The 572,259-nt window shown below is 41.4% G+C and overlaps 4 protein-coding genes and 1 pseudogene across 17 annotated transcripts; 4 read left to right on the forward strand and 1 right to left on the reverse strand.

The window, feature by feature from the left end:
• Positions 1 to 314: 314 nt before the first annotated feature.
• On the forward strand, positions 315 to 55,303 carry kctd7 (potassium channel tetramerization domain containing 7). Of its 4 annotated transcripts, none has more exons than XM_041197478.1 (5): positions 315 to 1,466; positions 12,335 to 12,504; positions 14,505 to 14,683; positions 23,068 to 23,440; positions 28,926 to 28,998. In XM_041197478.1, the coding sequence occupies exons 1-5, from the start codon at positions 1,398 to 1,400 to the stop codon at positions 28,981 to 28,983; spliced, it is 849 nt and encodes a 282-aa protein (XP_041053412.1). In that variant the 5' UTR covers positions 315 to 1,397; the 3' UTR covers positions 28,984 to 28,998. The 4 variants fall into 4 exon arrangements, with proteins under 4 accessions (XP_041053412.1, XP_041053414.1, XP_041053411.1 ...); XM_041197480.1 differs by having other exon boundaries at positions 316 to 1,285; XM_041197477.1 differs by having other exon boundaries at positions 320 to 1,134.
• Positions 55,180 to 92,783, forward strand: rabgef1 (RAB guanine nucleotide exchange factor (GEF) 1). Its single transcript, XM_041197476.1, has 8 exons — positions 55,180 to 55,358; positions 56,096 to 56,253; positions 67,198 to 67,364; positions 71,555 to 71,642; positions 75,635 to 75,767; positions 78,840 to 78,931; positions 86,913 to 87,169; positions 88,219 to 92,783. Exons 1-8 carry the CDS (start codon positions 55,180 to 55,182, stop codon positions 88,615 to 88,617), a joined length of 1,473 nt encoding a protein of 490 aa, XP_041053410.1. The 3' UTR covers positions 88,618 to 92,783.
• A 20,599-nt stretch (positions 92,784 to 113,382) lies between these two features.
• tmem248 (transmembrane protein 248) lies at positions 113,383 to 146,679 on the forward strand. Of its 3 annotated transcripts, none has more exons than XM_041197908.1 (7): positions 113,383 to 113,786; positions 131,600 to 131,776; positions 134,268 to 134,553; positions 138,537 to 138,687; positions 139,396 to 139,579; positions 142,148 to 142,223; positions 143,406 to 143,542. In XM_041197908.1, exons 1-6 carry the CDS (start codon positions 113,784 to 113,786, stop codon positions 142,211 to 142,213), a joined length of 867 nt encoding a protein of 288 aa, XP_041053842.1. In that variant the 5' UTR covers positions 113,383 to 113,783; the 3' UTR covers positions 142,214 to 142,223; positions 143,406 to 143,542. The 3 variants fall into 3 exon arrangements, with proteins under 3 accessions (XP_041053842.1, XP_041053840.1, XP_041053841.1); XM_041197906.1 differs by lacking the exon at positions 142,148 to 142,223 and adding an exon at positions 144,209 to 146,679 and having other exon boundaries at positions 113,385 to 113,786; positions 143,406 to 143,647; XM_041197907.1 differs by lacking the exon at positions 142,148 to 142,223 and adding an exon at positions 144,209 to 146,679 and having other exon boundaries at positions 113,385 to 113,786; positions 143,406 to 143,549.
• An 18,775-nt stretch (positions 146,680 to 165,454) lies between these two features.
• On the forward strand, positions 165,455 to 404,453 carry LOC121283061 (rab effector Noc2-like). Of its 9 annotated transcripts, XM_041197079.1 has the most exons (12): positions 165,455 to 166,015; positions 231,537 to 231,610; positions 232,184 to 232,246; positions 241,839 to 241,970; positions 253,033 to 253,121; positions 255,801 to 255,944; positions 263,034 to 263,163; positions 308,631 to 308,717; positions 348,890 to 349,052; positions 394,885 to 395,013; positions 397,820 to 397,996; positions 404,314 to 404,453. In XM_041197079.1, the coding sequence occupies exons 4-12, from the start codon at positions 241,890 to 241,892 to the stop codon at positions 404,322 to 404,324; spliced, it is 1,011 nt and encodes a 336-aa protein (XP_041053013.1). In that variant the 5' UTR covers positions 165,455 to 166,015; positions 231,537 to 231,610; positions 232,184 to 232,246; positions 241,839 to 241,889; the 3' UTR covers positions 404,325 to 404,453. The 9 variants fall into 9 exon arrangements, with proteins under 9 accessions (XP_041053013.1, XP_041053016.1, XP_041053012.1 ...); XM_041197082.1 differs by lacking the exon at positions 241,839 to 241,970; XM_041197078.1 differs by lacking the exon at positions 231,537 to 231,610.
• On the reverse strand, positions 219,716 to 220,162 carry LOC121283063 (annotated as a pseudogene).
• Positions 404,454 to 572,259: the final 167,806 nt, after the last annotated feature.

The raw sequence follows: 572,259 nt of genomic DNA on the forward strand, positions 1-572,259 counted from the left end.
TATGTTCATATTTATACTGCATCTTTTACAATCTCAGGACATTCCACAGTGTTTTGTAGCCAGTTAGGCATTCTGAAGTTTAGTCACTTTTGTAGTGCATCATAAACTTCCATAAAATAGCAGTGAAATAAATGATCAGATAATTGGTTTTAGATTTGACTGAGGGATAAATAGTGGCCAGGACATTAGGCTTTCTCTTTCTTTGAATAATGAGAGGGTAAATAGTGCCTCAGTTTAACCTCTCATCTACAAGACTGCACTTTTGGCAGTTTAGCACTCCCTCACTACTGCACAGCACCAGCCTAGATGATATTCTCAAGTCGTTGGAGCAGGGCTTGAACCTGCAACCTTATGACTTAAAGACAAGTGTGTTATCACTGAACAACAGCTGAACGCTGCCACTGATAGAGGGAGGTCAGGCAGATAGACTGAAGGGCATGGGAGGTGGCTTGATGCTGAAGGAAGTTGCAAATATAGGTTCTGGCAAAACCAATGTACACCGTGTAGTAACAGAAATAGTAGTAGGCCATTTCGTCCCTTGAGCCTGGCCTATACACCATTTACCTGCCTTAGTTCCATATCCCTTGACACCCCTACCAAGCAAAAATATATGGATCTAGGCAGCCACGAAGATTTTGAACAGAATATGTTTGGGGTCGGGCAGTCAAAGAAAAAGCTGTATGTTATTGATAATATTGCAGTGGTTGCTTCCTGAGATGCACTGCAGCTTTAAGGTTCTTCCCAGGGCAGCACCGTATATGAAAGGCAAGATGAAGGGTTGAGGGTGAGACTGCGACTGCGCGCTACACATTCAACGGGTGAACACAGTATTATAGGAATCCCACGGCACACAAAACCGCGGATACAGCCGGAATCTGGTACCACCGTTGATGTGGGCACAGAGGAAGTGGGGCATTGCAAGATGAGCTGCAACCATTAGGAAGTAACTTTCTCCTTTTTAGTTTTTTTTTGCAACATTAGCTTTTTACACTGCACAAGGCAAGAGTGATGGTGGTTATTTCAGGACACAAGGGAAGCGAACAGTCGGATGATACAATGTCGGGCTCCGATTCAAAAGACGGTGTTAGGAAGCCAGCTGCCAACCGACCTGCAAATACACTGACTGTGCAAGAGGTGAGGACGATGCAGCATTGTAGAAGCAGCTGATTTAGCGGCGCTTGTGCGGACTCAACTAATCCGCATTCTTTTAGTGCTGAGGGGTTTCCAGTGAAATGCATCCCTCCGCAATAATACGTCTTCGTCCAGGATGGATCAGGCTCCACAGGTAGAAAACGTTTCACATAAACAGCAACCACCTCCGTGTTGTTGTTGAGATAAAACCCGCCCCTTACTGGCCCAGTTATCTCTTCGTTCTTCTGTGTGAAAACAGTTGGGCGATGTTGCTTCACCATTGGATGTGCCGCCTCCCTCCACGTCAGTCTAGATTCTCATTGACATCAGCTCAGGTTGACCCGAAATTGGTTTGCTAAACAATTGTTATCCTTGTGCAATTATTGTCATGTGGTGACTGTGAATGTTTTTAAAAAACTGTTTAATATTTTTAACTTAGTTAAATTGCCCTTATCTCTGTTGATGAATGTGTTGTGCATTTGAACCAGCTGTGAGTGTTACAATTATAAAATAGAATCGGTTTTTGGGCAGGGCAGACCACAGTTTCCAAAGCGAATACCCGATGGAGGCATCAACTCCGAGACCGAACTGATAAGATTTTCACTTCGTCGTGTTAATGAGGATCATCAGCTATTAACTTTATGTATGGAAACTGTTAATACCATGACAGAAATGTGATCATGCAACAGATTTTTTTAAAGAGTTTGTGCTTAGAATTTATAAAGTTTATAAGAAACATATGCTGCCACAATATATTTATCCAAAATAATTAATATTAAAAGAAGTGTGGAAATTGTAAGTGCCAGATTATGATCTTCCAAAACTTGGGATTCAGGAATTGTCTACTTGGATTTATAAATAGCCAATGTCACTCCATTATTAAGAAGGAAAGGAGCAACAAAATAGGAAACTATGGGCCAATTGGTTGAATATCTGTTGTGGAGAAGTTACTAGAACCTGGTCTTAGGGACAGAGTGAACAAATAAGTGAATATGAACAGTTCAGAGAGTCAGTATGGAATTGTAAGGGGCAAGTTATTTCCAGCAGATCTAGTTGAGTTTTCAGCTAACAAGGTAAGGGAGTATTTATAGCTATTGTTTATATGGACTTCCAGAAAACAGTTGATAAGCTTCCACATATGACACTGTTAATACAAATGAGAGGGCATGGAATTGGAAGCAACCTCTTTACATGGGTGGGGAATTGGTTATGAGGTAGGAAATAAAATACAGGAATAACAGGCATGTACTCAAATTGGTAGGATGTGCCGAGAAGTGTTCAGCATGGATCTGTACATTGGGCTTAGCTTTTCTCTATATCTATAAATGCCTTAGATGAAGGAATAGAGAGCTGTATATTCAAATTAGCTGGCAACGCTAAGTTAGGTGGCACGGTAAATAGTACAATAGGATCAGAAAGTTTGTAAAATGACATTAATAGATTAAGTGAGTGGGTACAACTGTGGCAAATGGAATTCCATGTAGGGAAGTGTGAAGTTGTGCACTTTGAACATAGGAAAGTAAATTAGAATATTTTCCAAATGGTGAGAAGCTAGGAACTGGAGGAGCAGAGAGATTTAGGGGTTAAAGTACAGAAATCTCTGAAAGCAAATGGACACATGCAAATAAAAATTAAAAGGGCAAATAGAATGTTGGCCTTTACCTCAAAGGAGCTGGAATACAAAGGGATAAAAGGTAGGTTACAGCTGTTCAGAGTTCGAGTGAGACCTCATCTGGTGTACTGCATTCTGTTCTGAGCATGTACTTCAGGAAGGATACATTGGCATTGGAGGGCATCAGCGCAAACTCAAGAATTGTATTATTACTAAAAGTGTTAAATTATAAAGATAGGTTGTGCAGTATAAGGGTAAATGTGGGACTGGAAAACAGTATTGCCCATAGTGTGATGTAAAAAGACAAATGACCTGAAACTGGATTTAGTTGTGGACTTGACAGAGACGTGTGTGGAAGCAAGCATGGAGTTAGCTCATAGCTTGGGCTATATACCCTGTATACATGTACATAGCTATGAGTTAACAATAAACAGTTAAAGTTCAACCATACAAAACTCAGAATCACTTTGTGGGACCTACTGAACATACAACATGGTGGCAGCTAATGGAAAAATCCAGAACCTCAGAGAAGCTGGAGCAGAAGTTCAAAAGCTGGAAGCTTAAAGGAGCAGTGTTCTGACCAGATTGAAACCACCTGAAATGAAGACGCAAATGGAGATTGCATGAAAGAAGCTCCATTGCAGAATTGGAAGCAGAAAGGCTTAGAAAAAACTCCACTGTGCAGCTGAGGTTTCCACAAGATCTTGTGGAAGTCCATTGTAAATGCCCACAGAGCGCAGAGTCAAAGGGCCTAGCAGGGGTGAGCATGAAATTCAGTTCTATACAAGGACTAGTTTAAAAAGTTTCAGTGCTATAAAAATGTCAGAAAGGCCAGTTTCTGAAAGCACTGCAGCCAGCCCAGGTTCAGGTTCAGTGCCATACCACATGGCAGCTGAGCTCGTTGTAGAAAAAGAAGAAGCAGAAGGTTTAAAAACCTCAGTCAAAGGTGGGAATTGATTTGTAAAATGTCCAAAAATCCCCTGATATCACAGGGAATGCCCAAATCATTGATTTAACAAATCGCTGCAAAAAACTAAAACCCAAAAAGGTCACTGCAGGACCCCACCAAAATGCAACAAGCACAGGAAGACTCTGAAAAAAAATACTGGGGCACCATCTTTAAAACCGGCACAGTATTCAAAGCTGTACTCACCTGAACTTTATAGCAACCATAGACAACAAATCAACATTACCAGACTAACTTGGACTGACCCAACAGCCAGACCAAACACAAAATTGGGGACTTGGATGGAAAAGATTCTTAAGATACATGATAGCTTCAGGATTAGATAAAAAGACAGAAGCTGAACAAGTGAATACACTACTTTTATTCAGTCGGTCTGATAGCTGATGATATTATTGTGAGGCGAGGAATAATCAAATCTTCAGATAAATATGAAGTTCTAAAATCATTCGATACATATTTTAATCTCAGAAACAGTAACATTTTAGAGAGAGCAAAATTCAACAAACATGACCAACAGCCTCGAGAACCGATTGACTCTTTTATATACAAATTATGCAGATTTGCTGAAAGCTGTGACTACAGTGACCTTGTCATAACTCATAAGGGACAGAATTATTGTCAGAATGGCTGCCGGTGCCCTTTCAGGCCAAGGAAGATCTGACTTTAGAAAAGGCCATCCAAGTAGTCAGACAGACTGAAATCCGCCAATAGCACCGATCCATTTTACTGGTGAAAGCAAGCCATGGTACAGAGCAACCTCAACTGTCCAGCTAGTAAAGCAACGAAGGGGCAAAGAGACCAAGGGGCCAAGGAAGACAATACCCAAGCTGACCACAAGAGGATAGGTGACCATGTCAATGCTGTGGAGCCAAACGACCTCACAGATGAGAGCAATGTCCAGTAATCTCAGTGCAGTGTTTCAATAGCACCTGCCTGGGACACTTTGGAAAGCTGTGCAAAGCTAAGATACCCAGGTGGGCAGAGGATCCCAAGACAACCCATGAAATTGAGGTAACACACCAGATAGAGACCCAACCGTGCTTCTTGGATGAGGTCAAGGATCCTGGATTCTTTTTTCGGAATGTGAACAACTCAGTAAATGGTCACCTCACCAACTTCAAATTGGACATGGAAGCCAGTGTTGTGGTCCTCTCGGATAAGGAACTATGACTGAGAGACCTCTGGTTATGAACAACAGCCAAACCCACTATACAGGCCTGGAGGAATCTGACTTCCGGTCATAGACATGATCCTAGAACCACTAAGGTATGGCAACAAGCAGAAATTCAAAGTCATGTACGTCATATAAAACCAATCTATTTTTCTTTTGAGCAGAGGTGCCTGTGTTGCCCTTAATCTTTTTAAAATGGCAGATGTTGTCAAGACAACCTCTGTCATCCACTACACAGAACTGCATGTTAGCGACAGGGCCCACCAGTAAAGAAACTCTCGACTGGGACTTCAGCTCTGAATCATCTTCACCCTTCACAGAACCAGTTTGTCCAATTTCTTTTCAGGCGATAGAACCCCCTCTTTGGTCAGGCCAGTCAAACCTTCAGACAATTACCATTGTACCTCGAGTAGAAGACACACAGGAAAATGACCAGAAACAGAAGAATGAGCCCCAACCCTAGGCACCAACAGTTGCTGTCACACTACCCATAAATACCGTGACAAAGATAATGCAACCTCCAGCCAACGCCCAAAGCTGCAAGACAATGCAAGGAACTAGCAACTCGCCAGAGCACACCTCGGTGAGGCACAGAGATACATGAAAGAACATAGTGTCACGGTAAAAACCAAACTGCAAGGTGAACCCACTGATGAAGGAACATCCAACGACAGGGAGAGACACCATCAACTACAAAAATCACGGTGGATGACATGGAAAAAGAAAAACTGGGTTCGTACCACAAATGAACAGAGTGAACGGTCTCTCCAGAAAGAACGGGGACAAGATGGAGGGTTGACAAAGAAAAGCTCAACTCCAAGGAGTGTAAAGAGAGTATCAGAAGATGACAACCAAGTGCCAGAAACAGAGACTACAACTCAAACTCTGAATCGACAAAGGTTACTCAAAAAGCAGAGCCTACCACTCCTCCAAATGTGATCAGAACAAGATCGGCAAGAATTGTCAAGCCTCCAGACCGTCTGAATTTATAAAGTCAGAGACTTAAAAGTTGGGGGGGGGGGGCGTGTGGATGGGGGTGAAGGTGTAGCACGATTGTAATGTAAATACTTTGGGTAAAGTCTTGCGGGGAGATGTAGTATAAGGGTACCTGGCATAGCAAGGGTTAATATGGGACTGGGAAACAGTACCGCCCACGGTGTGATGTAAAGAGACACATGACCTGAAACTAGAGTCAGTAATGGACTGGACAGACAGCTGTGTAGAAGCAAGCATGGAGTTAGCTCATAGCTTGGATTATACCCTGTATATATGTGCATAGTTATATGTTATCAATAAACACTTAATATTCAACCATACAAGACTCAGAACATCTTTGTGAGACCTACTGGACATGCAACACACAATAGGTTACATCGTCTGGCATGTATTCCTTTGAATATAGAAGATTGTAGGTGATCTAAATGAAGTGTTTAAGATAATTAAAGGATCTGATAAGGTGGATAGAAAGAAACTATTTCCTATGGTACGAGAGTCCAGAACAAAAGGGGTATAATTTCATATTAGAACTCGGCCTATTGGATGATGTCAGGAAGCACTTTTGAATGCAAAGAACTTTGGGAATCTAGAACTCTCTCCCCCACAAAAAATTGTTGCGGCTAAGTCAATTAAACATTTTAAAACCTGAGATTGAGAGATTTTTGTTAGTCAAAGATATAGAGCTAAGGTGGGTAGGTGGCATTAAGATCAAATCTAATTAAATAGTGCAGGGGTGGCCAAACCACGACTTGTGAGCCACATGCAGTTTTTTTACAGTACGGCTCATTCCTTGAGCTGTGAACCCATTACATCGTGCATTGGAAGGCGGTAAATAGTCAGGTGCAGCCTCTGCCATGAAGAGCTTCACAGAGGGAGGAAACCAGAGAGCAGGTGGCAGCAGTGGGAGGAGGGAGGGAGATGGGTTACAAACAACATCAAGGTTTCGTTTCAGCTCATCTCGAATTTGCTCTGTTGCTCAGTGAGTGCCTAATTGATTCAGTCTCTACCCCAGTACCATCGCAAGATTCTTTTTGTAGTTTCCTATTGGTCTGACATAGACCCACATGAGTCAATCAGCGTCATTTTGGAGTGATCCCCCCTGGCTCCCTAACCCACCCTCTTGTTATTGACCGTCTGACTTGCAACCTCTGTCTGGAAAGGGAGGAAACAGTTTAATACAGAGCAGAGGAATGTAAGTATCTACTGGATTGGAACACAGGTCTTCTGGTTCAAATTTGTTGTTCAGCTGTGGTTACAACCATTTTTTCAAGTATAATTAATCCTTTTTTTAAAAGCTCTGGACTGATTTTTCACATTGGAAGACCAAGGCTGTCAAAGTCAGTTAAACAGTGAATAGCGTGTCTGTAAAGTTTGTCCGTGTCTTGAGGCTCTCAAATGTCTGAAGATTATCTTCTATTGATATTTTTTTCAGCATCCTTGCCCCCGGTAAACACTGATACAAAATACTCATTAAGTATTATAGCCTTGCACATATTAACCTCTTTATCCCTAATTGGCCCCATCCCACCTCTTACAACCCACTTACAATTTTCATGCTGGTAGATTTTTGGGTTCCTTTTGATGTTAACTGCCATTCTATTCTCATATTCTCTCTTTGCCAGTCTTATTTTCCTCTTCACCACCCACCTTAACTTATATTTGTTCTCACTTAAAGAATTTACCTGACATGCATCATACAGGCTCTTTTCTTGTTCCACCATATTCTATAACTCCCTCAGCATGCAAAGGATGCTGATTTTTTCCCCTAGCTTTCACCATTGTTGGAATTTACCTAACCAGTACCTGAAGCATCTTCTCCTTAAAGATCACCCATTGTTCTGTTAAAGTTTTTCTTGTCAGTCTTTGGTTCCATTTTAGCTAGATCCCTTCTCACCCAGTTGAAGTTAGCCCTCTTCTAATTTAAGAGTTCCATTTTAGATTGTTCCTTGCTCTTCTCCACCACTAGTCTAAAACTTATGAAATTATGATCATTCTTACTCATGTGTTCTCCTGCAGCCTCTTGGACCACCCCATTCCCCAACACCAGATCTAGCAATGCCTCTTTCCCAGTTGGACCGAGAACACATTGGTCAAGGAAGTTCTCCTGAATGCCTTTCATAATTTCCTCCCTCTCCATTCCCTTCATTCAAATGTTACCCTAATCGATATTTGGTTAACTAAAGTACCCCAATATCACCACTCTATAATCCTGAACATGTCTGTCATTTCCCTGCAGATTTGCTCCTCTATCCATCGCTCTCACTATTTGGAGGCCTATAGCAGGAATGGGGAACATTTTTCTTATCATGGGCCATTTACACATCGACAAAATCAGCTGCACACACAAAATTCAACAGTGTGGGTGGAGCTTTAGTACATAAAGCTGCATTGTCAACTTGCAGCCTGCTGATTTGAGCTGTTCCCACAGAACAGCAACCATAGTCAAAGATAATGTTTCTCAGCATTCCTGGTGTCATTCTTTTGTTTAAATTAGATGGCAAGTTTCCCAACCCAAAAGTCAAACACTCTCCCAAAGTTCACCCAGGACTTAATTGTTTTCACGTACCATCGTGGTCAGTTACAGAGACAAATAAGCAATCATACTGTCATGATGAGTTTGTACAGATCTCAGTATAAATAGCTTCTGAGACAACAACAAAAAAGTCATTTAGGCAATAGAAAGATATAGTATTGTATTCAGACCCTACACAAAACATTTGAGCTCATTTTAATTGTTAGCAATCTTGCTGCAGGCCAGATGAAATTCAGCAATGGGCTGGATCTGGCCACGGACCGTAGGTTCCCGCCCCTGGCCTATAGAATACTCCCAGTTGCGTGGTCTTACCTTTCTTGTTTCTCAACTCAAATCAAATGGAGTTGTAATGACAAAGTATGGTTACACTGAGAGACTTCAAAGAGACTTTTAAAGGTACACTGAAAGGTAGCATGGTGGAAGGGTTTAAGGAGTGAGTTCTAGCGAGGTGCTAAATGAGCACTTTGCTTTTGTCTTTACTGAGGAGGAAGATGATGCCAAGTCATAGTAAGGGGGTAGTTGAGATATTTAATGGACTAAAAATTGATGAGGAAGAGGTATTGGAAAGGTTGGCTCTACTTATATTTGATAAGTCACCAGAACTGGATAGGATGCATCAGAGGATGCTGAAGGAAGTAAGGGTAAAAATTCTGGAACCACTGACCATAATCTCTCAATCCTCCTTAGGTGCAGGTTAGTGCCAGAGGACTGGAGAATTATAAATCTTACAACCTTGTTCACAAAAGGGTACAAAAAGATTGACCCAGCAACTACAAGCTAGTCAGTTTAACCTCAGTGGTGGGAAAGCTTTTTGAAACAATAATTCAAGACAAAATTAACAGCCATGTAGTCAAGAGTAGATTAATTAAGTAAAACCAGCAGATTTGTTGAAGGCAAATCATGTTTGACAAACTTGATTGAAGTTTTGATGAAGTAACAAAGTTGATGAGGGTATTATGGTTGATGTGTTGTATAGAGACTTCTGAAAGGCATTTGATAGAGTGACATGTAGTAGGCTTGCCAGAATAATTGAAGACCATGGAATAAAAGGGACATTGACAGCATGGACACGAAATTGTCAGCACAACAGGAAACTGAGAGCAGTGGTGAATTGTTTATTGGACTGGAAGAAAGTATACAGTGGGATTCCCCAGATGTTGTTATTAGGATCACTGCTTTTCTTGATCTATACTAATGACTTATATGTGGGTATATAGGGCACAATTTCAAAATTTGCAGATGACACAAAATTCATTAGTATTGTGAACTCTGAAAAGGATACTGGTAGACTTCAAGAGGACATAAACAGGTTGGTGAATGGGTGGACACTTGGCAGATGAAATTTAATGAAGAGAAGTGTGGGGGGATCCAATTTGGTAGGAATAAAGAGGAGGCAATAGGAACTAAAGGATATAATTCTAAAGTAGGTGCAGGAACAAAAAGACCTGGCAGTATATGTGCACACATTATTGAAGGTGGGAGAACAGGTTGAAAGAATGGTTAAAAAGGCATACAGAATCTGGGTCCATTGCCCAGTTAAAGGGCTGGCTGCTCTGCAGCCTCAGCAGTGCCGCTGAGAGAGATGCCTGTTACTGAGGCTGCAAGGAGAATGAGAGGGCACTTCCATTTTGAGGTACTCTCACAGGGGAGGAAGGCAAATCACTTTGCTATGGGGACCAGGCAGTCATGCCCCAATGATTGGAGGGGCTAAGGAGCCTCTAGAATCAATGCCCCCCCACCCCCAGGTAAGCCAGAAATGCCAGCAGCCAGGGAAAAGGACCATCAGTTGGGTTTATAATTATTTAAGTTGGCCGTCCGCCTCCGAATGTGGGAGTGGGGGTGGGGGACCTCCTGGCCAAGCTGATGCCATTTCTGCCACTGATAAAATGATATGGTAGTGGGACTGCATTGGACAGCCCTCCTGATGCAGCTCCCCACTAATTTATCTGCTGCCCGTTCTCCTAAACACCACCCGGGAGTCAGTAAAATCCCAATTTCTGTGTCTGTCAGACTTTTTCTTGGTCATTCTTTTTCTATCTTTATGTAAGAAAAATGGCAAATCTTTGCTTATGGATAAATCCACACAGCCATACTGTGATCCAGCTGTGATACAATGGCAGTGATTGTATTTCTGAAAGTTTTTCCTAGTAAATTTGAACATATTTACAATTTTTTTTAACTGAATATCATTTCTGGCTATTTTCCTTGAAAATCTCACTGGAGAATCCAATACAAACTGAGGCAGCTAATATCTTCATATTTTATTTGCTTTACTGTAAGAAAAATATGTTGATGAAAAATATCTGTATTGTTCTCAGCTTATTCGGTCAAAAGTTACATTATTGCTGTATTGCCTTGATCATAAATAAGTTGATATTTTGTCAGATTAGGGCCGGAATTTTCTGCCCCCATTGGCGTTGGGCACCATGGTGGACATGAGTGGACAATATGGTGAGAAGGCCAAAAATCAGTTTTATGCTGTTGTGAAACCAGTTTGCGATTGTCCACTCCATCTGTCAATGGCGGGCCACGTTTCCCACTGCCACACTTTAGGAACCTAATTTCAATACTTTAGCATCTCATTATAAGCCCTCGCCAGAATCATCCCCCCTCGCTGGATCACCCAGGCACATCGGCATAATTGTACACCAATGTGTCTCACAACTGTACGTGAGCAATGTGCACCTGGTGAGCTGCACTTTGATTGGGACTTCGAAGTTTGTTTGCCTCCCTTTCTTCAGGCAGCGCTTGCAGTCATTATCACCCAGCTTCGCAGGCAGCACCACCTCACTTTTCGGGGGGGGGTGCTCACAGGCAGGTCTGTACCTAGCAGATCAACCATAAGGCGGGGGTAGCTTTTTAACAGCTGCAGGGCTAGGGCTTGCTTGGGCAAGGGAGAAATGTAGCCTCAGGCAAGGGCCGTACTGGCGAAGGGGGGTCAGGGTGCGTGTGGGGGCACATGTTGATCTGTTTAAGTGGCCTCAAGATGGTGAGGGCCAAGGGGGCAGCCTGCAGAGGGTATGAGGCCAGAAGGTGATGTGATGGTGTGTGCGAGAGACTGAGTGGTGATGTCATTTGAGCTGGCTGCGAGTGAGATGCCAGTGAATGTGTGACAGCCTGGTGAGTGTGTGAGTTTAGAGTAATGAGATGGTTGCCTTACCCTGGTGGCACAGATGAGATCATCCATCCATTTTCTGCACTGGACGGCCAACTGCTTGTGTGCAGCATTAGCACTGACCACCTCTGACAATGCCTCCCAAGCCGGAGTGGTGACACTACTGGGCCTCCTGCGGCCAGAGCGGGGATAAAGGACGTCACAGTGGGCCACCACAGTGTCCAGAAGACATCCCAGGAATGCATCACTGAAGTAGGGGGGGCTGCACTCTTCTTAGCTTTTGGGGCCAATTCTTCACTGGTGCCCTCCTGGGCTGCTAGCATTGAGAAGTGTGCGCATGGCTGCAGTTTAAATATGGCGCCCTGATCAAAGAAGCGGTGAGGTAACAGTGTGTGGGCAAATTGGAGGCTGCCCTGACAGTGAGATGGCGTGTTTCCTGTGGCTGCATAATTAATGAGGTGGGAAGGGGACGATACTGTGCCAAAATCCACCATTGCGGCCGGCGGGTAAAACGTCCTTTTGTTACCACACTTAGTGCAAATCTAGGATGATTCCACCCACAACATACCATATGGAATCAGCTATGTTGGAAATTGCAGCAGATGAGTGGATAGTTTGAAAGTGGCAATGTATTCGGCAACAGAGTAAATTGTTTCTTTCCCTCACCCGCTTAATAAGCAAGTCATATTCATATTACAGAAATAATTACAATAGTCAATGAGCATTAAATAAAATAATCATGGCAGCTCAGAAAAAAATCTATCAGGATAGTTGAAGTGTTTTCCAACAGTCTTCCTCTTTGCCTCTAGTTTCCAGAGGTAGTTCCGCTGAATGTAGGAGGCATGTATTTTACCACAAGACTGTCCACTTTGAGACGCTATGAAGACACTATGCTAGCAGCAATGTTCAGTGGCCGACATCGTATTCCTACAGATTCTGAGGGGCGATTCTTTATAGACAGAGATGGGACCTTCTTTGGGTAGGTAATGATATCATTGTTTTTAAAATATTTTGTTAAAGAACAGCACTAACAACTGTAGTATTGCTCGATATATTCAATATAGAAGTGCCAGATACAAATAACTAAATAAAGTGAATTGAACGATGTACAAAATGTTGTAGCAATATATTGTAAATTTGAAAAATTACATTTGAAAAAAATTGTCAGTAACACTGGGCTGAATCTTCAGCACGGCGAGCGGGGCCGGGGCTCGCTTGCCGAGGCGTAAAATGACGCAGGATGATGTCAGGCTTGTGTCCCAACGTCACCGCGCATCATTTAGATTTTCAGTTCGGCAGGCACGCAGCCGAGTCAGCCTGTTAAGGCCATTAATGAACTAATTTGAGAAAGCTGCCTGTCCAACCTTAAGGTTGGTGGGCAGATGAAAAGCCCAGGCGGCCTACGCGTTTTCATGGAACCTCATCCACAGGCAGGATGAGGTTTCATGAAGGGTTTATAAATTAAATAAATGTTTTCATTAAAGTTCATTGAAACATCCCAGCTCACTGTCATATGAGGGGACGTGTCTTAAATTTTTTTTTTTAATTAAAATTTTTGGAACTTAAGCAAATCTCCCTGAGGCAGCTCTGTGGAGCATTCAACGCTCCCAGGCGCACGTCACGCTGGGAGGGCCTTAATTAGCCTGCCCACATAAAATGGTGGCGTGGACCCAATCAGGGGTGCTGATCCGGCCCATACCCGCCCCCGCACAACCCTTCCGAAGGGGGACAATTCTACCCTTTAGGTATAAGGATGACGACAGGAAATGTAGGTTGATAGTTCCCAAGATAGTTCTTTTGGTAAATATAACACATGGTCGCTGAGCCACACAAACTTCAGAGGTGCCAGTGTGATCTGTGGTTGTTACTGAGCTAGCCAATACTAACAGTGATGCCAGCAAAAGTATTATAATTAACCTTAATAACCTGGGGACAAGAGGGAAAAGTAAATCAGGCAGAGTTCTTTCTCTTCATCAGATCCACTGACGATTGCTGGAAAATGCATGCCAGTGGACACTTAGTGAGGTCAGTACCAGGCTTTGTTGTAATGCCTGTGCAATCAGTTAGCATGCTGAAAAGTGAAGAAATTATGCTTCAATTGTACAGTGCCTTGGTCAGATCCCATCAGGAGAATTGCATTCAGTTTTGTGTGCTGCACCTCAGGTTTGCTCTACTGGCCTTGGCAGGGGTACAGTCCGGATTTACAGATGACAGGGTTTACAGGTTTAAATTATCAGGCCATATTGCATAGAATTGGCTAGAATTCCCTTAAACTTAGATATGATCTAATTGAAGTTTTTAAAGAGCTAAATGAATGCAATAGATAGGTAGAGAGAAACCATTTCCTCTGGTGGAGGATATCTGAACAAGGGCATAATCTTAGAATTCGAGCTAGGAGTGAAATCAGGAAGCATATTTTTGTGAAAATAGTAGTGTAATCTGGAACTCCATCTCCCAAAGGTTTGTGGGTACTGGGTCAATTGAAATTTTCAAGACCAAGAGGATCCAATTTTATTCGGTACATCACGGTGGGTAAATGGAATTAATGTGCACATCAGCCTATTTGAATGGCAGAACTGGTTTGAGAGGTTGAATGACCTACTTCTGTTCCTGTGACACGCTCGCTCGCCTCATACTTGAAGAAATGACCATTTGGATGAGGCACTGGAAGACTTCTGGTATCCATGGAATTATACCCTGAAATGCATTGTCAGCCTTTGGTGAAGACAAGAAAAGATGTATGTAGAAGTACATTGCGCTTATTACAATCCGCTTTATTGGCCACAGGACCTGCTGTCTTGCCGTTTTAATCTCAAAATTTTGTTCTTTTAACCACATTTAACACCAATATGACAAGCTGACAAAATTAAGTGCAATAGAAGTTTTGTAAAGATGTAAATTAATTAATTGTCTGCCAGAGTTGTATACTATCGATATTAGAACAGACTGAGTAATGCATTACCTTCCTTCTCTTTTCAGAGACATTCTCAATTTTTTAAGGAGTGATGACCTACCACCTCGTGAGCGAGTAAGAACAGTTTACAAAGAAGCACAGTATTATTCTATTGGACCACTTCTTGAGTGTCTGGATGAATTACAGCCCTTAGCCAGTGAAAAAGTCAGGAAGGCATTTTTGGACTTACTGCCATATTACAAAGGTAATGCTACCTACACAGACATTTTTACAACTTTTCTTTAAAAAACAAAGAGTCCACTAAATGGAGTTAGGTTGCAGATCAGTCATGATCTCATTGAAAGGCAGAATAGGCTCCAGGGGCTAAATGACAATCGCTGTTCTGTTTGTTCCTAAACATACAAACATGAACATAATTTATTTGGGCTCAAAATGAAGTTTGATTTATGTTCCAGCAGAATGAATATATGTAGGATACTCTCAATCGTCTGCTGTAACTTTGGTAGCTGCCTCGCAGAGACCCTGGAAAATTAACATAGATTCCACAAGTTACACGCAGGAGATCCTCATGGAAACTCAGCCCCTTCACCCCCCATCCCGCAATTTTAATATTGACCATTGATTCTATTATGTGTCCACTTTTAGTGCACTTTTTAACATACTACTTCAACATAAACAGTAAATCCAGATCAGATTTAATGCAAACACATTAATGAGTACGCTAAAATGACTGCACGGATGGAATTAAACCCATCTGAGTTTGATTGGTCCATTGTATACATTTAGAATTTCTGAAACTGTAGTGGACCAATGATACTTATTGTTTGTTAATCGGCTTTATTGGCCACAGGACCTGCTGTCTTGCAGTTTTAATCTCGAGCTTAGCTAAACAAACTTTGAAATGGCCATTAAGACTCAGATAATTTAATTAGTGTCATAATCATGGGCTGGATTCTGTGGTCAGTGTCGAAGCAAAGGCTAACCTTGAAGAAAGTTGCCCACAAAGGTCTAACAACCTTTGTGATGTGATTTCCCCTCCTCCAATGGCAGTTTGAATCTGGTACCAAGTCAAAGGGATCTCCAGGTGTGCAACGGCAGTGATGTCAGCGAACAGATAAGCAGCCAATCACAATACATTGAAGTATTCACACAAAGCAAACTAGGAATTTAAAACCACTAATTTCCTGAGTTTTAAATTTACATTTTCAGATAGTGAGATAAACGATTATGGTTGGATTTGGATAAAAGCTAAAATATTAATATAAACAAATGTTAGAAAAAATTATTTTACAAATAGAATCATAGAATGGTTGCAGGACAGAAGGAGGCCATTTGGCCCATCGAGCCTCTGCCAGCTCTCTACAAGAACAGTTTAGCTAGTCCCACTTTCCTGCCTTTTCCCTGCAGATTTTTTCCCTTCGCAGGTACTTATTCAATTCCCTTTTGAAGACCATGATTGAATCTGCTTCCAGCACCCTTTCAGGCAATTGATTATAGATCATAACCACTCACTGTGTAGAAAGGTTTTTCCTCATGTCGCTTTTGGCTCTTTTGCCAATCACTTCAAATCTGTGCCCTCTGATTCTCAAACTTTCTGCTAATGGGAACAGTTTCTCTCCATTTAGTCTGTCCAGAACCCTCCTGATACTGAACACCTCTATCAAGTTGTCTCTGAACCCTTTCTTTAAGGAGAACAACCCCAGCTTTCTTTTTTTTATAATTTTGCAAAAAATGTTCAGTAAACAGAGTTAAACCCATTGGTTAAGTATCATAGAACGATACAGCTGAAAAGCAGGCTGGCCATTATGTCCATCATGCTTGTGCCAGCTTTTTGGTAAAGCTATCCAATTAGTCCCATTTACCTGCTTTTCCTGTCAAATACCTCGAATTTTTTTCCTCTTCAAACTATTTATCCAATTATCTTTTGAGTGTTGCTCTTGGACATTGAATCTGCCACCTCTATCCTTCCAAGGCAGTGCATCCCAGATCATAACAATTCATTAAAAAAATGTTGCCACTGATTCTTTTATGAATCAGCTTTTTAAAATCCGTGTCCTCTGGTTACCAGTCATGCTGCCACTGAAAACAGTTTCTCCTTATTTACTCTACAAAAATTGTCATGATTTTGAACACCTCTATCAAATCTTCTTTTAATCTTCTGCTATGAAAGCCAGACTTACCTTAAAGTCAAGAGCAGAGACGGGTGTTACAATCCTAGCTGAGGTTACCCCTGGACAAGCCTGATCCCAGAGTGGAAGCCAGCTTGATAGATCCTAATTTTTATTTGTTTCTTTAGATACATGGAGAGGGGCTGAACAGGGTCACCGGAGTCAGCTAATGAACTTTTAACAAAGTAATAAAACATTTATTAAGCAAGAAAAGATGAACTATTATTATAATACTCCTTCACCAACCACCATATCTTTACAGATATATACAGATGTGTAAAGATAACACAAGTTATACAAAGGCTATCTTATACTCTAATGTCTACAGTAAGTACATAGTCTGTGTACCAATAGGCATCTGTGGTCAGACACATTGCACTCTGAAACCATGTGACAGATGTCACCTCAACCAGATGTTATGGATCCCTCCTCAACTTCCCCCAGGTGCTTGTCACACCGTCAGCAAACCAGATTCACTGCACTCCGTTTTTCATATGAGGGTTTCCAATCTCCACTCTCCTAGACCTCACCTTGGAATCTTCTCCCAAAACCAACACCCTCTCTCAGATGCCTTCTGCAAGGGTTCACCTCCAGGGTTTCAAACTCTCCTTCTGATGTTCCTCTTCCCTGCATCATCACATGCATTCAAGCTGTCTTCCACACGCTCTCTCTCACCAACTCAGCCATCAACAGTACCACCGCTTCACGTGCCCAAAACAAAGAGTTACATACCTTCGGTTGTCTCTTTGGACCCTCTTGCCTCTTGCAAGCTGTTCACTTTAAATCTACTTTCTGCAGCTTATGTTTCTTTAAATCTGAAGCTTGGAGCCTTTCTCTCTGCTCCTTACTCTCAACATCGCTTAACAGGACCTTTTCCAGGTTCCTGTCCTTCCTTCGACTAGAAGGTTTGCTTGGGACTTTCCCCTGTTTCTGTCTGAATCCTTTGGCCTTGGGACCTTTTGGTTCTATTGGGAAATCTGAAGCTCCCTTGCCCAGTGTCCAGTCTCTCTGGAGTCCTGGCTTCAAACTGAAACTTAAAACTGCTGTTTCTTTAGTTTCTCTGTGTGTCTGTGAGGGGGACTTGCCTCTCTGGACCGCTGTTACTAAGCAACAGCCCTGTTTTTCTCTACTCTTGTTTGCTTAGCTTAGCTTACAGTCATAAAACTCTCATTCGAAATGCATGCAAACTTTTAAAGTGAAACTAAAACTCAATTTGACCTTCCTTAACACACAGATGCAGAAATACAAATCAAACTCAAACATTAAAGCTAAAACTCATTCTTAACACCCACAAAATACAAATATAACTTACTTAAACTGTCTCTATTTCCTAACAGTTGGGAACTCCAAGTCCTGGCAGACCTCGGCATTTCTGCACATATGCAGACTGGAAGTGGGCTGCACATGTGCAATTCAGCATTGTAAATTATTTGGGCCGAGGAAGGCCCAGCATGCCTGCACAGAAAGGGAAAATGGCATGAAAATCTGTGTCATATGACTGGGAGTGGAGCACATTTGAAGTCAAGAACCCCAGGCAGGGAAAAGTCCTGAAAGGAGAGGGGACAGGGAGAGGTCCCAAAAGAAAGAGTCCCAGACATGGGATAGGGACAGGAAGAGATTCCAATTAAGTTAAAAAGGAAGAGGAGCAGAGAAAGAGGCTCCAAGCAGCTAAACAGCTGCAGTAAGCAGACTTTAAGTGAAGAGGGCTCAGGAGAAGCCCTAGCAATTGACGAAGACTCAGGAGAATCCCTGGCAATTGACGAGGACTCAGAAGAAGCCCTGGTGATCAAAGAGGGCTCAGGAGAAGTCCTGGTGGTCAAAGAGGGCTCAGGAGAAGTCTTGGCGATCAGAGAAGGATCAGGAAAGCCCTGGAAATTGAATAGGGAAGCAGAAGTTTGGTGGCTCTGTGCTGTGATCCATTGGGGTGAAGGTACCCCTTTGGAGCAGTAGTGTTCTGCACAATGTGGCTGAAGGGCTGAAGTTGTGCTTGTGAGTTGGTGCTTGAGTGCATACGTGAGAATCCAGGGGAACAGAGTCCAGGGGAGATGAGATTGAAACCATGTAAGGTGACTTTGTCTACTTTAACCAAAACGTTATTGGTCCCTAACTGGATATTACCAAAAACTTGGAAATCTGGTCTAGAATCGGAACATTTCTCCATTTAACACCAGCTTCTCCAGTCCTTCATTCCACAAACCATTCCCATAATTTTTTCCTACATCCTCTATAAAGCCTTCACACCCTTCCTAAAGTGCAATGCCCAAAATTGGGTACAATGCCCCAGTTGAGGCTGAACCACTGTTTTCTAACTGTTCGTCATGACTTCCTTGCTTTTCTGCTTTAAGCCTCTAAAGTTATAATGTGGAATTTTTTTATAACAAAGGTGAAATTTGACATTCTACAACATGCAATTAACTTTTCAGGACCAATTAGGATATCTAGCCATAATGATGAAGTTGAAAAATGGGATGCACCATTTTCAACAAGATGTGACTTTTTCATTTTCAAAAAGATGTGACTTTTTCAAGGGTTTTTACTGTGAGACTAACAGCACAGAAGTAAAAGTCTTCAACAGATCATGATTGCAATGGAGATTGGAGTCTAGGAGGTACCTCAACAGCATACCCAATGGAGGAACATAGAATCAGTGACATGGATCTCCTTACTATTGTGCACATGTGTGGACTCCCCAAGTTGCTGTCAGTTTCAGTGAAATAGTGATGGCGAATGGTGACAGCTTCACTATCATTATCACTGCAAAATCTAAGCCCATGTGTTAAGTGCCTTTAAAATCCCTTTTAAGGGTGTAATTTTTTTCTTAAACATGCATTTTCTTCCCTTTCCTTTTTTGAGGTCTCTGCACATAATCTCCAAATTATCAAAACTGACTGCTTCCAGACATATCAACTACTCATGTCACTTTGGAAATTATTTGTCAGTGTGCATGTGAGGTGGTGCCCCCTTTGTTTATTTTTATTGCTTCCTTTGGGAAAGCACCTGGCTCCTTACAATGTATGGGGATCCTGAACAGGAAGTTGGATCTATTTGTTCATGATGTATTCAGCTATTGATGTAGGTTAATACTAGTCCATTTTAGCTCTAATCCGTTTTGATAAAATTGAACAGATTTATGTATTGCATTGAATTCTTCATTTACATAAAATGAGTTTATGAAGGCCTGTTAAAGCATTTAAGAAGAAAGTTATTATAAAAGGAAGCACAATGTCAATTACTTTCCAGGTCTAACTGCGATTTTCAGAAGGGTAATGCAGTATCACTGCTACTTTATGACCCACATTTAATCTTCTCACCACATTTACAATTTGGTCTTTGTTGGTCGATGGTCTTTCAAAATCTTTCATGATTTACAAATGACTGAATGTCTTCTGAGCATGTCCTCCAGCCTTGTCTGTGCCTGCTTCAATTGAGTATTTTTTTATGTGTAGAGCATGTGACTGATTGCTACATACTCCCAGGCCACTTTCTTCTATTTAGCAAATTGAGGCTTTTAAAAAAAAATTGGTACTTTCCATGGACACTGGCCTCATTAGTAGTACTCCAGGGCTGCCAATGCCTACTCACTTCCATTCCTCCTAGGCACTCTTGTCACTGCTGAGGTTTTACCAACCACTGTTCACCCTTGCCAACAGCCTCATTGCTATTACAGTATCTGTCTTTACAATGCAGAAGGAGGCCATTTGACCCATCGAGTCTGCATTGGTTCTCTGAAAGAACTTTCCACCTTGTCCCACTCCCCTGCCTTATCCCCGTAACCTTGCAGATTCTCTCTTTTCAGGTAGCAATCCATTTCCCTTTTCAATACCTTGATCGAACCTGCCTCCACCACTATTTCAGGAAATTTGTTCCAGGCTCCAACCACCCTCTGGGTGAAAAAACTTTCCTCATACCACATTTACCCCTTTTGCCAATTATTTTGAATCTGTGCCCTCTAGTTCTTGATGTTCTCTTGAGTGGGAACATTTTCTCACTATTTACCCTGTCCATATTCCTCAGGGTCTTGAATACCCCTATCAAGTCTCCTCTCAGCCTTCTTTTCTCCAATGAAAACAGTCCCAACCTCGGCAATCTATTGCTGTCTCTGAGTTCAGATCTCATAACTGCCACTCTCCCGGCACCAGCCTCAAGCTTGTGTTGATCTCAATGCCACCTCATTCCACTACATCACTGAGGTCTACCATTGCCCTTTATGGTGCGAACTTCATAAATTACCCAACAGGAAGAGGAATATTCATTGTATTATGTGTACAAGCCTAATGTCCAATAAATTCTGGTACAGATTATTTCCCTTAAATATGGTTTGTTTCAGAATGTTTGAACTAAAATTGACATCCCTTCCATAAATATAATGATCCACAAATCTTAGGGCAGCAAGCACACCTATAATAATGCATAATAACCATTCATTTCTGGTTCAAATATGAATAAATTAATGTAAAATTGCAGGATTCAGAGGAAGATTCAGAGGTCCCCAGCATCACAGATGCCAGTCTTCAGCCAATTCGATTCACTCCCGTGATATCAAGAAACAACTGAAGGCATTGGATACTGCAAATGCTATGTGCCTGACAATATTCCGGCAATAGTACCAAAGACTTGTGTTCCAGAACTTACTGCACCCTAGCCAAGCTGTTCCAGTACAGCTACAACACTGGCATCTACCTAGCAATGTGGAAAATTGTCCATGTATGTCCTGTACACAAAAAGCAGGACAAATCCAATCTGGCCAATTACCACCCCATCAGTCTACTCTTGATCAGTAAAGTGATGGAAGAGGTCAACAACGGTGCTATCAAGCGATACTTGCTTAGCAATAACTTGCTCACTGATGCTCAGTTTGGGTTCTGCCAGGGCCAGTCAGTTCCTGACCTCATTACAGCCTTGGTTCAAACATGGACTAAAGAGCTGAACACCAGAGGTGAGGTGAGAGTGACTGTCCTAGACATCGAGACATCATTTGACTGAGTGTGGCATCAAGGAGCCCTAGCAAAACTTGGTTCAACGGGAATCAGGGAAAGCTCTCTGCTGATTGGAGTCATACCTAGCACAAAGAAAGATGATTGTGGTTGTTAGAGGGCAGTCATCTCAGTTCCAGAACATCACTGCAGGAGTTCCTCAGGGCAGTGCCCTAGGCCCAACCATCTTCAGCTGCTTCATCAATGACCTTCCCTCCAGCATAAGGTCAGAAGTGGGGATGTTTGCTGATGATTGCACAATGTTCCATACCATTCGTGACTCCTTGGATATGAAGCAGTCCATACCCAAATGCAGCAAGACCTAGACAGTATCCAGGCTTGGGCTGACAAGTGGCAAGTAACATTCATGCCACACAAGTGCCAGGCAATGACCATCTCCAACAAGAGAGAATCCAACCACTGCCCCTTGACATGCAAGGCATTACCAACACTGAATCCCTCACTATCAACAACCCGGGGGGTTACCATTGACCAGAAACTGAACTGGACTGAACTTGTGGCTACAAGAGCAGGTCAGGGGCTAGGAATCCTGTGGTGAATAACTCATCTTCTGACTCCCCAAAGCCTGTCCACCATCTACAAGGCACAAATCAGGAGCGTGATGGAATATTCTCCACTTGCCTGGATGAGTGCAGCTCCAACAACACTCAAGAAGCTTGACACTATCCAGGACAAAGCAGCCCACTTGATTGGGAAAATGATTCCAGGAGATACTTTGTAAGAGAGAAAGACCCCATTTCAGTGGGAGTCAGAGAGAATATCGGAGACTCCAGAGGCCGATTTTAACCTTGCCTGCCTGGTGGGGTTTAAAATTACATCCAGCCCAACCTTAACTACTTTCTAGGGCCTTGGGGTTGCTTTCTGCAAGTTAAAGGTGTCTCATAAATAATTAAATGTTGTCATCTGATAGTGCAAAATGCACAAATTTCTCACAGTCACCAGGAGCCACTAGAGAAAGATGGTGTCAAGCAGGAGCAAGGTCAGAAAAGGCTAAGATAAGTTCAACTTCTGGAACTTTTTAAAGATTTCTTTGTGGTTAGGAGGGACTGAGGTGCAGTAAAAGTTCAAAAGAATTTGAATTTAACATCTTGAACATGTGAAACAAACATTATTAGGGATTTTAGATTTGTACAAGTAATTCTGAAAAATAAGCATTGTAACAGGAAGACAAGTTGATTATATTTCCCAGGTAGTTAATATATGCTCTTTGATTTATCATGGGAGTAATGTGTCTAAAGGCTATGGGATGAGGTGAAAGGCCACACCAGTTTGGGAATGAGTGTCCTTTCTTACCAAATAGTTTTAACCACTGCTTATGGAAATTATAACTGCAAGTTCTTTCCTTCGCCGTCTCTTCGAATACAATGGTGATGATAATTCCTTTCTTATCTGTAAGGGAACACCAGGTATTGAAATTGAGTTGTATACTTTTAGTATTGTTCATTTTTGTTTCCTTTCATCAACAGAGAATTTGGAAAGGATAATTGATATTGCAAAACAAAGAGCAATTCAACGAAAGGCAAGATTTGCAAAGTTGAAAATTTGTGTTTACAAGGAGGAGATGCCAGTTACACCATATGAACGCCCTCTGTACAACTCACTACGCTTTGACAGAAGTGAGAATGATACAAAGCTCTTTGAACATCACTGTGAAGTTGATGTGTCGTTTGGCCCTTGGGAAGCCATTGCAGATGTATATGACCTTCTTCACTGCATTGTGACAGACTTAGCAGCCAGAGGAATTACAGTGGATCACCAATGCATAGGTGTTTGTGATAAGCACCTCATAAACTATTACTACTGCAAACGCCCAATTTATGAATTCAAGATTACCTGGTGGTAACTAACTTTTGTAATTATTTTTAGCTTCCATATTTATTTGACAAAATGTTATTAGGGAAGTAGTTTTGCAATTTAATTTATTAATGATACCAGCAAAATTGTATATATGTTTAACAGCGAACATCCCACAACAGTGTCTTATAGCAAGAGGAGAATGGCCAGCTGCATTTGTAACCTGGAGTTTTAGCATATTGTAGCATTTTCATACTAACAAGTCAGATTAGTTAATGCAAAATCTGACTTCTTGTCAAGAGTAAGGGTGCAGTTTCACTTAATGGTCACTTCAGAATCATGTGGTGCATTTATTTATTTTTATCAGACAAGTCAAATGGTTTGCTCATATTTGTCCAGGTAATTAGTCTGTTATAGTACGATTGTGCATAATTAAATTGATAATAGACAATTCCATTTTTTTCCCCGCACTGGCTCCTCTCCACTATGAAACCTTAACAAGTTAGGTGGTGGGATAGTCTGGGTCAACATATTTTCACCATTGACCTCAATCAAGTTACATGATTGGAAAACACAGTAATAGTGTGAGGTTTTCTTTTTGAAGCTCATATTTTCTGATTCTGTGTTTCTCTTCAGCATGTGGTAAACGTTCCTTCAAAGCTTAAACAGAATTTGAATGGCAGCCAGAAGTTGTGCTCAGACACTTTAAAGATGCAAATACCATGGTAGTTTAGGAGTATATTTTTCTTTGTTTTCTGATTTTTGGAAAGGTAGAAAGCAGTGTTTCATGCTCTATGCCATTTTCTAATTTCAACAAATGGAGAAAAGTATAATAGCTAATGATTTTGCTTCAGCTAGTTCCTCCCACCTCCTCATTCCTAATGTCGTTGGTTGCAGACACTTTGCCTACTTCTCAAGTCTGTCAGTTTTGCTGGAAATTATTTATTCCTAGGAAAGATGAATTCACACTCAATACTTTTTTGTTGTTTGGCTCTCCGATTTTGTAATACAGGGGTCATTTCCTCTTTGCACCTTTGGTGACAGTGGTTTCTTTTGGAGCTCCCTTCATTCCTTACAAAGCTGCATAAAATGAGTGTCTAACAAAATATATAAACATTTTCAAAAGAATTTTGAAAACAGTACGTGAGATTATTAGTTTGTGTTATTTGTTTTCATTTGGACCAATAACAACGTTTGATACAATATAATTTCTGGCCCTGAAATTCCATGGGGGTTCTAATTTCAGCAAAATCCTTGGAAATATGGTCAGTGTTCAACCCTTTCCATTGGTTTTCTAGAGGTTCTGCATATCGTCTGCCAAAGTTATGGCAAGAGTCTGCTAGAATCCACACAGAATTTCAGGGCCCTAGTATTTTGAAGACATTTAGTAATGATTTCATTTTTATTTATGTTAAGAGAGCTAAAATTTAGCAAACATAAACTTAAAAGGTATTTATTGCATTATTTAAATGCTTTGAAATAACCTGGAGGTGCACTATGACTGAAGCATTTAAAAAAACTTCAAATAGTGACAAAAAATGTATTTTGATCCTCCATTTGCAAGAGTGACCTACAGTGTAGGTAGTATTGATTGGCTTTTTGAAACTGAGTTTTTTCCCCAGTACATTGCTTTGTGACTGAGGGAATAGCTGCTGACCTGCTTGCAAACCGTTATCAGTGTTGTTGTTTTGTAAGTGTTATACAATGACAGATTCATATTGTTCCTTCTCCTGTCTTCACATGCGTGCTCCTTGAAGATTTCCATTTGAGATCAAGAACTTTCCATTGAGGAATTGCGCATGTCCCAAAATTCTCACTCCGACACTTGTGCATTAAGTTATTGGACCATTCCAATTACAGGCTAGAATTTATCCATAGTTCCATGGATCTGTAGTACAATGGTGATCTAGAAAACAGAGGAGTAAACTATTAACTAAACTGGTTTGGAATAATTTATGATGAGTTGTCACAGTACATAGATTTTCTAGAGCAGAAACATTTCTTGTGCAAGATCCAACCTGTAAATTATTTTTGCACATTTTCAGCTTTACACCAGTATTGAAATAGTTACTGAGTTCATACTAGTATACAGCCAGAAGTATAAACTGCTAGCGATGCAAGTGCAATGTACATGACTGATAAATACCATAAAATATGTAAGAAATATTGCAGGTGAATTTTGTCTTCACTGCTGGTTGACAGTGTGATTGAATGCGCAACACAGCATTAATCACCTTGGTCTTTCTGCCACTCTGGCCATTTTAATGGCAGTCTGTAAGGTGGATGGCCCAGGCAGCCAGCAGAAACAGTCGAATGCCAAAATAGCCTGTGCACATTGGGGTCTACCAATTTTGAAGTACCAATGGTTAGTGTGTACAGAACAATTTTAAAGGGACTGTTGTAGGCCACTTCATAAAGCACACAGGTAAGTTTTTAAGAACTATTTTAGTGGCGTGAGGAGGACTGTTAATACTTCTCCTGGCCCCACTCACTCTGATGCTCAGTTCTCTGCGGCCTTCTCCAAGGATCACTTCCTTTCTTCCCAATTTTACTTACCACCAACTTTCAGCTGAGCTGAGGACTGCCAGATTTCCCTGCCCCTCTGAGCTACTGAGCACTGGCAGCTCAACAATTACACCTAAACAGTGCTCAACTATGAAGTCGTTCAGGCCTTCCACCACTTCCATTTTCACAGGTGACAGGCTTGCTCTGAAAATCTATCCCCTTTGTGCCTAAAATGCCAATAGGTAATTGATATAAGTCAAAGAGTATTAGACCAATCTATTCTTCCCTTTTCTAATGTTTTCAAATTGAAAACTTGAATTGGAATCTGCCAATCACATCCAAAGTCCCCACTTAATTCTTTTCATTGGACAGGGCCTGTTCATTTCAATGTGTAACACCTTTACAGTTTTTTGTGCAGTATCTTCAGAGGTGCTCCTTGTGAGCAGCCTGCCAGTATCTTCAAGATTGCTGCATGGCAGCAGGCATGCAGCTTACAAGAAACGTTACTGAAAGTTTATAAGATGCCTCAATTAGTTTGCCTTTCCAGATAATGCAGTCCAGATTTTGATAGTTACTCAATCACAACAGAACCACAATACAATGCTGAGTGAAGTGTAATTAAGCATGAAGTCAAGACATAGGTGCATTAACTAACTGTACATTATTAAATAATATCTATGATAACATGATAAGAAGATTACATAGAGTGATTAAATACTTACTATCCATTGATAACCAGTCATAGCCAATAGCAGTTTAAGATAATCATCACATCTCAGTTTTGCCTGGGTTTTGCTTAACAACATTCACTGTTTTGTTCAAGATTACAATTTGACGTAAGTTTAATTTTACGATTTATATACAAGGCATTGATGTTATATTTCCAGCATTTGGTTATTCCTCGTGATATGAGCATAGGTTGTGCAACCTTATCCTTTCAGCAGGTTGAGTGTTGTAGAATTGAACAGCTCTGCCTTCCTCAGAGATGCTTGGCTTCACCCTGGGGTCACTAGCTGTGAGTTGCTATCCAAGGTTTTGTCTTCTTTCTTCAGTCATCTTCTTGTCCCAGTTTAGTTTCACTAAACTTTTCACATGTGTATTTCATTGTATTCGTGTGTCATTTTACTCAGATTTAGAGCCTTAAACTATTAAATAGCAGTGGTGATGCACCTTAAGATTGTTTCTGTTTGATTATTTCACTCATAACATTTTCTATGCTCTTGAAAACCTGCTTCAAGAGCCCTTTACAAATCCCTTTTACCTTCTATCCTTTTTGAAAACCTTCTTGAATTTTCTGCAACTTTCTAATTAGACTTTTAAATCCCCCTGAGGGGACAGTACCAAGATGATACGCTCTGTCACATGAATCCTTTCAAAGTTGCTATTCAAATGGAAGTACACATCATCAGAAACTATAATTACCAGATTTTATTTAGTTTGAAGAATAGGGCTTTATTTAAATGCTACATCCCCTCCTTTCCCAGGCCCCCAAGTGAAAAAGTGGAATATGTCTTCTCATATGAGGATACCAGCATTATTCCTGGTGCAAGACTCTGATCTGAGCAAGCATTACAACACATACATTAGCTAAAACTTCAGTTGAAGCTGGAACTAGCCTTAATTCAAAACACCAGACAATACCAAGATGTCTAAGCCTCTTGTTTGTGCCTCAGCTTATCCAGAATGCCTTTTAATTTTCCCAGAGTTCCTGTACTATAGTTTAGAAGGGCCATGTGTACACAAAACACGAGAGGCCGTAGCCTGGCCCGAGTCAACGCCTTCAGAAAAACATTATGGAGGGGTAATGTCTTATATAGAATATGTTTTTTTCACAAGATTTCAGCATAACCACAGAGCAGCAGGACCATCTGGCTCATGTAAGTTCATTTGCCCTGAACAGTCCATCCACTGCTGCATTCGATTGCTTGTTAACCCTCGCCAAGGGTTTTACTTCCACCATTCTATCATGGTGCATTCCAAGTGTTCATCATTCTCTGAATGAAGACAAATGAAACTGCCATATAAAAGGTTACTGCACGAGATAAGAGCTCATGATGTTGGGGGTAATATTTTATCTGGTCTAAAGAATTGGCTAACTAACAGAAAACAGAGTTGAGATGAATGGGTCATTTTTAAATTGGCAAACTAGCTAGTGGGACGCTACAGTGATCAATGCTGGGGGTTCAATTATTTACAATCTATATTAATTATGTGGATGAAGGAACAGAGTGTATTGTAGCCAGATTTGCCAATGATACAAATGTAGGTAGGAAAGCAAGTTGTGAGAAGAAAGAAAAGTCTGCAAAGGGATATAGTTAGGTTAAGTGAGTGGGCAAAAATTTAGCAGGTGGAGTATAATGTGGGAAAATTTGAGGTTGTCCACTTCAGAGGGAAGAATAGAAAAGCAGAATATTAATTAAATGGAGAGGGATTGAAGATTGTTGTGGTACAGAGGGACCTGGGTGTCCTCGTACATGAATCACAAAAATTTAACATGCAGATACAGCAAATAATTAGGAAGGCAAATGGAATATTGGACTTTACTGCAAGGGGATGATGTATAAAAATAGGAAAGTCTTGCTATAACTGTACAGGGCATTGATGAGACCACACACCCTGGAGTGCTGTGTACAATTTTGGTCTCCTTATTTAGGGAATGATATACTTGCATTGGAGGCAGTTGATAGGAGGTTCACTAGGTTGATTGCTGGGATGAAGGGGTTGTCTTATGAGGAAAGGTTGAGCAGTTTGGGCCTATGTTCATTGGAGTTTAAAAGAATGAGGGATGATCCCATTGGAACATAAGATTCTGGTGGAGGGGACATGATGTAGTATAAAGGGTTGATAGCTATTATGCTAATAGCTGCAGTGCACTATCAGTGATGTCAGATGATATCAGATCAAACGTAACTGCAACCTAAGGGAAGAAGGTTTCAATGGAGTACTTATAAAGTTTTCTTTGTAAATAGTCAATAAATGTTCACTAATTTGTAACAGCATTGTTTCCAACTCTCTTCAATCAAAGGCTGCAGAGCCTGGTCATAATAATACATGGTGGCAGCGGTCTGCAAGCTGTTTACTGAAGATCCCTGTCGATACTGATAAAGGCGGGAAAAGTGAAGTACAGCAGCCCAGCAGAGCATATTCAAGAAATGCCCACAGCAGCAATTGGAGCAACTAATCACTACCAGAATCCCATGACAATCGACTAGAAGTGCACAGAGCTATGGAGAAAGTCTTACCTCTGTCCAAGCCACCGAATCTCTTGGAGGACCTCGACCAAGCTGCACACTGAAGAAACTGGTGTTGCCAATTTAGTCGATACTGGACTGCCTCCAGATTTGCTCAGAAACCAGATAAGGATCAGGTCTGCATTCTCCTTCATACACTCGGCAGCTGTGCCAACGACATTAAGAATACAGAAGGTTGATGAAGAAACTGCCAAATACGAAGAAGTCATCAAAACCTTCAATTCCTACTTTAGCATACGGCACAATACTACAACGGACCAGGCAAAATTCAACTGGCACATCGAGGAACCTGGAGAGAATGTTAATTATTTTATAGATGGCTTATATCACTGAGCAGATAACTGTGAATATGGGGCTTTGAGAGAGGAGCTCATCAAAGACCACATCATAGTGGGGATGATTGATGAAGCATTGTCAGATTTTCTACAGTCCAGAGAAGATCTCACTTTGTCCAAAGCAGTACAGTTAGCCAGGAAGAGTGAACTTCGCAAGGCTATTCATCCGGGGCGAAAGGGAGCCAGCCTAGGGGCGGACTCCTGACGGGGTCCAATTCATAACCATAGAGTTATCAGCGCACCTGCCAGGAAACAGAGCCAGTATGAAGAGGGCGTGGTCAGTACCATTGTTGCATGTCTGTGTTGTGGCAGGAGAAAACCCCATTAGCGCAAAGCTTGTCCAGCATTAATGCAAACTGTCACTCCTGCCACAAGAGGGCATAATTTTAAACAGTATGCCACAGCAGCAGGAATCTTCCACTTTCAGGTCAAAAATTTAAAGGGAGGTCAATCAGACCAAGCAGCATCCAGGAAATAGAAGATATAGAGAAACACAAAGTTCCTTTCTTGGGTGAAGTTGCAAAATCTAAGGACACCTTTTGGACCTCAGACACAATAGTCATAGGCCATAAAACCAACTTTAAGTTGGAAACGGGTGCAGGAATGCCCATTCTGTCTGCTATCATACTGTGGCTGAAGTCTGAATTTCTCCAATGGTCCATGGGGCACTCCACGCAAATTGCAAGGAAGGATGACAGCTACACTTCGCTATAAGGGAAGAGAAATTACAGAAATTCTCTGTTATCTCAAATCAGGAGTGCCCATTACTGAGCTGGAGAGCCTGCTCAGACATGTAACTTTGTTACAAGGTAGAAGAGCTAAACAACCAGGATAAACCAGATAAATTCAAAAGGGAATTTCCTAAATTGTTTATGGATCTGGGAAAGCTCCACACAGCTTACCGCATTACTTTGAAGTCAGATGCCAAGCCGGTATGTTTATTTAGCCCATGAAAAGCCCCCACCCTTAAAGGTGAGGCAAGAGATTGACTCCATGCTACACCAGGGAGTGATATCGTTGGTAACACAGCCCATATCTTGATGCTGCGGCATGGTACCTGTGCCCAAGCCTAACCACTCAATTCGCATTTGTGTGGACCTCATGCATTTGAACAAAGCCATAGAGAGAGAAGTCCATGCCATGGTATCTGTAGACGAAAGCTTGGCAAAGCTTGCGAGGAGCTCAGCTTTCCACTCAACTTGGGACAGAGTTTTTAGCTCAGTGTACAGGCGCATGCCCAACTTGCTCAAGCGTAAAATAGCACGTGATATTTCGGTCGGTGGGTACACGTGAAAGTTGGAAGCGTTCCCGCTGACAATTAAGAGGCCAACTAAGCCCATTAAGATTCCAATTATTCCCGGTTTTTCGTGGTCCATCCAACCTTATGGCTTGCGGATGGGCAAATCTGCCAGGCGGACTTTGTATTTTTGATGAAACCTCATCCAAGGGCGGAATGAGGTTTCCATTATTAAATTAAAAAGAAATGAAAATGTATGGACAGAATTTTCATCATGTATATGTTCAGGTGACTGATTCTGATGCGTGGATATCCTTTTCTAGATGTTAAAATCTTTATTTATTGCTTTTAAATTCTTCAGCTCCCGGGCCTGCCAATCGCACCCGCATGCGGACCTAAAAATCCTGCCCTTGACGTTAATAGCAGCTCCTGGCAGCTCCCATTAGATGAGGTCAAAATTATTAACCACATTTATCACGCCCTTCGACTATACAGGTCGTTTTTGCAGTGGTGTAGACCAGTAACTCAGGTCTGACTCCATTGGAACTCTTAATGGGAGGAGATTACATACAGAGCTCTGAGTCCCCCACATAGTCTTCGTCCATGCCTTAAGGTGACAGAGATCAAAAAGGCACGTGAAAAAGAGGATCAGGCACACCAGGCTCTGACATACAACCTTTGCCACAAAGCGTAGGATTTTCTAACACTCTGACTAGGACAGTCTGTCTGGGTGTGAGACCAGAACTGACCCAGTCAGGTTTTGAGTTAGTCTGTTCATCCACGCTCCTATCTGATGCACACTAACCACGGCATCCTTTGGCGGAACAGATCCACTCAGGTATCCACCAGTAGACAGCCTCTACAGGAGCGGATTGAACACCCTGATGAATAAGAAGACAACCCTGCCAACTTACAGAATGATTCACAGGCCTCTCCACAAGAACATAGTACATTTAACTCTCCCACAGGAAACAAGAACATGATCTGGCAGACCAGTCAAACCAATGTCTTTCCCTATAATTCAGGGAAAAGGACAGTGACTTGAGATGTGGGGGTGGGGGATGGGTGGGGAAGTAGGATGTGTAAAATGTTAATGTTGACTTGGGGAGAAGGTGCAGTATAAACGGTTAATAGCTATTATGCTAATAGCTAGAGCGCATCATCAGTGATGTCAGATCACATGTAAATGGAATCTGAGGGAAGGAGGTTCTAATGGAGTCCAGCTAAAGTCCATCTCTGTAAATAGTCAATAAATGTTCACTACTTTGCAACAGTATGGTTTCCAGCTTTCTTCATCAAAGGCTCCCAAAGCCAGTCATGACAATAACTTGACAGGACAGATGTTGAGAGGATGTTTCCCCTTGTGGGGGAATCTAGAACAGGCACCGTAGATTCAAAATAAGGGATTTCCCATTTGGGATGGAGATGAGGTGGAAATTCTTTTCTCAGAGGGTCATTAATCTTTGGAATGTATTAAAGGCTGAGTTACAACTTTTGATCTACAAGAGAATCAAGGGTTATGTGAGGCAGGCACATGAAGTTAGGGCCACAAGTCATGATCTTATTGACTGGCGGAGCAGGCTCGAGGGACCAAATAGCCTACTCCTGCTCCTATTTCTTAGGCTTTTATGTGATGTTACTGTTTACTAGTTTAAGCCTATTAAGGCCATTAACAAAGTAATTGAGTCTGTTAAGAATGCTGCCTGTCCAACCTTAAGGTTGGTGGGCAGGCGAAGAGCCCAGGTGGCTTTTGCATTTTTCATGAAACTGCATCCACGGGTGGAGCCTCAGGGAGATTTCTGCACTCTTTCGCGCGCATGTGCGCAAAAGACAGCAGGACCTGACTCAGGGAACCCCAGACCCGCACAGGGAATGCACAGCACATTCTGGGTGGGCCTTAAATGGCCTGCCCAGTTAAATGGCGCCGTGCTCCTGATCGGGGGTGCTGATAGGGTTCGCGCTTGCTCCTGCCCACCCCCGCACAACCCCCCCCTCCTCCAAAGGGTGGAAAATTCAGCCCATATCTTGAAGTGGTAAACTTCTGAATGGAGACGTTTAGGTAAAATGGCTGTGCATTGTAGTTGATGAGATAAAGTGTCAGAACTGGGGATGTGAGATTGGAAGGGCTAAATGGTGCAAACCATGTAAGTGTGAGGTTGCAGAAATTAAAGATATATGTGAAAAATGTATTAATCCATTAGCCATAATTTTTCAAACTTCTCAATTCAGGAATTGACCCCTTGGATTAAAAAATTGCCACTATCAGTCCACTACTTGTGAAGGATAACATAGATAAACTAGGAAATTATAGGTCTGGGTTAGTCTAACGTCAGTTATGGGGAAGTTCCTAGAGTCTGTTATTAGGAATAGAATGGTTGAGCATTTGGACAAATATGTGCTGATCAGAGAGACTCAGACAGATAAATCATAAAACCAAGTTGAATTGTTTGAGGAGGCAACTGAAGTGATAGACAAGAGAATATGTTATTTTTATGGATTTTCAGAAGACACTTAAAAAGGTTCCACACAGGAGATTTTTACCAACAATTGTAACACATGGAACTGGAGACAACCTATTGGCTTGGATAGAGAATTGGTTAGGAGATAGGAAACTGAGAATAAGGATAATGAGTATGTACTTAAATTGGCAGGAGTGTCTGTGAGGGATCTCTGCTGGGCCTCAGTTTTTCACTATATTTGTAAATGACTTAGATGAAGGTTTGGAGAAACGCATATCTAAGTTTACTGACAACACTAAGTTAGGTGGCACAGTAAACAGACGGGAGCAAAAAGTTGCAATGGAATATTGATAGATTAAATAAGTAGGCAAAACTGTAGCAGATGGAGTTCAATGTGGGAAAATGTAAGATAGATTAAAACATTTTCTGAATGGCCAGAAGCTGTGGATGAGCAGAGAGATTTAGGATTAAGTATAGAAATCATAAAACATTAGTGGACATACCAAAACTAACATAAAAGGCTAATGAAATGTTGGCCTTTATCTTGAGGGCTGTAATTCAAAAGGATGGATGTTATGCTACATCTGTACAGAGCTCATGTGTGTTGTTTTGAGTTCAGGGCACTGCACCTCAGGAAGAATATACTGGCCTTTGGAGAAGTCCTGTATAGATTTGCCAGGATGATACCAGGGCTAATAGAGTTAGATTATGAGGACAGGTTGCTTAGATTTGAATGTATATTAGGGAGTGATCTGATTGAAGTTTAAGATAATTAAAAGATTTAATAGGGTAGATAGAGAACACATCTTTCCTCTGGTGGGAGAGTCCAGAACAAGGGGACATACCCTTAAAAGTAGAACCAGGTCATTCAGGAGTGATATGGAAAAATATTTCTTCATGTAAATTGTAATATAAATCTGGAACTCTCCCTTCTCCCTCCCCACCCACCTTCAAAAAAGGCTAGGTGAATTTAAAATGTCAAAACTAATATTGAGAGATTTTTTGTTCAGCAAGGGCATTAAGGGTTGGAACCAGTGTGGATATATGGTGTTTAGGTGAAGTTCAGCCATAATCTAATCGAATGGCAGAAAAGGCTTGACAGGCTGAATTGACCACTCCTATTCCTCTCTTTTGGAGCCCAAAGCTAACGTAGGGGATAAACTGCCTGAATTTGACATGTGTAGTTAAGTGTGACGATTGTGGGAGTTAAGTATCCAAAGCTGGGGAAGTTAAAAAGAGTAAATATACATTCCCAGGATTGTTGCAGGCATATAATCCAAACCTGGTGTGATGCTGAAAGGAACTCACAATCATCTGCTTTCAAGGAGACAGTGCCAAGTTGGCATTTACTACAAAAGGAAAAAGTTAATATATGGCTCATTTGTAAATGATAAATGGAGAGTATTTTCAACAAAAGAGCACATGATTTCTTGTTCAGATTTTTAAAATATACCATGAAAGTCTTGCACTTATAGCACTTCTCATGACCACCAGGTGCCTCAAAAGCACTTATGCAGCTAATGAAGTACTTTTGAAGTGTATTCGGTGTTGTAATATAAGCGCAGCAGCCAATTAGTGAACAGCAAACACCCACAAACTGCAATGCGATAATGATCAGATCATCTATTTATTTGTGATATTGAGTTTGAGGGATAAACATTGGCCAGGATGCTGGGAACAACTCCCCTGCTCTTTTTCAAAATAGTGTCATGAGCTCTTTTACATCAGCCAGAGCAAGTAGGTGAGGTCTTGGTTTAATTTCTTATCTGAAAGGCGGCACCTCTGACAATGCAATACTTTCTCAATGAAACTCCCCCACTGGCGTGTCAGCCTTAATTTTTGGGCTCAAATCTGGAGCGGGATTTGAACGCAGAATCTTGACGGCTCAAAGCTGAGAGTGCAAGCAACTGAGCTATGGCATTCGCATTATAATAGTGTATCTTCCAGTTTGTTAGACCCTACAAGGGATCAAAAATCTCTGCTGTGTCGCAATCCCACAGTCGCATACAGAAAATATGTTTCGTGCCTTCAACAAACACCTCGGATAGACATTGAGGGGAATGGAGTCAGCAATTGAGGAAGCAATGGAGTCAATAGGTTGAGATAGCTTCCAATTGCCAGTGACCAACGCTGTGTGTTTGAGGGGTGCTCTCTAAAATAAGTAAGGGCTAAATTCCTGATCATGATTGACTTTCGGGGGGAGCACTGGTGGAGAAAACATGGGTTACATTTAGTTACTGTGCGGGTAATCCTCAAGCCTCTGAATCTGTTGAAGTTACTTTGCTGGAATTGGACAAGTGGCTGGTCCTCTTTTGAAAGTTAACCAGAGGCGTGACGTGACCTGAAGTGTTGAACTTCAATTACATCACTGCGTGGCTCTGTGCGTAGTGACGCTAAAACGCTGACCCCCCTCTCCCCCTGGTGGCGCGCGGCTCAGCAGTTGGTGAAGAGAGAAAACAAAATCCCGGTGGGGGACGGAGGAAGAGGTGGAGAAGGGGAGAGGGAGGAATTCGGCGAACGATCAAGGTGAGGCCCGGGTGTGTCCTGTCGATCGTTTAACACTTAAAAAAAAACAGGGGCGGCGGGTGTTAGATTGATTTTCGGTGCGATATTTTATAGCCCGAGACCGGGATGCGGCAGCTCGGCCACTTTTCAAACGCCGGTGCAAAGCCGGGGAGCGGCCGCTGACGGACAACTCCCTGCATGCTTGGCCTGGCCGAGCCGGACCGGACAAACCAACCCCCCCCGGCCACCACCACCCCATCTCCTCCTTACTGTGCATGTTCCCCATCGATTGCTGTGGGCAAAGGGAGGGCGCGGCGATGGGTGCAGTGCCGTGGGCTCTCCATGAGCTGATGCGCGCACACTGAACTGAAATGTAGGTCGTCCCCCTTCCCCAGAGTGAACAGGCAAAGATTTGAGAAAAGTTCATGCGATTTGCGTTTAAATGCACCGTTATATCATTGGGGCCAAGTGTTATCCCGTGGAAAGCACTCCGCCTCTTAGAAGGCCCTGGGTTCAAATCGCACTCCAGGGACTTGAGGACAAAAATAAACCTAGGCTGACGCTCGTGCTGCGCTGTCGGATGAGACATTATACCTGAGGTAAAAAAAAATTTAAAATGCTGCACATTATCAGCAGGTTAGGCAGCATCTGTGGAGAGACAGAGTTAACATTTCAGCCCGAGATGACCTTTCATCAGAACTGAAGTCTTGTCCTACTTCTCAGGTGGACACAAGGACCCCATGGCACTATTTGAAGAGCAGAAGAGTTCTGCTGTTGTCCTGGCTAACATTTGACCAACATCACCAAAACAAGTTAGTTGGCCATTGCTATGCTTAACTTGGCTGCGGCATTTCCCTAAATTTCAACAGTAGACTCTTAGAGTAGGCTGTGAATGTCTTTTATTCGTGAAAGACTTATTTTAATCTACAAGTGGAAGATTTTATAAAGTACAGATTTCATGGCCCTGTTTCCACACGATCCAACTTAAAAGGGTTGGCTGGGGCATGTTTAAATTGTGGAGTACTTTGAGTTGCTTCTGTGAAGTGTTGTAACTTGCTGTCCAGTCAATCTTTGTCTCTCTCATGCAGCCTGTTTCCATTGAGAAGTTCTCAATGAAGAAATATAGTAAAGTGTCTATTTTCATGTTTTCAATTTTTCTGTGAGGTGTTTGTACTGTTGCTGCCAATTTAATTGCTTTCGTTATGCATTTTTTTGAGGTCATGACACATGATTAGGGAGTCAGCTGACAGGAAGGGTGTCTTCCTGATAAACACATACTCACTGCCACTCTACTATATATAACTGTGTTAAGACGCTGCCATCTTGAGAGACAAAGTATGTAGAAGTACTGTTTTATTCAGAAATTCCACCTTTATTTATGCAGAAGAAAATTATATACATGTATAATGAAGAGGTGGGTTTTAAGAGAGAAGTGGAAGGGTTTAGACAGGGAATTTCAGCAGGTGAGGCCAGGTGGCTAAAGATAGAGCTACTAATGGTGGGTGACTACAGGGGATAATACACAAGAAAACTGCAAGAGATTACAATGCTAGGAAAGGATGAGGCTATTGAGAGATTTAAAGAACAAAAATTTTAAACTTGAGGCTTCACAGGATCTGCAAAACTGTTGTGGTTCCTTGGGAACGTGGCTAATGGGCAGATGAAAAAAGCAGCCAAGCTTTTCATAATCTGGAGAATGTGAGTCCAGCAATGTGAATAATTAGGTCTGGAGGTCTCAAAGCAAATCTGAACATTTCAGAAGACATTTAACCAGTTTTAGTCTTTGTGATGGAGAAGATACAGGAATAATAATTAATGCATTAACCTGAATCAGTAATCATTAATCACTTTGTACCCATTGTGCTGGGAGGTCTCTAGATGGTGACTGACATAGGATGGCTTGCATGGATCATCCTCTCAAATGTTTTTTTAAAAAAGGGGACAGAACACAGGCCTGTCAGGTTAAAAAAGAAACAGCAAATGGCAATGGCAAGCTTGGATTTGGCATGTAGGAGGGTAGTTTGAAATTATTTTGCTGAAGTCAAAATGATCCAGGGATGCATCAGCAAAGGTGAAGCACATGGAATAAAAGGGACCATGGCAGCAGTGATACAAAATTGGCTGAGTGACGGGAAACAGCGTAGTGGTGAACAGTTGTTCGTATTGGTTGGCGCTGTACAGTGGGCTTCTCCAGGGATTGATGTTAGGACCACTGTTTTTCTTAAGCTATATCAAGGACCTAGACTGGGTGTGCAGGGCAGAATTGTGAACTGTGAGGAGGATAGTGATAGACTTCAATGAATACAGGCTGGTGGAATGGACGAACACATGGCAGATGCAATTTAATGCAGAAAAGTGTGAAGTGATTCATTTTAGTCGGATGGATGAGGAAAGGCAATGCAAAATAAAGGATAAAGGGGGTACAGGAGCACGAAGACCTGGGGATATGTGTGTAGAAATCATTGAAGGTGGTAGGGCAGGGTGAGAAAATGGTTAATAAGATATGTGGGATCCTGGGATTTATAAATAGAGGCATAGAGTACAAAAGCAAGGAAGTTATGTTGAACTTTTATGTAGGAACACTGATTCAGCCTCAACTGGAATATTGTGTCCCGTTTTGGGCACCAGACTTCAGAAAGGATTTGAAGGATTGACGAGGATGCAGACAAGATTTACAAGCATGATTCCAGGGATGAGAGTTTTCATTTATGTGGATAGGTTGGTGTAGGACTGCTCTCCTTTTGAGAAGAGAGGGTTTAGAGGACTTTTGATAAAGGTATTTAAAATCATGAGAGGCCTGGACTGAGTAGATTGGGAGAAATTGTTCCTACTGGAGAAAGGTTTGAGAACCTGAAGACACTGATTTTAAGGTGAATGGCGAAAGAATCAGAGGTGACATGAGAAAAAACCTTTTTTATGCAGAGTGTTGTTAGGATCTGAAATGCACTGCCCGAGAGTCCGGTGGAGGCAAATTCAATTGGCTTCCCAAAAAGAATTGGTTAGTTATCTGAAGAGAGAGGATTTGAAGGGCCTTGGGGAAAAGGTGGGGAAATGGGACTAACGTGGATGTTCTTAGAGACCCAGCATTGACATGGTGAGCTGAATGGCCTCTTGTGCTGTATCTATTTCTGAGATTCTGTGAAGCATGTGCAAGTTTTGTGTTATGTGAAGTCAACTTATATTGATTGAATTCAGTGAATCTCAGCATAATTATTTACGTTCACTTGGGGTATGTACTAAAGCAGTTTAATGATTCATAAAAGGCCTTGTCTTACCAATCTTTTCTTGGTCTGCCTTTGAAAAGATTTAAAAAAAAAAACATGAATAACACTAAAATATAACAATTGTGAAACCTACTTAGGAGGAGAGCCTATAACCAGACAGAATATCCAAAGCAGGACTGAATCAGTGACACCAGCCATGACCTCTATTTTCGGAATAGGGGAGGGAATCGGGAAGAGAAAAAGAAAAAGTTGAATGGTTTTTAAAAAATTTTCTTGGCTCTCGTAACAGCTATGAAGGGGAGTTTAGCACTGCACCTTTAACAATCTACAAAATTAAAAATTTTACAATATCGGCATAAATTTTATTTTTTAAAAACTTATTTGGGGCTGCTCCTATCTAGGCTTGTACGTGCACAAGTGGTCCTGAAGATTTTTTATCTTGTTTGCTTTTGTCTTATGATGTAGAGTTTACCATATTTGACTTAGATTGGCACATCCTCAAAAAGAATTACGGGTTGGTCAGATAGGATCTTATGTCTAAAGTCATTTTGACTCCTGTCCACCATGTAAACATTTAGACTTGATATTCCATGAATGTTAAGTTGATGGGTCTATAACTACTTCTCCATTTTGTTACTTTTTTTGAATCTAGTCACCACCACATTAGCCTATTTCCAATCTTCTACTTTATCCCTGTCCACAAACTCCAGTACAATGATTTATCAGTCTCCTTACACTCTGGAATTGATAGCAGATAACCCTGGGGATTTATTTGTTTTAAGCCTTTCAAGTTGTCTTCCAACTCATACATGGAAATTTTAAATCTGCCAATTGAAGTGGGTAACGTATAGCATTTTGCATGGAACTGGAGAAACATCATGAGACCAGCCATCTCAGTCCCAGAACATCGTGGCAGGAGTTCGTCAGGGTAGTGTTCTAGGCCCAACCATCTTCAGCTGCTTTATCAATGACCAACCTTCCTTCCACCATAAGGTCAGAAGTGGGGAAGATTGCTGATGATTGCACAATGTTCAGCACCATTTGTAACGCTTCAGATACTGAAGCAGTCCATGTACAAATGTAGCAAGACCTGGACAACATTCAGGCATGTGCTGATAAGTGGCAAGTAATGTTTTGTGCCACACGTGTCAGGCAACAATCATCCCCAACAAGAGACAATCTAATCATCTCCCTTCTGATATTCAATGGCATTACCATCACTGAATCCCTCACCATCAACATCCTAGGAGTTCCATGGTCCAGAAACTTAACTAGATCAACCTTATAAATACTGTGGCTACAAGGGTAGGTCAAAGGCTGGGAATTCTTTTGGTGACTACCTCACCTCCTGACTTCCCAAAGCCTCTCCATCATTTACAAGGCACAAGCCAGGAGTGTGATGGAATACTCGCCACTTGCCTGGATGAGTGCAGCTCCAGCAACACTCAAAGCTCGACACCATCCAGGACAAAGCAGCCCACATGATTGGCACCCCATCCACCTCCTTAAACATTCACTCCTTCCACCACCAATGCACAGTGGCAGCAGTGTGTACCATGTATAAGAAGCACTACAACAATTGATCAAGCCTTTGCACCTTCCAAACCCATGATCTTGACAACCTAGAAGAAGAGTAGCAATTAACGGGAATACCATGGCCTGTCAGTTCCCCTCCAAGCCGCACACCATCCTGACTTGGAACTATCGGCAGTGTCTCAAAAGCAGCCAGCTTTGGGCCTGGTCCGTGCAGGATTTGGATCTTGCCGGTTTTCAGTGGTTTGGGGGGTGGAATCGGAACCTTAATGAATAGTAGACAAGTAAAATCAAGAGAATAAGCTCTTTTAGAATATAGAGAGAAGTGTTTTCTATCCAGATGAGTTTCTGGTCTTTCTAGAACACCTTCCTGCCAAGGAGCTTCATCTGTCTTTTCTACTGATGCTAACAAAACTGACATTGGGGGTATCTGCTTTCTTTTCTTACATGATTGCTTTAACTTTATTGCCCTGTGGCGAATCACTGTCTCTACTTATATCAAGACTTACATTTTTTTTAAACTGCACATCCGTTTTATTGGCCAGGGGTGTCGGGCAGATCAGGCCATGTTGGATTGGGTGGGATCAAGGGTCACTCGGAAAGTGGGAAATGTCAGGCATGCAAAGTGGATAACTACTTGGCACGCCACCAACTCTCCAAACAAGCCAGTAATTTTTTCACTCATTTAATAGGACTTAAAATTCTTGCATGGCTCTCTGAGAATATTGTCCAGTTTTCAGACACCAGTGGTTTTTGGATAGCCGGATTTGAGGTACTGTACTGTATGTATTGGTGTTGCTTCACTGTCCCTGGTTCAAAATCCTGGCACTCATTTCCTAACAGCACTGTGGGTGTACCTACAGCACATGGATTCAGCAGCTCAAGAAAGTGGCTCACCATGCCACCTCAGGGCAATTGGGAAAGGGCAACAAACACTGGCCGAGCCAGCAATGCCCACATCCCGTGAAAAAATAAATGAAAGAAAGAGAGACCTCTTCCTGTGGGCCAAGCTTCCACAATCATCAGCATTAGGGTTGCCAGCTGAGGAGACAGGTGCCTCAGTGGCACCAGGGATCTGTTGTAACTTTTTTTTGAAACACTGCGCACTACTGCTTTAACTGTGGGCTGGCACTTTTTCAACCAACGGGAGCTCTGAAAGTGCAGTACTTCAATCCATGGATCTGTCAACAAGCATAACTCGCCGTAATATTCAGGGGTGTATAACAACATATGATCCTCATTGCATTTACTTATAATAGTGCATATTTCAAGAAATTTGCATGTACTTTATGTTAATGTTTTATGTGTGAATCCTACATCAGAACTGGAATTGGGATAAGCATTGAAATTTTGTTAAATATGTAAAGGGGGGAAAAGTGTATACTTTTAAAGTGTACATTTTAGAATGTCCCAAAGTGCTTCCCAACCAACAAAATATCTTGTAGTATTGTCACTATTCTAATGGCAAAATGGGTTGAGTGTGCAAACAAGTTGTATTGGAACAGTAGAAAGAGATGGAAACTGATGCACTGGTTTCAATTTTCCAAAATTCCCTAGATTTGGGGGCGGTTCCCTTAGATTGGAAAATGGCAAATATTCAAAAAGGGAGGGAGACAGAAAGTAGGAAACTACAAGCTAGTTAGCCTAACATCTGTCATAGGGGAAATTTTAGGAGCTATTATTAAAGATGTTATAGCAAGGCAGTTGGAAAATTCAAGGCAATCAGGCAAAGTCAAGATGGTTTTGTAAAAGAGAAATCATGTTTAACTAATTTATTAGAGTTCTTTGGAGGAGTCACATGTGCTGTGGGTAAAGGGGAACCAGTGGATGTACTGTACTTAGATTTCCAGAAGACATTTGATAAAGTGCCGCACCAAAGGTTATTGCAGAAAATAAAAGCTCATGGTGGTGGGGGTAACATATTGGCATGGATAGAAGATTGGGTAGCTAACAGGAAGCAGAGAGTTGGCATAAATGGGTCATTTTCTGGTTGGTAGGATGTGATGAGTGGTGCGCCACAGGGATCAGTGCTGGGGCCTCAAGTTTTTTACAATTTATATAAATGACTTGGACAAAGGGATTGAAAGAATGGTTGCTGACAACACAAAGATAGCTAGGAAAGTAAATTGTGAAGAGGACGTAAGGAGGCTACAAAGTGACACAGGTTAAATGAATGGGCAGAGATCTGGCAAAGGGAGTATAATGTGGGCAAATGTAAAATTGTTCATTATGGCTGGAACAATAAAAAAGAAACTTATTATGTAAATGGTGAGAGATTGCAGAGCTCAGATTCAGAGAGGTCTGGGTGTCCTAGTGCATGAATCACAAAAGGTTAGTATGCAGATACAGCAAGTAATTAGAAAAGCTAATAGAATGTTATCATTTATTGTGGGGGGGATTGAATACAAAGTAGGGAGGTTATGCTTCAGTTGTGCAGGGCATTGGTGAGACCACATCTGGAGTATTGTGTACAGTTCTGGTCTCCTTATTTAAATAACGATGTATATGTGTTAGATGCAGTTCAGAGAAGGTTTACTAGACTAACATCAGGAATGGGCGGGTTGTCTCATGAGGAAAGGCTGGACACGTTAAGCTTCTATCCATTGGAGAGTAAGAGGTGACTTAATTGAAACCTTTAAGATCCTGAGAGGTCTTGATGGTGGATGTGGAGAGGATGTTTCCTCTTGTGGAAGAATCTAGAACTAGGGGTCACTGTTTAAAAAGGGTCGCTCATTTAAGACAGATATGAGGAGAAATTTTTTCTGAGAGTTAAGAGTCTTTGGAACTGTCTTCCTCAAAAAGCGCTGAAAGCTGAGTCTGAATATTTTTAAAGCAGAACTAGATAGATTCTTGATTAACAAGGGGATGAAAGGTTATGAAGAGCAGGCAGGAATGTGAGGTTCAGGTTGCATTCAGATCAGCCATGACCTTGTTAAATGGCAGAGCAGGCTTGAGGGGCCAAGTGGCCTACTCCTTCTAATTCATGTGTTCATATGGCTGATGATTTGCGAACACTTTTTGAGACGACTAAAAGGTTATTACTCAGATTTTAGAATAAAAATAATGGTGAGGCCATCAGCATTCACTATTATTTAAAAAGTAATTTGGGTGTCAATTTCCAGCAACTGCACTGTTCAAAATGGAAATCACGTAGTTGAGTTCACCTCCCCAAGTAACTTCACTACACTGAAGATAGCTGATGTGAAAAATTGTTAAATGCTGCTATTGTAAATACACAACACTTTGTCCCAGTTGCCGTTGCTCATGTCTGGGCTGGAATACAAAGTATTGGAACAGGGGAATGACATTTGAGCCTAATCAAGAATGGAAGCAAAGAGATCCCAATTGTTGGCCCTAAATCATTGTCCTGGTCGAGATCCACTGGCCCATAACCTGTCTGTCTTGTAAGTCACAGAAGCTTATTTGAAAGTGGGATTGACACTAATACTGAAGTTGCCCAAAGGAGCTGTGTGAATTGTCAATTTTCATGTTGGACCTTGTAGGCACATTCAATTATATGGAGCATTAGCAGTTTGTTTACCTTGGTATTTAACTTCAATACGCTATTGCACGTCTATCACAAAGTGTTTCAAGGTGACTGAATTCTTGTTTACAATTTTTGGCTGCATGCCTTATCCAGAAAATTGGAAACTTTTTTTTTTTGCTATGATCTTGTTGTTTGTCCTCCAGAGCTTTAGTGTTGGCAAGGGGCTGAGATGCCTCTGTGGTTCTGAAGTATCAATGTGCTGGGAAAGAGGGGATAAATGTGTTGCTTTCATAGCTTCAACCAACATCTTGATTAAGCGATTGCCAACCTGAATAGGAACCTTTTAACTCTGAGGCTGTGACTGTCCATCTAGCACTTTTCTCATGATCAGTGTTACAAGTTTTGGATTTTTCTTGGACATTCTGCCTGGTTCAGTTACACTAATTGCTCCCATTAGCAATTCCTGTGCCTTGTGTTCAGGAATGGGTCTGTACTACTTGCTATTTAATTGTACGATAAGATAAATAGGGGACATCAAAATAGTACCCCCTTGTGATCTGAGCTAATGTTATGTCTTTTGTTCAGACCCTCTGGTCAACACTTATGCTTGCAATAAACTGTTTATAGATTTGTTTGACTTTCTTTCAGCCAATCATTTTGTTTGACTTGTCCACTTTGTCACGGGCAGAACTCATTCCCCAAGCACAAATTTACCAGTATGTGACCAATTGATTACCCTCGCTACCCCACCATCCCATGTGCAGCCCACAGGCTATCTTCTGATATCATTGAGCCATCTCAAACCTAATATGATGGGTGGACAACCCATGGGATTGAGTGAAATACTGGTTTGATACCCTATCCAATATTGTTGTCCATTGCATCTGATCCCAACCGTTTCCTTTCTGAGAGGTGAGTTAGGTTAAAATTGTTCCAAATGAGTCTAAGTTGAATCAATTGACATTTAATGTCTCAGCTTAGTGGAATGTGAGCAGCAACACCTTTAAAACTGGTTTAACTTGTTTGAACACACACTCTCCACTTGCCCCCATCCTGACACCTCCAATCTTCTGGTTCTGCCAAAATAAAGCTCGATTTAAAATAAAGGAAATTTTTTAAAAAACAGATTCTTTCTGTGGAAAATGGTCAAAAATTCCAGAACACCTCAATTGAGCATCATTTAAAAAAAAAAGTTCCTTCTTGGAATGTGAGTGTCATTGGCAACACTTATTGCCTATTCCTTATTGCTCTTAAGCAGAAGGTGGTAAGCTGCTTTCTTGAATTGTTGCAGTTTGAGGTAGATACACCCACAGTGCTGTTAGAGAGGGAGTTTCACCCAGGAACTGTGGCGATACAGTCGCAAATTAGGATAGTGTGTGACTTGGAAGCGAACATGCACTTGGTAGCGTTGGCATGCACCTCCTGCTCTTGTTTATCTACACTGTAGAGGACACATGTTTGGAAGGTGCTGTTGTAGAAGCCTTGATGAGTTCCTGTAGTGCGTCTAATGAATGGTACACACTGCTGTCAAGGTGCGCTGGTTCTAGAGGAAGTGAATGTCTCAGGTGGTGGATGGGGTGCCAGTCAAGTAGACTGCTTTGGTCTGGATGAGGCCGAGCTTCTTGAATATTGTTGGAGCTGCACTTATCACAGAATCACAGAATTTCACAGTGCAGAAGAGCCCCTTCTGCCCATCGACCAGGCTAGCGGGGAGTATTCCATCACACTCCTGACTTGTGCTTTGTAGATGGTGGACAGTTTTTGGGAATCAGGAGGTCAGTTACATCCACAGAATTCCCAGCCTCTGACCTACTCTTGTAGCCACAGTATATGGCTGGCCCAGTTCAGTTTCTTGTCAATGGTAACCATAAGGATGTTGATGGTGGGTGATTCAGCAATAGTAATGCCATTGAATGTCATGGAGAGATTGTTAGATTCTCTTATTGGAGATGGCCATTCCCTGGCATTTGGGTGGTGCAAATATCACTTGCCACTGAGCCCAAGTCTGAATATTATCCAGGTGTTGGTGCATATGGGCATGGGTTGCCTCAGTATCTGAGGAATTGCAAATGATACTGAACAATGTGAAATCATCAATGGCCTTATGTTGGAGGAAAGGTCCTACAGAATAGTCAAGCAACAGCATGACATGGTTGTGCTCACCAGATCATTCATCTAATGCCCCAGATTCCTCAAACACCATCCTTGGCTACATCCTCTATCCACTAGAGTAGGTGGCATACTGAAGAATGTTTGGGCCCTTGGACAGTGAGGAGAGAGGAGGTGAAGGGCAGGTGTTGCACCTTCTGTGATTGCGTGGGAAGGTGCCGTGGGAGGGGGATGAGGTGATGGAGGCGTGGACCAGGGTGTCCCGGAGGGAATGGTCCCTTCGGAATGCCGACGGGGAGGGTTGAGGGGAAGATGTGTTTGGTGGAAATGGCGGAGGGTGATTCTTTGAATGTGGAGGCTGGTGGGGTGAAAAGTGAGGACAGAGGGACACACCCTATCATAGTTCTGGGAGGGAGAGGGAGGTGTGAGGGCAGAGGTGCGAGAGATGGGTCAGACATGGTGAGGGCCCTGTCAATTCCAATGGGTGGGAAACTCTGTTAAGGAAGATGGAAGACATGTCAGAAACGCTGTTTTGGAAAGTGACATTATCGGAATGGAGGCAAAGGAACTGAGAGAATGGGATGGAGTCCTTACAGGAAGCAGGGTGTGAGGAGCTGTGTGAGCACCCCTTCCCGTCCCTTTGGCCCCATCCTATTTTCTAATCCCAGCCCTTGCCAGGTATTCACTATACTCTCTGACCTTCCCCTCTCTGATGCTGAACATTCAATACTCAGCAAAGGACTCGGTTTCATACCCTTACGCCCTCATCTCAATGAATTTCGGGCTCGGCATGATGCTGAACTCTTCCGCTGCCTTCGTCTCCATGCTCAATTCTTTGGACAGGAGTGTTCCCTCTGTTCAATGGATCCGTTCACCTGCCTCCGCTATTCTCCCTCCACCTGGATCCCTCTCTCTGATCTCGTACCTGCTCTTCATCTTTTCATTGTGAACTGTCCACGTGACATTTTCTGAATTAATTTCTTTGCTCCTGTCGCCCACTCTAACCTGTCTCCTTCTGAACTTGTCGCACTCCGTTCTCTTAGGTCCAACCGTGACTTTGTCAAACCTGCCAACAAGGGTGGTGCTGTTGTTGTCTGGTGTACTGACTTCTACCTAGCTGAGCGCCAACTCTCAGACACTTCCTCCTACCTCCCCCTGGACCATGACCCCACCATCAATCATCAAGCCATTGTTTCCAGGACTGCCACTGACCTCATCTCCTCTGGAGATCTTCCCTCCACAGCTTCCAACTTCATAGTCTCCCAACCATAAGACATAGGAGCAGAAATTAGGCCATTCAGCCCATTGAGTCTGCTCCGCCATTCAATCATGGCTGATAAGTTTCTCAACCCCATTCTCCCGCCTTCGCCCCGTAACCTTTAATCCCTTTACCAATCAAGAACCTATCTATCTCGGTCTTAAATACACTCAATGACCTGGCCTCCACAGCCTTCTGTGGCAATGATTTCCACAGATTCACCACTCTCTGGCTAAAGAAGTTTCTCCTCATCTCTGTTCTAAAAGGTCTTCCCTTTACTCTGAGGCTGTGCCCTTGGGTCCTAGTCTCTCCTACTAATGGAAACATCTTCCCCACGTCCACTCTATCCAGGCCTTTCAGTATTCTGTAAGATTCAATCAAATCCCCCCCCTCATCCTTCTAAAGACATCGAGTATAGACCCAGAGTCCTCAAACATTCCTCATATGTTAAGCCCTTCATTCCTGGGATCATTCTCGTGAACCTCCTCTGGACCCTCTCCAGGGCCAGAACAAACCTTGGTCAGCCCGCTTCTACCTCCTCCCCGAAATCCACAAACAGGACTGTCCCAGTAGATAGATTGTGTCAGCCTGTTCCTGCCCATGGAACTCATTTCTTCCTATCTTGACTTCGTTCTCTCTCCCCTTGTCCGGTCTCTTCCCACCTACATCCGGCGATTCCTCTGATGCCATACGTCATATCAACAATTTCCAGTTCCCTGGCCCTAATCACCGCCTCTTCACCATGGACGTCCAATCCCTCTACACCTCCATCCCCCACCAGAATGGTCTGAGGGCCTTCTGCTTCTTCCTTGAACAGAGGCCCGAACAATCCCCATCCACTGCCACCACTCCTCCATCTGGCTGAACTTGTTCTCTCACTGAACAATTTCTCCTTAAACTTGTCTCACTTCCTCCAAATAAAAGGTGTGACTATGGGTACCCGTATGGCCCCAGTTATGCCTGTCTCTTTATGGAGTACGTGGAACATTCCTTGTTTCTGCCTTACTCAGGTTCCCTCCCACAACTCTTTTTTTTCCAGTGCATCAATGACTGTTTCGATGTTGCCTCTTGTTCTCGTCTGGACCTGGAAAAATTTAAATTTTGCTTCCAATTTCCACCCCTCCATCACCTTCATATATGGTCCATCTCCGATGCTTCCCTTCCCTTGACTTCCCTGTCTCAACTTCTGGTGATAGACTGTCCAGCAATATTCATTAGAAGCCCACAGACTCCCACAGCTACCTCGACTACAGCTCCTCACACCCCACTTCCTGTAAGGATTCCATCCCATTCTCTCGGTTCCTTTGCCTCTGCCGCGTCTGTTCCGGTGATGCCACTTTCCAGAACTCTTTTTGTGAAGGTGATGGAGGGGTGGAAATTGGAAGCAAAATTGCTTCTGACATGTCTTCCTTCTGCCTTAACCAAGGTTTCCCACCCACTATGGTTGACAGGGCCCTCAACCGTGTCTGAACCGTTTCCTGTGCCTCTGTCCTCACACCTTCCTCTCCCTCCCAGCACCATGTTCCGTTGCCCTCACTTTTCACTCCACCAGCCTTTGCATTCAAAGGATCATCCTCCGCCATTTCCGCTAACTCCAGAATAATGCCACTACCAAAACATCTTCCCCTCACCCCCCTGTTGGCATTCCATAGGGATCATTCCCTCTGGTACACCCTGGTCCAGTTCTCCATCACCCTCTTCCCCCTGCCACGGCACCTTCCCATGCAATTGCAGAAGGTGCAACACTTGCCCCTTTATCTCCTCCCCCCTCAACGTCTAAGGCCCCAAACACCCCTTTCAGGTGAAGCAGCGCTTCACTTGCATCTCCTTCAATTTGGCCTACTGAATTTGCTGCTCGCAATGTGGTCTCCTCTATATTGGAGAGACCAAATGCAGACTGGGTGACCACTTTGTGGAACACCTTCAGTTTGTCCGCAAGCACGACCCAGACCTTCCTGTTGCTTGCCATTTCAACACACCATCCTGCTCTCGTACCCACGTGACCGTCCTTGGCCTGCTGCAATGTTGCAGTGAAGCCCAAGGCAAACTGGAGGAACAGCACCTCATCTTCTGATTAGGCATCTTACTGCCTTCTGGACTTAACATTGAGTTCAACAACTTCAGGCCATGACCTCTCTCCTCTATCCTCACCCCTTTTTTTTACCCCCTTTTCTCAATATTCATTTTCATTTTAAAATTTTTATTTTTTATTTTTTCATTTTTATTCATTTATTCATTGTTTTATCCCCACCCTTTATCCTATTTTTGATCTTTTTTTTCCCCCACCACTCCCCATCCCCCCGCCCCCACAAGGGTGTTACTTGTTCATGTTCTTTTCAGAGTGCTTACGCTTGTCCTGCTGTTATCACATTCTGCTTTCTTACCTTAATGCCACTATCGGCATCTCCTTCAGCCCTTACCACTACCATTAACACCCCCTTTGTCTTTTTGTTCAAGACATCTTTGTCAATCTCTCCTTGGCCCCAACTATCGCTGACCTTCTATCCAGCTTCACCTGCTTCACCCCCTTTAAACAGTATAAATTTCATCACATTTTTACTTTATCTCTGAAGAAGAGTCATATGGACTCGAAACATTAACTCTGTTTTTCTTTCCACAGATAGACCTGCTGAGTTTTTCCAGCACTTCATGTTTTTGTTTCAGATTTCCAGCATCTGCAGTAGTTTGCTTTCATCTTAGTGTTGCATTCCCAGTAACTGAAGTTGCCAGTGGCAATAAACCTTTGGACTGGTCTGGAGCTGAGGATGTTTGCAACACCTCAATTTTGCATTTGCTGTTGCGTGAGAGTTGATTCACTCTATTCATTTTATTCCCTCTTCACCGCAGAGAAGTAGGCAGAATGAGCACACTACTTCACTAGGGTGCAGGCTTCCCCATGATGCAGGGTGCTGCTGACTGCATGCTCTTAACTCTGCGTGCCAAAAACAAAAGGGTTTCTGCTCCCTCAACACCCAGCTGATGTGTGACCACAGGCAGTGAATCATATAGATAAATGCATGAAATGAATTGGACAGACCATTGGCATGTTGAAATAACACTTCTGCTACCTGGACTGCTCTGAAAGAAACCAGCAATATTTGGTAGAGTAAGTGCTGAGACTCGTGGCCTGCTGCATGCTGCACAATCTCGTCACCGATGAGGCGATAACCTTTGCCACTACCTTATATAGCAAGCAGTTCAGGAACAGGAGTATGAGGAAGAAAGGAGGCAAGTTAGACAGTGCCTTTCTGGATGGGCTATCAGTGAAGAGCTTATCTGAATGTGATACAAGTAAACGCAGCCCCAGTACCCCATTTGTGGTGTTCCCGCACCTTACCCTTCCCTATGTAATTGACCACCGCAGCATCCACTTGGCCATAATGCAGATCTAAAAGCCACCATAAAATAAACATTCTAAATCAAATTGTTCCACGTTGCACACAAAAGTCAACCAATAACCCTTGTGCATTCCCTTGGTCCCTATCTAGTAATGTGTTGAGAAGATTGCTGGACTGCTGTGACACCCTGCAAGCACTTTTGCATACTGTAATCCACAATCATGATGTCATCACTCAGACTTTTGTGGAAGCTGCTTGTTCTGCAGTGGAAGCTGAGATTTCAGCCATCAGATGCTGCATCAATGTTGGGCCAGAAGTGTGCTGATTTAAGTTGGCCACCATTTTTATGCTGGCTGGGTTGGGCTCTGAGCTCTGGGCAAAGCCCTGTGCCTAAAAGATATAGGACTCCTCCATGCTCCTTGACATTGACCACATGTTTTCTGCTAGGCTTCCCTATGCGCCAAGCATTTTATGCATACCCACCAGATTTCTGTAGGCTGCCCCATCAAACTGCTCATCTAAATCCTCTGCAGCAGAGCTCCCATGCAAACATGCTCTCCTGCAAGCTGACATGTGTTCTCCTTGCTCCTCCCTATCTGGTTGCATCCACTTGTGACCGCTGTGTCTCCATGTGCGGACCCTGCCTCAGTACTATCCCCTAAATTACACAGTGTTAATTGAGATGGTGGCTGCAAGTGTGAGATCAAGTGCCGGTGTTATCATTTTCATCACTCTTGTTCCTCCACTGCCTGCCCACTTCTTGGTTATCTGAAAGAAGAAGGGCACGAGTGCTGCAGGATGGTGGGGAAGCAAGAAATGCATACTTGTATTGTCTGCATCTTGTAAATCAGAAGTGTTGCATGAGGGAGAGCTGAGATGTAAGGGAAGGATTAGGTACAAAGATGCCATCAAGTTCGATGATTTCAGCCACTCCCTTGGCCACAGCATCAGTGGAAATCCCAGTCATGGCGAACACTCTTCGGCAATGGGGATTAGGATAAGTAAGTGTGCCTTCATCTAAAATTACAACAGTGACAATACCTTGAAAATATTTATTAGCTGTAGAGTGCTTTGGTTTACCCTAGGAACGTGAAAAGAGTTGTGTAAATTAAAATCGTCGTCTTTTTTCCTCCGATTAGCACCTACTTTCACTAGAGAGTGGGAAGAGAATGCCAGTGTGTCATACAATCTGTATATGACTGTTGCTGGATGGAGACTGAAATTACTTAAAACAGCAGACAGTATGAAATTGGTGTGCTACCTGCAATACATTCAAAAATGCGGGTTAATCGTCTATTGCAATTGCTGTACCCCATTTCAAGAGCTATAGTTAAGTTTCTGATCATGCCTCAGCCCTTAGCCAATTAGATTTATCTACATGAACCTTAGTCAATTTGCCTTTGACTGGCCTTGTTCTTCATCCTGGAAGTATTTTAATAGATAAAACTTAGGTGGATGGACATAAGGATCTCCAAGGACTAATGAAGCTTAACCTTTTTCACCTATAATTATCTTTTAAGGGCTAGGTACACTGTAGTTTCTGCATCAGTGTAAAGTGGTACAATTGTTTTGAAGTTGCTGATGTGAGGATAATTTGAACATTGGCAAATGATATGAAGAATGCCTTGTTCGTCTCAACACTTGGACTACCGCACCAGTGTAATTGCATCTAGTGCAGAGTGAACTTGAATTTTTTTTTTTTAATTTTAAAAATAATCCATGTGGCCTGCTGGTCCAACTTTACATTATTACTGTTGGGCAAATCCTAATTATTAAAACTGGCTGAGAAATAGCGCATGACACTAGCAAAAGCATTTGATATTGTCAGCTCACACTACTTGAAAGCAGCATAACAAAATCTTAAGAACACTATGATAGTTTCAGCTTTTGATGCTCTTTAACAATATCTGTAACTAATTTTAAATATGAGGCAGCTAGCATGATGAGAATATTAAAGTGCTATCCATGTAGTTTGAAAAAAAATTAAAGCACTAAGGTGTTCATTTTGATAGCTGTAGTCTGAATGTGTATATGTTTTTCAAAACAAAAACAAAAACAGAATTACCTGGAAAAACTCAGCAGGTCTGGCAGCATCGGCGGAGAAGAAAAGAGTTGACGTTTCGAGTCCTCATGACCCTTCGACAGAACTTGAGTTCAAGTCCAAGAAAGAGTTGAAATATAAGCTGGTTTAAGGTGTGTGTGTGGGGGGCAGAGAGAGAGAGAGAGAGAGAGGTGGAGTGGGGGTGTGGTTGTAGGGACAAACAAGCAGTGATAGAAGCAGCTCATCAAAAGATGTCAACAACAATAATACAAAAGAACACATAGTTGTTAAAGTTAAAGTTGGTGATATTATCTAAACGAATGTGCTAATTAAGAATGGATGGTAGGGCACTCAAGGTATAGCTCTAGTGGGGGTGGGGAGAGCATAAAAGATGTAAAAATAAATAAATAAATAAATAATTTTTTTTATAATGGAAAAGGAAAATCTATATAATTTATTGGAAAATGAAGGGGGAAACAGAAAGGGGGTGGGGATGGGGGAGGGAGCTCATGACCTAAAGTTGTTGAATTCAATATTCAGTCCGGATGGCTGTAAAGTGCCTAGTCGGAAGATGAGGTGTTGTTCCTCCAGTTTGCGTTGGGCTTCACTGGAACAATGCAGCAAGCCAAGGACAGACATGTGGGCAAGAGAGCAGGGTGGAGTGTTAAAATGGTAAGCGACAGGGAGGTTTGGGTCATTCTTGCGGACAGACCGCAGGTGTTCTGCAAAGCGGTCGCCCAGTTTACGTTTGGTCTCTCCAATGTAGAGGAGACCACATTGGGAGCAACGAATGCAGTAGACTAATTTGGGGGAAATGCAAGTGAAATGCTGCTTCACTTGAAAGGAGTGTTTGGGTCCTTGGACGGTGAGGAGAGAGGAAGTGAAGGGGCAGGTATTGCATCTTTTGCGTGGGCATGGGGTGGTGCCGTAGGAGGGGGTTGAGGAGTAGGGGGTGATGGAGGAGTGGACCAGGGTGTCCCGGAGGGAGGGATCCCTACGGAATGCCGATAGGTGGGGTGAAGGGAAGATGTGTTTGGTGGTGGCATCATGCTGGAGTTGGCGGAAATGGCGGAGGATGATCCTTTGAATGCGGAGGCTGGTGGGGTGATAAGTGAGGACAAGGGGGACCCTATCATGTTTCTGGGAGGGAGGAGAAGGCATGAGGGCGGATGCGCGGGAGATGGGCCGGACATGGTTGAGGGCCCTGTCAACGACCGTGGGTGGAAAACCTCGGTTAAGGAAGAAGGAGGACATGTCAGAGGAACTGTTTTTGAAGGTAGCATCATTGGAACAGATGCGACGGAGGCGAAGGAAATGAGAGAATGGGATGGAGTCCTTACAGGAAGCGGGGTGTGAGGAGCTGTAGTCGAGATAGCTGTGGGAGTCGGTGGGTTTGTAATGGATATTGGTGGACAGTCTATCACCAGAGATTGAGACAGAGAGGTCAAGGAAGGGAAGGGAAGTGTCAGAGATGGACCACGTGAAAACGATGGAGGGGTGGAGATTGGAAGCAAAATTAATAAATTTTTCCAAGTCCCGACGAGAGCATGAAGCGGCACCGAAGTAATCATCGATGTACCGGAGAAAGAGTTGTGGAAGGGGGCCGGAGTAGGACTGGAACAAGGAATGTTCCACATACCCCATAAAGAGACAGGCATAGCTGGGGCCTATGCGGGTACCCATAGCCACACCTTTTATTTGGAGGAAGTGAGAGGAGTTGAAGGAGAAATTGTTCAGCGTGAGAACAAGTTCAGCCAGACGGAGGAGAGTAGTGGTGGATGGGGATTGTTCGGGCCTCTGTTCGAGGAAGAAGCTAAGGGCCCTCAGACCATCCTAATGGGGGATGGAGGTGTAGAGGGATTGGACGTCCATGATGAAGAGGAAGCGGTTGGGGCCAGGGAACTGGAAATTGTTGATGTGACGTAAGGTGTCAGAGGAATCACGGATGTAGGTGGGAAGGGACTGGACAAGGGGAGAGAGAAGGGAGTCAAGTTAACGAGAAATGAGTTCTGCGGGGCAGGAGCAAGCTGAGACGATCGGTCTACTGGGGCAGTTCTGTTTGTGGATTTTGGGTAGGAGATAGAAGCGTGCCGTCCGAGGTTGGGCGACTATCAGGTTGGAAGCTGTGGGAGGGAGATCCCCAGAGGAGATGAGGTCAGTGACAGTCCTGGAAACAATGGCTTGATGTTCAGTGGTGGGGTCATGGTCCAGGGAGAGGTAGGAGGAAGTGTTTTTGTTAGAGCTACAAGGTACAGGAAAAAATGTAATTCAGTGATGATCACTAGTTTTATCTGAACAAATTAAACTTAACTTTTACAAAGAGCACATCCTTTCTAATGAACCATAATAAAATTATAAGTTAAAAGATGTAACACAAGGCATTAAATTATTTAAAGACCTCTATCAGATCTACATAGCTGTATTATGCTGACTGGATATTTCTTTCAGGCTTTAAGGCACAGTTTTGTCTTTACTGTAACTTTCTTTGTCTCCAATAGAAAGATGAGCTTGAAATCGGAGCGTAGAGGAATCCATGTGGACCAGTCAGAGCTGCTGTGTAAGAAGGGCTGCGGTTACTATGGAAATCCTGCTTGGCAAGGGTTTTGTTCCAAGTGTTGGAGGGAAGAGTACAGCAAAGCGAGGCAGCGACAGATTCAGGAAGACTGGGAGCTTGCAGAACGGTAGTGCCCTCGCTTTGATTATTCTGTATTTCACTGGGAGTATCCTTTTATACATTTTAAGATCTGCCCCTCAAGACTTTTTTCTTCTTATCCATAATGTTTATTTTTTGACAAGAAATTATTCCCTTGAACGATATAACCCACCACCCATCCAAAGAAAATGTCTGTCTGAATGTGCCAAATGTGTAATGTGTTTCTGGGCCACACAGAGCAAGTGCCCTTCATCCAGAACCTGCTTTATGCTGAGTTTAAAAGATTGTTAACACAATACCCATGCAAACAAAAATGAAACGGAGTGGATGTAATTCACATTGTATGAAGCGGAATATGAGAACATTTTGGGCACCAGGACAAATTCTTGTGCATTTTTGTTTTAATTTATTCAGCAAGTTTTGCATCTGTACTCATGTTCCCAATAAATTCATGCAGCTGCTTCTTTGATATTGCTTTCTCCTGTCTATCATTTTGGTATGCTTTTTTCAATCATTGTCTCTTTCTCTCTCTCGCTTCCTTAGTGACTGTAATTGAAATTCCTTTTTTATTTAATTGAAGTGGAACTTTCTGACTACAGTAATTATGCCACTAGTTCAGCAATAAGTTGAAAATATTTAATGCATGTAAAATCTACCTAAAGCAGGATAGCTTACTGCACAAGGTCGCAGGCCTTCTGCAGTATGCACTGAATATTTGTTTCTGTGTTGCATACTAATCTAAAACAGTATATTTTTAATCCAAAGTTTACAGCGTGAAGAGGAAGCTGCCTATGCTAGCAGTCAAGGGGCTCCATCGCTCACCTTTTCTAAATTTGAGGAGAAAAAAACAAATGAGACAAAAAGAAAAGTCCAGACTGTCAAAAAGTTCTTCAGTACATCATCCCGGGCTGCACCAAAGAAAGGTAAATACCTTGGAAATGTTTGAGCTGAACATGCAGAATTCCGTGTGGAGAAAATATGGGGTGATCACGTGAGCAAGAATTAGGAAGAGAGCTATTCACTGAGTTTGTGAGAATGAAAATTGACCATTGAATTGTAGGGTAACTGCATGTTTAGTCCCAAGCTCTTTTGGTGTTTAATGTCATAGAAATAGTGAAAAATTAAACCATTTATGTTTTTTCAATGAAGCTTTTTAAATAGTCAATTGGTAGTACAGAACTTGAGTATTGCTGAGAAGAGAGACATCTGGCTGTAGCTTTTCGTCTTGCACTCATGAGGTCACTGAATTTCAGTGCCAGTGTGATGCTAGGTATGTAGGCCATACGTCCTAAAGACTGGTGGATCATATCAAACAGCATGTCCCTTCTGCAATGGGCACATTATAGACCATACTCAACCAGCCTGTGCTTGCAAAACTCAAAACAATGTCCAACATTAGATATGGTTCCATGCTTGGACAACATTTGCTAAATAATCCTCAGTGAGCTAAAAATCATGCTGACAACCAATTTAAGGTTGTCAGTTGGGCTCGCAGTGTGGTGCATTTACATGTACTGGAAGCTACTTATATTAATGCATGCAGACAGAAAGACCATTTACACACATTGTGCCTGATTCAGCTAAACAGAATAGGTCATAGCCATTTGTTGGTTCATTCCTTAGGACAATGCCTTGACCAATCAGATTCAAGCTGCCTGGTTTAAATTTCAAACAATGCTGGGCAGTTAATTGTTAGTCACCATTAACTGGTGCATTCTCCATGGCAATGCCCCTACCAATCAGAGTCCATTTGCCAACCAATCAACACTCTCTCTTATGCAGCATAATGTTGTTGCTTCCCCTGACATTGGTATTCTTTCAATCGTCCTAATGAGTGTAAGATGAAAAGCTTTGACAAAATGCCTCTCTTCTTTCAGCAAAACTTTTTAAATTATGCATCTTGTTCTGGACTCTGTGACTTAAAGACTGGTTTTGACTTTACATCATCTATTTGCAATAAATATTTTCCATGAACACTTTCTATTTTGAGCTTATAATTTAATCATAATTCAGTCCTACATATGCTTTGAAAATCATCCTGATAGTAATACCAAATATTTTCTTCTACCAAATATTTTACCTTTTTTGTCTGCTAAATGTCCAGCATTTTGTGTTCATTTTTGATTTCCAGCATCTGTAAGCTTATGCTTTATATTCTTTTATATGATCATCAGCAACAAGATTGCTTCTTAAAGTAGCTGCTGAACTGTACATAACCAAAAATGTCTATGCTAGAAACTACTTCATGCAAGGTAACAGCACTGCTTTGTATAAAAATATAGCTTGATAGAAACACCTGTCTTGCTTGAGGCTAAACTTTGTGAATTTAATTATGTGACAGGACAAAATTTTGCTTAACGTGGTGCTTCACTTAATTGACACCAGGCATCATCTTGCCATATGTTTTCTGTTCGATGGAACATCAATTGTATTTCCAATTTGTATTATGTGATGCATGGAGACCTCTGCTTATTGTTTCCTTATACTCGAAGTGAGCTATCTCAGTGTTGGGGATTTGCAAACTTTACATTACAGGTCCCCAGTGGTGGCACAATAAATGCTTACATTTCCCTTCACGACCATCTTGGGGCCTATCTTAGTGGCATTTCAGTTTGAGGCAGTTGTAGGCTCGTGCATCATGGATAAGGCTTTCTGAGGGGAACTGGATAGTGCTGTGGTTACATTCAATTTTTTGATCTCTCTGCCCTAGGTGTTCAAATCCAGTCGCGCATAGGTTAAAGTTTCCTCTGGCTGTAATGAGTTTGGACAGCTTTAATTCAGTTCCTAGTTGACATGGGCCTGCAGTTCAGCATTATTACTCATTTGGCACTAATCGGCAGGCTCAGTCACTGAGGCAATAAGATGTCTAGCATACACAGCAGTTTTCTTTGATGTGGAAAGAAAAATTAATCAATACTTTTTCCAGTTTGTAAGCTAAACATTTCATTGAAAAAACTGTTCTGCGTATCTCTTGCTTCCTTTTTGTTTCTCTTTTGCATCTGCATTTATTGAATCAAGACAAAACTCTTAAGCATGGAATAGATGGAAGGGAGTGCAATGCGGATAATACTCTTAGGGATTTGAAGGAGATTTTTATTACACCAAGGGAGCTGGCTTTTCCGACTGAAGGTGATGCAGTACAGCCACTAAGCTGTCTGCTTGTGCTGACTAATGGCATCAGTTACCTACGCTTGGGTAACTGGAATAACTTTAACTGCCCATAGTTGTTGAACAACTGACTTGGTATTTTTATTCAATTCGCAACTTTTTATATTTAATTTTCCATATTTTTTGTGAGGAGAGATGTAATTAATTCAAAATTTAATGTGAAAAATAATTTCAACTTTTTCAAAAGGTCAGTTTCATTTTTATTTCTTGCACCATTATGTCAAAGTTAAAATGCCTTCTACATTTTAAGTTATATCCTTTGTACATTCAAATCCATAGCCTGACACCTGTTTTATTATATGATAGTTATGAATATTACGTAATGTTGTGGTTGTTCACGCATCCCCTACAAGCTTCTGTCCTACGGAAAACACCATTGCTCATTCTGTAACCAGTGCTATGAGATGCATGAGATGGGCTGTCTCTTCCTAAACAAAAATAAAAATACCTGGATGGGCTGTCTGTTCCTCCCTGCCAAACTGGTCACACACCACCCCCACTACCGCTTTGGTGAAGTGCCTCCCTTCCATAAATCAGGAGCTTCTTATGTTTTGAAATCCTACTTTTAGAGCACAAATGTACTATGCCCTTAACAGTGCCAGATCCGCCTACTGATTGCTGAAGATGTTAATGAAGCTGCCAAATCTCTGTTTGATAAGCCTGTTTCAGCATAGTGAATCAGAAATGTGAAGTATTGTATAGAATATTTGGATTGGAACTCAATTTTTTCCTAGAATTTTTTTTCCTTTATACTCTGAGCATATGATGTTCTACTAAGCAAAGCATGAAGTCAGTAAAGTATTTGACTCTAATTTCCCCGTATCAACTATTTCAGGTGACAGTTATTTTGCCCATTAAATTTTAATAACTATGGCTACTAAAACGTGAATCCCTGTTTCTGTTTTAAAATAGATTTTTATATAAAATGTATGTGTATATTGTCTTCCTCCCTAAATTTCTCTTTATTGCTTATAGAATAGGCAGCTTGTTCAGAGGAGTTTTCTGAATAATACTGATATGACTAAAATTATTGCATTACAATGTAGTGTAATCAAGTTTATTAAAGTAAATTCTGAATATAGAAAATGTGTAATCCAACCTGTTTTTAGAAATAATCATGTTTGCACCATAAATATTCTCTCGAATCAACATATTTGCTTCTAAAAATATGTAAATGGTTTAATTTTTCACTTTCATGTGAACCAATGACGTTGCATCAGATAGTTTGATAACAGTGCATTCACTTAACTGCGTATCATAAGACATTTTCCATGTTTGTTCTCATTTTGCATTTAGTCTTGGAAATATTGAGATTCACATTGGTAGTACAAAAATAGGATCAGTTTCATTTAAAATACATGTTGCCTTTTCTTTCAGTAGATTTCTTATTTTCTTATCACTGAATTGTTACAGCCCAAAAGGTGTCATTCCCCCACCACCACCCCTGCATGTTCTTCCTTTTCAGATAACAGCCTAAATCCTGTTTGAATGCCTCGATTGAATCTACTTCAAACTACAGTCTCAGGCAGTGCATTCCAGATCTTAAAACCATTTTGTTTCAAAGTGATTATAAAAAAAAAATTAAAATATAAACTTTTTGGCTGGAAAATTCCTCGGAGCTGTTACCAATCCACTGGTGCTACTTGGCTGGAAGTGTGGCAGAAACCCCATTAATGCACATAAGTGGGCTTTTTACTTTGTCAAAGTAACGTAAGTGGGCTAGGAACAGCTATGAAAAATTTTCCAGCCATTGTGATTTAGGATATTTTTATATTGAGGTTAGATGCATTTCAACTTCCAAATTTCAATGTTACACTTTTCGCTCAACCGATCATAGATATCTTTATGGATATGAACTCCTTTCAAGTGAAGCAGCATTTCACTTGCATTTCCCCCAACTTATTCTACTGCATTCGTCGCTCCCAATGCGGTCTCCCCTACATTGGAGAGACCAAACGTAAATTGGGCGACCGCTTTGCAGAATACCTGCGGTCTGTCCGCAAGAATGACCCAAACCTCCCTGTCGCTTGTCATTTTAACACTCCACCCTGCTCTCTTGCCCACATGTCTGTCCTTGGCTTGCTGCATTGTTCCAATGAAGCCCAATGCAAACTGGAGGAACTGCACCCCATCTTCCGACTAGGCACTTTACAGCCTTCCGGACTGAATATTGAATTCAACAACTTTAGGTCTTGAACTCCCTCCTCCATCCCCACCCCCTTTCTGTTTCTTCCCCCTTCCTTTTGTTTTTTCCAATAAATTATATAGATTTTTCTTTTCCCACCTATTTCCATTATTTTTAAATATTTTTAAATCTTTTATGCTCCCCCCACCCTCACTAGCGCTATACCTTGAGTGCCCTACCATCCATTCTTAATTAGCACATTCGTTTAGATAATATCACCAACTTCAACACCTTTGTGCTCTTTTGTTCTTTTGTCTGTGACATCTTTTGATGATCTGCTCCTATCACTGCTTGCTTGTCCCTACAACACCCCCCCCCCCCACCCCAACCACCACCACCACCACCAACTTAAACCAGCTTATATTTCACCCCTCTCCTTGTAAAGAAAAATCAGTTCTGTTGAAGGGTCATGAGGTCTCGAAACGTCAACTCTTTTCTTCTCCGTCGATGCTGCCAGACCTGCTGAGTTTTTCCAGGTAATTCTGTTTTTGTTTTATATCTTTATGGAAGTTGTTTTTCATGGAATAATAAATTAAAACATAAAGAAGAAAAGAGATTCATTATTTCATTCCATACTTTTCAGTGTTTTCTTGTCACTTGACACAGCATGGAGTCATCTAACAGCTGTTGGTATCTAACTTTCATTCAGTGTCTTGCACTGTATGATCATGGTCTAAATAATGACATGCTTTTTTTGTGGTTTTTCCTTTTTCCATTCATGCCGTTCTCCTACTTGTCTCTTGCTTCCTATTTTCTTTTTTGCATCGGCATTTAGTGAATCAAGACAAAGCTTCTAAGCATGGAATAGGTGGGAGGGAGTGCAATGCGGATAACATTCTTAGGGATTTGAAGGAGATTTTTACTCCACCATGGGAGCTGGCTTCTCCAACTGAAGGTAATGCAGCACAGCCACTAAGATGTCTGCCTGTGCTGACTAGTTTCGTGAGTTACCTACACTTGAGTAACTGGGGTTACTTTTACTGTCCATAGTTGTTGAACAACTAATTTGGCATTTTTATTCAAATAACTTTTTAATTTATAATTAATTTTCCATTTTTTGTGAGGAGAGATGTAATTGATTCAAAATCTAGTATGTGAAAATTAATTTCAACTTTTCAGAAGTCTGGTTTGATTTTTATTTCTAACACTATTGCATAAAAGTTAAAATATCTTCTACATTTTAACAATTAAATCTAGAATCTGATATCTGTTTGAATATTAAGCAATGTAGTAGTGTTTTTGCACACCACACCCTGCCCTCCACAATTTTTTGTTCTTCTACAGAAAGCATCATTTGCTGATTTTTCTAACCAGTGCTGTGAGATGCTTGAGAGTACAACTGGTCCCCCTTCTTTTGGTGCTGTGCCTTCTCTCCATAATCAGGAGCTTGTTGCGTTTTGAAATCTGTCACTTGATAGGACATTTGTGCTCTAATAGTCTGTTATGCCCTTAATAGTGCCAGATCTGCCTACTGATTAGTTTGACACAGTATCTTCATTTGCTGAAGACATTAATGAAACTGCCAGATCTTTGTTTGATAAGCCTGTTTTAGTGTAGTGAATCAGAAACGTGAAGTATCATATTGAATTTTTGAATTGGAATAAATTGATTTTTTTCTAGAATTTTTTTCCCTTTATACTTTGCTCCATGGGTATATGTTGCCTTCATAAGCAAAGCACAAAGTCAGAGTAAAGTATTTGGCTTTATAATTATCCCCTATCAATTATTTCAGGTGACAGTTATTTTGTCCATCTGCTCTTTACATTTTAACAACTATGGCTGCTGAAAATTTAATCCCTGTTTTTATTTCAAAACATAGATTTTTATATAAAATGTGTGTATATTTTATCTTCCTCCACCCTAAATTTCGCTTTATTGCTCAATAGATAGCTTATTCAGAGGAGTTCTTTCTGAATAATGATACCAAGATGACCAAAATTATTGCATTATAATGTAGTGTAATCAAGTTCATTAAAGAATATTCTGAATTTAGAAAAATGTACAATCCAACCTGTAAAAAAAATCATGTTTGTACTGTAAATATTCTCTCTCAAATTGACATATTGCTCCAAAAAATAGTAAACAAAGTAATTGAAGCAAAAACATCCCTGAAACCTTTTTCAACTCGTCAATAAATACAAAATTGGCTTGAGCTATCTAATGGTTTTAATTAAATTTTAGATTGTTGATTGACAAAAAGCACAGCTAAAATAAATATCAGCTTAACTGCATTTAAAATCTACAAAATACTTGTCCAGTTCATTGAGGCACTGTGGAATCTTTTTGTAGGGATTAATTAAGTTTTCACTTGACCAAGCCAGTTTTAATCTTCTTCCCCTTGCCCACTGCTACACCAGTTATATAAACTGAAATGTCAGTACCAGTGATTTATTGCTGATATTTAATGCAGAGTAGATGGGAAATGGGGAAATAAAGGGTTCACAAGTGTTGTAGAGGTGAATGAGCTGTGACTGATTTTTCTTTGTAAAGCTGGAAGATTAAAATTCCCTTTTAACTAGTAATGTTTTCTGTTAAAAGGGGGAGACAAGACCTTCAAGTTGATTCCGAATAAACCTGTGAATTGACAGAGAAATTGGCTAAACGATAGCAGGAAGTGGCAGTGTACATTTTGGCAATTAGGGCTAGGGACAAGTGCTGAGTGGAAACAAGTACAAGGATCACAGTTAGAGTTCTTATTGTTACTAACTATGAACTTGAACACATGCTACTAATCAATGTAATTGGGTGAGGTTTGAAGGCTGACATGGATGAGCACACAAGCTTCTGGAAATCATAAAAGGGGTTCTGTTTGCTTATGGTGCTGTTTCACATTCAGGAAAGCTAAACTCTATGGGGTGTTAATAGACAATATGTACTTGAAAAAGATGATTTATGCTGTTCCATTTATTCATTACAGCAAACTATATAATTTTATCTAACTTAACTGTTATGGCAACGCTAATAGAAAAAGGAAAGAAGGAAAGATATTGAGGCGACCTTTCAAGGTGTACAAGATTGAGGGGCATGGACAGGGTGGATAGGGAGCGGCTGTTCCCCTAAGTTGAAGGGTCAGTCGCGAGGGGACATAAGGTGAGGAGCAGGAGGTTTAGGGGGAATGTGAGGAAAACTTTTTTACCCAGAGGGTGGTGACAGTCTGGGATGCCTGGGAGTACTTTAAAAAGTACCTGGATGAGCACTTGGCAAGGCATAACATTCAAGGCTATGGGCCAAGTGCTGGTAAATGGGATTAGGTAGGTAGGTCAGGTGTTTCACACGTGTCGATGCAGACTCGATGGGCCAAAGGGCCTTTTCTGCACTGTGTAATTCTGTGATATCAAGGTGGGGCATGCTAGTGCTGGGAATGGAATGGAACATTTTCAATATCATGCACCCCAAGGTCTGTTGCAAAGCAATTAGACACTTCTTGCACTGTATCCCATCAAAATCACGATTTGGGGGTATGTGGTGGAAATTTGTTTTAAATGATAAGGAATTTTAAAAATGGTGCACTGTTTGTGCATTAGGTCCATTGCTTACCATGACACATCCTGCAACATTATAAGCACAGTGATGCATTACAAGCATCCTTGTATACAATACTCAATACTTTTTAGTATAGATAAATATAAGCATTGAGTCAATTTTTCTGCAAGTCTGATGTCTAAATTATTAAATATTTAATTTTCGAACTTTCTATTCAGCAGACAACAGGTTCTTAGAGTACACCTCAACACCTAAAGTTGATTACAGATACATTTCTACCAATATTTATTTTTCTTACCACCAGGACTGTACTTTTATCCACTACTCCAATGAGATGAACTTGTAAAGTAAAACATATTGAGAGTTATTTAACTCGGATCATAACTTCACCAACTTGTGTTGTCTTATGCTCATTGTATATATGGAGAGCCAGGGGTGCAATTCTACAAGCCCTCTAGGCGGAAGAACTTATTTACTGACCTTTCAGGAGAAATTCTTGTATAAATATGGCAGCAAGGTTATATAACAACCTAATATACATTTTGCCAATAATTTTTCAGTAAAATCTAATGCTTATGAGTGCCAATAATTGCCTGGTACAGTTGGTTAAAGATTGACCTTTGCCTCAGGGATTTTAATCCAGCCTAGACTGTTATAGTATATGTCTTCTCTGACTGGCTGTGGGGATTATCTGTGAAATGAGCTGGGTAGAATGAATCCAGTTCTTAGTGAGCATGAAACAATACTAACTGACCTTCAGAGAGGCCAGAAGATGCTTGGTAACGGAGAATTTCAGTGATGCAAGTAGTGATGAAGCCCAATTGACTTGGGGTGAGAGTACATTTAAATGACAAATAAGATGAAACTTCATTCTGAGGCCTAAAAACACCAGTTTATTACAGAGATTGCAATATTGGCAAATTGTTACTACTGATCCAGATCTTTAAACGCTGCATTTTTGCAAAACTGCCTTCATCTTGGTGTAAAACGAAAGTGACACTTGAATTATAACTAAAATTGCTTCCTTTTCTCACTTGTTTTACATATGCATGTACATGGGGAATGTGTGCCTCAATTACCTGCTTTTTGTTGTGCTTTGTGTTCATTTGGTGTCTTTTGCCCCTCATTTCACTACAGTATTTGCTGGCAAATTGCAAGGTGGGTACTAACCAATTTATCATTGGGCTCAAAATTGTTATGGAACTTTGGAATGGAATGTTGCATTCATAAAAAACTAAACACTAATTTTGTTGATTCAAGGTGTATAACTACATTCTATGACTAGATTAAAGTCTTTCAACAATTAGCGCAATTGTAATACCTCCCAGGACAAGTTCAGCTTCGAGTGGAAGTGTGAAAGGACAGCATTCTAATTAGGGTGGGATGTCATTTTCAGAGAGAAAATGATACTGGCAAGACAAGTGCATTATCAAATTATCCAGCCAATATCATCATTCTTAAAACAAATAATGAACATTTAATATATTCATGAAGTGCTTATCTACGCAAAAATTATAATATAGCTGTATGGCCGATGTTTCCAACTCTTTGGCACGTCACAAGTTTGTGATCATCTTTTAATTACATAAATGCATTAATTATTATGGTAATACTAAATAACCTACTTTTTTTACACCTTGTTTTCAAGTTTGTAAAGACTAATTTGTGCATAACTGCTCAACTTCAATGAAAGGAAAATGAAATTTTAGACTTGTACTTACTTGTGTCTCAATTATTTTTCTTTAGGAACTATGAATCTTTTTTTAAATACCTATTAAACTAATGGAGTTATAAAAAAATTTCCCCACCACTGCAAAACTAAATTTAATTGCTGTAACTCGGGTTTTTCTGAATATTGAAATAAACCACATTATATAAAAAAAACTTTTCTGTTTTACGCTTGTGATATACCTCAAAAAAGACTTTTAAACTCTGGTACAATTTGAAATCTGGTTTTAAAAAGAAAATGTTGTGATTTGGTTTACTTCCTGGGAGCTAACTCAGTGGCTAATTTCTTTAACCTGAAATTAAAACAGTTTTGAGCTCCGTCTCCAGTTTTTAGTAATAATTTCCATTGTTGTAGTAATTTCTTTATAGTCTAGAAGCCATTTAGTGGGGATTTATTTCTCCTGTTTCATGCTTGGTACAGTTTTGTGCTAAAAGCTCAACTTTGACTCGTTGAATTAAACATGTTAAATATTTATCGTGGAATGTTTTATGAATATGCTTATGTACAGATATATGCTTTAAATTATTTTATACTTTTCAAATTATTTTCAAATAATTTTATCAGTATTGCATTATATTTTTCAGCTGCAAAATGAAGGTAGAATTTGCAGGTGATAGGAAGCGGTGTCCATCCGCCACTATGTCTGCTATTAAATGTCAGCATTAATCTGTTTATTTTGAACTTGTTGATAAGTCAGTTAAAAATATTTGAGGGAATGACCTATTAACATGTGAGTCTGCTAATACTGCTAGCCTATTGCTGTTTTGACAAATATTTTCCAAAAAAATCCAAATATTCAGTACTAAAAATTACATTGACTTCTACTTTAAATACTGTGCTGCATGTAAAGCACTGTACGAGATGTTTGCTGTGATTTTTCTTCTAGCACAAAAGCAAGAAAGAAGATGGTATGACTTCTAGAGTTTTATTATTTAATGCCCCAGCAGTAATTGTTGGAGCAGAGATTGCTTTCACTTCTGATGAGCAGAGCTACTCCGTCACTTGTGATGGCCATTGTTTTGGTTTTGCTCTTGTTGCACATACTTGCCTTTTTACAGCAATTAGGATGTGTACAATATCTAGAAACAAAGTTGCAAAGTGTTAAGATAAAACCCATCCATTTTATAAATCTGTTCCTCAGCGCTAGATCCCTGAAGTAATATTGCAGATAATGTAGTATATTTTAGACTACGAATGCAGTATGTTGCAAATTGATTACATCGTGTCTTCAGACAAACTAAATGTGCAACAAACCAATGATATTTAAACACTGGGTTTCTCATATAATTTTATCAACAATAGCAGACAACCAAGAAGTGAAAGCCTCAAGTCCATCCATAAGTAGGCAGGCCAGCCTAGAAACAGAACGAGCATCTAAGGATTTTATTGATTTCCTCAAGATCTTTCGCAAGCCTGGTCAAGATATACTCAAACAATGCAGAGGATTCATTGAGTCTATGCAACACAAGGTAAAATTTGCAAGAAGTTTGTTTCAGCTAGGCCCTTTGTAGTTGGAAATATAGATGAATATTGATATCTAATTGCTCCAGATAGAATTGTACATTATCTAATCTTGAGCTAACTGAAATATTAATTATTGACATTTTTAAATGCTCGATTTCAAACTGTAATAGCACCTTTAAGGTTTGTCTTTAAGGTTTTACAAAGCAAACTTTCTAACTTTTATAGTTGTCATATAAAGCAGGTGTTTTGACTTAACCAGCCTGTTAGCATAAGTCCTCCACACAATAGTCCAAACTGTATTTACCCACACTGCTCCCATATCCCTTCAAACATTTTCCTTTTGTCCGTTTAATCTTGAATGTAAACATGTTTTCTGCCTTGACCACTAACCTTGAAGTGAATTCCACAGCCTCATAACTCTCTGTGAAAATGGGTTGTGTTGCCTTTCTGTACTAAATTGTACATTTAATTGTATTTTCACAACCCATTGTTCTTGACCTCTTCACTACTGAAAACAATGTGTTTTTGTCTACCCTGTCCCGTCTTTTCATATTTAAGTCCTTCTTTCATATTGCTCTTTTCTCTATTGTTATGATGAACAAAGACCCAGATTTTATTGATAATTGAATGTCCTCATACCAAGCTACATCATATAGAATCTTCATTATTCCCTATCTAAAGCTTAAGTATCCTTCCTAAAGTGTGGAGTACAGTATTACGTGCACAATTGTAATCATGCTCTTATTAAAGTTGCATACAGGTGCAGTCAAAATTGACTATAAATATGTAAAACTATAGTTTTAAGAAGACACTGAGGTTAATTTAGTCTTGGTAGAATTGCTGCCTCCAGTGATTTTGTAACAGATCTGTAAAAGCTCCATTGTTAATACTCTTTCTAATACTTTATACTTGGTGATTTTTAATGGATGTTTACAATTCTTAGACATGGTTAGAAAGCTAAATGTTAAGAAAGAATAGTGTTAAAAGAAAAGGGAAGCACTTGCACCTATACAGTGCCTTTCAGGATGTCTCAAAACACTTTACAATCAGTCAAGCATGTTTGCAATGTTAGCCACTGTTGTGTTATAAGGAAATATAGCAGCCACTTTGTGTACTACCTGGTCCATCAAACACCGCTGATATATGTGACCAGATAAAAAATTTTAGTGAAGGTGTTTGAGGAATAAATATTGGCCAGGACATAGGAGAATTCTTGTGATGCTCTTTGTATAGGTCCATGGGACCTTTTGCATTCAACAAAGGGAGCAGATGGGATTTGGATTGAATGTCTCAGCCAAAAGATGATGTTGCAGCACTCCTTCAGTGCTACACTACATTGTCAACCTTGATTATGTTCTCACATCTGTGGAGTGGAACTTGAATCTCTGATCAAAGGCTGCTGCCTAAAACTGACTACTAATTCAATCAATATAAATTAATTTAGAATATGTGGTGTCAAACTACTGCAGAAAGATTTGAAATCTTGTCAAAAACTAAGTATGGAGAGAGCAACAACAAAATGTGTGCCTACATTTAAACTGTGTTTGCTGATGAATCCCAACAATGGCCATAGAATTTTACAGCACTGATGGAGTTCATTTGGTTTATTGGGTCTTAGCATGCTCCCTAAAAGCTGTCTATTCAATTTCAAAAGTCTTTCTCTACATCCTTTTTTTTCTTAAATATTTACCCGCTTCCTTTTTAAAGCTTGTAGATTCTGCTTCATCACTCTCTAGATGGGCATACCGTGTCCTAAGTGCGCACTGCATAAAATCAATTTTTCCCAATATTTCCTTTTGTTTTTTGACAAATTTATGCCCACTAGTTATAACTTGCTGACTAGTTTACTTTGTCAATCTCCTCTATAATTAAATCTCTTTGCTGTAGTGAAACGAGTTCTTGTTTCTCTAGCCAGTAGGGTCTTTTCAAGACTAAAGCCTATCACATTTGGTATTGTTTTAATAAATCTGTTTTACACTGTCTCCATGGTCTTGATATCCTTCAACAGAAAGTTGTTTTTTTTTGTCCAAGATAATAGTTAGATCAAGCACCCATGTCTTAAAAAGTTAGTTGGTCCAGACTAGCCATCAAATATTAAGAAATGGCACATTAGTACTTGCATTATAAATCTACAATTTAAAGTTTACAAATAGTTGTTTGGTAGAACAGAATCTGAGTATTGTTGAAAAAAGACATTTTGTTGAAGCTTTTCATCTTGCATTCATCAGGACAATCGCAACTATACCAATGTCAGGTGAAGCAACAACTTTATACTGTATGAGAAGAGAGTGCTGATTGGTTGGCAAGTGAACACTGGTAAAGGTGTTGCCATGGAGAATGCACCAGTTAATGGTGACCACCAGTTAACTGCCAAGTATTGTTTGAATTTTAAACCAGGCAGCTTGACTCTGGTCAAAGTATCGCCCTGAGGAATGAACCTGCGAGTGACTATCATTTATTTTGTTTTGTTATTTGAACTAAGTGCAATGTGTAAACGTGTTCTTTCTGTCTGCAAAGAATGAGGCCCTGTGTAGGTTCCAGTACACGCAAATGTGCCACACTGCAAGCCCTACTGATAATCTTAAATTGGTTGTCAGTGTAATGTTTTTAGCATGCTGAGGATTATTTAGCAAATGTTGCCCAATCGCGGAATCGCATCTAATGTTGAACACTGGCTGGTTGGGTACGGTCTGTAACTTGTCTGTTATGAACAATAGCTGGGACATGGTGTTTGATACAATCCACCAGTTTTTAGGACATATGGCCTACATACCTAGAATCACACTGGCATTGAAATTCATATGCCACATTACTCATTTGTGTGATAGGCAGGCATTATTTTGGCTTGACAGCATCCTGTTAGTGGCAAATACCAATCATAGTAGCGGTGTGAAACAGCTAACTTCACCTGTTGCTCAAATTTGAGTGCAGGACAGGGCCCTTTAAGACATGCAAGGAAATTCCTTGCTCAAATTCCATTTTTGAAATGGAGCAATCAAATGAACTCCCTTTCCTTGACATACTAGTTGAGAAATCTGCCACAGGGTTCTCTACCACGGTCTACTGCAAGCCTACCTTCACCAGTCAATACATGCTTTGGGATTCTTACAGTTCCACGTGCAACAAGATTGGCCTTATTGGCCAATAGAGCCAAAGCCATTTTCTCACCATGCAAACTTGGTGCTGAAATAGGGTGCATCAAAGCCATCCTGTGGGATGATGGCTGCCCTGATCATTTCATGCTGTATATCATGCAAACTCATGAAGAGGCCTAAGGCCGTCACTTTCAGTCTGAAAAGTGCCTAGTCTACCTCAGATTATCCTGGAAGGGCAAGATATCTCAAAAATTTAAGATTGTCAGTCAGGCCCTGTTCTTTGCAGACAGAAAAACCATGTGCACACATTGCACCTGTTTCAGTTAAACAAAATATGTGATAGCCATTCACTGGTTCATTCCTCAGGGCAATGACTTGACCAGTCAGATTTAGGCTGCCTGGTTTAAAATTCAAACAATGTTTGGTAGTTAACTGTCAGTCACCATTAACATGTACGTTCTCCATGGCAATGCCTCTACGAATCATAGTCCAATTCCCAAACATTCAGCAGTCTCTTCTCATACAGTATAAAGTTGTTGCTTCCCTTGACCTTGGTATTCTTGCCATTGTCCTAATGAGTGCAAGATGAAAAGCTTTGACAAAATGTCCTTTATCAGCAATACTCAAGTTTAAAGTTTGCTGAATCCTGTCAAGCTTCTAAGTCTCAATGGTGGAATTATGCTACTGACCTTATTGCCAGTGATATGCTGTCAATGAGTGCCACTGTCCTGATCCCACTCCAACTGTCGAAGAAACTTTCATCCATGTATTGTCACCTCCTAACCATTTTGACTCCCCACTTCCTGGCACACTCTTGTTACTCCATAATTTTGGGAACAGCCCTCCTGTAAAATGCTCATCAGAACCTATCTCTCTGCTTTTCCTCATCTTCCCAAATTCTCTTGACATTTTGTCTATTATTGCCACAGAGAAGTATTTTAGGATGTATTTTTACATTTATGATCTGATAGAAATACACGCTGTTCCATTTGTAATTGTAAATCTGTGGTTATAGTTTTGCAAAGATTATCAGAAATAAGTATTCACTGCAAGCGAAGAATCTAACTAAGATTGTCATATTCCAACTTCGTCATTCTTAGGAATTGAACATTGAGGAGCAGTCTGAGTGTGTCCAGGACTTCTATCAAAACATGGTTGATCGATTGCAGACTCACTCCAGTTTTAAAGGTACGTTGCTCTGGACAACATTTTTTTTAAAAAGTAATGCCCATGACTTGAAATTGACCATAAGCTTTGGTACTCCATTCTTTTAATGGTATCTACTCTTGTTTCCATAATAATTCATTTCCTTTTCATTTCACTTCTGCTCTAACAGGTTGTATGCTGAGTATACCTTGCCTGTCATGCTACCCTTATTAGAGTAGATAGGGAGAAACAGTTCATGTTGGCCGAAGGATCAAGAAGCAGAGGACATTGATTTAAAATGATTGGCAAGAGAAACAGTGGTGACATGAAAATTTTTTTATGTAGCGAGTGGTTAGGATCTGCAGCGCACTACCTGAGAGTATAATTGGAGCAGATTCAATTGTGGGCTTCTGAAAAGGAATGGATAATTTTCTGAAGAGAAACTTTGCAGGGCTACAAGTAAGGGAGTGGAACAAGGTGAGTTGTTGCTTTTGTAGAGAGCTAGCACTGACACAATGGGCCAAATGGTCTCCTGTGCTGTAAACCATTCTATGATTCAAATGCACTCAATCTGACAGCTATTCTGTGCGTGCTTTGGGGAGTTACTAATGTGATTTTTCAATTATTTATTCCAAAAACCAGAACAAATCGCTTTCTGTAAATTGCAATTTTTAAATACATTTACTTTCACTCTACTTAATTGGTTTCTATGAATAAGCTACTTGGAATCTACACGTCCTGAGACTTTCATTTTATTCTGATTCTGGCAGCCTTCCATCTCAAGATGATGTTTTGTGCCTTTGTGATCAGTTCTGTTCAACATCACCTGGTATGGCTCAGGATCACACTTTACCATGGAAGTCTCTGCTGCACTTGCTGCAGATGAAGGCAGTAGGATGAGAAGACAGGATTTGCTGTCCTCTGCTTTCTCTGGGCCCTAATTCTTACCCAAGAGAGATTTCAGTTTCCTCTTTCCTCTTCCAATGGCCTCCAAATAGTCAGCCGCTAGAGGTCCTGTCTCCCAGTTGGTCGTCAATGTCCCTACTTCACATCTTCATATCTCACTTGCAGGTCCCCTTGTAACGGAGGAATGCACATCCAGCAGTTCATGAGCCAGTGGTCAGTTCACCATCCTGATGGCCTTTGGGTATATGGCCATCATACATCCAGTTATCACGGTTGAGCCATTGCAGTAATGGTTTAGTAATGAGTGTATATTGTGAGTTAGTATCCTCCAGGACCTCCTATGTTGATGATCTTGTCCCGCCAAGAGTTGTGGAGGATACATTGGAAGCAGCAAAGGTGGAAACTGTTCAGCCTTTTCTCCTGCCTAGCATATGTTGTCCAGGTCTTACTGCTGTAGAGGAGTGCACTGAGGACATGTGCTTGGTGGACTCAAGAGTTTGACATTTTCTGGCAGGTTGCTGTTGTTCCACACTTTTACTGAGCTTAGACATAACAGCTTCAGCCATCGCAATGCGCATGTTGATTTTAGCATCAAGTGACAGATTGCTGGTGTTTGCACGTCTAAATACATGAAGCTATCACTGGTCTCTAGCACCACCTTATCAATACTCGTTGATCGGAGTGTGACATCTTCCTGAACCATGGCAACTGTCTTCCTGACAGTCAAACCAAACTCTTTACAGGCATGCATATCTGTCCATTTGCCATTGAAAGTGTTCCTTGGTTTGGAATACTGGTGTGGCATCATCAGCATAGAGCAACTTTGAGAACTTGGTGCACTTTTATCTTGGATGTCAGGTGGGCAAGGCTGAACACCTTTCTGACAGTTCTGATATGTAAGGAGACATTCTTTGTAGATGAACTGAAGGCATATGACAGCAGCAAAGAGAAGAATATGCCAAAGACTGTCTACACCAGTATGCAACTGTGTTTGACCCTACTGCAGATCGCAAAGGATTCTGATGTTGCCCCATCATAGCTGACCTGACCCCTCAAATTGTCATGGAAGGAGGAGATTCGGCAGGCAGCCAATTTTCTTCAGCTTAATACATCACCTCTGCTCACTTGATTGAATGCCTTGGTGAGGTTGATGAAAGTAATATGTAGTGGTCCCTTAGTTTATTGGCATTTTTCTTGCAGCTGCCAGACTGAGAAGATCATGTTGATTATGGATCCTCCAGTTCTGAAACTACACTGGGATTTGGGATAGGTATATTCAACCAAGATGTTTGGCAGGGAGATGCCTCAATAGTTGTTGCAATTGCTGAGGTTATCCTTGTTCGTGCACAGGGCCTTTGCATCATTCATTTTTTAAATAATTGTACAAAATTTGACCAGTCATTCACTTATGAAGTGAGCATAGATAAAACCATTGATTCAGGATCATAGAATGGCACAGAGAAGGAAGCCATTTGGTCCACCATGCCTGTGCCAGCTCTTTGGTAGAGCTACCCAAATCATCCTGCTCCCCTGTTTTTCCCCAAAGTCCTGTAATGTTTTTTTCTTTAGAGCATTTATACAATTCTCTTTTGATTTTGATTGTTGCTTGAATATTGAATTTGCTGGCATTGTCCTTTCAGAACGCATTCCAGATCACAAAAGCCCATTGTGTATTTGTAACAAAAAATGTTACCGCTGGTTCTTTCACCAATTAACTTTTTAAAAATGTCTCCCAGGTTACTAATCCTGCCACTGCCACTGGAAGCAGTTTCTCTTCACTTACCCTGTCTAGACCCCTCATGATTTTGAACATCATGATCAAATCTCTCAGCCTTCTCTTCTTGAAGGAGAACAGTGCTGGCTTCTCCAGTCCTCCCAAAAAGCCCCTCATTCCTGGAGCTATTCTCATAAATTTCATCTGCACCCTCTCTAAATCCTTCATATCCTTTCTGAAGTGCAGTTCCCTGAATTTGGCACAATACTCCAGTTGTGGCTGAACCAGTGTTTTAATGGAGGTTTAGCATTCTTTGCTTTTGTATTCTATATTAATAAGGATCCCATTTACTTTTTTTAAACAGCCTTTTAAACTTGCCCTACCATCTTCAAAGATTTGAGTACATCCACCCCAGGTGTCTCTGTTCCTGCATTCCCTTTAAAATTTACTCTCCCCTTAGATTTATGGAGCTAACGTGGAGTTAGTTTAACATGTCATGGTTCCAGTCAGACAGAAATAACAATTCTCAATGACATGGTGCTTATCCAGGGAGTGGTAGAGCTATATTGACAACGAACGTTCAAACTTCGATTCCTGGTCTCTTTTCAGTTAGTTGATTATATGTAATGTACAAATAACAGCTTGACAGTGGGTCTCTATGTTCCTGTATTAGGGAGGGGAAACAGCCAGTACTCCTGTTCTAAATCATTCTCCAGTGACCCCAGCTAAAAAGACATGAGAGATACTTGTTGAGGACAAGATTGAATGTAACTGTGATCCCCATTCAGCACATCCCAAGTTGCCTGATAATGCTCATTGTCAAGACTCACTTGTGAATAATGTCTACTTGGGTGAGACAGCAAAGGATGAATGGTGTTTGTGGAACTATGCCCCCAGCCAGGAACATACCTTGCAGAGCAAATGAGAGGAATAAAATATAGCTTTATAAAGAAAAATTGCTGACACTGGCTAAACAAAATCAACATTAGATAAGCAAACTGCTGTTCTGGATTTTGCCTAAGATCCTCCTCCTCTCTGCTATTCTTCTACTCTGCTCAAATGTTCCTCAACCCTGTCTGCCAGGATTTGAAAGTAAGAAGTAATGCTTGTGAATGTTTTGTAACTAAGTGGCTGGGTGCTTGATTTCCAATATTAAGGAATCACAAGGCTGTAAATATTGTTTCCTTCACCTTTAGAAGCAAAGTGATCATTTTAGGTTTGTTCAGTTACTTTGTTGGCAGTTGCAACAAAATCACAAGTGTTTTATTGTTAATTTGCAAAATATTTACATTTTTTAAATGTAGCTTTGTAATACTACCAGTGGCCTCCATTTAAGTTGTGCAGCTGTATTTTCTGCTAATAAAATCATTCTTACCCTGTAGGCAAGTTTTTATTTATGTAATTGTTGTTTCAGGTTCCTCTGAAAGGATAGAGAAGGTAATGGACCAGATTGAAAACTACATCATGACAAGGCTGTACAAAAATGTGTTTTGTCCAGAGACAACCGATGATGAGAAAAAAGATCTTGCAATTCAGAAAAGAATCAGGTGAAGATATTTACTTTTGATGAATTTGGTGAGGTAGGGCATCAGGTAAAAGATTTTTCCAAGGTACTTTAATATTAAACCAATTCTAAACCTGTTCATGAGGAAGACCATTTTCTCACACTAATTCATCCATCCAGAATTATCTTTTTTTCCCTCCATTGCTGCATTTTGTTATTTCTTAAATGAAGCTCGGGTTTTTGCTATCACCACTTTGCTCTGATTACTCTCCCTCTCTCTATCTGAAGAAGCACTTCCAGCTATCAGGCCTAAAATTATCTTTTTATATTTTGAATATGTGCCCTTATATCTTAACTGCACAGTATATTTTAAAATTCCAGATTAACCTTTATGATCTTGTATACCTCTGTAAAATCAGCTGTGGATGCTTACATTTCAAGCTGAAAAGCCCAGATATTTCCAGTGTCTCTGCATAAGTCAGATTCCTTTAGAAAGAAGGTGAAGACTTTAGAAAGGATGCAAAAAAGATCTAGGAGAATGGTTCCAGCAATGAGGGACTTCAGTTATATGCATAAAGTTTTAATTAAATTTTACTGCAACTGTACAGGGCCTTGGTGAGGCTACATATGGAATACTGTGCACAATTTTGCTCCCCTTATTTGAAAAAATATATAATTGTGTTAGAAGCAGTTCTGAGAAGGTTCACTCCTGGGATGAGGGACTTACCTTGTCAAGAAAGGGTTGAGCAGGTTGAGCCATGGGCCTACACCCATTGAAGTTTAGAAGAATGAGAGTGATCTTATTAAAACTGAGGGTTTTTAATTAAAAATTAAAAAGATTCTGAGGGGATTTGATAGGTTAGATGCTGGGAGGATGTTTCCACTTGTGGGAGAGACTAGAACTAGGGGACATGGTTTAAGAATGAGAGGTCTAACGCTTAAGATGGGATGAGGAGAATTTTTTTTTGAGGGTTATTAGTACGTGGAATTCTCTTCCCCAGAAAGCAGTAGAGGCGGCGTCATTGAATTTATTCAAGGCAGAGTTAGACAGATTTTTGATACATGAGGGAGTCAAGGGCTATGGGGGCAGACAACAGTGGAGTTGAGACCACAACCCGATGAGCCATGATCATCTTAAATGGCAAAGCAGGCTCAGGGCTGAATGGCCTTCTCCTGCTCCTAAGTCCTATTTTCCTATACATAGATTGGAGAACATGGGGTTAAGAGAAAACTTGCTGGAATGCTCAAAACCATCAGGGGTCTAGATAGAGTAGGTACAGAGAAATTATTCCATTGGCGAAAAAGTCAGAGCAGGAGGGCAACACTTTTGCCAAGTAAATGGCAAAAGAGCTGACAGACATGAGGAAAAGCTTTTTACACAGCAAGTGGTTAGGATCTGGAATGCATTGCCAGAGAGTATGGTGGAGATACATTCAATTGTGGCTTTCCAAAGGAAATTGGCCAAGTAGCTGAAGAGAGAAAATTTGCAGTACTATGGGGAAAGGGCGGGGGAGCAATCTAGGATCAGGAAGATTTAGTCATGGAAAATGGCCCCTAATTGGCACCTCAAGTAGCGCAATTGGCTGCCCCTTTGTTGAAGTGGGCTGACTACTTTCTTCCTCGACCTCTTGTGGGAAGTTCCTCTGAATGTGACAGGGAGCTATTCCAGCATTAAACTTGGAATCCTGCAACTTATTCACGGACAGTAAGTTGTAACATTTTTCATAGTGGAATTCGATATTCAGCTTACAATGTTAATGCATAAAGCATTTAAAGCAAGAAGATGATGCATTTATATGGTGTCTTAGACAATTCTAAGGCACTTAACTAGGAAACAATTTAAAAAATGATGAACCAGTGAAGAAGCTATGAGAAAGGGTGACCCAAAACTTGTTCAAAGAAGTGGGTAGGACATAATTGGCTGATATCTTGGTCACCTAGAATGAAGGTAAATTTACCGGATGCTATAGTTCAGGAGAGTACAATGCTTGAGATTCCAGTTAAGGAGAGGGGAAGTCATGAAGGGATTTAAACATTACAATGGAAACTTTTTAAATTTGAGGCATTGTGGGGGATGGGGCAGGAATGTACCAGGAGCCAATAGGACTAAGTGGGGGTTTTGTGTTAATCAAAATTTTTTAAAAATCAGTTCTTCACTTATCCCAAATGTGTTTTTATTTGATTTGACACAAATATACTTATTGTTTTGACAGGAAACACTGCGTATCCATTCTCCCATTGCCGATGAAAAGGGCACCAGTGTCTTTTGTCTGATTCCTGTAATGTTATGATGTCCTAAAACCGAAAGGTTTGGGCAGTTCCAAGCTAACATGGTTATAAATTCAATGCATAGTGTTGCTCTTAACTTTATTCTATGTTAATTAACAATCGTCTTTCAAATTATAAGAACAGCTGGCATGGAAAGCAGGTCAAATTCACACTGGTGTATGAACGGTTTCTGGTGTCGGAATTAAACCTGGATGGGAAGAGTTGAGGCAACTTGACTCTACATCTGGCCTCTGTTTCCTGATTTGAAAATGCCAGTACTGAATGCTAAAAGTAGCAAACACTCAGTAATAGTCTCAAGTTAAATCTAGAAAGTTCAGAAAACCTCTTTTAAAGAAATTATATCTTGGAAATTAGTTATTTCCATTGCTGTTTTAGCATCTTAGAAAACATTGCTGGGACCAAATAGCCAACTTCTGCTCTAATTTCTTAAGTTCTTAGGTCCTATATTATGGACATTGTATAATGTTCTTCCAATATCTTTTTTTTGTAGAAAATATTTTTTGGTGCAGTGGTTCACCAGAATTTGAGGCTATTTGGCTCCATCTTTGACAGAAATGAACTAATATTACAGTAACTTAAGAATGTGTTCGCACCACTTTTTTAATATGTTAAAATGTTTGCCAGAAACAAACGTTTGCAAGTACCCCAACCTTGAGAAGGTGACCTAGTTGGAGGCAAGCAGACAGGATTAGGTATCTTTTGTAATTGATGTATTTTGATTAGTTCAGAATTTGAAAGATATTTTAGCCATTTCTGTTCTAACAAATGTGAGGTTCTGCAATTCTAAGCTGACGATATTTTCCTCTTACTATTTTCTGACCTCCAGGGCGTTGCACTGGGTGACTCTTGAAATGCTGTGTGTTCCAGTAAATGAAGAAATCTCTGAAGTTTATGAATTAGTTGTAAAAGCAATCACAGGTTTGTTAGACTTATTTATTTAGTATGGATAAAATTCAATTTACTGTAACCACCAAAACAATTTTAAGTTTGCTATTACAAAATGAAGGCATACGTTTTCTGCAGAAGCAAAATACTGTGAAAGCTGGAAATCTGAAGTAATAACAGAAAATGCTGAAAATACTCAGGTTTTGCAGCACCTATAGAGAGTTAACATTTCAGGTTGGTGATATCGCCCAACCACCAAAGCAGAGAGCCACCACAATGTGAAATTCAGCTGGAGAGTCAGAAGTTGAGGGGTTCATGAATCATGGATGTCCATTTTGGCTGTTGCTGAACTTGTGGGACTTGAAATCTGAGGGAAGTCTGAAATCAGAGGGCTCAAGAATGGAGAGGAAGAGACGGAGAATGGTGACATCAAGGGAAAACTGGGGAATGGGGTTCGGAGGGAGCAGGTGAGGATAGGTTAAAATAAACATAGGGAATGGAGGCTTGTGGAGAGACTTGGAGAATGGGTAAATCATAGGGAAAGATGGAGACGGAGTGGGGGCTCAGCAGACGATGGGGAATTAAGGGGTGGGAGGTCATGGCAGAGAAAGAACCTAGTGACTAGGAATTGGGGCTGAAGTGAATGTGTATTGGGGGAAATGAGTTGAGCGTGGATGTTGGGTTCACTATTTGCCACAGAGTCAGGAGCAGCAGCTGCTGATAAGTGGTGAGGGGGAACATTTGGTTAAGGGGTAAGCGGAACTCAGAGACCTTGGTGTAGGCAAACAATGAAAGATTATTTCCATTGATGGCTGAAATAGAGAACTTGGGAATGGGAAATAAGGATTCTCACTGGAAGAAACAAGGGGTAAGGAAGGATAGTTCTTGAGCTGAGGGATATTAGACCATGCTCTATCCACATGGCAGTTATAAACTAAAACTTTAACTTGAAAGGGAATGGGATGCATATTGGAAAAAGAAGAATCTTGGGGTAAAAACAGGAGAATGGGGTTACAGGAGCATATACATCAGGGTGGGTGGGGTACAACTGGCATTATCCTGCACTGTAACTTCTATAATTCTATGAAAACTTTCCCTTATTAAGTTCAAGCTTAGGGAGTGGTTTAGAAACGGTGCTGAGCTGAGTTTAGGACAATGCATCTTGAGATGTGCCCCAAACATTGAGCTCACTGTGATCTCAGTCTGGTTCAGATTGTCCTCTGCCCCCTGATCTTGACACACAAAATCCAAGTGCAGATCAGCTTTGACTGAGGCTCCCAGTTCAGAATTTTTGCCTTTACAACCAGAGTCCGAGGCAATAGGGAGAAGGATTGGACCTGTTAAAAGTGATTGGCTGTGGGAACTTGACTGCAATTTGTGCAGTGTAGAGTGATTCAGGCAGTAGTTTCAGGGTGAATGGATCTCATGTTTCTTGGAACTTGGTGCACAATGGCTGCTGGTGCAAAACCACTCGATCACAGGAGCCACAACCTTTATAAGATAAATGCAGTAACATTTGTAGAAGTTGTGATCATGCCATGTGATCAGACATCAAATGGTCAGGCAACTTGGCCTGTAACTTTCAGGTTCCGGGGTGTTGTAAATGTGTTGGGGGGGGTGGTGGTATTCCAAAGAATCCCTGAGATGTCCTCAGGTAAGGGTTGCTCAGGAAGTTCAAACTTCCGCTGCGCAATTGCCCTGCAATTGGAATCATCCGAAAGTATGATTTAAATGGCAAACTTTGGTTTGTTCCAACTGCCTTAACCAAAATATTTACCAAGGAAGAGTTAGAACTAAAACCACTTCTAACTCCTGGGTAACTATAGTACTGACCCCCAACCGAACCAACCCACTGTTGACCACCTGACATCCCCACAACTGATCTCTTGACCCCTGTTGACCACCTGGCTCCACTCACACAACCCCCCCCCCCCCAAAAAAAAAATCCTACCTTATAAGCCTGCCGTCTGCATGGCTTCTGAAAGTGGCTGGACCTTTAAATGTAACTTCCTTGCTTTAGGGCAGCTATTATTGTAAGAAAAAATGACTCTACAGCTCTTGACTGAAGGCCTCTGGAGCACCCTGCCCTACACGGTTCTTGACCGGCCTGCTTGGAAGGTCAAGCAAGAAAGGATCGGCTGGATCTCCAGGTAGGAAACTAGGAGGCTCTGCCACTCCCATGGAAGTTCAGGCCTATTATTAGAATGTTATGTGAACAACCTTCCAGGAATGCCTGCAACCAGTGTTGGCAACTATGCATGTATATCATGTTGCAGCATGATAACTGTACAAAAAGATGGGTATTTTCTAATAGTTCAATGGGTTGCTAGGCCATTTGGACCAGGAGGTTAATTTAGCTCTAACCTATGTTAATATCAGCTGAGACAACTGTGGGGATGTCATCTTTGGCTTCGGTGTGTGAGAGTTAAGGAGGGTAAAGTCAGCAGTTCCTGGTCTTTATCAATAGGTAACTCTACCGAAAGGTTATATGTATGTATGTATATTGAATCAAGATAGTTGCACAGTTAAATTAATTCCAATTTTTAAAAATTATATGTCTAACACTTGAAGTTTTGATCTCATTGTTTACAATATCATCCAAATCACTTGATTTGAATTAGAGCTTTATTATGATGCATAGGTAGTTACGAATATTATCTTTTCTGCATTAAAGTTGCCTTAGAAATTTCTGTCTTCAATGCACATACAATGGAATCTGGGGATACTCTGAGTTGGCCAGTATTCCACAGCAACAGACTGACTTCTGCCAATGTTCCACCTCCATGGAAACAGATTGATATCTACTTTTTAGGCAGTCCCTCGGGATGAAGGATTACTTGCTTCCACTCGTTTCAATGAGTTCCAAGTTGGCTAACGAGTCCAATGCGTGATCTGCAGTCTCTACCACGTGGCCAAGGTGGTGTTTGACAGATCAAGTAGATGAGTTGCTTGTCCGCTCCCATTAAATTCTCTTGAGATGCTCGGAGCCTTCCTGAATGCTCTTCTCCATTTTGGGCTATCACAGGCCAGGAATTCCTATGAATCACTGGGGATGTTGGCTCTCTGAGTAAAGTGGTTGTTTTGCGAACCTGTTGTCAGGCTGCCCAGCAAAGCTGATTTTAGGTGATTAGTGCCATGATGCTGGAAATGTTGGCTTGGGAGAGGATGTTGACATTAAAACACCTATCCTGCCAAATTATGAGAAGAATTTTGCAGCATAGTGTTGTTGGTATTTCTCCAATGCTTTGGGATGCCTGCTGTAGATAGTCCAAGTTTCTGAAGCATACAGAGCACAGGGATTCCAGTTGCCCAGTAAACCATGACCTTAGTTCCAGTTTTGATGTGCCAGCCCACGAATACTCTCTCCCTCAATCGGCCAAAGGCTGAGCTGGCACATTGGAGACAGGATGAATTTCATCATCGATGTCTACTTTCTTTAAGAGAAAGCTCTCGAGGTAGAGAAAGTGATTCACATTTTCCAGGGTGTCTCAAGTGGATCAACATGGTGGATATTGATGATGTGCTGTGGGAATGGGTTGCAAGAGGACCTTAGTTTTCTGTTTGTTTAAAGAATGACCCCTCATAGTTATCATGCTGCAACATGATATACACACATAGTTGCCAACTCTGGTGAGTTGTGTGCTTTGGTGAAAGGAGCCAATGATGAATTGGAGCTCTGACTCCCAAGTGAGCATCGTCTGTGTACTGATGCTCAGTGACTGAGGTTGGACTGACCTTAATTTTGGAGTGGAAGGGATGAAGGTTGAACCCTCACGATTGACAGAGTCAAAGGTTTTCGTGAGGTCAAGAATTGCCATATACAGCATTTGGTGCTGTTCCCTGTATTTTTCCTGGATTTACTGTGCAGTGGAGATCATATCTGTGTATTGCCCCTCAGTGGGTGAAATCCAGACTGAGATTCTGGGAGAAGCTCTTTAGCTACTGGGAGGAGAGAGTTGAGGTGAATCCTTGCAGTGATGTTGCTATGGCAAACAACAGGGAGACTCCCCTATAATTACTGCAGTTATCTCTTTTCTTCAAAATGGCCATATTTATGGTGTCCCTGAGATTCCCTTGCTGGCATGTGCTGCTCCTCCCAGATAAGGGTTGGGCAATCACCTTAGGAATGTATCTTCACCACGTTTTAGGATTCTGGGAGGAATTTTGGTCTGCTCCAGAGGCCTTGTTTTTCAGCTGATAGGCTTTTTCAACTCCATTCCAGGTCAACTAGCACCAAAACTTAGCTATAAAAGTGTACTGAGGGACGGAGTTGGGTCAAAGATACAGCCTCAGTTGCAGGACTCTTCAAAATGCTTTCTGCAGTGGGCGCTGACTGCATGAGGATTCTTAATGAGGATTTTTCTGTTCTTGGTTCTTAATGGAGTGGGCCTTTGAGCATTCGGCCCATAGATGGTCCTGACGGCACTTAAGAACTGTCATGTTGTGGTTTTCTGCAAACTGTTAGAACTCCCACATCTTTTTCACTCACCTTTTTTTTGTGTCCCGTGTTTTTTGTTGTACCTCTGCTTTCAGATGCCTATAGGTCTGCTTTTCTCTTAAAGTGTCGTGATGCTTCCAGTCTATAAACACTCTGCGCTTACACTTGGTTAGTTCCTGTATTTCTTGGTCATGCTTGTCGAACCAGTCTTTCTTATTTCCTGGTAAAGAAGCCAAGAACCTCTTTGCAAGCGCTGATTCAAATGGACTTTAAAGTGGGCCAAGCTCTATGGACACACTGCAACTCCTGTTGCTTGGTAGTCGAGGTATTGCCTGTTCAATGTTGGCTGAGAAGAGCTGCCTTTTGCGGGATCCTTGAGACCTTCTATGTTGAATTTCTTGCAGCAGTATTTCAGTTGCTGTTGCAGGGCCAGATTGAAAGAGTTGGTAGATAAAATGAGGTTATGATCAGTTGTCGGCACCTATCATGGTGTCAGTGACAGCCCTGAGGCTGCAAAGTCGTCCACAAATTAATGTAAAATAATAACACATTCATATAATACACTATGGGGACAACTCATGAGACCAACCAAAAAACCAGATCTGGCTGAAGGCACTAGATACTGCAAAGGTTATGGGCCCTGACAACATTCTGGCAATAGTACTGAAGACTTGTGCTCCAGATCTTGCCGCACCCCTAGCCAAGCTGTTCCAGTACAGCTTCAACACTGGCATCTACCCAGCTATGTGGAAAATTGCCCAGGTACTTCCTGTACACAAAAAGCAGGAGAAATCCAACCCAGCCAATTACTGTCCCATCAGTCTACTCTCCATCATCAGTAAAGTAATGGAAGGGGTCAGCAACAGTGCTATTAAGCGGCACTTGCTTAGCAATAACCTGCTCACTGATGTCCAGTTTGGATTCTGCCAGGGACGAGCTCCTAACCTCGTCACAGCCTTGGTTCAAACGTGGACAAAAGAGCTGAACTCCCTAAGTGAGATGAGAGTGACTGCCCTTGACATCAAGGCAACATTTGACTGAGTGTGGCATTAAGGAGCCCTAGCAAAACTGGAGTCAGTGGGAATTAGGGGGAAAATTCACTGTTGGTTGGAGTCATACCTAGCAGAAAGGAAAAAAGCAAAAAACTACGGATGTTAGAAATTGAAAACAAAAGCAAAAGTACCTGGAAAAACTCAGCAGGTCTGGCAGCATCTGTGGAAGGGAGCACAGTTAACGTTTTGAGTCCGCATGACTCTTCTACAGAACTAAGGAAAAATAGAAAAGGGGTGAAATATAAGCTGGTTTAGTGGGGGAGGGGTTGGGACAAGAGAGCTGGATAGAGGGCCAGTGATAGGTGGAGATAACCAAAAGATGTCACAGACAAAAGGACAAAGAGGTGTTGAAGGTGGTGATATTATCTAAAGGAATGTGCTAATTAAGGGTAGAAAGTAGGACAAGCAAGGTACATATAGCCCTAGTGGGTATGGGGTGGGGGGAAGGAATTGAAAAAGGTTAAAAGGTAGAGATAAAACAATGGATGGAAATACATTAAAAAAAAATGGAAATAGGTGGGGAAAAGAAAAATCTATATAAATTATTGGAAAAAACAAAAAGGAGGGGGAAAAAACAAAGGGGGTGGGGATGGAAGAGAGAGTTCATGATCTAAAATTGTTGAACTCAATATTCAGTCCGAAAGGCTGTAAAGTGCCGAGTCGGAAAAGAAGATGGTTGTGGTTGTTGGAGGTCAGTCATCTCAGCTCCAGGACATCACTGCAGGAGTTCCTCAGTGTCCTAGGCCCAGCCATCTTCAGCTGCTTCACCAATGACCTTCCTTCCATCATAGGGTCGGAAGTGGGGACGTTCGCTGATGCTTGCACAATGTTCACCATTTACAACTCAGATACTGAAGCAGTTCATGTCCAGATGCAGCAAGGCCTGGACAATATCCAGACTTGGGCTGACAAGTGGCAAGTAACATTTACGCCACATAAGTGTCAGGCAATGACCATCTCCAACAAGAGAGAATCCAACCATTGCCCCTTGATGTACAATGGCATTACCATCACTGAATCCCTCACTATCAACATCCTGGGGTTTACCATTGACCAGAAACTGAACTGGACTAGCTATATAAATCCTGTGGCTACAAGAGCAGGTCAGAGGCTAGGAGTCGTGCGAGGAGTAACTTGCCTCCTGACTCCCCAAAGCCTGTCCACCATCTGCCAGGCACAAGTCAGGAGTGTGATGGAATAGCCTCCACTTGCCTGCATGAATGCAGCTCCTACAACACTGAAGAAGCTGGACACCATCCAGGACAAAGCAGTCCACTTGATTGTCACCACATTCACTCCCTCCACCACCGATGCACAGTAGCAGTAATGTGTACCATCTACAAGATGCACTGCAGGAATTCACCAAGGCTCCTTAGACAGCACCTTCCAAACCCATGACCACTACCACCTAGAAGGACCAGGGCAGCAGATGGTTGGGAACACCACCACCTGGGAGTTCCCCTCCAAGCCACTCACCATCCTGACTTGGAAATATATTGCCGTTCCTTCACTGTCGCTGGGTCAAAATTCTGGAACTCCCTTCCTAACAGCACTGTGGGTGTACCTACACCACATGAACTGCAGCAGTTCAAGAAAGCAGCTCACTAACACCTTCTCAAAGGCAACTAGGGATGGGCAATAAATGCTGGCCCAGCCAGTGAAGCCCACATCCCGTGAATGAATAAAAAAAAACTCTCAAAAATAGTTTATGCCAATCTTTATCTATCTTTGTTTGACAGAAGAACCTTAATATATTACAGTTAAAGAAAAATGTATTTATGTTTATTGTTTTGGTATTGCCCTTTTTATAACCAATCGACGTCTTAAAGTGCTTTACAATCAATTAAGTATTTTTTGAAGTGTAGTCATTGTTGTAGTGTGGGAAACAGGGCAGCCAAATTGTGCAAAGTAAGCTCCCACAAACAAAGAGATAATAACCAGATAATCTGTTCTTGTGATGTTGATTTGAGGGATAAATATTGTTCAGGACACTTGGAATAGATCCCACCCTTTCTTTGAAATAGTGCCATGGAATCCTACCTGAGAGGGAAAATGGGACCTTGGTTTAACCTCTCATCCAAAGGACTGCACCTCTGACAATGCAACATTCTCTCAATACTGCACTGGAGTGTCAGCTTGATTCTTGCGTTCAAGTCCTAGATTGGGACTCTAATCTGGAAGCTTGTGACTCAAGGCACAATGCAACCAACTGAGCCACAGCTGAGACAAACTCTTCTGGGTAGAAATGTATCATGGGCAGTGATGCAAAACTACAGTATTGGATCCATTGCAGTTCGTGGGATTTATGTCAGACATTGTGCATAATGGGCAGCTGATCCAATATCACCCATTTGACACCACTGTCCAAGATGGATTTCAACCCTTTTATGTCATCATGAATTGAGATTTGGCGCCACCAAATGTTCAAAACATGTATTGACTATTATATTTTAAGGAACAAAAGGATGGTTCAATCATGGTAAAACTGATTTAATAATGTAAGTAATTTTGTGAATTTTTACAGCTGTTATCGAAATGGATTCAAGACGTGTTCCACGTGAAAAGTTAACCTGCATCACAAAATGCAGCAAGCAAATATTCAATGCTATAAAGATCACAAAGAATGAGCCTGCTTCTGCTGATGACTTCTTACCCACACTTATCTACATTGTTCTGAAGGCTAATCCACCTCGTTTACAGTCAAACATCCAGTATATTACACGATTCTGCAATCCAAGCAGACTGATGACTGGTGAAGATGGATATTATTTTACAAATTTAGTAAGTGTTCTGACAAAAATTGCATTTAGAATCCTCTTAAAATGGCCAACAATGGGTTGCCATTTGATAAAGTCATATCTATGATACTTGGCTGATACACATGAATTGTTTTCAAGAAATTATATATCAGTATTATAAACCTGGTGATAATTTCAATTAAACTCACTCCTATTTTAAAGCAGATTGTAATGTATGGAGAATCCGAGTTGTAGCAATTATCAGCTCTTCAACCAACCTTTGCAACTTAGGAGAAAAAAGTCTTTAACAGCTGAGACTTGTAAGATTTGAGTTGAATTATTGCTATCTAGTTTGCACCACAGTAATAATGGAAATGTAGTCTATCAATGGAATGTGGGATGGTCACATATGCATCTTTATACACATTTTCTGAAGCAGTAGGGGAGTTGTATTTCAGCAGTGACCAGCTTCTTTGTCAATGGAAAAAAGCAATTGCCACATCCTAAATGAGTGATGTTAGATCCTAATACATATTGTTTGGTAATCAATATTAGGACAGAAGGTATCCAATATTATGAGTTTTCAAGAGAAAGTTGTGGGAAGGGTAATTAGACCTGCTAAGAACCTAATTTTCAGCAATGTTGACCTGTGATGGGTCTCCCCCAGTTTCATACACTAGTTCCTTGAGTAATATGGGGAAATAGATAATCTAGTCCCAAGCCCGTTCCAGCAATGTTTTATAATTGCTAAAGGGTGCAAGATCAGAATGGGTTAAAAACCTTTAAAGCAAGTTATACGTGGAATGAATATCATCTGATCAATGTTTGTGCACTTCCCCTTAGTTCAGAATGCAGTTCAAATGGGAATGTGACAAATTGTAGGTTTGAGATTAAACCCTAAACTTTAGTATACGTATTCAATGGATTATGTTTAGCAAAATATTACTTAGGGTCTCGCATGAGATTTAATGAGTGAATGAATGGCTGTACTGTGTTGCCAAAAAAAGTTTAATGATTTTCAAAAAATTTGAAATGTTGACATTTAAATTATATTAATGGTTATTAAATGTTTTGCACCTATCTTGTTTGCAGTGTTGTGCGGTTGCCTTTATTGAAAAGTTAGATGCCCAATCTTTGAACCTAACTCAGGAAGATTTTGATCGCTACATGTCTGGCCAAGCATCACCTAAGAAGCAGGACTCTGAGGAGTGGTCTCCTGACACATGTCCAGGACTGAAACAAATGTACAAAAACTTAAATCTCATTTCACAGCTGAATGAGAGACAGCAAAAAATTCTGTCAGATGCCAAGCAGCTTGAAAAAGACCTAATTGATTGGAGTGAAGGTGTGACCAAAGAGGTTGAAGACATTATTGAGAAATATCCACTCGATATCAAACCTAGAGGCCAGCCAGTGGCTGCAATCGATTCTGACAATGTAGAAAATGACAAGCTTCCACCACCAATCCAGCCACAAGTGTTTATTGGCTGAAAGAATTTAAACTGAATGTTAAACCTGAGCTAACTCTGCTCTGAGGTTGACTGGCATCTATGGTTTTGGAACATACATAATGGGAGTACAACTGTGTTCAAACTGATGATGTTGTGAAATGCTTGAAGTAATATTTGTAGATCAGCCATAAGGTATAAATCTATTGGGGATTTATAACAAAGGCTACTTCAAAATTTAATGCCTGACCTCTGAATTTTTTTTAAGAGATCAAAATCGTTATGTTACGATTAGTATCTTTTTGGTGTGAAGTAAAAATCAGAAAGTGATAGAAATCTCAGTACCCGTAGAATCTTCAGTCGGACGCACCCTGACCCGCTGAGTGTTTTTCCACATTTTCTGTTTCTATTTTCCCAGCATCCGGAATATTTTGCTTTTGTTTTCCCTTTTAAATCTGGCTTGCAAATTTTAAGGTGTGTTTTATATTTGCTCAGTTCTCTGCAACACCTTTTTTCTTGATGTCATCAATGAGAGCATTTAATTCCAGGGATTCTAGTTTAAAGTTGCGAGTAAATGCAAATTGTTTAATGCATGCAAATCTGGAATTTTCACCAATGTTTTAACGAACCACTCCATGATTCAGTCTTTAGGAAAATCAGTAGCATTATTAATATTTCTTTGAAACATTGTATTCAGGTTAAGGTTACCATTGTAAATATTATTTGTTCCTCATTGTACTGCACATTGATAATTTGGCACGCAGTGTAGGAGGATCCTTTAGAGGAAAGGACAAAGCATTCAATTTTTCATTTTATCTCCAGCATTCTATCATGCAAAAAGAAATAGGTTGTTTAAATTTATCATATTTGCCAACTGCTTTATTTGTCTTCATTTTCAAAAGCAGATCAGTAATTAAGATGATTTAGTTAGAGGCTGCCTTGTATAGCCCAACTGTGAATCTTATAAAGTGCTTGATGTATTATTCTGTTATATGGTTTGTTTACAATAGTTTAACCTGAATGTGTTTGGTGGATGATGAAATTCAAGAGGTCAGGCATTACCTTGATAGAAGAAACACTATTATTGTAGTACAAAATACACTCTGGTTTGGCTATCTTGCAATAGTTTTAGTTGCTAAATTTTCCAAATTGCATATTTACATTAATCACTTTGACTTATATCATCTGAATGCCTGTTTTAATTACTTTTTAGCCTCCAGAACAATTTACTTACATGGAAGCATATTCTGACAATATTTTAATAGGAACAGAGCTTATCCATTTAAACTTTGGCATTGTATAGTTTTACGTTCAAAAAGTAAAATATAGTAGGCAGTTGTTGCACTACTTCACATTACTTCACATTACATCAAAGCTCTATGACTCCACAATTAACTTTTTTTGTACTTCAAATTTCAGTGCAATTAATTTGATTGCTTCTCCAGGACCTGTAGATAAATCTGCATTATATAACCATTAGTGTTCCATGAACATCCTCTGTATTTAATTGGCTGTAAAGTGTATTGGGAGGTCTTGAGGTTGTGGAAGGTGCTATATAAAAGCAATTTTTTTCTACTTTCCATTCTAATCTGAGTTAGCTGCTTTCAATTGAAGCAGCAAAGAACTTGACAGTTGACTTCAATATCCTGGAATAAGCCAGTATTTACATTCCTGATTGCTGTCCATTAGCCCGGTTGGAATGTGTGCAGTGTAGTTGTCTGATGAGAGCAAGGTCAGTCTTTGTTGTGATCTACCCCCTGTCAAATAGTGTGCTGATTCTTGACACCATATATGTATAAAAATTAACCACTTTGGTGAGGTACTAGAGGGTTGAACATACGCTTTAGATGTCAGCAATGCTAATGCATATTCCAATGCTCCATGTAGCTTTCATATAGGGAATATTTATAAATTTTATGAAAACTTCTTCCTGAGCTTTTCAATTCATTTGAAGGAGAAACTACTGTCAATAACCAAAGGAAAACTGTCCACTTTTCTTTTTTTTCAGGACAAACAATTTGTACAGAATTTACTTTTGGAGAAGAGTGCATCTTCATTTATGGTTGAGATTTTTTTGCATATAATTATAAAAACAGGTGTGCACTTTGGTATGAAATCTCGTTAATTGGTCTATCACATTATGTCAGTGGGTGCACAAAATAGCTTTCCAGAGTTAATCCACTCTTCCCATACAGGCAATGAAAAATATTCTCACTTGCAAGGAACTGGAACCTTCACTTGTGAGTTGCATAAAATCGAATAGTTTAGGATTAACACACACAACCCAAATATTATTTGTTACAACGTCAAATAAGTTTTAACTTGATCTAATTACTTTCATAATATTTTGTGATAGCTAGTAATTCAGTATCTTAATGAGTGAAGTGCAGTCGACTTGGCATAATTGCCACTCATATTTTTAAAAATTAAACAGGTTTAGAGCTATATCATAGGTTTTTTTATGATTTTCATGTAGAATAACTGCACTTCATGCACAGCTTGATAACTTCTATGATAGTTCAAACTTTGTTTATTTTGAACTCTTGAGATGAGGGCACATGCAGGTAAAGGATAATCTTAATTTGTGGAAGTCAGTCTTTCACTTTTGCATGTCCAACTTCTTGGAGCAGGGGGCCACATCTAATAGTCCCATCTTGTGAACGTGCAGAAAATGATCACATTTGCTTTTGGAGCAGACAAAATTGAGATTAAACTACAAGTCTCTTATTGGAGAAACATTTCTTATCCTAGCAATTTTTTTCCTCACTTGGTGAACACTGAAGTCAGCATGCATGTCAGAAATATTAAATCTACCAGTACATCATTTGCTACTTTGGAATGCAAAGACATTACAAGGATCGTTCTTGCCTTACCTTTTCCCAACTCTCCCAGATTTCTTGACAATCCTGTATGTTTAATTTATTTTCAATGTGTACAAATCGCACAAATAATACAAGCACAGAGGAAAATGCATGATTAAATTTCCAGGATGACATTCATGAATTTAAATGTAAAAATCCTTCCAAAAATTGCTCAACTTTTAAGTAAATTGTTAGTTTTGGCCATGCCCTGTGTGCTGTTCTCCAGTGATTATTTTTAATATCACACAACCTGTTAATTTGAGAGGTGTAGAGTAAATATTAAAACTAACCTTTCATGATGACTTGGACTGCAGATAAGTCGGCGTTTTCATTTGTGGAAGATCAGTTTATGAATAAGCTCTCAGATAATACCCCAAGACTGAGGAAGCAAATCAGGCAAGTATAATTTGAGACTTTTGGGAAGATTGATGGAAAAAACAAGCAGCAATGGAGTCAACAACACCACCCCATAACCACAATCTCACATGCTAGAAAACTAAAATTGGATGTTCCTGTAATTCAAACTGCCACTTTATCAGCTGCCAAGTGATCTAATATGGAGCGTTCTGATTTGTTCTGTCACTTACACTTACGAGCTTGTGTGCTAGCTGATCAAGCAATGGTTTGAATTATTTGAATTTGCTGGCAGGTTTATGCATGAGTTGGTGAGATTGCATTGCTTTACTTTTCCTTGCCCTGGAGCAATGGGTTGTGCACCCTGCATCACACCATTTTGAACAGAAAAGAGGTAGAACAAATTGAATCTGGTTCAGGTCACAGTGTTGGATAAAATCTCTAAATGGGCTGAATTTTGGCTCATCAATCACAGCTTGAACCCTATCTAATATTGATAAGTGAAACTTACTATTAAGAGCTGTAGGTTTCCCACTCATTTATTGAATTTGGAAATTCAAAAGCAGATCAGCTCAATATCTCAAATGTGAATCCTAAAAACCTAGTAAATTGGTGCGAGAAGTTTCTAATTTTTGCTGAACATTTTTTCTGTAGTTAAAATCAATGTTGTGATTAAAAATGTTGTCATATATATTGAATATGCCTGGTTTCATTCTAGTAATAACATCTTGTACAAGTGTTACTACAATAATATGACTCCAAACTGAAAACATTTTGAGTGTTTTAAATGATTTTTAAATGATTAAGCAATGACAGTTTCTTAGAGGATAAATTGCAGTTTGAAGCAATTAGACCACCTATTTCAACACGTAATAACTTCGGTTTAATGTCAAGATGTGAAAATAGTTGAGTTTTTTGAACCAACTGTAATATTTGAAATCTTATTTGAAGTATATGTTTCAACATTGCCATAATAAAAGAAAATTAAATGGTGTTTGAGAAATTCAAATTACTTTTGAAAGTGTCTACTTGATATTGAATTTTGCTTAGGAATAACAATTTTGGTCAGGGTTTCTGTTTGTTAACAATTGACTTTTGATAACTGCTGCAGAACAAGCACATAGAGGCACTACCTTCACATTATTTTATCTTTGAAGCAAGAGCAAATTAACTTATTGGGACAGAAAGTTAATGATTCATTTGTTTTTCTATTCTTTAGCAAAAAGTGTAAGATTTTCTGAAATGCGCTTCAATGATGTATTCCCTATTTTCTTTCCTCAAACATTTCACAAAATCTCTCTCTTCAGCCCCTGCCCACCCCAAACATGCTGGAGTAAGCATGCAATAGAATCTGATGGGTGCTTTCTCTCTTTATGTAGTATCTTCATTGTCCAAGGGTTGTTAAACATGGCTGAAGGCGAGGCCCCAAGAACTACCTCAGACAGAATGGGGATTGTACCACTAGCTAGCAAGCTAACTGAGTGAACTTGATACTGCCACCACTGCTGCCCCACCCAGCAGCACGGGTTCAATTCCCGTACTGGCTGAGGTCATCCATGAAGGCCCCTCCTTTTCAACCTCACCCCTCTCCTGAGGTGTGGTGACCCTCAGGTTAACCTCACCACCAGTTATCTCTCTCTAATGAGAGCAGCCTGTGGTCCTCTGGAAATACGGCGACTTTCATTAGTTTCACCCCCTCCCCTCCCTTGGGTGCTTAACATCCTTCTCTGTCAACACTAACTTTCCAGCTCAGCAACGTTAGCATCTCACAGTTCAGCAAACTTCAGACTTATCTTTCCCATGTCATATACTACGATATTTGCTTTTTTTAAAAAAGTTTTGATCTGTGCCATTCAATTTTGCATTTTAATGTACTTGGAAGATACACTTAAGCATCCATCTCTCACACAGTAAACGAACTACTCTTGTTGGTTCTGGATATCTATGCTCCCTAGGTGCACACTGTTATAAACGTACCCAGAATTTCCTTGGGGCTTGTTGGGAGATGTTGAATACAGATGGGATGATATTCCACTCATCTGTGATGTGTGCGGCTGTCCTGCATGAATTTGAGTGTTGGCTGCTTTCTTTATTGCATGGCAGGTCAGAAGGTCGATGCCTTTGAGAGAGGAGGTGGAGGCAAGGTGGAAGGGAGATGATAAATGTGCTGCTGAAGTATGCTGCAACTTAAAAGTGGCAGCAGCTTCCTGGAACACCGTCAGTGAATTTTTTTTTTCAGGATTTCAATGGGTTGGAATGTTTTTGCAGAGCTCTAAATGAGATACAAAATGTTGCAAATATTCAACAGGTCTGCAGCATCTGTAGAGACAGGAAAAAACAACTAATATTTCAGGTCATTAAACTTACATCAGAACAGGAAAAAATAGGAGACGTAACCAGTTTAAAACAAGTGGCAGGAAAAGAGTGGAGCGGAGAAAAAAAAACTTCGGATCTGATAAACTGGAAGACAGGAGAGATTAAATGACAAAGGAGATGATGGTGCAATGCAAAGGGGAGAGAGGTGGCAATGGGACAAGTAAAGAAGCAAAAGATATATTAAAGGAGTTGTTAATGGGGAAACACCACATCATTTCCAGCATAGCTGCAGTCTGAAAACTAAAAAAAGGAGCAGAGGTTATGATCTGAAATTGTTAAGCTCAGTTTTGAGTCTGGCAGGCTCTTAAATTGCCAAATGGAAAAATGAAGTGCTGTTCCTCAGGATTATAGTAGATTTATGGAAACAGTATAGGAGGCAGAGGAGTGGAGCAGAAAATTGAAATGACAGGTGACTGGAAGTTTGGGGTCATGTTTGTGAACCGAACGGAGGTGTTCCACAAAGTTCACATCCGATCTGTGTTTAGTCTCCTTGATGTAGAGGAGGTGACATTGTGAGCAGCGAACACTATGTACAAAATTGAAATAAGTTAAGTAATCTGCTGTTTCACCTCAAAGGTGTATTTGTAGTCTTGGACAGAGAGGAGACAGGCAGTGAAAGGACAGGTGTAACAGCTCCACTGACATTGTATGGTACCGTGGATATTGGGAGTGATTGGGGAGTGGATTGGGGTGTCAAGGAAGAAATGGTTCATTTGGAATGCTGAGAGGATAGGGAAGTGGAAGATGGTGGTGGCAATATTCTGGAAATGGCAGAGGATGATGTGTTGAATATGGAAGTTGGTGGGGTGGAAGTTGAGGACAAGGGGGACCTTATCATGGCTTTGGGTTAGTGGGTGAGAGCAGTAGTGCGGAAAATAGAACGGACATGGTTGAGGACCCAGTCAACCGTTGTGGGGGCAATCCTTGGTTGAGATAAAAGGAAGACAGCTAAAGTAGAATGCTGGTATAGGGAAGCTGCATTGTCAGAATAGAGGCAGAGAAACTGGAAGAATGGAATGCTCTTTAAAGTGTATGAGCAAATGTAGTCAAGGTTGCTGTCAGAGAGTTCATATTGGCCGTTAGTGGAAAGCTTATCCCCAGAAATGCAGGCAGAGAATTTGAAGAAGGGAAGAATTAGAGATGATCTGTTTGAAAGGCAAAGTAAGGGGTGAGAGTTGGATGCAAAGTTGATATAAATTTCCAGTTCAGGGTGAGAACAGGAAATGGCATCGATACCGTCAATTCATTGTTAGAGGAGGTGAAGGAGGGGACCTGGGCAGGACTGGAACAAAGAATGTTCCAGAAAAAGTCAGGCATAGCTAGGACCCATGGAGATTCCCATGGTACCACGTCTTATTTGGAGCAATTGGGGCGAGTTAAATTGTTCAATGTGATAACAAGTTCAGGCAGGTAGAGGATGGTGCTGGTTTGGGACTGATTGTGCCTCTGTTCAAGGAAGCACAGAGCTTTCAGACTGTCATACTGGGGAAAGAGATGTAGAGAGGGTGCCAGATTGAACAAGGAGGGACTCTTTTGATTCTTGATCCACAAAAATAAAAGCTTAATTCCCTGGGTAATTTTCTGATTGGCTTAGGACCATTAGTTAGATCACTCAATGTCTGGTGTAATTGAGCTGAACTTACACACGATGTATGCTCTACTCATTTGTACCTGCATTTTGTGGTCAGGATTCTACAGGTGGGCTGTTTGCACATTTACAGGCCCAATTTCAACTGCTGGTTGTTTGCTGTTTTAGGACCAGTTGGCTTAAAATTCACCTATTTTGTTCTCATGAAAAGTTGTAAATATAAGTGGCTCACTTATCTGCCTATTTCTGGCTAATATGGACAAGTAAATTTAACTTCTGTTAACAAAAACAAAAATTACGGGAAAACTCAGCAGGTCTGACAGCACCTGTGGAGAGGAAGACAGAGTTAACCTTTCGAGTCCGTATGACTCTTCATCAGAATATTCTTCTGATGAGTCATACGGACTCGAAAGGTTAACTCTGTCTTCCTCTCCACAGATGCTGTCAGACCTGCTGAGTTTTTCCAGCAATTTTTGTTTTTGTTTCAGATTTCCAGCATCTGCAGTATTTTGCTGTTAACTTCTGTTAAACTTGTTAGAGATGCTCTTAGATTTTACAAAGACATCCTTCTCTATACAGTAGACATGTTACTCCTGCACTTCTTACTACAAAGGCTGTCCTAAGTATGTGTTTGAATGGAAAATAAACTCTGATTATAGATGTTTGGTGTATTGTGGTAGGAATGAATTACACAATTTAAGATATGCAAAATTAGAAAATCATGGAAAAGGATAGAGGTGTAGGTTAAGTAGATGTTATGACCGATGTGTTGTCTGAGTAATAGTCTTATTTCTGAGACATCTTAATAACCTGTCCACTTATTTCCTTGGTAACGTGGATGGTAACCTCCACTGACTCAGGATCATTCTGATGCTGGGTTCCATGTGTCATTGCCCCTTAGGCTATAATAATTTAAATATTTAATTTTACACTTTAAACAAGAGTTCCAGTTCAATGAGTCTTTCCTCAAATGTTTTATTCTTTAGTTCCCTAAACATCCTTGTAGCATTTCCTGCATCTTTTCCCAACTTAGCTATACACTTACTGTAATTATGGTTCCAGAATTACATGCTATTATCAATATTTGCTCCTCTCTTTAAATAGCCTAATATGCTTTCTTGATAGTAACCACACAAAAAATTGGTTAGTTTTGCAATCAAAAATAAATGAAATGGCCACCAGGGAATAGTCAATTACATGATGTACATTAGGAAGTCATGGTGTGTTGCCTAAATCCTTGTAAAATGGTAGGTGTTCTTGTTATTTTCTTGGTTGGATAGCTACTTACCCCGAAGTAGAGGATATCTTCATTCCAAGAGTGTTATCAATTATATCTAAGAACCATTGTACATTGTATATGGGTGAGGAAAAATCATTTGTTCTAGCCAGCCAATTATCAAACCTAATGTTAATTCCTAATGTTCTACGAAAAGGGAATTTGCAAGGTAATTTTTATTTACAGTATCATAGCACTTAGAATGTTCTATTTGTCATATATTGGTAGTAGTGTAGTAATTTATTAGAATGTGTTTTTGCTGTAACCATTTCTGCCTCTCCTCAAAGGCCACTCTGTCTTCCCTGTTTTTGTACAACCAAGCCTTCCAAAGATTTCATTACCATAGGTGTTACGAGTATATCATGCGCAAAATCAGTATTTCTAAATGAGGCTAATTATTGATTTACATTTATTAACTGGTGTTAGTGACCAAGTCTACTTGTGTTTTTGCATAAACACTGCACTAAATGCAATATTTTTCCATGGATATAATTTGTGAAATAAATACTGATTAAACATAATCTAGGCTGATGCTTCAATGTAGTACTAAGACAAAATTATATTGTTGCATTGTCTTTCAGATGAGATGTTAGACTAAGGTTGTTTGCCAACTAATTTTGATGCAATTAAATTGAATTCTTCTGTTGTCTTGGCCAACATTCGTCCCTCAAATGACATTGCAAGATCAGAATATCTGTTTATTTACTTATTTGCTATTTGTTGATCAAGCTGTAGCTCTTTAGGACATTTTAAGGACACGTTAAGGCACTAGCTAAGTGCAAGTTCGTTCTTTGTTTTCTTAAACTATTTACTTGACATTAAAGCTGTCTTTGTATTCTTACGTGTACGTTATTTACTCCTACAGCTAAAATTTAGCTGAAAGCTATTTATTCTTTTGCTAGCAATGTTGTGAGCCCATTAATTATACTGGAAATTAATTATCATTATGACATTCAAATTTTGAGTACACTTTTTAACTGTTAATAGTCTCAATCAAGATCTAAATGCTATAAAGTTATATTATCCCTGCTTAGGTCCATGTATTTTCTTCTAAGTTGTGATTGCTTTAACATTTAACCTTATTCCTAGTATCTATTTAATAGTAGGTGCTCTTGTATTAATCATTTTACTTAGGCTTTACTGGCTGGTGGATTAAATTAGCTGAAAATGTTTTCTTGAATGGTCAATGACCTGAAATGTTAACTCTGTTTTTCTCTCCACATGATGCAATCAGACCTGCTGAATGGTGGTAGTGATCTGCCTAAGGGCAAGTCCTCTACTCATTTCTTCACACTCCCTGGTCTTGCATTTTCCTCTTCAGTTGCTTGTAGAAGTCTCCCATTTAAAATTTCAAGTTCTTTAACTTCATCATTCTCCTTCTCCCTCTTGATCTACATCCCTCTAATTTTCCTTCAATCAGCTCCTTCAACAAGTTCTCAAGCCTCAAAATATGGTAAATTCAACCTTGTTGCCTTTTCTTGATTTTCATTAATGACCTTTCATCCTCCACCATCCTGAGAACGTCTTCATTGCTCTTGTGTTATCTCCAACTGACCTGCTCCATCCTTCTCTAGAACCACATTTCACAATTTTCTAAACTTTGGACGTTCACTTTTCTTGAAATTCACATTTCAGACCCGTACGACAAAACACTCCAAATGTGATTATGAAATGTGGTTCTAGAGAAGGATGGAGCAGGTCAGTTGGAGATAACACAAGAGCAATGAAGAAGTTCTCAGGATGGTGGAGGATGAAAGGTCATTAGTGAATATTATCAAGAAAAGGCAACAAGGTTGGATTTACCATACTTTGAGGCACGAGAACTTGTTGAAGGAGATGATTGAAGGAGCACTTTTCTTAAGATCTCTACTTATTCCTATGTTGAGCAATTTTTTTGTTTGCAGAATGCATTCTTTGCTATTGCTATTCTAGCTCTGATATTTTTAATGACAGTGACCATCTTCTGACAAGATGCTTCCCAAGTACTTAGACTGTGATAAAAACAAAAACAGAATTACCTGGAAAAACTCAGCAGGTCTGGCAGCATCGGCGGAGAAGAAAAGAGTTGACGTTTCGAGTCCTCATGACCCTTCGACAGAAGTTCTGTCGAAGGGTCATGAGGACTCGAAACGTCAACTCTTTTCTTCTCCGCCGATGCTGCCAGACCTGCTGAGTTTTTCCAGGTAATTCTGTTTTTGTTTTGGATTTCCAGCATCCGCAGTTTTTTTGTTTTTATCACTTAGACTGTGATACCTGTTTCAGCTGTTAATCATTTATCTTGACCTCTGTTTTCCCATTATTTCTTCAAATCTTCATAACTTTTCTGTTTTTTACATTAATTTTCATTTCGTAAGCTTTCAAAACTTCATTCATTCTATCCATTGATATCTGTAAATCTTTTGCTGTGCTAGCAACTGAGGCCTGGTTGTCTGCAAATCTCACTACCTTCACCAATTGACCTCCTACTTTGACATATTTCCAGACTTCATCTGAGTATTTCCAACGTTTTCTACTTTTATAAGTAGAATCTGAGAGTTGTCAGAATTGAAGAATGAAAGATTTTTTATAATTAGTTATTTTTAACATAGATCAACGGCATTTACTCTCCTCACAATATCCCTCAATTTTCTGTCTCTTTCCCACCTTCCCTGACTCCAGAAATGCATCAATGGATATTTCAGTTAGGTCATCCTGAAATCTTCCCTTTTTTTGCTTAAAAAAAAAAGCTCAGCTTCCTTAACTGACACACATAATTTAAATGATTCTGCTTTGCAAATCAGACAAAATTATGGCATTTAAACATACAGTTTGCTGATGCAAGTCAGAAGTTAATCACATTGTTACGTCATTGTCCAATAAGGATAGGTTAATATTGGCGATTAGTCAGGATAATGGACAAGCAAAGAACAAGCTGACGGGATTGGCAGCTTCCCATATTGTATGAAAGTGTTAATATCAGATTGGCGAGAACAATGGAGTGGCAGAAACTGGTCTATGGATTAACAGCAAGGCCACATTAAATCACCTATGATAGGTTTAATTTCATTTTACATCCCTTTTAAATGCCAAGCAGCAAACAACAGGTTAAATTTAAATAATAAAATACCGCAGATGATGGTAAACGGAAATAAAAACAAAAAGTCTGAGTTCAGTGACACCACAACTGCAGAGAGCACTCTTCCTGTGCATGTATTTGCACTGTAATTAAATCCAACGAATGAAACTGCAGTCTACAACTCCCCAAACTTGTTCAAAGGTCAATGATTAATAACAAGACTGTTATGCGAGTGGCTGTAAACAATGAGAATTGCATACCATTTTAACTGATGCTGTAAAATTTCCATTTTTTACATATCTATAATGATGAGCTTTATCTTGTTGCTGCACATTTTCATTAATTCCTGTTTTTCTTCTTCCCCTTTCAAAATGAATGATTTCCGGTTTCACTAAGCCTCTAGGTAGACAGTCTAATTAACCCAGTGTGCATAGCAGCAATAATAACTGTGTATTTGCATTGCACTAATTGGGCAATGATCCAAGCTCTTCAGTGTGTTTTCATATTCTGCATGGTGTGACATTGCTTTGGGTGGAGGTGTCCTTCTGTAAGGTGCAATAAAGTCCCTTTCTCTGCGGGCTCAGGAGAGGGTGACAAGGGTCAGCAAAGAGCTGACAAGAGCATTGGAAGGGGCAACCAGGACATGGGGGAGGGAGGTGAGGGTTCAGCCGAGTTCCAGTACTCTTGTACAGCAGAAGGGACTCCCCTCCGATGTGTGGATCCAGCCAGTTTACACAACCTGATGCAGTTTTCTCGGGGTTGGGTCGTTCTTGGTTGCTTCCTTGATCTCATCTAACTTGGTTACAGCCACAGGTCAGTTATTTGTCAGCAAGTGAACCTGTGCTTCTGTTTCTTTATCCTTTTCCTCCGTGATGGTAGGTATGCATGTGACAGAGTGTCTGCGATGTACATTTCCTTGCCCAGTTTGTACTGAACTGTGATCTGGTACTTCTACAGATGCATTAGTAATCTTTGGATTCTTGGTAGTGCACAGTTTAGGGGCTTTTTAAGTATAGCTTCCAAAGGCTCATAATCAGACTCTACCTCCATGTCTTTGCCATAGACAAACTGGTGGAAGCATTCTAGGCCAAACATAATTGCTAGCATTTTTTTCTCTATTTGGCCATGCGGCTACTGTGTTTCAGTCATTGCCTTTGAAGTGTATGCCTCGTTTTGAAAGGGCAGCTCCCAGGCCAGCCTTTGAAGCGTCCACTATCTTGACTGGCTGACTGACATCGCAATACTTTAACACTGGCGCCTGGGTCAGTGTTCTCTTCAGACTGGTCAAAGCTTCCTGGAGACTTTGTTCCCAGTGCCATTCCACATCATTTTGTAGAAGTTCTCTGAGAGATGGTGTCAGGTGTGACATATTCAAAATGAATTTCCCAAGTTGGGCCACAATTCCCAAAAATCTCTCCATATCTTTCTTATGATCACCAGTGCTTCGATTTTACTTGAGTCCAGCTTCAGTCCCTCAATTGTTAGCACATGTCCCAAGTACTTGATTTCATGAAGACCTATTTTGTACTTTTCCTCCTTCAAATTGAGGTTCCTTTCTCTAGCTCTGGCCACCACCTGCCTAAGTCTGTGGTCATGTTCTCCTTGTGAGGATCCCCAGACCAGTACATCATCGCTATAGGTTTCCACGCCCTCTAACCCTTCAAACAACTGCTTCACTATTCTGTGGAACACCTCCAGAGCTGAATTAATACCAAAAGCTAAGTGTGAAAGTCTATATCGTTCATGTGTGTTGAAGGTACAGAGATAGGAGCTGCTTGCATCCAACTTGACCTGCCAGAAGCCTGAACTCGCATCCGAGACTAAATAGTATTTAGCAATGGTTAGTTTGCATGTGATCTCTTCTACTGTGGGCAGCCGGTAATGCTCTTTATAGAGTCATAGACTCATAGAGGTTTACAGCACAGAAAAAGGCCCTTTGGCTCATTGAGTCTGCGCCAGTCAAACAAGTACCTAACTATTCTAATCCCATTTTCCAGCACTAGGCCCTTAGCCTTGTATGCCATGGCATCGCAAGTGCACATCTAAATACTTCTTAAATGTTATGAGGGTTTGTGCCTCTACCACCCTTTCAGGCAGTGAGTTCCAGATTCCCACCACCCTCTGGGTGAAAAAATTCTTCCTCGCATCCCCTTTAAACCTCCTGCCGCTTATCTTAAATCTATGCCCCCTGGTTATTGATCCCTCCACCAAGGGGAAAAGTTCCTTCCTGCCTACCCTATCTGTGCCCCTCATAATTTTTTACACCTCCATCATGTTCCCCTCAATCTCCTCTGCTCCAGGGAAAATAACACAAGTCTATCCAATCGCTCCTTGTAACTAAAACTCTCCAGCCCAGGCAACATCCTGGTAAATTTCCTCTGCACTCTCTCTAGTACAATCACATCCTTCCTACAATGCTGATTCCAGAACTGCACGCAATACTCTAGCTGTGGCCTAACCAGCATTTTACACAGTTCCAGCATAACCTCCCTGCTCTTATATTTTATGCCTCAGCTAATAAAGGCAAGTATCCCATATGTCTTAACCACCTTATCTCCCTGTCCCGCTACCTCAAGGGACCGGTGGACATGCACACCAAGGTCCCTCTGATCCTCAGTATTTGCCAGGGTCCTACCATTCATAATGTATTCCAGTCCTTTGTTTGTCCTGCCCAAGTGCATCACCTCACACTTATTTGGATTAAATTCCATTTGCCACTGATCAGCCCGTCTATATCCTCCTGTAATCTAAGGCTATCCTCCTCACTATTTACCACCCCATCAATTTTCGTGCCATCCATGAACTTATTGATCAAACCCCTTATATTCAAGTCTAAATCGTTTATATATACCACAAGCAGCAAAAGACCCAACACCGATCCCTGTGGAACCCCACTGGACACAGGCATCCAGTCATAAAAACACCCCTCAACCATCATCCTCTGTTTCCTGCCACTCAGCCAATTCTGGATCCAATGTGCCAAATTGTCAAATTGTCTTGGATCCCATGGGCTCATGTGATGCCATGTACTGCTTGGTTTAGGTCTCTGGGATCCAGACAGACTCTCAGATTCCCATCTGATTTTTCTGCAGTTACAATTAGATTAACCCACTTTGTCAGTTCTTCAATTTCCTTGATGATGTGAAGTTTCTCCACTCTGTCCAACTCTATTTTCAGTCGATCTCTCAGCATTACTGGTATTTTTCTGGGCAGGTGTATTTTGGGTGTCACAGTTATGTTAATCTTGATGGTGTGTTCTCCTTTTTGGCAGCCAGTCCCCAGCACACATCTTTATACTTGCTCAGGATGTCATCAGTGGTGACAGTCATTATTCTCTTGATTAGCTTCAGGTTTTCACAAGCCTTGATTCCAAGAATGAGTTTTGCATCAGTTTTCACCACTATGAATGAAAGTGCTTGAGGCTGTTTTTTGTAATTCACTTTAAGTGTGCACTTGCCCTCTACAGCCATTTTTTCAACTGTATAAGTAGACAGCTTCATTTTTGTTTTTGTCAGCTGTTTTTCTTCGCTTATCTTATAATACAGGCTTATGGGAATGACATTTGCTTGTGCACCTGTGTCATGTTGGCAAATTTTAAATCAATCTTCCATTCGCTATCTTTGGAATTTGTTGTTACTGCACGAACGAAAAGTTCAGTGTCTGTGTCATCATCTGCAATTATGTACACTTTCTTTGATTTATACATCTTAGCGAAGTGATTTAGTTTATCACAGTTCTTACACTGCTTTCTGTGGGCTAGACAACTATGTAGTAAATGCTCTGTTACGCATCAGCTGCATTTAAATGTTTTAATAGCAGTCTTGTTCTTTTTAACCATCAGGCTGTCTATTTATTCTCTCCCAGGGCTATTTCTGTTTAACTGCATCTAACTAACATGTGTGCAGCTTATCATTTTCGGTCATTTGTTTAATCTGGCATTTCGTTGTCTCTGCCACTCTGCAGCTATTTATTGCTTTCTCCAGCATGAGATCAACATCTCTAAAAAGCCGTTCTCTCAGGGAGTCATTTCCAATCGCAAAAATTATTCTATCTCGGTTGAGTGATTCTTCAAGCTCTCCAAATTCACACAATTTAGATCCTTTTCTCAGCTCACTCACATACTGACTAATGTTGTCACTGCCTTGCGTGCATGTAAAATATTGATACCTTTCATATGTGATGTTTTTCTTAGGGTTACAATAGGCTTTGAATTTTTCAATTATTTCTTTCAAGTCATTTTGTTTCTCATCACTTTCAAATGTGAATGTGTTTTAGACTTTTAGGGCTTCTTCCCCTGCTGTTTGAAGAAAGATGGAAGACAGTACCCGAGGGTCTTTTTTATCACTGCCCGTTGCTGTGAGGTACAGATCGAATTGCTGCTGGAACCTCCTCCAGTTTTTGGCGAGTTTGCCCCTCCAAACTGAGCTCTGTCGGTGGTTTCAGAACCTCCACTGTTGCGTTTAGTTTCCTTCTGACACCATGGCCCATAACTTCCGCGTTTCCCAGTGCCGGATTTGGGGGTTACCTCAAAGATGTGCTGGGGAATACCTCTGGTGAGTTCCCAGGCCCCAAGCAGCTCCAAAGAACAGAAGTGGCAACATAATTTTCAAGACCAGTTAAGTGTTCATTTATTTGTTCTAATTTCTACGGGCCAGCGCTTTCCGACACTAGTCAGAAGTTACGACCCCAATATCTTGTTTCTTTTTTTAATGATGCACACAGATGGTCGGCATTGTGGCTGAGCTAACTTTATTGATGACACGTTTTCCTAAAAAGAATACACATATCTCAGCAGGACTGGCAGCATCTGTGGAGAGAGAAAAACAAAGTTTATGTTTTGAGTCTGTATGACCCTTCAGAGCTGAAGAGAAGTGAAGAACAGACCTGAAGAAGGGTCATACAGACTTGAAACATTAACTTTGTTTTTCCCTCTCCACAGATGCCCTCAGCCCTGCTGAGTCTTTCCAGCATTTTCTGTTTTTGTTTTAGATTTGCAGTATTTTGCTTTTATCTTTATGAACACATATCTGCAGTGCCTGAACTCTATCAAGACAGGCTCCAACATACACTCCCTGACCTTCAACTCCTAAGTCATGTGATCCCATATATAGTACAGAATACCATATGGTATCTAATACTGGAATCCACAACCACAATCAACTTTTATCATGACAAGGGCTGGGGTGGAAGAGGGCAGCCAGAGTCAGGAGAAGGTGGGCAAGGGCATGAAAGAGGATGGTGAAGGAGTGGGAAAAGACTAGCAAATGCCCAGGAAGGGGGGGGAGGTAAAGGTTTGGGCGAGGGCAGCGAAGGCGTGGGAGAGGGTGGAGCGGGTTCTTAAGGGCTTGGGGTAGTGGGGGGAGCAGGTAGGCAGGGGGCTCATGGGGGCGTACCAATGACATCAGCGATGGGAGAAACTGCACATACACTGGTGAATATACTGCAAGCCTAGTGTGCACGTGCAACTGTTCCTGGTGCCTGGCTGATCGGCATTAGGAGTTAATGATGCTGGAAATAATCAGCTGGCCTGGCAGCATTTGTGGAGAGGAAAACAGGGATAACATTTCAGTTCTGTGACCTTCCATCAGAACTGAGAAAATAAAAATGTAATAGGTATTGGTATATGTAAAACATGTTACATTTTTAACTTTTCCCAGTTCCGAAGAAAAGTCGCAGACCTGAAATGTTAACTATGTTTCTCCCTCCACAAATGCTGCCTGCTAGAACTGCTGACAATTTCCAGCATTTTCTGTGTTTATATTTAATGTTTTGATCGATGACCTATTATCACAACTGATGACTAGTAGTCAAACAAACAGGCTGGCAATTATCTGTTTAACATGAGTACTATCTGCAGTTTTGATGGTTCAGGAGGAGGGACAGATTTGTTGAGAAAGCGATTGACTCACTAGGATTGAAAGGCAGGCTATACAATTTCCTTGTTCCTGGAATTAAAAGCCGAACTGGACTTTTTTGCAGTTCACAAAGTTAACACAAGAAGCCATGCTGGAAACTGTAGAGTCAAGGCAAGGAAGGAAGGAAGGTGTAAATCAATAAGACACTGATTTCTACCTAAAGTAAGAATAGGTAATATTGATTCTTGCTCCATTCTGTTAACTATTGATTTCATTCATTAATAGCCACTGTAATCCATATTGGTGTCAGTCTCAAACATGTTCCACCTTTTCTCCCTGAGTTAGAATTTAAAAAGTCCTGAAGGTGGAAATCCAAATTCTGAAGGTACAAAATTGAGTGTATATTTCTAAGGGGATCCGGGTTAATTCTTTGCTTGAAAATTTTGAGATTTTCCATTAAAAATGATGCAGTCTGGTTCATCTTAAGCATTTTCTCACTTCACAACTCTTCTTTGGCAGTCTCTGGTGATCAAGGACTTGCTTCCACACTGTTTGATGGGCTCTGAGATGGCTGATAAGTCCAATGTATGATCTACAGACTGCTACATTTCTTAATTAATAGATATTTCATTTCTAATTAAAATGAAAAACAAAGTGACATTTCAGTTTTCAACTGGTCAGCCAGACCATCCTCCTCCTCCTCCTTCTGGTACCATGCCCTAAGAGGGTGGTGGTGACCATGGACTTCCATTGGATTTGTCCATAAGTATGCTTGGTAAAGAACTGCAATAGTTTGCTGTTGCCTTCAGCATTATGGCTGACCAGAAAACTCTCCTGCTGTTACCACCTGCCATCAGGCATATTGGAAGGATTTACAGGCTGGGAATCAACCTGTTTGGCCACATTATGCACACACCTTCCATGGCCATCAAGTCCTGAAGTAAGGGACTTGAACCCAGAGCTTTTGGCTCAAAGGTAGGGATGCCACCACCACACCACAAGACCTCCATACCATAGCATCAATTACTCCAAAGATACCCTAACTCACCCACACCCATCCCAGTGCACAGAAGCACTCCAGGCCCAGCACACAGAGACACAATACGTTTTCCAACACCCCTCTTTTTAACAGAGGCACTCACTGAGTAACACTTACTCTTTGAGCTCTATTGTGACACTTCCACATTTACTTTTGGTTCTTTTCAAACACAGTGAGCAACAGTCCTTTTTTTGGTTGCTCTCTTTATAATGTTACTTTATAGCATGCGCTTGTCAGACAACTACAGACAATTTTTTTGCCATTCATAAGTGAGATTTTTTTTTAAATTTTGAAATCTGAAGGTCATTCAGCACTCAAAGGGCTAGTTATCCGTGTACTGGTTTCATTATAATTATTCTATGACATGTTTTGGATATAAACAGAACTGTTAGCAGGTGAGGCACTTTGTTCAATGCATTCATCTACTGTGGTTGCCATGGGAGATAAACTTTTTGATGAAGTTGAGACATTTATCAAAAATTAATTCCACTTCTCTGCTGTATTATATAAAATCAATGTCAAACATGATATCTTAAAATATGATTTTGAAGGTTTGGAATTACTTAACATATAAATCATTTTGTGTGACTGCAATATAGCTATTGTGTAAAATCCACAGCAACCCATTCATCAAATTAAATATGTACTTTCCTGCTAGTGAGCAGGTGGCAATGCAATGAATAGGGGCCTCGTTTCAAGTCTCAATTTCATGGAGGCTGATAACTTAAAAGAATATGCAACATATATAATGAATGTTGCAATTTCTGAACTGAAGAACTGGTGTGTTGGTTGTAATAGTGGATGGCATCCTTATGGACTCAAAGTGCACTGGAATATGCTAAGTTGCTTACAATTATAGAATAACTGTTGTGTAAGGGTAGGTGTAAGATGGAGTTTGCAAGACTTGGGATAGATTTTTTGTCTGATAAGAGTATCAAGCAAAGATAGGAAAATGGAGTTGATGTGTAGATTAGTCATGATCGAATTGAATGGCCTTGTCATATTATGTTCCAAATACCTCTCTGCTTCCCATGGCTCGGAGTGCTTCCACTCTTCCTTGTGTCAGTGTCCAACTTTTCCATTTTCTCCTGCCCTCAGTGTCAGGCATTCTCACTTTTCAGAATAGCACACCTCTGCTCTTTTTCCCAGACCCACTCCTGCCTCTAACCAATTTGGAATTGCCATGAATTGATCAATCATTTTATTTGCACATACTAATTACATAATAGTTAATATCATATGGTTTTAATAGACCATTCAGCTCATTTAAAAATTAGTGAAAATAAGGTGTGATACTCTTTTTTTTGTTCATGCATTTACAGTCTTCCTTATGGATTCTTATTCTTTTACTTATCTTTGCTGGACTAAAAGCAACTTTGTTTCTCTGATATAATGTGCAACTGTGATGTCATAATGGAACAGTCAGAGCGATAACTTGATGCAAGTAGATCAAATAATACAGATTTCACCGTTTTAGAAGCTGATCAGAAACAGGGATTTCCCTAGACTCTGAAAATCTGATGAAGTTAATGATATTTTGGTGCTTTAATTAGTACAAATAGCTTTACAAAATAACATTTAGTCAAATTTCCTCATAATAAAATGAGCGAAGCCATGGTTTAATCATTATTTATCTTACATATTACCCATACACCAATTTATTTCCTCAATAGTCAAGGAACTCAGTTTAACAAAATACATTCATAACATATATTACTATTCTCCTCTATTCAGAAGACAGGAAGGAAAATATGTGTGTATATATATATATATATATATATATATATATATATCTACGTCAACCTGGCTACTTTACAAAATTATTATTTTTTATTCTAAAAATGGACAAGGCTTTACCCTTATACCAAACTCATACCGAGGGATTTCTGACCTTCAGAAACCAGCAAGGACCTCATTATCTTTAAAGAGGTGCTAATGCCCTCTGTGGCTGCAGACAATCAAATTCCAAAGAAATGCACCAACACCAACCCCCTTTGCATTTCTAAGGCATAGCTGCAGCCAATGGAGACAGTATGTCAGCAAAAGACAAAAGAGACACTGATTCCTCTGTTCAACACCCCAAGATTCCAGACCTGGGAAAATACATCTTTTGTCTAACACCCAGGAGAAGAAGTGGGATGTATGACGCATGACCTCTCCAAACTGCTAGATCCATCTGAACCAAGCAGTCTTCCATATTATCATCTAACAGGTAGCAGCAGTAATAGGTAGGTATCATCTAACAGGTACAGCTCTGTCCAGGTGAAGTGCCTGGTCCTCATCTACATTGTGAACTACTGGAACATTAAACTTCTGTATCTGTGCCTTCAAAACTAATTCATCTCTACATGCCTTCTCCCACCGAGGAACTCCTTGCTTCTGGGAAGTGAGATCACCCTGTAAAAGTTTCAGCCTGCTAACCTCTGAAGAGGGCGCCACTGGACTTTTGATTCTGAACCCTGGACTCGTGAAACCATAACTCTTGTTTTTATTGTGTTCTTGCCTTGTACCCTTTCTTCCCCTTGTCCCTCTTTTATTGTATGAGTGTGAAAAGGGGTGGACATTGTGAAACCCTTTCCTGCATTTTGTGTGTGTGTGTAAAATAAACCAACCCTCTTATTTCACCTTATATCGAGTTTGCTGTGGGATTATTAATGGAGGATTGGATCTCCCCAAACTGAAGGGTTGGGGAAAATATGTCACCGCTTATAAAAGGGGAAATCAAAAATCAAAAACACTTTTCTGTTTATGAACAGGTACTAAGAGGGGAAATCAGGGCTGTTTAAATTAGTCCCCCTCCGGTCCTTAACACTCATAACTTTTTTGGTATCTTCATTCAAGCATTCTGCATATTCAAATTTAGTTTTCTAATTAGATTTATATATTCATTATAAAGGGTTTCATAATAGAGAGAAACTGTCATGTATGCTAGCACTGAAACTTCATCTAAAGGTCTGAGTTCAATTATTATTTTAAAGACCTTTAAAATAACGTTGTGTAACTGATGATTTGTTGGAATGTTTTGAAGATCCTGTTCTCAAGTATCCTGTTGCCTTGGGAAAACAATGAAACAAGCTTGCCAAATGTTGCTTGTTAAGAGTGACATTTGCACATTTTAATTTAATCTTTCTTTTGAACACAGCTCCACATTTCATATGGCATGCGATCTATTTTATTGATAATTTTCAACGAAATGTCAACAACAATCATAAAGAAAAAACCATCTGTACAATAACATGTTGAAAGCAAAATACTGTGGATGCTGGAGATCTGAAATAAAAACATAAAGTGTTCCGAAGAAAAGTCATATTAAACCCTGTTACACTCTCCACAGATGCTGCTGGATCAGCTGTGTATTTCTAGCATTTTCTGTTTTTATTTAACAACATAGGAAACATCAATTGGAATGAATTTGGAAGGGGAAGATCCTGCCTGACCAGCCCCCTCCACTCCTTTGAACAAGTGACAATCCAAGTGTACTGGGAAACTCTGACATTGTGTACCTTGACTTCCAGATGGTTTTTGGCAAAGTTCCAGAAGAAAGGCAGTGAGTTAAACTCTGAAGTGTGTGGGGAATAAGAGTAAACATTGGGCATAAATAAGAAACTAGTTGAAGGGCAGGAAACATAGATGTTTGTTTGAGGAGTTATGGGGGAGCGAGGGAGGAAGTACTGTTTAGGCCAACCTGGACCTCAATACGTGTGCCACTACTGATCTAATTATCATAAATGACATGAACAAAATTAATTGGCACTTTGAATTAAAGCCAGCAGGAATTTGCTAAAGGTAAATTATGTTTGGCTAACTTGAATAAGTTCCTTGATGAATGAATGGTGGATAGTGGTAGTGTTGTTGTTGCCATGTAGACAGACTTTCAAAAGGCATTTAATAAATCACCACTTAATAGACTTGTTGGAAAACATTAAGCCCATTAAAGGGTCAGTGACTATATGGATACAAAATTGCCTAAAGAACTGAGAATAGGGATTGCTTTTCAAACTGGAGGTAAGTGTGCAGTTGTGTTTCCCAGAGGTCAAGGTTGGGTCTGCTGCTCTTTTTGATAAATATTACTGACATGGACATAATTTCAAGGTTTGCAGGTGACAAAAAAAAACTTGGAAATAGAGTAAACAGGAAGGAGGATCGTAACAGACTTCAGGAAGGTGTATTGTGGTGAAATGGGCAGACCCATGGGAGATGAATTTTAGCATAAAGAAGTGATTAATTTTGGTAGGAATGCCATAGGCAATATAAAATAATTGATATAATTTTGATGGGGCCTCAACAACAGGGAGACAAGAGGATGTACTGATAGAAGTTTTTGAAAGTGACAGAACAAGTTGAGAAGATTTGTGAAAAAAGGTACTCTGGGCTTTATGAAATGGAGGCATAGAGTACAAAAAAAGCAAGGAAATTATGCTAAACCTCCATAAAACATGGGTTAGGTCCCAGTTGGGCTTGATTTTAATTCATTCAAAACTCATTCACTTACACAGGTTTAAAATAATTCTAGGTGCTATACTTTAGGAAGAACGTCAACATTTTAGAAAGGGTGAAAATGAGATTTACTAGGATGGTATCAGGGATGAAAAATGTTGAGGAACTGGAGTTGTTAACTTTAGAGCAAAGAACCCCAGAAAGAAAAAACATTTTTGGACCAGTATTCTTATTTCCCAGTTTTTATTGTTTTTTTCATTCTGGGAATGTTCAGGGGAGATCTGACTGAGGTGTTCAAAATTTTGAGGGTTTTGATAGAGGAAATAGGGAGAAACGTTATCAGTGGCAGAAGGATTTAGCGTAACTGGCAAAAAAAAACTAGAGCTGACATGAGGATTTTTTATTCAGTTATGAACTGGAATACACTGTCTTAAAGGTGGAGGGTGGTGGAAGCAGATTCAGTAATAACTTTCAAAACAATTGGATAAATATTTGAAAAATAAGTATTTGCTTGACTACAGAAAAAAACAAACAGCTGACATAGACTTGATGGGCCAAATGACCTTTTGTGCTGTTTAATAGTAGGTGGAATGGTCAAATTTAAAGGTGATACCAAACTAACAGGGCCAGTAAAACCACAAAAGTCATTTCATAAATTGCACAATGAGTTGTTCAAGATCTATGGGTGTAGAACAATGGCAAATAAAATTTACTGCAGCCAGTTGAAATGTGTTAAGTATAGGAAGAAATAAATGACACATGTACTCCATAAATCGTATTCAACTAGCTGTGGATGAAACGGAAATGAATCTGGTGTCTTAGCAGACTCAATGCCAAACATTTCCAACCAATACAGAGCAGCTATCAACACCAATGGGACGTTGAACTATGTAGCAGCAACAATAGAATATAAATCAGAGGAGGTAATAATTATAATTTTATAATGGTCAGACTGCACCTTAAATACTGTCTCCAGTCCTGGTTGCTAAGAAACAAGAGAAAATTTGAAATGGCGGAGGCAGTGCAGAGAAGAGCCACAAAATTAATCCTTAGCATCAGGGTATAAAGTTATGAGAAAATAGGAACAATGGGCTTTTTCAGAAGCCCTCTTATATAATGCATACAAGGTTTTTAAGGATACAGAATATGCTAACTCAGAATATCACTTTAAATTAAACTTTAGGAACATATTTAGGAGATGTAGTTTCAAATAAAAGAATGGTACTTTTAGATTATCAAGAATTTTTGCTTTACACAATTAAAAATGATCAGCCAGAAACAATTCAGTGCTACAATGTGGAGGGGAGGCAGAAAGGGGCATTTTGGGCTCTCTGGATGGATGAATCCAGGGGCCAAATGGCCTTGTGTTCCTGATCCATAATTGTTTATAATCTTGTGAAGTTCACTCGTATAGAGTGCGAAAATGAAACTCATTCTGGTTTAAAATGTCTCACTGAGGAATGTAGATCGAAAGGATACTGTATCTCAATTAAAAAAAAAACTGACGATGGACATTACAACCCAAGAGCTCTCACAAGCAGAGAAATATTGTTAAATTTAAGATTCAGTAAAGTTGAGACAGGTTTGTCAATCCATCTAAACGAATTCGATTGTCAGGTTATTCTAGTTTAAAAACAGATATGCATTCAACCTGACACAACTATCTTGGTTCAGTGAGAGTTTAGAAGAATTTAGAATTAACAAGAGTGAAATGTTCTGCAAAAAATTAAAACAGGCAGTGACCGCGTTTCGTCTAACACTGGGGGTTTAAAATCAAATTTGTCTCACTCATATATTTGAGAGTCAGTGTCTCATGCCCAGTTATTTCAATACTGACATTGAAGCACTGGTTTCGACTTTGTTGTTTGCCATTTTTTTGTTGCGGATGTACGGGGAGGGTCACGGCGCGTTGCCGTCGCCGGGTGAATCAGCTCGGCGTCGCTGTGCTGGGAGGTGAAAGCGGGGAACGAGCGCGGCGGGCGGAGGGACCCAGGAGCGGTGGAAGGACCCGGAGCAGCCGGTCAGGGAGTGCCCAAGGCGGCGGGGAGGAGACGTTGAGAAGGAGAGAGGAGGAGGGGGAGGCTTAAAAACAGGCGCTGACGGAGAGAATCGGGATTTTAACGGGCGGCGCCCAGACCGAGATGCTGAGCTGAGCTGCCGCCCTGCTCTCCGTAGCTGCGGAGTGAGAGATGCCGAGAGGCCGGCCAGGGGCGCAGCCTTTTCTTGTCTTTCTGCCCGGGTGTTGAGAGCGAGCGAGGGCCGCTCTGCCTCCTCCAATCTTCCCGGCCCAGCATTCCCTTCTCTTTCCCGCTGAGTCTGTGTCCTCGGAGGAGGGGGCAGGTGGTGAGGCCGCCGCCTCGGTCCCACCATGGTGAGTAAGAGCCTTCCCCCCCACCCCGGGGGGTGGGGGGGGAGAGGGGGGCGGAGGGGCCTTGACTGTGTGTTTTGCTGGGACTCCTGCAAACGCGCAGCGCAGGCTGCACTGTTCTGAAGTTGGGTCTAGGCCGCTAGCTCAGTTTCAAACTTGAGATGATTGTCCTTTCTGTTCACACTTTCACACCTCATTTCGAGAAACACGTTTTAAATCTTCGCCGTGTTACATTGAATTTATCCATTTGGCCTGGCTTTCAGATCAGTGTGTGTTCTGCGAATTTTGTTGTTGAACTGAGAAAAGTTAACATTAACCGGTTTTCACAATCTTTCGGACCAAATGTACGTTGACTTAATGGTGTACTGGCCTTTGGTTTGCATTGTTTTAGATTCTAAATTGGTATTTTGTCTTCATGTTGCAGTGAAATAATACAAGTAGTGTAAAGTGTATCAAACTTGACTCGATAAATTACTAGTTGAGTAACTAGTTACAGTGTTGCTGTAATAAAATAACTTGCTGGTTCATGTTTTACAAATATCAATGTTTCGAAATGGACGCAATTTCTCAGTTTATGTAATGTTAGTGAATTCTCTTCCTAATCTATCTTTTGCACAATGTGATGTAGAGACCTTTAGTCACAACTCCTGTTATAAATTCATAGAAAATTGCAGCACAGAGGAGAGGCCATTCGGTCTGACTTGCCTGTGCTGGCTCTTTGAAAGAGCAGTTTTGATTAGTCCCACTCCCTTTTTTTTTGTCTGTAACCTGTAAGTTCCTCATCATCAAATTCTTGTCCAACTTCCTTTTAAAATTATTTATGGAATGTATTTCTCTCACCTTTTCAGGTAGTGTTGCAGGTGCTGACAATTGAGTGAAATATTTTCTTCTCATCCCTTTAGATCTTTTGCAAATGATTTTAAATCTTTGACCCCTGCAATATGGTTGCAAAATATTTTGCAGTTCATTGTGATTGACTGAATAACATTTTTTCATTCTTTCATGGGATGTGGGTGTCGCTTATTGCCCATCCTTAATTGCCCTTGAGATGGTGGTGAGCCACCTTGAACTGCTGCAGTCTATGTGGTGTAGGTACATCCACAGCCTTGTTAGAAAGGGAATTCCAGGATTTTGACCAAGCAGCAGTGAAGGAATGGTGATATAGTTCCAAGTCAGGGCGATGTGTGGCTTGGAGGGGAACTTGTTCCTGCATCTGCTACCCTTGTCCTTCTAGCTGGTAGAGGTCGTGGGTTTGGAAGCTGCTGTCAAAGGAGCCTTGGTGAGCTGTTGCAGTGCATTGGTGGTGGAAGGAGTGAATGTTTGTAGGTGGTGTGCCAATCAAGTAGACTGCTTTGTCCTGGATGGTGTCAAGCTTCTTGATTGTTGTTGGAGCTGCACTCGCCCAGGCAAGTGGAGAGTGTTCCATCACACTCCTGATTTGTGCCTTACAAAGGCACAGGATTTTAGGGAGTCAGGAGGTGAGTTACTCACTGCAGGATTCCCAGCCTCTGATCTGCTCTTGTAGCCACAGTATTTATATGGCTAATCCAGTTTAGTTTCTGGTAAATGGCAACCCTCAGGATGTTGATAGTGGGGGATTCAATAATGATAATGCCATTGAATGTGACATGGAGATGGTTCGATTCTCTCTTACTGAAGATGAATCACAGAATTGTTACAGTGCAGAAGGGGGCCTTTCTGCCCATTATGCCTGGACCAGCTCTCTGAGCAATTCATCAAGTGCCTTTCTCCTGCCTCCTCCCCATAATTCTCCCTCTACATTTTTCCTTTTCAGACAACAGTCTAATTCCCTTTTGAATGCTTTGATTGAACCTGTTTCCACCACATTCTCAGGCAGTGTAGTCCAGACCCTAACCACTCGCTGCATGAAAAAGTTTTTCCTCATATTGCTTTTGCTTTTTTACTAATTACTTTAAATCTGTGCCCTCTCGTTTTCGACCCTGACATGAGTGGGAACAGGTTTCTCCTTATCTACTCTGGCCAGACTCCTCATGAACTTGAACTTGAATATTTCTATTAAATCTCCTCCCAGCTGCCTTTTCTCCAAGGAAACTCTTCCAAACTTCTCCCATCAATCGTTTATAATTGAAGTTCCTCATCCCTGGAACCATTCTTGTGAATCATTTCTGCCTTCTCATCTTTCCTAAAATGTGGTGCCTAGAGCTGGGTGCAATACCCCAGCTGAGGCCGAATTAATGTCTTATACAAGTTCAACGTAACCTCCTTGCTCTTGTACTCTATGCCCTTATTAATAAAGCCTTGGATACTGTATGCTTTATTAACTATGCTGTCAACCCATCTTGCCACCTTCAGTAATTTAAGCACACGTACACCCAGGTTCCTCTGGTCTTCAACCTCTTTAAGAATTGTACTTTTTACTTTGTATTGTCCCTCCACATTCTTCCTACCAAAATGAAGGATGGTCATTGCTTGGCATTTGTGTGGCGCAAATGTTACTAATGACTTATCAGTCCATTTCCAGTAAATGCTGTTTTGTATGTTTGGTGTTATTCATATTTATCCAGTATTGTCTTGTGCTGCATTAATGTAAGATCCATTCAAACAGAAATATGATCTATAAACCCAGCAGGCTGTTGAAACAGTGCACTATTTATGTGTCAGTACTGGTTTTGTGAAACTTCAATAACCAACCAAATTTAGGATACATTTATGCTGCAACATTGTTGCAAAGTTGTTGCTGCTTTACACCAGCACTGACTTTTCAATGTAAACCATGAGAGACGACCTATTCCACATTTACAGGGATGTGATGGGAGACATCTAAGTGGAGTTGGTTTCATTTTTAAAAAATATTTGGCACCACTTGGAGTGTATCTCCAATGTGGCTGCAAGCAAGTGCTTATGGAATGCTGTGAATGCTCTGAAGGTTTTTGAAACTTGTCAGTGGTTAATTTTGGTGCTTAGACAGTGTGCACGCTCCCACATACACTCTAAGCATTTCATTTTTATAATTGGGTGATAGGTACCATGTACACGGCGTCCCTTTGGGTTTGTAATTTTGATTCATGTGCGGTAGTTTAAAGAGGCTACTGTCTAGCTGGAATCATGTATCTTTTGGGAGAGACTCAGTTTGTGTTTTCATAATTTTTTTTGTAAAGATTTGATACTTGGTTGCAATATAATTTTAAATTTCTATCTATGCATTTCCACTTCTCTGCTATGTTATGGTGAAGTATTAGACTCATTTCCATTTAAATTTATGCCAAAATGTTTTTTGGTCTGATAAGTTTACTGTTATAATTATAATTTCATGTGATAATTGCATGGCTTTAAAAAGCGCAACTGCCCTCTGGAATGTAAATTCAATTGCAGCCAGGATGTAAAAGATGAATCAAAACTGTTTATATTTTCTATTGCCTGTAAGGGCACTGTTGTAAAATGAGTTCAAGTTCTGACCCAACAAATCCTGTGTGTGGTATAAAGTAGAAAGCTATCGTTAATTTGGCACATTGTTTATTTTTTCCCTGTACCCTCTTTGTAATGGCTTTCAAATGTCTAGCTTATCCCATTTTAAACTATGCTCTGACCAAAAATATCTTAGAACTTTTCTCTCTGTTCTTTTGGTAATGATCCTGCTTTTCAGGCCAGCACTCCCATCTTTAACTTTGTTGCATTGGCACCTCGGATATGTTTGTTCATCACTCTAGTTTTAGTATTTAAGTACTGTACTTTCTGTTTTTTTTCTCCCAAAATTTTCTTGCTCACACTTTTGTGCATTGAATTATATCCAGCACCTGTTTGCAATCTCTTGTATTTGGTAGTAACACAGTTCATACCAATTCCTTTTATGCCTATGTTTATATAAATAGCAAACAAAACAGATCCCACCAATCTGAACAGAACATCCTATTACTCCTTTTTGTTTCTGGCCTGTAACCATTCTTCATGTGTATGCACTACAAGTCTAGTCAATACGATACAGACTGCCTTAACATTTGGAACAGGCAGCTTGTGTTAACATGCCTTCTGAAATTCCATATGTACAAATAAAATCCAAGTGTTTTCTTTATTGACCATTGATTTCTCCAAAACAAAACCCATTAAATCAGTCAAACCCTTGTGGTTAAGAATAGAAGGAGCTTTGCTGTACATTTGAACATGTCTGATGCTCACCAAGCTGAGAAATGTTCCTCAGCACAGGCATTCCTAAACTGATGAATGTAAGTATTTTTGAAAATATATAAATTAAGGTGAATACTGTAATTATTAGTGAAGTTTGTTCAGTTGTTGCAGATATTTTTAACTTGAGGACCTACACTTTGATGTCACACTATTCCTGCCAGTAACTAAAGGTTTCTGTCAAGCTAGCAAGTTGGAATGACTAATCAACAACAATAACAGTGACTTGCATTTACATAGCTCCTTTAGTGAGGCAAAACGTCCAAAGGTGCTGAAAAAGACCATTATCAAAACATTTCTTAACACCAAAATGAATCATCAGGACAAGTGAGCAAGGCTCGGTCAAAATGGTAGGTTTTAGGTAGCACCTTAAAGGAGGAACAGGATGTTTAGGGAGGGAATTCCAGAGCTTTGGGCCAAGACAGCTGGAAGCATGGCTGACAGTGGTGGAGCGATTAAAATTGGTGATACACCTGATAGAATCATAGACTGGTTACAGCGCAGAAGGAAGCTATTCAGCCCACTGTTGTGCTAGCACTCACTGAATCACAGAGTGCAGAAGAGGCCCTTCGTGTCTACCTTGAATGTTATGACGTGCCAAATGCTCATCCAGGTACTTTTTAAAGGATGTGAGGCATCCCGCCTCCACCACCCTCCCAGGCAGCACATTTCAGACTGTCACCACCTTCTGGGTAAAAAAGTTTTTCCTCACATCCCCCCTAAACCTCCTGCCCCTCACCTTGAACTTATGTCCCCTTGTGACTGACCCTTCACCTAAGAGGAACAACTACTCCCTATCCACCCTGTCCATGCCCATGACCTTGTACACCTCGATCAGGTCACCCCCTCAGTCTTCTCTGCACAACAAAAACAACCCAAGTCTATCCAATCTGTCTTCATAACTTAAATGTTTCATCCCAGGCAACATCCTGGTGAATCTCCTCTGCACCCTCTCCAATGCAATCACATCCTTCCTATAATGTGGCGACCAGAACTGCACACAGTACTCCAGTTGTGGTCTCACAAGGTTCTATACAACTCCAACATGACCTCCCTACTTCTGTAATCTATGCCTCGATTGATAAAGGCAAGTGTCCCATACGCCTTTTTCACACACCACTAACAGAGATCTATGGACATACACGCTAAAGTCCCTTTGTTCCTCAGAACTTCCTAGTGTCATGCCGTTCATTGAATACTTCCTTGTCAAATTACTCCTTCCAAAGTGCATCACCTCGCACCTTTTCAGGGTTAAATTCCATCTGCCACTTATCTGCCCATTTGACCATCCCGTCTATGTCTTCCTGTTGCCCACGACACTCAGCCTCACTGTTAACCACCCGCCCAATCTTTGTGTCATCGGCAAACTTACTAATCCTACCCCCCACATAGTCATCTATGTCGTTTATATAAATGATGAATAATAGGAGACCTAGCACAGATCCCTGTGGTACACCACTGGTCACTGGCTTCCAGTCACTAAAGCATCCTTCTGTCATCACCCTCTGTCTCCTCCAATTAAGCCAATTTTGAATCCACCTAATCAAATTACCCTGTATTCCATGAGCATTTGCCTTCTTTATAAGTCTCCCATGTGGGACCTTGTCAAAGGCTTTGCTGAAATCCATATAAACTACATCAACTGCACTACCTTAATCTACACACCTGGTCACCACCTCAAAAAAAGTCAATCAAATTGTTAGGCATGACCTCCCTCTGACAAAGCCATGCTGACTATCCCTGATCAAACCTTGCCTCTCCAAGTGGAGATAGATTCTCTCCTTCAGAATTTTCTCCAGTAGTTTTCCTACCACTGACGTGAGACTCACTGGCCTCTAGTTCCCTGGCTTCTCTCTACAACCCTTCTTAAATAGCGGAACCACATTAGCTGTTCTCCAGTCCTCTGGCACCGCCAGAGAGGAATTAAAAATTTGGGTCAGAGCCCCTGCAATCTCATCTCTTGCCTTCCTTAGCAGTCTGGGACACAAATGATCTGGACCTGGAGATTTATCCACTTTTAAGCCTGCCAACATCTCCAATACCTTGTCACTCCCTATATCAATTTGCTTAAGAACCTCACAGTCTCTCTCCCCAAGTTCGATACCTTTATCCTCATTCTCTTGGATGAAGACAGTTGTAAAGTATTCATTCAACACTCTAGCAATGTCCTCTGGCTCCACCCATAGATTGCCCCCTTGGTCCCTTATGGGCCCCACTCTTTCCCTGGTTATCCTCTTCACATTGATATACTTATAGAATATCTTGAGATTTTCCCTACTTTTACCAGTCTGCAAGAGCAACTTGCGTAGTCCCACTTCACTGCCATTTACCTCTAGCCCTAAAGTTTATTCCAGATAATTATCCAATTCTTATTTCAAAGCCTTTGTTGAATTTACCTCCACTACATACTCAGGCAGTGCATTTCAGATCCTAACCACTCTGTTTTTTTCAAAAAGTGATTACGTAATGTCACCATTGCTTCTTTTGCCCATCACCTTAATTCCATGCCTTCTAGTTCCTGATCCTTCCACCAGTGGGAGCGGTTTCTCTCCATCCACTCTGTCCAGACCCCTCATGATTTTGAACACTTCTATCAAAACTCCTCTTAAACTTCTTTTCAAGGAGACCAGCCCCAGCTTCTCCAAACTATCCATGTAACTGAGCTCCCTCATCCCTGGAGCCATTCTTGTGAACCTTTTTTTACACACACTCTTAAGACGTGAAACCCTTCCTTATGTGCGGTGCCGAGAACTGGACACAATACCCTAGCTGAGGCTGAACCATTGTTTTATACAGATTTAACATAACTTCCTTGCTTTTGTACTCTGCCTCTATTTATGAAACCCATTAACTTCATTCTCAACATACCCTGCAACCTTCAATGATTTATGTGCAAGTACTCCCAGGTCCCTCTGATCCTTTAGAATTTTGTACCTTTTTTACATTGTCTCTCCTCCTGCTTCCTACCAAAATGGATCACTTCATACTTCTCTGCATTAAATTTCATCTGCCACTTGTTTGCATGTTCCACCAGTTTGTCATTTCCTCTTGATGTCTGTCACTATCCTCATAGTTCACAGCACTCCCAAGTTTTGCATTATTTGAAAATTTTGAAATTGTGCCTTTTACCCAAAGCAGGGGTCCTAATATCGACTTCTGGGAACCCCATTACCTTTCTTCCTCCGGTATGAAAAATGACCGTTCATCACTACTCTCTGTTTCCTGTCACTTAGCCAATTTTGTATCAATGCTGTCACTGCCCCTTTACTCCATGAGCTCTAACTTTTCTGACAAGCCAGTTATGTGATACTTCTTCAAGTCCATGTACACCACATCAACCACATCACCTTCAGCAGCTGTCTCTTATCTCAGCAAAAACTCGAGCAAGTTAGTTAAAAACATTTTCCCTAGACAAATCTGTGCTGGCTCTCCTTAATTAATCCTTAATTGTCCAAGTGACTGTTAACTTTCTCCTGAATTATTGTTTCTGAAAGCTGTCAGAATTTGAGGAGTGCAGAGATCTCAAAGACATTTACTGCTGGAGTAGGTAAGAGTTGGGTTGAGGCCATGGGGCAATTTGAAAAGGAGGATGGGGATTTTAAAATTGAAGCATTATCAGACCAGGGTCCAATGTAAGTTGACCAGGCAGGGTTGGTAGATGAATGGATAAAGCAGCAGAATTTTAATGAGCCCAAGTTTCTGTAGAATGAAAGAGGGGAGGCTGGCTAAGAGAACATGAAATAATCAAGTTGAGGTAATTAAGACATTGGGGAGGCGGTGGCATAATGGTATTGCCACTGGACTAGTATTCCAGGGACCTGGGTTCAAGTTCCACCAGGGGATTAAAAGTCTGATGATGACCACGAAACCATTGCTGATTGTCATAAAGACCCATTTGGTTCACTAATGCCATTTAGGGAAGAAAATCTGCTGTCCTTACCTGGTCCGGCCAAACTGTGACTCCAGACTCATAGCAATGTGGTTGACTCTTAAATGCCCTCTGAACAAGGGCAGTTGGGGATGGGCAATAAGTACTAGCCTAACCAGCGATGCCCACATCCCATGAAAGAATTTTTAAAAAGTAAGGATTTCAACAGCATGAGCTGAGGCAGAGTTGGAGTTGGAGGATGGCTATGGTGGTGGAAATAGGCAGACTTGGTGAAGGAGTGGGTTTGTGACCAGAAGCGCATTTCGCTGTCAGACATAACACCAAGGTTGTGAATTGTCCAGCTCTGCTACACACAGTTCTTGGAGAGGGATAGAAATGGTAGATGAGGAATGGAGCTTGTGATGAGGACAAAGACAATGGCTTCAATCTTAGTATTTAATTATTGCCAATGATGGTTGTTTCTCAAGTTAGATGTTGCAGCAGTTTGGAAACTATCTGTTGTGATTAGGCTTATTTAGAGTATAGAGGAACATGTTACAGGAAGTAAAAATCTTGCCTAAAAGTAATACACTTACATATCATACAGTGTGGTTCCTCTGTGTATGCTCAATTTCCAATCCCACATTTCTCCCAATATTATTTACAAAAGCTCTCTGCAGACTCAACCTGAGTTTCCAAAAGGCATGATACTGCAGAACACTTAGTGTTCCAGCAGACTTAGTTTGAACTTGTCACGATCCTTCAGTTATGTTTGACACTGCTATTCATGATTTCTGACCCTATGTTGTGATTTACTGACTTATTAGTTTGACAGCCTTGCCTTTATCACAAAAAAGGATTGTGAAATGTTCAAACCATGTCCACTGGAACAGTATAAGTATTCTGCAGTATCGTAAATGCCTTTTCAAACTCTCATTAGATCTATATTGAGCAATTTGAACTATAGGAGTGGTGCCACATTTTGTAAATAATCACGAGAACCTTAAGTGAAAAATAAATTATATTTAAATAACTTTGTTCCCTTCTTTATCTTTATTTTTTGTTTCTGATTATATTTTCTAAAGTGGCATTTAGTAAGCTCAGAGGATGTTTACTAGATTGATACTTGAAATGAGTGGGCTATCCTATGAGGAAACATTGGACAGGCTGAGCTTGTTTCCACTGGAGTTTGTAAGAGTGAGGGGTGACTTGATTTCAGTATTAAAGATCCTGAATGGCCTTGACAAGGTGGATATGGAAAGGATGTTTCGTTTAGTGCGATAGTCCAGAACCAGGGGGGCAGTGTTTTAAAATTAGGGATCACCCTTAAAGGACAGAGATGAGAATTTTTTTTGAGGGCTGTACGACTTTGGAACTCTGCCTCAAGGTGGTGGAGAAAGGGTCATTGAATATTTGTAAGGCGGAGGTAGATAGATTCTTGTTAGGCAAGGGAATCAGAGGCTGTCAGGGGTAGATGGGAATATGGAACTCTAAACAGAAACCGATCTGCTATGATCTTATTGAATGGCAGAGCAGGCTTGAGGGGCCAAATAGCCGACTTCTGCTTCTGTTTCGTATGTTCGTATGCAAGTAATTTTATTGATTTTATATGGGTAGAAGATGACTCCCCAAAATGTTGGTCAAAATCTTTAAATCCCATTTCTTAAAGGAATTTCGCTCATTCAGTTAGTGTAAACCAGTTGTACTGAGTTATAGAGAACAGTGGATGGAATGATTACAAAATATTCTGTGATTGAAAGATATTCTCTGAAAAGTCCTGTGAAGTTGGTCTTTTTGCTTTCTGCCTGAACCCAATTGAATTTATTGAAATTCTCCATGGGAAAAATATAAACAGACATTTGGGGAAGTTTTTGAATTAAATGCATTTCTTCTATAAATACATTAAATAATTCTCATTGCCATCCCTGAGACTCTTTCATCAATTTATAATGTGTTGTTTATTTTAACTGTCCAAATGAGTAAAAAGATTGGGAAACATATTGCTGAAAAGAATGAGATGTTCTTGAAGCTTTTTGTCTTGCATGTATCATGACAAGCACAAGAATGCCAAATTTCAAATGATCACAGCAATTTATACCAAAGGAGAAGGCAAGTTGGCAAGTCTACTCTGACTGAGGTGTTGCCCTGGAGAAAGCAACAGGGAGCTATCAGCCCCCCAAGCTCACGGGTAATTCAAAGAATTGCAAGGCTTTAACATATTCCTTTTGTTTACAGAGAACAGGTTCCTGTGTGTGAATTTCTCCTGTAGTATAAATTGTGATCACTTGAAATTTGGCATTCTTGTATTTGTACTGATGAGTGCAAGACAAAAAGCAGTAACGTGTCTTTCTTTTCAGCAGTATTCAGTCTGTACTGCTAAGTGACTATTTGGGAGCCAGAAACACTAGATCTCTGAGCAGGTTTTATTTTGATAGGCGCATTGCAATACAGTTTCTGCTCCCAGCAAGGACACCATTTCAAATGAACTCTTTATCCTGTTCTGTAAGTTTTCAGGGTGTACTGAGAAGTTATTGTGCTTTATGGTTCGATTCTGATTCAAGACAAGTGCTGAAAACACTTAATATCTGCAGAATTCCTTTTTAACACCAGAAGGTGTCTGCAATTGTGAAACATTTGTCTATTTTAATATCCTGTTTCATACATTCTTTTGGTAGTATAATCTGTAGCCGAGTAAACAAAACTGAAAGCAAGTTTAGAAGGCATAGTCATATTAAAGGCCCAGAGAAATTAATCATTTTTTAAAAACCTTTTATTTAAATACCCGGGGGTGGGGGAGGGAATAAAATTTGCATGTTTGTCACCTCATAATTATAATTTTAATTGTTACCAAAAATTGGAACTTGGCATAGATTAAAACATAATATGTCGCCACATTAGTAAAATGTGTTATAAAATCTATTGCTAAAATGCTATTTTAAATCCAAATTGCAATCTAGTTAGTCTTGCAAACAGATTTTGGTACTGAAGCTGTCTTGTTGTAAATTGTAAACGTGGACATATGAAAAGCATATTTCTTTTCTCCTGACTGAGGCAATTACTTATTACCATGAAATTTGTTAGAATTCCAATCATAGTCTTTTTGTTTCAATATCTATGTATGGGAACCTGACAATCACTTTAATTTTTAGTTACTGGTGCAGCCAATATTCGGCCAAAACATACAAACTATTGCAGATGAAAGCCTTTGCTTCGATATTCCATTGAGTGCAACAGACATATTCTACCCACACAAGTCATGATTGCAAAACTTGATAAGATGTATCTCTCAATTGAACTAATTGACAGAACAGCTGGCTTTGTTCTCTGTAGGAATTTGCAGTCAGATGCCAAATAGATTTTGGCTTGGTGCACATGCACCTGTCTGGTAGCTTTCTTTGGTTTAAAGTATTCTTTTATTTATTTCCTTTGTTCCTGGCTGAATATAAAAAATTATCAATAGTAAATTTCCTGTAGCTTGCTCCCAATTTACCAGTTCTTCTGGCATCTCCTGGACAATGGTGGGAGATTTCATGGGGAAATAAATAAACTTGTATTACTGTGAAGCACTCATCTAATGCACAGTATTTATAAATATCAGCAAAAGGATTGCTTTTTTGTGTTCCTTGAGGAATATATCTATTCCAGAATTTGCTTCGCCTTTGCTTCAGTTCACCTATTAGTGAGTCTGTTACATAATTTTTATGCCTGATGTTATTGCCTGATGGTGTACTGCTTTCCAGGTCATAACTAAGTTCCTGAAATTTCGCATAAGATACAAAGTGATGCAAGTTTCATACTTTCCCTCACTACGTTAGCTGATATTGAGCATATGAAGGCTCATAGGGAGGGAGGGCTTATTTATAAAAGTTTTTGGTTCTACAGAGAAGGACAAACTGGAGAACGGTTCATCTAAAATTTAAACAAACCTCTGCAATACTCAGCAGTTCTCATGAAAGTTCACCCCCGTGAAGTGTTAACCCTGATTCTGTCCACAGATGCTGCCTGATCTGCTCAGTAGTTCCAGCATTTTCTGTTTCTTTTTCAGATTTCCAGCATCTGATATATTTTGCAATAGTTAATTTAATGTCAGTTGTGGGCAAATGTTTAGAATCTGTTTAATTAGATAAAATGCTGCTAAGATAGATTTATCGAAAGGAAGTCATGTTTAACAAATTTAATGGACTTCTTTGAATAATTGATTGGATAGATAAAGGAAAGTGTAGCAGGTATAGTGTGTTTGGAGTTTCAATTGTTTGAAAAGGTGTCTCAAGAAACTCTAGGAAAATTTAGGCTTGTACTATCAAAGGGGTTACGGAGCATGACTACGACAGCAAAGTGACTTGGGCGAAATGAATGTTGCTTGGACCAGAGAAGAGTTGGTAGCAGTGAACTGCAGGAGTTAGTGCTGTGCCCATTTTGTAATCATATATGTTGATGGTTTGGATTTGAGTACAAGGAAAGTTATCTCCTAATTTGCTGGTGACAGAAAAGTAGGAAGGTTAACAAATGTTAAATGTGGTTGTGAAAAGCTTGGAAGAACATATGGAATGGTCAAATGGGTGTAAGGTGCAATTTAATATGGATGTGTGATGTAATGTATTTTTTTGAGATTAAAAACAAGGATTGAGAGTATAAAATTAATAGATGCTGAAGGGTATGGATAAACCGAACAACAGGAGTTCAAATACCAAATTCTAAAAGTGCAAGTGCAGGTAGATAAAACGATTAAAAACAACCTAAAAAATTGTGCGTTTTACAAGTTTGGACAGAGCACAAGAGTAAACAAGTAATGATGAATCTATAATAAATTTGGGATGAGGATAAAGTTAAAACACCATATATTTTGGAATAGGCGGATTTTTGGATTGGAAACCTAGAAATGAGAGTTTCCAAATACCCTGCAGAAATTAACCACAGGAGATCTTTCTAAAAGTTTTTCAGGGAGCTTTCCTGTTGGGAGCCAACAAGATTGCCAGGTAGGAAAACACCAGGGGAATGGATGGAAGGTAATTGTGTGGATGTGTGGGAATGGGCAGGGTGACATCAGATATTGTGTGCAGGGGAGAAATCTGCCAATCACATGAGGTAAGCTTGTTTAGCCTGGGGGAACATTTCTACCTAGCTCATTTAAACCTCAGTGTGGGTGGATTCGGGTCAGATTTGAAAATCTTAAATTTACTTTCTCACCTGTCTACAACCCACCCATATGTTAAAACTCCCCCCATAAAGTGTATACTGTTAAGATTCTTCACTCTTTCGTAGGTGTGGGCATTGCTAGCAAGGCCAGCATTTGTTGCACATCCCTAATCACCCTTGAACCAGTCCTTTGCAGAGGCCATCTCTGACACTTCCCTTCCCTTCCTTGACCTCTCTGTCTCAATTTCTGGTGATAGATTGTCCACCAATATCCATTACAAGCCTACCGACTCCCACAGCTACCTAGACTACAGCTCCTGACACCCTGCTTCCTGTAAGGACTCCATCCCATTCTCTCAGTTCCTTTGCCTCCGTCACATCTGTTACGATGATGCTACCTTCAAAAACAGTTCCTCTGACATGTCCTTCCTTCTTCCTTAACTGAGGTTTTCCACCCACGGTCGTTGACAGGGCCCTCAACCGTGTCCGGCCCATCTCCCGCGTATCCGCCCTCCCGCCTTCTCCTCCCTCCCAGAAACATGATAGGGTCCCCCTTGTCCTCACTTATCACCCCACCAGCCTCCGCCATTCAAAGGATCATCCTCCTCCATTTCCGCCAACTCCAGCATGATGCCACCACCAAACACATCTTCCCTTCACTCCCCCTGTCGGCATTCCGTAGGGATCGTTCCCTCTGGGACACCCTGGTCCACTCCTCCATTACCCCCTACTCTTCAACCCCCACCTATAGCACCTCCCCATGCCCACGCAAAAGATGTAACACCTGCCCCTTCACTTCCTCTCTCCTCACCGTTCAAGGGCCCAAACACTCCTTTCAAGTGAAGCAGCATTTCACTTGCATTTCCCCCAACTTAGTCTACTGTATTCGTTGCTCTCAATGCGGTTTCCTCTACATTGGAGAGACCAAACGTAAACTGGACGACCGTTTTGCAGAACACCTGTGGTCTGTCCGCAAGAATGACCCAAACCTCCCTGTCACTTGCCATTTTAACACTCCACCCTGCTCTCTTGCCCACATGCCTGCTGCATTGTTCTAGTGAAGCCCAACGCAAACTGGAGGAACAGCACCTCATCTTCCGACTAGGCACTTTACAGCCTTCCGGACTGAATATTGAATTCAACAACTTTAGGTCTTGAGCTCCCTCCTCCATCCCCACCCCCTTTCTGTTTCTTCCCCCTTCCTTATTTTTTCCAATAATTTATATAGATTTTTCTTTTCCCACCTATTTCCATTATTTTTAAATCTTTTATGCTCCCCCACCCCCACTAGAGCTATACCTTGAGTGCCCTACCATCCATTCTTAATTAGCACATTCGTTTAGATAATATCACCAAAAGATTTTAAAATATTTAAAAATAATGGAAATAGGTGGGGAAAAGAAAAATCTATATAATTTATTGGAAAAAAAGCAAAAGGAAGGGGGAAGCAGAAAGGGGGTGGGGATGGGGGAGGGAGCTCAAGACCTAAAGTTGTTGAATTCAAGATTCAGTCTGGAAGGCTGTAAAGTGCCTAGTCGGAAGATGAGGTGTTGTTCCTCCAGTTTGCGTTGGGCTTCACTGGAACAATGCAGCAAGCCAAGGACAGACATGTGGGCAAGAGAGCAGGGTGGCAAGCGATAGGGAGGTTTGGGTCATTCTTGCGGACAGACCGCAGGTGTTCTGCAAAGCGGTCGCCCAGTTTACATTTGGTCTCTCCAATGTAGAGGAGACCGCATTGGGAGCAACGAATGCAGTAGACTAAGTTGGGGGAAATGCAAGTGAAATGCTGCTTCACTTGAAAGGAGTGTTTGGGCCCTTGGACGGTGAGGAGAGAGGAAGTGAAGGGGCAGGTGTTGCATCTTTTGCGTGGGCATGGGGAGGTGCCATAGGAGGGGTTTGAGGAGTAGGGGGTGATGGAGGAGTGGACCAGGGTGTCCCGGAGGGAGCGATCCCTACGGAATGCCGACAGGGGGGGTGAAGGGAAGATGTGTTTGGTGGTGGCATCATGCTGGAGTTGGCAGAAATGGCGGAGGATGATCCTTTGAATGCGGAGGCTGGTGGGGTTATAAGTGAGGACAAGGGGGACCCTATCATGTTTCTGGGAGGGAGGAGAAGGCATGAGGGCGGATGCGCGGGAGATGGGCCGGACACGGTTGAGGGCCCTATCAACGACGGTGGGTGGAAAACCTCGGTTAAGGAAGAAGGAGGACATGTCAGAGGAACTGTTTTTGAAGGTAGCATCATCAGAACAGATGCGACGGAACTGAGAGAATGGGATGGAGTCCTTACAGGAAGCGGGGTGTGAGGAGCTGTAGTTGAGATAGCTGTGGGTGTCGCTGGGTTTGTAATGGATATTGGTGGACAGTCTATCACCAGAGATTGAGACAGAGAGGTCAAGGAAGGGAAGGGAAGTTTCAGAGATGGACCACGTGAAAATGATGGAGGGGTATATTTCCCTCTCCTTGTAAAGAAAGATCAGTTCTCTTGAAGGGTCATGAGGACTCGAAACGTCAACTCTTTTCTTCTCCGTCGATGCTGCCAGACCTGCTGAGTTTTTCCAGGTAATTCTGTTTTTGAAATACAAGAATATCTGTGTGGAGCATACACACTGGCTGTTGGGTCAAGTGACTTGGTTTCTGTGATGAAGATGCTTTATGGTAATTTGCATCATAACACCTATATGTGATTTTTTAAAAATAGTCCAAGAAATTATAAGTTGGTGATCCTGACATGTCACGTGTAAAATAGTGGGCTGACTTGAAGGCAGCCTTCCTGCTAAACCACACCCATGCCTGGAATGTACCACTCTGGCCTCGGTTTGATTTTAAAAACCTTAAAGGTACTGTTCATTGAAGAAACTGGTAATGACAACAATATTTTACAGTGAGCATCACTGAAGAATATTGTGAAATATGTAGAAGTGTAAAGTTATTAGGACAAATTAGTATGGCTTGGGCAGGGAAAGGGAAATCATACTTGACAAACCTGTTTATCTCTACCTTTTAGCCTTTTTCGATTCCCTCACCCCACCCCCACTAGGGCTATCTGTTTGTTTTTGTTTTTGTTTTGGATTTCCAGCATCCTCAGTTTTTTTGTTTTTATATCTATCTGTACCTTGCTTGCCCTGCTTTCTACCCTTAATTAGCACATTCCTTTAGATAATATTCCTTCAACACCTCTTTGTCCTTTTGTCTGTGAAATCTTTTGGTTATCTCCACCTATAACTGGCCCTCTACCTAGCTCTTCTCGTCCCAACACCCCCCCCCCCCCCCCCCCCAAATTAATTAGTTCTATTGAAGAGTCATGCGGACTTGAAACGTCAACTGTGCTCCTCTCCACCGATGCTGCCAGACCCGCTGAGTTTTTCCAGGTATTTTTGTTTTTGTTTAAGATTTCTTTCAAGATGTATTGGAGTTTAAGAATAAAGGGAAGCACCATGCACATTGCTCATATCTAGACTTCACCATGGTTTTTAAATCTCCTATCACATAGCAAGTTGTCCATTGGGTAGAAAAGCATGGTATCGATGAGTTAATAAAGTGCTTCATCAATAACTCTGCAAGCAGGCAGGGCAGATATGTTGTAAGAAAATAAATTGAGCAAAATAGGTAATTAACCAAAAAAACAAAATGCTTTAAAAAAAACCTCAGCAGGTCTTGCAGCATCTGTGGAGAGAGAAACAGAGTTAACGTTTAGTGTCTGTGATGAACTGCATTTTCTGCTTTTGAACTGAGCTGATGGACCAAAATGGCATGTTTCAGACCTGTAGATTCCTATGATAAAAGCAGAAAATGCGCGAAAGACTGGAGTCCGGCAGCATTTGTAAAGAGAGAAAAACGGAGTTAATGTTTTAGGTTAATGTTTAATCAGACCTGGAAGAAGTTAAAAGATTTAACAGTTGAAAACAGGCCCACAGCCAGAGAAAAGTGTGGGGGCAGGGTATTGGAAAAGAACTGAATCTGTGGTATCTTGGAGAGCAAGAGTGATTAAATGACAAAAGGATGGTGGTGCAAGGCAAAAAGGGGCAATAACGGAACATGTAAAGAAACAAAAGATATGTCCAGAGGAGATTGTCATTGATGACAGCAGAACCATTACTGGATCCTACTGCCTGAGGAGAGTTGGAATGGCTGTTATGTACTGAAGTTGTTGAACTTTGCAAGTTGTAAAGTGCCTAATTGAAAGATTATTAGTCAGTGACAATACCACTATGCTGCCACCTCCCTCATCATTCAGTATGATCTTTCATTCATCTTGGTCTCACTATACCCTTTTCATGTTGTACTAGTGCAGCAAAAAATTCTGATTGACACAGTGTCTTTAAGGCAGATGAACAAAATTATGCATTTTAGGAAATCTTGTATGTTGGCACCCTCCCCCTCACCACTAATTAGCCATATTCTACAAAGGACCATACGCATCTCTCTCCTTTAGCTGGAGACAATTGGTTATATGACTTGAGGGACACCACTCCACAGGCTTTGGGGTAAGGTGAAGAGGCATGCCTTCATGAAGTACCACATCTGATACAGGGATTGAACATTGATGTCATTCTGCACCACACTCTAGTCATCTAGCTAACTGACCCCACAAGTCAGCAGATAATGAAATCCGTTCTTGTGACAAATTTAATCATTAATTTGTTTTGCAGGTTTACTTGACAGGAACCATGCTTAACATCCATCCACTTGAGAACTTGAAGGTATACATCAGCAACCGTCCTCCCCTTGTGGTGTTCATGATTAGTGTCAGCGCAATGGCCATAGCTTTCCTGACATTGGGTTACTTCTTTAAAATAAAGGAAATCAAGTCTCCAGAAATGACTGAGGTATTGTTTATTGTCTTCCTTAACGGCATGGAAATGTTTTTTTAAAAAAATATTTGTACTGATAAAGTTCTTGATTTGTACAAGGCTGTAGATACCTTGTCATAGAGTTTTCTAAAGACTTGGTTCCAACAGCGAGCACAGGGGCGATTTTATTCTGAGATCTGTGAATGAGATGCATCCATTCAGTTTGCGGGTGGGGAAAAACAGCTAAGCTTACAAACTTTGGTGTCTGCAAATCAACAAAACTGCTCTTGCACAAGTGTAGTTTGCTAGGTATACCTGCCTTCCCTTTTAGAGACAGTATTGTAGTAATATTGATACATAGTGCAGAAATTTTTGCTCGGCGGGTGAGCAGGCGCCTGACCCGCTTGAGTGTGAAATGACTTGTGTTGACGTCGGCTGAGGGTGTGCAGTCGTGCAATAGTTCGGTCAGCGCGTGTGCACTGGAGTTGGCAGTGCACTGCTAATAATTAAAAGGTCATTAAATAATCAATTAAAGTTTTCGCTGCCCGTCCAACCTAATGGCCTTTGCCTTTTTTTGGAAACTTCATCCACGGGCGGGATAAAGCAAATAATAATAAAGTAAAAGATTTAAAATTTAATTAATAACATGTTCCTGCTCATGTGACAGTCACATATGACAAGCCTCTGGATTTGGACTCCCAACTCATCATGGAGAGCTAGCAGAAGGCAGGGGAACATCACGCAGAGCTGTTGGAAGCCCTCAACTGAGTGGCATGCAAGTCGCGGTAGTGCACGGGGTAGAGCCACATGAGGGAACATGTTTTATTACATTTCTATTTTCTTCATTTTTATTTTTAGAAACACCTTCATCTCCCCAAGGCAGCTCCGTGCTTCAGGGAGATTATGCAGTGCTTACTCGGGTACATGCGCTCAGCCCACTCACCCTCCTCTTTCCCCCCTGCACAGGCAGTGCTGCCTTTCGTTTCATGCAGGGCGGGCCTTAATTGGCCTGCCAGCATGAAATCGCGGTCCAATGCCTATCTTGCCAAGCCCACCCGCCAAGGGCAAAATTCTGCCCATAATATTTTAAAATTTAAACAATTTTTATGCTTTTAACAAATGATTTCTAGAATCCCCCGTCTTTTACACCCTCTTCCCTGACCCACGTTAAACTATCATTTAACCCATTTGAGGCTATTATGTCAATAAAAGCACAAACTAAATTTGACCCTTGTTCTGAAAGTTTGATATGATTGACTGTTTACTGTGGTATAGTGTAATCCAATGATTTTAGTTCACTTCATGTGCATGTGCACAAAATTGGGTGACTGTGCTGTCAAGTTAACAACGGAATAGTCACAAATGTGAGAAAAATATTTTTAAATAGAGAAAACTTGCATTTATATAGCACCTTTCACAGTCTCAGTACATCTGAGTACTTCTCAACAAATTATTTTTTTGAAGTTTAGTCCCAGTTGTAATGTAGGGAAATGTGGCTATCAATTTGCAAGTAGCAAAGCCTCCACAAACAAATATGTTTCGATGATGTTTGAGGCATGAATGTTGGCTAGTGAACCATGAGAACTCCTTGTGCTTCATCCGATAGTGCTGTGGGATCTTTTACATCCATTTGAGAGGGCAATGTCCGTATCCTGTCCCACACCAGGTTCTGCTCACTTGAATCCTGGTCTCCCAATACTTCAAACGTAATTTTTTTTCATTCTATTTTAAATTATATGTGGAGGTCAACCCTCCCCATCTCCATAACCTTCTGCCCTCTGAGAACTTGGCATTCCTCCAATTCTGGTCTCTTGTCCATCATCCACTCCTATTGGCAACCTTGTCTTCATTTGTTTAAGGCCTTACATTCTGGTATTCCCTCCATAAACTTCTCCACCTTCTAATTGTCCTTAAAACCAACCTCTGACCAAATTTTATTCATCCTCCTAAGATCACTTCCTTTCACTCGGTGTTCATTTTTGGTTTGATTACACTTAAGTGAAATGACTTGGAATATTTTGCACAGTAAAGATGCTATATGTATGTTGCTGTTGTGTCATGGTTCACCTTTCAGTCCTTACTTGACCACATCATGTATACTAATATGGAAGTGCAACCTTTACTTGTTTTCCCATGGTTTCTTTCTCTCCTGTGTTCCCATCTCTGTTAAAGAATTAACCTGTAGCTCAAGGCAAGGCAAATAAAGATGTGTGGTACAAAGTTATATTATTGTTTTCTCCTGTTAGATGATGGACTATTCATTTATAATTTGATCATGCTCAAATAAAGAGGTAGGTAATTTAACATGAAATGAGCAGTGTGATAATAAAATTGACTTTTTATTTAAATTACATCAAATCTAAATTTATACTTACATTCAAAGTGAAATTCTGACAGTCATCTTCAACCACTAATAGGTAGGGCCAAATAACTTCAGTTGATGCTAAGGTTGTGATTGTTATTGCAGTATATTTTAAAAGATGAACCACCGTAATTGTAATTTAAACATGTTTTTGTCTCCTGATAGGACTGGAACACTTTCCTGCTGAGGTTTAATGATCTGGACTTGTGCATATCTGAGAATGAAACTTTAAAGCACCTCATAAATGAAACCACCACCCCAGAGAGCACAGTAACAAGTGGACAAATGCGGTCTTCCACGCAATCCCCTTCAGTTCTGGAAGATCCTGGACCAATAAATATTTCTGTTTCTATAACACTCACACTGGATCCTCTAAAACCTTTTGGTGGATACTCGCGCAATATTACCCACCTTAGTGCAACTATCTTTGGACATCAGATCGGACTGACAGGTAACAAAACTGAAATCAGTGGGATCACTTTCTGTATTGATGAGCATTGATGCTGTATATTTTTTTCTCTGGTCTTAAGATATTGGTTTGCTTTTTTTTTCTTATATCCCATAGTTCAATGTTATACCAATTAAACATTTTTGAACAAAATTTAATCTAATTCTATTTTTTTTAAAAATTTACATAACTACTTTCTCTCCCACTACTTATCCAGTTGTTGGGTGACTCCAGTTTTCAGCCCTATTATTGGTGTGTTTGCTGACTTAGCTTCAAAGAATTGAATTTTCACAAGCAAATGTTAGTTTATAAAATACCCAATATTTTATCATTTACTTCTGAGATTTTAAGCAAAAATGCCTTTTTAGATAAAATAGGCTCTCAGTTTCTTAGAAGCGACAATTTTGAGAAAGAGGGGAAGGATTTGTGCGGTTGACGTGTTGGCCTGGATTTTCATTCACTAGGTGGGTAGGGGGAATACGAAAATGCCTAGCATGCCAGCCTCAGGAGAAAGTGCCCGCAAAGGTAGGATCTTTGTTGTTGTGGGCCAGGTGGGGGCTGGGATTGGGCCAGCTGACCCCGGAATAAGTGCAGAGGCGGCCACAGGGGTTGCGGGTGCAAATGCATGCTGTTTAAAAGGCCCGACTCAGTGTTGTGGGACCTTGTCCCAGTGAAAAAGAAGACATGGTCTCCAGCCATCTCATTCCCTTTAACCTTCCAACACTACCCTTGTCTCACCCATGCTGCCTCATGTCCCCCACCCACTCCCAATGGTCCCACATGCATAATGAGGCTTGGCTGAGAGTCCAGACAGCTATTACGATATGAGAACGCAGGGACCCTGAGGAAACATGGTTTGACAGCTCAGGCTCTCTGATCTCTGCGGTCAATTTCACAATGTTTGTTGACACAAGTTAAGTAGTTTCAAGGGTTTGTGGTTTTTGAAACTTCAAAGGGTCTGGATGATTGACATTTTTATTAGCTTGGTCCAGACTTTTATTCAAGCAAAGGAGAAAGTTATCAATGGATTACATTTTTTCAAAGCTTTTTTTACGTATGCAACTATACACAATGGTGTTCATTGGTTTTAGAAGGTGTACAATGGGCCTATGGACATGGAAGTGCCAGAGCTCAGAATAGGGGGCATGAAGAAATAGTGTGGAAGGGCAGAGTTTGGCATAGGGGGTGGAGGGGTCTGAAGGTGTGGGTGGAAGGGCAGAGTTTGGCATAGGGGGCATGAGAAGATATCGGGTGTGGGTGGTAGGGCAGAGCTTGACATAGAAGGCCTGAGGGGGTGGGTGGGGACGGTGTAACATGGCATAGGGGGCAAGACGGGGACCGTTTTGAACTTCCTTTTAAGAGGTCAGCTCATACAGACTTGGGTTCGCTGCTCCTCTAGGGAGCTCTTTTAAAAACTTGGGCTGACTCCATGAAACTTGTGGTAGAGTAGGACATGCATATCTTTGAATGAAGCTGGCCAGATTGGAAACGCCGCATGCGGGCTTCTGACAGGAACCAGCCACACCCTTTAAACACACTCCTGAAAATTAGCCTGCGAATGGGGTGGGGAATCCTGGAATCAGGACACAGCCGTCATTTTTAAAGGGCTCCTGAGTCAAGTTGATTTGGATCAACCAGCTGAGTTTGGATCATTTGAAAATAAATACTCCCTCATGACTTTTATAAAGCTAGAAGTCAGTAAATTTTGAAATTGCATTTTCTTTCCAAGTTCAAGATACCTACATAGAAGAAGAACGGTGGAGCCGTGCCACACCATGTCTAACCCTTCTTCATATTGAACAACCTGCATTTGCCATAACTGTTTAACCTTCCATCCAAGTTGCTACATTCCCTCTTTAAGATATTTTAAAGAAGTTTCTTGCTGGACATCTTATCGAAAGTCCTTCTCAAAATCTGTGCGCTTAACCAATGACCACGCATTTAAATAATTCTCCTGTGCCCTCCAAGAAAAAAATTAAGAGGCCACATTGTACACACTGCCTGCTATTTTAATTTTCTCTACAAAATTAACTGAATAAATAATTTTGTATTGTCAGTTACTGTGGCTTCATAATATGAAGATTGCCAAATGGGTGATGGAAGCAGTGACACATGCATGTAACTTGTAATATTAGTAGCTTAAGTGTTTTCTACATTATGCTATCTAAATGCAAATTATTGTGATTTGCTTCAGATTAGCTTTACATTTTACATTGGTCAAATATGTCACAATTGCGTTCTCAGGACTTTTAAGATAAAACACACGATAGATATAAAGTTTTTATGTTAAAACGCTGACTGCGAGTGGGCGATGGCTAATCCTGGAGGCGGAAGTACTTAATATCTTGCTTTTGGCTGTGTTGCATTCTATTTGCTACCAATATGTTTCTGCCTTTGCACTTTAAATATACCTTGTTTGATGTTTTAAGTGATTTCAGAATTTTAGTCATTTAATTCTTGCTACAGTGTTGCGGTCAGGAGAGAAGGGGAAGAATGGCTCCCCCCTTTCCAACTCGTTTGACTGCAACAGGTTTTTGGGAAAAAAAATGCTTGTCAATTTAGTGCAGTGACTGTAAAAGACACATGTTTCCTTGTAAGCCTCTTTTAAAAAAAAAAGGACAGTATTTATTGTACTTAATACCCAATTGAAATAAAAGTGCTCCGACTCTCCTACATTTACATTAGAGTTCTTACGCACACACGCACGAACACAAGTTACAAAGTGGGAGGAAAGATTAAGCAGGTTTTTTTTAAAGTCCAAGAAACGTCAGTCCAGTATGCTTTTGGTAGATTGATGCCTTGATGGTTTCAGACTGGGCCCAGTGGTCTTTCCAAATTCTGCAACAGGATGATTTAAAGATGTTGATGGATGGTTTCTATTAGGTCTCCTGGAGTCAGCAGCTACTAGGTGGATTTTATATCCTACCCGTGGCAGACAGCTGGTCAAACAATAGGCAGGGTTCGAGCTTGCAGCATGGGTGGGGAGAGAGAGAGCGCTCACTTGGGGCCACCTTCTTCAGCATCTCTCCTCCTGTTCTGTGTCTTGGAGCAAAGCGGTTTCTTTAAACACAAAAGAGGGTCAGTTGATGCATTACATGATCCCTTATCTCCAACCAACCAGTTAGCCAAACATGGTCATAGCAAGTTGATTCTAGGTCTGTGGTTTGGACCTGATTAGATTATGGCCAGATGAGCTCCTTTCTGAGTGAAAGTCCATTGTCCAAACTGTGACTAATGGCTTGATCCACACCCGGTTGAATACACAGGTGCCTATATGTTTTGTGAAAGGTCAGGAAATGGGGTCATTCACATTCCTCTAAGGTGATTGTCTTAAATGGGTTCTTCTACACCTGCTGACTCCATTTTAATGGTTTTGGGATTTGTGAGGTACTGTTATGCAAATGTTTGGCCATCATAGAAGGTGCTGTTCTAAGCCACTGAAATGTTACTGTTCTGTCTTTTAAAATTCAACCAGTGGTTTTAGCCCAATAAATAAATGTCAATTTTCAATATAAAGCTTTATAATATATAATTATAATATAAACATGGCTTTACAACAATAGCCTTTCTCTGTGAATGGTCTCTGAGATTTCTTAATTGTAAGTTGGATTATCAAGCAATATGTGTTACTGAAAAGTTTGTTCAGTCAAATTTGATTGTCAAACCCACTTTTTTTTGTACCTTATTAAAGTTGGACTTCTAAAGTGCACAACTAATATTTACCACAAAAGTAACTTCATTGGACAGTTTTTACTTGGCCTTCAAGTCCATTTTTAACAATCAACTTTTCTAAATACTGGATACCTCTATGGGAATATATATCTTTTAGTTCTAATTGTGAGATCATAATTGGGTGGTTTTGTTGACTTTTGCACTCGGTACAATCTCACCCCTGGAAATAACTGCTACCTGGAGGCTTTTACTGTTATTTGCACCCTTCTTCAATGGTGGTGGTTTAAAAAAATTGTTTTCTGGTTGTTTTGTAGGACATGAAGCACATGAAGAAATGAATATTACATTTACTCTACCAACTTCCTGGAATTCTGATGAGTGTGTACTCCATGGCCGTTGTGAGCAGATGGTTTACTCAACGTGCATGACCGTCACAGCCACAACTAATGTTTTTCCTGTCACAGTGTGAGTATTATACCGGAACTGGTAGGGTTTTTCAAATGAATGTGCAGAGAATCCTTAATTTCTAATCTGCCTGTAGTTTTTGAACCAGGAATCAACAAAGCATGGTATTGAATAAAATGTTGTGCAGAATGAATTTGAGAGAACTTGCACTAAGAGCTAATGTAGATGCTATAGTCAAGTTCACCCTTATTCGGTACTGGCTCTGAGCTCTGAACACAAATGAATTTGTCTGCGTTTGATACCAGCGATTTGACAAGCAGGAGTTCAAACTTTCTCTCAGATAATGGTGTTATCCATAATTTGTACTTCCTCGCACGAAGGATAGCTATGGTTACTATTGTTTGCTAAGCCATGATATCTGGAATGTCCAGTTTTTCTGAATTGCCAATCTTGTTGAGATAGGCTTGGGACCTGCCTTCTTGCCCTGCCCTGCCCCTGGGAGTGGACAGCAATGGCAAATCTCTACTGACAAAAACCCTGCCAAGAAAACGGCTCAGGGTGAAACATCAACAGACAATGAATCAAGAACCTGCCTTCAGGCAGAACACGCATGGCATAACACCTTCTCTAAAAGATTGAAACTATTGGCTTTATTTTTTTTTTGGTAGCAATCCTAATAGTCTTCGAGGAGGCAGGCCTTGTGAGAGGATTTTGTCTTTCAAAGCAGATTTAAAATTTTAAGTAAAATGAAAATTTTTTTTTTTACAGCCAGCCACCACATTGCATCCCTGAAACGTACAGTAATGCTACCATCTGGTATAAAATTTTTACTACAGCTAGAGATGCAAATACAAAATATTTGCAGGACTACAACCCATTTTGGTGTTATAAAGGAGCAATTGGGAAAGTCTATCATGCACTCAATCCTAAACTAACTGTCATTGTGCCAGATGTAAGTAATACATCATCTTGCTATATACATGTAAAATACAAACTTAACTTGATGTTTCATAGTTCTTATTTTTCTTCTCTCTTTAGGGCTCCCATGCCAAGCTGTCAACACATTAACATTGCCTAAAGTTATACATTGCTTTGATTTGCACATTAAGAATGAAAGTTAATGCATTTTATTGGTTTATCTTAATGTGTTCACTAAGATTATTTGGTTTAATATAATCTGTCCATTGTCCACACCATATTAATATGGGCCAAGAACCAATCGGTAGGGTGGAAATTTGGTGATCCAGATTTATGGTAGGATATTTCTGTTCTGAACTCTACCCGATCAAAGCTCATTATTTTGTAAAGGACTCTCAACCCTCGTCTTTTTTTGCCTCTGCAGACATTGCTATTTCTATTTGATATATAGTGTTGGTAATGCTGTTGGGTCTGTTTTCCGTGGTGTTGCTCGGTATAAAATTACCCAAATCATGTTATCTCTTTCTTGCATGTCCCATGGTCCATTCATGCAAACTTATTGCACAGTGAAAGGGTGAAATCCCAGCACCCTGCAATATTAATCTGAAGCACTAAAGTACAAATCATTTTTTTTATGGTGCAGAAGCAAAACACTGCTGTTGCTGGCAGTCTGAAACAAAAACTGAGAATGCTGAAAATACTCAACTGGTCAGACAACACCTGTAGAGGGAGAAATATAGAGTTAGTGTTTCAGATTGATGATTGATTGTTCATCAGAACCTTATTTTTATGGTCCTGCCTGCGTGATACCAAGCCCTTCACTACAGAGAACGAGATCTCTAAGCATCTGAATGCCAGTAACCTTTTGATCTAGCTGTAGTCCTTTGCTCGTACAGAACTTCAGTATTGCTGAAAAAAGAGACATGCTATGAAAGCTTTTCGTCTTGTACTCACCAGGATATTTGCAACAGTTTACCAACTGTAACGGGAACAACAGTTTAAACTGCATGAGAAGAGAGTGCTGATTGGTTGGCAGATGGACTCTGGTGGAAGCGCTGCTGGAGAGAATGCAGCATTCTCCATCACTTTCTTCTCATGCAGTATAAGTTATTGTTCCCCCGTTACAGTTGGTAAATTCTTGCATGCATCCTGTGTGAAGATGGATGTTGTTATGTTAATATTTTGGGAATATGGTGGTATTCTGTAAAGATATATGTGTGTGTGCCTATGGTTAATTAAACTGAGGGAAGGTTAGTAAAGACTGTGGGAACTGAGAGATGAAAGGAAGATTTGAAAGGTAAAAATGCTAGATGCATGCATTTGTAATGAGAGGCAGAAGTGAAGTTGAATGTATGAGTAAATAAGTTGGGTTTTAAAATTTCCATAGGTGATAGGTAGGGACTTGACTTTTCAGCTGTTAAATTTCAAAGGGAGTTTAGAAGTGATAAGGGACATTTACAACTTACAACGGTGTCATAAATAAACAAGGGAAGGTTATTAAAATAGAGGTAATTTTTTATATTTTGGAAAAGTTGAATTCAAAGACGTGGTAGAACAATGGAATAAGATGAAAGGGGCAAAGGATATTTAAGGAAATATGTTATGCTGAGTTGTGTGGCTGTGTGGAAGAGATGTCCTGAGTCCTGAGATGTACTAGGAGGAAGGTATGAAAGTTGTCAATTTGAAGCAGCCATTGAGTTTTCAAGCCAGATAATTATTTGTTTTCAGAAAGCAGTCTGTTCCTGAACCTTTCTTTTGGATTTCCACAGCAGATTGGAAGAGTGTGAGAAGTTGTGTGGTATACCTTTTTATTAAAGTGACAGAAGCTTTACTTTGGGTAATATTACTGGATTTTTATGGTTAAAAATGTATTAGGGAGCTATTGCCAAGTAGCTTGCTTGTGTGTTCTGACCAAGTGTGGGGTTTTTTTGGGGAATGTTTTATTAGACTGTTAACTGTATAGTTTTAATCTTGTGTGCTTAAGGTTTTTTTTCTTCTTGTTTAATAAATCTTTTAACCTTAAAACCCATAAGTGTTACTGGGATTCTATGCTTCCGGGATCAGTTCTTCCCTCATTTTCAAAATATAAAAAAAAATGATCTGACAAGTATCCCTCTGGGATTTGGCTTGCTTAGCAAATAACATCGGTTATGGTCACAACACCTGATGAATGCAAGATGAAAAGCTTTGAAAGCATGTCTTTTTTTTCAGCAATACTCATGACTTAGCTGTGTAAATTTGCAGCAGTTCACACTTCGAGTGGCTAGAACATACTTTTGTATCATTATCCCTAAAAACCTCTGGCTTTGATTGGTGTGCATCAATTTCAATGTCTTACTGGCAGTAGAATAAACTAGCTCTGATGTGAAAAAAGATTAGCAGCATAAAGCAAACCCCAAAAATCATCTATGAATACGTAAATACTAAGAGGGTAGCCTTTGAAGGTCGCAGACGTTGAGAGAGCTGTTTTTTTTTTAAAAAAAAAGCACATGGAATCCTTGTCTTAATAAATGGGAGCATAGAATACAAAAGCAAGGAAGTGATGCTAAACCTTCTTAAAATACTCGGTAGGACCCAGCTGAAGTATTGTGTTCAATTCCAGCCACCACACTTTAGAAAGGATGCCAAGGCCATAGAGAGGCCCTTCTGGAGAGATTTACAGGGATGAAGGACTTCAGGTAATTGGAGAAACTGGAGTAATTGGGTTTGCTCTCCTTAGATCAGAGAAGGTTAAGAGGAGAACAAAAACAGAATTACCTGGAAAAACTCAGCAGGTCTGGCAGCATCGGCGGAGAAGAAAAGAGTTGACGTTTCGAGTCCTCATGACCCTTCGACAGTACACTTTGGTAATTCTTCAATTCTTTTTTTGAAAGTTACCACTGAATCTGTTTCCTCACCCCATTAGGTAGTGCAATCCAAATCACAACAGGGTGCTGCAAAAAAAATGGTTTCATGTCGCTTCCGGTTCTTTGTCAATCACCTTAAATCTGCTCCCTCTGGCTTCTGACCTGTGACCAGAAACAGTTTCTCCTTAACTCCTACTCCATAAAAACCTTTCATGATTTTGAACTTTCTTTCAAATCTCCTCTTAACCTTGAGATAAAAACAAAAAAACTGCGGATGCTGGAAATCCAAAACAAAAACAGAATTACCTGGAAAAACTCAGCAGGTCTGGCAGCATCGGCGTTTTTTTCTTCTCCGCCGATGCTGCCAGACCTGCTGAGTTTTTCCAGGTAATTCTGTTTTTGTTTTGGATTTCCAGCATCCGCAGTTTTTTTGTTTTTATCTCAAGGTTAAGAGGAGATTTGAAAGAAAGTTCAAAATCATGAAAGGTTTTTATGGAGTAGGAGTTAAGGAGAAACTGTTTCTGGTCACAGGTCAGAAGCCAGAGGGAGCAGATTTAAGGTGATTGACAAAGAACCGGAAGCGACATGAAACCATTTTTTTTGCAGCACCCTGTTGTGATTTGGATTGCACTACCTAATGGGGTGAGGAAACAGATTCAGTGGTAACTTTCAAAAAAAGAATTGAAGAATTACCAAAGTGTAAACATTAATTTCGCGATGTGGACAAAGCAGGGGAGTGAGACTAATTGGATAGGTCCAGCAAAGAGCCGGCATAGGCCCAAAGGCCAAATGTGCTGTATCATTCTATCATTCTGTGATTCTTTGTTGTGTAAACCGTGGTTAGGTCTTTGAACTGATTACCCAACTGAGGAGGACTGTATAAATTTAAGGGAAGATAGAAATGGTAAAGCATGTAAAATGAAGAATACGGATGTGTGATATATTTTTTCTATTTAACCTACTTTGATTTTGTATCTGTGCAAAATTATTACATCAAGAATCTTTTATTCACAGGATGATCGTTCACTCATTAATTTACATTTGATGCATACCAGTTATTTCTTGTTCGTCATGGTGATTACAATATTCTGCTATGCGGTTATCAAAGGACGACCAGGGAAAGTACGACAAAACAATAGTGAATTCTGTCCAGAAAAGGTAACTCCTTCTTTTTCTGTGACTCAGCCCGATTTAAAGAAAAATTATACTCTGATCGTGATGCCTGTTAAATACAGACACTAACACAGTACATAATTGTGAGTATTAAATCATTCTCATTTTCCTAATCTAAAATGGCGTGTCGGATCATTGCTATTGTCTAGAATTTCGTTTTCAACGTTAAATGTTGATGGATGTATTTAGCAGATTTCTAAATTAGTGCATATATTTAAATTCTCAACACTAAAAATTCTAACAAAATATCATGTGTATTTCATGTTTTTGTATATATAATTTGTCTGCTACATATGATTGTTGAACACTAGATGCCCCTAGAGTTTTATTTTAATTTTAATATTGGTAAACTTCCACTAGAAATGTTACCTTGAGTATTATTTAACTGTTTTGGTGCTGCAGCAGTTGGTTACCAAATTTGTATGTGAATTCAACCCTCTGCTTTTCCCAACCAGGAATCGGTGTAACTATAAACCTGGTCTGATTACGTTATAGTGGCTTTATTAACTCTTAGAGTGAACAAACTAGACAATAAACAGGCCTCATTATTGGTTGCTGCTAACTTAGTTTGCTAATTAAGTTTACTAATTCATTTTGTTTTTTTTTTATTATTGCATACTATGTTGTTTTTCTCTTTTTTTCAGGTTGCACTATCAGAGGCATAAATCAGCTTCATTACTGGAAGTGGACAGGTTTTAGCATTTGCACGTTGAGCCCAAAATAATGGGCATTGACGCTTTGAATGCAGTGTCCTGCAAAGTTGGTTTATTCCAACCAAAGACATTTCAAGTGCCTGTATTTACTTTGTACATATTTGTAAGGATATATCCAAAACAAGTCCATCAATGCACTTGTGCCACATGCTAACAGCGTTTTTTTTTTAAAAAAATGAAAGACAAAAAAGATTGCACCAGCCTGGGTGTATAGAAACGAGGTTCATGAAGATTAACCATGCATTCAGAGGCATTTTTTTCTGTTGAAGCTTTTTGAATTCTTTTGAAGCTTTATTGAGTTGCAAGAAAACTTTAAAAACAGTAATGTATCAAATATGTAAATAATGTGTTGGAAATATGTGCTATAGTGGTATATGCTGCATTTCTGACACCAATGGTCTGTTAAGTATTTGGAGTTGATGTGTATATGTAGTTCACAATTATCTCTTGTTAATGCTTGACAGAAAAGGCATTAAACCTTGTGGAACTTTGAAGAAGACATGTATATTATAGTGCATTTCAATACTGCTTAAGCTTGCAGGATATGGATACGAAATTCATTGTGTAAATTACACTACTGTTGTCCCACATAATTGCTTGCTTAGAACTGCCAGTGTTGGCTGTATTATGTGTATGGCTTGCTGGAATACTGTGCACCATTTCTTTTTGTCTTTTCTGTCCTCCACCCGCCTGCAACCACCCCCACCCCCACACTCCCTCAGTCAAGCTGTGTATTTGCATGTTTAGTGTTGTCTGCAAACTGATCCACAAAATTGCCTTAACTACCTTGATCTTTCTATTGGTTTTTTTGTCTTTTCCTATTTGTAAACCTTTGCAAAATTATTGAAATAATTTCCCTCCATACAGCTTATTTTGTTGAATTCACGTTGTTTATAATGTTGGTTGGGGTTCGGTTAGCTCAGTTGGCTGGACGGCTGGTTTGTGATGCAGAGTGACGCCAACAAGGGGGGTTCAATTCCTGTACTGGCTGAGGTAATCTGAAGGCCCAACCTTCTCAACCTTGCCCGAGGTGTGGTGACCCTCAGGTTAAACTCGTCACCAGCTCTCTCTCTCTAATGAGAAAGCAGCCTATAGTCCTCTGGGACTACAGCAACTTTCACTATAATGTTGGTAGTGATTATAAACAGGAAGGAACTCCAAGTTGTCACAAAGAGCTTCAAATGATGAGTTTCAGCACTTTGCACCCCAAAGAGTAAAGTAGCCAATTTGATCTTAATGACAGGGTGTTGCTTTGGTACACAGTAAATATTAATTCAAAAGAATTTGTGAAATTGGTCTCTAAGATCTCAATTTTCAAAAAAAATGTGTCACTTTTTTGGGTTTCTGTAGAATAATAGATCTTTTACTCTGAATACTTTGATCCTTTCCCAGTTCATTCGGTAACTTTTGAAATGAGCCTTGGTTATTTGCTGGACTGAACCATATCCACACGGAACTTTTGTCCATATGCTGGTAACTATGGTTCCAGACAGTGGTGAAAAGCAGTGAAGAATGTGAAAAAAGCTTAAGTTTTGTGTACTTTTGGATATAACTTTTTATTTCCCCAAGAGCTTTCTTTTAATATCTGCTTGATACAACTTACAATTTCTGAGGTTGGCTCAGTTTGGAAAATGCAAACATTTGGTTTTTGGCACACAGACTTTCATTTAAGCATATGATTGGTTGTATGGGTGCTCAAGTATGCTGAGATCAAATGGTTTACAGCCTGAAGTTAACTGATTTTTCAAATTTTTTCCTTATTCCATTAAGAAGCCCTCTCAGCACTGCATGTAAAATATGCAGGCGCAAATTAGGCTGAATTCAAAATCAAGTACATTTAAGCCTCCCAGCCCTGATTAGAATTGCAACTTGTTGCAGTTTCTGGTTGGTATGTTAAATATTCCATGGCGTACATATTTGCACATCTGTGGAGGTTACTTATTCTCCACTGTCTTCTGATTTGAATGTGGAGATGTGTTGATTCAAAGCTATTGCATAAACTAAGATTGCCTATGTAAATGTGATTTTTAACAGTAGTCATGTTGCCTCAAATCTCAGTTCATTGGCAAAGTGCCTGAGCACTAGTTAGAATGCCCCATAGTTTGTTTAGGAAGGGAAAACTTTGTGACTTGTGTTGCTTGTCGTTGCATGATTGTAATCATAGCACATTATTTTATGACAATCTCTGATTTCTGGAGTTTCTGTGCTTTTTGGTAAAATTTGCATATGCTTTTGCTGAATAAAAGGATCCAATAATTAAAAGTGTTATGTTTGCCCTAATTGGAATTATATTATTGAACTGTGTTGAACAACCTCTGGATCTGTCTGTATTTCATTGCTTTGGGATATAACAATGTAATATATTTGCACTTATTAATGACAATTAAAGTGAGTACATTTTGGAACATTGCATTCATAAATATGACACATTATACATCGTGTTAAAAATTCAGGAGTACTGCTTAAAGAAAAAAGTCTTGAATGGTTGCCACATTTAATGTATAAAAGTGGCACAATCTAACTTCATAATTAAATCAATTTTGAAATTTCAGCAACCAGCAGAACACTCCTTTTGGTAATGTTGTCTTAAATGCAAATTTCGTTATATATTTTTACATTGGATTTCTGCAAAACAGCCTTGACCTCCTGAACATTGAGACTTGATTTGTCCTGTTGATTGACATCAATACTAGTTTAATAACCAATGTATTAATAGACACAGCTGTCCAGTATTTGATCAGCATAACACTTCATTGAAAAACTCAAAAGATTAAAATTTCAAAAAATAGTCAATCTGGCCCCAACCCATCTCCACCACATGGAGATGGGATGATTTATGAGTGACTGAACTGCTTTCCAGAGACACATCAATCATTTAAATGTTTTACTGAGCTAGTATGGCTCAAATGTTGCACAGTGCTGGCTAGCTGGTTCCCTGGGCCTCTGGAAACCAGGCAGCTGACAGGAGCTGAGAATGGCTGGATGGAACTGATAAGTGGTTTTCCGGCAGTGCTTGTGGGCCAAGAACAGTAGTAGTGTTTCTCCCCCTCTCCAGCCCCCAAGCTCCCAGCAGGTTGACCTTCTATCCCTGCAATCAAGCTCCATCGCCTAAGTTTGATTCCTGACATCTGATTCGCTTCCCTCTGCCATCCCAACTCAGCTAGCCCCACCCTCCATTCCTGATCCTGTCCGAATGGCATCCCTCACCAACCACCGCCTCCCCTCCACTCCCCACATCTGATACATCTTAGCTCTTCACCCTTACTGCTTACCCGCTCAATAACCAACCAACCTGTCAATCTGGTTTCCTGATGCTGAGACCGATTTAAAAAATTTATACCCAATCCTGGTGTTAAATTCAGCATGGGAACCTGTACTTCTGCGTGTAAATCTCAGCCCTGCTCCATTCCCATCTTCAATTATTATAGTGAGCCAATCACTCCTTTTTCTGTGCCTATTGTGGTTAGGGGTGCCTCATCCTTGGTCACTTCAATCTTTAATTGCCCTTCACCTCTCCTCTAAATTCCAGCCTATGCCAGTTGGTCCTCTTATTCTGGCCCTCCTGTTCATCTCATCTCTCTTCACTTCATTGGTGGTAGTGCCAATTAGCCCTACTGTCTCCAACTCTCACTCAAACCCTTCTGCCTTGTTACTGTCCCAGTCTTAAAAAGCCTCATTGAAATATTTTCCACCATGCTTTGGTATCCTGTCAGTTTTTGCTTTCCTTGCATTTCACCTCCATGAAGCAACAGATATTCACTGTGTAAAAAGCACAATGTAAATCCAAGTTGTAAACTGAAGGTTTTGGCTTTTTAAGAAGTCTAATTTTGAAATTAACAAAAGTTAATCCTTTGGAATGGTGCTTGTATAATCTTTGCATTCAAAAATTAACTCAAGATTATCCTGAGTTGATAAAATGACTGGCTGTTGGTGTAAAAAAAATGATATGTCCTTTCTGTAGGACAGCACAGAGATCCATCACTGGATAGGTTGCTCATCATCCTACTGGTATTTGGCTATGTATCCAGCTGGTCTTCCCCAGATTGTAGCCATAATACACTAGCTGGAACCTTTGAAGGAAAATGATTCACTATTATTGTAACAATAGATAATTTTCTTTCAATCTCTTAACCCTACCACCTCCTGGAAAAAGGTGAGTTGGTCATTATTTGAGGAAGGGCTGTGTTTTTAGTATTTTAACTATATTTCCTAACTTGATCCTCATTCATGAGGAAGGACACAAGGTTGAGAGTTGGTTGTTTGAAGATGGTTCACTCTGAAGAGATAGGAGGAATGTATGAGAATAGCAAAGTTATTTTAATAGATGAGTTAAATCATCCTATACAAATTGGGAAAATTCAAGAGGTTTAGAGTTGGCAAACATAAGGTATTAAATTTATTCAGGACCCACCATCAGGTATTACCTCATTATTTCTCTCTCTTCATTTGGTATCTTTAAATGATTCAGACAATGGACAATAAATGGAAGTCATGACACCCTTTGAGGAGACGAGATCATATGAAAATGCCAGACAGGAGAAACCCAGCTTGTCTGCTAGCTTATCTCATGCAGTATTGATCCATTATGCTTCATTTCCATAACAACATCCTCTACCCACTGAGTCCATGTAATCTCCTGAGAGAAGCAGAACAAATCTGCAGATGTCCTTTTATTCAGAATGAATCCATCATATAAGGGTTCAAAACTGGATGCAGTATTTTAAATGAGGTCTCAACAATGATAAAATGGTATGTTTCATTTTATATTGAATAGCCCTGTGGCTGCAGCCCTGTACCCCATTTGCTTTTAAGTGCAGCTTCACTACATGGGTTGTGAACCTCTGAAGAGATATGAACTATGACGTCCAGATCTTTTTTCCTTTTATCATTGGCTTCAGTTCTGTTTCCTGCAGGATGTTTACATTTTTAGTGTATTCCCACCCATATGCATACAATTGCACTTCTTGAAGTTAAACGCCAGTTGTGAAACATGGGCTAAATGTCTCAACTTGCTTAAATCTGCTTGCAGGAGTTTGGTGTCTATCTGAAAATTTGTGCCTCATTCTCCCACCACTGACATTCAGGTATCCTGCCTCCAAACAGATTTGTTGTCATTGACAAGATTTTTTGCCTATAGACATGTCAACTCTTATTTTTAGCAGCTTCCCGTTTCATCCACAAGATTCTATGATGAGGTACCTTACCTGGACTTTCTGGAAGTCCAGGTAGCTTTTGGTAGCTACCAAAATTTGAATGAAATTTATTTTCTAAAAGCCATGTGGAGTACTCCAATAACTCCTCTGTCTAGGTGATCATAGCATCTTGTCCCTTGGGCATTTTATTATCTCTATCACTGAAGATGGGCAGAAGTTATGTTTTTGCCTCTCTAAACAATATATCCCAAAAACTAATGGACGGATTGCAACAAAACTTGGTACAAAGATAGAGTATGGCCCTAGGAAGAACTGCTTAAAATAAAAACATAGTGCTTAGAAATCTCAGCTGCTCTGACAGTGTTTCAAGTCCAATATGATACTTTGGAACTGAAAAGAGGTAAGGATGTGATGGGTTTTATGCTGTTGACAAAAGGGGGAAGGCCAGGTGAAGCAAAAGATGTCAGGGATAGTTTAGAGGGTGGGGGGAGATTAAATTAAAAAGATATGGAGCACAAGGAAAAGGGAGTGACAATAGTATTAAAGACACAAACATTGGTCCAGAGAAGGTATTAATAGTCAAATAAAGGTCAGAACAGTCTGAAAGCAAAAAACATGAGAACAAGAAACACTAAGGTATTTGATGAGGTGGGGAATTCAAAATGGAGGGCAGAGTTCATTGACTGAAATTGTTGAACTCAATGTTTAGCTCAGAAGGCTGTAAAATCCCTAAGTGGAAGATGAGGTGCTGTTCCTCCAGCTTGCATTGGGCTTCACTGGAACATTGTAGCAGGCCGAGGACAGAAATTCGAGCAAGATGGTGAATTGAAATGGCAAGCAGCCAGAAGGTCGGGGTCGTGCTTGTGGACTGAGCGAAGGTGTTCCGCAAAGCAGTCACCAATCTGTATTTGATTTCCCCAATGTAGAGCAGACTGCATTGTGAGCAGCAAACTAAATTGAAAGAAGTATAAGTAAGTTGCTTCTCCACCTGGAAGAAGTGTTTGGGGCCTTGGACAGTGAGGATGAAAGAGGTAAAGAGGCAGGTGTTACACCACCTGCGATTGCATGGGAAGGTGCCGTGGGAAGAAGACGAGGTGTTGAGGGCAGGGTGATAGATGAGTGGACCTGAATAATGTTGTGGGAACAGTCCTTTTGGAATGCTGACGGAGAGAGGCGAAGATGTGTTTGATAATGGCACCATGATAGAGTTGGCGGAAATGGCGGAGGGGGATCCTTTGAAAATAAAAACTGATTTGTTTTTTTCAGGTCCTGGAATTTTTTAAAGATAGGGCGAATTGACTTTTTTTTTAGAATGCTGTGGGTTGTTTCATTTAGAATGTTGTTGATGTTTTAGAATATTGTGGATTACCTCAGCTGCTGTGATGGAATTTGTCACAGCTGCCAAAATATGAGCAGGGTTTTCAGAGCAGATTTTGCGTATGGCTTGGTCTGAACCCTCCCCAGTTGAGATGGAAACTGTTCACAAAAGATTTATTTTCTCAGCTTTATAGTTACCAAGCATCAACCAGGCAGCGGAAAGCTTCAAGGAAGAGCTGTATAATTGTTGTAATGTTAACTCTGGTGAAGGTATGTCCAGTACTGAATGCCCTCTTCACTTGTTTATTAGTGAAATCAAGCTGAGCCTATAATTTCCTGTTGCTGCCTTATGAATCTTTTAACAAATTGGATCAAAATTAGAATCTTTCCAATCCGAAGGAACAATTTCTGATTGTTAAATATATGGGTAAGAGAATCATAAAGCACACACCCCATCTCTATAGACCCTCAGGAGGAATTCATTTTTGGCCGTTGATCAATCTGTTTTGAGGCTTTTTTCTCTTCTCAAATGTTAACCTCACTTAGTTTAATATTTACAGCAACAGCAAAATTATAATCATTAATATTAAAGTAATCTGGTTGTCTGAAATACTGACCATGAGCTGAGCATTTAAGTTCAAAAAGGTTAAACTCAAAGATATGAGAGAACAGTTTGAACAATTTGATTGGCAGTAGCCATTTGATATTATGTAGAAAACAAGTGCAGCACCTTTAGAGATACAAAGTTAAGTTTTTTTTTACACCAGAAGCAGTGATCATGGGATTAATTTCCTATTAGGGTACTGCAGGTGAAAACCCTAGAAGCAGTTTAGAATGGATGTTGCAATGAGGAAACTTGAGGGTCATGCTGGTTGAATGAACTAAGATGAGCAGAATTGGTTTTTCTGATTTGTAGTCACGTTGTCAACCTAAAATTGAATTGCAGGATGAAATTCTACCATCATTAACTGAAGTAACTCGCAGTGAGATAACTTGTGATTTAGAGCCAGGAAATGGCCAGCACTTGAACTTCAGTAGTGTGTGTCACCTCGGTGTGATCCATGTGATCCTGTACTTGTCAGGTGAGGACATAACAGTAACTGGTCAACTGCTTCTATGCTGATATGTTTCTTTTCTATCCAACTTTTTAACAGTTTTGGCATTTTGTTTTTAAAAAGGCCTGGATTTTGTAGCTCTAATGTTGGGAAAACTGTCAACATTCGACATTGTTGCACCAGTGAGAGGCCCAGCAATCTTGGGAATGTGCACGGTAGCACAAAGATCCTGAAGTTGTGGTGGGGCCATTCGTGCTGCTCTGGAAGATTTCCTATCGCACTCATTAACCTCAAGATTAAAAGGAAAGATGTGGCCACTGGTGAGAAATTGGGCTTACCCACCCACCAGTAATGACTATTTCACCACAACATTTTAGGACTGGGTTTTCCAGATGGAAACAGCCTTTGAAGTCACTTTGATCATAAGAACATAAGAAATAGGAACACGAATAGACCCTTGAGCCTGCTCCGCCATTCAATAAGATCATGGCTGAACTTCCTATGTTTCTATTTCCACTTTCTCATCCAACCTCAACTTTTGATACCCTTACCTAACAATAATCTATCTCTGCCTTAAAAATATTCAATGACCCTGCCTCCACCATCTTCTGAGGCAGAGAATTCCTAAGTTGCGCAACTCTCTGAGAAAAAATTTCTCCTCATCTCTATTCTAATTTTAAAATAGTGCCCCCTAGTTCTGGACTCACCCACAAGAGGAAACATTCTTTCGACGTCCACCTTGTCAAGGCTGTTCAGGATCTTGAATAGAACAAAGAACAAAGAAAAGTACAGGAACAGGCCCTTCAGCCCTCTAAGCCTGCGCCAATCATATTGCCCGTCCACTAAAACATTTTGCACTTCCGGGGTCCTTATCCCTCTATTCCCATCCTATTCATGTATTTGTCAAGCTGCCTCTTAAACACCACTATCGTACCTGCTTCCACCACCTCCTCTGGCACTCACTACCCTCTGTGTAAAAAAACTTGCCCTGCACATCTCCTCTATAGTTTTCTCCTCTCACCTTAAATCTATGTCCCTTAGTAATTGACTCTTCCACCTTGGGAAAAAGCTTCTGACTATCTACTCTGTCCATGCCACTCATAATTTTGTAAACTTCTATCAAGTCGTCCCTCAATCTCCATCGCTCTAGTGAGAACTTTGAGTTTCTCCAACCTCTCCTCATAGCTAATAACCTCCAGTCCAGGCAGCATCCTGGTAAACCACCTCTGCACCCTCTCCAATGCCTCCACATCCTTCTGGTAATGTGGCGACCAGAATTGCATGCAATGTTCCAAGTGTGGCCTAACCAAGGTTCTATACAGCTGCAGCATGACTTCCCAGCTTTTATACTCAATACCCCTGCCAATGAAGGCAAGCATGCCATATGCCTTCCTGACTACCTTATCCACCTGCGTTGCCACTTACAGTGACCTGTGGACCTGTACACCCAGATCCCTCTGCCCATCGATGCACTTAAGGGTTCTGCCATTTACTGTATAATTCCTGCCTGTATTAGACCTTCCAAAATACATTACCTCGCATTTGTCCAGATTAAACTCCATCTGCCATTTCTCCGCCCAAGTCTCCAACTGATCCATATCCCGTTGTATCCTTTGACAATCCTCTTCACTATCTGCAATTCCTCCAACCTTAGTGTCGTCTGCAAACTTACTAATTAGCCCAGTTACATTTTCCTCCAAATCATTTATGTATACTACTAACAGCAAAGGTCCCAGCACTGAACCCTGCGGAACTCCACTAGTCGCAGCTCTCCATTCAGAAAAGCACCCTTCCACTGCTACCCTCTGTCTTCTATGACCAAGCCAATTCTGTATCCATCTTGCCAGCTCACCTCTGATCCCATGGTGCCATCAAAAGGAACAAAACACTCCTTTAATCAAAATAATAGGTGTACATAATTACATGTTAATATTGTCACATCAAGGCTTCAAAGGTAGAGATGATCGTTGCTGTTGCATATTGGACCCTTCAGAAGACCCGACCCATGCTTATATGTGGTTATTGCATGGGAAGCTTAACCTTTCGACAGGGAGATTTGTGCTAACAGATCCTTCTGAAAATGTCAGTATCAGAGACTTGGACCTATTGCGTGATACTTACCCAGATGCTTACTCTAGGCAGGTCCCAGATCAGAAAGACCTAGTTGCAAGGACAGAAAATGGTAGGGGCATAAACATCTTTGCAGTCAGGAGCAATCGCCCTTGGATTGCTGCTGACTGGAATGTTTTTGTCAAGATTTTGTAACTGCATATTTGACATACTTTAAAAAATGTATAATTACACAAAACTAAATGCATATTCATTATAATCAATGAAAAAAGGCCCCTTATTCAAAATGGAATAATGTTAAAAAAAAACACATTTCGAAGTATGTGCAAAAGCAAAGTGCTGCTGATATTGGAATGATGAATCATAAACAGAAAATGCTGTAATTATGCAACAGATCTGGTCGTATCTATGAAGAGAGAAACTGAGCTAATGTTTCAGGGTGATGAACTTCAGATTTGAAGAAAGGTCAGGACCTGAAATGTTAGCTCTGTTTCCCTGTTCACGTATATGCAATTTGTTACTGTGCTGTAGAGGCAATGCAATTCCAAACTTAAGTCAAATTTTATACTTACCTCCACTTGCCTTTGCAATTCGTTTCAAGTCCCTTTTCAGACATCGGCATACTGCCATGGCACCCTCATCCACAAAATATTTTAGACACATATCATCAATGCCACCAGTGGTCAGGATGACATTTGCACCTGTAGCCAAGATCTTATGGATTTGCTCTTTGGTAATATCAGACTCTCTCTGCCTAATTTGGTACTTCAATCAAATCACCCCTCACTCTGCTAAACTCCAGTGGAACCTTTCCTCATAAGATAACCAACTCATTCCAGATATCAATCTAGTAAACCCCCTTTGAACTGCCTCCATTGCATTTACAACCTTCCTTAAATAAGGAGACCAAAACTCCACACAGTATTCGAGGTGTGGTCTCACCGATGCCCTACATAACTGTAGCATAACACCCTTTTATGTTCAATCCCTCTCGTAATAAAGGATAGAATTCCATTAGTCTACTTAATTGCTTGCTGTACCTGCATACTAACCTTTTGTGACTCATGTACTAGAACACCTAGATCCCTCTTCACCTCAGATTTATGCAGCCATTCTCCATTTAAGTAATACTCTGTTTTTTTGTTCTTCCTTCCAAAGTGAACAACTTCACACTTTCCCACATTCAACTCCATTTTCTAGATCTTTGCCCACTCACTCAACTTATCTATATCTATCTGCAACCTCCTCATATCCTCTTCACAACATACATTCCTATCTATCTTTGTGTCATCAGCAAATTTAGCTATCATGTCTTCACTCCCCTCATATAAGTCATTGATGTAAATTGTAAAAAGTTGAGGCCCCAGTACAGACCCCTATGGGACTCCACTCGTCACATCCTGCCAATCAGAAAAAGACCCATTTATGCACACTCTCTGCTTTCTGCCAACCAGCCAATCTTCTATCCATGCTAATATGTTACCCACTACACCATGTGCTTTTATTAATCTTTGATGTGGCACCTTATCAAATGCCTTCTGGAAATCCAAGTACAGTACGTCTACAGGCTCCCCTTTATCCACTGCACATGTTACTCCTTCAAAAAACTCCAATTAGTTAAACATGATTTTCCTTTCACAAAACCATGGTGACTCTTCCCTATTGCCTTGAGCTCTTCTAAGTGCCCAGCTATAACCTCCTTAATGACTGATTCTAATAACTTCCCCATGACAGATGTCAAGCTAATTCAGCCTATAGTTTCCTAATTTGTGCCTTCCTCCCTTCTTGAATAGAGGGGTTAGATTTACTACTTTTCGACCTGATGGAACCTTAGCAGAATCTAGCGAATTTTGGAAAATTAACACCAGCGCATCGATTACCTCATTAGTCACCTGTTTTAAGACCCTAGGATGTAGCCCATCGGGACCTGGAGACTTGCCAGCCTACAGCTCCATCAGTTTGCTCAGTACCGTTTCCTTAGTGATTTCAATTCCACCAAGTTCCTTTCTCCCGTTTACCTCCTGATTTGCAGTTGTTACTGGAATGATTTTTGAATCCTCTATAGTGAACACACAAGCAAAATATTTGTTCATTTCTCCTGCCATTTCCTTATTATCTACTATTAACTCCCCATATCCCTCTCAAGAGGACCAACACTCACTTTACTTACTCTTTTCCTTTTTAAATATCTGTAGAAACTCTTGCTATCCATCTTTACATTTCTAGCTGGCTTCCTCTCATACTCTAATTTCTTTCTCCTGATTAACCTTTTCGTCATTCTCTGCCATTCTTTATATTCTGTCCAATCATCTGTCCGGCCACTCATCTTTGCGAAGTCGTATGCTTTTTTCTTAAGTTTGATGCTTTCCTTAACATCTTTAGTTAACCACGGATTGTGGGTCCTCCCCTTAGAATTTTTCTTTATAGTAGGAATGAACTTATTCTGAATACCCTGAAATATCCCCTTCAATTTCTGCCACTGCTTCTCTATTGATCTATCCTCTAGCCTCCTTTCCCAGTTCACTTCAGCTAGCTCAGCTTTCACCCCATGTAGTTGCCCTTATTTAAGTTTAAGATACTAGTCTTAGACCCACTCTTCTCCCTTTCAAACTGGATGTAAAATTTTATCATATTGTGGTCGCTGCTACCTAGGGGTGTTTTTACTCTGAGGTCATTAATTAATCCTGTCACTTAACACAATACCAAGTCTAATATAATCTGCTCTCTGATTGGTTCCAGAACGTGCTGCTCTAAGAAACTATCCCAAAAGTAGTCGAAGAACTCCTCTTCCAGGCTACTACTGCCAATCTGATATTTACAGTTTATGTGTAGATTAAAATCACCCATAATTATTGCCGTCCCTTTATCACAAGCACACAATATTTTCTCTTGAATACTTTGTCCTATACTGTGGCTACTGGTCGGGGGCCTGTAGACCACTCCCATTAATGAATTATTTCCCCTACTATTCCATCTCCATCCAAACCAATTTTACATCATAATTAAAATACCCCGAGCCAAATAGGACTCATACTGGAGGCTTTTCAACTTTCAGAATGGCTATGTGAGGGTTCTGACATTAATGACATTTTAATATGACTTATGATATACTGTATCAGCTTCTTTTACATTGGTTCTGTAGGTGTGGCCCCTATTCACTGCACCACTTTATCTGTCCTTTTTACCTGCATGAAAGAACACTGCAGAACCACTCATGAGGGAACCCTCCCTCCTTATGGGTGAAATTCTTGTTCTAGCACCACGTTAGGTAAGCTGGCACTTTGCTTCACGGTGAACAGCAAGCATCACTTCATCACTGACTGCAAAATTCAAGCCATTGGAAGAAAGATACTTGTGCATCAGGGTTTTCAAATTACAATCAGACTTCTTTAGATTACACAACAACATGGAAGAGCATTAATACCTAGTGAGTTCAGTTCCAGCAGAAAACTTCCAATTGACTGAGGAATACATAAAATGCCATGAACGATTTGAATGGCATTCCTGAGCAATGTAAAGTGATTTAAACTATTTTATTTTGATATTTTCCGTTTTCTCCCTCATTTTGCATGCACAAACAAAAGTTAGCATTTTAATCTACACAAAAATGAAATAGCTGAAAAGTTGTGTTGGAAAATTGTCTTTTTAGTTTTTATGTTGCTAATTGATGTCACTGAGACTTTGGTCTTCAGAGTGGTGATGACAGCCAATAGAATGGAGACCTCTGTGTGCAAACAGGCTATAAAACACATAAGTAGGTCAATGGCCAGTTTGTGATTTTAAAACTAACTTGAAAGAATTGATTTGTTTTAGATAAGTGCGCATTGCATGCATGTGTCTATGCCTCTTCCTCCGGGCTGAGAATTTTCATACTTTGACTTCTCAGAGATACGAACCACACAAAACATTAATTTTCCAACTTTTTAAAATATTTATTTTTTCATGGGATGTGGCTGCTGTTGACAAGGCCAGCATTTGTTGTCTATCCCTAATTGCCCTTGAACTGAGTAGCTTGCTAAGCCATTTCAGGAGGCAATTAAGATTCATCCACATTGCTTTGGGCCTGGAATCACATGCAGACAGACTAGGATTTTCTTCTCTAGAATACGTTAGTGAATCAAATGGGTTTTTTGTGACAATTGGTGACCATTACTGAGACTAGCTTTCAATTCCAGATTTTGTTAATTTAATTTAAATCTCACCAGCTACCCTAGTGAGATTTGAACCCGTGTCCCAACAGCATTAGCCTGGGCCTCTGGATTACAGGTCCAGCGATATAACCCCAATGCTACCCTCTCCCTTGTAAACTTACAGTTTTTCAAAAAATGAAGTGCCACACTTTTACAAACTGATTTATAACCATACTGCAAAATTGAAAGGCAGGTCTGATTCTATTTTCACAATGTTTCTAAGGACTGTAAGATGGCCTTTTTATTTCTGTATATTGAGAGTTTGTTGTTGTGATCATTGCACTTCTCAGTAAATTTATATAGCATTTGAGCTTGGGAATGAGACAGAACATCAATATTTACTGATGAAATAAAAATAGGGAATGGTGACTGTTGAGAAATGTAATTGACTTCAGGAAGACATAGCTCTGCGGGTGGGCAGATAGATCTTGGGTGAAATTGAAAGTGCTAAAGTAAAAGTGGAGAAAGAGTGAATATGTTTTTGGAGGTAGAATATGGAAGGGGGATGTGAACTAAGGCCTAAGGGTCTGCAAGTCTTAAGGGTTCACACACAAATCTTTAAAGGAGTCAAGTTGGTAAAATTTCTTTTGAAAGAAATGGGATTCTAAGTTTTATGAAAAAGAGCATAGAATATGTAGACAGTGGTAATACTAAATCAACAAAAAACATTAATTAGGCTACAGTTGTTATGTAGTGTTCAGTCTTGACAAGTTATTTTAGGAAGGATGTCAAAACCATGGAGAAGATTCAGAAGATTTATTGTATGATTCAGGGATGAGAGTCTTATGAGGAGAGATTAGGGAAACTGAAGCTCTTTTTATTCCAACAGTGAAGATTTAAGAGGATATCTGATGGAGCTATTCACATTTTTGAAGATTTTTAAATAAGGTAAAATATTTCCACTGGTCATTAAGTCAGTAAGTAAAGGGGGCAATTTTAAGATCAACAGCAAAAAAGGAAGACAGGTTATGAGATTTTCTGTTTTAAACACATAGGATTATTGAAATATGGAATGCCCTGACAGAAGTAACATAAGAAATAGGAGCAGGAGTAGGTCATTTGGCCCATCAACCCTGCTGCCTCATTTAGTAAGATCATGGCTGATCTGCTAGTGGCCTTAACTCCACTTTTCTGCCTGCTCTCCATAATTCTTGACTCCCTTGTAGATCAAAAATCTTAATATACTCAATGACCCAGCCTCCACTTCTATCCGCAGTTAGAGAATTCCAAAGACTAACAACCCTCTTAGAGAAGAAATTCCTCCTCACCTTGGTCTTAAATGGGAGACACTTATTTTGAAACTGTGGCCCCTAGTTCTAGCTTCTCCCATATGGGGAACATCCTCTCAGCATCTACGCTGCCTAGTCCCCTCAGAATCTTTTATGTTTTGACAAGATCACCTCTCCTTCTTCAAACTCTTAATAGGGCTATACTTGCTCAACTTTTCTTCATAAGATAATTCCTTCATCCTAGGAATCAAACTAGTGAGCCTTCTCAATGTTCCCAATGCAGGTATATCCCTCCTTAAGTAAGGAGTAGTAGAATCCATAATAGCTTTTAAATGAGGTAGATAAATATTTGAAAAATAAAATTTACAGGATATAGGGTAAGGACAGTAGAAGGGAACTAAGCAAAAAGCTTTCTTATATCAATGGGCACATGCATTAGCTTCTATTTGTACTATAACACTCTATGATTCTATTTAATAATCAAAACCAAATCCTAGCTATTTCCATTAAAGTTACATGTTAATATTTTGTTGTGTAACTGTTTGAGTTTATTTTAATGTGTCAAATTTCAGGTGTACGCTCACATTGCATCAGTGTCAGTTTGCAAGTGTCAGGCTGGGCGGGGGCCCCCATTGACTAACATTGCTCGGATCCTCTAAATCATTAGTTTGTCTCTAAGGACCCTACATCAAATGTGCTTTCTCAACTTTTGCTCACAGTTCTGCAGTACTTGGCACTAAATTTATAGTGTCACTCAGAAGTCCATTTGGCATTGATGATGGCACATTGTTGGGGAGAAGATCTATTCTTCATGCTGTACTGGCCTGGAAGTGCCAAATGTTGATAGTGGGTTTGTATAAAATGGCAATGTGCTTCATTACTGGAAATGGTGAGTACAAAAGAATCAGTGAGTAATCTGAATGTTAAAAAAACTGCCTTAATTTCAACCTGATCCATGTTCTCCCATAAACTTTATCCCGATGGAATAATTTTCTTCTAAATTTAGGTTTGCTCAGGGTATAGGGCCATTAAATAAAAACAGTACAGTCCTAAGAAAAGAGGAAAAGCAAAAATTGAATGAGAACATATTAAATCTCTGAAAATACATATGTGCCAGAATATTGTGAATGAGATTTATTTGTTGATTATAAAAATCGCTAAATATGAATATGAACATTGTGAGATTTTGCAACATTTGCTTCACAATATGATGGAACAATTGTTGACTGTAGTTTTCAGGATGTAAAATAAATATTTCAGTGAAGAAAATAAATATTTCAAAGCATCTGGTATTAAAAACAAAGCTTTGACGATATTGATTATCTTTAAGACCTGACATCTTCAACTGAAAAAATCATATTATTTCCTTGATGCATTTGGTGAGACTATTTGAGCTAAGACTGGAGAATTTTAGTTCTGATTATTAATTCTGATTAGATTTTCTTTTAATTCCTTCATGGGATGTGGGCAAAAAGGAGAGCCCAGGAGAGGCTATTAAAGTCTCTAGAACACAAAATAGGACAGAGTGTTTGGAAAGGGCTAGGAATCTAACTTCAAGCACATCAGATAAAGGGACAACAATGAGAAAGGGGACGGGAAATATAGGACTGAAGGTGTTGTATCTGAATGCACGCAGTATACGAAATAAGGTAAATGAGCTTGTGGCGCAGATTGAAATTGGCAGGTATGATGTGGTGGGCATCATGGAGACAGGCTGCAAGGGGATCAGGACTGGGAGCTAAATATCCAAGGATATATATATATATATATACATCCTATCAAAACGATAGACAGGTTGGCAGAGGGGGTGGGGTTGCTTTGTTAGTAAGAAATGAAATTAAATCGATAGCAAGAAATGACGTAGGGTCAGATGATGTAGAATCTATGTGGGTAGAGTTGAGGAACCGCAAAGATAAAAAAAACAATGGGAGTTATGTACAGGCCTCCGAACAGTAGTCAGGATGTGGGGCACAAGATACACCAGGAGATAGAAAAGGCATGTAAGAAGGGCAAGGTTACAGTGATCATGGGGGGCTTTCAATATGCAGGTAGACTGGGAAAATCAGGTTGGTAGTGGATCCCACGAAAAGGAATTTGTGGAATGCCTACGAGATGGCTTTTTGGAGCAGCTTGTGGTGGAGCCCACTAGGGAACAGGCAATTGTAGATTTAGTGATGTGTAATGATGCAGATTTGATAAAGGAGCTTAAGGTGAAGGAACCCTTAGGAGGAAGTGACCATAATATGATAGAATTTACCCTGCAATTTGAGAGGAAAAAGCTGGAATCAGACGTAACGGTATTACAGTTGAATAAAGGCAACTACAGAGGCATGAGGGAGGAGCTGGCCAGAGTTGACTGGGAGATGAGCCTACCAGGAAAGACAGTGGAACAGCAATGGCAGGAGTTTCTGGGAGTGATTTGGGAGACACAGCAAAAATTCATCCCTAGGAAGAAGAACCATACTAAAGGGAGGACAAGGCAACCATGACTGACAAGGGAAGTCAGGGACAACATAAAAGCTAAACAGAAAGCATATAATGCGGTGAAGAGCAGTGGGAAACCAGGGGATTGGAAAGCCTACAACGACCAACAGAGGACAACTAAAAAAGAAATAAGGAGGGAGAAGATTAAATATGAGGGTAAACTAGCCAGTAATATAAAAGAAGATTGCAAGAGTTTTTTTAGATATATAAAGGGTAAGAGAGAGGCAAAAGTGGACACTGGGCCGCTGGAAAATGACGCTGGAGAAGTAGTAGTGGGGAACAAAGAAATGGCAGAGGAACTGAATAGGTACTTTGCGTCAATCTTCACGGTGGAAGACACGAATAACATTCCCAAAGTTCAAGAGATTCGGGGGGTCAGAGGTGAGTATGGTGGCCATTACCAAGGAGAAGGTGCAAGGAAAACTGAAAGGTCTGAAGGTGGATAAATCACCTGGACCAAATGGATTACAGCCCAGAGTTCTGAAGGAGATAGCTGAAGAGATAGTGGAGGCGTTAGTGGTGATCTTTCAGGAATCACTGGAGTCAGGGAGTGTCTCAGAGGACTGGAAAATCGCTAATGTAACCCCCCTGTTTAAGAAGGGAGTGAGGCAAAAGATGGGAAATTACAGGCCGATTAGCTTGACTTTGATTGTTGGTAAGATTTTAGAGTCCATTATTAAGGATGAGATTTCAGAATACTTGGAAGTACATGGTAAAATAGGGCAAAGTCAGCATGGTTTCATCAAGGGGAGGTCATGCCTGACAAATCTGTTAGAATTCTTTGAGGAGGTAACAAGTAGGTTAGACAAAGGAGAGCCAATGGATGTTATCTACTTGGACTTCCAGAAGGCATTTGACAAGGTGCCACACGGGAGGCTGCACAGTAAGATAACAGCCCATGGTGTTAGAGGCAAGGTACTAGCATGGATATAAGATTGGCTGTCTGGCAGGAGGCAGAGAGTGGGGATAAGGGGGTCCTTCTCAGGATGGCGGCCGGTGACTAGTGGAGTTCCGCAGGGGTTAGTGTTGGGACCACAACTTTTCAGTTTATACATTAATGATCTAGATGAAAGAACTGAGGACATCCTGGCTAAGTTTGCAGATGATACAAAGATAAGTGGAGGGACAGGTAGTATTGAGGAGGCGGGGAGGCTGCAGAAGGATTTGGACAGGTTAGGAGAATGGGCAAAGAAGTGGCAGATGGAATACAATGTGGGCAAGTGTGAGGTCATGCACTTTGGTAGGAAGAATAGAGGCATAGACTATTTTCTAAATGGGGAGAGAATTCAGAAATCTGGAGTGCAAAGGGACTTGGGAGTCCTAGTCCAGGATTCTCTTAAGGTTAACTTGCAGGTTGAGTCAGTAGTTAGGAAGGCAAATGCAATGTTGCCATTTATTTCTAGAGGACTAGGATATAAAAGCAGGGATGTGCTGCTGAGGCTTTATAAGTCTCTGGTCAGACCACAGTTAGAACATTGTAAGCAATTTTGGGCCCCATATCTCAGGAAGGATGTTCTGGCCCTGGAGAGGGTCCAGAGGAGATTCACGAGAACGATCCCAGGAATGAAAGGCTTAACATATGAGGAACATTTGGGGACTCTGGGTCTATACTCAATGGAGTTTAGAAGGATGAGGGGGGATCTGATTGAAACTTACAGAATACTGAAAGTCCTGGATAGAGTGGATGTGGGGAAGATGTTTCCATGAGTAGGAGAGACTAGGACCCGAGGGCACAGCCTCAGAGTAAAGGGAAGACCTTTTAGAACAGAGATGAGGAGAAACTTCTTTAGCCAGAGAGTGGTGAATTTATGGAATTCATTGCCACAGAAGGCTGTGGAGGCCAGGTCATTGAGTGTATTTAAAACCAAGATAGATAGGTTCTTGATTGGTAAGGGGATCAAAGGTTATGGGGAGAAGGCAGGAGAATGGGGTTGAGAAACTTATCAGCCATGATTGAATGGTGGAGCAGACTCGATGGGCTGAATGGCCTAATTTCTGCTCCTATGTCTTAGTCTTATGGTCTTATTCCTGGCTAGGCCATTTTTTATTGCACATCTCTAATTCCCTTTGAGAAGGGGTGGTGAGCCACCTTCTTGAACCTCTGCTGTCCATGCGGTGTAGGTACACCCATAGTGCATTAGGGAGGGAGTTCAAGGAATTTGACCCAGTGACAGTGAAGGAAAGGTGATATATTTCCAAGTCAGGATCGTGTGTCACTTGGAGGGGAATGCGCAAATAGTGGTCGCGTTCCCATGTGTTTGCTGCCCTTATTCTTTTAGGTGGTAGAGGTCACAGGGTTGGAAGGTGCTGTCGAAGGAGTCTTAGTGAATTACTGCAGTGCACCTTGATGGTGCACACTATTGTCACAGTGTGCGTCAGTGGTGGAGGCAGTGGATGTTGCAGGTCGAGGATGGGGTGCCATTCAAGCGGGCTGCTTTGTCCTGGATGGTGTTGAGCTCCTTGACTGTTGTGGGGGCTGCTCTCATCCAGGCAAGTGGAGAGTATTCCATCACACTCCTGATTTGTGCCTTGCAGATGGTGGACAGGCTTTAAGGAATTAGGAGGTGGGTTACATGCCACAGAATTCCCAGCCTCTGACCAGTTCCTATAAACACAGTATTCATATGGCTGGCTCAGTACAGTTTCTGGTCAATGGTAACCCTCAGGATGTTGATAGTGGGGGATTCAGCGATGGTAATGCCATTGAACGTCAAGGGGCAATGGTTAGATTCTCTCTTATTGGAGATGGTCATTGCCTGGCACTTGTGTGGTGTGAATGTTAATTGTCACTTATCAGCCCAAGCTTGAATATTATTCAGGTCTTGTTGCTAATGGGCATGGACTGCTTCAGTATCTGAGGAGTTTTGAATGGTGTGAACATTGTGCAATCATCAGCAAACATCCCCACTTCCGACCTTATGATAGAAGGAAGGCCATTGATGAAGCAGCTAAAGATGGTTGGGCTTAGGACACTACCCTGAGGAACTCCTGCAGTGATGTTCTAGAACTGAAATCATTGACCTCCAACAACCACAACCATCTTCTTTTGTGCTAGATATGACTCCAACCAGCAGAGGGTTTTCCCTCTGAGTCCCATTGACTTCAGTTTTGCTCAGGCTCCCAGATGCCACACTCTGTCAAATGCTGCCTTGATGTCAAGGGCAGTTACTCTCACCTCACCTCGGGTGTTCAGCTCTTTTATCCATTTTTGGACTAGGCTGGGATGAGATCAGGAGCTGAATGACTCTGACAGAACCCAAACTGAGCATTAGTGAGCACGTAGGTACTGTTCAACAGGAGTACCACCACCTTCTCAAGGGCAACAAATGCTGACCTTTTCAGCAGTGCTCGCATTGCCAAGAATGAATATTTAAAAAATGATCAGATAAGGTTTGATGGAGCCAAGTGAACTTTCCTTGAGTTTTTGGCCATAATGTTTCTTTTCTACAAATAGATAGCTGAACAATATTTGAGCATCTAGTAATTTGTAATGGACTTTGAACTGGGTGTTAGCCTGTGTGATGTACTGACTGTCCCCAGGTAAGTTTGTGTGTGTCAGATACAGTCCGATCTTATGTATTAAAGGACCAATGAGAGGAGGCGGGGGTGGAGCTCCCTGACACACCTGTCACTAGGTGGCGCGACAGGCACAGGAACTGCAGGGGGCGGGGGAAACAAACTTTAAGGCTTTCAAGTTGGGGCAAACAATGAACTAAAAGCAATACTGGAGGTTGCAAATGTGATATCGTGCATTATAGGGCGTGTCATCTGTTATGTGTATTTCGTATCCGAATTGGAGTGTTTTTAATTGCTTCACGTTCATTTCAACATTTGTGAACACCAGGCAATAATTCAGCTTTTTTTTTAAAAAATCGTCTTCAAAGCGAAAAAAAAAGTATAACACCTAATAATTAACGCAGAGCCCAGTACGTGTGGGCCGTCCATCTCCATCTATTGTTTCTATGTTTAATCAAATTATGGAGAGAGGAATCCACTGCGTCCTCAACTAATTCGTTGGAGTGAAAAGTTTCGCAGTGGCCACAGAGACGGCTCAAAGCGCCAGTGTGTCTGGTCAGTCAAGGTGGAGCCTCTGACATTTTTTTTTAAAAGACAAACACCGAGTTTGAAACCATTTATTTGGCTGTTTCCCTTCGGATCCCCGGGAGGCAGTTTAGCCTCTAGCCGGAAAGGATACGTGTCATCCCGCTGTGCCAGTGCACAAAAAAACTCCCTTTTCCTGGTAAGTATCTCGTCTGGGTTTATGGGTTGTTTCTTGCTTTTTGTACAATGTTGAGGATATGATCTTAAGTTTTTGGCCGGGTTGGTGGAAAGCGTTCGAGGTGAGGGCTCCTGGAAGCCAGACGGCCAAGTTGCTGCTGAGGCTGTGTTTTCTCTCTCTCTCTCTCTCTCTCTGAGATAAGGCCTGGCGATAGTTTTCGAGTTTTCCTGCCTTGTTCCACAATCCACTCTTTTCGGAGTTTACGCGGGGCTGGTGTAAGGGTCCTGCTCTCTCGCCATCAATTCCTCTCCTCGCTCAGCCGAATTCTCTTTTTCGTAATTCCGTGTCCTGCTGTTAATGGATTTTCAGAAGGAAGCTGACGTCTTTTCCATTTTGATGTAACCTGTAAACCTGCGAATTGGACTCTTTTTCCTGTTGTCGCACCTGTGGAGTGAGAGAAACAAGAGTTAACGTTTCGAGTCTGTATAACTTATTTAGAGTTCTGAAGAAGGGTCGTACAGATTCGAAATGTTAACTGTTTTGTTTCTCACTACACAGATGCTGCAGAACTGTTGAGTTCTTCCAGCATTTTCTGTTTTTGTTTCAGATTTCCAGCATCCGCAGCATTTTGCTTTTTTTCTTTCCAGCTGTCCCTGATTTAAAGGGAACACCTAAACTTATTTATATAGTGGTCTGCAGAGCCCTTTTCTTTAGACTCCCCTCCATGTGTTTGTTGTATGGAAAGTCCCAAAGTTCAATATTTGCATTTTCAGACTGTTTCACATTGGGTTTAACTCTTACTGTCCACCGGTTCTTGCTGTATCTGTATCAATCTGATATATTTGCCCTATACTGACCCTGCATTTCAGTGGCATTCGTAATGAATTAGTACAAAATTAATATGGGGCATTTTTGGTGATCCAGGACAAAATCACTGACATTTTTTCATTTAGAATTTTCTTTGGGAATTGAATTTTGACCTATCGACAGCCATCAGCAGAACTACTCAATTGGGAGGAAATTTTAGGAGTGAGTTGTACTGTAAACAGTGACTCAGGTTGTAAATCCATTTCAATATATAAAACTGAAACATATAGAGTCATAGTCTTAGAGGCCTACAGCACAGAAAAAAGCCCTTCGGCCCATCGAGTTGTGCCGGTCAAACGAGTACCTAACTATTCAAATCCCATTTTCCAGCACTAGGCCCTTAGCCTTGTATGCCATGGCATCACAATTGCATATCCAAATACTACTTAAATGTTATGAGGGTTTCTGCCTCTACCACCCTTTCAGGCAGTGAGTTCCAGATTCCCACCACCCTCGGTGAAAAAATTCTTCCTCACATCCCCTCTAAACCTCCTGCCCCTTACCTTAAATCTATGCCCCCCGGTTATTGATCCCTCCACCAAGGGGAAAAGTTCCTTCCTGCCTATCCTATGTGTGTCCCTCATAATTTTATACACCTCAGTCATGTCCCCCTCAATCTCTTCTGCTCCAGGGAAAATAACCCCAGTCTATCCAATCTCTCCTCATAACTGAAACTCTCCAGCCCAGGCAACATCCTGGTAAATCTCCTCTGCACTCTCTCTATTATGCGGATTCCAGAACTGCATGCAATACTCTAGCTGTGGCCTAACCAATGTTTTATACAGTTCCAGCATAACCTCCCTGCTCTTATATTCTATGCCTCGGCTAATAAAGGCAAGTATCCCATATGCCTTCTTAACCACCTTAATCGCCTGTCCAGCTATCTTAAGAGACAGAACATAACCATATTTCTAAATCAAAGCTCATCTTTATTATTTGCTAAGGATGCCACTTGATTCCAAAGTTCATGAAAAGGGTTAATGGTTATGTTAATTAGATAATGATGTTAATGATGATGTAAGCATGACATCAGGGACAGATGGCCTAGAGGCGCCCAGAAATGGTGACACCAAACAGTGTGTCCTGAGAACAATGCACTTACCTTGAGTTCTTTGTAAATAATGCAAATAAATAGTTTCCAGAAAAACTGTATACTATCTCCAAGTCACTCAGAATACACCTCATCAAAACATGGTAGCAGCGCTGGAGGCAAACAGTTTCAGGAACTGAGATCACAGAATGGCAACCCATGGGTGAAGACCTTGAAACAGCTCAACTTGCAACAAAGAAGGACAAAAATAAAACATACCTTGATAGGGGACAGTGAACCATGCACAATGACAGTAGCCATTAACAGCCACTACCCCTTCCGCAGCCCTTCCAACGCATCAAGGGTTCACAGCAAGGACAATGATGGCAGCTCTGGAGGACACAGTTTGAAAAGTACCAAACACTTTGGGCTTCCAGGAAAAGGCACAAAAACACCAGGTGTGAACCCATTTATGTGCAATTGGGGCCATAGCTGATGATGGCCTGATGAGACAAGGAGTCGAGGAGACCTTGGTGTCCTATGAGGAGGTTTTGTGGGCCTTGGCCCTAAGAAAAATCTGATCATTGAAAGGGAACGATTCAGTTAAAGGAGCCAAAGGTTGAGCGAATCCATTGATTCATTTATTGACTTGTATTGACTGGCCAGCCGTTGCAGCCATGGAGCTTTAAAGCATGAGTTAATTTGTGACTGCATTGTAGTCGGCGTGTTCGATGTCACACTTTTCTACTTTTTGCAAACCAAGGAGGTTTTGATGTCAGAGAATGCTGAACGGTTTGCAAGGCAGATGGAGCTGAGATGGGAGAATTGGGGTGTGCTTCGGGGAGATAGCGAGCCTTGGGAGGGGTTGCTCTGGTATGTAGGCCCGAAGTCCAATTTTACCCTGCCCCAAAAGGCCTGTGAAAAAGTCAAAAAACCGCTGAAGAACCCTTCCAACCATTTAAAAATGTTCCAGATGTGGTACCAAAGGGCAGCATCGCTGCAGAGAATACCCAGCAGGGGAGGCTGAATGTTTTCCCTGTGGCAAGACTAGATATTTTAAAAGATTCTGCAGATCTAAAGCATAATTTAAGGGAGGAGAATGTTAACAAACTTCTAACCATTCTAAAGTACAGCAAATTGGAAACGGAAGATATTCAGGATGAAGTTTTCCTGGTAGAAATAACAGATCTCAATTCACAATTCTAGTTCCTTTGAACTCATTTCTTGCTATCTTGACTCCATTCTCTCTCCCCTTGTCCAGTCCCTTCCCAACTACATCCGTAATTCCTCTGACACCCTACATATCAACAATTTTCAGTTCCTTGGCCCCAACCGTCTCCTCTTCACCATGGACGTCCAATCCCTCTACACCTCCATCCCCCACCTGCTTCTTCCTTGAACAGAGGCCCGAACAATCCCCATCCACCACTACTCTCCTCCTTCTGGCTGAACTTGTTCTCACACTGAACAATTTCTCCTTAAACTCCTCTTACTTCCTCCAAGTAAAAGGTGTGGCTATGGGTACCCGCATGGGCCCCAGCTATGCCTGTCTCTTTATGGGATATGTGGAACATTCCTTGTTCCAGTCCTACTCCGGCCCCCTCCCACAACTCTTTCTCCGGTACATTGATGATTACTTCGGTGCTGCTTCATGCTCTCGTTTGGACCTGGAAAAATTTATTAAATTTGCTTCCGATTTCCACGCCTCCATCATTTTCACATGGTCCATCTCTGACACTTCCCTTCCCTTCCTTGACCTCTCTGTCTCAATTTCTGGTGATAGACTGTCCATCAATATCCATTACAAGCCTACCGACTCCCACAGCTACCTCGACCACAGCTCCTCACACCCGGCTTCCTGTAAGGACTCCATCCCATTCTCTCAGTTCCTTTGCCTCCATTGCATCTGTTCTGATGATGCCTCTTTCAAAAACAGTTCCTCTGACATGTCCTTCTTCTTCCTTAACCAAGGTTTTTCACCCACGTTGGTTGACAGGGCCCTCAACCGTGTCCTGCCCATCTCCCGCGCATCCGCCCTCACACCTTCTTCTCCCTCCCAGAAACATGATAGGGACCCCTTGTCCTCACTTATCACCCCACCAGCCTCTGCATTCAAAGAATCATCCTCCACCATTATCGCCTACTCGAGAATGATGCCACCACAAAACACATCTTCCCTTCACCCCCCCAGCGGCATTCCACAGGGATCGTTCCCTCTGGGATACCCTGGTCCACTCCTCCATCACCTCAACCCCTCCCACGGCACCTTCCCATGCAACCGCAGAAGGTGCAACACCTGCCCCTTTACTTCCCCTCTCCTCACCGTCCAAGGGTCCAAACACTCCTTTCAAGTGAAACAGCATTTCACTTGCACTTCCCTCAATTTAGTCTACCACATTTGTTGCTCCCAATGCTGTTTCCTCTACAATGGAGAGACCAAACGCAGACTGGGTGACCGCTTTGCAGAACACCTTCAGTCTGTCCGCAAGCATTACCAGACCTCCGTGTCGCTTGCCATTTCAACACTCCACCCTGCTCTCATGCCCACATGTCTGTCCTTGGCTTGCTGCATTGTTCCAGTGAAGCTCAACGCAAACTGGAGGAACAGCACCTCATCCTTCAACTACGCACTTTACAGCCTTCCAGACTGAATACTGAGTTCAACAATTTTAGATCATGAACTCTCTCCTCCATCCCCACCCCCTTTCCGATCTCCCCCCCTTTTTTTCCCAATAATTTATATAGATTTTTCTTTTCCCACCTACTTCCATTATTTTTACATGTATTTCCATCCATTGTTTTATCTCTACCTTTTAGCCTTTTTTGATTCCTTCACCCCATCCCACCCCCACCAGGGCTATCTATACCTTGCTTGTCCTGCTTTCTACTCTTAATTAGCACATTCCATTAGATAATATCACCACCTTCAACACCTCTTTGTCCTTTTGTCTGTGACATCTTTTGGTTATCTCCAACTATCACTGGCCCTCTATCCAGCTCTAATTGTCCCACCCCCCCCCACCCCTTTAACTAGCTTATATTTCACCTCTCTTCTATTTTTACTTAGTTCTGTTGAAGGGTCATTCAGACTCGAAACGTTAATTGTGCTCCTCTCCGTCGATGCTGCCAGATCTGTTGAGTTTTTCCAGGTATTTCTGTTTTTGTTTCAAAAGTGATAATCACGTTACTACCAGAAGCTAACCTTTTCTCCTTATTTACCCCAAGAAGGGTGCAACACCTGCTGATCAAGAAAGTCAAAGAGCAGATTGACAGAATGCTGCGTCAAGGACTGATCTCTCCTGTTTCAGTGCCTACAAAATGGTGTTTGGGTCTAGTGACAGTCCCTAAACCTAATGGCAAAATCAGGCTCCATGTTGACCTGACACAGCTAAATAAAGCTGTTCTAAGAGATGCAGCTGATATTCTCTGTTGACTATAGTCTGGCGAGGTCTTTTTACGAAGCTAGATGCCAACTGTGGTTTTTGGCGGATCCTCCTTGACCAAGAATCAAGATTGTTGACAACGTTTATCACTCCCTTGACTTCCCTTTGGCATATCCTCTGTGCCAGAAATCTTTCAACGCACTATGGCCAACATCCTTGAAGGCAGAGAAGGAATTATTTGCCACATGGATGAACTGCTCATCCGTGGTGCTACCAAAGAAGAGCACAATCATAGAGTCTGGGAGGTTTTAAAAGTGCTTGAACAAGTAGGCCTCACACTGAATGAAAAGTGAAAGTTTGGCAAGACTACAATCAGATTTTTAAGCCATATTATACACCAAAAAGAGACAATGGTAGACTCCCAAAAGGCCAAGGCGGTTAAAGAATTTGCACAACCCAAGAGTGTTGCTGGCATGCAAAGATTTTTAGGCATGGTCAGTCAGGTGGGATATTCATCCCAAATCTGTCTGCCATCAATAAACCTTTGAGACCTCATGAGAAAAGGTCAGCAAAGGTATTGGGAAGTCGAGCAGAATGGCTTTGACAAGATTAAAGAACTGCTTGTCCCTTTGGAAATTATGACCCCAAATTGCCGACAATTGTCAGCTGATGTATCAGCAGCAGGGCTTAGAGCTGTTCTACAGATTCAGGAAAATGGCAGGAAAATATGATTTATAATGCCTCTTGATCATGGCAGAGACCAGAGACTGAAAAACATTATGCAATTATTGAAAAGGAAATACTAGCAGCAACATGGACCTGTAAAAGATTTTTACGTTGCTTAACCGACTTACAATTTAGGATTGAGATGGACCATGAGCCTCTAGTCACACTCTCCTGAGCTCCAAAGAAACCGCTAAGATGTGCCAAGGATACAGCATTTCTGATTAAGACTTATGCACCATGACTCTACAACAGAGTACATACCAGGGAAAAGTCAGACAACTGCCTACACATTTCTGAGGGCTCCAGAACATCACTTGACATTCATCTCTGAGGTGACCGCATACTCTTCACCAATAACAAGTATTCCTGTTCCTAATTTGAATGTTCGTGTATTCGTATATAAGTACCCTGTCAACCTCTGCAAACAAATTTAGGGAGATTAGACAAGTCCAGCTGAAGGACATGGAATGTAGCCAGGTCAGAGCGTACTGCCAAGGTGGTTGACCTGAATATGGCCCAAGCAATCAGGTGTTAAGACAATATCATGAACATCAAAAACATCTGATTGTTGATGATCGTCTAGTCTTCAGTGACAGGCTAGTGATCCCAAGAGTGACGTGAGAAGACATTGCACGGGTCATATGGCATTACCAAACACAAAGCATGGGCACAACAATCAGTATTGTGGCTGGAAGTTTTGAAATCCATCAAGCTGTGGTAAAAGCTTTGAAACACATTTACTCTAGCCATAGTATTCTGGATGAGGTAGTCTAGGTCAATGGCCCACAGGTTATTTATGAAGATTTCTGACAATTCGCAGTGGAATATGGATTTCACCATGTGAACAGTTCGCCACTGTCACAAAAGTATAATAATTCTCATATTATTGTGATTTATTGTAAAAGTAGTGTGAGAGTGTGTGTGTTAATTGAATTGGAGACAGGTGGTCTGGAGGTTTTGACTCATCAAAAGAAGCTAGGTTTGAAATGCTAAATACGTAAACATGGCTGAAGTTTTACAATGTGAGGTGAGGAGAATTTGCAATTTTAGATAAATCAGGGTAGTTTTGAATTTCAAGGAGATGGTAGGATGTTAGACCTAGCCAGAGAAGCTAGGCCAAGCAATGTGCTTATTTTTCCCAAAGGTTACTGACAATAGCAGCCATTAGGCGGAAGGTACAGTCATTAGATAAAACCCAGCAGCTGCAATCATATCCTGTGAAACACCACTTGGGGTTTTCAGAAGAAACAGGTTTTGAGACCCTTAGAAACTGCAGAGACAATCGTTCCAGTATTATCAAGAAGGGACTGATGACACGGCCTCTATTGCAAACACCTCCAGAAATGATGCTTGAGTCCAGGAACCGATCGTAGACCAGCACCCTCAATTGAGAATACTCAAGATGAGATTATGGACGTTTGTAAAAGCACCAGACAGGCTCAATCTGTGAGGTTATGACTTTGGGGGCAAATGATAGGAATGTATATCGTTTAACAAAATAATTTAACAGTTTTGAGATTATACTTGGGGGCTGATGTAAAGTAAATGGTTACTGGTTATGTTAATTAGACATAATTATGTTAATTAATGTTAATGATGATGTGAACGTGACATCAGGATAAGATGACCAAGAGGCTGTCAGAGAGTGAGAACAATGTCCTGAGAACAATGTACTTACCATAATGTCTTTGTAAATAGCGTAAATAAATATTTTCCAGAAAATCTGTATACTAACTATCTCCAAGTCACTCATAGAGTGAATGAAATCTCATCAAAACAGTTCATAGAGTTGTGTTGGATCCAAGAAAGCCATGATCACGGTCATATTTATTGCCATTTCAATGAACCAAGCAGCTGTAATAAAGCTTCCTTAGTCACTAAGTATTAGCCCAACAAGTACGTTTGTGCTATACAAAAATCTCATTATTGGGAACTAAAGTTGAAGGGTCAAATCCCATACAGTGGTATTGCAAATCTGTGTGTAAAACAGAAAACAAATTAAGAAGTAATGGTTAGTTGACAGTGGTTAGGGGAGAGCGAAAGGAGCAGACATAAGATAAAAAAAGGCCCCCGGGAGAACTTGTGGAATAAGGAGTGATGTCAGGAGCCAGAGATTCAAAATCAATGAAAAAGGTCAAGGAGGTGCCTCACAGAGCAGCAGGTAGGTTTTTTTGGAGCAAGTTAGGGAGGCATGCCAATCTCAAATCTAAGAATCTGTAACTTACCATTACTTTCATTTATCTAGTTTATTTTAATCTATAGAAAGAAAATAATCAGTTGAACTCTTTTAACGACATATACCCTGTGCTGTAACTGCAGTGATGGGAATTTCTCGGCAGCATTGAGATTCTGGACAACAATATCTGTGCTAAGTGTCTGCAGCTCGAGGTACTTCAGCTCAGAGTTTTGGGCTGAACTTCGAGCTGCAGTTATTGCAGAGCATCAGGGTGGAGGAAGACATCTGGACGTTTTTTTTTCTGGGAGGCAATCACACACCTTAAGTTAAGTAGTACTTTAGTGTTGGTCAGGGATAAGAGGGTGTGACTGAGTCAGACAAGTAGGAGAATCCTAAAAAGAGAGCTTAATGGTAATTGTGCATCATTGACTATGGTCCATGCAAAGAATAGTGGTTAAAAAGAATAAGATTAAATGCTGTTTACCTGAACTCATGAAGCAGTTGGAATAAGACGAGCTTGCAACAGAAATTGGGATAAATGATTTAGATTTAATCATCATTCCAGAGACATGGTTACAAGGTGACCAAGGTTGACACAATAAATATTCCAGGGTACACAGTATTTCAAAAAGACAGGCAGAATGGAAAATGAGGTGGAGCATCACTAATGGGAAAGGATGACATAACGACCTAGTAAGAAAGGATCTTGGCTCAGCAAACCAAGAAGTAGAATCGTTATGGGTGATTACGAATAATAAGGATCAGAGAACACTTTGCAAATAGATTGAAGGCCCTCTGGCAAAAGTTATACCTTTTTGACCAGAGTGTTAAACAAGAAATGATTTGAGCTTGTAACAAAGTCAATGTAATTGATGTCCTTGAATGCCCTGTCACCTGCCAAATCTGTTCCCATCTTTCCCATAACTCCACGTTTGAATCCCTCCAGTCAGGTTACCATCTCTGTGATAGTATTGAAACAGTTTTTATTAAAGTTACAAATAATATCCTATGCGATGGTGACAAATATAAACTTAACTTCTTCATTCTTCTTGATGTGTCTGCAACATTGACCACATATCCTCTTCTAAATCGTCTCTACTTCCATCCACTTGGGTGATCTTTTTCATCTGGTTCCATTTTTACCTATCTGATCATAGCCAGAGATTCAACGCAACAGCTTGTCCTCTGCTCCTGCTTTTTTCTTTGGTGTCTCCCAAAGATCTACCCTTGGCTCCCTCTTATTTCTCATCCGCATGCTGCCCCTCACTAACATCATCCTAAAGCGTTATGTTAGTTTTCATTTGTACACTACTGACACCCAGCTCGACTTCACTACCACCTCTCTTGACTTCTGCATCATTGCTAAACTATCAAGCTGCTTTTCTGGCATCCAATACTGGCTGAGCAAAAATTTCCTCCTATTAAGTATTGGGAGGAATAAAGAAGTCGTTTTTGGCCCCCAACTCTAAACTCTGTTCCCTAGCTACTGGCTCCATCCTTTTCTCTGGCCACAGTCTAAGGCTAAACCAGTCTGTTTGCAACCTTGGTGTCACGTTTAACTCCGAGATAAGTTTCTGACCTCATATTTGTGCCATTCGCTAAGACCTCCGTAACATCACCCAACTTTGCCCGTGTCTTAATTTATCAGCTGCTGAAACCCTTATTCATGCCTTTGTTGCCTCTAGACATGACTGTTCCAACATGCTAGACTGGTCTCCCACATTCTACCCTTTGTAAACTTGAGGCCATCCAAAACTCTGCTGCCAGTGTCTTAATTCACATCATGTCACAGTATCCTGTCACCCCTGTGCTTGTGACCTAAATTGGCTCCTGGTCAAGCAACATCTTGATTTTAAAATTTTTATCCTTGTTTTCAGATTCCTAAATGGCCTAGCCCCTCCCTAACTCTGTAATCTCTTCCATCCCCCCAACCCTCCCAGATATCTACAATCCTCTAATTCTGGCCCCTTAGCATTCCAGATTTTGATCTCTCCATTGGTCACCATGCCTTGGCCCCCTCTGACTCTCTATCTCACTTTCCTCATTGAAAACACTCCTTAACACCTACCTCTTTAACAGAGCTTTTGGTCCTCTAACCTCATATCTCCTTTTGTGGATCGGTGTCACATTTTGTTTCTTAAATCTGTTGTGAAGCGTCTTGGGACATTTTAGAGTTGGCATATTGGAGTCCAAAATAAGAATTTGAAACTGAAACAAATCCAGTTGTTATGTCAGGTATGAGAGGAGAGTTGGCTAAGGTTGATTGGGTAAATAAACTAAAAGGCATGGCGGTAAAGAAACATTAGGAAACATTTAAAGAAATGATTCGAAAAGTGGAACAAAAGTACGTTCCATTAGAAAACAAAAACTCATTGAGGAAGATCCACTTGTGGCTTACTAGGGAGGTTATAGATCATATTGAGTTAAAAGAAGAGCCTTATATTGTTGCGAAGAATAGTTGTAAGCCTGAAGGTTGGGAGGGTTTTAGAAACCAGCAAAGGGTGACCAAAATGTTGTTAAGGGAAAGAATAGAATGGGAGTAAACTAGCCAGTAATGTAAAAAATGGATTGTAAGACCTTTTACAAGTATATAAAATAAGTGGAGAGCAGCTGAAATAAACATTGGTCTCTTAGTGGTAAAGACAGGAGAAATTATCATGGAGAATGTAAAAATGGCAGAAATGTTGAACATATATGTTTTGTGCCTGTTTTCTCAGTGAGGCACTTGAGATAATTTAATATCAGCAGAGAAAAGTTATTAGAGACACTTGGGGGACTAAAAGCCAACAAATTCACAGGACCTCATGGATTCTAAAATATGTAGTTGCAGAGATAGTGGATGCACTGGTAATGATTTTGCAAAAATTCTCTAGACTCTAGAATGGTCCCTGAGGTTTGGAAGTTAGCAAATGTAACACAGCTACTCAACAAAGGAGAGAGAAACAAAATGGGCAACTACAAACTAGTTAGTCTAACATCAGTCTTCAGGAAAATGCTGCAATCTATTGTCAAGGACAATGCACATAAAAGAATCATAGTGTGATCAGACAAAGTCAGCATGGTTTTATAAATTTGACAAATTTTATTATTTTTTGAGAACGTTACTGGTAAGGTCAATAAAGGAGAGCCAATGGATGTAGTATTCCAAAAGGCATTTGATAAGGTGCCGCGCAAAAGGTCAATACACAAGATAAGGGCTCATGGACTTGGGGGGTAATATATTAGCATGGCTGGAAGATTGGTTACCAGACAGGAAGCAAAGAGTAGGGACAAAGGGGCATTTTCAAGTTGGCAATCTGTGACTAGAGGAGTGCTGCAAGGATTAGTGTTGGGGCCTCAGTTGTTTACAATCTGTATTAATAACTTAGAAATAGAGACCAAGATCTTCTGAGGAGTGGCAGTCATCGTTGGATTTCTGCTGTAACTCGATGTTGCTCCACATTTCTTCTGGGCCCTTCTGAGCATGGCTTTCTCAGAAATGCTGAGGGCAGTGTCCCTTGGAGAGCTCTGCAGCAGAGTAGAGTCAGGGTAAGACAGGACATGCTCCCTTTTTTACAACACTAGCTGCCATATGGTAAATTTGAAGGTCCAGTTTGAATGTTAGTGAATGGGTGAGTGGATGAATGAGCAAATGGGTAGGGTAGGTGAGGCAGTTGGATGAGGTGGTAGGTGGGTCTGGGAGATAGTCGGGTGGTCAGTGTGAATGATTTTGGGACCAGTTCTTGAGTTAGCCAGGTGTTAGACTAAGTTTTAATTTGTCTAATGTCTCCTGGGCAGCTACCCAGATAAGTACTGTGTAACTGTCCCAAGTCTCCGACTTTAACTCTGAGTCAGAGACATTTGCGAAGGGTCCCGACTGAAGCGGAATTGTCCATTGAAAGTTGAAGCTTCCCGGGCAATTCCCTTGTAGGTCATAGTGTCAGGACTTCCATAGGGTTCAGACATGCATCTCAGACATATGTCTGATCTCCGATGATCCAGAGACCAAAAGATTTGGGGCCAACGTATCCAAGTTTGCTCATGGTACAAAGCTAGGCAGGAATATAAGCTGTGAGGCGGACTGCAAAGAGATATAAACAGGTTAAGTGATTGGGCAACAAGGTGGCAGAAATATAATGTGGAGATTATTCAGTTTGGTAGTAAGAATAATAGTTATATAGAATTTACAGCACAAAAATGGGTTGTACAGCCCGGTTGGTCACTGGCATTTATGCTCCACACGAGCCTCCTTCTACCCTTCTTCAAATAAACAGAAGGGTGAAAGGAATAGAAGGTTATTTGGTTCTCCTTAAAATGCATCTATGGTACTTGTCTCAGTTACTCTTTGCGGTACCGGATTCCCCATTCTAACCACTTTCCCAAATAAATCATTTCCTCCCAAATTCCCCATTGGATTTATTAGTGTTTTTTCAGAGGAGGGTGGAGAGAATGGAGGATGCAGAATTGTATTAACTTTTGTATAACCTTGTGTAAAAGGAATAGCATAGAAATGTGCCAGAAAGTTTGGTGTCCTGATGAGCAAAACTTTCATTGCTCCTTCAATATTCCACAGTTCCTCTTAAGAGTCTAATCTGTGAAACCTGGTGCTATAAAAATGCAGTTGGTGTGGGATTTTTCACACAGCTGTATGCTGCTTGACAAATTGCCATACAGTATCACTCCTTTTGTTCAAATGCCTGGAATGTGGAGGAACTTGTAGGTCACGTATTTGCGCTCTTGTACTTTTTTCCCTTTTAGACGTGTAACCTTTAGTGAGTAATTGTGGTGTTACTATATGTTTTGAAGGAACTAAAATCACGCATTGCAAAGTATCTATTGTGGATTGTTCCATAATGTAAATGGACTTGTATCACTCTGTGTAAGTATAATTTCTGTTTTTGTCTTCATAAGCTGATGTGTGTTGCACATATATTTTTGAAGCAGGGTGTAGTGCAATTTATTGAGATCTAACTTCCGTATCAGGCCTTCAAATGTCTATTTTAGCTGGATTTGAATAGGTTACATGCGTATGTGTACATTAATGTTGTAAATAACGTACATTAGTTCCAGTAGAGGGCTAGGTGACCCAATGAATAAACTTCTAGATGGTGGAATTCTAGCTTGACTGGATTGACTATTCCAGTGTAAACAAGGGTTAGTTTTCCTTTCAAAGACAGAGTTTCTATATGTCCATGAACAAATTACATTCTTTTCAGCATACCCACTTAAGGGTAGTTTTCTACTGTGGATCTGAGATTTCCAGATTTGAGACTATCTGGATCACTTACACTAAGTGTTCATTAGAAAGAGGAAACCTTTCATTGGTAATAATAACAGAAAATTCTGGAAACACTCAGCAGGTCAGCCAGTATCTGTAACGAGAAACAGAGTTGACGTTTTGGGTCATACAAACTAGGAGCAGGAGTAGGCCCCTCGGCCCTTCAAGCCTGCTCCGCCATTCGATAAGATCAAGACTGAAACCTCCCGCCTATCCCATGATGATTCTTCATCAGAACCTTTTATTGGTGTCAACAGGATGCCCCTGAAGGCCCCAGAGTAGCCAGGCCCATGTGTAAATCTAGTAGAAGAGTTGGTCCTCTTTTTTTAAAATTTAAAAACATGAATGCTATATTTTCATGCAAGCTCAAGAAAACCTTTTTTCCTTTTATCAAGGCCTTTGTTTGTTTTCAAACAGCAGCTTAAACCAATTATTCACCATAAATTGTCCACTTTCTTTTAGTCTGATCAGAACTAATCACTCCTCTACTGCTACTGAGTTGCCGGATTGCTTGTCTGGCTCTCTTTCTCCCTGCACCCTGACCTCCAATCTAAACACTCTTCCAGTTCACATTCTTCTCTATACCTTTCTTGAACTGATTGGCCAGAGGCTGGAAACTACTTGGCCCTAGCATGCTAACAGATGAGCAGGGGAAACATTTTGTTACATGATTTTGTCCTAGCCCAAAAGGTGCCAGATTTCTCCCTGCTTCCCTTCATTCCCAACACTATGTTTCAGGACCCTGATATGCATTGCCCCCATTCTGTTAGACCATGGAATCCTCTCCCAGATTTGAGTAAAAAACAATTTATTGTATTATGAAAGTCACTAATTTATGGTGACAGAATAGGTCAAATTCTGTTGCTATTGCATGGTGTTCAGTAATTTTATTGGTGTTAGAAGAGCAGAAAGCTAGTTAAGTAAAAAATGTGCAAGATGCACCTTCAATGCTACTAAAACCTCAACAATCCCATAACTGCTCTAAAATCCACAGCCTCACCTACCCACTCCTGTTAAATTCTGGCCCACCTACCTATACGTTACCTATTGTCTGCCTATGTGTGGAGCTTTAAAATGTTAAGATAATATTTTAATGCATAAGTACAGAAACAGAATAGTTAGACTACTCATTCATGCTTTAAATGATAAATCATACAATCACAGAATTCAATGACCAAATACCAGTAAAATGTCTTTTAATAAAATAGAATTAGATTTATTTGGTTGCCATAAATCAGTGGTCTTGATAACACTTTGAGATTGTATGATATAACACCTTGTTATTTTGAACTAGAGAATTATCTGACCCAGTGAGCAAGGCGACATATCTAATGTGTAGGAACTCATATATTTAAAATCTTGTGCCTCTTATTATCTGTCACATACTGGATGTAAAACTATCCTTATTTAGGAAAATATGAAAACTAATTTATGATCTGTAACTTGAAATTTGCAGGCAATTTATAAGCGTTAAGTTAACTTGGAAAATTTACCAGCAACTACAATTACTTAGATTTGCCTATTTAAAGGAATAGGCTAATTTTGTTAAACATCGCAGTAACTCCATTGAGGAGACTACTAATCAGCAATGGCACGGGGGTCTTATTTTAGAACATGTTCTTGTGCGGTTCTTACTCATGGCTGAGGAGAAGTTTAATCTCTCCACAGAATATATGGAGCATAAAGAACTTGGATTTATAGAGCACTTTATCATATGTTCAGGATATCCCAAAGTACTTTTAAATTAGTTGGTTACTTTTAAAATTTAGCTACTGTTAGAAGAGTAAACATAGCAACCAATTTGGCACAGCAAGGCCCTAGAAGGAACAGTCAAATGACAGAATCACATGATTTGTTGCTAATGGTGTTGTTGACCCTGGGCATTGAGTTGCGCTTGCTCTTTGAATAATATGTTGGGATCTTTTTTCCCATCGCAATCAGAGTGTCTTTTGGGGCTCATTGAAATCTAGAACCTCTAACAACACAGTTCTCCCAGCTGTACTGACATGTCAGCCTCAAGCTTATGCTCAAGTCTGTAGTGCTCCTTAAAAATACAACATTCTGACCCTGAGACAAGAATGCTATCAACTGAGCCAAGCTAATACAAATCTCTTAAGTACCTGTTGTTTGGCTTGCATCAGCCACTTGCCTGTTCTGTTAAATGATTTTTTAAAAAATCTGTTACATGAAAACAAATTATGACACTTTTTAATAATCAATTTAAAATGAGAAGCTTGACTGGCTAAATGCTGTGATAAAGTTAGAGTATTCAGCATAAATGTGTTATACAAACTGGGTAATAAATCAGTTGAAATGTAATGTGTATGATCCAGTTCCACTGTGAAGCTCTGTGCCAGGGTTTAACAGTGACTCAGGTTCACTTATAACTGTCATATACTGTGTTATTATGCATGATTGTTAGAAACAACACATAATGGGACCTTGTTTTCCGAAACGGCAGGCTATCTTGACAAATGCTAACCAATCAACATTTATATATCGCAGAACCTCTCCTTGATTGGAGTAGTTAAAAGTAAAGCTGTTTTTATATCAGTGCTTCTTTAGATCAGATTTTGGGAAACTGGTGCCCATGAGCCAATTGTCAGGGCTAACACCTAATTCTGACTCCCTTACCTTGCTGGCACAATTGTTGATCCACGCGAGCTGTGTTTAAAAGGAGCTGCTGCAAGGATCATTTCAATTGTTGATGGAGGTGAGTTTGTGTCAATGGCAGAAGTTTGCAATTTTACAGTTTAGAATTTGAATATTGATAATTGAGAGAAATGTGGTGACTATTATTCTATAATTCACTTTAAGATACATTTTGCAGAAATATTCCATATTGAATCACCGGTCAGCATACAACAGCAAAATACTACGGATGCTAGAAACCCAAAATAAAAATGAAACAAAAACAGAATATTTCCAGCATTTTCTGTTTATATTTAATTTATCAACATGTCATTTTTATCTGTCTTTAACAGACTGTCATGGAGGTTATTACTGAAGAAGTAAATATTTTCAGAAAGAATGAGAAATATAACTGCAAATATACTCTGGGCACATGCATGTGCGTGTGGAACCAAGCAGTTTAGCATTTAGGATTATGAAGTACTTTACAGGAAATGTTAATGAGGTTAGATCAGCAAGCATATAACACATTTGATATTTTTTCAAGCTCCACATTATCAATTGACTCCAGTTGAACTGAATTAACATACAAGGAGGCACACGTGAGCTTCAGTTGCAGGATGCAAGTTTTAAATTAATGCATTGAGAAAAGTGTGCCAAAAATATTTTATAAGTAATCATGTGTAGCTGGGTTCTCACACACTGGTATTTTCCACCCAATGATTAAAATAAAAAAAGTTATATTTGTGGTATAAATATAGTTTTGTCATATTACTAGGGATGGGTTGAGTTCAGAGGAAAAGGGAAAAGTTGCTATATACACCTTTTTTCCTGTACATACATACATATTAATCTTAAATCTCTCCTGCATTGTTTACATCAAAATATTAGTTATTGCATTATGGACATCTTTAAATTGTTTTTGAAATGCTGAGAAAGCAGAAGTTATGTAGATATTTTATAAGCAAGCTTTGACTGAGCACAAGAATGCACATTATAGAATTAAAGTTAATGAATCGTAAACAAATATAGATTCAATATATTTTTAACCTCAATGTATATGTAGAACGGACAACCAACATAAATTGTTCATGCTTTTTAATTAATTCTTTCAGCACCAAGCTTGATTTTAAATTAAAATTCCTCACTTGTGTATACTAGTTTCCTGTAGACTGCACTAAAAGCAATCAAAACATGAACTGTTACTTTTCCTTTTTACTAGAATAGGAAATGGAAATTAATCAACCCTCTTCTGATGTTGTAGTGATAATGTCACTAGCATTTATCAGGGATTCTGCACGCTCTTCTAATAGAAGCCTATTAATAAGTGTTTTTGAAAATTGTAAAAAGCTGGTTTCTCCAATACTAGTATTGTAAGCTCTGCCCTCCACTTTCTCCCAACCTGCTTTGCTATCCACTTCTAGCTCCCAATTATAGTTTCCAAGGAGATGTTCTGATTGTGCCTGCTCTGTTCTCACTATTGTCTATTCTGGCTCCAGTAAGCCGTTGTAATGGATATTTTGTTACCAGCATTTTAAATTAGTCAAATGTTTTCTGTAAAGTATGTGCACAATTCCCCATTTTTCTGAGAATTTCAATAGACAGGCAGGAGAGATGAAAAAGCCAACTGTGAATTCATTAATCGGTAAGAGAAATCACCTTTTAAAATATCAATTTTACACTTTTAAGAACATTATGGAATTGATAGTATGCTTAGTATTAATCTCCCATGCTGTTAATTTATTGGACCAATTCGCATTCCATGCAAAATGTTCCCCATTAATTTTTTCCCCTTGTCTCTGACTCTGATGTCTTGCACATCCTCCAAACCTTTTGTGCACTAACACTTCTTTACCCCCCCCCCCCCCACCCCCCACCACCACATTGGTGGTCATGCCATCAGCCATCTAGCTTTGGAATTCCCTACCTAAACCCTTCTGTTTCTCCACTTTGTGGCTTTTTTCAGATCCTTCTTAAATCCCATAATTTTGACCCAAGTTTTTGACAGCCTTTCTGATATCTCCTCCTTCAGCTCTGCGCACACTTATTTCTGATCTATACCTCTGGAGTGCCTTGAGGTGTTTTTCTATGTTAGGTGTGCTACAGAAGAACAAGTGGCTGTTGTTGAAAACATCCCTCCAAGCACCTCCCCAGATTGCCATTCTTCATATGAGCTTGGACAGTGAGTGTTATAAGATCATTGGTCTATGGGCAGCAACAGACCCCTGAGTCAGTGCTCACCTGCTAATTCACAGTGGTTCTTTTCAACAATGGTCAGTGGATGCAGATGAGGCAGAAACAGTCTCACTTTTCCTCCTTCCTCTAGGAAACACTGTAACTAATGTATCCCTACTGCCACATCCCAGGTGAACTTGACACTGATCATGTAGGACCTGGGATCATCCTGCTTTGTAGGGCTCAGTACCATACCATAATTGACACTCCCAGCCCTAAGTACGCAATATAAAAATGCCACCACTTTGCTGCATACTGAATCTTCCACATTTCTTTCAAAACCTTATTGAGGGTAAAAAAAAAAATTGAAGGGTAATTTGAGTTAACGTCTGTATTTTTAAACTAAAAAGGACTCTCTTTCTTTCAATCTTTCTGCTACCACTTTACAAAGTCCCAAATAAATATTTCTCACATATTTGTACATTGAGTTGTGAAATGCGCTTATTCCATCTTGAAACTTTGAAATGTTGATGTCCATGAATCGCGTGGAGAAGTAAAGTTAACTTCACAATAATTCAGGCAAACCTCAGAAATCAATTAATTTGTTTACTTTGTCCCAACAGCTTAAGCATTTCAAAGCATCCAATGCTTAAAATTATTCAAAAAACACAACAAAATCTATTTATTATGATAAGCTTGCTTTTAACTTGATATGCCTTGCAAGTTTTTTTTCCACAATCATTTTAGGCACTATTTACTTCCTTGGTCACCTTTATTGAAATCTCTATTTTCTATTGCCAATAGCCAGTAATATTTAGTTCCCAATCAGGCCCAGCTTGTAGCCAGGTCTCTGTCATAGCTACTACATGATATCCTTTAAGTTGTATTTATGTTCCTAACTTGTTTTGTTTCTTATGCTATGTGCATTTGTGTACAGAACATAGGAATTGTTAGATAAAGAAAGACCAATGTCTCTATGTCCATCAAATTGTCTTCTAACATCCTGGAACTTGTATGATACAATGATAATGGAATTAATTGATTAATCATGGCAACCAACCTCTATCAATTAGCCTAGTATGAACTCAGGCATGAGGCGAGGAGGACCCCAGAGTTGGAAAGCTTTGGGAACCATCAGTCCAAAGTCATCTCCTCCCACCTTGTTTGAATTTTTTTTGGCTTGGTGCTACCAATTAATAAGGCGCTGTTGTTTGTCGTCGTGTGGAGATGGAAGATGTGAGGATGTCTAGCTGGCAATCATAGAAAGACAGGCTGGGATGACAAGAGCAGCAGGCTCACGGCAACACCACCATCTGCAAACTCCCCTCCAGCCCACCTGAAATATGAAAAGCCTTCCTGGCTCATTTTCCTGCAGCTTGCTGTTCTACAAATTGGCAGCATTGTAAACGTGCAGGGACAGACTTCTGTTTGTTCTGTTAATGAGGGGATGACCTGCAACAGCCGAAAGAATATTGCTAAATGTGATTGGTCCATGGGCACCTTGAGGTTAACAGGCAGGGATGACTTCTGTCGACAGTGTTTGGAGTTTTGTAATTACATAAGAGCAAAGTTTACTTTGTCTAGAGATACAGATGTAATTAGGGCAAATATGATGCTAAAGCACCTCTTTAACTGATCAAGCTGGCCTAATGTTGATCAGCCATTGCTGTGGAAGCAGGAAGATAACTGGTATGATCCACAGAATAAGATAAATTGACTATCTGTGCAATTTAATCTGAGCAGTCATGTACCCTGAACTCAATATTGTAATCATATAATTTTCATATCCTGCTATATGGGTCTTGAGATATAGGCATTCGTATCATTCATTATTGTTATCACAAGAGAGCACCTTTATAATTGTAGATTATTTGGCAGCTTTCCCATCTATATCTTAACTGTAAGTAATTTGCTCACTCTGTGCAGATGTGTCCCATTCCTTAGTCCTGCGCCATGCTCTGCAAAGAAACTAAAGTAGGAGGTATGCAATCATTTTACTATGGAACCAGTGTTTAACATCTGGATGGCTCAGTGTTGAAGGATACACAGCTGTTCCAAATACACTCCACGTTCTTCAGTGGAAAGTAATTATGGAATTTTATTAATAGCCTGATGAAGGGATTAGTCAGAATTCTCTGGCCATTTAATGCACCCACAGATCTTCATGCTGTAATAATAAACATGTCTGTGTTTCCTGATAAACAAGGAAGCTCTTGTTTGCATTATGAAACTTCAGACTCTGAGGTCAGAGCATCCAAAAGCTGGGTTGGAATGCGTAGGAAAAAAAGTCACTTCCCAAACTCTCAATCTCTATCACCTGGGATGACAAGAGCAGCAGGCACACGGCAACACCACCATCTGCAAACTCCCCTCCAAGCCAAATGCCATTCAGACTTTGAAATATACTGCCATTGTTTCATTGTTGCTCGGTCAAGATCCTGGAACTTCCAGCGGAGATGATAGTTTAGTGGTAATGTCATTGGAAAATAAAATGAAAAGTTAACCAATAAATAATATTGAAAACAGTGATAATGATAATCTAGTTCAGTGCTACCTTTTCTCCTAAATACTGCCAAGTAAAAAGAAACTGCACACAGTTAGCAGAAGAAATTCTGTGGCGAGCACAAGGATGAAGACCAAGCTAAAAGTTTTGCTTGGAATGAGGAGCCAATTGCATTTATATTCTTGTGGGTCTGTAGTGTATTACATATGGTCTGCTTATATGTGATATGCTATCAGTTAGTGCCATAACGTCTCCTGGTACAGTTGAAGGACCTTGAGCAATAAAAGTGATAGTCAAATAGTTGTGTAAAACAATCTTACACATGTGGTGCAGTTTCTTAGAAAAAACAATTCAAAAATATTATTTCATTTGAACTATGGCTCAAGGCTTATTTTTATGCACTTATGATGATGACTTTCTACATTTCCTTCACTGTTGGTGTAACTGAGCAAAACAGAAGTTGATGGTCCTTTTGAGGGTTGAAAAGAGTAGTCATCATGTCACTATGTAGAAAATGCTTTAAAATAAATGTTGGCTTACAGTGTTAATATTTTATTTTTGGTGATTAGCATTTGTAACCGTAATTGAAGTAGAGGTCATTTTTTTTAAAAGGGATTATATTGTAGCTTGAAAAACAGTGATGTTAAACAACATTTCAGCATGCAGGAGAGGAAGTGAGTATACAGGGTATAATTGAGTGCAATTGTCTCTAGATTGCCAATCTCACTCGGGTATGCAATAAAATTGAAAGCAGTTCTCTCTCTTATCCCCCCGCCAAGACACTAAAAACAAAAAAAAAGGTATACATTAATGTATCTATGCAGAAACATTTTGTATCACAATTCAAGACTATAGCTAAAACTGGGATATAATAATCATCTCAATAGACATTTTCAGTCACATTTGGCATTATAGGGTAGTGTGGAAAATTAGAAAAATGATATGGTGGCCTTTTGGTTGTTTTGAGGTTGGATTAAGGTATACCATTGAGGCAGTGTAGAAGGAACTTTATTTTTTTATCTTTGTTCTTGCTGTTCCTTGCCTGAGAGTGTTGGATAACAAAATCCATAGCCAGTATCAATGTGTAATTGCTAGTATAACTCAAAATTATTTTTGCGATGGCAGGATGGAGGGGAAGGAAGGGACCACAAATGTCATAACCAGCTAGGTAGCCTAACCTGTAAGATTGACAAGTCACTATGCGTTCTTTCCACGTCAAAATGTGACGTAAGAATTGTAACAGGCTTGCAGTTGTGGCTTAATTCTTGAAGTAAAGTTGCTGGATTATTAAACAATTATGAAAATCTGCAAGGGATTGATATAACTGAGAATGTACAGCTATTCAGCTGAGAGAATTTTTCAGTGCTAGTTGTAAATCATCTAATGTCATTGGTACAAAGAAAAAAACTGCAAATGGTGAAAACATTAATTTTTTAGCATTTGCAATGTTTTTGTTTCTGCTGTTAAATTCATTGCTATTGTGTACCAGTCATCAGGAAGCTCTGTTCCTCTCCATCAGAATTCCGCCAAATAATTTATACCTAAAACATTAAACAACGTTATCACTTTTCAGTTGCTGGTAGCATTTCCATTTTTAAAAAATTATATTCCTTACATTACAGGACTTCATATTTGTGCATGAATGAGTTAACTAGAGCTAATAGAATCTGACAAGTAGATGCTCTTACTGTATTGCTGTTTCCAATTTTTAAGTCTTGGGGGAATGATTAATTCCTAATTTTACCTGATCATTGAAAATAAGTCACAAGCATTTTTAAAGGCACTGACCTCATCAGAAGGGCAGGGAAGGGATCGACGCAAAAGAACTGCATGCTTTCATGATTCACATGTAACCAAACACATCAATGGCAATGCAATTTTGTACTGAAATAATTTGTGCATTTTCATGGAAGATTAATATAGTCACTAAAAGGTTGCAGTTTTAGTCTGATGACTTTATCTTAAGGACCTGATTTAAAAATGTTTTATTTTCTCTTTCAACTGCACACAATCTTTACCTGTATACACTCCAAATACCCAGAGTTTTGAATTAAGGCAGCCAGAATATTTTATCCAATTGGACAAACTGAAAGTCTTGTGGTGAGATTAATCATGAATGGCACAGAAACAGATTTCATTACTGCCAATGAACTTGGAAAAATAAGTTTCATAGCTTCCCACATTGGCTTGGTGGATGAAGGCACAAAGCAGCATATTACTAAACCATACAGCATGTATTTATATTTTAAGGAACAATGCATCCCAAAGTGTTTCATGGGAGCGTTATGAAGCAAATTGAATGCCGAGTTATGTAAGGTGATATTAGGACACCGGGCCGAAGGCTTGGCTGAAGTGGTAAGTTTTAAGGAGAGTCTTGAAGATAGAAAGAGAGGTGTAGAGGTTTACAAAGGAAATTCGGAGCTTGTGGCCTAGGCAACCGAGAGCACGTCAACTAATAGTGGAGTGATTAAAATCAGGAGTGTTCAAGGGGCCAGAATAAGATATGTGCAGAATTTCAGAGGTTTGTGGGGTTGGAGGTGATTACAGAGATAGGGAGGTGTGAGGCAACTGCAGGGACATGAAAACAAGGATGAGAATTTTCAAACAGAGGTGTTGCTTTATCGGGAGCCAATATAGGCCAATGAGCACATGGGTTGATGGGTGAACAGAACTTTGCTGCCCATGTCTTTACTCATGCCGAGGTTTGAATGGTCTCAAGTTTATGGAGGGTAGAATGCAGCAGGGTGGTAAGGAGTGTATCAGAATAGTCAGTCTAGAGGAAACAAAGGTATAGATGAGAGTTTCAGCAGCAGATGAGCTGAGGCTGGGGTGGAGATAGGCGATGGTACAGAGGTGAAAATAGACGGTCTTAGTGATGGGACAGATTTGTAGTTGGAAGCTCATCTTGGGGTCAAATAAGGCATCAAGATAGCAAACAGCCTGGTTCAGCCTCAGAGTTGCCAGGTAGAGAGATAAAGTTTGTAGTGGAACCAAGGACAATTACTTCAGTCTTTGCAATAATTATTTGGGGGAAATTTCTGCTCATCCGACAGTGGATATAGAGTAGAAAATTTGATCTTTGGAATGCTACAATTAGCATCTTTGAGCTAGAGAGTAGAAATGCATTCAGGGCACCAAATCCATATTGTTCTTCAATGACCCCTGTAGGAAAGGACATAAAGGACATTTGTTGAGAATCACATCAAAATATGGAAGAATAGTCTATTGAGCATGCTGTTTAGGCTCTCATAGGGAATGCTCACTTATGCAAGTGTCATTGAAATTGTAAGAACCAATAGTTTTAGGTCAGATGAAAGAAAATTTTAGGTGTGAGAAAGGTATTCATTCCATACAGAAATAGTCAATGAAATTGTGGAAGCTAAGTCGAAGGATGAAAGATCACAGTACTCAATCTGTTGAGGTTATCATAATGCAAATTCATAGAATCATAGAATGGTTACAGCACAGAAGGAGGCTATTTGGCCCATTGTGTCTGTGCCAGCTCTCTGCAAGACCAACCCAGCTAGTCTCACTCCCCTGCTCTATTTGAAGTAGCCCTGCAATTCTTTTCTCTTCGGGTGCTTATTGAATTCTCTATTGAAAGCCACAATTGAGTCTGCCTCCACCACACTGTCAGGCAGTGCATTCCAGATCGTAACCACTTGTTATTTAAGAGTTTCTCTCATGTTGTCATTGAACATAAATGGATATGCAAATTACCTTAGGTAAAACATTTCTGTAAATAAATAATTAATTAGGATTTCCTAATTGGGAATGTCTCCTGTGGAATGGATTTCTGCCTAAAACTCGGGTGCGCCCTAACCCTGGTTGAATTTCAGGGTCGGAGGCTATTTTCATGTGAGTGGTGAGGATGACTCCCTGGCTTCCACCAAGGTATTGTGTCAGATGGTGGGAAAAGACTTGTATAGGTCTTGGACCTAGTAGGTCAGGAGGAAGAGGCAACTGCAGAGCTACTTGTAAAGGAAAGTTTGAAGTCAGCTATTGCTGAGGCCTGTGCAGAAAAGCACTTGAGAGCGACCCTTTTCCAAAGAATTATCTCTCCATTCTCCAACGGAATTCTGGACCATGTGAGTTAGTAGGTAGCTACCGTTCGATGTGTTCAATCAGGGCAAATCATGAGAAATATGGTAGTGCTGGAAATGGGATGGGGAGATGGAACCTGTGAGGTGTGTCCGCAGCAGGTTTGTGGCATTGTCCCTTTCTCCAACACCCCCACACTCTCCCAAGGATAATTGGGGAAATGCTCAGCAAACCTCAGTCTATTCCTGGAGCACCTGTCAGTTCAAACACTTTCCCATCCCACCTCTCCAGCGCTGCAATATACCACTAGCATGACTCCAATAACCATGATTTTCCAATAAACAGGATCTTCCCCAGACCTGGTTGACCTTGGAGCTTAATAATAAGCTAAATGGTGCAACAGCCATTTGCTTTTAACTTAGTAAAACATCTCGAGGCACTTCTCAAGAGTGTTGCCAAACAAAATTTGACACCGAACCACATCAGGAAATATTAGCACAGAACGAGGTAGATTTAAGGAGCACCTTAAAGGAAGCAAGAGAGTTCAAGAAGCAGAGAGGTTTACGGAGAGCATTCCAGAGCATAGCACCCAGGCAGCTGAAGGTATGGCTGCCAATGGGGAGGCAATTAAAATCAAAGAGGCCACAATTGGAATGCGTTTGTATTAGGAATGCGGAGATTTATTTAACCCGGAAGAAGATACAGTGTTAGGGAGGGGTGAGACCATAGAGAGATTTGAAAGCGGCTTTTACATTTGAGGCATGACTGGATCAGCAGTGAATGTGGGTCAGTGAGCACATGCAGTGTGATGTATCAATGGGACTTGGTACACATTAGGACACAGGCACTGAAGTTTATGCAGGGTGAAAGATGTTAAGCTGGCCAGTAGAGCATTGGATTTGTCAAGTTTAGAGATAACAAAGGCATAGATGAGGGTTTCAGCAACAGGTAAAGGAGGAGCAGAGACAGGAGATCGCAGTAGGTGGTTTTGGTGATGGAGTTCTTCCTGCAGGCACACTTATGCCATGAAAGTTGATGCACTTTTGTCATTAGCACTGAGTTGTCAAAATATGTAATGGTTATAGGTTTACCTTTGAAGAAATATGACTGTTTGCTTGTTTTCTAGTCTAATAGCTAGATCTATGTTTTCTAGTCTAATAGCTAGATCTGTACAAAGTCGCTTTTCAACCAATGTCTGTTGAAAAAATCCTAAATAGAACTGGTTTGGCTACTTCATATTTTTCTACGAAAGCTAACAATTGCAGAAGCTGGAAATACTCTGCAGGTCAGACAACATCTGTACAGAGAGAAACAGAGTTAAAGTTTCAGGTCAATCATTTTTCAGCATTGGGAAAGGTTAGAAATGTAATGGGTTTTATGTAAGTGACAGGGGGAAGATAGGAAAAGAACAAGAGGGAGAATGTCCAAGGTATGGAGAACAGGAGAGATTAATTGACAAAATCTTGGTGGTGCAAGGTCAAAGACAGTAGCAATGGGACAAGTAAAGAAACAAAAGACATCGAGAGGAGGTATGAATGGCAGAATGATGAACAGCTGCCACCTGAATGCAAAAATGAGAAAAACAAGAGTAAAAAGATTATATATTCACACACTCACTCTGAAAATCTAACACTGCAACATTCCTTCACCACTCATCCCCACACAAACATGTTCTCTCTCTCTCACTCACTCAGTCTCTCATTCTAGAGGAAAGGTACAGCATTTTTACAAGTTAAAAGCAAAGGAATAGTTGTAAATTACATGATTGGCTCGTCATGGTGCAGGCCTGGTAAAGAAGGGTTTCTTTTCCACTCCAAGTGTGGTAGGTGCATTCAATAACTGAATTCTTTTTTAAAGTCAATGTTTCGAGTCCATGTGACTCTTCAGAGCTCTGTTTTAATTCTGAAGAAGAATCATACGGACTCAAAACATTAACTCTGTTTCTTTCTCCACAGATGCTGCCAAACCTGCTTGGTTTTGCCTGAATTTTATGGTTTCATCCCAGATTTGCATCCACAGTATTTTGCTTTTATCATTTTTAAAGTCATTGTGGGATTCCCTAGAAGAGGTGAATTTTCAGCAGGTCATGAAGTGAGTTGCTGTAGTCTTATTACTAGGAGGCCAGTTTTCTGTACTAGTGGTCTTAAAAAGGAAGTGACTTGGAGACCTGATAATGTTGCAGGCTCCAGTTTTAAGGCATTGATGTTGTTGTCTTTGCTCCTGCTGTTTTTTGCTGTGTTGTTTGCAGAATGTCTGGTTTCTCTCTGGTGCTTGGAGTAAGATTGGTTATCTGAAGACAGTTTTGATCAGGTGACCACGTGATCAATACTTCTATTGTCTACCCAGAATGATTTGTAGTTCAAAAACATAGCTACACAGTGGGAAATGGATGGTGGCCATTCACACCTACTTATTATTTGGTTTCTCTACAGCTCTTTTTAAGTTTTGAGCTCAGAGACAGCAAGTCTATGTGTCTATAGATTTTGAGCTTTGGGTAAGTCCACAAACAATAGGTGGTGTGAATTCCACAAATGGTTTTGTCTGGGTATGTCCCTTCAAGGGAGGCATTCCACCATGGCCATTCAGTTAAGAACTTTCCAGAGATTTGAGATGCTTTTGAAACAAAAACAAAAATACCTGGAAAAACTCAGCAGGTCTGGCAGCATCTGCGGAGAGGAGCACAGTTAACGTTTCCAGTCCGAATGACCCTTCAACAGAACTAAGTAAAAATAGAAAAGAGGTGAAATATCAGCTAGTTTAAGGGGGGGGGGGGGCAGTGTACAGCTGGATAGAGAGCAGTGATAGGTGGAGATTACCAAAAGATGTCACAGACAAAAGGATAAAGAGGTGTTGAAGGTGGTGATATTATCTGAGGAATATGCTAATTAAGGGTAGAAAGCAGGACAAGCAAGGTACAGATAGCCCTAGTAGGGCTGGGGTGGGGTGAAGGAATCAAAAAAGGCTAAAAGGTAGAGATAAAACAATGGATGGAAATACATGTAAAAATAATGGAAGTAGGTGGGAAAAGAAAAATCTATATAAATTATTGGAAAAAAAAGGCGGGGGGAGGGGAATTGGAAAGGGGGTAGGGATGGAGGAGAGAGTTCATGATCTAAAATTGTTGAACTCAATATTCAGTCCGGAAGGCTATAAAGTGCCTAATCGGAAGATGAGGTGCTGTTCCTCCAATTTGCGTTGAGCTTCACTGGAACAATGCAGCAAGCCAAGGATGGACATGTGGGCATGAGAGCAGGGTGGAGTGTTGAAATGGCAAGCGACAGGGAGGTCTGGTAATGCTTGCGGACAGACCAAAGGTGTTCTGCAAAGTGGTCACCCAGTCTGCGTTTGGTCTCTCCATTGTAGAGGCAACCGCATTGGGAGCAACGAATGTGGTAGACTAAATTGAGGGAAGTGCAAGTGAAATGCTGCTTCACTTGAAAGGAGTGTTTGGGCCCTTGGACGGTGAGGAGAGAGGAAGTGAAGGGGCAGGTGTTGCACCTTTTGCGTGGGCATGGGGAGGTGCCGTGGAAGGGGGTTGAGGTGTAGGGAGTGGTGGAAGAGTGGACCAGGGTGCCACCAAACACATCTTCCCTTCACCCCCTCGGTGGCATTACCTCGGTGCCGCTTCATGCTCTCGTCGGGACTTGGAAAAATTTATTAATTTTGCTTCCAATCTCCACCCCTCCATCATTTTCACGTGGTCCATCTCTGACACTTCCCTTCCCTTCCTTGACCTCTCTGTCTCAATCTCTGGTGATAGACAGTCCACCAATATCCATTACAAACCCACCGACTCCCACAGCTATCTCGACTACAGCTCCTCACACCCCGCTTCCTGTAAGGACTCCATCCCATTCTCTCAGTTCCTTCGCCTCCGTCGCATCTGTTCCGATGATGCTACCTTCAAAAACAGTTCATCTGACATGTCCTCCTTCTTCCTTAACTGAGGTTTTCCACCCACGGTCGTTGACAGGGCCCTCAACCATGTCCGGCCCATCTCCCGCGCATCCGCCCTCACGCCTTCTCCTCCCTCCCAGAAACGTGATAGGTCCCCCTTGTCCTCAATTATCACCCCACCAGCCTCTGCATTCAAAGGATCATCCTCCGCCATTTCCGCCAACTCCAGCATGATGCCACCACCAAACACATCTTCCCTTCACTCCCCCTATCGGCATTCCGTAGGGATCGCTCCCTCCGGGACACCCTGGTCCACTCCTCCATCACCCCCTACTCCTCAACCCCCGCCATGGCACCACCCCATGCCCACGCAAAAGATGCAACACCTGCCCCTTCACTTCCTCTCTCCTCACTGTCCAAGGACCCAAACACTCCTTTCAAGTAAAGCAGCATTTCACTTGCATTTCCACCAACTTAGTCTACTGCATTCGTTGCTCCCAATGTGGTCTCCTCTACATTGGAGAGACCAAATGTAAACTGGGCGACCGCTTTGCAGAACACCTGCGGTCTGTCCGCAAGAATGACCCAAACCTCCCTGTCGCTTGCCATTTTAACACTCCACCCTGCTCTCTTGCCCACATGTCTGTCCTTGGCTTGCTGCATTGTTCCAGTGAAGCCCAACGCAAACTGGAGGAACAACACCTCATCTTCCGACTAGGCACTTTACAGCCTTCCGGACTGAATATTGAATTCAACAACTTTAGGTCTTGAGCTCCCTCCCCCATCTCCACCCCCTTTCTGTTTCCCCCTTCTTTTTTTTCCAATAAATTATATAGATTTTCCTTTTCCCACCTATTTCCATTATTTTTAAAAATTTTTAAATATCTTTTATGCTCTCCCCATCCCCACTAGAGCTATACCTTGAGTGCCCTACCATCCATTCTTAATTAGCACATTCGTTTAGATAATATCACCAACTTTAACTTTAACCCCCAAGTGTTCTTTTGTTCTATTGTTGTTGACATCTTTTGATGATCTGCTTCTATCACTGCTTGTTTGTCCCTACAACCACACTCCCACTCCACCTCTCTCTCTCTCTCTCTCTGCCCCCCACACACACACCTTAAACCAGCTTATATTTCAACTCTTTCTTGGACTCGAACTCAAGTTCTGTCGAAGGGTCATGAGGACTCGAAACGTCAACTCTTTTCTTCCCCGCCGATGCTGCCAGACCTGCTGAGTTTTTCCAGGTAATTCTGTTTTTGTTTTTGTTCTGCAGGGATCGTTCCCTCTGGGACACCCTGGTCCGCTCCTCCATCATCCCCTACACCTTAACCCCCTCCCACGGCACCTTCCCATGCAACCGCAGAAGGTGCAACACCTGCCTCTTTACTTCCCCTCTCCTCACCATCCAAGGGCCCAAGCACTCCTTTCAAGTGAGGCAGAATTTCACTTGCACTTCCCTTAATTTAGTCTTCTGCATTCGTTGCTCGCAATGTGGTTTCCTCTACATTGGAGAGACCCCTTTTTTTTCTCCAATAATTTATATAGATTTTTCTTTTCCCACCTACTTCCATTATTTTTAAATGTATTCCATCCATTGTTTTATCTCTACCTTTTAGCCTTTTTTGATTCCTTCACCACACCCCACCCTCACTTGTATCTGTACCTTGCTTGTCCTGCTTTCTACCCTTAATTAGCACATTCCTCAGAAAATATAACCACCTTCAATATCTCTTTATCCTTTTGTCTGTGACATCTTTTGGCTATCTCCACCTATCACTGGCCCTCTATCCAGCTCTACTCTGCACCCCCCCCCCCCCCCCCCCCAACCCTTAAACCAGCTTATATTTCACCTCTTTTCTATTTTTACTTAGTTCTAATGAAGGGTCATTCGGACTGGAAACGTTAACTGTGCTCCTCTCCACAGATGCTGCCAGACCTGCTGAGTTTTTCCAGGTATTTTTGTTTTTGTTTTGGATTTCCAGCATTCACAGTTTTGTGCTTTTATCTGAGAGACTTCTGAGCCTATGCAAAAATTGCAAAAGTCACCTGACTCTCGAAAGCCATCTTAGCAGTTTTTTAATGTCCATTTTTTTAAAGAAAAGGCAGTTCCAGAAAATTCTCTATTGAATACAGTCCATGTTGGAAGTTATGAATCTGACATGCCTTTACTGGGCATGATAGTGTTTTCTTTGGTTATTTGCCACACCACTGGGAATGTAAAAGATTTATTTACATTGTTTTATTTATATCATGTTTATGTTACATATTGGGACCAAGAATCTTGGGTAGGGAGTGCATCTACTGATATTGCATACAGTTAAATGGGTAAACTTGCTTCAATATAAGTAATTTTGATTTAAGCCATGGTTTTCAGTAACATATTTACTACTCAAAACAGGGTATTCTGGAAGGACATTTCTGAATTTGTTCTACTCATGAAATTGTTGGTTTCCTTTAGTGTTGAATAATTTAAAAAAAATTGAGCTTTATTTCAGGATATCAAGAAGTTATTAAGACAATGTAATGTTCTTGGAAAATTAATTACTTTGTGATATTCTGACCTTTCCATGCCAATGTCTCTAATTTTGTAGTTCAACTACTTGGCTTTCTGCTCTATCTTAGTTGGGTTTGATTACTTGCCATGACAACAAAGTGAATGTTTGCCTTTGTTGCTAAGGATCTGTTGAAACAACTAGGTCTGGTTTGCACTGCTGAGTTCAATTAGAAGGCGCCTGAGGAAAATAGATATGAGTAACCATGTACCTTGTCTAATTTGGTAAATATATCAAAAATTCAATTTAGTGCAAAATGTCAGTTTTTATTTTCTTTCATTTCTAGTGATGGGCAAGAAATTGGATCTATACTAAACACAGAATTTTCCAGTTTTGTGTCAATAAACCTGCAGTAATATAGTAAGCATATTAACATTGTACAAATGTCACAGTATGTTACTTTCATTTACCTTACAAATCTGAAATGGATGAACAAAATGTCTAAAGGAAAATGATGCCCAGTGTTTTAATCAGGCTGTACCTGTAGCTTATACCTTTTCTTTGGGCGTGTGTTTTTCATTCTGTTATCTCATGGATGCAAATGGAGATAAGGAAAATTCAAATTCCAGATTGCCTTTGAGCATAAAGGGCCTATAGTTTGGCTACAAGTAAACCCAGGCTCCCTGTGTTCAGGGATTGGTTCACTATAATTGTTAGTAAAATAAAAAGGTTGGGTTCAGAGCATGGTGGAAACAGAAACATTTTCCCTTCCAGTCGTATTTCCCTACAAGTTGCTATATCGTGGGAGATTAGGCAGCTAACTGATAGCTAAGTAAATCTGTTTGGAGAAGAGCAGTGTTACGGGGGTGGTGGTGGATGTATGTGCTGAGGGATAAATGGTTCTAGGTGGCAATTAGATTTTTAAGAAATTCATTTGTGACATGTGGGTGTTGCTGGCAAGGCCAGCATTTATTGCCCGTCCGGAATTGCCCTTGAGAAGTAGGTGGTGCGCTGCCTTCATGAACTACTGCAGTCCCTGTGGTGTAGGTACTCCACAGTGCTGTTAGAGAAAGAGTTGCAGGACTTTGACCCAGCGGCAGTGAAGGAACAACGATACATTTCCAAGTCAGGCTAGTGACCAGATGGTGGTATTCCCATGTGTCCTTCCAGATGATAGTGGTCATGGGTTTGGAATGTACTGTCTATGGAGCCTATGTGAGTTCCTGCTATGCATCTTGTATATGGTACACAGTATTTGGTACACTGTGCAAAGGTGGTGGAGGGAGTGAATGTTGTGGATGGGGTGCCAATCAAGCTGGCTGCTTTGTCCTGAATGATGTCAAGCTTCTTGAGCGTTGTTGGAGCTAGACTCATCCAGGCATGTGGAAGGTATTCCATCACACTCCTGACTTGTGCTTTGTAGATGGTGGACAGGCTTTGGGGAGTTAGGAGGTGAGTTACTCGCTGCAAGATTCCTAGCCCCTGACCTGCTCTTGTAGCCACAGTATTTATATGGTTAATCCAGGTCAGTTTCTGGTTAGTGGTAACCCCAAGATGTTGACAGTGGGAGATTCAGTGATGGTAATGCCATTGAATGTCAAGGGGCGATGGTTGGATTCTCTGTTGTTGGAGATGGTCATTGCCTGGCACTTTGTGGTGCAAATGATACTTGCCACTTGTCAGCCCAAGCTTGAAAATTGACCAGGTCTTGTATTTGTACCTGGACTGCTTCAGTATCTGAGGAGTCGCAAATGGCTTTGAACATTGTGCAATCATCAGTGAACATCGCCACTTCTGACTTTATGATGGAAGGAAGGTCATTATCGAAGCAGCTGAAAATGGTTGGCCCTAGGGTACTACTTTGAGAAACCCCTGCAATGATGTCCTGGAACTGAGATAATTGACCTTCAACAACCACAACCATCTTACTTTGTTCTAGGTATTACTCCAAACAGTGGAGAATTTTCTCCCTGATTCCCACTGACTCCAGCTTTGCTGGGGCTCCTTGATGCCAGACTGGGTCAGATGCTTCCTTGATGACAAGGGCAGTCACTCTTGCCTCACCTCTGGTGTTCAGCTCTTTTGCACATGTTTGAACCAAGGCAGCAGTGAGGTCAGGAACTGAGTGACCTGGCGGAAGCTAAATTGAGTGTCAGTGAGCAGGTTATTGCTAAGCAAATGCCACCTGATAGCACTGTTAATGACCCCTTCCTTCACTTTACTGATGATCAAGAGTAGACTGATTGGGTGGTCATTGGCCAGCTTGGCTTTGTCCTGCTTTTTGTGGAAAGGACATACCTGGGCAATTTTCCACATTGCTGGGTGATGCCAGTGCTGTAACTGTACTGGAAGAGCTTGGCTAGGGGCATGGCAAGTTCTGGACCACGTCTTCAGTACTATTGCCGGAATATTGTCAGGGCCCAGAGCCCTTGCAGTACCAGTGCCTTCAGTCTCATTGTTACCCAGTCTTGAGTTACTAGATGTGTTTAAAGTCACAACATCACATAATGGAGGGTATCCTCAATATGAAGGTGGGACTTTGTCTCCACAAGGACTGTGCGGTGGTCAGTCCTACTGAACTGTCACAGGCAGGTGCATCTGCGGCAGACAGGTTGGTGAGGATGAGATCAAGTATGTTTTTCCCTCTTGTTGGTTCCCTCACCACCTGCCACAGAAGTAGTTTCGCATCTATGTCCTTTAGGGCTTGGCCAGCTCAGTCTTTACTGGTGCTACCAAGCCACTCTTGATGATGGACATTGAAATCCACCACCTAGAGCACTCAGTGCTTCCTCCAAGTTTTGCTCAACATGGATGAGTACTGATTCATCAGCTGAGGTGGGGCTAATGGTAACCAGTAGGGAGTTTACTTGCCTTTGTTTCAACTGATGCCATGAGTCTTCATGGGGTCTAGAGTCAATGTTGAGGGCTCCCAGGGTAACTACCTCCCGATTGTACACCACTGTACTGGGTCTGCCTTGCTGGTGGGACAGGACATATCCAGGTTTGGTGATGATGGTGTCTAGGACATTATCTGTAAGATATGATTCATTGAGTATGACCATGTCAGGCTTTTGCTTGACTATTCTGAGACAGCTCTCTCAATTTTGGCACAAGCCCCCCAGATGTCAGTAAGGAGGACTTTGCAGGATCAACAGGGCTGAGATTGCTGTTGTCGTTTCCATTGCCTAGGTTGATGCTGGGTGGTGTGTCCAGTTTCATTCCTTATCGAATTTTTAACGGTTTGAAACAACTGAGTGGCTTGCTAGGTCCATTTAAGAATCAACCACACTGGGGTCACAAGTAGGCCAGACCAAGTAAGGACAGCAGATTTCATTCCCTTCGTTCCCTAAAGGTCATCAGTGAACCAGATGGGGTTTTATGACAATTGACAATAGCTTCATGGTCATCATTAGACTTTTCACCATCCGCTATGGTGGGATTCGAATAACCCCCCCAGAGAATTACCATGGGTCTCTGCATTACCCGTCCAGTGACAATACCACAAAGCCACTGTAGTGGAAGGCAGCTGAGAAGAAACAAAGGAGATAAAGCATTCTTGAATGCCATTTCCTGAACTAAAAATTATGAAATAATTTGTTTCGTCGTTAATTTGCCAGCAACATCAACTGCAGTATTGGGATTGGAATATATACTGGTAACAAAGTTTTCTCAAATTGCATAATGCTAAGCCTGTTTTTTTTTCCTGAACCTTGCATTGGATATGGAGTGATCAATTTGATCATTTAAATGTCTTAAAATTCATTGCATTCTTGCACATTTAAATGTTTGGTTATGATTAAAATTATATATAATGACACTGAAAATAAAATATCCAAACTGGATTTACATTGTGTTCAAGTGAATTTCTTGATACAAGGGATGAAATTTTACAGCCCTGTTGTGGGGGCAGGGTTGGAAAATGTGGCAAGCCATTCAAAAGTCCATAAATTTCAGCTGGATCAGAAAATCCCACTGGCGAGCGGGGCTGTAAAATTCCACCCAAAGACTTGAATGTGCCACATGCTAAAGGGACAAATTTTATACTTTAGAGCATGAAGAACGTTTTTTCTATATGGTACACAGTACTGCTACTATGCGTCGGTGGTGGAGGGAGTGAATGTTGTGGAAACCTTAGCCTTCGTTCTTCCATGCATTACGTTCTTTATCTGATTATGATCTATCAAGCCAGATCCTAACAAGTTTAAGGCTTGTCCACTATTCTCATGGCTGGGATTATAACACACAGAAAGTTCCTAGGATAGATGTTTGTCTTAGGCAGTTTTAAGATTGTTCATAAATTATTTTGAAATTATGCCTTCTTTCAACCCAATTTAAACTAGACATTTGATTCAGTGATATCCTGAAAAGCATACAACAGTCCATAAAATGTAATAATGAAGTTTTGTGGAACTAGAGTTATTGAGCCTTTAAAGTTATGAATTTGAATATGGAGATGGAAAAAACAGATATACCAATCAAAAGTTTGGATTCCTCCAAAAAGCAAAGTTTACAATGTCATTTGGAACAAAAATTGGGGAACAAGAAGAAAATGGCAATACAGTAGGTTTTTCTTTTGGACGTACGTTCTTGTTGAAATGTTAATTTAACTTGAAGTAGAAAATTAAAGTTATCAGAAACCTGTTACCAATACAGTATTGATATAATGAACAGATGAGCAAAGATCCTCATATTCTGTGACCACAAAATCATTGTTCTGTGGTTTGGCTGCTAATGGTTATTGACTGGTATCTGAAAATATGTGCTTTAGTGATGCATTTTAATTTCTGTTGAGGTGGAAGGGAGATATTCTTTGGAATGGGTGTGTAGGAGTTGCTTTATGTGAATGTATTTGGAGGTCAGCGCACCTGGTTGTCAAGTTAGCTCCTGTTGAGTGCGGTTTTGTACCAGGAATGTTAACATATCAAATATAGGCATAGGTTTTTAGATGACTTTGTTTACATAGCAGTTTTTTTTTCCAGAAGTTTAATACCTCCAGATATGAGCATGCAAGTATGTTTACTGTTTTTGTCTGAGATGAACAGGCTAAGTGTAAGACAGATGTCTTCAAAATTATGAAATGTTTTGATATATACAGAAAGTGTTTGCACTTGTGGGGAAGAGCAGGAAAAGAGGCTACCAACATAGATAGTGACCAAGAAATCAAATAGAGAAGTCAGAAGAAATTTTTCTGTCCAGAGAATAGTGAGAATGTGAAACTTGCTACCACAGGGAATAGCTGAGGTGAATAGCATAGATGGTTTTAAGGGGAAGCGTAAGATAAATAAGAATATGAAGGTGAAAGGAGTAGAGAAGTTAAGCTGACAATGTTAAATGAGGAAGGATGGGAAGAGGCTCAAGTAGAGTATATATGCTGGCATGGGCTGGTTGGGCTGAATGGCCTATTTCTGTGCTGTCTTTTCTATGTAATTCTACGTATGTAGCATTTTAATTCATTATTTATTTTACTTTCACCATTTTAAATGCTGTCCTGAAAGTCACTTTCTGTGGATGTGTATGTAACATGACTATTTATAAGTCTGAGCTCATGGCCAAACTGCATGAGTTTTGGATAATAGCCAAGGACTCGTGGAGAATGACGACTTTGTTTCCTGTTTGGACTGAACTCCATTATCGTTCCTCTCAACAAATAATGAATGTATGACAAACTTCTGTGAATAGGTCAGAGTTCCTGAAAAAGTGAAAAACAATTTGGCAAGAAAAGTGTCCATAAAAAAGAAAATAAAGCTTCAAGGACCCTTAATGGTTCAGTGCAATATGTTGCTAGGCTACAAAGAACAGGAAGGTTTCCAGTTTGTTTCATGTTCTGTGGGCTACTTAATGACCAATGTGAAAGCTGCTACAACTACAAAAGGCTAACAACTCAAGCAATCTAAGCATGTGAAAACTGGTAGATACCCAGGCGTTACTACTTAAACAGAGAGTTTACAGAACATTCTTTCACTTCCATGGAGAAATAAATAAATATATATGTGAAGACCTGAAGGAGAAACCCAAATATTGAAGGCACAGAATGGGTGGTGCATTTCTAGGTGAAATATGGGAATATGGCCCCTTGAAAAAAATCTCAAGCTTTACTTATAAAAAGTATGTTCTGGTTAATTTTCAACTCTTGTATCCTTAATGATTAAAACACTTCCAATTGTTTTTGTTTTAAAAAGAATACCCAAGTGATATTTGCATTTTCATCAGATCATTTAGACCTAAAATTACCTCCTATTTCCAATTCTTCCTCACATACCATCCATAGATGTCATCACCCTCCTTGGACTTATTTATGGAGACACTTGATCCCATCTGATTTTGTATCCGGTAACAGAAATATATTTTACTCCCTCAACCCTTCTGGTTAATATTGGCATGCTTCTTCCTGACCACCGCCCTCCCCCCACCTCAGTTCAACCCAGTTATCTTGTTATTCTTCCATGTACTCTCATTCAAATGGCACAATACACCCTTCTCAGCTATTGCTAACATTTTTCTGTCCACTCCATCCCAATTACTGCTCCAAACTTCTTCCCTATTGTTCCAACCTCTCTCCCTCTGCAGCTTCTGCATTCTTCCTTTGTTTATTTCCATCATTCTTTCTCTCTCTCCCCGTTATTGCCATACATTTGTTTCCCTTCGTTTACAGCTATTTCATCCCATCCTCTTGTTTCCTTTTCTCTTGCCTTGCCTCATCATTGTCATCCATGCACCTACTTTTTTACAGCTTTCAATTTGCCCTCTGCTTGTTCATACCTGAGTCCAGTGGCTAATGCATCATAACAGATCCCTGTCTCCTCTCATGCTCCTTCCAGAGCTAATGCTGAGATCATATCATCTGTATAATCTAGAAAGCAGTTCCTGTTCTTGTGTGATATTCCCTATTTGAGTATAAGGCAGCAAACTTTAGTCTTAATAGGCAAAGGTCAAATTCAGACCCCAAAAACTCGATCACTATTCCTGCTGCCAAACATTTGTTGACAATGATCACCACGAATGAGAAGTGTCACACAACTGTTAAACTACTTGCTTTGCTCCATCATTGAACAAGGCTCACCAAGTTTTGAAGCGTGCTGAATTTTTTAGTCTTTCATTTATACACAAAAAAACACTCCCACACTATTTTCTCCCTCACTAGACAAAGTTGCATTCTTATATTTACCATGCAATATATAGTCTGAATGTCAATAATAGATGCTACGGACTCCTTGGAGATCACTTAATAGAAATCTGGTATAAATCCATATCCTGAAGTTTAATTTCCTTAGTGTGTAACTTCATCCCTTCCAAGGCTGATGTGCTTAAGCAATTGTAATGCATCCAGAATTGGTAGCCTCTGTTCATCCTATGTTCTTAAATTATGTTTGATAATACAATGAAGATTATTACAACCTTAAGAATTTTTGATTGTTTTTGTAGAAATGTGTGAATTTAGTTAGATGGAATATTTTTGAGAAATGTAACATAATTCAGTTTGAGCTGCCCGCGTTCAGCTGACTGAAAATGCAGTTTTAGTTGTTTGTTGCCTCCAGTATTTTTTAAACTTAATGTTAATTTGAATGGGAAGCCTGATATCTGACATTTGACAGTTTAAAGAAGCAGTCATGGACTTACTAATTAAGAGATCGAGCAAATACTATTCCATGAAGACCCAGGAAAATAGAAAATAAACAATTTAAATGTCAAGAAACGAAATATCAAATGTAGTCTTGCGAAACTATGGCCTTGTAATAAGAACTTCTAATGGCCGGCCATCTTCATGAAAAAGGGTGTTCTGAAAAAAGCACCTTTTTCAGGTGAGATGAAACCCATAGAAACTTTGTGTTGTGCTGATCATGATTGTATCATGTGAAGGTTATTACAATAATTGACAAGGCTATTCATTCATAAACAAATTTATCTAGGGACGTCAGAAAGTGTTTGCTATTGGTTTTTGACTGAATATCCTCCATTAAAGTCCACAAGGTTGTTCTTAAGTTGAAGGCAATGTTTAAATGCCAGTTACTGATGCCAGTTATTGGTGACAGTCATTTGTTGTACAGAGAGGATGGCAAGTATTGGACAAGGCTGCGAATGATATACGGGACTGCAATGGCAGCTCTTCTCTTTAACTTCGTTGTCATCTTCGTTCAGATTTGTGAGAGTGCGCATTGCTACAAGTACAGAGTCTCTATGCATATTACATCTGAAACAAAGCTGTGAAGCTAGTTCTTAAAAGGTTCCCACTTTTTAATTTTCTTAAAACTGGAAAAGTTTCAATATTTTTGACAGTTAAACTGACCAAATGTTTGCACTCTTAAGATGTCTAATAGCAGTTCATTTGTTCATACTTTATAGAGTATGCTAATTTTTATGCACAAGTGAAATCTTAATCAATTGTGAAGAGAAAACAAAGTGAACAGTTTCAAGTTTGACTATTTTGCCCAGAAATAGTAAAATAATTATTTCATTTTTACACTTAATTTTGGTTGAAGGTTAACTTCCGAAATAGAAGTGTGTGAACATTGCTAATCCTTTATGAACAAATATTTGTTAGAGAACCATAAATTGACCGTAAAATCTTTCCTTCCGTTTTGTTTACGTTTTTCAAAACTCTGTAAATGGGCTTGTATTTGGCATGATGTTGCTTATGCATTACATTGCCTCACAAGATAGATTGCAAGTGATGGAGGTAATCTGGCCCATCTTAATTTATTGATTCGGATACCCTCCTCCCGAAACATCGTCTAAATAACTCTGTACCTAATGTTTTTGCTTGTACAGGCTTACCCGGAAGGCTGTTTCATGTGTTGATTATTGTTTACAAAAGGAAGACCTTCATGTCTGATTAGACTTTCCTATCATAAGTTTTAAACTTTTAAACTATGTTATCGTATCCTGACATATTGTGGACTAGTGCTCTGACTGAATCTTATCTTTGACGTTTTCTTGTAAAGTGCCCTTTCCGTTAACTCTCTCATAGCTGAATAGCTCCAATTTATTTAATTCATCATCCTAGCTTAATCCATCGATGTCAATCAGTTTTGTGGCTCTTCTCTATCACCTGCATGGCTTAAATATGTCTTTATCCTTTGATGTTTTTTCAAGGTGTAGCTTGATTTATACTCAGCTAACCTTATTAATGTGTTTAATGTGTTAGCTGAGAGTGTTTATGTATGGAATGGCAAACATGTAATGAGGGTTGTTTATAGATAACTCGTGTTGAGATTCTTTTTGACCGATTAGCGCAAAAAAGGATTTGGAAATTTAAAAAAAATAATATTTGAGTTTTTAAAGCAAATATATTCACAAGCATTGAAACAAACTGCTAATGAGTTAAGCTTCAGTGTTTTGCCACAGACTATAAATAAGTATGTTGTTAGCCTATCTTAACTAATAAAAAAAGAATCTGAAACTAAGCCTGTCAGTTAGGACTAACAAAGGCTGCAAAGTTAGTCAGAAAGTTAAGGTAGAAAGCTAGAAGGGCCAACTTTGGTCAGAAGGAGAATACAGGTTAGGAATTAATTTATTTAAGTTGAGAAAGAAAACTTACTGATGGGCAAGAATAGTGTATTCATTATTTTGTATTATATCAAGTTGTACTGATCAAACCAAGGCTGCCCACAAAAGTTGCTTGTAGATGTTGCTATGTGTGCTCACTTGCGGAATAAAACAGTTTGTTAGTTTCTGTCCTTGAGTTCCACCTCCAAAAAGATTGAAACAATATATGAACCTCTTGTCCAGATCACGATGGGGCAGCAATGTTGTGCTATTATATAGTTTGGCGATGCACAGTCTGGGCTAATCTGCTATTAAACAAAATCAGCTAAGCATTCCATTGTCCAAAAGCATGTGGGTGATATAATATATATTATACATTATATGCTACAAAATTGTAGCTGAATGCCCTCTGAAGCCTAGAATGAATAATGCAATTTTATCCTATCAACTGATTTGTTACAATTGAACATCTGCTTGTCAATCACCTTGAATCTTTGTGCAAGATTTACTTTAGCTTTTGTTGGTTGCAATAGTGCTGGTGCTATGATTTACCAAAGTTTTACATGACCTTTGGTTGTGTCCTTTCCCAATGCAGTATTTAGTTAGTTGAGTATTGGAAACTAAGGGAAAGATTTTTGCAAATGGCTGAGGAATCTTTTGGGCAGCTGCAAGATTTGCTAACCCACTGAGAATGTCAGACTTAGTATGGAAACTTATGAGACTGGATTAATGGTACTTGGAGACAATTATTACGGAGGCAGGTTCAAGATATTAACTATATTGTGTGCTGTATAGATACATAATTTTGTGTTTTTTGAGCTTGCACTATTGTACAACCACAGATGATGGTGATAAATCTACAGCTATCATTGTTTGTGTAGGAGTTTTTGAACATATAACCAAGGGGGAAATGAGCTCCATATTTTTTTAAAATAAAAAAAGCAACAGATGCTTAGAACCATAGAATGGTCGCAGCAAAGGGGGGAGGCGTTTGGCTCATCGAGCCTGTGTCAGCTCTCTCCACAAGCAACTTAGCTAGTCCAACTTCCTTGCCCTTTCCAGTGGACCTGCATTTTTTCCCCTTTTAAGTGTTTATCCAATTCCCCTTTGAAGGCCATAATTCAAACTTTCTCCACCACTCTTTCAAGCAGTGCATTCCAGATTGTAATCACTTGCTATGTAAAAAAGTTTTCCCTCATGTTGTTCTTGGTGTTTTTCCCAATTGCTTTAAATCTTTGCCCTCTGGGAACAGTTTCTAATCCAACTACTCTGACTAGACCCCTCATGATTCTAAACACCTCTATCAAATCTCCTCTCAATCTTCTTGTTCCTAAGGAGAACAACCCCAGCTTTACTAGTCTATCCTTGTCACTGTAGACCCTTTATCCCTGGAACCTTTCTTGCAATTCTTTCTGCACCCCATCTAGGCTTTCATATCCTTCCTGCAATGCAGTGCCAAGAATGTTTTTTATTCTTTCACGGGATGTTGACGTCACTGGCTAGGCCAGCATTTATTGCCAATCCTTAATTGCCCTTTAGAAGCTGTGGCGAGCCACAGTCTTGAACCATGTACCCAGTGCATCAGTTTGGGCCTCTGCGGCTACTCGTCCAGTAACATCACCACTGTGCAAAAACAGAATTACCTGGAAAAACTCAGCAGGTCTGGCAGCATCGGTGGAGAGTTTTTCCAGGTAATTCTGTTTTTGTTTTGGATTTCCAGCATCCGCAGTTTTGTTTTTATCACCACTGTGCCACTGCCTCCCACAATTGAATGCAGTTCTCCAGTTGTGGCTGAGCGAGTCTTTTATAAAAGTTCACCACAACCTCCTTTTGTGTACTCTACCTATATTTATAAAGCCTAGAATCCTGTATACCATTTTAACCACTTTGTTAAACTGCCTGCCATATTCAATGATTTATGCACATGTATACCCATGTTTCTCTGTTCCTAATCCCTTTTAGAATTGTACCTCTTACTTTGTACTGCCTCTCCTCATTCTTCTGACTGTTTTGTACTATTTCAAATTAAATTTTGTCTGCTGTGTGGCCGTCTTTTCCACCAACTGTCTACGTCCTTTTGAAGTCTATCACTATCCTCTCACAGTTCACTATATTTCCAATGTATTAAAACAGCAGTTTCCCAAACAGTACGGATATTGCTGATAAACAATAAATAGTGCAGTTACTATATTTATGCAATGGGCACCTTCAAAGCTTTAGACAATAGGGAAGAAAATAATGTTTTATAAAACAAACTCCAATAATCTTCATTCTATTCTTGGCAGAAGGAAATTTAAAATTTGTTTTGTTCTTAGCTCTGTAGCAACAAAAGCTGCAATCTACTAAGATGATCTGTCTCTGTAGATTTGTAATCTCTTGTATCCTGATTGATCCTATTTCTACAAAACAGAAGCTTGACAGACTTGTCATTAATTTAAACAGAGATGCTGCTGCGGACAGAGCTCCATCATATCTGTAGCAAGTAATTTCGCAATAGCTGTAAGAGTTTCTTTGAAATTTCTCCACTGTCAGATTAACCTGGGAATCATTCACCAAGTGCACATTTGGAGGTATTAGGACCACAGCTTTTTCTGATGTATATTGGTAACCTGGACCTGGAAATACAGGGCATACTCAAAATTTGCAGATGACACAATATAGTAAACAATGAGGATGACAGTAGACTCCAGGAGAACATAGGCAGAGGGGTACTATGGGCAGACACATGGCTGGCAAAATTTCACGCAGCAAAGTGTGATGTGACTCATTTCGATAGCAAGAATGAGAAGACACATTAGCTAAATAGCACAATTTTAATTGGGTACAGGAACAGAGAGATCTTTGAAGGTGGCAGGACAGGTTGAGAAGGCTGTTAAATAAACATATGGAATCTTTGACTTATAAACAATGGGCATAGATTACAAAAGCCAGGGAGTTATGCTAAAACACTGGTTCGGCCCCAGCTGGAATATTGTGTTCCATTCTGAATACTGCTGTAGCAAGGCTACCAGAGCCTTTGGGGTGGGGTGCAGAAGGTATTTATTAGAATCGCATCTGGGATGAGGCACTTCAGTTAAGTGGAGAGAGTAGAGAAGCTGGATGCCCTCATTAGAGCAAAGAAGATGAGATTTGATTGAGGTGTTCATGATCATGAGTAATCTTTGATAGCGTAAATAAGGACAAACTGTTTTCAATGACAAGGAGGGTCTGTAACCAGAAAACTCAGATTTAAGCTGCTTGGCAAAATAATCTGAAACAACGTGAGAAAAGAAGTTAATGCAGCGAGTTGTTATGACCTGGAGTATACTGCCTGAAAAGGTGGTGGACAGAGCTGTAGGCAAACTAGGTGGTTGCCTCCAGCGGCAAAATTTGGTGGGTGGCAAAAAACGGTTCCTTCATGAAACTACATAAGTCAACAAACGTGCTTCAACAGTGGGATATGAAAGGTCTAGATCTACTGATATAACCCACACATACTGTCATCCATATAGGTTTCCATGGGCAGGACTTTCAGCTCTGTAATTTAATCTAGCCCTCTCTATCGTAATGATTGTTGGTTATGTAAATTGTGCATAAAATAATCTGGTCACTGTTGCAGGAACATGTAATATTGGGCAGAATTTTCAGGTTGGCAAGCGGGGGTGGGCCCCGCTCGCGGATGCGTAAAATGACGAGCAGTGATGTCGGGCAAGCAACTGGCGTCATCGCGTGTCATTCAGATATTCACTTTGATGGGCACGTACCGTAGTCACCTATGTGCCTGCCGCAATGTCAAAGGCCTATTAAGGCCATTTAAATATCAATTAAAATACTTAACTGAGCTGCCCGTCCAACCTTAAGGTTGGTGGGCAGGTGAAGAACCCAGGTGGCCTTCGCATTTATCGTGAAACCTCATCCATGGGTGGAATGAGGTTCCGTGAAGGTTTTAAAAGTTTAACAACATTTTTAAATAAAATTCATTGATATATCCCAGCTCATGTCACATGAGGGAACATGTCTTACATTTTTTTTTGTCTTCATTAAATTTTTTAAAAACCAGACTCATATCCCTGAAGCAGCTCTTTGCCTCAGGGAGATTTCTGCACTCTTTTGTGCGCATGAAAGAACGCAGGCCCTGACTCAGCCTACTCCCCCGCCTTCCGGGTGCGTGGCTCAGTGGGCAGGCCTAAACTGGCCCGCCCATGTAAAATGGCGGTGCGCAGCCAATCATGGGCAGCAATTGGCTGCATGCCCGCCTGCACCCGTTCCCACCCAAACCTCCCCAACGGGGAGAAAATTCTCCCCATTATATTGTGTGAGCCGTTTACACTTTATAATGTGCATTTTGTCTAGTACATATCCTGTGAAAAGTGTAGAACAATGAGAACGTACACTTAGCATCATAGTGTTCTCCTATTTCATGTAAAATAAACCTATAATTATAAATGCAGAATTTTCATTCATACTAATGCACACTGTTCATTTTTAAAGATTAATTCTGGTGTGGGGGCTGGGGTGGGTTGAGGCTGAAGGTTTGCATGATAGTCTTGCACCGGGCCTCGTGGTGGAAGCAGATTCAATAGCAACCTCCAAAAATGAATTGGAGGAATACATGAAAGGGAAAAATGCGCAGCGGTTTGGGGGAACGTGTGGGACTAACTGGATATCTTTCCCAAAAAGCCACCACAAGCCTTCTCTGGATTCTAAATTCTGTTTTCTAGGGAATCTCACAAAAATTGTTACTTTACTGTGTGAATTCCTCTTTCAGTGGGAGCGGCACGTTTTTATCTGAAAGATGATTCTTGATTCACATCTAATTAAAATATAATCTATGAATGCAAATGGTGTGCTTGCTTAATTGTTCATTTGAAAATGGCTTCACTGTATTTACCTTGCATATATTTCATTATTAATCTGTGATGCACCAAAGCAAGGCAGTGATGAGTTGCAAGGCAGTGATTATTTCAAGCTGTTATCAATTGATTTAGAATGACTATGGGATATAACTTCAATCTGCTTTAAAATATATATTCAGTACCTTTGCAATATTGATACAAGGCGCTTTGAATGCAATCGGTTGAAAGCTTAAATTTCAGTTGTAATAAACTTCGCTTTGATCTTGTGACCATTCCCATCTGTCTTTTCTCCCTTATTTTATTGTCCTTTCTATCCATTTATTGTAGCTCAGTATGCCTGCCTGATTTAGCATATAAGGCAGAGAATACTGAAATTGACATAATTGCTTTTTGTGGGCTCCCATCAATGTTACTGTCTAAAAGGCTGACATGTTACAAAATTAAAACTATATATTGCACAAAATTAGCAGATTGTTATTTGAAGGACAATGATGTCATCTGGATCTAAGCGATTGTAAATGTTTGATACCCAGTAAAACTGTTTTGCAACTAATTCTCAAGTAACTATTTCCCACGTTAACTTGGAGTTTATGCAATGAAGTGGACTTGTGGTCATTTTAAAAATTCATCAAGCATATCAACCACGCTTTGTTCGACATTTATAATGTATGTGTCTTAATAATTTTCCCTTGGTTTCTAGTCTGTCTTTTTAATATTGACTGTTTATACTGAAAGTATGCTTTGTTTTGTGATTGAGTGATCAGTAATTCTTTAGCAACCCTTTGTCATAGAACTAGACAAGACACCCTACATGACTGAAGCAGATTTAATTCTCTCTATATTGAGGAGACCTAATGCAGACTGGGTCACTGCTTTGCAGAATGCATCCAATCAGTCCACGAGCATGAGCCTGAGATTCCAGTTTTCTGTCATTTTATTTCTCTACCTTGCTTCTTTTAAGCTGACGTTTCTGTCCATGGCTGGCTGCAGTGTTCCAGTGAAACCCAACTCAAGCTCAAGGACCTTATCTTTTAACTGGACGCTTGCAGTCATTTAGTTTCAACATTGAGCTTCACAATTTTAGATCATAACCTCTGCTCCCATTTTGTTTCTATTTTTTTTTGCTGGTTTGGTCTTTTTAGCCTCTGTCTTATTTCCTTTATTTTGATTTCAGAAGGCAGCTATTCACATCTCCTCGAGACATATATTTTGTTACTTGTTGCATTACCACTCCCTTTGACCTTGCACCACAAAACCTTTTGACATTTAATCTATCCTGCCTTCCACTCTATCACAAACCTTCTCTTTTGTTGTTTTTCCCATTCTCCCTTCTTTCACATACTTAAAACCTATATATCTAACTTTTCCCAGTTCTGATAAAAGGTTACAGACCTGAAATGCTAACTCTGTTATTCTTTCCGCAGGTGCTGCCAGGCCTGTTGACTATTTCCGGCATTTTTGTTTTTATTTCAGAGTCCCAGCAATTTTGCTTTTGTATCTTTAGACAAACCCCAGATGTGAAATCTTCAGTCAGGAGCTTATATGCCTGAGGAGTTTGTTTACATCAAATTAAGGTGTAAGTGCAAACTGCTACAGCCTAAAAGGCTGCAGGGAACAATCAAGTGATAATGTATTATTTCCTCTTTTTTCCCCTGTTTTGTTTTATTGTTTTTATTCTTCACAGTACATCAGTCTGTGGACTTTTTTTATTTTCTTTTCTTTGCGAGTTTAAAGGTTGAAAAAGGTGTTCTGTGTAACAGATTTAAAAGGTCGTCTTGAATATTTTAGGCAACATTGGGATTGGCTCTGCTTCCACAGTGTTCTCTTGCTTTCTCACAAGAGAAATTAAAGAACATGATGCTGGGAATTACTTATATAGTGTTTACATGCAGGGTATCACAAGTGTGAGATCCTGAGGTAAGCGTTTGTGATCTCCTGAATGGCTTATCTGCTTTGTGCAGAAAAGTAGTTGTTTTTGCTTAAAGCATATTGGATATGTAATATTGGATTGTAAATAGCAGTAAGCAGATCTGCCATTTTTGACCTGGTACACAATGCTTGGCCCTTCCTGACTTCATAGCATTTCATTGGGCTCAGACGTGTCAACTATGATGGTTGATTAGTAGGCCCAGCATTAAAAATAACTGCAGGTTGATTTCTCATTACTAAGGCAGATGGTTTGCTGTTAGCAACAGACATATCAGCTGTCTCCAGAACATCTTATACAAAACTGTACAATATTGGGAAACAGATTCCACTACATCTAAGTGTAGACATTCATGGAATTTGTTTCAGGATTCAGTGTAATTGCTGCTGCTGCCTGAATGGCTGCTCTGCTCATACACAGATAGGGTGCTGACATCATCAAAAATGTGCCTGAAAGCCAAGATTTTCAATTTGCCAGTTTGCAATCCAAAACTCATCTCATATTATTCTGTCCCTTTGCCTAAATCATTTATACAGATTTTAAATGGCTAAGGCTCCAGCACTGATCCTTGCAGCACTCCACAAGTTTCAGCTTGCTGACTTGAAAATATCCCTTTTATCCCTACTTTTTGCTTCCTATACAGTAACCAAATTGTCCACCCATGCTAGTATATTACCCCCAACTCCGAGTCCTCATCTTGCATATTCATGTTTTGTTTGGCATCTGATTGAATGGTTTTTGGAAATCATATTGTGTCTAAGGGCTCCCCTTTATCTGCCCTACGAGTTACATCCTCATAAAAATTCTAATAAATTTGTCAGACTCAATTTCCCTTTCATAAAACCATGCTGATTCTGTCTGATTATGCTATTGGACAGTACTAAGGATGGCAGATTTTCTCCCCTGAAGGAAATTAGTGAACCAGATGGGTTTTTATGACAATCCAGTAGTTTCATGATTATTATTAATGAGACTAAGATTTAATTCCGGATGTATTCATTAATTGAATTTAAATATCCCTGGCTGACATAGTGGGATTGGAATTCATGTCGCTGCAGCATTAGGCCATGCTTCTGGATTGCTAGTGCAGCATCATTATTGCTATTCTACAATCTGCCTCTCGATTGATTATTGATTGATCATTGATTATTAGCCTTTTAAATATAATCACTTGTTTACGGTTCTTTGTAGTTAACAGTGGTATGCCAGACTAACAAAAATAAGACTCTGATTTACTTTCGTTCTTAAGAGAAATCAATTCATGATCCATATTAATTACTGACATTGTAGCTGAGCTAGCTCTATTGATAACATGTTTTCCTAACATGAACACACATCTGCAGTAACTGAATTCTATCAAGACAGGTTCCAAATGTGTTATCTGACCTTTAACTCCAGGTCAGATGACCCCCTGTCTAGTTCAGAGTACCGTATAGCATCTAATACTGGAATCCACTACCACAATCAACTATTATCATAACACCCTCTATTTCTGGTATGTAATTTGTGTCTTCTACTCTGAAGACAGACACAATATATTTTTTCAGCATCTCTGCCATTTCGTCATTGCATATTATAATTTCTCCTGTTTGTTCCTCTGATGGACCAATGTTTACTTTAGCTACCTTTTTATATACTGATAAAAGCTCCTACAATTTTTTATTATTCCTGGCTAGTTTAATCTCTCATTCTAATTTTCCCCCCTTTTTCTCAACTTTTTGGTTACCTTTTGCTGCTTTCTAAAGCTCTCCAAAAAAAGGGGAAACATAGAATACCTTATTGTCTTGCCCAATCATGATCCCATATTGATCAGCATTTCAAGTGAGTGATGATGCTAAGTCTAATTTTACACTGCTTCTGCTTGGATGTCAAGTGCAGTGACTCTTTGGGCAGAACTTTACCTTCCTGAAACTAAGTGCAGTGGTGGGTGGTGTTGGCTGTCTGGAATGGCAGGAATTGTGACCGATTCTGCGCTTGCAGGGTAATTAATTATGCAAAGGCATGGATTGGTCCGAATCACCTGGCAGGTCGGGAGCTGATTTGTCTGCCCGCCATCAGCTAATGAGCTCCAAGGTCTGAATGCCAGATTTAAAGGTCACTCCAATACACAATCTCACTCTCTCCAGCTCACCAGTGATGTCTGGCAGCCAGAAGAGGAAGGCTGAGAGCCTCAAGAAGAAGCCAGCATTGCACTTCACACACACCAGGCCCTCCAGGCCTTCATCAGAGGGCTGCAGGCGCAAAGGCATGCACTCTCTCCCAGGAATGACTGCAGGAAGCACAGCAGCCTCACCTCTCTGGCCTGGGAGGCCATTGTGGAGCAGGTCAGTGCGGCTGGCAACTGCGCCCAAAATGTCACCCAGTGGAGGAAGAGATGAATGATCTCATCCACTCCACCAGGATAAGTCATCCTTAAATACCCTCCAATATCAAACTCTCATCATGGCATCATGCACTCAAAAGGCAATTCTCTTCAGAGATTTGATGCAACCATTAGCGGGGGGGGGGGGGGCACATATTAACACTCGTTCTCTCACAGAGATGCTCACATCACCACTATCCCATCCATCATGTTGCTCACACTCCATCCTCTGGCCCTTCAGGGGAGGGCTTACCATGCACAGGAGACATGCATCTCACCCAACTTCTGCTCCATCCCTTCTCATCACATGCCTTTGTTCTTCATACAGGCCAAACTGGCACACAGTAGGCACGAGAGCGCAGAACGGGGGAGGGATGGCCAATAACATCACCCTCAGTGAGTTTGAGGAGTCAGCAGCCGAGTTGGCTGGGGAGGACAGGGATCACTCCTGTGAGGGAGGGAAGATCGGCCTCTCCCAGCAACCTAGTATGGATCACAGCTCCATCACTTCATCAAATCCAGACAATCAGTGAGTCACATGCAGTCTTATATAACTCAATCTCATTAATTGAGCCTCAATTCTCTATTTTCTAGGCACCAGCAGATTGAGGGCCCCAAAGCCAGTCCAGCACCAGTGTGAACCTACAGATTTAATCCGAAGAAGCAGCTTCAGAAGAACCATCAATGCATTCACACACACCCTCCATCAGCTCAGAGAGATACACACATCGATGGGCATAGCTGTAGATTAGGCTCAAGCTCACTTTCTGGGGAACACCTCACTGACACGTCCCCGCAGCAGTCCAAGGCAGGGACAGCCCAGGTCTCCGGCACTTGGAGGTCTGCTGGAGACCAGCCACCCACTCAGTCTGAGTCAGCTGATGGAAGCAGCCGCTAAAGCAATGCTGGAGATGAAATGATAGGCGGCAGAACATCAGGCAGAAATTCGACAGTCACTCAGCAGATTAGAGCAAATGATGGAGGAGTCTGACTGCTTTCTGTCTGATGTCCTGGCTCCGACATGCGAGCGCCTTGAGGTCACCCTGGGAAGGTTAGCAGCCACCTTGGAGATCTTGGTCCAGTAGGTCTTGCTGGATTTACGCTCAGCCCTGCACTCCATGGCCACCCTGGTGGGCACCATCAAGACATAGGTGACATGGGGATGAGGCATCTTGACTGTCCTCCAAGTGCACCATCTCCTGCAGGAGTCAGGGCAAGGCCCTCAAGCACCCACAGGGAAGATGAATGATAGCCAGGCACCCTGGGGGCCTCCTCTCAGGACACTCCAAGGGTGTGTAGCTGCTCATAGCCCCCTCGGCTTGTGACCCCATTGATTCCAGCTCCTCAGGCCACCGAGGGAGCTTCTGCCCTTAAGCAGGTGAAACTTATCAGGCTGGAGCCCTCCAAGCCTTGGGCCACCAGAGGACATCTGCCAAGATCATCACAGACATCAGAACGTAGCAGCCAGCAGCCGGCCTCCACCTCTGCTGCAGATGTCGGGGCTGAACCCAGGTGCAGCGGTTGAGTTAGCAAAGTTAAAGACAAATTGATGTCGCAGGTGTGCTAGACATGTGAATACATTGCACTTTTGTTAATACATTTGATGGTTATTTGAATATTCCTGTCAATTGAAGGCGTTGTGATTTTGTACTTTGGAATCCTCTTATTTCAAGGTTTAGCCTTCCTCCCACTCGGTGATAGTGTCCCACTGTGAGATTCACATTCCTGTGATGTCAATCTCAGTTGAACTGGTCTCTGCACCCCCCTGTGATGTCAGGGAGATGTGTTTAAGTCTTTAATGGAAGTGTGTGATGTAATTGTTTCTAACCATTCTTCCTCAAAGAACACCATTGAGTGAGGGCAGCTCATCAGCATTGATATTCTAGCAGCATTTGTGTCTCCTCAGTGGTAGTGGCAGAAGAAAAGACATGCACGGGAGGAGGAGATCGCTAGACAGGTCCACATCTCAGTCTCAGTGGTGTTTGCATCATTAGATGGTGGCGAAGATTTCAAGTCTTCTCTCGTATCACTCTTGTTCCTAGGTGGACATTTAGTTCCCAGAGTGAGCTCACTCACAGGGCCCCATGGACCAAAGCAAAGATCATGGCTTGGTGATTCATTAGGCCAGAACGCATAAATGTGAACGCAGGACACATTCTCACTTCAAGTGGGTGGACATCCCCTGAACTGAAAGAAAATGGCATTGAGGGCTAGGAGAGATGTGGCCATATTCCCTCACTTTAGTCTTTCTGGAACGTGTCAGCAATGAACGCATCAAGAGCGTGTCCCCCACATCTTCCTTCCTCCACTCATGCAGATCCTCCAGATGATCTTCCTCCGATGAGCTCTTATCCTCCTCCAGGTCATCCTGTGGTAGGGAGGTGTCTTTTCGTAGCCAGATTGTGAAGGGTGCAACACACAACGATGATGTGGGAAACCCTGTTGGGAGTGTATTGTGGTGAGCCACCTGAGCAGTCCAAGCATCTGATGTGCATCTGCAGAAGCCCTAAGGTCTGCTCTATAAGGGAGTGTGTGGAGCTGTGAGTAGCATTGTACCTCTCCTTGGAACGACTCTGAGGGTGGTGCTATCAGCCAACGTTTCAGTGGGTTCCCCTTATCCCCAAGCAGCCATCCCTGCAGACATAATGGTTCCTTGAAAATCTCTGATGCCTGGGAGTGACTCAGGATGTAGGAGTCATGGCAACTCCCAGGTTACTGTGCACAAACATGCTGTATGTGCTTCTAGTGATCACACACCAGAATGATAGACCTTGCGGTTTATAAACATTAGAGGCTGCTGCCATGGAGCCTGTATAGCCACATGGGTGCAGTCTATTGTACCCAGCAGCCTTGGGAAGCCTAAGATGGCGGCGAAGCTGGTGATTCTTGAAGCTTGGCTATCTTCAACCAGAGCAAACCTGACATAATGATGGGCCTTCCTGTAAAGGGCATCAGTGACCTCCTTTATGCATCGATGTGTTGCAGACTGAGAGATGCCAGCTGATCCTTGGAAAGAACCAGAGGCCAAGCAACTGAGTGCTGTGGACACCTTCAAAGCCACTGGCAGTGGAGATACCCTCCAACTCCATGTGGTGTCAGGTCTTCACAAAGAATGTGGCATATGTGATGTATCAAACTTGGGACTAGCACGGACATGCATGGCATTGCCTCTCACTCATTTGTAAATAGGAGACTCTTCTACAATAAACTCTTGGTCTGGCGAGTCACCCCCGGTTGTCTGGGTCTCTCCTCCTGACCCTCCTGTTCATGCCGTGGCTCTGCTTGACCATGTCCCTCCTGCTGGAGCTGCGTGTGAAGTCACCTCACTCTCCTTCGCCTCCTCCATTGCATTAGGACCCTGACAAAGACAGCTTTGAGCCCTGGATCCATATTTGCTTTTGCCTTCTCTCTGAAAGGAAACATTGAAGACATTAATGATTCAGGGGGAAAGAAAGTGAAGCTCAGAAGATGGTACATTTGGAAACTGTAAGGTCCATAGTTTTTCCTGCCCTACTTGCATGGTGGCTGATGCCACCTTGTCCCTGAGACACTAGTACACACATCATGGAGATGTAGCATCTTGAGCCCTGCATGAGATGCTAAAGTTTCAGTGCGGTGAATGACCCAACCTAGCTCTCTGCTCCAATCTCTGATGTAGCTTTTTTTTTAACTGTAACAACGCACACATTTTATTTTTCAGGTTTGATAAAGCCCAAATGAAGAAACTTGAAATAAAAACAGTGCTGGAAAAATTCAGTGAGCCCAGCAGCATCTGTGGAGAGAGAAACAGCCAATCCTTGATATATTGACTCAAAAGGTTAACGATTTCTTTCTTCACAGACGCTGCCAGACCCACTGAGCCCCTCCAGCACTTTTTTTCAGATTTCTGGCATCTGCCGTACACTACCTTCATTCCAATAAAGAAACTTCTTAGGCTACCAGTACTAATGCTGTGGAGGGTTTATACTTCCAGTTGGGAGGAAGTACCCTCATGGACTTGTAGTAACGAGCCAGCCTGTGGATTCTGCTTTCAAAAAGAAACGGAATTTGGCATCTTTATCCTTCCTGTTCCTCTCCAAGTGTTTGCGGACAGCTACAGCAGTCTTGATCAAGTGATTCAAATCCTCTGGAAGGTCTGGAGCAAGTCCCTTCAGGATCCTGAGAACCTTGTTCCCAGTAAAAAACGCACCTGGGCAACACCATGGGAATCCCCATGGGAATCCATCAATCTGTATTGGGGTCAGGCCCTTCTTTGCCAGTTTGGAAATCTGTTCTTTTAACATTATCAGATGTTAGTTTGAGCAATGTAGGCACACTCCATCTGTAGGGTAAAGCTGACTGGGACAAGCTCTTGCCAGGAGCGTGCATGCAACCCATGGCTTTCAGTTGCTCATGGTAGATGCCCTTTGGCCCTTTTGGAGTGTCAAATCTGGTGAACACGTGACAGACTTTCAGTGATCAAATGCCATGTATGACACAGCTGTGCCTCCTTCACTATTGCCTGCTTTCCCAAATTCTACATTCCTATGTGTTAATCTTGAGATGCAGCGACTGATGTGAGGCCACTGAGTTGAGTAGCCCTTTGACAGTGCTCATGAAGCCATTGGCTCTCAGTGGCTTTCATCGCAAGGAGGTCTTCCTCCTTTCTTTCTAAGCAGACTCCTGCGGCAACAAGAGGTTAGAGGGCCACCCCAGAAATGCCCCATGTGTTTGCCCTTCCCCCTCCCTGTCATTCCACAGCCTTCTCTCCCCATTGCCCCCCTCATCAACCCCACCTTCAACTTGTTGCCCATCCCCGGTTGAAGTGCTAGTTTCTGAAAGTAGAGGCCTGCATGAGTGCCACAGCACAGTGGTGCTCCTCAGGACAATGTAGGCAAAGAGCAGGAGCAGACCAACCCTACAGCCTCAGCAGAGTGGTGTTTATTGCAACAAGACTGGCGCTGCGCTATGACCGGTAGGCTACGTGTGTTCCACTCCCCTCAAAGCTACCAGTGAACTGAGGCCCGACTTGTGCACGCCACCCCTTTTCAAATGGGGTTTGAGGCCGACATAATTTCCTGCTGGCGTGACAGAAGATTGGAAGGCATTGCAAGGTTCCGGCGAGAAGCTATTTTATTGAGCATTCGTGACATGTTAATATATGCAAATGGCGTTTGCATCATAAACCCACCATCGGGAGAATTGCCTTATGCTGGATTCTTTGCTCCTGTCTGCCATGAAACTCGCCGCAGGCGGGATGGGAAAATTCCATCTATTGTAGCAACTTCTTAAAAAATCACTATCACGAGGGATTCAAAATACTACCACACAGTTTTTAAAATCTTATATGAGATGTGGGCATCGCTAGCAAGGTCAGCATTTGTTGCCCTCTTTAATTGCCCTTGAGAAGGTGGTAGTGAGCTGCCTTCCTGAACTGCTGCAGTCCATTTGGTGTTGGTACACCGACAGTGCTGTTTGGAGTAATGTAGTCAGTAACCAGGTAACGGGTATCAAAAATTAACCTTACTACACCCTGATACTGAATCACATGATTGGTTAAAAGGCTACTTGTGTTTAATGTGTAGCATTTTCAATGACCATCAGAAAAATGTATTTGTAACTAGCTGCACAGTAAAAACAAATGTGTCAAAAAGGGGAAAAGACAGGTTAATATTGTTACTGACCATGATGAGAGGAGTGCACAGTTAATTCTAGCCCCACTTCTCCAAAGGTCAGAACAATAGTTTAAATGTTTAATTCATCCTCCTTGACTTCACTTGGTCTTTGTGTAACTACTGGAGAAGCTACTGCTTTTGCTCTGGCCAAATCATTGCCAAGGAGTAAGTGAACGCTCGTCTACAGGCGAACCATGTTAGCATTATAGACATTAGGTCGCACTCCAGGTGCACTCGATACAAAGGTCTGGGTTTATACTCCCCGCCAATATCATTTATTAAAACATAGGCATTTAGTGAACTCTCTGATGGAAAAGTCAGGCCTTTCTCCAGCAAAAGATTTCGGGTAGTCCCTGTATCCCTAAGTATAACTATTTGTTTACCTGCTTCACTTGAGGAATAAGGAGTTACTTTTCCTTTTGACAAGAATTCCCTTTAGCTTTCAGGTATCATGTTCACCTCCCCTGCATTCTCAGCAGTGTTCACTCTGACTCTCGGTTGTAACTAAAGTTACAACTTGATCAGTTGTATTTTCAGTTGGTGCTTTTTTTTCTGAACCATCCTTATGTATCTCAATAAGTCCCATGGATTTCCTATGCACCATCCAGCAATTTTCCTGAATGTGGCCCACCTTGTTACAATGGAAACACTTAGGCCTTCGGCCATCACTCCCACCCTCAGAACTTTCCTTTCTCGTCTGAGGAAATTTCAGCACATTCCCAATTGTCCCTTCTGTTCCCTGGCTACTTGCCTTCCTTTCACCCTCCCACTTTCTATCCTTCTTGTGTTTGTGGGGGTGATGATAAAAGGGCTTGGAATTATGGACAAGCTCGTAATTATCAGCTATCTCCGCTGCCTGTCTAGCTGTTGAAGCCAGAGATAAAAACAAAAAACTCCGGATGCTGGAAATCCAAAACAAAAACAGAATTACCTGGAAAAACTCAGCAGGTCTGGCAGCATCGGCGGAGAAGAAAAGAGTTGACGTTTCGAGTCCTCATGACCCTTCAACAGAACTAGGTGAATCCAAGGAAGGGGTGAAATAAACCAGCTTATATTTCACCCCTTCCTTGGATTCACCTAGTTTTGTTGAAGGGTCATGAGGACTCGAAACGTCAACTCTTTTCTTCTCCGCCGATGCTGCCAGACCTGCTGAGTTTTTCCAGGTAATTCTGTTTTTGTTTTAGCTGTTGAAGCCATCTGGTTTTCCACATGAGTTCTTACGACTGGAGGGAATGAATTTAAAATTTGTCCAGGGGAATTATTTCCCTAAGGGTCTCATATGTGGCCTCTACCTTTTTAGTGCTTGCATCTAACAATCAAAATGAGTTTACTTTACCCTTTCAAATTCAATGTAGGTCTGCCCAGGCTGTTTCCTTATGCTTCGAAATTTTTGCCTGTATGCCTCAGGGACTAACTCACATGCACTTCTTTACTGCATTTTAATCCATAGAAACCTCTTAGGAAAGTGATGCATAAAACTCATGAGTTCTGTGCACTAATCTACTTTGCAGGAGCAATGTCCAGCTTCCCTTTGGCCCACTTCATTTGCTTAGCTATCTTCTCAAATGAAGTGAAGAATGTCTCTACATCCCTTTCCTCAAACTTTGGAAAGGCATGTACACATTTGAACATCTCTCCATTGGAGCCCAGGTTGGGAGAAGTTCTGTATGCAAAACATGCCCCAACATCTGGTACCTCTGTTTTAAATTTCAGCCGTTTAAGCTGGTATTCCCATTTTGTTCCTTCTCTCTTGCCTGAAATTCCAGTTCTAGCTGCTTAAATGCTCTTTCTCTTTGCTCTTTCCAATTCAAGTTTAAGTTTCTTGATTTCTTTTTCGTGTTCAAGCTGCTTCATTGCAACTGAATCCTAGCTAATTCATTTGACTCCTTCTGAAGAATGTGATCTCTCTTGTATCCCTTCCAATTTCAAATGCTGCACTATTACCTCAATTATGTCTGCTTTTCATGCCTCTTTGGTTAATTCTAATTTCAATTTATGTGCCAATTCCCTTTGCTTAGCTTTAAACCAGTCAGGGATAAAGCTTCCAACTTTCAAAAAAGTCATAGCAACTTCCAAAGCCATGTCGGTTACCAATGAATCAGAAACCTGCGTATCTGTTGTCTTATCCTTTAACAATTATTATTAATCAGCACCCAATCACTTGTACTTGCTCCAAATCCTGTGAGAGCACCCAATCTTATGTACAAACTGAGATAGGAGAACTGTGCAGTTAATTCAAGCCCCACTTCTCTACAGGTTGTAACAATAATTTAAATGTTTAATACACCCACAAAACCGGTCAGTTTTTTACCTTTGATAATGTTGTTCCTAGCATAAAAAGACTCTAGCCAGGCTTCTTTCAGTAAACACAAAAAATATTGATTCATTATAAAATAAACTACTTTTTAAAAACAAGTCAATATACTAGTTAACATACAAGTTGTAGTTTAGAAGTGCAACAATTTTTCCCATTTAAAAAAAAAAGTTATTTCAGCCCTCATACGCTCACTCACTCTCAAACACCATGCAGGATAAAACAAACAAACACACTCCCCTGCAGAGGGTGGAGTATGGGGAGGTTTCTTTTAAAAGGAAAATTCAGAGATCTCAATGCTGTTGATCTAACAGAATTCTTGTCACAATAGATCTGGAAGTTCTTTCAGATGTTTGTTGGTGAAACTGCACTTGATGACTCTTACTTATCACAACTTTGTGAACTCTGGAGAGAAAAAAATGAGTTATCCTGATGAGATGTTTGAGGAAGGTTTAACACAAAGGTGGGGCAGAGAGAGTCTTTTTCTTTTCCTTGCAGTTTGTTTCTATGGCAGCCACACACTCACTCCCTGCCTGCGAGTTTTGTAGACTAAGACATTCAAAGAATGCTTCTCTGAGGCCAGGTGTTTTTAACCAATCAGCAAGAGTCTTTACCCTGGCAACAACAGTTCTTTAAGTTAGATATACAAATTGTCTCTTCCCTCACCAGGTGTTCCTTGCTGGACATCTATCTTGAACCATGGTTTTTTTTGAAGAATGGCATATTCACAGCCGCAAATTAATACTGCAGACTTTTAAAAATAAGTCAGAAGTCACAAAATTCAACGTCCTTCAATTTTTCCAAAAACGGGTTCCTCACAATATGTGTAGGACACTCATCAGAATCTGGTTCAACAGTTGTATTTCAGTAATATTGACACACTGTAATCTCCCCTGAAGCTGTTTGGAAATTTAAAAATGAATAAATCAGTACTCTTTCATTCTATCTTGAGATAATCTCCAACTACTTCTGGCTGACATGGTATCTGGGACAGCGACAGATGTGATAAAGAAACAGTTTCCTCTTGTATGCATTTTTGGTTGGGGTTATTGTAAGGGTTTGCTAAAAGGTTTCAGTTTACATCATGGCCTTTGTTTAAATTCCCATTAAACAAAAATCAACCCATGAACTTGTATTGAAGTGCATGGAACTACTTTTCTAATTACATTTAAAATACTTGTGACTACAGGATAAGTTATTTTTGGCTTGAAAGATGATAACTATCATTTTGATAATGCCTTCATCATAGAAAATTCTCCAAAGTGCTTTACAGAGAGGGAAGTAAAAGGAATAGAGGCTAAACAACTAGTGATAACAACTGGGTGAATGAAAGCTTGGTTGAAAGGATGGTTTTGAAAAGATATTTGAAAATACATTGATGTTTAGATAGAGAGTTTTGAGATAGAGACTAAAGCAATTGTTGGGTAATCAGCAGTGGCGTAAAGGGAAAGGGGAAATTGAGCATAATCGTTAATCACAGATAATGCTTTTGTGGCTTTGGCCTGAGCTGTCTTGGTGCTGTAAGAAGATTGGAAACTACAATGAAGAGATTTTAGTTCAGAGAGAATGGGCAGAATCATCCCAGATTTTCAATTGTGTGGATATTTTATCCGTTGGTTGCAATGGCGGCTTTTTGTGCCATATCACCCCATTTCTGCCTCGTTAATTATGCAGCCACAGGAGACATGCTGTCTCGCTGGCGGGCGGCCTCCGATTTGCCCGCCTCACTGCTTCCTCACGTAGGGCGCCATATTCAAACTGCAGCTGTGCACGTGCTTCTCAATACTCGCAGCCCAGGAGGGCACCGGTAAAGACTTGGCCCCAAAAGTCAAGAAGAGTGCAGCCCTCTGATTCAATGATGCATCCCAGGGATGCCTCCTGGACACCGTGGAGGCCTGCTGTGAAGTTCTCCACCCCTGCTCTGGCTGCAGGAGGCCAATCAGTCTCACCACTCCGGCTTGGGAGGCGGTGGCAGAGGTAGTCAGTGCCAATGCTACACACAAGACGTTGGCCATCCAATGCAGAAAGCAGATGATTAATCTCATCCGTGCCACCAGTGTAAGGCAACCATCTCATCACTCTAAACTCATGCACTCACAAGGCCATCACACATTCACTGGCATCTCAAGGGACATCACCACTCACTCTCTCACACAGACCCTCATATCACCATCTAGCTTCATCTCCTCTGGAGACTGCCTCCTCATTCCTCACCATCTTGAGGCCACTTGCATAGATCAACATGTACCTCCACACATTCCCTCAGATAGACCCCTTTCCCAGTACAATCCTCACCTTGCAGCCTCTTGGCTTGCCTGAGGTCACTTCTCCCCCTTCCCCAAGTAAGCCTTAGCCCTGCAGCCGTTGAAAAACTACCACTGCCTTATGGCTGGTCTGGTGGGCAGAGACCTGTCAATGAGCCCCCTTAAAAGTGATATGGTGCTGCCTGTGAAGCCTGGCAATAATGACTGTGAGTGCTGCCCAGAGAAAGGTAGACAAACAAACCTTGAATTCCCGAGCGAAGTGCAGCTTGCCAGGTGCATGTCGCTTATGTAAAACACGGCTTATAATCATATGTAGTTGTATTAAAATGAAGTTCCCGAAGTCCGGCGATGGTCGTAAAGGTGGCTTGCCGTTGACGGGTGCAGTGGATGATAACAAACTGGTTTCACGATAGCGTGAAACTGATTTTTGGCCTTCCTGGCATATTGTCCGCTCGTGCCTGATGCCACTGGGTATGGAAAATTCTACCCATGACCAAAGAGCTGAGGCAATAATACATTGCGGACCTTAGAGAAGAAAAGGAAGGTGGACAATGAGACATTAGTTAGAGAGTACAAGTGGTTGAGGGTTGTTTTGTTTCAGGTGGTGTGATGGTTTTGAAACAGTTTTGAGAGATGCTGTTTGAGGCAGATTTAAAGTGTTGTCCAAAAATGTTGAAACGTGCCAAATGTTAAAAATCACAATTTTGGTACTCCTGTCATCTTCAGTAATTTTAAAATTTATCCATTGGCTGCAAAACTCGGCACCACAGTGTCATCTCAGGAGCAGGAAATTGGAAAACATTTGTTGGGATCAACTCCTGACTACTTCTGGTGCAGCTTATGCCGGTTGCCATGTTCTGAAGGGTGGGCATCGGGTTCATGTGCCTGAGATGTGTAGCTTGGGCCGCCTTCCAGTACTTCCTGGAATACCTGGTGATTCATGGTGGTCGTCTGCATCCTCTACAACCTGTCAATCATGAGAGTGCAGCCCTTACCACCAGGCCTTTGATGACTGTCTCAGAAGGAGAAGGGAGGAGGCATCTGGGGGATGGTTGCTCTACCTAGGGTGTCTGTGAGCATCTCTTCAGACTCTTGTTCCCCTGAAAAAATATCCAGATCATCGTTGCTCCACACTTCCCCACCTTTCCATCTGTCTGTTGCGAACCATTGACAGTATCTTGCTGACCAAAATCCCGAAAAAAAATGACAGAAGACAACCATTCCATACCCCAACTTTATCCAAACACTCTTCCAAAAAGTCTTGCAATACTCAAATATTCATCCATGCTTTCCTTAGAATTTGCCTAGCCTGGTGCTTCAATGCATTGCTACGCCAGTGGCTGCAGCATAGTGGAGTATGAACATGGCCTTGCAGGATGACCTCAGGCAGCTCTGGGTCTTAAGGGACCAGCATTGGACTGTACCACCTCTGCTTGGCAGCTGTGTAGGCTGGATGGTTGACAAGCAACAACAAGGGCACTGGCTAAGTGACAATGATGGGAACATGAATGTTGTCACTCTGAGAGAGGGCAACAGAACCACTGCCACTCGCTCAGGCCAGCCTCTCAGCAATTCTAGTAATCTGCTAGAGCACAGGTTGCTGGACTGCTGTGAGACCCTGTAAGCCCCTTAGAGCAGCGGTGTCCACATCCATGATGGCAGCAGTCTGAGCATGCATGGCAACAAGCACAAACCTTATGACCTCAGCCTGAGCTTCCACTGAGATGTTAGTAGCTTTTGCCTGTGCTGCAATGGAAGCTGAGACATCCACCATCAGATGCTGCATCATGACTGGGTCTGCAAATGTTCTCATGGAGTTGGCCACTACTTCCACAGTGGAAAGGATAGGTTTAAGTTCTGCACAAAGCCCTTTGCCATTTTGGAGCTGGCTATTCATTCTCCTTGATGGTGACAACAGGCTCTCTGGCGGGCCTGCCAATTCATCAAGCATATTGGTATGCATGGCCATCAGCCTTCTCCTGTGTGCTGCTCTATCAAAGTCCTAATGAGACCTCTGAAGTAGAATTGTGTGTGACCTCGCCTTCCAGGGAGCTGGCACGTGCACTATCTTTAGCTTGCTTCAGACCACGCATGTCCAGTTCACTCATCATGTCCAGATTCCACCTTTTATATTATAGTCTTAGGTATGCATAGTGCCAATGCCTGAGCTGGTGGCTGCATGTGTCAGATCAAATGATGGTATTTCATTCTCAGGTGTGCTCTTCCTTTGGGCCGTCATCCTCAGCAGGCATCACTGGTTGATCAGGTAGCAGGTTTCAGGTATCTGAAAGTATAAATGCACATGGTGAAGTTGGAGGAGGTGAATGAATCAAAAGAAAAATGTGCATGGTTACACCATTGGCAGCTTGTACATCATACCAGATTGCTGGATGAGAATGAAGTAGGGTTTCAGAAGGTACGTAAGACAGGTACATCCAGTCATTCTGGATAGCTGGTTGAAATGACCTCAGTGATGTTTTTGCCAATAATGCCAAGCACTGTCTCCTCCAAGAGGGTGAGGATGTGCAGCCATGTCTGCCTCACTCTGGTTCTTTGCCACTTTGTTTCCCCAAACTTACACTGTGAAAGTAGTGGAAGCAGTTAGCCATGGAGGTCAATGCTAAGAGTTTGGCCTCAAAGACTTGGATACAAAGCCATTAAAAATTCAATGACCTCACACATATGGTCAAGATCAGTGAATGAATCTTCAAATGCTATATCTTAACAAGGGAAAGTTTACCTCTATCATCCTTTCCATCTCCAATGCTGTATCTAAGAACCTGGGAGCCCTTTCTTTGGCCAGTTCCTCCATTGCTCTGATGCCTTCCTGCTTGAAGGTCTTTCCCATCTACTTCCAGCACCTGTTGGCTTCAAACATGCAGTTTAAGAGATGCAGATTGGTTTTAATTGGTGGTAGCCTCATGTGAACCTGGGCTGTCTCTGCTGAGTGCACAGTCAGTAACTTGTTTAGCCCTAAGCTGCATGCCTCATTCATGGAGGTGAGCAGTCAACAACATTCCCTTTAATCTGTGTTGATGTGTGGTCGAGCTGCAATCGACAATGTACTGCAAAGGGAAAGAGAGTCTGTGGTCAAGCAATGATCCTGTTAAAATATGTGATAATCTCAAATGGACCGCAAACAGAAATTAGAGGAAATATTGGCAGGCACATGGAGTTGGTATAATGCCTGCATCACTTCCATCAGGCCTGGGATAATCATGCATTGTGACCTGGGCTCCCACTAATGGGCCTTAGCGAGCTTTTAACCCATTGTATCCAAGGTATGATTTTAAACACCTTTTTTACTTTTCCAACTTGTAATAAAAGATTTGGGTATGCCTGCAGCTTCATTTATGACAAGCCCATCATCCTCCACCACCACCACTCCGTTCCCCCCCTCACGTTCAGTTTAAGTTTTTGTTGTCATAAGTCCTTTCAGGGCTGTTCTTGAACTGCCCTCTTTTAGGAAGCTGTTGGTCATCTTGTTTTCTGGTTCAGCTTGCATAACATATGACTCAGGAATGCAGTGATTTAGTGGGAGGCACTTAACTGGTGATCTAATCTTGATTGCTTAATTTAAATCTAGTAAGTAGCCAAGGGAGATTAAAAATAATGTGCCAAAATGCCAAGGAGGTGTTTTGTAAAGTATTTAAAACAATTTGACGCCAATCCCTATGTTGCCACATGCAAAAATAATATACTACATCTGTATTAGTGTATTATAACAATTTAATGTAATTTTAAAATAAGTATTTATATTCTTTTTGAGGGTGGTGTTGGACCCTTATGAACTTTTGATGACCGGAATCCAAATCGCAATGATTAAAAAATCTTTTAACCATAAAAATTGCTGTGCTGTGCTGAAACAGTCAATCTTTGTTGTAGTGGGTCTTTTTCTGGTTAGATGGCAAGGAGGGGAGGGGAGTCAATAGGGTTCTCAATCTTGATTGTAGTCTAACAACCCTGCTACAAGCGTATGTATTGGTGTTGCCAACTCACAAGGATTGTCGGAGTTTCCTGGAGTGAAAGATTAATCTCCTGGACGCTGCTGTAAGCAATCCAGCAGAAAATCCAGACACATTTAAAAGATATGTGTATGTTTTTTCCCCATTTTCCTTGAACACTTATCTTGAATTTTAAAAACATTAGAGATGGGAAAACAGATTGTTTGTCTGGTTGGGGTGGTTGCTACAGTTGGTCATGTGATGAAGTCTCCAGGAATATGTCCGACCAGAGTTGAGCTCCAGCATGTATGCGAATATCAGGTGAAGACAAGATCAGACTCAGCTTTTATGGCATCTTGGCACTGACTGCCCAGTTTTCAGGTAAAATAATCATACGCCAAAGGCTTCTGCTGCCTTAAACCATATCCCAGGTATAATCTTGCCTAAAAATGGTGTGTGATGTGTTTCATCATGTTATAGCTTTGAACTGTGGGCAAGGACAATTCTTTCTTACTAGTCAAGGCACAATATAGAATTGATGTTGAGCTTGTGGGATAAATTATCGGCTCTGTTTTATTATTCACCAAGCTGGAGGGTTATGATCATGGATATATCTAATTAATGAGAAGAGAATTGGTGTAAAAAAGCAGGTACCGAATAAAGGGTTCAAGAAAATGTATTTAAAAATGGGTAGGATGAATAGAAAACAGTGCTCCAGATGGCGGAATATGAAAGTTCTTTCACTTGCCCCAATGACCTTCAGGATCTGTGAGGAACCCATGAGGAGCTCTCATATTTACCACCATTATCATGAGATATTGTGTACATCTTTGTGCAATTGCAAGTATGTCTCTGCTGCTAAAATAAAGCTCCAGCAGTGATTTTTGGCAAAAAGAAAATCCAAATTGTTTGTGGAAATTTCTGTGGTTGGGTGTAAATCTTAAGCATTAAAATTTCCATTTAAATGTGCCAACTTAGTATGGAACTACTAACTTAGATTAGGTTGAGTGCATCTTTGTAAACTGTAAGGAAGTTTGAAGTGGATTGATCTATTTATTTCAAAAACAGGTATTAGTAACTGGAATATTGGCGTGTGTGTGTATATATACATATATATATATATACACATACATACACACACACACGCGCACACACACACACACACACACACACACACAAAATGTGATACTTTTCAGATGAAATTTGTTAATTTTTGATGAATACCAAAATTGCCTTGGAGAATGTTAGAAGAATGTGTAATTTAAATTGTAAAGCAAAAAGGACAAAGATGGGAATGTTTTAAAAACTAACAAATGTTCTGTGTGATTGCCTTGGGTGTGGGATGGGTTATAATGTTTAGTAGCTACCCTAGCCTGTCTTTTTAAAGCTGTTGCTTAGGTAATGGCCTCAATGGCTCAAGGACCCAATCAGAAGCTATTTATTGTTGTTACAAGTTTTTTTGCAGCAATTATATATTAACAATTTTTGTAGGTTATCATAAGCTGAGGGGGTGAGAAAGGAAATAATGTTTTTTTTTATACTTATTTTGAATGTATTTTGGTTGGTTGTTTATAGAATTTTAAACAATCACAACTGAACAATGTACGAGGCCTGGATGGTGATGGACGTCCTCAAAACTGTAATATTAGGTATGTAAATGTTGTAAATTTAGAATGACACCATCAATTTAAAACTGGTTTCAAGGGCAGTGTGGTGTTTGAAGTACCAGCGTGACTCTCAACAAATTGATGCAACGCTGGCTTGATTGTCATTTTTCCCCCCCAATCTATATTGCTGTGGGTCTTTTGCTTTATTGCAGGGACATATACAGATATAAGATCATTTTTTGGTTTATTTAATATGCTTTAAAATATACATTTTAGCAAGATTAAAATGGGATGTACAAATTGGTAACAACCATAACCTGATATTGCAGTTGTTGAGACATTTGCAGATGTTATTGACAGTTGGTTGGTCAGGGCAAGCTGCAAGGATAGAGTTTGGTCAGTTTTTCCATTTGGCCTAAGCCAGGCAGGCAAACAGTGATGTGAGGAACAGGATGCTTAACACAGCAGCACAATACAGTCTTACAACTACCAGTGGAAAATCTCAGCGTGGATTCAACAGTATACAATTAGGTTTCATAAGCTGTTACAGTTCTGTAATGTCTGTGTCCTATCTGAAGTAGACCTTTCTAAAGCACTGCTATTTTCTGCCTATAGGCTGAATAGAATCCAGCAAGAACGAGTTACCATTCATGGCTTTTGAAATTTGCTGCTTTTAAAGTAAGTTAATTGTCTTTGTTGATGCACTGAATTTGAAAGTCTGAATTAAGTAAATTCTCAGCCATAGTAACATTTCACACTGTGCCTGTTAAGATACATTGCTGGAATTGAATCATGAACTCTTGGCCAAATATGAGGTGGTGTATTTACATGTTTACATGTCAAAGTGAATAAAGGCTGAGTTTAACTTTTGCTAAGGGGTTTAGTTGATCCTCTAAACCAGAAAAGAATAGCATAAGGACTTTATCAACTAACCTTAAATTGTGTAACAGACTTTGAGCGCTATTCAAGTGAGATAATGCTTGTACGGCCTTGAATTCTTCACTTGCCTCTGCACATGTTAGGATTAGGTTTGTTATATACTGGGGGAACTTAATGGACTTGTTTTTCACTGTAGTCTTGTGAAAGCCACACAGCCATTGTTTAGTATGTAAAGCCAGTCACAAAATTGCCCTTATGCCCTTTTCTGCTTGCTTTGGTGTGCTATTGGACAACTTTTACCAGTCCAAGTTTTAGACTTGCTTCAGCTGAGATGAGTGGCTGTTGCATCCCATCTATGATCTGGAACTCTAGTTCTTCCTTCTTGTCATTGTATTCGGCTCTCAGACTAATTTGTCCTCTTGGTATGAGTATCATGCCATCAAAGCACCTCAATCCTACTTTCAAGGGTCTAATTTTTGGATCGCCGTGTTGTGCCACTTTGCACAGGTCTGTGAAGGTCATTGTTGCACGACGCACCAGTGTGTATCTGACACTTGTTCACTTGATACTCTCCTCCTATGGTCATCATTGTAACCGTCACAAACCGTTTACCCTCCACAGACTTGATGGAACCAACCTATTGTATAGTTCTTCATACTGTTCTGCTGATATCTCTCCAGTGGCCATCTGTAAAGTTGTTTTGCTGTTTTTTTGCCAAACACTAGTGTGCAAAATGATTCTGTTCCTTGCAGTGAAAACACTGCTTTCCCCATGCTAGGCAATCCTTCTCTTTTGTATTAAGTCTGCTGCAGTATTTGTATCCTGGTCTTTGTCTGTGATTGCTCTGCTCTTTTGACCTGAAATATCTCTCAGCATAATGTATCTCCTGGTCTGCTCTGCCGTACATGTGCTCCAGCTGGCATTTCACAACTTCCTCATTTCTACACACGTCCGTTGCTTTCTTGAGCATCAGTTTCTTATCTTCCAGTGGGCTTGCTCTCACCTAATTTATCTTTAATCAGATAATCTTTTAGCTGTTGGAATTAACATGGGCCAGAATTTTATGGCCCCTCCCACCTGGCGGGATATTACGGTCCTGCCGAACTGAATGGAGATTTAAATGGCTTGCTACATCCTGGGGAGACACGCTGTAGCGGGGTCGTAAAATCCTGGCCATAATTCTGCAAGCTGTGTTACTGCAGTCACATAACTGTTCAGTGATAGTATTTTCATCTTGAGTTCTAGTGTTGAAGACATGGCGTTCATACGTAACATTCACTTAGGATTCAAAGTGTTTGTTCAATGCTTTCAAAATCTCTGCCGTCTGTTTTCTTTGTTCGCGGTTAGACTTAGGGTGGTATATAATTTGTAACAGTCCCTCCCAGGAGTGTTAGAAGTGTCACTACTCTTATTGGTTCCGGCTTGTTAATTAACTCTGTTGCAAGCTTGTAGTTTTGCCATTGCAAGTGGTAAAACTGCCAGTTCTGCCATGCAGTGCCTTTCAATTTGACAGGAGCTGGGATTGGAAAGTTTAATGCCATATTCACTCACCTAGTATCTTTCTTGCAACTTTCGGTATGTGTTTGCTTTTCCTTGTCCTTTTTCAGCAGTTTTTAGCAGATTTGAACATTTCTGTGTGCCTTTCTGAGCTGTGTCTCCTCTACAGCCAGTATTTTACTTGTAGCCTTTGGTTTGTTTGCTTTGCCTTGTCCTTCTTCAGCAGATTTTACAGATTTTAACATTTCTGTCTGTCTGGGGTCTCAGTGTCTTCTCTGCAGCATTTTCAGGATTTCAAATTTCTAATTTATCTTCACTTCCTGACACCATATTTCGTGTTTAAAGACAGCAGAGCTTTCCAGTGCTTTCTCATTATCGGCCTTTATTGAATTGTTCTCAAGATGTCTGCTTACAGAGACTGCCTCTTGGCAGAGGCCACCTAACTATGGGAAGCCAGATGAGACATGTTGTACTGTTGCATTTCAAAACCCAAACGGTGAGATGCCAGTCAAAATACTTAGCCTCTATCCTACTCCTGTCGCTGCAGTCATTCCATATGTGATTCTGGTCAATGGGGATCTCCAAGATAATGGGGTCCCGATAAGGCTGCTGTTGTCGTCTGGATCACAAAAGAGTAAGCCACAGGTTTATATTGTTCAGAAAGCATTCCACAGTTAGTTTTCTTAATTTTCCTTTTGGAAAACTATATACAGTGAGAATACAAAGAAAGGAAAAATTATTTTATTGATACCGTATCATGTGCAACAGATATTGAAACAATAAAAAAAAATGTTTAAATTCACAACTCTAAGCATGGTGGAACAAATAAAAAATAATATGGAATAAGATCATACAAACTAAGTCACGATATTGTGGGAAAGTAAAATTTTAAGGTTTAATCCAAGGAGAGTCATGAATGGATGTCGGGGTTGGTTGGGGATCAAGATAGCAAATCAAAGAATTAGAGTCAAAGAATTTCGCACCATAAAAGGGGGCTATTATTCCCATCATGACTGTGCCAACAAACAGTGAGGATTATCCACCCAATCCCATGTAAAAAAAAAATCCACTTCCCATTTAAAGGCAATTTTTAAGCTGTTTCCACCATTGGTTCTGGTTAGGCATTCTGTGTTCAAAGAGCCATCTGCGTTTTAAAAAAATTCTAATATCTCCATTTTTTGTTTCTGGCAATGATCTTAAATGTAAATCCTCTAGTTATCAAATTACTGAAGAAATTAACTTGGGCATAATTTTCCATGCTCTAACATCTGCTATAAGAGTTCTACATTATTTGAACTAAGGCAGTCAAGTGATTTTAAAAATTCCATCTTATGATTAGAACATTTAACCTTGGTTTTAATCAGTTATTTAGCTGATACTATTATCGCATCCGTTTCATTTATTACTGGTATCACTGTAACTCTTTGCACAGGTTCGGTACATTATTATTTACAACCTAAATTCAGTCAATTGTGCATTTTTAAAATTTGTTTATAGAAGCCAGGATCTATTGCTTGGTCTTCAAGTTACCAAGTCTCCTGTCTGTTACAACCACTGTTAAAGTAGATAGACTGGAAGCTTGATAAATTGGGAGAAAAACCGATTTCCATCTGTTGAACTTCTGTTTAAACTAAAGATCCTATCATATCAAATAATAGTCTCAGAAGTTATAACTGAGAAGATTCAGATGCGCATTTTAGCTTAAAATGCCTTCTAAAAAAAAAACATGATATTGGGTTATTAGAACAGAAGCACATGAAGAAGACCAAGGATCTGAGAGGACCACTTCTCCAACACAAGAATTCCGAGCCTCTTCCCAGCTCTGGCAGTTTCTCCCTACTTAATATCTAAGAACTTGACAACTTTTGATATAAGAGGATCAAAAAGTGAATAACTGAGTTTCATTGGATTATTTTCACCTGCATGTTTAAAAGGTTTTAAAAAAAGAACATGCTAAATCTGGACCTGGATAGATCTGAAAGTGACAGTTAAAATTGTGGAATTTTCCTCCAGCCCCCACCCCCTCAAGCCTCAGCAATTTCCTGGTTCACAGCAGCGCCCTAATTGAAGCCAGAAAGAGGTGCCCATCCCATAATAATGTGGACTGCAACACCAAGGAGTGGGGTGGGCTTGGGGGAAAGACTTTTAATGGAGTTGCTTCATGATAGGAACATGAAAAACAGAACTGTAAGTGAATAAAGTCACCCATGGCTGCACCTGCCCTTCAGCCTGGCTCACATTCCCATTGTAGTGGTTCTTCATCGTACCCTATGCTACTCTCAGTACCCAGTTTATCAGTGAGTGAGGCTCAGTGCCTTGTAAATGTTAAGGAAATGAGTTGCATTTGACAAATTGCACTGCTTATGCAATTATTTCTTGGCTTTACTAAAGTGAACATGTGAGGAGTCAGCCCTTTTATATAGGGCAGAGTTTATTCATTGGCTTGTGAGGTGGGACTTGCACGCCGATGCGTAAAATGACGTGTGGTGATGTCAGGTGCGCGTCCCGACGTCGCCATGTGCCATTTTGATATTTCGGTGGGTGAGTGCGTGATGATGTCCGTTGTGCGACTGCCGTTAATTAATAGGCCACTTAAGACCCTTGAGGCTCCAAATGACCTGGATTTTAAGGCACCCGTGCGATCATTGGCTCGTTGCAAGAGTGCAACGGGCAGGCGGGTATCAGAAATTTGCATGAAGCTCATCCACGGGTGGCTGGGTGATCTCTGCGGTGCCTTGCAATCAGCTGTCTACACTAGTGCCAAGCAGGTCACAAGCACTCTGTTCAGTCGTGCATTGACCTTCATCCACTGCTGCTGGGATGAGGCCAGCCAGACAGTGCGAGCCAGAGGCTTCGCGGCTATTGCTGGCTTCCCCCACGTCCAGGGTGCTATAGACTGCACTCATTTGGCCATCAAGGTGCCAGCAGGTGAGCCGGTGCCTTCGTTATCAGGAAGGGCTTCCACTCCATGAACGTGCAGATAGTGTGTGATCACAGGATGCAGATTCTAAAAGTCTGAGCAAGGTACCCAGGCAGCTCCCACAATGCCTACATCCTCAGACACTCCCAGGTGCTGGGGCTCTTCAGTGCTCCAGCCCGGCTGGATGGATGGCTGCTGGGTGACAAGGGCTATCCCCTCAGAAGGTGGCTCATGAGGCCTCTCCGCTGTCCAAGAACAGAAGTTGAGCAGCGGTAAAATAGAAGTCACACCTCCACAAGGGCTGTGGTGGAGAGAGTCATCGGTCTTCTCAAAATGTGCTTCAGATGCCTGGACTGTTCCGGAAGCGCACTGCAGTACTCCCCAGATTGAGTGTCCCTGATAGTGGTTGCATACTACACTTTACACAATCTTGCGCTGCAAAGGGGGAACGCTGTGGGTGAAGATGATGTAGACGGAGTGGCTGCGGCAGATCACGATGAGTCCAGTAGTGAGTCCGAGGATGAGAACACACAGGGAAATGATGAGGGGGCACACGCTGACCCGGGCATTCTCCAGAGAGGCAGGGACACCTGGGTTGCTCTAATGCAAGGAACCTTTAGCTAGCACAGCACATATGGATCTCCAACACAAGCCTGGCCTGTAGCCTCCATCCTGGAGACCATAGTGCAAAATCTGTCTGGATAGGAGCATTGATGCTGGGCCCAGTCAATAAATGTAAATGACACACAAATCACCCATCAAATCTCAGGAATCCATGCATCTGCCCAAGAAAAGAGGCACCCCCAGCCATTTTAGACAACATAAATTTAATGATTTAACAGAAGTCTCTTGTCATAACAGAAATAAAATAGTGTTGCACTTCACACACAATCAGAAGGAACTCAGGGGGGCCAACAAAAAAAATCACCAGTGATAAACCTGGGGTGTGCCTAAGGTGCCTTCATTTTACATTTGCGGGTGCTACATCTTTGTGGTGCCCCCTTGCTGGTACTGGCATCTGAGACAGCCTGCTCTCTCTGCTGTCCTGTTGGCCTCAATGACCTTGGCGGACGTCCTTTGGCCCTTCGAGCCTGTGCTGGACCCACCTGGGAGGGAGCTGCCAGCTCCAGAGCTGGCATGTCCCCAGTTGTTGCAGCCTCATTGGGTTCTGCGGTCACTGGTGGAGGAGCTGCCGCCCTCATCTGGCGCGCCCTGAGAGGCGCCAGCAAATGACAGGCAGCTGCTCTGCCGATGTGAGGGGGTCTGTTTGGTGCTCCCTGCTCACCGTAGATGGATGGGCACCGCGATGAGATACCTGGTGCCCAAACCAGCACTGGCCACATGAAGCCAATGCCCCTGTGAGGGATTGCAGGTCTGAGTGCAACCCCAGGAACCCCTGATCCTGTTCCTGGAGCTGCCTCTCCATGAGAATGGCCACTCTCTCCATGAAGGACTCATGGCGCACAGCAATGAGGCTCAATGCATCAGCTACGGTCCACGTAGACTCCACCACTGTCACCAAGCCAAGCACATCCTCATGTATCTGCACCAGATGGTCCCACACACCCTGCCGCATCTCCTCAGTTGACTGCATTGCCGATGAGGCCAGAGGCTCATCAACGATGGACTGAGCATGTGCCTGGGCCCCTTTGGTCTTCTGAGTGCTCGCGCCATCGGCACTCTGTCTCCGCCAGCTCCTCCAGTGACTGTGAAGTGCCTTCACTGCTGTGACCCAGAACACTAGCCGAAGACATGATGCCCACCAAGGTGCCAATATCTCCGCTGGTGCCTGTCTGGCAGAGATGGCGTGACACTCCTGATGGTGCTGCTTCATGCCCTTCAGGTGTCAGAGGGGGCCCCTGCTGCTCTGGGTCCCGGCCGTATGTCGATGATGCTGAAAGGAAGAGTAAGGAAATTCGATCGGTTAGCCTGAGAGCAATGTCAATGTACATGCCTGTCCCCTGAATCATCATGTGCTCATCATTCCACACGCAACGGGCAAGCCACGTTGGTTACGTCACTCTCTCAACATTCAGCACTGCCATGGATGTGGGGAGACTACTGGTGACATCTGTGCTGGCCACACATACCTGCCCGTGGAACTCCAGCCTCTCCGACTCCAGTGGACCTGGGTGCATGGTGCCTCTCCAGGTCGAGGGCCTCCTGCTCAAAACGGCTAAGCAGCAAAATCTGACCTGGCCCACTGCCAGTCCTCAGCCGCTCGGCGGTGTTATGAGAATTCTCCTGGAAATGAAAAAATAGCATTCATAAGTGATATATTTACAGTCAATCTCCTGGCGGCCGGCCTACCCCAAGCCCAGTTGCCCATTGCAGGGGTGCAGTGTGTCCTTCCCCCCCCCCCCTTTCCCACCCTGGCCGCATGCTGCCTTCATCACAGTTGGGAACACACAGTTGTAGCTGCTGTTGCAAAGAGGCACAATGACATGGAGCACAGAGGTCAGCAGATTGATCTGTGTCATGCCACCTTGAACATCCCCTCCCACCATGTCATCACCCTGACTTCAACATGTGCTGGAGTTCGAGCACTGCGCCTGGGTGCAGATCCTTCAGGTTGCCCCCACCACAATCATGTGGATGTCAGTCCACCACATGCTGCCAGTGCAGAGTCCATCTCATCACAACCCTCTTAGGCTGACAAATGCATAGGGAATATTGGCTGGGCCGCCCAGCTAAGGATACATGCCGTCAATGACTCATTGCACTCAGGCCACTCCGACATGGATGGAGCGCCAGCAGGGGAGAAACTTATATAATGGGTGAAATGAATGCTGCCAACATGTTATCACCTTCCCGTGCACAGCAGGTCATTGAAGCATTTGCAGCACTGGATCCATGAGTGTCGCACCACATCATGGGAGCTCACGATTTCTGCTACCTCCACCCATGCACGTTTGGTCAAGTGGGGTGGTCTCCTCCTCCCGCCCTTGGGGACGAGCACCTCCCGCTGTGCTGCCGCCACCTTGAGGAGGGCAGCTAGGCACTTGTCTGAAACCTGGGCACACAGTGACCACCCGCCCTACCCTCCTGCATGGCTAGCCTCGATGTGCCTTGGCCCCAACCTCTGGCCATGTACAGTAGCCTTTGAGCAGCTGCAGTTTGGCCTTTAAACAGGCCGCCGGGTTGCCATTCGACCCGGTGGTGATTGCTGATTTGCCTCTGCTTCCACCGTCCCTGGAAGTTGCCAAACATGCTAGGCAGGCCTTAATTGGCTTGCCCGTGTAAAATAGCGGTGCGGTCCATGACCGCCCGTGCCTGTACGCCCCGCCCGATATGGGGAAAATTCCTTCTCCCATAGATTTGTTTCAATTGCATGACATTAAATGTAATGTGCAATTAAATAAGATCTTATACAGCTTCAAGTAAAATCATATAATTCACCATAGGAGCCTGTCATCTGTTGCTACTTTCCATGATCTGTATTGCTGGAAGGAAGATGAAGCTTCAATGAAGCTACAATAAACCAGGTCACGACTTCGAGCTCCACAGAATAATATTGCCTGACGTCTGTTTTAATGTTATGATGTATATTGGGGTTCAAGTGATAGTGACAAACTGCTTAAATTTCACTAATAGAAAAGCAAAAAGCTGTCCTGACAAAAAGTCACTGACCTGAAACTGTTTCTCTCCCCCAGATGTTGCCGCCTCCACTGAGCATTTCCAGCAATTTCTTTTTTTATTTCTGCACGAATTTCACTCCAGGTTTCTAATGCATTCTGAACTTTGGAGTCCCAGCATTCTAGCCAGTCCCAGATTTAGTTTATCAGAAAATCTCAAATTGATGTTCAGATTGTGACAACAATGTGGTTATAAGTAGAAAAATGTTGTAGTCAGTGTTAAAACTAGGGTTTGAACTCCAAGAAAGCCTCGCTGAGAGCTCTAGCGATCTCTGTAGTGAGAACTTTACTTCCCTTACCATGCAGTGGATTGCATAGTTCTTTAATGGGGATTCCCAGCATGGAGCTATAGTGATGTCATCAAGCTGTCCAATGAATTATATTTAAGAATTCTCCCAGACGCCCAACCAGGAAATGAAAACCACTGAACTCAAATCACTTTGAAAAAAAATTATGGGGTGAAGCTAGAAGCTGATATAATATGTACATAAATGGACATATAAAACTTAAATATTTTGCATATTTTTATTGTAGGTTCTGAGTCAATGGGCTATAAGTTAGTTAGCCTCTGAAAATGGATGCAGAGATCGCGATAGGTAATTAACCCATGTCCATGGAATGGAATGCAGGCAGCATACCAACTTTGTGCTGCCTCCTCATTAAAATGTTATTTATGTGGAGCCATCATATTTGCATTTTTCCTTGGCTGCATGCATCAGCCCAATATTGTTGGTAATTTGGACTTTTTAAAGCTAGTCTGCATTTTTTTAAAGAGCAGGTGCATTGTGGGTGGGAGTCATTGTACAGCTGAATCTGACTTGTGGAAGAGAGATCAATGGCTGACAATGGAAGAGAGCGTGTGCCCCCCTCCCTGTCGCTTTTGGCTGCCACATAGGAGATCATGGTTGAAGAACTGGAAAGGAGGAGAGATGTTTTGTATCCTGGGTGGGCAGGAAGCCCTCCAGATACATGATGAGATGTCAGTGGGAACAGATACCCACAGAGATCATTGCCAGGAATATAGCCCCAAGGATCTAGATGCAGTGCTGGAAAAAGTTTAATAATCTCACTTAAGTGACCATATCCTACTAACTGCACCATTAGCCGCAGTCACTGCCCAATTCACCAGACCCCTGTCACAAACTTATCAACCTTGTCCATCAATTAGAACTCATATCTAACAATATATGCTTTAGTTCACCATAATGGTTTTAACATTACTGCAAGCATTAGACCCACATCCCTCAGCTTGCACACACTGGCAGCTATTCAATCATGGAACCCAAATTACAAAACAGATTGCATGACACTCATTGACACTCTTACCCCTCTCTTGCAGGTGAAGGTGACACACAACTGCAGACAACAGGAACTAACCATTGGGGGAGGGATGTGCCTGCATGTTCGAACCTACATGAAGGAGGACCAGTGCAGGACATTATGGGACGTACCATTGCTGATGTCGATGAGGGTATCCACGTTCCTAATTCCCCTTCTCTTGCCCCATTTTCCCCTCATGCCACAGTCTCTTCTGACTGAGAAACTGCTGTTGGTGCAAAAATGCACTTTTTACTTCCCCTCTCCTCCTCACCAAATCCCAGCCTTTGTCCCCTTTTCCTTTCAGATGCCAAAGAATGGCATCCTGCCCTAGGAGTGGAGGAAGGGCAAGAAGACAATGAAGATGAAAACACACCATTGTTCAGTTGCACAGTTGCAGCCACAAACACAGATACTTGCACGTTGTTTAGGGGAGACGATAAAGGTCAGATCTGCACAAGGTGAGACTCTGGGCAAAAGTTTGCTAGAGCCAGGGCATGTGGAAAGAATAGTGCAGGTACAGGAGGGTGAGATTGCATATTAGTTCTGCTGCAGAGGCCTGCGGGCCAGGCAGCAGAAGAAGACTGATGGGTGTGCATTCCTAAATGCTTGGTGGACTCAAAAGCCTGCCAGAGATCTTGAGTGTAAAGTCAAGGAACGTGGTGGAGTCCAGCTTCAACTAGGCGCAGGACTTTCTGCAACACCTAACCCCTAACCTTTCTAACTTGGAACAGTTGGCCCCCTCCATCAAAACACCTGTGGAGCCAACCACGATGCAGCATCTGATGGTTGATGTTTTAGCTTCCATTGCAGCACAACCAGCATCCATCCAACGTTTGAGTTCTGCAGTGGAAGCTTGGGCTGCTTTCATGCAATCTCAACTTTCTGCAATGGAAGTTCAGACTACTGCTATCGTGGCTCTGGATGCCAGAGCTCAAAGGGGCTTCTAGGCCATCACAGTACTCCTGCCATTTGTTCTCCAACTGATCTCCCTAATGACCCTCAGCAGGTATGTCCTGCTGCTAAGAGGTGTTCTCTCACCAACCTCCCCACCTTCCAGCAACTCGTTCTGCTCTGTGTGCCTCTGCCTATTCTCCCAGCAAAAGGAAACCTCACTTGGCCACTCATGTCTGAAAGCAATTGTGCACAAATCTTTTAAATCATCCAAAAGTACTTCAGCACCAGCCAGACCAGTTGTAGATTATTGAAACTTTTAGCACGTATGCAAAAGCACCCAAAATGCATAAAATTTCAGCAGCCTGGATAAATAATCCAACAACTAACCTGTAAGTAGCTGATGGTCCCTTTAAATAGAGCAGGTAGGTGGGATGGGGTTGAGCTTGTCCTTCATGTCATTGAACATGCATTTAGCTGTTGGAGTTTGAGAGGACATAGACTGGAGAGTGAAGCTCTAAAGTGACAGTGCTGACATCAAATCAGCGAAGCACGTTGAATATCATGATCTGCTTGCCCAGCGATCTTCCGGTGGATGTTAGATGGGTGCAGTAGCCCCTTTACCAATAGGGCATTTGGCTCACTCAGCATCAGAAATGTGTATGCATGTTGTGGATGCCATTTTGGATTCTTAAATATTGCTCAGTAGAGGGTCCCAATTTCACCCCCAAAGTATCTAAAAGAGAATTAAGGACTGAGTGCTAAGTTAGTAGAAAATAAATTGCTGTATGGTGTTAGACTGCATAATCCAGCAGCCTGAGCAATAAATGAGCTTTTTAAAAATACTTTTCGTGGGCGAAGGCTACATTTGTTGCACATCCCTAATTGCCCTTGAGAAGGTGGTGATGAGCTGCTGCCTTGAACAGTGGCAGTCCCTCAGCTGTAGGTGCACCTACAGTGCTATTGGGGAGGAAGCTCCTGTTTTTTTTGATCCAGTGCCAGTGAAGGAACAGTAATATAGTTCTAAGCCAAAATAGTATGTGGCGTTAGAGGGGAGCTTGCAGGTTATGTTCCCAGGCATCTGCTATCCTTTCTAGGTGTAGAGGTTGCAGGTATGGAAGCTGTTGTTGCAGGAGGCTTGGCAAGTTGTTGCAGTGTAATTTGTATAATGAGTACACTCATGCCACTGTATGCTAATGGACGGAGTGAATGTTTGAGATGGTGGATGGGGTGTTGATCAAGCGGGCTGCTTTGCCCTTATGTTGAGCTTCTTGAGTATTGTTGGAGCTGTACCCATCCAGGCTTGGGGAGTTAGGTGTGTTGGCTTCTGCAGAATTCCCAGCCTCTGAACTCTTACAACCACAGTATACATAGGTTAAGGGAATACATTTAGAAGAATATTGTGACATATCTTGGAGTTTAGTGCAGAATTAATATGGGCATGATGCCATGTGGAACTACCTCATCTTGTATACCATTTCCTTTTCTTGGGTACTGTTCTCCCTTTCAAATCTGTTGTCAATGTCCCACCCTCTGTCCCAAAAACCCACCCTTGACCCCTCTGAACTTGCAGAGTACCGCTTCATTTCCAACCTCCATTTCCCCAAGTGCTTGACATGTCTGTTGTTGCCCAAACTCATGCCCACATTTCCTGCAATTCCCATGTTTGAAACTTTCCTTGCCATAAAACGGCCTTTATCAGTATCACAAATGACATCCTATGTGATTGTGCTGCACTATCCCAGTTCCTCTTTGTGACCTGTTTGCAACCTTTAACATGGTTGACCACCCATCCTCCTCCAATGCCGATGCTCCATTTCCACAGAGCCACTTATCTATCCTGTCAGCCACAGAATCTCATGCGTTGGCTTCTTGTCTTATTTCCTACTACCACCCCATTTCCACTATTTTCTCTGGAGCCTCCCAAGGTTCCATTCTTGGCCCACTCTTGTATTTCTCACCTGCATGCAAAGTTAGCTGATCTTAGCTGGGGCACTTTAATTGACACCATTACACCTGGGCCAAGGAGAGGTTTAATCCAACAGGATTTCTACTCATGATGTTCATTGATCCCCCAACTTTAAAAAAAAGTATGAAGATGAAATAAGAACAGAAATGGGCTCTGTTTTTAATAGCTCACAAACAGTCATTATCAGCTGCAAGTTGAAGAATGACCTGTTAAATTATGTGCTGGTAGGCTCGAGCCCACGTGAACCGGCAAGATTTCATGTCTGAAGAAAGAAATAATTGCATGAAATTTTGTGCATTTTGGAAAAAATAGTACAAGGGTAGTTTCACTTTTCAAAACACAGGAGATTCAGCAAGGTGTGTAGTTAATTATATCATGGATGTGAGAGTAGAATTGTTGTGATTAACTATTTTAAAATTGTACGAGTTAGCTCCCAACAAACCTATCTCATAAAATTTGTTCTAAAAGCAGCATTGCGAAACACAGTGATAGCATTTTGTTCCTTCCAAAGTTGACCTTAATTCAAAATAAATGACTGTAACTGGTCTTTGATCTTAACCTTGGAATTGTATCACAAGCTGTGGAATGCAACACTGGTAACATTGTGCTCAATGAGTGTTACAGTTTGAACACTCAGCACATATGTTTAGCTATACCACCTGTGAAACCACACCATTGTCTTCCAAAAACTGAGGCTCCACAAATCTCATGCAGCGGTGATGCATGCAGAGTTGTATGGTTAAGTTTTATGCTGTAAATCAACAAATTCATGGATGTGATATATCTTTGCATCGACTAAAGCAGAAATAAGAATTTGTTTTGCATGAAGATTTAACTATTGAAGCATTTGTTCACATACTACAAGTTGCTCAGATGCAATTTATCGAAAAAGTATTTACAATTTGTTTTAAAACCATTCTAACTTCTCACAAAGCTTCCTGCAAATACACTACACTTTGCCCTCCTTTGTTTGTTTATATTTCCTGGCGTCATGCTCACCACCTGTTCTTTCCATTATCAATGCTTTAAAAATTAATGCAAATACTTTATGTACAAAGGGTTTTTGGATGCAACGATGATGAGAGTAGAGCGCCATTGTGGAAGATTTTTGTATTTATATCTTATATTTTATATGGCTAGGTAAAGAAAATGTATTTTTAAAAAAGTTATGTTTAATCAGATCTGTCCTTAAAGGAAAGGTTTATCTATAGCATGGAGACTGCAATTTAGTTGTCCAGATTGAAGAACAGTGACATTGAGTTTAAAATCAATCTATGGAGAGTTTAAAATCAATCAATGGAGCATTTGATGGACAAAAGATAATTGATTTCCATATTCCAATCATTAGCTACAAAAACGTTCACTGGGCCAAATTTCCAGTCCTGTTCACTGTTGTACCCAAATTTGGTGGGCTGAGGAGGAATAGGGATCAGTTGCATCCCAGGTATTGATCAGTTTTCTAGACTCTGTTCTCAGAGGCACTGTACTCCATCCAACTCCTTACCCTTTCACCGAGACACACTATCAACCTTCTCAGTTCATACTCTTCTCCATTTTCCTTACCAATTATTCAGTTTGCTACCTCCCTCTCTAACCTAGTTAAGATGATATTGTCTTTCCTTCTTCTCAGTCCAGTGAAATTATTTCATTCTCCAGCCCAAGTTCATGCTGACACTTTTCTTGTTTGCTACCTCTAACACTGGCACTCTCCTTCCCATTCCCCCTATGCCTATGTGATCAATGGGTCTTTTTCAGGTTGGAAAGACATAACTTGTGGAATACCACAAGGATCAGACCTAGGGCCTCAAATATTTACTATCTATATTAACTTGGAGGAGGGGGCAAAGTGTAATGGATCCAAATTTGCTGCAAATAGGTGGGAGGGCATATTGTGATGAGGACATCAGGAATCTGCAAGGGGATATAGACAGGTTGAGTGAGTGGGCAAAAACTTGGCAGATGGAGTTTAATATAGGGAAGTGTGAGGTCATGCACTTTGGCAAGAAAAATCAAAAGGCAGACTATTATTGAAATGGAGAGAGACTCCAAAAAAGTACAGCACGGAAGGATCTGGGTGTTTTTGTGCATGAAACTCAAAAAGTTAGCATGCAGATGCAGCAAGTAATTAAGAAGGCAAATGGAATTTTGGCTTGTATTGCTAGGGGGCTGGAGTTTAAAAATAGGGAAATCTTGTTACAACTGTACAGGGTGTTGGTGAGGCTGCACCTGGAGTACTGTGTTCAGTTTTGGCCCCAGTATTTAAGAAAGGATAAACTGGCATTGGAGGCAGTTCAAAAGAGATTCACTAGTCTGATTCCTGGGAAGAAGGGGTTGACTTATCAAGAACCATTAAACAGGTTAGGCCTTTATTCATTGGAGTTTAGACAAATGAGGAGTGATCTTATTGAAACATACAAGGTTCTGAGGGGGCTTGACAGAGTAGATGTTAAAATGTTTCCACCAGTGGGGGAATCTCGAACTAGGGGACATAATTACTGAATAAGGGGACACTCATTTAAAACTGAGGTGCAAAGGAATTTCTCTTCTCAGAGGTTAGTGAATGTCTGGAATTTTCTGCCCCAGAGAATTGTGGAGGCTAGATCACTGAAAGTATTTGAAGAGGAGTTAGATAATTTTTTGAAATATCAGGGAGTTGAGGGCTATGAGGAGCTGGCACGAAAGAGGAATTGAGGCCTGGGGCAGATCAGTCATGACCTTATTGAATGGTGGGGCAGGCTTAAGGGGCTGAATGGCCTACTCCTATTTCTTATGTACGCATCCTCCCTCCACCCCAGCATTGCTCTCATCTTCTTTGTAATTCATTTTCCCTTCTCTGCATTATCATTCTTTAGCTCCCCCCTACCTAGTTACCATTGATTTTCATTCTCATTTCTCTCATTTTCTGCTCTCCACCATCTTTCTTTCACAGTCATTTACCCCCTTTCACTCTCACATCTGCCCTTTCCCTTGCTATGCTTTCCCCTCGCCCGCTTTCGTCTTGGGAGCCATGCCCCCATCCTGCTTACTCCTAGTAAGGTCCAGTAACTAATGCAGCAATGCTACTTCTTCTTTCACTGTGATTCCGGTTCTTTGTGATTGCTGCCTCAGTACAATGCAGAGTTCTTGCCTGAAGCAAGAGGTGGCAGTCTGGTCATTAGAATTGGGAATATGTGAAAAGTAAGAGACAAACTTGTCTAATTTGGTATTCCCCAATGCAGGAGGGGTGGGTGAGGACCTGGCTATTTGTCAGAAAGTGCTGACCGATAAACTAGCCTCCCAAAAGTCAGAATGTTAGCTGACAGAATGCATCTGGTTTGGCGATACCTATTCAGTAATTTTCAAAATTGAAAAGAAGACATTATAAGCATGATTTTTGGTTTCTATATTAATAAAATTCATAGGCTCTCAAGCTTGTTTGCCCCCTGCCCAGTTTTGAACAAAAGGTGGCAGCAACAATGGATTTTCATATAACGCTTTCAACATAATAAAACCTCCCAAGCTACTTCACAAGAGCATTATAAAACAAAATATGACAGAGTCACATGAGATATTAGGTCAGAAGCTTGGTCAAAGAATTTGGTTTTAAGAAGTGTCTTAAAGGATAAAAATGTGGTGGAAAGTTGTAGGGAGGGTATTCCAGAGCTTAGGACCTAGGTGATTGAAGGCATGGCCACCAGTGGCAGAGCGATCAAAATTGGCGATATGCAAAAGCCAGAATTAGAAGAGCACAGGTATCTCAGAGGGCTGTGGGGCTGAAGGAAATTACGGAGAAAGGGGGGGATGACACCATTGAAATATTTGAAAACAAGGATGAGAATTTTAAAATCAAGACTTTGCTTGACTGGGCCAGCAAGCAGAGGATTGATAGATGAAGGGGACTTGCTGCGAGGGTAGGGCACTGGCAGCAGGGTTTTGGATGGTTTGCGAAGAGTAGCATGTGGGATACCAGTGAGGAGTGTTGGAATAGTTGAGTTGAGAGGTAACAAAGGCAAGAGTAAGGGTTTCAGCAGCAGATTAGCTGAGGCAAGGGTGAAGTTGGATGATGTCATAGACGTGGAAATAGGCAGTCTTAGTGATGGTGCTAATATGAGGTCAAATGTGACACCAAGGTTGCAAACAGACTATTTTGATCTTAGAATATTGCCAGGGAGAGGGATTGAGTTGGTCCTAGGGAACAGAGTTTAGTCTGAGGACCAAAAATGAAGGCTTCACACTTCCCAATATTTAATTGGAGGAAGTTTCTGCACATCCAGCACTGGGCCTTGGATAAATAGTCTGATAATGTAACAACAGTGAAGGAGTTGAGAGAGGTAGTAGTGAGGTAGATCTGGGTCATCAACACACATGGGAAAACTAATTCAAATGATTTCGGATGATTTCAATGAAAGGCAGCATTTAGATGAGAAATAGGAGGAGGCCAAGGATAGACCCAGAGATAAAACTGGGTCATTAAAACATTAAACACCAGCGGTAACAGTCTGGGAGCAGGAAGAGAAGCCATTGCTAGTGCATCTCTGTCTATGATTCAATAGACAATAATGGAACCAGTTGAGAGCACTCCCAGCTGGACGAGAATCATCAACAGCTTAGTGGCTAAAGGATCAAACTGGAGCAGGAGTGGGTCTCATGGACGAAATGAGTTTAGAGAGAAACTAGGAAAAGATGTGAGCTGAGAGCACAGGTAGAACAAAGTTGGGCAATCTAATAGTTCAGTGTTTTAATCAGAACATCAAACTGTATGTTATGCTAGAATCATAGATAATTGGGCTTATTTCAGCACACATCTAACAGAACAAAACAAGTTAAATATGTAACCTTGATGATCAGCAGATTTAACATTAAGTTATGTAGAAAAGCTACTTTGAGACAAAAGTAAAAAATCAACACATCATTGAAAAAAATGATCAGGATATGACTGAATTAATGCCCAAGGTGGTGGTCTAGCAGGGTTGAAGTTGCTGTGAGGATGTATAGTTGAGTTTGGGGTGGTATATTGGAATGGTTCTTGGAGGGGGAATTTGTGAAGGAAGAAATGGGGATTGAATTAGTTAAAGAAAGGAGAGAAACAAAATCAGGAAGAAGGAAATAGATTCAAAATGTAATAAGTTAAATTGTTTGATTGGGAAAGGACCAAAAAAAAAATGCCAAAAGTTCAGGTGAAAAAATAAAATTGTGGATAGAATTGAGGTGTCAATGGAGGGATTTGTGATACAGTGCTATCTATTGGCTGCAGTCTGAAACTGCATCCTAAGGCAGCATCCATGTTCACTCATTAGCATTTCAAGTACATTTCTACACCTAGCTTCTTTTGATAATTTCAAGCGTGCAGTCTATCTGATTCCAAATGTAACTAAATCACACAGACGCAACCATCTACACTCACATCCATAAACATACTTTACAACAAACCAAAAAAAATTATGAAATTTATTATACTTTTGTAATACCATCCTTATGGAAAAATGAACCTTAAATAATTTTAAAAGATGGCTTCGTTTTCTCAACCCATTTTACACTACTTACTATGCTTATCTGTATACCCAAACTATTACATTACTAGGTGTGTGCATTAACATAAGATATATAACAATCCTTGGTATTAACAGAAGTTATTTCAGTCCAGTGTCCAGGTTTTAAATATCCAATTTCCTTTGAACTTTGAACTCTTGATAATGCATCTGCAATTAGATTTTCTCATCCAGCCACATGTATAATCCGTAAATTAGATGATTGCATTGTTTGTACAGCTGCAATCTGTATCTAAATGGAAATATCATTCATTTACAATGCAATGTAATCTTTGGGGCCTAAGGAAATAAGAGGTCACTTGTCTTAGCCTCCATGACTCTAGTTACAGAGGTGGGATGACACCGGGTAACCTTTACCCTTAGCCAATTAAAGGGTTAAATCGGACAATAATCTAATAAGGGAGGAGAAACCAAGATATTTGAATTAAAAGGGTTTTGATACCTCAGACCCCTAGATCTTATAATCCGAGGAGTCAAAAATGATGCTGAACATTGTGCAACCATCAGAGAACATCTCCACTTCTGACCTTATGATGGAGGGAGTATTGATGAAGTAGCTGAAGATGGTTGGGCCTGGACACTATATCCTGAGAATGTTCTAAGTCGAACTATTCTCTGACTCACTGTAACAATATATGCAGGCAATCCGCTAATATGATAAAAGAGGTTTGAAATGTACACATTTTCTGTCCTTTGCAGTTCTCTGTTGCAGTCAAATTTCTGCACCACTCTTTAAAAATAAAACGACAATTATTTTAATACAGGATTGATAATGGCCCTGACCTCCTGAATGACCTTACTAACTACACTAGAAAAAGAAAGCTAGGATTCTGGCCTGCAGTTTAAAGAGCTATTAAACTCTGACCTTTTGCTGAACATCTACGTAACAGCAATCAGGTTAAAGCAGTGCAGCTTCTCCTTAACAAAATTGCAAGCTGTTAAGGAATATGGGGCAAATGTTGAGTTATATATGAAGTTAGGTTACGAATTATTGAATGGTGAAACAGGTTCAAGGTGCTAAATAGCAAAATGCTGTTCTTATGTTCCTATGTTCTTCATGGCATGTTTCTTATAAAACAGCGCTTTATCCATCTCTCAACACAGTATGTTGTGAATAAATAGAACTTTTAGTTTTGGATTCCTCCATAAGGATTGTATATGGCCTTTTACTGGAGTATTCCTTTAATTTCTGTGATTGTTTAGTGCTTTGTTTGCTCAACATGTAACTTGAATATTTCAAGGTTAGCAACAACCATGTATAATTTTGTTTCTACGATGACCTGTATTAATATTTTCAGTGTGGAAAAGGTCAATAGTGATATCAAGTATGCCAGCATGTATTGTGATTGTTCTTGAAGATTATTTATGATATTTTTTGATCATCTGTTTATTTTGCTTCAAAATGATCAGACATAATGATTCTGTGCACAAAATCTGTTATGCTATAGGAGTGCACTCCTGAGCTTGTAACACAATCCCGAGCCAGAACCATGCCTGTTAATAATCTGCACTGTAGCAAAATGGTTTTTAAAGTAACCACCTTGATTTTAAATGCGTCTTTAATTGTTAAAGAATTGGTTACCACATTTATTTGTAAGAAATTCACGTTTTGCTTATTCTAGATAGATGAATTTTGGAGTTTATAACTCGACAGCAATGCTCTTGAGGGTTTCAAGTGATAAACAATACAAATGAATGTTCTATGGCTCATAAGTATCATCAGAGCGCCCTCAAGTGTCTTGCAGCCTTAAGTGCATTTTTAAAAATAATTAGATGTTCTAGTTCTTTAGGTAATGGTCTCTGCTCTCTTTTTGTGAAGACACTGACCATTCCACAAGCACCAGTCGGAACCCGTTTGTTGATCAAATAGTTGTTTGTGTATTAGGCTTGACTGTGGATGTTCGCAGCCTGCACACCTTGTGTTGGCTTTAGAGTTGACTCAATTCTGTGCTCATTGGATATACGCACAAATGCATTTCCAAGGGGGCTGATTTATTCTCCTGCGTCAGGGTACCAAAACCGTTTGTACTTGCTACTTCCCTCGCAGAGATTGGATAGTTTACCACAGGCTAGTGATCAAATCTGGCCTCTGCAACTTCTGTTCTAAAACTTGTTGATCCATTAAGAGAGCTTTCTGATATCTTTTCAGCCAATTCCTGTCTTGAGCATTTTTGTCGGAGTTCTTATTTTCCATTGCTTCTGTTAACAACCAGATTCATGATCACCAAGCCCTTCAGTGAAGCTTTATGCTCCATGAAATCTGAAGAGATTCAGAAAAAATGATTCAACTAAGTGGGCGTTTCCCTTTAATATGTTCAAGAGCTTTCTGAAGACCTTGCACTATTGGGTTCATCTGCTGGAAGTGTATATTAGAAATTCAGATTCACTCTGTGTCTGAATCACTCCCAGTGGGAGAGGCTCCCCATCAAGAATGCCAAGATGTCTTCAGGCTAAACAGGGGTCAACAAGATACAAAGGTTTAATAGAGAAGTAGTGCTCTCTAGCTATTGTTAGATAGCAAACCTGTTAAGTATATTCTGTGATTTTAACTAGAACAGCTGACTGAGTTCAGATTTACAAAAATTATCAATCCTTTCAAAGACTGCATTTGTTTTTACCCTGGTATCTAATTTTACTAAATCCGTATTACAGTATGAATTAAGTTTGGATTTATGTCCATCCATACCTGATGATGAACTGTAGTGAACTGTAGAGTACAAATGTGAATATGGAATAAATGAACAGTAGTACTTTGGTGCAATCAAACAGCATTTAAATGCTATCAAAATATTGACAATTACATTTTCTTCTCCAATAAATCTCAGCAGGCAAAAGTCATGGCTGACACTATATTTGGAAGTGGAACAGATCAGTGGGTGTGTCCTAATGACAGACAACTTGCCCTTCGAGCCAAGTGAGTAATTATGCAAATTAAATTCCACATTTTACAATTAAAATTATTCAAAAATACTTGTGTGCTATTTGTGTACAAATATTTTGGCAAGGGCACATTTTCAGGATTTTCTTTTATATTAATATGAATCTCATATTGTCTTGGATGTCTACTTAAATTAAAAATCTTTTTTTATCATGTAGGTTGCAGTCACTTGTAAGTGTCAAATGTTGCACTTAAGGGTCTGGCACATGTAGGGTTAACATGGGACTGAGTACAGTACTGCCCCCATAGTGCTGTAAGAGAGCACATGACCAGCATCCAGGGTCAGTGCAATGTTGGACAGAGACATATGTATCATAAGCATGGTGACAGCTCCTAGCTTGTACCCTTTACTGTATATCTGTAAATAGTTCTAAGAGCCAGTAAAGACTTACAATTAATCTGCATATGACTATAAAGGCTTCTTCAGACCAACTGAACTGTAACCAGCATCTTACAACATGGTGGCAGCTGGAGGAAAAACCCAAAATCTTGCAGAAAATGCACAGCAAAACTAAAATGCTGGAAGACTGAGAAAAAATTCAGCAAATCAGCCTGACCTTAAAAGAAGTTCCAGATGCAGAGACGCAGAGGAAAAATTGCAGTGACAAAGCTCCAAAGAAAGGCTTGGGAGCTGGAGGCAGAAACTGAAGATTAATTATTGCAGTAGAAGACTCCATTGAATCTTCTTTGGAAGTCCACCTTCTAATCCCAGAGTGTAGAGTCAGCAGACTCAGCGGGTGTGAGCTAAACCTTTTAAAATTCTGGGATTTAAAATCCTATAGCAAATTCTGAGAAATCTTTAATTAACTCAGAGTCAGAAGTGCAGTTTCAAGAAAACCCGAGCAAGGGAACTCTGCAGGTAGTTGATCCAGGCAGCTATTGTTGACATTTTTATTTTCAAGCTTGAGCATGATTGCCATTGTAGCAGACCCCAGCAAATCCAACAAGCATGGGGAAATCCAGTTGTCTTCAAGTGCATGGTGATATCATCTTGAATTAAGAAAGCTTTTAAAACCGAACCTACACTTCAGAATTCCACACTTTCAAATTAATTTGGAATAATCCAAGGCCCAGATCAATCACAAACTTGGGGACTTTCGGGGAAAAGATTCCTAAGATACAGTATTGCTTCAGATTTAGACAAACAGTCAGAAGCAGAGCCAGTTAACACACTGCTTTAATAAAAACAAAAAACTGCGAATGCTGGAAATCCAAAACAAAAACAGAATTACCTGGAAAAACTCAGCAGGTCTGGCAGCATCAGCGGAGAAAAAAAAGAGTTGACGTTTCGAGTCCTCATGACCCTTCCACAGAACTGAGTGAATATAAGGAGAGGGGTGAAGTATAAGCTGGTTTAAGGTGGGGGGGGGGAGGGTGGGGTGGGGGGAGAGAAGTGGGGGTGGGTTGATGTCGTTATAGGGACAAGCAAGCAGTGATAGGAGCAGATAATCAAAAGATGTCACAGACAAAAGAACAAAAGAACACAGAGGTGTTGAAGGTGGTGATATTATCTAAATGAATGTGCTAATTAAGAATGGATGGTAGGGCACTCAAGGTACAGCTCTAGTGGGGGTTGGGTAGAAAGACTAGCAGGGCATAAAAGATTTAAAAATAATCCCCACTAGAGCTGTACCTTGAGTGCCCTACCATCCATTCTTAATTAGCACATTCATTTCGATAATATCACCACCTTCAACGCCTGTGTTCTTTTGTTCTTTTGTCTGTGACATCTTTTGATTATCTGCTCCTATCACTGCTTGCTTGTCCCTACAACCACACCACCCCACCCTCCCTCCCCCCCACCTTAAACCAGCTTATATTTCACCCCTCTCCTTATATTCACTCAGTTCTGTGGAAAGGTCATGAGGACTCGAAACGTCAACTCTTTTCTTCTCCGCCGATGCTGCCAGACCTGCTGAGTTTTTCCAGGTAATTCTGTTTTTGTAACACACTGCTTGGTAGGCCAGATTGTGGACGACATTATTGCAAGACAAGGAACCAATGAAACACCTGCTAAATTTGAAGAAGTACTAAAGTTATTCATCGTTTATTTCAACCTAAGAAGCAACAAAATACTCGAAGGTGCTAAATTTAACTATCGAGTCCAGCAGCCAGGAGAACCTGTCAATCCATTCATCAATGATGTGCACTCCCTAGAGGAACCATCACCTACACCAGTACTCAGAACTGAATACTGAACGGAGAGCGAGATGCACTCGGGGACCCTTGCACCAACTACTGGTCCTCCTTGACTATCTGGTCATCCATTCTCTCTGCCAGCATTTCCTCAAACCAAGGGCTAATCATCTTTAGAAATGTGCTATCCATGAAACTCTCAACTTCGCAGATGCATTGCAGTGACACCAGCTGCTCAAGCTCCAAAATCTAGAGCTCAAGCTGCTCTAGTTGACAATAGTTCCTGCATGTGTGATTGTCCAAGCCATGAGAGCCATCCTGGAGTTCCCACATGTTAGAGGATGTTTGTTCCATAGGACTGAAGATCCCTGCCACGCCTCTATATTCCAATGTATTACATGGCTATGTTTGTGAAGGCGTCAGTGGCTTAGGCTTCTCTGCTCTCCTAATTGATATATTTTGTTTGTGTGTCTGTTGGGATAAATAAAAAAAAACTATGTGATGTTCTCTTTGCAATAGGCTCAAAACTGGCTGGTCTGTACACACTAACGAGACGGACAAACAGCGGCAAAATCAGATACTAACTAAGAATGAAGTTGCAATTATACTAGATGTCATCAAAAGAGCCGAGTGTCTGGATCTGGTTGAACAGAAGCGGATTGGGTATGGAAAAGCTTTCTTAATGTAATACAATTAGGTATTATTGTTTTAAATAATTCAGTAATCTCGCCCTTTAAAGCTGCATTGTGGTAAAACCACTATGATGTGGTAGGACACCTGATATAATGCACCTTGAGGGGACCCAGTGGCGTAGTGATAATGTAACTGGACTAGTAATCCGGGCACTCAGACTAATGCTTTAGGGACACGGGTTCGTATCCCATCACAACAGCTGGTGGAATTTAAATTCAATTAATAAAATCTGGAATTGAAAGCTAGTCTCAGTAATAGACCATGGAATTATCATCGATTGCTGTAAAAACCCACCTGGTTCACTAATGTCCTTGAGGGAAGGAAATCTGCTGTCCTTACCTGGTCTGGCCTACAGGTGACTTCAGGCCCACGGCAATGCAGTTGACTCTTAACTGCCCTCTGAAATGGCCTAGCAAGATGCTCAGTTTCAAGGGCAATTAGGAATGGACAGCAAATGCTGCCGTTGCCAACGATGCCCGCATCCCATGAAAGAATAAAAAAACTCACTATCTTTTCCATATGACACCCAAAAATAGCATTATAAAGAAGGGAAAACAAAAGTAGGACGGACTCTTGTGCTGGAAATCAAATGAGCTTCATTGCGATATTTAAAAGGTGGAGTTGAAAGGTTTTGTGTGTTTTCAGCCATAAGGGTGTGCTAGACACCGATTCTCCAGAATTGTTCATCATTTACATAAATGATTGACTTTAGGTTGGGAGGAATAGTTAATTTTGAGGAGGAATGTGACAAAATACAAAATGTTAATAAATGTGCAAAATGGGCAAGTAAATGGTAAATTAATTTTAATATAAATGGGTGTAGGCTGATGCACTTTGGTAGGGGGAATAAGGAGGCCACATAATCCTTGGAATATAAGTCTAAATGTGGTACAAATTATTATAAGTAGCAATGCAGGTTAAAAAGGCCATAAAAGTGCAAACAAAGCACTGGATTTCATGACTAGAAAGAATTCAAAAGCTGAGAACTTATGTTGAATTTGTATAGAACTTTGTTTGGACAACACTTAAGAGTATTGATCTTCATATTACAGAAAGGAAATCAAGGTACCAAAGGAGGTGCAAGAAAGATTTACAAGGATGGTACCAGAACTGAAAGATTATGGCTTTCAAGGAACACTGCACAGGCTGGAGAGGGATGAAGTCTTTAAAATATGAAGATGTTCGTTGAGGTAGATGTAGAGAAGATGTTGGGGAATCTAAAACTAAATAAGTGTAATAAAGAAATCAGGAGAACCTTCTTCTGTCCCTTGAATGTGGAATTCAAAACCATGTGGAGTGGTTGAGGTGAACAGCATAGATGAAGTAAAAGGAAGCTTGAAAAGTACAGGAGGGAGAAAGCAAAAGAAGGTTATGCTGATAGGGTTAAATGAAGTAGGGAGGGAGAATGCTTATGTGGAGCATAAATACTGGCACAGACCCGTTGGGCAGAATAGCCTTTTCTGTGCTGTAGATACCATGTCATTTTATGTAATGGCAGTGGAAAGGGCAAGATGACAGATGCATCTGTAGCTGCTTTAGAATAACTTGATGGCAATGTGAAAAGAGCCTCTGATCAGCAAAATTGAGAATTCTTCATCTCTTCTTCTTCCTCTTCCTCATTCCTATTGAAAATATTTGCCTGCTTTCCCCCGCCCCTCTTGGCAAGGTCAAAGAACTTTGTTTGGTACCACAGCCATGTCTTGGGAGCTAAATTTCTGGCGTCAACCTCCTCAGTGACCTTTTTTCACTGGTGACAGAGATGGTGTTTGGATGGCTCTCTGCCCATCTTGGCCCCGCTGCAGCCACCCACCGTCCCCACCATCACCACCACTGAAGAAACAGAATCTTGCTGTTCTTGCCCATTGCCTGAACCAGAGCCTCCAATGCGTCCTCTCTAGATCTCTTGCAGCTATTTCCGTCCTTGCAGGCATACCCTGTAGTCAGAGTGCTCCTCTTCTTGAATAGGTGCTGACTATCTCAAAAAAGTCATGCCTGTTAAGCTAAATTGACAGTTGCACAGCCAATGATCTGTGTGGGTGGCTTTGGCTGCATAACTGGGTCATTATGATGAACTACCAGCATCAGTTTAGTGTGGTTCCTGCAACCACATGAACAGGCACCCAGCCAAAGAGTGCCCTTGTATAGCATTGACAAAATGAAAGGGAGAGTTAAAACAGGCAAAAGGTCAGGAGCTTCATAGGTTTTTAATACATTTTGGTTCATTTATGTGCACTACAAAATCCATAATTATTGTGAAGGGGCATTAACATATGGACCTTTTGATAGTTTCTGGGCTTTAAGGTATTGCCATTTGTAACTGCATGAAGCAAATTGTAGATTTTAAGGTCAGAAATTAATTTTATCTTCAGATCTGGATTCATGCTGTTATTCATTGGAGAATATGGTGCAGAACAAACACTATGGCTGTGATTTCACACCCGGTGGGGCAGCCAGGGGTAGTCGTGGTTAGGTTGGTGTAAAAGTGGGTGCGTATCCACCTGTCCCTGCCCCTGTTGCAGGATGCCTGCCTGCAGCTGGGCCAATTGAGGTCCTTAACTGGCCGCAGGGATTCATTTATGTGAGGATGAGGCAGGCACCAAATGTGCAATGCAGCAGCTTTCACTGTTTGGACTGGTGACTGAGCAAGAGGGGTGTACCTGTCCTCTGTCCTGACCACCCTAGCCCCCTACCCCCCCTCACCCCTTGCTACAGCCTGCCAACCTGGCTCCTGTGAGATCGCCTCCACAATTACCTTCACATCTGGTTTAATTGATGATCGCCGTTGGGGCCTCCAGTTTCCAGTAGTGTGGCTGGGACCAGAGAGCTGTTGGGCATTTGATTGACCAGTAACTCTTGGAGATCATATTTCCTGCCCCGATGGGGGCGGTAGCCGAGCCTCAAGTCAATTAACTGCCCAACAGCTGTTAAATGGCTGAGGTGCGATACAGCGAAGCAGAGGCTTTTGCATCCGGGGACTAGGGACCCTGCTGCTCTGTAAAATCCAGCCCAATAAGATAAAAACAAAAGCAAAGGAGTACAGATGCTGGAAATCTGAAATAAAAACAGAAAATTCTGGAAGTACCCAGCAGGCCTGACAGCAACTGTGGAGAGAGAAGCAGTGTTATTGTCTCAGGTCATCAGTTCTGATGAAGGGTCACCGATGTGAAACGTTAACTCTGTTTCTCTCTCCACAGATGCTAACAGCCCTACTGGGTAGTTCTGGCATTTTCCTTACTTATTATTAATGTGGCTGGTTTAGTTAAGTTTCTGATCAATGGTTGACGGTGGTGGGCTCAGCAATAGTAATTTTATTGAACGTCAAGAGGAAGTGGGTAGACTCTCTCTTGTTGGAGATGGTCATTACGTGGAGCTTGAATGGCATGACCGTTATGACTTATCATCCAAGCCTAAATGTTGTCCAGGTCTTGCTGCATGTGGGCATGGACTGCTTCAGTATCTGAGGAGTCATGAATCATCAGCGAACATTCCCACTTCTGGCTTTATGATGAAAGGCAGGTCATTGATGAAGCAGCTGAAGATGGTTGGGCTGAGGACACTACCCTGAGGAACTCTTGCAGTGATTCCCTGGAACTGAAATGATTACCTCCAGCAACCACAACCATCTTCCTTTGTGCTAGGCATGACTCCAGACAGCGGAGAGCTATCCCCCTGATTCCAATTTACTTCCGTTTTGCCAGGGCTCCTTGATGCATCCTCAAATGGTCAAATGTTGCCTTGATGTCAAGGGCAGTCACTCTCACCACACCTCTGGAGTTCAGCTCTTTGGTTCATGTTTGAACCAATGCTGTTATGAGGTCAGGAGCTGAGTGGCCTTGGTGGAACTCAAACTGAGCGTCAGTGAGCAGGTTATTGCTAAGCAAGTGCTGCCTGATAGCACTGTTGATGACGCCTTCCTTCATTTTACTGATGATCGAGAATAGGCTGATGGGGCAGTAATTGGCCGGGTTAGATTTGACCTTTTTATGTACAGGACATACCTAGATGGATGCCAGTCTTGTAGCTGTATTGGAACAGCTTGGCTAGGGGCTCAGCAAGTTCTGGAGCACAAGTCTTCAGTGTTATTTCTAGAATGTTGTCAGGGCCTATAGCCTTTGCAGTATCCAGTGCCTTCAGCTGTTGTTTCTTATCACGTGGAGTGAATCAAATTGGCTAAAGACTGGCATTTGTGATACTGGGGACCTCTGATGGAGGCCGAGACGGATCATCCATTTGGTACTTCTGGCTGAAGATTCTTTCAAATTCTTCAGCCTTATCTTTTGCACTGATGTGCTGGGCTCCCCCATCATTGAGGATGAGCATATTTGTGGAGCTGCCTCCTCCAGTGAGCTGTTTAGTTATCCACCACCATTCACAACTGGATGCAGCAGGACTGTTGGTGTCTGTTGCCTTTGCTGTATCCCTTATGCTCAGCCATCTCTTGATAGCATGTGGAATCTATCAAACTGCCTGAGATCTGATGTTGCTGATGCTGATATCGCTGACATCTGCTGTTTAGCTTTCATATAATCCAGTGTTGTAGCTTTATCAGGTTGGCACCTCATTTTTAGGTAAGCCTGGCCCTGCTGCTGACATGTTCTTCAACACTTCTGATTGAACCAGTATTGATCACCTGGCTTGATGGTAAATGTCAAGTGAGGGACATGCCAGACCATAAGGTTATAGATTGTGGTGAAATACAATTCTGTTGCTGTTCGTGGGCTACATTGCATCATGGATGCCCAGGTTTGAACTGCTAGATCTTTTCTATATCTAATCTTTTTCTTATTCTTTCATGGGATGTGAGTGTCACTGGCAAGGCCTGCATTTATTCCTTCTTGCCACTGGGGTGCCTTCTTGAACAGCTGCAGCCCACCTGGTTTAGGTAGACTTACAGTTCTGTTAGGATGGGGGCTGCAAGATTTTGATCCAACAACTGTGGAAGAATGGTAATATAGTTCCAAAGTCAGGATGGTTTGTGGTTAGAGGGGAATCTGCAGGTGGTTGTGTTCCCATGTGTCTGCTGCCCTTGCCCAGCTAGGTGGAAGAGGTTGTGGGTTTGGAAGATGCTGTTGAACGAGCCTTGACGAATTAGCATGGTGGTAGATGTTAAACTCCTGACAGCCAGTTGGTGAATGAGGAGTCCAGAAGTCCATCTTTTCTCAGTTTTAGATTCAGTTACAGAGTATGGCTCCTAACTCTACATACCACCACCAGTGTCAATAGATGTCTCTCTATATGTGCCCAAGTAACCTTCCAATGAGTGCCCAGCACCTGTATGCACTTAACCTTAATTTATACAATTAACAGTAGTGCCACTCAACATGTTGGAGACTGTGCAGTTGTCACTCCCTCCAATATCTTGATGGATAGATGCGTTTGTGGTGAGGACAATATCAAGGAGATTTTTCCTTCGTGTTGGTTCTCTCACCACCTACTGCAGGTCCAGTGTGGCTATTATGTCCTTCAGGACTCGGCCAGCTTGATCAGTAATGGTGCTGCAGAGCTGCTCTTAGGGATTGACATTGAACTTTCCCACTCAGAGTCCATTCTGTGCCCTTACTATCCTCAATGCTTCTTCCAAGTGATGTTCAACATGGAGGAGTACTGATTCATCAGCTGAGGGAGGACAGTAGATAGTTTCCTAATGATTGGCAGGATGCCCTTAGACTTCATGGGGTCCAGAGTCAATGTTGAGGACTCCCAGGGCCACTCCCTTCCAACTGTATACCACTATGTCACCATATCTGGTGTGTCTGTCCTGCCGGTGGGAGAGGATGCATTCAGGAATGGTAGTGGAATTATCTGGGATGTTGGTTGTAAGGTATTATCCTGTAAGTATGACCATCTCAGTCTGTTGTTTGACTAGTCCGTGGGATACCCCTCCCAATTTGGACACTGATTCCCAGATGTTAGTGAGAAGGACTTTGCAGGATTGACTGGGCTTGGTGTTCCCTTGTTGTGCCTGTTGCCTAGATTAATGCCAGGTGTAGTGTCTTTCTGGTTTTGACATGGGTCTAAATTCAAAATGCTAATTCCTCTGTGTTCTCCATAGATGTTGTCTGATGATTGTTTCTAGCATTTTCTGTTCTTGCTTCACATTTATAGAATCTGCAGTGTTTGGCTTTTTATTTGTAAAGAATTATGATTTAGATTTAATGAAATATGAAGAGACTTTGAATTGAATTGGACTATTTTCTAGCATACATGCCAATTTCTTGAATTAAAATAATAAGTTAAGTTGGAACAATATTTAGCTTCTGTTTAAAAAAAATGATGGAACATTAATAACTTGTATACATTTATGATATTGCTAAACCTCAACTTTGTAATCTGGTGTTATATTCTGACACAGGGCATTAAGCAGGTGTAATATCCAATGTTTTATAATTGGCTTCCTAAATGACTGCAATGCAATTCTTAATTCCTGTCTGAATTAGCCAAGATGTTGCTGTTAATGAACTAAAAGATGTATGTTTTAAGCAACAACTTGCACTTATATAGTTTTTTTCATTAGTGAAATATCCAAAGGCACTTCACAGGAACATTATCATGCAAAATTTAACACCAAGCTACATAAGGAGATATTAGGGCAGATGACCAAAATCTTGGTCAAAGTAGTTATGTCATGTGATGCTGCATTTCCACTTCCCTATAAAGAGAATTAGATTCCATGTTATTTCTTTAGTTAATACATTCAGATTTTCATTCAGGCAAGTTTTAAGTTACTTATTAATAGGAATCCCTATGAAACTGTATGAAGCTGCTTGATGATCAGGCTTTCTAGGCATAAGTTTGATTTGATACTTGCAGGCCTGTCAAATGTGACAAAATACTAAGATTCTTTAGATCATTGGGGGTCTTATGCATGCTGGCTGCAAGAGATGCATGGCTTAGGCCTAAAACCAAAAAAGAGTGTGCAAAAACTTCAAAAATGTACAAAAGATTAGTGGGGGGAGGGTTTATATTAGATTATGTTGCAATTTTAAAAAAAGAACTTCTAACTTTATGAAATACTGCAGTTAAGCAGCACATTTATTTCAATTTCTTTTTGTGATCTAGTCGCCTCGTTGACCGTTTAGAAAACATGAAGAAGAATGTGATGGGAAATGGTCTATCCCAATGCTTGTTATGTGGAGAGTTACTTGGATTTCTGGGATCAACATCTGTCTTCTGTCAAGACTGTAGGAAGGTAAGGTATTTATAAGCAACAGCTTTAGGGCTGATTAGATAGTGTTTCTCATTTCATTTAATAATCCAGTTCAGTTATTAATGCAATGCTGTGATGGAGGAGGCTTATTTGATTAATTATCTAGATAACTTTACTTGTCAATAGTCATTAAATTCTGAAAATTACATATATCAGCTCTGATTTCAGAAAATAGATAGTTTGGACATACCATGGGAGCTGACAGATTAAAAAGAAATTGTGATCTTTAAGTTGTTCAGTTCCATTTATAATATGCATCACTAAGAAGGAATGAAACATGACAGACCACCTGGCATCAACCTAGGCACTGGAAACAACAACGGCAAACCCAGCCCTGTCAACCCTGCGAAGTCCTCCTTATTAACATCTGGAGACTTGTGCCAAAATTGGGAGGGCTGCCTCACAGACTAGTCCCACCAGATTGGAGGGTGGCAAATGTAACCCCACTATTTAAAATAGGGAAGGAGAAAACAGCGAATTACAGACCAGTTAGCCTAACCTCAGTTATAGGGAAAATGCTAGAGCCTAATGTAAAGGATGTGATAGCAGGAGACTTAGAAAATATCAACAGGATTAGACAAAGCCAACATGGATATATAAAAGGGAAATCACATTTGACAAACCTACTGGAGTACTTTGGGGATGTAATTAGCAGAATAGATAAGGGAGAACCAGTGGATGTGGTATATTTGGATTCTCAGGAAGCTTTTGATAAAGTCCCATGTAAGAGGTTAATGTGTAAAATTAAAGTACATGGGATTGGGGGTAATATATTCGCGTGGATTGAGAATTGGTTAGCAGACAGGAAACAGAGAGTAGGGATAAATGGGTCTTTTTCGAAGTGGCAGGCGGTGGGTGACTGATTGGGTACTGCAGGGATCAGTGCCTGGGTCCCAGCTATTCACAATATATATCAATAATTTGGATGAGGGAACCAAATGTGATATTTCCAAGTTTGCTGATGACATGAAACTTGGTGGGGATGTGAACAATGAAGAGGGTGCTAAGAGGCTTCAAGGCAATTTAGACAGGTTGGGTGACTGGGCAAATACATGGCAGATGCAATATCACATGGATAAGTATGAAGTTATTCACTTTGGTCGGAAAAACAATGGCAGAGTATCATTTAAATGGTGATAGATTGGCAAATGTTGATGTACAAAGGGACCTGGATGTCCTTGTACACCAATCACTGAAAGCAAGCATGCAGGTGCAGCGAGCAGTTATGATATGTTGGCCTTCATTGCGAGAGGACTTGGGTACAGGAGCAAGGATGTCTTACTGCAGCTGTACAGGACCTTGGTGAGACCACACCTGGAGTATTGTGTGCTGTTTTGGTCCCCTAACCTAAGAAAGGATATACTTTCCATCGAGGGAGTGCAGCGAAGGTTCACCAGACTGATTCCTGGGATGGCAGGATTGTTGTATGAGGAGAGATTGGGCCGACTAGTTTAGAAGAATGAGAGGAGATCTCATTGAAACATATAAAATTCTGACAGGGATGGACAGATTGGGTGCAGGGGTGATCTTTCCTCTGGCTGGGGGGGGGGCCTAGAACAATGGGTCACCGTCTCAGGATACAGGTAGACCATTCAAGACTGCGATGAGGAGAAACCTCTTTACTCAGGATGGTGAACCTATGGCATTCTCTACCACAGAAGGCTGTGGAGGCCAAAACACTGAACATATTTAAGAAGGAAATAGATAGATTTCTGGACTCTAAAGGCGTCAAGGAGTATGGGGAGAGCGCAGGAGTACAGCGTTGAAATAGAGGATCAGCCATGATCATATTGAATGGCAGAGCAGGCTTGAAGGGCCGATTGACCGACTCCTCCTATTTTTTTACCTTTCTATGTCAAGCAAAAGCCTGACAAAGTCATAATCAAGGAATCATATGCTATTGATCACATCACAGACACTACCATCCCCATCCGTGAGTATGTCCTGTCCTACAGCCAGGACAGACCCAGCAGAGGTGGCAGCACTGTGGTATGCGGTCGGGAGGGAGTTCCTGGGAGTCCTCGACATTGACTCCAGCCCCCATGAAGCCTCATGGCATCAAGTCAAACTTGGGCAAGGAAACCGCCTGCTGATTACCACTTACCGCTCACCCTCAGCTGATGAATCGGTATTAATTCCATATTGAACACCACTTGATGGAAGCACTGATGGTGGCAAGGGTGCAAAATGCACTCTGGGTGGGGTACTTCAATGTCAATCATCAAGAGTGGCTTGGTTGACCGAGGTGACTGAGTCCTACGGGACATAGCTGCTAGACTGGGTTTGTGGCAGGCGGTGAGGGAACCAACAGGAGGGAAAAACATTCTTGACCTCATCCTCAACAACCTGCCTGCTGCAGATGCATCTGTCCATGGCAGTATTGGTAGGAATGACCACCGCACAGTCGTTGTGGAGATGAAGTCACGTATTCATATTGAGGATACCCTCCGTCATGCTGTGTGGCATTAACACCGTGTTAAATGGGATAGATTTTGAGCAGATCTTGCGACTCAAGACTGGGTATCCATGAGGCACTGTGGGCCATCAGCAGCAGAATTATACTCGACCACAATCTGTCACCTCATGGCTCAGCATATCCCCCACTCTAACATTACCACCAAGCCAGGGATCAACCCTGAAGAGTGCAGGAGGGCTTACCAGGAGGAGCACCAGGCATACCTGATAATTAGATGTCAACTTGGTGAAGCTACAACACAGGACTCCTTGCATGTCAGACAGCTCTATCACTTACTGCTTATGCTAAGCAATTCCACAACCACCGGGTCAGATCTAAGCTCTGCAGTCCTGCCACATTCAGTCACGAATGGTGGTGGACAATTAAACAACTCGCTGGAAGAGGAGACCACACAAATATCCCCATCTTCAATGATGGAGGAGCCCAGCCTATCAGTGCAAAAGATAAGGCAACAATCTTCAGCCAGAAATGCCAAGTGGATGATCCAACTCGGCCTTCTCTGGAGGTCCCCAGTGTCACAGATGCCAGTCTTCAGCCAATTCGATTCACTCCACGTGATATCAAGAAATAGCTGAAGGCACTAGATACTACAAAGGTTATGGGCCCTGACAATATTCTGGCAATAGTACTGAAGACTTGTGCTCCAGAACTTGCAGCGCCTCTAGCCAAGCTGCTCCAGTACAGCTACAACATTGACATTTACCCGGCAATGAAAATTGCCCAGGTGTGTCCTGCACACAAAAGGCTGGACAAATCTAGCCTGGCCAATTACCACCCCACCAGTCTACTCGCGATCATCAATAAAGTGATGGAAGGGGTCATCAACAGTGCTATCAAGTGGCACTTGCTTAGCTTTAACCTGCTGACTGATGCTCAGCTTGGGTTCCACCAGCTCCTGCTCTTATCACAGCCTTGGTTCAAACAGGGACAAAAGAGCTGAACTCAGAGGTGAGGTAGAGTGACTGCCCTTGGCATCAAGGCAGCATTTGACCGAGTGTGGCATCAAGGAGCCCTAGCAAAACTGGAGCCAATGGGAACCAGGGGTAAAACCCTCTGCTGGTTGGAGTCATACCTAGCACAAAGGAAGATGGTTGTGGTTGTTGGAGGCCAATCATCTCAATTCCAGGACATCACTGCAGGAATTCCTTAGGGTAGTGTCCTAGGCCCAACCGTTTTAGCAGCTTCATCAATGACCTACCTTCTAACCTAAGGTCAGAAGTGGGACGTTTGCTGATGATTGCACTATGTTTAGCACCATTCACGACTCCTCAGATACAGGAACAGTCTATGTCCAAATGCAGCAAGACCTGTACAGTATCCATGCTTGGGGGACAAGTGGCAAGTAACATTCGTGCCACACAAGTACCAGGCAATGACCATCTCTAACAAGAGAGAATCTAACAATTGCCCCTTGACATTCAATGGCATTGCCAATGCTGAATCCTCCTCTATTAACATCCTGCTTATAACTGACCAGAAACTGAACTGGACTAGCCACCTAAATACTGTGGCTACAATAGCAGGTCAGAGGCGAGGAATCCTGTGGCAAATAACTCACCACCTGACTCCTCAAATCCTGCCCACATCTACAAGGCACAAGTCAGGAGTCAGATGGAATACACTCCACTTGCCGGCATGAGTGCAAATCTAATAACACTCAAGAAGTTTGACCCCATCCAGGACAAAGCAGCCCACTTGATTGGCAGCCTTTCCACAAACATTCACTCTCTCTACCACCGACGCACAGTGGCAGCAGTGTGTACATTTACAAGATGCACCGCAGAAACTCACCAAGGTTCCTTCGGTAGCACCTTCCAAACCCTTGACCGCTACTATCTAGAAGGACAAGGGCAGCAGATACATGAGAACACCACCACCTGCAAGTTCCCCTCCGCATCACTCACCATCCTGACTTGGAAATATATCACTGTTCCTTCACTGTAGCTGGGTCAAAATGCTGGAACTCCATCCCTTACAGCAGTGTGGTGTACCTACACCACATGGACTGTAATGGTTCATGAAGGCAGCTCCACACCCCCGCCTCAAGGGCAGTTACGAATGGGCAATAAATGCTGGCCTAGCTAGCGATGCCCACATCCCGTAAATGAATAAAAAAAATCTTATTTGGAAATTCTGTACTAATTGATTTTCTAATGTTTGTCAACAAAGTATCAACTAAATGTGCAGAATTAATATTTTCCTTTAGCCCAGTTGACTATGAAATAGATAACTTCTGATCATCAACTCATCTCCAATGTGCCTGCTAAACAATTGCTATTAAGAGATCTTGGCATTATAAATGATGTTATCTGAGAGTGAGGATTAGAGAACCACTTATCTGTGTCGGAAAATAGCATTTTTCCCAACCAAAAATGGCCTGGCAGAAAGAAAGGTAAACTTGGAATGTCCCCATGTCCCCTCAAAAGATCACAAATTTACAAGTGGCTTGTAGAGATGTTCCGAAAACTGCTAGATTTTTGTAGGAAGATTGAAACACAAAAATGATAAAGGATATTGTAACAGATCTGAGGTCTAATCGATAAAAAGCCTATGAGTTTAAAAATACATTTGGCACTCTTAGCATAATGTACAATGGATGTTGGAAATATTTAATTTGAATGTGTCACTTCATTATTTTCTTTCAATGTGTGTAGTTTAAGGCTAACTAAAGCAATTAAGTTTTAAATGGCCTGGAAAATTTTAATATAACCCAATACATGTGTTGGGATCTTGCCAGGTCAACTTATGCTATCTATAAACTGTTAGGAAATAGAGCTTAGTAAGTTATATTGGTATTTGTGGGTGTTAGGAATGAGTTTTAGCTTTACTGTTTAAGCTTGAATTGTACTTCAGTATCTGCATGTTAAGAAAAGGACAAGTTGAGTTTCAGTTTCACTTTGAAAGGTACCTGCATTTCTAATGAGAGTTTACGATTGTAAGAGAAGCTAAGCAAACACAAGGGAAGAAAAACTGGACTGTTGCCTAGCAACAGGGGTCCAGCGAGGCAGTTCCCTACCACAGGCTCACACACAAGAAACTAAAAACATCAGTTTTTAGTTCAGTTTTGAAGACAGCTCGTAGGCAGAAGCAGCCTGGAAGGGGCAGATGGCCAGTCCCAATCTAAAGTTGGTTGAAAGTAGCTGCCAGAAAGGGATTGGAGAAAAGGGGACAGATAGTCAGTCCCAAGTTAAAGAAAAAAGCCCCCAAAAATCTAGGGGAATGGAACAGGAGAAAGTCCTAAGCAGACCTTCTAGCTAAAGGAAGGACAGGAACTTGGAAAAGGTCCTGTTAAGTGAAGTTAAGAGTGAGGGGCAGATAAAGGCCCCAAGCTTCAAGCTTATAGCTCCAAGCTGCAGGAAGCAGAGTCAAAGCGATATAAAGGCTTGTGAGAAGTCAGACAGTACAAAGAGGCAACAAAGGTCTGTAACTATGGGAGTGTGAAGCAGTGGTGTACTGTTGCCAGCTGAGTCAGTGAGAGAGCGCGCATGGAAGAAAGCTTCAATGCATTTGGAGACCCAGTGGAGAGGAACATCAGAAGGAGAAACCCTGGAGGTGAACGCTTGCGGAAGGAGTCTGAAATAAATCATCAGTTTAGCAGAAGGTTCCAAAGTGGGTTCTTGGAAAGGGGAGATTGGAAATCCTCATATGAAAGATGGTGTTCAGTGAGACTGATTGGCTCATGGTGTTTCAAGCGTCTAATAGGAGTTGAGGAGAGATCCATAGCATCTTCCTGAGGTGGCATCTGTCACTTGGTTTCAGAGTGTGGTGTGTCTGACCACAGGTTGCCAGTTGGTTTACATGGACTGTACTTACCGTAAACATTAGAGGATAAGATAGCTTTTGTAATTTGTGTTATCCTTACAAATATGTATATAGATCTGTAAAGGTATAGTTGTGGGTGAAGGAGTATTGTAATACAGTTCATTTTTTCTTGCTTAATAAATGTTTTATGCTTTTGCTAAAAGTTCATTTGCTGACTTTGCTGACTCTGTTCAGTAGCCCCTCTCCACGTATCTAAACAAACAAATAAAAGTTAGCATCTGTCAAGCTGGTCTCCACTCTGGGATTAGACTTGTCCAGTTGTAATATCAGCTGGGATCATAACAAAACTGTAAATGATCTCCACCAAGCAAGATTATTCCTTTCAACCCCACATTTGTTTTTGATCTATTAATTATGAAACACTTATTTGAAAGTAGCCACTGAGTAATTAGGATTTCAGTTTCTCTTCTAAGACGTTATCTTTACTTCATCTGGTTTTGTTATCCTGTGTGGTGAACATTATGAGGAAATTCTCATTTGTGGTTCATGTTAATGTTTTAGAGGTAATGTTCTGTTCTGGGAAGATGGTTGTTTTGAAAGTAAGTTAACTAAAATTCTGGGCTTTAGAGATTGCCAGAACACTTAAAAGAAAATGGCAGTTCAGAAGGTTACCTATGTTTGTTTCTTAGTATCAGAATAGAGAGATGGAATCATAAAACAGCAGATGGGCTTACTTATCTGGAGAACTGCGGATGTGATGCCTACACTGCTTGCTATACTGGGTGAATGGTATGGAAGGGGCATGAGTTGGAATGGAGGGGTCAAAGGGGAAAATGAAAGGGACATGGGTAAGACCTTTTGAACTTACCTTTCATAAAGTTCTTGAATCCAGACTATGGCTCTGAGGGGCATGAACCATGAGTCATGGAGAAGTAGACCCGACTCCATGAAAATTGCAGGGCTAGGAAATGCCTACCCCTGCAATGGAGCTGGCCAGTTTGGAAATGCAAGCCGGCACTCTTATCCTATGCCAGTGAAATCTGGGGGCAGTGTGAATAGGGGCTGGAATCCTGGAATTGATCCATCTGCCATTTTTAAATGTTTAAATTATTTAAATTTTTAAATTAATTAACTAAAGTCGTTCTGAATCTGAAAAAATCCAGGCCCTAGTGACAGCATGAAGTACAACAAACCTGGGCCTGGGACTGTTAGCAGTCAGGTTTTGTTAAAGCAAGGGCTAAACCAAAGAGGTTAGAAATAATGGAGGATGGGAGGATGGTTAGGACACATCTTACTTTTAAACAGATATTTAGGCCACTTATTGGAACCTGAGAAAGTATCCACGGCTTATGCAATAACTTGCTTCTTCTACAGGCAATGGTGGAGGTCTGGAGTGATCGAATGGCCACATCAATACACCCACTATATTACTTTCACACAACATTTTCCATGGGAATACTAGTACCTAATTTTCACAGCAAGAGCAAGCTTTGATTCTCTCACAACACACAGACTGGGGGGTTAGAACACATTATTCTTCAGAGAGAGCAGTAAGTGTTTTGCAGACCCTCGTTGCTAGCTGCCACACTGGTGAATCTCTTGATTAAGATTATGTGGAGCATACAGTACCCCATCACCATTTGGGCACCTATTCTGAGATGTATTTTACATGTAATATTGTTTTTAGCTTTGTATTGCAGGGTTTGACCTGAGAATCTAGATGGGCATATGTGTAAACATGATACCACACACACTTGGGTAATCATCAAGAAACCCCACTGTTTTGACCTCTTGCTACAGCTCAGTGTCAAATTATGCATCATAACAAGTGTGCCTTAGCATAATCTTGGTGACATTTTGAATGTATTGGCTTACTGAGTAATGGCTCACTATTATCAAATCTCCTGTGACGTCTTAAAAAGGTCTTGAAATAGGAAGGTAAAGGCTGTGGTCTCCTTAACTTTAGAGACCAAGGCCAGAATTTTCCTGTTGGCGATTTGGGGACAGGGCCCGCTCGCCAACGGGAAAATTATGCGGAATGACCTCGAGAAGAACCCACAATGTCGTCCTGGTCCCTTTAATTTTTAGGAAGGCGGGCGGACAGTGAAATCAGCTGTTCGCCTGCTGACCTGTCAATGGCCAATTAAGGCCATTGACAGGCTAATTAAGATCATTAAAGACCTGCTCGTCCAACCTTAGCGCTGGCGGGCAGGCCAGGAGCCCCAGCGGGCTTCTGATAAAACATCCACTGGCGGGATGAGGTTTCATGTCTGTTTTTAAAAAGTGTAACAAAGTTTATGTCGTTTTTATTAACATGTCCCATCTCCTGTGACGTTGTCACATGAGGGGACATGTTAATAATATTTTTATTTTTCTATTTTTTAACTTTTGTGCACTGTCACTAATCTCTCTGAGACAGCATCTCGTCGCAGGGAGCAGTGCGCTCTTTCGCACACATGCGCGAAAGAGTGCACTTTGACAGCTGGGGATTCCCTCTCACCTCCCCCGCACAGGAAGCGCTATGCACTTCCTGTTGGGCAGGATGCCGGGCGGGCCTCAATTGGCCCTCCCACTCAAAATGGTGGCGGGCCCTGTTTTGGCGCCGGGGGTCGGCTGTCCGCCCGCCGCCGAGCCGGTGGGGCCCACACGCCCACCAAAGGCAAAATTCTGCCCCAAGTGTGGCCATGGTTGATTGCTGCTCCAGCTCAAGTAACACAAAATGCCATAAAATAAAAACAAAAAAACTGCGGATGCTGGAAATCCAAAACAAAAACAAAACTTATCACCCCACCAGCCTCCACATTCAAAGGATCATCCTCCTCCATTTCCGCCAACTCCAGCATGATGCCACCACCAAACACATCTTCCCTTCACCCCCCCCTATCGGCATTCCGTAGGGATCGCTCCTTCCGGGACACCCTGGTCCACTCCTCCATCACCCCCTACTCCTCAACCCCCTCCTAAGGCACCACCCCAAGCCCACGCAAAAGATGCAACACCTGCCCCTTCACTTCCTCTCTCCTCACCGTCCAAGGACCCAAACACTCCTTTCAAGTGAAGCAGCATTTCATTTGCATTTCCCCCAACTTAATCTACTGCATTCGTTGCTCCCAATGTGGTCTCCTCTACATTGGAGAGACCAAATGTAAACTGGGCGACCGCTTTGCAGAACACCTGCGGTCTGTCCGCAAGAATGACCCAAACCTCCCTGTCGCTTGCATTTTAACACTCCACCCTGCTCTCTTGCCCACATGTCTGTCCTTGGCTTGCTGCATTGTTCCAGTGAAGCCCAATGCAAACCGGAGGAACACCTCATCTTCCAACTAGGCATTTTACAGCCTTCCGGACTGAATATTGAATTCAACAACTTTAGGTCGTGAGCTCCCTCCCCCATCCCCACCCCCTTTCTGTTTCCCCCTTCCTTTTTTTTTTCTCCAATAAATTATATAGATTTTCCTTTTCCCATCTATTTCCATTATTTTAAAAAAAATTTTTAAAAAATCTTTTATGCTCTCCCCACCCCCACTAGAGCTATACCTTGAGTGCCCTGCCATCCATTCTTAATTAGCACATTCGTTTAGATAATATCACCAACTTTAACTTTAACACCTATGTGTTCTTTTGTTCTATTGTTGTTGACATCTTTTGATGATCTGCTTCTATCACTGCTTGTTTGTCCCTACAACCACACCCCCACTCCACTTCTTTCTCTCTCTCTCTCCGCCCCCCACACACACACCTTAAACCAGCTTATATTTCAACTCTTTCTTGGACTCGAACTCAAGTTCTGTCGAAGGGTCATGAGGACTCGAAACGTCAACTCTTTTCTTCTCCGCCGATGCTGCCAGACCTGCTGAGTTTTTCCAGGTAATTCTGTTTTTGTTTTTGTTTAACACACAATGACATTACTTTGTAACCATCTCCATGGGTGTTGCATAGAACCATATCCAGATAAATGCCCCTCCGACAATACATTGCAGCCTGCACTTCCTTTCTGTCCTCTGCCTTTATAGAAGCACCAAGTTCATAGAAATAATGACGGTGTTGCTATTTTACATGTCATTGTTTTACTTTGGTTCAAAGTCAAAGCAAACAACAAGTAATTGTGTTGAATTTAATGAAGAGCAGCATAGGTGGAAACAGAGCTTTCAGGTCCAAATTCCCAAAAGAGGATGTCAAATTTATTTTGTAAAAATGTTTATTTGTGATTCCACCCTTACCATGGGAGCAGATGTGCATAACATGTGGAATCAGGATTCCTAAACCTTTTAAACAGGTGTTTTTTGGTAGGGGGAGGGGTGTTAGAATTGTGACCTGTAGAGATGGGGTCAGCGTGTAAACATTCTGAACAACTGAAAAGGAATGAAATAATTAAATTGCTCCAGTTTTACAGTTACTGCAGACAAAGATTGTAAAAGAAAACCCATTTGAATGTCACTTCCACCATTATCCTGGTAAGTTAGTACTCTTGCTTCAGACAGGAGTCCAGTGACCTCAATGTAAGTGGAGCATTAATGACGGGAATTCTGATATCTGATAACATCCCATTATTACTGCCTTATCTTGCCACATCCACTTGAGAGTGGAAATGGGCAGTTTTGGGAGGCACCCACTCTCACTTCCAGATGAATTACACACACCTGCAAAGTTGTCTTCCTTCGAACACGCTTGCTCCAAATTGTGTATACTAAAATCCAAAATACAAGGGACTTTAGGACTTCTGTTGCATTCCAGAAGAAAACTGAAATGGTGCAAAACAAAATCCAAAAGATTTTAAAAAAATGTATTGATTAAAGTACTTCTGGCATTGTACAGCCTTTTCCTTTTTCACTAGTAGTTCTATCTTCAAATTAAGCACTTGTGCAAGACTTACTTAATCCTGGTCACAGGTATCATTGAAATAAGCTTTTGCTTTTTTCATGTATAGCATGTAGACGTTTAAGCATTGATTTTGTTCTATTTGGAAGTTGTATGTGATCTTTCTAATGAGAACCGATACTGACTGACCTGAGTCATCAACACCCAGCAGATTCAGTGACATTTCACATTTCTTAAAAAAAAGACAAATTAGCAACCATCTGGCATTTGTGTTTGTCATGTTATACAGCATTGTGAATGCACAAATACAGCCTGATGTGCACAATGTATATCCAGAATATGCAAGGGATATTTGAGCTCTAGTTTCTTTTGATGCCTGTTCACAAAGGTCACATAACTGTTGTAATGTTCCATTTTATACTTTGTTTTATCTTCACGCTTCCCTGGTAATTGATTTTCTGCACCTGTAGATTATTAAAGGTAACTGTTTTTTCCTCTCTGCTTGTGGTTCTCCTGTTTGGTGGAATGAAATTCTCTGTCTCACAAGAGATTATTAATCTTTCATTTCCCCTGCTATGCATGAAACGAACACTGTTTATTCTCCCTTTCTTGCACCTAACTTCATTTTGATGAAAACTGCACAATGATGATGAAACAAGCCAGATGTTTGTTCCCTATGGTGAACAGTTCATGTAAGTGGAGGTTATCAAATAATCATGAAATAGCACAGATTGTTAACCTATCTTTAGTTAACTTCTTAAAGCAGGATTTATACACTGAGCTCATGCCCAGGGGAGCATGGTTTGCTTTGAATCAGCATATCCAAAATAAAGAAAAGATTAAAGCAAAATACTGTGGATGCTGGAAATATGAAATAAAAACAGAAAATGCAGTAAAAACTCAGCAGATCTGACAGCACCTGTGGAGAGAGAAAAACAAAGTTAACGTTTCAAATCCGTATGTCCCCCTGTCCATATGACAGAGCTTTGAAGAAGGGTCATATGGACTCGAAATGTTAACTTTGTTTTTTTCTCCACAGATGCTGTCAGACCTGCTGAGTTTTTACAGCATTTCCCATTTTTGTTAAAAAGATTACCTACCCGAGTATCGTATTTTTTTTCCCATTCCACTAATTTTCTCCTTTTGCTCTCTTCCCTTCTAAAGATTTTCATAACAATCTGAGAAGTATTCTCTTGTAGCTCTTCCAAGTGCCAGTTCTTCATATGTGAGCTTACATAGTGAAGCTTTTAGATCCTGGATAGGGTTGGCTGTATTACAGCCTGGCCAGATTCTACACTCACCAGATACCAATGCCTGCAGACCTCCAGGATAGTGATCAGGAATGGAAACTTGGTTTTTCCCCATCCTCATCCTAGAGCCTCAAGGGAAGTTGTAGCATCCTTCATTCCAGCTGGGATCAATTATCTCACAATAAATGGAATTGTACTTGGGACGTACCTGATTTATACTTGCCACTGAACTACTCGGGAGGTAGTATTTCTTTTATATTAAATGATAGCCTAATCATGTTGATAGAAAAATGTCCTTTGTCTCCTGTTTGATATAGAATGATTAAGGGAAAACGCATGACTTAAATAAAACAAATTACTTGAAAAAGAAAATTAGGAGGGTAGAATAACGGGTGCTGCATCAGAGAAAATTGAAACGAGTGTAATTAAAATATGTAAAAGTATTGTGTACACATTTCTTAGAGTGTGTTTGTGAATAATGATGTATAAAAGATTACATTTCTGAAATTCGCTAAAATATTTCAAATGCCTGTGTTTGTATTTCTAAAACTAATGGAAGAATGAAGTCTCCTGTTACATTCAGCTCTGATATCTGTAGCAGGATTGTTAAGTAATTGAGGTAATGTAAGTTAGCAGTGGTTGGTAAAACATCTCCAGTACAGATCTGATTATATGACTGAAATTTCCAATTTTCACTCTATATAATTAAAAGGTATCAAACTAATCTTTGCCTTTTTTCTGACCTATTTACAAGGGAATTGAACTAGATTTCTGCTGTAGATGTAGATAGATGCTGTAGCTGTCTAAGGGTTATAAGATAAGAAATTTAGTTCATTGCTGAGCTGCTTTACAAGTACAGTGTAAAGTATTTTAATATTTATATAAACCACAACAATCACAGTATTGAACAAGTGATATTGGATAACTTGTTACTATTAGAGCAATCAAATATTAAGACAGACACATATATCTATAAATACTAGCTAACATGGTTATTATCATCATGAGGTTAAGTATTCAGGAGTATACTATATATGTGGGTAGTTAATATTAACTGAGGCTAGTGCCACCCACAGCAACAACTTGTATTTTTATAGTGCCTTAATAAATAATATGTTCCAAGGTACTTCATGGGAGCATTATAAAGCAAAGTTTGACACTGAGGCACTTAAGGAGATATTAGGGCAGATGACCAGAATCTTGATCAAAGAGGTAAATTTTTAAGATATGTCTTCAAGAAGGAAAGAGGTGGAGAGCTTTAAGTGAGGGAATTCCAGAGCTTGGGGCATTGGCAGCTGAAGCATGGCCACCAGTGGTGAGATATTAAAACTGGAGAGGCTCAAGAGATCAGAATTAGAGGAGTGATGAAATCTTGAAGGATTGTACGGCTAGAGGAAATGACAGATGAAAGTGAGGGCCCTGGAGGAAAAGGCAGGGTGCTGGTTAAAGTCTTCATTGCTCTCCCAATTCCCCCTCAGCATGAGATACCCTGTCCTTGTTGCTTCCAGGAATCCTCTCTTGTTAGTTCTAGCGCCTGAGACAACACTTCAATACCTGACACCAGTTCACCACTTATAGTGTTCCCACAGTGTTAGGTCTCAGTACTCCCATGTTCCAGGACTCCCAATGCTCCAGTTTCCTGAAAATGTTATTCCCATTGCTTCCATGCCTCCAGGGCATCCTCCATAATATTCATTGATCCCAAGGCTGTCCTAATGCTTGTAAAGTCTTGGCCTCCTACCAAATATGCCCAAGTACCAGGAACTCCTTTTCAATTCTTCCACAATTCATGATTTCTTTGAGTAATTACTCAGTTCCTCCTCACATGTTTACCAAACACCAATGTTGAATGCCACCCAAACCTAGTCCTAGAGGATAGCTGTAACACAACCCCTTGGCTGGAAATGGGTGGTTCGAATTGTCTGCCAATTTACAGCCGTTTGACATCAATGGAAAGCAAATTCAGGCGTTAAGTAAAACAGGTGACTAGTCCTATCCTTCAGTTTCCCTGCAGGTTGTGTTAGGTTAAAATTACCCCATTGATCTTTTTTGACCTGATAATCATTCCCCTCCCCCTGAGTTTGCCACACTGCAGCAGTATTTAATTTTGCCTGTCTTGTACTGCCAAACCCCAAAATGTCTGAATCCTGTGCTCCACAGTGCTCTCAGTTCTCAAAATTCTTGACTGTTGCTTCCAAGCATCTTCCTCAATGCCACTTAAGTCCAGGAATTCATCACACTCTCGCCAGCCCCCCACTTCAGCTCTCTTCCCCTGCATTGCTGCTACACAATAGTTACCTGCGGTCTGGTGCAGTGTCTCTACCATTAACCTATTAATTCTTCAAAAAAGTAAGAGATAAAACTTAGTATATAATTAAGGAGGATTTTTTTAACCCAGTGTTGTGAATCTTTGGAATTCTGTACCCCAGGGGGCTGTGGAAGCTCAATCATTAATTATGTTTAAAGCAGAGATTGACAGATTTCTAAATGCCAATGACGTGAAAGGATATGGGGATAGTGTGGGAAATGGCAATGAAGTGGATGATCAGCCATGATCATACTGAATGGCCTACTCCTACTGCTCTGTTCCTAAACCATAAAATAATCAAGGCCATAGATTTATGTTTTTATTGATAAACCATACACAATCATGAAATTTGATCCCTAAACATGATTGTAACAGTCTTAGTAAACAAACTAATGTGAATAGTTCAGTCACATGAATCATTGATCCTCATAATACATCTTAGATTATGTGGCATTATAATCCTTTTACAAATAGTGTTTACCATGATTGCCTTTAACAACACGGGCAAAACACTTACTAAATGTTCTGCCAGTCTTTACCATTAGCTTTTTTTACACACTGTTTGCTTCCTTTTTGATTATTATTTGCTTCACTTTTTAAGTTCAGCTTACTTTTACAGTTATCTTTGACTGTTTTTCCCCCCCTCCAATGTGACCTGCAGCTAACCTTAATATTTCTGTTTTGCCTGCCCTGAACCTCCATGCTGGCTGTCTCTTTCACTGTCCATATGGAAGCTCTTTTCCTCCCTTGTTGCATCGCTCCCAAGCATATCAACATGCCAAAGTACTGATCGGTAATTTTTCTCTGTTCTTCCAACTTCCTTTGTGCAAATTGATTTGTGTTTCTTTTTTAACAAGATGTAATGTTCATATTTATACCAAATTTCTTGAGTACAAAAAGCTTGCAATAATTGATTTTAAGAATACATTTTATTTTTTTGTGAAATGAGCTTTTGGTGGTAATTATTTAATCATTTCAATTATTTTGCAATTAAATGTGTGAAGTCTGCTTCATTTGAGATGGTAGTTAAGCTTTCTTTTGACAAAAGATTTTATCTTTCTCCACAAATCAAATTCTAGCATGTTAGATGAATTAGGGGAGGGTAGGTGTGGAAAAGTAAATACTGAAAAATCTAAAATAAAATTGAAAATACTGAAAATATGTAACAAGTCCGAGAGGCTTTTAAACAAATACAGAACTATGGAAGATGGTTGGCCTGAAATGGGGGTGGGAGGAGGGGTTGGGGTGCGCAGATGGGGCAGGGGATAAACAAAATTATGGAAACTGGTGGAAGGGGCATGAAGATAATTTCAGAAGACAGAAAAGAGCATGAAAATAGCTATGCAAAGCAGTGCCAAACTATGGAAGGGCCAGCTTGGGGAGAGAGATCTGCAAATGCAGGAAATCTAAAACTACAGGGACCACACAAGATGCTCACCGGCACCCAAAGAAACATTGAGGTTTGCCACACAGAAGGCGGCTCCCCAGGCCACTTGTGTCTGTCCTGGCTTTTGGCAATGGCAAGCTAAAGCAATTTCAATGCCCTTCCCAAAAAGTTGAAAAAAGACCAGCACCTCTGTCCTCAGTATCCTGATAAAGGGGCCTGCAATGCAAACTCAGTAGACATCTGTCCTACATAATGACAGATCCTCCTCCTCCCAAAGAGCTCCCTGTGCTTCCTTCATCTAAGTTGCCTCAAAATATGTCACAGGTATGACTTGGCTGTTTTAGTTAACATTGATACAATAAAAGTATCCAGAGAGCACCAGTTAAGCTAATTCCAGATTTTAGATGATTTGGCTGCAAAGGGAAGCTGAAAAAAATTAAGTATCAGTGGAAGATGGGATTTTTTTTTTGTTGTTGCCAATTTTCCTCCTGCTCCTGAAGGCATTGCCATGCTGCAATTTTCATCCACAAACAGGCAACGATTCAGAACTCACTTCATAGCAACTCATCATAGGGGTGAGCATGTACAATCAGTATTGCCAGGGTGCTCAACTATGGAGGAAACCACAGCTGAGATTGAATCTTTTGTTGCGCGCTTGACCGTACTTCTAACTGGGATTACCAGATCACTATTGGGAGCAGGCGCCCTATGAGATTTGTCCTCCCCTCTATCTAGTGGAGTGAGGCAAATCTTAGCCTAACTGAGAGTAGCTCACTCAGCACAGATAGACGATCGGACCTGGGATATTCTGGTTTTTATGGTTTAGAGCTGCACTGAGTAGTACCTGCAGTCACTCGCAATTTTTTTTAAATGTAATGAAGGAAGTTGATGTAGTGAACTAATGTGCAGAACCAAGAGGACATGATCCTAAACTGCAGGATCCATAAGTTAAATGTTAATTTGAGGAACAACCTTTCAACTTAAATCACTGATTGAAGGAACAGATTTTACCAACCAAAGCGGTGAATACTGATCCTGCTGACACTTAGATGCAGAATTGGTGAATTGGTTACAGCAAAGACTGGTACCAAATGAATATTGCAGAATTGCTTTGCTAGTTTGTTTCTAATTTTTTTGACCCCCCCCCCACCCCCAATTCTGCTTAAGAGCATGGCCATTGCTACACCTGTAGACAGTTCAAATGTAGAGTTAACAATCACTTCCTGAATTCTGGATTGATAAGGCCATGGAAAAAAGCGTAGGCTCATCTTTTGACATTCCTGACAAATCTCGAGATATTTCAGTATTTTCAACAGCTGCAATTGTTTTGACATCTGTTCTTATCATGTTGGCCCTGGGTTTGTTAAAAATCCTGATGATTGTTTAAATGTAAAATGTGTAGAAATTTTGTTATAAATGGAAGAAATATTAAACTTTAATGAAAAATCAAGATTTGATAGCTTGAGTAAGCTGGCATATGTTAAATGCTTTTGCTGGGTCATTTCATGGAGGGAAGAGCTGTCGGATGCAGATGTAGAAATCCTTGCCATGTCAGTCGGATCCGCCCCGACAGTCCTTGATGTGCACATGATTATTAATGAGCTTTGGCCAAGTATGATGGCCATGACTGGCAGGTTCAAGAAATTTTTTTGACAGTTTGAACTGATCTTAAATGTTCAGTCAATCTGCATTCAGTGCAGCACAAAACTAAGACTGGGTCCATCTACTTGACTTTTAGTTCATAAATTTCAATTTAGATTTGCTTCATCAAACGTATCAGTGGCAGATGTGATTGACAGACATTAAAAACTCTCTATTGAGAACTAATTATTAACTTTATTCCAATACTTAGCCCATATTCATCCATGGCAGTACAGGTTTTTGTCACAAGTTACTTTTTATTGCTGTATCAGACTGATGATGTTCGCGTGTGTGTGTGTGTGTTTGTGTTTTTTATGTATAATATATAGCTATCTGTGCATCATGACTTCAGGGTTTTATTCTTCAATGCTTTTTAAGAAGGCAAATTTTATCAGTTATGTATCACTGCAGGTATCAGATATGGAATCAATGAATTGTCACCTGTGCACCTTTAGAATTTAATTCACAGGTTGTTCTATCCTTTTCCATTACACAGAGTTAATTCCAAATTTCAAAATGCTTTTGCTACATTTTTAATGTATTCTTTTCATAGGATGTGGGCATTGCTGGTTAGGCCAGCATTTGTTGCCCATCCCTAATTGCCCTTTATAGGCCATTGCATAGGGTAGTTAAGAGTCAGCCACCTTGCTGTAGGCTATACCAACCAAGGATGGCACTTTCCTTCCCTGAAGGACATTAATGAAACAGATGGGTTTTTATGACAATTTTATGACAATAGTTTCATGGCCACCTTTACTGAGACTAGCTTTTGATTCCAGATTTTTTGTTAATTGAATTTAAATTCCACCAGCTGCTGTGGGATTTGAACCTGTGTCCCCAGAGCATTAGCTTGGCCCTCTGGATTACTGGTCCAGTGACATTGTCACCATCTCCCCCATCATCAGACAAAGTTTGAAACCTAGTTAAGTTTTTAAGCAAGTACAGAAACATGAAAACGCTGGGAAAGAAAGAAAAAAGGGAAAGTCTGGGGTGGGACCAGGACGCAGGTGGCAGGGCATTGGGTGGATGATGGCAGGAGTGATTATGACAAGAATGCTGAGACTTTTGTGTATAGCACTTTCTGGAGATGATTACCCTTCAGCTACAGAGGATTTAGAAGAAGGAGGAATGGATGAGCACCAGACAAAGTAGGAAAAACATGCTGGCAGTGCAGGAATCCCCTGGGAGTGTTGCATTTGTAAACAAGTCTTCAATGTTGAATACTAGTGAAGGTAACGGCACCTCATGGCAGTGCAGTCACAAGAAAACCCATGGCACAGTGGGTTGGGGAGGTGCATGAGGAGATGGGGTGTTGAGGAGGGGTGGGGGTGCACAAGAAAGTATAAAAATACAGTTGTTATTGGGGGCTTGACGGTCAGGGATATGGAGGCTTTTCCACAATTACGGAGGTGATTCCCGAATGCTACGTTTCTCTCTGGTGCCAGAGTAAAGGATATCACTGAATGAGTGCAGGATATTCTGCAAGGGATTCAGGAGCTGGGAAAAAGATTGAAGAGCAGAATCTCGATGGTGGTACTCTCTGGATTATTCTCAGTGCTGTGTGCGAGTGAGCACAGAACCAAGAAAACAGTGTAGGTGAATGTGTCTGCAGAAGTGATGCAGGAGAGAGGGTTTCAGATTCCTGGGTCATTGGGACCAGTTCTGGGGCAGGAGGAATCTTTAAAAGCTAGACACTTGAACATGGCTGGGACCGGTGTTCTTGCAGGATTTTAACAGGTGATATGGGAGGGGACTAAGCTTAAATGGGGGGGGTGGGTGCAGAGGGAAAGCAGGATGTTGCAGCAGAGAGGAGAGACAAGGTGCATAGAAAATCCCAAGAGATAAACAGCAATACAATGGAGAATAGTTTAGGAAAAGGAGGAATTTGACGGAACAAAAAAAGCAAGAAAGACTGGCATGTTGTTGGAATGTGTATTAATGTGAGGAGTGTTACAGATGAGGCTGACGAGCTACATGGGATTATGAGAGAGTGCCATTCTGGGGACTTGATTTAAACATGAGAGGGAATGAGAACTGAACACTCCTGACTTCGGTGTACTTAGGAAGGTTAGGGAAGGAAAAATAAAGTGGGGGAGTAGGTGATTGTATTGATCAAAAATAATATAATACTGCAGAGGGGTGATATATGGGAGGGTTCAAAGGCTCAACCTATTAGTTTAGTGTTAAGAAACATTGTTGGTGTTTACTGTAGACCCTTAAATAACAAGAAGGAGAGAGAGGAGCAAATCTGTAGAAATGAAAAAATAATACAGCTGTACTAGTGAGGAATTTAAATTACTCTAATATAGACTGGAAGAAAACACAGTAAAGGACCAGGAGGGTGAAGAATTCCTAAAATGTGAACAGGAGTACTTAATTATGTTTCTAGTCCAATGAGAAATGAAGCTATTCTGGGGAATAAAATAGGGCATGTGGATTGTGTTTCAATGGGAGAACACCTGGGTAATAGTTTTCTTTAACTCATTCACAGAATGTAGGTGTCACTGGCTAGGCCGGCATTTATTTCCCATCCCTAATCGATCTTAGAGAAGATGGTGATGAGCTGCTTTTTTAAACCACTGCAGTCCATGTGGTGTAGGTACACCCACAGTGTTGTTAGGGAGGGTGCTCCAAGAATTTGACCTAGCGACAGTGAAGGAACAGTGATATATTTCCAAGTCAGGTTGGTGAGTGGCTTGGAGGAGAACTTTCAGATGGTGGTGTTCTTATGTTTCTGCTGCTCTCGTCCTTCTAGATGATAGTAGTCGTGGGTTTGGAAGGTGCTATAAAAGGAGCCATGGTGAGTGCTTGAGGTGCATTTGTCGATGGTACACATTGTACAACCATTGTGGTTGAGTACAATTCAGCGGCTGCTGATGGCCCACAGTACCCCATGGTTGCCCAGTCTTGAGATGCTAGAACTTTTAGAAGTCCCATTTAATACAGTGGTAGTGCTACACAACACGATTGAGGGTATCCTCAATGTGAAGCGTGACTTCATCTCCACAAGGACTGTGCAGTTATCACTCCTACCGATACGGTTATGGACAGATGCATCTGCGGCAGGCAGGTTGGTGAGGATGAGGTCAAGTATGTTTTTCTCTCTTGTTGGTTCCCTCACCACTTGCCGCAGACTCAGCCGAGCAGCTATGCCCTTTTGGACTTGGCCAGCTTGGTCTGTGGTGGTGCTACTGAGTCAATCTTGGTGATGGACATTAAAGACCCCACCCAGAGCACATTCTGCAGCCTTGCTGCCTTCAGTGCTTCCTCCACGTGGCGTTTAACTTGGAGGAGTACTGATTCATCAGCTGAAGGGGTGCGGTATATGGTAATTAGCAGGAGGTTTCCTTGTCCTTGTTTGACCTGATGCCATGAGACTTCATGGGGTCCGGAGTGATGTTGAGGACTTCCAGGGCAACTCCCACCCAACTGTTTGCCACTGTGCTGCCCCCTCTGCTAGTGAGACAAGACATAACCAGGGTTGGTGATGATGGTGTCTAGGTGTCCACAAGGTATGATTCCTTGAGTATGACCATGTCAGGCTACTGTGGGAATTGAGATAGTGATCATAATATAATTAGGTTTAAGGTAATTAAGGACAAGCAAAATTAAAAGTACCCAACTGGAAGAGAGCCAATCTCAGTGATTTGAGAAATGATCTTGGTGGACTGGATACCAAGACTGCTCACAAGAGTAATGGCAGCCCTTCAAGGTGGAAATGGTTTGGGTACAAATGAAACAGTTTCTCTTATGGAGGAAAAGGGACATCCAAAGATAGAGATCCCTGATCTAAATAGAGATTGCGATACTACAGAAAAAGTAGTTAATGACAAATGTCAGGTACAAAATACACTAGAAAACTAGGCAGAATGGAGAGAGTGCAGAGGGAAAATTGAAAAAGGATATAAAACAGGTAAAGAGAGAGCATAAGGAAAAGACTAGTGTGTGTCAAAATGGAATCCAAGAATTATTTTGCAAATATATGAAAAGTGAAATGATAGTTAAAGGAATAGTGGGGCTGATCATGGACAAAATAAAACCTTTTGTAGGCAGAGGGCATGACTGATGTAATGAATTAGATATTTGCAGCTGTCATCATAAAAGACGAGAGTGAAGTTTATGTGGCAGTAGAGGAAGAGGGAATTGAAATATTGAATCAGATAATAAATATCTAGGAAGAGGTAGATTGGCATCACTTGGTGTTAATAAATCACCCGGTCCAAGTGGGATGCATCCTAGGTTGCTCAAGGAAGCAAAGTTGTGGAGGTAATAGAAAGTCTGACCACAAGTTTTTCAACTCTCCTTGGATATGCGACTGGCGCCAGGGGACGGGAGGTCTGCAAACGTTATACTTTTATTCAAAAAAAAATGGTGGGATAAACTTGGCAACTGCAGGCCAGTCAGTTTAATGTCAGTGGTGAGAATGCTACAATATACCATTGCCAACGACAAAATTACTTGGAGAAGCATAAGTTAATAAGGGACAGCCAGCACAATTTATTACAGGCAAATCATGTCTGAGTTCTTTGGTAAATTGATGAGGGTGGTGCATTAGATGTGATAGAAGCACATGGGATTAAAGGGATGGTGCATAATTGGTTAAGGAAGGTTCACAATGGACCTCAGGAGGGCAGACTGTTGAAGTGGGAAGACATGTGGCAGATGCAATTTAATACTGTAAAGTGTGAAGCGATTCTTTTTGTGAGGGTGGCATTATAATCTAAATGTTACTATTTTGAGGTGGGTGCAAGAATATAAGAACATAAGAAAAAGGAGCATGAAAAGACCATGCTGTCCACCGAGTCTGCTCTGCCATTCAGTTAGGTCATGGCTGATCTTGGGCTTCAACTTGACCTTTCCTACCTGCACCCCATATTGCTTGATTCCCTGAGAGACCAAAAGTCTGCCTATCTCAACCTTAAATATATTCAGTGATGGTGTATCCACAACCTGCTGGGGTAGCGAATTCCAAAGGTCACAACTCTTTAAGTGAAGAAATTTCTTCTCATCTCAGTCCTAATTAATTGGTCCCTTATCCTGAAACTGTGCCCATTTGTTTTCAATTCCTCAGCTAGGGGAAACAACATCTCACTATCTACCCTGTCAAGCCCTTTCATAGTTTTGAATGTTTCAAGAGATCACCCCATTCTTCTAATTCCAGAGAATATAGGGCCAATATCCTCAGCCTCTTATCAAGAAGACAATCCTCTCATCCCAGGGACCAATCTAATGAACCTTCTTTGTTCTACCTCCAATGCAAGTATATCCTTTCTTAAATATGGGGACCAAAATTGTATACAGGATTCCAGATGTGGTCTCACCAAAGCCCCATACAATTGTGGCAAGACGTCTTTATTCTTGTACTCCAACCCCCTTGCAGTAAAGGCAGAGGGATCTGAGGTTGCATATTCACAAATTTTTGAAGATTGCAGGGTAAATTAATAAGGCGGTTGAGAAAGCATTTTGGATATTTTGCTTTTTGGGGCAATGAATCCAAAAACAAGGACGTCATGCTAAACCTTTAGAAATCTTTGGTTAGCTGTATTGTGTAGTTGTTCGTATACCACATTTTAGGGAGACTATCAAAACCTTGCTGAGGGTGCGGAGAAGGTTTACCAGGATAATATAAGTTATGAACGAGTTGAGTTAGGTGGAGAGAATGGAGAGCTTGGATTGTCCTCCTTGGATGACTGAAGGGGAAACCTAATAGAGGCATGAAAGATTGAGGGGTTTCTGATAAAATAAGGAGGGAGAAACTGTTTCCTCTAGCAAGTGGGTTGGCAACCAAAGGTTATAGTTTTAAAATAATTGGCAGACCAACTAGAGAGAGAGAGTGTTAAGATTTGGAACGTAATACTTTAAAAAATGTGGTGGAAGCAGCTTCCATAGGAACGTTCAAAAGGCAATTGGACATGTACTTGGAGAAGACTAATTTGCAGGGTTATGGAAAAAGAGCTGAGGTGTGAGATTAAATTGGACAGCTCTGAATCGGCACAGGAATGATGGGCTGAATGGCCTGCTGTGTTCTGAGATTCTATGATTGTTTAATGCTACACAAGCTACTCAGAAAATTTATTCATATTCATCAAAATAGATGCAACAAATTGCTAGGCTGAGACATTGTTATCAGATAATAAATGTGATCACAAACCCACAGAAAACGAGACAGCTTTCAATTGATAATGGATTATACTAAAATGAAGTGATAAACATCTTGGTCTAGTTGTGGTAAGATTTTCCATTTCCAAGTAATGATATTAGGTTACAAAAATTAGATATTATCAGCATTGGAATAACTTTAGTGTAAATATGTCACATTGAATAATGCTGCTTTCACTTGTGTTAATAATAAAAGCAGAAAGTAGCTCTCATCCCTTTGGTTCATGATGCCCTACTAACTAGCCCAGAGTGCACTGCATCAATGTGGAAATGCAAGAAAACATTAACATTGTAGATAGAGTACTGCTCAGAGAAAAGGCACAAGAAGGGGAGAGTGTGTGTCTGTCCATAGGAATAACCCAAACTGGAGAAACGGATCATGAAATATTCCACTTCTGTACTCTGATCATAAATTTGACCAATTTTAGTCTGTTTTTGTTATACCATAATCAGGTACTTGATTACTTTTTAAAAAAAATTGCTGGAGCTATAATATCCTAATATTGTAATACCATCATGTACGCACCATCCTTGGAAATAAACATGTGCATGCAGTGCATAATCAGGTATGGCTAGTGCACATGTAAATTTTTAAAAATTGAGCAAGACAGATTCATAGAATCGAATTGTTCTGAATGTCACTTGAGGTCAATAGAAAGTTGAACTGGTGATTGCGTTTTGAAAGGAAAGAGGCATTGCCTAATGGTATTTTGCTGCAGTCTGTATGCCTAAACCCCTGAACCTGTCCAGAATGCTAATCACTCAGCAATGCTTTCATCTGCTCCTATTCACAGCAGGGTGGTGGCTGCTGCCTTATGGAGAGAGATGAAATGAGCAAAGGAGCTGCAGATATTTACAAGTTTTGTTTTAACATACAGAAGTAATAATTATTGGAAGATGCCCTGGTTCATTTAACTTTATTAAAATGCCATATCATCATTGTCAGTTCTGAATACTACAGGTCTGATTGCAAGTAGTGTGAATGCAAGGGCTCTGAAATTGTGGGATATTGCAGGCCTTCGCTGTAACTCCAGTGGAAGGTCCGAACATTCCTGGCAAAATTGCTTATTAGGCTGAAAATTAGGCTGTTGAAGACATTTCCCTGGGGTTCTGCTGGCCTTCTGTCACGTAAGTTGTGACAGGAAATGGAGAACCCCAACCCCCGAATGAAATTTGAGAGCTGATGAAATATGATTGAGTCAAGGGAATTGTAATTTTGGGTGTGATGCAAAAATACTAAATAATATTCTTCTGAAACTTGATCGGATCCTTATATATATATACACATATGGAGAACTCAGCCTTATATCATGCCTGGAAGTTGGTAGGACTTTTAAGCTATTTCTAATTTATTAAAATTGCTTATCTTTTAAGGTAAAAACACCCTTTTGAATTCATGACATTTTTGAACTATTAATTTATTTTTTCCATCAATATATTTTGGGATTACTGTAGCCAGAAAGGCATAGATATTAATCAGTTGCTGGCTTTATAGCACCATACTCCTATTTGATTCCAAGTAATTCCAAAAGCAATACACAATATGCAGATAATTGCTACTTGTTTGCACTGTTATAGTGAATGCTGGTCTCGCAATAGAGAAACCAGTGTGGTGCTGTACCAAATAACTGGTAAATGATCTCCAAAGCTGCACAGAGACCAGCTTTTAAGAGATAGCTGGGATATTTTTAAAGCACTTTGAAAAAAAAATATTGTGTACGCACCACTATGGGAGCCTTTACTATTGCTTCAGAAAATTTGAGAACTTTTCTGTTTGTGTGCATGTGCACACATGAGGGTAAATGTTGCATAGGGTTGCCAGCCCTCCATCATTACCCTGGAGTATCTAGGAATTGAAGATGTTCAAGAACACTGGAGAAAAATTGTAAAGGAACTAAAGATTTTTTTTTGCATTTTCTTTGAACACTTTCATTTATTCAGTCAAATGAGGAGTCTGTTCACTTTCCAGTTGGCTCATGAAGGTGACCAGTGACTGGAGCATGGAGACAAAATGGTTGGGGGCAGAAGATCCTGTCCTAATATCACCAGAAATTTGTTTAACCATGTTGCCAACCTGAGTAAAGCCATTTTTAAAAAATACAAGTTTATGACTAGAAGGTGAGTGCTGCTTTCCTCCAGCAGATGGCACTTGATACTCTTTCCTGCATCGATGATTAAGTTAGAATTTATTTGGTATTTTGTTAGTGCTTTTTTAAACTCATATTAACTGTTAAATTTTTTTTAAACCTTTGATTTACTTTCAGTTTGGAAACCTTGATATTTGCCAATTTTTTGTATCATTAAACTGTCTTAACCAACAGTTTCTTCTCCGCCGATGCTGCCAGACCTGCTGAGTTTTTCCAGGTAATTCTGTTTTTGTTTAGTGATAGCTAGTCATTATTTATATTCTCCATGAATGGTTAGAATCAAGCATTGGTGTAAAATATTAGTACATTTCTCTTTGTAAGTAAGTGAATGATTTATTTTATTCTTTGATGGCATGTGAGCATCACTGACAAGGCCAGCACTGGATGCTCAATCGTCATTGACCATGAATTGAGTGGCCTACTGGGCCATTGCAGAGGGCAGTTAAGAATCAACCATATTGCTGTGGGTCTGGAGTCACATGTAGGCCAAACCGGGTAGGATTTCCTTCTCTAAAGGATATTAGTGAACCAGATGGGTTAGAAAATCTTGTATGTAACAGAAACATAAGTATGTCTCTGTGTCACAGAAAGATGTTGAGTGCAAATTTATTGTTACTGATGCTATCTACATTAATGGAAATACTTGCCCTGATGATAATAATTAAGAATTCTATTAACTGTCACCTGAGTTGTCTGATGACACTGGTGACCCTTAGAATCTTCTTGACATTTAATAAGATCACGTATTGAACACTTTTGTAGTTATTGGTACAGCAATCATCATTGGATGAAGATCATTTACTTTTTACAAACTGTTCTGTAATATTGTGATAAAAACAAAAAAACTGCGGATGCTGGAAATCCAAAACAAAAACAGAATTACCTGGAAAAACTCAGCAGGTCTGGCAGCATCGGCGGAGAAGAAAAGAGTTGACGTTTCGAGTCCTCATGACTCTTCGACAGAACTGGAGTGAGTCCAGGAAAGAGGTGAAATATAAGCTGGTTTAAGGTGTGGGTGGGTGTGTGTGTGGGTGGGTGTGGGGGTGGGGTGGCTGGAGAGAGAGAGAAGTGGAGGGGGTTGGTGTGGTTGTAGGGACAGACAAGCAGTAATAGAAGCAGATCATCAAAAGATGTCACAAACAACAGAACAAAAGAACACCTAGGTGTTAAAGTTGGTGATATTATCTAAACGAATGTGCTAATTAAGAATGGATGGTAGGGCACTCAAGCTATAGCTCTAGTGGGGATGGAACAGAATTACCTGGAAAAATTGTAATATTGTGTGCTGGCAACATCATTCTATTAGTGGACCAGATAGTTATGAGCGGGATTGGTGTTAGTGGTACGGGGGACATTGAAGATAAGTTGTCAGGGAGGGTGTGATGTGTGTATGATGTTAGGAACAGTAAACATAAGCTAAGGCCCAGATTTTCACCATGACAGAAAGGATCTCCATTGTGGCAGAAAAGGCGGAAATGCCCAAAAACGATAAGTGCCGTCCCCGAACACGGCACTTATCATTTTCATGATTGCGTGGCGTGTTTCGTGCACACGTGGTTTACAGAGACAACTGGCCATTTAAATTATCAGCTGTCTCCATTGAATTGAGTTTTTTGTAGGCCAGGAGTGTGAAATTGACATGCCGATTAGGCCAGCTAAGATCAGGTCTGAACTTAGTGGATTCCTTTGGATAGCCAGGGTACCCTTTTGGAGAAGTTGGGCACCCATTTGGATCTGGTCCCAGGGCATCTTTGGGGAGGTCAGGTGCCCTTTGAAAGCACTAAGAGTAGCATAAATGTGCATAAAAAGTGCATGAACTCATTACTGTCAAGCTCATTGGCACTGCCAACAGACTTGTCAAAATCAACTGCCAAAACTGTCAGAAACACCTGTCAAAGGGACCCATTAAAACTGTCGGAAGCATCTGTCAAAGGGACCTGTCAAACTGTCAAGACATTTAAAAGTCCAGTCCTTTTAAATATTTGTAAAAAATATCAGCAATGCTTAAAAAAATATGATGGCTTGCTATTTCACTCTGTTGACATAAGCCTGAGGGCTTCCATTACTCGATTAGTGCTGCATGACTGATTTCACAGCCAGGGTGCCTGTCATTGCACACTTTGATAGACAGCCAGAAGTGATTTAGCCTATGACTATGACTTCCAGTGCTTGTTGAGTGAATGTTTGTTGCTATAAGGTTTTATGTAGTTGAAGGAATGTAAATGTAGTAAGTGGGTTTTATAAATTAGTATACTTTTCAATATAGTGAAGTCTGCAATAGACATTTGGAACTTATTTTATAGAACTTTATTTTATCCCATCTCTGCATGGGTCCTGAGGTCTGCCCATGGTAGAAGCTAGGTGTGTTGGCATGTTAGGTGTAAGGGCAAAGGTTGGGGGGGGCATAGTTTGGCATGGAGGGTATGAGGGGCTATGGGTGGTGGGTACAGCGTGAGGTGGCATGGATTGGCATAGGTGGGGATTGGGGAATGTGTAGGGGTTGAAGGAGGGTGGGGGCTGGAGGGACGTTTTATGTTTTAATTTTTTTATTTTTGGACACAGTGCTGGTGCCTGTCCAGCCTGCTTTTGCACCTAGCAGCCTCTTCACTTCTTCCTGGGTCATCCACCCCAATTCCTATTGTGACAGCTCAAACTCAAACTATCAAGACTCTCAATAGTTTACAAATGAAGTGCCAATTGAAAAAAAACTTTCAAGACCAAGTTCAACCATCCAAGCCCACTATCTCAGACCGAAAATCTGATATCCGGGTAGCCATTTTTAAAGGTTGAATTCTCCCACGTCTGTGGACTCAACCCAGGAGCAAAAATCTGGGCCTAAGAGTTCATCAGTTGCCAACACTTAGAATGTCTGGATTGGCACAAGATTTTTCTGCATTGAGGTTGTGTTTCTCTTATTGAGATGAAACAACTTGTTCTGTTGAACTTGGTCTTGTTTTTTTTCAACTGGCACTTCATTTGTGAAGTATTGAGAGTCTTGATAGTTTGAGTTAGAGCTGTCACAAGCAATCAGCCTCTGCATCACTGTGATTGTTTCAAATAGCTTTGTAACATAAAAAGGATTGATGTGGCATTTCACAACATGTTGTAATTATATTTGGCAGTTGTCAGTCACTCATTTTATATATAAAACAAGAAACTGCAAATACTGTATCAATAAAGGAAGCAGCAACAATTTTGTATTGGAATCTTAGCAGTCATGAATGCATCAATGAATCATTGTGCCTTAGCAGTTTGAGTGTAGAAGAGTCATGGACAGAGAATATACTCTGTGGAAAAAGGTCAAAATACAGACTGGCGTTAATCCAGTTTGTCGCACTACACAATCAGCAGCTTAAAGTGAACAGACTAGCTCATTATGGTCTAAAATGTTACTAGTTTAATTACAGTAAAGGTTATTTAGGGTCACAGTGCTTTAATAGTTAAATTAAAAATGTAACAAAAAGGTTTATCTGTATCTATCCCTTAGCTTTGTGAAAGATAGTTTGTGAAAGCAGTATAAATGTCATATCGAATAAGTATTTGTGCCATTTGGAAACTGCAGGTTGCATTTGCAATTTTCATGTCATCCAGTTTTGCAAGGAATTTGTGGCTGGGATTGCCATCCCCATTCGTTGGGATGGGTGGGGGACTTTTTTTAAAATTCATTTACAGGATGTGGCCTTAGCTGGCTGAGCCAGCATTTGTTGCCCATTCAAAAACAGAATTACCTGGAAAAACTCAGCAGGTCTGGCAGCATCGGCGGAGAAGAAAAGAGTTGACGTTTCGAGTCCTCATGACCCTTCGACAGAACTTGAGTTCGAGTCCAGGAAAGAGCTGAAATATAAGCTGGTTTAAGGTGTGTGTGTGGGGGGCGGAGAGATAGAGAGACAGAGAGGTGGAGGGGGTTGGTGTGGTTGTAGGGACAAACAAGCAGTGATAGAAGCAGATCATCAAAAGATGTCAACCACAATAGTACAATAGAACACATAGGTGTTAAAGTTAAAGTGGTGATATTATCTAAACGAATGTGCTAATTAAGAATGGATGGTAGGGCACTCAAGGTATAGCTTTAGTGGGTTTTTTTTTAAAATTTTTTTATTTTTTTTATTTTTTTTTTATATAATGGAAATAGGTGGGAAAAGGAAAATCTTTATAATTTATTGGGAAAAGAAAAAAAGAGGAAGGGGGAAACAGAAAGGGGGTGGGGATGGGGGAGGGAGCTCACGACCTAAAGTTGTTGAATTCAATATTCAGTCCGGAAGGCTGTAAAGTCCCTAGTCGGAAGATGAGGTGTTGTTCCTCCAGTTTGCGTTGGGCTTCACTGGAACAATGCAGCAAGCCAAGGACAGACATGTGGGCAAGAGAGCAGGGTGGAGTGTTAAAATGGCAAGCGACAGGGAGGTTTGGGTCATTCTTGCGGACAGACCGCAGGTGTTCTGCAAAGCGGTCGCCCAGTTTACGTTTGGTCTCTCCAATGTAGAGGAGACCACATTGGGAGCAACGAATGCAGTAGACTAAGTTGGGGGAAATGCAAGTGAAATGCTGCTTCACTTGAAAGGAGTGTTTGGGTCCTTGGACGGTGAGGAGAGAGGAAGTGAAGGGGCAGGTGTTGCATCTTTTGCGTGGGCAAGGGGTTGTGCCATAGGAGGGGGTTGAGGAGTAGGGGGTGATGGAGGAGTGGACCAGGGTGTCCCGGAGGGAGCGATCCCTACGGAATGCCGATAAGGGGGGTGAAGGGAAGATGTGTTTGGTAGTGGCATCATGCTGAAGTTGGCGGAAATGGCGGAGGATGATCCTTTGAATGCGGAGGCTGGTGGGGTGATAAGTGAGGACAAGGGGGACCCTATCATGTTTCTGGGAGGGAGGAGAAGGAGTGAGGGCGGATGCGCGGGAGATGGGCCGGACACGGTTGAGGGCCCTGTCAACGACCGTGGGTGGAAAACCTCAGTTAAGGAAGAAGGAGGACATGTCAGAGGAACTGTTTTTGAATGTAGCATCATCGGAACAGATGCGACGGAGGCGAAGGAACTGAGAGAATGGGATGGAGTCCTTACAGGAAGTGGGGGGTGAGGAGCTGTAGTCGAGATAGCTGTGGGAGTCGGTGGGTTTGTAATGGATATTGGTGGACAGTCTATCACCAGAGGTTGAGACAGAGAGGTCAAGGAAGGGAAGGGAAGTGTCAGAGATGGACCACGTGAAAATGATGGAGGGGTGGAGATTGGAAGCAAAATTAATAAATTTTTCCAAGTCCTGACGAGAGCATGAAGCAGCACCAAAGTAATCATCGATGTACCGGAGAAAGAGTTGTGGAAGGGGGCCGGAGTAGGACTGCAACAAGGAATGTTCCACATACCCCATAAAGAGACAGGCATAGCTGGGGCACTTATCACCCCACCAGCCTCCGCATTCAAAGGATCATCCTCCGCCATTTCCGCCAACTTCAGCATGATGCCACTACCAAACACATCTTCCCTTCACCCCCCTTATCGGCATTCCGTAGGGATCGCTCCCTCCGGGACACCCTGGTCCACTCCTCCATCACCCCCTACTCCTCAACCCCCTCCTATGGCACAACCCCTTGCCCACGCAAAAGATGCAACACCTGCCCCTTCACTTCCTCTCTCCTCACCATCTCCTCTTTGTTGCCCATTCCCTAGTTGCCCTTGAGAAGGTAGTGGTGAGCTGCCTTCTTGAACCGCTGCAGTCCATGTGGTATAGGTACACCTACAGTGCTGTTAGGAAGGGAGTTCCAGGATTTTGATCCAGTGACAGTGTGTTAAGGAGCCTTGGTGAATGCTTGCAGTGCATCTTGTAGATGGTACACACTGCTGCTACTGTGCGCCGGTGGTGGAGGGAGTGAATGTTTGTGGATGCGGTGCCAATCAAGTGAGTTGCTTTGTCCTGGATGGTGTCAAGCTTCTTGAGTGTTATGGAAGCTGCACTCACCCAGGCAAGTGGGGAGTATTCCATCACACTCCTGACTTGTGCCTTGTAGAAGGTGGACAAGCTTTGGGGAGTCAGAAGGAGAGTTACTCATTACACGAGTCCTAGCCTCTGACCTGCTCTGACAGTATTTATATGGCTTGTCCAGTTCAGTTTCTGGTCGCTGCTAGCCCCCAGGATGTTAACAATGGGGGATTCAGTGATGGTAATGGAATAAGGAAATGTTTTCCTGATTCTGCACAAACTTCTTGCCTCAGAATCATTAACATACTAAAGCTGTGATTCTTAGGTTTTGCTGGAGCAACATACCAGATCGATAGCTAACCGTTGATGCAGCAGGCTTCTTTATTGCCTGAAGAATTCTGAAAATCTTGCAAAATGTGTTGGTAGTACTCTTTTTAGGCCCAGGAGCGGACAGTACATCGAGCAAGAAATGGGTGAATGGTGCCGATCCATTGGGGGGAGGGGGGTGGATTTTGCTAGAAGGCAGTAAGTCGCTATGTTGGGGCTGGTTTGGCAATTTTCCCAGAGGCAGCCGGCTGATGGCTGCTTCCGAGTCCACCATCAAATTAATGCACTTTTACAGGAGTGGAAGGCGCTTCATTCTCCTTTTTTGTGGCCAAACAGATGGGCCTCAGCTTATGAAGGGGGTACCTCTCTAGAAGCAGCGTAGGGGCCAGTGGGGTTGGCCATTGCCACCAGTGGCCTGTTCCATGAGCCTTGGAGCCTTTGACTCCATGGGCCCCCTCCCTTCCTGTGAGGTCAAAGAGCACATACCTCCATGACAGAGATCCACAGCACTGCCAGCAAAATGCCGCTGGCTCGGGCAGTTGGCCTTCACTTGGGCCTTTAATTGGTTAAATTGGCTGTACCACTGCTGTTCCCACAGCTCCAAAACTACCTTAGCAGTAGGACTGTGTCAGGGGGTGTGCCTTTGTAGTTCCCCAGCATTTTACCAATCCCTGCGCATCACCACCTAGCCTGCTACTTGGTGGCTGGGTATTGTCTCTGTGTGCCTCTCCATAAAATTCTGACCTATTGACATGGTGGGATAAGCGATGGAAGGATATTTGGGATGTAGATGAGGTGGGCAGAAAATCTGGGCTCATAGTTGTGCAGATGAAATTTATTTTCTTCAAATCCTTGATTTTCACAGTTTAACATTGAAGGTTGACATTCTTTGTATTTGCTTCACGTGAAAATAAATTAACGTAAATGTGAAAAAGTTTTGTGAACTGAAGCCAATTGCGTTCAATGCCTGTCTATATCCATTCTCTCAGCTTAATTTATTGTTCCAAGTCAAGTAATGGACAATACATAGAAAAGAATTGAAGTGTTATACAGACTCGAAACGTTAACTCTGTCTTCCTCTCCACAGATGCTGTCAGACCTGCTGAGCTTTTCCAGCACTTTTTGTTTTTGTTTCAGATTTCCAGCAACCACAGTACTTTGCTTTTATCTTATTGAAGAATTGTTGGTGAGTTTCCAATAATGGATAACACTGAAAGATAATGGAAATATGAGAAAGTAAGGAACGGAGTTAAGAGAGGAATAGGAAAATAACAGAAGAGCATAACTAGAGGATTTCTTAAAAATAAATTGCGTTCTACAAATATGAGCAAAACAAGTATTGTCAAATGTGAGTTTGGACCCAGAAAGGAGAGGATGGTGAGTTAGTGGAGGATGAATGGAAAGTGGGATAATGAGTAGTTAACTAATATTTTCCATCAGTATTTACAAAAAAGGTTTTGGGGAGAAGGTAATCCCTGAGTTGATTAAAAGTGAGATGAGAAATCGAATAAAAGAGAAGTATTAGAGAAGTTAGTCAAACAAAAGGAGGACAAATGTTGAGGCTTGATGAGATTCATCCAAAGATCCTGAAGGGCAGCAGGGAAAGAACTAGCAGAGATCCTAGAAATTATAATTTGCAGATTTGTGCTGGAGGATTGGAGAGTGGCCAATGTAATAACCATGTTCAAAAAGGGAAACCAAGCTAACCCAGGAATTGGTAAACCAATTAGTTGAACATCTCTAGCAGGGAAAATTTTGGAATCTGTAAAGTGAAATTTCTTAACATCCAGAGGAAGAGAAGATAACTAGAAGCAGCTGACCTTATTTTCAGAGTTGAATACTGTGCTTGATTCTCATGATTTTGAGGAGATGACTGGTAAGTTGATGTGAGGAATGCAATGGATATGGTGCACGTGGACTTTCAGAAAGACTTTGGCATGTTACTACATAAACTTATTGAAAACATTAAGTGATATGGAATAAAATGGAAGGTAGCAAATTTGATTGAAAAATAGATTGAAGGAAGGAAATGATTGAGGGCAGTTATTTGGTGTATTTTGCAATAGGCAGTGGTGCCCCTCGGTGTTCTGTTCTGGAGCTGTTCACTAAGCACATGAATGATGTGGAAATAGGGCTTGAGCGAGCAGTATCTTCATTTGAAAGCAAAACTAAAACAGAGTGTGGAAGGAACATTTTTACACAGAGGTTTGTGAAGCTGTTGAGTGATTCAAGTAGAACCATTGTCAACATTTAAGAATAGAATTAGCTAGTGCTTGAAGGAGGGGGAGCTAAAAGGATGCTGGCACAAGGTGGGAACATGCAATAGGACTACTACTTGTGAAGATGGACCACAAAACAGGCACATGCCTGTTTCTGGCTTTGTAATGAAATTTCAAATTAATTTCATTGGTATCTGAGAATTTTGAAATGTTTTCAAATTTTGTTCATTTTAAATGATTTTTTAATATAATTGTGCAAGAACATAGAATTTGAAGGTATCAGTGGAACTAACTGAATTTCCATTGAATTAAAAGTAAATTACTTCGAGTGTTTTGTAACTTTAAGCATTGCAGTTGACTAAGCCTTTGTAAGTGGACATGAAATGCTTTTTAACTTCTAGAGAAAAAAAACATGAGATTGAGTTTCCATTTAGTGCAGCAGATGATTTTGGATTTGAAAATTGGTTTTAGAGAATGCCATCAAATTGTGACTGAAAGCAAGAATTGTTACACAATGTGAAGGCATATTCTGTACATTTTTAAAAGAATTGTCTGACTATAGATTATATTCAAGAAATTATCTCAGTTATAAATCTGCCTGTTCTCATATCTTCAATCACAGAGTAGAAGAAGTTATAATTGTACTTTAATAAAAGCAAGAAGCTTCAGCTGAAAGAATAACCTGATAATTCATATCTTTCCAGAACTAATTAAGAGGCCAAGCATGCAACCTACTTTTCAACATCTGCTAAAGCTGCCATGAAGCTGATGTTGACCAGGTTTGCAGGCTGTCACCTGACAACTGCTTAGCTTGCTTTCAGGCAATGAAACATTATCATCACAAGTTCATAACATTTCAGCATATAGTTTGCTGTCAGCTAATGCAGGTTGGTAGTTCATGAGGCCTGCTTCTTCGCCTTGCCCCATGTTTGTGGAGTGGTGTCCTTCAAGCTATAAATAACCAATGCCTTTGTGGACAATGACTAGTTACCTAATGCAGAATGCAAAATGATGAGAAGGAAGAGAAGCAGAAAGTCAATATAACTGCATTTGGCACATGTCCTGCTATGTCCTTGTCAATTGCCTCCCTCCCAAGTAGTTCCAATACATCCTCCTTATATGCGGATGGAGGTTTTGGGGTCAATCACCAGTCATTGATCTATACAGGCCTGTCTCATCCCTAGATAAAGAAAGGTAAAAGAGTCAAATTAGCATAATAATAATGAGTATCAGTTAACCCACATACTTGTATTCCTAACAGGAATACCAGCAGGTAACTGTGGCAAGTATTTACATACCAAGTGAGATTTTTAGTGGAAAATTACGTGCAAGGAGGTAAATGAAAGAATGTTTGCAGGTGAGGACTGTGGGAATAAAGGGCACTGTTACCTAGTGGGCATTAATGGTAAGCTTTCCAGCACATTAGCACAGTAATTGTAAGTGACAGACATGCACTGACCATTCACAGAAGATCCTTCTTGCTTGAATTAAACATTTTGTGAGATCAGTTGGCCATTCTCTGAATAATGTAAATGGCACTGATTTCTTTGCTGCCTGCTTCAATGCCCATGCTACTGCACTCCAGCGCCTTCCACCTGCCAGAACAAAATAGTACCTCCACTCCATCCTTAACTTCCTGTGAGAGCACTTCAGCAGCTGTAGCTATGAAATGCAGACATTCAGTGCCCTGCGCTAGATCTGCTGGGCATTCTCCAACTAACAAACTCTCAGAATTGCAGAACCATATTTCGACAAAGTTTTGACCCTTTAAACAGCTGCAGGCATTTAACATTTACAGTACCACACTGTATTTTCCAAACTGCTTGCCCATGATATTCTAGTTAGGTGATGCCAGAAACTTCCCTGTGATCAGCACAAGTGGGTGAAAGCCACGCCTGCTGGACTTGATCACAGTGGCAAGGAAAATTGCAGGTTCTTCCATTCCACATATAGTTGTGCCCAATGTTTAAGAATGATAAACTGCTGCTATTTGGTTTGGTATGAGAGTTTTTACAAGTTTATCTTCCTTCTCTTTGGAGGCACATATAATATCCACTTGGTGGAGCTAATTTTTTCTGTACTGATGCAAACCACTTCTGAATGGTCAAGGACTGTGCTGATCTCACCAACTTGGTGCCGACCTCACTCAAATTTTGTGGATCATCTATTATATATCAATTTTGGTACCTCAGTCTGTGTTTCACTGAAAGTTTGCTGTGTACCTGGGGAACCTGTTACTTGTAGCAAGTGACACCATGACACACTTGTTCAAAATAGTACGACACAATAGCTGGGGTCTTTATGGTTAGAATATATTGCTCAGAGACTGCGCGATCTGGACACACTTATTCATTAATTGGTGATTTCGAGATTTTCTTAGTATATATTTTGATTTCAGTGACTGAAATCTCCAATATCCAAAATAATTGTTAAAACAAATTTTAAAAATTGTATATTTCACAATAGCATGATTACATTTCATAGATACAGCAAAAAAAGTAATTTGATGCCGCCCAACTCTTTTTTCAAAAAATGATCAAGTTAGTCCTTCTCCCCTCCTCTTCCCAAAGCCCACCTTTAAAATACACAAAGGTCAACTTCATGCCCTGATCAAAAGTTTTTTACTTACAGGCCTCAGCCTTGTCCAAAAGCACTGTTAGGATTTTATGTCTGAATAAATCTTGATTGCTTTTTTAAAAAAATCAAGATGAAGTTTATTTTGGAATATAGCAGAAGTCTTCGCAGTGATGAATTAAAGGGGATACCCACATTAATAGATATCACACCTAGGTTATGTTGTTATTAATTTTGTGAAATTCAGAATTCGTGTTAACTGATAGAAGATTAAAGATGAAATAACCCTCTTTCCATTTTGAACTTCAATATTCTGACCTTGGGACATTGTAGTGCTTTATAACAAAAAAATTAAAAATAACTATGCAGAAGTCTTACAGTAAATCTGCGTGCTTAATTACAATTGTGCTGCGATACAATGAACTTACATTGGTGATTCCTTTGCAACATATAGAGCTGTAACCTCCGACTAGCGTCGGAAAGTGCTGACCAGCAGAAATTAGAAGAAATAAATGCACGCATACCTGGTCTTGAAAATTACGCTGCCACTTCCGTTCGCCGGAGCTGCTTGGGGCCTGCATCGGAAGGCCCCTCGCAGGCCCCAGTAAAGTGTGGCTCCAATGGATTCAAGAGGCCAGGCCCTCTTCTTTTTACAGCACTTGCTGCCATAAAGCAGGTAAATTTAAACGGCCAGGGAAATTGATAGGCCAGGGAAAAGGTAAGTGCATAGGATTTGGGGGTTGGGGGTGACCAGGGGCAGTCTGGGATGGTTTGGTTGGTGGGGGGGAGAGATAATGTTGTAAATGTCAGGGGTTGGGGTTCCGAGGGTGTGGGGGAGGTCATGGGCATCCGAGGTCGGTGGTGGGGGGTGGGGGGGGCAAGATCTGGGGTAGTCATGTGGGGTCCAAGATCGGGGGTGGAGGTCCTTGGGGGGGTTGCAGGCAGTTGGAACTCTGGGGGTGTCGGGTGTCAGAGGTCAGAGGGCAGTTGGGGGGGGTGAGGGGTGTTCCATGCTGGGGGTGTCAAGGGTGTGGGGGAGTCCTGTGGGGTCAGTCTGAGTATTTACAATAGTTACCCAGAAGTTAGAAGAGTTGTTAATTCTAACCTTTTCTGGGTAACAATTGGTGTTACCCTGGTGGAAACATCCAAAGTTTGCGATTTAAACTGTAGTTTTGGATGGTTCCCAGTACAGCGCAATTGACCAGAAGAAGTGATCCACTGTGGGCAATTGCCATGCAAATCCTTACTTGGGAATTTTCCAGAGGAATTCCGCTGCACATTTTTGGGGCACCCCCAAATCCAGCGCTGGGGAGTGCAGTAGTTATGGGCCATAATTTGATCCATTGGTTCAAAGTGCCACTTAACAACTACTGGGAGCTTCTGTTCAGGTATTGCAAAGTTAATTAACCAATGAATAGAGCTACTACTTGTGAAGTAGAGGTCAGAATTTGCACTTGCTAATAATCTTGATGTTGAGTATCTTCAATTTCCTCCTTCACCACCTGCTGCCCACCCCACCGCCACCAACAAGAACATTTAGTGTCTCTCAGTTGGTTCAAGTGAATTACAAATTTTCTGAGGTGATAATTTATATGAACAAGAAATCAGTTCCCTGCCTATAGCCTTTACTGATAGTTTATCTTTTTACATTAGGCATTAGATTATAAAACATTGTTTTGGATTTGAGGATTTGGCATTTATAATACTTAATACTGTTTTCAGTTTTTGTAACTAAGTGATGGCGATCGTAAGAGCAGAGAGACTCAGCACTTCACTCCTGAAGTCAGCTTCAATGCATACCCGAAATGTTTCACTCTGAAGCTGAGAGGTAAAGCTAATGGTCTTAAAAATCCTCTTGCTAATCTTTTTAAAAAAGTATTTGAAATAAAAGTTTAAAAAAAACAAATCTGGTCAGGAGGACTAAATGATGTAGCGGGCCAATACATTGTTCCTTCACTTCTGGCATGTTTGTTTGAAAACAGAGCATAGCGATAAGAAAAAGAAAGTGTGCTGCATCTCGTATCTGTAAGGACTGTAAACATCTGAGCATTTGTACAAGTAAGTCCACAGCACAAAGCAAACCATAATTGGAAATTTTGCTCAATGCAGCTATAGGGATTGCTGATGTGTGAAATGGAAATGTCATGCTGGGGATGACATGGGGTGGGTGTTATGGTGGAAACAGAGCAGCCGCTGCATCTGTCCCATTCCAAAACTGCCCTGGGTGTGCTCAACCGTGCCACAGCTTGTGCAAGGTTTGGAAATATTCCATTCCTTAGCACTGACAACGTATCGTAATGCTATTAAGAAGAATTGACAGATCTACAGTTCTGATGGTGATTGGGGTGGAAAGAGAGACTGAGAAGCCAGACAGAATTTGACTTTAACATTGAACCATGAAGGGGAATGGAAGTGGGACACTGCTGCAAAAACTTGCTAGATTTAGCTTGATTTTTTTTTAGTAATTAAATGCTAGTAATTTGTGGCATCAACCTGCAAACACTCCTCTAAGAATATAATTAAACTTCAGAGCTTAGGCTTTATTGATGATATTAGCAAGCAAACACTCAGTGCATAATAGAATGTCAATGAAAGCATTATTTTAGTGGAGAGATTAATCTATTTTAAATGGGTTGAATAATAGGTCTTGAGCAGGACAGTATGGGAATTAGCAAGGTGAAAAACTGTACAAATGAGTTCCAAGGCTGGGATTTTCCAGCCCCGTTGTGGGCGGGAAGTCCATTGACCAGAAGATCGCAGCAGCGGGTGGTTGTGGAAAATCCCACCGCAAATGTTGGAACACAGTACTGTGAACTCTCATTAGAGATTTGATCGCAGGTTTTCTGGCCGAGTGGAATGGTTCATGCAGCAAACAGGCAGAGAAGGGAAACAGAGGGTGAATAAGATGGGAGTGCAAAAGTGAGGGAGTGGATTTGCAGGGGAGAATTCAGACATGGGGTAAACTTTAATTGTACCAGTAACTAATAATAGCTTACTGAAATTGCACTAATAATAATAGTACTGGTAGCATTCACAAATTCCCCTATAGTACCCCAGTGACACGTTACCCATGAGTTTCATCTAAAGGGAAATAAATTATGTTTTATCATTTTGGACCAAAAATCATGAATCACCTACAACCTCTGTGGGTTTGTAGCTGATTTCTAATTCAATCCATTCTATTTTGAAGTTAAAGTTACATTTAACTTAATTTTTGGTGTACGCTAATATAAACAATGCCCACTATTAGTCAACATTAGCTTTGTAAAGCAATCTCCTGCTCATGAAAGACAATGTACCATCATTAGCACTTTGCTCTGCCATATTTGTTGTACTTGCACTCCCTCTTCCTTGCACTGGACAGATATTTTCTACCCAATTGGGCCAATAATATAGGATGGGAGATTTATATGCATGAGAGGCATGAAATCTAAGCGCATCTGTGTGGACCTTTGAGATTTGGTTAGGTGTTTCAAACCATAGTGCCATGTTTACTGGGTGCTTTTGCACTGGGGTGACTGTTGCAACGTGAAATTGAGGTGGGAGGTGGAATGCCTCCCACCTTGAATGGCCTGCATATATGCAGATATAACCCCACCTCCTCCACCACCCCCATGCTCTCCAATACCAGGGAAAACTTGGAATCTAAGGTAACATTAAGGCAATAAACACCTGGAAAAACCAGTCTCTGGCTCTTTTACAGATTTTGAGTATGGAGAAATGAGAAAATTAGCCCTGTATATACTGTTAGATGATACTCCTATGAATTAAGCTATCTTGCAAAGTCAATGCATATAAAATCACTTGAGTCCATCTTTCTCAATACTGTGTATGTTGGTATATAAGTTGACCTTTGAAGCCTCCAGAAATCATCCAAAAACAGGGGTCAACTTGCACGCTGAATATAAAATGTGAACCGCGGATGTTGATAGTCACCATTTTGAAATGTGGGAAAAAACATAACATCAGTAATTCTTATTAAGTTAAGTGGCATGACTTATTGAATACATGAATTGTACAAAGACACCTTTAACCAGAAAGAAAGCATTTTAAAACCTGTCAAATTCATTGCCTTTGGCTCCCTTTGCATTGGAGTTCATCGAATTCATTCTGCGTTGCCTTGGCTATGGCATTAAAGTAAGGATCCCGCTCTGGATCAGATGTGTGTTTTTGATTTCAGAATCATTCCTTCACAACAAATCATTTTCCTCATCATCCATTGAATTGGATACTTCACATTTTTTTGAAAGATCTGATGACAGCTTGTGCACTAATATCATCCCATGATTTGATGGTGAAACCACACAAAACACCAAGTGGGACAGCAAGCTTATTTTCATTCTTTGTGAAAGTTTCTCCATCAGCCATCCCCCTATTCCATTTGCCGTGAACAAGTTCTTTGAATGGCATGTTGAGGCGCATATCCAAAGGTAGAACTACAGATGTTAGGCCCCCAGTATCACTACAATGTGAGTGTTATTTCTTTGCATGCTCCTCATGATCTCATCGATTACATGGGACCTGAACATGCCCCACGTTAATAAGCTGCATTCTTTACATAAGCCGCTGAGCTACCTAGTCTGCTAGTCCACACATTATCGATTAACTTCACTCCGTCCTCATCCGTCCAACCGTTGTCATGGGCTTGCGCAAAATCTCCTGCAAGGAGCTTGATTTTTGGCATGGTTTTAGGTTTGAAAATTACCATAGGCTTTAATTTCGTTCCATCGGCCATGCAGGCTAATACTAATGTCAATCTTGTCTTCCCATGTCCCCTTCTCATGCCCTGCGGTTTTCACTGGGTAGAATTTTCTGCCTGCTGGGTGGGCAGGCCCAACCCAATCTCCGGTGGGCGGGGAGCTGATCCCCGCCGGAGAAGCAACCCCCGCCGCCATCTTTTGTGGGCGAGCCAATTAAGGCCCGTCTAGCACGAAAGAGCGCACATCTCCCTGAGGCTAAGTGCTGCCTCAGGGAGACCGCTGACCCTTTTAAAAACGTTAAAAATAAAAAAAACCTTAACATGTCCCCCTCATGTGAAAATGTCACAGGAGAAGGGACATGTTCATAAATTACACTAAAACATTATTAAACTTTTTAAATCCCTGCATGAAACCTCATCCCGCCAGTGGATGAGGTTTCATGTCTTTTCTATTTCCTGCCGGGGCTCCTGGCCTGCCCGCCAGTCTTAAGGTTGGATGGGCAGGTGCTTTAATTGTTTCAATGATCCTGTCAATGGCCTCAATTGGCCATTGACAGGCAGGCAGGCGCACAGCTGATTTGGCTGTTCCCCCGCCTTCCTGAAAACTTAAATAGGGCGGGATGACGTCGGGGGTTTCCTCCGATGTCATCCTGCGTCATCTAATGCATCGGTGAGTGGGCCCCACCCCCCCGCTCGCCGATGGCAAAATTCAGCCCACTAGAGCTGTTGAATATTACCACTCCACAGTTCAGTTGCTGTGCATATCGGAATTCATGGGTGTTTCATGCAGATTGCCAATGTGGTGTAATGGTTACTTGTGTTTTTGCCACTGTCTGATGATGAATCTCTGGAATCTGGCATTGAGATCTTTTGGTAGTCTGAGTGATCTTGGTCTTCTGCCACACATGAGATATTTTTGTTCCATAAAGTGCTATGCTTACTAGCTGTTGCTCTGAAATCTTTGCTGGACTCAGAGTTTGATTTCGGAGTGCATATGCGTGTTGCGTTTCTGGCGACGATTAAACCATTCTGACAATTTTTGAGGACCCGTTCTGATACATGCTTCTCAAGATTGGACCAATGGCTGGTCACTGTTCTCATGCGCATTTGGTCATGGGCATCTTCAGGGCAGATACCTCCTTCCATTCTTGCACCAATTTTTCACTAATATTGAATTCCCTTGCTGCAGTGCAGCTATTTGATGAGTGAATAAATGTTACGACTTTTAGCTTGAAATCAGATTCATATTACACTCTTTTTGTTTGAAGACTCATTTCTCTTTGTTGTTCGCCATGTGACATCTGTTCTGTGTGGTTGTGTCTTAAACTCCCGCTCATCTTTGCTACACAGCCTGTGTCGCTTGCTCGATCCCTAGTGCCCAGTTATGAAGTAAGTAAAACATCTATTTGTGTGGCAAAAAATTGAGACTGACAACTAATCCAAGAAAGCATGTCATGGCTAAAAAGAGGTCAAATTATGCGCCGACCAAATGAAAACACGCAATTTTTGAGACTGGATAAATGGGGTTGCCTTAAACGCCAGGCCAACTTATATACCACCTTCTATGGTAAATTATTATATCTACTGTTCAGTCAACATTTATATCCAGCACCAGTGTTGTGAAATTGTTCAATTTTTCTTGAACCAAACCATGACTTCGTGATATGCTAATTTGACAGCATGAATTCTGTCACCTATTGGAATGCTTATTGTGTCATAGCTGCTGTATAACCTTGATACAAGAATCTATCACTGTACAAAAAGAATGAAAGAGCAAGCAGATGGTGGCCTTACTGAACACCAGCATCATTGTAATGATTGATTAATGTTGTTGTTCAAAGAATGAATTTGCAATCTTTAACCTATTGATTTTTTGGACTTGATTGAGAAGTCTCAGCATATAACATGGAAGGAATTGCCTCTGCTTTATTATTCACCATGACACTTTAACAATTTACAATTCGTCTTTCTAATGTAAAGGTAAATCTTCTGGAAAATTAAATGTATGAAACAGTATACAGAACAATAGCAAACAGAAACCTGCATTCATATAGTGCCTTTAACATAGAGAGATGGCGCTTCACAAAAGCGTAATCAGATAAAAATGTGTGTGTTTCAAGGGCACCTGGCTAAAAAGATTCAAGCATGAAGTTGCAGTAAAGATGGACACAGTTTTGGGAGGCAGCACATGTTCAGTGACTTTAGAAAGGAAGGGAAGATGGAAACAGAATAATAATTTGCAAGCATAAAGAGTTCAAGGATGTTTTTTTAAGGAGAGGAGTGACTTTGGTGGTTTTGAAAATGAGTGGGACAGTACTTGAGGTGAGGGAACCAGTTAAAATGTCAGCTAGCATGGAGGCCAGGAGAAAAGTTGGGAGGCCAGCTGTTTAATGGGAATGGGGTCAGTAGCGTATGAAGTGGGTGTTGTGGGAAAGATGAGATCAAATATGACATAAATGGAGATAGGAGGCAAATTAGAGAAAAATGTGAATTCTGGGATTGGGCAGGGATGAGGTGGGGGAAGACTTCGGGGAATTGTTTGACTTGGTGGGGGTGGGATGCAGGAGAGGCAACTGAACAGATCTCTATCTCAATGACAACTCCTCATGCTTGTTGTTTGAAGTGAAGATAAGTGAACAAGGGAGAAGAGGGCTTTAGGGCTACAGTTGGTCATGGAGAGAGGAAGCCAGGTATTATCTTTGCTTTCCAGCATGATCTGGAGTAATGAATGATTTTGGCAAAAGAGATGAAGACACAATCATACTTGATCTGGCAATGGATGGCAGATTCAGGTATGGGCCCAGGCACATTCAAGCCTATACCCTAGGACTTGCAGGAGTCAAACTGGGGACCATACCAAGGAAAATGACCAGAGTGGGAGTGAGGAACGGCGTTACTGGGGACAAGAGCAGTACGTTGAAGGAGAATGAGTAGTTCAACAGTTCAGTTGCATACAGAAATATCATGGCAATTGGAGAGTTAACCGCTAGACAGTTAGGAGTTTGAAAGTTTGGTTGTAAAGGCTAAGGGGATTGTTTATTTCAGGAGTGGACATAAAGAGAAGTATGATTCAAAGGGGCAGTAGGATGTGGCTCATGAGGAATACAAGGTGGTGTTTGGAACTGGCCTTTTCCATAGTTGAGGCACTGCAAGTAGAGGCCACATCAGAAGGCAAGGTCATGGGTGTGGTGCCATGTGTCCTTGGGAAAGTGAATAGAACCTCTAATAGAAGAGGTTTAGGGAGCAGAGGAGGGAAGTGAACCCAGAGAGAGAGTTCATGGTGAATTAAGATGGAGCTTGAAGTCACCAAGGGTAAGTGGTTTCAGTGCAGAAGCTGAGAAAGCAAAGTAGAGAGGATATTTTTAGGAGGAAATCATAGCAAAACTTTTGGACAGTAGAGACATCAGAATATGTCAGGTGGGTTGGTACAATATGAGGAGAAGAAAGACCAGAAGAGTTGAAGGAGAGACAAAAATGTTGTTTTGGTAGTGAGGATAACATCACTACAGTGGTTTGGGCAGAGCAGATGGTGGAATGTACAGCCAAGGGAGAGGGCTTCAGTAACGGCCAATTTGTTGCCAGCATGAACCAAGTTTCTGTCAAAGCCTGAACTCAATACAAGCATCCACAATATAGTCAAACAATCAACTTTCATATAACTAGTTAAGACTGTGGTATGTTAGTCAATGAAGTAATTGTCAATAGCTAGCTAAAATAGAGGATGGGTGTTTGAAAACTGAGGTACTCACTGTGTCTGAATTTTCTTCCTTTACAGAAAGTCTGTGTAAAGTGTGGAATTGAAACAGTTGGGAGCCAGCGGAGACCAGTGTGGCTTTGCAAAATATGCAGTGAGGGGCGAGAGGTAGGTAAAATAAATTATGAAATGTTGCAGAGTTGGAGTATTTTTTTTAAACTGAATTCAAGTTAATGGGCAGAATATTGAACTCGGCGGGCGGGTGCACTCCCGACCCGGTTGGGCGTAAAATGACGTGCGATGACATCGGGCAAGTGTCTTGACATCATCGAGTAGTCCCACGATCGGTCAGCGGGTGCACGCCGGAGTCAGAAGCGCGACCGCTGACGATTGGAAGGCTTTTTAAGGCCTTTAAGTCACAATTGTCCTGAATTTTTCATTGCCTGTTCACCCTAATGGTTGACGGGTAGGCGAAAAGGCCAAGCGGCCTTTGCGTTTTTTAGGGAGCCTCATCCACAGATGGGATGAAGTTGCCTGAAGCAAATAAAAATAAAATAAAAATTTTGGATTTGAATTAAAAACATGTCCCTGCTCATGTGACAGGGTCACATGAGGGGACATGTTTTATAACATTTTTATTTTGTTCATTAAGTTTTTTCAAAGCGCGATTCATCTCTCTGAGGTAGCTCCGTACCTCAGGGAGATTGAAGCGCTCTTTCATGTGCATGCATGAAGTTTGCGCTCGGCCCTTGCCCCCCCCTCCCTTTGCCCGTACAGGCAGCACCGTGTACTGCCGCTCACATTCCACCTTGGGCGGGCCTTAATTGACCCGCCAGCATGAAATCGCGGTGTGGAGCCGATTATGGGTGACGGTTGACTTCCCATCCGCCCCTGCCGAACACCACCCGTCACCGCCCCACACACACACCCCCGCCCCGGGCAAAATCCTGCTCAATGTTTTTGTAATTGCGTTCATTTTAAAGCTAGCCACGAAAAACATATAAATGAATTGGAGAGAGTGACGGACAGAGCAAGAGGATTGCTCCTGGGTGCAAAGGAATATGAGCTAAAAAAAATTAAAGAAATTGAAGTTCTACAGTCTAGAAACATAGATGATTGGGGCAGGAGGAGTAACCAAGAAATATATAATAATGATATGGAAAAGATAAATAGATATAGTAAGAATATCACTTCAAAGTAAGCCAGAAAATTAAGACTAGAGGATCTGGATTTAAATTGGTAAAATTGTAAACTGAGAAAATGTTACAAAGAATGTTTAGTAAGAGTAATAAATGTTTGGACCAATCTGATGTGTAGGGTAATAGAGATTAAAAACCAATAGAAATGTTTGAAATACAGCTCCATACTATCATGTGAAAGTTGACATATAAGTAAGATAGGTTCAATCAATGGAAAACCTTTTTCTCATTCTTGGAATTTCTTACCAAACATAATCACAGAGAGGAAAACTGAAAATACAGTGCAATTATAGAACGCTTACTAAATTAAAATCTATTTTAATTGCCTACTTAGATAAGAGATTGGGCATTTGGGGTAAAATGATAGAGAACATGTCTTGAATGATCTCAAGCAGCAAGTTTTTAATAATGAATAATAAGAATTTGTCAGCTTGGGTGCAAATAAGTTCACTTTAGTGAGAATAATTGTAAAGGTATCTCTTAAATATTGAATTTAGTCCATAGGACATGCATTTCATATGAAACTGATATAAGTACGTATTACTTCTATATTCCATACTGTGATAGGCATGTTCAATGCTAAGATGTTGCTATTTTATATTCAGAACATATTCCCTTTTGTTTGTGAAATCTGGCCACCCAACTCTCATAATTAACTCAAAATGCTTGCTGAAAAGATTTTCAGGCTGCGTACATTTTTCTCCTGTAACTAAAATGACTAATGTCCAAAATAAGGATTTAAATTACTTTTTAATTGAAACTTATTTATTTCACAATAAATGATTTACAGTTGTCAACTGAATTGCCTTTTATACCACTTAGTGCCTCCATTCACGTTTTTACTTAAAGCCACTTCCTCTCCCAAAAGCTGGTGTGCCTTTTTAATCACGAGGTAGCTGTGTGTGTGTGAGAGAAAAAAATGTGTTCTGATTAAATGCCTACTGTGCCTTTTATGATTTATAACCTTTAGAAAGTGAAGGGGGAGAAAGACTGGGAGTTAGAGAGCAAGTGGTGAGTGTATATCAAGGGCTGGAATGTTACGCTTCCATCGGGTGCGTTTGCAGGCAATGGGGTGGGGGGGGAGCTGTAAAATTGGATGTCATGATCACTGCCTACCTGCCTGACCCCACCTCTATGGGCATTTTATCTGCAACAGGAGAAATGTTGGATGGCCCAGCTGCCTTTGGGTCACGAGGCTTTTAAGAGCCTCCTGCTGCCGCCGCTGGGATATTATCTCTGGCAGGGGAGGCTGAAGTCAAATGTCCAGACCACCTAGTAAAATCTGATGAGTTTTCTGGCCAGGCTGATGGGGGATGGGTTAACCTTCTGGCCGGGCACCCTGTGTTCGCTCATTGAAGGCGCACCCCCCCCACCCCCCTCCTGGAAGTATTTCACCTTCCCTCCCTGCATTTTCCCCTCTCCTTGCCCTGATGACCCTGGCCCCCTATCCGCTTTGTCAGGACCTGCCAATCTGCACCGAGTGAGACCCCAGATCCCAAACTTAACCTGCTGGTGTCTACGGGGACTGCTGCAGTCTGAGCAGTGGCTACAGCTCCTGTGGTGGTGTGGTGATACGAGATGGGGGCAGAAGACCCACCTCAAACCAATTAAAGGTTCAGTGATCGTTAAATGGCTACAGGGCAAGCTGGCCAAGCATAGGTGGGCTTGTCACCAACTTTGATGCTGAGGTTGTGGGATCCTCACCCCAGCCTAACATTTAACTTCTTTAATTCCTTATCCGTAATTGCATGTACTGTGCAGCAATGAATCCAGATTTATAAAACTTTTCAGGTGTAGGATGTATTAACATCGTTTTTTAAGAACTAGATAGGAGTCTCTTTTATCGTACAGCAGAAACTACCAAATAAATACAGTTGTGCCACACAAACTCTTAGGTTGGAATTTTCCCAGATTTGCACTAAGTGTGGTACCGGGTGGGTTAAACAATGTCCTGTGCTGACAACAAGGTTGCTCTACCAAGTGAGGATCCAGCAGTGCAACATCCATCAGACAACCATGTCGTGAGTGATGTGTCCTGTTTCACAAACCACTGCCAGGCACTTTTGCAGGCACATCTGCCAAACAGCTGACAGAGTCCATGACACAGAGCCTCCAGTTAAGCCCGGAAGAAACCTCTGGAGAGGAATTTGGAGGCACCCTCCCTGAAATCCTGTCATAGCGCACACCCATATCCTCCAACCACTGCAAAGACACATACCTCGGTGGGACCTAGCTTTAGGGTGGCTCCGGGATCACAATCTGATGGGGACTTCCCTGGTGTCCGCACTCTGAGGACTGCTGAAGGCCAGAAAGTTGCTGAGTCTGAGTCAGGTAATGAGCCTCTGGACTCAGTCATGTCACAATTGCTGGGGCTGCAAAGGCAAGCTCGGGAACATCAGGAAGGGGTGTCCACTGCGCTCCTCAGATTGCAGGGCACAATGGAGGCATCCGTCCGCCTTCAGGCTGAGATGATAACCCCAGCATGCCAATGCATGGAGGTTAGCACTGGTAGGATAGTGGCCACCATGCAGTGCCTGCACTGCTGCACGGGCTCAACTCCATCGCTGATGCCATAGTTGGCCTCCAACAATGTGTATGCGAGAGGGGAGCCAGGCAGCTTGATCTCAATCCAGATACCCCTGCTCGTCAAGGAGTCACTCTGGGGCCCATCCATCCAGGTGTCTCTGAGTGTGTCCGGCCCATCTGATTCCCCTCTTCCTGCAACCTCAGCAGCTCTAGGGGTCGAGGAAGATGCCACTGCTACATAGCATGACTCTGAAAGAGACCCCAAGTCTCGGCCCTCCAGAGGACGCCCATCAAAGTCATCACAGACAGGACGTAGCAGTCAGCAGGCTGCTTCCACCTCTGCTGTGGATGTCTGGGGAGCAACAAGACATAGCGGCAGGGTTAGGAAAGTTAAGGAGAATTAGTTGCACAGCCTGGACACTGGTGTTAATCTCTTATACATACAGTTTACTATTTTCAATAAACTACCTAGAATGTCTCCCTGCCTATGGCTCCTTGTTCTGATGAGCAGTGTTTGTGTCACTCAGATGTGAAACCTTTCTGCACAAGATAAAGGCAGATGTCTCATTCCAGAGCCTCTTCTCTGTGTTCTGTGCAGCCTTCAGACCACAGTGATGGTCCAGCCTCACACTCTCTGGAAATATTACTGATGCCTGCACCTTGGCAGTGCTCATCATTGCTGCCAGAATGTAGTGGGCAGGTGCCACAGAGTTGTCTCATTTTCTCAGCACCTTTAAGGAGGGGATGTCCCCCATTTCTTCAGCATCTGTGACCACTGATGCTGTGCTCCTGAAGGACTCAGGTGCTGAAGGCGGACAAAGCATCAAACTTTTAAAGCTTCATGGCTGAGTCTCTATGACTCTGATCACAGATCGCAAACGAGCTGCCCTCAGCCAGACAGGAGTCAGACCTTCTCGGAGGCTATGTGAAGATTTATGGAGTGTCCACACTGCATGTCATTGTCATCCTCCTGCAATCAAGTGACTATTAGGGCCTCCACTGCAGCTCCATGACAAGAGCATTTTCATAGAGAGCATTCACGCTACCATAAGCCAGACTGGAGTCAAACATTAACAGATGCAATGTGAGGATCTATGGGGTCACCTCACTGCATGTCGTCATCATCCTCCACAAACCTAGCAGCTATGAGGGCCTCCCAAGCGTGCCTGCCTCATCTAGCAAGTGTGAAGGCCTCATCGTCGCCTCTGAGGACCACCTCATCCTCAAGGTCTGGAGCACTTAGTGGAACTTTGGTGCCTCACTTTGCTTGTAAGGGCGGGCGGGCAGGCTAGGAGCCCAATCTCAATCATATCACTATGGCTGCGCCTGAACTGTCTCAGTTACAGAGCAATGGTCAGTTTATACAGGTGTCCTGACAGCGTTGCCACTTCCCTCGCTTACCCTGCCCCCCCACCCCCCCCCACCTCAATTTATTATGTGTGGGATTCAACGGCCAGGGCAGCAGTTACGCCCCCGACAACAGTCACCTCCGCGGTTGGGCAACAGTTGCTCCCGGACACCGCCAGCACCCCCCCTTGAAAATAATCACATCCAAGGCTGGGCAGCAGTTGCCCCTGGACGCCACTTCTGACCACAGTTGCCTCCATGACATGGCGGGACTTCACCCCAGCCCCTTGGCGCCTCTGAAGCTTGCAAAGCAACAGGCGACCCTGGTGATTGCTCTGCAGAACGATGCTGTTCACTCACCTCCAGTTCCCCTAAAGTGAAGGCCGCCAAGTGCACGTCGCCTGTGTGCTGTTGTGAAACACATCAACATGCTTTCCTGCCGACGTAGACGGACGATCCAGTGGGGGCCAAGAGCCTGGTGGGATGGCCTTTTACTGATATGCTGATGCATGACAATGAGCTCCCTGACGACCGTTGGCGGTAAATGCGGGCCGCTGTTGGCAGGCTGAATGGATAATAGTGACCTGCCTCCCCGTCGTCGTGAAACCGATCCTGCCATATTGCCTGCGTATGCCACCTATCACGCCAGCTACCAGCAGGCACGGAAAATTCCAACCTTAGTCTCAATATTGTGGTTTCTGTTCTAAGACTAAGTAAGCAATGTAATTGAATGCTATAAACTGTTTGATTCTCTTGCCTCAATGACAAAGATTGAGTTGCAAGACAGAATTATATTGGTAACCAGTGACATGTTTGACGTTTCCTGTTTGCACTTGGAACTTATGTAAACATCCTTCAGTCAGTTCTGTGATAAATGTGAATTTCAGTGCTTTTTCTTTTTATTACTACAAAGTATGCCATTATAAATATATTGTTTGTTGAAGCCTTCACAAAAGAACCTGCCCTGTTGCTATGTTACAATAAGGAAATTATGAAGGTCTGAAATTTAACTACAGTGGTTGAAGCATCTTTGATTTAATTTTGCAGGGAATGTAACTTAGGATTTAATCTTAAAATATGCGAAAGTATTTTAATGTAATTCTCGTCAAATAAAAATCAAAGTCCATAAAAACACTAACCTCTATTTTAATAGAATGAGCCAACCCAGTTGATGTAGCTGTCAAGCAATGGTAAATCTGAATTCATTTGAGAAAATACAGTGCTTTATGTCCCAAAGCATTGTTTATGTGTTAGGAAGTATTCTGTTTCCAGTGTTGGATCTGATCGTAACTACGCTATAACTGCAGCGCCTATATGCAGTGTAACCTATCAGTTGTAGTATAAATGTTGCCTGAATGCTTTGTCTTTCTTTAAATTGTTGCACTGACTGCATCTTCTGTAAACTCTTTTGAGATCCTGAGACTGTTTCCATGTGTTGAACTGGAATAACGATGCCAAAAATAACACTTCAGAGAATGGGATCACACATAAGCAGAGATTATACACATTTTGTGACTGGTGGGACCAGTGTCTATTGATCTAAAATTATGCTTTATTGCATAATGAAGTATATTCCTCGAAAGAAAAACAAATTGCAGTTCCTACTGCGCTGGCTATTGTATCCTGCATAAATTCAAACTGGTGCTCTCCCCAGGTTCAGGGTTTAATTTAGCTAGAGCAATTGCATTCAATGATCAGCTTTTTGCCACTTTCAAAGAACAGCCTCATTCACTGTTTTCTAAAAATTAATTCTTGGGATGTTGCCCATCCCTAATTGGCTCTAATGAGCCACTGCCTTGAACAACTGCAGTTAGTTTGGTGAAGAAGCTCCCAAGGTGCTGTTAGGTAGGAGGTCCCGGATTTTGGCCCAGTGATGATGAAGGAATAGCGATGTATGTTCAGATTAGGATGGTGTCTGACCAGGAGGGAGACTTGGAGGTGTTGGTGTTCCCATGCGATGATGAATAGTTATTTTTTTCTGATATATTTGACAGGTATAGCTGCATGCTGCCTCAAGTCAGGGTTTCCCAAAGGATGTAGGCAAGCCACCTGATCTCAGATCAAAGAATATGGTCAGCTCTGGATAGTGACTTTGACAGCTATTTGAGTTTTCTTGTGAATGGGACAGGGCTGTTGATTGGCTTGAACACTCTGTGGTGTAGCGCTTGTTGGCAGAATCTTGTTCTTAATGAATTATATCAGCTCATTAAAACCAACTGTTTGTCCAAGCTTTTTGATTGTCTGCCCTGATGTCATCTTTTTTGGTTCTATGTAATTTATTTTCCTGATTCCGCCCTTTGGCTTAAGGACAGAAAACAGCGAGTCCTGATGAGCGGTTATTTTTCAGACTGAAGGATGTTAGACAGTAGTTGTTCCTCAAGGTTCAGTGCCAAGACCATTGCTTTTTTTTTGAGTTAACGGCTGGCATTTTACCAGCCCTTGGAGACAGTCTAGGAGGAGGGACAGGTGGTAAAATGGCGGCAGAAGGCATCCGGAAGGAAGTCCAAACTTTTTCTGGCTCCTAGGGATAATCCCAGAAATGGGAAGGCAGTCTCACAGCCAATTAATTGGCTTATTAATAGGCATTTTACAAACTTGCTGGCATTTTGCTGCTTTTGGAATGACCCCCTCCATTGCTTGAGGAGCTTGCCAGCTTTATTGAGGGGGCATCTGATGTGGCATTCTGGGCGTGGGTCTTCTGACCCTGGTACATTAATATCTTTTATGCTGGCTCTTTGAGGGTGTCTCAGCATGAAGACACTCTCTCTTTCCTCTTCCAGTTTCAGCAGTGACAAATTCTGCTGGTGGTGCTGCTGAGGCTGCAGAGCTGCGGCTGTCTGATTGGGTTGGCAGCTCGGTGAGGCAGGCTGCCAACCTTAATTGGGTGACAGTCCTGACAGCTGCCTTTTAATTGACTACTGCAGATACGGTAGCATCTGTGGCTCTGCTGCCCTCCGGCGCAAGCTCAGGGCACACATTTCATTTTGACTTTGGGTCTTCATTGTTGCTGATAAAATTCTGGCCAATGTTTAAGTTCCATGACCAGTGCCCTGTTGACAATAATGGACAAATATGATTGTTTAGATTTTCAAAGCCCATATTCTAACTTTGCAAAACTAGTTCAACAGATGATATTCAAGTCTAGCTGTCAACTTGGTGATATTTCAGAGCACACAGCACCAAAGCTGCACCTTATTAAACAAAAACAAAAAATGCTGGAAAAACTCAGCAGGTCTGACAGCATCTGTGGAGAGAAAGACAGAGTTAACGTTTCGGGTCTGTGTGGCAACTCTTCAGAGCTCTGTGAAGAAGAGTCATATGGACTCGAAATGTTAACTCTGTCTTTCTCTCCACAGATGCTGTCACACATGCTGAGTTTTTCCAGCGTATTTTGTTTTTGTTTCAGATTTCCAGCATTTGCAGTATTTTGCCTTTATGCACCATATTAAATCTGTGCTCATAATGTACCTTTTAGAATTTTGTGCTGGTTGTTACTTCAAATTCTAGTAAAAAGAAACTATTTTATAATTAACACATTTTGGTACACCACAGGAGTTCATTAATACCAAAGGAGTTGAGAAACAAATTTTGTGAATTGCTGTACTTTACATATAATTAGTGATGCTATCACTATAATTAAAAAAATCTCTTTCAGCTGCTCAGCAAATTTGCATTTGAATCAATATACCCAAATTTGTCACTAACTGAAACGATCATGAAGCTGCAGTGTCGAGCAAAATTAATGCATCTGAAAATCTAACAGAGCTGCACTGTACCTCATCAGCTTTCCTTATTAAATAGAATTCTTATCCTTGGCTGCATTTCAAAGTTTATTATAATAAAGCATTTGGAAAGGAAATTATGGAGGTGTAGAAAAATTCTACTGGATGATAATTGAAAATATAGCAAATACCACCACTGAGTCTTCTGGGCATCATTTATCTAAATCGGATCCAGGTACCAAGTGGTGATATGTATTTTACACCAGAAAGATGAGCGGGATAAAAAATAAACCATAGAGCTAACAGGCCTGCTTCTCATGTGTTGCACCCTTGCTATTCATGAAAGCCAAAATCAGGGTCAGCCCATAAATTGACCCAACTTTCAATCTCTATTCAAAATTACAGGACAGTGGTCCTGTGTTTATTGTTACTCTAAAACAACAACTACCCTTCGTGGTAGAGATTTCTTTTCCTGAGGTAAAACTGGATCTAGGTTAGCATCCATAGCTCAAATCATAGGTGAGGTTTTATCAGAGCCATGGCATCTCCAGTTCCTATCTTGATGGCGTCAGAAATATTGATTGGAGCAAGACCATGCGAAATGTACATTCCTTCTCTTTGTATGCTGAATGTCAGTGGATCATTGCAGGCAACGTTTGAACACCTTAACCAGGCTATCCTTTGACATTTCCTCTGATTATTAGTGGTGACTAAACCTTTTCTGATTGCAGAAAATTTCTTCATCTAAGATCTTGCTAGCCACATGCAGTTCATTTATATCTGCTTGGTCCCCCAGCTTCATGGTAGTCCTACTTTTCCAAAGACCTGCAAATAAAATGAACTTTGAATAATTGGGGGAACATTTAGTTTTCAATTGTAAAATTCCGAGCCTGAGCAGAGTATTGAATACGGCATCAAACATGTCTGAGATTTCCATTTAATATAAATATATGATGTCACATTTGTCAAAGAATTATTTTTGACTTAACTATAGAACCATAGACCTTTATAAGCAGAAGCAAGTCACTTAGTTAGTCATGTTGGCTGTTTGCTAGAACATTCAAAAACGGATGCCACTACCCTGCTATCTTCACATAGCCAAGTATCTTCCTCTACTCCAAATATTATCTGATTTTTCGTTAAAGGATGCAAGAGCCTCAATCTCCAACACATCCTGTGGTGAAGCATTCTATGCTCCAACAACGCTCTGTAGAAAGAACCTTAACTTTATGATTCCTCATGACTGAGCCCCCGACTGGAGAAAATAGTTTTTCGTATTCATCCAAAATTCCGTTTCCAATCAAAACCTTTCATTATTTTAGGTACTTCTATTGTATCTTCTCTTCGCCTGCTCTGCTGCAAGTGTAATGAGCTTCAATATTTCAAGTTGATTTCTACAGTTATCTCTAACAATCATTTCATACCCTGCTACAGTATACCAACATTCCCACTTTCACCATCAGTTGTAAAAACCCCTGCCAAATATTTCATTAATACCACCAACCTTCACATTAGATTCCCTCATTCATCCCTGAGTGGTCCAAACCTTTCTCTAACTGATGTTTAACTTTTTGTATGCTTGCAAAAGATGATATGATTTCCTTTTATCTGACCTGCTTGTCTTTTTTCATGTTACATTTTAGCCCCTCTCAGTTCCTTTTTCAGTTCAATACCACAGCCTCTTTAAAAGAAAAGAGAAATGTAATGTTAGATCTAATCTTTATCAATTGCCTTCATTTTCAGATTCAGTTTTAATTTAATATCCTTTCCCCCTTTTTTTTGCCTTATTTTGCACTCTACATCTCATATTTGGAAATTTCTGACTAGTTTACTTTTCTGCTCAGTTAATTTGGGCCAGATTCCTTTTAAGGTTTATGAATTTTGCTCTTTTTCTAGTATAATGCCCTCTTCTGTTTTTACATTGAACACATCTAAGTTGTGGTACTATTTTATTTTTGTTCTCCAACTATTCCTCATTTATTTGCCATTATTTTCTAGAACTAAAGCAAGCTACATCTTCTTCCCCTTTTGGTCCTAAGTAGCTACTAAAAGGTATTCTGTACTTTGACCATATGAATGATCTTTATTCCAATCTGTCTTGGGATGGTTAAGTATAATTATTATAATTTCCCTGTTAGTCTTTCATATGTCTTTGAACTGTGTGGACACCTTCACGCCTACCTCATCTCCACTTTTTAGTGTACTGTATTTCACATTAGGAATTGTAGCATTCCCCTTGCTATTTTTTAAAAGCTTTTTTTTTGTATATGATGTGTTTTTCTTGGAGTGTATTCGAGTTGCCTTTTCATCTTGTATAAGAACTTGAAATCCCTGCAATAAGCAAACAGTTCAGATACATTAAGATAAAAGCAAAATATTGTGGATGCTGGAAATCTGAAACAAAAAGTGCTGGAAAAACTCAGCAGGTCTAACAGCATCTGTGGAGAGAAAGACAGAGTTAACATTTTGAGTCTGTATGCCTCTTCAGAGCTAAAGAGAAGTAAAAATGTGATGAAATTTATACTGTTTAAGTGGGGTGGAGCAGGTGAAGCTGGATAGAAAGCCAGCAATAGGAGGGGGCAAAGGAGAGATTGACAAAGATATCATGAATAAAAGGACAAAGTGGGTGTTAATGGTAGTGGTAAGGGCTAAAGGAGGTGCTGATAGTGGCATTAAGTTAAGGAAGCAGAATGTGATAAAAGCAGGACACTTCCCTTCCTTGACCCCTCTCTCAATTTCTGGTGATAGACTGTCCACCAATATTCATTACTCCCACAGCTACCATGACTACAGCTCCTCACACCCTGCTTCCTGGAAGGACTCCATCCCATTCTCTCAGTTCCTTCGCCTCCGTTGCATCTGTTCCGATGATGCCACTTTCCAAAACGGCGCTTCTCACATGTCTTCCTTCTTCATTAACCGAGGTTTCCCAGCCACTTTAGTTGACAGGGCCCTCAACCGTATTCGACCTATTTCCTGCACCTCTGCCCTCACACCTTCCTCTGCCTCCCAGAACCATGATAGGGTCCCCCTTGTCCTCACTTTTCATCTCACCAGCCTCCGCATTCAAAGGATCATCCTCCGTCATTTCAGCCAACTCCATGATGCCACTATCAAATATATCTCCCTGTTACCGTCAGCATTCCATAGGGATTGTTCTCTCTTGGATACCCTGGTCCACTCCTCCATTACCCCCAACATCTCACCCCCCTCCCATGGCACCTTCCCATGCAATTGCAGAAGGTGCAATACCTGCCCCTTTACCTCCTCCCTCCTCACCATCCAAGGGCCCAAACACTCACTTCAGGTGAAGCAGCGCTTCACTTGCACCTCCTTCAGTTTTGGTCTACTGCATTCGCTGCTCCCAATGCAGTCTCCTCTATGTTGGAGACACCAAACACAGACTGGGGGAACACCTTCGGTCTGTCCGCAAGCATGACTCAGACCTTCCTGTTGTATGCCATTTCAACATACCATCCTGCTCTCATGCCCATATGTCCATCCTTGGCCTGCTGCAATGTTCTAATGAAGCCCAAGGTAAACTGGAGGAACAGCACCTCATCTTCCAGTTAGACACTTTACAGCCTTCTGAACTTAACATTGAGTTCAACAGCTTCAGACCATGAACTCACTCCTCTATCCTCACCCCTTCTTTACCCCCTTTTTCTCAATTTTCATTTTAATTTTTCAATTTTAATTTTTAATTTATTTATCCACTTTTATTTTTATTTATTTTCATTTTTATTCATTTATGCATTGTTTTATCCCCACCTTTTATCCTATTTTCGACCTTCCCCTCCCCTCCACCCCCACCAATCCCACCCCTACAAGGGCCATCTGTTACTTGTTCTTGTTCTTTTCAGAGTGCTTACCCTTGTCCTGCTATTGGCACATTCTGCTTTCTTACCTTAATGCCACTGTCAGCACCTCCTTTAGCCCTTACCACTACCATTAACACCTCCTCTGTCCTTTTGTTCATGACATCTTTATCAATCCCTTCTTTGCCCCCACCTATTGCTGGCCTTCTATCCAGCTGCACCTGCTCCACCACCCTTAAACATTATAAATTTCATCACATTTTTACTTCTCTTTAGCTCCATATGACTCGAAATGTTAACTCTGTCTTTCTCTTCACAGAGGCTGTTAGACCTGCTGAGTTGTTCCAGAATTTTCTGTTTTTGTTTCAGTTCAGATGCACCTCAGATTAGGAGCTCTTAAGTGGCGTTCAAAAGGAAAATGTAGCTAAAAGCCCATCAAAGTATAGACCATTAAACTGCTATTGTTATAATAAAATTCAACAACTGAAGAATCTTATCCTTTTAAAAGCAACAGTTTTCAATTTCTGTACTGTTATGTTTTGTGGCTGATTTTTATGCCATCAAAAAGTCCCAGGTTCCAATGTAGTGGGATCAATCTGACAGTACAGTTCAGGCAACAGCTTTAAAATTCACTAACTTGCAATTCTGGCTGTTCAATTCATGAATACTACAACAACACCATTCCATAGCCCATGTAGATATGTTATGTTATGGCCTTGATTTAATATATCAACATGTGGATAATACATTGCAACATCAGTGGGCTGCATTTGTGGTGAAACAATGGTGCTCACTGCTGGCCTCGAAGAAAGCTGCTCACAAATATCTAGTGACCTCTGTGGTGCGCACTTCCTCTTTCCTGATGTCAGGTTGAATCAGGCACCAAATCAAAGGGATTTCCAGGCGTCCAACAGCAGTAATGTCATCAAGCAGGGTAAGCAGCCAATCACGTTGAAGTATCCTCTCAGACAGTAAGCCGGGAAGTTAAACACCACTGAATTTATTCACTTTTAATTTGTAAAGGTACTGAAATAAATTATTGGGACATGGGACATTAAGATAGAAGATAAAATATTGTAAACAAACTTCTTAAAAAGATTATTTGAAAGATAAGCGGAATTTCTTATAATGGGGAAATAAGACATTCAACAAATATAAAATTACTTTCTCAGGACCAGTGAGGCTATATAGGAGTAATGGTGAAATTAGTACAATTTAAAAGCTGCAGATACACCTCAGTCAGCAAGGTGTGATTTTTACAGCAAGACCTAGGTTATAAGAGTGAATGATAGAATGGGTACAGTGCAGAAGGATGCCATTTAGCCCATTGAGCCTGTGCCGGCTCTTTGCAAAAGCAACTTAGTTAGTTCCACTCAGTGTTTCCTCCAAGTTGCATGACCATTGGGAATGCAATGCTTAGTGAATAACAGGCCATATACAAGCAACTTTTATTTTGAGTTGCAATCTTAAAGGGATTGTATAGTGCAACAAACCAGCCACACACAGCAAACAGAAGTTAAAGGGGATGTTGGTCCCACTTTCCATCCTTTTCCCGTTGCTTTGCAATATTTTTCCCTTCAGGTGCTTATCTAATTCCCTTTTAAAACCCATGATTTAATCTTCTACCACCACTCTTTCAGCTGGTGCATTCCAGATCCTAACCACCCACTGCGTAAAAAAAAGTTTTTCCTCATGTCGCCCTTGGTGTTTTAGGCAATCACTTTAAATCTGTGTCCTCTGGTTCCCGACCCTTCCGCCAGTGAGAACAATTTTCCTCTATTCCCTCTGTCTAGACCCCTCATAATTTTAGGCACCTTTATCAAATCTTCTCTCAACCTTCCCTACTCTAAGGAGAACTATCTCAGCTTCTCCAATCTATTCACATAACTAAGGTACCTCATTCTTTTGAATCATTTTGATAAATCTTTTCTACACCCTGTTATGATCCCATTTGGAGAGGATTTTTCTTTTTGAAAGAGTAAAATTTCCCAGCCACCAATAGAAATAACTGAAGGACAAGATTTTATGTTTTGAGGTGTTCTACAATAATAAATAAACTAATGTTAACATACAGTAAACATTACTAACAGCCCACCAATGCTCCAAACTAAAGAAAATGTGCTTTTGGATTAAATAACTACCGCAACCAAAATGTGCCTTATGAAACATTTTTACATTATGGCACGCTTCTGGCAGATATGCAGCCTTAAAGATTAAGCCTTAAGCTCCTCCCAACTTCCCAGAAGCCTCACTTCTCTCTGCCACATTAGGTTGAATCTTCTTGCGCCCTTTGAAAATCTGTCTATTCAGCCTGAGTCCATTATTCTTTCACGGGATGTGGGTGTTGTTGGCAAGGCCAGCATTTGTTGCCCACCCCTAATTGGCCTTGAACTAAGTAATTTGCTAGGCCATTTCAGAGGGCAGTTAAGAGTCAACCACAATGCTGTGGGTCTGGAGTCACATGTAGGCCAGACCAGGTAAGGATGGCAGATTTCCTTCCCTAAAGGACATTAATGACCCAGGTGGGTTTTTACAATGATCGATAATAGTTTCATGGTCACCATTACTGAGACTAGCTTTCAATTCCAGATTTATTAATTAATTGAAATTAAATTTCATCAGCTGCTGTGATGGCCTCTGGATTATTAGTCCAGTGACATTGCCAACATTGTCGCGATCTCCCCCTACTCCAGAACCGACCGCCACTAGCAAGGCCCACCTTAGTGACTCCCTGTTCCTTAAATCTCCTGTTCTGCCCTGTCCTTTTCTCTTCGAACAAAGAATCAGCTGTCATTGGCATCCTGCCTAGTTGCTAACACAAAAGCATCCTTTTTCCCCTGCTTTTTACAGGAGTAGTTGCTGCTTCTCTACACAGCAGTAATTGCTTTGCCTCTTACCATGTCTCTCTCCAAAAGGCAACTGTCCCTCCTTCTGTGTCAAGGAGTGAAAACTGTCTCTCGATTTTCAATAGGTTTTTGTTTGGATTTCTTTTCCTGTGACAAGATCACATAGGCTTCATATGACTGCCAACCCTCTCTCCAGAACATTGTTTTACTGCAAATTAAAGGAGACATTTTAAAACATAACCATCTTTTAAAGTCCAAAATTTGTAACAAGCTTCTTTACAGCCTTCACAAACCTTTTAAAATATGGTACTCAGAATTACTTGAAATACTCCAGTTGTGGTTGAAACAGTGAAGGTGCATCATGACTTGCCTTTGTACTCTATGCCTCTAGTTCATCTGCCTTTTCAACCACGTTCTCAAGTTGCCTGCTGCCTCAACGATTGGTATTCATAAACACCCAGGACTCCCTGTTCATACAACACTTTTAGAATTGTAGTCTTTAGTTTATAATGCCTCTCTTCATTCTTCCTATCAAAGTGGAGCACTTCACTCTTCTCTGAATTTAATTTCGTCTGCCACGTGCCTGTCTATTCTGCCAGCCTGCTCATGTCCTCTTGTAGTTTGTGTTATCTGCATATTTTGAAATTATGCCCTGTACTCCCAAGTCTAAATCATTAATACGTATCAAGGAAAGGAGTGGTCCTAACAATGACCCCTGAGGAACATCACTGTATAGCTTCTTCCAGTCTGAAAAACAACTGTTCACCCCTACTATCTGTTTCCTTTCATGCATCCAACTTTGTGCCCATGCTGCCAATATCCTTTTTATTCCATGGGCTTCAACTTTGCTCACAAGCCTGTTCTGTGGCACTTGGAATATAGACCACATCTACTGAATTACCCTCATCAGCCCTCTCTGTTACCTCATTAAAAAGGGCTTCGTATTTTCACCAGTTCAGAGATTTCCAATTGATTGCAGTCTGGGGTCTTCCACACACATCCTATGGGGAAATGTAGAATCACTGATTGCAACTTCTGGATTTTTGCATTTAACTTCGCATCTTAGTTTTACAGGAGCAATAATGTTGACAGACTCTTTTTTTATTCTTTCATGGGATATAGGTGTCCTTGCAAGGCCAACATTTGTTGCCTACCTCATATTGCCCTTGCTGAGGATATTTAAGACTCAACCGTATTACATGATAATGTAACCCTGCAAAGTCCTCTTTACTAGCATCTTGGGAGCTTTTGCCAAAATTGGGAGAGCTGTCCCACCGATTAGTCAAATAACATCCTGACATAGTCACACTTATGGAATCATATCTTACAATGTCCCAGACACTGCCATCACCATCCCTAGGTATGTCCTGTCCCACTGGCGGGACAGACCCAGCAAAGGTGGTGGTACATTGGTATACAGTCAAGAGGGAGTTGTCCTGGGAATTTTCAACATCGTTTCTGGGCCCCATGAAGTCTCATGGCATCAGATCAAACTTGGGCAAAGAAACCTCCTGCTGATTATCATGTACTGTCCTCCCTCAGCTGATGAATCAGCACTCCTCCATGTTGAACACTATTTGGAGAAAGCACTGAGAGTGGCAAGGGTGCAGAATGTACTCTGAGTGGGGAACTTCAATGTCCATCACCAAGAGTGGCTCGGTAGCACCACTACTGACCAAGCTGGCCAAGTCCTAAATGACATAGCTGCTAGACTGGGTCTGCGGAAGGTGATGAGGGAACTAGCAAGAGGGGAAAAGCCTACTTGACCTTGTCCTCACAAATCTACCTGTACGCTGATGCATCTGTCCATGACAGTATTGGTAGGATTAACCACTGCACAGTCCTTGTGGAGGCGAAGTCCCATCTTCACATTGAGGATATCCTTTAAGGCGTTGTGTGGCACTACCATCATACTAAATGGGATAGATTTTGAACAGATCTCGCAATTCAAAACTCGACATTCACGAGGCTCTGTGGACCATCAGTAGCAACAGAATTGTATATAACCACAAGGTGTAACCTCATGGCCCAGCATATCCCCCACTCAACCATTACAATCAAGCAGCAAGATCTACTTTGGTTCAATGAAGAATACAGAAGGGCATGCCAGGAGCAGCACCAGAGATACCTAAAAATGGGGTATCAACCTGTTGAAGCTATAACACAGGACTACTTGCGTGCCAAACAGCATAAGCAGCAAGTGATAGAGTTAAGCAATCCCACAAATGATTGATCAGATCTAAGCTTTGCAGTCCTGCCACCATCCATTCATGAATGGTGATGGACAATAAAACAGCTCACTGGAGGAGCAGGCTCCACAAACATACCCGTTCTCAGTGATGGGGAAGCCCAGCACATCAGTGCAAAAGATGAGGCTGATGCATTTGCAACTTCTTCAGCCAGAAGTGCCGAGTGGATGATCCATCTTGGCCTCCTCTGCAGGTGCCCAGCATGACAGATGCCAGTCTTCAGCCAATTTGCTTCACTCCACATGATATCAAGAAATAGCTGAAGGCAATGGATACTGCCAAGTCTATGGGCCCTGACAACATTCTGACAGTAGTACTGTACACTTATCCTCCATAACTAGCTGCAGCCTTAACCAAGCTGTTCCAGGTTAGCTACAACCCTGGCATCTACCTGACAATGCGGACAACCGCTTTGGTATGTCCTGTCCACAAAAAGCAGGACAAATCAAACCAGCAGATTTCCACCCCGTCAGTCTACTCTAGATCACCAGCAGAGTAGTGGAAGGGTTGACAGTGCTATCAAGCAGCACTTACTCAAAAACAACCTGCTCACTGACACTCCGTTTGGGTTCCACCAGGGCCACTCAGCCCCTGATCCCCTCACAGCCTTAGGTCAAACATGGACAAAAGAGCTGAACTCCAGAGGTGAGGTGAGTGTGACTTCTCTTGACATCAAGGCAGCATTTGACTGAGGCATCAAGGAGCTCTAACACAACTGGAATCAATGGGGATTGGGGGAAGCTCTCCACTGGTTGGAGCCATACCTAGCACAAAGATTGGAGGTCAATCATCTCAGTCCCAGGACATCCCTGCAGGAGTTTCTCCGGGTAGTGTCCTAGGCCCAACCATCTTCAACTGTTTCATCAATGACCTACTCTCCTTCATAAGGTTAGAAGTGGGGATGTTCCCTTATGATTGCACAAGGTTCAACACCTTTCATAACTCCTCAGACGCTGAAGCAGTCTGTGCCCATATGCAGCAAGACCTGGGGCAGAATTTAGGTCTTCTTGGGCGGGATCGGCTGTAGCAGTCGGGAAGCCAACCATCACCTGCGATTGAGGCCGAAAGGCGATTTCAAGCTGGCGGGTTAATTAAGCCCCTCCTAATGTGAAATGCGAGCGGCAGCGCTCAGCACTACCTTTGTGGGCGGGTGGAGGAGGACGGGTGGGGCGAGCTTGAACTTCACGCGTGCGTGCTTGAGAATCTCCCTGACGCACAGAGCTGCCCCAGGGAGATGGAGAGTTTTAAAAAAAAAAGTAAAGATTAGAAAAATGTTATAAAAATGTCCCCTCTCTTCTCTCTTGCATGAGTAGGGCCATGTTATTAATTAAATTTAAAAATATTTTATTTTAATTAGCTTTTGGCAACCTCATCCTGCTCGTGGATGAGGTTTCTTAAAAAGTGCAAAGGCAACTTGGCTTTTTCGCCTGCCCGCCAACTGTAAGGTTGGACAGACAGTGAAAAATTTCTTTTAATTACCTTGTTAATGGCCTTAATAGGCCTTTTAATTGTTGGCAGGCATGCTGCCGACTCTGCACGCCTGCCAACCAAAGTGTCGCATGACTGTGCATTGACATGGGGATGCTCGCCCGATGTCAATGTGTGTCATTTTATACTTGAGCGGGTTGGGTGCGTGCCCGCCTGCCGGGGTAAAAGTTTTGCCCCTGGACAACATTCAGGATTTAGCTGATAAGTGGCAAGTAACATTTGCGTGACACAAGTGCCAGGCAATGACCATCTCCGACAGGAGTGAATACAACCATATGGCCTTGCTGCCATACAGCAATGTGCTGAAGATGCATACCTTGTAGATCAGCATCTTTGTCAAGCAGGTCAGTTTGTTTTTCCATGACCATTTTGTCAGTAGCTGCCTATCCAATGTGTGAGCACTTCATCAAGGGACAGGGTTGCCTGTCACCATAGATCCACAGTGGCAGAATTTGCTGGCTGCACCCAGTGGTTTATTGCTGAGTCTGATCATAGGTGGGGACACTACATTGGATGGCGAGGGAAAACATGATAAAGGCATGAGACAGACAATCCTTAAGCCTTATTTAGGTGGATGTAAAAGATCCTATATTATAATGCTTAATAGAACAGCCAAAAAAGTTATCTCATTCATATCATTTATGGGACTTAGCTGTGTGAACTTTATACTGCTTTGTGACCGCACTTCGGAAGAAACTTAGCAGTTGTCAAGTGCTCAATGACATACTGAGCACGTGACAGAGTGCTATACATATGCCAGTTCATTCATTCGTATTGTTGAGCTCATCAGTGTTATGGGTTAGCAGGAAAATCCAAACCATTTGAAGACGACATTGGGCAGGATTGTTGCCTCATTGGGCAGGCCCGGGAGCGGTTGTAGAACTGACCGCTGCCCGTGTTCGGATCTCAGCCGCGATCAGGCCCCGACTGACCAGTTAAAAGCCAGCCAGCGTGAATCGTGCACTGCAAGGCTGAGCGCCGCCGGGGTGAGCGCAGACATTTGCGCATGCATACGGATGCACACACTTAAAACTCCCTGAAGGCACAGAGCTGCCTCAGGGAGCTGAAGATTTTTTTTAAAAATAGAGAATTTAAAAACATTAAAAACATGCCCATTCATGTGACTCTGTCACATGAGCAGGGACATGTTAAAAATGAGATTTCAACATTTTTAATTTTATTTTTAATTCCTGTTGGATTCGCCTGCCTGCCAACCGTAAGGTTCGACAGGCAGTGAAAAGCTGCATTTAATTATCACTTTAATGGCCTTAATAGGCCTGTTAATTATTGATGGGCGCGCTGCCGACTCCCGCGCTCACTCGCCGACCGAAATATCGCGCGAGTGCGCAATGACGTCATCATGTGTCTTTCTACACTCGAGCAATACAGCAATGTGCTGAAGATGCCCATGCCTTGTAGATCAGCATCTTTGTCCTGCCGGTCAGTTTGTTTCTCCATGACCGTTTTGTTAGCCTGCCAAAGTTGGTGCCTGCCTATCCAATGTGTGAGCACTTTGTCAAGAGACAGGTTGTCTGTCACCATAAATCCAAAGCAGCGGAATTTGCTGACAGCTTCCAGTGGTTTGTTGTTGAGCCTGATCATACATAAAGACACCACATTGGATGCATGCCGAGCGAAAAATTCTGGCCATAGATTATCTTTTGAATCAGATGTTTTTAGATATTAAGCAATTGAGATACATTATCAAAATTGTCGAGTGATATTTCTTTCAGAAGCAAACAGGCATCAACACTTGAGTGTTTATTGAGTTTGCCTTGTGGTTGCTCAGATTGTAGTAACAGGGACCAGTTTCAGTTTACTTTCAATGTAAGTTTTTGGTGGTGTTTTAGCAATGTCAGTGGAAAAATACTTTTTACGTTTAGTCGTTTGGTAGTACAGAGCTTGAGTATTGCAGGGAAAAAAAGATTTTTTGTTGATTTTTCGCCTTGCAGTTATCAGGACAATTCACAGTAAAATACCAATGTCAGGGGCAACAACATATTTATACTGTATGAGAAAAGGGTGCTGATTGGTTGGTAAGTGGACTCTGATTAGTAAAGGCGTTGCCATGGAGAATGCACCAGTTGATGGTGTCTGACAGTTAACTGCCAAGCACTGTTTGAAATTAAAACCAGGTAGCTTGACTTTGACTGGTCAAGACATTGCCTTGGGGAAAGAACCAGCAAATGGCTCTCAATTATTTTGTTTAGCTGAAACAGGTGCAATGTGTATATGTTCTTTCTGTCTGCAAAAGACAGGGCCCTGTATGTTAATATATGTAGTCTCTAGTACACGCAAATGCACCGTACTATGAGCTCGACTGACAATCTTAAATTGGTTGCCAGTGTTACTCTTAGCACACTGGAGATTATTTTGCATATGTTGCCAATCGTGAAATTGCATCTAATGTGTTTTGCAAGCAAGGGCTGGTTGGGTACAGTCTGTACCTTGCCTGTTGTGGAATGGACAGGCTGTTTGATATGATCTTTGGGGGACACGGCCTACATACCTGGCATTACAGTGGCGCTGAATTTCATATATCACATTACTCATTTGTGTGATAGACAGAACGTCTTTTTGGCTTGACAGCAACATCCTGTTAGTGGCGAATACCAGTCCTGTTACTGCTGCATAGTAGCAGCATGAAACATCTAACTGTACCTAATTCAGAGTTTTGAGATACCTTGCCCTTCCAGGGTAATCTGAGGTAGAACTGGGTACTTTTCAGGGTTGAACGTTCATGAATTTGTTTGATTATACAACATGAAATGATTTAACCACATATTAATACACAGGGCCCTGTTCTTTGCAGAAAAGAAAACATGTGCACACATTATGCCTGTTGCAGCTGAACAAAATAAGTGACAGCCGTTCACTGGTTCATTCCCCAGGCCACTGTCTTGACCAGTCAGATTCAAGCTGCATGGTTTAAATTTCAAACAATGCTTGGTAGTTAACGGTCAGTCACTATCAACGGGTGCATTCTCCATGGCAATGCATCTATCAATCAGATAGATCTCTTAGCTTTGGTTCCTGGAGACAGCACCTTGGTAGTGCCAACCAATCGGCACTCTCTTACAGTGTAAATATGTTGTTTCCCCGACATTGGTATTTTCTTACGAATTGTCCTGATGAATGCAAGACAAAAAGCTTCGACAAAATATGTCTTTTTTTTACATTTAGACGTGTTTCCTTTTAAATACTTTGAAATTGTTGATGTTAGACTTGAGTAAGTGGGTCTAATATGTTGTGATTCTTTGGCACAATCTGAAATCAATTTGTTTTCACTGAAGTAACTGAAACCAATATTTAGGATGCTAGGATTTTGGAGTCCAATTGTAAGTATCAGCAAACTTGTCTTCAACTTCTTGCTTATTTTTATAGGTCACTTTTGAGAAACTTTATTTAATGAATTCAGAAGTTGAGGCCTAAAGTGGTATTGTTAGATGGAGATCTGTTTTACTGATCATAATTAGGAATAATAAACGATCTCTAATATTAATCTTCCTGTCTAACTTCATTACCTGGACTTTGGTGGGTATGTTACTGTAGAACCACTTGATGGCAGCATTGGTGTACCCAGAGCAATTTAGTTTGCCAACGGGAACGTTATGATTGAATTGTTTTACTGAGATCAAGTAGGGTATGCCGTGTGATTTTTATTTTCTTTGATCCATGTTTAATGCTGTTTTGTGTAGAAAGCAGAGTAGCTAAGAAGCCAAATGAATGGTGTTAAGGTGTTTTCACATATTAGCAAACCTAATTATCGTGAAGAATTCTGCCACAATAATTGGCTGACAAGCATGCGGGATAATTATATGATCAGTGGGTTGCCAATTTGCTATAACAACTGCTCTTTTCCATGTGGTGGGGAAACTTGGATGACTTGTGTGTGCAGTGTCATGAAATTGTAATAATTTTCATAATATTATTGTAATTTATTGTAAAGGTGGGTTAATAGTGGGATTTGGATTGATTTCTGTGTGTAGGCTTGTGTGTGTGGGTTTTAATTGAATTACAGATAGCTGGTTTACGTGCTTTGTATCAGAAGGGAAGCTAGGTTTGAAATGCTATATATGTAAACATGGTTGAAGTTTTAGAATGGGCAGTGTGAAGAACATTTGCAATTTTAGATAAACCTGAGTAGTGAATTTCAAAGAGATGGTAAGGTATTACACCTAGCCATAAGAGGCTAAGCCAAATAGTGTGTTTATTATTCCCAAAGGTTACTGACATAGTAAGTATTGTATTATGGAAAAAGTAAAGTTGCAAATACATATTGGGACAATGGGATTTACATGGGAGAAACATGTATAAAGGAGATGAGGTTATGTGTATGGAAGAAGGCATACTAAGATCTAACAAGTGTGAAAAGCTTCCAGCCTCTATGTACCAAGCTGCTGTCTCCAGAAACCGAAGCTAAGAGAATTAATTAATTAATTTATCATTGTCCAGGGTATTGTGTGCTTTGCCTGGGCCTGGTGAAATCTGTGTTGTCTTCCTGTTGCCTTAACAGAGGTGTAACTGGGAGTTAGATTAATTAGGGGAGCTAGGAGTTATCATAGTAGTAATTTGTAGACCTATGTATGTGCTTAAAACCATTTATTTTATTAATAAATGTTTAAGATAGTTTTGAATAAAATTGAAACAAAACTATTATCTTTACAAGGGGAGATGATGGCGCAGTGATATTGTCGCTGGACTAGTAATCCAGAGACCCAGGGTAATGCTCTGGGGGCCTGAGTTTGAATCCTTCCACGACAGATGGTGGAATTTGAATTTAATAAAAATCTGGAATTAAAAGTCTAATGATGACCATAAAACTATTGTTGATTGTTGTAAAAACCCATCTGGTTCACTAAAGTCCTTTGGGGAAGGAAATCTGTCATCCTTACCTGTCTATATGTGACTCCTAAATGCCCTCAGTTGTATCAAACCGCTACAAAGTCACAAAACCTAGGCACCGAAAATGACAATGGCAAACTCAGCCCTGTTGAGCCTGCAAAGTCCTCCTTATGTCCATCTGGAGGGTAGTGCCAAAATTGCGAGAGCTGTCTCACAACTAGTCAAACAGCAGCCTGACATAGTCATCCTCACGGAATCATATCTTACAGATAATATCACCATCCCAGAGGTGGCAGCACAGTAATATACAGTTGGGAGGGAGGTCCCCTGGGAGTTCTCAACATCAGCTCTGGACCCTGTGAAGTCTCATGGTATCAGGACAAACATGGGCAAAGAAACCTCCTGCTGATTATCATGTACCATCCTCCCTCAGCTGATGAATCAGTACTTCTCCATGTTGAACACTATTTGGAGAAAGCACTGAGAGTGGCAAGGGCGCAGAATGTACTCTGGGTGGGGGACTTCAATGTCCATCACCAAGAATGGCTCGGTAGCACCACCACTGACCAAGCTGGCCAAGTCCTAAATGACATAGCTGCTAGACTGGGTCTGCGGAAGGTGGTGAGGGAACCAGCAAGAGGGGGGAAAAAATAATAAAAACATACTCATCCTCACCAAACTGCCTGCCGCAGATGCATCTGTCCCTGACAGTATCGGTAGGAGTGACCACCACCCAGTTGTTGTGGAGATGAAGTCCTGCCTTCACATTGAGGATGCCCTCCATCATGTTGTGCGGCACCGTCACCGTGCTAAATGGATTTTGAACAGATCGAGCAACTCCAGACTGGGCATCCATGAGGCACTGTGGGCCATCAGCAGTAGCAGAATTGTACGTGAACAATCTGTAACCTTATGGTCTGGCATACTATCTCCCCTATTATTACCATCAAGCCAGGGATCAACACTGGTTCAATGAAGAGTGCAGGAGGGCATGCCAGGAGCAGCACCAGGCATTCCTAAAAATGAGGTGTCAACCTGGTGAAGTTAGAACGTAAGGCTACTTGCGTGCCAAATAGTGTAAGCAGCAAGTGATAGACAGAGCTAAGCGATCCCAAAACCAACGGATCAGATCTAAGCTCTGCAGTCCTGCCACAACCAGTCGTGAATAGCGTTGGACAATTAAACAACTGATTGGAAGAGGAGGCTCCACAAATATTCCCATCCTCAATGATGGAGGAGCCCAGCACAGTAGTGCAAAAGATAAGGCTGGAGCTTTTGCTACAATCTTCAGTCAGAAGTGCCGAGTGGATGATTCATCTTGGCCTCCTCTGGACGTCCCCAGCATCACAGACGCTAGGCTTCAGCCAATTCGATCCGCTGCATGTGATATCAAGAAATGGCTGAAGGCAATGGATACTGCAAAGGCTATTGTCCCGGACAATGTTCTGGCAATAATACAGAAGACTTATGCTGCAGAAATTGCCATGCCCCCCAGTCAAGCTGTTCCTGTGCAGCTACAACACTGGCGTCTACCCGGCTATGTGGAAAATTGCCCAGCTTTCTCCTGTAAATTATAAAACAGGACAAATCCAACTCTGCCAATTACCACCCCATCAGTCTACTCTCGACCATCAGTAAAGTAATGGAAGGGGTCATCAACAGAGCTATCAAGCAGCACTTGCTTAGCAATAACCTGCTCACTGATGCCCAGTTTGGGTTCTGCCAGGGCCTCATTACAGCCTTGGTACAAACATGGACAAAAGAGCTGAATTCCCGAGGTGAGGACTGCCCTTGACATCAAGGCTGCATTTGACAGAGTGTGGCATCAAGGAGCCCTAGCAAAACTGGAGTCCATGGGAATCAAGGGAAAACTCTCCACTGGTTGGAGTCATACCTAGCACAAAGGAAAGGTAGTTGTGGTTGTTGGAGGTCAGTCATCTCAACTCCAGGACATCACTGCAGGTGTTCCTCAGGGTAGTGTCCTTGGCCCAACCATCTTCAGCTGCTTCATCAATGACCTTCCATCAGAAGGTCAGAAATGGGGATGTTCGCTGCTGATTGCACAATGTTTAGCACCATTCGCGACTTCTCAGATACTGAAGCAGTCTATGTCCAAATGCAGCAAGACCTGGACCACATCCAGGCTTGGGCTGACAAGTGGCAAGTAGCATTCGCGCCACACAAGTGCCAGGCAATGACCATCCCCAGCAAGAGAGAATCTAACCATCGCCCCTTGATGTTCAATGGCATTACCATCGCTTAACCCCCTACTATCAACATCCTGGGGGTTACCATTGACCAGAAATTCAACTGGACTAGCCATATAAATGCTGTTGCTACAAGAGCAGGTCAGAGGCTAGGAATCGTGCGACGAGTAACTCTTCTCCTTACTCCCCAAAGCCTGTCCACCACCGACAAGGCACACATCAGGAGTGTGATGGAATACTCCCACCTTGCCTAAATGAGTGCAGCTCCTGCAACACTCAATAAGCTTGACACCATCTAGCACAAAGCAGCCTGCTTGATTGGCACCCCATCCACAAACATACATTCACTCCCTCCACCACCAACGCACAGTAGCAGCAATGTGTACCATCTACAAGATACACTGCAGGAATTCGCCAAAGCTCCTTTGACAGCACCTTCCAAACCCACAACCAGTACCACCTGGAAGGACAAGGGCAGCAGGTAGATGGGAACACCACCACCTGGAAGTTCCTCTCCAAGTCACTCATCATCCTGACTTGGAAATATATCGCCATTGCTCCACTGTTACTGGGTCAAAATCCTGGAACTCCCTTCCTAACAGCCTGTGGGTGTACCTACACCACATGGACTGCAGCAGTTCAAGAAAGCAGCTCACCACCACCTTCTCAAGGGCAACTAGGAATGGGTGATAAATGATGGTCCAGCCAGCAAAGCCCACATCCTGTAAATGAATTAAAAAAAAAAAATCACTGTCAGACTGTGTTAAAGATAGATGAATATCAGCTTGTTGCCATCACACTTGATCTTGTGAAGTCAATAAACTTCTTGCTGCACTGGTGGGGGTTTCTGGGAATTTGGGGGTTGTGACTGCCAGTGCCACATCCTTCCACAGACCGCTGACAACTGTGCTGAGGGATCTCTTGCCAACCATTTTCATCAGTTCCATCCCTCTTGTATACATTTTCATTCTGAAGAATGTTTATATCAACCTACGAGAAGTGTTTTTCTCTTTTCTTTCTTGTCCCTGTTGGAGCCATGTTTTTTCCTCCTACGTGCTGATTCTGCTTTGAGGGAGTTTGGCTTTAAATGATACGACTGCAGCCTCAGAAGAACTTCCTTTCACCTTCCCCACATATTTTGCGTAGATCCCAGAAGCATTTCCGCATTTGCTGATGGAACTTGCATCTTTTCCAGCCCAGCGAAATTGAGCTGAGCTGATCCTTTGATTTCTGGTGGGGTCAGCATCATGGCTGTTAGATGGCCCATGCAGCTAGTCTTTTGATAAAGGATCAAGGGGCCTTTGCTTTTACAGTTATTTTAATCTAGTAGCATGAAAGAATTTCTAGGGGTTAGTTGAAAACTTCTTGATAACTACATAAAGCTGTACTTTCTCGTTTGTCAGTGACTACACAGCTAGTTATGTAAGAGTGTTCAGATATGGATATCTCTTACAGCTTAAGAGCCTAGCTCCATTTCTGAGGGAAGAATGCATTAACAAGGAGGAAAATGAAATTGGAACTGCCTTTGCCCTGACTTGCATACAGGGCCAGGACCTGCTCATTAAACTGTTCAAAGAGACTTGTCAATCCATCAATTCGTTCTTGAAGAAAAGCCTCACTAGAATCTGCATACTCCTCCTGCCACACTTATAGATCAGCTTCAGTGCAAGGGCAGCTTGAACAGCCTTCCAAATAAGTACAGGAAATCTTCGTCAGATATCATAAACATTAGTCAGCAATAATATTAAGGTGGCAATTGACACTTTGTCCGGGGCAGGGATTTCTTCATTTTCCCTGTTGCAAGCAGCCAGCAACAAGATTGACCCCTTTACTTCTATTATCTGGCAGAATTTCTTCACAGATGTAGGTTATTATAGACTGTACTCATGTGAACGTACTTACTGCTAGCCCAAATGTTGTGAAGGTTTGGAAGGTGCTGTTAAAGGAACTTTGGCGAGTTGCTGCAGTGCATCTTATAGATAGTCAACATTGCTGTCACTGTGTGCCGGTGGTGGAGGGAATGAATGTCTAAAGTGATGGATGAGGTGCCAATCAAGAGGGCTGTTTTGTCCCAGATCATATTGAGTTTCTTGAGTGTTATTGGAGCTGCACTCATAGAGACAAGTGGAGAGTGTTCCATTACACTTCTTACTTGTGCTTTGAAGGTGGTGGACATGCTTTAGTGATTCAAAAAGTGAAATATTTTCTGCATTATTCCCAACCTCTGACCTGCTCTTGTAACCACAGTATTTATATGGCTCGGCCAGTTAAGTGTCTGATCAATGGTGACCCAGAAAATGTTGATAGCAGGGGAAGTCCAGCGATGGTAATAACTTTGAATGTCAAGGAGAGATGGTTAGATTCATTCTATTGGAGATAGTCATTTCCTGACATTTGTATTGCGCAAATGATACTTGCCACTTATAAGCCCAAGCCTTAATGTTGTCCAGGTCTTGCTGCAGGCGGGCATAGACTGCTTCACTTATCTGAGGAGTTATGGACCATGAACGAACATCCACACTTCTAACCTGATGATAGAGGGAAGGTTATTGATGAAACGGCTGAAGAGTTTTGGACACTACACTGAGGAACTGTAGCAATGTCCTAGGACTGAAATGATTGGCTTTCAACATCCACAATCATCTTCCTTTGTTCTTGGTATGACTTCCTGTTTCCCATTGACCTCCATTGTGCTCGGGCTCCTTGCTGTTGCACCTGGTCAAATGCTTCCTTGTTGGCAAGGGCAGTCACTCTCACTTCAGCTCTGGAATTCAGCTGTTTTGCTTGTGTTTCATAATTCCTTAATTAGGGGTTCAATTCAAGAGATTGAGTACAAAAAGAGAAATGAGGAGGATATAAGAAACCAGGCCTAAATTCAGAATGGCATTCTGCTGTGCAAAAAAATTCTGTTTCTAACATGCAGGAAGGAATATTTGTATTGTGCACTCAGTTATATAGTAAGTGACACAAAACGTTTGAAATGATGATCTGGAGGCAACTGTTCACTGGGTAAAGCTGTGATCTGGTTACTATAAAACACTATTCTTCACTCAGTAGTGACTTACTAGAAACTATTTCTAGAAAACAATTGATGCAGTGGTGCTCTTAATGTATGTAGGAAAGCACTGCAGTCAGCTGTGGTTCAGTTGGTAGAGCACTTGCCTCTGAGTCAGAAGGTTATGGATTCAAGTCTCACTCCAGAGGCCTGAGCAAAAACATCTGGGCTGACACTCCAAGGCAGCACTGAGGGAGTGCTCCATGATCAGAGGTATCGTTTTTTAGATGAGACGTGAAACCATGACCCTCTCTGTGAGCTCAAGTGGGCGCAAAATATCCCAGGGTGATATTTTGAGCAAGAGCAGTGGTGTTATCCCTGGTGTCCTGACCAATTTATATCCCTCAATCAACATCATTTAAAAAAAAAACTATGGCTATTATCCATTGCTGTTTGTAAGAGCTTGCCATGTGTAATTAGCAGCTGTATTTCCTACATTGCAACAGTGACTACAATTTAAATGTACTTCATTGGCTGTACAGTGCCTTGGGACATCCTGTAGTCATGAAACATGCTCAATAAATGTAAGTCTGTCTCAATGCCCATGTGGTCTTATTGGAATAGCATATAGACTAGTGCTCAATTAATTGCTCAATATTCTGCTGTGCAATACTTTTTATCCCAATTATATTTGTATATGAGAAATGCAAAATATCCAAACTGCAGAATATCTCTGTTTGTACTGGTAAGTGAACAATTTTTCATTTTAATATGCACATAACATGATATACTTTGAAAAATTATGAAGCAACATTATATTGCATGGAAAGTAAAATTGTCTGAAGAAATGAGTCTTATATATTGAGTTTGAACAATTACATTCAAAACGAATGTCCTATTACCTCCAAATTCCCCTCCAAGTAACCGTCCTGACTTGGACATATATCAGCTTTCTTTATTGACACTGGGGCAAAGCCCTTGCCTAATAACATCCTGGGAACACCTTCACAACACTAACTCCAGTGATCCAAAGAGGTGGTTCACCACCACCTTCTCATGGAAGGCCAGTAAACGCTTGAATCATGAATGATACCCATATCCCGAGAATAAATATGTGAAAGAAGATGTGGTCCTTTTACATTATCTTGTTACTGTTGCTGTGTGTAGTCACTGCTGTTAACTAGGGAAACACATCAGCTAATTTACTCATAGCACGATCAAACAGAGATACTGAGGTACTGGAGCTGAGAATCTGTTCCAGTGATGTTGATTGAGGAGTAAATGTTGGCTAAGACATTAATGGAAATCCCTGCTCTTAAAATAATGTCACGGGAATTTTATGCCCTCTTAATATGACAGATGGGCCTCCATTTAACATCGATTGGCACCTCTAATAGTGCAACACTCCTTCAGTACTGCACTGGAGGCTGGGGTGTTAGCCTAATTGTGCCCCCATGTCTCGATTGAGGATTTGAACTCTCACTTTTTTGACTGAGGTGACAATGCTCTCTCCGAGTCCTGGCTGCCATCTAAATAAAAGTAAATTGGAGCATTCAAAGTTGCAGAGATTATGAATGAGATAATGTGTACTATCCTGCTTTATCTTGCATTGGCTGATACATCTTGTAATACTTTGGATTCTGTGGCATCAATTGCTCCCTTAGGCAGGGTGAACATCTTACGTTTGTGAGTAACACATGCTGCCTTATATCTACTTGTATAATAGCAGGGATGTAACAACAGAACCCTTTTGTGACTGGAACCAGTAATGTGTCCTTTGCACATACATTTCATCAATCTCTCTGTAGGCGGACTGAGGCAAGACAAGGTTTGAATTATTGAACTACTTTGTTGTGCAGTGAGGCGAATGTATAGAGCAATAGTTGTAAGATTCACGTAGTTCCTGCAATGCAACTTTTATTCATGTGACGATGCAACATAAGAATATGCAATGCTACCCCCGATCATTGGACCACCTCACTTGACTTAAATAAGGGATCTACTAGGGCTCTCTCCCCGCCCTACACACCTTAGACCAGCTTATATTTCAACTCTTTCTTGGACTCACTCAAGTTCAGTCGAAGGGTCATGAGGACTCGAAACGTCAACTCTTTTCTTTTCCGCCGATGCTGCCAGACCTGCTGAGTTTTTCCAGGTAATTCTGTTTTTGTTCTGGATTTCCAGCATCCGCAATTTTTTTGTTTTTATCTCTGTTTTTAATTGACTGCCACTGCGCTTCAAGAAATGCCTACCTCCTTGAAGAAGTTCTGTTCATCTCTGCGACAAGATTTCCAAATCTCTCTTTTGCCTTGCTCACCTTCATTGCTTTCCATTTCTCTCCTGGTGTTTGACAAGGTGTTTACTAAAACCCGCTTTCACAGCCATATCTCCTTTCTCAGTGACTGTCTCCGTCTCCGACTTACCCCACGTGGATTTCAACTGAAATTCCACCCCTCATGTTTCGAACCCACCCAGGATTACAGGTATCTCCGGGACATAAAACGTTTCTCGGACTGCTGTTCCCGTCACATTCTGAAATCCACACTCAGTGCCATGCGCCGCCATATGAACACACTCGACCTCTCCCTCCAGCAGCACTGCCATACTCTTTTTCAAAGCTGCGCGTGCCCCCAGTTTCATTTTATTCTTCGGCTCATCCGACGCCTCAACAAGAAACTTTTTCTCTTTCTCTCAAGTGCTAAGGAACGCAAGCTCCAACAACTCATTGACACTAACACTCACCTAGGACCCTCCACCCCTGCCTGTCCCTCCGTCCCCACCCCATCTTCCAATCCCAGCCCCAGCCGTGTATTCACTATACCCCCTGACCTTCCCCTCTCCGATGCTGAACATTCAGTGCTCAGCAAAGGACTTAGTTTCATACCCTTACGCCCTCACCTCAATGAATTTCGGGCTCGGCATGATGCTGAACTCTTCTTCCGCCGTCTTCGTCTCCGGGCTCAATTCTTTGGGCAGGAGTCCTCTCCCCGTTCAATGGATCCTTTTACCCACCTCCAATACTCTCCCTCCACCTGGACCCCTCCCTCTGGATTCTTACCTTCTCTTGATCTTTTCATTGAGAACTCTCGGCGCGACATTAGTCGTCTCAATTTCTCTGCTCCTCTCACCCATTCTAATCTCTCTCTCTCTGAACTTACTGCACTCCATTCTCTCAGGTCCAACCCTGACATTGTCATCAAACCCGCTGACAAGGGTGGTGCTGTTGTTGTCTGGCGCACTGACCTCTATCTCGCGGAGGCTGAGCGTCAACTCGCAGACACTTCCTCCTACCTCTCCCTGGACCATGACCCCATCACTGAACATCAAGCCATTGTTTCCAGGACTGTCACTGACCTCATCTCCTCTGGGGATCTTCCTCCCACAGCTTCCAACCTGATAGTCGCCCAACCTCGGACGGCACGCTTCTATCTCCTACCCAAAATCCACAAACAGAACTGCCCCGGTAGACTGATCGTCTCAGCTTGCTCCTGCCCCACAGAACTCATTCCTCGTTATCTTAACTCCCTTCTCTCTCCCCTTGTCCAGTCCCTTCCCACCTACATCCATTATTCCTCTGACACCTTACGTCACATCAACAATTTCCAGTTCCCTGGCCCCAACCACTTCCTCTTCACCATGGATGTCCAATCCCTCTACACCTCCATCCCCCACCAGGATGGTCTGAGGGCCCTTAGCTTCTTCCTCGAACAGAGGCCCGAACAATCCCCATCCACCACTATACTCCTCCGTCTGGCTGAACTTGTTCTCACACTGAACAATTTCTCCTCAACTCCTCTCACTTCCTCCAAATGAAAGGTGTGGCTATGGGTACCTGCATGGGCCCCAGCTATGCCTGTCTCTTTATGGGGTATGTGGAACATTCCTTGTTGCAGTCCTACTCCGGCCCCCTTCCACAACTCTTTCTCCGGTACATCGATGATTACTTCGGTGCTGCTTCATGCTCTCGTCGGTACTTGGAAAAATTTATTAATTTTGCTTCCAATCTCCACCCCTCCATCATTTTCACGTGGTCCATCTCTGACACTTCCCTTCCCTTCCTTGACCTCTCTGTCTCAATCTCTGGTGATAGACTGTCCACCAATATCCATTACAAACCCACCGACTCCCACAGCTACCTCGACTACAGCTCCTCACACCCCACTTCCTGTAAGGACTCCATCCCATTCTCTCAGTTCCTTCGCCTCCGTCGCATCTGTTCCGATGATGCTACCTTCAAAAACAGTTCCTCTGACATGTCCTCCTTCTTCCTTAACCGAGGTTTTCCACCCACGGTCGTTGACAGGGCCCTCAACCGTGTCCGGCCCATCTCCTGCACATCCGCCCTCATGCCTTCTCCTTCCTCCCAGAAACATGATAGGGTCCCCCTTGTCTTCACTTATTACCCCACCAGCCTCCGCATTCAAAGGATTGTCCTCCGCCATTTCCGCCAACTCCAGCATGATGCCACCACCAAACACATCTTCCCTTCACCCCCCTGTCGGCATTACATAGGGATCGTTCCCTCCAGGACACCCTGGTCCACTGCTCCATCACCCCCTACTCCTCAACCCCACCTATGGCACCACCCCATGCCCACGCAAAAGATGTAACACCTGCCCCTTCACTTCCTCTCTCCTCACTGTCCAAGGGCCCAAACACTCCTTTCAAGTGAAGCAGCATTTCACTTGCATTTCCCCCAACTTAGTCTACTGCATTCGTTGCTCCCAATGTGGTCTCCTCTACATTGGCGAGATCAGAACACCTTCGGTCTGTCCGGAAGAATGACACAAACCTCCCTGTTGCTTGCCATTTTAACACTCTACCCTGCTCTCTTGCCCACATGTCTGTCCTTGGCTTGCTGCATTGTTCCAGTGAAGCCCAACGCAAACTGGAGGAACAACACCTCATCTTCCGACTAGGCACTTTACAGCCTTCCGGACTGAATATTGAATTCAACAACTTTAGGTCTTGAGCTCCCTCCTCCATCCCCACCCCCTTTCTGTTTCCCCCTTCCTTTTGTTTTTTTTCCAATAAATTATATAGATTTTTCTTTTCCCACCTATTTCCATTATTTTAAAATATTTTTAAATCTTTTATGCTCCCCCCACCCCCACTAGAGCTATACCTTGCGTGCCCTACCATCCATTCTTAATTAGCACATTCGTTTAGATAATATCACCAACTTTAACACCTGTGTTCTTTTGTTCAGTTGTTTGTGACATCTTTTGATGATCTGCTTCTATCACTGCTTGTTTGTCCCTACAACCACACCAACCCCCTCCACTTCTCTCTCTCTCTCTCTCTCTCTCTCTCTCTCCCCCCCACCCCCCCCCCCCCCCCCCCCCCCCACACACACCTTAAACCAGCTTATATTTCAACTCTTTCTTGGACTCACTCAAGTTCTGTCGAAGGGTCATGAGGATTCGAAACGTCAACTCTTTTCTTCTCCGCCGATGCTGTCAGACCTGCTGAGTTTTTCCAGGTAATTCTGTTTTTGTTTTGGATTTCCAGCATCCGCACTTTTTTTGTTTTTAGATCTACTAGTTATCCTCCTGCACTTCTTAGCTCATTTCCTCTGTTTTCGCAAAGCTGTTTTCCCTTGTTGTTTTTGTTTTAAAGTTTCTCTATCAAAACGAGTGTCTCTCTTCTACCCTAACCCCCCACTTTCACAAACAGAGATCAGGGGCTCTTTCAATCCAGCAGCTGAGAGGTGTTTTCTGAGCAGCCAGAAAAACTAATGAATCATTTATTGTTTGGTGTCTAAGAAAAATCATTTCCATTTAGTAGGTTAAACGCTCTTCATATGACTTCTGACCTGCAGCTCAGCATGGAGCTTGTCCCCTTTCAAACTAAGCATTAATGTATAAACACATTTTAAAATAACTGTGTCTAGATCCTTTCTGTGGAAAAATGGTCAAAAAAATCCATAAGTGCACCACTGGTGTTGCAAGGTTAAGTTAAAATTTGCTACTCTTCCACATTATAATAATGCATCAAATTATGCCACAACACCAGGTTCATATGTTCCACCAATATGTTCCATCAATGATTTTGAAAGCTATTTCCAGATTCCAATAATTAGCCCTTAAAGGAACTATCTTGATGAATTCCACTTTTGTCATAGAATTATGAATTAAAATAAATAATCTGCAGAAAATATATGCCAGTATAATCATCTGCCAGTTCAGTTTGGGCCTGTGCTGATCTGAGCTGCCACAGCTGTGTACTTTAGGTTACCTACAACCTCAATTTTTTTTAACATGACCTTGCATGATATCAGGACAGGTGCAATAAGCTCAAATACTCGCTGTAGCTGTCAAAAATTAGGTATAGTAACAGAGACCACCAACACTGCCTGCCAATTTAAAGCTATAATCTCTTTTAAAGCAAAATATTGAAAAGGGTACCTTCAAGGATTATTATTTTAATTGATTAAAACAGTATTGCTATTTGTAGAACCTATTCTGGCGCTGCTCAATAACTGCTCAAGTTGGCACCACTTCATGAAAGTATGCTGGATCAATTTTTTGTTTGTTTATAGACACAGTCAGGTGAAATAAATAATGATAAAACACATAATTGCATCACTTGCATGTGAAATTGTGCTGGAATAAAACAATCATCTTCAAAGCTTTCCCTTACCCTAAAATAAAAAGACAAGTTGAACAAACAATTCTTTCTTGAAGGCATTGGCCTATAAGATTAATGTCATGATTTTTTTAGTAGACAGACATGCATACTACAGAGGCGATGCAAGGAGTACTCAGAGTTGAGCAATTGTTCTTCTGTTTATTTTCTGATTTATGAACCTCTGCTATTTGTAAGATTCATATGGGTTTTGATGGGACTTCTTACTGGCTTTTATTTATATAAACATCTGAAAATGACAGGTAAGAAAAGACCAGCTGAGTGCATCACACCCTATTTATTTTACCATTCAGAGTGGTTAGTTTTGTGGATATTATTACCAAAAGTAGATAGTTGCCGCTCTTCAGCTGTTTTATAAGAAAGGTCAAGGACCAGCAAGGCCCATTCATCACATTTGAACTTCATTCCTTTCTAATGTAATTCTTCTGTTGTACCCAGGGCCAGGGAGAGAAATCATGGGCCCAGGTCCTTATTCTGTTTTTGGGCCTCCCCCCGCCTCGAATCCTCCCACTCAGTCATGCATGAAATTTTCTCCCCTTTCAAGATTCACCAATCAATTCACCAAACAATCACAGAAATGTTCTAGTAAAATGATAGCATCCATTGTTGGCATCTGGTTACAAATATCATCAGGTATAATATATATATATGGGCCATGAATATTAAGAACAGCAACGATATTATACCGTGTTAGTTTATGCGCACCCTATAGGTGATCCAACTGTGACTATTAAACAAATCAGTTAGTACAAATTTTACTTTAACAGCACTGTGCAATATTTTAATTTGATAGGAAAATATCCCATTAGTTATTTATAAAACTGTGCAGATGATAACACCGATTTCAGTGACTGCCTCAGTCCTCACTAACAGGTTTTGTATATTGCACCATATGATCACAGTAACAGTAAATTCATGTTTGGGTGAAAGATTCAAGACTTGCAACCCAGGTAAACGGCGCAAGATATTTTCCATTCTGTAGAAAAATTAGAAGACTTTCTCCTGCCTGGGTGCGTGATACTATTCAATATAATTATTTCATACAAGGGGTATAATTGGATTCTATTTTAAGAGTAATCTCACAGGGTCGGAAGATCAAATGACTCCTGAGCAAAAACGTGGAATGATTGAACAACATAGGTATTCACTGTCAATGAGAATCATTGGAGCCTTCAGGTGTCTATGTGTGATACAACTTTTAAGAGGACAAAGACTGAATGTGGTTCACACAATAGCATCTGTGTTATCTTGATCAGCAAGTCTGAAGATTCTGCTGATGTTGTTTCTCACTACAATCATTTTCAATATCTACTATGCGACACAACTTTATCACAATATTTCATTCCTCAAAAAACTCATAAAAGCACAAGTAAGATAAAAGGGAAGCAGACAAAAGGAAAAGATTGAAGTCAATGAAAAAGACTCTTGAAAATCATGTGCTATGTAAAGCAGTTTATTGATTCACTATGAGCCCATTACGCAGTCCTTTCCTGGCAATTTCACCCCACAAAGTCTGGTCACAGCAAATGTACGTTAGCAGCAAAATAAACAGAACTCCAGCCATGATTCCAATTTCTGTTCACAAAATAATTATGGATGTCAAAGGCCATAAAGCCCAGCTCATCTCATCCTTCCAGAATGACGTATGAACATATGTATTAGGAGCAGGAGTAAGCCATTCTGCCCCTTGAGCCTGCTCTGCCATTTGATAACATTGTTTACATTATATCAATGGCTACAACTCATAAGTATTTAATTGGCTGTAAAGTAATTTGGGGCATCGTGACAGGAGCTGTATAAATGTAGGATTTGTTTTTCTTTCATTAAATCTGCATGCATTTGCCCTGGTATCTTGACTGTAACAATGGTGAAATTGAGGGTCCAATGTTGATTCTGTCAAGATATTCACAGTGCAATCAATTGATGTTAGGCAAGTGGCTACAAAGAAGTCACTACATTTACAAATCAATTCAGCTCTGTAGCAAATATAACCTTGCTGCTCTGACTTCCCTGGTACCAACTCAGCATATACCACAAATGGCATGTGCCTTTTCTATGCTAACGACACTATCCCCATGTCTTTTGGACATGTACCAGCAGCTCAAGAAAAATGTAGATTGAGTTGTTGATTTTGTACATAGTGCAAAAATTCAGTACAGCCTGAACTCAAGAAATCGATTGTTCCTCATTCTCCCAGGAGCTTTCATACAAATTGTATTGTACACTGCAAATTTATAGCCTATGCACAGGTTCCATATGATGCTGCATTACATTGGTACTGAATTAATGTGGAAATAGTATTTTTTAAAAGCTCTAATTGTGGTTTGAGGTGTGAGAGAAACAGGCATTTATTGCGATGGGAATTGAACACACAAGCAGGGAGGTCGTGCTTCAGTTGTACAGGGCACTAGTGAGACCAAATCTGGAGTACTGTGTACAGTATTGGTCACTTTATTTAAGGAAGGATGTAAATGTTTTGAAAGCAGTTCAGAGAAGGTTTACTAGACTAATACTTGGAGTGGGTGGGCTGTCTTATGAGGAAAGGTTGACAGACTAGGCTTGTATCTGCTGGAGTTTAGAAGAGTAAGAGGCAACTTGACTGAAACATATAAGATCCTGAGGGGTCTAGACAGGGTGGATGGGGAGAGGATGTTTTCTCTTGTGGAAGAATCTAGAACTAGGGGTCACGGTTTAAAAATAAGGGGTCACCCATTTAAAACAGAGATGAGGTGAAGCTTTTTCACTCAGATGGTTGAGTCTCTTTGGAACTCCCTTCCTGAAAAGATGGCAGAAGCAGAGCCTTTGAATATTTTTAAAGTGGGGATGGATAGATTCTTGGTAAGCAAAGGGGTGAAAGGTTATCAGGAGTAGGTAGGATGTAGATTTCAGGTTACTATCAGATCAACCATGATCTTATTAAATGGTGGTGCAGGCTCGAGGGGCTAAATGGCCTACTCCTGCTCCTTGTTAGTATTTTGTAATTAAGGAACTCCAACAGCTAAAAAAGCGTGTGACAGCAATATCCTGAGAGAAATCATTTCCAGAAGCACTTAAGTCATAGGATTGGGTTTCTATAAAGGCCCTTTATGGTAAAAGCCCTTTATGCTGCTTCTCTGGGATTTCAATGGATTCTTTTGTCAAAGTTACAATGGATGATCGGGAATCCTCCCCACAGAGAAATTTTAATCCCAGAGTGTGACCACCTTCTGCTAGATTTTAAACAGAATGGGGTGAACCTAGGATGGAGTAAATATTTGTAAAACCTTTCTTTAAGCAATTTCTTAGTGATAAATAAGAGTTTCATTCCTAAATTCTGCAAGAGTAATAAAATGGGCGATAGTGATTCAGCACCCTCTTTTGCATCACTCCCAGTTTTTAGTTTCTAACACTTATTTTGATGAGGCCCAGGATTCTCAAGCTTTTGGTACATCAACACAGCATGACATCAGAATTGTATCTACTTTAGTGCATAATCAAAATTGAGACTGCTATTTATATCCTGGTTTAAATTCAAAAGAGAGTATTCATTTTTGTGGCGCTGAACCTTAAAAGTGACAACCCCACCCTGCACCACTCACCCACCACACCCAACCTCCCACACCCCACCCACAAATCCCCCCACCAGCCCAATCCGAAAACCCCCAACCTCCCTCCAACCCTGCCTCCCCAGCAACCCAAACAGCCCCATCATCCAATTGGGTATAAAAGAATTAGAGATTTCAATTACCATTTTTCAACCAAGAATACTCTCAGTGACTGTGCTGCTGCTGACCTTTGGGCAGCTTCGTGGTTTTCTGGTGGGCTTTTTAAAAAAAAAATAGGATCACAAAGCTGTGTGAAGTTCAGAAGCAACAGCGCAGCAACTCAGTGAAATAACCTGTAAGTCCGGCTTTAAAAAAAAGGGTTCACATTTGCAAATTTTTTTAAAAGTCTGTCTTTCAGGTCCGCAGATCTGCCTCTGGCTGCTCAGTGTTGCCAAACTCAAAATGAAGCTCAGTACCTCGCCTAGTCCCTCGGCCCCGTTGTTTGGTACCATCTGGACACCCCTCTTCTGGGCCCTGGTTGTAGTTTCCAACACCATTGTATATTTACCAAATGTCTATACAGCCCCATCCCATTGTCAAATGCTGTTTAATAATTGTAGTCTATCAACAGCAGGCCTAAACATTTTGCAGTTTCCTGAACAATTACAAGGGAATGTTTAATTTATTAATATGTTTAATAAACAATTTCATGAAAATCCCTGTGTACATTTTTGGCACATTTCAAGAAAATATTTCGATAGTATCAAAATATCGAATACTTTAAAAAGCATTTAGCTGAAGAGTGGAAGGAAATGCACATTTAGCAATTTATACTGAACTGAGTTATGCTCATAATATAAAATTTATTGCACTTTTCTGAAATATCTAATTTTTGTGATATTAGTTATATTTCTTACCTTTGACAGATTTGGAAGAGATCTGGCGCTTGGTTTTACAAGGGGTTGCCAAAATTCATTCTGCCAGTGAAAAGTACTGCTAGAAACAACGAGCTGCACCTACGACCTATTCAGATGGAGCATGGACAAAGTATTATTGTCAACCGATCGTACAGTTGGGCTAAAGAAAGAGGTTGGTGTTTTAGCCTCTCTGCAAGGTCCTTAGTGCCTTTTCCATATATAACCTTGCTTTGTTCCAGGACATGCTCCTGTATCCCAAGAATATTAACTTGCATCAACTGTACATCCATGCATGCAACAATTATTTGACAAATATCTCCTTTAAGGTCTTTCAACTGAGCATCTAAGCCCTTAAACTCTCTCAGAAAGACCCTATGTTACTTCTGTTTATGACATTAGTTCCAAATTGGACCATTCCATTTTAAATGTTTTTCCATTTTTTTCTGTGTGCCCTTCGCCCTGCCACTTGGAGACAGCATAGTCAAGTTTCCTGGTTATGATTACAAAAAAAGACCGTCTCACTTGCCCAATGATGGAATATACAATTACTACCATCCTTCTATTTTAGTAGCTTACTTGCCTCTGGCCCCGCTATGTAGTACAGTGCTCCATGGCACAGGCAACTTGCTCAGGGCCACCTTTATTTTAGACAATGTTACTCTACGCCTCAAAAATCCAACACTTTGTAAAAGCTACCAACACTTTTGTCCCTACATATGGGCTTTTACCTTTAAAATGCTCCACACCTTCAGGAAGCTACTAATCCTGGGACCACAATGGACTGGGAGTTCATCCATTCTATTTTAATGAAGTTGACATCACAAAATCATAGCATGCACTAATGATTAGATGGGTGCTATTGGCATACTACAAGACATATACTGAATCAAAGGCTTGATGGAAATACCTGCAGCATTTTGTATATGTAAAAATCAAGACTTCCAAATATGAGTATTAACATTAAGTGTAGTGTGTACTACAAGGATACTTGGAGAAATTACTGGTAGAGAACCATTAGTCCCATTTTATTTTCTCTCACACAACAATTTAAATAATTACAGTGATAGGATTTCAGAAAAGCAGTAGGATAAAAATGCTTTTTATCTTTCATGTTCAGTCTACTTGAAAGAGCAGGTTTATGGTCATGCTGACCTGATGGATAGTTCCTTCCATATTCTTGGTGCTGAAAACCACAAAGTAATTATGCTTTGATATCTAATAGAAAGGTTTTGCATTGGTGTTACATGTTAACAGGATCCATATCAGTTGTTGAAGTCAAAACTAAGATATAGGGCAGAATTTTTTGTCCCGCCCCGAACAAGAGTGAAATAGTACACGATGACATTGGCCGAGCATTCCTACGTCATCGTCCGTTCTTGCGATCCTTTGGTCAGCAGGCGCGTGCGAGAGGCGGCAGCGTTTATGGTCATGCTGACCTGATGGATAGTTCCTTCCATATTCTTGGTGCTGAAAACTACAAAGTAATTCTGCTTATAATTGAGGGTCCTATTAAGGCCCTTAAGCAATTAATTAAGTTGCATTTTTCGCTTCCCGTTCAACTGTTCGGTTGGCAAGCAAGTGAATAGACCAGGCAGCCTTTGCATTTTTCACAAAACCGCATCCACGGGTGGGATGAGGTTTCCAACAGTTACTGAAAAGGCAATAAAAATTTTTTTACCATCCTTTTTCACACTTGACTCATTCACATGAAGAGGGACAAGTGGGGCCATGTTTATATCATTTAAAATTCTTCAGCTCCTTGAGGCAGCTCTGTGCCTTCAGGAAGTTTTCAGTGCGCGCTCCCCCCCGCAAGTGCAGACTTCAGTGCTCACGCTCACTTCCCCCCCACCACCCTGGCAGCACTGAGATTCTGAGTGCGCGTTGGCCAGCCAGCGTGAAATCATAGGCGGTGGCCAGACTTGCGGTTGTTACTGTGCCCGCCCACTGTGCCCACCTGACGAGGGGAAACCCTGCCCATAGAGCCTTTCCTTGCTGAGTTTATTGACTTTGTTCAGTGTCAACACGCCTCACCTCCCCCAGTGTCGGAGCTATTCCCTATTTATTTGTGTTCAAATACCCATCACCTTAATGTTATTGATAAGACATGACATTACGTACTCTACTTAAGGAGTGTGGAACATGTACCTAGGCCATTGGTTGCTTGTATTTTGAATTCCTGTAAAGTTTCACATTGTTTTCATTGGATGAGAATAGATTTGGTCTCTCACCCTTGCATTTGAGGCTTGGGACATGTAAAAGTAACCACTGGGGTGAGGTGTCCCAGATCTGCCAGCACCAGTGAAACAATCTTTTAGTCCAGACTTTTATGCCACGTTTTAGAAACATAGAAACATTGAAAATAGGAGTAGGCTTAGGTCATTTGGCCCTTTGAGTCTCTCTACAATTCATTGTGATCATGGCTGAACCTCTATCTCAGTGCCATACTCCTGCTCTCTCCAAAACCCTTGATGCTTTTAGAGTCTAGAAATCCATCTCTTTCCTCCTCAAATATATTCAGTGACTTGGCCTCCACAGCCTTGTGTGGCAGAGAATGTCACAGGTTCACCACCCTCTGAGTGAAGAAGTTTCTCCTCATCTCAGTACCAAACAGTCTACCCCATATCCTGAGACTCTGACCCTTTGTTCTAGACCCCCCAGCCAGAGGGAACATCATCCCTGCATCCAGTCTGTCCATCCCTGCAAGAATTTTACCCCTTTCAATGATATCCCCTCTCATTCTTCTAAACTCCAGTGAATGCAGGCCTAGTTGACCCAATCTTTCCACATATGACAATCCTGCCATTCCAGGATTCAGTCTGGTGAATCTTTGTTGCACTCCCTCTATGGCAAGTATATTCTTCCTTGAGCAAGGAGACCAAAACTGCACATTATACTCCAGGTGTGGTCTCACCAAGGTTCCTGTACTCAAGTCCTCTCTCAATGAAGGCCATTTGCTGCCTTAACCACTTGCTGCAGCTGTATGCTTGCTTTCAGTGATTGGTATAGAAGGACAACCAGGTCCCTTTGTACATCAACATTTCCCAATCTATCACTATTTAAATAATACTCTGTCATTCTGTTTGTCCTACCGAAGTGGATAACTTCACACTGATCCGCGTTGTAGCGCATTGACCATGTATTTGCCCACTCACTCAACTTGTCTTAGTTGCCTTGAAGCCTCTTAACACCCTCCTCACTGCTCCCATTCCCACCAAGTTTTGTGTTGTCAGAAATATTACATTTGGTTCCCTCGTCCAAATCATTGATATATATTGTGAATGGCTGGGGGGCCAAGCACTGAACCCTGTGGTACTCCACTAGTCACCGCCTGCCACTCTGAAAAACACCTGTTTATTCCTACTCTCCGATAACATTCCAATGAAGCTCCCTGAGATATTTTACTACATTTAAGGCACTAGATAAATGTAAATTGTAGGAGTGAAAGTTGTAAAGGTTAGGGGAAAGTTGTAAAAAGAAAGATGGCATGAGTTTTTGTTGGAATAAAATTGTTGATTTACGCTTAAATACTCTCCCACTGAGTTTCTAATGGCTAATATATAGTAGTTTCTATCTCATACTGTGCACCAGTGGTTTCTTTGTTTGAAATAATGACATGAATGATGATTTCTATATGCAGTAGATGCTTAAATTTGAAAGCATATTGAATGTATTGAGGGCCGATTTTCCTTTTCTGGTGTTAATTCCGTCAGAGCGGTTATCACATTTTCTCGGTTAGATGACAATGTTTGCGTGTGAGTGAAATTTAAAGAGATTGAGACAATTACCAGTAAAGGTGAGTATGACAATTAAGGGGTCAAAAATTCTGAAAGCCTCAAAAGGCACCTCATGCTATTAGCAACCAAGGTAAATGGGATTGGGGATTAAGAATAAATAGACAAAATGAATGAAGAGGAAATCCCTTTATAGTGTTTTGGTTACAGTTCGCTAGGTGTGCATAAGTCTTCATAGTCAATCGTAGGTTAGCTGTAAATCTTTATTGACTCTTTGAAATGCTTATAAATATACCTGAAAGGGTACAAGTTAGGAGCTGTCTCCATGACTCCTGGTGCACACTCAACTGACTCTGGGTTCAGGTCATGTGCACTCTTACATTCCTGTGTGGGCAGTACTGTACTCAGTGCCGCATTAACCCTAGGAGAGAAAAACTGAGTCCTTTGCTGAGCACTGAATGTTCAGCATCAGAGAGAATCAGCATTCAAAGGATCATCCTCCGCCACTTCAGCCAACTCCAGCATGATGCCACCACCAAACACATCTTCCCTTCACCACCCCTGGCGGCACTTCGCAGGGATTGTTCCCTCCAGGACACCCTGGTCCACTTCTCCATCACCCCCTACACCTCAACCCCCTCCCATGGCACCTTCCCATGCAACCGCAGAATGTGCAACACCTGCCCCTTTACTTCCCCCCTCCTCACCGTCCAAGGGCCCAAACACTCCTTTCAAGTGAAGCAGCATTTCACTCGCACTTCCCTCAATTTAGTCTACTGCATTTGCTGCTCCCAATGTGGTTTCCTCTACGTTGGAGAGACCAAACGCAGACTGGGTGACCGCTTTGCTGAACACCTTCGGTCTGTCCACAAGCATGACCCAAACTTCCTTGTCACTTGCCATTTCAACACACCACCCTGCTCTCATGCCCACATGTCCATCCTTGGCCTGCTGCAATGTTCCAGTGAAACTCAACGCAAACTGGAGGAACAGCACCTCACCTTCCGACTAGGTACTTTACAGCCTTCTGGACTGAATATTGAGCTCAACAATTTTAGATCATGAACTCTCTCCTCCTTCCCCATCCCCTTTCCGATCCCCTTTCTTCCAATAATTTATATATATTTTTCTTTTCCCACATATTTCTAATAACAGATAACCCAGTTCTACATCTGGCTCGGATGAGCATGATATCAGAACTGAGAACAGTACCTTTTATGTAGCATGATCTTCCTGGAATCCCTTTGATGTTTCACCTTTCCAATACCTCAGATAGGGCATTCCCACTGGGAAGCACATAGATGGCAGCAATGTTGCAGGGAAAAATATAGTTGAACGTTTCCACAAAGGCTCATGAGAATCTAAGTGCCAGGAGAAAAAAAAAATAGAGATGTAGTCTCAAAACTGCATGGCCCCTAGGATCCCTTGACACCAATTCCAATGGCCATTATTTACACATAAAAGCAGAATGTGCTGGAAAAGCTCAGCAGGTCTGGCAGCATCTGTGGAGAGAGAAATAGAGTTAACGTCAGAGACTTGGGCTAGATATGCACTACTTACCCCAGAATTGTTACACTGTTTGGTGTAACTCAGTGATTAACAGCTCAACCCAGCCCACCACCCTACACTCATACCACCCTGCCCCAAATACTCACTACCCGATGATCCAAATACACAGCTCTCACTTGACCTGACTACGTATTCCCCCAACTCAGAACAGAAGTCCTGGCCGGAAGTGGACAAAAAAGTAAGCATTCAATGATCTCCACAGACAGCAGAGATGCATGCTGATTGGATGATCTGGCCCGTTATATTTAAATGTTTTTCAGCCTTTAATGTATTGATGCCTTGGGGTAATGGAAATTATTCTATTCTGCACCTAATGTAAATTAAAGTATGCAAAAAACAATGTAAAATGAGAGTATCTCACTGAAAAATTTTCTTAATGACTTTGAGGATAATTCCTGCTGTTAAAAGCAGTATTTAATGAAGATAGATTAGTTGATATTTTTACATCCTGTGTTATTATTGATTGGTTATCAGAGATTTTAAATGAGGTATTGCAAATTAAGCCCAACCAAAATTCAGTAAGATCCAGAAGTTATTCTTTAATCAATGTGTTCACACTTTTAAGTAATTAATAAACTGTTGGGTCATTTTTTTTAATGCACCCAATGGATATGGGCTTCGCTGACTAGGCCAGCATTTATTGCCCATCCCTAATTGCCCTTGAGAAGGTGGAGTTGAGCTGCCTTCTTGAACCGTTGCAGTCCAAGTGGTATAGATGCATCTACAGTGCTGTTAGGAAGGGAGGCCCAGGATTTTGACTCAATGATACATTTCCAAGTCAGGATGGTGAGTGACTTGGAGGGGAACTTCCAGCTGGTGGCGTTCCCATGTATATGCTGCCCTTGTCCTTTCTGACGGTAGAGGTGGTGGTTTTGGATGGTGCTGCTGAAGGAGCCTTAGTGAGTTCCTGCAGTGCATCTTATAGATGGTACACACTGCTGCTACTGTGCATTGGTGATGGAGGGTGTGAACGTTTGTGGATGGAGTGCCAATCAAGTGGGCTGCTTTGACTGATAAACACAACAGAATGAATGCCTTTAGTTGGTAAAATGATTTTAACAGGTGTAGCACACGCTGGCCTGAATTTTCATTCTTGAGATGTATGGTGGGATTCAGGAAAATTCCTGGCTCGACCTGTCTGCCTCGGGAGAAAGTTCACGCAAAGATGAGATCTTCATTTCCAGGGGGTGGGTGAAGGCTGGAGCCAGGCCAGCCGACCCCAGAAGAACTTTGGAGACAGCCACAGGGGCTGCTGGGTGCGGAAGCGGGCTGTTTAAAAGGCAGTTAAAATAAAAGCACACCGGCCCTCCCCTTATGCCAAGGTCTGTTCACCTCTTGTGTTTCCTCATGCCTCCTATGCCTAGTTATGGCACTTTCATGCCAATTGACGCACCATACACTCTTTAGGACCAATGAACCCTATAGTGTGTAATGTCATTTGTAAAAAATGTTATAAGAAGTAATTCATTCATAACTTCTCCTATGTTGGAAAAAAAAGCCATCTCGCTACAAGCTAATAAAGTGTTGATCATCCAGACACTTAAAATATCAATAGCAAAAACCACAAATCCTTGAAATTATTTAACTTGCTTATTCAAGCATCGTGAAATTGACAGCAGAGACCATAGAGCCTGAGCTGTCAGTCAAGCAATGTTTTCTCTGGGGTGCAAGTGTTTTAGCACTAATCATTTCCTGTGCACACAGCCAAACCTCATTACGTATGCTTGGCTGAGAGCCCAGACAGCCTTTAGAGTATTAAAACACCTACCCCTAGAGAAAATATTGATTGACAGTTCAGACTCTGATCTCAACTGTCAATTTCACAATGTTTATTTACACAAGTTAAGTGGTTTCAAGGGTTTGTGGGCTTTTAATTGATACTTTAAAGGCTCTGGATGATTTACACCTTTTTTAGCTTGTAGCGAAATTACTTTTTTTCAAGCTTTTTCTTTACACATTCCACTATACACTATAAGGTTAATTGTCCCACTAGACACTGTTTAGAAATAATGTGCATGGAAATGCAATAGCGGAGCATGAGGGATGATGAGGGGTGAGTGGAAAGGCAGAAATTGGCATGGGGGTATGAGTAGGATCTTTTGAACTTACCTATAAGGAAACCCCCCCATGCAGACTAGAGTTCATGACTCTTCTGAGGGGTTGTGAACCATGACTCTTTAAATGCCTGACCTGACTCCGTGAAAATTCTGGAGGTGTAGGAGATGTCTGTCCCCGCATTGGAGCTGGCAAGTCCAGGTGGGCTGGATATGGTCTTTTGACAGGAACCAGCCCGCAACTTTTAAAGGCATGCCGGAAAATCAGACAGCCCGGGAATGGAGTTGAGAATCCTGAAATTGGGACCTGTCTACCATTTTTAAAGATCTCCCGAGTTATCCTGGCTCAATGAAAATCCAGGCGAATGTACTACTGCTATGTCGTGGAAACATGGGAAATCTTACCCGTTGTTATCTTTTAAAGTTATTATAGTACTGTTATTGCAAATATGAACTTAAATTGTGGCAGTGTAATCCAATTTTTAAAACTACGTTTCAGTTCTCAAAAACAGTGCTACTAATATTAAATGTAGTAGATCTGATAGAATGATGCAATCCTATAATCTGTTTAAATTATGAGGCACAGAAGTTTGTTTGGAAGCTCTTTCTGTTGAAGATACTTCTGATATGAAGTTTAATATGTGGCATCTGGTGGAAAGAATTTTTCTGGTCACTGTATGAAGTAATGTTACAAATATGTTGGTGAAAATTTCCTCAGTTTGATATTTCTCGTGAAGAGGCAAACACTTCCGACAAGAAAAATAACTCACCTATCTATTTTTCTTGTTACATGTTGTGACTAGAGAAATTCATATTCCCTGATAACCTATGGGAAATGTATTTATTGGATCATAGAACTTAGAGCTCGTTCAGATCAACATGGAATTGTTAGCACCAACAGCACCGATGAGCAGTATCAATTCTAATTCTGATACCTTGCTTTTTCCTGGTATCCTTTATTTCATTATAAGAAAACAGAAAGTGCTTGAAATAAACAGTAGGTCAGGCAACATCTGTGGAGAGAGAAACAGAATTAACATTTTAGGTTCCATCAGAACTGCGAAAAATTAGAAATGTGAAGGGAAGTTCTGTGGTAGGCTGGAAGACGAGCAATTAAATCGCTTCCACCCTGTCCCATTACACTTGCTTACAACCCATTGCATTTCTAACTTTTCCCAGTTCCAATGAAAGGTCATTGATCTAAAACCCTGGGTGAAATTTACTGACCCCGCCAGTGACGGTTTCAGAGGTGGGGTGGGCCTAGTGATCGGGCAGGAAGGTGTGGGGTGGTGATCTTGCTGCTTTCCCGCCTTCCTCTGAAAAAGCCCATGTCAGGAAGTCTTGAGGTGATAGCTTTCCTGCCCAGAGGTCAAATGAGGCCCTTACCTGACTACTTAAAGGCCACCACTAGTATTTAACCCAAGCAGGTAGGCTTTGGTCCTGGTGGGGAGGCTCCTTCCCTGCCTGGCACTCCGCCTGATGGAGGCACCCGCTGGCGGGAGGGAGGGACCTCTCGAGCCTGCTCTGCCATTCAATAAGATCATGGCTGATTTTGTGTTTCGATTTCCACATTCCCATCTAACCCCGATAACCTTTGATTCCCTTTCCTAACAAGAATCTATCTATCTCTGCCTTAAAAATATTCAATGACCCCACCTCCACCACTTTCTGAGGCAGAGAATTCCAAAGTTGCAGAACTCTCAGAGAGAAAAAATTTCTCCTCATCTCTGTGGCCTGGGTACCTCAGTGATCCTGGGCCTTGGGTTGGTGCACCAGCTCCTGCTGGTCCTGCTGAACAATGCACAGATGCTGGCCTAATTGGCCAGCAGTTCTCCGGGTAGGGGGTGGGAGGGGGCGGTAGCATGAGGGATTAGCCACTTGTAGCAAAGCATTTCGGGTTCTATTATTCCCTTGTGAGGGAATATAGCTTCCAACTTACTACTTTACTCTTCTGGTGATAATCCTGAGGCTATTTCATTGTACCATTTTGCCAAACAACAGAAAGAATGGTGATAATTTTAATCTAACCCCTTGTTGTACTCTCTGTTGAGATCAGTGAAGGGTAATATTAGCCAGAGTGCAAACCAGAATTCCACCCGATCCTACTCAACTAGTTACGTTAATATTACTGCCAATATTTCATTATTCACCCTTAAAATCTTTCATAATTTTGAAAATTTCTGTTAGACAGCTGCTGCATCTGCCATGTTTCAAGGAAACTAAGCCCCAATTCTTTGAGCCTTTCTGTTATAAGTCTAAGGAATCTCAACTGTAAACTCTTTCTAATACCCTGCCTATAGTAATAGTGTTGATAAGTGCATGCAGGACTTCAACTGTATTGCTCAAATTCAGCCACACTTCCTCACTTTTATATTTAATTCCCCCATGTATAAAACTCAGAACTCCATTACCTTTTTATAGCTTCCTCAGATCTTTTAAAGTAAAGTCTGTTCTTTTTTTAAATTTCTTATTCACTAGATTTGAGCATCCCTGGCAAGGATTTACTGCCATCCCAATTTGCCCTTGAGACAGCTAATTGCAGAGGGCAATTAAGAGCCAACCCAGTTATTATGTGCTCCTGAGACCACCATCTTCTTCCGTTCTGCAGTCTTACAATTTATGGTGCACTTTCTTTCAATGCTTTTTATCCAAAATGCAGTATTTAGCATTTCTCTGCTTTTTAGTATCTCTGCCATCCATCAACTCAATTTGCCAAGCTGTCTTTGTAGCCTTTTCATTGTGGCCTCTAATTTGATATCATCAGGAAGCTGCACCATAACTTCTTCTATGCTTGTGTCCAAATTTTTTTAGCATAATTGGAAATCAAGAGTTCCCATAGTGCTGAGTAATGGGGCACATCAGAATCTGTATTCCACCAGTATTATAAACCTATTCTTTTACGTTCTGTCTCCAGCCATCTCTGTAGCAAAGTGCCTTAATTTTTGCAACCCATCTCTTAAGTTGCCCCTTATCAAATGCCTTCTGAAAATCTTTACAAACAGCATCTACTACATTCCATTTATCTGTATACTTGAATTCTAGAAAAGGTTTTTTTTAACATGAACAGCTTGGTGGCATGTTGTTACCCACCCACATAGGTAAGAGTAGGGGGTGCCATTGGTTTATGATAATTTCTCAAAAAATAGGAAACATGGCAGCCAATTTATGCATAGGAAAGTCCTACAATTAGCAATGAAATAAATGACTAGATCATTTGATTTTAGGTGTTGATTAGGGAATAAATGTTGAACAGGAAACCAAGAGAACTCCCTTGTTCTTAGACTGCTGCTGTGGATTTTTTTATATACGTCTGAGAGTACACCACAGTACCTTGGTTTAACATCTCATCCAACAGACAGCACTCCAGTCAATACAATGCTCCCTCAGTTATTCACTGGAGCATCAGCCTGGAATTTTTGCTCACTTCTGTGGATTGGGACTTGAACCCACAGCTTTTTGACTCCTGTGAGAGTGCTAACAACTGAGTCAGGGATAATCCCAAATAGAATGACATAATCATTTAGAATGCCTCCGGAGAGCATTAAGATTATCTCAACCTATCAGCCATCTTTTCTAAGGCCAAGGTGGCTGAGGATTAAGAAGTGACATGAGGATACAGGGAAAAGAACCAGAGAGTGCTCGCTTAAGTCTGCAGACAAAGGCCTGGGCAGCCCAGCACCTCGTCTGCTCCTTGGTTTATGAAGTTGGGTTGATGTTGCATGAGAAACTTGTCAGGAGAATTTTCCTCTGTCCCACTCCACAGGACCATCCCATAAGTTAGGACTGGTTGCAAGAAGGTGAAATTAATGGCATAAAAATTGGATGGGTCCTATAAAGAGCAGGCGATTCATTCCATCAGGTTACTGCCTAGACAGTAAAGCTAAAAACCTAATCCTGTGCCTTTTGATTATGTTTGTAGCAAAGATCTGTTTGTGTTTGTATTTATTTCTTGGTGTGATGTTTTGTGCTGTTACATAATGCACTTTTCTGTGTCTATGATGTATGTTTTTGGTGTGATTCCAATGTTGCAAGTCTATATGCTCGAAATACCTGCAAAATGTTTTGCTGGAGTGTCTGTTTTAGTTTTGATCTGCCATAGATGTTTTTTCACATTGGCTATCTAAGCACATCTCTTTGAGGATAAGGTCTGGCCATGCTCCTTGTTTTGATGTATTGGTTTGTGTCAGTGCATCTCTCTATGTTTCATTTATGTGTGTTCTTATGTATTCCGTTTGTTTTTCTGTGCAATGTGGCACTGGACTCCTCCTGGAATAGTGCTCGATGTCTCTCCTTTGGCCTCTGGTATGTTTTGATGTGCATTACACTGAACTGTAGAGTAGGTTCCCTTCATGCTAGCAAAGCTATTCAGGATGGTGCCATATGCCTTTCCCTTTGTGTGGTATTTTCCTTTTATTAATTCGTTGAACTGCAGAATCGCTGTGAACCGAGAACTCAACATAAATGGTGTCCAATGCCTGCAGTATTATTGGGGGCAGCAAAGAAAGCGTGAAAGAAGCAGAACATTAATATGGCAGCAATGGAGCACATAATGAGCCTGTAAGCAAGAGCAGCAAGCCAGGCAGTGGCTGTATGGGTTGGAATTGAGAGAAAAGCTGACAGTTTTTTGTTTTTATATCTATATATGTGAGTGTTCCAGGATTGCTGGCTCTCTTGTTTTTAGGACCTTTGCGATAAGGTCTTGGTTTGAGGCTCAGATTTGTAGTCTTATAGCTCAGGTACAAGTGCTCTATCAATGGAGACAAATTGATATATTGACATTATTTGTTGTGTATGAAGTGGAAAAAATTTCTGATTGTTCTTTGATGTTGCATCTATAACTGACTATGGCAAGAATGGGGATAAAGTCTTAATTTTGCAATACCCATTTTTTTATCAGATAAATTTGATTTGCCACCTATTATCTATTTTTTCTTAACTGACACTCATTAACAAGAATACAGGTTCTGTGTCGTGCTTTGATTAGTAATAGACTTAGAAGAAATTTACATGAGTAATTTTCAGTAACTTCATTTAATGAACAACTATAGTTATTTCAAGATTATTTGATTAAATGCTGTTGAATGGTGTTTAGCATTGGTGCTGGACACTGCTACTTTTGTAATAGCTTCTGTTGCAGAGTAAAGTCCTCAGTCAGTGTAGGAGTGATTAAGCATAGATATGAAGACTTGTCTGTCAACCTGGAAACAATTTAGATTATTTATTAGTCGACAGCTCACATGATTGCATAAAATGTTGTCTTCAATGAAAGTATAAACTAGTTTATTCATACAGCATAATATAACCTGTGTAGAGGTTATATGACTTTGTTTTAAATTACATGGGGCGGAATTTTCTGTGCCCACTGGCATTGGGCATGCACGGACAATATGGCCAGAAGACCAGAAATCAGTTTCATGACATTGTGAAGCCACTTTTTGATTGTCTGCTCAGCCCGCCAAAGGTGGGCTGCGTTCCCCACCATCGGATGTCGGGAACCTCATTGTAATACATCAGCATGTCATTATAAGGTCAGCAACGAACCCCCCCGCGCTAGATTGTACGGCTGACGTGCTTCACAACAGCATATGAAAGGCATACACTTGGCGGCCTGCATTTGAAGGAACTCGGAGGTGAGTGCGCAGTAATGTTGTGCAGCGCTTGCGAGGGGTGCTGTTGGATTTCCAGGTTGAGGCGCGTTGGGGCGGGGAAGGGAAAGGCTGCCCTGTGGTTGAGGTGACATGGGAGGGTGATAAAGGCTGTCCTTTGGGTGAAGATAGCGCACAAGCACATATGGGGTGGGGGTGGTGGGTGAGGGAAGCCACCATGCATTTGGGAAACCTTGTATAAAGTGCAGTGGGGCCAGTTCAGGCACAGTCACATATGATTAGAGTCGGGCCTCTAGTTTATCTGCCCTCTCAAGCAACGTAGAGGCATGAAAGTGCCACCAAGTGCTCCAGAGCTTTTTAACCCCTCGGGCACAGACTGCAAACTAGTGAGCACTTTAGTGGACTGCAGAACCGTGAAAGTGACAGCGGTGCTCAATCTCTATGCCAGTGGCTTCTTTCAGGGCGACTAGACACATTGTACAAGCTCCTCGCTAAAGCTGGCCATGGGGCTGTTACTGATGGAGGCACTCACAGCCCCTTGCAATGCCAGCATCCTGGTTTGGACCGGTTTCCCCCATGGTTCAAGCCAACAGTGTAACCTTGCAGTGTAGGTTAGGAGAATGCCTGCACCTGAGCTGAGAGCACAGCATGCAGTCCAGTGGGCAAAGTTGACTCCAATTGGTCAGGTTGGATTTCCAGGTTGAGGTGCGTTGGGGCCATCATTGCGAGGGCACACAACTTTGTGCATTTTGCCCGGGACCAGGAGAGCCAGGATGCAAGAGCAATTGGATTTGCCCAGATCTCAGGTTTCCCACAGGTGCAGGGTGCCATCGACTGCACCCACAAAGCACTCAGATCTCTCAGATCTCCATAACAACATGCAGTCAACTATGTCAACCACAAGGGATTCCATTTGCTGAATGTGCAACCACCACGAACGCATCCTGCAGGTCTACGGACAGTTTCCAGGCAGTGTGCGGAAATATTACATTCTCAGTTGGCCACAAATCCCTGACATCTTTGTGGAGGATGATGATGACATGCAGTGAGGGCACTGCATAGATCTTCACATAGTGTCTGAGAATGTCTGACTCCTGTCTGGCTGAGGGCAGCTTGCTTGCGTCTATGATCAGGGTCACATCATAGGCATGCAGCCATGAAACTTTAAAAGCATCTGATCCTTTGTCTGCCATCAGAACTGACCCTTTCATGCGCACAGCATCACTGGTCATAGATGCTGAAGCGATGGGGACCTGCCCCACTTTAAAGTTGCAGGGAGCACACAGAGAATGATGGAACTCTGTGATGCCTGCCCACGACATTCTGGCAGCAATGACCAGCACCATCGATGTGCAGGCATGACTAATGTGTCCAGGGAGTGTACGGCCAGACCATCACTTTAGTCTGAAGGCTGCACAAAGCACTGGGAAGAGGCCCTGACTGAGGGATTGAAACACCTGCCTTTATCTTGTGCCGAAAGGTTTCACTTCAGAGTGACATGAAAACTGCTGATCAGAACAAGGAGCCATAGGCAGGGAGATATTCTTGGGAGTTTATTGACAATAATGAACATTATGTACGAGTGGTTAATGCCCAGGCTGTGCAGCTACATTGTCTTAACTTTCCTAACCCTGCTGCTAAAGTTAGGTATTGGTGCTCCCCAGACATCCATTGCAGAGGTGGAGGCAGCCTGCTGATTGCTCTGCCCTGTCTGTGATAACATTGGCGGGTGTCCTCTGGAGGGCTGAGGTCTGGAGGGCCCCAGACTGCTTTCGGGGACCTGCTGTGTGGCAGTGGCACCCTCCTTGAGTTGTGGAGCTGGAGTTGTTGGGGCCACAGGAAGAGGGCATTCGGATGGGTTGGACACTCCTGGAGTCACCTGGGTAGATGGCCCCGGGGTGTGCACCTGCTGGTCCTCCTCCCTATGGGTGTCCAAATCCTGGCTGACTCGTTGAAGAGAAGGGGTAGCTGGAGTGAGATTGAGCTGCCCCGCACCCTTCTCACGTGCACACTGTTGGAGGCCAGCTATGGCACCAGCGATGGAGTTCAGCCCGCACAGCATTGCAGAAGCGATGTCCTGGACCAAGATCTCCGTGGCCGTTGCCGTTCTCCCAGTGTTGACCTTGGTGTGTTGGCATGTGGCCCTATCACCTCAGCCTGAAGGCAGACAGACTTCTCCATCGTGCCCTGCAATCTGAGGAGTGCAGTGGACATCCTTTCCTGATATTCCCGAGCTTGTCTTTGCAACTCCCGCAACCGTGACATGACTGAGTCCAGAGGCTCGTCATCTGACTCAGACTCAGCAAATTTCTGGTCACCAGCAGTTCTCCAAGTGTCAGACACCTGGGAAGTCCCTGCCGCTACCTGCTGTCGATCAGGAAATGTGATGTGCCCACCAGATTGTGATCCCCTGGCTACTGTAAAGTTAGGTCCCACCGAGGTGTGTGTCTCTGTGCCGGTGCAGGGTGTGAGTGAGTACTGTGATGGGACTTCAAGGAGGGTGCCTCCAGATTCTTCTTTAGAGGCTTCTTTGCAGCTTCGAGGCCCCATGGACTCCGTCTGCTGTTTGGCAGATGTGCCTGTGAAAGCATGGATAGATAATTAGTGCGTGGCAGTGGCCTGTGAAACAGGACACATCACTCACACCATGGTTGTCTGGCGGATGTTGCACTGTTGGATCCTCACCTGGTAGAGACCACCAGTTTCACCATCAGCACAGGACTGGTCTAGATCGTCACCAGCCAGCTGGATGGCTCTGTTTTCAAAGTCGGTGAGGACCTTGATTTCAAGCATTCCTCCACCAGTAAGCAGCGTCTCCCTTTTGTTGTGTGCCGGCTTGTCCTGCATGAACAGATATGGTGAGAGTGTAAGCAGGACACCTGACCGGCAAGATGATAAGTATCCTTGACATGTGGGTGTGGTAAGTGGCCCCATGGATGGGATGAGGACAATGAAGGTGTGTGTGAGAGATGTCCCTTGAACTGGCTGTGAGTGAGGGCCTGTGGATCTGTGATGGGCTTGTGAGTGTGAGAGTTGAGTGTAATGAGAAGAGTGACTTACCCTGCAGAACAGAGATTATTCATCCTATTGCAGCACTGGGTGGCTGTCCTCTTTTGGTGCTGACTGTTGCCACTGCCTCCCAAGCTGGATTAGCGAGGTTGAAGCCCTGCCTGCGGCCAGAGCTGGGGATAGAAGACATCATGGCAGGTCTACACTGAGTCTAGAAGGCGCTCGAGGGATGCGACATTGAATCTGGGGGGGCTGCAGTCTTTTTTCCTTTCGGGGCCATGTCATCTTTACAGCAACCCTGGGCTGGAAGCACTGAGACGTGTGCGTGCGTCTGCGCTTTAAATATGGTGCCCGGCATGATGAAGCAGCAAGGTAATGGCTTAATGGGACAATGAGCTCGCCCAGGAATGCACAATTAATGCGGCAGGTTTGGGACGATGCGGCATGAAAGGCCACCATTACGGCCGGTGGGTAAAATGTCCTTTTACCTGCCCGCTACCGCACTTAGTACAAATCTGGGAGGTACTAGAGGAAAGTCTAGGATCAACTGGGAGAGGAAGAGGTGTCAGGATGGGGTGAGGTTGAGAGGGGAGAATAGAAGGTGTCAGGATTGGGTGAGGTTGAGGGGGAATGAAGGTGTTGGGGGTAGGTTTGGGGTAAATGAAGGTGTTGGAGAGTGAGGTTGCGGGTGGAATGAAGGTGTTGGGGATAGGTTTGGGGTAAATGAAGGTGTTGGAGAGTGAGGTTGCGGGGGGAATGAAGGTGTTAGGGGTAGGTTTGGCAGGGGAAATGAAGGTGTTGGGGGGTGAGGTTGCGGAGGTAATGAAGGTGTCGGGGGGTGAGGTTGGGGGGGGGAAATGAAGTTGTCAGGGGTAGGTTGGGGGGGGAATGAAGGTGTCGGGGTAGATTGGGGGGGGATGAATGTGTTGGGAGGTAGGTTGGGACTGGGGGAGGGAATAAAGGAAGAGGAGGGAGTAACGGGGGTGAAGATGGCACCTGGGGAGGTAGGTGGAAGTTGTAATGGAAGGAGTTTGGAGGGAAAAGGAGTGCAGAGATGGGAGGGAGTTTGGGGGAAGGAAGGAGTGCGGAGAGGGGAGGGAGTAAAGCTGGAGGAAAGATTCGGGAGTGGGGGATGGACTACGGGCGGCAGAAGAAGAAAGGCTCTGTAGGAGTCAGGAAGGGGGAAGAACTAAGCGAGGTTGGGGAATTCCAAGGGAGCGTGGAGGACTAAGGTGGAGGTGGGGGGAGGGGTTCTTGAGGGGTAGGGCTCCAGACGGGAGGATGCCAGGTTTTTGTGCAAGGCAGGGCTCTGATGGGTCCAGGACTGCCTCCTGGGGAGCAAACGGAGGGTGGGTGTGGAATGAGAGAATGGTGAGAATGACCGAGGGCAGAGTGAGGCGGGAGGGTGAGGGTTCGATGGTAGCGATAAAAGGGACTGTGAGGGTGGTTGGTGGGGACTCGGAGGCAGATGGGTGGGAAGGAGGATGCTGGAGAGGTTAATGTGGATCAGGGTGGGGTTTTTGGGAGGGAAGGGAATGCGCACTTTTACCTGGACATCCCTGAAGGAAAAGGGTTATGGCTGATAGGTCACGGGGCGGACGTGGAAGGTCATGTCGGGTTGGTCAAAAGCGATGGGGGAAAGGAAATAGGTGACTGGGGGAAGGGAAAAGACAGCGGAGCACATGAAAAACTGAATCATGACCATGCCATCTAAATCGAAAGTGAAATGCGAGTCGTGGTGGGTAAGATCAGATGCTGCATGGGAGCCTGACGATTGGGTAGACGTAGGCAGGTCAGCTCAAATGGGCAACTGAAAGCAAACCCCAGCAGGCAGCATTGAAAATGCTCAGGACATTGAGATGAGTGTGATACGGGAAAGATCCATGTGCATAAGTGAGCACTTGCATGAGCCTCTGAAAGGCCCTGCCACAAATACACTTCTCCCTCCAGAATCACTGGTTGGTCAGTTGCTCTCTCTGTGGTGACAGAGGACGAGGGTTGAGGGATTCACAGGCAAAGGGGACTTGGAGGGAGAAGACAGCTTCTGTGATTACTGAGTGGATGACCCAGGGGTGTCCAGTTGCCACTTGTCCTCCCTTCAGGTGCCCGGGGGCCTCAGTCCTGAATCCTTGAGGAGAAGGAGCACCTGGAGGGACATCAAGGTGCCTGTTTCTCCCTCGCATTGCCACTGCAGGATCTCACCCATGGCTCCTGCGATGGAGTGCACGTCTGCACAGATTTCTGTGTTCTGCTGGACCAGGAGTCTCCATGGTGTCCGCCATCCTCACCATGGAGACCTTCATACATTCATACGTGGGCACCACCTCATCAGAGAGCAGGTGGATGCACTCCTTCAACTTGCGTACCTCTCTATTGGTGGCTTCCAACAACTCTGTGTGATGTCCCCATGCCTTCTGCTGACTCTCCAGGGTGAGTTGGAAGGCCAAATCCAGAAGCTCATCATCTGACTCGGACCTCACATGTGCCTCTTCCTCAGCAGCCCTCTGAGTGCCAGAGAACTCAGATGAATCTGCCTCCTACTGCTGCAGACACGTGTCAATGCGGTGACCACCAGATTGTGAACATGAGCCTGCTCTAGATCTAGGTCCCCCTGAGGCCTGTGTCTCTGCGCTGGCAGAGAGTGTGAGTAAGGGCTGTGATGGGTCTGCCAGCCTACATATTTCCAGCTCTTCAAAGGAAGAGGTGTCCTCTTGGCTGGAGGTGAGGATGCGGATGAAGCTGAGGGACAGGCTGGCTGAGAGTAGCGGTCACTTGGCAGAATTCCCTGTGAACAAAAGTTGAGATAAGAAGTGCATGTCAGCAGAGTCAAAAGTAGGAGAGAGAGCACCTCACTGTTGCCGCTGGCACAGTCCATGTTCCTCACCAGTCAGCGTGATGGCACACTCCTCAGAATGAGTGAGGGGCCTAATGTGGGCCACTCCACCCCGTGGTCTGGGACCTCTCCATGCTGATGTGAGCAGGCTTCTCCTGCGTGGAAACAGATAGTGAGAGTGTGAGCAGGACACGTGGCACTGTGTGGAATGTTTGTGTGATGAACAAAGCCATAGACGGGATGAGGACATGAGCTCGAGAGGATATGAGCCTGATGGAGATGTGAGGGTGTGTGTGAGAGTTAGTGGTGTTGTCCCTTGTTGGGTGAGATCCCTTGGATGTGTGATGGGTTTGTGAGTTGAGAGTAATGAGAAGAGTGAACCACCCAGTGCTGCTGTAGGATGAATAGTCTCTTCTGGAAACAGATTCATCCTGCAGTGGCATTGGGAGGCTGTCCTTTTTTGCAGGGCATTGGTGCTGACCACTGTTGCTACTGCCTCCCATGCTGTATTGGTGATGCAGCTGCCCATCCTCTGGCCTGAGCAGGGGTAGAGGACATCATGGCAGGCCTCTACAGTGTTCAAAAGGTGCTCGAGGGATGAGTCATTTAGCCTGGGAGCTGCAGCTGCTTCTGCCTTTCAGGGCAAAAACGTCTTCTGTGCAGCAGTCATGGGTTGGAAGCACAGAGGTGGGCACACGGCTGCACTTTAAATAAGGTGCCCTGTGTGATGAAGTGGTGAGGCGATGGCGTGACAGGGCGAATGAGATCCTGCCCGCCATCGAAACGGCGTGTTTCCCGGGAATTCATATTTAATGCGGCAGGTTTGGGACGATACGGCATGAAAGGCTGCCATTGCGGCCAGTGGGAAAGAAGTTGTTTTACCTGCCTGCCTCCACACTTGGTGCAAATCTGGGATGATTCCACCCATGGTGGCAATTGCACAGGAAGTTCAGCCATTACATATCCAAGGGACTGAATAGACCTCAGAGGGGAATTCCCAGATTGTCTTTAATTTTTGTAGTAGAACAGTCAAAACTCAACTTTTTCCTTCATGGTATTTTTAGCTTAATCTCATCTCAAAGGTCAGTTGTTCAAATTTCTGGATTCTGAACTCTGCAGAAGATGCTACTTGCAAGTCCCTTCAGCCTTAATTTCAGAAGACAAAGAGAGTAGATGATCTTTGTTTGCTATTTGTAGCAACACTTCAAACACATTCCCTATATGAGTGTTCAAGATTCCTCTACGAATTCTGAGCAGAGGAAATATCTTTCCTCTTGAATGAATGAGAATGCATATTAGGGGATAGAAGAATAAATAAATGACCTTTTACTTCTACTTGTGAGGTAGTTCCATTTATTTTTTGCTTGTTTTAATATGGGAATTTTTAAGCACCAGCCCTGGGGTACATAGGGCACTATATTAGCACTATATCTGAGAGTCTGACCAAACTAAGCACATGGCATAATCGATGCTTGAAATGTTACATTAGCAACAAAGTACATCAACACTTTATGACTTCACACAATCCAATTGTTTTTTACAAAGTGTACCTTGTATTGATGGAATGCGGCATATTTTAGCTGATGGTGTGATAAATGGTATTGCACTCCATCTGTAGTACTTTTGTGCTGGGTATTAATCCAAGGTCACAACATTAAGACCAGTGTGTACACAACTCTGTTATTCATGAAGCCCCAAACTTTACTGTGAATCCGTTAGTTAATTTATATGCATAATCCACTGTTAAATGACCATGTACACTCTTATAAATTATGCAGCGTGACAGGTTATTAATTCCTAACATGTTGAACGTTTTTATCCGATGGATAGAGAGAATAACCAGCATTCCTGAGCTATTTCTTCAGTTAATGTTTGTTTCATTAAATGAAAGTTTGCTTGTTTCCTTAGCAATCTGCACAAGCTTGCAACAACCAGGAAAAACCCAGTCATTGGACCCATAGCTGAGTCACTGTTTTGGTTTGACTCGGATTAGGATTTGTATGAGATTTCTTTTATGTGTTACCATTTAAAATGTTGTATTTAATTTTCAAGTTTAGATTAATTTAAATTTCTAAATTATTAATTATGCAAATTAATTATACAAAGCTTGTATTGTAAAAAGTAACCGTATTTGATTTTTGCAGCTGAATTGTGTTTTAATTTCAAAGAAAACATTATTTAACATGGGATGAGTAACTGTATAGGAATCTTTGCCGAAATTTATCCATGTCCTCAATATCTGTTGCATAATTATAACTAATTCAGACCTGCAGAGTAAAAGTATAAAGGAGAATTTTGTGTAGGTCAGGGTTTTTCTCTAATAGTTACCTCTGCAAGCTGGTAGAGAAAGTAATAATTAGAAACAAATGGAAGTAGCTTGATGTTGGAACTAAAAGCTAATACTTTCAAACAATGATGCATTACTCACATTTCAAATACAGTATAATAAAATTTGCTGATTCCAGAATGTGATGGTCTTTTCTACCCTATTAATCCAGATTGAACATCAGATCCCAAAAGGGATTCATTTTTTACTGTCTGCAGTCTTAGTGGTGCACAGATGAAATAAAACACTGCAATAGTTCAGTTGCTGACAAATTGAATGGAAGAGCACCATTTACTTTCTGCGCTATTGAAAAGACTATTGCCCCATATAATTGCAATTCTTTATGCATAATGATACAGGCACTCCCTACCCACCATGTATCCTCCTGGGAGAGGTGGTAAACCAGATAAAAATCCAAGCCAATGAGGGGATAGAAATCTGGGAAAATTCCCCTTTTAACCCTTCTAGCCCCTCCAGAACACAAAATAGGGCAGAGTGTTTGAAAAGGGCTTGGAATCTAACTTCAAGCACATCAGATAAAGGGACGACAATGAGAAAGGGGATGGGAAATACAGGACTGAAGGTGTTGTATCTGAATGCACGCAGTATACGAAATAAGGTAAATGAGCTTGTGGCACAGATTGAAATTGGCAGGTATGATGTGGTGGGCATTACGGAGACATGGCTGCAAGGGGATCAGGACTGGGAGCTAAATATCCAAGGATATACATCCTATCAAAAAGATAGGCAGGTTGGCAGAAGGGGTGGGGTTGCTTTGTTAGTAAGAAATGAAGTTAAATTGCTAGCAAGAAATGATGTAAGGTCAGATGATGTAGAATCTGTGTGGGTAGAGTTGAGGAACCGCAAAGGTAAAAAAACCATAATGGGAGTAATGTACAGGCCTCCGAACAGTAGTCAGGATGTGGAGCACAAGATACACCAGGAGATAGAAAGGGCGTGTAAGAAAGGCAAGGTTACAGTGATCATGAGGGATTTCAATATGCAAGTAGACTGGGAAAATCAGGTTGGTAGTGGATCCCAAGAAAAGGAATTTGTGGAATGTCTACAAGATGGCTTTTGGAGCAGCTTGTGGTGGAGCCCACTAGGGAACAGAGAATTGTAGATTTAGTGATGTGTAATGAGGCAGATTTGATAAGGGAGCTTAAGGTGAAGGAACCCTTAGGAGGAAGTGACCATAATATGATAGAATTTACCCTGCAATTTGAGAGGAAAAAGCTGGAATCAGATGTAACGATATTACAGTTGAATAAAGGCAACTACAGAGGCATGAGGGAGGAGCCGGCTAGAATTGACTGGGAGATGAGCCTAGCAGGAAAGACAGTGGAACAGCAATAGCAGGAGTTTCTGGGAGTAATTTGGGAGACACAGCAAAAATTCATCCCTAGGAAGAAGAACCATACTAAAGGGAGGACAAGGCAACCATGACTGACAAGGGAAGTCAGGGACAACATAAAAGCTAAAGAGAAAGCATATAATGCGGTGAAGAGCAGTGGGAAACCAGGGGATTGGAAAGCCTACAAAGACCAACAGAGGACAACTAAAAAAGAAATAAGGAGGGAGAAGATTAAATATGAGGGTAAACTAGCCAGTAATATAAAAGAAGATTGCAAGAGTTTTTTTAGATATATAAAGGGTAAGAGAGAGGCAAAAGTGGACATTGGGCCACTGGAAAATGACGCTGGAGAAGTAGTATTGGGGAACAAAGAAATGGCGGAGGAATAGGTACTTTGCGTCAGACTTCACGGTGGAAGACACGAGTGACATCCCCAAAGTTCAAGAGAGTTGGGGGGCAGAGGTGAGTATGGTGGCCATTACCAAGGAGAAGGTGTTAGGAAAACTGAAAGGTCTGAAGGTGGATAAATCACCTGGACCAGATGGATTACACCCAGAGTTCTGAAGGAGGTAGCTGAAGAGATAGTGGAGGCGTTAGTGGTGATCTTTCAAGAATCACTGGAGTCAGGGAGGGTCTCAGAGGACTGGAAAATTGCTAATGTAACCCTCCTGTTTAAGAAGGGAGTGAGGCAAAAGACGGGAAATTACAGGCCGATTAGCCTGACCTTGTTCATTGGTAAGATTTTAGAGTCCTTTATTAAGGATGAGATTTCGGAATACTCGGAAGTGCATGGTAAAATCGGACAAAGTCAGCATGATTTCATCAAGGGGAGGTAATTCCTGACAAATCTGTTAGAATTCTTTGAGGAGGTAACGAGTAGGTTAGACAAAGGAGAGCCAATGGATGTTATCTACTTGGACTTCCAGAAGGCCTTTGACAAGGTTCCGCACAGGAGGTTGCTCAGTAAGATAAGAGCCCATGGTGTTAGAGGCAAGGTATTAGCATGGATATAAGATTGGCTGTCTGGCAGGAGGCAGAGAGTGGGGATAGGGGTGTCCTTCTCAGGATGGCGGCCGGTGACTAGTGGAGTTCCGCAGGGGTCAGTGTTGGGACCACAACTTTTCAGTTTATACATTAATGACCTAGATGAAGGAACTGAGGGCATCCTGGCTAAGTTTGCAGATGATACAAAGATAGGTGGAGGGACAGGTAGTATTGAGGAGGCGGGGAGGCTGCAGAAGGATTTGGACAGGTTAGGAGAATGGGCAAAGAAGTGGCAGATGGAATACAATGTGGGCAAGTGTGAGGTCATGCACTTTGGTAGGAAGAATAGTGGCATAGACTATTTTCTAAATGGGGAGAGAATTCAGAAATCTGGAGTGCAAAGGGACTTGGGAGTCCTAGTCCAGGATTCTCTTAAGGTTAACTTGCAGGTTGAGTCAGTAGTTAGGAAGGCGAATGCAATGTTGGCATTTATTTCGAGAGGACTAGAATATAAAAGCAGGGATGTGCTGCTGAGGCTTTATAAGGCTCTGGTCAGACCACATTTAGAATAATGTGAGCAATTTTGGGCCCCGTATCTCAGGAAGGATGTTCTGGCCCTGGAGAGGGTCCAGAGGAGGTTCACGAGAACGATCCCAGGAATGAAAGGCTTAACATATGAGGAATGTTTGAGGACTCTGGGTCTATACTCGATGGAGTTTAGAAGGATCTGATTTAGAGGGGGGATCTGATTGAAACTTACAGATTACTGAAAGTCCTGGATAGAGTGGACATGGGGAAGATGTTTCCATGAGTAGGAGAGACTAGGACCCAAGGGCACAGCCTCAGAGTAAAGGGAAGACCTTTTAGAACAGAGATGAGGAGAAACTTCTTTAGCCAGAGAGTGGTGAATCTATGGAATTCATTGCCACAGAAGGCTGTGGAGGCCAGGTCATTGAGTGTATTTAAAACCGAGATAGATAGGTTCTTGATTGGTAAGGGGATCAAAGGTTACGGGGAGAAGGCGGGAGAATGGGGTTGAGAAACTTATCAAGCATGATTGAATGGTGGAGCAGACTCGATGGGCCGAATGGCCTAATTTCTGCTCTTATGTCTTATGGTCTTATGGTGTTTGGATGACCATAGCAAGTCAAATAGCCTCCTAAGATAAGCATATTTGCCTTTTATAAGCAGGACCAATGAGGTACTGATGCTGGGTTCTGCTACTGAGTTCCTGCTCACATCCAGTTGTTCCCTGTCACACAAGCTCAGTGCTTCACAGGCACGTTCTCCTCAAGCTCACTCCCTAAATCACTTGAGGTCGAAATACCTGTGTTCATGGTTGTGATGGACTGAATGACACAATGTGTTGCAAAGTAGTGGTGTCAGAGGCAAAGAACAGGCACTTTGTATCAGTCTTCACTGTAGAAGACTTTGAAAATCAAGAGGTGAATGGGAGGGAGGAACTTAAAATAATCACCATCACCAGGGAAAAGGCGCTGGGAAAACAGACGTAAAGGCTGACCGATCCCTGGGACCAGATGGCCTGCATCCTAGATTCTTAAAAGAAATAGCTACAGAGATAGTAGATGCATTGGTTATAATCTTCCAAAATTCCTTAGATTCTACAAGGGTCCCAGTGGATTGGAAAATAGCAAGTGTAACACCGTTATTCAAGAAAGGAGTGAGGCCAGTTCCTAACATCTGCCGTAGAGAAATTGCTAGAATACATTATTTCGAAGGTTATTACAGGATACATGGAAACACATAATTTGATCAGGCAGAGTTAACATGGGTTCGTGAAAGGGAAATAGTGTTTAAGTAATTTATTTGAGGTTTTTGAGGAAGTAACAAGCAAGGTGGTTAAAGGAGAACCTATGGATGTGGTGCGCTTGGATTTCCATAAGGCATTTGATAAAGTGCCACACAAGATCAAATTACATGGTTTAGAGGGTAACATTTTAGCATGGATAAAGGATTGGTTAACTAATAAGAAGCAGAGAGGAGGGATAAAGTGGTGTGTCACAGGAATGCTGGGGCCTCAACTATTTACAATCTACATCAGTGATTTGGATGAAGGGACTGGTAGTTAAATTTGTCAATGACACCAAGATAGGTAGGAAAATAAGTTGTCAAGGTGAGGTAGAGAATCTGCAAAGGGATATAGGCAAGGTTAAGTGAGTTGGCAAAAATTTGACAGATGAGGTATAATGTGGGAAAATGTGAACTTTGACAGGAAGAATAGAAAAGCAGTATACTATTTAAATGGAGAGCAATTGCAGAACTTGGTGGTACAGAGTGATCTGAGTGTCCTGGTACATGAATTACAAAAAGTTAGTATGGAGGTACAGCAAGTGATTAGGAAGGCAAATGGAATGTTGGCACTTATTGCAAGGGGAATGGAATATGAAAGTAGGGAAGTCTTACTGCAGCTATGCAGAGCCTTTGCAAGACCACACCTGGAGCACTGTGTACAGTTTTAGCCTCCTTATTTGAAAAAGGATGTAATTGTGTTAGAAGCAATTCAGAAGAAGGTTCACTCAACTCATTTCTGGGTTGAAGGGCTTATCTTATGAAGAAAAGTTGAACAGGTTGTGCCTGTATCCTTTGGAGTTTAGCAGAATGACGGGTGATCTCATTGAAACATAAGATCCTGAGGGGACTTAATAATAAGATGGATGTTTCCACTTGTGGGCTAGTCTAGAACCAGCGGACACAGTTTAAGAACAAGAGGTCTACTGTTTAAGATGGAGATGAGGAGAAATTATTTCTCTCAATTGTTGTTAGTCTGTGGAATTCTATTCTGTAGAGAGCAGTGGAGGCTGGGTCATTGAACTTAATCATGGCAGAGTTACACAGATTTTTGATAGACAAGGGAATTGAGGTTTACAGCGGGGGACAGACAACAAAGCGGAGTTGAGACCACAACCAAATCAGCCGTGGTCTTATTGAGAGAGAAGATCAGCCCTGATCTTTTTGACTGGCAGAGGAAGCTAGATGGACCCAATAACCAACTCTTACTCCTATCCCTGATGCTCCTATTAGATTGCAGCACTGCATTTGCTTGACTATCTACATTATGTTCTTTTGTCACTTTTTGAGTCTGGTAAAGTAAAGGCTTTAATACCACCAGTCTAGTATGTAATGGACAACCTTATTCAGTGCTCAGTTTGGAGTAAACCCATTCACTGCAGTTTTTTTTCTTTAATTTCAATAATATGAGATCATCAGCCCAAACTCAACACAAACTCATTTCAGATTCAAAAGTGACAGTGACTTCAATAAACCTCATTCATTTTTATCTTAGCAAAGAGTAGGATTGATTTTGAAATTGAATTTCTGATGGTAAAAATCAGTCAAGTTCTCTCTGCGGTATTTGGGTCCTAACTAATTAAAGCATGTTTTTAGATGTTTTTGCCCACTGAGGTAAAAGAAAGTACCACTAGTTCAAGCTTTCCAGAGCATCTGCAAAATGTCGCAATGTATTAGCTTAATGAATCCTGGCTACTCGAATGTCAGAAACATCAGCATGGAGGGAATGCATAACCTTTGCCGTACTCTGCTGTCAGCAATGCTCAACAGATTAAAGGAAAAATCAAAATAGCCCGACTAATAGATTTACTTGGGTCATAAAGGTTAAATCAGATATTTTCAGATACTTGAGAGCACCTCTTTGGAGCTACTAGCAAATTTCGTAGAAACTCTTTACAAATCCTGTTTAGATGCACTCATTGGTGTTATCTGGGCAATATATAATTGAGTGAAGTTCTGTTTGGGGAGAGGAGGAGGTGTTTGGAAGGACATCTTCCAAAGGTGGAAGGTTTATCTGTTATAGCAATTTTGAAACATGTGTGGCTTGTCACTTAACCTTGAAAGCTTTGAATGGCAACTCAGCGAGCTAATCCTTGATGCACAGAGATCAAAGACAAGTAAGAGAACTGTCTTTATTTTCTTTCTCTCCTTGGTGGGCCAGTCTGTGTGAACCAGTCACAGAGGGTTAGAACCATGAGAATGGCATTTCAACTTGTACAACTTGCAACCTGAAGTGACAGCCAGATTAATTTCAGGATGGCTAGCTCACAAATGGAATCTGTTCAAGTTAGTAACAAAGTGGTGAACTTTAATGATTTTGTGTATTACAAGGAGCAGTAGAAAATAGATGCATCTTGCTGGAAAACCATTCATTCGTTAATGCGTTTTGTATAAAATAAACCAGTTTGTTGACTTACAATCAGCCTTGTCTCACCAGAGAGATTTTCAACCTGATCTCTGTACATGATGGCACATGAGATCAGAGAACCCAATATGCTAAGTGAGATGGGGGGGGAAGGCACGAAGGTATGATGTTATGGCTATTCCAATGGGCTGTGCTAGATTAATGAACAAATTCTCTATTATTTTATCAGTTGTTCATTTGTCTGATTCTATTGCATCCATATTTCCTCTGTTAGAATGCCTTAGACAAAAGAGGAGGATATTGAGGAGGAAGTATATTGACTAGATATTACTACTTCAATTTCTCTGACACTCAGAACAATATTTTTGACATATCTGTAATTGCAAAGTCCCAGTTATGACCCCCCTCACAAATTAGTACTATTTTAATATGTCTCTTATGATTGGCGGAGGGTGCCTGAATGGAAAAATAAGAGACTCTCCATCATTCTTCAAAAATGTTCTTACATCCTCCAGGCCCTCCTGACCATCCGCTCAGATTCTTCTAGGAACATTGGAACAGGAGAAGGTCATTCAGCCCATCGAGCCTGCTCCGCCATTCAGTACGATCATGGCTGATCAAACACTTCAATGTCTTTTACCCACACTATCCCCATAACCCTTTATGTTATTGTTGATCAGAAACCTATCAATCTCTACCTTAAACATACTCAATGACTGAGCTTCCACAGCCCTGTAGAGTAGAGAATTCCGAAGATTCACAACCCTCCGAGTAGAGAAATTTCTCCTCATCTCAGTCTTAGGTGGCTTGCCTCTTATATTGAAATTGTGTCCCCTGGTTCTAGACTCCCAACCAGGGTAAACGTCTTAACTGCATCTACCCTCTATATTCCTTTACGTATTTTGTGGGCTTCAACGAGGTCACCTCTCATTCCTAACTCTAGAGAATACAGGGCCAGTTTCCTCAACCTCTCTTCATGAGATAGTCCCGCCATCCCTGGAATGTGTCTGGCGAATCTTCATTGCAATCCCTCTATAGTAATAATATCCTTTCTGAGGTAAGGGGACCAAAACTGCACATCATACTCCAGCTGTGATCTAACCAAATTTCTATACAATTTAAGCAAGACTTCGCTACTCCTGTACTCAAATCCTGTTGAGATAAAGGCTAACATTCTATTAGCCTTCCTAATTGCCTGCCGCACCTGCATGTTAGCTTTCAGTGACTTATGGACAAGGACACCTAAGTCCCTTTGCACATCTACACTTTCTAATCTCTTATCATTTAGGAAATACTCTGCACATCTGTTCTTTCTACCAAAGTGGATAACCTCACATTTTTCCACATTATACCTCATCTGCCATGTTCTTGCCCACTCACTAAGTCTGTCCAAATCCTCCTGTAGCCGCTTTACATCTTCCTTAACACACATTCCCGCCTAGCTTTGTATCATCCGCGAACTTGGAAATATTACATTTGGTCCCCACATCCAAATCATTGAATCACTAGAATGATTGTTCTTTTATGATTTTGGAGTTTTGAAGTAAATTGTTTTATGATGGTCAAAAATAACTGAGCTTTATCACAAACCCTATAGCTTTAAACAGTGGTCACATATGTATAATCCCAATCACACCAAAGCAGAAAAGTGTTTTCTGGTCAGGTTTTTACAGTATGTGAGAGAATGACAAAGACCTTAAAATAGGTAATCTTTTCTGGTGATGGTATTTGTCCACCTGTTCATGAGAAACAACATTGGTAACTTACAAAACTGCAAATACTGGATCTGGGCTAATATGTTATCCAGTGCAAGTCTGTTTCCCTTTCAGATCCCTGCATCATCTGAATTGTGAAGGTTAATAGATTCATGGCTAATTGGCATATGCACTCACAATGGTGGTCATAACATCTGTATACCTCCTGTGCAAAATCTGTTGATAAACCTGAAAAAGCTCACAATGCAAAATGCACTGAGGTATTTATTTTAGTCCATCACGTAAGAGTTAAAGTAAGTTGAATCATTAAAGTGTGCTGCAGAATTCTGTGCTATAAATAAACAGAAATCATAATCCACATTGCATATACCAATTAAGTGCCAATAAATACAATTATTAATCCTACAGGTTTCATATAACCTGACCATTTCAGAAATTCTAGTGACATTGACAGTGTTTCATCATAGGTCGGTATTTCCACAAAGTCAGTTCAATGCTCTGGCATTGAAAGGATAAATAGCAATACGTTTTAAGCCTTTTATAATTAAACAATTTATTCAGAACTTGCATGCACAGCTGAACATAATGCAATACTTGGGAATCAAGGGTAAATTGCATCATATCAAATGGAGCATGGTACACAAAGTAACCCCAAATTTAGCTAAACACACAAAGTATGTATCGTGTCAAGGTAATCAAGTGTTACTAAGGGACTGCATTGCAGGTTTCCTCATTGAAATTAACAGCCCTGAAGGAACATTAAAGGATAAATTAATGGGTTATTTATCTTTTTGCAGTTTGTGGGATCCTGTTATGTGCAAATTAGCTGCTGCATTTGCTTGCATTGCAACAGAGACTCTGATAATAACTACAACATGGGAAAGGAGCAGTGCAGGGAGGGGATTGGGCAATTTGCAGTTGGGAAACCCAGAAGTAAGGATTTCCTGCAGCTGCTGTTGAATTTAATGACAGGTTGTCTGGCTGTCAGGCGGGTGGGAAGTGAGATGTGTTGTGGAGCTGGGCATTGCGGGGATCTGATCATGTGGCAGTAAGTTTGTTGGGTTGCGAGATGAAGAAACACTCCTACTCCTCCTGGTCCACAAGCAGAGCTGCAGGGGCACTCACCTGATGGATCTAGCCCTTCATGCTTGCCTTCAACCTGCAGTTGGTTAAACTAAAACTTAAATTGGCAGCACAGAACCTCCTAAAGTATTGTAAATGACCATCCTGCCTCCTGAGAGTGTGTTAGTCACCCACACCCTCTAACCTGTCTCCATTAAAATGGAAGTGGGTGGGTTGGATTCAGGTTTGCAATTTTTAATTTTTTAAAACCCCACCCAACTCCCTGGCCTACCCTAGGGAGTTAAAATTAATCTCTACCATTAAAAATTATTTGTATGCGAAACTGAGATTTTCTAAGAGCTGTGATAAGATGCAATATAAATTCATTTTCTTCATTATAGGGAGCCATGGTCATCATATTTTTGTTAAGCTGGAGCTGAACACAATGCCATGAGCACCAAGTGTCAGGAATTCTGTTAAGCAGATCCTTTCTTCTTTGCTGACTATTTCTCTTGCTGTATTTTAACGAAGAACCTATTTCTGCAGTGACAGTAATATTTTCCTTTTGGCAGCTGGCATTGCCTTTCAGAAATTTAGGATCATGGAGCACTTGAGCAAGGGTAAATATTTGAACTGGCTCCCTGGGAATGTGTGAATATTTCACAATATCCCTGAGTGAATATGAATATTTCTCAAGGCCCTTGACAGAGAAAATTTGAACACCACTCCACTCTCCTTATTAGTACAGGGGAAGGCAGTACTGCTAACTTGTGTTGATATATACTATAAAGTGCAGTAGGTACTGTTTTTCTAAGACATTGCATGTCCACTAGAGGACCACACATAAAGTACAATGTCTGCAACAATTGTTCAGCAGCATTTAAACCTTCAGACGCTGCATCAGTCAAGATACCATTTTTGTTATTGGTGGTCTTGCAAATATTTTCCCCCATTAGATAAACCAGCAAACTTTACTAATACTGGAAGGGTTAATGTACAGTGATGTCAACAACTGCTGCGATGTAGATGACTGGGGCACTGGAACTAGCTCTGCTGAGGTGTTTTGCTGCATTATGAGCAGTGCAGGATAATGCTGGATGCTGCCATTGTAACTGCTGAGAAGAGGATGCTGTCAGTTTTGCAGTAAAGGAGGCAGCAGTAGCAATATTGTATTGGATACAGATAAAGAAGATGTATTTAAAAGATTGGCAGTCTTCAAATTGAAAACCCACTCGGTGCGGATGGGATGCATGTTAGGTTACTGAGGGAAGTAAGGATAAAAATTGCGGAGCCTCTGGCTACAGTCTTATAATCAGAGTACAAGGAGGTGATGGGGTACTGGCAATGTCGCTGGACTGGTCATCCAGAGGCCCAGGCTAATGTTCTGGGGACATGGGTTCAAATCCCACCGCAGCAGCTGGTTGAATTTGAATTCAGTTAATAAATCTGGAATATAAAGCTAGCCTCAGTAATAGTGATTGTTGCAGAAACCCATCTGGTTCACCAATGCCCTGTAAGGAAGGAAATCTGTCTTACCTGTTCTGGTCTACATGTGATTCCAGACCCACAGCAATGTGGCCTGGCAAACCACTCAGTTTAAAGGCAATTAGGGTGGGCAACAAATGCTGAGTTTGTCAGCTGATGAAAGAATAAAGAAAAAAAATGCCAGTGGTCTGTGCCATCACCACAACCCCTTGCATGTCAGATGATTGCCTGCATTTTCTGCAGTTCTGCAGTGCCGGCAGGAGATATTAATCCTGCGGGATGATAAGAGGAGGCCACTTCATCAAACAAAGAAGGCATGGACAGAGGTCACTGCCCAGGTGAGTTGGACATGGTGATGTGCGCCGCACTTGGATCCTGTGCCGTAAAAGGCACTGATATAGGGTGGCCACCTGCACAGTTTGAGGTGATCTCTGGACCAATCACCCAGCATGTGGAGATTACAGTGTACCTGGAGAGTTGGAGCCTACATGTCCAGGTAGCAAGAGTGTTGCTTGTAAACTCTGCCTGTTGGACAATGGTGTCTTCTGTGGACCCTTCTGCCTTGCACTTCCTGCTGACCCTGCACCCCTTCTGGCTCTGCCTCTCTTTCCACAGATTGCACTCTAGGAAGCTGCCTGCGGGCACCTGCACTCCTCTTCCTTCTGGCCTCCTTCTCTTCTGAGGAGGTCCCTCCAGCAGGGTAAACAATCCCCATTTTCTTAAAGATGATTATACTCATAGTGCACTGAAGGGGCCTCTGAGAAATCAAAGAGTTCTCCAGTACTCAGAAAATAATGCCAGTAACTGTCTGTAAACCAACTCCAACAAACTCACAACAAAACCTCTATCTACTCACCTTGCCAGGATCCTGTCCATCGTTTATCCCGCCTTGGATCAAGGTTCCAAGAACAATGCGAAGGTCGCCTGGCTGAGTGGTTCATGTGCCGAGTGTGAAACCGCATGGTGAATTGCCTTTTTAATTTGCCTGATTATCATTTTAATTGTCAACGGACGTGCTTCCAACATCCATGCGCTGCTGCCGACTGTAATATCGCGCAATGCCCTCCTAACGTCATTGTGCACCATTTTACGTGAGGTCAGGATTGCCATGCACCCACTTCGACACTTTAAAATTCAGGCCATACTGGTAAAATAGGTTGACACAGGGGAGATAAAATTTAACCCAGAGAAATGCGAAGTGATGCAGTTTGGTAGGCAGGATGGGGAGAAACAATATAAATTAAATGATACAATTTTAAAGGAGATGCAGGAGCAGTGAGATCTGGGGTATGAGCACACAAATTTTTGAAGTTGGCAGGACACGTTGAGAAGACTGTTTAAACAAGGCATATGGGCACCTTGGCTTTATTAATATAGAAATAGAGTGCAAGAGCAAGAAAGTTATGCTCAACCTTTATAAAACACTAGCTATGCCTCAGCTGGAGTATTGTGTTCAATTCTGGGCACCATACTTTGAGAAGGATATCAAGGCTTTAAAGTGGGTGCAGAAGATATTTACTAGAATGGTACCAGGGATGAGGGACCATGGAGAGATTGAAAAAGCTGGAGTTGTTCTGCTGAGAACAGAGAAGGTTGAGAGGAGATCTAATAGAGGCATTCAGAATTATGAGGGGTTTTGATAGACTCAATAAAGATAACCACCTTCCAGTGGGAGAAGGATTGGCCATCAGAAGACATGATTTAAGGTGATTGGCAAAAGAGTGAGAGGGACCTATGTAAAATTTATTTTACATAGTAAGTTTCAAGAGAGAATTGGATAAACAATCGAAGGGTAAGATTTACAGGACAATGGGGAAAGAACAAGGGGCTGGGATTAATTGGATAGCTCCACCAAAGAGTCGGCACAGGCACAATGGGCAGGAGGCTGAGCTGTGTATCACTGAATGATGCTAAGCTGTTCAAAAATTACTGAACTTGCACTTGACAGACTGCCTTGCAGAATTACAGATAAGTTTATAAATGCAAATTTTGCGCATGTCCTCATTTAATTATGTAAATAAGGGTGATAGAAAAGATTGGCTTCTAAGATCTGAACCTTTTTTATTCTTTCATGGGATGTGGGCATTTCTGGAAAGGCTGCCATTTGTTGCCCACCCCTAATTGGCCTTGAACTGAGTGGCTTACTCAGCCATTGCAGAGGGCAGTTAATAGTCAATCACATCACTATGGGCCTGGAGTCACATGTAAGGATGGCAGATTTCCTTCCCTAAAGGACGCTAGTGAACCTGGTGGGTTTTTAGGACAATTGATAATTGTTTCATGGTTTTCAATTCCAGATTTATGAATTGAATTTAAATTCCACCAGCTGCCGTGGTGGGAAGTGAACCCATGTCCGCAGAGCATTATCCTGGGCCTCTAGATTACTGGTCCAGTGACATTGCCACAAAGCCATCATTGCCCCTGAGAAGTTAATTTACTTACACCTGTGCCAATTAATTTCAATTCACCTTTATATTGACTTATTGCATTATCAGATTATCTCAAAGTGCTTCATACAATTAATTACTTTTGCAGTGCAGTAAATCTTGCATTGCCAAATATTGCGGCAATTCATTTTGTTTTGTTTATTCATTCTTGGGATGTGGGTGCCACTGGCAAGGCCGGCATTTATTACCCATCCCTAAATTCTGCACCAGCAAATTCTGGAAACATCACTGAGATGAATGATGGGTTCTTCTTTTTCATTTGGTCGTACTGATTGAGGGCAGTATGCTGGCCACAGCACCGAGAGATCTTGCTGCTCTTTTCAGAAAGTACCATGAGATTTTTAAGACTTTCCCAGACAGGACCTTGATTTAATTTGAAATAAATGAAAGCACTTTCAATAATGCCATGCTCCTTTGTTACAAACTACATTGGCAACCAGTTTATTTGCTCATATTTTGCTGTGGATTGCGATTCAGAAATTAGATCATTTTTGCCAATTAAGCCAAGATGACACTTTGATTCACTGTATTGAATGCTCACTGAGTTTATCCAGTGACTAGCACAAGAAAAATTTTGGGTTCAATCCTTAATCTTTGGACAGTTAAATGATCTCCGTTTGGACTGTACCTGCTGTATTTGAGAGTTGAAAATCAGTTGGGGTTTCAGCTCTTGATTGATTTCCAGCGCTCCATCATTATAAGGAAATCCATGGATGCTTGGGAGATATAGATCGACTGGAAAGAGGCCAAAGAAGTGCTATATTTTTTAAAAGGCATAAAAGCAGACAAGCAATTACAAACCCATTAGTTTCAATTCTATTCTGTGTAAAATAATGGACTATCAGGAATAACTTGAGGTTTATCTGTATAATATCCTTATAAGTAGCAGTTAACACTGATTCAGTAGGAAAAATCCTGCCTTGCCTTGTCGTCTTTGATATCTCATTTGGACCGTATGAGGCCCTATTGCATAATGTAGCTAGAGCTCCAAAAGACATTTGACAAAGTTTTGCATGAAAAGCTTTATTAGTATGAGTGAAGTGCTCCAGGGCTTATTAGTTGGACCACCACTACTGTTTCTAATTTACATAGATCACCTGAATTCCAGAACTCAATACAAATTGGCCAAACTAAGTTGTGGAATCGGTACAGCCAGTTCAGAAAGTACAGAATTAGTTGGACAAAATAAGTGTGTTGATCGAATAATGGCAGATGAAATTGAATGTGGATAAATGCACATTATTGAACATTGGAAGGAAAAACAGATGACATGCATATGCGATGAATGGCATTGAAATTGTTAAGGATAAACCTGCAAAAAATTCAGAAATTTTAGTGGACTTCAGATTAAATATTTCCAAGCAATTAACAAAAATAATAAAATGTCTGGGTATGTAGTCAAAGCATAAGTCCATGTGAGTCATAATTACCATGTACAACACTCTGATCAGACTGCACCTTAATTACTGATCCAAGTTCCAATCACTGAGACATGAGGTGGGGTGCAAGAGTCACTGAGACATGAGGTGGGGTGCAAGAGTCAAGCACTGGGGGCAGCATAGAAATAATATGAAACTGATCTCTTGGTGGCAAAAGTGTGGTATGACAAAACTGGATAACTTGGAGCTTTTCAGCATGGAAAAAGCATATCTAAGTAATATCTTATAGAGATATATGATAGTTAAGAAGATGGACAAAGTGAATCCGGAATAGAATCATAGAATAGTACAGCACATGAAGAGGCCATTTGGTGCATTGAGTTTGTACCAGCTCTTTTGAAAACCAATCTAGTTAGTCCCACTTTCCTGCTTTTCTTCGTATCCCTTCGGTTTTTTTTCCAAATATTTATCCAATTGTCCTTTGAATATTACTATGGAATGTATACTTAGCAACCCATCAGGCAGGACATTCTAAACCTAGCAATTTATCACCCCTGATTTTTTTATCAATCACTTAAAGAAAGTGCCCTCTGGTTATGACCCTTCCACTGCGGGAAAACAGTTTCCTTTTACTTTATCTAAACCCTTCATGATTTTGAACACCTCTATCAAATCTCCTCTTAGCTTTCTCTGGCCTGAGGAGAACAACCCTTTCCAGTCTATCCATGTAGCTCTAATTCCTCATCCTTCATTTCATTTCCAGTTAATCTTTTCTATACCGCCTGCAAGATCTTCACACACTTGCTAATGCGTGGTGCCCAGAATGCAAGGTCGAACAAGTGGAAGTGACTGCAGCCTAACAGGATGCGACCATGCAGGCGTCTATACTAAGGTAGTCTGTAGCTGCATCCCTTTAGATGATAGTTGATCAATGATCATAAGGCCTTAAACATCAGTTCAAATGCTGTTATTTAATACCTGCAAATTTTGTTCGCCAATGAGCAGGAGTTCATCGGCAACTTCTCTGTAGCAATACAGAAATCATTTTCACAGCAGTAAGGTAGCTTATCATGAGTGGCTACTTCAAAGCCATCTTCAAGGGATCCCTGAGAGTAGAGAGATCAAGCTCTGATGCAGATTTTCTCACAAATGTTATCAGTCAGGCAATTAGACGATAGGCACTGTTGTGGCGAAGCTAAAGACATTCAACACAGAGTCAGCTGTAAGTGAATCAAGCAGCAGTTTATTCAATACAAGTATGCATACAGGGGATAGCACCCTCAGATTGCTCTAAGAGGCTACTCAAAGTTACACAGTTTCTTCCATATATTTATACCATCCTTGCAATACCTCATCGTTGACTCACATTATTCTTACCTCACACATCTGGTTCTGTATGTCTGCAATTACAGATGAAGTCATAACACAAATGACACCAGCAGTTTATTTAAAAACACGAACTTGCCTAATCTAGCCTGACAATTTATTACATTGTCCAGTCATCCGCTTAACTTAGCCTGACCAAAAAGTCACATTCCTTACTACACCTACCCTAGTGATCCTTTTTACTGCAAGCACTTTTAAACCATATCCCAGCAATTTGGGCAAGCCTGAGTATCCCATTGTACACCACTTCAGGCACCATCTTTTTGAGAGTCGGTCACAGCTAGACTTCACAGGCTCAGTGTTTGACTCAAGAAAGGCACAGCTGTGGAAGTCCCATACTTCAGTGATATCTAATCCTCTGTTTTCATGCTGACAGCCAACCATCCTGAATGGGTGGCAGCACTGGGGAGCAGTAGAAAAAGGGACTGATAAAACTGTTTTCTCTCAGTGCATTTCCTTATCTGTATAAACCAACCTATCTAGCCCAGAGAAAGATGTCTAAATGCATTAAGGATATGATTCCGCTGGTGGAGGGGAGAAGAAAGAGGCATTGTACTCTTGGACGCTTGTGCATTTCATCAGATTAAGTTTAGAAAAACTTTATTACAAAACTTTTGTGAATTGCCTAAACTTGGAATACAGTGTGTGTGTATACACGTTTTGTTGTAGTCTGATTGAGTTGGAGTCTGGCCAGATACTTGAGTTCAGAAGCTAATTGATGAGCTGTTGCTTATCAGCAATGCATCTCGATATCAGCCTCCAAACTTGCTTGCTTTCTTCCTCTTTCTTTTTCTCTTGCTCTCTCCTGTTTCCTCCACACAATCCAACTTTTTGCATGACAATTATCAAACTTACAACCAGGAACAGCCTTGAATCAATGAGCATTTATTTTTTGTAGCTAAAAATGGGTGAAGTACAAGTAAAAACAAAATGATGAGACCAGCCAGTGATTATTCTTTGCTTTGTTGGGGTTAACATGCTTATACCATGCCAACTATTTCAGCCCCACGTTTGATGGAATTGGGGGTGGGTTGGGGGGAACAATAAAATTACCCCATAATACAATGCATGATTGATGTTTCAGAACATGTGGACATACATTGCAGTGCATTTCAGTGCGACGTAAAATGACCCAAGAAAGTGCAAGTTCTGAGACCCGACATGGCCAGAATTGCAGATGCTTGTATATTAGAGGTGGTGGCATAGTGGTACTGTCACTGGACTGGTAAACCAGAAACCCAGGGTAATGGGGACCTGGGTTCAAATTCCACCATGGCAGATGGTGGAATTTGAATTCAATAAAAATCTGGAATTAAAAGTCTGATGATGACCATGAAACCATTGCTGATTCACTAGTGGGAATCTGCTGTCCTTACCTGGACTCCAGACCCTCAGCAATGTGGTTGACTCTTTAATTGCCCATGTTTAGAGGACATTTATGTGCTGGCCACATCCCATGAATGAATAAAAAAATGCTATGCTTTTTAGGACCATTTCTGTGGATATATATGTGGAGACACAGGCCCAATTTAATACATTTTGACACTGTCTTCATTCTGAGTCTGCAATAAACATAATAACTTCAGTAATTGGACCTCCATTTTGTGTTCTCAAGAAATAGTGGATAGCTAATATGGTGGGATATGGTGACGGAAAGTAATATAAATATGTAAGTTTTAAAAAATTAATGATACAAATCAGTGATTTTGATAGCTATTTATATATGGCCTTTAATTTTTTGATTTTTTTGTTGCTACGTTTTTAACTGGACTACCATTTGCATCTTTGTAGGAATGGAAGATCAAAGATCGCAGTTATAAAAATGCTTTTGAGTGGCTGATGTACCTGGGAAAAAAAAAATGATGATTTTAAAAAATGACTATTTCACAGTTTTTCCTCAAACTCTCATCTCAGGAATCTATTTGCACTTTGTGCATTCAGCTTGAAATTACAAAGAAGGTTGTTTGAAAAACTGGAAAGAAAGACCACAGGAAGAGATTTGATTCCTCATCCACCGAACCCTCCAATTATAATCTTATTAATTATTGATTATTGAAGGATTGTATGTATGTAACATGATAAACTTTCATTTCTCACTATGAAGAATGGGTCCTGTGGCTTCTCACCGCTGGCGGCATCATGATATATTTTTGTGTATCTGATGGTGATATACTTTAAATATATTTATACACAAACATTTCTGCCCCGTGATAAATGTAAAAAAAAAGTTAAAATTCTTGTTTCCTGACTTTTGTGTTGTGAGGCGAAGATAAAACTCTCAGCTGGACGATAGAAATAATATGTGATTTTACAAGGCGTCAGGCTGCATGCTGGGGGGTGTGTGTATGTGTGTGGGGGAGTGGTGGCGTAGGTGGTGTGGTGCTGTGTCTATTGCCCTCCTCACCCACAGCCATGGTGCTGCTCCTGGTTGTGCTGCAGGGACTGAAGAGCTGCTGGCCCTCCAATAGGCCAGCAGCTTTTAGGACTGGACAGCGTCCCTTAAAAAGTCAGGAGCTCTGATGCTAGGCAGTTAATTGTCTTACGCATGTAAAATTGAGTCAGTGTTCCCTGAGCTGGCTGAGGTGATGTTGACCCCGATTTTCCAACCGGTGGGCGGGGATACCTTCACCCTGTAAAATCCCAGTCAATGATTTCTAACCAGCTGAAGTTCAATGAACAGCCTAAGCTTTTCATTTGAAGGGAATTTTTCAGCTGTAAACCCTTAATAAAGAAATATTTGGGTATAGTTTACTTTTTTAATGGACCAGATCCAGCATTGCTTTTTAAAAAGAAGCCCTTGACATAATGGCTCTTCTGCTGCTGGGGGAGTGGGTGTGTTAGCTGGAGTGTATTAGCTGGAGTGTATAAACTACGGATGAATGATGGAGACATTTGAGTGGATGAATATTTTGGAGTTTTGCTTGATGATTTTGATGGCAAACTATAATTTTTAGGCAAAATATTGCAAATGGCATTGAGCTGAAATGACTAGGAAGGGTTCATGTTTGAACCCTGATAATTACTAAATTAACTTGATCTCATTTGGGGAACAGCTTGGGCTGTTGCAATGATCTCTGTGTCCTCAAATTAGGAAAGAGGAAGAAACATCCAGCAAGGATTCCTATTCCACTCACAATCTAGTAACACACTCCTGGAAAGTATAAATTAACGACAACCTTGAGGATAAGTTCTTGGTCAAGTGTGATGGCCTTTATAATTGAATACTCAAGGTTAGATCAGATTGTTGCAATTAATCTTTTCCATTTGAGTGTCCAGAAAATTTTCTGACATAACCTCCATCAGGCGCATCTATTCAAATAGGGTCAGACTTATTTTGATGAGCCAGTAATTACATGGAAACATCTTATGTTCCATTTTCTGTTATTACCATTCCTATCATGCTGAATATAAACTAACAGCTTTTTTTAAAAATTAAAAAGCAGGTTGTGTATGTTGTAAGTAAATTTGAAGGGAAGGAATGTGCTCCAGGGCATGCAGATGAGCAGCAATAGTGAAGCTGGGTGCAGAAGAAAATGCTTTCGTAAGGATTACAAGTTTAGGTGATTACTTCCGAGCCATACCGTTTACCGAATGAGCAAATACTTGAAATAAAATGGAAATACTCAGCAGCATTGAGAGAGAAAAACAGAATTAAGCTTTCAGGTTGATGACATTTAGGTTGGAGCATTGTAATTACTTGAATTAGATATTGGCTCTGGCTCTGTGGTAACACTCTGGACTCTGGACTCTTGAGTCAGAAGGCTGTGGGATCAATTTCCATTCATAAATCTAGGTTGACGTTCCAGTGCAGCACTAAGAGAAGTCCCGTCTGCTTACTCTGATAGTGTCAGATTTATATCTATTTTCATAAAGAGCAGGGGACCTCTCTCCACTGAAAAATCAAACCACGTTGGATGCTGGAAATCTGAAATAAAAGCAGAAAATGCTGGAAATATTCAGCAGGTCAGCCAGCATCTGTGGAGAGAAACCGAGTTAACATTTCAGGTCTTGATCACACTTCTCCCCAATCAATACTTACCCTTCAAGGAACTTCACAAAAACAGATGACCTGTAGAGATATGAATTTCCCAGTGACCAACTCAAAGTAATACACAAGATTTCACATTTTAAGACTTTTACTGTTACACTCTAGAATCAGCATAGACTAAACATTACTTAGTAGACAACTAATACATTAAACTACAGAAAAGCTATCTTCCCCTTTAATTTCTTAGCACAAATGAAAATCCCATGCTGCATTATACATTATAGTATCCTTTTGATTGACAAATGTATCTAGATTTTCATCTGCTCATGGGTGTGCAGAGTCGGGAGAATTCCTGGCTCCATAGATCTGACTTCTAAAAATGTCTGATCGAATGTCAGATTGTTGTTCTGGGGTGGCGGGGCTCCCTGGAATGAGTACTGAGGATGTTGGGTGCAGAGACCTGCTTTGGTGTACTGGCACTGTATTGAAGTTTTAAAAAACAGAAGCACGTAAAACAGCCCTCCAGCCCTCACCCTATAGCCCCTCATCACCCCTTACACACTCCCCATGCCCCATCTATGCCAACCCATGGCACCTCATGCCCCCCACTCCAAGCCCCCTCATACCCTCCTTGCCAACCCATGCCCCTCTGCCCACTTCCATAGCCTTTTATAACTCCTATGCCAATTTAGTGCCAATTCACACCAACCTATGCCCCACCACCCTTTGTCCTTACCATGTAACTCATCCAGTATCCATCACAGTCAGACCTCAGGACCCATGCTGAGATTAAAAAAGAATTAAGTTCCTAAGTGTCTATTACAGGCTTTATTTAAAAAAAACCTCTTATTCATAAAAACCTATTTATTACATTTACATTCCTTCAACTACATGATCCCTTATAACAACAAATCTTTTATTCAATTGCATAATCCCTTATTTAAAAAAAAACATTTGTAATTCATAGCCCCAGAGCCCATAACCACTTGGAGTTGTCAATCAAATTGTGAAATGGCAGGCACCTTGCAGTGATAATGGACAGCTGTAAAATCAATCATACAGCACTAATCCAGTAATGGTAACCCTATTTATGTCAATAGAGTGAGCAGCCATTTTTTTTAACACTCTAGATAACTTTTTTGAAGAGTTTCAAAGGGCAGAAGTTTTTAATGACTTGACAGATTGACAGCTCCCTTTAACAGTCCATCTTGACACTTTTGACAGTTCCAATGAGCTTCACCATTCCAATGAGTTTCAGCACTTTTAAGCACATTCATGTCTACTTTCAGGAATCCCAAAGGGCACCTGACCTCCCCCAGAGGTGTCCCGTGACCATATCCAAAGGGGTACCTCACCTCTTCAAAATGGTACTCCAGTTCTCCAAACAAATCCACCACCTATAAGATATAATCAGTGCATGTTGCAGTGTCATACACCTCTTACACCAAAATCTCACATGTCTGGAGACAGCTGCTGATTTCTATGGGTAGCTGCCTCCGCGAAATAGGCATGTGCAAATCCTGACCCAGGCCCATTCCCTTTCTCTGCAAAAGTGGTAGGTGCCATGTTCAGGGGCAGGACTTGTGGTTTCGGGCTTCTTCTATTTTCACCACAACTGAGAGGCCATGGTCTGAAGGCCAAATCCTCCCTGTGCTAACAGGATCCCTTCTCCCTACTTTGCCAGGGCGAATCTTCCAGTGTCCTTTTAAACAGTGTCATCTTTGCTCAACCCTTTGAGCATAATAAAAGGACTCCCTGTTGTAAGGTTCTGCCTGATGATTCCGTGTTCTCCAACTTTTCACAATTTCTGTTTCTCTGAACATGGGTTCTGGCCTCACTAGCCCATCACTGGATGGTTAACCCAAAAGCAGCCTTTCTCTTCTGCTTGCCATAGCAGCACCTGTTGTGGATTCTCTTTTCTCAACTCCTTCGGTCTGAGAGTCTATAGAAGTAAGGCAAGCTGCATTTTCCTTTGTGTCCAGATGTTAAAACTGGTATTTGAGTTTCTGAGAGTTCCAACCTGGGACCCCCCTGTCCCACTGGCAACCAGGTCACCTGGGCCTGTCACCAGGCAGAGTTCAGTACCCTCCACACTCTAGAGGGTGATGGTGGTGTAATGGTAATGTCGCTATTCGAGTAATCCAGAAGCCCAGGTTAGTGCTGTGAGGGCATGGGTTTAAATCCCAATATGGCTGTTGAAATTTGAATTCAATTAATAAAGTCTGGATTTGAAAGCTAGTCTCAGTAATGGTGGCCATGAAACTATTATTGAATGCCATAAAAACCCATCTAGTTCACTAATGTCCTTGAGGGAGGGAAATTTGCCAACCGTACCTGGCCTGGCCAACATTTAACTCCAGATCCAAAGTAATATGGTTGACTCTTTAAAAGATGTCTGGATATTCACCTTAACTGCAGGGTTATGGATCAAATGTTGGAAAGTGGGATTAGGCTGTGTAGCTTGTTTTTGGCTGGCGCAGACAGGATGGGCCAAGTGGCCTCTTTCTGTGCCATAAACCTTATACGATTCTATTATTCTATGATTCTACTCTTAACTTCCCTCGGAAATGGCTTAGTAAACCACTCGTTTCTTGGGCAATTAGGGATGGATAATAATACTGGCTTTGCCAGAGATGATCACATCCCATGAAAGAATAAATAACCCACCCCTCCCCCATTCCATGGCATTCTGTTTTACCTTGAATTAAAAGAAACAGTTTAAAACATAACTGTCTTAAAGCCTAGTGATCATAATATTGGTCATCAGCACATTGCTGTTTGTGGGACCTTGCTTAGGAATGTTTTGGCCACAGCATTTCCTTGACTGCAACGGTAACTACACTTCAAAAGTGCTTCATTTGTTGTAAAGAGACTTCTTGAGGTCTTGAAATGTGCTATATAAATGCATATCTTTCTTTTCTTTTTGAATTATAATAGAATGTGAAAAGCAGGTAACTGATGGCAAGACTAGGACAAATGTAAGATCAGTTGTTAGCTGCTGTATACTGGAAATAATTGAAGGGGCAATAGGGTATACTGCTCAGAGTTGTTACATAGGAGGTTTAATTTTTGCTATTGCAGTGAGGGACCTTTTGTGGTCTGCTTTTCTAATTAAGCATGTCTGTTTCCCTATTCTTTTTTTGTTGTTCTTTTCCAATTGCTGCACACTTGTACATGTTATTTTCCAGTCGGAAAACTAGATTAATGGACTGTGTCTTTGTTTCCTTTCCTTTGGATGAGGTACATTGGAACTTGAAATTTTCTCTTTAAAGCCATGATTGAATTCTCCCCAGGGAAATCTAGCTGAGAATTGATGATATTGTTAATGTGTTGGGATATTGATCGGCAGCACAACTTGCACCCTTAACATTGCAAAATTTCCCAAGGCACTTCACAATAGGGGATCAAGCACTGAAGAGGAGAAGGGAGGTCAATTGGAGGAGGTATAGGCATGTTTGAGGAGTTAGATTATGGTAAGAAATATAACAAGACAGACTGGTTTTGGAAGGAAATTCCAGAGCCCAGTAGCATAATGCTAGAAATCTATGTTACAGATAGTTTCCACATAAGCTATTTTCAGCTCATTACTCCACTGACATTATAATGGACAGGTTGCAATTGCCAGGAAGAAGACCAGCATGAATGTAAACTGAGTAGGGGCCTCTTTCTGTGCAGGTTGGATCACAAAGAATAAATAGGTGGAGGGATAGGAGGAGAGTCTGTTGACTTTGATTATAAATATATGCTTTTTATTATCTCAAATATATAATTCTTTGATTTCAAAATAATGAATTGTTTATTGAAGTATGTATAACATCCACAGTTATTTATTAAGCATTCTTTTACCCTTGTGCAGAAAAATATTTCATCTCTTCATTTGATAACTAAAATGTAAGAATTAAAATAGACAATATGTCACGGGAGATAATATGGCATTAATTTAGTTCCATGAGTGTATCAGGCTTGATTATACTTAGTAGCAATGTCATACAAGGCTATGGCTTAAATCACAAGTGGGAATAAAAGCCTTAAATAGTTCCTTCCTACAGTGTAAGCTTTATAGAGTTATAACTGCTAGGGTTATCACAGCTAAGTAATTCAGAATATATTTAAACATTTTTTGATGGATGAGAAATTGTAGTGTAATGTCACCTTGTTTACAAAGTGGAAATGTCTTTGGGGGTTGCTAATAAAAACTTAAGCCAGGATACTCATGCATAAATCACAGTATAAGTTTTATATGATTTATATTAACATTTCTGTTCTGTACATAGTTATCATTTATTAGAAATCAATATAACTGAAAATAACATGGTACTTGGTCTCTAATCACTATCACCTTTGGGAATTCAGCTTTTGATAACTTTTGAAGCTATATTACAGTACTGTATAATGTTAGTAGATTTTATTCATTTTGTACATCCAATTTGTGACAGTCTACTAGATGGAACTTTTTGATTTGAAATTTATCGACATACGTTTGAATCATGTTACTTTCAAAGCAAATTTGTATAGCCCTATGATTAGCATCATATTGTCAAGGAGCATTTTGTCTAAGCTTAACACAAGGTCTCTAACCCAATAATACTGGGTCTTATCCAATATTCCCGCTAAGCTGTGAGGATGTGAATCTGCGCAGCAGCCTGCAAGGTACTGCATAGGCCATGCTGTGTGATAATCAATGTGTGTGTGTGGCTGTGCAAATAAATTTAAAGAGACTGCACACAATAAAAGGTCGTGCACAGGAATTAAATTTTAATGGGAACATTGGTCTTATCCTTTAACCCTACCTTTATTGTGACCCCAAGCTGTTACTCTGAATAGCCGTTACATTATTTTGTTGTTGTGAAAATATGTCATGTGCATTTTATAAAGCCAGTCAATTGTCTGTTCTTATTTTAGTTGTCTCCAGTGACAGCGAAAGTGAATCCGAGTGCAGTTCCTCCAGCCAAGATGACAAAGTTTCAGCCAGCAGCTCAAAAAATCACAAGACAAGAAAAGAAAGAGAGGAGTCTGGTAGGAAAATGAAAGGTACAGCAGTCTACTCCTCTGAATTTGCTTTATCCCCAATTATCAGAAAAAGTACTTCAGTGTAAAATCTTCCAACACATGGTTGTCCTGGCATCAACTACATTGCTAAGTACATAATGTAGACAGAATGTACAAAAATCTGACTGCGTCACAGTCCCACTGAAATATGGATCTCCACATCAGCAGTTGGATGAAGAACTCTATGATCGAACTAAATGTACAGAGCCAATGCTAGGCTTACCATCCATTGTGATCATGCTTCCACAATACAAATTGAAAGAAATATTAGCAAGGGAGCTTGGGACATGGAGGTCACTTTCCCAAGACAGAAACAATTGTTAAGATAAAACATGAAAGCACCTAGAAAAAAATTGATTTGCACATATAACCACAAGGTAGAATCTCATTGAATGTCTTGTTCAAATATTTGAGATGTTTTTTAAGAGTTCCATTTATAGAAAGTCCAGATGAATAGGCAACATTGGGAGTACAGTGAGCTGTTCTGGTTTCCAAATTATGAAAATAAGACAGAAGCACTGATAGTGCAAAAAAGATTTACATCGTGATAACCAGAATCAAGAAGGTACAAATGTCAGGAAAGATTGAACAGGTTGCGGATAATTTTTCTAGAATAGAAAAGAATGAGAAAAGACCTGATGGAGGTCTTTAAAATTATGATGTAGTTTGGTGGGGTAGACGTAGAGATGATGGGTGGAATTTAGTGGAGGCGATGGGGGTTTCTCTGTCATTGCCTATGTTGGGGAAAACCTGTCAGGTGCTTAAATGACCAGTGTGCAGGCCTTTCCAGGGATCAAGGACCATGGGGATGGGGGAGATATCATGTTCTACCCCCCTCCCCCAATGAGAACTGCTAGCCAATTAGAGGCTGGCAGCTCTCCATCGTGCATCAGTACCACTGGAATCAGTGGCAGGTACCATCAGCACACCTATCTAAGGCCCAGGATCAACAAGGGACCCCAGGCCAAAGGTGAGTGAAGGCAGGGTGAAGATCATGGGGGTGGGTAGGGAGGGGGTCCAGAAGAAAAGGTAGAGGTGGTGACTGTCAGTGGGTCCCCGTCTGTCCAATGACAGATCCCTTGATCAGGCACTGAGTGCCTTTGAATGAGAGAACCCCTCTCAAAGCCTGCAGACGAACCAAACAGGTTTTGCTTTTTGGGCTCCTTGCATGGCAACAACCCCACAAATAGTGGCGATGGGATGATGCCCTTAAGTAGGCATTAATTGTCTACTTAAGGGCCTCAATTAGCATCCGGTCGAAAAGGCTATCCACGAGCTTTCTCACCTGGACTTAATTGGTCCCCACCCAGCACCCGATTAAATGCACCACCCATCTCCAAACTCCATCCGGGAAGGGGCATTAAATTCTGCCCGATGTTTCCACTTGTGGGTGTGTCCAAAATGAGGGACCATGCATATAAGAAAGTCACTAACAAGGCCAATGAGGGATTCAGGAAAAAAATTCTTCAATCAGTGGTGAGAGTGTGTACCACATGGTATGGTTCAGGCAAATAGCAGAGGTGCATTTTTGGGGAAGTGAGATAAGTCCATTAGGATAAAGAGAAGCGAAGGACATATCGATTGCATGAGATGAAGTAAGATGGGAAAAAGCTCACGTAGAGCTTAAATATCAGCATAGACTTGTTGGGCTGAGTAGCCTGTTTTTGTCCTGTTATGTTATACCTAATTTTATGAATAAACATATGATATGTCATTGAAGTCTTTGTATGTACCTGTACCTAAAACTATTCCTCATCCTTCCCTCTCTCCTCCCCTTTATAAAGTTGACATTCTATAGATTGTTTTTGTCTTTGGGTATTTGTAACTCAGGGATAGTTATGTTCTTAAGGGAATATCTAATTCACTGGGATTCACCATAGCAGAGACTACATGCAAACAAATGTTGTCATATCATCACTATTATTTTTTGCTTACTTTGTCTAACTTAATTTCTAATAGCCACTGACAACATAAAATATTTCATGAAGTGAAATACATATTTGGACTTTTAGCAAGTGCGGATTTTACAATTGAATGTGTGAGCATGTGAACACTGAACATGTTCAATAATGTCCTCACTAAGTAAATGAAAATCTTCTGGGAGCTACAAGAATGATATGTTCATTAGCTGGCCAAATGGACAATATAATAAGGATCATTCTTAGTTATGTTTAGAATCATAGAACCTTACCACATAGAACGAGGCCATTCAGCCCATCATGCCTGTGCCAACTCTTTGAAAGAGCTGCCCAATTTAATTCAACACTTCAGTTATAGAATGGATAGTTATTTTGACTGGATAGTTTGCAAATATTTTGAGTTAAGGGGCTTGGAGGAGTTACATTAATATAAAATTATCCTCAAGTGGAATGCTAAGTTTAGAATGTCTAACTGAATGGGGTAATGAATTTACCAGCCTTAGTAAGGTCTTTCCAAGGGGAAGGAAAACTAGCCAGGTTACTTGGCTGCTTTGATAAAGCAAGCCTCTTGGCTCATCACCTATGATGTAATTGGTACCTTCAGATTTATTTACAGGCTTAAAACTCCTGACCCTCTTTAAAAAGGGAACTTGAAATTCAGAGGTATAATTTCAAAGGAGGAAAAGAATGGACAATACTTTTGAGACTCCCTTAAATAAAGAAAACAACAACCTGGTTGAACACAACAGGACCCCATTAGGGCAAATAGCTTTTTGATATTTGGCTGTTAATTTAAAAAAAAACTTCTAATAACATTTTAACGTTTATATTCTCCAAAAACTGTATACTGCTGATTTATTGTGTTGCAGCTTCGAGCTGGGAGCCAACCAATAAAACTCCGGGTAACCATCAGTTGACAAATACTTTATCCGGGAGTCGGCCCAGCCTTGGTAGTGAGCATGGAGGAGGTTCAAGTGCCATAGAGAGCTACAGTGGTGATGTCCTTGATGATGACTACAGCAATGATTTTGACAAGAACTCTCTCGGTTAGTACCACGTAACTTGCACGATTTTATCTTTTGTGGGCCTGTAATTCTGTGGGGATTAAATGTAAACTGTCTAAGACCAATTTTAACATTTCTGCTGTGCACAACTTACAATTGCTGACATTATCATATTTAAGTTTATTCTGAAGTATGGTTTGAAAAAAATGCACAATTTGTAAAGGTCACAAGTGAGCTATTTTCATGATATTTCTGTAGAGGTAATTTCTCAGTACAAGGCAATTAAAATTTACAGTATTCCTATTCGTAAGCATTTTACAAATCTATATTTAAAACTGTATTAAAATATGTGCTTTGTCCCCTGTTGAAATTACATTTACTACTTCATGTGAAAGAATGTATGAGAGGTACCTTTTATGTTGTTCTGTAATAACCTATTTGCTGCTGGCTATTTGTGAACATTGAGGTTACTGTTTGGTTCGGTTAGCAAAAGTGAAATTGGCAATTTGAGGATTAGCAAAGGAATATTGCAGCTTGAATAAATCTGAAATACTGAAGCAAAAAAAAACAATCTGAAAGCATTTTTGTTTCCAGTTTGAACATTAACAATCAAGTTATTAAAGTTGAGAAATGGAATTGTAAATCTGAAAAAAAAGAATTTGTGTTATCAGTGTTGCTGAAAGTCATCATTTAGATAATGCTTTTGAAAAGTATTTTAGTAAATAGCAATGTAGTGTCTGTTTAACAAATAGGCAGTGATTCATTTGAACACTATAAAAGTAGTACAGATGAGCGAGGCCATTTTGCCCATCAGGTCCACTTTTCCATCGAAACTTACAATGCTTGCACATTACTAGACAGCCTCTTGAATGGCTCTCATGTTTGCTGCCATTATTTCATAATATTTCATATATTTGGAAGACTGCATTTGAAAATGCATCTGAATTGTGTGCCAGTTCTAATAACACTGAACCATTATTATAATTGTCTCTTTTGTAGCATGTGAAATCAAGCAAGTTCAGCAGTTTGATAAAACTGTAATACAAAGGCACAACATGCAGATGCTGGAAATCTGAAATAAAAACAGAAAATGTTGAAAATACTCAGCAAGTGAGATAGCATCTGTGGAGAGAGAAACAAAGTCGATGGGCGGAGTCCTGTTGTGGCATCGGGGGTTGTGCCTGCTGGCTGGAGAGCCAGCGAGAGACCCACTTTGCCTCTTTTCTGGAAGGCCCACTGAACTACAAGCTAATCAGGCACATCAAGGCCAGTGATGGGCCTTCCCCTGGAATCAATACCCCCAGAGGTGGAAGCCTTGCCTACTGAGAGCTACTGGCCAGTCAGAGGCCGACAACCGTTGCGCTCAGCAGCACCATTGGGGAGGCCGGGGCTGCTGCCGGAAGGACAGGAACCAGAGTCCCAGAATCGCAGAGTGACCAAGCCACAGGTAAGTAATGGGGGTGGAAGTTTGTGGAGTGGGGGTCATGGATGAAGGAGGGCAGGGCAGGGCTCTCAGTGGCCCCTTTCCTTCCTGATGTCCAGTCCTTCAATCAGGCCCCACCCAACCCCCGGAGGTGGCAATCTGGCTGCACATTTTTAGCTGTCGCGCATGCCACATGTTGACAGGCCCACCTGCCACTGGGTTAATACCAGTGGTGGTGAATGAGGCCCTTAACTGGTCATTAATTGGTCACTTAAGGGCCTCAATAGACGGTAGGGTGGGAAGGTTGACCATGGGCCTTTCTACTCAGAACTTAAATCTGGCAGAGTTGGGAACATGGCAGGGTTCTGGTACACCACCATCCCACCTAATTACATGCCCTTCATGCCTCTAGGCTCGCCACCAGTGAGAACAGAAAATTCTGTTTGGTGGCTTTTTGACAAAACTAGAAAAAGTTGGAGATATAACAGGTTTTAAGTGACTGCAGTGGTCGGGAAATGGGGAGGGCCTGTGATTGGGTAAAAGAGATGAAATGCCAGAAGAGATGATGATGCAAAGCAAAAGGATCAGTAATGGGATAAGTAGAGAAAAAGGATGGGTCTAGAGGAGATGTAATAGGAAAAACAGGACCATCACCAAAAGCTGCTGCTCAAAAATAGAGGCAGAGTTTATGATCTGAAATTGTTGAACTCAGCGGCCTAGTTCTGAAGAAGAGTGATATTGGACTCGAAACATTAGCTCTTTTTTAAAAATTCATCGTGGGATGTGGGTGTCACTGACTGGGCCAGCATTTATTGCCCATCACTAATTGCCCTTGAGAAGGTGGTGGTGAGCTGCCTTCTTGAACCGCTGCAGTCCATGTGGTGAAGGTACGCCCACAGTGCTGTTATGGAGCGAGTTCCAGGATTTTGACCCAGCAACAGTAAAGGAACAGCAATGTAGTTCCAAGTCAGGATGATGAGTGGCTTGGAGGGAAATTTCCAGGTGGTGGTGTTCCCACTAGTTTGCTGCCCTTGTCCTTCTAGATGGTAGCTGTTGTGGATTTGGAAAGTGCTGTCCAAGGAGGCTTGGTGAGTTCTCTCTCCAAGATGCTGTCAGATTTGCTGAGTTTTTCCAGCTCTTTCTGTTGTTATTTCATATCTCCAGCATCCGCAGTCATTTGCTTCTATTTCACTGTAAATAGCCCTTGTTCAGTTTCACCATGCTGAATGAGGGGCAACTGGAATTTTAATGATGTATTAAATTCATGATCATCACTGAAAAATCTTTAAAACCTTGAAAATCTTATTTCATATTTGTAGAATGTTAATTTTTGCATTTATGATAAAAAGCCACATTTTAAAAATAATATATTTTCCAAAGTTTGATTATGAGAATTTGTCTACCTTAATCTCATTTGCATGCCCCAATCATGCATTTTGTTTTCTATAAATGATATTAAAAGTGATGGATAATCTTATGCCTGTGAGAATACTTCAATGTGACTGGCTGCTTACCCTCCTAGCTGTCATCACTGCTGCTTGACCTCTAGAGATAACCTTGACTTGGCACCAGATTTAATGTGCCGTCAGGAAAGGGGAAGTCTTTGGAACAAAGATTGCTAGATCTTTGTAGACCTTTGCTGCTGACTGCAAAATCCAGTCCATTGAAAGGTGCCATGAGAAGGGGAAGAGATGGCTGGGTGATGAGGAGTGGATCAGATTGTTATGGAGGGAATGACCGCTTGGGAATACTGAAAGGAGAGGGCAGGGGAAGATGTGCTCGTTGGAGTCATCCTGCTGGATGACACTGATGCCACCTTCCATACCAGTGCTTCTGATATGCCTTCATTTTTCCTCAACTGCCTCAATTCCCCCCACTGAGGCTGATGGGGTCAGCTCCACCTGCCATCTTATCTGATGGATTATCTTCCACCATTACCGCTAGCAAGATGTCACCACCAAACTCGTCTACCCCCACCTCCCCTTTCCAGCATTTCAAATGGAATTTTCCTCTCTGAGACCCCAGTATACTCCTCAGTCACACCGGACACCCCTGACCCTTTCCCTGGTTCCTTCCCATGCAAGCAAAGGCAATGCAGTACCTGCCCTTTTACCTGTTATCTTCCCACCATTGAAAGCCTCAACCACTTCCTTTCTTTAATATACCATACTTGCTGCTCACAAGGTGGTCTCCTCTAACTTAGGAAACCAAATGAAGATTGTGTGACTGCTTTGCAAAGCACCTCCATTCAGTTCACATGCGTGAACCTGATCTTCTGGTCACCTGCCATTTATTTCTCTATGACGCTTTTGACCTCCCTGTCCTTGGCCTTCTGCACTGCTCCCCAATGAAGCTGCATGTTGGCTCGGTTAGCAGCACCTTTTGATTTGGCACTTTTCAATCTTCTGGACTCAGAATTGAGTTAAACAATTTCCAATCATATTACCTCTCCCCCATTTCTTTTGGACTGCAGCAGCTGTTGGTAATGATTCTGCTGTTTCCATTTACACCTCCTTTAGAACAATCTTTTGTTTCTTTACTTTTCCAAGTGCCATTTCCTTGTATTTGCACTTTATCATCTCCTGCTGTCCATCCTATTACAGATCTTCCCTCTTGTTTGTTCCTCCACCCTCACTTTCCCTGCCTCTGTACTTGCTTAAAATCTGTTACATCTCTAATTTTTTCCAGTTCTGAAGGCCATGAACCTGAAATGTCAACTCTGTTTCTACCCCCATATTTGTTGCCTGACCTACTAAGTATTTCCAGCACTTTGAGATTAATCCATAACAGTGCCTCAAATGTGTTTCATTGTTGATACATTTGGATCATATCTGAGTCTTCTGATTGTTGTTTAAGTGGGCAGAACTTAATTCAGCATGTTCGTGGAAAGAGGTTTTTTTTTAGTATTCTAAGAGTCTGGAGAAGAAGATGATGTTTTACTTGGCGATAATGTATACTCTTGGATAGTCAACTTTTGTATGAGGGCTGTATTGATCTGAAAATCAATGCTTAAAAATGATCTTTTAGTTTTCTATACCGTTTTGCAATTAAAGTAGCTGCCTTCATGGAAATTTTTCTTCATGTTGTACACACTTTTCTAAAGGTCAGTATGTAGAGGGTTCCTGAAATTGTTTAGGCTAAGACATGTTCTGAATTCATTAATAAAAGCCATCATCTGATACCATGCAGGTCTTGTCACATTTTATACATGTAAAATACTCATTTTAAATTTAAATAACACAAATGCCATAAAAGAAATATGCAAATTCATGTTTGGTATATGCATTCTAAAAGCTGGGTAAAAGCATGGTTAATTTTTAAAATTTTTTGAACCTCAGAAAGCCTTTGATAGGGTAGAAGGTCAGATACAATACACTTTTTTATGAAATGTGTATTTTCCCATTAATACAAAGTCTGTTTTGCTCTATTTGGCATCCCCTGTATGATTTGATGGAGAACCTGCACTGTTTTTGCTCCAGGTCAACATGGAGATAAATCCCAAAGACATATTTAGATGAAGCCTGAGTCTGAAGAGTCAGTTTCTTACAGTTGCGAAATGGAGGTGCAAATCCTGTATATTTTAAAAAAAGCAAAAAAAATTGTAATTTCTTTTCGAAAGGTTGGATAGCAAAGAAGCTATCACAATAATATAAAACATGTCTAAATAAATCTAAAAACAATTGCTGTATTTTCGAATCAAGTTCCCTTTGCAACAAATCAGGCTGTAAGCTGCATATTGGATCTCTGCAAAAACCCTGTTATTTGCTTGTGTTTTACAAAGATACCTAATTGGTACAGTAAAATGATGTGTAATATCTGTCAGTGTTCAGGCAAATGCTAAGTTCTGACAGTAATTTTTTGTGCAGCCATCAAAACAAAAATATGAAATTGTGCTTATTGCCTCTTTGATTGCTGCCCCTTTGGAAATCATCTCCATAGGGTCGTATTTTAAAAACATAATTAGTGGCAGTAATCAAAGTACCACTTTGTTTTGTAGTGCATATTTATTTTAGGGCTTCCCTCACCATGGCAATAATGCTGCTATTTACATTCATTGCCAAAACAACATGACAACCATTATTAGTGTTGCTATTGAAATATTAATTATAAACTCTGACTTACAATACATTGCAATGTTGAAATCAACATGTTTCATAGCAATGCCACAGAATGATGGTTATGCACAGCACTTAAGTGAGAAACCAATGCCCTAATAGTAGTATTGTTATTTTTAAATTCTACCTACGTTTCACAGTCAGAAAGATGCATTTAACCTGTTTTTAGAGTACAATTGTTGTTTTCATGCAATGGTACTCGAGCATTTCTCCATAAAGAACAGATTAAGGGAACAAAAATGTGAGCGGCGCTATTGCATTTGGCTGTTGTATTTATTTTAATCCTGAGGCTGCAAGTGAGTCATTAAATTGAACTAATGGTGTGTCAAAGGCCCTATAATGAAAACTACTTAGACTAAGAAATCTGAGCTTATAACAATCTATATTATTTAATATTTCCAAACTTCTCGTGCCAAATGTAGTGCAACCATAATAGATTTTGATTATTGTAGGTCAAAGATTTTGGCACCATCATGTTGTTGAGGGTAATTATTCTTTTTGTTAGTGTGAAATGGAGATCATAGTGAACAAATGATTTCACAAATGCAGTGGAAAGTGTTCTGGGAAAAGCCTAATTTTAAAAAAATTGACAAAAAATGAATTGGTTTCATGGATACTTTTATGGAAAATATTACTTCTGCCTTTTCAATCCCAAGTGATAACAGTTTTATGTCTCTTTTAAGATCAAATGTAATTGAGAAAAGAGTTATTTGCTGCTTTTAGTCCTTCCAGCACAGGGATGACGTGTACAGCTTAATTTATCGGAAGTAATTAATGCTCTGTGAAGTGTTTTAAATTGAATTTCTTTATGTCTGCTACAGGTTGTCATTGAGTGGGCCAGGGTCCAGGCATCCTCCCAATCTCTGTCATTCAAGGATTGCCCCCGTTCTCCTTCCCAAGATGCCCGGGTTAGAGCTGTTGATTTTGATGTCATATGAATAAAAGAATTGTATAAACTTGATACAAGTCCTCGAGTCTTTTCTTTTTTGATCACGCAGCTTTAACTCCAGAGTGGTTCATTTTCTGAACTTCTTGCTGGATAACATTGTAGATGGGTCCATAGGAAAATCTTTGCTGCAATAATTCATAGCTGAATCTGGTATGTTCCAGTTATTTAATCTATTTTATTCATGAGGTTTTCGATGGCAAATTCTTTTTTGATCTCCAGTGTTTAACACCACAATCCTGGTTTGCTGTTGTGAAGCTTTGGTTGCTACATGCCACTGATACTGGAAACCCAAATGGACTTTTGAAGTGCCCGTGCGGTTTCAGAATGAGTAGCTGTTAGGTAGGCTTTAACTTAAGCAGATATATTTTGTTTGTAGCCTGTTGAAAATGTGATTTCATTAGGGTTCTGCAATTCACTCTTAAGAAAGGATTTTGGAGAAGCCAAAATCTCATTTTGTGATGGGGTAGCCCATGATTTGCAGATAACTGTTGGATTGCAAAAGGCCATTAGTAATTATTTAATATGTTCCAATTGCACACTGTGATGCTGAAATAAACTACAATTTCATTATATGTAAGTACTGAAATCGTTAAGAAAAATGTTTGAAAAGTATTGGAATAATTTATGACTGCTGCCTTTTGTTTAACCCCTTTCACTCTCTCACTCTCCCCTTTTTAAAGTTTCTATTTGAGCAAGCCATTCCTTTGAAGTTTCTTTGAAACTAAAAGTAACATGCCTTATCTATTTTCTTCTTGCTTTTGAGTCCCACTATCTGTTTTGGATGGACCCAAATACATTTGGCCTTCACCTTAAAACTGACTGCTTTTTGAGAATGTTGAGACCCAGCTCATCCATGAAGCTCATCCAGTTCAATCATCAGACTCAATTTTATGCCTTAAGCAGAGCTCTGATACCATTTAGTGTTATTAATAGCTTAAGAAATGAGATTTTACCTTAATAAATAACCTGGTGACACTGTACGGTTATTGTAAGAACATAGGATAAAGATTGAGTAGGCCATTCAACTCCTCTAGCCTGTTCCTCATTGGTAGGAAATGAATGACCTCATACCTGTGTTGAAATCCATTTAGCACAGTTTTGCCCACTCATTTAGTGTATTAATGCGTCTTTGTAATTTTATACTTCCATTTACACCCTATCATGGTACAACCAATCTTGTGTCATCAGCAAACTCTATTGCATTATCTAAATCATTAATAAACAATGAATAGTTGAGGCCCCAGCACAGATTCTTGTGGAATACCACTATTCACTCCCTTCATGCCCACATATGCCTATTTTCCATTCTCTCTGGCTCCTGCACCTAACTAATTACCTAACCAGGTCAATAATTTGCCTTCAGTTCCATGAGCTTTAATTTTAGCTTGCAGTTCCTTTGATGGATCCTTATTGAATGCTTCCTGGAAATCCGTGTTAACTACATCCATAGACATTCCCCTGTTACTCCTTCAGCAACTTCCTCAATTAAGTAACTTCAGTTTGTTAAGCGTGACACACCCTTTGCAACTCCATGTTGGCTTCTCTAGTAGCCTTTCAAACTGATGTTCAGATTTCTTCTTTACCTTTAAAACAAATTTACCTATTTGTCTGGAAATTTTCAGGACTAGAATGTGTCTGAAAGTCATACAATGGAGAGAGTTGTCTTCGTGTGATTTTTCTGAACAATAACTCTAGCTGTGAAGCAGTTCTAGCTTACTGTAAATTGTTTTGTGAAATGCAGCATAGTTTGTAAAGGAAAAATAAGCTGGTGTGATGTTAATCTTTTGAATCACAGTCCAGTTGCAGTTCCCTTCAATGGACAAGTCACCTTAAAACAGTTTCACTGACTGATCACCAAGAGTGATATGAAGTTTAAGGGAACAAACCATAGCTGTGAATCAGATGAAATGAAAAAAACCTTTCAACCATGGCAACAGAAGTGGCAGGACTAATGGTAAGCATTAGCATTACTCGTTTAGCTGGTTAAGTTCCCTTTGTAGCACTATAATTAGAGGAGAGCACAATGTGAGGAATGGGTGTCTTCAATGTTACAAATAATCAAATCATTCAAAGCTCTTTTTTTCTTGTTATTTTTGATTTCCCTGCTGAACACTTGCATAATGAAATAATTACATGTCGACATAATGCTTTCTGAAATGCTGATGACTGCTGATAATTAGCGGTATGCATTGTGGTTGTTAATCTTTCAAAAGATGGTATGGTAATTTCATACAAACTGAGAGAAAATATGGCCTCTCAGGTTAATTTGGCCTTGAGGTAAAAGCTTGTTACAGTTCCAAACATACTGAGCACTCTTCTTCCCACATTTTAGCTCAATTCCTATGACAGTGAGCTTATTTTTACAAGATGGATGTTTTAGAGCTGAGTCTAGAAGATCAGAGCCCTTGGGGGGCTAAAAAGCCACTTCAGTCACTGCTGCTCCTTTTATCTAGCATTTAGCACTGTGTTACTACCCATCTGGAAATTGAGATTCACTATAAGTAACTTGTATATTTCCTTTTCAAATAAAGTTTTCATTTAAAAACTTGTTGAAAAATTTACTTTATGGATATATCTATTATTGCTAGTGTTGCAGTGTTTGGTACATACAAATGATGCTTGGTGAGTTCAAATCATTAAAGGCAATTTCTTTTTTTGAGCAAAAAAGCAATATCGATGTCAAACTCGTCAGAACAAATCAAGTCGAGTTTATTTTACAGTTAGAAGCACAAAATTTGAAATTCTTAATAATTACCATGAGAGACTAACTGGAAAATTAGAGCAAAATAGATCTAAGTGCAGTATTTGAAGTGAGAAATCAACAAGATCAAACAAATTCAGATGCAGTTTATATCTCCAGCATGAATATCTGGTAATTATTATGTTGTGATACATAAATCTGTCTGAGGGGTCCCATGTGCCTGAAAAGATTCATGCTCTGAAAGTGATTGTGAATTTTGATTATTTTCTGCTGTTGAGGAAATGTTTGTAGATGTGTGAGATATTACATTAATGCATTATTTGCTACTGATATCCACATAAGTTTTTGAAAATTTAGATTTAATCGTTGATTATTAAGCTAATTTTGAATTGATGTTTGAAGAGTTAGCAACATGGTCATATCAGTGCTGATTTCTTGCTTCACCAAAGCAATATTTTCATCTGAATTAAGGGTCCATGGATCAGATCCCTGACATTTTGCTTTAAACATGTAGAAATGAAAACATTATCTCATGTTCTGATTAATAATTGGATCTGACACTTGTATTTAATACTGACATTATCATTTGTTAAGAGGTAAGAACTCTAGTCTAATTTGGAGTTAATATGCGGTTTTCGTACCTGATTTTATGAATAGGGTTAGTCCATGTTTGGTGTGCATTTGAAGCCATTAGGCTTTGGTTGTGCATCACATCATGTAAATCCAGATTAGCTACTTTGCAAAATTGATCTTAAAATTGCTTATTTTAGGTCAATTGTCTACATCCCTTGAAATCTATCCAAAGCAGTGCCCAGAATAGGGCAGGAGGCACTTCAAACTCAAAAAAATCAATTATATTGATTGTTGATTTGAGATTTTGCCAGGCATATATGGTTTCAAATTCTGACTAAATGATTATTTTGGAAAAACAGTGCAAAATGAAGAAAGCTCTATATCTTAAAAAAAAGAGAGCTTTGTCTTTAATCTGACACCATTGCCAGTGGCAATTTATCCGGCTTCTGAGCTTCAAAGTTCTATTGCAATGGTAAAAGTTTTCCCGGACTTTACACAATGAAAGTTTGCACAGCATTGATATAAATTGTACATATAAGATTAATCCTTGTCTTTTCTGTTATTTTCAGTTGTTTAAAAGTTTTAACACCAGAAGTTGAATTAATGAGCTTTGCTAGAATCTTAGCTAGAAATAAACAACAATAACTTTTGAGCCCACTTTTAATCTGTCTGTAAGAGATTGCAACCATTTGTCTTCGTCAAATAACAAGGTCTTGAGCTCCAACAATTCATTTCAAAGTATCCCGCAACTGATTGGAACTTGACTGATAAGACAGGAATATATAATTTGTGCTCTTTTCCAGGCCTATAATCTTGACACTAAATTGTAGAAGTTGTATCAGTAAACTTGAGTTGGATATGTGGCACCATTATTTTTACAGTACTCTAGCCCTGACTAATTGGTTTGCTCTAATCCTTGCGTGTTGCCAGGTAGCAGATCTGATCAAGCACATTAAGTTCCAAATATATTGCAAGTGCCGAGTCTGAAACGTGCTTCAACACGGCGCTCAACGCAGGCCTCATCTGTTCTTTATAAATCAGAGATAACAGTATGTATGGCTGATTGAAACACTTTGCACTCACTCCATCTGGATATCCACATCTGCAGTCATAAATCTCAAACTGGGGAAATTTTTTGCCATCCCAGCCACCTGGATTTTTGCCCGGCTTTTATTGGTAACAGTGGCAACAAGAGAAAAATACAATTTCATAATCTTGTAATTGAGTTGTAAACATTCACGGTAAAAAGTTATAATTTTCACTTTAAATATTTAAACTGATCTACAGCAAAATAATATAGTCTCAAGCTGCAGAAGAACATAAGAACAGGAGTAAGTGTATTATGCCCTCAAGCCTGTTCTGCCATTTTATTGGACCATGGCTGATCTGTACTCCCACTCCATTTACCCGCCTTTGCTCCAAAATTCTTGATATCTTTACATGGAGCAGAATTTTCCATTTGGCATGTGGGGGCGGGCCCAACACACTGGAATGTAAAATGATGCGTGATGACGTCAGACGTGTATCCCGATGTCATCGCGCTGCCTCGTGATATGTCGTTTGGCAGGCACACACTTGAGTCGGCTGCATGCCTGTTGATAAATGAAAGGCTTATTAAGGCCATTAAAGAACTAATTAATTTCACATTTACGCTGCTCATCCAACCTAACGGTTGGCGGGCAGGCGAAAAGCCAAGCGGCCTTTACGTTTTTTAGGAAACCTCATCCACGAGCGGGATGAGGTTTCCTAATGTCATTACAACTTGAATGAAAACTTTCTTTGAAAAATGAAAACATGTCCCATCTCATGTGACACAGTCACATGAGGGGGGACATGTTTCATTAAATTTTTACGTATTTGTTTATTATTTTCAACAATCGCTTCAATCTCCCTGAGTCAGTTCTGTGCCTCAAGGAGATTGAAACGCTCGCGCTGGACCCAATTCTCCCTCTTCCCCCCCCACCGGCACAGGTAGTGCTCAGTGCTATTGCTCGTGTTCTGCGCTGGGCAGGCCTTAATTGGCCCGCCCGCTGAAATCGTGGTGTGGAGCCGATTGCGGTCAGCTCCTTGACCACTCCTGCCGAGCCAGCCCGACCAATGAAAAATCCTGGCCTGGAAAAAATCTATCAGTCTCAATGTTGAAAATTGCTATTGATTCCGCATTCACTGTCTTTTGGGGAAGAGAATTCCAGGGGCAGAATTTTCCCATTTACACGCCGACGTGCCATTGTGATATTTCGATGGCCGGGCACACGCTGACCTCCGATGCGCGCACGCCATTAACGGGCCACTTAAGGCCCTTGAGGCACCAATTGATAGGGATTTTTCAGGGCCCATGTGATCTACAGGTCATCACACAGGCACAACGAGCATGTGGGTAGGACACATTTGCATAAACCTCATCCACGGGCGGGATAAGAGGGGTCAGTGGGGTCGCGAATGTGCTCAGTCAGATATTTAATTTGGAAAGTTACTGATACTTGCCTGTATGAACAGAAATACTTCAAAACTCATACCAGCTCCTTGGATTGGACTCTCAGGTCAGGACTCTACAATGAAGATCCTTTTTGGGGCCTGCAGGTTTCAGGAAGCCTTCCCTTTGCTTGGGAATGGGAGTTGTGTTCTCCATTGGAGGCACGTCCTCTGAGGAGGAAGGGAGGGCCAGAAGGGGGAGGAGGCCAGGAGTACACATTCAGCCTCCAGGGGAGCCACCATAGGGGGGAGAGGCGCAGGGCCAACAGGAAATCCAAGGTGGAAGGGGCCACAGAAGACGCCACTATCTTGCTGTCAGGGTATACAAGTGGCGAAGCAGAGACCTCAATATGTCAGAGGTGCAGTGCCAAAGGAGGCTCCATATCTCAAGGGAGACAGCCAACTCTATCTGTTAGATGAAAGCCTTGAAATCGCTGCAAGCTGTGTGGGTGGACACCCCATGCCAGTGGCTCTGAAGGTCACAGGGCTCGGAGGGTGATCTTTGTGGTGTCTCCCAATCAGCTGTCCACAGTTGTGTCAAGCAGGTGACAGGCGCCCTGTTCAGGCGTTCATTGACGATCATCATCTGACCGGGCCAGCTAGATACAGCAAGCTAGAGGCTTTGCAGCGATTGCTGGCTTCCCCCATATCCAGGGTGCTATAGACTGCACACATGTGGCCATCAAAACACCAGTGGGTGAGGCCGGTGCCTTCGTCAACAGGAAGGGATTCCACTCTATGCATGTGCCGATAGTGTGTGATCACAGGATGCAGATTCTACAAGTCTGTGCAAGGTACCCAGGCAGCTCCCACGACACCTACATCCTCAGACACTTCCAGGTGTCGAGGCTCTTCAGTGCTCCAGCCCAGCTGGATGGATGGCTGCTGGGTGACACGGGCTGTCCCCTCAAGGTGGCTCATGACACGTCTCCACCACCCAAGCACAGAAGCTAACCAGCAGTACAGTTGGAGCCCCGACTCCACAAGGGCTGTGGTGGACAGAATCATCGGTCTTCTTAAGATGCGCTTCCGATGCCTGGACTGTTCAGCACTCCAGTACCCCCCAGATTGTGTGTTGCTGATGGTGGTTGTATGCTGCGCTCCCCACAATCTTGCACTGGAAAGAGGGGACGCTGCGGGCGAAGAAGATGTAGGCGCAGTGGCTGTGGCTGCCTACGTGAGTCCAGCAGTGAGTCCGAGGATGAGCATGCATAGGGAAACACTGAGGGGGTAGACACTGACCTGGGCATACTCCAGGGAGGCAGGGACCCCCGGGAGACTTTAATCCACTGAACCTTCAGCTGGAACACCACAGATGGACCTCCAACAAAAGCCTGGGCTGCAGGCTCCATACTCGATACCTGAGTGCAAAACCTGCCTGGATGGGAACATTAACTAAGGGCCCTGTCAATAAAACTCAATGTGACACAACTCTCTCATAACATCATGGGTAACCATCCACCTGCAGAGGAAAAGAGGCACCCTCAGCCATGGTCATGTCTAAATTTAAAGCTATAACAAAATGAACTTAAGGAAGCAAAATGACAAAGATGTTAAACACCACACCAACTAATCATAACCTCATTGTGGGGCAACACAAAAGCACCAGTGAGAAACCGTGGTGTGCCTAAGGTGCCTTAAATTTACACTTTCTGGTGCTACTTCTAGATGCTGTCTCCTCGCTGGCACTAGCATCCGAGACAGCCTGCTCACTGTGCTGTCCTGTTGGCCACGATGACCTTGGTGGCTGTCCTCTGGCCCATGGAGCCTGTGCTGGCCCTGCTTGGGAGGGAGTGGCCAGTTCCACAGCTGTCATCTCCCCAGTCGCCATAGCCTCATTGGATGCAACGATCACTGAAAGAGGGGCAGAAAAGCTGCTGCCCTCATCCAGAGCGCCCTGAGAGGAGTCCACAGAGATGACAGGCAGCTTCTGCGCCAACGTGAGGTCGCTTCAGACCTCTCTGCTCACCGTAGATGGATGGGCACCGAGCTGGGAAACTTGGTTCCCAGACCATCTCCCACACTGGCACTGAAGTCAATGCCAATGTGAGGGCTTCCTGGTCGAGCGCATCCCCAGGAAGCCCTGATTGGTCTCTTGGAGGAGCCCCTCAATGAGAGTCGCCACTTTCACCATGGAGGAAGCATGGCACTTGGCCATGAAGCTCATTGCATCGGCGATGGTCTGCGTGGGCCCCTTCACCACAGAGACCAAGCCAAGCATAGCCTCGTGTATCTCCTCCCGCACACCCTGCTGGACTTCCATCATCTGCTGCCTCGTGCTTCTGGAGTCGTCCATATCATCAGGCACTGACCGAGCATGTGCCTGGTCCCCTGCAGTCCTCTCACTGTTAGCGCCATGGGCACTCTGTCTCCACCAGCTCCTCCAGCGGCTGTGAAGTGCCCTCACTGGTGTGCCCAGGAACACTAGCCAATGATTTAATTCCCACAAGTATCTGAACTGGTGCCGGCCTGGCAGAGATGGCCTGATGCTGGTGGATCAGAGACTTCAGGGCCTTGAGGTGTGAGAGGGGGCCCCTGTGCCGCCGCCTCCTGGCCCTGCTCCACTGATGCTGAAAGGAAGAACAAGGGCATTTGATTAGTTAACATGGAGACAATGTCAATGTGCATCCTTGTCCCCCCTGGATCATTACACTCTCATCCTTCCAAAAGCAACGGTCAAGCCATGTGCAAACTTCAATCGCTGACATTCAGCACTGCCATGGCTGCTGGGACACTAATGATGACCTTAGTGCTGGGCAAGCATACCTGCCTGATGGCATCCCAGCCTTACCAACACCAGTGGACGTGGGCGCATGGCACCTCACCATATCGAGGGCCTCCTGCTTGAATCTGGTAATGATCGCCAGCTGGGCCGGCCCTCCGCCAGTCCTCAGCCACTTGGCGGCATTATGAGCGTTCTTCTCCTGAAAACAAGAGAGCATTGATTAGTGCAACTTATACCTGGAATCTCTTCACGGCCAACCCACCCCAACTAGAGTGGGACATTACAGGACTCCAGTGCCTCCTCACCCCGCAGCTACCGCACACTCACACAAAGATGCCAGGCCTGTCCCCCACCCTTGGCCAAAAGCTGCCTACGTCACATTTGGCACCATGCGGTCTAACTTTGCAGAGCAAGGAGGCGCAAGCACGTGGAACACAAAGGGCAGCAGATGGATAGGTGCCCCGTCACCTGGAAGCTCTCTTCCCAGCATGTCAGCACCCTGACTTTGACATGCTTTGCAGTTCCAGCACTGCGCCATGGTGCAGCTCTGCCAGGTTGCCCCCAGAACAGTAATGTGGGTCTCAGTCTATCACATGCTGTGGGTACAGAACCCATCTCATCACCACCCTCTCAGGGTGACCTAGGCATGGGCAATATCTGCTGGCTCACCAAGCAAAGGATTCATGCCGTCAATGATCTAATGCAAGTCACTACACTGAGTTGGGGGCGTGCGGCCAGGGGGGAAAGCCTGCCTGCTGGGTTAAGTGACCAATGCCAACATGGTGCTTACCCAAGCGCAAGAGGTCGGTGAAACGCTTGCTGCATTGGATACACATGCATCGCACCACGTCGCGGGAGCTTACTATCTCCGTCACCTCCTCCCAGGCACATTTGGTAATGCGGAGGGGCCTCCTCCTCCTGTCCCTGGGAAAGAGGACGTCCTGCTGTGTCACTGCCTCCTCGAGGAGGGCAGCAAGGCAATTGTCTGAGAAACGAGGGGCACAGTGCCCCCCTGCCCTACCTTCCTGCCTGGCCTGCTCACCAGCAGTGCTCTGGGGAGCCCTTCTGCTGGCCATGTTTGACAGCCTTTGCAAGGTTGCAGGAGCTCTTTTAAACAGGCTGCCGAGTCGCTATTGGACCCAGCGGTCGTAGCAGTCCTGCTGCCACCCGCCCACTCCCACTGTCCTTGGGAGCCGCGTTTCATGCTGGGTGGGCCTTAATTGGCCTGCCTGCATAAAATGGCAACGCGGACCCGATTGCGGGTGGCGATCAGGCCTGCGCCTGCTCATGCACAGGCTGAAAATTCTGCACCAGATTTCCATTACTCTTTGTGTCAAAAAGGGCTCCCTGATTCACTGCTAAATAGCCTGGTGTGGTGCTTAATATGGTGTTTCCCTACTTGTGCAGCCACTTAACATGCTTCAGGTCCTGGGCACGTATATAATGGGTAGCACAGCTGGACAGAGAGATGTGGACTTTCGCAGGTGTATTTTTGTTCTTGAGTGTCTTTTATCTATCACTGTAGTGAATGAGTTGTGCTCTTTTTGTCATTAACTCATTCCTTCCTCTGCAGAGATACATTATGAGGCTTGAGATGGGACCTGTTGCATAAATATGTTGAGAAAGAGGGTGTGGACTTTAAGCTACATTTCCAATTCTAAGCAGTTTGTGCATCAAGTTCTGTGACTGCTGTATAGTTTCTGAATGTTTCTTGAGCTTTTTTTTTAAAAAGGTATTGAACAAAAATTTGTTCTTAAATGCCAAAGCAGACTTACATTGTACCCTGGCAAGCTGCCATTCCATCAAATGATTAATTTGTTGTAATTAAGCTATGACAGATGTGGCAGACCTTGATCAATCTGGTTTTCCTCAAATCACACATTTAAGGTCATAGAGTCAGTACAGCACAGAAGGAGGCCGTTCTGCCCATCGAGTCCATGCTGGCCCTCTGTGGAGCAATCTAATCAGCCCCATTCCCCCTGCTTTTTCCCCGTAGCCCTGCAAGTTTATATCCTTCAGGTGCCCATCCAATTTCCTTTCGAAATGTTTCATTGTCTTCACTTCCACCACCTTCAGAGTCAGCAAGCATGAGGTCGTTACCACTTGCTGCATAAAAATATTCTTCCTCACATTTTCCCTGCATCTCTTGCCAAAACCTTAAATCTGTGTTCCCTAGTCTTTTCACCCATGAGCTAATGGGAGCAACTTTTCTTTGCCTTATCTAACTAAACCTGTCATAATCTTTTACGCCACTATCAAATCTCCCCTCAATCTCCTTTTGCACCGAAAAGAACCACACCATTTTCTCCAACTTAGTCTTGTAGCTAAAATCCCTCTTTCCTGGAACCATTTGGGTAAATCTCTTTTGCACCCACTCAAGGGCTCTCACATCCTTCCTAAAGTATGGTGGCCATGCTTTATTTTAGTTGGACACTATATTCTAGTTGTGACCTAACCAGAGCTTTATAAAGGTTCAGCAAAACTGTCCTGCTTTTGTACTCAATACCTATATTTATGAAGCCCAAGGTTCCATGTGCTTTGCTAACTACTCTCTCAATTTGCCCTGCCACGTTCAAAGATCTATGCACATGAACTCCCCAGTGACCCACTATTCCTGCACACACACTAAAACTGTACCATTAAATCTAAATTGCCTCGCCCTGTTCCTTCTGCCAAAATGCATCACCTCACACTGTAATCTGTATTAAATTCCATCTGCCACTTCTCTGCCCATTCTGCCAGCCTATCTATGCCCTGTTGCAGTCAGTTGATATCGTCCTCACTGACCTTTCTATTGATGAGCCTATTATGTGGTACTTTGTATGGATTTTAAGAAAGCATTTGACAATGTTCATTGCTTTCCCTTCATTAAGCTTCTCTGTTAATTCATTAAAAATTCAATTAGATCAGTAAAATATCTACCTTTTCCAAATCCATGCTTGCTCTCCTTAATTAACTCAAACCTCTCTAAAGTCCCTATTGATTTTTTTCCCTGATTATTGTTTCTAAAACCTTACTTACCATTGATCTTCAGCTGACCAGCCTGTAGTTACTAGGAATGCCCTTAAACCCTTTCCTGAGCAAGAGCGTCATATTTGCCACTCTCCAATCCTTTGGCACCTACCCCATGTCTAGAGAAGATTGGAAAATTATGGCAAGCTCTTCTGCTATTTTCACTCCCACTTCATTAAGCAACTTGGGATGCAAGCTAACTAGAGCAGGTGACTTATCCACTCTAAGCTTAGCCATACTTTCCAGCATATCCTTTCTAAAATTTTCACCACACCCTTTACCTCTGCCACCTCCACTTCTGTTGATATTTTCTCAGTATCCTCTTCCCTTGTAAATAAAGTACCCATTAAATATTCTAGCCTTGCTCTGCACCTCTAAGCATTTATCCCTCTTTGTCCCTAATAGGCCCACTTCACCTCTTAAATATTCTCTCTTGCCAGTCTTAGTTCTTCACTTCTCCTCTCAACTTATTGTAATTCACCTGACATGCATCATACATCCTCTTTTATTGTTTCTTCGTATTATTTATCTCCCTTGTCTCCAAAGAGCAGTGGCTCTGATTCCCCTACCCTTCCCTCTTGTTGGAATGTACCTAGCCTGTACTTGATACTCCTCCTCCTTAAAGGTCACCCATTGTTCTGTTACAGGTTTCCTCGTCAATCTTTGGATCCATTTTACCCTAGCTAGACCCCCTCTCATCCTTCGAAGTTAGCCCTCTTGTATTTTAGAAGTTCTACTTCAGATTCTTTCTTGCTCTGCTCCATTACTAATCTAAATCTCATGATACGATGATCACTTTTACCCAATTGTTCCCCCACAGACATGTGATCTGCTTCACCTACCTCATTACGCAGCACCAGATTCAGCAATGCCTCCTTCCTGGTTGGACCAAGAAACTGGTCAAGGAAGTTCTGCTAAACACATTTCAGAAATTCCTCCTCCTCTATAACATTATCTCAATCGATATTAGGCTGATTAAAGTCCCCCAATATCGTCCTCTACAGTTCTTGCTCATCTCTCTGATTTCTCTACAGATTTGCTCCTTTATCACACCTTCACTATTTGCAGCCCTATAGATTATCCCCAGTGTATGATTATTCACGTTTTGCTTCTCAACTCTAGCCAAATAGATTCTGTCTTTGCCCCCTTAAAGGATATCCTCTCTTTCCAACACTACAATGTCAGTACCTGCCACCCCACCTTCCTTTTCTTCCTTCCCTATCTTTTCTGAACATTGAATCCTTGACTATGAAGTGCCCAGTCCGCACCATTTTTAGCTACATTTCCGTTATAACCTCTGCATCCTATTCCCACATGGCTACTTGTACTTGTAGTTCACCACACTTTGTGCATTTACATACATGCATTGTAAACTTGTCTATGTATTCCTTGTAATCCTTTTTAGTCTGCTCCTATCTAATATAGTACCACTCCCTTCTCTAGTACAATCCAAAACCCTTCAATCCTACAAACATTTTATTTCTGTTTTCTACTTCTATAAGCTAGTGCCCAACCTCTTGCCAGTTTAGTTTAAACCCTCCCCAACCACACTTGTGAATCTTTCCATGAGTGTATTGCTCCCAGTCCTTTTGAGTTACAACATGTCCCTTTTGAATAGGTGCCTCCTGCCGCAGAACTGCTGCGATGCCCCAAGAATCTGAAGTCCTCCCTCCTGGACCATGTCTCAAACCACGTCAATCCTCTCTATCTTCTTCCTCTTACTGTCGCTAGCGTGTGGCACTTTAAGTAATGCAGAAAGTACTGCCTTCAAGGCCCTACTTTTTAACTTTCTCCCTCGCTCCTGAAAATATGACCTCAACATATGCTCTCTCTATATTGCTGGTACTGACATGTATCACAGCTTCTGACTCACTCCCTTTCCCTTGCAGTACCCTCCACTACTGTGGCACCAGGGAGGCAATGCACCATGTGGGGCTCATGATGGCAGTTACAGAATGTCTGACTGTTGCTCTAACTATGAAATCTCCTATAACGACTGCTTTTCTACTCTTTGCTGTTTCCTTCTGCATAGTCCCATGGCCAGTGGTGCTATGATCTGGACTGCACTCCTTCAAGGTGTCATCACTCTGTGATGGCCCATGTGCTTTTGAGGGAAATAAAACTGTTTTATGTTAAGGTGATAGCCCCTTTAGGAGCTAGATTTCTCTGAAAGAAGATTCGTTGTAAAAAGCAGCTTGCTCCCAGTAACTGGTCATGTGACAATTGAAAAAAGTGTCAATCAGAAGTTAATTATAGAGGTGAGTAGGCTCCTAGGTGTGGTTCTGTATTTAAGCAGTTTGGGTTTAGTTTAGAACAAGTTGGCTAGAGGAAACATTTCTTTCAAGCAGAATTCACTTGAAATTCTGTGTATTAGCTAAGAGGCATTTTTAATCTTGATAACTGTAAGACTCTACAAACAGTGAGTTGGACTTCTGGGATAGCCAAGCTGAGAAGAGAGAGAAAATTCTAGATACAAGACTGCAGATGTAAAGAACATTAGAATCAGGAGCATTCCGAACCAAGCTGGATACTTTTAAGATGCTAACGATGCCTGAATTGAATGGTGCGTCTGCAACTGTTGGATGGTTGGAGGAGATTTGAAGGGAAAACCTTGCTGTAAGTAAGCAGAAGCCCAAGAAATCGCAACCCTTATATGGATATTCACAGCAGTACTCAGAGCAAGTGGTTAATTTTGCAACTTTTGGTAGGTGTCTGATTTTAGTTTTTGGAGGTGTAAGTCAAATCGACCACATCCACCTCCTGGAGTGTGTACACATCCTCCCTGAGGCTACACAGTGACTCCAGCTGCCCCCCAAGTTAGGAATCCTGAGCTCGAGCTCAAGCAACTGCAGACACTTCCTACATACATGGTCCCCCAAGACACACAAAGTGTCCTGAAGTTCCCCACGTGGCACAGGAATTGAAAATAACAGGTCTCAGCTGCCCATCATGATGTAAGAAAAATGTCTCTATTCCCTCTTTTAAAATCTCACTAATATTTGCATAAACCATTAATTTTAGTTAATGCCTGTGGACCTACTCTGTGTTAATACTCTTAATATTAATTCTCTTATTGTTATACTTGCCCTAATTGAAATTTTATTAATTAGTTTATCCGATTAAGCAATAAATTCAGTGCAGTGCTTTATAGTTTCCCAGTCCTAGTTTAAACCACTGTTCCAGTTTTTAAAAACTCGGAATATTCACCAACCAATCATCTGTCTGTTGTCCTCTGACATCATCCTTGCTTTTTTGGAAATAGATCAATCACAAATTTTTGATGTGTTAGACTCTATTCCTTTTAGCCAAATTCTCTTAAAAATATTTTTAAATATTTGACTGTTTTAAGCCTGTTTATTAAGCCCAATAACAACTTCCAGGATAAAAACTTAGCAAATCCCCTTTCAGTCATGTGGGGAAGAGCAAAACTAGAGGCCATCAATAAAAGATAGTCACCAAGAAATCAAATAGGAAGTTCAGAAGAAATTTCTTTACCCAGAGAGTGAAGGAAAGATACAACTTGCTACCAAAGGAAGTAATTGAACTGGAGAGCATAGATTTATATAAAAGGAGGCTCAATAAATATATGAGGGAGTAGGGAATAGAGGGTTATGCTTATTGATAAGGAGGGTCCATTTGAACATAAATGGCCCATTGACTGGTTGGCCCAAATGGCATCTTTCTGTGTTGTATATTCTATGTAATTATCTTATTATTTCTATGCCCCTGCTTACTTTTTTTTAAACCTACCGTAAGCCAATGAATGGGCTTCTAGTTAAGTTGGATTCTAGTTAAGTGGCCGTGATGAAAAGTTGCTAATTTGCAATGGTGGAAAAGTAAATGGATTTTAGTGTGTTTATTGACCATTCACTAGCTACTAGACTTTTTAAAGCTGCTGTCAACAAAATTAATCAAATGCTAGAACTCATCTCGAGAGTATTGGACTATTTTAAAAACAATTAATTTTGACTTTATAGATCATTGGGGAAGTGACATTTTGCGTAGTGTGCCTAATTCAAAAAGGTATTGATGTATTGGCATTGGATCAGAAAAGAAAATATTCTGGACCATCAAGCTCAAATTTACGAGAAGAGACTCATCAAACTGAACTTGGAGAAAAGAAAATTGTGATAATATGATATAATGCTAAGAAGTCTTGATGATTTGTGTTCTAATTGCAGGACTGAAGGCCACTGTTTCAAAATTCACTCTGTCAAGATCAGAATTTCCAACACCCACCCAAAGTAATTGATAGGTGGAATCATTCCCAGTATTGAGGCTGAAAGAATTAACTTGTAAAAAGTAATTCATTAAATATATGCCCAGGATTGGGTTTGGAGGTTAAAGTGTTGCATCACATGCAGTGTGATGATCAAGCACTCCTCAGGGCATGATGGTTCCTATGTTTTAAGGGTAGGAGAATGTCTAAGTCAGGGTTGCATATAAATAGTAAAAGAATAGTCAAAGAAAGGGTAGGACCAATTAGAGACCAGAAAGAGATCATCTTGTGAGGCAGATGGCATGGCTGAGATATTAAATGAGTACCTTACATCAGTTTTGACTAGCTAAGAGGTTTCTGCCAATGTAGCTCTAAAGGAGAAATGGTACTGATTTGGATAGGATCAAAATAGATTAAGAGGAGGCGCTTAAAAGGTTGGCAGTCCTCATAGCAGAAAGGTCACCTGTTTTGGATGTAATGCATCATAAGCTACTGAGGAAAGTAAGGGTCGAAATTGCAGAGGCTTGGGCCACAATCATCCAATCCTGCTTAGTTATGGGGATAGTACCAAAGGACTTGGAGGATTGCAAATGTAACACTCCTATTTAAAAAGGGGGAGAAGAATAAACTATAGGCTGGTCAGCTTAACGTCAGTGCTGGGGAAACTTTAAGTCAATAATCCAGGAAAAATTAACTCGTGTTTGGAAAAGCCTGGGCCAATAAATGAAAGTCAACACAGATTTGTTAAAGGTAAATCTTGATTGACTAATTTGATTGCATTCTTTGATGAAGCAACAGAGAGGGTTGTGCAATTCATATTATGAATATAGACTTTCGTAAGATATTTGACAAAATACCACATAACATACCTGTTAGCAAAACTGAAGCCCATGTGATGAAAGGGACAGTGGCAGTATAGATACAAATTTGGTACAGCACAGAAAACAGTGTGTGGTGGTGATTAGTTGTTCTAATACTGAAGGGAACTATACGGTGCTGTTCCACAGGGGTGATATTAGGACCACTTATCTTTTTGATTCATATTAATGAACTGGACATGGGTATGCAGGGCATAATTTCAAAGTTTGCCAATGACATGAAGCTCAGCAATGTGCTGAACAATGAAGAGGATAGTTTCAGACTTTTGAGGACAGAGACAGACTGGTGAAATGAATAGGTGAAAGACAGATGAAATTTCATGCAGAGAAGTGTGAAATGCTAGATTTTGGCAGCAAAAATACTGAGAGGCAGTATGAACTAAATGATAGTTTAAAAAGGGTGCAGAAACAGAGAGACCTGGAGGTGTATGCACACAAATCTTTGAGGGTGGCAGGACAAGTTGAAGAGGCTGTCCATAAGCATATGGGATCTTTGCATTATTAACAGTGACACAGAGTACAAAAGAAAGGAAGTTATGCTAAGCCTCAGTGAGAGTATTGTGTTCAATTCTGGGCACCACACTTCAGGAAGGATGTTAAGGCCTTTGAGAGGATACAAAATTGATTTACTTAAATGGCCCCTGGGCAAAGTCACTTCAGTTTTACGGAGAAACTGAAAAAGCTGGTGTTGTTCTCCTTGGAGCCGAGAAGATTAAGAGATTTGATAGAGATGTTCAAACCATCTGAAGGGTTTTGATAGAGTAAATAAGGAGAAGCAGTTTCCAGTGGCACAGGGGTCAGCAACCAGAGGACTCTTGATTTCAGGTGATTGGCGAAGGAACCAGAGGTGACATGATTTTTTGTTATGCAGCAAGTTGTGATCTGGAATAGAATGCCTGAAAAGGTGGTGGAAGCAAATCCATTAGTAATTTTCAAAAGGGAATTGGATAAATATCTGAAGGGAAACTATTTGAAGGACTCTGGGAAAAGAGCAAGGGAGTTGAACTCATTGGACAACTCTAGGAAAGGAAACGATAGGCCAAATAGTCTCCATCTGTTCTATATCATTGTATGATTCAACACATGGGTGGAAGGAATTTTGCTCATTTACCTTTGTGGATCAGATATAGATAGAACTGTCTCCTGACTAGTTTGATGGCATAGAGCCCTTAACAAAGGAGCTGTGGGATAGAGAAACTTATGAGAGCAAGAACTAAAAGGAAGAAATAATAAAGAAAGGGATGAATGAGTAACAATGGAGCATGGTTCAAGTATTTTCACATAAATATGCAAAGTACTAGGAATAAAATCGGGGAAATAGAAGCCCTAATTAGATAGGCATGATGTCTTACTTTTTATTGAAACAGTGTCGGTAAAAGAGAACTAGCCTGCAGTGGAAAATATTTTAAATATAAGATAATAGGGTAGTGAATAAAAACATACAAACCAGGAGTAAAATGATGCTGTGAAAGTCCATAGTTCTGTAGATGAATAAGATTAAATCAAAAGTGGTGTATAAAGTATGCAATAAATCATGGTTAAGTCATGGTAAAATCCTGGAACAGAAACAAAATGAGGTTAGGTGGGCTAAGAGAGGGTATGAGATAAGACTGATGGCAGAAAAAGAGCGATATAAGAACGCATTTTATAAGTACACAAGAAGCACCAGCACAGATAGAAGGGATGAGGGCATTAACATAAGAACTAGGAGCAGGAGGAGGCAATTCAGCCCCTCAAGCCTGCCCTGCCATTCATTACCATTCATTACGATCATGGCTGATCTCATTTCAGCCTCAACTTCAATTTCCTGCCCTCTTCCCATAACCTTTCAAGCCATTACTAATTAAAAATCTGTCTTTCTCCTCTTTAAGTTTATTCAGTGTCCCGGCATCCACTGCACGCTGAGGTAGTGAGTTCCACAGATTCACGACCCTTTGAGAAAAATAATTCCTCCTCATCTCTGATTTAAATTTACCACCCCTTAGCCTAACGCTATGGCCTCTTGTTCTAGAATGCCCCACAAGGGGAAACATCCACTCCACGTCTACTTTGTCTATCACCTTTAGCATCTTATATACCTCAATTAGATCTCCTGTCAACCTTCTAAACTCTAGTGACTGTAGGACTAAATTGCTCAATCTCTCCTCATAAGACAAAGCACCGCATCTCTGAAATCAATCTAGTGAACCTCCTCTGAACTGCCTCCAGTGCAACTACATCCTTCCTCAAGGAAGGGGACTAAAACTGCACAGTACACCAGGTGCGGTCTCACCAACAACAGTTCCCTATTTTTATACTCGATTCCTTTAGCAATAAGTGCCAAAATTCCATTTGCCTTCCTTATTACCTGCTGTACCTGCATAATAGCTTTCAGTAATTCATGCACGAGGACACCCAGACCCCTCTGCACTGAAGCATTCTGAAGTTTCTCTCCACTTAAATAATAAATCACCTTCTTATTCTTCTGACCAGAATGGATAACCTCACACTTACCCACGTTAAACTCCATCTGCCAAATTTTGGCCCATTCACCTAACCTGTCCATATCCATTTGTAAATTTCTTATTTCTTCATTGCAACTTACTTTCCCACCTATTTTGGAGTCATCTGCAACTTTAGCTATAGTACCTTCTATCCCTAAATCCAAGTCATTAATATAGATTGTAAATAGTTGGGGCCCAAGCACCAAACCCTGTGGTACCCCACTAGTTACAGCTTGCCATCCAGAAAAAGACCCATTTATCCCGACTTTCTGCTTTCTGTTGGTTAGCCAATCCTCTATCCAAGCTAATTTATGACCCCTAACTTCATGTGATCTTATCTTGTGTATTAATCTTTTGTGCAGCACCTTATCAAAGGCCTTCTGGAAGTCCAGATATACTACATCTACAGGATCCCCATTATCCACTTTGCGTGTCACATCTCTAAAGAACTCTAGCAAATTAGTCAAACACAATTTACTCTTCTTAAAACCATGCTGACCTTGATGGATTGCATTTTGACGTTCCAAATGCCCATTACTACTTCCTTACTAATGGATTCCAAAAATTTCCCAACGACAGACATTAAACTAACTGGTCTATAGTTTCCTACTTTCTGTACCACCACCACCCCCCACCCACCCCTCTCTCTCTCTCTCTCTCTCTCTCTCTCTCTCTCTCGCTCTCTCTCTCTCTCCCCCCCCCCCCCCCACCTCTTTTTGAATAAGGGTGTTATATTAGCATTTTTCCAATCCACTGGAATCTTTCGAGTATCCAGGGCATTTTGGAATATTATAGCCAATGCATCCACTATCTCTGCTGCCACTTCCGTTAAGACCGTGGGATGTAGGCCATCAGGCCCTGGGGACTTGTCACCCTTTAATCCCAACAGTTTGCTCAGTACTTTTTCTCTAGTGATGGTGATTGTTTGAATTTCCTCCTCTATATCCTCTGCACTACCTGTTACTATTGGGGTGGTACTAGTGTCCTCCACTGTGAAAACTGAAGCAAAATATTGATTAAGCGTCTCTGCCATTTCTGTGTTCCCCACTATTAACTCCCCAGTTTCATCCTCCAAGGGACCAACATTCACTTTAGCTACCCTCTTTCCTTTTATATATTTGTAGAAGCTTTTGCTATCAGTTTTTACATTTTGTGCTAGTTTTCTTTCATAATTGACCTTTGCTCTTTTTATTATTTTTTTAGTAACCATTTGTTGATCTCTAAAAGTTTCCCAATCTTCCAGCCTGCCACTGACCTTTGCAATTTGGTATGCCTTAGTTTTTGCCTTAATATTATCTTTAACTTCCTTGCTTAGCCATGGATGCTTTTTCCCCCTCTTACCATCTTTCTTCCTCATTGGGATATATTTTACTTGGGAGGAATTGAATATCTTCTTAAATATCTGCCACTGTTCATCAGCTGTCCTACTCTGCAGTCTTCCTGCCCAGTTCACTGGGGCCAAATTTGCCCTCATACCTATGTAGTTACATTTGTTTAACTCCAGAGCACTAGTATGGGACTCAAGTTTCTCACTCTCAAACTGAACTTGAAATTCTAGTATGCTATGATCACTCTTCCCTAGAGGATCCTTTACTATGAGATCATTAATTAATCCCATCTCATTACACAAAACCAAATCCAGAATAGCCTGCTCTCTGGTTGGTTCCACAACATATTGCTCCAAGAAACAATCTCTAATACACTCTATGAACTCTCCCTCGAGGCTACCCTTGCCAATTTGATTGGTCCAGTCTATATGCATATTAAAATCACCCATGATTATTGCCGTGCCTTTCTTACATGCTCCCAGTATTTCCTAACCCTACTGCTAAACTACTGTTTGGGGAACTATAGATTACTCCATCAGGGACTTCTTTCCCTTGATATTTCTTATTTCTACCCAGACTGACTCTACGTCTTGCTCTCCAGTGCCTATATCATTCCTCACTATAGCACTGATCTCTTCCTTTACGAAAAAAGCTATACCACCTCCTTTTCTTTCTTGCCCATCCTTCCGAAACACTGAGTACCCTTGGATATTCAATTCCCAAATCTATTCTCCCTGGAACCACGTCTCAGTAATCGCCACCAAATCATACCTATTTATCTCTATTTGCGTTGGTAACTCATTAGTTTTATTCCAAATGCTACGTGCATTCGCCTTTAAGTTTGCTCTATTGTCAATTTTCCCTATTCTTATATGATTCTTTGGTGCAATATGGCGTTCACAGACTCTGTCCCTTCCTTTCACTTTTTGATAGCAATCAGCCTCGTCACTAGCCTGCACTCTTACCCTCTCTTTAAACCTTGACTTTTTATTTTCCATGCAACTGAACCCTCCCCCCACTATTTAGTTTAAAGCCTTATCCACAACCCTAATTATACGATTTGCCAGAATACTGGTCCCAGCATGATTCAAGTGGAGCCCGTCTGAACTGAATAGCTCCCTCTTTTCCCAGTACTGGTGCCAATGTGCCATGCATTCAAGCCTATTTCTCTCTCAAGAATCTTTCAGCCATGCGTTTACCTCTTTAATCTTATTGACCTTGTGCCAATTAGCTTGTGGCTCAGGTCGTAATCCGGAGATTACCACCTTTTTGGTTCTGTTTTTTAATTTAGCCCCTAGCTGCTTGTATTCCCTCAGCAGAACCTCTTTCCTTCTTCTACCTATATCATTGGTACCCACGTGGACCACAGCAACTGGATCTTTTCCCTCCAACTCCAAGTTCCTCTGCACCCCAGATGAGATATCCTTATGTCCTTTTGTCTATGGCATCCTAGGCAGTCTCTTTCCCTGCTCTCATCCACACAGGGAGCAAGAATCTTGAACCTGTTGGATAAGGGCTGAGGCTCCTGCAGTGCTACTTCCTGGATCCTTCTACCTGCCTCAATCATAGTTACACCCTCCTGTCCCCAACCACTGGCCAAATGTAAGGTAGTTAATCTAAGGGGTGTGTCTGTCTCCTGAAACACAGTGTCCAGGTAACTCTCCCCCTCCCTGATGTGTCGCAGTGTCCGAAGCTCAGACTCCAGCTCATCAACTCTGAGCCGGAGTTCCTCAAGCAACCAACATTTGCTACTATGTGGTCACAAGGAACCACAATGGGGTCCACCAGCTCCCACATCATGCAGCTACAACACATCGCCTGGCCCTGCATCTCTATTTTATTGAGATAAAAGCAATCATATCGTAGACATTAAAATGGCATGTGTCTAACAAATGTCTTTCCTTTTTATTTACAGAAAAGTGTAAAGGAAAAACTGTGGGAGCATCATGGGGAGAAGGTGGAAGAACCACAAGCAGATATAGGGGTGCGTTTTCACATTTACTGCTGAGTGGAATATGGGCCTTGGGCAATAAGCTGCCTATTTTACACACTGCCCTTCAACGTTAGCAAGAATCATATGGGGCAGCTATTCCACAATCGCTTGTTTTCCACCTGACAATAAAGGTGAAAATTCAACCCATACATGTTAAGAGGAAATGGTATTAAAGGGCTAATAAAAATTAATTTCCCAGCTTTGGATCATCTCCAGTCCTGAAACCTGAAGGAGAGAAATGATAACATAACAGAGATTACTGTCATAATTTTGCAAAGTTTGTTGTTAAACATTCTACCCAAATACTGGAGAAGTGGCAAATGTGACTTGAGTGTACTACAAGTGATTTTTGACACCAATTTTTTTGACAGTGGGATACAAATACAGGTTGTTAATTGTCTGGGATCGCAATTTATTTACAATAATAGGAGCACAGGCTTTCTATTAACTTGGGGCTGGCCTTTAAATGAACTTGACTGGAGCATTTATAAGAAAATTACAAGTGACCTGCAAGCATAAAAATTGGATGTCCAGATGTTATTTACTTTTCTAAAGTAACTCAACCGTAAGCAACTGTTTACATCTTGACAACCCAAGTGAATTTAATTAAATAATTGGTAGTAAATGAAAATAGGCTGGAACGAGTAAGTAATTACCTTTAAAGATAAAAATCCCATTGTAAATTAACTTTTGAATGATGGTTGAAAAGTCAATATAATTGAGGAAGATGTGTAAAAGCATTTGGTACAGTTGTTTAAGGGCATTTAAGGTGTTTAGAGTCAAGAGCTAAGGATGGTTTGGGGCTAGTTGTTAGTAAATGGAATGAAGGGCTGGAGGTTTATGGAAATCCTGTTTTAGAGTGTGTTTATATGAAGTTCGGTTTCAGCTTTAATTTTAAAACCAGGGGCTGGATCTTCATGGAGTCAGGGAGCTCCACAGAGGTGTAAATATGACAGCTGGGATCTGATTCGGGGATTCACAATCCCATTCCTGGTGTCCCCAATTTTCACCAGTGCAGGTTAAGTGTGCAGGCTGTTGCAAGCCTGCATTCTCAACCTCACCGGCTCCATTTTTGGGGATAGGCATCTCCTAGCCCTTCTCAATTTCTGTGGAGTCAAACCAGCTTTTAAAGGACTCATGGTTCATGGCACTTCAGGGATATGTGTACCCATAGTCTGGAGGGGGAACCTTTTGAAAAGTAAGTTCAACAGATCATGCCTATGGCCCCCATGCCAAACTATGCCCCTCTATCCACCCCTTGCCCCCCATGGCCCCTCATACCTTCAATGCCAGGTTATGGTACTTCCATGCCCATTTACCCATTATACACTGCACAGAACCAATAAACGCTATAGTGACAATAGGATGTGTTAAAAAAGCTTTTAAAAAATCAATCAGGCATAAAAACAAAAAAAACTGCGGATGTTGGAAATCCAAAACAAAAACAGAATTACCTGGAAAAACTCAGTGGGTCTGGCAGCATCGGCGGAGAAGAAGGGTCCTCATGACCCTTCAACAGAACTGAGTGAATCCAAGGAAGAGGTGAAATATAAGCTGGTTTAAGGTGTGTGTGTGTGTGGGGGGGGGGGAGTTTGGGTGGGGGGAGAGAAGTGGAGGGGGTTGGTGTGGTTGTAGGGACAAACAAGCAGTGATAGAAGCAGATCATCAAAAGATGTCACAGACAACAGAACAAAAGAACACACAGGTGTTAAAGTTGGTGATATTATCTAAAAGAATGTGCTAATTAAGAATGGATGGTAGGGCACTCAAGGTATAGGTCTAGTGGGGGGTGGGGGAGCATAAAAGATTTAAAAATATTTTAAAGTAATGGAAATAGGTGGGAAAAGAAAAATCTATATAATTTATTGGAAAAAACAAAAGGAAGGGGGAAGAAACAGAAAGGGGGTGGGGATGGAGGAGGGAGCTCAAGACCTAAAGTTGTTGAATTCAATATTCAGTCCGGAAGGCTGTAAAGTGCCTAGTCGGAAGATGAGGTGTTGTTCCTCCAGTTTGCGTTGGGCTTCACTGGAACAATGCAGCAAGCCAAGGACAGACATGCGGGCAAGAGAGCAGGGTGGAGTGTTAAAATGGCAAGCGACAGGAAGGTTTGGGTCATTCTTGCGGACAGACCGCAGGTGTTCTGCAAAGCGGTCACCCAGTTTACGTTTGGTCTCTCCAATGTAGAGGAGAACGCATCCGCCCTCAGGCCTTCTCCTCCCTCCCAGAAACATGATAGGGTCCCCCTTGTCCTCACCTATCACTCCACCAGCCTCCGCATTCAAAGGATCATCCTCCGCCATTTCCGCCAACTCCAGCATGATGCCACCACCAAACACATCTTCCCTTCACCCCCCCTATCGGCATTCTGTAGGGATCGTTCCCTCCGGACACCCTGGTCCACTCCTCCATTACCCCCTACTCCTCAACCTCCTCCTATGGCACCACCCCATGCCCATGCAAAAGATGTAACACCTGCCCCTTCACTTCCTCTCTCCTCACCGTCCAAGGGCCCAAACACTCCTTTCAAGTGAAGCAGCATTTCACTTGCATTTCCCCCAACTTAGTCTACTGCATTCGTTGCTCCCAATGTGGTCTCCTCTACATTGGAGAGACCAAACGTAAACTGGGCGACCACTTTGCAGAACACCTGCGGTCTGTCTGCAAGAATGACCCACACCTCCCTTTCGCTTGCCATTTTAACACTCCACCCTGCTGTCTTGCCCACATGTCTGTCCTTGGCTTGCTGTTTCTGTTTCTTCCCCCTTCCTTTTGTTTTTTCCAATAAATTATATAGATTTTTCTTTTCCCACCTATTTCCATTATTTTAAAATATTTTTAAATCTTTTATGCTCCCCCCACCCCCACTAGACCTATACCTTGAGTGCCCTACCATCCATTCTTAATCAGCACATTCGTTTAGATAATATCACCAACTTTAACACCTATGTGTTCTTTTGTTCTGTTGTCTGTGACATCTTTTGATGATCTGCTTCTATCACTGCTTGTTTGTCCCTACAACCACAGCAACCCCCTCCACTTCTCTCCCCCCACCCAAACTCCCCCCCCACCCCCACCACACACCTTAAACCAGCTTATATTTCACCCCTTCCTTGGATTCACTCAGTTCTGTTGAAGGGTCATGAGGACTCGAAACGTCAACTCTTTTCTTTTCCGCCGATGCTGCCAGACCTGCTGAGATTTTCCAGGTAATTCGGTTTTTGTGATGTCAATCAGGCAATGTTTTCCCTGGGGTGCACCTGTTTCAACAGTGTAATGGATCTCTGGGCTCCCAGCCTAACTTCATTATGCACTCTTGGCTGAGAGCCCAGATATCCATTAGTATGTTGGATCATCTGTGCTCCAGGGAAAAATTGCTTGATTGACATCCCTTGCTCTCGGTTCTATTCTGTCAATTGCACAATGTACATTTAGACAAGATGAAGAGATTTCAAATGCTTGCAGTTTCAGCTATTGATACTTTAAAGGGTTTGGATGTTTGACACTTTTATTTGGCTGTAGTGAAAGGGGATTTTTTAAAGAAAGAAAGTTATAAATGAATGAGGGTAATGCATGGAGGGTATGGGGTGCCCGGCAGCACCTTTCTTTCTAGGGGGTGGGGGAGGACTAGACTCCTGTTATCAACACCACTCCACCACCCCCCACCCCACCACTATCACTCATCCCCTTTGGCACAACAATCCTGCCCTGCTCACACTATCTCCCAAGGTGGGGGTGCTAAGCTGGAAAATTTCTGTCCTCTCACCCTCTGCCCCGAAGATGAAAATCCAGGCTCATGTCTGTTCCTCTTTAGTGAATTACATTGCATCTCCATTTTATTCTTTTAACACTACCTGCATGGGATTTCAGATGTAATAGTGTGATTTTTAAAGATTTCATATTGACACCTGTGCTGCACTATGCTGAAATGTGTAATAGTCAGGGTTTTTTATAAGTGCATATTGCCTTTTTTTCAAAATTGAGCTAAAATAGACCAAATCCAGATACTAGAGCCTTTTCATTCCTTTTCAAGGAGATTGCAGTTTTGTAGCTGGGATTAAGTCCAAGGGATTGACAGCAATGACAGTTTCACTGATGAATTTATACTTAAAACATTGAAGAACACAGGTTGCTCATCTGTGTCTTTCCAGGAATGGTAATCATCAACATCCATCGAAGACCTTCTAACACTAGGGGAATAAAGATTTCTACTGTTGTTTAGATTCACGTGTGTGTTTAGTACTGACCTCTACCCAGTTTCTCTTATTCTGCTGCTCACCAAGGACAAATTTTACAGTTCAGTAGATTTCCTAAAATAGTCAATGATTCAGCTAATCAAAAGAAAATTCCTTTGAAAGGAGTTTTTTGAAACCCATTTGCCTTAATCAGTAATTCCTTTAAAAGTATTGGTCTGTCTAATTGTTTGAAAACATACATCTCAGGATTAAATGGTACAAAATATCAAACAAGTAATCTGTTCCTCTCTGCGACAAGATTTCCGGATTTCTCTGTTGCCTTGTTCCGCCCCCCACACACACACCTTAAACCAGCTTATATTTCAGCTCTTTCCTGGACTCGAACTCAAGTTCTGTCGAAGGGTCATGAGGACTCGAAACGTCAACTCTTTTCTTCTCCGCCGATGCTGCCAGACCTGCTGAGTTTTTCCAGGTAATTCTGTTTTTGTTTTGGATTTCCAGCATCCGCAGTTTTTTTGTTTTTATCTCTGTGTTTAATTGACTGCCACTGCTCTTCAAGAAATGCCTACCTCCTTGAAGAAGTTCTGTTCCTCTCTGCGACAAGATTTCCGGATTTCTCTGTTGCCTTGTTCCGCCCCCCACACACACACCTTAAACCAGCTTATATTTCAGCTCTTTCCTGGACTCGAACTCAAGTTCTGTCGAAGGGTCATGAGGACTCGAAACGTCAACTCTTTTCTTCTCCGCCGATGCTGCCAGACCTGCTGAGTTTTTCCAGGTAATTCTGTTTTTGTTTTGGATTTCCAGCATCCGCAGTTTTTTTGTTTTTATCTAATCCTCTAGTTTGGTAATCAGTAATCATTCATCCTATTGTCACTTTGCCCTTGGGGCAGGGATGGAAATTTGATGAACAACTCTCTCTGGCTCTGATGTAATGGAAAATTAACTGCATGTGGAACATAGATAACATTAAATATTGTTTGATGGAAGTACATACAGCATAAGATGTCTAGCACCCTAAAGCCTACCTTGTTATTTTACTCATTGACTTAAGTATATTTACTTTCTTTTGTTCCTGAAGTTGTTTCCTGTGTAATTCTTTTTTAAATTTCCATTTATGTGAATCATATGGAAAATGATAATTTGCAATGGTTTCTGATTCATGCATTGTTGAGAATTCTTAAACTAGAATGTAAAACTGTGTGATTTTGTTAGATTATAGTGAAAATATTGAACCAGTTTTGTTTCAAAATGAGATAAAAGGACATAGAAAATAAAGTCATCGGTCCCGAAATTTTAAGATCCACAATCTACAGGACTTCCATTACCCAATGGCTCCACTCTTGATCCTGTCAGAAGTTCTGGGATCAGCTCATTTAATATTTGCAAGGTGAAGCAAAGATGTATAACTCATCAGCAATTAACTATAGCTAATCATGGGTTTCAACTACATTTACCCGTCTGTTCCCCATACCCCTTACTTGTCTGAAAGACCAGGAATCTGTCTATCTCTGCCTTAACTATGTTCAACGCTGGAGCATCCATAACTCTCTAGCGTAGAGAATTCCAAAGATTTACAATCCTTTGAGTGAAGTAATTCCTCCCCCCGTGTTTTAGATTCCCTGAGCAGCAGAAACAATCTTTCAGCATCACCCCATCAAGCCCTTTCAGAATCTTGTATGTTTCAATTAGATTGCCTCTTATTTTTCAAAACTCCAGAGAATATAGGCCCAGTTTACTCAGCCTCTCATCCTAGGACAACCCCCTCACCCCAGGGACCAATTTAATGTACCTTGGCTGTATTGCCACCAGTGCAAGTATATCCTTCCTTAAATGTGGAGACCAAAACTGCACACAGTTGAGGTTTATAACCTCACAACCCCAGTAAAGGTAAGTGTGATGGATAGCTGCAAGCTGCTTAATATACATCTTACAACTGTATGAAAACTCTTCAGAGGCACACCTTCAGAGTTTTTTCATAGATGGCAGGGAGGGCCACTTCTGTGGCATTGTCAGAAAGGACATCAGTACAGTACAGTACAATGCACATGGCAGGTCCAGGAACTTCTGCACATGCCCTGTAGAACATAGTGGTTTCTTGACACACAACTCAATGGTTATATTGAAGAGGAATCTGCTTGGCTAAATATCTTTCTGGTTAAGCGTCTGCAGGAGGTTCTGTATCTTCTGAAGGTGCTGGCGTATGATCCCGGATTCCCAGATTGCCTGCTGTTCTTTCTCTCTCTTCCTGCTCCAACAAATAAGTAATAAAGATGCAAATCTCAGATGGAATTTTTTTTTTGTAAATTTCCCTTCAGTTTAGGGAAACGTTCTAACCAATCAGCAGTCTTCTAAATAATAAACAGCAGCAGATCAATTTTAAATAAAGATATACGTAGAGTTATAGAACCTTGCAACTCAGAAGAAGACTATTTGGCCTTTGAAAGAGCTATCCAAGTAGATCCAATCACCTGCTCTTTCCCTATAGTACTGTAAAGCTTTTGAGTATATATATCCAATTTCTATTGGAAATTTGCGATTGAATCTGCTTCCATCACCTTTCATGCAGATGGAGTATAATGTAGGAAATGTGAGCTTATGCACTTTAGTAAAAATGAAAAAAGGCAGCATTTTTTTTAAAAGGTAGAAAACATTTAAATGTTGCTGTTGAGTGTGATGTAGTGTACTCATACAAGGGGCATGAAATTAGAATGCAGGCACAGCAAGCAATTAGGAAGGCAAATGGCATGTTGGCCTTCATTGCAAGGGGATTGGATTACAAGAACAAGAAAACTTTGCTACAATTGTACAGAGCTTTGCTGAGACCACACTCGGAGAACTGTGCCCAGTTTTGGTCTCCATTTCTAAGGAAGAGTATACTTATATTGGGGACACTAGATTAGTTCCTGTGATGCAAGGGTTGTCCTTTGATGAGAGGCTGAGTCAATTGGGCCTATAATCTCTGGTGTTTAGAAGAATAAGTGAGTGTAGTGTTATGATGCGGCAGATGATGTGTGCCAGGTGGCTCAAACCCATGAGAAAACTTGATCATGTGGTTACAACGATTTTGCAATTTGTATTTTATTTCGAGATGCATGCCCTAAATTCAGTAGTAACAAGCCCGCCAAGACTCTAGGTTTTTTTTTATTAAACTAAATTAACCATTTATTAACAAACGAAAAGATTTCAAGCACATACTTATGTCTTCAAACTACCAATATAATAACTCCTAAAACCCCTAACTAATCTGGCTTCCAGTTACACCCCATTAAGGCAACAGTAAACAAAAAAATAGATTTTAAATAGATTCCAGCCAGTTAACACAATACTCTGTACAGTAGAATTCACAGTGGCTTTTCCTAGCTTCGATTTCTGTAGACAGCAGCTTATTGCATAAATACTGGAGGCTTCTCACACTTCTGGTAGATCTTTTAATCCCTTTTTTAACACAAAACATCAATCTCCTTTATACATGTTTCTCTCTTTTAATGCAAATTCCATTGTTCCCCTATGTCTTTGGAACTTTATTTTTCTCATAATGTAAACACATTGCTTGGCCTAGCTTGTCTGGCAAAGTGTAACATCCTACCATCTCTTTGAAATTCAAACTACCCTGATTTATCTACAAATGCAAATTCTCCTCACCTCACATTCTAAAACTTTAGCTGTGTTTACGTATTTAGCATTTCAAATCTAGCTTATTTTGATGAGTCAAAGCCTCCAAAGGAGTTTTCTCTAATTCAATTAAATCTCCCAAACACAGAGAAAATATACAACCCCAACAACTAACCTTTTAGAAGAAATCACAATAATATTATGAGAATTATTATACTTTTGTGAAACTCCTCCCTTCTTATGAGAAAATGAACCATAGAAAAGTTACAGCACAGAAGGAGGCCATTCAGCCCATCTTGTCCATGCCAGCCCGAGGACACCCAGGTGCCCTTTCTAATCCCACCTTCCTGCACCCGGCCCATAGCCCTGCAGCTTGCAGCATTTTAGGTGCAGATCCAGGTACTTTTTAAGAGAGTTTAGATTTTCTACCTCTACCACCAACTTGGGCAGTGAATTCCAGACACCCATTACCCTCTGCGTAAAAAAGTTCTTCCTCATGTCCCCCCTACACCTGCCACTTATCTTGAATATATGTCCCCTGGTTCTAGAATTCTCCAAGGGAAACAATTTTATCCTGTCCACTCTATCTATTCCCTCATAATTTTGTACACAAGACAGCTTCATTTTCTTAACCTTTCTTACGCCATCTATATACTCACACTATTACATTATCAGATGAATGCATTAACATAATATACACACAAATCCTTGGTATCAACAGAAATCAATTCAGTCCAGTGTTCATAGGCTTTAAATGTCCAATTTTCATTTGAGCTTTGAACTCTTAACAATGCATGTGCAATTAGATTTTCTAGTCCAGCCTCATGTGTAATCTGTAGATTAGTTGGTTGCAGTAATAAACTCCATCTGAATAGCCTTGCATTTTGGTCTTGAAATTCATCCAGAAACTTTAAAGGATTATGTTCTGTATAAACAATTGTTTTGGATGAATTTTTGCAAGGTAAATCTCAAAATGCTGCAACGCTAACACCGTTTTTTTCTCTTTTCTATTTTTTCTCCTTATCTACCACCACTAATACCTCCCTTTGGTCCTCTTCCCTGTCAAAGTCCTTTTTGAGAATATTTACATGACACACCCTCTGCTTCTTTCTTCTATCTGGAGTATTTACTAAATAATTTACTTCACTCAGTTTCTTTTCAATCCTGTGAGGCTCACTAAACCTTGTCTTTAATGAGTCACCCAATACTGGTAACAAAACTAACACTTTCTTCCCGGCAACAAAACTTTGGGCTCTGGCTCTCCTATTTGCCTTCACTTTCATCACTGGCTGTGATATTTTTCAATGCTCCCTAGCTAACTCGCACACTGTGTCCAATCTGTCTCTGAAGTTTGATACATAACTCGGGAGAGTAGTTTCCGAATTTTGACCCACCGATTTTTCATGAATCAATTTCATTGGTCCCCTTACCTCATGACCATAGACTAATTCAAAAGTACTACATCCAGTCGATGCATTAGCAGCATCCCTAATAGTAAGTTACAATAATGAAATTCCAATATCACAATCTTGTGGATAGTCCTGACTATACACCCTCATCATAGTTTTTAAAGTTTGATGCCTTCTTTCCAAAGACCCTTGTGATTCAAGATGGTAAGCTGTTGACTTAAACTGTTCTAACCCCAACTGTTCATTACTTCCTTAAACAGCTGTGACATTAAATTTGAACCCTGATCTGATTGTATTTCTTTTAGTAAACTATACCTTGTAAAAAAAATGTAGCCAACTCTTCCACAATTCTCTTTTGTTATAATATTTCTCAAAGGTATCGCTTCAGGAAACGTTGTGGACACATCCATTATTGTCAGTAGGTACTGATTTCCACTTTTAGTCTTAGGGAGGGGTCTAACACAACCAATTATGACCCTAGTAAAAAGGTTCTTCAAATGCTTGAATTGGAATTAAAGATGTCTGTTGCATCATTGCTTATGGTTTCCCTATCACCTGACATGTGTGACATGTTCTACAGAATTTGACTACATCTCTATGCAATCCAGGGCAATAAAAATGTTTTTGTATTTTCACCTGTGCCTTTCTAATTGTTAAATGTACCCCCATTGGAATTGCATGAGCTATCCTTAGTATCTCATTTCTATTTCCAAATGTTATAACAATCTGATGTACTTCCCTCCAGTTTTCATCTGCTGAAACTTGATACAGCCATCAATTTTCTCATTAACACATTACCCTTAAGATGATAACATTTTGGAATACAATTCTGCCCCAGTTTCTGAGTAAGTTGTCTGATATAACTGTTTTATTTGTGGATCCTTTTTCTGTAACTCCACCGACTGCCTTGAGCTAAATACCTCATCTGCATTATCTTCCATTCTTTCTTCCTGAACAATCTTGTCAAAGACAGTGTCAACTAATTGAATTTCAACACCTTCTCCCTGCCTTTTAACTTTATGTTGTTCTTGTTTAAACATGTGAGCATGTGCCCTTGTTACTACACAATATGGAAACAATCCAGGATGTTCTCTCTGCAAAAGCTCTGTTGAAAACACCTCTACAGGCTGCTCAACTACCATAGGCATCACCTGCACCTGTGACCCAGCTATATCATTACCTAAAATAAATTGGATCCCTGCAATGAGCAATTTTTCCACTACTCCAACAATTACCTCATCTGTTTTCCACTTACTCTCTAAGTTTTGCCTTCCACAATGGAATAGGTTTAGCATCTCCATGGACCCCACTTATTATCATCTGTTCCTGCAATACTCCCTCTGAACAACAAATGTCACTATCCTGCAACATTAAGGGTTGACTAGCCCCTGTGTCTCTTAAAATTTTAATATCTTTACCTACTCCACCCTGTACACTTGGAAAGATTTCCCCTTCACATACAAAATCTTAAAATGTTTCCACAACCTGCTCCTCAAAACTCCCTTGGGTAAATTGTGAACACATTCCCACACCCTTTACTTATCACTGATTCTTCTTGTTTTACCTGCACACAAACCACTGTTTTTTCCTGTGTCTGAACCTCAGAACCTACAGTACTTTTAGTTCCAGAACTTTTCTGCATCCCAATAATTCCAACAGATTTTCCAACACACTGACTTTGTGTGCCCAATTTCAATCTAAGGAAAACACCTCAATTTTTGAGTGTCATTTCCACCCTCAGAACTTTCCTTTTTAGTCTGAGACAAAAACTTCCTGGGAATTCTCAGCTACTCCTCTTCCCTGACTACTCACCCTCCTTTCACCTTCCCATTTTCTATCCTTCTCTGATTTAAAAGGGTGACGAAAAATATGTTTAGATCTATGAACGAACTCATAGTCATTATCTGTCTCTGATGCTTACCTTATAGAATCAACCCTCTGTTCCCCCACATGAGTTCTCACTACTGTAGGAATTGAATCTTTAAATTCTTCTAAAAGAATTACTCCTCTAAGAGCCGCATATATCATCTCTATCTTCAATGCCTGTATCCACTGATCAAAATTACTTTGCTTTACTCTCTCAAACTCAATATAAGTTTGCCCAGGCTATTTTCTCATATCCCTAAATTTCTGCCTCCAGGAACCAACTCAAAATAGCCTTTTTTAACATCATACTCCACTGACATTTCTTCTGACAGTGAAGCATAAACCAGTTTTCCAGTTTCCATGTCAAGTTTTCTTGTGGCCATTTCATCTGTTCAGCTATGTTCTGAAATGAAATAAAGAATGCCTCCACATCTCTCTTTCAAATTTGGAAGAGCTGGCACAAATTTAAACATCTCCCCACTGGGTTTTAGGTTAACAGTTTTTTTCATCATCATAACCTCTTTTTTAAGGTCCAGCTTTTAAAGTTGGTACTCTGTCCCTTTCCTTACATCTTTCCTCCGTTGCTAATTTTTTCCCTCTGGAGATCAAGTTTTCGCATTTCCATTTCTTTTTGAAATAATCTCCCTATTTTCCCTTTTTCTGCTGTCTCTAGCCTTTTCAATTCCAAATATTTTTTCCTTTTGCCAATTCAAGTTTTTTTTTCAGTTGCTTTGCTTGTTCAAATTCAAGCTTTTTCATTTCTAACTGAAACCTCACTACCTCCAGCTGTGATTAACTAGTGCTAGGTAATGCTTCCGACTTCAAATACTGTGCTATCACTTCAACAATGCTTGCTTTCTTTGCCCCTACAGGTAACCTCAACTGTAACTTATCTGCCAACTCTGTTAACTTACCCTTAGATACTTTTTGTAACCCAACCAGAGTTATATCTTCTTCCAAAAATGTTTTAGCCATGGACACAGCAATTTTTGCAGTCTCACTCCTTTAAAAATCCCACACACCAACTCCTGAATTCAAAGTGCTTCTCGTGCTCGCAACCTTAAGATTCACCATCCCCAAACCAATCAAGGAATTTCAAATATCCCGCAAAGAGCCCCCAATTTGTTTTAACGTAGCAAATGATGTGTGCCAGGCGGATCAAATCCACGAGGGAAACTTGATCATGTGGTCATAATGATTTTGCAATTTGTATTGTATTTTGAGATGCACGCCCTGAATTCAGTAGTAATAAGTCCACCAAGACTCTAGGGTATTTTTTGCAAAACTACATTAAACATTTATTAACAAAATAAAATATTTCAAGCAGATACATAGATCTACAATTACTACTTTAATAACTCCTAAACCCCGTAATTAATCTGCCTTACAGTTACACCCCTGTTAGGGCAACAATAAACAAAAATGTAGGTTTTAAATAAATTCCAGCCAATTAACACAATACCCTAGATACTAGAATTCAGAGTGGCTTTTCCCAGCTTCAGTTTCTGCAGACAACAGCTTATTGCACAAATACTGGAGGCTTTTCACACTTCTGGTAGATCTTGTAATGCCTTTTTTAACACACAACCTCAATCTCCTTTATACATTGTTACCTTTTAGTGCAAATTCCATTGTTCCCATGTGTCTTTGGAACTTTACTTTTCTCATTATATAAATCATTGCATGGTGCTAATGTTATCAGTAACCTTAGGGAAAAATAAACACACTTTTGCTTAGCTTCTCTGGCTATTGGTAACATCCTACCATCTCTTTGAAATTCAAATCACCCTGATTTATCTACAAATGCCAATTCTCCTCACCTCACATTCTAAAACTTCAGCCATGTTTACATATTTAGCATTTCAAACCTAGCTTATTTTGATGAGTCAAAGCCTCCAGACCAGTTGTCTCCAATTTAGTTAAATCACACACACAAACTTTCCAAACCCCACTATTAACCTATCTTTACAATAAATCACAATAATATAATGAGAATTATTATACTTTTGTGACAGTAGATGTTGGTTGTGATGGCTAAGGAACAATTGCTGAGACATAGGTATGCCTGAGCTATAACAGGTTTATTGGGTAAACATAACTATATACTGATATACATGACTAGATGCTATTCAGTCTAAAATGTGAACATTCTCCTTCTTGACTCTTGGTCTTGTGTCTCTTACATCATGTGGGTGGTTTTGTTTCTCCAGTTCCACATGTTAACCCTTTCACCCCTGGACACCCTAATACTACATTTCCCCACAAGTCTTTGTCCGTATATAATTTACATTTATATTTACATACTAAACCATCTCCCCCCAAGTCTCTGACTTAGATTCAATCAGTGAAGAGGTTTCACAACTCTCCCTGATTGTGTTCTTGTCAGACTTGGAAAATCACTAGTGTCTCCGGTATTTTCTTGGACTTGATCTTAGGTAAGAGTTGCAGTATCTGGTGTATTGTCAGTTTGGGACTCAACATTTGGTTCATCCAAATGTATGATGAATGGTTCTGTTATCTGGATCTAGACATGAATCTCTTTTTTCTCTCCTTATTGTTGACCTGTTGTCTGTCTCCCTCTCCTGTTTGGGTTTTGAAGGTTTATCCCTTTCTTTGCATTTTACATGTTTCCTATCCTTGTCTGTTGAGTTTACCCTGGTCCCTTTTGATGGCTTTGCTTGTCTTCCTTTACTTCTGGAGTGATGACTCCTTGCAGCCTCTTGTTTGTGAACTCTTGGGTAATCTTGGACTGCTGCCTCAGGAAATAGTTATTTAGGTAGGATAGGATGCTGCAAGGAAGCCTCTTCATCAACCTCTTGGTTACTTGCAAATTCCTTTAGTGCTGGTATAGCAGTAAGGTCAGTGTTTTCCAATGTGGAAGAGATGGACATTGCATGGATTGGTCTGTCTCTAGTTCTGGACTTGTCTGACTGCCAGTGTCCTTGATTATCAATTTTAGTGAATGAATAGGTGCTGATGTACTGACAAGGGGGAGTCACCATTGTTGAATGAAAATAGTATTGTAACAGTGCATTCCATCACTTGAGTTTCATCTTCCAACTTCTCAGCAGAAGTACACAGTGTTGAAGGATCATTGTCTTGCTGGAGTACTCGTTGGTCTAATTAGTTCATTACTTCCTACAAGTTTACTCTGTCCCTCCTGGACATCTTCCTAGAAATGTGATGGATTATTGGCCTCTTTGAAGAGTGTCAGAAAATCTGCGCTGAAGCTTCAATCCAGATCTTCAGTGCAGTTGGACAGTTTGAGGGGCTTTGAGTTGATATCATTGTTGAATGTCTGTTGATTGACATCTTCGCTGTCTTAATGAGGTTGAGGTTTACATAGACATTCTGGCTCAGAAAAGAGAATTCCTGGTTGCAAGGGACATACAATGTTTCTAATATCTTTCTTTCCTTGTATTGGAGCGTTGTCTGCAACATGCCTAAGACTTATAGTTTGATCCTTCCTGGACCACTTAACTAGGTTTTGATTGTCCTCAGCTAATGGGTTAGTGACTCCCAGGGCTCTTTGTCTGATAAGACACTTGCCCTTGTATCCAATTTGAAATTAGTGATATGCCCATTGTCACAAACATCTGCATTCAAGAATGTGTATCTGGGGTCTTTGATCTCACCCAGGAAACATTTTGTTTGATGGCATATTGAGCTTTTGTTCCATTATGTGTCTTCTTCCCTGAAGTTTCTTTGACATTCTTTTATTTAATAAATTGTACCTTCATTGGGGGTTTTCTGAACCACGGTTTGTCTTCTCCTTTGTGTTTGGCTCTAGTTTGTTTACGGACTTCTGTTTGTCTCACCAACCGTATTGCCTTCTCCAAAGTTAAGCCTTTTTGGATTGCAGTAGGTCAGATAGGGTGTCATCAGTAACACTGACTTCAATGTGGTCTCGTATTAGCTCAGTTTTAAGATCACCATGTTTGCAGCCTTCAGCCAGTTGTTACAGGTCATTGATTAAGGCATCTACTGATTCACCTGGTTTCTGGACCCTTTTGGTGAATTTAGCCCTTTCTAATATCTTGTTACTCTGTCAATTAAAATAATTAACAAAGTCTTTTAAGACTTCTTTGAATTTGTTTGATGTTTCATTAACGCCTTGTCTTGGTCCAACATCATCTGCAATTGCTCCAGTAGAGCACAGTAATGCATGACTTGTTCAGCTCTCAGAGTTATGTTCAATCTGGAAGCAACTCAGAAACTTAAAAATCTTTTCTTCCATAGTGCCCAAGTCTGTGTATGATTCATTCCTTCCATATGCCCAAATCTCTCAGGTAGTGTGTATTTCGAATCCATAGCTGCTTTAAACTACTAGGGGGTGTGCTTGATTTTCAAACTTCCGTTGCAGTAAAGCAGTTTTCCTGTGCTGATCAGCCTTTCACTGATACCTGCTGAGGTTGCTGACCCTTTTTAGTAATCGTTCCTAAACTTTGCATAGTTTTCAAACTATCTTCTGGAAGTCATTATTAACCTCTGTTCACTGTTTTCTTCTGTCTGGGGAATCGTATTTAAGCAGACAATTTTTTTTTCCTGATTGCTGCCTTGTGGTTGCCAGGTGTAATGGCACCGACCTTGGACCCAGACTGTGGTTCACCCATGCTCGACCATCGCTAGGTTTTCTGATGGATCGGGATTTTTCACAGACCACCACTTGCTGTGGTGCAGTCCTTGCTAAGCTGAACAGTTGATTTTTCTGTCTTTGTCTGCCTCCATGTTTCCTATGGAACTCATTTGGAGATTTTCAACTGTCTGACCGAAGTCTTCAGTTTTTGCGCCTTTTTTCAAGTCAGACTTGCAAACTTTTTTAAGAATTGATTTTCTGAGATTTTGGGGCAATGTACAGTTGCCACCATGTTGTATGTGGTTGTGACTGGCTAAGAAATGGCTACTGGGACATAGGTATGTCTGAACCATAACAGGTTTATTGGATGATCATAACTTTATAAAGATATACATGACTAGGTGCCACTCAGTCTAAGCAATGAGCATTCCCCCTCTCTATTCTTGGTCATATGTCTCTTACATCATCATGTGAGTGATACTGTTTCTCCTACACATTAACCCTTTCAACCCTGAACACCCTAATTGTACAGTCACCACATTGAAATATATAAGAATCTGAAGGGGCTTGACAAGGTAAACACTGAGAATTTTCTCCTGGCTGGAGAATCTAGAACACATGGGCATAGTCGCAGATCAAGGATTGATCATTTAGGACTGAGATGAAGAGAAATTTTTCTCGAGGTTTGTGAACCTTTGAAATTCTTTATCCCAGGAGGTTGTGGATGTTTCACCATTGAGTATATTCGAAGCTAGGATAGGTAGAATTTTCAGTATCTCTGGCAATCAAAAGGACACGTGGAGTGAGCGGGAAAGTGGACTTGAGGCAGAAAATCAGCCATGATCATCTTGAATGGTAGAGCATCTCTTTTTTTCTTTTTTTATGTTCCAGATCAACAGACCACCTGTTTCTAACAGAACAGTAAAACACAGCACTTCACCTTTAATATACCAGCATCAATTTTCCTCAGTTGTTCCTGTTTTATAATGGCATAAGTTAGATCTATGAATCTTGGGATACAAAATAATGGGACTTAGATTCAGGCTAGGATGACAGTATCATCCCTATCTCCTTAACTAGGGCAGTCACATTTATTGGAATTTTGGTCCCACTACATATACGTTACAAAACTTACCTCTAGATTGAAGGGTTTACTTAGCAAATTTACAAGCGATTGTGAACTGCAATACAAGAAAGATGCTTATTGGTGCCCTTGATATGTCACACAAAATATTTTAGACTGTTATAAATGAAGCAAGTATTAGGTCCACTTTAAATTTTTCTTGCAATAGGATTGTGTTCCCACAAACATGTTTACAAACATCATCTTCCAGCTTAACTTCTTCACTTATTTCATCAAAAATCTTGATTTGGAACCCTTTAAATATTTACATAATTGTTACTTCATTACATTCAGTCTCTTTCATCAGTTTAATTGCACTGCTACAGAATATTTTTGTGCAAATCCTAACAGTAAATGAACTAATGATTTGCTGAATATTGAAGTACCTTATACATATTCTCACAAAATTGAAATCTGCAGAAGGAACTGACTTCATATAAAAGCCAATTTTAATGAGTTAAGCTGGAGACTACTTAAGACCTGCAACCATTTCATCAGCAAGATTTTATTTTTATTAATTATAATCATAACTTCTTTACATTAAAGTTACTTATTTCCTGAGTCTGAAAGGAGACCTGGATGTTAAGCAGACTCAGCATTAACTGTCTTTAGTTTATGACTGATCATATGGACTGTGCAATCAGATTTTTAATGGAGACGTATTGTGTATTAAGAAAAACTCATGGCTTCCAACAAAGTACAGGATGATGTGTGTAATATTGATTTTTATTTTTAAAATGTTAGTTATTTTGTCCTTCTGCATTCATTGGTTGTTCTGAAGCTGAATGAATAAACCATTCTTCAGGCTTTCCCAACAGTGCCCTTGAAATGATGTTGGGGGGGGGAGCTGTTTGAAAATTGCCCCGCTTTTTCGCTTGCTTTCATGTAGTTCAAGTCGATGGAAATAAAAATTGATAGAGATGTAACTTGGGCTGCTGGTTCACTCATTTTACTCTGAGATTTTTAAAAATTCTTTGAAAGAGAGAGAGAGTTGTCTTATGCAGCTAACTCAGATTTCTGTTTCCAAGATAAAAGTGCAGTGATTTTGCATTCAATCAGAGCAGACTAGTTGCACTAGTATCTCAGATGTAATTACTCTGATTTTCACTTTCCTGCAGTTAGTAGCATAACATAAAAGCTGGTATCCAGTGGCATTGGCCTTATACATATTTATGCAGAAAATTAAAATTGTGTTTTGTTAATTGAAAGCTTAGTTTTGATATATTTTCAAGTGCTAAAGTCAATTTATTCAAAAAATTTAGGAAGTTTGCTGGATTTACTACTTTTCTTCAGTATGTCACTAAATATCATTTATAAAATGAAACTATTTTGAGACAGAGAGCTTGCAGATGAGAGTTGATAGCATCCAGAAGGTCCCACATGGCAGTCTGCCTGAGGAAGAATTAGCTGATATATTTTAATATATGATAAAAAGGCTATTGTTATGAGGTATAATTATTGCAATGTTTAAAAGGAATTCTAATAATGATTTTAATTACCTTTTTTGAGGCATTCCACTTCTTTTAGTTAGCATTTGCTTTGGGATTTTTTTAAGTTGTCTTTCAATATGCAATTTGTGTCTTTTTAAGTACGAGCAGCATATTTAATTTTGTACAGAATTCAATAGCTTTTACTGACAAGGTCATAAAACATAATCAGAATCCATGTACTTCAAGATAAAACTTTCTTGTGCTTTTAATTATAATAGTAAAAGAAGAAACACCAAGAACTCTTGTAGAACTAAATCAAAGTGTGTTATAGGGAATCTCTAACCTATTTCTGAAGAATATTAATCTTCTTATTTCTGAAAAGTAAAGAAACCACAGAGACTAAATTATTTTAGCTTCACTCCAATTATCTCTAATCTTTCCCATTTGACAGTTCATTATCACTATGCAGGAGGACCTTGAGCGTGATGCTCTCCCTATCAAAACGGCTCCATAAGCAACTAGCTGGAGGCAGAATTTAAGTTAGGGTGGAGGTTTGGTTGCATTGATCGTTTTTGTTATGGTTTTTAAAGGGCAGGAGAGTGGAGATGTTTAAGGTGGAAATTGCAAAAGTAGGACCCAGCCAGCTGAAGCCTATCTCCAATACTGTAGTGAAGAGAGGGGAAAATCAGAGCCAGAGGAATAGTGTTTAGGGGAGGAATGTAGGATATATGGGTGGTAGCAATTGTAGATGATAGGTTAGCGTGAGGATGGATTTAAAGATCAAGCTTTTAAACTTGAAGCATTGGTGAGTGGAGAGCCAACATATATCAATGTGCACAGAGGCAATGGAACAGGGTGCATACAACAGATTTTTGGACAGTTTGAAGTTTATAGAGCCTGAAAGAAGGGCGGAGAGCATGGAAATAGTTGATTGGGAAGTGATGAAAGTATGTATGAGGGCATGAGCGGTGAGAAGGCTGAGGTCGCGATGGAAGCAGAAGTGGAAGTTCACGAAGTGGAAGTAAGCACTTTTTTGTGATGCAAAGGGTATTGTATCTTAAACATAGACCAGATTTGAAAAGGATATTTAGATTGTGAATTGTTTGGTTGAATCTGAGACAGTGACCTACCTGAGGGAATTAGTGGCAAGTTGAAGGTAACAGAGCTTGTGAATGGGTCTGAAGATGATAGCTTCAGTCTTGCTGATATTGGGATGGAGAAAGTTGTGCTATATCCAAACTGAATGTTGGACAAGCAGTCTGACAGCACAGAGGTCAAGGTAGATGGTGAAGAGGTGGAGCTTGGCATTACTGACAGCACGTGGAAATTGACCTGTGCCTATAGATGCCATTGGGTGTGACATCTTCCAGAAATGCAGAGTTGTATGACTGCAAAGTAGGGAAGCAGCTCTTAAAGGGTTACCTGTTCACCAATAAAAAGTAAATCTTTTAAAGCAAGGATATTGGCTTTGGTATGGGGAAAATTCCCTTGTTTGAGAATGAAGCTTTGAAGTTTGTTCTGCAGGAAGTATGGCAAATGAGAATCCTATCTATGGTACTGAATCACACCATTCTTTAAAAGCTGTAAAGCACTTTGAGGGAGACCCCTAGTAGCTCTGAAAGTTATAGAAATGTATCCAATTAATTGATATGCCTTTTTGAACTGAAGTAACTATTTCTGAAATAAGCTGGATTTTGCAGTGAAAAAGCAGTGGGCCTAAGAGTACTCATTGTTATAATGGATAAAATTTGAGAGCAAATTCTGAGGTGTGCATGTTGTTAAATGCAGGGATCCAGAAGTTGCTTTTGAAGATAGCCTGCACCTCCGCAGGGTGTGCTATAGCAGTCCTCCCCCACACATTCAGCACTGCAATCGCTGTCACAGTATGAATTTGCGATACTTAACCACACTTCTGCACTAAAGATGCCAGAAGAAGTTAGAACTGGTAAATTCAGGAGTGGGTGCAGATATTTAACTCCAAACAATGTAAATTTTCAAGTGTGGAGTTTTACAAGTCCCCCTCAAAAGTTAATTACTGTTGGAGAGTTTTTAACCAAATTGAAAATTAAAATAAATTGTGTTAATTTGTCTCTTAATCCCATCTGTCATTCCCAATCTTAATTTCATTTCCTGTACATGGCTTGTATCTAATTTATAATTCCTGCTTTACACTTGCTGGTTTAGACTGTGCAGGCAGGATTTTTGGGCCTTGCAAGGAGTGGGAACAGGGATGGACAAGCCCCAAAAATACCAGCACCAGCTAGCATGTCAGCTTCCCAACCCCATTTTCAGTGCTGGCATTTTTGCTGAGGTGCATTCAGGCCTGGCAGGGCCACCCGCTCCCACAAGACTGATAGCTGATTGGCTTGTTAAGAACCTTATTAGCAGAAATTAAAGGAGGCTGGCTGGAAGTTTTCAGTTGACCTCCATTCTCCCGAACTGGCGGGGAACAGTTTAACTGCCTGGAGGCAGGAACACAGCGGCAGGCTGGAGCCCAGAACTCTAGTTAGGCCTAGAGGCCCCTGTAGATGGAGTCTCTCCCCCCCACCACCCCCAACCCTCCATGCTCCACCACAGTGGTGGCCTGGCTGCAGGAACCATTCTTTATTTAAATTTTTAATAAGTTGGTGAGAGGGTGCCTCCATGTTGAAGCGCAGTCTCAGTTACCCACCACCCATTGCAGGCTGCTGTCCCTCTGAAGCTGGAAGGCCTCACATTCACTCTCCAGCTTTCCTCCCACTGTCCTTAATTGGACAAGGAACTTATCTCCATTCCATTTAATGGGGTGTCTTCATGAAAATCCCAAAGAATAGCTGTTTCCTGTGGCAGTGAGTTTGGTGAAAAATAAGCTCGACTCCTTTCTCCTGTCCCCGGAGGGAAACTGCAGCCCTACATGTCTGTGAGGATGCTTTTGCTTGCCCTGCTCACAGACACTCCAGATCCCCTGTGAAGAGCTTCACGCTGGAAAAGATGCAAAATTAGAGGAAATTTATGCTCAGTCGGCCAATAAAACTCTGTGGCCAGCTGTCATCAAAGTGGATGATGAGTGTTGTTCCTTCAACTGCTGACTGCAAAATCTGGGCATGAAGAAGGAAAAAGTACTTGAAGTACAGAGTTAATGCTAAGCCCATATATCTTTAGTTAGGTTACATTTCGAATATTGTGTCCTGTTTTGGGAGCCTTACTTTAGGAAAGACATGAAGGTCATGGAAAGGGTTCTGTAATGATTCACTGGGGTGATGCAGGGGTATGTTGCAAAATGATTTACGGCACTGAAACAGGCTATTTAGTCGAACAGGCCCATACCGATGTTTATGCTCTACATTAGCCTCCCCACACATCTCTCTATCTAACCCCATCAATATATTCTTGTATTCCTTTCTCTTACATATGATAATCTAGCTTCCCCTTGAATGCATCTGTGTTATTCACTTTAATTACTCCATGTGCCAGTGAGTTCCACATTCGAACCCAGTCTTTTTCCTGAATTTCCTATTGGATTTATTAGTGACTGTCTTATATTGCTGGCTTCTAGTTCTGGCTTCCCCTGCAAGTGGAAGCATCTTCTCAACGTCCATGCTTTCAAGTCCTTTCACAATCTTGAAAACTTCAATCAGGTCACCCCTCAGCTTCTCTTTTTTCCTAGAGAAAAAAATCTCCAGCCTTTTTAAAAAGAGTGAATCTCTTTTGCACTTTCTCCAGTTCCCTCTATATCCTGTTTGCAATATGGAGAGCTGAACTGTTCACAGTACTCCAAATGTGGTCTAACTGTTATGGAGAGCTGAACTGTGCACGGCTTTCCAAATGTGGTCTAACCAAGGTTCTATACAAGTTTAACAGAACTTCTCTGCCTTTCAATTCTATCCCTCTAGAAATGAACCACACTGTTTTATTGTCTTATTAACCTGTGTCAGTACTTACTGTGATTTGCGTATCTGTACTCCCAGATCCCTCTGCTCCTCTACTCCATTTAGAAACTTATTTTCCCAGGAGTATGTTTTCTCCTTATACTTCCTGCCAAAAAAAATCCAACCTCACACTTATCTACATTGGAGTTATTTTTTCAATTACACGTACGTTCTACAAGCTTATTTATGTTGCCTTGTATTTTATCACAGCCCTTGTTTAATTTTGAGATTGTAATTCTGATTCCGAGTCTAACTCACTTATGCAAATAGTGAGTAATAGCGGTCCCAGCAGCAATCCTTTTGGAACATTACCTCCCACCATTTGCCAATCTGAGTAACTACTACTAACTATGCATGCACTGCTCTCTGTTTTTATATCGTTAGCTGGCTTTCTATCCTTTCTCCTTGGTGTATCCATGTTTGGACATTAGCTACGAGACAACTACATAATGTCTTATCAATGGCTTTTTGGAAATCCAAATATATATTTACCACATTACCCATCTTTATCTTTTCTGTTACTTTTTCAAAGAATTCAATAAGACTGGTCAAACATCAGCTTCTCTTTTGGAATCCATTTTGACCACTCTTTAGTATATTTTCAGTTTCTGGATTTTTTTCCATTACATCTTTTATTAAGAATTCCATTATCCCTTCTACCGCCAAAGTTAAGCTAATTGGTCTATAGTTCCCTGGCTTTGTTCTATCTTCCTTTTTATATATAGAAATTACATTAGCCGTTTGCCAGTTCTCTGGTACTTTTCACTTTTCTAATAAATTTATATTACATATGTGTAATAATGGGTGGAATCATCCCAGTTTTGCACTAAGTGCGGTAGCAGGTGGGGAAAATGACGTTTCACCCGCCGGCCGCAATGGTGGCTTCTCACGCTGTACTGTCCCAAACCTGGCACATTAATTATGCATTCCCAGGAAACACACTGTTTCAATGGTGGGCCCTCATTACCTGCCATGCCATCACCTCGCCACTTCATCACCCTGGGCGCCATATTTAAAACACAGCCGCACGCACACCTCTCAGTGCTTCCTGCCCAGGACTGCTGCAAGGAAGACATGGCCCCGATACGCAAAAAGACTGCAGCCCCCAGGCTTAATGCCGTATCCCTTGAGTGCCTTCTGGACGCAGTGGAGTTCCGCCATGATGTCCTCTACCCCCACGCTGGCCACAGGATGGGCAGCAACATCATCAATCTGGCTTGGGAGGTGGTCAGTGGCAACACCCTGCAAAAGAGGACAGCCACCCGGTGCCACAAGAGGATGAACGATGATCTCCGTTTTGCCAGGGTAAGTCACCCTTCTCATCGCTCTCAACTCTCACACTCACAGGCCCACCATACATTCACAGAGCTCTCACTCACTGACAGTTCAAGTGACATCACCATTCACCCTATCACACACCTTCATTGGTCATCATCTTGTTCATCACCCACACATGCCAGGAATACTTAGCATCTGGCCTGGCAGGTGTCCTGCTTATATTCTCTCCATCTTTATTCATGCAGGGCAAGCTGGTACTAAACAGGAGGACTAGTGGAGGAATGCCTGAAATAAGGGTCCTAAAGGACTTTGAAAACAGAGCCATCCAGCTGACCCACGAGAATCTGGGTAGTTGCTGTGCTGATGCTGAGGTCGGCGCTGCTCTACCAACTGAGGATCCAATTGTGCAATATCTGTCAGACAACCATGCTGTGAATGATGTGAAAGCAGGCTGGTGCCCTCCAGGTCTTGGCCCTCCAGAGGACGCCCGTTAAGGTCATCACAGACAGGGTGTTGCAGTCAGCAGACTGCCTCCACCTCCGCTGTGGATGCCCAAGATGTCAGTGCAGGGTTAGGAAGATTAAGAAGATGTAACTCATAATGTTCACTATTGTAAATAAACTCTCAACAATGTCTCCGTGCCTATGTCTCCTTGTTCTGATGATCAGTGCTCGTGTCACTCAGATCTTCCTGCACAAGATAAAGGCAGGTGTCTTAGTCCAGGGTCTCTCTGCTGTGCTTTGTGCAGCATTCAGACCAAAGTGATGGTCCGGCCTCTCACTCCCTGGACACATTAGTCATGCTTGCACCTCGATGGTGCTTGTCATCGCTGCCAGAATGTGGTGAATGAGTTCTGTCATTCTCTCTGTGTGCTCTCAGCACCTTAAAGGTGGGGCTGGCCCCAATTCTTCAGCATCTGTGACCAGTGACGCCGTGTTCCTGAAAGGGTCAGGTGCTGAAGGCGGACAAATGTTCAGGTGCATTTAAAATTTCATGGCCGCATCTCCATGATATGACCTTGATCAGAGAGCACAAGTGAGCTGCCCAGACAGGAGTCAGGCATTCTCAGAGACCATATGAAGATCTATGAGTGTCCTTACTGCATGTTGTCATCATCCTCCTGCAATCAAGCGACTATTAGGGCCTCCACTGCTTCTCAATGACAGGATCGTTATCACAGAGGGTATGTGCGCTACCATAATCCAGACAGGAGTCAAACGTTCATAACTGCAATGTGAGGATCTTATGGTGTTTCCTCACTGCATGTCGTCGTCATCCTCCACAAATCTAGCAGCTATGAGGGCCTCCTGATCGCGTCTGCCTTATCTGGCCACTGCAAGGACCTCCTCATCCTCATCACGATCAACAACCTCCTCATTGGAAGAGACCTCCAGCTTCTGCATCTCCTCCTCAGCCAGCTCCCCTCCCCGTTGCAGCGCCAGGTTGTAAAGACCACAGCAGGCGACCATGATGCATGATACCTTCTGTGGACTATATTGCAGTGCCCCACCAGAACTAGGCACCAGAACCTCATTTTCAGCATCTCAATGGTTTGCTCCATAAAGTTGAGAGTTGCAGCATGAGCCTCATAATACCTTTGTTCCACTGCAGTCTGATGCCGCTACAAGGGTGTCATCAGCCACATCCTCTGCAGGTAGTCCCTGCAGCCTTTGTGGACCTTGGAAGACGTCAGGGATCTGTGACCCACTGAGAATGTAGGAATCGTGGACACTCCCTGGAAACCGTGCACAGACCTGCAAGATACGTTTGTGGTTGTCACACCCCAGCTGCACATTCAGCGAATGGAAGCCCTTTCGGCTGATGCAGTTGACTGCTTGGAGATCTGAGCGCCATGTGAATGCAGTCGATGGCACCCTGCACCTGTGGGAAACCTGAGATCTGGGCAAATCCAATCACTCTTGCATCCTGGCTTTCCTGGATCCGGGTGAAATGCACAAAGTTGTGTGCCCTCGCGAAAATGGCATCCATGACCTCGTGGATGTACTTGTGGGTGGAGGGGAATGATTCCCGTGAGCTGGCCTTATAATGACATGCCGATGTATTACAGTGAGGTTCCCGATGTCCAATGGTGGAAAACACGGCCCGCCATCGATAGCCTGAGTGGATGATCGTGAACTGGTTTCAAGATGTCACATAACTGATTTCTGGCCTTCTTGCCATATTGTCCGCTCATACCACTGAGCATGCCTGACGCCAGCAGGCACGGAAAATTCTGCCCAAAGTCTCTGCTATTCTTTCTTAACCTTTCATATGGGCAGATGTTATCCATTTAGGCCAGGAGAATTATTCTCTGTAAATTATATTAGTTTCTCTATATCCACCTTTTTTTCATCTTAAATGTCATTTATTTTTAGCCACTTTGATCTCTTTTCTGTCACACCCACCAAAATAGTTTGTCTGATAAATACTGAGGCGAAATAATCATCTAACATTTGTGCTATTTTGCTGTCATTACCTTTGAGTTCATCATGTGTACATATCCCTTTCTGACCCTTACCCTATCCTGATTTTTCTTTTATTATTTGTCTGTGGAATTGTTTATTATTTTTATATTACTTGAAAAGTTAATTTTGTGACTTCTCCAGCGTTTCCTAATTCTTTTTTTTAACTTCCTTCCTAATCATTTTCTCATCCTCTTCTTTGATGCCTGGGTACTTGGTATATGTCTTTTCCTTTTGTTGAATTTCACCCTTTTTCTTTATTCGTCTATGGTGTGTCATTACTGGCTTGTTTACTTTTGCTTTTATAGGAATATATTTCTCCTGAACTCTCTTATCACCATTTTAAATGTTTCCCACTGTGCTCAGTTTCTTTATCAATAAATTTTTCCAGTTTAGTTCCTTTTCTAGTATCACTCATGTCTCCTTAAATTAAGCGTTTTTTCCCCCAATGTATTACATGGTATTTGTAATACGTCCTTTTCAATTTTTATCTTAAACTTTATTATGCTGTGAGGAAAGATTTAGAGAAACTAGTTAAGAGGAAATCTGAACGAACAATTCAAAGTTGAGTCTTTTGATCAAGTAAATAGGAAAAATTGTTTCTACAGTTTGGTGAGAGGACATAGATGTAATTTCATTGACATGAAAAACTTAAGGAGGATGCTTGAATTTTTTTTAAACAAAGGTTTGCCATGACATGGAATCCCTGACCAGGAACAGTGGTGGAAACAGAGTCTATAATAGCTTTTAGAAGGCAATTGATAAATGCTTGGAAAAGAAGAAAATAGGGATATGAGGAAATGGTAGTATAGTAAGACTAAATGGATAGCTATTTCAGACAGCTGACTTGACCACCTTCTGTGATGTATAATTCAATAAAAGATACAATGTTTGGACAATGACAAAATGTATTGTATGGTAAAGAGTAAAAGTTGTCATTTAACTGTTGTTGACTACACTGTTTCTGATTAATTCCTTAAGAAAAATGTCCCTGCCAAGTCTTTAAATTCAGCTCTGAACTGTCAATTATTAGTAAAACATATGATTCTTGAACCTTGACATTTTGAATAAAGCTCTGCAATGTATTTTCTTTTCAATGTTCTGGATGCTTTCAGAACCTAGTCAACAATACCTCTCCGCTCGATGCTTGTTCTTCTTTTTGCAATGTCTCTCTTCTAAGTTGTCAGTTCCTTTTGCAATGTAGCAGAATTCTTTCAAGCTTGCTGTCAGAATTTTGACAGATGGTTACAATAACTTTCTTTCTTCTTCCCAAGGTCGTTTTGACTGATAAAAATACACCATGACAAGAAACATGTATCTAGTCACAGCAGTAAAAATTAAAAGCAATGGGAAGTATTCAATCTGACAGATCAGACTTGGGGTGTTACTGGGAAAACAAGCAAACTTGGAAGTTATCAATGTTTGTCTTTTTAGTTCTAAAATTGTGGTGCTAAGGAGGCGTAGTGCTGAAATGACCTCCAATACCTTTTACTCTATAGGGTTTCAATTTTACATTTTGTGATATTTTTGTGTTTTCTACCGTTTTGATATGCTTCAATAGCTGAATATTTTTTTCAGAATGCTCATGAACAGTTCACTGCATTTGAATCATCATATGTTTTGACTAATGGGAATAATCCCTAATGCGGAATGACCACTGCTATAACTTTAATACTACAACAAATTTTAACGCCGTTCTTTCACCACACACATCTGGAGATGCATTTTTCATGAGAAAAGTGAAATCCTTTTCCCAATGTGCACATCCAAAGAAGGTTTAGAGAAGTTAATCCAATATTATAATCCTTCCATTTCACATTCCACTGGGCCAAACTTGCTCTAAAGATCCCCCAGCCCTAGCCCTGGACTTGCATCTTTTTCCCCTATCTCCCCTCATGCCCACTCTCAGCTCATCTTGTCCCTGAAACCTACTTCCTGCTGCCTCTACCATATTCCCACTAAACAGCTGATCATCAACTTCACTTCCTTGTCCCATGTTCGGTCATATTGTTAATGGCTCTTTCTCTCTTTGGGTACTGTTCCTCTTCCTTTAAATCTGCCAACATCCATTCCCCCACCACCGCCCACCAACCCCCCCCCAAAAAAAAACTCTTGAACCCTTTATCCTTCCAAACTGCCACCGCACCTCAACTTCCCTTTCCTCTCCAAAGTCCTTGACTGTGTTGTCATTCCCAAATTGTACCCATCTTCCTAGAACTCCATGTTCAAATTCCTCCAATCAGGTTTCTGCTCCATCACAATACAAAAGCTGCTCTGATCAAAGTAAACTAGCCCTCCTTGTCTTTCTCAACCTGTTTGCAACACTTTGAAATAGTTGACCATATCATGCCTCTACAATGCCTCTCACTGTTGCCCAGCAATTGGACAGAGCTGGCCTGGTTCCATTCATATCTATCTAATCATAGCCAGAGCCAGAAATGGATGTTGACAGATTTACAATAGCTCCTCTTCTTGCCCCCACGCTACGATATATGGATCTATCCTTGGCCATTTCCTATTCATATTTAATTCCTGCTCCTCTAAAACATCATCTGAAAACACAGCATTAGTTTTCATACCTATGCTGATGACACCCGGCTTTACTTTTTAAAGAATTATTCTTTCATGGACATGGGCGTCACTGGCTAGACCAACATTTTTATTGCCCACCCTAAATGGCCCTTGAAAAGGTGGTGGTGAGCTGCTGCCTTGAACTGCTGCAGTCCCTGTGATGCAGGTACACCTACAGTACTGTTAGGAAGGGAGTTCCAGGATTTTGACCCAGAGACAGTGAAGGAATGGTGATATATTTCCAATTCAGGATGGTATGTAGCTTGGAGGGGAACTTGCAGGTCATGATTTTCCCATGCATTTGCTGACCTAATTGCCCTTCTAGGTGATAGAGGTCATGGGTTTGGAAGATGCTGTTGAAGGAGCCTTAGTGAGTTGCTGCAGTATATCTTGTATATGTACCACTATGTGTTGGTAGTGGAGGGAGTGAATGTTTAAGGTAGTGGTCAGGTTGCTGATCAAATGGCTGTCTTGTCCTGGTTGGAGCTGCCCTCATCCAGGTAAGTGAAGAGTATTCTGTCACATTCCTGATTTCTACCTTGTAGATGGTGCAAAGGCTTTGGGGAGCCAGGAGGTGAGTTACTCGCCTCAGAATTCCCAGCCTTTTACCTACTCTTGCAGTCACAATATTCAAATGGCTGGTCCAGTTATGTTTCTGGTCAGTCGTAATCCCAGGAAATTGATAATGGGGAATTCAACAATGGTAATGCCATTGAATGTCAAAGGGAGCTGGTTAGATTCTCTCTTGTTGGAGATGGTCATTGCCTGATACTTGTGTGACGTGAATGTCACATGTATCAGCACAAGCCTGAATGTTGTCCAGGTCTTGCTGCATATTGGCACAGACTGTTTCAGTATCTCAGGAGTTGTGAATGGTATTCAACATTGTGCAATCATTAGTGAACATCCTCACTTTTGACTTATTGATGGAAGCAAGTTCATTGATGAAGGAGCTGGGCTTAGGACACTATCTTGAGGACCTCCTGCAGTGATCTCCTGGGACTGAGACGTTTGGCCTCCAGCAATCACACCCATTTTCCTTCGTGCTAAGTTTACTCTGACCAGTGGAGAATTTTCCCCCAATTCCCAGTGACTTCAGTTCTGTTAGGGCTTCTTGATGCCACATTTGGTCAAATGACTTGCTGTGAAAGGTATTTACCCTCACCTCCCATCCTTGAGCTTGTGTGACATCCAGTTCTGGATGAGCAGTAATACCCTCCCAACTAAACACAGGGAAGACCAAGGTCATTCAGTCCCTGCTACAAAGTCTGTTCCTTACTGACCCTGTCCTTTCCCCTGCCAATTGAGGCTGAACCAGACTCTTTGCAATCTTGGTATCATATTTGACCTCAAGCTGAGCTGCCTATTTCCACTTTAGTGATATTGTCTGACTCTGCCCTGCTTCAGCTTATATGCTGCTGAAACCCTCACTCACGTCTTTATTACCTTAGACTTGATTATTCTAAGACACTCCTAACTGGCATTCCACATTCTACCCTGTGTAAACTTGAGGCCATCTGAAACCCTGTTACCCCTGTCCTGACTTACTGATCTCCCCCACCCCACCCCCACAACCCCAACCACTCACCATGAATCTGACCTCCATGTTTGCTGGGCGTGGTGGACTACCTGCAGCCCTAGCAGTCATCAACGCACTGAGTGACACTGCTAGGACCAGAAAGATACCAGCCACCTGATTCACCAGCAGCTCTTGGAGGTGGGACTTCCTCCCAGATGGGTTGCATAAGTCATTCCCTGAGCCAATTAATGCCCCAATGGCCATAAAATCGACCGGGACAACCTCGGCCAAGTGGAGGTGGGATCACCGCTGACTTATAAGTTGGGGAGTGAGCCACAACCTCTATAAAATCCAGTCCATAATGTTTATGTGAAGCACCTTGAAACATTTTATAATTTTAAAGATGTTATATAAATCCAGGTTATTGTTATTGGTCACTTGAGAAGAAGGCAAATAAAATGATTCCGGCTTTTATTTAACTGCTAGGATCGAAGATCAAGGCATTGGTCTAAATCATCATAATTTCAAGGAAACCAAACTGTAAGAGGTTCAGTTTGGTTTTTCAACCTCTACTGATTTCCTTGAAAGGTGACATTGGTTTGCAGTTATTTTATGAACTGAGCTAGAAACCTTGAATGAAGTCCAATTAATAAAGGAAAAAATGTCATATATGAAAGAGAATTTAAAAGGCTCTTATTTTCATTCATGTTATTTCTAAATTGCTTTTATTAATCTGACTTGTTTGCCTGTCATAATCACACATTGAATTTTGTTAGTGAGCAAGAGGGCAGTTTTTGCCTGCCATGTGATCCCAGGTATTTGCAAATAAAATTGAATTCATAGGACACAATATCTTCCTCTCTCTCCCAGTGCTTCACTTGTTCCTCCAACTTGTTTTGAGAAAAATAGGAAGGTTCAAGAAAATGAATTTTCAGTTGCTCCCAATCCAGTTTATGAATAGATCTCTTGAGATGTACACCTGCGGGGCTGTTTTTTAGCGACAATATAACCTATTCAATATTTTACAAATTTCATAGCATCATGCAAATTGTAACAGAGGAGATCATTTGGCCCATTATAGCTGTGTCAATGTCAGCTCTTCAACTGGAATTTTGTACTCTAATTCTAATTTCTTGCCGGTCCATCATTTCTAAACCAAAGCCTATAACTGGCTTATTATTACTTAATAAATAATTGCGTTCCTTATACTGGCTTTAAAATCATGAATGACAAGCTAAATCCTTGCTTTAATAAAAGCATTTTGGTGCACTTTTATTCCTTATGATGACTTTCTATTGAACATAAATGATTTGACATTTGTAAATTTTTATTTTTACTTTCAGGTGAGTGTAAAACACTCTGTGAAACAAATATATGTAGACCCTTAGTTATTTCTTACAAATAAATAAACACATTGACTAGTCTGCCTCAAATTTATTCATGCTATGGAAAACCTGTGGTAGTTCTTAACTGTTCACCTTATTGAGGTTTGTGTTCCTATGCTGATTGACTCTGGTCCTGGCAGAATTGAACTGAAACTTATGGGCAGGATTTTCGGGTCGTCAGGCCAGCGTGCTGGGCGGGCCCGGGAGTGGGTGGGAAACAGGCTGCCGCCTGCGACTGGCCCCCGACCACGATTTCATGCTGGCTGGCCAGTTAATGGCCAGCCGGGTGAAAGGTGTGCTGAAATGTTCAGTGCGGGCACAGGGAGCGTGCAATGAAAGCTCTCTGAAGGCAGAGAACTGCCTGAGGGAGCTGAAGAATTTTTAAATCAAAAATAAAGATTTGTAAGTTCTGAAAAAAAAATGTTCCCACATTGGACTCACTTACACGAATATATACATAATAAAAATTATGTCAAAACATTTATTTTAAATTACTATCGGAAACCTCATCCCACCCTTGGATGAGGTTTCCTCAAAAGTCCAAAGGCCACCTGGGCGATTTGCCTGCCTGCCAACAATAACGTTGGACGGGCAGCGAAAATTCACTCTTAATTAATAAATTCATGGCCTTAATGGGCCTCTTATTTGTCGGCATGCGCGCTGCCAACTCTCGCACACACCCAGTGAGCGAAATATCGCGCATGTGTGTGATGATGTCAGGACACTCACCTGATATCATCATGTGCTATTTTACACCCGATTGGGTCAAGCACATGCCCGCCTGCAAGACGTAAAATTCTGCCCTATGTTGCCACGAGAGGTTTGTGTGCGATTTGTATTACATGTCAATTACTGTTATTTTCAGTTAGCCCCAGCAAAAATATCTTACCTATTCCTGCCGTACACATTTATTTCTAAATATATCAGCATTGCTCTTGTTATAAGTAGTGCACGACGACTCCTCCCCACCCCTGCCCTCCCTGCACCACAACATCCCATAAAAATTCCAATCTGTGACTATATATTCATTACTAGCAGTGCTTGTCATTCATTTTCTAGCTTTTAGGAGCATATTGATAATCATTCAGAATCAAAATGAGGCTGAGGGATCTGTATTAATGAGGTTTGATCATAATTGTAATTTGCAGTTATTTACTGAAATTAAATGCTTCATTAAAATCCAGTCCTGAATTTGTAGGAATATTAGACAATTTTCTGTTAACTCCCCAAGTCTATTATTCACTTCAGAAATTTTGCAGGATCATGATGAAAAAAAGACGCGTGTCACGACATCAGGACATTGTAAAGCACTTTGCAACCAATGAAGTGCTTTTAGTGTGTATAGTAATGTAAGAAACATGGCAGGGAATTTGGGTATAGCAAGGCCTAACAAAGAAGAATGTGATAATGACCAGATAATCTGTTTGTGATGTGACTTGATGTTGGATTAAATATTGGCCAGAACATCAGGGAAAACTCTCCATTTTTTCTTTGAAATAATCCTATGGGGATCTTTTATGTCCACCTGAGAGGGCAGGTAGAGCCTTGGTTTAACATCTCATCCTGAACGGTGGCACCTCCACCAGTGTAGCATTCTCTCAGTGCACTGGAGTGCCAACCTGGATTATGTACACAAATCTCTGGGGGTAGAACTTGAACTCATAACCTCTGACTCAGACAGGTGTGCTACCAATATAAGCCACAGTTTATGTTCTGGTTGAGAATCTGTAAAACATTAAAAAAAAAACTCACCTGTTTCTTCAGAAATTACTATTGAAGTAAACTTTTAAAGTATATGAAAACAGTTTCAAATCTGTGTTGTGCCTTTTAATTGGTTTTGAGACACTGTATGGATAATACAGGCAGGGAGCAGTTGACAGTTTGCTAATTTATTCTGCCTCACCTTCCTTGGCAGCTCTAGTGTGGAGGCCAGCCTCAAAGTTAGTTCAGTGGTTTTCAATTTTTAGTCAAATACTAACTCTCATAGGTCCTTTCTCACTAATTCTTAAAAATCCAATCATCTCACTGCTGTTCGAGGACTGGCTGTGTAAATTGACTGCTATATTTTCCTTCATAGCAACAGCAACTGTACTTCAAAGAAATTGTATGCAAACTACTTTGGGATGTTTCTAAGATATGTAATAAAATGCAATATAAATGCAAGTCTTTCATGTTTCAGATTGCTTGCTAAGTTCTGAAGTGCTCCTGCATATCAAAAGTTAGTTCAATTTAATAAATTCTCAATTGCTTTCACCGTACAAAAGAACTAGCAAATTAGCATAAACAAATTGAACAAAAGGAACTGTAAAATTTTAACTAAGTATTTAATTAGATAATTTTTATAGCCTGGGATTGAGATGAGTGGTGTCTGCATCTGTGGTGAGTGACAAAATGAGGATTCAATACACTGATAGCTAGCTCGTTTGGATAGAGTATGAAAAGAAAATATACAAATGATATACAGCACTTTCCTGCCCCTTATCTTTCCAGGTTTGGCTTTTTGTGGAACTTGAAGCTTTGCTCACTGGAATATCCATTGAGCCAAAATATTTATAATTTTCCTGCACTTAGTCAATAGTCATGTGCCCTGGAATACTGGTTGAAAAAAGATCACAATTTTTCTTGTTGATCTTAAAGACTCCTGGAATTGCTTCATAGATCCCAGGTTGCATTGTGACCAAAACAATTATTCCCCTCTGGTGCTGCAACTTCCTGTATCTAGCAATTTGTGGAGCTGGAACTCCATGTTTGAATCCCTCCAATCAAGTTTCCGCCACTCTTCTCAAAGTCACATTATATCCTACGTGACTGAGAAATGTAAAACATTTCTTCTTCTTCTTCTTCTTGAGCTGACTGCGGCCTTCAACACAATAGACTACACCATCCTCTGTCAACGCCTTTCCAACTGTTTATGACTGCACTCGTCTGATTCCATTCTTACCTATCTAATCAAGGCCAGAGAATCACCCGCAATGGCTTCTCTTCCTGCTTCCAGGTGCTCCCCCAGGACCTAATGTTGGCACTTTTTTTATTTCTGACCTAACAGCATTTTGTTATTCGCTACGCAAAAACAAAAATAAAAATACCTGGAAAAACTCAGCAGCTCTGACAGCATCTGTGGAGAGGAACACAGTTAACGTTTTGAGTCCGTATGACTCTGCAACAGAACTAAGGAAAAATAGAAGAAAGGTGAAATATAAGCTGGTTTAACGGGGGTGGGACAAGTAGAGCTGGATAGAGGACCAGTGATAGGTGGAGATTGCCAAAAGATGTCATAGACAAAAGGACAAAGAGGTGTTGACGGTGGTGATATTAGCTAAGAAATGTGCTAATAGGTGACATGAAGGGTAAAAAGCAGGATGAGCAAGGTGCAGATAGCCCTAGTGGGGGTGGGGTGGGGAGAAGGGATCGAATAGGCTAAAAGGTAGAGATAAAACAATGGATGGAAATACATTTAAAAATAATGGAAATAGGTGGGAAAAGAAAAATCTATATAATTATTGGAAAAAAGAGAGATCGAAAAGGGGGTGGGGATGGAGGAGAGAGTTTATGATCTAAAGATGTTGAACTCAATATACAATCCAGAAGGCTGTAAAGTGCCTAGTCGGAAGATGAGGTGCTGTTCCTCCAGTTTGCATTGAGCTTCACTGGAACATTGCAGCAGGCCAAGGACGGACATGTGGGCATGAGAGCAGGGTGGAATGTTGAAATGGCAAGCAACAGGGAGGTCTGGGTCATGCTGTAATACCACCTGACTCTGCTCCTACCTTGCTCATCTGCTGCTGAAGCCCTCATTTCATGCCTTTGTTGCCTCTAGACTTGATTATTCCAATGCACTCCTGACTGGCCTCTCACATTCTACTCTCCATAAACTTGAGATCATCCAAAACGTTGATACCCCTGTCATCATACTCACATGAAGCAACTTCACCCCATTCTCGCTTACCTACTTTGGCCTTGTCAAACAAAACCTGCCTCAATTTTAAAGTTTTCATCCTCATTTTCAAATCCCTCCATGACCTAACCTCCCCCTATCTGTGTAATCTCTTCCCTTCGAGATATTGGCGCTCCCCTAATTCCAGCCTCTTGGAGTATTTTAATTACTCCACCACAGTTGAGTGACCTTTTGCTATTGTTGTCAGGTAAGAGATTGTTATTAATGAAAAATGTAAGATATCTGCCTATTTCTACATTATACAAAAGTCTGAAATGCATTTCAAGAAAATAACACGAATTAAATGCTTAAGCGTAGACATTGGACAAATTGCGCCCATTTCATTCTGTCGAATGAGCACAATGGGGAGAAAGTTTGGGGACCAATGTGCTGACCCCCCAAGGATTCCTGAAAGATTTGTGAACTGCTATTGAATGAAGCCATTTTTTAATCCCCTGGGGTAGCCACCCTAAAAGAGGTGGTGGGCCCCTCATCAGCGTTTACAAAGGACCTAAAGCCTGCTTTCAGACTCTCTGGGAAATTGGGCTGGCATGAGGAATGCAGCTTTTGAGTTGCTCTGTTCTAGTTGTGCCAGCGTGGATGTGACCAAACGAAAAGTCAATTTAAAAAAAAATTGATGTGGAGCTGCAAGAGCTAGGGTGCTCCTCCCAGTTCCATGCACCAAGAGGGCTGCTACTGGTCAGTTTTGTTCCTCCCCTCTCACCCTTTACTTACCTGTGACAACTGTTTGACATTTGGTTCAAATAAATTTCTTCACTTTAATGCCAAACTTCATTGCATTCATTTAAATTGTAAAAGTCACTAGCCCTAATGATCAGGAGATGACAGCAGATGTGATAAGCATATCAAATAATGCAGGTAGCTATTCTTTTTGTATATTTTTTTTTATTATGAAGATAGTTACCCAGACCATAAATTTAAATGTGATGTACACGTGCCACATTTAGAAATGTCACCATTTCTCTTGGGATTTGACACTATTGTTCTGAGGCACAGAACTATCAGGCATGAAAATAAGTCAACTGACCCTAGTCATCTGACATTTTTGGCTGGATCTATTTCAATAAACATAAACAAATGCTGAGAATGTATCTGAAAAATTAGTTGTGAAGCAACGCATTTTGTGACAGTGAACTTGGGGATTGTTAAAACTGGTATTTCAACAATTCAATATGTTGATTATAGTTAAGTGATTCTGATTCATGGCTAAACCTGATGATTGCTCTGCCAATAGTGAATTCTAAAATTAGGATTAATCTGATAAAAATCCTGTTGCAGTTCTATCTTGATGGACACAGCTGCTGTCCCTGTTTGTCTTGGGGAACACATCAGATTCTCGCCATAACGATAGGCAGTGTTAGTGTTATCTTCAGATAGTTGAACAAAATTTCTTGGAGAAGATGTAATACGGAGGAGTTAACAATGCAAGTCAGCTCCTTTCATCATTACACTTTATGAAGACAGTTGTAGGTATTTATTGCTTGTTTTAAAGTATTGTATTTCTTCCTTCCAAAATTTCTTTGATCACACTAAGTTGAAGATAAAATGTTCTAATTGCGAACATTTTCTTTTATGCTCATTGCAGATTTCCCTTGATTTTCTGACCCACCCCCCCCAAAAAAAAATCCAAACATCAGCTGGCATAATTTCATTGAATTACATCAAACTTACAGCATAGAATCAGCCCATTCATCCAAAAGCTCCATGATGGTTTCTATGTTCCACATGAGCTCCTACCATCACAATTTATCCAACCCGTTAGGCATATCCTTCTATTCCTTTCTCACTGTGGTTAACATCCCTTTAAAGCCATCTATGCTATGCACCTCAACAACTCCATGTGTTAGCATTCCACATTCTAATCACTCTTTAGGTAAATAAGTTTTTCCTGAATTCCCTATTGGATTTAATAAATAGTGACTATCTTATATTTATGGCTTACAAACAGAAAATGCTGGAAAAACTCAGCAGGTCTGGCAGCATCAGTGGAGAGAGAAGCAGAGTTAATGTTTCAAGCCCTTATGACTTCTTCAGAGCTTTGAAGAAGAGTCATACAGACTCGAAATGTTAACGCTGTCTCTCTCTCTCTCCACAGATGCTACCGGACCTGTTGAGTTTTTCCAGTATTTTCTGTTTTTATTTCAGATTTTCAGCATCTGCAGTATTTTGCTTTTATATTTATGGCCATTAGTTTTGGTTTCCTCACAAGTAAAAAATTCTTCTCCACATCTACCCTATCAAATCCTTTTGTCATTTTAAAGACCTCTATGGTTTCTGTATCTTGGTCTGCAATCATCCATTGCTATCACATCTTCCCTGAGTAATTTCTCCAATGTTTCATATTTCCTTATTGAATTCCTTATGTAAGCGCTGATTCCATAACCTGCTTGCAAAGTGCAGTTGAGCAAAGTGTATGATTTCATGGTGCAATCTTTGTGAGTGTTATTTCCTGCTGAGAGCACCGGACTGCAAAGCTGGGAAGGGCAGGAGTGCTGCTCTGGACTGCACCAAAACAACCAGGATGGCTGCTTCACCAGGTTCATTCCCACCCACGAATGGAACCCATGCTCCACTGGTCAACTCCCTGATAGTTAAAATCTGAACCTATGCTGTTTTCGTTCAGCTGCCACGGGTGAGGCAGCGCCCCAGCTAGAAGTTCATTGATTTGCAACGCAACCAAAAGATCCCGGCGGTGGGTGGGTGTGGAAAATCCCACCCCATAACTTTACTTTGACATTTTTTTCTGAGAAAAAAGACAGTTAAAAAACCCAAAGTCCTTTCCACATTTCTTGCTGAAATGGCTTTTCAGATTTTCTATTTCCTGTCTCTAGAGAATATTTAATGACCAGATTGAAGCTTCAATATGTAAACCTCTCATTACTACAATGTGTACAAAAGTTCCCCTTACAGTATCCTCTCTGCAAACTGTTAGCATCATTTATTATTATTTTAGTCAGATTATTTCATAAATCAGAGAAGTTCTACTACAGGGCTGGCCGAAACATTTAAACTTAGTCATGTATAGAATACCTAGAAGGCATGATAACATTTGCCTGATGCGTCTATAGAGCCAACTTTATTTGACACCAGATGAGACACTTGAAACCAATTCTTCACATTTGCCTGCCGAATTAAGGCATTAAATAATGGAATTCAAAATTTGTACTTGCGACTGCATTGCTGCTGTTATCACATTGTCAGAAGGTATCTGTGTAACTTGAAAGAGAAAAAAACTAACCACCGTTCCTGCAATATAGAAACAAACCTCATTAGTTCTTAAAAATGTATTCATCCTTGCTTGTGCCCTGTGGATCCGCTGATACATGGGTGAACAGCCTAGCAAATAAACCTAATACACGCTAGTGTGAAGCTTAGTCAATGTCAGGGAGCAATTGAGAATTTTACCCCTACCCATTACCTTCATTAATACATTTCAAATATTAATCATTGCATTCAGAATTAATATAATGTATTCAGAGGTGCTGTGCCACAGAAGTAATACCTAAACCCAAGTTATGCTGTGCATGTTGATATTTCATCCTGTGCTTTAAATGCTTTTACAAATGAAACCTTATGAGAATGGCGTATGACTCCAAGTTATGTGACCTGTTGAGAAGTATCAGGGAAACTGACAGCTTTCAAATGGATTGATGAGTGACATGCAGTCTACATTGGAATAGGAAACATGAAGTTGATATGCAGTGAAGAGGTGATCATTAACAAAGGCAAAAGTGGAAGATGATTCGCTTGTGGGTAATACCTGTTAATTGAAGAATCCAATGAATATGATGTTATTAATGAGGCTACTTAAGTACTGGGATGTATCTTGAGGGTATTTGGTTGCATATTAACTAGTTGCTCTAACCATCTATAAATCATTACATAATATTTTGGCCACTGTAGGACTGATTCTGTGCAGTATGTAGGAACTAATGGGGACATTTGTTTTACTGGTGTAAGCCAGTTCTAAATGATAAAGAACTGATGCCAATCTTTCTGGAGTAGTAAAATTCTAACTGGTCTCAAATTTCATGGAGATTTTTGCATAATTATTTATAGATTCAGATGACCAACAGGCTGAATGTAAAAATAACACAAGTGATAGGAGCAGACAATTGCATGTAAATCAAATTTAATGGGATGGGACAATTAGTCTGTCAATACTAGACAACAATCCTGAGAATCTTTAGGCACTGCTTATTAGACTCATCTCTATCCCAGAAGGCAACGAAAGATCCTGGCATGGACAAGATGGGCCTGGCATGTATAAGATGGGCCGAATGGTCTCCTTCTGTGCTGTAATGTTTCTATGGTTCTATTTGCACTATGCAGTAGCGGGCAGGAAAAATGGCAGCTTTTCACACTGCATCGTCCCAAACCCACTGCATTAACAATGCATTCCCACGATACATGCTGTTTTGATAGTGGGGGGGCTCCGATTTGCCTGTCACACTGTCATCTTGCTGCTTCATCACATCAGGCACCACATTTACAGTACAGCCGCGTTCAGTGCTTCCAGCCCAGGACTGCAGCAAAGAAGACATAGCCCTGAAAGGCAGGAAGACTGCAACTCTCGAACACCCTTTGGATGCTATGGAGGCCCGCTGTGATGTCCTCCACCCACGCTCTGGACACAGGAGCAACATTACCACCCTGGCTTGGTAGGCGATGGCAGTGGTGATGGCAATGCTGCACAGAAGAGGTTAGTCATCCAATGCAGGCTGAGGATGAATGATCATGGCAACCAGCTCATCACTCTAAACTCTCACACTCAAACCCATCACACATTTACTGGCACCTCACTCACTGTCAACTCAAGGGACATCGCCACCTATTCTCACTCACAGACTCTTACATGTCCATCTGGCCTCATCTCCTCTGGAGACTGCCTTCTCAGCCCTCACCATCTTGAGGCCACTTGCCCCCACACAGACCCTGGGATACCCTCCTTCCCCAGTACAGCCCTTGTTCTGCTCTTCCCTTGCCTTAGGCCCCTTCTTCTTCTCCACCGCGCCCCCCCCCGGGCTGAGCCCAAGACTGCAAACTGGTTTTATGATGTTGTGAAACCGATTTTTGGCCACCTTGCTATATTGTCTGCACACACCCGACGCCAGCTGGCACAGAAAATCCTGGCTATTGAGTATATTCGAGGCTGGGATTAATAGATTTTTTTGACTTTAAGGGAACCAATGGACATGGGGACCAGGCAGGAAAGTTGAGGAACAACCATGACATTATTAAATAGTGGAGCAGGCTCAAGAGGTTGTGTGGCTTACCTGTGCTCCTATTTCTATATTCTTAATCAAAGGCAGAGTAGAACATGGAAATTCATAAACAAATGCTACGTTATTAACAACTATCATTATCATTATGAGGTTAATCATGTTATTAATCTCTGTAAAGTAAATGCATATTAATACTAACCAACAAAATTTAAATCATCACAGGCATAACAATAAATTAGCATTTGCTGTGTTTTGTTTAGTAGCAACATTACAATGTTGTTTCATGTTCAGTACAAATTTACTAATTTATTAAGCCTTAATATTAAAGCTGCTATGTGTTATTAGCATAAAATATGCATCCTCTCCTTCCTTTTGTGGAAACTTGGCTGCTTTGGGCCTGAGCAGTTCTGTTTGACCCAAGGGCACACTTGCACCAAGTCATCATATTTCGTAGCCTTAGCTAATTTTGCCATATTATTATTCCTTGTACTTTGCTTAGAAAATCAAGCTGTGATACATTCTCCAAACTTCCTTTTGGCTAAATAATTAAGCCCCTTCATCCTTCCACCTTCTACTTTTAAACACCTTCTCAGCTCTGGAAGACTGGCTTCAAAATGTCTTTACAATCTTAACTTCTACCCTTTCCATTCTACTTTAGATAGACAAATTATAATCTTAATACTTGTAAAATATTAAAAATCTTGCCCCAAAATTCTTGGGTCGGATTGAGCTTAAGCCAGTATTACAGTTTCGTGGAGCAGTAATCACAATGATCCCTAGGTCAATTAGGTTTCTGTCCCAACAGGACCTGGCATAATTTCTGGCAAGTTTTAGGTGCACTGAGAAAATGTCTTGGGTGCACTGAGAAAATGTCTTCCCTATCAGTAGCAACTGTAAGTAAATCAAGGATTTTAAATTAGATGCTGTTACCGGTCCTAAATTAAGTGACCCTAACTTCCCATCGACCCTTGTAATTGCACACTATAATTTAAAAGGAGCCATGGGTCATAAGTTCCTTAGATAATATCACCACCGTCAACACCCTTTTGTCTATGACATCTTTGGCAATCTCTTCCTTGTCTCCACCTATCACTGGCCCCCTATCCAGTTCTACTTGTCCCACCCCCCTCTACCAGCTTATATTTCACCTCATTTCTCTATTTCCTTAGTTCTGATGAAGAGTCATACGGACTCGAAACGTCAACTGTATTCCTCTCCACAGATGATGTCAGACGTACTGAGCTTTTCCAGGTATTTTTGTTTGTGTTTCAGAGTTCCAGCATCCGCAGTATTTTGCTTTTATCTTAGTAGGTCATAAGTTCCTCGATAAAGTGAAAGTGCTTGTTAAAGGGAAACTGCTGAAGTGAGGTTTCTTGTGAAGACTTTGGTCCTACAATTTTTTCCTTTGCATAGTCCTTGGGCAGCGTTATATCTATTTTCTACCCTACTATTCAAGATCATTTTTTGTTTAACGAGAAACAGGAAGCTAGTTTCTGAAGGGTGGAAGATGGGCTTCTGTACTGGGATCGCATTTTACAAGCTGGGAGAAGAGGAAAAGCAGGAGGCTGGAAAGGAAGCTAGATCAGGCAGCACGAGAGAAGATCCAGACCGTTAGGCTTCCAGTGATATCTGTAGGCCTAGGTGAAATTTCCAAAACCTTTCCCAAGAACTTGGTCTCAAAGGAGAAGCATTGAAAGTGTTCTTTCATTACAAGCACCTGATTTTCAACCAAGCAAGCCCAGAGCACAGATGGCTGTGGCATTAATGGTGAAAGTGGCTATTATTCTGTACTTTTATGACTAGGCTTGTTCTAGGGAGCCACATTGTAGTCAAAAAGAAATCTGGTTCACTGATGTCTTCCAGGGTAGGCTACCTACTATCCCTACCTGGTCTGGTCTTATACTTAAATGTCCTTGAGATAAGTGGGGTTGGAAAATAAATCTGCTGTGTTGTTGCTGCTGTCCTCAGCCCAAGATTAAAACAGAATTATGCATGGCATTGTCTTGCAAGAAGATTGTGTTGTGTTAATTGGCTACCATGATTCCCAGATCCTGCGGTCATAACCTGCCAGCATTCATGGATTTAATAGTAATAATGTTAGATGGACAGTCTTAAGATAAGAGACTTCCAGGTGGTACCATGCATTTCAGGATGTATGATGATTGACTTGAGCGTTGCAAAGTTACATTGGTTCTGCAGCATGGTGTCATGGCAACGCTTCACCTTCTTGAACAGGGAATAGTCATTTGGTTCTCTGTTTCCATAAACGTTCCTGTTATTCAGATACGTAAGTATTTTCCATTACTGACTTTCAGTTCATTAAATTTCTTTTGGCATTGTAAAAGGGTTCTGGGTGTTATGGAAATCCCACTCTCAGCCACAGCCAACTCCGTCCCACTTGAACCATGACACTGCACTTGTTGGCTTTTCCCAGTTTTTCCAACAAATTCTTCCAACTCCTTTCTCTGATTTGTGACAGCAGGACTTCAATATCAGTCTCTGAAGAGTTTAATAAAAACCAAAAATGCCAGAAATACTCAGCAGGTCTGGCAGCATCTGTGGAGAGAGAAACAGAGTTAACGTTTCAGGTCAATGACCTTTCATCAAAACAGTTAACTCTTAAAAAGTTAAATGCTTGCCTTTTTCCTTCTTTCACATCTGCCGTGACAATTCCCTACTCGCTGAGCCAACTCACCTCTTGAAATGGATACAACCCTTTAAATCCTTTAAGGATCCGGGTTGCATGCTTTGTTCAGGGTAATGTAGTCGGTACAGAGACAGAGAAAATCAGGAGATCATTGTAAGAATAAACACATACTGTTTACTTACAAACTAAACTCTATAGCTACACTTGTGTGCTCGCAACATAAAACTCTGTCTTCATTCATCAGTGACTAACTCGAGACTCTCTCACAAAGAGGTCGCCTGTGCTACTCTGCAATTGGATATTAAGATCATGTGATCTTGTATTATAATATTTGTCTTAAAGGTATATCACAAATCAGGTTACTAAACCCCTCCCACTTTACTGAAAAATACATTTTACAATTTTTGAATACATCAGGTTATTTACACAGTTCAATTATTTACAAAGTCAGTCTCTCTGAAGGTTTCCTTATGTGTGTAGAATGTATCAGTTCTAAAGCTTCTGAAGTCTGGTTTGGAGTTTCCCTTACTGAAGTCGTCTCAGCACCAGGTTCTACAGGTACCTGTAAATTTGTTTCTTCTACTCTTTAAGGTGCATTTGGCCCTTCAAATACATTTGTACTTGGTTGAGTTCTTTCAACAGGAAATATTGATTCAGTCTTGAACACTGGTGGAAACACTTCTGGATATTTGGTTTCTCCACTTCGTATGTGATCCGCATGTTGTCTAATTATTTGATCTTTCTCTTTCACATGGTAGGAAAGAGATCCCATTACAGCACTTATTACACCGAACAACCTTTTTGGTCCTTCTCGAAAATTTTTCACAAATATCTTCTCTCCTACATTAAATGTTCTGTCCCAACCGTGACAATCATGTCCTGTTTTCTGATTTTCCTGCCTTCTTTTTACCACCGCCCCCACCCCACCCAACCTTTTTGACTCGTTATCTCGTATCTTCTCTGGAAATACTGTTTCATTTAATCAGATTCTTGTGTTTGTGACCAACCATAAAGAACTTGATTTCTCACTTTGGATAAGATTGGATCTTGGTTCGTCCAATCTTTAATTTGTTTTACATATATCAGTGATGATTCCAAGAAGTTCAATACAAGACATATTCCTGAGGAATTGGAACATCATCATCTTTTACCTGCAAGAGTAAATTACTGAGTGCATCTGCATTTGCAGTTTGATTTCTAGGTCTATGAATAATAGTATACTCAGATGCTGCCAAGATCAATGCCCATCTTTGTACTCTTGCTGACACTATAGGAGTTATAGCCTTCACCGAATAGTCCTAATAATGGCTTGTGGCCTGTCATGATAGTAAAATGACAACCCTGAACATATTGATGAAACTTTTAACACCGAACATGATGGCCAGGCCTTCTTTTTCAATTTGAGAGTACTTTTTCTCTGCAGGACTAAGTGTTCTTGACACACAACCTAAAGGTTGTTTTAATCCATCATCCATTCGATGGGAAAGCACTGCTGCCACTCCATAAGCTGATGCATTACACGTTAATATCAACTCTTTCTTTGGGTCAAATTTACTAGAAGAGGAGACGACTGTGACAACTTCTTCACATTTGTGAAAGCTGCTTCTTATGGTGTTTGCCAAGACCACCTGTGGTTTCTCTTGAGCAAACAATACAATGGTGCCAGTTTTGTTGACAGTTTAGGCAAGAAGCATCCATTGTAATTAATCATCCCCAAGAATGATTTTAGCTCAGATATATTTTTCGGTTCTTGGGTTTTTTAATTGGTTTAACCTTTTCTTTAATTGGATGTAGGCCTTGTGACCTAGGTAAGTTACCTCTTTTGCCTGGAATGTGCTCTTTTCCTTTCTCAATCTCACTCCAACCTGTGAAAAACATTTCAGAACTTCTAAGTTCATCAAATGTACCTTTTCTGTGAGTCCAGTCATGAGACCATCGTCCAAATAAACTACAACATGGGCAATCCCTTTAACAAATTTTTCATGGTTCTTTGGAATATGGTGCAAGCAGAAGATAACACCAAATGGTAAATGGGTGTATTTGTACAATCCCTTATGTGTATTTGTGGTGACAAATGTTCGGGATGCCTGCTCTAATTCCACTTGCTGGTAGGCATGACTCAAATCTAACTTCATGTAAGCCTTTCCAAATGCCAATTGAAGGTATAAACCTTCAATTTTAAGTATGGGGTATCCATCCAATTTTGCAACTTGATTGACTGTTAATTTATAGTCCCTGCATATTCTAATGCTTCATTCAAGTTTGAGAACAGGTACAATTGGAGCTGCCAATCTGAAAATTGTACTGGTTATTTCATCCCCAGCTTTTCTAATCTGTCCAGTTCTGCGTTCATCTTATTCTGCATTGCATAAGATACTGGTCTTGCCTTAATGAATCTTAATGTTGCTTCTGGATCTACATAAATTTTTGCTTGACGCCCTTCAATTTTTCCCACTTCTTCGTTGAAAATTGAGGCATGTTTCTGTAGTAGCTGTGAAAGTCCATTAGTTCTTAGTTGGAAGATTTCATTCCATTCTAATTTAATTACTTTTGGCCAGTTTTGTCCAAGGAAACTAGGTCCCTGGCCGCCTCCTACCATTTAGGTAATCTCACAGGTTGACTTTCATAGTTTACTGTGATTTTACATATGGCCTTGATTTGTCTGCCTTCTCCTGTATAAGCCTTTAATTTTTCATCAAGTTCTTCTAAATTCGGCTTACGTTCTCCATGATTCAGGTATTTAAAAGTATGATCACCGTAGTAGCTGCACCAGCATCCACCTCCATTCTGATAGGCTTCTCATTCACTCTCATGGTTACAAAGGCTTTGATCTTCATACCTTTAAATTATATAGTAAATAGATATCAGCATCTATTACTTCAGGCTTTTCAATGCTGTTTATCTTCTTAGGTTTTTGCCTGTGTCTGACAGTCTGCCTGATTCTATCTTTATAATTCTGATGAGGTGTCCATATCGATGGCAGAAGAAACATTCAATCTTTTTAAATTTTGTTTCATTACGGAACTGTCTACTTCCATCTCTGTTACTATGATGCCATGCTTTTGCGGCCAAGTTTTCCTTTTCAGTTTGTCTGCTATGGTGGCTGCTTTGTGCTTCAGAACCAAAGCTCTGCGCTTTTGCTCTCTTTTTGGTTGAAGCTGCCTGGCCAACATGGAGGAAGGTTGCATTTTGCGCTCCTCGAATGTCTTCTGAGTCTTGCACTGCACCTTCCATTGCAAGAATGATTTACAATGCCTTCGGAAAATCAAAATTTGTCTTCAGCCAGCAATCTCCTCTGAATTGCATTTTCATTTATACTGCACACCAAATGATCTCCAAGCATATAATTGAAAGAAATACCGAACTCACAATATTCAGTTAATTGCTTCAGACTCGCCACATAAGAAGGAACTGTCTTCCCCGCAGCTCTAATTCTTGAGCTGAACCTAAACTGTTTTATGGTCACTGGCAGCTTGTGTTGGTAATGATTCTTTATGAGGTTCACTAAATCATCAAAACTTTTGTTTGGGGCATTGGGTGCCAACAGATTCTGAATTAATCCAAATGTCTTATTCCCACACATGGACAGAAAGATCGCATGTCTCTTCTCTTCCCTTGCAATATCCTTTGCCTGGAACAAACATAGTTCAACATAGTGAGACCAGTTTCCCAAGGTTGAATCGAAAGGCTCCACTCTTCTAATTTGTGGCATGCTCTGAGGGGATGACTTCAACAATCAGAAGGAATTTTTCTTTTACATACAGCTATCATGGGGCCCAATTTTGGTTCTTCCGATTTCCTTTGTTTTCCTTGCTTTTTACTTTGTTTTTACTATGGTTTTACATGCTTTTATTCTCATCACCAGTTTGTTGGATCCAGTGCCCTTGGTTTGTTGGGACCAAAGAATCGGAGTTGCATGCTTTGTTTGGGGTGACTGAGTCGGTACAGAGACAGAGAACATCAGGAGATCGTTGTTAGAATAAACACATGCTGTTTGTTTACTTACAAACTAAACTTTACAGCTACACTTGTGTGCTCACAACATAAAACTCTTGTCTTCACTCACCAATGACTAACTCAAGACTCTCTAACATAGTTAGCCCACGCTACTCTGCTATTGGATATTAAGATCATGTGATCTTACATTACTATACTTGTCTGAAAGGTGTATCACAAATCAGGTTACTATACTGACCAAGGGATTTCATTTGGGAGTCAGGTAGGCATAAATCTTGTACCAACGTGCCCCACCCTGCTGTACCTTGTCCCCACCTACTTTTTGCTGCATGTCAGAGAACCAGACTTTGTAGAACTAATCTTCAGGAATTAAACTGGTTGAATCCATAAAGAGTGCAAGTTTCTACATGATCTTTGGAAGGACTGGGCTTGATGCATACATACCAACCTGCCAAACTAGTAAAAGTTGACCGACAATTTTATAATAGCCCCTAGAATATTCTAGGGAATATTTACTTGGCCATATAATCCAGGCACACATCTGGTGCAGATTTGCCTCCTAGAACATGGGGATTGGTTGGGGTGAATGTGGCGGGATTGGCAATCGAAAAGCCTACATCACTGCTCTAAGTTTATTTGAACCTGTATTCCTTTGAATCTTTGGATTGCTGCTAAGGCCCTGCAAACCCCTCCACACTGTGGAGAATTCTAGCATAAGCCCCATCTCCAAAAAGTTTAGAATACTTCTCTGTTTTGAAGGTCCGACAGGTGAAGTGCGAGGAAGAGGAAGTTGGGAATGCCCCTCCCACCTCATTTTCATTTCTATGTTCAGTTTGTACTCTAGATACAAGCTCAGTGGAAATTAAAGAAACCCCAGAACAACTTCATGAGGTGGCAACCTAACTCAATGGATCTTCATTCCCATCTTCTTTGCTGCAACAAACACAACAGAGAAGAAATTCTTGCATCTATCACCCCTGTGCTCACTGACCTACAGTGGCTCACAGTTAAGTAATACCTTGATTTCAAAATTATCATCCTTGTTTTCAAATCCCTCCATGGCCACCCCCTCCCTATCTTGTAATCTCCTCCAGTCTTACAACCCTCTGATACAACTGTGCTCCTCCAATTCTAGCTACATGAGCATCCCTGATTTTAAACACTCCACCGTTGGCAGCCATATTTTCAGCTACCAAGGCCCTAAGTTCATCCTCCCTACAATTTGCCATCTTGCTTTCCTCTATTTCCTCCTTTATGATGCTCCTTTGAACCTACCTTTCACCCTAATGTGTCTCTATGTGTCTTAGGGCAAGATTTTTAGATTGGTGTATGGGCGCGATCGACAGGCCCAGGAGCGGCCGGGGAACGGACCACCACCTGCGATCACCTCCCGACTGTGAATTTCATGTTAGCTGGCCAGTCAATGACCAGCCAGTGTGAAGTGCTTGCAAAAATGCTAAATGCTGCCGGGTTGAGGGCGGGAGGAGGATAGGCACTGATGTAAGTGCGGGCGAGGGCTGAATGAAAGCTCCCTGAAGGCAGAGAGCTGCCTCAGGGAGCTGAAGACTTCAAAACAATTAAATAAAGATTTTAAAATCTGGAAAAATAAATGTCCACACATCAGAATCAGTCATGATGAAAATTCTGCCCATACATTTTCATTTCTTTAAATTTAATAACAGTAACCTCATCCACCCTTCGATGAGGTTTCATCAAAAATGCAAAGTCCACCTGGCAGGTTTGCCTATCTGTCAACCGTAAGGTTGGATAGACCACGAAAAATCAGGGACAGTTGGAAACTTAACCACTTTAATTGTCGGCAGGCGCACTTCCGACACTAATGCGTGCCCGCTGGCCGAAATATCACGCAAGCGCAGGACGACATTGGGACGCTCGCCCGTGTCATCACTGGCGATTTCATCTCTGATCAGGTCGGGCATGCGCCCGCACATTGACCTAAAAATTCTGTCGTTGGTGTTTAATGCTCCTGTAAAATGCCTTGGCAAGATTTACAACATTAAAGGCATTTATAAATGCAAGTTACTCTTATTTGAAAGCTGAATTGGCTTTTTTTTTCTATTTTCAATTTAATCTTATAGTAATGCAAACAGTAATTGAACATTGATGAGATGGCCATCATGCAATTAACACTTGCCTTATATCTGTGTTTTAGAAACATCTTTTTTATTCTGCTTGGCCAGTGGATTATATGGCAGCAAAAAACTATTTAGATCCATGTGACTCATCCCAGAGCACTCTTTAATTGTACTCCTTCTGGGTTATGAGAATAGAACAACTAAGATTTGAACATCCTGGTTGCCAAGTCAGTATGATAATTTTGAAAGTATTAGTGTCCCACAGTTTTTTCAACTTCTTGCTCCCTGGCACGATAGAGAAAAAATTTCAATTGATTATCTGGTCTGCTTTCCAAATGTCAACTTATTTTCTATCTGCTAATCAGTTACTTAATTGTTTTAAATTACATTATACCTTGTAGCTGCAAGTATAGGTCTCCACTGTGATCCATAAAGATTCAGATGGTTCATGAGACATAATTTTATACATTAATGTATGAAATCTTGATGATAGTACTTTTGAGTAATATTGTGTAAAAAAACAAAAAATCCTGCTTGTAAAATTGTATGTTTTTTACATGCACAAACACAATTTCATTCACAATGATACATTTCAAAAGCTAATCTAAACTTAGTCCAACTGAGATCACCTTTTGTTGCTGAGGCTTATACATCAGCTACACTGTTCGATTGTTGCATTGGACTCATGACAATGAGTCTTAAGAGAAAGTGTATGTATGTTGTGCTTCAGCTCTGATTGAGGGCAAGTCTTTCTTTGCTCCTTCATGGCCTCTGCAAACGTTGTATCACAGAGGTAATTGGGTGGAAACACAGTCTGATTAATTTGGTTTTCATTATTGTGGTTTCAATCTCCATTACATAGATGTCTACCTGGCAAAAGTGGGAGTTAATCCAAGTGTGTCCTGTCAACAAATAGAATATGGCCAACTACCGCCCATCTCAATCATCAGCAAAGTGATGGAAAGTATTGTCAATGGCGCAATCCAAGCGGCACTCTCGTCAGGGCCACTTGGCTCCAGAGTTCACTGCAGTCTTGATCCAAACGTGGACAAAACAGCTAAGTTCCAGAGGTGAGAGTAACTGCTCTTGACTCAATAAAATTGAAGTCAATGGGAATTATGGAAAACCCTCCACTGACTGAAGAATACCTAGCACAAAGGAAGATTGTTGTGGCTGTTGGAGGCCAATCATCTCAGTGCCAGGGCATTGTTGATAGAATTTCTCAGGGCAATGTCCGAGGTCCAACTGTCTTCAGTTGCTTCATCAGTGATGTTCTCTCCATCATAAGAGGATGTTCACCGATGATTGCACAGTGTTCAGTTCCATTCAGAACTCCTCACTTAATGAAGAGGCCCACATGCAGCCAGACCTGGACAACATTCAGCCCTGGGCTGTTAAGTGGAAAGTTTGCAGCATGCAAGTGCCAGGCAATGACCATCCCTAACAAAGAGAATCTAACCACTTCCCCTTGTTTTCTTCCGCTTTCAATATCCTGAGTGCCACCATTGACCAGAAATTTAACTGGACCACCCACTCACAAGAGCAGGCTGTTAATTCTGCAGTGAGTGCCTCACCTCTTGTTTCCGCAAAATTTTCCCACCACCTTCAAGACACAAAGTCAGGACTGTGCTGGAATACTCTCCACTTGCCTGACTGAGTGCAGCGCCAACAACATTCAAGAAGTTTGACATTACCCAGGATAAAGTAGCCACTTGATTGGCACCCCATCCACCACCTTAAATGTGCACTCTCTGTTATCACCAATACAACGTTCTTTTTCATTCATTCTTGGGATGTGGGCTTCACTGGCTGGGCCAGCATTTATTGCCCATCCCTAGTTGCCCTTGAGAAGGTTGCGTTGAGCTGCCTTCTTGAACTGCTGCAGTCGATGAGGTGTAGATACACCCACAGTACTGTTAGGAAGGGAGTTCCAGGACCTGGTGACAATGAAGGAACAATGATATATTTCTAAGTCAGGATGGTGAGTGGCTTGGAGGGGAACTTCCAGGTGGTGGTATTCCCAAGTGCCTGTTGCCCTTGTCCTTCTAGATGGTAGTGGTCATCAGTTTGGATGGTGCTGTCTGAGGAGCCTTGGTGAATTCCTGCAGTGAATCTTGTAGATGGTACACACTGCTGCTACTGTGCGCCAGTGGTGGAGGGAATGAATGGTTATGGATGTGGTGCAATCAAACGGGCTGCTTTGTCCTGGATGGTGTCAGCTTCTTGAGTGTTGTGGGAGCTGCATTCATCCAGGGAAGTGGAGTATATTCCATCACACTCCTGACTTGCACCTTGTAGATGGTGGACAGGCTTTGGGGAGTCAGGAGGTGCATTACTTGTTGCACGATTCCTAGCCTCTGACTTACTCTTGCAGCCACAGTGTTTATATGGCTAATCGAGTTCAGTTTCTGGTCGATGGTAACCCCCAGGATGTTGATAGTGGGGAATTAAGTGATGGTAACGTCATTTAACATCAAGGGGTGATGGTTGGATTCTCTCTTGTTGGAGATGGTCGTTGCCTGACGCTTGTGTAGCGTGAATGTTACTTGTCAGTCTAACCTGGATATTGTCCAGGTCTTGCTGCATTTGGAAATGGACTACTTCACTATCTGAAGAGTTGCGAATGGTGCTGAACATTGTGAAATCATCAGCGAACATCCCCACTTCTGACCTTATGATGGAAGGAAGGCCATTGATGAAGTGGCTGAAGATGGTTGGGCTGAGGACATTACCCTGAGGAGCTCATGCAGTGATGTCTTGGAGCTGAGGTGACTGACCTCCAACAACCTCAACCATCTTCCTTTGTGCTAGGTATGACTCCAACCAGCGGAGAGTTTTCCCCCAATTCCCATTGACTCCAGTTTTCCTAGGGTCCTTGTTGCCACACTTGGTCAAATGCTGCCTTGAAGTCAAGGGCAGTCACTCTCACCTCATGGCTGCAATGTGTACCATTTACAAGATGTACTGCAACAACTCGACAAGGCTTCTTCAATAGTATCTCCCAAATTTGTGACTTCTAACACCTAAAAGGAGAAGGGCAGCATGAGCATTAGAGCAAGTTCCTGGCCTAGTCACAAACCAGCCTGACTTGGAAATGTATCACCGTTTTTGGGTCAAACAGTGCTCGGAATTTTTTCGCTACACAGACTGCTATGGTTCAAGGAGATGGCTCACCATGGCCTTCTCGAGCCATTAGAGAGCTGGGCAATAATTGCTGACCTTGCCAGTGAGCGTCACATCTCTTGAATGAATGATAGTAAAAAAAAAGCTGAATATACTTTTGTGTTGCTTAATTTTTTTTGTTTTACAATTCCAGAAGAGCACTTTTCAGCAGCTTCTGGGTTATAGAGATTGTGAAGTTTTTTACTTGTTTTAGCAGGAAGGTGGCAAGTCCAATTTCCTTTCTATTTTCATTTCATGCAGCATGAGTGAGAATCATCAGAATGGCATGCTCATGTATTAAGAACAAAAAAACTGCGGATGCTGGAAATCCAAAACAAAAACAGAATTACCTGGAAAAACTCAGCAGGTCTGGCAGCATCGGCGGAGAAGAAAAGAGTTGACGTTTCGAGTCCTCATGACCCTTCGACAGAACTTGCGTTCGAGTCCAAGAAAGAGTTGAAATATAAGCTGGTTTAAGGTGTGTGTGTGGGGGGCGGAGAGATAGAGAGACAAAGAGGTGGGGGGGGGGGTGGGGGTGTGTGGTTGTAGGGACAAACAAGCAGTGATAGAAGCAGATCATCAAAAGATGTCAACAACAATAGTACAATAGAACACATAGGTGTTAAAATTAAAGTTGGTGATATTATCTAAACGAATGTGCTAATTAAGAATGGATGGTAGGGCACTCAAGGTATAGCTCTAGTGGGTTTTTTTTTTAATTTTAATATATAATGGGAATAGGTGGGAAAAGGAAAATCTTTATAATTTATTGGAAAAAAAAAGGGAAGGGGGAAACAGAAAGGGAGTGGGGATGGGGGAGGGAGCTTACAGCCTAAAGTTGTTGAATTCAATATTCAGTCCAGAAGGCTGTAAAGTCCCTAGTCGGAAGATGAGGTGTTGTTCCTCCAGTTTGCGTTGGGCTTCACTGGAACAATGCAGCAAGCCAAGGACAGACATGTGGGCAAGAGAGCAGGGTGGAGTGTTGAAATGGCAAGCGACAGGGAGGTTTGGGTCATTCTTGCGGACAGACCGCAGGTGTTCTGCATAGCGGTCGCCCAGTTTACGTTTGGTCTCTCCAATGTAGAGGAGACCACATTGGGAACAACGGATGCAGTAGACTAAGTTGGGGGAAATGCAAGTGAAATGCTGCTTCACTTGAAAGGAGTGTTTGGGTCCTTGGACGGTGAGGAGAGAGGAAGTGAAGGGGCAGGTGTTGCATCTTTTGCGTGGGCATGGGGTGGTGCCATAGGAGGGGGTCGAGGAGTAGGGGGTGATGGAGGAGTGGACCAGGGTGTCCCGGAGGGAGGGATCCCTACGGAATGCCGATAAGGGGGGTGAAGGGAAGATGTGTTTGGTGGTGGCATCATGCTGGAGTTGGCGGAAATGGCGGAGGATGATCCTTTGAATGCGGAGGCTGGTGGGGTGATAAGTGAGGACAAGGGGGACCCTATCATGTTTCTGGGAGGGAGGAGAAGGCATGAGGGCGGATGCGCGGGGGATGGGCCGGACACGGTTGAGGGCCCTGTCAACGACCGTGGGTGGAAAACCTCGGTTAAGGAAGAAGGAGGACATGTCAGAGGAACTGTTTTTGAATGTAGCATCATCGGAACAGATGCGACGGAGGCGAAGGAATTGAGAGAATGGGATGGAGTCCTTACAGGACGCAGGGTGTGAGGAGCTGTAGTCGAGATAGCTGTGGGAGTCGGTGGGTTTGTAATGGATATTGGTGGACAGTCTATCACCAGAGATTGAGACAGAGAGGTCAAGGAAGGGAAGGGAAGTGTCAGAGATGGACCACGTGAAAATGATGGAGGGGTGGAGATTGGAAGCAAAATTAATAAATTTTTCCAAGTCCTGACGAGAGCATGAAGCGGCACCGAAGTAATCATCGATGTACCGGAGAAAGAGTTGTGGAAGGGGGCCGGAGTAGGACTGCAACAAGGAATGTTCCACATACCCCACAAAGAGACAGGCATAGCTGGGGCCCATGCGGGTACCCATTGCCACACCTTTTATTTGGAGGAAGTGAGAGGAGTTGAAGGAGAAATTGTTCAGTGTGAGAACAAGTTCAGCCAGACGGAGGAGAGTAGTGGTGGATGGGGATTGTTCGGGCCTCTGTTCGAGGAAGAAGCTAAGGGCCCTCAGACCATCCTGGTGGGGGATGGAGGTGTAGAGGGATTGGACGTCCATGGTGAAGAGTAAGCGGTTGGGGCCAGGGAACTGGAAATTGTTGATGTGACGTAAGGTGTCAGAGGAATCACGGATGTAGGTGGGAAGGGACTGGACAAGGGGAGAGAGAAGGGAGTCAAGATAACAAGAAATGAGTTCTGTGGGGCAGGAGCAAGCTGAGACGATCGGTCTACCGGGGCAGTTCTGTTTGTGGATTTTGGGTAGGAGATAGAAGCGGGCCGTCCGAGGTTGGGCGACTATCAGGTTGGAAGCTATGGGAGGGAGATCCCCAGAGGAGATGAGGTCAGTGACAGTCCTGGAAACAATGGCTTGATGTTCAGTGGTGGGGTCATGGTCCAGGGAGAGGTAGGAGGAAGTGTCTGCGAGTTGACGCTCAGCCTCCGCGAGGTAGAGGTCAGTGCGCCAGACAACAACAGCACCACCCTTGTCAGCGGGTTTGATGACAATGTCCGGGTTGGACCTGAGAGAATGGAGTGCAGTAAGTTCAGAGAGAGACAGGTTAGAATGGGTGAGAGGAGCAGAGAAATTGAGACGACTAATGTCGCGCCGACAGTTCTCAATGAAAAGATCGAGAGAAGGTAAGAATCCAGAGGGAGGGGTCCAGGTGGAGGGAGAATATTGGAGATGGGTAAAAGGATCTGTTGAACTGGGAGAAGACTCCTGCCCAAGGAAGTGAGCCCGGAGACGAAGACGGCGGAAGAAGAGTTCAGTATCATGCCGAGCCCGAAATTCATTGAGGTGAGGGCGTAATGGTATGAAACTAAGTCCTTTGCTGAGCACTGAACGTTCAGCATCGGAGAGGGGAAGGTCAGGGGGTATAGTGAATACACGGCTGGGGTTGGGATTGGAAGAAAGGGTGGGGACGGAGGAACAGGCAGGGGTGGGGGGTCCTAGATGGGTGTTGGTGTCGATGAGTTGTTGTAGCTTGCGTTCCTTAGCACTTGAGAGAAAGAGAAAAAGTTTCTTGTTGAGGCGTCGGATGAGCCGAAGGATAAATTGAAACTGGGGGCACGCGCAGCTTTGAAAAAGGGTACGGCGGTGCTGCTGGAGGGAGAGGTCGAGTGTGTTCATATGGCGGCGCATGGCACTGAGTGTGGATTTCAGAATGTGACGGGAACAGCAGTCCGAGAAACGTTTTATGTCCCGGAGATACCTGTAATCCTGGGTGGGTTCGAAACATGAGGGGTGGAATTTCAGTTGAAATCCACGTGGGGTAAGTCGGAGACGGAGACAGTCACTGAGAAAGGAGATATGGCTGTGAAAGCGGGTTTTAGTAAACACCTTGTCAAACACTAGGAGGGAAATGGAAAGCAAAGAAGGTGAGCAAGACAACAGAGAGATACGGAAATCTTGTCGCAGAGTGGAACAGAACTTCTTCAAGGAGGTAGGCATTTCTTGAAGAGCAGTGGCAGTCAATTAAACACAGAGATAAGAACAAAAAAACTGCAGATGCTGGAAATCCAAAACAAAAACAGAATTACCTGGAAAAACTCAGCAGGTCTGGCAGCATCGGCGGAAAAGAAAAGAGTTGACGTTTCGAGTCCTCATGACCCTTCGACAGAACTTGCGTTCGAGTCCAAGAAAGAGTTGAAATATAAGCTGGTTTAAGGTGTGTGTGTGGGGGGCGGAGAGATAGAGAGACAAAGAGGTCGGGGGGGGGTGGGGGTGTGTGGTTGTAGGGACAAACAAGCAGTGATAGAAGCAGATCATCAAAAGATGTCAACAACAATAGTACAATAGAACACATAGGTGTTAAAATTAAAGTTGGTGATATTATCTAAACGAATGTGCTAATTAAGAATGGATGGTAGGGCACTCAAGGTATAGCTCTAGTGGGTTTTTTTTTTAATTTTAATATATAATGGGAATAGGTGGGAAAAGGAAAATCTTTATAATTTATTGGAAAAAAAAGGGAAGGGGGAAACAGAAAGGGAGTGGGGATGGGGGAGGGAGCTTACAACCTAAAGTTGTTGAATTCAATATTCAGTCCAGAAGGCTGTAAAGTCCCTAGTCGGAAGATGAGGTGTTGTTCCTCCAGTTTGCGTTGGGCTTCACTGGAACAATGCAGCAAGCCAAGGACAGACATGTGGGCAAGAGAGCAGGGTGGAGTGTTGAAATGGCAAGCGACAGGGAGGTTTGGGTCATTCTTGCGGACAGACCGCAGGTGTTCTGCAAAGCGGTCGCCCAGTTTACGTTTGGTCTCTCCAATGTATGTGTTCTATTGTACTATTGTTGTTGACATCTTTTGATGATCTGCTTCTATCACTGCTTGTTTGTCCCTACAACCACACACCCCCACCCCCCCCTCCACCTCTTTGTCTCTCTATCTCTCCGCCCCCCACACACACACCTTAAACCAGCTTATATTTCAACTCTTTCTTGGACTCGAACGCAAGTTCTGTCGAAGGGTCATGAGGACTCGAAACGTCAACTCTTTTCTTCTCCGCCGATGCTGCCAGACCTGCTGAGTTTTTCCAGGTAATTCTGTTTTTGTTATGCTCATGTATTATTCACATCATCAAACATCCTGGATCTTGTGAAACGTGAGCTTTTGAATTATTTACCAGGCCATTATGGGTGAGAAGGATATTTAGTTCATTTGTCCTGAAGCACCCCATGCCTCCCTGTTGCCAAGTCTAGATGCTTCTTCAATCCATTCAGGAGTTTTGCCCCCACCACTCTACCACAAAATCCATTGCAAGTGTTGATGAACTTTTACAAAGGGAACTTCCTGTTGTCAACCCTAAAGACTATTAATCTGAGTAATTTTGCATTTTGGTAATATTCTTGTTTGAAGTGGAGGGTGTTATTGTATGGCTAGTTGACAGATATATTTAAAAGCAGGGAATTGGCAAATATTGGATCAGTCATGGAAATAATGTAGCAGTATAGTGAAGAGTCAGTCACGAGTATATCAGAGTTTGAAAGAAAAAAAACTGTCAGTTCCATGGTGATTGAATTTGAGAGCAGTGAGCTGTAGTTGAAGTCCTGTTTGAGTTGCTGGGATTATTCAAAAAATCCACTGAGTGTTGAGCTGCAGATCCATTTCTTCATTCAAGTCAACCTCAGTCCACTGATAATGCAGTCTTGGATTAAATCTACCCACATCTCTGCCGAGATAGTCAGCTGTTTCTATGAAACCTTCTGAATTATTTTAAGATAATTTCAAAGAATATTTAAGAGTAGGCTCACAAAAATCTACATTTTGAGCTATATCCTTTCATCCACCAATTTCTGATTTTAAATGATATTTTTAAACACGCATCTATTTTATACTTGTTGTAAACTTACCAGTGGTAGTCATGTGATAACACCAATTCCATCCTTATGTTTTGATTATTTCAAAATGATAAAGAATGTCAAAGAATGTGAAACATATCACTGAATAACCCTTATATCTCAGCACTGGCTCAACCAGGTGTTGACTATTCAAAAGCTATTTTATCAATAAACAGACACCCCAGTAGTTTTTTTTTATTACTTTCATGAAATGTATGTTTGATGACCATTACACTTGGTATTTCTAAACAATGTCCATTGATAGCGGTATCCTACAACTGTATCACTGCATGCATTTCTTCTGTCAAAATTTGGATTGGCATATGAACATTTCTTATAACTAGTTGAATAAGATTCTAAGGATGTCATTTTCAACTTCACTGCCTGGGAGGTGTCCTGAAGGAGTGGATTGCCAGCTCCTTACAGAATCCACTTGATTTTTGTTCAATTGAGTTCAAGGAACAAAACTAAGGCAGGTGGGGTGACCTGCATGGCCGGGTTACCTCCCTGGTGACGTGATTGAAAATGATTCCCTATATTTTTAAGGATCAGTGAAGAAACTCCACCAATTGAAAAAAAAGAACACAACTGTTGGAATCACTCAATTCTCATAAGTTACCTGTGTAACACTCCAAACTGTGCCTTTCTTCAGGAAAATGATGCCCTTTGTGAGCCTATCAATAAAATAAATTACCTTTACCCAGTGAATGTTAGTGATAATTTTTTTGCATCTCAGCAGCCCCTTTGCAATAGTATAACCTCTGACTCTCCATGATCTGTGTAAAAGAAAATCTGCTTGTATTCATAAAATGCTGGGGGGAAAACTGCAATGCAAAATATAAGGGGCCGCTTTTCAACATGATTATTAGATTTATTTGGTGTGTCTACATGTACAGGGCAATTTTAGGCTTGTCATGCTTGTACTTTGAACATGAATGCTTTTCATCTCTGCAAGATCTACCTGTATTCAGTGGTGACAAATGCAGACTACATAATTATATGCCAAAAGGTTTTATTGATTTTATTTGACAGATCACAGACTGGTAAATGCCTGGCTCACCCAATTCTTATATTTGTCATCTTACTAAATGAAAAGTGAAATGCAGTTAAGGCTTCTAACTCTATTGAGAGACAGGAGTTAGGCAAAGAGGCACGGACTAAAAGCATTTTTTCTTAAATTAATTCTACCTTTTGTCAGCTATTGTAATATGAGAATTGATCCATGCTTTCCTTCTTACTGCTAAAAGTGATCACTAATCACACTGCAATATTTTATTATATGAGTGATCAATATGCATGAAAATTATTGTTTTAGGTATTGCACTTTAGAATTGAACAGACATTGCCAAGGTAACTATTGATAAACTAAGCTTAATGTAAATTTAAAGATTAAACTGTTATAGTAACTGAAAGTATAGCCTCTCCTACTGCCTATCAGGGGTAACATGATTGTTCTTGAGGCTCTGACCAATGAGCCCTAAGCGCAGGTAATCCAGGGGGGCTTGGGGGGGGGGGGCTTTCTTGTCAAGGACCTGGTTCAAGCATGTATTATCTGGAAAGCTCTCTGTAATACAGTTAACTGTTTCTTGTTGAAACCTGTCTGGTACGCCAAGTCATTATATTTAGTGACAAGCGTAAAATAGTTCAGATGCTGCACCTTGCATTGTTAACGTGAGTACATCGAGTCGTAAGAGAAAAGAAAAGAATACTCACCAGTCATGCCACTCTTTGGCAGAATTGACTTTTACGATGCGAGACTGTGGGAGACTGGAGTCAGTATGTAGAGCGCCTTGGTTTTTATTTCACCGTGAGTGAAATTAACGCGGAGGAAAAGCAGAAAGCAATCCTATTGAGTGTATGCGGCAGCAAGACATACAATCTCATCTGCAGTCTGACGGCCCCGAATGCGCCCAATTTTAAATCCTTTAATGGATTAGTGGACCTCGTGAAAATGCATTTCCAGCCAAAGCCTTCCGTAATAATGCAGAGGTTTAAGTTTAATTCCAGAGTAAGGACCCCAGGAGAGTCCATCGCAACCTATTTAGTGAAGTAAAAGCAGTTGACAGAACACTGTGACTTCAGGGACACATTCAATGATACGCTGGGGGACTGATTAGTTTGTGGAGTTCACGATGATGTCATTTACTCACAGAAGTCAACATCGATTTGAAGTGCGCCATGGAAATAGCACTAGCCATAGAAAGTGCTGTGAGAGACTCGCAAGCTTTACAACACATACAACATGGCGCTGTTCTTCATGTGGGGTGGGAATCTACTGCCAGGTAAGGCGTGAAAACCAGAGACACATCAGCGAAGCGAGAGGCAATCTCCAGTGTTAGAAAAATGAAAAAGCCTAGTAGCAATATTTTAGCAGTAACTTCATGGTTAATTTGTTATGTTTGTGGGGGTGACCACAGACCGGACACCTGCAGATTCAAGGAGGCAAACTGCCATTACTGCCATAAGAAAGGTCAGGTAATAAAGCAATGCAGGACAAAATTGCAAAAGCCCATAAAGCTGCGAACCAATATGATTGAATTGAACAATACAACAGAACATGAACTTGTTGATAACAAATACAAAAACAGAATTACCTGGAAAAACTCAGCAGGTCTGGCAGCATCGGCGGAGAAGAAAAGAGTTGACGTTTCGAGTCCTCATGACCTTTCGACAGAACTATCGAAGGGTCATGAGGACTCGAAACGTCAACTCTTTTCTTCTCCGCCGATGCTGCCAGACCTGCTGAGTTTTTCCAGGTAATTCTGTTTTTGTTTTGGATTTCCAGCATCTGCAGTTTTTTGTTTTTATCTCTGAAGTTGTTGATATCTATTTCCTGTAAAACATCACAGCTGTAAAAGCCGAACCTATTACTGTCACAGTCCAAGTTAATGGGAAGCCAGTAATAATGGAGATAGATATGGGAACCTCAACCACAGTGATGTGAGAGCACACATTTAAATACCTAAATGAAGGTACCCAGCCACTGAATCTGGAGCAGACAACTGCTCAATTGAAAACATACGCTGGAGAATCCATGCAGGTAAAAGGCATCACCACAGTGCCTGTGCATTATAGGCAACAGGCAGCCCAACTTCCAGTGATCTTAATGACAGTTGAAGGACTTAGTCTTTCGGGGTTGAGATGGTTAAAAAATGTCAAGCACAACTGGTCTGAAACATTTCATTTGAGAACAGGAGTTCCTGAACTGCTAAGGAAATACAACAGTATATTTTGTGATGAAGTTAAAAGGCTTGCAAGCAAAAATATATGTGGGTTCCCAGGCGACACCACTTTTCTTTGAGGCTAGACCTGGGTCTTATGCCATAAGGGAGAAGGTGAATGCAGAATTGTGCCAGTTAGAAAAGTAGGCATCGTCCAACCAGTCCAATTTTTGGAATGGGCGGCAGCCATTGTCCCAGTGGTGAAGCCTGACCAAACTACACATTTGTGGGGACTATAAATTGACCGTGAGCAAGGCAGTCAAACTAGATAAATATCCTATCCCAGGATAGACGACTTTTATGCAAAGCTAGCTGGAGGCAAATCCTATATAAAACTGGACATGAGCCATGGTTACCAACAGTTAGAGCTGGAGACCATGTCTAGAGGATACATAACTATCAATACGCAAGGGTCTTTATTGATATACTCAGTTACCCTCAGGAGTATCGTCTACATGTGCAATCTCCCAAGGGACAATGGAGAATCTTTTGCAAGGACTTCCCCGAGTAGTAGTACACCTAGATGATGTCCTGATCACAGGGTCAACCAAACACTTGGCCAATCTGGAAGAGGTACTCAGATGATTCTTGGAAGCTGGTGTATGATTAAAGAAAGAGAAGTGTACATTCCAAGCACCAACAAGAAGTTACTTACCTGGGTCACAGGGTGGATGCCATGGGTTTGAATCTGGTAGAAGAGAAAGTTAAGGCAATCAAAGATGGGTCCTTTCGGTCCAGTGTGACCGAACTCAAGTATTTTCTGGGCATGATCAACTATTATAGCTGCTTCTGGCCAAAATTATCAATAGTGTTAGCACCATTACACTTCTAATTGAAAAAGAATCACCATTGGTCGTGGAGTGCACAACATGAAGAAGCCTTTATGAAGGTTTGGAAGCTATTACATTCATCGTGTTTATTGATACACCATGACCCATGGAAAGAATTGGTATTAACATGTGATGTGTCCCCTTATGGTGCGGGAGCTGTGTTACCACACAAAATGGAAGATGGATCAGAAAGGCCAATTGGCTATGTCTCGAGAGCCCTCTCCGCAGCCGAGAAGGTTTATTCCCAACTAGAAAAGGAAGGTTTATCAGTAATATTTGGAGTGAAGATATTGCACCAGGATCTGCATGGATGACATTTCACCAGTGTGTCAGACCATAAACCATTAATGGGTTTATTCAGTGAGGATAAAACTATTTCAGCAATAGCATCGCCAAGAGTTCAACATTGGGCTTTGATACTATCTGCGTATGAGTATACCTTTATGCACTGTCCTGGCTTACATATTGCAAATGCAGATACGCTCAGTTATCTCCCATTAGCAGATAACATTGTACATGCTCCAGTGCCACAAGAAGTTCTGCTTTGTACTGAATTTCTTGGATTCTTTGGACGAACTGAGATTCAATCTTGTTGAAAGTCAGAGACCTTGTATTGCAAGGATGGTCAAATTCACCAGTGTCTGAGAGCATTCCATGCCTAAAAAACAGAGTTTAGTTGTCAAGATGGAATCTTGTTGTGGGATCGAGAGTTGTCATCCCTTTGCAAGGAAGCGAACCACTCTTGACAGCGCTTCACAGTGTGCATCCAGGCATATCGTAGATGAAAATGCTTGTGCGAAGCTATGTCTGGTGGCCAGGCATTGACAGTGAGTTTGGAAGCATGGTCAAGCACAGTGTCCATTGTCAGCAACAACAGAAGTTGCTTGTTTCAGTTCCACTGCATCCGTGGGAGTGGCCTGGTCGACCCTGGGTTAGACTACATATTGATTATGTAGGACCATTCTTACGTATCATGTTTTTAATTGATTGTTGGTGTGCATTCTAAGTGGGTGGCTGTGTATGAAGTCAGAGCATTGACATCGAGTGCAACTATTGAAAAGCTGTGTCATAGTTTTAGTATACATAGCCTACCGAAAGTCAGCATTTCTGATAATGGTACAATCTTTACTAGTACAGAATTTCAGAGATTCATGAGTCTAAATGGAATCAGACATATTAAAACAGCACCATATCATCCCTCATCAAATGATTTAGCTGAGAGAGCTGTGCAAGCTCTCAAACCTAGAATGAAGAGGTTATCAGAAGGTACTCTAGAAACTCGATTTTCCAGCTTTCTTCTCAGTTATCACACAAGGCCTCATTCAACTACAGGTCCAATGCTGTCTGAATTATTGATGAAATGCTGCCTGCATAAAAGGTTAAGCCTGGTGTTTCCAAACTTAGAGGGGAAGGTAGAGAAGAATCAGAGTAATCAAAAATTAAATCATGATATTCATAGCAAAACTCGTAGATTTACTGTAGGAGACAAAGTTTTCATGCAGAATTTTGGAAGTGGACCCTGTTGGGTTCTGTGATGTTTGTGTTTAATGTTTATGCTTTTTTTTGTAAAAGGACATTTTAGTTAAAAAGAATTGTTATATAAAACCTGACAGTAGGGTGTGCTAAGTCCCAGATGTATTGCCCTCTGATGGAGAATAAGGAATAAAGGAACCTTCTGTTTTTCATACAGGAAGTTGGAGTTCAGAAGCAGATAGCGGTGTGTGCATTTATTCTTAATTGTTAAGAAGTGACAAAACATTTCAAATGGCGATGAGGATGGGATCATCATTATTTAGGGGCTTTAGAGACTTTAGAGGAAAAGCAGGCCTCAGTGTTTTTTATAGTCATCAGAATGAAAAATTTCACTTTATTGAGAAATCTCATTGCTCCTGACAAGCCAGCAGATAAAAGCTTTAAAGAGCTTGTGACATTTTTAAAAAACACTTCAATCCCAGACCAGTGATTATTGCTAAGAGATTCAAATTTCACCGAAGAGAACAGCATAAAAGTGAATCAATTTCCCAGCTTCTGGCTGAGTTGAGAAAATTAGTGGATCATTATGACTTTAAAGGTTAACTGGAAGAAGCGTTGTGTGATCATTTGGTTTGTGGACTAAGAAATGAAAGAATTCAGTGTAGATTGTTGGCGGAGCAAAAGTTGGCACTGAAGAAAGCGTTTGAGATTGCGTAAAACCTAGAAATGGCAGAGAAACAAGATGGAGATTTGATAGTGTATTCTAACAATGCCAAAGTTAAAATAGTAAAGTCAGGGTATACTCACTTTCAAACATGTTACTGTTGTAATGGAATAGGGCATAATGCAAAAGCCCGTAAGTGGAAAACTGCTGATTGTCATATTCTGTGGAAAAAAGGACACATACAGCGTGCATGTAGATCAAAGGCTGATCACAGTAAAGCAGTACTGCCAAGAAAAGGGCATCACAAGGAGCACACAGATAAGTCGTGCTTGAAAATAAACAAGCAGTTTAAGAAGACGCATTACTTGGAAACAAAATACAAAAATAATACGAGTCCGGATGAGACAGAAAGTGAAACTAACAGTGACAATGCAGAAGAGCAATTGTGCTGTATTCAGTCTGATCTGAAAATAGATGAAGGGCTAAGAGTTGGCATTGCCTTAAATGGTAAAATGGTAGAAATGGAGGTTGACACTGGAGCGTCTATTTCTATTGCTTCAGAGAAGACATGGGAGAAAATTTTCAAGAAGTGCCCATTGGAGAAACCTTCCCCCTGCTTAGCACCTACACTGGTGAACCTGTGAATATACTAGGAAAAATGTCCGTTCAAGCTAAATATGGAGATGAAATAACAGGGTTTCCACTTATCATTGTGAAAGGAGATTGTCCATCGCTTATGGGCAGGAACTGGCTAAAAGAGATTTAGCTGGACTGGAATAAAATAAATAAGTGCATTGCAACCCCATGTTGCAGTCCTTGATAGACAAGCATACTTCAAACAAGGTCTTGGAGTTACTAAAGACATTGAGGCCAAACTTGTTGTGAAGGCCGAAGCTTCTCCAATGTTCTTAAAACCACATTCAGTTCCCTAATCAATGCAACAGAAAATCGAGCAGGAACTAGAATGACTTGAAAATTGAGAAAGTTGATTATGCAGAGTGGGCAGCTCCAATAGTCCCAGTGGTGAAGGATGACGGGTCTATCCGAATATGTGGTGACTATAAAATCACCATTAATCCTTCCCTGGAAGTACATCAGTACCCACTACTAAAAGTTGAGGACCTATTCACTGCTCTAAATGGAGGTGAATTATTCACAAAGCTTGACATATCACAGGTATTTTTGCAAAAGCAGCTGAGTGAAGATTCCAGGAAGTATACAACCATCAGCACACACACAGGTCTATATCAATACATACAACTACCATTCGGAATCATGTCATTATCAGCCTTATTCAGCAGGTCATGGACAAAGTACTGCAGGGCCTCCCTGGTATAATCTGCTTCCAACACGACATTCTCATCACCAGGAAAAACCTCCCAACTCATTTAGAGAACCTAGGCAGGGTCCTGTGTAGTTTGGAAAAATGTGGTATCCACTGTACAAAATCCAAATGCTTGTTCCTGAAGCTCTCTGAAATATCTGGGACATGGTGATCGGTGAAACTGCCCTCTCAATCTCACCCAGAAAGGTAGAGGCAGTGGTGAATGCACCACAGCCCAAAAATGTTTTAGGAGTTTCATTCATTTTTAGGAATTGTGAATTACTGCGGCAAGTTCATTTCCATTTTGGCTACCAAGGCAGCACCGCTGTATAATCTGCTGAAGAAGAATGCAAAATGGGATTGGCCACATGCCTGTCAGGATAGTTTCAAGGAACACAAGCAAGAGCTCACTTTTGCTAAAGTTCTGGCACATTTCAATGGAAAGTTGCCTGTCAGCCTGGCTTGTGATGTACCTGGATCTGGTGTTGGAGCTGTCATCTCCCACACATTTCCTGATGGCAGTGAAAGGCCCATTGCATACACCTCATGCACATTGTCCAAGGCAGAACAAAATTATGCTCAAATTGAGAAGGAAGCTCTTGGACTAATCTATGGAGTTAAGAAGTTTCACGAATATTTGTGTGGGTGTGATTTCACGTTAATTACAGACCACAAGCCGTTGTCTTGGCTGCTTAGCCCAAAGTCACAAACCCCAACACTTGTCGCTGCACACCTACAAAGGTGGGCATTGATCTTATATGGTTATCAGTACGAAATTTTATTTCACTCTGGATAAAGACATCGAAGGCATGGTCAGTGGTTGCCATCCATGCCAAGAAATGAAGTCTTCTCCTGCACTTGCCCCATTACATCCGTGGGCTTGGCCTGACCATGTGGACTTTGCCGGATCACTTCTCAGACATATGCTCCTGATTGTGGTGGATGCCTGCACAAAGTGGCCTTGTGCTATTCCCATGAAGTCGACTACTTCAGCAAAGATCATTGATGCTCTCCGGAATGTGTTCACTACTTTTGGATTGCCGGAGCAGATTGTGTCTGACAATGGCTCACAGTTCACATCATGTGAATTTCAAAAATTCCTGAAAAACAATGGGATCAAGCAGGTTTTCAACTTGCCTTACCACCCATCCTCAAATGGTGAAGTAGAGCGCTTTGTCCAGCCATTCAAAATGGCCATGTTAAAGGGGAGGATGCAAACAGATTGGAAGTTGAAGCTGAAGAACTTTTTGATAATGTATCGTAACACTCCACGTTCAACAACAGTCGTATCTCCTGCTGAGCTGATGTTTGGAAGACGACTATGTACCGGAATGGATTTGCTGCATCTGGATTTGAAAGGAAAGATTGGTTCAAGGCAACTTGATCAGAAAAGGCCCCATGACACAAGTAAACCAGCTCGTGGGTTTAATCTGGATCAGTCTGTTTGGGTCTGAAGTTACTGTGGAACATCAAAGTGGCTCCTGGGAAGAATCATCAAGCATCGAGGATCACTGACCTATGACATTGAATCTTCCTGTGGAATCTGGAAGAGACACACTGACCAGATTAGAGAAGCCAAATCCAAGGATCCAAATTCCCCAGGATCTCCAGTCACAGTGGAAGATTCCTGGGAATCATCTGCTCCAATCACAGTGGAAGATTCCTGGGAAACATCTGCTCCAGTTGGTGAAACCCGACTTGTTTCAACTGACAAACCTGTAGCACCTGTAGCTGCAACTGTTGGACCTGAACAGAAACAAATGAAACAGCAGAACCTTCCATTTCTAAGCAAACAAACTGAGATACCTAGGTCAACACTCCTCTCTAGACCAAAGTGAATCTGCAAACTGTCTGACTGATTTGTTCCTGGCTATAGGGGGAGGAGAAGTGATGTTTGTGTTTAATGTTTATGCCTTTTTTGTAAAAGGACATTTTAGTTAAAAAGAATTGTTATATAAAACCTGACAGTAGGGTGTGCTAAGTCCCAGATATATTACCCTCTGATGGAGAATAAGGAATAAAGGAACCTTCTGTTTTTCATACAGGAAGTTGGAGTTCGGAAGCATATAGCTGTGTGTGTATTCTTAATTGTTAAGAAGTGACAAAACACTTCAAGTTCCTGGTACAATTGTCCCAGAAACTGGTCCCTTGTCCTTCCAGGTGGAAGTGAAAGACCGAATTGTTCGAAAACATGTCAACCATCTTTGGAATAGGGAGTCATTTCAACAACCAGTTATTCTGTCTGTGATTAATGTTGAACCATTAATCCCTGAGATGACTGATCGACCTAGAATAGGCATGCCCAATGTCTCTGTAGAGTTGCCAAACCCTGAACTGCCACTTTCTAATGATGTATTTGGTGCTGCAGTTCCTGATCATGTCAATACAGTGGAAGAACCTCAAGTGGTAGAGCTACGCTGCTCTAACCAAATAAGGAAAGCGCTTCAGAGGCTTAATTGTAAATCACCTGAGTTGTTTATACGTATATGTTGTGGGATATTCAAATGTTCTCTGTAAATAGAAACTATAAAAAACTAAAGGGGGTGGAAATGTAGTAACTGATGGCATAGTCTCTCCTACTGTCTAATTATTCTTGGGGTCTCCAACCGATGAGCCCTAAGTGCATGTAATCTGGGGAGTGGGGCTTTCTTGTCGAGGACCTGGTTCAAGCATGTAGCATCTGAAAAGCTCTCTGTAGTAAAATTAACTGTTTCTTGTTGAAACCTGTCCGGTATGTCAAGTCATTACAACTGTATTTTTGAGAGATGCATCTAACTACAATTCAATTTTTGAAGCACAGAAAAATATCAACAATTCACACTCTTATCTTTATGTGCACATTTAGAAGTTAAGAAAAAAATGTCAAGTTTATTTCTGTGTTTCAAGAGCACTTTTGATTGCTCTGGCAAACATGCCTATGGCAGTGACTGTAATCAGTTATTGTAATTTCTCCAAAATTAGCTGCAGTTAGTTATTCAACAGCAGTCCCCAGGGGAAGATGGTATAAAACGTCTTGCATGGCCTGAATTTGTGGAAATGGTTTTGGAGGAACTTTTTTTATGCCCTAATTAATATTTAAGCCATACCTTTGGCAGCTAACATTTGTGTAGATTCAGATTTGTTCTACACTTAAGAATAGACGTATGTCAAAGCTCTCTAATGTGCATTTATTCCTGAAGTTTACTGTCTGTATAAAGCGGTTTTGCCTTTATGCCAGTACTAAACTTGCGTAGAATAAATCCAATATTAAAGACCAACCTGATTCGAGGAGGATGCAGAATGAGAGTCTGTCCTGTGCGAGTATTAGTCCACTTTTCTCTGTGTTAAGTTGGGCCTTGATTCTGGATTTAGACCGCATGTACTAATTAGATAAATTTTACAAAGGCAAGGTTTCATCACAGATTCTTATGCATACATATTGGGAAATTGAGTGCACCTTACCACACTCCCAGAAATTTAATAATGTTAAAAGTAATGGTGCAAAAATAGTGGGGAGTGACTGCGTAAATTCCAATTACCTCCGTCTGGCAGACTTGACCTGGCTTGAAGATTGTACTTGGAAAAACTTGCCCTTCTAATTGTAATGCTGATGTATATGTCAGTGCAAAACAGTTGCAGTGTAAATGCACACATTATCTGCATACCATATATTAAATTATATAGGAATTATTATAAGAATATAGGAAATGTGTACTGCTTAATAGTAAACATATGAATCTATTTAATGTTGCATTATGAAATAATGGTGGTCTACCTAAGTTCAAAATAAAGCAGACATGCTTTTGCATGCTTGTGCAGCATTCCATTTCAGATTAAAATACAGGACAGTTATTTGAATATTAAATGAAATTTGGCTGCCAATTGATTAAATAGAATAAATCTCATAATTAAAATTTTTAATTTCAATTAATTTCAATTTTAATTGCATGTTTAATTGTTACTGTTGTCACCAGTACATTTATACATGTTGCCTTTATGATTATCATTTTTGATGATCATGTTCACTGGCTGTTTTGGCCTGTGAGCAATAATGTAACTGAGTGGATGGCATCTATTCAATCTGAATTCTTTATTATGTTTGATACATTATAGCAATGAGTACACTTCAAAAGTACTTAGTTGGCTGTAAAGCACTTTGTGTTCCCCCGAGGTTGTGAGAGGTGCTACCTAAATTCCAGTCTTACTTTCTCTTCTTCCAAATTGGAAAGACTTTCCTGTCCCTGCCCACACCCTGTGGCCCAATTGTCTCAATTTTTTCTCTCTCCCTGTATCCCATCCCCGCCTGCACTCCATGTAACTTCTGTCAATAACACTTCAAAAAAATCACCAAAAAAATTAATGCATTAATCATGGAAGTTAACTGCAATTAACTGACAGCCCTATATGAAAACCTCCATTATTTATTCATATGGTTACAGAATGCTGTCTCTTTGGGGTGCCTGTGAAGGATCTTTAACATCTGTTGCTTTAATTGCCTTTCGAACCCTGATCTCTGACAGCCTACTACAAATTTTGTTAAATGCGACTTGATTTTTGACAGTAGGGCTCAGAATGACCTTCTGTACAGTTTGCATTGTTACGTATAAATTCTAATTTTGAATCTTTAGAATCTTTCCATTTGTAGTGATGAAAATTGTTATGGCAGCAGTTCAATGATCAAAAGTTTGAGCCTTCAAAAAATGTGCTTGCCAGTGCAAGAAATTACCTACACCCTGAGAATCCTGTGAGCATTTTCGAGCTGTTGGAAGTATTGAAAAAACCAGGTTGGAGTCATTCATCCCAATTCAGATCAGTGATGACAACATTCGATATGAATTTTCCAATGAAGCTAAGCCCTTGTTTCTCTGAGATAAATGGTCTTCCCATGAATTCAGGCTAGCTAAACTTGTCAGACTGGGGGAGATGGAAATGTATCATGAATGTAGTGTGAACCGCCTACATCCTTCTCAAGCAAGCTCAGTTTAAATTGACCCTATTCCTTTGTGACAGGAATGAAAATACTGGGGGAAAAGTCTTTCCCTTATAGATTTATTAGGAGTAATGCTAATCAAAGACAACACAATGATGTGAAGGCTGCAAAACATCTTGTATAACAGTTGCTGAGCTCAGTAGCTGTCTCCGACCCTCGATCATCTTCTTGTTACAATGGTATAGTATTTCCTCTGCTGCAGGCTATTATGTCAAACACCTCTCATGACCTTTAAGCTGAGTTAAAAAAGCTTACCATGTGCTCAGCAATTCAGACTGACTGTCTCTGTGGTAGTGATCTACAACCTGTCTAACTGTACTGGAGGAAAGTGAAAAGCAACTCCTCATATATCAGAAGGTTAGAACTACACAAAGATCAAACAGCTATGTTTATGCCTGCAGTTTGCATGAACCACAAAAGAACCTTAAGGATTTAAGCTGATTTGAATGTTTTCCAAATACTTCCTGCTGCAACTGGTTACTGCAGACACTGGGAGAGAAATTTTTTTGTAACTCTTTCATGGGATGTGGGCGTTGCTGGCTAGGCCAGCATTTATTGCCCATCCCTAATTGCCCTTGAGAAGGTGCTGGTGAGCTGCCCTCTTGAACCGCTGTAGTCCATGTGGTGTGGGTGCACCCACAGTGCTGTTAGGGAGGGAGTTCCAGGATTTTGACCCAGCGACAGTAAAGGGACGGTGATATATTTCCAAGTCAGGATGGTGAGTGGCTTGGAGGGGAACGTCCAGATGGTGGTGTTTCCATGTGCCTGCTGCCCTTGTCCTAGGTGGTAGTGCTTGTGGGTTTGGAAGGTGCTGTCTAAGGAGGCTTGGTGAGTTCTTTCAGTGCATCTTGTAGATGGCACACATTGCTGCCGCCGTGCATCGGTGATGGAGGGATTGAATGTTTGTGGATGTGGTGCCAATCAAGTGAGGTCTGCTTTGTCCTGAATGGTGTCAAGCTTCTTTGGGGCTAGACTCATCATGAAGTGGTAGACTGCAGACTTACCTTGGGGAAGAGAACACTGGGCTGCTACCTGCTTGACATTCTTCATTGATATCATTAAAGAGTGCCACACAGGTCATAGCCCGCCTTGCTGCCTGCTTGCTGAATCAATGTAACTCTGGGAATTTCTCCATCACTATCTTTAAATAATAAAATGGCATCCTCTGCACAAAATGGAACTTGAACATAGTGGCCTGGTTTTGGGGCAGTGGCAAAGCAGCAGTGCTCATCGGTTACATCAAAGAAAGCTACAAAATTCTAGCAATCACTGTGGCTTGGTTCCCCCTTTCCTGGCATCAGTTCTTGACATCAAGTCAAAGGGTTCTCCAGCCATCCAGCAGCAGTGATGTAGCAGGGTAAGCAACCAATCAGGTCAAAGTATTTGTGCAAATAGCAAATCAGGAAGTGAACATAACTGAATCCCTTCATTTTTAATGTTATGTTTTACTGAGAGCGAATTAATGATTGGGACATATAAATAGGTTTAAGGTAGAAGATAAAATATCATAAACTTTAAAAAATATATTATTTAAAAATATGGATCATTTCTTGTGATAATGAAGAAATTTGACATTTCACAAATACAGCTCTGTCCCAGGTCATTGCAATCAAAGATTGGCTGGCAGAACTGTAAAGGAACAATGGCCTGTCTTTAAATGGAAAATGGTACATTTGAGGTACATTCCAATGAAGGGTAAAGGTAGGGCAAGCAAAGCCAGCTTTCCCTGGAAGATGAAAGAAATAGGGACTCAGATGAAGCAGCAAAAGGGTGCCTATTTCAGATATCAGATTGAATATAGAAAGTTGAGAGGGGAAGTGAAAAAGAAATGAAAGAGGTAAAGAGAAGTATGGGAAGAAACTGGCAACCAACATAAAAGGGAACCCAAGAAACATCTTTAGCTATATAATTAATAAAATGGTAGTAAGAGGAGGGCTGGGGCCATTTAGAGACCAAAAATCGGATCTACACAAGGAAGCAGAGGGCGTTTGCATCTGTCTTTACCAAGGATTAAGATGCTGACAACTTTATAGTGTATGAGGAGATAATTGAGATACTGGATGGGCTAAAAATTCAAAAAGAGGTATTAGAAAGGCTGACTGTACTTAAAGTTGTTAAATGACCAGGACTGGATAGGTTGCATCCAAGGATATTGAGGGTGGTAAAGGTAACAGTTACTTGGGAAAGTGCAGATTAATTAAGGAAAGCCAGCAAAGATTTGTTAAAGGCAACAAAAACAGAAAATGCTGGAAAAACTCAGCAGGTCTAGCAGCATCTGTGGAGAGAGAAACAGAGTTAATGTTTCGAGTCCGCATGACCTTCTAAGCTCTGAAGAAGGGTCATATGAGGAGAGATAATATAAAATAAAAGATACAGTTCTAAAGGGAAACAGAGAACTAGGATGTAAATGCACAGATCAATGAAGGTGGCAAGGCAGGTTGTGGAAGTGGTTAAAATGGCATTTAAGATCCTCGGCTTTATATGTAGAAGCATAAAGTATAAAAGCAAAGAAATATTGATATACCTTATAAAATACAGGTTTGGCCTCAATTGGAGTCCAATCTGGCCGCTGCACTTAAGGAAGGATGTGAAAGTCAAGAACCAGAAGGCACTGATTTAAGGTGAATGGCAAAATAACTAACTCAAAAAACTTTTTATGCAGTGCGTGATTAGGATCTGGGCTGCATTGTCTGAGTGAATGATGGAGGCAGACTAAGTTGTGGTTTTCAAAAGGGAATTAGATGAACACCTGAAGAGAGAAAATTTGTAGCGCCACGGGGAAAGGGTGAGTTCACGGCTCTAGCTAAATTGCACTTGACGAGAGTCACATGGACATGATGGGCTGAATCACCTCCTTTGATGTAACTATTCTATGATTCTATCATTCTAGTTTTTAGTCCTCACTTTGCACTGCTTAATGGGTTTCAGAACAGAGTTTTAAAAAATAAAACTATCAAATACAATATAGTCTAATAACTTCCATATATCTGGGGAATATAACATATTAAATATTTCCTGTGCTTTGATTAAGTGCTGAGCCTGCAGCTTTGGTGTTCAGTTAGCCTGAGGGTTGTTTATTGGCACTTAAGCCCCTGGCAAACATAAAGAAACCCTAAAAGACTACCTTAACTTACTCTGTGAGACTCATAATTTATATGGTCTTTTGAGCTCGTGATTAAAATATCAATAATGTACCACCACTGGTGCAATACCATTATCAGTAATGGAATATCTTATTTTTCTATAACTATGAAAGCTCGTTAATAAAACTTTAAGCCTGGTTAGAGAAAATTACACATGATATGAAATATAGTTGATTCCTTTTAGATTGATTATATCTGTTGTCACATGTTAGGACCTATTTTGGCTTCGTTACATCCTGGGATGGAGCTGAGCAGAGATTGGTATCAATAGAATTGTATACAACTACAATCTGTAACCTCATGGCCCAACATATCCCACACTCTACCATTACCATCAAGCCTGGTTCAATGAATAGTGAAGGAGGGAATGTCTGCAACAGCACCAGGTGTCAAATGAGGTGTCAACCTGGTGAAGCTACAACATAGGACTACTTGCATGCCAAACAGCGGAAGCAGCATGCGATAGACAAAGCTAAGCAATCCCACAACCAATGGATCAGATCTAAGCTCTGCAGTCCTGACACATCCAGTCGTATATGGTGGTGGACTTAAACAAATAACTGGAGAAGGAGGCTCCACAAATATCCCCATCCTCAAAGATGGGTGTGTCCAGCACATCAGTGAAAAAGACAAGGCTGAAGCATTTACAACCATCTTCAGCCAGAAGTGTCGAGTGGATGATACATCTCAGCCTCCTACTGAAGTCCCCAGCATCATAGATGGCAGCCTTCAGCCAATTCGATTCACTTCAAGTGAAATCAAGAAACAGCTGAAGGCACTGGATGCTGGAAAGGCTATGGGCCCTGACAACATTCTGGCAATAGTACTGAAGACGAGCTCCAGAAATAGCCGCATCCCAAGCCAAGCTGTTCCAGCTACAACACTGGCATCTAGCCAGCAATTTGGAAAATTGCCCAAGTATGTCCTGTCCTCAAAAAGCAGGATAAATTCAACCTGGCCAATTACCACCTCAGTCTACTCTCGATCATCAGCAAAGTGATAGAAAGGGTCATCAACAGTGCTATCAAGTGGCACTTACTCAGCAATAACCTGCTCACTGATGCTCAGTTTGGGCTCCGTCAGGACCACTCAGCCCCTGACTTTGTTACAGCCTTGGTTCAAACATGGACAAAAGAGCTGAACTCAAGAAGTGAGGTGAGAGTGGCTGCCCTTGACAGCAAGGCAGCATTTGACATCAAGGGGCCCTAGCAAAACTAGGAGTCAATGGGAGTAAGGGGGAAAGCTCTCCACTGGTTGGAGTCAGACCTAGCAAATAGCATAGAGAAAGATGATCGTGGTTGTTGGAGGTCAACCACCTCAGTCCCAGGACATCACTGCAAGAGTTCCTCAGGGTAGTGTCCTAGGTTCAGCCATCTTCAGCTGCTTCATCATTGACCTTCCTTCCCTCTTAAGGTCAGAAATGGGGATGTTCGCTGATGACTGCACAATGTTCAGCACCATTTACGATTCCTCAGGTACTGAAGCAGTCTGTGCCCATATGCAGCAAGACTTGGACAATAAGTGGCCAGTAACTCACCTCACTCCCCGAAGCCTGTCCATCATCTACAAGGCACAAGTCAGGCGTGTGATGGAATACTCTCCATTTGCCTAGGTGCGTGCAGCTCCAACAATACTCAAGAAACTCAACATCATCCAGGACAAAGCAGCCTGCCTGATTGGCACCCATCCCACCACTTTAAGCATTCACTGTCTCCACCACCGATGCACAGTGGCAGCAGTGTGTACCATATACATGATGCACTGCAGGAATTCACCAAGACTTCTTCAACAGGACCTTCCAAACCAAGGATCTCTACCACTTTAAAGGGCAAAGGCAGCAGATGGATGGGAACACCGCCATCTACAAATTCCCCTCCAAGCCACACATCAGCCTGACTTGGAATTATATCGCCTTTCCTTCACTGTCCCTGGGTCAAAATCCTGGAACTTCCTTTCTAACAGCACTGTGGGTATACTTACATCACATGGACTGCAGCGGTTCAAGAAGGCAGCTCACCACCACCTTCTCAAGGGCAATTAGGGATGGACAATAAATGCTGACCTAGCCAGCGACGCCCACATCCTGTGAAAAAATTAAAAACAAAGTTCTTCATCCATCTGTGCAGACAATTCAAATTTCTAGTTGCGTTTGTAGCATGCGGAGGAAGCTTATAATTATATTATGATGAGCAACTATGACACAGTTGAAATATTGAGAATATTTTCTAATATTTACAATGAGGCAATACTTGTCCCTTATCATGCCCGAATGACTTGAGCACTTGCAAATCCAAGGTTACCATGTGAGGACAAAAACATTTAAAGGGACTTGGTGCAATTGAAAATGGACTTTGTTCATTTGATTAAATTGCATTTATTGTTCTACAGTCTGTGTGTACAGGGGATTTATTGGAGGGATTTTGGTCACCCCAATTTTGAAAGCTGTTGTAACCCATTGGGGTTTGAATGGCTCTACTTTGTTTACTCTGAGGTAGCAGGGGAAGAAGAATGCAGAGATATGATAAATGCATGGCAAATAGAAGGACTGCTCCTATCCATCATTACCCTCCCAGCATTTTGCACAGGGCAAGATGCAGATTCTGGAATTTTCCGAAACAACATTGCACACGTCGACTGAACTTCCCCAGGGAGACAATGATAGAATTCAGTTGCTTGGTGCAAGAAGATCTCTGTCAATCTCCAGAGCAAACTCAGCACTGCCTGCTGCAGTGAAGACACTGTAGCCTTTAATTATTTTTGCCTCCAGTTGATTCCAGACTGTCATAGTGGCATCAGCCTGTCTGCGGTCTGAAAATGTTTAAAGCAGATGATTAACACATTGTTTGCCAGAGAAAATAACGATCGCCTTTCCAATGGGCAACTGGAAATACGGGGGAGTACCTAATTTGCAATATTTTCCAAGGTCCAGGGCGTTACAGGTTGCACAAATGTTTCTTTGCATATTCCTCCCACAATTGTGGATTCTTCTTGACTGCAGTGTGTAGTTTGGTAGTAACTACCTGTGCAAGGCCTTGCTTTCCTGGCTGCACATCATGATGCCTCCACTTTACCATAATTTGGCACTGCTCCATTATTTGATTCTGGGCAAAATCTTAGCTCCTTAGGAACCAAGGCCTTCTACAGGCTGTCTGACACCCATTGGGCATTTGCAAACACTTGCCAAACATGGATATAATGAGGTCCATGATAAAAATGAGTTATCATGAACACAGCAGATGAATGCAGAAGTGGAGCCATGACAAGGCTTTTTTCCAGCTACAACATCACACATTATGACTGCTGAATGTTACAAGACGTTGATGTTTTAAATGGTTTCCTTTGGTTCAAGGTAAAATGGGATAGTGGAGAAGGGCATGTGATCTCATATGAAGTTGGCCTGGATACAAGCCCATGTGACCTAATTGCCATGGGGACAGGGAACCATGTTGAAACTTGTTGAGATGCCAGTTTTAACACTTGGACAAAAAGGAGGAGGCAGCTGGCCTTATTACTATCAAACACAGACACTCAGGGACAGTCAGACTGAGAATTTTTGGGAAGGAAATCCACAACAGGTGCTCCTACCCAGGCAGAAGAAAAAGACTGCTTTCGGGTTAATCACCAAGAAGTGGGCTGGTGAGGATAGAACCACTGTTCAAGGAGAAAAGGATTTGGACAGTTAAACAAGGATTCAGCAGAGACTACCTTGCTACTGGAAGTCCATTCAAATATGCTTAGAAGATTGAATGAAAGGGACTTTGTTTAAAAGGACACTGGAAGATTCACTCTAGTGGGGTGGGGAAAAGAGAGCCCGTTGGACAGCTGGGAGAATTTTGGGACTTTAACTACAAGGCTACAGAATGCACTGTACTGCTGAGAATATACTGTAACACATCAACATGGTGTGGGGTTTTTGATTGTTTTATTTGGTTAATGGACAAAGTACCTTTTCTGTAGTTTAATGTATTAGTTGCCTATTAAATAATATTTTGCCAATGTTGATTTTAGTTTGTTGATTACAGTAAAAGTCTTACTGTGAAATTTTGTGATGTGAGCTTTTGAGTCAGTCACTGGGAAATTCATATCTCGATTTTAAAGTTATCGGCCTCTACAGGGATCATAATATATGCACCAACTCTACAATATGGAACAAATTGGTAGCTGACAGCGGGAGAAAGCCTTTGGAGTTTTTGTTTATGAGATTGAAGATGCTACAGGTGAAGTTGTCAGCTGCTGGGATATGATTCACTTTAGAATCCTTGCATCGTTGTCATTCACCAGATACATGACATGACTTCTGCCCAAAGCCAATACGAACAACATCACTGCTGATGGGAGGGAGAAAAAAATTGATGTGGGGTAATAAAGGCTGCCAATGGGAACATGCAGGAGGGGGGTGGTTGCAAGCCCCTAATATGAAGTGGGTGGGGAGGGGTGAGGAATCTGTTACAGAGGACATCCTAGCTGTGCTTGTGAGGTGAGGAGGAGCCTCCGGGCCCACAGGGAACCTTTCATTTACCTGGACTTCCTGTGGCCAGGATCTCCTACTGCCATCAGCTTTAGCTGGCAAGTCTGAAACTGTGGTCAATCCTTAATTAAAATGATGACATCATCAGGACCTAGTATAAGACACTTAAATGAAACCTCTGTTTCTTTGAGACTGGCGGCTTCTCTTTGCCTGAAATCAGGCAGATAAAATATGGTGAGGAGCACAAATGTGTCGGGAATGCAACCCCTCAGCCGTTTTAGCCCTCTGCTTGCACTGTTCCCACGGGGCAGGGGATGGTTCATAAAGCTTGTACAAGGCACCAGTTTGGTTTAACGTCTTTTAGAAGAAGTAATACAATCAAATTCTGAATGGATGAGCAGACACACTCTTCTATACTTTAACTCGTGATCACATGCTGTGCAATTCTGCAAACTACATGTGTTCACAAAGCATAAATGTGGTTGAAAGCTCTATTATGAGGTAAAAATATCCAGTCAAATCTCAGCCTTCTGAGATGGGTTGAAGCCAAGTAAAACCTCTAACAAACTTTAAAATGCAAGTAATAAAAATCAATGGTTAAGGACATTCAAAGTTTCAGTTATGGAAGAAATGGCAAATCAATTATTTTTCCAAAATTCATTTTGAATTGTTCAATTGGCTTTTCAGTAAATCATGAATGATTCCCATGTTTAAATAGTTTTTTTCACTAGTTGGGGTATATTTCCCCATGGTTTTCTATTATGAGATGTGAGATGTTAATATATGGATTTCCTATTATAAAACCATAAGGGTAATGTGCACTATATGCCCCCACTTGGGGGAGGTGGTGGCGTAGTGGTATTGCCACTGGACTGATAATCTAGAGACCCAGGGTAATGCTCTGGGGACCTAGGTTCAAATCCCACCATGGCAGATGGTGGAATTTGAATTCAATAAAAAAAACCTGGAATTAAAAGTCTGATGAGACCATTGCTGATTGTTGTAAAAACCCATTTGGTTCACTATTGTCCTTTTGGGAAGGAACTCTGGCCTACATGTGACTCCAGATCCACAGCAATGTAGTTGACTCTTAAAATGCCACCTGAACAGGGATTAGGGATGGACAGTAAATGCTGGCCTAGTCAGCGACGCCCACATCCAATGAATAAGTAAAAGATGTGCTGAATTTGGCAGAGCGACAGGAATTCCTACGCCGGACCGGAAAGCCGTGGATCTCCCCACGCTTTAAAAGATGGGAGACCATCCCCAAGAGGTGCTGGTGAAACGGAGAGCTGGCAGCTCTTCCATCTCAGCAGCACCACCGGCAGTAGTGGCCACTGCTAGGATTGTTGTTGTCAAAAACAAACACCAACCTCCTCACAAGGTGAGTGGCTCAGGGGTCGTGGCACCAATGAGGCAGGCTCTGGTGGGGGAGGAGGCAGTGGCTTTTGGTAAGGACAAGGGTGGTCCTTGCTATTGAGGGGCCCCTCATGGCCCACAGAGTCCCCAGTCAGGAAGACACCCCCTCCCACCACCCAAGTCTGCAGGGAAGCTGTCAAGTTTTACTGGGTGGTGTTCATGTGGGCGGGCGGGGGGTAGGGGGGAGCTCACCCGCCCCTGCTAAAGTGCTAATGACAGCTTGAAGAGACCCTTAAGTTGACCACTGGACAGGAAGGCCTTCCTCCAACTTCTGTGTCACTGATAAAATTCCACGACATCGGGAGGGCAAGGGGAGCTCCACCCCACCCTCTGTTCTCCACCATCCTCCCGCACGCCCCTCCCGCCTTCCCTCAGACCCATCTTCAATTACCATATGCTTAACTGTGGTCATCTAATTTCAAGCAGAATATTCATATCTGACAGATGTTTCGGAGGCAACTACAGACAATAACAAATCTCAGACGCTTAAGTTAGGAGAAAAGGTTAAGAAACTAGGACTGCTTGGTTTGGAAAGATGGGGACTTCAAGGTGATTGATCTGAACCGTTGAAAACTTTGAAGGAGACTGGTTAAGTTAGTCCCATCCGATTGTTTCTTGTAAACATTAGTTATACATGTTAAATTAGGTTTAGGAAAATATTTTAAGAATATTGGTTTTTGAGGATATTTGGAGGGATTTGGCATTATGAGAGTTAAATGATCCTGAGCTTTTTGTTAGAACTGCTGTCTGTAAAAGACACTGCTGTTTGACAGTTGACAAGACTAGGATGGATGCTGTCTATAGCATCACCTCTTATCTATCTTGTCTGACTATGGGAAGGTGCACTAAGGGATTATTATTTGCTGAAATATAATCAAATATAAACCCCTTGCACTTTTTTTCAGTATTAAGCTTTGGTAGTTTGTAGCTTAATATTATGTTTGCTGGACTGAAGTTTGATGTCTTATTTATTAGGATTAATAAAGAAAATACTGTTTAAGATTTCTTTTCAGCTACACTAGCCATTAGTTACAAGGCCTCTATGTAACTTGAGAAATAAGTAAAGCTTGTAAAAACTAAAGGCAAATTTAAGGGGTTACAAGGCAGTGTCTGGATCTGGATACATATGGACTGGGTCCATGATTGGATAGAACGGGAAATATAGAAGATATTAAGGTTTGGACCGAGGGTATGATGACAGCATACAAAGGGCATGTGGGACAGAATCCGAAGTTATCTAATGATTAATGAATTAAGGTAATTTTCTAAATTACTGCTCAGATTTTATAGGCTGGATTTTCATGGAGTTAGGGAAACTCCATGGAGGGGTGAAAATGGCATCCAGGACCTGATTCCAGGATTCCCAACCTCATTCCCAGGATTTCTAAATTTCAGTAGAGCTTTTAATGGGTGTAGGCTGGTTTGGGTCATGAGCCCACACCTTGCATTCCTGACCTGACTGGCTCCATTGCGGGAGTCCTAGTCATCAATTTTCATGGAGCTGGGTCAGCTTTTCACAGAGTTGTGGTTCATGACGCCTCAGGAGTTGTGAATCATAGTCTGCATGAGGGAACCGGTCGAAAGGTAAGTTAAAAAGGTTCTCCTCATACCTCCATGCCAAGGTATGCTCCCCCACTCACCCTGTATCATCCAACGTCAATCATCCAGATCCTCTAAGAGAGATTTTTGGGCTGTCAGTCAAGCCTCATTGTGCATTTTGTTGAAACATCTGAGCACCAGGGAAAACATTGCTTGATGGACGACTCTGGCTCTCTGATCTCTTATCAATTTCACAATGTTTATTTACACAAGAATTTCTGATATTGATGCTTAAAGGGTCTGGATTTTAGCACTTTTATTGTTCTATAGTAAACACAAGTTTTTTTAAAGAAAGTGGAAAGTAATCAATGAATTACTTTTTAAAAGTTTTTTTATTTACATCCTATTCTCACTATAAGGTTCATTGTTTCTACATAGTGTTACGAGATCCAGACTTACTTTGTTGGTGAGCAGGGGCCAGAATTCCAAATCCCGATGGGCCTCGGGAGTTTCCACATATACATGGACTGGGAGTGGGCAGCACATGCGCAATCGGCAGTAAAAGGGCTTGGCCATCCTGATAGCAGTGCGCCTGCATGAAGGGAAGAAAAAGAAAATAGCGCAAAAGCGGGAGCGGAGCGCCATAATCGAGAAGAGTCCCAGACAAAGACGGGGCGGTGCGACAGGGAGAGGACCCTAAAGACAAGTCCTGGACAGGGGAAAGAGAGATGAGTGGAGAAAGAAACAAAAACAAAGCACGGATTGTGGTTGGCAGACTTTAATAAATGAGAACTTGGGAGAAGTCCTGAAGATCTAAGAAGGCAGCAAAAGGTTGGTGACTCCCTGCTGTGGGCCATTGGTGTGAAGGTATCCCTTTGGAGCAGTAGCGTTCTGCTTGGCACAGCCAAAGAGCTGAAGTTGTACTGGAGTGCAGACTTGGGAATCCAGGGGAACAGAGTCTCAGGAGACGAAATTAAAACCCTGTGAGGTGGGCTGTCTTTGACACGGTCCAAGTTGGAGCAACTTTTGGAGAGAATTCCAAGGCTAGATCTTCGAAGGTGAAGACTGGAATTGCTCATGAAAGATACAGAGTTTCAACGAGATTGATTGACTCTCAATTTTTACTGACATCTGGGTGGGTTAGTGAGAAATCCATGGAATCCATCTTGGTTACATCTGCCATTTATTATGCAGTATGTGTGTTCGACCACATATTGCCTGTTAATTCACACATACCTCATATTAACTCTGAATGTTAGGGTATAGGGTAGATATCGTAAATTGTTTTATCTTTCTGACCGTTATAGTAAAATTTATTTTTGTTTGTTCAAAGCCCATGGAATCTTGTGGCTTTATTCTCTTAGCAAGTGTCTTGAATATCAATCCTGTACAATATTCCTCAATCAATAAGTTGACACACAGCTCTTAGTCATTACTTGCACGACAGCTTGACAACAATGGCTCCAATCAATGGAACACATGAATTGTTGTCAAATGGCACAATTTCCACACCACCAAAGCCCTACCCCCTCCCCCCAACCCCACACCTTCCATCCCCCATTTGTTTCCTTCAATTTCCTCATTCCTCTTACTACTACCATTTCCTGACCTTATTTTTTCATTTCTTCCCTCATCAGCTACTCATCATAAACCAGGCCAGATTTAAACAAAGAGTTACTGGTCCCTAGCTGGATCTTAACAATCATTTGGGGGTCTGGTTCATGATCATACAAACAGTGTCTAGTGGGTGAATTGATATGGAAGTGCCATAACTTGGCATGGGGGGCATGAGGGGCCATCGGTGATGGGTGGAGGGCAATACCTTAGCAATGGGGGCATGGGCCATAGGTGATGGGTGGGGGGCCATACCTTGGCAAGGGGGTCATGAGGGGCTATTGGGAGGGCAAATAGATGGGGCATGAATGCGGGGGAGATGTGAGGGGAGGGATAGAGGGCCTTATGTTTTCATTGTAACTGGGATGAAGACCTATAGCACCAAGGTGGACCATTTAAACAGAATCAGCATCAGGCAACCCCTGTAGCTGCCTCTGAATTTTTTCCCGGGTCGGCTGGCCCGATTGCAGCCTCAGCCCACCCACTGTAATTAAAATCCCGCCTCTCTTGGCACTTTCTCCCAAGGTGGGCTGGCTGAGCTGGGAAATTTCCCATCTCCTGCTACCCGCCTCAAAGATGAAAATCCAGCCCCAAGTATTAACTCGCAGTTATTTTTAAATAAAAATCATGACTGTGACCAGCTTCTAACTGCTGGACAGATTGTCTAAAGGGACTTCAATTTTATTTAATAAACCTCATAAGCCTATATTCTTACAGCATGTCAGAATGAGCCATTGTTTGCAAAAGCTTGTGGAATAAGTCACCAGGGAAGGCCATATCAATGAATTGCACAAACAGGTTGAACTAGCTGCCTTACTAAAGAGGTAGGGGAATTAGAGGCAGGGTAATGAGATGGGTTCCGTGGAATTGGGATTGGCCAAAAATGGATGGGTTTGTTGCTTCTTAAAGGCCTTTCCTGTGATAAAAGTCCCTACATTCGTTCAGGATCCATAAATAGCCTGAGCTGTTTTAAGTGCTGGTATTTCAAGTATGCTGTTAGAAGTAACTAGTTTTGCAACAGTTAGGACTAAAAGGATAATGTAGTGGAAATTGGCCAGTGTGGTTGATTAGTAGATTTGTTTTTCACCTCTGGAACATGGATTTGTATCCAATCTTCGTTAAATATCTTGCCTGGGTTTACGAAGACTGGTAGCTGAAGAAGGAAGAAAAGAAAAATTAAGGCCAAGAAATGGTAGCAGTAAGAAGAGGAATGGGGAAATTGTAGGAAACAAAGGGAGGGTGGAGGGGGGCGGTGGGAGTTGGGGGAAGGGTATGGGGTGTTGGTGGTGTGGAAACTGCTATTTGACAACCATTCAATGTTTTCCATTGATCGGAGCCACGGTTGTCAAGCTGTCATGCAATTAATGACTAAGAGACACAGTGTCAACTTATTATGGAGCTGATTGAGAAATAATGTACAGAATGTACAGACAATCAGTTTTTTCACAGCTCCCATTATGATTAAAATGTGACTATATTAGAATGGGGACAAATAATATTGAAAAATCTTTACCTTTCTGGTCTTTTCTAAATCTACAAAAATGCTTTGTGTAAAAAAAAAAATCATTTGCCATATTGTGAAAATCTTTTAGTCTTTCAAAAAAGATGTTGCTTGACCCACAGTGTGATTTCCTCCTATAGGCTGTGCTTATCTTGTATTGCATGCTTAAATGGATGTATTTTTGTCAATTGCTTCCTGACAGCTTTGCCTGCCCTACAATCAGCCATAAAGTAATGAGTTATAATGAAGCATCACACATTAGTGTCAATGATATTTTCTCTAAACACTACATTCAATGTTTATGTGGTATGTAACCTTAACAAATAATAAAGCCAATTGGAATATCTTGATTTTGTATTTCTTGAGGTCTGCATTATTTGTTTGCATATGCTTAATTTCTGATCTTGAGCTCAGGGAGATAGGAGGTGCATTGAGACCCATGTGTGGTCAGGGTGAAGACAGAGGGACAGGTGAAAGAGGCCATACAACTTATTTTGCATTATTAATATAGGGACAGTAAATGGGCTGAATTTTTGGGCCTGTCGGGACGACTTTCGGAGGCAAGCAGGAGCTAAAACTAGCTCTGCTAGCTGCATGTGTGTTCCCTGGCTCCATCCCACCTCCAGGCCATTTTGTGGAGACAGAATCAGGGCTATCGGCCCACAAGCGATGGGTAGCCAATCAGGCTTATTAAGCGCCTAATTGAGACTAGTTTTCCAGTCTGCCTCCAGGTTGCTGCAGGCAGTGTGGACTAGTTTAGGTGCTTGTAGGCAGACTCTTGGTGGCAGGCCAGGGGGGCTGCCAATGCTCCAAGCAGCCTGCCTGGCTGCTAGCAGATTCTCCTGTGACAGAGGTGGCCTGGCTGCTGAATCTGTTTTTTAATTAAGGATTTAAAGAAGTTGGAGAGAGCGTGCCTTCATCTTGAAGTGCTCTCTCTCTCTCAATTACTTCCATTGCACCTTGCTGCTTCTTTCAAGCTGGAAGACCTCTGATTGGCCTTCCAACTTTGAGCCCACCCACTTTCTTTAATTGAATAGCAAACCTGTTTCCAGGCCATTAATTGGCTGCCCTGGGAAATTCACAAATGAGTAACTATTTGGCATTGGGATTGGGTTCAGTACCTGAAAGCAGCCCTGACTTTTGTTCCACCTTCGGGAGCTGTCAAACAATCTGATTGGTCAGCAGAACTAAATTGTGGCTGCTGGTGGGACTACAAGCAGTCCCGAGAAGCAAGACAACATGAATACTGGACAAAGGTGAGTTTGGGGTTTTTGGTCAGGGTCGGATTTGGGGACCTAGGGTGGGGTGCATGAGGTTTGGGTTCTGGAGGTCAGGGGTGGAGGCACAAATGGGGTAGATATCATCTTTGGGGCTGTGTCCCTGATGGGCACAGGGCAACCTTGAAGGAAGGGCTGTGCCCCCAGCCAAGCCGTTCCAGTCCAGCTACAACACTGGCATCTACCCAGCAATGTGGAAAATTGCCCAGGTATGTCTTGTCCACAAAAAGGACAAATGAAACCCAGCCACCAGTCTACTCTCCATCATCGGCAAAGTAATGGAAGGGGTCATCAACAGTGCTATCAAGCGGCACTTACTCAGCAATAACCTGCTCACTGATGCCCAGTTTGAGTTCCGCCGGGGTCACTGAGCTCCTGACCTCATTACATCATTGGTTCAAACATGGATAAAAGAGCTGAACTCCCGATGTGAGGTGAGAGGGACAACCTTTGACATCAATGCCACATTTGACTGGGTGTGGCATCAAGGAGTCCTAGCAAAACTGGAGTCAGTGGGAATCAGGGGGAAAACTCTCCGCTGGCTGGGGACATACCTAGCACAAAGGAAGATGGTTGTGGTTGTTGGAGGTCAGTCATCTGAGCTCCAGGACATCACTGCAAGAGTTCCTCAGGATAGTGTCCTTGGCCCAACCATCTTCACCTTGCTTCCACCATAGGGTCAGAAGTGGGGATGTACGTTGATGATTGCACAATGTTCAGCACCATTCACAACTCCTCAGGTACTGAAGCAGACCATGTCCAAATGCAGCAAGACCTGGACAATATCCAAGCTTGGGTTGACAAGTGGCAAGTAACATTCACGCCACACAAGTGTCAGGCAATGACCATCTCCCCCCTTGATGTTCAATGGCATTACCATCACTGAATCCCCCACTATCAACATCCTGGGGGTTACCATTGACCAGAAACTCAACTGGACTAGCCATATAAATACTATGGCTGCAAGAACAGGTCAGAGACTAGGAGTATTGCAACAAGTAACTTCCCTCCTGAATCCCCAAAGCCTGTCCGCCATCTGCAAGGCACAGGTCTGGCGTGTGATGGAATATTCTCCACCTGTCTGGATGAGTGCAGCTCCCACAACATTCAAGAACCTTGACACCATCCAGGACAAAGCAGCCTGCTTGATTGGCACCATATCCACAAGCATTCACTCCCTCCACTACCAATGCACTGTAGCAGCAGTGTTTACCATGTACAAGAAGCACTGCAGGAATTCACCAAGATTCCATAGACAGCACCAAACTCATGACCACTACCACCTAAAAGGACAAGTGCAGCAGATAGGTGGGAATACCGCTACCTACAAGTTCCCCTCCAAGCCACTCACCAACCTGACTTGGAAATATATCATCATTCCTTCACTGTCACTGGGTCAAAACCCTGGAACTCTCTCCCTAACAGCACTGTGGGTGTACCTACACCACATAGACTGCAGCGGTTCAAGAAGGCAGCTCACCAACACCTTCTAAGGGGCAATTAGGGATAGGCAATAAATGCTGGCCCAGCCAGCAAAGCCCACATCCCATGAATGAATAAAAAAAAAGGCACCCCCTTTCCTCCCCATCTTTTCACCTGAGATGGTGAAGTATCAGGCTGGCTCCCTTTGTTCCGCCTTCCCTAGCCGCACATATTTTTGTGGTGGGAGCAGAAACAGGCCCTTAGCTGGCAATTAATTGGCGTGTTGAGGGCCTCAATAGGGCAAAGAGTAGGCGGGCTGCTTGATACCTTATCTGTCCATTATATTTTGGATGACAGCTTGGTGGTGGACAGGAAGGTGTGTGTTGGCCAGCCATCCTACTTTACTTTCCCTCCATCTTGCAAATATGCGCCTAGGGGGCAGTAAAGTTTCCCCTATTGTCTCTTACAAAAAATGGAGACTGAAATGTATTGGAAATATAAAAATAACAAAGTAAAATGTTATGCACAAGGTAAATGTTTGTGGATAGGGTGCCAATCAAGCGGGCTCCAGGACACTTGATTGGCACCACATCCACAAACATTCACACCCTGCAGCACTGATGAACAGTGGCAGCAGTGTGTACCATCTACAAGATGCACTGCAGGAACTCACCTAGGCTCCTTAGCACCTTCCAAACCCACAACCACTACAATCTAGAAGGACAAGGGCAGCAGACACATGGGAACACCACTACCTGAAAGTTCCCCTCCAAGCCACTCACCATCCTGACTTGGAAATATATCACCATTCCTTCACTGTTGCTGGGTCAAATCCTGGAACTCCCTCCCTAACAGCACTGTGGGGGTACCTACACCACATGGACTGCAGCAGTTCAAGAAGGCAGGTCTTCACCTTCTCAAGGGCAATTAGGGATAGGCAATAAATGTTGGCCTAGCGAGTGACGCCCACATCCCATGAATGAATAAAGAAAATATAATCACAAATTCAAGCTAGCTCATACATCCGCTCTCACAAGTCAGTAACTTACTGTTCTGGTAACTACTTTTTTTATTCACACATGGAAGTTGGCCTTGCTGCCAAGGTCAACATTTACTGCTGTCTCTAATTGCCTTTAAATGGTTGGTGCTGAGCTGCCTTCTTGAACTGCTATGGTCTGTATGGCGAAAGTGCACCCACAGTGCAGTTAGGGAGAGAGTTTCAGGGTTTTGACCAAGCTTCCTACTCTGTCACTGATTTGTTTACATGTAACACATATGTTTTAGCATTGTTTATCATTTAAAAAAATTAACTTATTTTTAGGAGCTTTCAAGCCAGTAAACAGTTTCAGCATTAATTAAAGGTTGATGCTATAGTTAATGTTTGTCTAATCAAAATGTAGAAAGCAATTTTGCTGAGGATATTACTCATAAATGAAAGTCATATTAAATTCTGAATACATTTGTCAGATGTTTATAACCTTAAGAGTACATTTTACAATGAGGAAATCATTGACCCTTTGCAACTACACCATGTTACATTACATGCAAATCTCAGAATTTGGGACATTTTCCTTCCTAACTAGGATGGGTAGTGATGTAGAGACATCTACTTGTTCATCAGCATAATCTAGTCTCTTCAATATATTTGAATTGGAAAGAAAATTGATAGAAATGTTCTCTTTGATCAAAGCAAGTTTTCACTTGCTGGGCACAAGTCAAATACTTGCTTAAAATATAGGTGGCAAAAGATAATCCTTTTATACAAAATCTGGAGGGCTTGTTGAACAAGTTACTGGGAAAGGGCATTGAAAAAAACAATGCAAATGGCTCCCATTACAGGTGTCTGGAGATGGAGGGATAAGATATATAGGCCAAATTGAGATCCACTTAAGTAAGGGGCTAAACAACCAAGCAGCAAATGGGCTTGTTAACCTTAATCAACTTCTCTTGTTCTTAAGAATACTTGTGTTTCCAAAGGGATTTTAGCCAGCAGGAACAATTGTCCGAAGGCATTTAGTGATGCTATCAATATGCTATCGGTTAACATGACAACTGCAGTAAATTTACCAGCATAGCAAATCTGCTTGATGTTACCAATCTTGTCAGAGAGATATATTGTTTTAGACCAGGATATCAAACTCATTTTGTATTGTGGGCCTGATCCAAAAACCTGGATCCTGAATATCCAATCTAAATTGGTATGGACTTCAATCAGCAACAGTTATTAAAATAAAAATAGATAAAGTTATAAAAATAGAAATCTTTAGCCTGCAGTCCGAACTTCTGATGCCCCTATTCAAGTCTATGCAATGTGCACCGTTTTATCAGGAGCACTGATTTCACATAATTAAATAAATTGTCTCGTATTTTTATTAGAATACTTTCAGTGTATTAATATTTTCAAGGGCAAATCTAAAAAGTATGTATGTTTTAATGGAAACTAAATTAGTGGCCTTGATATTATGAATAGCTAGTTTAACTGTGTAGTTAACGTCATTGTTTACCTCTTTCAAAGCCTAGGATACAGAGAACGACGGTAGGGAAGATGTTCCAGTTTGCAAGCAGGTAGGCTTAAGAGCTACATGCAATAATAGTGGGGACTTGGAGTTGCGTTAGTTGGTGATCATGGAGGTTTGGTAGCATTAGGAGCTGTGAAAATTTTGGAGAATTGGAAAGATAAATTATTGAATGTAGAAAGGTGGTTATGGTGGTTTGGGAACATTGGGAGTGAACATTGGGAATGAGATGTGATAGGTGTGGGAGAGGAGCATTGAGATGTGACAGTAGCAGATAAAGTCTTGAGATGTGGGTTAAGTACCCAAAGGCTTGAGAGCATTGAGAAAGTGTGCAGGACACTGAAGAGTGAGGAATTTGCAGATGGCTGCTGATAAAAATATGATGTGTAGTGTTTTGTTTGGGAAAGATTGGTAATGGAAGTAAAGACATACATCAACAGTGGTGAGGGAGTGGGGAATCTTCTCGTAAAGGACCAACAGTAAATGGGAGTTTCTGATCCTGGTATGTGGGGAATTATGAAAAAGTTTTCTCAATTGTCACCTGGGGAAAGACATTAATATGATAATTTTGAAAAAGTTCTGAGCGTGTTTGTTAGAACAGAGAAAGGGATGGAACATTAAAAAATTGGAAAATTTATAGCACAGAGGAGGTAATTTGGCCCATCTTGCCTGGGCCAGCTGAAATGAGCTATCCAGCCTAATCCCATTTTTGAGCTCTTGATCCGTAGCCCTGTAGGTTAAACATTTCAAGTGCATTTAAATTATTTTTTAAAAAGTATGATGAGGTTTTCTGTCTCTATACCCTTTCAGGCAGTGAATTCCAGACCCCCATCACCTTCTGGATGAAAGAATTTCTCCTCAACTTCACTCTAATCCTTCTGTCAATTACTTTAAATCTACGTCCCCTGGTAGCTCTCTGCTAACAGAAATTGATCCTGCCTTTCCAGTCTATCCACGCTCTTTGTAATTGTATACACCTCAATTAAATCTCCCCTCAGCCTCTCTGTTGTGAATAAAACAATCTTTGCCTGTCCACTCTTTCCTCATAGCTAACATTGTTAATTCCTGGTAACATCCTAGTAATTCTCTTCTGTACCCACTGTAGTGCGATCATATCCTTCCTTTGATATGTTGGCTAGAACTGTATGAAGAATGGTAGCTGTGGCATAGCTAGTGTTGTACACTTCTAGTACAACCTCTGCACTACTATATTCCTTGCCTCAGCTAATTAAGGAACATATATATTATGCCTTAACAAACATATTTACCTGCCCTGCTACCTTCAGAGATCTGTGTATATACACTCCAAGGTCTCTCAGTTCCTCTACACTCATGATGGATTGAAGTTGTGTTCAAAGGACTTGAGAGGATAAGTTGTGAAAGATTTTTTTTCTATTGGACAGTGACCAGGGAGCATAATTAGTACCAAGAACATAAAAAGGAAGATTAGAAGGTTTTTTTTTAATGTGTGTCAAAAACTATTCCAATATGAAGTATGGGAAATGTCATGATTTAGTCTCTTCAAAGAGACAATCGGAAAAAACACGAAGAAAAATATTATTAGATATGAGGAAAAATCAGGAAATTGAATTGGAAAAGATATCCCTGGCATGAAGCCAGAATCATTACAGACATGTTGGTCTGAACTTCATTGAACTGGAATTTCTGAGATTCCGAGTGCATAACGATATGTTGTGAGCATGTGTCTGATCAGAATATGTCTGTGTGCCTAACAGACTGTTCACACTTCCACTGACATTGCTATTGTTAAATTTACTGGGCTGAGCAGAGTTAACTTTGGATCATAGTGTGTGGAAGGTTTGTATTGCAGTAGCAAACTGGGTTTCTTTGAGAAAAGCATAATAGATGATGGTATCTTGGCTGCAAGTAAAACTGTTCCAATATGCTCCATTGTTTTTGCTGGTGAGAGTAAAACTGTTCTGATGGAATTCAAAGAGCTCAGCATTAAAAGCAGTTTTTTATTTGCCCTGCAACATTGACATGGCATTGCTGCTTTCCAATTCTCACTGTAATGTGTTCTGCTGATTAAAGCAAGATGGAGAGCTCTGTGAATTAGCTCTCTTGTCCCGTTTCACAGTGGGGTGGGTGTGAGTATCTAAATTGGGCTTTTACTCCTAACAAGCTTAATAAGGCAGGCGACTTTTGACAAGCATGCCATTTTCTGTACAGTTTGCAAAATGGGTTTGTAGTAAGCAGATCAGAATAAGTCAGAATTTCGTTAGAATTCTGTTGGTGGCTTAAAAGACTAACAATAATCTCCAGGGATACAACTCTAGAAATATCACATGACCATTTAATAGCAGTCAATTATTGAATAGTGGGCATGCAGCTCAAAGTGGATTGCTTTGGTTACCTAACTCACTGACATCTTCGATGTGTGCAGAAGTCAGAAAATTAGGCAATTGAGTTTAAAATAATTATAATAATCGGTTGCATTGATGGTGGGTGAAGGCTGTTGTAACCAAATGTTTCAAAGGTCGTCAGTATCTCAGATCTACTTACTATATTTTTTAATAGAACTTAATATCAATCCAAGCATATGGAGAGGTAACAAACAATGGTTGGCCTGATGGTTAATGTCACCACCATATGGAATGGGTCTACTAAGCCATACAGAGTAGGCTCAATTGGAAATAATATATAGAGATATATATATATATATATATAAGTGTTTTTAAATTAGAGTTTGCCTTAGGGGGATTAAATTCAGTAATGATAAGGTTCAGATCAGGCCCCTGAAACCAGCATTCTGGAGACAATGAAAGACAATTTAACATTCCAGATTTTAATCATGTGAACCTAGTGGTCATTACCAAGTTAGACTGGTGGACTCCATGCTTAGAATGAGATAAAGGGTCATCCATTTTGACTAAAAGCTACCCTGCTGACATGCCTTTTTTAAAAAATGAGACAGAAACCCAAAGGTCAGTGGCTTTTGGACACAGTGTGGCAGAAAAGTGAGAGTGAAATAATTACAGAAAATGCTGGAAAAACTCAGCAGGTCTGGCAGCATTTGTGGAGAGAGAAACAGTTAACGTTTCAAGTCCGTAGCTCTTCTTCGGAGCTCTAACATCAGAACTCTGAAGAAGAGTCATATGGACTCGAAACGTTAACTCTATTTCTCTCTCCACAGATGCTGCCAGACCTGCTGAGTTTTTCCAACATTTTCTGTTTTTATTTCAGACTTCCAGCATCCACAGTATTCTGCTTTTCATCTTAGGAAAGTGAGAATGGTTTGTATGTGGAACACCACAGTAGTTGAGGTGACAAGTATAGATGCATTTAAAGGGAAACTTGATGAATTGATAGAAGTTTACAAAGTTATAAGTGGCATGGATAGAGTAGAAGCTTTTTCCCAGGATGGAAGAATCAATTACTAGGGGACATAGATTTAAGATGAGAGGAGAAAACTATAGAGGAGATGTGCGGGGCAAGTTTTTTACCCAGAGGGTAGTGAGTGTCTGGAATTCGCTGCCAGAGGAGGTGGTGGAAGCAGATACGATAGTGGTGTTTAAGAGGCAGCTTGACAAATACATGAAAAGGATGGGAATAGAAGGATACGGACCCCGGAAATGCAAAATGTTTTAGTTTGACGGGTGATATATCGATGCAGGCTAGGAGGGCCGAAGAGCCTGTTCCTGTGCTGTACTTTTCTTTGTTCTTTGAAAGCGATAGAGAGTTATAATGATGGGTTAAATGAAGAAGGGTGGGAAGAGGCTAGTCCGGAGCATAAAAACTGGCACAGACTAATTTGACCTGAATGACCTGCATCTGTGCTGTGCATTCTATGTAATTTGTGTTCAGTGCCTTGTACAAGAATTCAATGTAATGTGAAGTCCTAACTAATTCTGAATACGTTTTTGGCTCATACATTTAACAATTGCCCTGCAGCCTTTAAAGCATAATGAATGTGTTGAATGAAAGCAGAAATACAGTCACATTTAACAACTAACTTAATTTATATAAACAATAAAATCACACTGTATGCGCACCATGTCTCATTGTTTATGTCCATAGCATTGAGTCTGTGGCATCTCTTTTTAAAGTAGCACAACATTCTCAATCAGCCAGTAATACAGTTACACATCCTCTTCGTTAACTTGCTCTATCACCCACTGCAACAGTTACTCTGACTACTACTCATTCATCCATGGGCAGAATCATTCTGCTTATTCATGTGCAGCTGACTCACTTTGATTTTCTATGGATACAATTCTAGACACTGGCATGGAAGCATCCACTTATGTTCTTGTTTGTTTTCACACCCACACTTGTATGTGAACTATTTGTCCATTGTTGTTAGCTTTAAAATATGAGTTTTTTAAAAAAAAACTCAGACATAGCTTTCAGTGTTGAGCTTCAAGCATTAATTACTAAAAGATGCTTTGGTGTTTGTTATGGTAGTATAGTAAGGTAAACCTTTTCCAGCATGGCATCTTAATGACCCGATGAAATGTACCACGAATGCTGAATTATGCATGTACAAGAATTGTGGTCAACAAAATCATTGATTTTAAAAAATGGCAATTTTAATGTTTTATTGATTGTGAATTGTTGTAACGTGGTAGTATTTTAACTTTTAAATCCATGAAAGCAATATTAGATGTTGCCAAATTTGGTAATGTTCCTGCTGAGATACTCAATTGTCCATTCATTATTTCTGCAACATTTGTGGTTAGGCACGTGTGGAGTAATACTGGTATGAAATATGTAATGGATTGCACAGGAAATATTATGACCTTTAAGGTTAGGTTCCCTCTTTAATGTGGGCTGTTCACATAATGTTGATTTATGGGACTATTGTACCACATAGGATCTGCATTCATTAAAAAATGAAGGAATAGAGCTATCTTAGAGGAAATAAAACCTGACATCTCAGCAATTTTTTTGTTTGAGTTTCTGGCTTTTGGCCTGGGTGATTTACTGTTAATGAGATTGAAAACGGCCTACAAAAGTTACTTGTAGTTCAAGGCAGCATATTTGTTTTAATGGTTCCATTGATATTTTCAGTTATCTCATAGTCATTGCTTGCCTTAAATGCTGCAAGTTGTACAATAATTTGATTAAATTATCTCTACCCATCTAGGGTGTTGTCAATCTCTCAGCCTTTCTGTGCTCATGCCTGCCTTACTTTGGCAAGAGTGTGGCATAAGGATCTGAAATTAGAGTACTACTCAGATGCAGTCACCTGCTCTTGCAGCATCCTATTGGTCTTGTCAAGGAGTAGAGCTTTTACCCACTCAAAAATTATCATTGCGAGGGTGAGTTGGGCTAGGGACAGGAAACTAGAATTCCCATGTTCTTGATCTCTTACAGGCCTGATGGATATTCAGAGGCATGTATATAAAGAAGGAAGAAGAATTACTGGTCTCCTCAATGCAGTGGTTTTTGGGTTCACCTTTGGTTAGGGCCTCAGGCTTGGGTACTGCTCCAAAAAGCGCTCTCCATTCCTATTTGAGCCCAGAAATCCAATTAAACTCCTCTTTCATCATTCCCAGTTCCTAGGAAACCTCATTCTCACCTAATTACAAGCACTAGACTACATTTTCAGTGCTCCCTGATACTAGGGGTGGAATTTTACAGCCCCTCTCGCCGGCGGGATTTTCCGGTCTCACTGATGTCAGTGAACTTTTGAACCGTTCGTCGCATTTTATGGCCCTGGCCCCTGCCACAACGGGGCTGTAAAGTTCCGCCCAAGGATTATTTCAGTGCTCCATGCCCTCGAGACCTACCTCCCTAATGCTGCAACATCTCGGGATTCATCTCTAGTAATTTGCTTTATCAATATAAATTTCAGTTAATGCCCAAAATAATATTTTAAACAATCTTAAAAATTACATATTTCACAGCATAACTACATTTAGCTATTAAATTGTTTTCTGTACCTTTTAAAACCTGTATTAAAATTTTTAGTTGAAGGCTTCGACATATTCTAAAAGCCCGGTCTTGATCTCGTTCATTTTTGCTGAATGTTGAAGTACAGTTAGCTGAAAGGAGATCTGAGCATGTGCAGTGTGCACAATTTCCCAGGAAAGAATGAGTAGCATTCAAGCTCACCATTTGTAGAATTATTTTCTTTTAAACCCTATCTGATTGATATTTCGAATGATTTGAAGTAAAGCTGGAGGTCAAATTTCAAAAGTTTTATAGTCAGGTAAAAACGATAAGAATGGATGCTTGTCTGGTTTTTTGTATTTGTGTGAGAGAGAAAGAAACATGACAGACTCTACTGATCACACACTTGTTACAGATTTTGTTGGTTTCTGATTATAAAGTTTCTCACTACGAAGGTAACCTCTATCTACCCCGTCCTGTGGGGGCCTCTTTCTCCCTGACAAAAAGCTGCATTTTCCTTTGCTGAATTTCTGCCCGTAGCAACACAGCTGAAAGGTCTGTGAATCTGAGGATTTGTTGCTCTGATGAGCCACCAATCTCAGGCATTGTGGTGCCATCAAATTGTTTCTGACTGGACTTTAAGCTGCTGCAGCCATTTGAAAGAAGAAATGGATTTCCCTCTAACAAAGGGCAAAAACATTGTCTGCCTACAGTATTCAAAAAAAGTGGTTGAGGCCATGGCATGCTCTCAGAAAAAAAGATTACTCTATTGTTAAGGATTTGACCCGAGGGTTGGTATTGGAACTGCATTGTTTGGAACCAAGAGACGATGACTGAAAATTTGATTATAATTAAGCTATCATGAGCAGCAAATCATTGACATATAATATGCAGGTTTCTTAGTTTATAATGCAGATTTTTATTTGATACGGGGAAATGCTGACTTGTTTGTAGTATTCAGAAGGAAATGGGCAGATTCATGATTCAGTGTAGTAGAGAGAAATTGCATTGCTGCCAGGACAGGAAAGAGGCTAAAATGAACTGCCCGGGTCCCAAGAGAGAATCTAACTAATAGAACATTGAATAGCTTTTTCTTATCTCTCTTTATGTTCTTACATTGAGCATCTATCAAGAATCACACCTCGCCTGTTGTCATGTTTAATCAGCTCATTTCCAAAATGTCAGGACTGTAAGATTGTTCTTTTTTTTTATTTGCTCATGGGATGTGAGTGTCGCACTAGCTTGGCCAGCATTTAATTTCCACCCCTGGTTGGCCTTGGTAGTGAGTCACCTTCTTGAACCGCTGCCCTCTGTGTGGTGTGTACCCACAGTGCTGTAAGCTAAAGTGTTCCAGAGCTTTGACCCAGCAATGATGAAGAAATAGGAATGTATTTCCAAGTCAGCATGGTGTATGACTCAGAGGGGAACTTGCAAGAGGTGGTGTTCCCATGCATCTGCTGCATTCATTCTTCTAGGCTGTAGAGGTCGGAGTTTGGAAGAAGCTGTCGAAGACAGGTAAGTTGTTGCCTTGCATGTTGTATATGGTACACGCTGCATCCATGGTGTGTCTGTGATGGAAGGAGTGAATGCTTAAGGTGGTGGTTGGGGTGCTGATCAAGCAGGCTGCCATGTCCTGGATGGGGTTGAACCTCTTGAATGTTATTGGAGCTGCACTCATCCGGGCTGGTGGAGAGAATTCCATCACACTCCTGACTTGTGCCTTGTAGATGGTGGAAGGGCTAAAAGGCTTTGGGGAATCAGGTGGTGAGTTACTCACTGTAGAATTCACAGCCTCTAACCTGCTGTTACAGCCACAATATTTATGTGACTGGTTGAGTTAAGTTTTTGGTCAATTATGAAGCAAACGTCTTCAACACTACAGCTGGGATGTTATCGGGAGAGGCGGTGGCATAGTGGTATTGTCATTAGACTAGTATTCCAGAGATCCAGGTCAATGGTCTGGGGACCTGTGTTCTAATCCCACCATGGCAGATGGTGAAATTTGAATCCAATAAAAACCTGGACTTGAAAACCTGATGACCATTAAACCATTGTCAATTGTTGTAAAAACTCAAAGCAAAAACAGAATTACCTGGAAAAACTCAGCAGACCTGGCAGATCGGCGGAGAAGAAAAGAGTTGACATTTTGAGTCCTCATGACCCTTCAGCAGAACTATTGTTGAAGGGTCATGAGGACTCGAAACGTCAACTCTTTTCTTCTCTGCCGATGCTGCCAGACCTGCTGAGTTTTTCCAGGTAATTCTGTTTTTGTTTTGGATTTCCAGCATCCGCAGTTTTTTGTTTTTATCTCTGTTGTAAAAACTTATCTGGTTCATTAAACCCTTTATGGAAGGGCAGTAGTTTACAGTCCTTGCCTACCTACGTGTGACTCCAGACAGTGGTTGACTCATTAACTCATTGACTCATAAGGCCTAGCCAGTGACACCCATGAGCAAATAATAAAAAAAATAGTCTTTGCTGTATCCAGTGAGTTCGGCAGTTTCTTGATATTATGTAAATTGAATTGGCTGAGACTGGCTTGGGTGATGTTGGAGACCTCAGGAGGAGGCTGAGAATTGGCACTTGGCACTTCTGGCTGAAGATGGGTGCAAGTGTCATTGCCTTGTCACTCACATGCTGGGCTCTGCCAGCAATGAGGATATGGATATTTCTGTTGTTTAATTGTCCACCATCATTCACAAATGAATGTGGCAGGACTGGAGATCATCGATCCCACAACCAATGGATCAGGTCACTTAGCTCTGTCAGTAACATGCTGCTTCTGCTGTTTAGCATGCATGTGTGTAGTTCTGTGTTGTAGCTTTACCAGGTTGGCACCTCACTTTTAGGTATGCCTGGTGCTGTTGCTGGCAAACTCTCTTAAACTCCTTATTGAAACTGGCTAGATCCCTTGGCTTAATGTTAATGGTGGAGTGAGGGATGTGCTGGGCATGAGGTTACAACTTGTGGTGGAAAACAATTTTGCTGCTGCCGATAATCTGCAGCACTTCATGGATATCGGTTCTTTGTTGTTAAGTCTGTTGTGAATTGATCCCATTTAGCATGGTGGTCGTGCCACACCACATGATGTGGGCTGTATTCAGGGTGAAGATGAGACTTCATCTCTACAAGGTCTGTGCAGTGGTCACACCTATTAATATGTCATGGACAGATGGTTCTGCGACAAGTAGATTGGTGGGACGAGATCAGCTAGGTTTTCCCTTGTGTTGGTTCTCTTACCAGCTGCTGCAGCTCCAGTTTGGCAGCTATGTACTTTAGGATTTGGCCTGTTTGGTCAGTAGTGTTGCTACCAAGCAATGCGGTGATAGATATAGAAGTCATCCACCCAGAGTACATTCTGTGCCCTAACTACCCTCAGTACTTCCCTGTGGTATTCAACATAGAAGAATACTGAATCATCAGCTGAGGAAGGACAGAAATCAGCAGGAGCTTTCCTTGCCCATGGTGATGGTGAGTCTGGAACATTGGTTGTAAAGTATGATTCGGTGAGTATGACAGTGTTAGGTTGTTGCTTGACTCCTAATTTTGCCACAAGTCCCCAGATGTTAGTGAGGAGGAGTTTGCAAGGTCCACTAGGCTAGGTGTATCCTATTGTTAGATTGATGCCTGTCAGGTTTTATTTTTATTAGGTTTTTTAATAGTGGTTTGGTACATCTGACTGGCTCACTAGGCCATATCAGAGCACAGTTAAGAGCCAGTCACATTACTGTGGGTCTGGGGTCACGGGCCCAATTGGATAAAGATGGTAGATTTTCTTCCTTAAAGGACTTTCGTGAACCAGATGGATTTTTATATCCGTCAGGTATTTTCATGGCTGATGCTAGCTTTTGATTTCAGATTTATTTAATTAATTGAATTCAGATTCCCCAGCTGCCACAACTGGATTTGAACTAATGTTTCTGGGTCATTAATCAAGTCTTCTGAATTACTCATCCAGTAACAGCTATGATATCATTCCCTGGTATTCCTAGTGGTATGTAAATTAATATGAAAAATCCAGCGAAGAGCTTATCTGTGTGGAAAAATCCCCCCTTAAAATAGAGTTTTTTTTTCTGATCAACTGTGAACTGAAATTGCTGCTTCCTGATGTACAATTTATGCAAATGAATGCTGTCTGACAACTGATTAAAATGATATATTCAACAGTCTTGTTGAGATTGATTTTATAAGGCTTTCATTATAATTTTTAAAAATTGTGTTTTGAAAACTAATGAGAGTATTTGAATGCAAATGCACAAATTTACGTTTGGCTCAAAGTTCATTGAGGCTACATAATTAAAGTTGCGAGGTCAAAGGCACCTCTGTGGAGCAAGTAATCTATTGTTTCAGTGGTCAATTAGAAATATGTATGTATTCATCAACATAAAAGTTCAAGTTCGCACTGAGGCAATCTGAGATTTTATCATTTGAAAATAGTAAAGTTTATTAAGTGGCCTTATTTTACCCGAGTAAGGAGGGTTTATGGACATGCCTGGTTTGTATCAAATTCTGTCTCATATTAGATATTTGTATTATTGTGATATCCAGCTTGAAGCAAAGAGTAACTGGGGTGAAAGGGATTGGGCAGAACTGCAAAACTGATGACAGTGAATCAGCAGCCCATTTTACACTCTAAGCTTTTCTTTTTCTATTTCCTTCTATTTTCTGCCTCTGGAAATGCATGCACAGAGAAAATACATCCGTTATCACAGTTAGGCTGTTGAATTTATCGCAGAATGAATTAGTGCTGCTGAAAGACATGAGGGATGTTCAGGATGCTAAAATCAGAAAGCTAATATACCAGATGGAATAGCTTTTATAGAGTGAATGGCATTTTTGATCACTGACTTTTTTAATGCCAACATTATGTGGCAATTTACAAAAGGGTGGTTTGAAATGGGGAATTCATTTTGAAGGGAGGGAGAAGAAAGCAGACAATAGCCTGAACTTGCCGTTAGGTGTGCTTTTTATTCAGGGCAGTTTGCCCATCTGCCAAAGTCATGCAAAAAATCGTGGAATTTCCAGCACAGCTTACACCAAGAGCAAATCATGTTTCCTCAATCACTAACTTCAAAAACAACACTGGGCTAGAAGCTGGGCCAGCACTCAAAATTCACCCCCAAATTGATTTAATCACCATTTTGAATTCCTGTAATCGCCTTTATTTGCAGGCCTTCAAGGTTCTTAAAATGAATTTCATTTTTAGAGGAAAGGACACTAATAGGCACATTTAAAATTTTTTTTTTGTTAAAATCATTGTGAAAATGACTATTGTATGCAAATATAACCAAATGTTGCTGTAATTTTGTAAAGCCATCTTTAGTTATTTAAAATCAGTTACTCCCATGGCGGACTAGCTACTGATTAAAAATGCTTATTTTTTTGTGATAGACTCATTTTCAGCTGTATCTAGCAAACTGCAACAAGTTACCATTCTTAAATATATCCAGGCATATTTTTAAAGCATTTTTGTTTTTAAAAATGGCATTTTAAATTGCGGTGTGAGATGTTGTGGCAGATGTTATCTTTGTCTGTATGCAAATGAGTTTGGGTGGAAAGTTGAGAAAAGGAACTTCTGAAAGTTTGCTAATTGGGCTCCAAACAGAAACCCCAGCCCATATGTGTTTAATAATCATATTTTAATGTGTTTAATTATATTTTAATGTGTTTAATAATTGGATTTTAATGGCAAAATTTTGTGAAGTAATTAAGCACAACTTAGCAATGATAATTTATTTGCACAAATCTCCTAAATCAGCCGTTTTACCATTGAGCAAGTTTGGAAGGGGGAGGGCATAAAATTGGGTGAGATGGTGATGGGGGGGGGGGGGGTGGGGGGAATGCTGTGACCATTGCTTTCTTGCTGCCATTGTTATTTTACCAATCGCAAGGTAGTTGGTGGACAGGCTGCCTGCTTTTTTGCCAACTGAGGCCCTTATGTGGCCAATTTAGAGTAACTTAAGGGCCTCTTCCCATCACTGCTGGTATTTCACCAGTGGCAGATGGGCGCTACCACATAGGGAGACAGCCAGATATACCATTGCAGCCTCTCTGTGGAGGTTGTGGCGGGACCTCCTGCTTGGGCACCAGGTGTCCATGGAGAGGCCCTGGCAGCATGGGCTGCTCTTGCTGAAAGACACCCTGCCCTCACAATCGGCGATTAATATCCCCAAACCCATCGCTAGGGCCTGCTGATAGGCCCTGGTGAGCTCCGATCCCACTTACCTGCAATTCAGGGCCACCTCCAATGTGGTTGGTCAGGGACCAGATGCATTCCCAGAACTGACCACCACTGCAAGTGCGCTGCTGGGACTGAAGAGCTATTGGACATCCAATTGGCTAGCAGCTCTTTGGGGCAGGTGATATGACCGACTTTCGAGGGCCATAAACCCTCTGCAGGTGATTAACTGTCTGGTCAACATAAAATTCAGTCAAGACTTCCATGACTGGCGGATGGGAGCTGCCCCAACTCTCCTGGGATGGGGCTACTGCTGCCCGGTTTTCATCACGTTGCCTTTTAATTGCTCCCTCTTCTGGATTTCTCCTCTGGTGGCATTTCCCACCGAAACATGAGAAAAGACCTTTTCCAATGCTGCACTGGTCACCAGTTATTATACACTTTTTACTTAGCAGAATCACATTTTGAATATTTATTCTTTTGTATTGATTCTGAACAACCATTCAGCCCCTCCACCATGGGTATGTCTGATATTGGGATGCATTCTGCTGGATACGTGTGAACTTGGAACTTAGTTGGGGTCGTGTGTAATTGTGAACGCTTGTCCAGCTGCTCCATGGTTGTGTGGTGCAATGCTGATTTCTATACTATACACTGGAATATACAGAGTATTCCCTTCTTCCTGCCATTTGTAGGTTTTTAAAAAAACATTTCATATACTTTCCTTTTATGAACCTTGGTGGTGCCTTGTATTATAAGCTGATCACCTTGCTGTTTCAATAAGTAATGGTATCATGGTTGTTCTTATGTCCAAATATCCTTGGCTTTTCGATGCTTTTCGAGTTGAGCCAAAAACCTCAATAATTGTCACGTGCAGTGCTCTTAGTTCATAATTCTGTGTCTGTTAAACTACACACTATAATTTAGTTCCTTCAATTGCCTTCATATTTGCTTTGTGCTTGAATATTCATCAGCTGGAAATGAAATTTTCTATTATCATTGCCTTTTTATTATTTGAACAGTTGCTTAGTTAACTGTTGGAAATGGTTTTCTTCCAAACTAATTCAGCTCCGCTGGTTAAACTGTTGCCCGCTTCTGAAGATAGTTCCACCTTCCTAATAATTCAAGTAGCTTAGTTGTATGCATTCTCAGATTTTGGAATTTTTACGTTGCTGTAGGCAGAATTAACAAGAGTCAAGTGAAAGTTGAAGTAATAGGCATATTTGTCTAGTGTTATTTGTTTACCCTATCTCATATTAGGTCGGCTGGAAACAAGCGAGCAATCTGTATTCAAGCATTATGGATATTGGGCTCTGAATATGCTGGTTAATTATGTACCTTTGCTTTGAATTTGTTTGAAACTGTTGAAATTGTTATGCAGCATTAAAAGCAAAATTGTTTTTCTTCCTCCAAGTAGGAGAAGAAGTAGATTGCATTAAAATCCACCTTCAGTGTGGATGTGGAGAACTTGGTTTGATATTTTCAAAATCAAACTTGACCTAGAGTTTGGTCAAAACTCAAAATTATTGAAGTTGCTATTCCTTTTTATGGTATCTGAAGAAAAATATATTTGCCCTCATCACCTGACTTTCAGTAACTCCTCTCACCTACATACTAGCAAAATGATAGAATTTGATCAGTATTAATTTCCCAAGTAGGTGAGTATTAAGAGATGTATTGAACTGACCTCTGCTTGGGCTGTAATCGTCGGGTTTTTCTTTGTATAGCTTCTGGCATTTCCTATTCTTGTTGCAGCCATAAAGAGCACTGCTGTCTTTAAAAATTTAATGACAATTGATAAATGAGAATAAAATAAGCATTCGATAATACACTAACCCCACTCTCAGGTGGGGTTAGTATATTATTTTTAGCTTTTCTTTTAGCTTTTTCATTGTTTTTTTGTTTTGTCCGTTTTTCTTTGTTTCACTGTGTCTACATTCCTCTCCATGCAATCATGTCCTCTTCATTTTCCTAATTCTATTCTTTGCTGTTCTTCTCTCTCTACCAGGCAGTGAACACATTTACCAGCAATCGATACAATATTTAGTGGTGCCATCACAGAGCGCTGCAGGAGGTGGAAAATAAAAAAATCCTTTTTATGTATAGTAACCTGACATAGTCCTTGTGGTGTGATGATATGCCTGTTACTTCATTATGAGCCAGAATATGCATGACTGAACTGTGGTGACCACCTGTTGAGCTGTCAGTGGCTCAGGTGAGAATTGATCAAATTGATTCACCTCAGGAAAGTTAGTGGCTGTAAACCCTAGGTTAGGAATAACATATTCATCACACTTGAGCTGCTAGTCTTCCCTTCAGTTCAGTGATTGTTCAAAACTTTTTATCTTGGCTGTTCTGTACAATAAGTGAATACAATTAGAAGTAATCGGCGGGACTTTCCGCACCCGCCCGTCGCCGCGATATTCCGGTTCCACCGCAAGTCAATGGACTTCTGGCTGGGATGCCACCTCACCCGCAGCGGGTCCCGCCCATGACAGGGCCAGAATATCCGGGCCAGTGTTTCAAAGCTCAGACACCAAAAATCTCAGTCTTGTTTTGTGCATTAGCAGAAAGATGACTAGAATTCAAAATTGATTAACATTTTCAAAACTAAACACTATAAGATTCCCCTGCACCACCCTCAATAATTTGATGTCCCTTTGATTGATTGCACTGGTATCAGTGTTAAGTGGCAATGCCAATCAGAAACAGTATGACTATTTTTATTAATATTGTACCACAATAGGTGAGGTGAGAGAGTAACTGCCCTTGACATCAAGGCAGCGTTTGACTGAGTGTGGCAGCAAGAAGCCCTCGCAAAACTGGAGTCAGTGGGAATCATGGGAAACTGCCCACTGCATGGAGTTATACCTAACACAAAGGAAGATGTTTGTGGTTGTTGGAGGTCAATCATCCCAGCCCCAGGACATCACTGCAGGAGGTCCTCAGGGTAGTGTCCTAAGCCCAACCATCTTCAGCTGTTTCATCAATGACCTTCACTCCATCATAAGGTCAGAAGTGCAGATGTTCGCTGATATTTGCACAATGTTCAGCACCATTCATGACTCCTCAATATTGAAGCAATCCATGCCCATAAGCAGCAAGACCTGGATAACATCCAGGCTTGGCCTGATAAGTGGCAAGTAACACTTGTGCCACACAAGTGCCAGGCAAAGACCACCTCCAACAAGAGAAAATCTAACCATCGTTCCTTGACATTCAATGGCATTACCATCACTGAATCCCCCACTATCAACATCCTGGGGTTACCATTGACAAGAAACTGAACTAGACCAGCCATCTAAATACTGTGGCTACAAGAGCAGGTCAGAGGCCGGGAATTCTGCAGAGAGTAACTCACCTCCTGACTTCCCAAAGCCTGTCCACCATCAACAAGGCACAAGTCAGGAGTGTGTTGTAATACTCTCCACTTGCCTGATTGAGTGCAGCTCCAACAACACTCAAGAAGCTCAAAACCATCCAGGAGAAAGCTTGATTGGCACTCCATCTTCCATCTTAAACTTTCATTCCTTCCACCACTGATGCACAGTAACAGCTGTGTGTACCATCTACAAGATGCACTGCAGCACCTCATCAAGGGCTCCTTCGAAAGCACCTTCCAAACCTGCAACCTCTACATCTAGAAGGACAAGTGCAGCAGAATCATGGGAACACCACTACCTACAAGCTCCTCTCCAAGGCACTCACCATATTGACTTGGAGCTATATCGCTGTTCCTTCACTGTCACTGGGTCAAAATCCTGGAACTCCCTCCCTGACAGCACTGTGGGTGTACCTACACCACATGGACTTCATGGGTTCAAGAAGGCAGCTCACCGCCACCTTCTCAAGGACAATTAGGGATGGGATAAATGTTGGCCTAGCCAGCGACACCCACACCCCATGAAAGAATTTTTTAAAATTTGAGGAGTGTCAGTATTGTTAGATGACATCCAAAATATCAACATTGATGGTTTTAATTTGGACTGTGCACTATTATAATGCAACCATTAATGTTAAATGTATCTGCTTTATCCAAACACACATGTCAGCCCATTTAAATTAAACAGGTTAACTCAGTTTTTCTGGTACAGAAATACAGGTAGATATGTAACGCGTGCATTAATCTCATAAGTGTTTATCGAGCACATAATTATTGCAGTCCTTTTGTAGTTGAAAACAAGAAATCAAGAGAACGTTATAAACTGGAAGAAATTACCATAATAAAAATATAATTTCAATTATGTGTATATAAAGGATGGACCAAGCAAGATAAATGGCAAATAATCAGTTAAGAGCAGCAATGAACACTGCCAGATGGATCCAAACATTTAATCTCTTTTCTTTTTCGTTTGTTAATTTTCTGATTGCCCTCTGAAAGAAGTCACTCAGAATAATGGTTATAGAACCTATGCCTGAATTGCGAACAATCACCAAACCACACGAGGGTTTTGCAGTGGCAGTGCTCTCCTTGATAATGCAACCAGTTGGTCACATACACAGATGTGAGCTGTGAATTCCTGCATAGGTGCTACCAAAGTTGGCAGGCTACTTCAACTGTTCTCAAATGAGTCTGAAAAATATTGTAACTGAACTACCAAATTACATTTTTGGACAGGCCCTTTGAAGTTAAATTACTTGGACTCTAGCTGAAAGAACACTGAAGCCAGTCAGCAATTTTGGGCTTACCCAGTTTCTCCTTCACACATCCTTAAAAAGTCATTTAAAAAGTGATTTCATCTCCAACTCTCCAAGAGTGCATGCATGTGTGAATGTAGGAGTGAGCATTGGATGGTTTTTGTGAAATGCTTACTTCGGGGCACATGTTGGGTTTTTGTCACCACCACCTCTTGGGCATCTATAAAATATTGAAGAATAACTTAATATAGACTTCTTTACCCAGAGAGTTGTTATAAAATGAGACTTAATACCCATGGGGCAGAATTTTACAGTCCCCGATGGCAGGTTTGCAAAATTCCCTGGGTCGCCATCCCCCTGCCATTCTGCTCTCCCTGAGTTGTCCGCAATTTTACAGAGGGTGGGCGAGGTCTAGGGTGGCCCGCCCGCACACAAATGTGGCCCTTAAGTGGCCAACTATTAGCCAATTCCCGCTGGCTTCAATTTTGAGGCTGGCGGGAAGAATTCAGGTGTGAGGGAAAACCTGGCTGGTCACCCTCTTTGGGCCTCAAGTGGGAAGGCGGTGAGGTGTCACCCTCAAAGACCCCTTTCCACCTTGAGAGCTCCGTCACTTAAGATCTGCCCCTGCAGTTACACCCTCCCTGGTCTCTCCACCAGGACCCAGCCCCGATCTCCCCATATCCCCCCGCACCCTCCCCTCCCCCCACTCCAGAGCTCACTACCTGTTCCTACCATGAGACCCAACCCAACCTCCCACGTTTACCTGGTTCTGGACTCTGGGACTTAGAATCCGGTGACTGCTTGTTGTTTCAAACCTGGCCACTGCTGCCATTGGTGGAACTACAGCTCTCTGAGATGGGACATCTGCCCAAGTGTGGGGCAGAGGTCCTGACTCCAGCCTTTAATACTTCTTGGATTGTTACATGGCTGCGGGGCTGCTGTGATCAGTGGAGATGCTTTCCTCGCTGACTCCCTGAGTGGCAGGGTGGGAACCCTGCCATCCAAAAAATCCTACCTAAGGAGTAGTTGAGGTGAATAGAGTAGATGTCTAAAGCAGGAATTTCGATAATTTACATGGGAGAGAAAGGAATTGGAGGATATGCAGATGGTGTTAGAAGAATTAAGGTGAGAAGAGGCTTATATGAGGCATAAACACAGCCATAGACCAGTAGGACCAAATGGCCTGTTTCTGTGCTGTAAGTTCTATGTAACGTTGACGAGCAGTGTATTCCCTTTCAAAATAAGCATGCTTGACAGGACATGTGCCTTTGTGTGAGGGAGTGAATGAATGAGTGAGTAGCAAAGTTAAGAATAAAAAGCAAAGACATGATGTTTTGGGAAAACATCTCCTTTCCCTCATCATTTTCACTGGTGAGAATTTAGAGGGCCCTTTACACAAGGAGTCAATGGCCTGGGTTTTGCAATAAGTGAAGGAGTAGGATTTGTTGTTCATCTCACTGACCATTGCCTACAGACTTTTCCTGGGCTTGTCTGCTGAGATTTTCTCTAATCCAGCATCCTTTCCAGCGCATCACCTCTGCAGAGAAACTCTGGCATCTGTGAACAGGACAAGCAACACTGAGATTCTTCAACTAATCAGGTTTAAGTATCCTGATGAAGGCACAAAGAGCCCAAACCAGGAAACAAAAGCTTTTTATAGCTTGGTCAAAGAGGTAGGTTTTAATGAGTGGCTTGGAGGAAATGAGGTAGAGAGGTGGAGAGATGTAAGTAGGGTATTCCACAGCTTAGGGCCTTTGCAACTAAAGGTATGGTCTCCAATAGTGAAGTAATTAAAATCAGGGATGCTCAAGAAGCCATAATCAGAGGACTGCTGATATTTTGGTGGATTGTGGGACAGGAGGAGATTACAGAGATTGGGAGGCCATAGCAGGATTTGAAAACAAGATTAAGAATTTTAAAAACATGATGTTGCTTTTACCAAGAGCCAGTGTAGATCAGCGAGCACAGGAATGATATGTGAATGAAACTTGGTGCAAGTTAGAACACAAGCAGCAGAGTTTTGGTTGACATCAAGCTTATGGAGAGCAGCTTGTGAGAGACCAGCCAGGAGTGTTTTGGAATAATTGAATCCAAAGGCAGCAAAGGCATAAATGAAGATTTATGCAGCAGATGAACTGAGGCAGGAGTTAGTTCGGATGTTATAGAGGCAGAGGTAGGCGGTCTTGGTCACGGCATGAAAATGTGGTTGGAAGCTCATCTCATGGTCAAAGTTGACACCAAAGTTGTGAACAGTCTGGTTTAGTCTCAGACAGTTGCCGGGGAGAGGGCTGGCGTCAGTAGCTAGGGAATGACATTTGGAACAACAACAATGGCTTCAGTCTTCCCAATATTTAACGGGAGGAAACTTCTGTTCATCCAATATTGGGTGCCTGATGAGCAGTTCTAATACTTTAGCAACAGTGAAGGAGTCAACAGAATTATGTGTTGTCAGCATACATGTGAAAACTAACACACTGTGCTTTCTGATGATGACTCTGATGGGCAGCATGTAGATAAGAAAAAGGAGAAGACTAAGGGCTGAATTTTTTCCCCGCCGGGGGGAGGTTACGCAGAGGCAGGCGAGGGTGAGCGTGAATCCGATCGGCGCCCCCAATCAGGAGCGTACTGTCATTTTACATGGGTGGGCCAATTAAGGCCCTCCCAGCATGATGCTCGCCCGAAAGGGCTGAGCACTCCCTGTGCAGGTGGGGGGATTCCCTGAATTGGGACTTGTGCTCTTTCGCATATGCGCGTGAAAGAGTACAGAAATCTCTGTGCCTCAGAGAGATTAGTTAAAGTTTTTAAAAGCTAAATACAGCAAAGAAAATATTATAAGACATGTCCCCTCATATGACAGTGTCACATCAGCCGGGACATGTCAAGGAACATTAATGGAAAACTTCAATTATAAAAACTTCATGAAACCTCATCCCGCCTGTGGATATAGTCAGTCATATCAAAGGTTACAGACAGGTTGAGAAGGATGATGAGAGATAGTTTATCTTTGTTACAGTCATTTGTCACTTTGATAAGAGCTGTTTCTGTAAAGGCAGGGGTGGACACCTAATTGGAGGGATTCAAACATGGAGTTCCAGGCAGAATGGACAGGGTGATGATGGCAGATTTAAAAGAGAGAGCAACAATACCTGAAGAAAGTGAATCATTATGAATATCAGCTGGCATGGGGGCTGGGGAGGGTTTTGGTTGGGGGGGGGGTGGGGTGGTGAAGTTGAGTGGTCAGCAGTCTTGTGGGAATAGGGTTGAGGGAGCAGGAGGTGGGCCTCATGGGCAAGATGAGCCCAGAGAATGCATGAGGAGAGAAGCTAGAGAAAAATGGGAGTTCAGGGCTAGGGCAGGGGGAGCTTTAGAAGAAATTTGGCCTGGTGGGCTTGTGAAAGAGAGGGACGGGACAGAGGCAACTGGATGGATGATCTCAATCTAAGTTAGGAAAGAAATTGATGATCTGCTCGCACTTATTGGAGGTGAGGTTGGAGGAAACATGGAAGAGCAGTTTAAAAAGACAGTTTGCAGTGGGGAAAAGAAGCTAGGGGGTTATCTCTGCATTCCAGTATAATCCTGCAATAGTGAGCAGTTTTAGCAGATGGAGCAGGATCTGATGGTGTTTTGTGGTCCAGCCAGCTCTGGTGGTGAATGACTAAACCAGTTGTCAGCCGTATCCTTGCAACTTTGCATCCCTTGGATGTAGGAGAATGGAGATAAGGACTGTGCCAGGGGTACAGGCAAAGTGAGAGGAGAAAAAAGGAAAGATAAATTACATATAAATGATGGAGAAAGCAAAATAAAGATTGGAAGATACAGATGGGATTAAGGGAGAGAGGTAAAAGATACAAATAGAAAAAGAAAAAAAAAATATTTTAAACCTATAACAATTTCCTTCTGAGAAATGAGACTCCACAATTTTAAATTAATTTTTCAGTGCCAGAGAGGTAGATCAAAAGTAATGATTACTTACTACACCATTAAACAATTACTTACTCCTAAGTGCACAACTCCTAACTTTTTCAGTCATCTTTGGAACTAGTGGCAAGTACCCCAACTTTGCACCATTGGCGACTTTAGTGCCAAATCTATTGGGGAGGGCTGCAATAGGATACCCTATGGAGGAGCAGTTAATCCCCAATAGCAGCTTCTGAATTGTCGAGTTTATCTACCACAAGAAGTTCTTGTCATATTTTCTCCATTATAGCAGTGGGAGCTGATAGTCTTGTCATTATTTTTACGGGCCAAATCCAGGCCAAAATGCCCAGATTTGGAAAGCCCCACCTGATCTGCATATGTTAAATGCTGCCGCCTGCTGTAACCAGACCACAACACTGACATATGTTGGAATTAGGAATAGCAATGACAGTGTCACTCAAATACCCAGCCTAACATCCATCTTATATGAGTCAATAAGCATGCAGCAGTTATGTAGCTTGTGTTGGCAATTCATTTGGTTGCAAGACTTACATGTGACAGTGCAAATTCATTTATGTTGAAGCAGCACAGAGTTGCTGCAGAAACATGGGCATACCTGTGAGTTTTAAAAGTAGGTGAATTATTGGAAGAGTGCCGGACATGTTTCCTCTGATACTGCAATAAACTTAGAGAAGTGCTGTTAACATAATTGTAAGGTGCAATTGTAAAAGCAGGTAAACTTGAGTACACTTAACTTGGCAACCTTTTTGAGCAAGACAAATTTCTTCCTTGACCACTACTAGGATCATTTGACATAGAATACTACATTCATTTTTACTGCAACTTCACTGCTTGTTGCTTGGATGCTGCTCTCTACTCCAAATAGCAACACACTTCCATAGAGGACTTTTAATAGCACAATATCCAAGATGCATCCTCAAACATGGCAATTCAGCATCTTAGAATGACCACTGTGATTTCACCTCTTTCAGCATCAGAACAACTTTAAGGGTAACCAGTGGCCCTTGAAGAGTTGCTAGCACTGGATACGCCATCCCTTGATGTGAGTATCACATCAAACATCATCATGAATTTTCCATGGACAGGACTTTTCGGATGGTGGGGATTCCCGCTCCTCCACCTGAAGAGCCAGTGGGCAACGGACACCTGCCGATCATGGCAGGCCCACAGCAGTTTAACACTGCAAGGAGCATTAATTGTCTGGAGATAGGCTAACCTCCTGCCTCAGAGAGCTGCCACCCTAGGCCTTGCCTGACCCCTGTAAAATTGCCAACAGGTTGGGGGTGGGCAGGAAGGCCATCAGGGGAATTTTATCGGCCACCCCCACCTGCAAATCTGCTGGTGGAAGACCATAAAATTCTGCTGATGGCTGACTTTTCTTTATACTGGGAACTCAATTTGTAGTGCTGCAGCAAGGCACAACCTTCACAAAACAATAATTCCACCTGAGGGCCAAGTAATTCAACCCTGAATTCTTACCAAAACTCTAAATGTCAATTCTTTCATTCTTATCCGAACTGAATTCTATAAAGCCGTGTCATTTTTTTCAACAAGATATCTTGATAAGGAAAGCCTCATAAACCACAAATATGCCTCATTGAACTCTGATTCTGTTCATGTAAACAGCTTTATTTGTAAAGTATAATGTAATTTTAACAGTACCCCAGATGCTTCACTCAACTGGAAATGTGGTTAATTGGATAAGTAGGAAGTTTATGTTGTGAAAGCATACATTTAATAATTTTTTATTACTGATGCACAACATATAAATTGGAAATGAATTATTAAGGCATAGTCAACTAATTTTTTGAGTAATTATTCTCTTGCTATTAGGTGAAAATGGAAAGATTTGTGAATATTTCCTTGATTTTAGGAAGTTGCAAAGACTACAGGATTAAGTTATTAGGTAATGCTGTAGAATGAATAGGGGAGGTGGTATTGTAGTGTAGTGGTAATGACTTGGACTAGAAATCCAGAGGGCCAGAATAATGCTGTTGGGACATGGGTTCAAATCCTACCATAGCAGCTGGTGGAATTTAAATTCAATTAATTAATAAAATCTGGAATTAAAAGCTAGTCTCAGGAATGGTGAATGGTGACCATGAATCCACTGGGTTCACTAATGTCCTATATAGAAGGAAATCTGCCATCCTTTACTGGTCTGGCCTACATGTGACCCCACAGCATTGTGTTTGACTCTTAACTGCCCTCTGCAATGGCCTAGCAAGCCATTTAGTTCAAAGGCAATTAAGGATGGGCAACAAAATGCTGGCCTTGGCAGCGATGCCCACATCCCGTGAAAGAACAAAATAATGCATTATTTGTGATGTTCCTTTAGATACTGAAGATGATGCTCAATGTGATGAAAAGTAAATGTGAACAATTTGCTTGCAATAAAGCTGTTATTACACAGATAAGTTGCTGGAATTGTATTTCCACATCTTAAATGATCACAAATTAACTTTTCTTTGACATGCACAAAATCTTGATACATCAGCATTGGGCTAGCATAACAGCCAGATTTTTGGTTAACTTTAGCAAGAAACTATGGAAAATTGATAGTTTAGTTTTAGATTCGGAGGGGTTCAACACTGAGATGCTCTGATTAAAAGGTTTTAGTACAGTTTCAGTGTCAAGTACAGTCTAACAAAATGCTCCTTACCCTGGGTTAGCAATAGATTAACATTTTATGTGTCGGCTTGTTAGCATTCCAAAGAAACATCAACTCTTTTCATTGACACTGGAAAAGTCAATTACTGGCTAATCAGATCTGTTGGGAGGCAGGCTTGAAAGCTGCCGGAATCAATCAATGGCAGACCTTGATTTCTTGGTTTTCACATGCAATGGAGGCAGAAAGGTTTTAAGATGGGCTGATGGTTTCTGAGAACTGCAGTTGCAGACTCTTCATTTCATAATTGTTCTCAAAGAAATTCTTTATTATAAATAATCTGCTAAAATGCATAAGGACATAAGAACTATCTTCTAGCAATTTTATTTTTCTCAGAGGAACTTCGTGTGAATGACTGGTTGGTGTCTTATGTGATGTTTATTTTCTACATACCAGTTGCTGTTACGTTTTGAAATAAGAAGCACATTTCTTGGGGCGTGTGCGTTGATCAGCTTTATTTGGCTGGTCCTGTCCACTACAATGGCAAACAAATAGAGAGTGGAGTTGAAGTGTTGATAACATCTATTTTTTTTTCGAGAAAATACAATGATATTCTCATATTTGAGATATTACCACTGTTAAGTATAATACGGCCTATTGACTTAATTGAATGTAAGTGGATTACCAATTTATGTTTTGTAACTTTGAACTTTGTTTTTAGTTTATTTGAACACCTGTTGTGTAGTTCCAGGCTCCACTATTCTATCTGAAATCCTATTCCTTTTGTTGACCAATCTATGTGTGAGGAATAACTTCCTGATGTCAGTCTATAATTTATATCCATCTAGTTTGAAGCTAAGTTCCCTTTCCTATTTTCAGTATTTGAAACCATTAAACTTCATCCACCATTGCTTTACACACCATTCTGAAGTCAGTGGAAAATAAAATTGGCCATGGTGTGAAACATGCTGCAATTTATTGTGAGCCCATTTTCGCAACGAGCATAGATCAATTTCACCCCTGTATAAGCTATATCTAAAACAAAATCCTCATTCTTTTAACCTTATAAAATCATTGCTATTCTTTCTTGTGTGTTATTCATTCAAACAGAATATAAACATAATATTAAGAAAGAAATGAAGAACACACACACACACACACACACACATATAAGCATTGTCAAATCAAGCAGGTGGCACTTATTCTACAACTCAACTGGCAGCAGAAGGCAACTGGAGGTGGTTTCAATCATCTTGCTATGATGTATTCAGGAGCCAAAGCGCTATTTTAATTCTCAAGATGTACTTCTTCTTTGGTCCTACTAAGAAGTGTAAACTATGATGGACCTGTGTAAAAATGGTTGTGCAACTTCAGGGCTACATTGAGTTTCAACATTTTAAGGTGTAAAATATGTTTAAAAGTATCATGCTAAAACTGTGCAGTACTCTGATCACCTTGCAACTTCAGAACTCTGTCCAGTTTTGGCTGCTGTTAGGGAGATATTGAAGAGGTGCAAATACGAGCCAATAGGTTGATCCCTTGGGGGGAAAGTTCAGAAGTGGGCGCATGCGGGCACGCCTCCGATCAGTGCCCCAAATCAGGGGTGCACCGCCATTTTACATGGGCGGGCCAATTAAAGCCCGCCCAGCATGACGTCCACCAGGAAGCGCTATGCGCTAAGCCGAGAGCGCACTCATCTCCCTGAGGCTAAGTGCTGCCTTGGAGATCGGCGCCAAATTTAAAAATGTTAAGTGTAGAAAAGTAAAATTTCCCTGACATGTCCCCTCATGTGACACTGTCACATGAGTTGGGACATTGTCCATCACTTCTAATTAAACTTTTATTAAATTTTTAAAAACCTACATGAAACCTCATCCCTCCCGTGGATAAGATTTCATGCTTTCAATGAAGCCCGCCAGGGCTCCCAGCCTGCCTGCCAACTTTAAGGTTGGATGGGCAGGTCCTTTAACGAGTTCAATTACTTTTTAAATGGCCTCAATTGGCCATTGATAGGTCAGCGGGCGCACAGCTGACTCGGCTGTGCCCCCTGCTGATCTGAAAATTGAAGTGACGCAGGGTGACCTCGGGAGTTTTACCCGACGTCATCCCGCGCCATTTCACATGTCGGCGAGCGGGCCTCGCACCCCGCTCACCGACCTCAATATCCTGCAATACATAAAATAATAAACACTATAAATCCCCAACCTTACTTCAAATTAAACCATGACGGAAGTACAGAATGAACGGATTCAAACTGATAAAAGACATTATATCAGGAATTATGTCAGAAAATGCTTCTTCACATAATAATGCAATCAATAAGCAAAAAGAACCTTCATGGCAAAAGCCTTAAAATTATTTAAGAAATAGTTAGTTACTATGATGATGGAACTCTTTTTGGGTGGATGAGCTGGTGTGGACTGAGTAGTGTCCTTATGTATATTGTGAAAACAATCTAAAAAACTAACAGACTTAAATTGTATTCTGGAAGCAAAGCAGCAGAAATCTAGATTATAAAAAACCTTGGAAAACCAGTGGTCATAAAATACAAGATTTTTTTTAGGCAGTGCATACTGTGACTTCAATGTCACAGACTCTTTTAGTTCTTTCCCGCAGCAGGCTGGTATGATCATCACACCCTCAGCATGAATCTTGAAGCTTTTGCTTTCCATTCATGCCAACAGGAAGCAAGGGTCATTAAACAAAAACTATGCCTGACTCTTTGTAGCATTTATGGTTTGTCTTACACACTTGGGAGTGGTAGAAAAAAAGGTGAAATGCCAGACATTTGATAACTTCATTTAACATTAAAAAACCCTCAGTCCTACAATGAAGGCAATGTAGAAGTGTGAAATTTGCTACATTTTGGCACATGGGATGCCTTTGCCGGTACATATGCAGGTTTGAAGTGATGGGTGAGAAGTCAAACATGATAATCCTGTCTTTGCCCTAAGCTTAGAATGACTGGTCTATGCATTATCTTTGTAACATCAGTGTTCATTATGGCTCATAAGTGAAAATTGGCCATTTGCATGGCATACCATAGGGCCAGTGCCTTGCATTGTCTCATTTGGAGAATCTGCAACAGACCCTGGGCTAATTTGAGCTTTTACCCTTTTTGTTCAACTCTATTTTTTATCTATCAAAGTTCTGGCAACTGATCTTATAACCTCAGTAAGCAGTACCATTGGTTTCTAACAATACGATGGAAAGACTATTTTAAAAGCGATAATATCTTGACTGTAAGTACCTTGGAAGTTTGTCAAATACTCCTAGCAAAGTTAAATGGCCTGGGGAATTAGATGGCTGACTAATACTTGCTTCATATCGTGCACTGTTGCTACACTAAGTTCATCACTTAATTAGTTGATGAGTTCACTTTAGCTCACTTTTTTGTGGAGTTCTGTTGAATCATTTGTGAATTGTCCAGGTACTAATTAGTGACAAAGAAAGCATATTTTTGTTGCCTTGATGACAAAAGTGCTCTTATTTTACAAAGATGGTGTAACTAAGTTTTCATATAACCTATTACATCTCATGTGCCATCCCACATCGATCATGGAATAAATTCTGAGAACAAGTGGGTGCTTGGGTTGGGATTAGAACACCAAGTAACTGATATGCAAGGGCTAAGGCCCTTAAATGCAGGAGGCTGGGCAAGTGAGCAGCAGCTTACAGCTAAGTCAGTGCCAACAGCGATATGGTTAGAAAGGTAGGGTGGTGTGAATAAATCAGCTTGGTGTAGGTCAGCTTATTTTACCTCCAAATTCTAGCTGGTTATGGATAGGGAAATAGAGAATTGTAATGCAGGCAGAAAGGAAGTGGAATTATTTTCTCGCATTCACTGGTTTAATCTTTCTACTGTGCAAACAACTAAATGGGGCAAACATCAAACCAGTCAGAAAGCTCATATATGACGTTATAGTCAGGTATATGCTATAGACAAAAGATTTTATTAAGTAAGCAGATATCCTGTTCGATTTAATATTAAGCTCTCACAACAAAGGATGGGGAGGGGGCTGTGTAAGGAGCATGGTAAAGAAAATGCTAGGGGTGGGATGGAGAGGGTGAGTGGGAAGCAACAGGAACAAATGAGGTGAGGGGGTTGAGGTGAGTAGAAACATACAGAGCTAACATTATGGGGGCAGCAAAGTGCATCTGACAAAAGAGAGATTTGGGAGGGAAGGAGAGAGCAAGGGATAAATTCAGCAACATGATGTTGACAATGATAAAGTGATATAGGGATAAGGCACTACTGCCACTTCGAAGGAAGCCAAGGTGGCAGTGGGAAAGGGGATAAGATAGTAGGGAGGGGTTGGAGAAAAAATCACAGCGACACTGTTGTAGCAAGCAGGAGGAATAGAGTATGCAATAAGGGGGAAGTGGAGTAAAAAGATTAAGATAGTGATGTAAGAGACAAAAGGACCATGTGTTTAATGAAAGAAGTGGACATTGATATGGAATAGAATGCTGTATGAGGCAGTTCCAACTGTTAGAAGGGAATGCTGATATGTTAGAAGGAACTTATGAGGAGCACAAACACCAGCATAGACCTCCCTGTTGCTTGCCATTTCAACACCCTGCTCTCATGCCCACACGTCTGTCCTTGGCCTGCTGTATTGTTCCAGTGAAGCTCAACGCAAATTGGAGGAGCAGCACCTTATCTTCCGACTAGGCACTTTACAGCCTTCCGGACTGAATATTGAGTTCAACAATTTTAGATCATGAACCCTCTCTTCCATCCCCACCCCCTTTCCGATCTCCCCCTTTTTTCCCACCCATTTCCATTATTCTTAAATGTATTCCCATCCATTGTTTTATCTCTACTTTTTAGCCTATTTTGATTCCTTCACCCCGCCCCAGCCCCACTAGGGCTTTCTGTACCTTGCTTGTCCTGCTTTCTACCCTTAATTAGCATATTCCTTAGATAATATCACCACCTTCAACACCTCTTTGTCCTTTTGTCTATGACATCTTTTGGCTATCTCCACCTATCACTGGCGCTCTATCCAGCTCTACCCTCCCCCACCACCCCCCCCCCACCTTAAACCAGCTTATGTTTCACCTCTTTTCTATTTTTACTTAGTTCTGTTGAAGAGTCATGCGGACTCGAAACGTTAACTGTGCTCCTCTCCACAGATGCTGCCAGACCTGCTGAGTTTTTCCAGGTATTTTTATTTTTGTTTTGGATTTCCAGCATCCGCAGTTTTTTGCTTTTACCAGCATAGTCCAGCTGGGTTGAATGGCCTGTTTCAATGTTGTAAATATTAAATAATTCCATGTAAGATGGAATAATCAGACAAACAATCTGAATAGTTTCTGATCAGGTAAATAATGCCAAAAACAATGGTTGGTCTCCTTACCATAAAAAAGGTTGCTATTCCACAAAATCATTGCGTCACCCATGGAGAAGAACTGAGAATTACAATGTGGTCCATACTTCCAACATCATTATAGTGGAACACACATTAGCATCCTTAAGTAACAGTTCCATGGCTTGAACAGAATGGATACATCTGTGATGCCTTTCCATTTTAGGATTGACCTCAGCACCTCAAAGTCTGGGCAACTGTAGAAGCAGAAAAAACATACCATACAAACATACAATAAGACACTCAATACCCTCCAAATGCCCATTTGTGTAAGGTCAGCTTCTTATCACCATATTGGATGAATAATAGCCTTTTTTGTACCTAGTGAAAAGAATGGTTACTGTTGCCATTATTTATTATAAATTGTTTAGAAGTACCTACATTTCAGTAAACAGTTCCAGCCCTGGAAAATTAGATATTTTTTGCCCTAGCTTTCCATCTTGAAAACAGGTATACGGTGATCAATCTCTATTCCATTGTCTTTGAATCTGCAATTACTAATGAGTTGATTGATCTCATTCATTCATAATTTGCCCTGAAAATCTATTTAAAGCACAGACTACTTCACCAAACTAATATTATGATATTGCAGGTGGTGTTTGCCAGACCATCCAAATCCACAAGGGAAACTTGGCCATGCTACCACAACGATTTTGCACTTTGTATTTATTACAAGAAGGCTTGCGCACTGATGTCAGGAGTAATGAGTCCAATACCACCTTTAGAGGTTTTAAAGATTAAATTAAACCAAGAAGAACAAACTTAACTACACACAAGATTATAATCACACAGTTATAACAATTCCCAAAATTTCTACTTAACCAAACTCCCAACTACACACCCCTTTAAGGCAACAGTCCAAATTTATAAAGTCATCCAGCAATTTTACTACAAGCACCCACTGGACAATGGACTTCCAAAGGCTTTTAACACAACTTTGGTTACTGGAACAACAAACTTCTGAAGGGTGGCTAGAGGCTTTTTGCCCAAATCTGTTTCACACAGCCACCTTTCCAGATCTCTCTCAGTCACTCCTCACACAGCCTTCCATCCTTCTTTAAATACATTTTACCCCTTTTGATTTGTAAATTTGTTTCCACTTGTCTTTAAAAGTTATTTTTCACAGAATATAAAAATCTTTCATGGTATCATTATGGCTGGCACTTTTGGGAAAAATCAACATAGTAAGCTTGTTTTATTTCTCTTGCCAGTTGCAAGTATTTTCTATGTCACTTTGAAAATGAAACACTTCACTTATCTAAAAATGCAAATTTCATTCACACTGTATCTACTGACCTCACCCTAGCTCTACTCATCTCCATTTTAAACACCTGTTTTATACCTCACTTGTTTGATAAATTAAACCTTGCTGTCTACCCATCTCCAGCCCAATTAAATCAGCCCCACACACAACCACAAACACAAACCTGCTTTAAAATATCCCACAATAATATTAAGAAAAATATGACAGTCTCTTGACACTAACACCTTTACAATTTTGTTTATATATAAAGTGCTTTACAACATTGAATTCTCTGTCCTGCAGTTGTGACATCCAATATGCAATAGTGGATGATGAAGGTGTTCAAAGTACAGTTCTTACTGTGCAAAAAAACCTTTTTTAAAACTTTGAACAACATGGCTCTCCATGTCAGTAGTTACTCCTGATTTTATAAGCAGAGACTGTTTTCTCCCTGAACTCTTCCACAAATTGAGAATGACATACAGCCTTATATTCCACACAAATACTATTTCATTAAAAATAATAGAACATAAGAATTTTTGAGAATGGCAGTTGACTCATTAGGCCAACAAGGGACTTATTTTGTTCAACAATTATGATATTAACGAGCCCTTGTTGGAGTCATTGATATTTCCAAATAATTTGAATGGAATGTGACTTTATGAAAAGCTATCCCTGTGTTCAGTCCATTTAGCAATGGCAACTGTGCATAACAAATATCAATGACATGTTACCTCTTGACTGCTTTTTACCATTGAATGTTCAAGAACAGATACGTTGACCGGGATTTTCTGGCCCTATCACATCAGGACCCGCGGTGAGTGAGGCAGCGCCCCAGCCAGAAGTCCATTGACTTTCAGCGGGACTGGAAGGTTGCAGCAGCTGATGGATGCTGAAAATCCCGCTGATTTTTTGTGTTATTTACAACATTTGTATTTTAACTAATGATTTTTCCCCGCTAAATAACTGTGTCAAACGCACCACCACTCTACCAGCCAATGTAAGACGCAAACCCTCAAATGGGAAATGGTGCAGCAGATCAGAAGATCTGATGAAATTTCATTGGGCAGGATTTTGCCCTTGGCGGGGGTGCTCGTTGGGGGTGGTCAGGAAGCTGACTGTTGCCCGCGATCGGCACCGCACTGCACTGCAATTTTATGTGGGTGGCCCAATTAAGGTCCGCCCAGCATCGAACATGAGCGGCAGCGCTCGGCGTTGCCTGTGCAGATGGGGGGAGGAGGGTGAGCAGGCCATGCACGAACTCAGCGCATGTGCACGAAAGAGCGTTTCAATATCCCTGATGCAGAGCTGCCTCAGGGAGATGAAGCGCTCTCTGAGAAAACTTAATGAACAAAATAAAAATGTCACAAAACATGTCCCCTCATATGACTGTGTCACATGAGCAGGGACATATTTTTAATTCAAGTTAAAATTTTAATTTTGTTTTTATTTGCTTTAGGAAACCTCACCTCGCCCATGGACGAGGTTTCCTAAAAAATGCAAAGGCCACTTGACGTTTTTGTCTGCCCTTCAACCATTAGGTTGAACGGGCAGTGAAAATTTCAGGATAATTGTTAACTTAATGGCCTTAATAGGCCTTTTAATTGTCAGTGGACACGCTGCTGGCTCCGATGCGCGCCTGTCGACCTAACTATTGCGGGACTACGTGATGACGCGGGGTCGCTTGCCTGATGTCATCATGCATCATTTTACGCTTGGCCAGGTCAGGAGCATGCCCGCCCGCCCGCCGAGCTCAATATTTTGCCCTGCCTGATGCATCTCCACAGATGCTACCAGACTTGTTGAGTATTTCCAGCATTTTGTGTTTTTATTCCACATTTCCAGCATTTGCAGCATTTTGCATTTGCATTAGTGCCAAATTTAAAGAGAATGGGTTATGGGAAAATATTAGAATAATTCATGTTGTGTAGTCCAGAGAAGAAGGTTAAAGAGGGACCTCCCTGAAGCATAAAAACCCGAACTATTACTTCAAAATAATTTGGGCTAGTAGGATGAAAAATTATACATTTAAGTTGATGAGAAATATATTATAAAATTGATTTTAATCTGAAAGTTTGATTCATCTTTCAGACAGGTTCATAGAGACAAAAAAAAATGGGTGTTCAAAATGCAATTGTTAGTTAGGCTGGGAGAATTGGAATACTTAAAGGACGAGCTTCAATGAAGCAATTAGCTTTTTTTCATCCTAAGTTGTTCTTGTGTGTGAAAATAAAAGCTGGCAATTTCGATAAGCTCTTAAGTAAGTACAAAAGGAATGAAACATTGTGCAAATTGAATTGCTTCACTCAGGGTTTCCTTCTCCAGTGTCCACCTGGAAACTTAATTTCTGTTTTTCAAGATTTGTTAGCTCTAGAGGTAAACCAACTGCCATCTGTTTTCTTGAAAATAACATCAGGGTCTGATCCTTGCGCTGAGCCACTGATCGATTCACGCGGAATTCAAAAGGGGCAGAGTGGTGTTAGCAGGAACTGATGACTGCATTCAGCTGCTCACAAATCTTTGGAGCCCTAACAGCTTGTGACATTGAACTAGAGGAGAAATGAGCTGTAAAAATGTTAGATTACACGTCTGCTTCAACAAGACCGTGCAACTTAGATTGAATTTCATATTCACAATGATTTCATAACCAATTTAACCCTTGGGGTGAGAAATCTCATATGTGAGAACAATGCAATAAGGGATATTACTGATTTCAAATCTTAAATTAAGGATCAGTGGCTTTTCGCTTAATTTTTCAGCCAAATTTTAGGCCATAATTAAAAGATGACATTAATAACTTTTGCGTGAGTGGCTCTTGACTATAAACCAGCTCTCAGTATTTACCACACATGGGTTTGATGTTTGTAAATTTTGTTGTTTAAAAAAAAAGCTCAATTCTTGTGAGGATGGTTTATAATCATATACCAATGTGCATAATAGGTGGCCAAAATTCTTTTTGAGCCTACATGTTCTTAAATTGTGTTTAAAGTTCTGAAATTTTAAATAAATAGCAAAAATGTTGACCTTAGATATATATATACATAGTGTACATTTTAAAGGATTATAGTTTAGCAGAAAATGGTCCAGCTTTAGAAACTAAGTTACTTAATGCACCACACTTAAGGTTAATATAAATTATACAATGCTGAGTTTATTGAACTAATCGCTGCTTAATATGAAAGAATAACAATTACATCATCAATGCCATGTTACCCTGAGACCCTTAAGCTTGGTATGTGGACTTAGTGGGTAGAAATTGATTTGCATTATGCACTTTTTCAGGCATAAATGGGCATAGATCATGGGGTTTAGCTGTGGATTGACCTATACCCAATCTCTGCTGCTCAATTTGTGGCGTCCAATTTTTGGGCTTTCTGGGTAGATGCCTAGAACAAGAATTAGGCATCTTATCTACATTTTCAAGATGCTTAACATTTGTTGAAGACCCCTTTGTACTTTGAAAACAAGAAGGTAAAGCTACTGACCCTAAAAGCATAGAACTCCAGTAACACTTTTAGGATTTTAAACATTATAAGATTTATTAAAAAGAAGAATAACACTTAAGCACATAAGATTGAAGTTACACAGTTAAACAGTCTTATAGTACAACCCCCAAAAAACTCACTTGGCCAAAACACACAAGTAAACTACCTCCTTGGCAACAACTCCCTTATAGATTTTAATTATAAAAATCCTGTAATATTACCCAGGCAAACAATTGTCACTTTAACAAAGGTATCCCACATGACTCCTCAAACTTCTACTCAGAAGTGGAAATCTAAAGGAAACTCAGAAACAGACTGCTTTCTGAAAACCAAGACTTTTCTGGCTTGAAAATAGATGGCTGAACATCTTTCCTTAAATATCTTTTTCTCCTTTCATCTCAAATTCCATTGTCCTCAACACCCCTTTGAACTCAACCTCTCCAAATGTAAAAATCTGTCATCTTATCCTATTGCCTACACTTTCAGGTCAATAAAATTTAAATACCTTCCCCTGTTTATCTATGGGCAGGATTTTCCCGTCGGTGAGTGGGGGGGCGGGGCTCGCTCACCGACGTGTAAAATGATGTGCAGTGAGGTCAGGCAGAACTCCCAATGTCACCATGCCCCATTTAAATTTTCAGGTAGGCAGACACTCAGCAAAATCAGCTGTGCACCCGCCGACCTGTCAATGGCCAACTGAGGCCATTAACAGAGTCATTTAAGTAATTAATGGACTTGCCTGTCCAACCTTAAGGTTGGCGGGCAGGCCGGGAGCCCTGGTGGACATTAGAAAAAGTATGAAACCTCTTCCACGGGTGGGATGAGGTTTCATGTAGGTTTTAAAAAATTCAATTAAAGTTTTTTTTAAGGTTGTGGACATGTCCAACTTGTGACAGTGTTACATGAGGGGACATGTCAGGGTTTTTTTTTAATACAAAAACAGAATTACCTGGAAAAACTCAGCAGATCTGGCAGCATCGGCGGAGAAGAAAAGAGTTGACGTTTCGAGTCCTCATGACCCTTCTTAATAATTTGTTCAGTAGAGATGATCTCCCTGAGGCAGCACTTAGCCTTATGGAGATGAGTGCACTCTTTCATGCGCATGCGCAAAAGAGCGCAATCTCGGGTTTAGGGATTCCCCCATCTGCACAGGGAGCGCATAGTGTTTCCATGCAGACGTCATGCTGGGCAGGCCTTAATTGGCCCACCCATGTAAAGTGGCGGTGCGCCCCCAATTGGAGGCGCGGATTGGAGGCACGCCTCTGTGCACCTGCTCTTCAACTTTCGTCCCGATGGGGGGAAAATCCTGCCCTATGAAACCTTTGCAAGTTGGAAAAGTTCCTTGTCACTTCTAATCTTCCCTGTGAAATTCAACAGCTGAAAAACCAAGTCTCCACTTACTTCACAATGCAAATTTTAAATCCAACCTATTTACTTGCAAATCCATCCTCACCATAACCTCTCATCATAAATGCATGAACCTAACACCTTTACCCTTTTATCTCTCAGTTTTAACAGATAAGCCTTCTTTATTAGACTCCCCAAGTTTAATTAATTATGGACACGCTCACACACAGCTTTCTTTACAGAATACCACTGTGTTCAAAAATATATTTTAAAAATCCATCATCACAACTATCTCAAAACAGAAAATGAAATGTCATATTTTAATGAAGGCTTCATCATCCTAACCCGAATCTATTACTTACTATACTACCTACTATACTTACCTATGCAAAATACTATTTCACTATGGTGTACATGTATCAAACATGAAAATATCCATACAAGTCTTTTGTAAGAATCATATTCCAGTCCATTCTCAAATTCCCGACATCCAAGTCCTTTTGAACTTATGCCCATGGCAACACATCTGCAAATAAATTCTCTCATCCAGCCACATGTATAATTTTAAAATTGAATGGTTGCAATAATAACCTCTGCCAGAACTGTCTGGTGTTTATATCCCAAAATTTCTCCAGAAACTTCAAAGGTTTGTGATCTATATATACAACTATCTTTGAAGAATTGTTTGCAGCATACACTTCAAAATGCTGCAAAGCCAAAACTCGTTTTCTATAATGGAATATTCCTTCTGATGTATATTCAACTTCCGTGAAAAATAACCCACTGGTTTCTCCAGTCTCAGTTCATCTTCCTAGCACCAATGCTTGCATCACTGGCATCAACAGCCATTTTAAATTGTTTGGTATAATCAGGTGCTGCTAGAATAGGTGTAGTGATTAGTACAGCTTTTAAGCTGTCAAATACAGTCTGACACTCCTGTGTCTGCTAAGGGTGGTAATGGTCACTAAACCTTGCTTTTAATTGTTCACTGGCAACAACATCAACACTTTTTCCACAGCCATAAAACTATGGGCCTTTGCCCTTTTATCCAGATGGGCTTCATTACTTGCTAAGATACTTTCAAATGTTCCCTGGCTAACTCACATGCCCTACTTGATCTTTCTCTGAATTTCTTCGCATAATACAGGGGAGAAGCTTCAGAGCTTTGACTCACTAATTTCTCCTGAATCAGTTTGAGTGGTTCCCTTACTTTATGACTATTAATTAACTTGAAAGTACTGAATCCTGTTGACTCATTAGGGGTGTCCTCCAACAATGTGTATGCGAGAGGGATTCAAGGCAGCTCGATCTCACTCCAGCTTCCCCTTCTCCTCAAGGAGTCACCCAGGGATCTAGGGAGGAGGATCAGCAGGTGCACACTCCGGGCCCATCCATCCAGCTGGCTCCAGGAGTGTCTGGCCCATCCCACTCCCCTCTTCCTTTAACCCCAGCAGCTTCAGCTCCACAGGCTAAGGAGGGTGCCACTGCTACACAGCAGGGCCCCAAAAGCAGGGTCCTTCAGGTCTTGGCCCACCAGAGGACACCTGTTAAGGTCATCACAGACAGGACCTAGCAGTCAGCAGACTGCCTCCACTTCCACTGTGGATGTCCGGGGAGCACCAAGACGTAGTGACGGTGTTGGCAAGATTAAGAAGAAGTAGTTACACAGACTGGGCAGGGATGTTAATCACATGTACATAATGTTCACTATTGTAAGTAAACTCCCAAGAAAGTCTCTTTGCCTGTGGCTCCTTGTTCTGATGAGCAGTATTCGTGTCACTCAGATGTGAAACTTGGTTCCTGCACAAGATAAAGGCAGGTGTCTCAGTCCAGGGCCCCTTCCCTGTGCAGTGTGTAACCTTCAGCAGCTGAAGTGATGGTCTGATTTCACACTGACTGGACACATTACGGATGCCTGCACCTCGATGGTGCTTGTGATTGCTGCCAGAATGTCGTGGGAAGGAGTCACAGAGTTCCGTCATTCTTTCTGTGTGCTCTCAGCACCTACTGAGGTGGGGCTGGCCCCCCCATCTCTTCAGCATCTGTGACCAGTGAGGCTGTGTACCTGAAGGGGTCAGGTGTTGGAGGCTGACAAAGGATCAGGTGCATTTAAAGTTTCACGGTTGTGTCTCCATGATATGACCCTGGTCACAAAGTACAAATGAGCTGCCCTTGGCCAGACAGGAGTTAGACACTCACAGAGGCTATGTGAAGATCTATAGAGTGTCTTCACTGCATGTCATCAGCATCCTCCTGATCTAGCGATTATTAGGCCCTCCGCTGTGTCTCCGTGACTGGAGCCTTATCACAGATGGTATGTGCACTGCCTTTAACCAGACTGGAGTCAAATGTTCACAGATACAATGTGAGAATCTATGGTGGCTCCTTACTGCATGTCTTCATCGTCCTCCATGAATCTAGCAGCTATGAGGGTCTCCTGAGCATGCCTGTCTCATCTGGCCAATGCAATGCCCTCATCGCCAGCATCCTCGCCTTCGAAGACCTCCTCACCCTAATCCCTGTCAATGTCATCCTCATCGGAGGTGATGTCCAGCTCCTCCATCTCCTCCTCAGCCAGCTCCCCTCCCCGGTGCAGGGCAAGGTTGTGGAAGGCGTAGTAGACGACAACGTTGCGTGATACCCTCTGTGAATTATATTGTAGGGCTCCATCAGATCCGTCCAGGCACTGGAACGTTAGTTTCAGCATCTTGATGGTTTGCTCCACCAAGTTGCGAGTTGCAGCATGGGCCTTGTTGTACCTTCTCTCTGCTGCAGTCTGAGGCCGCTGCACGGGTGTTGTCAGCCACATCCTCTGCAGGCAGCCCTTTTCCTCGAGGTGCCATCCCTGCAGCCTCTATATGAAGGGACCAAAACGGGACACACTCTTCTAAATATTTTTTAGTTGAGGTATTTTACAAGGACAATATTTTGTGTATTGTTTTATGTTGAATGGTTATATTAAGACAAAATACTTTATTTACTTCTCAGCATTGGTTATGAATCTTTAGAGAATTATGAACTATAATGCCAAGCTTCTTTTTATTCCCAACCCATTCCATGTAAAATATGAGTATAATTATCATTACTTCTGCCCAAATGCATAATACTGAACTTATCAAAATTGAGAAAAAACATATGGCCCATTCTCCGAATGCATCTCTACTTGTAGAGAGTTGTGCCCCTTCACGGTCCGGACATTGACACATATTTTTGTATCAATCATAGACATATACATGTCACTTAAATGTAGGTCATTTATGAAAATAGTGAAAAGCACTGTCTCTAACTCCAACCCAGTTGGATACCACTGGTAACTAACCTCTAAACAAAGCAACATCCAACAATAACAAATTTCTGCTTCAGGTTATCTAACTTTTTTCTTAATCCATTCAAGCAACTTTGCATTAAATCCTTAAGATTCTGTTGTGTTGCACCTTATCAAAGCTTTCTAAGAATCTAAAGCCTATAACGTAAAGGGAAATCCTCACTTGGAGAAGCGTGGATTAATTAAGGAAAGTCAGCGTGAACCTATTAATGGCAACTTGTGTTTAACTTGATTGAGTTTTTGATGAGGTAACGGAGGGTTGATGTGAGTAATGCAGGTGAAGTGGTCTATCTGGACTTCTAAAAGGTGTTTGATAAAGTGCCACATAATAGTCTTGCTAATAAAGTTGAAGCTTATGGAATAAAAGGGAAAGTGACAACATGAATATGAAGTTGGCTGAACCACAGGAAATAAGAGTATTGGTGAATAGTTGTTTTTTGGATGGCAGGAAGGTATGTAGTGGGGTTCCCTGGGGCATGGTACAAGGACTACTGCTTTTCTTGATGTATATTAATAATCTAGACTTGGGTGTACAGGGTGCAATTTCAAAATTTGCAGGTAACACAAAACTTATAAGGATTGTCAACTGATAGACTGTCAGAGGACAGAGACAGACTGGTAAAACGGGGGCGGGGGGGGGGGGGGTACAGGTAGCACCTGAAATTTAATGCAGACAGGTGTGAAGTGATACATTTTTGTAGGAAGCATCAGGAAAGGCAATATAAAATAAAAGGTACAATTTGTAAAGGGGTGCAGGAACAGAGACACCTGAAGGTATGTGCACAAATCATTGAAGATGGCAGGACAGGTTGAGAAAATGGTTAAAATGGTTATAAATAGAGTAATGGAATGCAAAAGCAAGGAGGTTTGACAAACATTTTAAAACACTGGTTTAGCCTCAACTGGAGCATTGTGCCCAAACCTGGGCACCACACTACAGGACGGCTGTGAAGGCTTTAGAGAGGGTGCAGAAAAGGTGAGTTGGATTTTATGCATGTAAATTGGGTGGGCTGTCCCCATGCTTAGGTAAAATACAGTGTGATGCTGTTGGGTCGGCAATCCAATGTTATTCCGCCAGTCTCCAATATTACGGAAGGCTGACATTGGAAGCCCACCTAACATTTTGAAAGAAACAGTTAACAAGCTCTTAATGAGGCAAGTGACGGCAATTTTACATTGCCCATTCCATTTTTCGGTAGTTGCATGGGAAAGATGTTGGGAGTGATTTATGCCAGTTCTGAGGAGATGGCGCAAGAGCAGATGAAAAGATCTGCAAATGGGACCATGGCAGCATGTAGCAGCCGAGTCTGGATGTTATGTTAGGCAGTGTTTCTTGGTTATTCCTTCACTGTTTTCAGGTGACATTACAAATAAAGAGAGAGAGAGAGAGAGGGCAGGGGAACTTTAAATTGGTGGCTATGATCGACTTCTGGTTCATGGCTTAACCCCTTTCCCACCTGACATCCCACCCTGGACATCTGATTGGGTGCAGAACCCCCCTTTCCCAATGCAAATTGGCTGCATTCCTGCCGGATGACTGCTAAATGGATGGCCAATAGTTCGCTTGCCTAAATGAGATGGTGAGGGTGGGGGCAGGAGCAAGTGGACCACACATTTCCCATTACGCCTCCCTCACCCTACTGGAAACTGAAAATCCAGCCCAATTATCAGAATGGTTCACCTGGCGTAGGTACACCCACAGTGTTATTATGGAGGGAGTTACATGATTTTGACCCAACGACAGTGAAGCAACAGTGATATATTTCCAAGTCAGGTTGGTGTGTGACTTGGAAGGGCTATTCTGATAGCTTCTTTAATTTTTCTTAATTCTCTATGATATTTGCCTCTCTCTTGAATTGTATTCCTTTAATTGATAAAAGTTTGATGAAGTCCCACATAAGAGGCTAGTGTGTAAAATTAAAGCACATGGTATTGGGGGTAATATTTTGGCATGGATTGAGAATTGGTTAGCAGATAGGAAACAGAGAGTAGGAATAAATGGGTCTTTTTTGTACTGGCAGGCAGTGACTTATGGAATACCACAAGGATCAGTGCTTGGGCCCCAGCAATTCACAATACATATCAATGATTTGGATGAGGGAACCAAAAGTAATATTTCCAAGTTTGCTGACAAGACAAAACTTGGTGGGAATGTGAGCAGTGAGGAGGATGTTAGGAGGCTTCAAGATGATTTAGACAGGTTGAGTGAGTGGGCAAATACATGGCAGATGCAGTATAATGTGGGTAAGTGTGAAGCTATCCACTTTGATAGGAAAACAGAATGGCAGAGCATTATTTAAATGGTGATAGATTGGGAAATATTGACGTACAAAGGGACCTGAGTATCCTTTTACACCAATCACTGAAACTAAGCATGCAGATGCAGCAAGCAGTTAAGAAGGCAATTGGTAAGTTGGCTTTCATTACGAGAGGACTTGAGTACAGAAGTAAGGATGTCTTACTGCAGCTTTAGAGGGCCTTGGTGAGACCATACCTGGAGTATTGTATGCAATTTTGGTCTTCTTACCTAAGAAGGGATATACTTTCCATCGAGGGAGTGCAGTGAATGTTCACCAGACTGATCCCTGGGATGGCAGGATTGTCATATGAGGAGAGATTGGGCCGGTTAGGCTTATATTCACTGGAGTTTAGAATGATAGGAGATCTCATTGAAAAATTTAAAATTCTGACAGGATGGACAGACTGGATGTTGGGATGATATTTCCTTTGGCTGCGGGGTCTAGAACAAAGGGTCTCAGGATACGGGATAGGCCATTTAGGACTGAGATGCGGAGAAACTACTTCACTCAGAGGGTGGTGAACCTATGGAATTCTCTACTACCCTGGTGTGGGCTGTGGAGGCCAAGACACTGAATATATTTTGGAAGGAAATAGATTTCTAAATTCTAGACGCATCAAGGGGTATGGGGAGAGTGCAGGAGTACGGTGTTGAGATAGAAGATCAGCCATGATCATATTGAATGGCGGAGCAGGCTTGAAGGGCTGAATGACCTACTTCTGCTCCTATTTTCTATGTTTCTAAAAGCATTTTTGCTTAATTCTATTTTGTCATTTCATATATCTTATTAACTATTTTGATTTTCTTTTGCCATGTGCCCACTTTAACCCTCGGGACATCCTTGTCTTCTTTTTGCTTCAGAATGATTTTAATGACATTTCTTCTCAGCATTAATTTCCTTGCCCAACAGATTTGTCCAATTAACTTTTTCCCAATCATCAACCATTTTGTAAAACTATCCCTCAGTTCTAACTGTCTGCAATGATTCTGTCATTTGAGCTGTTCCTGGTCTAATGGCACACTGAAACATTGAAAATGAAAGTTCCTTGGTTATTAGTTGTTATTTGTTTTATTGTATGTTATTTGTTTGCTTGGTTTATATATTTAGATATATGTTAATAACTCTGTGCAGGATTTGTGTCATCAGCAGTAACTGTACATTGGCATCATGGCATTCATCAGGTTAATGGTGATGATGAGCAACATAAGTTGAGTCATGTTCACTTCTCTGAGGACCTTTGCAGAACTGTTGTAATGGGAGAATGAACAGACAGTTACATGACTTAATAGGCTAAATGCACCATCGCCAAATACAGCACTGATTGGAAAATCAGCATTGTAGTTTTATCCCCATCATTTGCTTCCTTTTTTGGAGTATAAACTTGTGGAATTTACCTTTACTGTTTGTGTTATCTGAGAAATCAATTAACCAGCAAAGTAGAGATTGTTACAAAAGACCAGCTTCTTAAAGATGTCACTTCAACATGGCATTACTGATTGTGAGATGAAATATAGATAATGCCTCTGGTACAACAGTAACTTAACTGAAATATTCTGGCTTTCAGATACCAACCTCACCATAATCTTAGTTAGTATAATTAATTCAAAGAGGTCTTCTTCAATAGCTACATCCTGGCAGTTGGATTTTAGAAGTAGAATGAATGCTTTCAATTTATTAAGCAGTAACAAATATTCATGATGTCTCATGCTGAAGTATACAGAGAATGTCTCTATTTTAAAAAGTGGTAAATACCTCCTGCTCTTGCATTTGTTATTTTCCAATGCCTTAGCCAGTCATCAATGTGACCTCTTCATCTGGTGGCAAAGGGCCAACAGCAAGCATTGAATGTGAAAAACATTTGTTTTTGAATGAACTGTGTTGTCTCCCTATTTTAACAACAGCAAATGACCTAGTTAAAATATACCTGAGCCAGATTTGTCTCAAGAGCAACTAAGGATGGACAATAAATGTTGACCGTGCCAGCAACGCCCACATCCTAAGAATGGATAAATAAAAAATAATTGGAAGAATATTGTGTGCATTAAATTGCTGATGTGTGAAGGCTGCATCTTGGCTTTAAGATGTCACATTTAATTGCCCTGACTATCTAATTTGCATAATAGTAATTTTGCTAATTAGAATTGGCGACTGTTTTTGCTGCATTAAACATGAACAAATTTAAGAGTATGAGTATTGATTTTGAGTGGCAGTTATGTTCTTTTTAAGTGCCCAAGAACTAGTCTCATTAGCTGATCTGTAACTGGTTGATATTAGATAGTGAGTGGGTGTAAAACTGACTTTCAGATCCTAAAAGCTGGGCCCATCTTGTATCAAAGGCAAGAGATCATGCAAAACATATGCAAACAATCCTGCCACTTATAGCTATAGGTCATACAGTTTTGAAAAACCTAATTTGCACACATCACATTAATTACAGTACATGTTATCAAGATACAAATATAACTCCAACTTGCATTGTTAGATATACCCACAAGCTAGTGGAATAATGGATCAGCTAAAGTACTATTGCACTTAAGAATAGCGCCTATTTATTAGCATTCAAATTCCAAATGTTACGTAAACTAAAATACAACCACAAAATTATGAAAATTATGATCATCATTTGGAAAAGAAAATATTGCCTAATGTTTCAGTTGTGACCTTTCATCATGATTTTTAAATACTTTTAAAAAATCTTAGTAATGGTTAGAGAAGCCAGCAGAATTTTTTTTCTTCTGGAGAATATTTCTATGCCTGTGTAAATGTTCTTTTTACTTAAATCCTTCTGACATATAACCATTAAGGAACTGTACTGTGCAAAATAAAATGATTTTGAGGGCATATGTAATTTTCTTAAATTTGTATGAGGCCAGGCTACAGCCAGAAATCTTTTCCAAATTTGCCATTTTAGCAGCAAACTCTTTCCAGATGGCGGAGATAAAAAGAAAAAGCTCCAAATGCTGGAATCTCAAATGAGTGTTATGATCTTGTTAGCGACCGTTAACATTTAAAGAAGGAATCTGAACACCCAGCAATTAACCAAGAGAGCTACACCACAAGGTTTCACATTTTTTCGAAAACCAAACTTAATTTTCTACGTTAGAAAAGATTAAATAAAGCAAGCACCACTGACTTATAAAGACTTAGGCTATAAATTCAGTTCTAATTTTTACTTCCCCTCAGGAGTTCCCTTATCCTACAAAATCTTAAAGGTTCATTCACCTTTCCTGGGATCAACTCAAAAGGTATACTGTAGACCTTCAGAATTTGCTTAATGCTACCTTAGTATTCCAGCTATTCCCCAAGGTACCAATTATATGGATGTCCTTCCATTAGCTTTTGACTAAGTGACCCTCTATTTTTCTTTGAAGACTTAACAAATGTGGACTCTTCTGCTCCTCGTCCTGGCTTTTGACATAAATAAACATTATTCTTTCTTAGTCTACTCCCATAGGTTCTTTCTAAGCTAATTATTCAAGCAGACTGCTTTCTGCCACAAGGCTCTGTGAGAACGACTGTAGATTTCTTCCACTAGCTGTAAGCTAGAGCAAATCTTCAGCTGTGTTTCCCTCATGAAACCCATACTCAACTAAAATTCCTGTTTCTGTCAGCAAACACACATGGGTAAATTAAACAAGAACTTCCCACCTCCAAATTCCATCTCCACGACAATGTGGCATGGTCTTGGATGCTCTCAAACAGAAATGTAAACAAATCATTTTACATGCCACTCCTTGATTCTGTGGCCCATATGAATAATTGATACTGTTAATGGAGTTTAATGACCTCCCAGTCCCAGGATTCCGGGCCCTGTTAAGCATATCTGTTGTTTATAATCTGGTTTTACCTTCTTTCAATCTGGGAACTACATGCATAATTTAAATCTTTTATTGAAGTAAGGGCAGACCTTCTGACTATATTATGCTAAGATAGAAGACTCTGTATTGTTTATTCCTTTCACAATTCTACCCATGACCTTGTACGATAAATATAGGTTAGCTTTTAACTGTAACTGCAAGCTTGTTTGATTTGCATTTACTTCAGGGTTGCTTATCAGTTTCTAAATCAGATGCCCTCATTTATCTACAGTAGAAACTTTAATTCCTAAAATTTATGTTCTCAAATATAACTTTATGAATTATGAACTAGATATTCACAACAGTAGAAACAGGAAAGGCTAGAAATACATAGGTTTGTTAACATGTATAAAAAGAAAGGGTGAGTTAACATTTCAGATATTGACCCTTTTTGTTGATAGGTTCTTTGCAAAGGGTTTCCATGTGAAATGTTCATTCATCTTTTTGCATGTTTGAGCTAGCAGATCTGATGGAGTGGATTTAACTTCCTTCTGGGTGGGGACTGTAGTCTCCCTTAGCTGCACTGGAAATGAAAATCTGGGTGGGGTGTAAAATGGGCAGCCCAATTGCAACCATCAAGTTCCCCCTTGGCATGAACCTTTAGGGTTAGATTTTGCAGTTAGTGGAAAAACAATGGTGCTTGCTGGTGACCTTGAAGAAAGCTGATCACAAAGGTCTAATGATTTCTGTGGCATAGACTTCCCTTTTGCTGAGGACAGTTTAAATCTGGCACCAAGTCAAGGGGATCTCCAACATTCAGCAAGTGATCCTAGCAAGCAGAGTAAGCAGCCAATCACATTGTAGTATTCTCATAGACTGCAAATCAGGATGTTATTCTTTACTTTTAATTTACATAATCAGCTGGTGAAATGAACAATTATGGTTGGATTTAGACAAGCTATAATATCAAAATAAACTTTATAAAATATTTATTAATTTAAAAGTATGTGTTTTTTAATCATTTTGGAGAAATTTGACATTTCTTAAATACAAAATTATCTTTTCGGGGCCAGTGAGTTTGTTCAGTAATTTTGAAGTTAGTATACTTTAAAAATCCTCATTTGAAAAGGTGTAACTTTTTCCAAGGGTTTTTGCAGTGAAACTAAGGGCATAAAAGTGGAAATTTTTGTGAATTTACTGTTGCTTAAGGATTGAACTCTTGAGGAGATGGGAGGAGGTGATCCACAACAGTGCACCCTCTGGAGCTAGCAGCTTCTAGATTTCCTTGTTATTCTACACATGAACAAACTCCAGACATTGCTGTCAGTTTCAGTGCAGGAATGGCAGTGAGTGCTGACAACCTCACCATCATTCCCACTGGAAATTCCAGGCCTTAAAATCAATCCTGATGTGTAAATGCTGGGTGTGCCAGAAGGATCAGTGTTTTAATGCATCATGTGTAGCGGGACAAAAGACAGACAAATGCCTGGTCTATACTTATTAAATTAGGCAATATTACTGCCCTCAATATCCACAGGACGAAGAGGGGTAAGGAATCATCCAATGCTCCTGCTCATGTTTGTTATCCCTTGATGCCTGCTGTCTGCACTGTGCAAGGGCAGAATCAGTTGCAGCTGTAATGATGCCCTGCTGACAATTTCTAGGCTTATTTGCAAAGTGAAGCCTCTTGGATGATACACTTTTAGGATGCTGCTGCTAATCAAATATTACGAGGGCAAGAGAGACCATCTTGAAGAAAATAAGAGTGGAAAAATAACTAATATTTTAATCAACATTGTCATTGATCATGTCATTGTCAGTATTATGGGGGCTCTTTGGGAAGCTGAAATGCTGGGCTGGATTATCCTGCCCGCGAGATGGCGGGCTTGGAGGTGGGAGGGAGCTGGAATGTAGAGGGGGAACTGCTTGAGATAGCTCCCTGGTATGTTCACATTACTGTGGACCTTTCCTGGGGGGGATGGGGTGGGAGTGGGGGTGCTGCCAATTGCACATTTCCCATGGAGGTGGGCAGCTAATTACACTGGTTAAGGCAATTTTGTGGCCTCACCATTGATGGGCAGAAAGACTGCAATCTTGGCCTAATCCAATCCAGTGGAAGGTTTTCCCCTCCATCCTGATAAATCTGCCACCCTAGATCTTGTTTATTTCTTCACTGCAATGCAGGCCAACGAGGGCATCTCCATGTCGAGGCACCCTTGCAGTTTCTGACTTGCTTCCAGAGCCTGCATTTCCCTGTGGGGCTGCTGAAGCTCCAGAGCTACCGACCCTCTGATTAGGCCAGCGCATCTGGAGCCCTTATTAGGATGACAAATGCAGAGGCGGCCAATGAGGAGGCTGCCTCTGGGAAAATTGCTAAGCTAGCCTTGCTGCCAGCTAAGCGTGTGCTCGGCTCTCCCATTTGTCCCAATGCCAGCGTTTTAAAGCCAGCGGGATCCAGCCCATTTCCGTTGTTCTTCACTGCTGACATTCCTTAATTTTACACTCACTTCAGAATCCCCCATCAGCAACTAGAAGGCCCCAATCCTGAAGCCTGTGCATTATTTTGCCACTTTCCTTGCTGCTGATGCTCGACCATGCCAACAGGAGGGAGCTAGCTCTGTGCCAGCTGGTATCACAAGGCCATGTAAATGGCTGGAAATAGGAAGACCCGGCAATCTCTCACCTCACTATCACCTTTTCTGCACGAAGTCAGGACCCACCCCACTGATTTTTTTTCTCAACATGCCTCAGTTGCTAAATAGGGCTGGCTGAGGAAATCTGACTTCAGTTTTATTATCAAATTCTCAGTTTATTAAACTCGGTTTCGTTACTCATTCCCTGCACAATTGGGGTAAAGGGCAGAAGGGGGATATAGATATCTCTACAACAAGAACGTAAATCATAGAAGGGCAGGACTGATTAGGCGAATTTGGCGACCACATTGTACCTTAATAAAAATCACCTTGTTTAATTGATTTATTTTAAACATGAATATCAAATTTGGTTATAGATTCCACTGTGTCAGACATCTGTTTATATACAAAATGAGATATAACACTGCTCTAGGCCAGCACCCATTCTGCAGAACACATGCAGTCCTCAAGCCTTAGCAATCCAGCTCTTAAATTTCTGTAACTCAGTTCTACTTGTGCTTATATTTCTTACTTGCTGGATAGTGCTATTGGATTTTGTGAGCCTGGAGGTGTGAAAAGAGCTGTCTTTAGAACACCAATTGCTTAATTGGTGAACAAAATATATTTCATTACACCAGGAATTATTAGCATCAGCAGATTGAGCTATATGCAAGTTAATAGGAGCACGGTACATGTGCCTTCCCACCAACCACCGCTTCCCACCCCACAACTCCCAAGACTCCACAGTATGCATCTGTGCAGTTCTCAAAGGTATTCCAGACGTTATAATAGGACTACCTTCCACTTATCTCATCTATCGCAAAGATATAGTTTAGTGATGGGAAACTCGGAATTATTTGTTTACAGTTGGTTTAGTACAATGCAGAATAACAGGAAGGTATTAAAAACTAGCAGGGGGACAGACAAAGTACAGGGACTATTCAAGGTTGTCCTCAATGAAATGGAACTAACTGAAATGTTAAGTGAAGTATAAAGTCACCATCCTGACTTACAAGTGTCATTTGGTGTTATTTTCAAACAATGTACGATTTTTAAGCTGCCTCGATAGTTTGATAAAATTGGAGTTTGCTTATATTCTGTTTTGTGGAAGACTGCTGACACCGTAATGATAAAGGGACAAGCTCTGAAATGTATTTTGATTGAAGTGCCATTTAAATGGAAAGTTAACATGTCTGTTAGCTAACAGAAATGTGTTGCCATGTGCTCGTGCCAGCTTCTGATTAACAGGTTTCTGTGTCCCTCCCCATTAACATTTTTTCAGCGTGAACCAGCATCATCTCCTAATATGAAATTATTATACATTGTTGAAGCTTAACAGTCTTTTGTAATTTGAGGCTCACTGTATTGGCAATGTCTAAGACAGGGGTCGTAGCATGAAGATTTAATATAGTGGTTCTCATTTATCCAATTTTGTTACTCAACAGTGAAATCAATTTACAAAAAAAAAATCCCTCCTAAGCATTTTCAGAGCTTTGCTGATGGTTGAAAGGTTGTTGGGTTAATAAACTGAGAGTGATGAGGTATGACCAGGCATTCCGCCATTCAGCCTAGTCCTCAATAAATGTTGGTGCATTGAAGAGCTACATTTGGAAGCAAAATTAATAATATTTATTTGTAAATATGAGAAGGCAAAGCGGATTAATCTAATGCTGAAGTGTGCATTATCTTTAGAGACAGATACATTATACATTCAAACAGAATTCGTTGCATTATAAAATCTGACCTGTGCCTTGAACTCTTGAGATGCTATATAAACTGTTCCAGCTTTTTTTTTCCATGCATTACGAAGAGTGAAAGTCCCTCCTTTACAAAAAGTGTCTATCACTCTTGTACTGTTTCTTTTAACCAGTGGTAAGCTAAATGAAGATGCACGAATATCTGGATTTAAAAAAAACTAATGTACTGAACTACATAGGCAACTGCTCTCAATTTGGACAACAAACTTTTATAGGACCTATTTTAGTTGCATACATTACAGGGTGAAACAGGTAAAAGCAATGCAGCCAGATAATGGCCTCAAAATATTGCCATTCCTACTATAATCAGCAGATGCTAATAATTTAACACCAGGACATATGTCTGTTGGTTTTTCCATACTTTAGTTGAAGACTTCAGCTGCATGTGAATGAGGGTGATTCATAAATCACTTGGAAGATGATGCAGCTGACTCCCTTTACGGGCAGTGTAAATAGTGAAAAGCACTTAATGTAGTGCTTTGATGTGTGAGGGATTGGTTTTGTTGTATTAGTTAAGTAGCTTTGAGCAGGAGATTTACATAATCAGCGGGATGAAGCAATTTTATGCTTCCTTGTTATTTCTAGTGGAAGTGTCGTTTTTTTTAACAGCATGTTCGTCACAAAATAGTCATGACAAGACAGTCACCAGATGTAGATGTGAGTAATTGCATGATTACGTGTGCTACGTTATCCAATAAACTGGATATGATGAGTTAAGATTTTAAATTTCCATCACCTGCTTGTTGTCATAGCTGTAAGGAATATCATTAGTGGCAATGGAAATCCATTAAAACTATTTTGAGATGTGTTGCTATTGCCTGGTATGCATAAGGCCTCTATATCCTGTTATAAATTGCTACCAAAAGTGTATTTACTACATAGCTTTGTGCCTTATGCTAAAATATTGTTTAAAAGATCACTTAGCCAAATACATATTTTTTTAATGCAACCAACTGATTTCATAATAGATGAGCACATGTGGCTTTGTGATTGCTATCATGAAAAAGATTTACTCAGTAGGCATGTTAGTTTAAATCTATCCCCTGCCACTGCACCCCCCAACAACCCAAAACACAGGTAATGCTGTATTTGTTGTTTTTCCTGTGATTAAGTTACTGGTTGCAGGAATATGCAGCTTGAAAGGGTATTGATAAAAAGCGCAGCTCACTGAAATTAATAAATGGGTAAAGCTAAATTCCTAACTCATTTTTTTTGAATGAAGAATCAAGGTAATAATTATATGATACAGCAGCTACCTCGTTTCTTTTGAAATTATAATTATTAAAATCATTGCCATAAATGTGAATTAATCCTTGCCATTAAACCTATTTAATAATAAAAAATAATTGTATTTTCTTCCATCTTTTTATGCTGTTTTCTCTCTCCTTGTTCCTTTCCTGAAGGTGTTGAATCTTTGCTACTTGCTAGTGTAAGGATCTGCGAATGCCAGGTGCTGTTGTTTAACTCACTAAGTGCCCATTTTTCCTGTTTCTCTCCTGACCAAGAGAGTTAACAGGCTATAGACTGCAGAGGGCATCACAACTGAATTGGACTCTGTCCTCAAGCATGCACACCTGAAGTAGAGGTTGCATGTTAGGGATCAAGGGCAGCATTTTTCCCCCCCATTGGGGGGTTGTACGGGAGTGGGCACGAGCGGGTGGGTTCCCAATCTGCGCCCCCAGCTGGGGGCGTGCCACCATTTTCCATGAGATCTGCCCGGAAATGCTGTGCGCTCCCTATGTGGGTGGGGGGGGGGGGTGGTGGGGGGGCGGCGGTGGAGGGTAGTGGGTGGTGAGATTCCCTGAGCAGGTCTGTGCACTCTTTTGCACATGTATGTGGAAGAGCACACAGATCTCCCTGAGGCAAAGTGCTGTCACATGAGCTGGGACTTTTAAATAAAAGTTTTCCGAATGTTTTAAGCTCCTCTCACCCGTGAATGAGGTTTCATGCTTTTTTGGAAGGTCGCCTGGGCTCTTCGCCTGCCCACCAGCCTTAAGGTTGGACGGGCAGGTCCATTAATAATTTAAATTACTTTTTTAACGGCCTTAATAGGCCGTTGACAGCCGACTCGGCTGCGTGCCTGCTGAACTGAAAATCTAAGTGACGCGGGGTGACGTTGGGACGCACGCCCAACGTCACCCGTGTCATTTTACGCGTTGGTGAGTGGGCCTCATCCCCGTTTGCCGACCGGAAAATGCTGCCACAAGAATGGAAACCTTAGCTGATTTGCCATGCTCTAACCCAGGGATGCTAAGGTGAATTATTATACCTCTACTGCCAAGACCTCACCGAGATTAATAAACTCAGGACAGATGGATTGAGCCTGGCATGTTATTGATTCCCATGGCTCAGTTCTCACAACTAGCTGAGCCATTAACTAAACTATTTTAAAATATTGAATAATAAAATGTTACTAATTAGCATAGATATGCACAATAAACAAATTTCCTTTCTTTACGGCATGTATGGATATAATAATACAAAAAAGGTTTTTATTTCATTCAAAACATTTAGTAATAGGTTATTTTGATGACGCCCTGGTAGCTCGAATAGTTAAATATGTTTTAAACCTTAGCTTGTCCAACTTTTGGATTCCTCTGCCAGCATCAGATGAGCTTCATCAGTTCTCCGAAGGGGGTGAGATGGAGCAATGCAGATGTGGTATTTAGCAGGAAGCCTGGACAAAACACCATCAAGCCTGATGTGTGTTACTGTGAAAAGTTTTTCCAAGTAATATGGCTGGAAGAAGCTGCATGCTGAAGCAATGCACCTTCCTGGCTGCTGTTATGTGGCAGAATTGATGATAACAATGGAGAAATTTGAAGAACCCATTGTGCCACAACATCTGATGCAGCCTCCTGGATGAAAGAGAAGATAAGAGTGACCGAATGCAGAAGCAGTGGCCCTAAAATGAGTGGAAAAAGTGTAGAAAATGTTTCAACTATTGAGGTGTCTCTAGTAGTTTTCTTAAAAAAAATTAACTCTTTTAGATGCCAGTTTTGGTTTTTCTGCAGCAAACACCAGTCTCTGACCAGGAGAAAGTAACTTTGTTCTAACCATGTCATTGCAGCCCCTTAATACATTTCAAAAGAATCACAGAAATTCAGAGTGCATTCATGTCCAGATTTCATCACTCAAACATCAAGCTGGTACTCAGCAACTCCCCTCGACAATTCGGTTTAGATTAGGAACTCACTGTTTGGGAAACTGTGGGCACAGGTCCATGCTGTAACTACTCTGCAGTGGCAATATTGAAAGACCATTGCACTTTACCAAAACCCTCGAGAGGATCTAATTTTCATGAGGCTGTTAATTTTCAGATAGCATTTTTTGCCACAGTCAGATTGTTTGCGAAGCTTTAACTGATAATTATATCTTCTTTAACAATTTTCAACAAGGTTAGTAGAATTATAATGTACACTGGAGCCAAAATTCCACAGGATTGATCCCAGCAATTACAATGGGATTGCAGCTGCTAGTGCCATCTAGAGCTGGCCAGTGCAACTGCACCCAGTTAACAATGCGCAGGCAGGCACAAGCATGAATAAGGGTGCCAGTCCTGCTCCAGGGGCATTTATCAGCCCACCATGGTAGGGAAGGGAGGGATTATTCAAAGTGCCCACTGTGCCAACAATATTTTCTCTGGCCCCCTGAACAAGGGGGCTGATACAGAAATTTTAAAATACCTGCATGTTTCTTTGATGACCAGGGTCCAACCAATGGGGCCACATCCACCCATGTGGAGACTAGCATGCTTCACCTAGTTGGCTGTAACGTCCCGTAGAGATATACTGGATCCCAACTGAACCAAAGGAGTGAGAACTCCAGTGTTGAAGAATTCTGCCTCTACCTTTGCTTCCTTGGCATAATTTGTCTTGTAAGGACGTCCTGCCCCTTATAAGACAAATCAGAAGTTTTTATGAATTGTTGAATCCTAGCGCAACTGGCAATTTCCAGAAGGTTTCACCAGTTTTTCACTGGAGTTACAGCTGGAAAAGGGCGGAATCCCAAAGGAATTTCAACTGCCTTGCACTTTATGGGTAAAATATTGCACAATGTTACAAAAGTGGACTACAGTTTCAGCAACTACCTATGGGCATATTGAACTTTTTAAGGAAGACCTGTGTTTTTTGAAAAAAAAAACAAGAAAAGACACTGATGGCTGATACTGTAAAGTGATTACTTTCTGGAAAATACTGATGTGGATTATACTGACAGACCCGTCCTGAGAACATGGAATTTCACACCTGAGGAGATGTCAAGGCTCACTTCAAACAGAGACACTTGAGAGAAAGGCATGGAAAGTGCAAAAGGCTGGGCTTTAACCTCCTGTGTTTTTGAAAACAATGGAGACTGTTTTCTAAATCCCATCAGACATCAAAACACCCATTTCCTATTGATTTATATCTCAGAATGTGCAAAAAGGTTTCTGAGATAGAAGCAAAACGGACTGTGGATGCAAGACATGGCTATTTCCTCCTCCCGGGAATATACAGAAAAAATGGTTTGAAACTAGCTGTAGACCAGTGGTTGGCAGTGACAGAAGCAAGAACAAATACTAGTCTGAGTCACCCATGCAGAGGCAAGCAGGTGATCTCTCTCTCTCTCTTTTTCTTGCTGGAGGCAAGTTGTCTAACAGGCAGATAGCAAGCAGGGAGAAACAGGACAGCCTCCTCAATCACATCTGCAGAGACAAGCAGGTCATCTCTCCCTCTGGGAACAAGTGTCTCCAACAGACTGCAAAACTGCCAAAGTCAGCTCCAAAGTTCTACCAGAATCATGTAACTTAATAGCTGCATACGGCATGGACAAGCCAAGGACTGATTCATATATTCTTTTAACTTGTATTTGGACTCTTACCTTTCTTATTTATGGTGTGTGTGTGTGTGGTCTTTTATTATTTTTCTTGGGTTTTTAGCAACTAATAAACTAATTCTTTCTTTGACTCAAGAGAACCTGATTGGATTGGCTCCTTAATAAAAAGTAAACACATTTGGATTGGAAAAAGGTATCCAGAGGGGAAAAAAATTAAACAAAGCTTTGTTGCGACCAACTGAGGGGTTTGAATAAGAAGGGGAGCCAGCTCATTCCTTCTCACCCAGTGGTAACAAAAAAGATAAAATGTCACTGGTAAAAGTAAAGAAAAATGAATTTATGGAGAAGTATTTCATACTTTCAACAATTAAAATCTAGAAAATGAAAATGTTTAATTGAGGAATTTTAATTTGATACCATTTGTAGCTGTGTAGTTTTTTCCTGTTCACATTTGTGAATATTGCTTGTTGATTTCTACATCTTTCAACCTCATCACTTATTAAACAATGCACTAAATTCTACCAGGCATTACCCTAGCTCAACAACCCAGCTACATCAGATACATTAAAATGATTTCTGACCATTCACATTTTAGGATTAGTTTTTGCAATCATGCAGTGGGTTATAAAAATGATTTGGTGTTGCACATATGTATTCATTGCATGATAACAAATGAACATTTTAAAAAATGGTTATATACATTTTTTGATAATATGGTGGGAGTTTTGAACTAATGTAGAATTATATAGAATATACAGGGCAGAAACAAGCCATTTGGTCCAACTATTCCATGCCAGTGTTTGTATTCCACTTGACCCTCCATCCATCTTTCCTCTTCCAACTCTTAGCATAACTCCATTCCCCTCTCCTTAAATGCAGCTTTATTATTCACTTAGCTACTCCCTGTGGTAGTGAGCTCCATATGCTCACCATTTTCTGGGTGAAGATGTTTCTTCTGAATTTTCTATTTGATTTTTTGGTGAGTAGCTTATTTTGATGGGCTCCAGTTTTGTTCTTACCCAACAGTAGAAATGCTGGGCTCAATTTTCTTTGGGATGCAGAGGTAGGATTGGAAGAAGGCCCCATCTGCACTTTTGCGATACCAGCTAGGATGCCACTCTGCCTCCTCTGGCCTGTTTTCATCAATGCTACATTGTGGGGGCGGCAGCTACCTACCTACTAGCTACAGGTAGACAATTAAGCCAATTGATTTGCCCATCGAGGACATTTGTCAGAAGCTGCCTGGAATTTTCCAAACAGAAGGCCCTGCCAAGGCCAAAGCCCAGTTAATTAATTGAGGTGGTCTCCTGGCAGCTGACCAGGTGGACCATCGGTTCCTCATTCAGTTTAAATCATCCCTCAGCCTTGATTGGTAAATGGCCACAGTTGTGGTGCAGGATGTCCTATGGCGGCATTCACCCTCCATAATGACGGTGTGGCAGTTGTGGCCACTTTTGTTTTTAGACTTACAAAAATATTTCAGAAGGTGCTCCAACGTGAGTTGGTTCTCCGATTTACATTGGTAGGGCATTTCATTGTTGGCGGTGCTGCTGATCGTTGACTCTAGAAGACCTCCTATTGGCCCTCTGGCCTTGGAAGCCCACCCACAGGCATTAATTGGATGGGCTCCTGGAGGTGGTCACTTAATTGGTCGCCACCTTCAAAATTGCCCTCTGTGTTCCACTGCTGTCATTTAGCACAGTGTTTCTCTGCCTAATTTTTCAAACCGTTTCATAATTTTAAGGAACTCAACCCTCTGCCTTCACTTTTCAATAGAAAGGAGACTGAGCCTGTTCATCCTTTCCTGATAGGTATAACCTTGCACCTCCAGTATCAGTCTTGTAAATTATTTTTGCACCTTCTCCAGTGCCTCTGTATCTATTTTATGACCAGAGTTCTCCAAGACAGCAAGATTTGCAGATATTTAGAAAATAATAGATGACAATAAATATGCTACAAGGCTGTCAAAGCCTGCATGAGTGAGTGTCAAGTGGTTACAGAACATTGCTCAACTGTTTGAATATATTAAAGTCTTGAATTTACTCTGGTTTCTTATGTATACAAGCCTCTCCCATTTTTCTTCAGTGAGTTTTTTTTTGCCTCAACTCAAGATTTTCCTTAATGTTGTCAGGTTTCCCCCAGCTGCCTATAACCATCATGCCTGCTGAGGTCTGTACCATGTGGAAATGGAAAGAAAGGTTTTGCATAGAAATAATAGATTGCATTATGATCAGTTGTACCACTGCTGTTGATATTATTGACAAAGTAGTGACTAGCTGGGAGTGATTACAAGGAAATCATCTCATTGGGGAATTAAGGTGGCATTATAAATTGCAAAATGAAGGTCAAGCTAATGGTTGGATTATTTTATAAAGCATGTCTATTCTTCGTAAATGATGCTTAAAGTTTTTTGGGTACTTTTATTAGATTGCATTTGTCTTCATGGTGGTCCGTGTTCTAATTGGCTAGAATACACTACACAGCTACACAGTTAATATATGTGGTAACGTATTAAAGGATTAAAAGTGTAATGCAATTTCCAAAAATGAACCTGCAGGAAATTGCATGATATATTATGTTGATAATTAACATGGATTTTTTTTCCAATTATGCCTCTATAATTGATATTAGAAATTTACACAGATGTATTTCTTCATCCTCTGCATGGTGGTAAAATCTGTAATTTGAAGCTGTTTTGAACAGTAAGAGTTGAAATAGTTAAAGATATGTTCCTGCATGCTACTGCATTCCGTCTGTCTTCCTCCTGTTCATTATTTCAAAACATATTTGTCTTGTTTACAATATGTTGTTTTTAGCATGTCATTCGGTTTGTTCTGCTCTCTCTATTTATCACAACTGCCACCCTTCCTTTTTTCCTTATGTTTCTTCACGGTGTCTGATAGGAGCTACTATGA

The sequence above is a fragment of the Carcharodon carcharias genome, chromosome 10 (genome assembly GCF_017639515.1).
Source record: "Carcharodon carcharias isolate sCarCar2 chromosome 10, sCarCar2.pri, whole genome shotgun sequence".
Classification (NCBI taxonomy): domain Eukaryota; kingdom Metazoa; phylum Chordata; class Chondrichthyes; order Lamniformes; family Lamnidae; genus Carcharodon; species Carcharodon carcharias.

Coding starts and splice junctions, on each gene's coding strand:
- tmem248 (XM_041197906.1), top strand. Junction 131,777..134,267: donor AGTCTCCAGAAATGACTGAG/GTATTGTTTATT, acceptor GTCTCCTGATAG/GACTGGAACACTTTCCTGCT. Junction 138,688..139,395: donor AATGTTTTTCCTGTCACAGT/GTGAGTATTATA, acceptor TTTTTTTTACAG/CCAGCCACCACATTGCATCC.
- kctd7 (XM_041197477.1), top strand. CDS start 1,009: ATGGTGGTTATTTCAGGACACAAGGGAAGCGAACAGTCGGATGATACA. Junction 12,505..14,504: donor AGAGATGGGACCTTCTTTGG/GTAGGTAATGAT, acceptor TTCTCTTTTCAG/AGACATTCTCAATTTTTTAA. Junction 23,441..28,925: donor GAATTCAAGATTACCTGGTG/GTAACTAACTTT, acceptor CTTCAATCAAAG/GCTGCAGAGCCTGGTCATAA.
- LOC121283061 (XM_041197079.1), top strand. CDS start 241,890: ATGTGCCTGCATGTTCGAACCTACATGAAGGAGGACCAGTGCAGGACA. Junction 263,164..308,630: donor TCTGTCAAGACTGTAGGAAG/GTAAGGTATTTA, acceptor CTTCCTTTACAG/AAAGTCTGTGTAAAGTGTGG. Junction 395,014..397,819: donor GTCTGGTAGGAAAATGAAAG/GTACAGCAGTCT, acceptor ATTGTGTTGCAG/CTTCGAGCTGGGAGCCAACC.
- rabgef1 (XM_041197476.1), top strand. CDS start 55,180: ATGAGCTTGAAATCGGAGCGTAGAGGAATCCATGTGGACCAGTCAGAG. Junction 56,254..67,197: donor CCGGGCTGCACCAAAGAAAG/GTAAATACCTTG, acceptor TATCAACAATAG/CAGACAACCAAGAAGTGAAA. Junction 71,643..75,634: donor GACTCACTCCAGTTTTAAAG/GTACGTTGCTCT, acceptor TTGTTGTTTCAG/GTTCCTCTGAAAGGATAGAG.